The sequence below is a fragment of the Hippopotamus amphibius genome, chromosome 8 (assembly GCF_030028045.1).
Source record: "Hippopotamus amphibius kiboko isolate mHipAmp2 chromosome 8, mHipAmp2.hap2, whole genome shotgun sequence".
NCBI lineage: Eukaryota > Metazoa > Chordata > Mammalia > Artiodactyla > Hippopotamidae > Hippopotamus > Hippopotamus amphibius.
The window spans coordinates 88,803,316-89,377,283 of NC_080193.1; the positions used below are offsets into that span (position 1 = coordinate 88,803,316).

At 48.0% G+C, this 573,968-nt stretch overlaps 2 protein-coding genes, 1 long non-coding RNA gene and 1 pseudogene across 27 annotated transcripts; 2 read left to right on the top strand and 2 right to left on the bottom strand.

The window, feature by feature from the left end:
- Positions 1-451: 451 nt before the first annotated feature.
- On the bottom strand, positions 452-24,512 carry RUFY4 (RUN and FYVE domain containing 4). Of its 16 annotated transcripts, none has more exons than XM_057745135.1 (16): positions 24,401-24,512; positions 22,155-22,200; positions 20,907-21,166; positions 20,638-20,757; positions 19,351-19,502; positions 19,126-19,232; positions 17,799-17,924; positions 17,339-17,445; positions 16,878-17,021; positions 16,355-16,424; positions 14,568-15,215; positions 13,749-13,855; positions 12,555-12,674; positions 6,360-6,506; positions 1,145-1,255; positions 452-587 (listed from the first exon to the last, which is right to left on the bottom strand). In XM_057745135.1, exons 5-16 carry the CDS (start codon positions 19,394-19,396, stop codon positions 485-487), a joined length of 1,836 nt encoding a protein of 611 aa, XP_057601118.1. In that variant the 5' UTR covers positions 19,397-19,502; positions 20,638-20,757; positions 20,907-21,166; positions 22,155-22,200; positions 24,401-24,512; the 3' UTR covers positions 452-484. The 16 variants fall into 16 exon arrangements, with proteins under 16 accessions (XP_057601118.1, XP_057601117.1, XP_057601116.1 ...); XM_057745134.1 differs by lacking the exon at positions 24,401-24,512 and adding an exon at positions 23,459-23,565; XM_057745133.1 differs by lacking the exon at positions 24,401-24,512 and adding an exon at positions 23,459-23,565 and having other exon boundaries at positions 22,048-22,200.
- On the top strand, positions 21,769-247,619 carry TNS1 (tensin 1). 10 transcript variants are annotated; one of them, XM_057745131.1, is made up of 35 exons: positions 21,773-22,006; positions 64,886-65,000; positions 76,620-76,657; positions 133,790-133,831; positions 146,537-146,578; positions 147,354-147,404; positions 153,345-153,394; positions 155,641-155,812; positions 158,066-158,116; positions 159,281-159,403; positions 159,803-159,867; positions 161,803-161,886; positions 164,803-164,915; positions 165,331-165,391; positions 165,626-165,701; positions 166,283-166,412; positions 167,701-167,766; positions 168,925-169,041; positions 199,537-201,108; positions 212,462-212,658; positions 213,565-213,640; positions 217,115-217,207; positions 217,788-217,811; positions 218,293-218,331; positions 226,300-226,498; positions 229,534-230,600; positions 233,391-233,477; positions 234,236-234,367; positions 234,790-234,882; positions 235,608-235,685; positions 237,507-237,578; positions 237,831-237,999; positions 238,725-238,793; positions 239,271-239,303; positions 242,794-247,619. In XM_057745131.1, the coding sequence occupies exons 1-35, from the start codon at positions 21,851-21,853 to the stop codon at positions 242,936-242,938; spliced, it is 5,697 nt and encodes a 1,898-aa protein (XP_057601114.1). In that variant the 5' UTR covers positions 21,773-21,850; the 3' UTR covers positions 242,939-247,619. The 10 variants fall into 10 exon arrangements, 9 of the variants coding, with proteins under 9 accessions (XP_057601114.1, XP_057601105.1, XP_057601106.1 ...); XM_057745122.1 differs by lacking the exons at positions 217,788-217,811; positions 218,293-218,331 and adding an exon at positions 207,325-207,417; XM_057745127.1 differs by lacking the exons at positions 21,773-22,006; positions 217,788-217,811; positions 218,293-218,331 and adding exons at positions 53,194-53,413; positions 207,325-207,417.
- A 79,654-nt stretch (positions 247,620-327,273) lies between these two features.
- Positions 327,274-329,237, bottom strand: LOC130859204 (potassium-transporting ATPase alpha chain 2-like; annotated as a pseudogene).
- A 190,423-nt stretch (positions 329,238-519,660) lies between these two features.
- Positions 519,661-543,284, top strand: LOC130858219 (uncharacterized). The gene is made up of 3 exons (XR_009055018.1): positions 519,661-519,780; positions 537,745-537,862; positions 543,174-543,284. It is a non-coding gene; the product is annotated as an uncharacterized LOC130858219 (long non-coding RNA).
- Positions 543,285-573,968: the final 30,684 nt, after the last annotated feature.

Genomic DNA, 573,968 nt, shown 5'->3' on the forward strand with positions numbered 1-573,968 from the left:
CTCATTGGATTTATGTAAAGTGTGTTACATGTTAATAGTAACTGAAGAAAGTCGTTAAAAACAAAACACAACAAAAATAGACCCCTGAAGCAGACTCTAGACAGGAAGCTCCGGTGTGTTGTGCAGAGTGAGCGGACTGAGGAGGGAGTGCGGAGGAGAAACGTCACGGCCACCCGGACTTGTTCTTGGACAAGGACTTTCTGAGCCTGAAGGGACTTTGGAGAGGATGGTGCCCGCTCCCTCATGTTACGGAAAAAGCCCAACAGCTTTGCTGAAGTCGTTCAGCTCATCGGTGGGAGATGCAGGGCTAGAACTCCCCTGCCAGCCCGGCTCCTTCCGTTCTCTACGCCAGGTCTGCGCACTCAAGTGCTGTCCGCCTTAGATGGCCAACTTCTCGAAGGCGGGACTGGTCAGACCAGAGGGCTGGGAAGGGCCGAGGGGACCGGCTGATCGGGTGGGCTGGCCAGGCCGGGGCGGGTCTCCGTCAGAGGACCTGGGCTTCTCTTCTCTGGGAGCAGGGTGGGCAGTGGCGCTCTCTCTTCTTATAGTCCACAGAGCAGGCATGGCACACCAGGCCTCCGCAGAGCCTGGGGAGCAGAGGTGGGAGAATGTGTGTATGTGGGTGCGGACGGGGAGGCGGTAATAGGGTTCAAGAATCTTCGCGTTCACCTGTGTATTTCTTATCTCCCAGCAGAACAGCCCTGGGTCCGTCTCAGGAGGCCTCCCCTTTCCTAAAAGGTGTCCCCATGCCCCACCCCTCCAGGGCCCTCTAACTCCAAATGGCAAGTTCTCCTGACGGCCCCTCTCTCTTGCTCTTTGTCCTGCCACTGTGTTCCCAGGGCGAGGTGAGGGGAGCAGCTTCCTCTGTACAGGAAATCTCTTCCCAGATGAGATGAGCTGATTGATTAATCAGTCTGTTCTTGGAAGGGTTACCCAGTCCCATCTTCCAGATGCCATTCCGTGTCTGCCCCCTTTCCACTGTTCTTGTTCATGTCTCTGCTAAGTGTTGGGTAAAATCAGTAGCCAGCTTTAAGGAGCCTTTCATAAACACCTATTTCCTATGTCCTTCCCTTCCCTGGAGGTGGCTGTGGGCTGGTGGAAACTGGGTTATCCCAGAGGAAGGATTCTGTACTCCACCCATTACCTGCACGGGTACCGTCGAGACAGCCTGCCAAAGATCTTGCTACAGACAACACAGCATCCAGGGGCCATGGAAGAGAGATGCTGGACCTTCTGCCATAGGTTATCCTTCTCTCTGATGGGCAGGTGGAGGTGGGGACACACATACACACACACACACACACACACAGAAGATAGAGGAAGACAGAAAGATGGAAATGCACAGATGGCGAGATGGAGAGGGACAGAAAGAGACACACAGAGACAAAGAGGAGAGAGAGACAGAGAGTGATAGAGGGAGTCACACAGAGATATACATATAGAGAGACAAAAGGAGACCAGAGACAGCACAGCAGAAAGACAGAGATACAGAAATGGAGAGGCAAACAAAGAGGGACAGAGAGACAGGCACTCAGAGAGAGAGAGAGAAAGGAAGTCAGGGAGTTGGAGAGGGAGACAGAGACACACAAAGAAGCAGACAGGGAGATCAGTGTAGAGGGAGAGAGAAAGACACAAGGGAAAAGACGCAGAGACAGACAGGGACAGAGAGGGAGAGACAAATATGGAGAAAGATGGAGAGACCAAGAAAGAGCCATAGTGACAGAGAAAGACAGAGACAAATGAAGAGACAGTGAGAGACATACACACACATTAGAGATCGGTGAGTCTCCAGTCTTTCTGGGAAGATGGATGGTCACACCCAGGCTCCCTTCGCCCAACATAACATTGACCCCTTATTTAAGAACCTCTTCATATCCCACCTCCTCCAAGAAATGCTCCCTGATCCTGAAAGCCCCCAGGGAGCTCTTGCTCCAGACTCCTATAGCATATAATGCCTATTATCTTTCATTTGGCACTCAGTACAAACTGCTTTGTAGTTACATATGTTTATGCTCCTGCAAAACTATTCTCACTGTTTTTTTAAAGGGCGTTTAGGAATGTGGGTTGTTTAACATTTTTATCAAAATGACGTACACATGCACCATTTAAAAATTGAACAGTATAAAAGGATTTATATAAAAGGTAATAGAGGGACTTCCTTGGTGGCGCAGTGGTTAAAAATCCGCCTGCCAATGCAGAGGACAAGGGTTTGATCCCTGGTCTGGGAAGATCCCACATGCTGCAGAGCAACAAAGCCTGCGTGCCACAACTACTGAAGCCCATGCACCTAGAGCCTTGCTCTGCAACAAGAGAAGCCACCGCAATGAGAAGCCCGCGCACCACAATGAAGAGTAGCCCCTGCTTGCAGCAACTAGAGAAAGCCTGTGTGCAGCAATGAAAACCCCATGCAACCAATAAACAAATAAATTAATTAAAAAATTAATTATTGAAAAAAGTAATGGAGATAACTCCTCATTCTCAATGACAAACCACTTATTACATCCTTTAGCTTTTTCTTCTTGCTATTACTCCCATATTTAAGTAATATGCTCATATTCCTTCCCCTTGATTTATCAAGAGAGAACATCTTCCATAGAGTTCCTTGATATCAGAAGATACGGCTTATTTATTATTGTCCTCACTAACTCTTCCTCCTTGCTCCCAATGCAGTTATATCCCTCTTTTTGGTTCCTCTGTTGGTTACTATCGGAATTTTACAGAATATACGCACACATTTATTTCTTACTCATTCTATCAACTATAGATAGCAACATATGACTGCCATTCTGTAATAAGATGGTGCCAGCATCCCTTCTCTTCAGCTCTCCTCCTTCTCCACCTCCTAATTTGTCATTTATTCCTGCAACATTCAGTATGGTAGCCACTAGCCATATGCAGCTATAGGTATATATTTAACCTTTTATCTTATTTATTAATTATTATTGTTATTGAATGAAAGATTCTTTAAATTCTATAGTACTTTACAATTTTCAAACGTTTCACACACATGATTTCATGTAATCCCATAATAATCGTCTTTTAAAAAAAATCTCCTACTCCTATATTGCCCGCCCTTCTTTACCACTTGTAACTACTAGTTTTTTCTCTATATCTGTTAGTCTGCTTCTTTTTATTTTATTCGCTAGTTTGTTGTAAAACCTCAGTTCCTCAGTTGCACCAGCCCTATCTGAGATACTCAATTGCTACATGTGACTAGTAGCTACCATATTGGACAGGGCAAATGCAGAACATTGCCATCTTCACAGAAATTCCTGTTGGATTCTATTCTATACTTAATATGGTTTAGGTGGTAACATTTAGTTTTGTTCTATAATTATGATTGTTTTCTGTGCTTTGCCTTTAGTTTGATTCTGACATTGAAAAAAAGTCAATGAATAGTATTTACATTATTAGACAATATATAAGCATATTGCGTTAGCTGGAGCTGAGATGTGTTCTATAACCTTTCCCTTCTTGGAAACTTTTTGTTTTTCTAGGATTTTCTAATTCCCTTTCTTTGCTCTTTGCATGACTTGCCTTTAACATAGCCTAGTCCCCCTCACCCCTAATTCTTCATCATATCAGATATTCTATTGAGGTTTTTTTCCCCCCGAGACCTCCCTCCTGGGCCCTCAATGCTTCTGCTATAGCTTAAACTGACTGTTTCCTGGGCTTGCTGCCCCCTTATCATCTTGGGAATTCCCTTTTCTTCTCTCATGGGCTAGAACTACTATTCCCTGAATTCTACGTCTTCTGCTTTCTTGGCTTACTTCCTTGTTTTTCTGGAGCACATCCTTAATTAACTTCCTAAGAAAAGCTGTGTGGGAGATGAATTTTATGTGCCCAATCTAAAAAAATATCTTTCCTCTATCATGTCCTCACTTGCTTCATAATTTGGCTAGATATAGAATTCTAGGGCAAAAGCCAGCTTTTCTCAGAACTTGAAAGCATTATACCATGGAGTCATGACATTTGTTTGGTTCTACTTCTTTTACAAGTGGACCTGTCTTTTAGGCTATTCTCCTCATCTTTGCTTTACTGATATTTCACAATGATGCATCTAGATCATTTACCACCTCCCCCCTTTTCCTTTACTGTGCTGGTCACTCAGTGAAATCTTTAAATCTAAAGATCTATGTTTATCAGAGCTGGGAAAGTATCTGATAATCAGCTCCTTTTTAAAAAAATAAATGTATTTATTTATTTGATTATTAGCTGTGTTGGGTCTTCATTGCTGCACACAGGCTTTCTCTAGTTGTGGAGAGCAGGGGCTACTCTTCAGTTGCGGTATGTGGGTTTCTCAGTGCAGTGGCTTCTCTTATTGCAGAGCATGGGTTCTAGGCACGCGGGCTTCAGTAGTTGTGGCACGAGGGCTTCAGTAGTTGTGACTCGTGGGCTCTAGAGCACAGGCTCAGTAGTTGTGGCACATGGGCTTTGTTGCTTGGTGGCATGTGGGTTCTTCCTGGCCCAGGGATCAAACCCGTGTCCCCTGCATTGGCAGGCGGATTCTTAACCACTGTGCCACCAGGGGAAGCCCTCAGCTCCTTTTTATTCTCTCCTTTTTTGGAACTCCTGTATGTTGGAGAAGATTCTAGAACCCCTGGATTGATTCTCTATGTCTCTATTTCTCTCATGTTTTCATTTATCTGTGCTTTTATTCTACTTTCTGAGAGACTGCGTCATCTTCATCTTCCAATCCTAGTGAATTAAAAAAAAGTCAGTGATCATATTTTTAATTTCCAAGAACATTTCTTCTCTTTTGATGGTCGCTTTTCACAGCATCATGGAAGATGGATCTTTTTTGTTTGTTTGTTTATCTTTGTCACTCCCCTTTATTTTCTAGGCTCTCCTCAAATGTCTGGGGATCCTTGGTTGTCATTTCATGTTTCAGAAAGGTAATAAAAGCTGCTAGAGCTCCAAGGAGTAGAAGGGGATGACTGACTTGTAGCCTCCCTTTAGGAGAGATTGGGCAGGGAGCTACCTGCCACTCCAGACTCTCAAATAAAAGAGCACACTGCTCTTTTATTTTGGGCATACAAGTTTCTTTAGAGGAAGACCTTTTAGTCATTTGCCTGGGTGACAGGCCTCTTGCTGTTAGATGTTCTGCCGCTGGGGAGACAGGCAGAAAGCACGGGGTGTACGTTGCTCTTTCTAATGACTTTATCAGCTAAGTTTACTGATTTCTGCCCCTCATCTCACTTCTGCCATCTGTGTTCTTGGCGTCTCTGGGCTCTGAAGTTCTAACTTGGGCTAAATCCAGTATCCACCTTTCCACTTATTTTCTGGCTTGACAGAAGGCAACCCTCATGCTCCACCATCTTTTTTTTTTTTTTTGCTTAGGGTCATATCTTCCACAACACTTCTGGAGGGACATTGTATCATATTATGATTAATTTCTTTAGCACTGGGAAAAAACATTTGTCTCTCCTGATGAAATGGTATTGCTCCTTTGAATGAAGAGTGAAACTTTCTGTTTCTCTTTTTCATCCTGCTACCAAGATGTTCAGAGCTGTTTTAACCCTAACACTTCAGGAGTATATATTTTTCATCATTCATTCAATCTTCTACTTCTCTTTAACAATCATATATTTATATATATGTCTTATTGTTAGCTACCTTAAATTGTTTTGTGAGATATACAGCTAATTTTTTATTTGCTTCCTCCTGATTGACAAGTCCTCAGAGGAGATTATTCCTTAAATTCTTTGTTCTTTCCAGGCTCATCTCTCCCCTTTCTCATCTTTAATCACTTGGATTTTGTGCCAGGGGATTTAGTCCTAGAGGATCCCTCAGCAAGCTTCCAGTTCTAATGGAACCAGAGTCCAATGGTCTCCTATTTCCTGAATGAGGTGAAAGTATAATGTCTATCTGTGAATTATCTCCTCACTAGACTGAAGGTTAGAAAGCAGGTTTTAAACATTTCCTCCATCCTGCAGTGAGCTTAGTGGTTTGAGATTAATCCTGATAGGCTCAGCTTCTGGAACCCAGGACAGCTGACCCAGGATGGGCCACAGGCCCAGTGATCTGAGGAAGTCCAGCAGGCAGGCAGGTGTAGAATATGTGACTACCTCTTGGTTAACCTATGGGCTCCTTTCCCTTCTCCTAACCTTGGTTGGTGTGTGTGTATGTGGTGGTTGGAGGGTGGTTTGCCTTACAGGCAGAGAACTCTATGCAATTTATATGCTGTGCGTCCTTGGTGGCTAAGTCAGCCTCTCTGACCCTCAGTTTTCTCATTTGTAACATGGGAATAACAGCAGGAGATGGCTGAAAGAAGAAAATGAGTTAGTATACACAAAAGGTCCAGAGCTGCTTGATACCATGCTGCCTTCTGCATCCCCACCCCAGTGTCCCGCCCTTACTGAATCAGCTCCAGCACCCGCCTCTTCATGGCTCGGACCAGGTCCTGCTGCCCGCCAAGCTCCTCCTCGTACATGGCATCCCTCCTTTCAGCCTCCTGTTGCTTTTGCTCCAGCTCCGCCTGCAGCCGGGCCCTCTCAGCCTGACACCTGGGCACAGAAGAAAGACTAAGTTCTGAGGGGAAAAGCACAGCATTTGTGTCTGAGCTGGGCTGGGCCGGGCCTCTCCACTACAGGGAGCCCCACCGGGGAAGGTGGTGATGCCCACTGCAGCTGAAGTGCGTGTGTGTGCTCACACACACCCCCTCCCACACCGCACACTACACACTATACACACCACACACACACCGCACACTACACATTATACACACCACACACCCTACACACCACACACCCACACACACCACACACCACACATACACACCACACACTACACACTATACACACCACACACACACACCACACACCACACACACTACATACCATACACACCACACACCACACATCACACACACACACCGCACACTACACACTATACACACCACACACCCACACACACCACACACCACACATACACACCACACACTACACACTATACACACCACACACACACACACCACACACCACACACTATACACACCACACACACACACCACACACCACACACACTACATACCATACACACCACACACCACACATCACACACACACACCGCACACTACACACTATACACACGACACACCCACACACACCACACACCACACATACACACCACACACCACACATACACACCACACACACCACACACCACACACACCACACACACTACATACCACACACACCACACACCACACATCACACACACACACCGCACACTACACACTATACACACCACACACCACACCACACACACACATCACACATACTCACCACACACTACACACCACACACACACCACACACACACACACCACACACACACCACACACACACCACACACTACACACACCACACACACACCACACACTACACACACGACACACACACTACACACACCACACACACACCACATACTACACACACCACACACCACACACACACCACACACCACACACACACCACACACCACACACACCACACACCACACACACACTACACACACCACACACACTACACACACACCACACACCACACCCACTGCACACTACACACACCACACACTACACACACCACACACACACACCGCACACTACACATACCACACACACCCCACACACACCCCACACACACACCACACACACCACACACACAATACATACACTGCATACTACACACACCACACACCACACACACCACACACCACACACACTGCACACTACACACACCACACACCACATACCATAATTTACAACACAGCACACACAACACATATTCACAACCCATACAGGCACACACACCAAGGCACACACACCACACTAGACACCACACACACTACACATACTCACAACATAGCACACACACACACTACACATACACATGCACTGCACACATCCCATACACTTACACCACATCCCCACCAGACATACACACTCTGCACACACTCACAATACAACATGCACCACACACACACCACACATCACACATACCACACACCACACACACCACACACTACACACACCACACACACACACTCCCAACACATCACACAGCACAAATACTTATGACACACCACATACGCACACCATCCAACACAGACACACACACACGCGTCGCAGCGAACCGGGCACTGTGTGGACTGACACCTATAGATTGACTCCTCATCAACAATTCAGAGCAATGAAAACAGGGCCTAGCCTTACATCTTCCTTTAGAGGGAAAAAGCCAACATTTTCATTGGTTTTCCTCCTTTTTCTTTTCTTTTTTTTAAAAAAGCATTTCCATTTTAGGGTTTCCTTGGTGGCTCACTGGTTAAGAATCCACCTGCCAATGCAGGGGACATGAGTTCGAGCCCTGGTCTTGGAAGATCCCACATGCCACAGAGCAACTAAGCCTGTGCACCACAACTACTGAGCCTGTGTCCTAGAGCCCACGAGCCACAACTACTGAGCCCACGTGCCACGACTGCTGAAGCCCGAGCGCCTAGAGCCCGTGGTCTGCAACAAGAGAAGCCCCTACACTGAGAAGCCCGTGCACCACAACAAAGAGCAGCCCCCGCTCTCCGCAACTAGAGAAAGCCTGCACGCAGCAACGAAGACCCAACACAGCCACTAAATACATAAATAAGTAAATAAATAAGTTTCCATTTTAAAATGTAATTTTCTGGAAAGGCTTGTTCACAATCCTGGCGGCTCTCTGGGGGAAATAGGTGTCTGGGAACCCAGGCCGGATGGGCTGTGCCAGCTGTAAACAATTGTGGTGTCTGGGGAGAGGGGGTAGGTGGTGTAGGATTTGAAGTGACTTTTTGGCTTTAAAATATGTTGAACATTTTCATTACATTGTCTTTTCAATTTAAAAACGTAATCTTAAACACATGGCTTGCTTAAATTTCTGTTTCAGTTTCGGCTTGGAAATGCCTCAGCTCTATGTTTGCCTCTTTCTTTTGTCTTTAGTGGCTTCCTAGAAGGTTCCAAGAAATCTAATGGACTAGAAATAAAAAGGTCCCAGCCCCAGGTCCCAGCCTCTTACTCCATTGCTCAGATGAGCGGGTGTTGCAATGGTGGTGCCTGTCTGGTGACCTCTGGATGCGTGTGGGCGTGTGTTTCTGTGTGTGTGTGTGTGTATGTGTGTGTGTGTGTGTACCCATGTCCCCAGCTGACTGTGTTTGAGGGGAAGAGGCTTGATAACGAATTGAATTATAATTTTAAAAATTCTGCCATGTACCATGCTGTAGGGAGGCAAACTAGGTGGGCCATGAGATGAAACCGACAAAAGCTAGCCACCAAAATTCCAAGTCCCTGAAGCCTTAGGAAGAAGTGACTTTTAATGAACATTCTAGTCTTCAGCCTCTTCATTTCGGTATTAGGATTTCATTTTCCTGAGCTAGTTTACTTGCCCAGTGATCCCAGGGTTTCTGATATGGCTAGTGTGGGCCCTAGTGTGACCCCGGCGGTTAGTGTGTGTCTTTGTGATAAACCAATAAGATAATTGTGTGACAGTGACAAAGGAGGGGCCAAGATGCAGAGCTGAGGGGGCGCTCAGGAGGTTTTCTTAGACAAGGAGACATTTAAACAGATCTGAAAGACAAGGAAGCAGCTGTATAAAGCCAGCCAAGGGCACATGTGAAGTTCTTCAAGTTGGGAAGAACTTGGCTTGTTTGAGGAAATGAAACAATGGCTAGTGACACTGTAATTCCATGAAGGGCAGGGCTGGGCAGGCGGGAGGTAAAGCGGAAGGTAGGCAGGGCCCTAGGAGGAGTGGGCTTTGATCTCAGTGCAATGGAAGCCATTGAAGCATTTTAAGTATTTAAAGTATTTCATGGGGCCGACAGACGCTCCTAGGGCAGGCGAGGACATGGAAGGAATTATAGTCTATTGAGTACCTACTATGTGCCAGGCATGGAGCTTAGTGCTTTATAGCCTTGTTTTACTGAATTTTCACAAATTTATGGGACAGGTGATATGGCTCTCGTTTTATAGGAAAGAAAATAGAGCTTCAGAGAGTAAGTAACACTTGTCCAGGGTCACACAGCTTGGTAAGTGAGGGGAGCAGAAATCTGACGGCAGGCTTGCCCAGCTCTAATCCCTTCTTGTCTCCCCATACTTGCGTCCATGCAGGGTCCCGATCACCAGTGGTCTGTGGCACCAGGGCTGAGTGGGCAGCAGGTGGGAGAGAGGGATGGATTCTTACGGTCCTGTGGCATGCTCCAAGGAGCTCAGTTTTGCCATCCCAGATGGGGAGAAGATGTGATGTTTGCCTAATTCCCCATCTGAGGACCTTCCACATGTACCTGTCCTAATCCCTTTTGCTTTGAGGTCTAACCCGGAGGGCAGAGGAAGCCCACCTTCTTGGAAAGATGGTCTCACAGATCCTCTGTGCTAGAAGAGATCCAACCATTTCTTTTTGCAAACCAGGGACTTAAGGCTCAAGAGGGAAGGCCAGTGTCCCAGGGTCCCATAGCCAGAAAGCTAGGGAGCATGAATAGGAAGCCCAAGTGTATTTTCATAGCCCTGGGAAGTCTGCTCTGGGGCCAGCTACATCTCCCCTGTGCGTCTAGCCTGGAGCTCTGCACCTCCACCCACCTTGAGTCTATTCTCCACGCCATAGCCAGAGTGATCCTTCAAAACCCCAAGTCAGAGCATTAGAATCCCCTGCTCGTGACTCTGCTCCTACAGCTTGTGGGAATCTCTGCTCCAGCCACACACCTGCTTGTCCCCAAACTCACATCTCCTGGGCTTTTGCATCTGCTGGCCCTCCTGCCTGGAGCACGCCTCTCAAAATACCTGCATGGCCCGGCTTTTCCTGTGTTTGTGATTTCTGCTCAAATGTCACCTCCTCAGAGAGGGCTTCCCTGACTCCAATTCTAGATGATTCTCCTGTCTCTCTCTCTGGTCCCCACAGGGGTCATGACTACCTGATATCGTATTTCTACTTGTTGATCTATTGTCTGTCTCCCTAGGTCTTTGAGAGTAGACATTGCCTGTTCTGTTCCCTGCTTGTGGCCATAGTAGAGGCACAGTAAATATTGTTGACTAACCGCCTGGGCCCCCATGGCCCTTCTGTGCGCTGGTGGTGAGATACCGTCACCAGCATGAAGCCCACACCCCTTTCCCAGGGGCGAGGGGTTTGTCTAAGTTCCTTGGATCCCAGGAGGCGGGGGCACATCCTTGTTCAGGCTTCAGGAGCTTCTGTAACTTACCACCTGCATTCCAGTGACTCCCTGGTGGGTCCCCTGGCCCGCCCTCTCTCCCCAACTCCACACTCAACTGCCCGCCCAAGGCTCTACTTGGTGTCTAACACAGGTCTTGAACTTAGCAGGTTCCAAACCCAACGCCTGAGCCTTCCTCACAAAACTGCTCTGCCTTTGTGACTCTAGCTTTCCAGTTGGTCAGGCTGAAGACTCAGAGTTATTCTTGACTTCCGTCTTTCTCTTACACCCCACACCCATCCTTCGGGAAGTCTGAACTCATGGTGGGTCCAGGATGCTGCAGCTCCTCCGGGCCTCCGTTGCCACCAGAGCATCCCAGCTCCCCTTCCTTGCCGGTCTCTCCACTTCCAGCCCTGCTCCCCTACAACTAGCTCCACGGAGCAGTGGGCTTGAGTCCTTGAAACACAGGTCAGCCCAGAATAGGCACAGCCACACAGACAGAAGGCAGAGGAGCGGTTGCTGAGGGCTGGGAGGTTGGGGGAAGATGGCAGTGACTGCTAATGAGTACAGGGTCTCTCTTTGGGGTGACAAAAATATTCTAAAATTGATTGTGGTGACGGATGCACAACTTTGTGAATACACTAAAAACCACTGAATTGTTTTTTAAAAGCACGGAAACATATTTTTAACATGCAAACAGTCACGTCATGTCCCTCCTCTGCTCAGGACTCTCAGTGGTTCAAAGTCAGGTCAAAGCCAAGGTCCTCTGGATGACCTAGTAGGGTCTGCCATTACCCACCTGACCTTTTCCTCCCTCACTCCACTGGGGCGATAGTGGGGTCCCTGATGCCATGCCCCTTCCCACCGCAGGGCCCTGCTCTGGCTGTTGCCTCTGCCTGGAACACTCTTCTACCACATAAACAAATGGCTCACTCCTCAGCTCCTTCAGGTCTTGGCTCAAATGTCACCTTTCCAGGGAGGCCTCCCCGGTCAGGCCACCTCATTCGAAATATCATCCTGGCACTTCGCATTCCCCTTCCCTGCTTTATTTTGTTTTCTTCTTAGAACTTATCCCAATCTGACATCCTATGTATTTTACTTACTTGTATTTACCAGCTGCCTCCCCTACCAGCATGTAAGCTCCACACGGGCAAGCATTTTGTCTGTTTTGTCCGTGGGAGTGTTTTCAGCACATAGAACAGGCCTGGCTCTGAGTGTTTGTGTAGTGACTGAATGATGGATGGGATGACGGGGCACAGGACAGGGGTCTGTGAGACAGGGGCTCCCCCAGCCTCAGGGCGCAGCCTGGAGTCTCCCTGGAGCCTCCCCGCGTCTCCCTCCAGACTGACTCGATTCCCAGAGATGGACTTGGGTGGGCAAGGCCCCTGCACTCACTTAGGGCTTGAATCGTGGGATTCCTTGCTGACCAAAACACGGGACTCAGCGGAGCATCTGGTGGGAGGAGTCCCAGAGGCCTTTTTGGGTTGGCTCCTGGGTCCCTGGGCTTCTTTCAGCCTGTTAAGCAGTCAATAGATGGATCTGTGATTCAGTCTGAATCACAGCTACACAGGACCCCCTGGGGGGTCAAGGCAGGTGTCAGCTGCGTGGGAGAGACCAGGCGGGTGGGCTGACTGAGGCACAGGGAGACCAAGGGAGCGGCACACAGAGAGGCTGAGTCAGACCAAGGAAGAGCTCTGCATAATTTACAGATAAATTATGACAAAGAAACTGAGACACTGGAGACTGAGGGGGAAAGTAGAGACAAAACGTGCACTTTGGACCCTTGAAGTGAATGTGATGGTGGGAGGATGAAGATGCCGGATGCTGCGAGAGCCTGAGTGGGGAGACAGTGAGGCTGACACACAGGCACTGGGAACAGTGGCTGAGGGGTAGCGTTTAGGCCCACTGGTCCTGCAGTCAGTTGTAGGGCCTGCCTCTTGGCTCCTCTGCTAACTAGATGATGTTGGGTGAGTTGTGTAGCATCTTTGAGCCGTAGCCTCCTCATCTACAAAATGGGGGTTCTTGGAGGACTGATCTCCTGAAGTTGTTAGGAGGACGCACTTGGAACAGTGCCAGGGAGGTAGTAAATGCTCAGTAATGACAGTTAGGATTACGGTAATCAAGAGGGTGAAAGAGAGACTGTACAACAGGGAACAGGAAAATTTTGAGAGGCAAACAGAGGAAAAGAGGGAGACTGAGGGAGTGGGGCAGGGGTGTGGTGGGGCAGTGAGGCTGCCTGGGTGGAAAAGAGAGCAGGGAGCCCAGAAGAGGCAGCAGAAAGGGGCAAAGGTGCACGTGGGAGGGAAGGGAGGGACGGGACGCATAGACCTCTCCTGGGGCTCCTGAGGGAGGCCAGCGAGGGAGGGGGCTGGCAAGGGGGAGGGGAGGCCCCTAAGAGTGGGGGGCAGGAGCTCCCTAAGAGTGAGAACAATGTCCCGTATGCCTGGCATCCCACAGTTGTGCCTGCACAAGGCCTGGTGCATGGGAGGTGCTCAGAAGATGCTTGCTGGTGTGACCGTGAATCCGAGCCTCCTGTTCCCTGGCCTCCTGGCTCCCATGCCCAGCGGTGCTGGTGGTTGCCTAGGTTACCTGATGAGCTGCTCCTGCAGTGCCTTCAGCTCCCCTTCCTGTTCCTTCAGCAGCTGCTCCTGGTGCTGGGCCTGCTCCTTGGTTTTCTGGAGCCCATGTCTGAGGCTCTGAGGGCAGGAGAGGGTAAAAGGAGGGGAAGTGGAAGCTGAGGAGGAGGGCAGAGACCCCAGCCTGGGGCCTGACCTGACAGACACCCCCATGAGATCCCAGGCCATGTGAAACAGTCTTTGGGTGGAGGGCAGGACTGGGGACAGCGCTGCAGGTGCCGGTGCCTGGCTCTGCCCCTGGGTGAGCCTGGAGCCACCGCTTCTGCCTTCACTAAAGGATGCGAGCTACAGACATCAAGGATCTGGAAGACTCTGGCTGTGGAGGATGCTGGAGGGAGGCTTGAAAACAACCTGGGTGACCTTGAAGAGAAGCATCCACAGGAGCAATTAGGTGGGGCCTGCAGCAGCATAGATATTGGGAAGAAACCTGCCAATAATAAGAGCTCTGGAACTTGAGAACAAGCAACTGTCCCAAAGAACTGTTGGGAAGGGATCGCAAACCCAGATGTCTACGGGGGCTGGGCAGGTAGCATGGATGAACAAAGTGGGCCCGGTGTGAGGCAATACGGAGAGGTGGGGATCGTGGTAAACCAAAGAATGCATGTTCTTCATGCGATGCACTGAAGAACTTCCAAATCATAATGATCCTGTGCGGCCCAATGCAAATTGGTCTGTGGGCTGGAATGGCCCTGGTCCATCCTTGGACACACCCACCTGTGGGTCAAGTTAGAGAAAGGGAGCAGAGACAGTTACAGAGCTCAACTGCTCTCACCTTGACCACATCCTGCAAGGCCATCTCTGCTTCTTCCTCCCTCTTGGTCACACTGGTCACTCCTGTTTGTTCCTGGGGCTTCTCTGTGGTGGAGCCTTCCTTTGTTCCCAGGCCCTGAAGGACCCGGAGCTCGCCCGGGATGCTGGGCCCCTGCCCATCCTGCCTGCTTCCTGATGCTACATCCCTTATCGTCCCTTTGGGGCTGGAGGCCAGCAACCTATGGCTGTGACTCCGCTCTGCTTCCCCTTCGTTAGTCCCCTCTGCTGTTCTCTGGCCGTCCACATCCAGCAAAACCCCCCTGCCCTCAGCCTTTGTCCCTATTACATCCTTCAGAGTCCCTTTGGCCCCCTCCCCCTGTCCCTGGATGCTGGGTGTTGAGTTCTCCAGGCAGATCCCTGTCCTTGGAGCTCTTTCTTCCTTGTCTCGCTGAAGCTCCTCCCCCTCTAGTTCCCACATGCTCTGGGGCGGCCCAAAGCTCCTGGGATCTTCCTTCTTCTTTTCCAGAATGGGGGGATGATGTATGCATTGCTGGGACCTGGGGAGTCCAGCCAACCTGTCTTCCCTGGGTGCATCTTGCAGACAGACAGCTTGGCTGGTACATGGTTCTTCCGGGTGGACTCCTGTGGGGTCTCCATATGTGGGTGAGATCTGCAGAGAAGCCCCAAACCCATCATCCCTCTCAGCACCAACTCACCAACTGGTGCGTGGGAGAGGCCACAGTCCTAATCCAGTGGGCTTGCTAAATATACAGGTTCCTGTGTCCTCCCGCCGGAAATACTGATTCAGCAGATCTGGGGTAGCGCCCAGGAATCTGAATGTTGGCCACACCCCAGGTGGACCAGATGCCCAGGCTTTGATCTGATTAGGGAGCAGCAGGGCTTCTCAACGCCTTTTCCTTCCTCACTTCCTTTACCTCTATCTTCTGCACTGATCTGATTTCCCCTAAGTTCTTCCCACCACTCTCCTCTGATCTTCCCCCCTGAACTTGACTTCTCTGTGTTTCCGTTTTCTGGTCTGTAAAATGGGAATAATAATGCTTCCTTATAGGGTTGTGGTGAAAGCTTAAATAGACCGTCAGCCCCTAGGAGTCAAGAAGCCTTCTCTGTGCTCCCATGTTCCTGGGAGCGCCTGGTCACCACACAACTTGCGTTTCAATGTGTTCCTTTAGGGTCTGTCTCCTCGAACAGACCTGGAACTCCTTTAGGTCAGAGACTGAGTTACAGCATCTGCACCGGGACCTGGAAGCTGGTGGGGTGCAAAGTGATGCAAAGGATGATAACTACAAGCTACTCTTTATTGGGCACGTAGCAGGAGCCTTGCCCTGTGCTGCACCTCGTCTGTGCCAATGCATCCTCACAATCACCCCACAAGGCACGACAAGTTATGTGCCCAAGGACTATGGTTAGTAAGGGATGGAGCTGGGATATGAACCAGGCAATCTGGCTCTTCAATTGCTCCCTAAATTGAACTGAGATGTTTGCAAATTGTCCAGCAGAGGTTGTTTCCCTGGGCTGTTTCCTATAAGCTTCCAGTCACCCTCCCCAATATTCCTTCCTCCCTGGGGCCCCAGCGGCACCTGCAGTTGCTGCCAGTGGTTCCCTTCTCTCCCTGACATTGTCACCACCTTAGGAATATGAGCCTTTGCTTCTGTGGCTCCCCAGCCCCTAGGTCCACACGTTGGCCTCTCCCTCTTTGTCCAGCTGGGTCAGGGCTCAGTTACGTCTCAGCCTGGGGGTCCCAACAGAGATAGAGAGGAGGCAACTAGAGTGAAGGTTGGGAAGAGGCACCTCCTTTGGGGAATCTTTGATCTTTCTGGGTCTTCTTCCCTGGGTCCGGCTGGAATTGGAGCAGCAGGATCTGAAAGTGAAAGAAGGAGGGGGACCCTGGACCTCTCTCTAGCAGTGGTCTTGGTCTTCAGATGCAAGATACCCCATCTTTCCAATCTTCCCACCACCCATCCCACCTTCCTGACCTTCCACCTTCATGCATGCATTCTTCTCTCCATCCACCCATGCATCCACCCTCCATCCATCCTTCCATTCCATCCCAATAGCCACTAATTCTTCTAACTATCTACCCCAACCATCCAACCAGTCTTTGAGAGTGTCTGCTATGCATCGTCATGGGACACCCTAAGATGACACTGGGAAAACAGAAGGCTAGGGAGGTGGAGAACCAGGAGTCAGGGAGCAAGAAGGGATGGAGGAAAAGATGGGGCTGGGGGTTGAGGGCTTGGGGTTAATTTGGATGGGTGGTGGTAACGGGAGCAGGCATTGAAAAGAAGCTTCCCTCCACACTGGCCCCACTCACTCTGAGAACATGGGCCAGGCCTCATCCAAGTCAGGCCGCTGCAGGTCCAAGTCGAAGGTCACCCCGTTGAGAGCATAGAGGGAGTCCAGGATGTCTTCCTGGAGTTCAGCGCACACCAGAGGGCTCTGGGGGCCATACCACTCCCTGTGTCAACAGTGATCAAGCACCGCTGGCCTTTGGCCCTGGTGCGATTGCTGCCCCCGGCCTCAGAGAATGCACCGCCACTGCACACCATATTGGGAAGGTGCCCCAGACAGGGTTATGGCACTTGGGGACCAGGAGGCCCAAGCATCATGATACTACCAGGACTGAGATTCTAACCTCCCCTCTGCCCTTTCTTCTTTGACTTTCCCTTTATGATCCTTATTTTAGTTGTCCTTGACCTCAAACCACCCTCCTGGGGGTAAAGAGGGCTCTTCATGAAGGAGGGACATGAGCTCAGATGGTTTCTGTAGCCCCACCTGGTAAGCTCTGGGTTCAGGAGGCAGAGCTGCAGGGACTCGGCCAGCTGTCCGTGGGTGAGGCAGAAGCGGATGAAGGCCCGGCCTTTTCCCAGCGGGGTCTTCAACTGCAGAGCACACAGGGGACAAGTGGGGAGATGGCAGTGTTAGGACAGAGGGAACTCAACTGGCACAGAGGGAGAGAAGATGGAATGAGTGATTGATGAGAAAGGGTGTCATGGGACTTGAGGCTGTGGGAGGAAAGAAGGTGGCTGGAGGGGTGCTGGGGGAAGGACTAGCAACAGGTGAGGACCAGATAAGCGGGGCTATGGTCAGCGGAGCTGGGATGGGTGAGAAAGGGGCCTTGGGCTAGCCTGTGTCCCCCCCACCCCCTCTGGCCTCTGAGCTATCCTCATCGAGAGCCTGGGGGCAGGACCCCATCATGCTGAGGCCGGCCTCCCTTCCACCTGGCCCTGGATACCTTGTCCTGTGAGTGGACAAAGCGGACTGGCTCCGTGTCCCCCCGCTGCCGCCACAGTGCCATGCAGAGGAAGTCCCAGTAATCCTTCCGAGGTCTCAGGAAGCTCTTCTGCTCTTTCTGGTCAAACTGGGGCAAGATAAGGGAAAGGAAAGTGTGGAAATATTTCCTCCCAGAACACTCTGCATTCCAGCGTATGAGTGGTATAGGGGAAAGGGCTTGTGCAGACAGACTCACTTTGGGTCCTGGTCTGCCCTTACTGGCTGTGTGACCAGGAGGAAGCTGCTTGACCTCTCTGAGCCTTCAGTGTTCTCATTCATTCATTCCAGAAATACTTATTAAGTACTTACTATGTTCTGGGCCCTGTTTTAAGCCCTGGGGTTACAGCAATGATCAAAAGGACTAAGCAAAACATTTAGTATGTTAGATTGCACTGACTGGTAAGGAGAAAAAATAAAGCAGGGAAAGGGAATGGAAAGTGTGTGGTGTGTGCATGCATGTGTGAGATGTGTGTGAGATGTGTAAGTATGTGATGTGTATATGTGGTGTGTGTTACAAATGTAGGGTGGCTAGAGAAAGCCTCATTGAGGAGGTTTTATTCAAGTCCAGATCTGAAGGAAACAAGGCACCGTGCTATCCAAATTTCTGGGTGAAGAGCTTTCTTGGCAGAGGGAATAGCAAGTGCAAAGGCCCTGAGGTAGGTGCTTTCCTGCTGTGCTTTAGGAAGATCAAGGAGGCCAGTGTGATTGGAGTGCAGCACACGAGGGGCAGACTGGCTGCACACAGCACACATCATACACACACACACCTCACACACACATGCACACTCACACCACACACATGTACACACACATAGCCAGAGAAGTAGGAAGGGAATGTGTTTGTGGAGGGGATGGGGATAGGCTGGTTGTCAAGCACCTTAGGGGGTCAGAGGGAAAAGTAAACAAGGTGGGCACGTAAAGGGCTTAGCCGGGCACATAATATGTGCTCAATAAAAGCTAGTGATAGTGGTGACTGCGGCTCTAACCAGCAGTGAGGAAGGCCAGTCCGAGGACATCCGTGCCTCTGAAACGTTTGTCTTTAGAGCAGCGTGGCGGACCCAGCCCCACCCAACCCTGCCGCAGCCTTGTCCCACCCCACTTCCCAGGCTAAAGTGACAGCCTCCAACAGTGAGGTTAGATGTCAGAAAGGGTTTGCCGATTGACAGAGATGAGGCCACGCGTGGTGACAGAGAGAGGCAGTGGCTCTTCCCTCACCATCTTGGAAAGCCCGTTCAGGTTTTGGTTATCGGAACCTGGAGAGATGGGAGAGATTGGGGGGAGGGCCCTACCTGCAGCAAAAGCTCCAGGCAGCCGCAGAGTCTGTGCAGCTCAGCACTGGCGTCTGTCACCGGCTGCCGCCCACCCCCGTAGCCCTGGAGGATGGCGTAGACGGCCGCTGTGGGGAGGATGGTGGACGTCAGACCCCAGACAGTGAGGGCTCTGAGGGAAAGGCTCCCGACACCCCTCACCTCTCCCTCAGTTCTGTCCCAGAAACTCTCCCAGGATACACTCACCCTTCAGGTTCCTGGTCATTTTGAGGACAGCGCCTTCTTCTGCCATGAGTATTTGAAAATGACGCGATTCCTTGTGGCTCTAGAATATCCGAAGAAGGAGCCTCTGGCTTTAGCTGCCCAGCTCTCTCCTTATACAAAGGAAGAATCAGAGCCTAGAGAAACAATGTAACATCTCTAGGGTCACACAGTGAGTTCACTGGTAGGAGAAAACCCAGCTCTTTCCTGTAAGGCAGGTGGGAGGACGCTGGTGTGGCCCCCACCTCCGGAGCCATTCCTGGGTGCCAGGCCCTGAGTCCTGTACCTGACACCCTTGTCTTATTCAGTCCCCATAATAACGCTGGGGGCTTATGAACTCCATTTTATACCGAGAGAGAGGCGCTCAGAGAGGGTAAATATTTTATCTAACGTCACAAAGCTCCAAGGGTGAAGGTAGAATTTGAACTCAGGGTTCTGTGCCTGCAGGGCCTGTGCGCTCAACCATGACTGGCTGTGAGCAGCCCTGTGAGTGCTTACGTGCGCCAGACCTGTGGATGCTGGGCTGGGGGGAAGTCACTCCCTTCCCCACAGGGGGACTTGCCAGAGCAGTCATCATCCTTGGGACACACATTCATCCTTTCCTGGGCCCCAGCTGAGTGGAAAATGTGTATTCTTTGAGGAAAAGGAGGGAGAAGTAAGGCGAGGCCCCAGAGCGGGGCCTGGGCCAGAATGCTGGGGGTGTGTGGGGAGCAGGGTTTTCATCCCGCTGCTGGCTCCCTAGTGAATCTCAGCCTGTCAGGTCCTGGGGCTCAGAGAAGAATACTGTGGCCCCTGAGGGCCTGTGGGCTGATTCTGAGAGCCTGAAGAAAAGATGGGGATGCAGTGGGAAACCCAGGTGTCCTGCCTCCCAGGCTGTGGTGGCTGGAATTTGGGAGTGAGTGGGAGTGAAGGAGGGCTGGGATGCAGAGGAGGGGAAGGGAGAAGGAAACGGAGGTAAATGAGGGAGGGTGAGTGGGGGATGGCACACAGGGAGCACGGTGCTGGGAGTCAAGAGACCTGGTTCTCCATCCTGGCCCTGCTGCTAGCTCACTGTGTGACCTGGGGTACATCCTTCGCCTTTCTTGGGCCTGGATTCCCCCATCTGTGGACCAAGGGGTTGGACTGAGGGTCTCTGCAGCTCCTGTTAGCCCAGATGATCTGTGAAATCCACGAACACCTAGATGGACCTCCTTCCCTTCCTCATCTCTGTCCAGGGTTCCTCTACCCTTCCTCCTGGCCATCCCCAGACCCACGGGTCTTCTTGCTACTCACCTGGGAAGCGCACGGAAAGTGGAGCACTGCAGCCTGAGCCTGTCATTTGTGATTGAGCGCTCTGCACAGCGTTCCCCAGAGTTTGCTGTCTGGGAAGTGACTCACGCCCAGCCCGGCACCCTGGAGGAGGAGGAAATATTGCTCAGAGCAGGAGGAGCAGAAGACTGAGGTGGGGGGGTGGGGGAAGAATGGGTGAGATGGGGGGATGGTTCCTCTCAGGCCGACCTGGGGTAGATTCACGTGTTGGCCCGACTGGGGCCTGGACTCACCCGTGAGGTAGTAGCAATTGCTGCTCTGTAAGTTCTTTCACTTTCTCATCACGGTCCCTTGCTCTTGTCTTTCTTCCTTATCGCCACCAGGTGGCACAAAGAGGCTATGATGCTGCCCGGCCTCTACTGTCACTTGGTTGGAGTGTGGTGCAGGTGTGGAGGGGAGGACAAAGGTCCCACCTCGTGTCTCCCCATTTCTTCTGGGGGGTCCGTGTGAGTGCTGATCACCAGTGCCATCCCCTGGGTTCTGGGACTCACCCCTGAAAGGATGAAAGTGAAAGCACTGGTGAGATCCTGTATTCAGGAACCCCGGGGAGTGGGCTGCCCAGGTGGGCGGTGGCCCTCCCACCCTGGCTGCGCTCTGCCTCCTTGAGGCTGGGGTCTTTCCATCATGGGGTCCCCAGGGGCTAGTCCTGGGGGCCGAGAACAAGAGGAGCAGGCACCTGCGAGGACTACGAGTTTCCCAAGCCCCCAGGAACCGCACGTAAACACTGGCACACGCGTGCCCAAGCCTGGCTCTGTCCTCCCGCCGGGACTGTCTGCCCGTCTCTGGGACTTGGTCTCTCGCGTGCAGAGGCTGCGTCCCCCCCTCTGTCCCCCGTGTCCCCGTCTCTCCCTCTGTCCCTCATTATCCCTCCTTATCTGCTTCCTGCCTCTCCCGCCGTCGCGGTCGCTCTCTCGGCGGGTCCGCCGCCCCCGCCCCGAGACCCCGCGCCGCCCCTCCCCGCGCCACCGCGCCCTCGGGTCTCCCTCCTCACTGGCTGCGTCCGGGCGCCCGTGTCACCGCCCCTCGCCGGGCCCCGCTCTCCCCCGCTTCCTGGAGCTGCGGGCCAAGGAGGCTGCGGGCGGGGACGGGCTGGGGGCGTCGCCGTCCCCCTCCCGACGTCGCCGGCGCCCTGGGCCGAGCGCTGGCCAGGGCCAGGGGCGGGCGGGCGCCCGGCCGGATGGGCTGCACCGTGAGCTTGGTGTGCTGCGAGGCGCTGGAGCCCGGGCCTCCCTGCGGCCCCCAGCCCCCGGGGAGCCCCCCGGCCCCCGCGCCGCCCAAGTGCCGGGAGCCCCGGGGCTCGGCCCGAGCCGAGAGCAGGCGGCTGCTGCTTCAGGTAGGGCGCCGCGCGTGGGTGGCGGGCAGAGCCCGGCTCACCTGAGACAGGTAAAAAGCCCCGCCGGCGAACCGCGCGGCACAGGTCGGTCGGGGCGCGCTGGGGTCAGGACCCGGCGAAGGGGCAACGAGTTAGGTCGAGGTCTCACCTGGCTGTCTTGTGCCCTTGGGAGAAGGGTGACGTGAGACTTGACCCTTAAAAGGACAAATAGTTCAGGTGAGGTTTTAGGAGCCACCCAAGAGGGGCAGGGCCGGGCTTGCTGGGAAAGGCACCGAAAGGGTGAATTTCCCCCAGCTGGTCCAGGAGTTGACTGTGTGTCCCGCAGGTAGCTGGGGCTATCGTCTCTGACAGGGCTCTGTAGCCTGGAGGGAGGGGGCCTTCTGAGTCAGGGAGGGCCCCATCACAGCCAGGACGGACCTGGAGATGGTGGGGGAGTTGGACCGTCACTCTTGCGTTATCTTTAAGTCTTGGAGCCTTGCAAGTAGGAAGCTGACCCAAAGGGGTGGGAATAGGCCGGTGCAAGGAGGCAGGTGTTTGTTTCGGGTGAGGCATCTGTCCGTGAACCAGCAGACCTGGTGTAGGTGTGGGCACTGGATTTCTCCAAGGAGGAGGTGGGGGAGATATTTGGGGTCACCAGGGACTAGACAACCTTGCTCTAGGGTCCATGCATAATCCCAACCTACCTCCCTGTTTGGAGACTGTGAAGGCTGCAGCCTCCAAAGATTTGTTTGCTGTGTGGGGTTTGGATTAGGCTGGTGTCTTGCATCCCTCCATCTTGGAGCTCACAGAGTCTGGGCTACTCAACATGTATGGTGTGGCCACATCCCCTTCCCCTTGTTCCCCTTCCCTGTGGCAGCCAGTGAAGCCATGTGTGTGTGCGCGCGTGCACGCACCAAAGTGACCCCTCCATCCCACATGACTGGATGTCCCTCCAGGTCACAAATTTGGCATATTTGTAGTTGGACTCCACAGTGCCAGGCATAGGGCTGGACTTGTAAACTGAATTCTGTCCTTCCTAAGCTCTAGCCACGGTTCTCACCACGATGACCAGCTGCGGTGAGGGACAGGCTTGGTGGGGTATGGCTGTTGCCTGAGTCCTCTCAGGGGCTGGTGACCCAGGGATGATCCTGTTGGAGGCCTGAGCCTAGCTTTGGGCTCTGGGGGTAGGGTGAGGCCTGGGGGTGTCAGCTGGGCATCCCAGACTATTGCCTCTTGGTCCTGGCAAAGGGGCAGAGAGTGGAGGTGACATGGCAGAACTCTTGGACTTTAGGGCCCCTCCCCAGGGGTCGTCAGGGCTTCTCCCCTGCCTCAGAGCCTCATGAACCCTCCTCTGTCTTTGAAAGTTTCCAGGGGGAAGTGAGTTCACAAGCTCCCTCCCTTATCTGTTCCTGTCTCAGACCCTTGCTGACTTTACTGTCTTTTGGTGGGTCTCCGGATACCCCGTCTCCCTACCTTCTCCATGCGATGTGCGGCCAGCAGTAGGGTGGGTGCTGGAGGGGCATCTGACCAAGGGCAGGGACAGGGACAGGCAGTCAAGGCTGAGCTGGAGGAAGGAGCCGGGGGCACAGGAGGTGGGTGATCAGGGAGAGGGGAGAAGGTGGGGGCTGGGCCTGTGCCTGCGTGGGTGTGCGGCAGCCACAGGGACGGGCATGGGGACGCGTGTCTGTCTGCATTCGGATGAGCTGGTTTCTGAGCGGCCTCTTGAGAGAGCCTGGCGCTCACCCATGACTCAGCCTGCCTTTATCTGCAGAGTGAAACTCTGTCCCAGTCCCAGCTTGTGCCCGCCGCTCCTCTGGCTCTGGCTCCGGCGGGGGGCACTGTTGCTGGTGCTGTCTCCCCTTGCCAGGGCCCTCATTCATACCATAACTCTCAGGAGACTTCCGTCACCCTGGAAAGGGCAGCCAGGCCGCCTATCACCTCACCAGAGGAGGTGTTTTACCACGTTCTTGTGGTGGATAAACATCTCTTGGGCTCTCAGCCTCCCTCGGGAGTCAGGGCTTAGAAGCTACTCAAGCATCTCGGCCCCTAGCCAGGGCACTCCTACTGACAGGCCTGCCACTGAAACACAGACCCTTCTTGCCACAGACCCTCCCATTCCACAGGCCAAACTTCTCTCCTTGGGCCACAGGCTGTGCTCACATAACTCCACCTGCAGCCTCGCTCCTCTGTCTCCCCTCTGGCAAGCTCCCTTCCCACCAGGGCATCTTGTCCTCTTGCCCCTGCATGCTGTCCTGACTCATCCTCCTAAGCAGCCTGTCCTCTGCTCCGACCACACTGCCCTCCTCACTCTGGTGGCCTCTTTGTCCCCCCAGACATCATTGCCCACACCTCTCTGCCCCCCTGGCCAGAATTTGTGGCCTGCTTCTCCTCTTGGCTTTGAGGAAGGTTGCCCACCTTGGTACCCATGCCTCTGGGCCTCAGCTCTGGATTAGTGGAGCCTGGTGGTGCAGGCCTTGCATGCTTCAGGTGGCCTCTCCAGGGTCCCATGACCGCCCTACACCCCGAGCCCTGCCTTGATCCCACACAGCAGCCTGACAACATCAGGAGAAGGGAAGGTGGGGCTTGGCATCCCTCCAGAGCATTCCCGCCAAACCTTCTTGGACCTGGGTGCCAAGGGGCCTGCAGGGCATCTCCAGGTGCCAGCCTCGCCTCCTTGCTCTCTGCGATATCCAAGACAAGTAGGTGCTTGTCAGATGGTGGTGGGAGCAGAGGGGAGGAGACTCCAGGCTGCCTCTGCCTCCTCTCTCTGAAAGCCAGCTCCTGGGGCCAGTTCATCTGGCCTCTGCCCAATAGCCCAGAGCCCTGTTGAGTTTAGGAGATCCCTCAGGGTAGAGGCCCTGCAGCCTCCCTTGCATTCCTGTCATGGGGTCCTACATCTATGATGGAAGTTCTGGGGTCTAATCTAACTCCCTCTACTCTGGGTTGAATTACTTCCTCTTTCTCTCACTCTAGTTGTATGTAATCATAGACTCCAGAGCTGAAAGATCTTGGTTAGTGGTTTTGAACCTTGAAAGGTCACAGATTCCTTTGAGAATCTGATGAAAGTTACAGATTCACCTACTAGGGAAATGTGAATGGGTGTGTGCACACACAGACACACACACACAGACACGCATGTACACACAATACACTCCTCCACTGTAGGAACACACTCACACAATATTATAAACACCCTCAAGCCCACCCAGGGTCCTGATCCTTACCAATCCTGTGTTTCACAAATGAGCACACGGAGGCCCAGAGAGAGGAAATGACTTGTCCAGGGCCACACGAGTGGGTAGCAGATCCAGGACCGTAAGTGTCCTGACCCTGCACAAGTGGGAGTTTTGTTCCCAGACTGCCTACAAGATAGGCAGGCCTGGCCATTTATTTATTCAACAAACTTTTTTTTCTTCTAGTTTTAGGGTACTCATTACCTCAATTTGTAATAGAATTTACTTCACTGTAAGTGTATGGATTTCTTAAATTTACTTTTATTGAGATATAATTGATGTCACATTGTGTAAGGTGAAGGTATACAACGTGTTGAGTTGATGCACTTATATGTTGTGATGTGATGACCACTGTAGTGTTAGCTAACACCTCTATCATGTCACATAATCAGCTCTTCTTTTTTGTGATGGGAACAATAAAAGTCTAGTCTCTTAGTCCATGAGCATTTTTGAGCACCTGCTGTGAGCCAGGTGTGGAGCTGGGAGCTGAGGCCGGAGTAGGAATGCAGGCAGCCCCGTTCTTGGCTTCAGAGCGGGTGTCAGTCCAGGGGGAGGATAGAACCAAGTGCAAACAAGCAATTGCACAAATGCATTGTTGGGAACAGTGCGATGGAGAAGTAAAGGATGTAATGGGAGCTACCAGAGGGATTGGAGTTAGATCAGGGAAGATGGAAGAAGTGGCATTTAAACAAGGAGCCGAAGTGCTGGTAGAAGTTAGTGAGGAGAAGCGTTCTAGGTGGTGGGAATGGCACACGCGATGGTCCTGGGATGGAGAAGAGTTGGGGGCTCCTAGGGAATTTTACAACGGCTTTCTCCAGCTGCTCACCATCCATGCAGTGTGTGTATGGATCAGAAGGGGTGAGAGGCAGAGCAAGGACACCAGGGGAGGTGGTCACAGTCACCTGGGGGAGAGATGATGATGGTTTGGGTTAGAGAGGTGACAGGTCATGGGGAGGGCTTGCTGCAGAGTGAGGCCAAGACTGATTCTGGAGGAGAAGGAACAGGAGGAGATGGCTCGGAGGTGGGGTGAGAGGGAGTGGGGGTGGGGCACCAGGTGAAGATGACTCCCCTTGTCGTACAAAGATGGTAGGTGGTAAGGCTTCATTGGGTATGCCTCCATTTTAGTTTAGTGAAGTATTTCCTAAATACAGAAAAGTGCCCAAACTTTCCACAAACCGAACACACCCCTGTGTTCATGTAACTGGCATCAGTCAAGAAATAGAGCATCACTCACACCCAGAAGTCTGCCTTTCTGTCTCCTTCCAGGTCCTAATTTCCCTCTGAGGGTTATTCACTATCCTGACTTCTATCAGCATAGATTTGCCTGTTACAGAACTTATAAATGGAGCACATGTATTCTTTTGTGCCTGACTTCTTCTGATCGACGTTATGGTGGAAAATTCCATCCATATTCTTGCGTCTGGTTGTAGATCGCTCCTTCTCACTGCTGCCTAGTGTTCTGCTGTGTGAAGCTATCAGTTCTGCTATTGACAGGCATTTGGATTATTTCCAGTTTGGGGCTCTTGCGCCTAGCACTGCCGTGAACATTTTCGTGCGTGACTTTTGGTGATCCTGTGTTCTAACAAAGGGAGCACTTCAGCATCTTGATAACGGGGATGAGATATCTGGGGAAGGGGAGAAGATTCTCTAGCTCCCTAACATGTCCCTTTGTGGTGACTCTTCTCATCTTGCCACCCACTCCCCCGCCATGTGGGGCTCAAGTGTCAGAGGTGGAGGAAGAAGAAGCCCTAGAGGTCTGTCTTGGAGTGGCCGCAGGTGGGCGTCAGCTGACCACCTTTCTCTGCTTCACCCACTCTCTGGGGGCAGGCCTGGGTCCCTGGTGGGTCAGCAGTGTGTGACACTGAGGGTGGGGCCACACCCTCTAGTCCTCCTCTCTTTCCCCAGGGCAGGAAGCCAGCCACTGCCACCTTGTTTGATGTACGAACTTGCTGAGGGCCCTGGCACCAGGATGGAGTGCAGTGCCAAGGGCAGGCAAGCCAAGGCAGCCCCGGAGGGGCAGCCGCCTGAGAGTGGGAAGCCGAGGCTGCCATCTGCAGAGAAGCCAAGTGGCAGGGAGCAAAGGAGACCCAGGTGACGCCGAGGGTCCAGGTCTTCTTGCTGACTGTCCCAGCTCTCATCCCTACGTTGACCCCTCCCCATCAAGAGACCCCAGCCCTGGTGCTTCCGGCCAGCTCCTCCCTCTCCCAGCTTGAGTAGTCCTAGGGCCCAGAGCAGGAAGCTTGTCTTCAAACCCACCCCAGGAATAGAGGATGGAGGGCCCTCAGCTTTAGTGTTCCTTTCTGGCCAAGAAGAAGAGAGCATTGGGGTGCTTCTGGTGATGTCTGTTCACAAGCTTGTCTCCCGTGTAAGTCTGTGAGCCAGTGTTTTCAGCCCAGAGTCAAGGTTTAGTGAATTTGGTATCCCAGAACGTGTAGCAGATAGATGCTCAATAAGGGTTTCTCTGTGGATGGATGAGTGGATGGCCAGAGTGGACAGGTAAAGACCTCAGAGAAGGAGAGAGAGCCCAGGGGGAGGCCAGGCACAGGGGACAGTGATGGGCAGGTGTGGCCTGGCAAGCTGTGGTCTCCCCTGGGTCTTAGGGCTCCTCTGGACACTCACTGGGTGGGTGCAGGTGTAAGGATGGGATCTGGGATAAGACCACCTGGGTCAAGCTCAGGCATGATTAGAGGTAAGATAGGAACGTCTGCAATGCTGGAAGAGGTCAAGTGACAGCAGGCGTTTTGGAGATTTGAAGAGTAGGAAGGGAGATAAGACCCTGGTGGTGGGTTGGGGCTGGCCATGGGCGGCTCTCACAAGGAGGCAGGATCGGGGGTGGGGGTTTTCTGGTCTCAGGTCAAGCTGTGGGCCCTGGTGCCTGTGTGTGACATGTTGGTTCTGTACCCAGTGGAAGCTTCCAGGTGCTCATTTGTCTGCTTACCTCTCAGCCTATCTGCCTTTCCACCCACTTGCTCCTCCCTCCCTCCATCATCTTCTTTTTTCCATCCGACCTGCTCTCTATCACCTTTCTTCTCTCCCACTCGCCCACCCCCTGCCAAGTCCTGAGCACACACATTTGGTCTTCCTCTCTGAGTCCTCACCTTCTAGTGGGAGGCCCCGTGGGGTGGAGGCGGGTGAGGGGCAGACATCCAAACACATCATCCTGAGACAAGGTGCAGGCAGGCCTGTGCAAGCTGTCACCTGGTTCTAGGGCAGGGAGTGGCTCTTCTGCCTGGGGCAGTCTGGGAAGCCCTCCCAGAGGAGGTGACATTTTGGCCTGGGTCCTGCAAGGTGAGTAGGAGTTCACTGACACAGAGGGGAGCCAAGGCCATTTTTTTCAGGCCCAGTTGTGTGGAAGTGTGTGGTGCCCCGAGGGAGCTGGGGTAGAGGATGGGAGAGGAGAGGCTGGAAAAGAGTGGGTCAGCATGGGAAAGGCCTTGAATGCAAAGCTAAAGAGTTTGGACTTTAGACTTCTGCAGGCCACAGAGAGCCTCTGGAAGTCTTAGCCAAGGATGGGGGGGTGGGGGGTGTCTGCATTTTAAACTATCCCTGGCACAGGTGGAGGATGGATGAGAGAGGTGCATGGGGTGATTGGAGCTAGCGGTTGGGTCCTTCTCATTCCAGCTGTGGCTGGACCAAATGAGGATGTGTGTGTGTGTGTGTGTGTGTGTGTGTGTGTGTGTGTGTAGGGGTCCCCCAGAAGCTGCTTCCCTTTCCTCATCCCTGACTTCGCCTCCACCCACCCCTTTATCCCCTAACCAAAAGCCCCAAGAACTCGGGTCCGGCAGGCCAGGAGTTAAGCGGCGAGCTCACCTGGGGGAGGTACGTCCCTGGCTCTCTGCCTTGTCCCTTTGGCTCAGTTTTACCTGCTGCCCAGCCCAGACGTCACTCCCACGGAGGCTGGGCAGGGGACAGGCCTGGCTTTGTTGGGACCCTGAGACCTGGGCTGGGCCTGTTGTGTCTGCCCTGGAAGGGCTGGAGGATGAGGAGCGGAGCGGGCCGGAAGCAATGGGGATTCCTGGCACCGGGGGCTGTGGGGAGCCTGTCTGCAGAGCTCCCTGGCTGCTGCCTCTGGCATACCCTGGTCACATGCCCGAGGGCGCCCGGTGGGAGTGCTTGGCCAAGGGTGGCAAGGGGTGGGTGGGGTCGGAAAGTACTCCAGGGCCGCCTTCTCCTTCCTCTTCTGCTTCTTTTGGTCCATAGCTCAGGCCGTCCCTGCCCTGGGGGGGGTGAGGCGTTCTTGCTTGCAGGATCAGATTCTTTGAGGGCCAGAGCTGGCTCTCCTCCTGGTATCCTCTGTCTCATTTCCGCCTTCTTTCTCTCCTTAAATCCTTCTTGTGCTCTAACTCTGTTTCTTTCTATATCTGGCTCGCCCACTCCTTAGGGGTTTCAAGTCCCTTTTCCAGCCTCTTTCTTCCCCTCTGAGGCAGGAGGCACGGAAGGATGGATGGCTTCTCTCTTACAGATGAGGCAGTGTGGGGTAGTGGCTACACAAGTGGCCTTCTGGGTTAAACTAAATTCAGCTTTGGGCCTTGCCACTTCAGGGCTGTGCATCGCTGAGCATATTATGTAACCTCTCTGTGCCTTGGTTCCCTCTGCTGCCCTTAAAAGCACTTAGAACAGCGTGGGGCATATCGATAGCATTTAATAAAGAGTAGCTGTTGTTGCTGTCATTATGGTTATTGAGTGATTGTATTAGTCCAAGTCCTCAGAGAAACAAGATGGGATTAAATGTGTAAAGATTTTATTAGGGGAAATGCTTGTGAAAGGAAGGAGCTGGGGAAGGCTGGGAGAGCCTTCAGACGGTAACATGAGTCTGACCCTGGGTGAAGGGGAGACAGAGGGAGCCGGAGTGGGACGGGAGTGTCCGGGACCTCCGTGCCCTCTCAGGAGAGTTCAGTAAAGCCCATAGGGAATCCAGGAAGCAAAGCTGGCTGACAAGTCTCCTCACCCCCAGGAACGGGTCTGCCTCTGAATCGACGGCGGAGCAGCCGGAGGGAGGCACGGCCTCAACAAGCATGGATTTTGATGCACGGCTGGGCCCCTGCTCCTGCCGCAGGAGATCGGCAAGGTGCATTCTGGTGGCCGCCACAGGGCCTTGCGACAGGGAGGAGGACAGGGCCCTTGGTCCTGGGGTCTGAGGTGGTTTGGGAGGAGTGGAGGGGGGTGACCCAAGGATCTGGAAGGAGGCAGCACCTGGGCCCCAGGCTGTCGTGCTCCCTTCTAAGCCAGGGTCTGCTTGGCCTGGAGGCCAGGGCCCCTCACTAGGGCTGGCTTCAGGCTGGGTCCTGGATGTTGAGTTAACATCCTTTCGCTTAGTCCTGTTAATGGTGCGGAGGTCCTGCTTGGAGCAGACAGCTGACTCCATCTGGCCTCGGACACTGCTCTCTGTCCCCCTCCCTATCTTCCCTTCCTGCTTGGGGTACCTCGGTGCTGAGGAGGAAACTGAGGCACAGGTATACTGGGCCAGTGAGGGTTCTGGGTAGGGGCATTCAGGAATCTTCCCGCCTGGACAGAACCGTCCAGCTCAAAGTTCATCCTAGGGGAGGCCAGGCAGCCCACCCCTGACGCTAACCTTGGGTGTCCTCTGGGACTGGTCGGGCTGGCCGGAGTGTGGGACAGGAGTGCGGAGAGCCCAGCCAAACTGCGACACCATTAGGGGAATGAAGTTGGAGCGGGAGCAAGTGTTTCTGGGCACTGAGCTGAGGCCGCCTGTAGGCGGTCGGACCAGGCGCAGCCCGGCCAGGCTGTCCCCTCTGCTGCCCCCTCAGCTCCCCACCGCTGCAGACTGCATCGAGATGCGCGAGTCACCAAGACAGCCTCTTGAACCCCAGCCACTCAATATGCTAAGCAGGGCTAATTTATTCCCTTGCTTCTTAATGGAACTGCAGCAAAGCCAGCAGGGGCTGAGCGTGTTGGAGGTAGCGGGTGGGGGTGGGGGGAGAGCAGCTCTCTGTGGTTCTCCTGCAAAACCCCTGGGCTCCCTGTGTGACTCAACACTGCCTCCCCCAAGGTGGTCAGCTCAGAAGGAGGCCTTGTCATGAAAGGAGTGGGGACTCGGGGACAGGCAGCTGGATGAGTCCTTGCTTTCTGCTTCCTAGCTGGGTGCCCTGGGCAAACTACTTAGTATTTCTGAGCCTCAGCTTCCTCACCTGTAAAATGGGGACAGTAGAGCCCACCTTGCCAGGCTGTTGGGAAGAGTATATGCCAAGCTGCAGGACACAGGGGCACTGTTCCAGCCCATCCACACTCTGTTCTTGTTGGCACCTCTTTCCCTCTTTTGTCACCCCCTGCAGTCTGCACTCCTGAATCCTGAGGTCAGCTGGGGATGGGTGTGTGTGGGGAGGAGGCTGTTCTGGGAGCTCTGCTCTAGGGTTCAGGGATTGGGGGTGAGGGGTGGGACAGATACCAATAAAATGAGGTAGGGTTGATAGCCGAAAAGTGTGGAACCAGGGGTGGGGCTGATCTGGTTGCAAGTCCGGGCTCTGCCATTGACTAACTTTGTGAGCCTCCGTTTCCTCATCTGGGAAATGGGAATGATAACACCTACTCACAGGGTTGGGGGGGATTAAGCTGGCTGACATAGGTAAAGTTCCCAGCACTTAGTAGGCCCTCAATAAATATCAGCTTCCTTCTCCTCCTAGAAGGGGACTTTGAAGTCATCTGGTTGACCCCTTCACTTGCTGGCTTGGCCAAGGACCTCACCTCTGATTCCCTTTCAGAAAGAGGGGGAGGGATGGGGAGAGCCTTGGGCTTGGGGTCTCTGACTTGGCAGACAGGTCAGAGGTCATTTAGCAATAACGATTATAAATGCTCTTAAAACTAGCCTCACACGATGCTCACAACAACCCTGAAAAGTGATGGGAGCGGGCATTACCACCCCATTTCACAGACGGGCAGGTTGAGGCCCAGGGAATGACTTGTCCGTGGTCTCATCACTGTCAGTGCAGAGTTCGGATGCAAGCCAGGTCTTTGGTTCCTGGCTCTCTGCACTTGACCTGTCTCCTGCCTCTTACCCATTCTCTTTCTGCTGAGCGAGACAGCCCCCCTCAACTACTGGGGAAGGGGTATGCGGTCCTGGTAAAGGGAGGGGTTCTTCTTGTTCTCAGTGTTCTCTTGGGAGTAAGAAGTCGTTGTCTTGTTTGACCAGTCAGTCTTCCTGGGACGCCCTCTCTCCCCCACCTTTCCTGGTCTGGCCTTCAGCCTCCCTGCCAGACCTGAGGCAGTGTTGAGAATGGGTGGGGGTTAGTCTGTGGCAGCTGCGCTCTTTGGGTGAGGAGGGGGTTAGGCCTGTTGCCCTCCTTGTTCAGGCTGGGCAGGAAACGCAGCTACTGCTCCCTCAGTTGCCTCCAGCAGGTTGGCACTTCTGACTGCCTCCTCCAGGAAGCCACTTCTGGCCTCAGCTTTCTCTTTACCCGCTGAACACACGAGCCCCATCCCCCACCCCCGCTTCCCCTTCCCCCTAAGCACTCCAGCAGCCTCTGTGGCTGTGAGAACAGCCCCCATCTTGCTTCCCAGACCCACTGACCGGGAATTTCCAGCTCTGGGGTCTCCCCTCTCCTCCTGCCCTCCTCCCCCCATTGATTTCCCCCTCTGGGAGCCAGAGGCCCTTTGTGAAGCTCTTTGTGTGGAATTGAGCTCCTAAGGCCAGGCAGGGGGACCAAGGGACACCCCTCTCTCCTCTCCATTGTCCCATCTCTTCTCAGGAGGCCGTGAATGTGTGTGTGTGTGTGTGTGTGTGTGTGTGTGTGTGTGTGTGTGCATGCATATACACATGCGTGTGTCCACGTCCCAGTGTGACCTCTTTTATATTTGGGGTGGGGGGCAAGGAAGACTCTTAAAAGGATTCAGGGATGCAGAGCAGTCTTGGGGCCCCTACACCAAGGCTGAGAGGCCCTAGTGGGAGAAAGGAGACTGGGTGCCTCTGAGGAGGAAGTGGTCGGGCCTGGGAGTGACTCTCTGGCCCCAGGAATGAGTGCTGTCACCCGTCCCCACCCCAGCCCTCTCTCTGAGTCTGTTATTCTGTCTCTCTGTTTCTCCTTTCCCTCCCCTGCTCCTTCGCTCTCTGTACAGCTCACCCTCTCCATCCTCTTCCTCATTTTCCCCCTGGCATCTGCCCTCCTTGGCACTGCCCCCCTCACCAAGGAGAAACCAGATAGGTACCCCTCTCTGTCCCTTGATGCCAGTTTCAGGGAGCCCTTGTCACCTGCTGCCCTCCCGGTATTCTAGCCTTTTCTTTTCTTTCTTTTCTATTTTTTTCTTTAAGATTTTTTTTTTTTTTGATGTGGACCACTTTTAAAGTCTTTATTGAACTTGTTACAATATTACTTCTGTTTTATGTTTTGGTTTTTTGGCCGCGAGGCATGTGGGATCCTAGCTCCCTGACCAGGGATGGAACCCGCACCCCCTGCATTGGAAGGTGAAGTCCCATCCATTGGACCACCAGGGAAGTCCCTCTAGCCTTTTCTTGACTTACATCACCCACTCAGCGCTCCTGGCCCTGACTCCCTGCCCTGGGCCCCTGCTCTTCCCATGTGCGCCGCCCCGCCCCCCCCAATCTACAGGGTGCCTCCTCCAGGGGTGCTATTTCCACAACCTCAGCAATGGCTCCCTTTAACCCCAGCCAGCCAGATGACCCCACAGTCTAGTATAACACTGGGTGGTTGGCTGCCTGCTGGGGCCTGGCTAAAAATAGACCCATGCGTGGTGTACTTTCAAGGCAGTCTGGGGCAGAGGCAGGGTCCAGCCCACAGGACCCTCATGGTCTCCTTGGGGGACAGATTCCTCTGGGGCCCTGGGGCCTCCCCACCACCCTGCTGCAGCCAGAAGCTTGGTTGGAGGGCCTCAGGCCCCAGTGACACCAAGGAGGGACTTTCCGGTGCTGGTGGGTGACACGTGGGCAGAAAGAGGTGAGCTGAGTGCCAAGATCAAACCAGGATTCCTAACTGGTAACTGTCGATGATTAGGACTTGAACCCAAGTCCAGGCTCTCAGACTGGAGGCAGAGTATCTCCAGCCATAGCTGGTTTTGTTGCACGCACGTTGAGTTAAGGTGAGTTCTCATTCCCAGCTTTGAATTTCTCTTGCTTTAGACTCAGCTATGACTCGGGCTCTCCAAGCATCAGCTTTCCTACCTATATAAAGGGGCCACCACTAGACACATGGCTGCTGGGTCTGTGGTTGACAGGCTCCTGGGGGCCATCCACAAGCTCACCAAGTGGCCTCTGTCCCTCATCAGCCCCAGCCCTGGACCCTCCATCTCCTCCTGGTCCTTTGGACCCCTCCCTGTGTCTGGGTCTCCGTTTCCTCTCTGGTCTCCAGATGGCTCCCATCACAGACTTGACAGCCCTATGGGGTCTGCAGAGCTCCTTGGCGAAGAGAGCCTGGCCTCTACCAGTGTGTGCGAGTGGGTGAAGGGGCAGGTATAGGCTGGGTGCCCAGCGTGGGCCTCTGTCTGGCCTCCGTGCTTTTAAATTCCCAAGAGCTTTTTAATTGTTGCTCTCTGAATATTCTTTTTATTTTATTACCTGCTGTTCTTGATCTCTCTGAGGACATTACTCACTTTTTCTCAACATTTTCTTCCCACTGAATTTCACTTATTTTCCCCAAGTTGCTGTTGGTCTCTACTACTTCTCTGCTAAGCTTTCCTCAGATGCCTGGGAGCCTGGGTTTTCCACTTATTTTTCAAGTGGGACATTAAAGGGTGGATTCTTTGCACTGAGGGTGGGGATGGACCCACCGAGGTCTTCGCTGGCTCTCAGGTGTCCAGTTGTGTTGCTATATCAGGGAAACTGCTCTCAATATCTTTGGGTCTCTCCTCTTGGGCTTGTCAGATCTCCAGAGAAGTTTTCACTTTTCTGCCTGGGGGCAGGTACAGGCCTGGCTGCCTCATACTCAGTAAACACTCACTTGACTCCCTCTTTCCTATTAGTATTCATGCCCTCAACAGTGCCTGGTGGCCCTGGGGCTAGAGCCCGCTGTCTCACCCTTTCCAGGGAATAAATCTCCTGTCTTCTGCTGGGAGTCCGGGAGAGGATCTCAAAATCTACCCACTTCCTCAGTGTCCTACCAGCCCTGGTTCAGGTTCATATTCACCGCCCCCCGCCCCCCACAAAGGTATTCCGATGCCACCAATCTTGAGCCTTTGGGGGGTTCTGCGCTGAAGAATCTGGCGGCGTCATGGCTTTTCCTGCAGCCAGCTCCGGGTTTAGCTTTCCCAGGCTCACGGTTCCCAGGCATCCATCTGCTCTCCAACTCCCGGAATTTTGACACTGTTGTCAGGGGTGATAATCAAAATATTTAACAAGAGATCCTAGGGACTGCGCTGAGGGGCTGGAGAGGCTCCGGAGGCCCCCTCCTGAGCCAAGAATTAGCCTTTTCAGGTCCAGGGGACGGGCTAGAGCATGGGGAAGGTGGGTGTGCCGTAACGACGCACTGGACCTGTGTAAACAGTTTTAGTTCTTAACAGCCGCAGTGGTTGTGCTGTGCTAAACATTGCTCCTGTGGTCTCCTCTTCCTTTTTTTGGTTCTTTTTTTTGATCCTCCAGGTTTTATGCTTTCATTAAAACAAAAACAAACAACAACAAAAAACCCCCAAACAAACAAAAAAAACCCAAATCTTTCCTGTTGCTTTAGAGGAGTTTCAAGAGCGAGCAAAAGGAAATGTGCATGTTCAATCAGCTAACTTCCCCGGAAGTATCTACTTCTCTCCTCTGGGTTGGGGCCTCCCTCACCTGCCTGGAGTGAGGCTGGCAGGAGGGCTGTGACTGGTGAGGAGGGCTGCAAGGTGCAGCCTTTTCTTGACCCAGCTGCCGGGGCTCCTCCGCTGTCTTCCTCCTAGATCAGCTCTCTTAGTCATGGCCTTGAGGCCGTTGATGGGATGTGAGGTGTGAAGCCACCAGCAGGTGTGAAAAGAGCAGCAGAAGGGCGGGAGGTCAGACAGTAGGAAGCACTTCCCAGTAGCCATGGCTGTGAAGCCAGAGAACTGGGGAGCTCTGGAGTTTCCCTTCTGGAAGAACTTTAAGCCAGGAGGGCCCCTGGTTGACCTGGGCTGGAGAGGATCTGTAGGAAGGCAGGGGGCCGACTGGGATGATCCCCGGGGGCCTTGCTGCCTGATCTGCCCGCATGATTGCTGATCTCTTGATTTCCCTTGTCTGCCTCCCTTCTTTTCATCAGTAGAAAGCGTCTCTCCATGGGAGGCCCCCCTTCTGTGGGGCGAAAGGATAAGCCCCTTGTGGAAGAGGAAGTTTGAGGTGTGAGGGGCAGGGATATAAGGAGGTCTGGGGATCTAGAAAGAGACTTAAGGGTAGGGAGAGGCCTCCCTCACTGGGGCCCAAGGGTGGAGGCAGAGGGGCCTCCTCCAAGGACATGGGGTCTTGAGGAGGAAGACTGGGGTGGTCCTTACCTCCAGGGTGGCCCTACACTGACATCTCCTTATAGTCAAGCAGGACACAGACAAAGAATTCCCTGTGAAGCAACCTCATTTGCATACTCTTCTGCATTCAATTTGCATGTCATTTGGGGTCCAAAATGGCCAGAAGTTTCCCTTGGCACCTACGTTTCTCTTTCCAGGGGTACTTAGCTCTACCCCCTTCCATTTTTTCCTGTCCTGGTCCCCCACTCCTCGTCTACAGAGTCCCAGCCCTGGGCCTTTTGCTCCAGGACCCTCGCCTTGTCCTGTCGGGGCGTGTTTTATGTGTGTCCATGTAGGCTGTATACAATTCCTCTCTTTCTAGGCTCATTTTTGCTTCCTTCCTTTGACCCCTTAGACAAGATGCACCCCATTTCTAACCAAGTCCCAGCCCTTTCTTACCAACTTTCATGAACAATAATGGGCTTCCATCAGCCCTTCCCTAGGAGAGCTCCCCCCTGTCCTCCAAGCTGCTTCACAGCCCCCGCCACCTCTATCCCCATCCTAGCCTCTGCACATTTTCCTCTGCCTCCCAGAGGCAGAAACTTAAGGAAGGGGACAGTCTGGTGCTAGACAGAACCAGGTGAGAGTGGCCTAGGCAAGGCCTGGTTGAGGAAGATGTTTCTGATGAATGAGGAGTAGATGTCTCGATGGGAAGTGGCCCCTACCCCAGGGATCTAAGATGGCCATGGATGGTGGGAATGGGTTTTAGTTTCGGCAAGAGAATCCATACAGAAGGTGCTGGACTGAGTAAGGCTGGAGATCTGGGGACCAGGGGAGCAGGCTTGGCCTGGTTTCCTGCTAAGGTAAGCAGGGATTTCTAATACTGAGGTTTTATGCTAAGTCATAGGAAGTTGAAGACTCAAACTTCATTTGGGATTTAGAAGGGGAGAGCGAGGGAATAGCAGGGTGAGAACAGAGGGCTCTCTGGCAGTGTGGTGGCTCACTGGAAGTTCTGCCTGTTGTCTAACTTGAGTATTTCCTGACCGTTTCCTCCTGATCATCTTCAGTGGGGGTGGGAAGCTCGGGAACTCACTGCTGTGCTTTCCTTTCTGTCCTCCCTGCTTGACAGGCATCCTTCAGTTCCTCCCTCTTCCTGACTTCTAGCCTCTTCTGGGCTCATGTGCCCCCATTCTACCTCTCCTCTGGCCTGCTTCCAGTATCTTCCTAACAACGCTGTTTTGGCTTCATCCTGCTAGGACTCCTGGCTCCTCTTCCTCGGGTGTCCATTCCCCGGATGGCAGTGTGAACTGTGTGTTCCAGACAGGGTGCTCGTGCCCAGGGCTCTGGCGGGGAGCATCTGTCTGGAGGGGGTGGGGCGTGCAGTATGCAGCTAGCAGACCCAGGAAGGGTTTCGGGGTGAACTGGCTTTTACAGTCACCCCAGGGTGCCCCACCTGGCCCCAGTTTCTGAGATATTTATCCAGTAGCTCCCAAGAGTGCCTTGATGAGTCAGGTCCGGTGCCAGGCATTTTCGCATTTAATTTAATCCTCACAACGATCCATGAGGCTAAGATCCTTGTCTCCATTTTACAGAAGAGGAAATAGGCTCAGAATAGAGAAGTAATCTCTTCAAGGTCACATAGCCGGTAAGTGTCAGGGCCAGGATTTGGACCCTGGTCTCTGCTGACTTTGTACCTCAAGCCTTCTCTTTGGGAGGTGAGCGTGGGGACGATGGAGGTGACGCTTCCCATGTGTGTCCCCTGGCGTGCTCGCAGCTGCACTGGGAAGTAAGAAAGGCAAATGCAGCGGTGCCTGTTCCCTAGATGAGGACACTGGGGCTTCCAGAGGGGCTGTGCCCCAAGCGTCGTCTGGGGTGTTCCCTCCTGCCGTTGGGTCCAAGTCCTCAGCCCTCGCGACCCCCTGACTCGGTTCATCCTTCCACAGGGCTGGGATGGGGCTGGGAGACTGCATCTGTAACCTCACTCTCTCCGGGCCTGCCCTGCTCTACCCTGAAACTTCCAGACGGAGTGAAAACAGAACATGCCAGAAGCCAGGTTCAAGTGGATCACAGAGGGGGTCTGGGACCTTTTAGGAGGGGGAAGAGGAAGTTGCATTGTACCATTCAGGTCAGGGGAGCAAATGGAAATCTGCAGACCCAGGAGAGCCTCCAGCCCTGATTTGAAGGGATGTAGGGATTTTACCCACATCTGATGCAAGGTCCAACCAGGGTGCACCGATGTGCTAGCTCTCCTGGCTTCTGTGGCGTGGTGAAGGATTCACACCGGGGGGTGCTTGAGGTCCTCCCAGGAGCTTGTTCTGGGCCTGGGCCCCTGGACCAGCTGTGGCCTTCTCCTAGTCAGGAAGCACGTGCCCTGAGGGCCTTGGCCCAGATCTGGCTCCTGACCACAGGGGCTGCAGCTGGGCCCTTTCATGTCACCTTAGACTCCACTCTGGGTCTGCCCCTTCAGTGGTCTGAGTCTGCGGTGGCGGGAGTCCCCAGGAGTCTGGGGCCCTGCTTGCTTCTGGAACCTAGAGATGAGGCCGAGTCACCTTGTTTCGTGCCTCGGTTCCCCTGGCAGCCTGGCTGGTGGCACGCCGTGCTTCCTCTCCTCTTTCTTTACTCGCATCCTCCCTCCACCGCCCTGATGCGGGCCCTTCCCCTCTGCTCTTTGTGGGATGGTTGGAGCCCTCCACCTTCCTCCTGTCTCCTTGTCCCCCCACTTCCTCCTGCCCTTTCCTTGCTGGTCTTCTCGCGCCTCTCCCCAGCTTTCTCTCACTTCTCTGGTCTTGGACAGTCTCAGCCCCACTGCCTTTCCCAACTTGGATGTCTCTCTTGGAGGCTCTGTGTGCCCCCTCCTGTCTTCGTCTCCATCTTGTGGTCCACCTGGGATCTGTCTCAGTGGCCTGGCTCCTCCCGGGCCTCCTCCCTTCTCACAGCTCCCTGGATGTCTGCAGGGCACAGGCTGAGGGCCCTGGATGAGTGGGGACTGGAGAGTCCTGGGTCCCATTTCCTGGCCTCTCTCCCATTTCCTCACCCTGCAGAAAGTGTGGAGGGGTGGGCCCAGGAGAGGGGCCCAGTGTGATGTCCTGGCTGGAGAGGGGTGAGAGGCACCAGGGAGGGGGTGGAGGAAGGTTGTCGGGTAAGAATAGGGGGGTAGGAGGGATCTGCTTATCTGTCTGTATCCACCTCCATTTGCCTCTTTCTCTGATGTCTCTCGCTGTCTGCCAGTCACTGTCACTATCTTTACCTTTCTGGGTCACCTTGGTTCCTCAGACTAGGGGCTTTAACCCAGCTCCTCTCCTTCTGTGCCTCCCACACCCAGCTGCCCTCTCTGTCCGGTTCAGGGGCAGACAGTCAGTGGGCTGGTTTCCCAGGAAGGGGATGGGGCTGTGTGGGAGAGGGTGGGGGTGGGGTGGACAGTAATTGTATTAGCTGGTTCTGATACAATTGGGCTTCCCAGACTGGACCCTCCCCTGCCCCCCTGCCCCTCCTTCCTTCCTCTCCTCCTGCCCTCTCCATTCATCTCGCTGCCTCTCCCAGTTCCATCAGAATCAATTAGGCAGTCCCTGCTTTAATCTCATTGCAGGAGCCTGGGCTCAGACCCAGCAGCCCAGTTCCTAGGTCTGCAGTCTCCATGCTGGGCCCTGCAACAAACACCCCAGGGACAGAGGGATGACCAGGATGACTGCAGGTCCCTGTTCTCACTTCTCCAGCCCTAGATGCTATGGCCTGCCTGGAAAGGGATCAATACCCACCATCCCTCCAGGCCTGTCTCCACCCCTCCCCCACCCATTTCTCATGTCAGCTGCTGGGTGGTGATGGAAGTTATTTGGAAAGGGGCCCAGAGGACCCAGGATTCTCAGCCTGCAGAATAGAGGGGGTTGGGGGGGTGGGGTGGGGATGGGGGCTTGAATAATGAGCTGCCAGTGTCTGAAGGCATTTATTGTGCAGGGAGAGTGACCAAGTTGTCCTTCCCCAGGCAAGGCAGTCTAAGAGGAAGTGGTCTGGAATTTGAGAGTTGGGATGGAGGTTAGGTATCAGGAAGAACTTCCTGCCTGTCAGAGGTCAGAGACCTGGGTTAGTAGTGGTGAAGGGGAGAAAGAGAACTTATGGGCTGACCTCCTTGGGATATCTATAAGAAAGGAAATATTTCCTCTCTTCTCCCTCCTCTCCTCCACCTCAGTGTTGTGCTATGGAAAAGCAAAGAGCCAGGAATGGGGGACCTTGATCCATTCTGGCTTTGCTACTTTTCAGCTGTGTGACTCCTGACAAGTCACCTTACCTCTCTGGGCCTCAGTGTCCTGATGTGTAAATCATGCGTGTGTTGAGGTGAGGGGGCAGGGGAAGGCGTTGGGTCTCTTTCAAGTTTAACTAGAATCAGTACTGGATGTTGGGGAGCAGAATAGGTGGGTGCAGTGGAGATGCATAAAGAGCCCACTGTCCTGGTGCAGTAGCAGTAAGAACCCAGAAAATGACACTCCCCACTGGCCGTAATCCAGGGCTGGAGCAGGGACTCTGGGTTTAGAATCAGGAATGGCCTGCCTTCCTTCTTTCTTGTATTCATGCAATCAACCAACCAACATACTAAGTAACTCATGTTTATTGACCATGTGCCCTGCACCATGCTGGGTTCTAGGTGCTGAGGAGTGCTGGGTGCTGAGTGCTGAGTTTTGGGTGCTGTGTGCTGAGTGCTGGGAGTGCAACCATGAATGACTGACAAAGTCCTCTGGGAGCTGGCAATCTAGTGGGGAAGGGGATGAGACAGTGAGGAAGTGAGCAAATCTATCAATAAGAGATAGTGCTGAGTGCTCTGAAGACATGAACTTGCTGGTGCCACACAGAGACTGGGAGCTGGAGCGATGGAAGGACTTCAGTGGGGTGATCGGAGGAGGTAACATTGGAGTCCATATGAGTTGGGACCTCAGCTCTGCAGGGACCCCAGTTCTGCTGCTGCATGGGAGTCCTGGACCTTGAATGTGGTTGGGTAGTTTAACCATGAGTGGGGCTGGTGAAATCCGTCCCTCATGGAGGTGCTGAGGCTTTGGGGAGCCCAGTCTTGGAGGGGAGACCCAAGTACAAGCTCCCTGGGGGCCACAGGAGGAATTGCTGTGGCTGGGAGGGTGGTGAAACCAACTCTAGTCGTGAGCGAGCAGCTGGTGAGCCAGGCCTGCCGGAGCTGCCCCATCTGATGGAGGAGAAAGGCTGGGGGCCTCCAGAGAGTGGCTGCTGTGCATCTCTCTCAGTGTGAAAGCAAGACCCAGAGCCTCCGATCAGATGCCCAAGCCATTCTCCCCTCACAGGAGCCGCCTTTGTCTCCCCACAGACAAAACCAGCCGGGGGCACTGTGGCCCTCGGGACCTGGGACAGAGGAGAATCTGTGCTTACCCCGTCCCCAGGGAGCTGGTAGCTGTGACTTGCTCTCTTGTTTTCCTAACACCTTCTCTAGATGCCTCTGGGAAGTTTCCCATTCTTCTCCTGCTTGGGGGCAGGTGTGGGGGGGGGGTTCGTGGCAAGGAGGGGGGAAGAGCAGCCCCCTCTCTGTGAATGTGGCCTCCATGCCACCTGGCTCTAGACCCTGGAATCTCCTCCCTGGCCTGCACTCAGAATCTAGGTCTCTGGGCTGTGTGGACAGTAGGGTGTGGAGAAGAAATTCCTCCTCATTCAAGCCGTGGCCAGAGCCACAGCCACAGCCAGCCCTGCTTGGCAGTCTGGACTGTAGCTGAGAAGAGGAGGCAGAGGGAGGAAGGGCAGGGGTCCCGGGGGTGGCAGGGCTGGGAGAGAGGCCTGGGGGCCTGTGGGAGCCTAGACAGGGCAGGGGAAACAAAGAGTCCCCGGAGGTTTGTTACCCTCCAAGGATGGCGGCCAGATTTTCCAAAGCTCCACAGGGGAGGCTGAAGCTAGGAGCTGGGGGCTGTTGTCAGGTACCCACGTGGGGGCTGCAGAGAGGCTGGGGTCTGATGTGAGGCCTCCGTGACAGACCAGACCCTGCCTAGGCTCATCCCGGTCCATGGTCGCCTATGTCTGAACATCTGCGTCTGATGCAGTCTGTGGAATCCTGCATCTCTGTCCCTGATGCTTGGGGGCCTGGAAGGAGAGGTGGGGGGTGGGGTGGGGTGGGGATGCATGCAAGAACCTATCAGATGCAGTTTCTGGTGCTTTGAGTGCTTTGAGGAGAAAGAGATTGAAATTGAAAGACGAATTCTGGGATTGGACCCCCTCCCCACCTCCACAGAAAGTTGCAAGAGGAAGCATCGGTATCCTCGCTAAAGCTTTGCAGGAGGTTCTGGGGTCCTGCAGCTGCTGTCCTCAGGGTTCTGATCTCTGGTGATGATGAAAACTGAACAGAGGACCTGTGACTTCCCATGAGGCACCAAACTTCTGAAGACACATTTCTGTGTCCTGTTGGGGTCATGCACAAGGGGGCAGGATTTCATTGACCTTTAGGGGCTGAGAGCCTGGCGCTGAAGCTATGTGGGCTGTGGTGGGGCCAGGGGCTGGGAGTGGAGAGCTGGGGAGAAGCTCCAGGCAGTGCCGGCCTGGCTTCCTGTCCCTGTCAGCCACGGGCTCTTCCCTTCCTCCTGGAGGGTCATTGGCTTAACGACACCTCCTGCTGGGCGGTGGCTGAAATGAAGGACTCTCTGCCCTTCTGAGCCCTTTTTCTTCATCAGGATCTCCTTGTCCGGAAAGGAGTGAATCTAGAAATCACTTCCTTCTCTTTCTTCCCATCCTCCCTTCCTTCTGTTTGTTGAGTGCCTTTCATGTTCTTGGTGCTGAGAAGTCTTAAGAATCCTCTTAAGGAAAATCATCTCGTCCTCCTCTCTTAGTCTAGGCAGGGCCACACTTCAGCCTATCTGAAGAACTTCCTTCTGCTGGAAAAATTCAACCGGTGATTCCTTTGGAGTAAACTTTGTTCCACTTGCTGTGGATTGAGCCCAGTTTCCTCACATCTCACAACGTATCCATTTCCTCTCGTGCCAGGGTGGGGAGGCTGTGCAGATTGCAGGTCCCCCTCAAAGAGGAGGAAGGCCCCCTCTGCAGGCCTGGCACAGACTTCAGCAGTGCCAGACACTTCACTGGAGGTCGTGGGCAAGAGCAGAGGCAGGGCCTACTAGGGACAGGCTCACATACTATCTCTCTACCTGCTTCCCGACACCCCTCCAGCTTTCATCCAGAGCCTTTGTGGTGGTGTGTGTGGGGAAGGCAATGAGGGACCCATTGCTTGGGGATTGTTGTGGGCTAGCCATGCACCAGCAGGGCCCCCTCCCTTCTCCCTCACTGTCCTCCTGCCAACCTCTCCCGAAGCGCTGTAACCCACTGCCTTGTCTCACAGTGGGGAGCTGAACTGGGGATGGGGGAGGGCTTGAGAAGTCCTGTGGGGTTGGGAGAGCTTGGAGGCAGGAGTGAGCTCACTGAGAAACTCTGCATGTTGGGAAGGAGACCTTGTCTGGAGCCCCTGCCATACTGTCTCTGTGTCCCCATCCTTTCCTGAGGAAGGGACCAGAGAGAAAGCATTGCCAGGAAAAAAGGCCCTGAGATGGTGCCCAGGGAAGCCCAGGCCTGGGAGCACAGGCAGCAGTGGGGGGCGGGGGGTGGGGCCCTTGGCTGGGCTCCAGTGGCCTGTTGCTGTGGAGGAGGCCCTGGCAGGGTCCTGCTCTCAGCCACAGCTCTCCCGCCCCTTTTCTTTCTGGGCTCGGCTGGCTGGCTCTCCTCCCAGTTTCTCTGCAGCGACAGAACCAGGGGCAAAGCTCACTGTTGCCTCTCCACCTCCCTGAAGTCTGTCTGCAGATTTCCCTCTGCCTTTGTCTCTCTGTGTCTCTGCCTCTCTCCAGAGTCCAGCACCTCCTTCTCACCTCTCTCTTCCTCCCGCTCCCTGGTTCCAGGGTCACACAGTATGGTGACCCCCAAACAATTTTCCCAAGAGGTCCCGAACCCTGTTCATATCCTCTGAGCTCAGCAGAGGCAGAGAAGGGTCCCTGACTTCCAGTGGCAGCCATGGGGCAGGATGTGATGGGATGTGGCACACCCTGAACCCTGAGCGAGAGGTTCAGCCACAGTTGTGGGTGGCCCATCTGGCTCTCATCATCGGAGCTGGTTCAGCCTCTTAGGCAGGGGCCCTTCCAACTTGTGGGGCCTTTGGATGCGCAGAGCTCCCTCCTGTAGCTGGCTGGAGAGAGATCGAGGCAGAGGAGTTCAGGTATGGCCAGGGTCAGAGGTTGGCGAGTTGGGACAGCCCGTCTAGCCTGTGTTCAGTGTCCTCACGTGCATGCCAGGCCCACGGATGCTTCTGCTTCAGTCATGGAAGCCGGAGGCCTCCGTTTAGGTTAATCACATTATGCTCTGGGGAGCAATATGGAAATTAGAGTGAGGTCTGGAGGGAATCCGCGCACAGAGGCGCACACACGCACACTCACACACTCACTCACTGCAGCCTGGAGCACAATGCGGCCGCCACCGCCGCCCAGGCTCCCACCGCCGCTGCGCTTTCCCCGCAGGTGGACGCCTGGAGCCTGGCATCGCCTCTGCTCTGCCGCTCAGTCTCTCCTGCGAACCTCTCCCCGAGCCTCCTCCGAAGTTGCCCGGGTGTCTGTGCCCGCCCCCCAGCCCGCCTGGGAGACCGGCAGGCGGAGGCTGTCACGCCGAGGGGAGGAGAGAGGCAGTAGCTGGAGGAAGTCCCCGAGGGTGGAAGCGCCCTGTAGCGCCCGCGTTTCCCGCAGGGGTTTCCGGGGGAGATGGAGCCACGTCGGGGCCGCGCCTCGGGGGCCCCATCAGGCTCCTCCGGCTAGAGGCTCCGGGACACTCGGGCTGCTCCTGCGGGGCTGAGCATCCAGGAGACCCCAGGGCGGGGCTCTCGCCTTCCTCATCACCCCCGGAGCAGCCAGTCCTCCTCCCCCGACCCTCGCGCCCGCGGCGCCCACCTCCGGTTTCACCATGACTCGGCTGAGCTGGTGTTTCTCCTGCGTGATTCGATGGAGCAAGTCCTTCTTCTCCTGCTTCCTGCCCCTGCGCTTCTGCCTCCGCAGACAGGTAAACTCACCTGACATGTGCCCCACCCCTCCCCGGCAGGCACTCTCCTCCCTCGGTCACCTAGGCGTCAGGTTTATCATCATTCCTCCCTCTGAGACACCCAGTCTTGACCGCTGTCAGCGTGGCTCTCACGAGAGTCTGGGGACTCCCGGGGAGCCCCCACTCATACATGGATCCACAAGGGGGAGTGGCTGCCTCTCTGCCAGGGCACAGCATCTTGGGTTTGGGTCAGAAGTCTGAAGGATAGCACTGGAGTCTGTGTGAGGACGCTGGAGATCTGGGCACAGAGGACCATTTATGGGGGCTTCAAGCATCCCTGTCAAGTTTCTATGGGAAGGGAGGGCAAGTTCCTGGAAATGTCTCTTTTTTCCCCAACTGGGTTCAGAGGATTCCGAGTTAAGGCTGGGCAGTAACAGAGTGAGATGGGAATGAGGCTGGTGAATGCCAGGAGGGATTCCCTATCTGCTCAGGAGGATGGAGGGACCAGGGAACCGAACATGGAAAGGATGAGGGCTGAGGCAGAGCTGGGTGAGTGAGGGAGGAGGGGTCTGGTGGGACCCACAGTGCTGTGGGTGGGCGTGTTGAGCGTCTTCCTCCCAGAGCACATCTTTGACAGTACCTTTGGGGTGCGTTGTGGCGGGGGGAGGTTGAGGAGGGAGAGGAGTTGGGGGCATAGCTGGCCAGTGGAGTAGGGAAGGGGTGAAAGTGCATGTAGCCTGAAATCCCGCTCTGGAGGCACAGAGAGGATTCCAAGAGCATGACCTCGAGCCCCAGAAGACCCCAGTGAGGGGCAGGATTTCAGGGGCTGGGGGTCTGGCTTTCTGATCCATTCTCCATTCCTTAGGGAAACTAGAGGGGCTCCTGTCACATGGCGGAAGGGGGCTCAGTGGCACTCAGGTTAAGCGTGCCCGCTGTAGAGCTGGTTTTCCTGGCTTTGAATTCTGGCTCTACCATTTACTAGCTTTGGACCTTGGGCAAGTTACTTACTCTGCCTGTACCTTAGTTTTCAAACATGTAGAATGGGGATTATAAAAATACCTATATCACGGGTTTGTTGTGAGGATTAAATGAAGTAGGACATTTGAAGTGGTTATCAGGTGCTTACTCTGTAGGTACTCAATAAAAATTAGGAATCTTTTCTTTATTCTTGTTGTGACTTTCTTTCCAGCAGGGCTCTCCTTCCTTGTAGACCTTCAGGCAGGCCAGAGACTGGGTATGTGGGGATGGAGGGATTTCTCCCAGTATCCATTCTTCCCAATCACATGGATAGGAAGGATTTTTCCGCTCGATAAGCTTGAATGTTCAGTGCCTCCTCCCAGGTGCTGCCTCTGGGACTCAGTTTCCCTCATTGCCACTCCGCAGTGGGGAAAAGGTGCCAGCAGGCTCCCGCTCCAGTCACCCAAGGTGTGCTTTGAAATCTTCTAGCAAAACGCATTGTCTCCAGGGATTGGCTGAGAGGCAGGCGCTGCGGCTGTGGACCACGGGGCCAGAGCCCTATCCACGTTCTCGTGGGCTCTGAGTTCAGATGCTACAGGGTCCGGGTTTTCAGATTTGGGAAAAGGCAGCCTGCGGCGGAAATGGCCAGCCAAGACCAGGTCAGTCAGACCCCAGGTCACTTGGCGATTCCCCCTCCTCATTTGCAGAGGTTGAAGATGACATAACTCCTCCTGGGGTTGGATTTGAGCTGGAGCCTGGGGGTGAGGGGCTGGCTGATCAGCTGCCACTGCCTCCCTCCAGCCTTTGAGAGCCTGAGTCAGGCAGGAAATTAGAGCTTGGGAAGAGATAAGATTACCGGAGTCGAGCTCTGGGAAGGATTTTATTAAAAATTGTTGCAGTTGGGCCCAGACAATGTCCCTACCCAGGGTGCTGATGGAGGGGCTGTAGGGGAAGGGGGTGTGAGTGGTGTTCTCTCCTAGGTTAGCTGGGGAAACTGAGGCCCAGACGGGGCCTGGTTGAAATCTCACTTTACGTCTTAGAGAGCATTCTGATTTCTGGAGTGCAAAGGGAGACCTCCATCTTATATTGGAAGGGTGGTGGGCCTAGGCGCAAGGGTCTGGACCTCCCCCCGCCTATAGGGTACCTTGGTGGACATTAGGGTGATTGTGTCTCGGGCCAGGCTTGGTGAGTAGAGCATGGATGGGACTTCAGGCTGCACTCACCCCTTGGCTGCACCCTTGGTCAATGAACATCCTGCCCAGTGGTACATGGAGGCTCTGCTAGGGCTCTGAGCCCCACAGAACTCAAAGGCTGAGTGTGTATGGGGTTGGGGAGCAGGGAGAGGTAGCCTGGCTTATCTGAACAGCAGCCCCGTGGCCAGGCCTTCTCCTCACCCAGATCATAGGCTCCAGGGCTTGCTAGGACTGTGGTTTTTCTCTTCTGGTTGGCTCTTCTAGATCCACTAGGGAGCCAGTCGGTCTCATCCTGACCCAGGTGGCAGCGCTGTCCTCGGCTTCCCTCTTTGTGTCCCTCTGCCCCCTGCCCCAAGCCGGACCTGGGCCTGGGCAGCTGACCTTCTTCTTGGAGCTGCAGCCCTTGAATGAGGAGTGGGGAGGACGGCTAACACATCATCTCAACCTGGGACCATAAGCCCTAGTCTCTGGGTGACAGTATTGCTAGAGGAGCAGCAGGAAAATTCTCCATCCCCATGAGATGTGGAATCAGACGCTCCAGATTCCATTCTCACACACGCTAGCTGTGTGATGCTGAGGAAGTTGCTGAACCTCTTTGCACCTCAGTTGCGGCATCTATAAATTGAGATCTGGTAGGAGGCTTAAATACGATACCACAATTAAGTGTCTGGTTAGTTAATATTGATCTTTCCAGAGGTAGGGGGCAGAGGGACAGAGCCCGAGGGGGCCAGAGGGTACAGATGTAGTTGCTGAGGGCTTTGGTGTCAGATTCCTGTGTCCCGTGCTGTTGGGATCTGCAGTTGGACGTTGATGGGAATCCCAGGACCAGCTCTGCACCTGCTTATTTGGTCGGATGCCCTGGGACTGGCTGGGAGGAAGGCTTGGTGTGTGTGGCCCCTGTGTGAAGGCAGCGGGCTGCAGGGTTGGCAGGAGAAAGGTGAGAGCATGACTCTGGCCCTACAATGACTGGACAGCAGGCTGCTTGGGAAAACTCTGGGGCCTGGGAGCCACAGCTCTGTGACCTCAGGGCGGTCCCACCCCCCACCCCTCACTGCAATGTTGTCATCTCTTAGATGAGGGGACTGGTTAGGTGAGTGGTGCCCCAAAGGCCAAATCCTCTGGCAGACTTGCTTAATCTAAGCCAGCAGAATGATTTTTAAAAAAGGACTTCCTAGGTGGTGCAGTGGTAAAGAATCCGCCTGCCAATGCAGGGGACATGGGTTCGAGCCCTGCCCTGGGAAGATTCCACATGCTATGGAGCAGCTAAGCCTGTGAGCCACAACTATTGAGCCTGTGCTGTAGAGCCCGTGAGCCACAACTACTGAGCCCATGTGCCCCAACTATTGAAGCCCACACACCTAGGGCACGTGCTCCACAACAAGAGAAGCCACTACAATGAGGAGCCTGCGCACCACAATGAAGAGTAGCCCCCGCTCTCAGCAACTAGAGAGAGCCCATGTGCAGCAACGAAGACCCAGCACAGCCAATAAATAAATAATATAAATAAATAGGTAAATTTAAAAAAAATTTAAAAAAAGCCAACATTTAAAAATTTGCATTTTTCATATTTTACATAAAAGATTTAATAAGATAATATAGATTTGGGGCTTCTGTTGACAGATCAAAAGATCTGACAGTTTGGGCTCATGTTGCTGACACCACAGCAACTGTCGCCGAGGAACGGGGTCCCCTTCAGCTGGGCCTGCCCTCTCCAGGTCCCCAGAGACTCCTTGCCCATTGCCTTCATTTAACTTCTGTCGAGCCTGGGCAAGCTCTGATCGTGGCCCCTGGAAAGGCTCCAGGTCTTTCCAGCTCTGATGTTCTGTGACTTTCAGATTCTGTGACCAGTGGTGACAGAGAAAAGATGATGCTACGTTAGGAGAGGGGCTGACAGCAGGAAGAGCTTTTTGATGGACAAGTGTGGAAGGATAGGAAGACTGGATTGGAGGGAGCTGGGGCCTTGGCCTGGGAAATCTGTGGCCTCACAGGAGGTGGAGCTGGAAGGGACCTTCGAGACCATCAGCTTGGTCCTTTTGCAGGTGAGGAAACTGAGGCTGGGAGAGGGGAGTGCCAGGCTCAGTCCTATGAGGCCCGTTAGCTCCGTTCCTGCCCTCACTCACCCTTCCCTCTGCCTCAGCTCGGCCCTTCTCTGGGCCCAGTGCCAGTCCCAGAGGCTGCAGTCCTGGCTGTTTCTTCCACTGGCTGCCGAGCCAGGGGCTGGAGGGCAGTGGGCAGTGAGTGGGAAGGCTGTGTGTGTGGAGGGTTAGTTAGTATCGATCTTTCTGTGCGTGTCTGGTTAGTTAATATCAATCTAACCAGAGTTAGACTGGCTAGATCTGGCTGGCAGAGTAGACCTGGCTGGCAGAGTTAAAGTCAGCTGCTGCAGAAATGGCTGGGGCGGCGGGTGGCGTGCCACAGGGTGGGGGCAGCTGCTGAGGCTTCTGGGATCCCAGCCTGGAAAACCCAGCCAGCCCACCGGGGAATACTCAGTGTCTGCTACGTGTGAGACCCTGGTCCAGGCATGGGGTGGGGAATCCCAGGATGGGTGGTACTGGTCCAGTCTCCAGAGATTCTGTGTCCCGAGAGAGCTCGGAGGCCAGGGGTTGGCAGGAAGAGATGGTGCTAAAGAGAGGTGGTACTACAGGCATGCAAATGTGTACAGGCAAGGTATGTCCAATGTCCTTTCAAGCAGGGTCGGAGTGTCCCAGGAGGAAGTTTGGGGAAGGGGATAGTAGATGGTAAAATTAGGAAAATAGGTTAGGACACATTGATTGGTAGGTTGATTCATTGCTTCTTCAACCATGTCTGGCACCTGCTGTACGCCAGGCTCTGGGGATACAAAACACAGGACATGTCCTTGCCTGAGGAATTCTCTCCGTGGGGGAGGGGACACCAGGCTGTGAAGGATGAATAATGTGTAACAAGCCTGAAACAGGGTTATTACATACAGTTAGAGATGCCTCAGGTGGCGGAATTGAACATTCACCAGGGAAGATGGTGGTTGGGTAGCAGGAAGGACTTCCCGACAGTGAGGGGTTAAGATACAGGAAAGACAGCCCCCCCCATAATCTTAGAAAAGGGGAATTCTGGGGGTTGGGTTCCTCCAAGGGGACCCCCAGCACTAGGGTTCTCCACTCCCGCTTTCAGTCCTGGTTGAAAGAACAGCAGAGGGAATTGGCCCTGGGGCTGCAGGGCCCCCTTGGGCTGCGTGGGAGGCCAGATAAGTTGGTGTTGCTGTGACTTGGTCTTCAGTCTTGCTGTTCAGCGTTTCTGGGAAGCAGCAAGGTGATTTCTCAGAACTCCTGAGATAGCTGCCGGCAGACACATCTTCTAGTGACGCCAGCACCAAAGGGCTGTGGGAGCAGGCTGGGGGGACGGGTGGGAGGAGGCGCTGGGATGGCAGGGCTGAGCTGGCTGAGCCCTTGAAGTTGTTGGGTGGCTGGTAGGGCTGGTGATGGTGGCTGGGGGTGGGTTCAGGGGCTGCTAGAGAGGCCCCCTTAAAACCACTTTTCCTTGTTTGCCCTGCGCTCCAGCCAGTGGATAGGGGGAGGGCTGGCAGGAGCGTGTGTCTGTGGACATCCCCAGCGGTGGCTGCAGGGCCAGCTACATGTGGGACACAGGTCCGTTTCAGTGTTGGCTAAACTGTCAGTTGAGCCCTGGCAGGCTTGGGAGGGGATATCCAGGGGTATTGTGATTCTGGAAAGGGATGCAGAGTAGGGGCAGAATCTTTCATTGCCCCACAGCTCTGCAGAAGGACTTGGAGAGATGTGAGAAGGGCCCCTATTTTTCACCTTATCGCCTTCATCAGAACAAAGACTCTTAACTCAGGTACCCGCTCCAGGAGGGAGCAGAATTAGACATCTTGCTTTAGTGTCCTCCCCTGACTTCTTGGAACCACCGAGTAATAGAGTCCCTTGTGCAGTGTACAACCTGCACATCCGCGTGTGGCAGCCTTTTCCCAGATGAAGTGTGAATGTTTTCCTCTCATTCTGGAGTTTCCTGGGTAGATGTCCTGACTGGACTGTGGGCTGGGAGCCAGTACACCTGGCTGGGCAGGTCCACCTGAGGGGAGAGGCTGTTAGTAGAGACTGTACCCTGGGGTAGCACCGTGTGTGGTGTTGACAGAGGGTGGTGAGGGCAGGCTTTTGGGTGAGTGGGGGAGAGAGGCAGAGGATATAGAACCCTTTTTACATATGACCTGGGACGTGTACCCATGCTGGTGTGTGTGCATAGGAGCTCAAGCAAGAGGACTTTCTTGCCAAGTTACTCAATCCTAGAAAATGGTCTCAGAGTGCCTACTCTGGGTGGGGCCCTGTCCTCAGCACTCTGTGTGTTTATGTGAGTTGGGCTGTGTGTCCTGATGTGTGTGTCTGCAGAAGGGGGTGGGGCCGAGCCCTCTTTCCCTCCCCTGGAAGGCTCCAAAAAATAGAGCGGGGGATTCACCCGCCCCACCCACCCTTACTTGGTCCAGCTGTGGCCAGAGCTCAAAGAGGAAAGTTTCTGGGGGGAAAGTGGAGGGAGGAGTTGAGACAATGAGGGCCTGGGGCAGATTTTGCTGGGTTTCCCGGCAGCGCGCCCTGGGAATACATTTCAATCTGTACCCCTCTTCTTCCTCCCACCCCAGATCCCAGACTCTTGGCCCCGGGCTAAAGTTGGGGGTGGGGGCGGGGGGGGGGAGGGGAGGGAAAGGCTGGTGGGGGCGGGTTGCGGGGGGACAGTCTGGGGGAGAAGTAGGCATGTGGAATGGTGGGAGGTGAAAACTGGGCCCAGGGAGGGGGAGCAGGGGAGGCGGAGGAGGAAGTGGGGAAATGCAAACCAAATGTTGGCCCAGGGCACAGTCAAGAAAAACAGACTCTCGCGGGAGCCTGGAGCGGGGCTCCCTTTAGGAAGGGCAGGAAGGGCTGGGACAGATGTTTGGAGAAAAGAAAGAAAGAAGGGGAAAAAAAAGTAGGAAAAAAGTTGGAACAAAATCCACAGCCCTGGGGGCAGGGCTGTTCTCCACGGTCTCAGGCCTGGTTTCTCTTGAGTAACGTGTGGCGCGGGCTCCGAGCTTGCTGAACGGGCACCAGTGCCCGATCTAGCTAAGTGTGTGCAAGTGAGTGTGCGTTCCAAGGGTAGGAGGGCATGCGTGTGTTCTTGGAGATGGGACAGGGCCGAGGAACCCCTGCTCAAGTGGACGGTGTTGTCCCATGTCTGTCTGTCCCTCCATCCATGGTCTGGGGGTGGGGCCTGCAGCACGTAGAGCAGACTCCAGGCCTGGCAGTGCCGGATCAAGTCAGAAGGCAGGAGCGGCCTCGGTGGCTCACAGGGCTATGTGTCCGGGGCTGGGGGGTGGCGTCTGGGGGGAGGGGCTGTCTCCAGTAGCTGTCCCTTTGCTCCGCCTCCTTCCCACCCCCTGCAAAGCTGGGCTTCTGACCCCCAAAGCCACCAGTGGAGCTGGGAGGAGGGAGGAGACAGGAGGCTGGGACCAGGGGGTGGAGAGCGGGGAGGAGGAGGAGAAGCGGGGAGGGTGAGCTGGAGGCAGGCAGGGCGAGCGGCCCACAGATGCTGCCTGAGCCAGAGCGGCCGCTGCGGATTCCGCCTGCTCTGTGGGGGCTGTGAGCTCAGGGGGACCGTTGGCAGGCCTCGGGGCGTGGGCCCAGGGACGGCACTCGTCGACGATGACGTGGATCTGTCTGTCCTGCATGCTCTGGGTAGGTGTGGTTGTGATCGCTAGGAGGTCGAACCCCCCACCTCCATCTCTTCGACCTTAGCTTTATGCTGAGAACCTGGGGTGGGGTGAGCGTTGGTGGTGAAGGAGGGGGCCTTTCTGCCTCCGAGGGACAGGAGGAAAGGCTGGCTTGAGTAGACCCTCAGCCTGAGTCCTTCCCCATCAACGGGGCCCGGGCCCTGGTTCTGCCGGTCAGTGTATCCCCTCTCCACTGCCCGATCCCCCAGTTGAGTCCAGGAGCTGTAAGTAGAAGGAAGCCATCGCAAAGGTTGTTTCTTTTTGGAGCCTCTCCTGTTTCCATTCCCACCCCCACCCCTACACCGGGGTGAAAATTATTCACCCCTGAAGTTGCTCAGCCTAAGAGTTTGAGGAGCGGGCAGTGGTAGGGGCCTGGGGAATAGGGGGTATTGACCTAAGAAAATGAAATCCGGAAAAGTCAGGCTGGGGGGAAGATCTGCCCGGATTCCATCACTTTTATCCCAATTTCAGCTTCTACCCGCTGCCATCCTTCCCTCCACAGCCCTCCCATCCTTACCAAGACCGCCCCGACCCCCTCCAGTCCCAGAGGGGGAAGCCACAGCCTCCTCTTTCCCCTTTCTTGGCCCCATATTCAGGAAGGTGTGTGTTGGGGCGGGGTGCCTGAGGGGTGGGCAGGCAGGGTCTGGGGGGCACATGGTGAGGGTTAAAAGTCTTGAGGCCAGTCAGGGGCCGCGGCTACTGGGAGAGAGGGGGCTGGGAGGGGGCTGACTGCTGCAGGAGGGTGGGGGCGGGGGCGGGGGACCCCCTTCCTCATAGGGGCTCCGCTGTCTGGGCTGGGTGAAGGCATGCACAGGGGTCAGGAGGGCGAGGAAGTCATCCCTGGCCGGGGTTACTGTTGGTCTCAAAGCGAGTGATGGCTGGTTTGGGGGAGGGGGCTTCAGGCCCAGGATCCAGATGTGGCCTTTCCTGCCCCTTTCCCTGTCCTGGCCAGTCCTGGGGCGGGCCATCCTAAGCCCAGGCAAGCCCAGGCTGAGGACAGTGGTGGGAGGTCAGACTTGGGCAGCCAGCTGTACCCTGGGCAGAGAGGGGACGTGGGGAGGGTGCTGGTGTGAGGGGGTTTGCGTGGTGGGTGGGGCTTGGGTGCAGGTGTGGATCTGAGTAATAGATGCTCTGTCTGGAGCGTCCTACACAGAGGGTGCGTCAGGGGTTCGTTGGGCTGCTGTCGACATCTGTATAATGGGAGCCTTGGCCGCTTTCATCACTCCAGGCCCTTCCAGCTCTGGGGGACAGGCTCTGGGAGGCTTGCAGACGGTGCTGAGGACAGAGGTGGGCAGGGAGGGAGGACTGCAGTGGGAAGGATGGCAGTCCGACTTCCAGGGGTGATGCTGTGGATGGAGACGAGGCCACGTCAGCGCAGAGGCTCTGGGAGAAGTGCTTCATGACTTCCAGCCTCGGTTTCCTCATGGGTGAAATGAGGGTGATGGCGGGGAGGTGCAGAGAGGTGAGCACGAGTGCCTCGTCCCTGTCGCTTCTCTCTGCGAGAGCTGGGAGAGGGGACTGGGGACCAAGGGCTGGTGTGGATGCGGCCACTTCTTTAAGGCCCTCCCTTCACCCACTTTCCGTCCTCTCTGCTGGTGCCTCCCTGCCCTGTCCCTCCCCGGCTCTGTGGGGCAGCCCAGCAGGCAGGTTTCTGTGGGAAGGGAAAGAGGCTGGTGGGAGCAGGCTGGGGAGAAGGGTGCTTTCTGTCCATCCAGCTCCGGCCTGGATGCCCATCACCAGGGTGGACCTGGGTCTGGGGGGTGGGTACTGGCCCAAAGGCACAGCCCTCGCCCTCAAGCTTCTTGTCCCCCTCCTCCACTTATTCCAGGCAGTTGTCCCAGCAACATTTCTCCTTTCCAGTGGGCCTCTATGGGGCTGCGGTGTAAGTTTGTAGCAGGGAGGGGAGGGGTACCTGGTGCCAATTATGGAGAGGGGGCACAGAGGTCCTGGAGACCTTGACAAGGACGCTGCCTCTGCCTTGAAAGGCACCTGCTGGTGGAAAGTGCATGGACTTTGACACCAGGCAGGGCTAAGCTCAAATCCTAGTTCCTGTCATTTACCAGATGGGCAGCCTTGGGTACAGCAGTTCTCTTCTTGAGCCTCAGTTTCCTGATCTGTAAAGTGGGGAGAATAATGCACACCTTGTCTGGCTGGGGTGATGACAGAGACAAAGTGTGTCAAAAGACGAGGTACCCAAGCACACAGTAGGTACCCAGTAAATGCCGGTCCTTCCCCTACTCCACAACCCCCTGCTTGGCTCACGGCATTCCCTGTATTCCAGATCTGATATGGGGGAGGATCTCCCTGGGAATAGCTGCAGATGCTTTATCCAAGAAGTAATATATCTGTAGCGTGTAGTTTTAACAAGCTCTAGGAATAAAAATCACTTTATGAGCTGAGGGGCATAGCTATATATTATGCATAACTTGATTTTCTCATCAAATGCTCCCATTTGCTGTTACATATTCCAGTATGGTTTATTTAGAAAATAATTACATGCCTATTAATTGAGGCTCTTTTGTGTTGCACTGATGGAGTTAGAGCTGCAGGCCCTTTCTTCCAGAGGGGCTCATCCTGTTCTCAGGAACTGGGAAGGGGCTTATTAGGTGGGGCTGAAAGAGCCACAAGGCATGACTGGGGGCCAAGTACAGCCCTGGCCTGGCCCTGAGCAAGCCATGTGGCCTCAGTCTCGTCACTTGACTTTTCTGGACCTCATAGAAGCTTGGATGCTGTCCTTGGAGGCCACTTCCAGCTGCAGACAATGAAATGTTCTCCTTTCTGGAGCTGGTGTCCTTCCCAGCGCGAAGCACACATTTTCGTCACAGGGTCCTTGTGAGCCCCCGGTTTCCTGGCGTGCAGTTCTTGCCCTGTGTACCCTATTCTGACCCCTCCATCCTGAGCTTGCTCTCTTTGGTGTTTTGTTGGTCTGTAAGGGCTGTGCCCAAGGGGAGCCTCCTGGCCACGGGTCTGGGAGCTAGGCTGGGCTACGTAACACTGACAAGGTCTGAAATAAAACACCCCCTTTGCAAAATTTTTCAAAATGACGTTTGAGGCACAAAGTCGGGAAGCAATACTGGACTGTTTTCCTGCGATGCTCAGAGGAAGCGTGGCGGGCTGGCCAAATTTCATCCTGGCCCCGGCACTTGGAAGCTCTGTGACCTTAGGCAACTGGCTGCAAATCTCTGTTTCTCGGTTGATTTCCCCACTTATCTGTAAGGTTGTTAAGTTTTAAAGGAGCCAATACATTTAGAATAGTGTGTCTCCCCAGTAAGAGCTCAAGAAACGTTAGGTCTCTTTATATGACGGCACATTTCAAGGCCACGAGCAAGTTAGAGTCAGAACCTGGACCCGGCTCTCCTGCCTCCCCATCCAGGGCTTTCCATTCTGGGACTACTTCGGGGAAGGGCAGGTGGGGGTGTGAGGATGATGTGAAGGCCCAGGACACGCAGGCCTTCTCCCACAGGCAGTGTGCACAGTGTCAGAGCTCGGATTCTGGGTGCAAATCCTGGCTCTGCCACTTACTGGCTGTGTGGGCTGGGCAGCCATGTAGCCTCTGTGCCTCCCCTGTGCCCATTTCCATGACTCACACAGTTGCATTTGAACCTCACTGTAATTTTGTGAGGTAGGAAGGGCAGGGATCGCTCGTTCCGGTTTCTAGCGGAAAGGGACCCACCGAGAGGAAGTGGCCTGTCTAAGGGGCCACGTGGCTACTGGGTTCAGTGCTCCCGAAAAGAGGAAGGATATGGGCCGGGGTCTTTGCAGCTCTGGGCTGAGGGGTTGGTGGCCAGTAGCCTAGGGATAGGAAATGGTGTTGGGGAAGCACCGTGACAAAGTAACCGTCCAGTCATTCGGCCAGCGACGCACCCACCCACCCATGTTCCCGTCCATCTATCTCACCGGTGAATCTGGAGTGCAGACTTTCTTCAAGAAGCTTGCAGATATTGGGCAAATGATTACAATAAGATGGGTGTGACCAAGAGGGAAACTGTGGGGACATTTAAGGGGAGACCTAGCCTAGACTGGGGGAAAGGGAACATAGCAGGAAAGACCTCTCGAGAGGTGAACTTTAAACTAGATCCAAAGATGAAGCTGAGACCTCAGAAATCCAAGTGCAGGAAGTAAGAATGATTGTAGAAGGACACGATGGGATAAACTGGCCAGCAGATGGCCTTTGGACAGAGAGGCCCTGACGACGTAACTGCCAGGGCTGCTCCGAATCACACAGACGGCAGCTGTTGACACACCCTAGGAAGTGGCGCTGGTGCCGTGGTGAGGGACTGGGGACCCTGGCTCAGACAGACCTGGATTTGAATCTTCGTTCCGTCCTGTCCTTCCTGTGTGTCCCAGAGCACTTTCCTCAGCCTCATCGAGGATGTTGTTGTGAGGATTCAGCGAGGGAATCTGCCAGCCCCTCGCCATGGCGCCGGGGCCATTCAGAGGGGCTCAGAGGATCCACATCTCTGTGCCCTCCCACTCCAGGAGATGATTTCATGTTAGAGCACAAAAAGGGACCTGGGACTCGATGCTCAAAAATGTTAGGGTGTAGTTTATGAAGGAGCCAAGGGGAGAGAGAGATAGAGGCAGGCTGATGGCCAGAGGTGGTCCAGCTCAGGAAGCTGAGTCAGGGGCCGAGGGCCACCAGGTAGAATCCCGGGCTCCCCACGCCTCTGAGTGCTCCTCCGTCACACGGGGAGCTCCGTTAAAGCCACGCTCCGCATCCTTCCTCCAGTGGAGATCCAGGGCGACTCGGCGTCAGAGAGCTCTCTGCTCAGCCAGGTGATGCCAGCACCTGAACTTGTGTTGTCCCCTGAGGGCAGAACAGTGGGAGTGGGTATAATTACACTACACAGAACCGAGGTCAGGCAGCGACTGCGTTTGATTTGCTCCTTCTGACTTGTTTTGGGCTCACACTGTTCTGGACACAGGGGACACGGAGCAGAAGCACGTGCAGATGTGTGCACCTGGCGGACTAGTCCAGCGCACACACAGACGTGACAGCATGAATCAGAGCCCGTGTCTAGTGAGCGCTTACTATGTGTCAGGCGTTGCTCCAGTGGCTTTTCAGGCACTGTCACTACCTAGGGGTGGTTGCTGTGATTAGTCCACTTAACAGATTAGTAAAGCGAGGTGCACAGGGGTTAAGCAACTTGCCTGGGGTCACCTAGCTAACAAGCGAGGCAGCAGGGACCAGTGAGATTGCACAGACCACTGTGGCGGGGCACTGAGTACGTGCAACTGAGGAAAGGTTGGGGCGCTGGGGGGCGTTTAGCCCGGATTGAATCATGCGGAAACGACCAGACAAATCCAGACACCGAGGGACATTCTGCAAAAGAGCCTGGGCTCTTCAAAAAAGTCAGTGTCATAAAAGGGAAATTATGAGCTGGAGTCATGTGTCCACACGAAAGAAGAGAGAAACCCAGCAACTAAATGTAACACAAGATCTTTTTTGGATCCTGAGTCCAAAATAAAAACAAGCACAGAGACCCAGCTCTGATGGGTGTTATTGTGGCAAAAGGGGAAATTTGACTATGTTACTGAATATTAGATAATGCTGTCGTATTGATGCTGCATTTCCCGAGGGTGGTGATTATACTGGGCTGAAGTAGGGGACAGAGACAGAGCGAGGGCAGAAGTGGCAAAATGTTAACCAGCGGTGAATCAGGGCCAAGGGCACGCGCGTGTTCATCTTTCCTGGAGCTTTTAAACTTTTCACAGTGAAAAAAGAAGACGGGTGGGGAGATTGATTTTGAAAGAGGTGAGGGGTAGGTATCTGGGAAGATCTTTTGGGGGTGAGGTTTGAATGAGGCCTTCAAGGATGCCTAGAAGCTTGACGAGCTGAGAGGGAGGAAGGGCATTCTGGGAAGAGGGGATAGTGGGTCAGGAGCTCGGAGGTGGATGCAGGGCAGGGAGTTGGGGAGCGGGGCGTGGGCATTGAGATGGCCGGGTGGGCGGAGTATGGACCAAGGCTGCTTCCCTGCTAACTCGAGGGAGTGAAGGCTTTTTGTGGCTGCTTGGGAAGGCATGGAAGCATATTGGAGTGAGTGGGGGTGACCCCATAGAGCGGTGTTCCTTAGAGGCTGTGTGGGGAGGAAGGGCGGGGGGGCCAGGAGGCTGTTGCAACAGTCCCAGGCAAAAGTGACAGGGCCTCCGACAGGGCAAAGGCAGTGGAATGGAAAAGCACAGGAGGGCCAAGAGAGTATTTAGGAAGCAAAATTTACAGAGTCTGGCAACTGGTTGGATTGGAGGGTGGAGGGCCGGGAGGAGTTGAGAGTGACTCAGAGTTTTCCACCCGGGGCGACCAAGAACCTGGACAGGCCATTGGCTGGCAAGGGGGTTGGGGGGTGGTGATGGTGGTGAGGAACTTTGGTGTGTATATGAAGGTGGGATGGGGTTGGAGGGAGCTTGAATTTGAGGTGCTGGGGAAGCGGGGGCCCCCAGAGGCCAGCCTGCAGCTCCACCGGGAGTCCCAGTCTTCCCCATAGAAATGACTGCTGATGCCATCCAAGGTGATGAGATATGGAGGGGTGGATGGCCAGGAGGCAGGGAGAAGATCGAAGGACCCACCAGGTCTGTCCTAGGTCTGCTTTTCGGTGACTCTCTTTCCCAAGTCTCACTGGCTCACAGACTTCTGCTCTCTGACCTTGTCTTCCGGGGCTCCTCGTGTGGGGTCCAGGGAGCCTAGCGGGGCAGGGCTGGGGAAGTTTCTTGGGGAGGGGGCAGGATCTCATGAGCTGGAGGTCCCTAGGGTCATCAGTCCCCTTTCATCACTACCCCCACCCCATTTTGCTCTGCCCCATGGGGCAGGGAGGAGCCAACGAACAGCCATTCCCACCCCAAGGCCAAGGACTCGCGCCAAGGCTGCTCCAGCCAGATGTGCCACACCCCTCTGGCAGGCCACTTGGCTGAACAGGAGGGTGGGAGGGAGAGATTCCCGCAGAGGGCCAGGAAAGCCCTCCGATGCTGGGTGGGCTTGTTGTAGGGCTAGGGCTCCGGGCTTGGAGGGTGGGGAAGAATGACTTCAGCTGGGACCCCTTCTCTTTTCTGGGTTCTGGCTCTCTGTTGGAAGGACCAGGCAGCTTCTGCCGTGGCTGGGCCTCTTCTGCCCTGAATTTCCCCCAGGTCTGGTAGGAGCAAATCCAGCAAGGGAGGGGGCCGGGTGTGCTTTGTGAGGCTGTCTGCCCCTTGTCAGGGAAAATGAAGATCATTGTCATAACAAGCCATTACCCTTGAGCTTGGTGCTTTCTGGGCTCGTTCTCATCCTCTGCCTGTGCCTGCAGAGTAACCGTGGGCGAGGGCAGGGGCGGTACCAGACCCTCGTGTATCTTCTTCCTCTGGGTTCTGACACATGATTGTTGGGAAGCTCTTTCTCCCCCTGAGTCTAATCATGAGTCCTGGCGGCTCCCACCCGCTGGCTTTTGTTTTGCCTTCAGCAGCTTCACAGCTTGTATCTGGCCCCTTCTTATGATGATGTCTCCTTCAGACGTTTGAAGATAGTCCGCCCCGAACTTTCTCCTCCATCATCATGGAGACCTTCAGAACTCTGTGGGTCACTCTCTTAACAAGATTACCACACATCCCGGCGTATAGCCAGGGAAGCCAATGTTGGCAGACTCCAGGTCACGACTTGGGGTCCGTTTCCTGGGCATGGCTGAGCTGGTCTCCTCACGCTCACGGGGGTTCCCCAGCCTCTCACGGAGGGCTGATGTCTCATTACACATCCCTCTTCCTGGTAGACGTCAGCACGTCCCACCCCCAGATACCACAGCCCCTTCCTCTCAAACTGGCCTATTATTTCCCCTGCACTGTGTGCACTCAGGCCGTCTTGTCCGAACCCCTCATTTTCATCTGGGAACTATGAGGCCCAGATGTTCTCCAGGCCACCAGCCTGCAAAGCAGGTCTCTAGACGGCCATCCCAGTGGCCAGAGAGGGAGGTCAGGGTGGGGGCGAGGGGCAGGAGTGTGCTGTGTCATCACCCAGGGACAGCTTAGAGAGGCCGTGAGCAAGGCCAGGGAGTGTTTTCTAAACCCTGTTCCTGGTCTCTAAGCCCCACGGGAAGAGAGTTTGTAAACTCAGACTTTATGGAGTTGGCCAGGCAGGGCAGGCAAGCCCAAGGCCCAGGGGAGAAGCCTGGGTGTTTGCTTGTCAGCCTGGAAGGCTCTGCCTGCTCCCCATCTGCTTACTGGGCAGCCTGGACCCTCTTTGGGGAGATTCCACTGCGCTGACTATGCTTTAGGGCGGAGGCCTCTTTCCCTGGGCTTTGGGGGAAGGGCTGGATTTTGGGGGTAGGCAGAGAAGGCTGGGGGAAAAGCTGGCCCAGGGAGCTCTGCTGACAGTGGGTTAGGAGGGGCAGGCTTCGGGGGGCAGAGTAGGCCTGAGATGACTCGGCTTTAGGGCTTCCTGCCTCCCCCGAGACAGGCCTTCAATTGAACCCCAAGTCCCCTCCCTGCACCTCCTCCCATCCTAGGCCTTGGCTGCTACAGTTGACACGGGACTGGAACCCCTCCCTGGAACGTCTGTGACAGAGATCATTTGGAAAGCCACCAGCCAAGGGCTGAGATGGGAAAACAGGGGAGGGGACCCACCTGCCCCTCCTTGTGGGATGGGGGACGCTGAGTCAAGTCCAGAGCTGGGCAGTGCCCCGTCCCCACCCTCAGCTCACCCCCCATCTGAAGCTGGACGCATAGCTCCCAGAATGAAGTGTCTGGAGTATCAAAACCTGGGTCCAGCTGCCTGGCCCAGCCGCCGGGGGCCCTGCTGGTCTCCAGCACCCACTCCTGGCTCCACCAGCCTTTGCTTTCTCTCTCTCTGCTCTGGGCTTTATCTCTGCTCCCTCCTGCCTCCCCACCATCTCCACAACTTGTCTGTCTCTTTGAATTTTGAGATAACATAAAACTTCAGGAAAGTGGAAAATACAGTGCAAAGAACTTTTTTTTTTTTTTCCTGAGCTATTTGAGGGTAAGTTACTGACACGTTGCCCTACCAGCCCTGAATACTTCCCTATTTTCCTATAAGGACTTTTCCTACCTAACATGACACAGCCATCCAAGTCAGGAAACTGACACTGATGCGTGACTGCCTTCGCATCCTCAGACCCCACTGAGGTTTGGCCCGTTGTCCTAATGATGTCCTTTAGGGGCGTGGAATGAATCCCATTTGGAATCAGTGGTGGGATTCAGTGGTCATATCTTTTTAGTCTCCTTCAGTCTGGAAATCTCCTCAGCCTTTCCTTGACGTTCATGACCTTGTCACTCTGGGAGATTATAAGCCACTTAATTGGTAGACTGTCCCTCCATTGGGGCTGGTCGGATGCTTCCTTGTGATTAGATTCAGCTTGTGTCTCTTTGGCAGGAGGATTGCAGGAGTGATGTTCTGCTCTCAGTCCATTCCCTCCATGGTGCGCGATCTCCACTCATCCCGTTGCTGGTGACGTTAGCTTTGATCATTTGATGAAAGTGGAGTCTGCCAGGCAAAGTTACCTTTTTCCCCTTTGTAATTTATAAGCGTGATGTGGGGAGGTGCTTTGAGACTCGTAAATACTCTGTTCCTCATCAGACTTTCAATGTACTCGCTTATCTCACATATCAGTGTGGACTCGTTTAAGCCATTACTATCGTGTATTTTGATGCTCAGATCTTCCCAGATCGAGGAGCCCCTTCAAGCTGGCTCCTGTGTCCTTTTGTCTGTCTGTCCCCCTTTGATTCTCTGGCTCCCTTTATGGTCTCTGTGTGTTTCTATCTAATCTCTCCCATTCTCTGTGTGTGCTTATTCGTCTCTGTCTGTCTCTGCCTTTATCTTGGTCCTCTTGTTTTCTTCTCTGACTGTTGCTTTTCTCTGTCTTTCTGTGTCTTCTCCCTCTGTCTCTCTTTGTCTCTGTCTCTGTCTTTCTCTCTCTTGCTTCTGTCTCTGACTCCTTCTGTCCCTCTCTCCCTCTACCTATTTCTCTGTGTCTTTGCCTCTTTTCCTGCTGGCTTTCTGTCTCTCTCTCATCTTGTCCATTTTTCTCTCTGTGTCTCTTGTGGCTCCGTCTCTTTTGCCCAGAACTCACCACCACAGGGTCTTCAGCTGGCAGTCCTGGACATGCTGGGCTTGTAGGACACTGCCACCTGTTCCCTGAACGCACAGAGCTGGGAGGCTAGGACCAGGGTGTATGGAGGGGGACTTGGAGGAGAAGACCCCTCTCCCCAGAGCTGCGGGGTCTGTGATTGTGTCTGTGTGTCCATGCGTGTGCAGAGGACGTAGGAAAGCTCTGTGCCTGGGGGTAGGGGAGAGCGGAAGGTGCGGGCGTGGAAGCGTCACTGTCTGTGCTCTGCTGGCCCCTGCTGCCGGCGCCGGGAAGCGAATCTGGTTAGACACCAGGGTGAGGTGCTTTGGAGAGAGGAATAGTGCCTGCACGCGGGGCATGACTTCTCGGGGAGTCCTCTGAACGGGGAGCTTTCCCAGCCTGTGCCTGGGCTGGAGGCTGCGGGTGGGAGGAGGGTGGTCCTAAACAACGTGGGTGCGGGACTTTGCGGCTTAGAGTGTGTTCAGATATGGGGTCACAAGGGGTGTGGGGCCCAACCGCGTGCTGTCCGAAGGGGAAAACGGAGGCGGTGGGGGGGCGGCTGGCCCTGAGGCTCACAGCAAGCCAGACACAGAGGACTGCCAGCTCGCCTCTCATCCCACGTGTGTCATGGTATAGTTCTAAAAAGTGTATTTAACCTATCGATATTTTCATAATGTAAAGAATAGTAAATAAACATAAAGATGCAAGAAGCCTTCTGGGCTGGAGCAGGCGGGTAGTGAGGGTGACAGAGAGAACTGAGGACATGGCCCTCGGGGACGCGGGTAGAAGGTCAAGGGCCATCAGCAGGAGGGCGGATGAGTGAGTGAGCTGCACGCACACGGTGGAGTACTTTGCAGCAGCGCAAGCGGGGAGCTGCTGCTACGTGGGCACGGGGTGAACCTCACAGATTCTTGCTGAGCCAGAGAAGCAGACACAGGAGTATCCACTGTATAATTCCATTCATATGAAATGTAAAAACCTGGCACAATGGATCTTTGGTGATGGAAGTCACCATAATATTTACCTCGGGGTGATATTAACTGGGTTGGCCACCAGGGAGCCTCCTGGGGTGTGGCTGCATGGGGCATACGTCTGTCAAATTGTATTGAGCAGTACATTTTAAATTAGTGCACTTTGCTAACAAAGTAAATAGGAAAAGTGATTAAGAAACCGTGGAGGGGCCTGTGGTACCCAGATGCTGAGGTTTTCGGTTGTCTGACCCTGCCGCCGTCTCTGAGTCCTTCCCTGGGCACAACTCAGAGAAATGGGCTCAGCCTTTCACAGCGGAAGGGGCTCTCGCCTCTCCTTTGCCCCAGCGCTCACCTGCATCTCCCCCAGTCTCCCAGCTCTTTCTCCAGGGGCCCAGCCTGACTACTGTGCCTCTCTTTCCACAGCCAGAGGACCTGGAGGCCCCCAAGACGCACCACTTCAAGGTGAAGACCTTCAAGAAGGTGAAGCCCTGTGGGATCTGCCGACAAGTTATCACCCGGGAGGGCTGCACCTGCAAAGGTGAGCAGCTGGTCGGGCCACCGGGGGTCGGGGGCATGTCTCCATGGGAATGAGAAGCCTGGGGCCCAGGTCAGGCTGGGTTGTCTTTGGGGTCCCGACTTAGTGCCTGGTTCTCATCTGGGAGGGGATGCTGAGCACACGGATGGCGAGCATGTGGGTGTGTGTGGATGGCACATGGCAGGGGATGGGTGGCATGGAAATGGCAAGTAGCTTGTATGTGGATGGCATGAAGACGGTATGTGGATGGCATGCAGATAGCATGTGAATAGCGTGGAGAGGGCATATAGATAGTATGTGGTGGCAGGTGAGTGGTGTGTGGTTGGTGTATGGCTGGCGTGTGGAGGGTGTGTGAAGGGGTGTGGTTGGACTGTGGATGTCTTGTGGTTGGCACGTGGATGGTGTGTGGAGGACACATGGAGGTTGTGTGGTTGGCATGTGGAGGGCATGTGGAAGGTGTGTGGGGGGTGTGTGCCTGGCACCGGGAGGACTGCAAAGACGCCAAGCCGCAGTCCTCCCCTTGTGGCAGCTTAGGGGTGAGTTTAAGAGGCCCCCAATTAGCCTCAGAGGAGGGCCTGCTGGCTGGCAGGCTTTCGCAATCACTGTTCCCATGTGCTTCTGGAATGGCCTGGGCTTGGCTGTCACTGTTGGTGGAGGAGTTGGTGTCTTGTCCCAGATCACACTGTGAAATCAGCAGGAGGCCCCTGCACCCAATCTCAGTAACTGACACCACCACCCACCCAGTTGCCCCACCAGATGCCACCCTCTGTCTCATTCTCACCTCTCATCAATCGCCAGCACCCCACCCCTCCGTACAGCTTCAATCGCTGAGCTTCTCTGCAGCTAATTCAGGCTGCTGCCATCTCTCACCTGTGTGACTGACAGCAGTCCCTCTGCCTCTCGCGTCCTGACCCACCCTCTCAGCTCACCTCTGCACCAGCTTCCAGAGGGCCTCACTGTCAGGTCCCTGGATATAGCCTTGGAGGCCCCACACCCTCAAGACAAAGCACAGACCCTTTCCTGCGGCTGTGCGGCCTGGCAGACTCACCGCTTGCCAGCTCTCTGACCCATGTCTCCCTGGCTCCCAAGCCTGTAGTGAAACCAGCTGCACCTCACGTGCTTCCCGAATATGCCAATTATGTCAAACATGCCAAAGGGCTGGGCTCTTTCTTGTTTGCAGCCTTTACTCACGCACTTCTCTCCACCCAGACTCTCCCCTCTTCCTTCCCTCCATGCCCAAGTCTTGGTGGGGCTGGAAAGCTGGGCATTAAAGCACTTCCTATTAAAGCACACACTTGCGTGATCTCATGCAGCGCTCACAGCATCCAGGAGGTGCTGGTGTTATCCCTGTTTTACAGATAAGGAAACTGAGGCTCTGAGTAGTTAAGTCTCTTGCCAAGGCACACAGCTGGCTGGGTCGGAGTTGGGTTTCCAGAGTATGTGCTCTCTGGGGAAGGAAGGCTTCCTAGATGAGGGTTTGCAGCTGGTGTTGGAGGTTGGAGTGGGTGGATGGAAGTGTGTGAGTGTGTGCGTGTGCATTTGGGGGGCATTCCAGGCAAAGCCTACTCTGGGCCAAGGGCAGAGTTTTATGGTCCTTAATTGTAGGGCCAGGACACCCAGACTGTGTCTAGGGGGCCAACAGGAACTTGTGCAATACCAAAATTAGCCACATGGTGGCACGCTCCTCCCAAGAGGTCTGGCTGGGATGGGTGGTGTTTTAGGGTCGGAGCTGGGAGAAGTCAGGGAGGCATTGCGTAGGGCGGGGTTTTGCATTTTGCTTGCATCACCACGCCCACCTCATCCTGTTCCTTGAACTTGGTCATGTTAGCCCCTGACCCACCCATCAGTTCCTTCCTTCCTTCCCCAGTGAGCCTTCCCTTCACCCCAGTGACCCCCAACACTGATCTGGTAGGAGGCAGCACAGGCTGGGGGGTAGAAGGAAGTCCTAGCACACTCACGGGGTGATCTTGGGCACATCTCTGGCCTCAAATTCTGTAATGGTCTGTGGTCCTAGGTTTCCCAAATGACCTGCCTTGAGGGCCCGGGTTGAGGAGGGGATTTGACTCCACGTGAATGGAAGGCTCCCAAGGTGAGCAGAGATGACCCCAGTCTCACCTGGTCAGAGCCTGGCCCTGCTGGTGTGAACCAGAGTGGAGGGGGGGGTGGCCAGTGGGCTGCCAGGCTGGTTTGGCAGCTCTGAGTGAGTCAGTGGGAAGAAGAGGAAAGAAAGCCAGGGCCATTCTCCAGAGGCACCACCAGGTGTCAGGACAGGGGCCCCCAGCCCCACAAGGGAAGACAGAAGACTCCCAGCTCCACAGGCCACATATGTACCCCCAGCAAGAGGGTTAAGGTCACCAGGCTTGGGGGCAGGATTGGGGCCACTGGGCTTTCTGGTGGGAGATGCAGGAGTAGACCAACTCTCTGTGCTTTGGAACCAGGAGTCATGGTGGCATGAGATCCCCCTTATCCATCCACCCATCCATCCATCCACCCACCCATCCACCCATCCATATATCCATCCATCAACCCACCCATTCATACCCATCCATATGTCCATCCATCCACCCATCTATATATCCATCCATCCACTCACCCATCCATACCCATCCATATATCCATCCATCTACCCATCCATCCATCCATCCATCCATCCATCCACCCATCCATCCATCCATCCATCCATCCATCCATCCATCCAGGGCCACCAGGTATGGTTGTACTGGTTGTTCCCTAGCTGAGGGGGCAATTCACCAAGGCCAATAATCCAGAGTGTTTGCTGTGCTCTCTGGTTCCTCTTCCAGTCTTCAAGTCTCAGACTTCAGCATGGTGACCCTCTGGATTAGCGGCTGGGGGTTCTGGATTGAACGTCAAGGCCCTGCATTCATAGTCTCCATGGGGCTTGCAGTGTTGAGGGACTTTTGCTGCAGGCAGGACCAGTGAAGACACCTTCCCAGATCTAGAGAGACTGGGGCATCCTGTCTCCCACTGGCTGCCCTGCACCATAGCTGCCCACCCTCCCACATTTCATTGTTTAATGGACTATGGCTGAAGGGCGTGGGGTGGGAGACAGGGTCGGGAAGAGAGTCAAGGAACCTGGGGTCTACTTCTGGTTCTGGGAGACTCAAAGGTCAATGAGGCAGACAAAGAATGAAGGTGTGTGGACATGTGGGTGTAAGCATGACAGATATACAGGCAAAGAGGTGGCCATGGGACCACGGCTGGTCTTTGCTGCGCTGAGCCTGTTTCCTCCTGCATATCACGGGGTTAATAATAAACCTGGTTCTTGTCTCTCAGGGGGTGATGGTGAGGAGCACTGAGCTTCTGTGGCTGTGAAGTGAGCACTAGTGTCAGGACTAAGGCTCCCTGTGGGGAGACGGACGGATGAGACGATGGGAGGAGAAGAGGCCTGGCGCCTTTGTCAGTGGGCCCTGCCACTCAGACAGGCCAGGTGACCTCAGATAAATCACTTCACTCCTTGGGCCTCAGTTTCCTCATCTACAGGTAAAGGGTTGGACCAAGAATATCCACTGAGGCCCAGACCATGGGAGGCCCTGGAGAATTCCCTTGTTGGAGTCTGTAGAGGCTGGATAATTCTCCCAGTGTTGGCTGCCACTCCACCCCCTGCATGCACGTGTGCACCTGTCTGACGATCATGAACCGGGCCCCTCTGGGCTGGATACCGTGCCAGGTACTGGTGCCAAGACCCAGCCCCTGACCTGGGAAGATAGACATGCTCTCAGACAATCACAGAGCCCAGTGGCAAAGCTCACACAGAGGAGTGTGAAAGGCTGTCTCTGACTCAGCAGAGATTTTCTTTGGGAGGGAATCCAAATGTAGGCTGGGTCTTGAGGAATGTGTATGAGTGCCTCAGTTCAAACAGAGGGTTTCCCACAGGTCTCTGGGGGAAGTGCTCTAGAGAGTCTAGGGCCTTGCCCAAGGGCGCTAGCCTCCCGCCAGGCTGAAACCCAAGGGAAGAGACCAGAATGCCAGCTCGAAAGCCCAAAGACTGCCCTCTGGACCTGGATTGAGGCCCAGACTTAGAGCACTCCCCTTCTTAATGCCTCTGGTCAGCTTGGAAGGTAGGGGCAACTGCGGTTTCCCCAGAGTGGAAACTTGCCTTAATGGGACAAGTCTACCTAGAAGCCCTCACTAGCCAGATTTGGGAAAACCTTGTTTCAGGGAGCTTTCTCTTCACTGGGGATCCCAGCTTCTATCCTGTGTCTGAGTCACTCCTTTCTTGGAGTGGAAGCAGCCTGGTAGGGTGGGAAGATGCTGGGTTCTAGTCCTGGCTTCCCCCTGCCTGGCTGTGTAACCTTGGATAAGACACTTAAGCTCTCTGGGCCTGGTTTTCCTGGTTCTTTAAATGAGGGGTTGGACTAGATCAGAGGTTCTTAACTGTGTTCAAAGGGAGCTGCAAAGTTCTTTATTGGCCTGAGAAGGTAGGAAAAGGGGGGAAATCCAAGGGCAGGCTTAAGGACCTGGGGCCCTGGAACCCCTGCCCACTTTAATCAGAGCAGCTCTGGTTTTAGGAGTTACATATATCAGGAAGCAGGATGGTGTGGTGGTCTTGAGCTTGGCTCAGACATCCTAGATTCAAATCCCAGCTCTTACTAGTGAGAACTTAGGCAGATTGCATCACCTTTCCGTGCCTCAGTTACCTCACCTTTAAAATGGGACACACAGCAAACCTCCCTCCTTGGGTTAGTGTGGGGATTACCTGAGATAATATATGTAAAGTGCTCAGAAAAGATCCTAGCATATAACAAGCATTCAATAAATGCCAACCAATATGAGTGAAATTCCATGTAAAGATTCAGCTGCATTGAGTTTGGCTGCAAAAAGAAAAGCTTGAAAACCACTGGATGGGATGACCTAGAAGGTTTCTTCTTGCGTCAACTTTAGAGCCACACCATACCCATTCCCCCGTGACCACCCCCAGAGTCACCGTGCATTAGGTTTCTCCAGAGAAACAGAACCAACAGGATGGATAAGTAGGTAGGTGAATAGACAGATATTTATTGTAAGGAATTGGCTCACATGATTGATTGTAGAGACTTGACAAGTCCCAAATCTGCAGGGCAGACAGTCAGGTTGGAGACCCAGGGAAGAGTTGCAGTTCAAGTCCAAAAAGCTGGCAGAATTCCTTCTTGCTTGGGGAGATCACTCTTTGTTGTTCAGGCCTTCAACTGATTGGACAAGGCCCACCCACATATGGCAGGGAATGTGCTTTATTCAAAATCTACTGATTTAAATGTTAATCTCATCCAAAAAAACCCCATTCACGGAAACACCTAGAATAATATTAAACAAATATATGGGTACCATGGACTAGCCAAGTTGACACCTAATATAAACCATCACATATGTCCAGGCCAGGTCACGGAAACAAGCAAGGCAGGGAAGGGCTGTGAGGCCCTGTCGGCAGGTGGGCGGCTGGGCAGGTCTCTGCCCGCGGGGAAAGCACGGAGGCTAGCCGGGCACACAGGCAGTTATCGCCTAGGTCAGGTGCACACTGAGGCTATGTGCTCATTTTCCGACCCAAGGCCAGGAGGAAAAGGCCATTTAGATCCCAACAATGTTGGCTTCCTGTGTTCCCGAGAGGCAGGAAGCCACCTCAGGACAGAGTCCAGGCAGCCCAGCGAGGCAGGAGTCGGCTAAGAGCTGGGGTTGGCGTGCAATGCTCCATCCTTGCAGGTAACCTAGAGACCCCTCCCAGCTATGGGGCTTTCAGCTCTCTCTCAGGCCACTGGCTTGGCCCTGCTGTGGAGTGGGGGGGGGCAGTGTTGATACCCATGGGCCGAGGCGGGGCTCCTGGGTTCCATGGAGCTTTGGTTTGACAGGGTCCTCCCCAGGGGGCTTCATCTTGCAGAGTCACTGGCCTTCTGTGAGAGCTGGGGAAGGCCACAGTCTTCTCAGGTGGGGTTGATCCTGAGAAGTGTGTCCAGGGACGACTCAGGCATCTGAGGGATGCCAGGAGGGGGAGGCTGCAGCTTTCCTGCCCTCGTTCCTCTGCAGTGAGAAATGTTACCCTGTGGAGTGGGCATCCCTCTCCCCCGGGTGTTTCCTTAACAGCATTTAGGATGTTCTCAGGGTTGGAACCTGGGTTCCCCCCTTTGTGGGTTAGGAGGAGGAAGTGGTAGGTGGTGACTATGATGGAGAGACAGTCTGGGGTTACACACACACTGTCACAGCTGGAAGAGGGCTTGGAGACCATCTGTTCCAGGAGTCGGAAATGCAAGGGCCTTCAGAGGTGAAGCAGGCAAGTAAGTGTGGACAGCAGGCTATGGTGGGGGCCCCAGGGTTCCGGAGAGAGCGGCTCTGCTGGAAGGCACTCCAGCTGAGAGAATAAGCCTTTGTGTTTTAAACGTTGAACCAGTTAATGAAGACAAGGGCCCAGGCCCAATCTACCCTGGAGGCTGCCAGTTGGCTGCCTTATTTTCTGAGCAGGAGTCTGAGACTTAGAGAGGGGAGTGACTTGCTTCAGGTCACACAGCTACGATAGCAGTCAGGACTGGACTCCAGGTCTCCTGAGTCGGGGCTCTTCTGTATAATGACAATCACGAAGGTGATGGAGATGCTGCTGGTATAGCTAACTCTGATACAGAACATACTCTGGGCTGGCCTGGTATATTAACTCATTTAATTCTCCCAACAACGCTGTGAGGTAGATGCTATTATCACCCCCATTTTAGAGAGGAAGCGATGACGGCTCAGAGTGGTTAGGTGACTTGCCCCAGATCACAGAGCTGGTGCATGACCTGCATCTAGCCAAGAGTCAGTCCAACCGCAGCTAGGTAGGTAAGTGGGTAGATGGACCTGTGGACGAGTGGAGGAGGGATCACTTACCTTCTTCATGCTCCCACCCTTTCACCAGGCTTGATCACAGGTGGTGTTTATCCTGAAGCACTTGGGAAGACTGATGATGGTCCCTGCCTGCCCTCTCCCAGCAGGGGGTGGAGCTGAAGAGTGAGGCTCCCTGACCTTCAGTTGTGTCTTTTCTGTTGCCCCAGAATGTCAGCCCTGGCCCCAGGGGTTTAGGCTGGGGAGAATCCTTCTAGTTTGAAATTTACTCCACATTTATTGAGCCCCATCTATGCCAGATCCAGTGCTAGGGGAAGGGGCAGCCCGCGAAGCTGCAAAGTTGAGCAAGACCTCCCTTTCTGTCTTAAAGCAGTTGAATGTGGGGGATAACAAATAATAAAGGAATACTTAGTCCTGAAAGGTGACCAGAGCTTTCCAAGGGCTGTGGGCTGAGGATTCTTGGAGCACAGAGTTGGGAGGGACCGTCTTTGAATGCTTTATTATCCAGGGAAGAACATTTTGAACTGGGCCTTGAAGGATGTATATGAGTTCACCATTCCAGACCTGAACCTTGTCGACTCAAACTCTGTTTGGGGAGTTTGTGTGACAGGAACAGATCTCTTTAGGGGCAGTGGGTGGAGGTGGAGGCAAGACCAGGCTATGTAGGGCCTTATAAGTGTGTTGAGCTGGACAGAGGGTTCCAAGCAGGGGCGTGATGTGATCAGTTTGTACTTAAGAATGGCCTGTGATTCCATGGATTGAAGGGAGACAAGGCTGGTGGGGAGATGGGGCCCAGGGAAGGATAACTGGTCTGAACTGGTGCAGTGGTGGGAGAGGAAGGTTGGGACTCAGCAGCCTCTTTGGATGACTAATTTCTTGGTAAGGTAAGGAAAGGGAAATGGGAATTACAGAGAGGAATATGCAGGTACCCAGGGAGCAAGGAAGAACCCAGGGGATGACCTCTGGTTGTAGTTCTCAGCATCAGCCTTTGGCCTCTTGCTTTTTAAGGGATCCTGTGCTCTGGTTTCCATATTAGTTAGCTGTAGCTGCATAACAAATTACCCCAACACCTAGCAGTTTAAAACAAATATGAAATTATTCTCTTACACAGTTTCTGTGGGTCAGAGATTCACAAGTGGGGAGTCACCTACGTTGCTGGGTTGTTTGGACTCTGGGTGTCTCAAGATAGCTGGGCTGTAGTCACCTGAGGGTCTGACAGAGGTGGAAAATCCATTTCCAAGGTGGTTCAGTCGTGTACCAGCCAACCTGGTGCTGGCTGGTGGCAAGAAGCCTCAGTTGTTCACCACACGACCCTCTCGGTTGGGCCGCCTGAGTGTCCTCGTGACATCGTAACTGGCTTCCCCTAGAGTGAGTGATCCAGGAGATGAAGGCTGAAGCCACCGGTGCCTTTGATGACTTAGCCTCAGAAGTCATATGCCATCTTTTCTGTAATATCTGATTGGTATATAAGCCAGTTCATCATGGGAGGAGACTGCAGAAGGGTGTGCATACCAGGAGGGAAGACACACCGGGGCCACCTTGGAGGATGGCTGCCGCAGTTTCTCCTTTGTGACACATTCGGATGTGCCATTGATCTGGGAAGTGAGAAGCCAGCTGAACGGCATATTTCAAATTACAGCAGGAGGGATGCAAGTTAGAGAGTAGGAAATACTGCCCTATGGGAGAATACCTGAGACAGATGACTGAGATTGTAAAGGAGCCTTCCCTGGAGGGGAGTTGAGGCAAGAGGGTTTCCTTGGGGTTGGGAACAAGTGCTTCTGAAGGTGTAAAAATTCATCTGTGGAGGCTTGACCACACCTGCGCTCCTTGGAACCTGCCACTTGAACTCAGTTTGCTGAGCTTTTTTCTCTAGAGCTGGGGGCTGGGGGCCGGGGGAGGTCTTCCTTTGCTCCCCACTGTAGAGTTTTCAAGGACAAGCTCTCTGCATTCCAGCATGTAGGGAGCACTCAGCACATTGTACTGCAGTTGCCCAATGATTTCCCCATCTGCCCTCCATTCAAGGGCATTTATTGAGTGTCTGCCCACTGTGTGACAGGCAGGGCTGCCCTGTATAGTCATGCAGGGCATTCACTGCCAAGGGCGCCTGCCCGAGCGAACACTGGAATCAGTCCACGCCTTGCTCACCAAGCCATGCATCCGGGAACAGGGCTGGGTCCACCTGGAGAAAGAGCATCTTCTTGCCATTCCCACAAAGACACTATCATCAGTGTCCAGGGGGCTGGTCTGCCCAGAGGGTGGGACTTTTTCTAATTTGCACAAAGATTCTGTTTGCTGCTTTGCTCTCGGAGCAGACACTGTTCTAGCTGCTGGGGATACAGTACGAGTGAGACAGGCATGTTCCCTGCCCTCATCAATCTAGTGTGGGGAAATATACTATATGTAAGTGAGCAGGAATTACTCAAGATGACTGCAGATTGTGAGCTGTGCTAAGAGGATTTTTATCAGGGAGCTGCTGAGAAAGAATAGTAGGGAGCCTACTGTAATTTGGGTGGTCAGGGAAAGTCTCTTTGAAGAGATGGCTTTCAGTGGATTCTAGGAGTAGAAGAAGGATGTGGCTTGGTGAACAATGGAGAGGTGGAGTGAGGGAGAGCATTCCAGGCAGCCAGAACAGCAAGTGCAAAGGCCCTGAGATCGGAAAGAGCTTGATGCACTCTGTGAATGTCAGGAGTATGAGGTCTGATGCTGGAGAATGATGGAGTCCTGGCTCTCATTGTGCTCCCAGTGTCTAGACTGGGGTTGAGAGGCCTGGAGTGGACACTTAGGGATGCCTTTTTGATTGACTATGAGCTGTTGGGCGGAGGATTATGACTCAGGAAAAGACTGAGAGGGGGGTAGGGATGATTAAATGCGGGTGCACATAAACTCCAGGGGAGATCTTCAGTCAGGTCAACTCAGCAAACATTTATTAAGCCTCTACTAATATGCCAGGCACGGTATCGTGTATGTGTGTGTTTGTGTGAGAGAGAGAGAGACAGACAGACAGACAGAGACAGAGACAGAGAGACAGAGACAGAGTGCCAGGAGGTCCCTTCCTTGAATGAGTCCACAAGTGTGGTAACCAAGATGGTGCAGGAAAGGTGCACTCTGTAGTGATGCCTTCGAGGAGAAGGGCACAGTGAAAGAGGCCTCCAGAAAAGGGGCCCAGGACTTATTCTTGAACACCTGGCATTTTATTAGCAGAGGAAGAGGAAAGGCCCCTCAGTTTGGAGGCAGTGGCCCAGTGGGGCGCCTGCCTGACTGGAAGGGCCTTCAAAGCTCAGGCCCCATGGCCTGAGGCTTTCTCAATTCCACATTCCAAGGCCAGTAAAGAAGGCATGGGGGTTGGGGCTTGGAAGGCAGTGGGGCGTTGCCACCTGGGGTGGTGAGGGTGGGGCAGAGAGAGAAGCAGAAAGGCTAGACAGTGGGCATGACTTGACTTGGGTGGTCGGGGATGGAGAAGTCCCCGGGTCGGGCTACGTGGCTGATGGGGTCAGGAAAGCCTTGCTCAGCACTGGCTGAGTCACAGGCCTGAGCTGGGGCCAGAACTAGGTTCTAGGAGAACAAGGTCCGGCCAAGGTCACATCCCAGGCTCCACCCAGTGTGCCTCCCAGTATCCCTCCCCACCCTCCCACCCCACCCCCCCGCCCGCCCCCTCCCACAGACAAACTAGAAGCCTTGGTGTGGGAAGCCCTGGAGTCTCTTTTGGCAGCTCCGGGCCTTCATTTGTGTCTCAGTCTCCCCTCCGCGTTCCGCTGGGGATCTGGTTGGCTCCTGGTTGGAAAAGGGTTGGGTAACTGTACATCCAGGAGGCAGCACTGCTGACTGTGGCCCAGGGCTGGGAGGATCTGGGGTCAGGGGGCTGTTCTCTAACCAGTGCGGCTGACCCACCCGCCTCTGCAGGCCCAAGTCAGTGCAGAAGCTCAGCTCCGGAGACCCCTCACCCCATCTTCGGGACCTGGTGGGAGGGGACCACCAAACCTTGGGTGGAGGGCCCTGGGGGTAGGGTGGCCAGGGCTGGGACATTCCAGGCTGAGGGAACCCCACAGGAAATTTGATTCCAGCTTCTGGTAGGGGGAGGGCAGAGAGAGTCGAGTGTGTGTGTGTGTGTGTGTGTTTCAACTCACGTGTTTCAACACATAAAGTTGGTGAGTTTGTGTCCACATGTCTGTGTCAGGCTGTACTCTGAGGGTCTCCCATGAAATTGTGTGTTGGTGCTTCCCGAGTCAGAGGTTTCTCCTCCGGCTTGCGAGTGGGTGTGTGAGGCTGGCTTTGTGTGCTGCGTGTGCATGGATGGCTGAGTGTATGGGTGTAAGTGGTTATTGGTGAGTGTGTGTATGAGTGTAAATGTGTACATTGGTGAGCACGCGGCCTCTGCTGGAGCACGAATTGGGTCTGTGCGTCTCTCTGGGGGGGCCTGAGTGTGATCGTGGTTCCCAGAGGGTGCGAGCTGCCTGCCTAGTGTGTAAGGGCAGAAGGTCCCCTTACTCCTGGCTCGGCTGGCAAGGGCCACCTCTGCCCTCGGCAAGGACTCAGCGGCGGAGTCGGTCCCCTCCGCTCCCCTTGCTCCTGCCAACTTCCCGCGCCCGCCAGAGGGGCTCTGGCAACGGGGGCTCGGCGCCTCCCCGGCCCGCGGGTCCGCAGTCCCGGGCGTTCCCGCCCCGTAGGCCCCGGGGAGCTGCGGCAGCCCCCCGCCCCCTCCTCTCTCCGTCCCTCCTTCCCTCCCGAGCGCGGATTGCGGGCGGTGGTGGGAGGAGATTTCGCTGGAGTTTCCATTTCATACCTCGCGGCTAAACTTTCTTTCTGTGTCTCGCCCTCTTGCAGTCTGCAGCTTCTCCTGTCATCGGAAATGCCAGGCCAAGGTAAGGGGGCTGCGGGCCGGCTGGCCCCGCGGGGGGCTTGAGGACGGGCCCGGCTCGGGGTCCCGGGACTGGAGCGGGGGCGCCGGCGGGCCGGGGGCGGTGCCCTGATCGTCCCCTCCTTCTCTCTTTGTTTATGCAAAGCTCTGGGCCCCGGAGCCGGCTCAGGTCAAGGTGAAGGCGAGGGCCGGGGGCGGGGGCGGCGTGGGGGATGGGGGCGCGGTGCGCGGGCTCGGCGGCTACTGGGGGTGGCTGGCGGGGACCGAGCTCCGGGACAAGGGCCTTTGAAGGTATTTCCCCCTAGTCCTTAAGGGGGATGGGGGTGTGGCGGGGAGAGGGATGAATTTCAATTACCCTGTGGGCCGCGCAGAGCCCTAGTCGGCTAGATTTGGCAAGGCTAGGAAAACGCGGCATGGGGCCACAGCCAGCGGACCCCCGAGGGCGGGAGAAGGGGATAGGTAGGGGGAGTGGGGGTGAGGTGGAAAAGGGTCAGAGGTCAGGGTCGCGCTGGGCCTGGAACCTCCTGAGCAACCATTCCACTGTCTTTATTGGGGGGAATCCCACTTTGGTCCTCAGTTTCCCCATCAGGGTTTCCTGGCTGGTCTTAGTGGGAGAGGAAAACCTGAGGCAAGAAGACCAGAGGAGCTGCTGGGCCCTGGTTGGCCGGTCCCCTGCTGCATCCTCTCAGACCTTGGCAGAAGAGTGATGGATCACCTGGTGGCAGCCTTTTGGAGTAATGGGGGTGGGAGTGGGGATGACACCAGGGTGGATTATGATCGATTACTTGGGAAGGAAATTGTTCTGTCAGATGCGCTCAGCTTTCTGGAGGTGGAAATGCCCTGCCTTAACCTTTCACATGCAGCCAGTCCCCGATTATTGTTAACATCCTCCCTGCCCTCTAACCCCTCTACCTTTGCTGGTCATGCTTAATCTTTCAGGAAGGAGTACAGTGAATGGAAGGAAGGGGCAGAATGCTTCAAAAAGGAGCTTTGAGCAGTTGAGGCCCAGCATCTGGTACATCTCATGCTCTACTTCTTATTAGCTGGGTGACCTTGGGCAAGTCATGTAACCTCTCTGAGCCTCTGTTTCATTCTCAAGGATATGGGGATAAGAAAAAGTTATTATGAGGATGAGATGGGATAATGCGTGTGACCTGTCCAGCACCAAGCCCGACATACAATCGGTGCTCAGAAACATAGCAGGTAATTGATTATTATCAATTGATAGCTCCGAGGGCCGAGAGTTACCTTGGAGAAAGGTGCTGATGGAGCGGGCCGCTCTGAGAGGGGATCCACTTCCTCCTGAGTGACCTTGCTCAAACAAAGCACACAACCTTGCTGGGGGGGGCGGGGTCCTCCCCATCTGGAAACTCCAGGTTGGAGGGCTCTCCCAGCAGAGGTGTAAAAGGCCTGGCTTGTTTCTGCCATCTGGACAGTTTCTGCCCCTTCCATTGTCTTCTGCTTTTCCGACCCCCTCAGCTTTTTCTTCTCCAGGTGGGAAGTGAGTTTTTGCTTCTCTCTGCATCTCCCTCCTCGTTCTCTTCATCCAGAGCAGGGTTTTTCCACCTTTAACCCCAGAACCTTCTGGTGTTCTTGCTCCTCTCCAATCTACCCCCCGCCCCCTTCCTGCACCTGTTTCTCTTAATAACAATGGACATTTGTACAGTGCTGTGGGCCTTAGAAAGCACTTCAATGCATTATCTGATTTTATTCTCTTAATTCTATCAGAGCATAAAACAGGCCGAAAGATCCCGTTGTTTTACAGATAAGGAAACTGGGGCACCCAAAGGTTGAATGACTTTCCCAAGGTCTCACAATATAATTCCTCACCCGTGTCTGTCCCTGGGCCTTTGTGCTTCCTTCTAAAATGTCCCTTCTTGCCTATAGTCAGACATTCCTTGATCCTTACCTGCCCCTCCCACTTTGCCTTCCATCTCTTGCAGTAGTGGGTACAGTTAGAGAGGAAAAAGGAATGAATGTACAGTGAAGGGTCTGAGTAGGGCGAGTAGGGGGTCCAGAGGGGCTGAGAGGTGTGACAGAAAATGGCTCCTTGATGTACAGTTGCCTTCTGTGTGGAAGCAGAGGGATGACAAAGATGACTCCTGGCAGGCGTAGCCTGCCTGGCAGTTCTCACATATGCTGGGGGCAGAATACACCAGGATGCAGCAACCCTGCTCTGTCCAGCCAATGAGGCCAACCCGGCGGGGAGAGGTGGACTGGCAGGGCAGTGGCCAGATGGACAGATGGGGCTTTTTATAGGATTTTCCTCTATAGGAAATGGGACCCACTGGTGGTGTGAGCTCCACCCAGCTGGCAAGTCTCTACCCTAAAACCACAGTTCTTACTACCGCCTTGCCTTTTCCTCCTGCTGGGAAAGGATGACGTGAACCCCAGAACACACAGCAGAGCTCTGTACTCTGAATTTTATAACCAGATCAACTTGGAGGTCACTTCATCCATTCCCCTGCCTCTAGATAGGATTCATTAAACCAATGTTTTTTGAGCTCTTTCCATAGGCCAGACACTGTTGTAAGTGAACAAGACAGAGGAGGCCTTTGACCTTCGTGGGAATGACATTCTAATAGTGGAGCAAACAGTAAAGTTGGCAAACAAGTTATGAAGGAAACGAGCTAGAGCAGAGGATGATTAGGCTGAGTGGCCCAGGAAAACTCCTCCAAGGAAGTATTGTGTGAGATGAGACCCTGATGATATTACACGATGATCTGAGAGATGGAAAGAGCCAGTGCAAAGGCCCTGAGGTGAGGTGAGCTTGTCACACTTGGAAGGAGGCTGTGTGGCTGGAGAGTAGTGAGCACTGGAGGGTTTTGAGCATGAGAGACATAATCTGATCTCCACTTCGAAATGGCCACTCTGACCTTGGGCAGGCAAAAGAATAGGAGCAGGGAGATGGGTCAAGAGGTGGCTGATGTTGCCCAGGTGAGAGAGGCTGGCAGCTTAGTCCGTGGTGCTCGCAGGAAAGATGGTGAGAAGGGACCAGGCCTGGGATGCATTCTGGGGTAGAGCTCAGAGCCTGGCTGGTGGATGTTGGGTGTGAGAGAGAGAATGGGCTCAAGGATGACTCCCAGGATTTTGGCCAGAGTGACCGAGTACACGTGGTTCCATTTACTGAGATAGATGAAGTGTGTGAGGAATTTCTAGGGAAGAAGGTGCCAGGATTTCTGCTTTGCTTTGTCTCTTATTTTCTCTTTTCCCACGCACTGGGGATTTCTTGCTGATGTTGATCCTCTCCTGTCCTCTCAAATTCAGCTCACTCTGGCTACCCCTCTAGTAAGTGACTCGTTTTGGGTGCCTAAACATGCCTCCTTCCAGGTTGTTCCTGCAGCAGGAACTCGTGGCTCTGAGCGGGGCTCTATTATTTATATGTCATAATATGATATAACACATTACCCTCAAATTTTATAGCTTAAAGCAGCAACACACGGTTTCTGTGGGTCAGGTATTTGGGAATGGCTTAGCTGGCTGGTTCTGGCCTGGGGTCTCTCATGGGGTGGCAGTCAAGATGTCAGCTGGGGCTGTAGCCATCTGAAGGCCTGACGGGCTGGAGGATCTGCTTCCAAGATTGTTCATTCATGTGGCTTTTGGCAGGAGATCTCAGATTCTTTCTTTCTTTTGTAAAATTTATAGCCTATTTATTTATTTATTTATTTATTTGATTTTTGGCTGCGTTGGGTCTTTATTGATGCGTGTGGGCTTTCTCTGGTTGCAGTGAGTGGGGGCTACTCTTCATTGTGGTGTGCGGGCTTCTCATTGCAGTGGCTTCTCTTGTGGAGCTGGGCTCTAGTCATGTGGGCTTCAGTAGTTGTGGTACAAGGGCTTAGTAGTTGTGGCGCCAAGGTTTAGTTGCTCTATGGCATATGGGATCTTCCCGGACCAAAGAGCGAACCTGTGTCCCCTGCACTGCCAGGTGGATTCTTAACCACTGTGCCACCAGGGAAGTCCAGGTCTCAGTTTCTTGCCACACAGATGTCTCTGTAGGACTGCTTGAGTGTCCTCACAACATGGCGGCTGGCTTCCTCAGAGTGGGTGATTCAAGAAAGAAAAGTAAAAGCCCCATGTCTTTTATATCCTAGCCTTGGCAGACAAACACCATTTCTACAGTATGCTATTAGTTACACCAGTTGGACCCATTGAGTGTGGGAGGGGCCTATAAAGACATGAGTACTGGGTGCAAGAATCATTGGGACCATTTGGGGGCTGACTCCCACAGACTTCCGGGGGAGAGCAAAGCTGATCTGGATCTTGGGAGGTCACGAATGTGGTGGGAAGGGTGAGGACCTTGGAATCAGACATGCCTGGGTCTGAACTCTACTCCTGCTGCCTTCCAGCTGCGTGAGCTGGGTTATAGAGAATTAAATGCACATTGGCACATAGTAGGCATCTTCTCCTTTCTTGGAACCATAGGCGAAACTATCAATAGAAAGGAGCCCAGATATTCTGTGCCCTGTTCTTGGCCACTTGGACCTGCCTGAGAGAAAATGCTTAGTGCTGCTAGAGGAAGGGCCTTAGTGCTCAACTCAGAAAAGATGTTAAATGCATGTTTATTGCATTTGGGACTGTTGAGAGATATGTTGTGCCCTTAACTTCTAGAATAGTGCCTGGCCGGTGATAGAGGTTCCGATGAAGAAGTAAAGGAGTGGAATAAAGGAATGTTGAGAAACAAGAAGTTCCTACATAGGGAGAGGCTGAGGGGGTGGAGGAGAGCAGGAAAGGAGCAGAAAACCATTTAAAAATTCCCTTTCAAAAAGCTCATCTACCTCCTGACAACAAAGATCCTCCAAATAATTAATCTAGTCACGTACATCTTATAGTTGGGGTATAACTCACGTGCCTTCAAGTACACGAATTGATAAATTTGTACATACTTACGAGCCAGATCAAGAACTAGAACATTTCCAGCACCCCAGAAGCAGCCCTTATGCTCCTCTCCAATCAATATCCCCCAAAGGTAATTGCTAGTCTTACTTATACCCTCAGAGATTAGTTTTGCCTGTTTATGGACTTCATATAAATTGAATCATGCAGTATGTTTACTTTCGTGTCTGGCTTATTTCACTCAACATCAGGGCTGGGAGGCTCATCTGTGTTCTAAGTGGGTTACAGGGGATTCATTCTTTTTTATTGCTGTGTTGTATTCCAGTATGTAAATAAACCACAGTGTATCCATTCTACTGTTGGTTGCCATTGGGTTACTTCCAGTTTGGGGCTATTATGGACAGACCTGCTATGGACATTTAATCACCTTTATCTACCCTGAACTTTGTAATACACAAAACATTTTCCCTCAGCTTCTCAGTCCCATGAGGTGGGCAGGGCTCATGGGAACCCCGTTTTATAGATCCAATGTTGAGGCCCAGGGAGGGTAACCAACTTGGCTCAGGGCACCTTAGTGCCAGTAGCTTTCTGGGATAAATGGGTGGGGAGCAGGTGAGAAGGGAAGTGAGTCCACGAGCAAGCCAGAGAAAAAGAGACGAGTAGAGGGAAGGGACTGGTTCAGGCACAGGCATCTCATTACTCTCCAGCTGCCCCCCTAAATCTCTTGAGGGGAGCAAATCCTAAGCCTCTGTTAGTCCCTACCCTTAAGTCTCATAGGGGTCCTTATCTGTCCCCAGTTGTTTCACTCCTGTTGAGGATTTAAAATGAATGGACCCAGGATTTGTCTTCCACTTTTATCTGAGCACGTGCATTGTGTATATACACAGTAGATTTTCTTCTGTTTTGCTTTTCTCGTCACTCGCCTGCTGTAGGGTTCCACAACCTCCAGATGCATTTTTATTCATTTATGTATTTATTTACTATTTTAAAGGAGACTTTACATTTCAGGCTGGTTTTAGATCTACAGAAAAGTTGCAAAGATAACACATAGAGTTCCTGCACAGCCCACATCCAGCTTCCTCTAATCCTGATACGTGTCTGAGAAACCCAATTTTTTTCACTCTTGATTTGCCCCCTTGTTTTGAAATAGCAGTCCCAGCTGACAAGGGTGGCTCCTTCCAGCAAAATGCTAGTTGTCCCTTCCAGGTGAGATAAGAGTTAGATGAAAGGAACAGGTAGATGCAGGACAGGCGAACTTGCCCAGGCCCACACCTCAGCCCCCGTGCAGCGCCTTGTCACCTTGCTTCCTTTAGTTCTCCTACCCTCTTCCCAGCCCTGGCACTTCCCTACCCTCAGCCCCAGGGGAGGTGAAGGGAGGAGGCTGCAGCAATGACTTGGTCTCCTCCCCTGTACCAGAGGGGTTTAAATCCCATCCTTTAAGCTTGAAAGGAAAGGAAATCCCATAATTAACCCCCATCTTTCAGTCACCTTACACATCACCTTTCCCGCTCTCTCATAAACACACCTGCAGCCTCCCTTCGCGGTTGTGTTGGAGGCTTGTTGTGCCCTCCTGCTACTGGGACAGCAGGGCAGTGGGAGGAGGTTCATGGCTCCAAGACCCATCTATTGCTGTGAGCCCAGTGGAGTGTTTAAGTTCTTTGGCCTTGGAGACAGACTGTTGAGTTTAAATGCTGACTACATTAATAACTGGCTGTGTGACTCTGGGCAAGGCACTTAATCTCTCTGAGCCCCAGTTTCCTCATCTGTAACTTAGGGATTATAGTAGGACCTATCCTGTAGGGCTCTGTGATAACCCAACTAAAATGCCAAGCTCAAAATTAAGTGGTCAAAATATTGCTAATATTTATAATTTTATATTCCTCCTGCCTTTTTTTTTAAAATTTACTTTTACTTATTGGCTGCTTTGGGTCTTCGTTGCTGCGCGTGGGCTTTCTCTGGTTGCGGCGAGCGGTGGCTTCTATTGTTGCAGAGCGCGGGCTCTAGGCACATGGGCTTCAGTAGTTGTGGCACATTGGCTCATTAGTTGTGGCTCGCAGGCTCTAGAGCACAGGCTCAGTGGTTGTGGCGCATGGGCTTAGTTGCTCTGCAGCATGTGGGATCTTCCTGGACCAGGGATCGAACCTGTGTCCCCTGCATTAGCAGGCGGATTCTTAACCACTGTGCCACCAGGGGAGCCCCCCTCCTACCTTCTTCTAACTCAGAAAAAGTGGGGAGATGGGAATTGCCTGGCAGTCCAGTGGTTAGAACCCCACAGTTCCACTGTAGGGGTCACAGTTTCAGTCCCTGGCTGGGGAACTAATATCCCGCGTGCATGCCGTGCTGCACCTTGTGGCGCAGTCAAAAACCAAACCAAACAAAAGAAAGTGGGGAGAATCTGAACTGAGAGACCAACCAAGCTTGCTGAGGGCACTGGTGTCAAGCAAGATGATGCTTGTGTATGTTTTGCTTCTCTTCTCCCTCTCTACTGTCAAGGAAGAATGAGGAAACAGATGCAGGCAAATATATTGTGCCTTTTGCTTGTTTGCTTGCCTCAGGGAACCTGAGATCTGTAGCAGTGGTTCCAGACCTCGTCTGTACATTAGAATCACTGGGATGCTTTAATGATACTGATGCCTGTGTCCTCCTCCCCAGGGTGTCTGATTTAATTGGTTTAGGGCATGACCTAGGCATTGGGATTTTTGAAAGTGGCAACCGAGGTGGGAGTGTAAAATGGTACAATCATTCTGAAAAGCAGTTTGACCGTTCCTTATAAAGGTAAACATACCCTTGCCCTATGACCCAGCAATTCCACTCCAAGGTATGTATCCAAGAGAAATGGAAACATGTCTACTGAAAGACTTGTACATAAATTCATAGCAGCATTATTCACAATAGCCTCCAAACCAGAAAAACCTAAATAATCAACAACAGGTGAATGGACAAATTGTGACATAAAGGTCCAGTGGAATACTATTTGGTAATAAAAACGAATGAACTATTGGCACACACAGCATCGTGGATGAATTGCGAAAACACTGTGCTTAGTGAAAGAAGCCAGACACAAAAGGGTACGTACTGGATGGTTCCATTCTTGACAAGGTAAAACTCTCATAACAAAAAGCAGGTTAGTACTTTCCTGGACCTGGGGGGTGGTGGGAAGATTGACTGCAAAGGGTGTGAGGGAACTTTTTTTGGGTGATACAGAGGTTCTTTGTCGATTGTGGTGGTGATTACCCAGAGTATATATTTGTCAAACTCACTGAACCATATTCTTAAAAGGGATGCATTTATTGTATATAAATTATATCTCATAAAGCTGATTTAAATAAAAGCTTCCCAGGTGAGCGCCCTTTGCAGCCAAATTTGAGAATTGCTGGTCCGCCGCTTCTGAAGACCCGTCTCCGTCTTTGCTGCCTTGGTCAACACCCAGCATGTTGCCAGGTGTGTAATAGTGCTTTCTTCGGTCAAGGGCCTCTCTTACTCTTTTTTAAAAATGACAACTTTATTGAGATGTAATTCACATACCATACATTTCACCCATTTAAAGTATACAATTCAATGGTTTTTTGTATATTCAGTGTTGTGCAATCATCACCACAGTCAATATTAGAGCATTTTATCACCTTGAAAAGAAACTCCGTACATTAAAAAAAATTATTTTATTGAAGTATAGCTGATTTGCAATGCTGTGTTAATTTCTGCTTACAGCAAAGTGATTCAGTTATACATTTATGTACATTCTTTTTCATTTTCTTTTCCATTATGTTTTATCACAGGAAATTAACTATAGGCCCCTATGCTGTACAGTAGGACCTTGTTGTTTATCCATTCTATATATAACAGTTTGTATCTGGTAACCCCAAACTCCCAATCCATCCCTCCCCAAACCCGCTTCCCTTTTGGCAACCACAGGTGTCTGTGAGTCTGTTTCTGTTTCATAGATAAGTTCATTTGTGTCATATTTTAGATTCCACATATAAATGATATCATACGATATTTGTCTTTCTCTGTCTGACTTACCTCACTTAGTATGATAATCTCTAGGTCCATCCATGTTGCTGCAAATAGCATGGTTTCATTTTTTTATGGCCGAGTAGTATTCCATTATATTATATATATATCTTTACCCATTCATCTGTGGATGGACATTTAGGTTGTTTCCATGTCTTGGCTATTGTGAATAGTGCTGCTATGATCATAGGGATGCATGTATCTTTTTGAATTACAGTTTGTCAGAATATATGCTGAGAAGTGGGGTTGCTGGATCATATGGCAACTCTATTTTTAGTTTTTTGAGGAACCTCCATACTGTTCTCCATAGTGGCTGCACCAACTCACATTCCCACCAACAGTGTAGGAGGGTTCCCTTTTCTCCACACCCTCTCCAGCATTTGAGAAACCCCATACATTTTAACTGTCCCTCCTCAATCCCTCTCCTTCCTACACCCCAGTCCCAGCCCTAAGCTACTACCACTAATCTGCTTTCTGCCTCTACCTACTTCTCTATTCTGGAGATTTCATATAAATGAAATAATAGAATGTATGTTCTTCAGGGCTTGCTTTTTTCACTTAGCATAATGTTTTCAAGGTACATCATTTTTATGGCCAAATGATGTTCTGTTGTATGAGTATACCACATCTTGTTTATCCATTTATCAGTTGATGGATATTTGGGTTGTTTCCATCTTTCTGTTATTATGAATAATATTGCCATGAATATTCATGAATCAGTTTTTATGTTGACTTATGTTTTCACTTCTCTTTCGCTTCTCTTCATATGCATACCTATGAGTGGAATTACGGGGTCCTATTGTAACTCTACATTTAACTTTTTGAGGAACTGTCAGACTGTTTTCCAAAGTAGCTTACATTAGTTTTCTAAGTCTACTGTAACAAAGTATCACAAGCTGACTTAAAGCAACAGAAATTTATTGTCCCACAGTTCTGGAGGCTAAAAGTCCAAAATCAAGGTGTTGACAGGACCACGTTCCTCTGAAAACTGTAGGGGGAATCCTTCCTTGCCTCTTTTTAGCTTTGAGTGATTTGGTGGGAATCTCTAGTGTTTCTTGGATTATAGATACTTCACTTTGATCTTTTATCTTCACAGGGTATTTTCTGTGTGTGTCTTCTTATCATCTTTCCTCTATGCCTGTCTCTGTGTCCAAATTTTTATAAGGACACCAATCATTAAGGCCCACCATAATGTTTGCAATTTTAACTTGACTACCTCCGTAAAGACCCTACTTCCAAATAAGGTCACATTCTGAGGTACTGGGACTTCGACATATCTTTTTCTAGGGGAGATGCAATTCAACTTCCAACATAGCTGCACCATTTTATATTCTTACTAGCAGTTTATGAAGATTCTGATTCCTGTACATCCTCATCAATACTTTTTTGACTTTTTGAGTATTGCCATCCTAGTAGATATGAAATGACATCTCATTGCGGTTTTGATTTGATTTCCCTGATGACTAATGATGTTGAGTATCTTTTCATGTGTCATGTGTATATCTTTTTTTGAGAAATGTCTATTCAGATTCTTTGCTCATTTAAAAAATTAGGTTATTTGCCTTTTTATTGTTGAGTTATAAGAGTTCTTTATTTGTTCAGGATACAAGTTCCTTATCAGATGTGTGATTTGAGATATTTTTTCCCTATCCTATGGGTTGGCTTTTTACTTTGTAGCACACGAGTTTTAAACTTTGATTCAGTCCTGTTTATTTTTTTCTGTTATGGCTTGTGCTTTTGGTGTCATAGCTAAAGTCAAATCCAAAGTCATATTTACCCCTATGTTTTCTTCTGAGTTTTATGGTTTTGGCTGTTACCATTAGATATTTCATCCATTTTGAGTTAGTATTTATATACGGTGTTAGGTAAGGGTCCAGTTGCATTCTTTTGCATGTGCCTATCTGGTTGTCCCAGAAACATTTGTTGAAAAGACTACTCTTTCCTCACTGAATGATCTTGGCAACCTTGTCAAAAATCAATTGACCATAGATGTGAGGGTTTATTTCTGGACTCTTAATTGTATCCCGTTGAGAGTGGAATAAGGGTGTGTCTGTCCTTATACCAGTATCACACTATTTTGATTCCTACTGTTTTGTAGTAATTTTTGAAATTGGAAAGTGTGCGTCTTCCAGTTTTGTTCTTCTTTTTCAAGATTGCCTTGGCTATTTTGGGTCCCTTCAGTTTCCATTTGAATTTTAGGATCAACCTGTCACTTTCTACAAAACAGCCAGCTGGGATTCTAATAGGGACTAAATTGAATCTGTAGATCAATTTGGGGAGTATTGCCATCTTAACAATGTTGAGTCTTCTGATCCATGAGCATGGGATAACTTTCCACTTATTTAGATCTTCTTTAAATTCTTTCCATACTGTTTGGTAGTTTTCAGAGTATAAGTTTTACACTTTTTAGGGGGCTAAATTTATTCCTAAATATTTTATTCTTTTTGATGCTATTTTAAATGGAATTATTTTCTTAATTTCATTTTCAGATTGTTCATTGCCAGTGTATAGAAATACAATTGATTTTTGTATATTGAAGATTTATCCTGTAACCTTCATAAACTCATTTATTAATTCCAATAGTTTTAAAAATGAATTCTTTAGGATTTTCTGTATACCAGATCACGTCATCTGTGAATGGAGAGAGTTTTGTTTCTTCCTTTCCAAACTGAGTGCCTTTTATTTCATTTTTTGGCCTAATTGTCCTGGCTAGACCTTCCTAGAACTAAAAGTGGCAAAAACAGAAATCCTTCTCTTATTCTTGATCTTAGGGGAAAGATTGAAGTCTTTCACCGTTACGCGTGATGTTAGCTGTGAGTTTTTCATAGATGCCCTTTATCACATTGAGGGCATTTCTAGTTTGTTAAGTGTTATTTATATTAGGATTTTGTCAAATCTTTTTCTGTATCTGTTGAGATGATTGTGTGGTTTTTGTTTTTTTGTTTTAGTGATATGATGTATTATGGTAATTGATTTTCAGATGTTAAAACAACATCGCGTTCCTGGGATATATCCCATTTGGTCATGATGTATACTTCTTACTATTACATGTTGCTGAATTTGGTTTCTAGTATTTTGTTGAGAGTTTTTGCATCTCTATTCATAAGAAATATTGGTCTTTCATCTTCTTTTTCTTGTAATGTCTCTGTCTGATTTTGATATCAAGGTAATACTGGCCTCATAGAATGAGGTGGGAGGTGTTTGCCCCTCTTCCACTTTTTGGAAGAGTTCGTGGAGAGTTGATATTGATTATTCTTTAAATGTTTGGTAGAATTCACATGGGAAGTCATCTGGACCTGGGCTTTTCTGTGTGTAGTGTTTTGATTGCTAAATCAGTTTCTTTATTTTTTATACATTTATTCAGATTTTCTATTTCTTCTTGAGTCAGTTTTGATTGTATGTGTCATTCTAGGAATCTCTCCTTTTCGCCTTAGCTATCTAATTTATTGCCATATAATTATTTATAGTATTCCTTCATAATACTTTTTATTTCTGTAAGGTTGGTAGTAATATCCCCTCTCTCATTTCTGATGCAAGTAATTTAAGTCGTCTGTCTTTTTTTCCTGGTCAGTCTACTAAAGGCATATCAACTTTGTTGACCTTTTCTAAGAACGTATTTTCTCTCTAACTCTTGCAGGGCTTTTCGTTGCAGTCACTTTGTTTATAGCTACTGTTCATTGAGTATCCTCTGCGTGGTGGCTACTTGACACTCATCTCACTGAATCCTTGAAAAACCACACATAAAGTGGGTATAATTGGCCACACTCTCAAATGAGAAAACTGCAGTGTTTTGCACCAGTCACGCAGCTAGCAGGCAGCTCAGGTCTGAGTATCTGGAGCCAAAGCCTGATGGCTTTCCACTGCTTCTTTGTCGGCTTTCAGTCTCTACTCTGCTGCTGAGGCTCGTTCTCTGATTTCTAAGGAGAAGAGCCATGGGTCAAATTCCCTCCCATCACCGGTCATTGGGCTTCAGCCTCACGCGACAAGCCCGTTAAGCATATTCCTGCCACCCTCAGCTCTGGTTCAGTGGGTCTTGGCTTGGGCCGGGGGATCTGCATTATTATCTAACAGCCCCAATGATTCTGATGCTGGGGTCCCTTGATGGCACCTGACTAATGTGTGTCTGTCCCTGGAAACTCTGCTTCAACTCCACTGGGCACAGGCCCCCAGGAAGTCACTGGTTCCTTTGGCTTCTGTTCTGGTTTCTGCTTCCCCTGAAGTGGGGGTCAAGGATGAGGTAGGTCTTGGGTAGCAAGCCATTTCATCTCCACTTTATAAAAATGTTTGAGAAGTTGTAACACTCCCTCCCTCCCCCAATCTTCCTAGCGTTCTCTCTGAGAGGGTAGGGCCTTCAGGGGTTAATAACAGGTTTGGAGTGTGTCATAAGCAGTTAGCGCGCGTGCACACACACACACACACACACCCCCACCCCACGGCTGGGGGAGAAAGTGACACTGAGCTGTGACTGGCTTCTCATTTTCCTGGAATGTGGTTCCCAAAAGGTCTCATATTTTTCAGCGTTTCTGACTCTGGGGCTGTGTAAACATCACTTGGGGGGTTGCTGCATCTCAGAGCCTGCAGGCGTTAGGAAGGGGGAGGTGGAACCCAGAGCAGGGAGAGGAGGACACATGGGAGCTGGAGAATTGGAACCAGAGAGGGAGACTTGAGAGGGAAATCCTGGGTCCTATTGAAATAGGACACGTGGTGAAGTATGCAGGAGGGAACAAAGGCCAGAGGTTTCCCGCTGAGAATGAGCTTGAGGGATCTGATGAGGCTGGGGTCTGTGGTGCAGGGAGAGGGCAGAGGGGCCAGGGCAGGTTAGAAGTTCTGCCAGTGGCATGGGAGGGGAGGTGACTCCTGAACCCCTGGTCCATGCCAGCCTACCGGGCTGTTTCTGGCTTTTAGTTTGGGGGTCTGCAGTGCCTGTTGGAGCTGACTGAATAGGGAGAGTGAGGGAGAGGTGGGCTTCTCCTCCTGAGGTGTTCACCTCTGCCCGAGAGAAGCTGTTGGTCCTAAGGGTCCCTGAGATGCCTCCCGAGGACCCGGCATTCTCTCATGCTTGGCTCTCCCTGGGGGCCAAGACTCAGCCCTAACCTTCAGAGCCTTCCAAGCCACTGACCCAAAACCAGTCCCAGAGCCTGGGTGTCCTGGTGGAGTTGGAGTCCCTCTGGCTTTGGGCTCGGGTGGATCTTGACTTTCCCATGTACGTGAGTTGTGTGATAGCAGACAAATCATTCGGCCTCTGAAACTGGTCTCCTCATCCGTATAAGAATGGTGACACTGATGTGTAGCAGTCACCTTGCAAGGTTGGTTTTGAGGATTAGAGAAAATGTAGGTGAGATCCTGGCATGTGATAGGCTGTTTCTCAATCGATGATAGCTCTTATTCTGTTATTCTGAGACCCAAGGATAACAAACAGCTAAGTGCCCCAGAAACCCGCCAGCCAGCAGGCCCGGCCAGCTCCACAAGAACGACCATGGCCCACGTTCCTTTAGCCTCCCCCCACGTGGATCCCTGCACCTGTGGTCACCTGCTGGCCCCATGTCCTTTCTGCCCTGCCCCGCCCAGGACCTATGAGGCCCCTGCCCCCTCCCTCTGAGGGTTTTGGCCCCTGGCTGAGGAATGACTGGGCCAGTGGTTCCCTGCAGCCAGCAGGCAGCAGGCAGGCCGGGTGGGATGTTAGCAGGGGGCCATTAGGAGGAGAGGGGGTATGTGTGTCCTGGGGCACAGCAAAGCGCAGAGCGAGTCACAGATTAACCCCCGGCCTGTTTCCATCTGCTGAGCCTGGGCACCCAAGCGAAGGTGTCCAGAGGTGTCTGGGTTCAAACCGGGTTCTGTTCAAGGAAGCGGGGAAGGAAGGTCACTTGTGGGTCATGTGTGATTGGAGGAACAGCAGAAAAGCTCCCAGGGCTCTCTCCTGCACGCCAAAAATCATGCTGGCTTGAATTCCACCATTAGTCTCTGGCTTACAAAGATCCTCTATGCCTGCACAGACAGGATCATTTAATCTAATCCTCACAACAGCACTAAAAGATAGGCATTAATATAATCCCTTAGGGCACAGAGGAGGAAACAGGCTGAGATGGTTGAGCAATGTGCTCACACAGACAGGAAGGTGGTAGAACTGGGATCCAGGAGTGGAACCAGCACTCAGGGAGAGCCTCCAGGAGAGAGTCTGTCCTGGAGGTGGCGTGGTGAGAATCCCAACCCCGCGACTGACTCTCCCTCTTCAATACTCACTAACTCTGTAATTGGGCAAGTTCGTTAGTTTGTTTATGACTTGGGTTCCTGATGTATAAAAGTCATAAAAATAGTCCCTGCCTGCTAATATTACTGTGAGAACTAAATGAGTGAATGTATCGAAAGCGCTTAGAGCCATAGATAAATACCAGCAATTATTATCATGGCTCCCTTGTGAATGGGGTCCTAGGATAGAGGCTGCAGTCAGGTTGGGTGGAGGAAGCTCTGTTTTACTAAGCTTGCCTGGACTTCCAGGGATAACAGTTTGAATGGTCCCCACTGGACTGGGCTGTCTTGTGAGATGGTGAGCTCTCAGCAGCCATCTTGCGTTGTTGGGAGGAGGCTGGACTAAGGGCAGTGAAGGTCTCTTTTGTGCCAAGACTTGGGAGCTTGCGAGTCAGAGCTGGATTGGTTTCCTGCTTTTCTTACTTACGAATGAATGACCTTGGGCCATTTTCTGAAGTGCCTTGATTCTCAGTTTGTCATCTATAAACTGGGGTGGTAAAGACGTCCCTGCAGGGTTGTGGTGAGAATTAAATTAGTTGGATACAGAGAGTGTTTTTCAGCTGCTGGTACACAGTAGCCAGTGGTTTGTGACAGCTGTGGTTGTGGTGGTGGCATCATGGTTATTATCATTAGGTGCTGAGTCTGGCTTTCTCCAGGAGATGATCCCAGAGCTGGAATACCTCTGTGTTCCACCTGTGTCACCTTATCCCTTGGCCAGGTTTGTTTGCTTTGCTCCCTGTGCAGTCTGCCCTCTTCCTCCTCTTCCCTCTTAGTCTGAGTGTCCCTTGTCTGATTCTGAGGCATTTGGGGACCTTCTCAGGTTGAATCCATCTTTCCTTCCAAGGACTTAATTCTTTAATGGTCCTCTGCTCTCCTTCTGACCCTTAATCTGTGTCTTCTTCAGGATCCACTTAAGTTTTTAAAAAAATTTTGAAATGATTTTAAACTTCCGGAAGGTTTGTAAAAAATGGTACAAAGAATACCAATATACCCTTTTCTCAATTTTTCCGAATGTCGGCATCTTATGAAACTGTTGCAGTTATCGAAACCAGGAAATTAACATTGATCTGATGCTATAACTAATCTGCAGATCTTAGTAGAATTTGGCCAGTGTTTCCATTACTGCCTCTTTTCAGGTCCAGGATCCAGTTTCAGATCCCACTTTGCATTTATTTGTCACATCTCCTTAGTCCCCTCCTACCTGGGACAATTCCAGTCTTGCTTTATCTCCTTTGAGTTTGGCACTTCAGAAGAGTATTGCTCTATTATTTTGCAGGATGTCCCTTGATTTTGGTTTATTTGATTTTCTATTTCCATCATTCCTTCTACGTTTATTAATTGAAATTCTACTGTAAAGAACTGTCCCTTATCCTGCATTTGTTTATTCAGTTATTTATTTATGTCTGTATGGACCCTGGGTACCCATTTTATTTTATTTTTCTTGGATCAAATCGGCCCAGCTCTGGCCATTGGGAGTTCCTTTAAGCTGGTAGGACCCACGGATTTTGACCTCTCTTATTTACTCCCTATAGCAGTTAGCGTTTTCCAGAGAAATAGAACCAATGGGATATTTACATGAAGATAATTATTTTAAGGAATTGGCTCACACGATTGTGAGGATTGGCAAGTGTGAAATCTGTAGGGCAGGCTAGCAGGCTGGCAACTCAGATAGGAGTTGGTGTTGCAGCCTTGAGGCAGAATTTCTTCTCCAAGAAACGAGTTTTTGCTCTTCAACTGATTGAATGAGACCTGCCCATATTCTCGAGAGTAATCTTTATTTTAGGCCAATTGACTGTAGATATTAACCCATCGACAAAACACCTTCACACACACCTAGATTGGTGTTTGATTAAATCACCAGGTACTCTTATCTAGCCAAGTTGACGCAGAAAACTAACTATCACACCCACTCATTCTATAGGAAGTGTGAAAGTCATTTGGCTTTACATATATCAACATGGGTGGGTGGATGGAGAATACAGACCCCCCCCACCCCCCCTGCCGCCTCAGGCTGGTTTAGGATGGAAGTTTGCAGTCCTGGTCCAGGCCTCTAGTTCCCAGATTTGACCTTTGATTCCTGCTTTCTGTGAGAGCTTGGGCAAATCCCTCCTTTCTTCTGTAAAACGTGAGAATCATTGTTCTAGGGTGGGTGGATTCAGAAGAAGGATTTTAAATGCTTGTCTCAGAAGCCTGAGTGGGAACATCCCAACCCTCCCCCTCTTCTCCCCTGCAAGGCTTGGCTTCTGGTACCTTCTAGGACTTGCCATCAACCTCCTGGGGACACACCTGGGATACAGCTGCCCCCGTCCCATCCTGGGAGAGGCGGAGGTGCTAGTGTCTAGCAGCAGCTGTTCCTCTCTCTGATCCGATCGCTTTGGAGAGGGTCATCAGAGAGTGCAAAGTGGGTTAACCACAGAGCCCAGGCCGGAATTGCGGCTATGGGTGCGCGCGCGCGCGTGTGTGTGTGTGTGTGTGTGTGTGTGTGTGTGTGTGCGCGCGCGCATGCGCGTTTAATTTCCTGAAGTCGGATGGGGAGTGCTTGGAGATACGGGGACACCTTCTGGGACTTGAACCTGCAGGGGCCCCACAGGTGCTGAATAAGGCTCTCTAACTGGACAGAGTTCCCTGAAGTTCTTAGACTGCTGGGGAGGCGGGGGGTGAGAGGCCTGGCTTTTCCAGAACTGGGGAAGAAGATGTGGAAACGAGCGGGAAAGGGGCCTTCACGCAGGAGGAAAGCCGTAACTATGTCCCAAAGACCTGCTCTGCTGAGAGGGCCTTGGAGTTCCTCCCACCTCCCTGGGTGTCAGTTGCTCTGTTTCTTTTCATAAGTGGAAGCCAAGGTCCAGGGCAGTTCCAGGTTCAGTAGAGGAGTCGGCACCAGGCACAGTCACTGAGGGTAACCAGATTATTTTCTTGATCTTCGTGGAGGACGTCCTAGGAGGAAGCAGGTTGATACCGCAGCTGGAAGGGGTTAGTTCAAGGAGGTGCTGGTGGGATCCCAGGAAGGGGCCTCAGGGGACTGAAGGGGCAGCTGGGAACCCTTGACTGGAATCTCAAGAGTAGAAGTGGTTGTGTTTGGCTGCGGGGGGCTGGGCCTTCCAGCACTGGGATGTATGTGTCTGCTGGGCACAGAGTGATGAGCCCTGGAGCGTCCTGGAGTCCCAGCCTGCCTTGCACTGACCTGGGGTATATAGCACAGACCAGCTGTGCCCCTTAAGACTGTTCTCATGCCACCCTGCACCCACCGCTGTGAGCCCAGCCTCTGGGGCAGTGACAAAAGCCTAGAGATGGGACTGGTGTTAGCGTGCATCCTTGGTCCTTGAGCTGGACCAGCCTGAGCCTCAGTTTCCTCCTCTGTAAGATGGGGACCATGAAAATAATGTCTAGCTCACCGGGTTGCTGTGGAGAGCTTTGGGGATGGTGCATCTTGTCAGGTGAATGTCTTGTTCCTGGTTGGGGTGATGAGTGGGGGTTGCCTTTATGTGAAGCTGACCGTCCTCCTGCCCCCCACTCACTGGGCCAGTCAGGAGAGGCTAGGAGGGGGTCTCCCAGGACCGCGGTACAGGAGTGGTCCCTTCCCTACAGGGAGTCCTACTGCTCTCTGCAGCTGCCTCTCCTCCTTTTCTCCCTTCCGTGCTCCCCCTCCTCCCCCACCTCCTCTCACCCGGGAGGGTGATAAACACGCTGCCAGCTCCAAATAGGGCCTGACCTCAGCGGCGAGGCATCTCCCCTCGCCCCCCACCCTCCCAGCCGCTGGCCCTGCATTCCTGGAGAGGATGAGGTTGAGCTGCGGTGCTCACCCCTCCTTTGTCCTGCTGGGTGCTGCCCACCAGCCGCTTCCTTCCACCCAGTCTCAGCAGAGCCTTGAATGCCCAACTATGGGCCTTGGATAGGATAGTTAATAATAATAATAATAATAAATAATAATAGTGGTTACCATTTATTAAGCAGTTAGGCACCAGGTTGCACACTAACCACATTGTGTGGATCATGTCACTGAATTCTGAAGACAGCCCCATGAGGAGGTTGCTATTATTCTTCTTCCAGTTATAGCACCGACAGGGAGGGGAAGGTGGGGAGGAGGGGGACCTGAGGCTCAGAGAAGTCAAGCTGCTTGTCCCACCTCACACAGCTAGTGAATAGGTGGAGCCAGAACCCCGCCCTGTGCTGCAGATGTCCCAGTGGCCCCCTGCCTCCGCATCATCCCCCCCTCCCCTGTCACAGCATTAGGCTCCATTAACCCCTCTGCACCCTGGACACAGGACGTGGCCCTGAGAGGAGATGCAAGCACGGGAGGCAGGACTTGCTTGGGGGACCGGAACTCCCTAGGGCAATCTCAGCTGCTAGGAAAGATGGATGGGGATCTGGGTGCTGAGAGCTTTGCAGGGGAAAGTTAGTGTCCCTCCTCATTCCTTCCCCAGTTCTTAGGGGCGTAAAGCTAGAGACCTGGGCAAGCAGGCAGCCCCTCCAGGGCACTACCTTAATGCCTTTGTTTTCAGATCTATTTCAGGCTCTGATGGACAATGAAAGGATTCTTTTATTAATATTTCCCCCATGAACCTTACAGTTTGAGAAATTATACTCATTTCCCCAGTTCTGTTAATCAAACACGTTTCGGCTACCAACTAGAAGTTCCAGGAGGCGTGGGATAACCTACCTCCCCGTACTGAGTTGGAATAATTCCAAAGCTCAGAAGTTTGATGTTTTGAAATGTTAACCAAGGCTCATAGGCTTCCATTTCTACCATCCAGTTCCCCTAGTGGTCTAACCTCCATTCAACTTGCTGCAGTCTTTCCCTTTCTGCCACTTCTATGTAATAACCGTCCAGGCACCCCAAACCTATCTATGTAATAACCGTCCAGGCAGCCCAGGCCCTCCCCAGCTTCTTCTCCTTCCTTTCCTTCCCACGATCATACCATTTTTGTCTTCCTTTTCAGCTCTTTCATTGCTTTAGCTCTTGGCTGGACCTCTTTGGCTCTTGGCTGAGTTGGTTACCTGCCTGCCTTCAAGGTTCAACTAGCAGCCTTAGATGTCAGGGAGATGTGAGTTTGAATCCAGGCCTTGAGAAGGTCACCTATTCTCTCTGAGTCACAGTGTCCCCATCTGTAAATGGGCATGATATTGTCAACATCCAAGGACAGTCTGGGGATTGGAGATTCTGAGCGTATAGAGCCAGGTCTGAGCTACCCTTGATAAGCAGCGGCCGTCCCCTGTCTGTCACTAGCTACGTCAGCACTGTCCACCACCAGCAGCCCGCTCTATCCTCTTTGTATCTTTGTTCTGTCTCTTTCCTGTCTCTGGTGTAGCTGCGTCCCTGCAGACAAGGGTGCTGATGAGCCCTTGGGCAGAGGGCGAATGACTCCCACTGTGGGACAGTTATTGGCTTCCCACGCAGGGGGGAGTGTGGGTGAGTTCGGTGGTTTCCCAACTGCCATCAGGCTTGTTCTCCTTTCCCATTTTATCGTGCCAGTCATCACCATCCTGCACTATTACTTCATTTTTTAAAAAATGACTTGCTTTTTTAACCTTTTATTCATTCTAAGTGATAGAATTTATGGGCTTAATCTATAATTACATGTTTTTAATTCCTTGCTAAATACAAAAAAACTTAAAACAAAATTGTTGAGCCATGTTTCCAAGGAAAATCATCTTGAAGACCACATTTCAGGAAACACGGACCACATGAACCTCTCCCCCCCATATATATGTAATATAATATATATATATTCCCCCCTTTGGTCAGTTCTTTATTATGGGAGATTTGAAATGTACAGAAGTAGTAAGAATAGTATAATGTACTCTTTTGTACCCATACTTCTGCTTCCAAAATTGTCAATTTCTTGCTGTTTTTGATTCATCTGTCCCCCTTCACTTTCTTTTGTTTCTTTCTTTTTTTTTTTTTTTTTTGCTGGAGTGCTTTTTTTTTTTAAAGCAAGTCCCAGACATTATATCATTTCACTGTAAATAGCACGTATCATTAGTAGATAAGGACTTTTAATTTTAACATTACTGTAATGCCATTATCACAGTCAACATAATTAATAACATTTTCTTAAGAGCAGCTAATACCTAGTCTGTGTTCAATTTTCCCTGATTATCTCAAAAATGTCTTGTTTCGGTTGGTTGGTTTCAATCAGGCAGATGGACTTGGAAACTGTGCTCTAGTCTCTCTATTTCAATAATAATCATATGTCTACATGTATCATTGCCTCTGTCTCTTCACTAATCAACTGATGATACATGATCGCTTTTTCTGATGGGCCCTTATTCCATAGTTTCTATCTGCCTCCTCTCCGATCCATACTTTTCTTCTCCAGCACAGGTTTCCCTTCAGGCTCCCAAGTGGGGTCTCTGTCCAGCTGGCTGTGAAATCAGGAGCCCAATATCTCTCTTGTTCTCAGCTTCCCCTCCCTGGCCTTGGCCTGGCCGGCTCAGTGCCCTGTCCCCAGGAAGGAGGGGGCCCTGAAAGGAGAGGCGGCGGGTGCCTCTCGGGGGAAGTTGGGCGGGGAGGAAGAAGCCCACGCGCCCGTCTCCCTCGATGCCTCATCTGATAAATACTGTGTCCCTGCGATGTCCATGTAAGGCTCTCTGGCTTGCTTGGAGTGGGGACTAGCGCGTAACGCTGAAGGGGGTGGCTGTGGGGTCACGCGGCTCTGGAAAGCCTTACCGGGCGGCTGGCCTGAGGCTGGCCAAAGCCTCATGGGAACACACTCCTGCTTTCAGCTGTGCTCCCCATTGTGGCCCCACCCCCAGGGCCCCTGCCCTCTTGCTTTCATTGCCAGCCAAAGTCCTGCCCTCTCTGAGCCTGGTCTCAACCTTGGGACGCTGCACTGCTGCTCTGATCCCATCTCCCTGGGACTGGGAAAGTCATGCCCTAGAGTCCCCGGGGCCTGCATCCGTCCTATTCTGCCTTTGTTTCTGAGGTCTCACGCCTCAGTCCTTTGCCTCCTGGGAAGTTGAGGGGATGGGGGTACTTGGGTCCTCTTCCCAGATTTCTCCTTGGGATCCTGGGCACCTCCGGGGACACTGCCGCCCTTTCCTGGGTCTCAGTGCTGTCATTTGAGAAATGCCCAGAATACCGTTTGACATCATTGACCAAGCAGCCGAGAGGGACATTTGAGGTTTAGGTGTGTGTGTGTGTGTGTGCACGTGTGTGCACCCAGGCTTTAGAACTGCAGCCCTTGAACGTGGATTGGGCTACAGGAGAGAAGGAGACTGAAGTGAGGGCTGCCCGGCGTTACCAAGGCCCAGCAGAGCTTTCCAGCTCCTCACGCCTGTGTGTGGGCACCTCTTGTGTTCTCCCTGTGCTGCCTCCTTTCTTATATCTCAGGTCCCACCTGCACGTCTTTGTATCTTTGTCCTGTCTCTTTCCTGTCTGACTTTTCTCTGTGTGTCCGCATCACTCTGTCCCTTCTGCTGTGCTCTTCAGGCCTCTGTATGTACATGTCATCTTCAGGGTCCTGCCTTGTTCCCCAAGTCCCAGCCCTTTGTTCTGATCCCCCAACGCTTTGTCCTGACCCCCAGCCCTAAAAACCAAAGACCCCTTCCTCTTGACTCCATGCATGGGGGTCCATTTATCTCCCAAGTTTCTTCTTTTTTAAAAATAAATAAATTTATTTATTTATTTATTTATTTATTTATTTATTTATTGGCTGTGTTGGGTCTTCATTGCTGGGTGCAGGCTTTCTCTAGTTGCAGCAAGCAGGGGCTACTCTTTGTTGTGGTGCTCAGGCTTCTCTTTGCAGTGGCTTCTTCTGTTGTGGGGCACAGGCCCTAGGCACGCGGGCTTCAGTAGTTGCGGCACGTAGGCTCAATAGTTGTGACTTGCGGGCTCTAGAATGCAAGCTCAGTAGTTGTGGCTCATGGGCTTAGTTGCTCTGCAGCATGTGGGATCTTCTTGACCAGGGCTCGAGCCTGTGTCCCCTCCATTGGCAGGCAGATTCTTAACCACTGCGCCACCAGGGAAGCCACCAAGTTTCTTCTAAAGTGCTCTGTGACTTGGGGGTTTGGAGGGCTCGTGTCCTCCTGTCCTCTGTCCCAGGGACACCCCTCCTGCCCCAAGGCAGCTACAGATGCCCCAGAACAGCCCCCAACACCTGACACCTTTGTGGAGGTGTTGTCCTCATGTGCGTTTTTCTGAGAGTCCCCTCTTCCTGAGCCTAGAATGAACATGAGGTTTTTCCCTGAGAAGAACGATCCCTGAGATGCCCCTGATCTATCCAGTGGCTCTGAAAATATGTGACTTCAGAGTCAGCCAGGAAGGAGGGTTGTTTGAGGTCCTGGAAAGAGCTCTGGCTTAGGAGTTGGAAGACCTGGGTTCGAATTCTGACTCTCTTCCTTCCTAGCTGTGGCGTCTCAATCAACCTTGGTCCCCTTATCTGCAAAACAGCAGCAATATCAAGGATGTCATCGAGTTGTGGAGAGGATGGTGTGAGATGAGGTGTCTAAACACCCCTTGGCAGTGGAGGGGCCTGGGTAGGGTGCACTTAGTACCAGAGGTGGCGTGGAGTGTGGTTGTCCAACTTGGAGGGACTGGAACGCAGGGAGGACGACCTATAGTTTAATCCACTTCTCAGGATGAACACAGCCCTCCTCTCTTGCTTGTGTGGGTGGGTGTCTCTGCGGGGTCCTGGAGAGGGGAGAGTGCCAGGCCCCAGGCCAAAGCGTCTGTGCTGGTGGCGCCGGCTTCTGGGACTCCTCCAGGACGGCGCTGCGGGTGGGTGAAATCCACAGGGGTGAGACACCGAGGCTGGAACGTGCCAAGGATGCTTGGGGCTGCTTATCTCTGGCCAGGAATGTGCTGCGGTATTATTAGCCGGCAGCCTTTCTCGCCTTTGGAGTAATCACCCCAGTGGCGTGGCAAACACCTGTCCGGCTCTGCCTGCCCAGACGACCCTCGGGTGTCTGCACTGAACCTCCCGTGGCTGGAGCTCATGTGTGTTGCCTGTGTGTGTGTGTGTATCCATGTGTATGTGTGGGGACATGTGCCTGTGTGGGTGCAAGTGTGCGTGTCAGTGTGGATCTTTGGGGGCCTTTAAGCTTGGTAGGGTGTGTGCAAAGAGTGTGCATGTGGTTCTGTACTCATGTTTTCATGCCTGTGCATGCAGGTGTGTGTGTACACGTGGGTTTAAGTGCACATGCTTGTGTGTGGTGTGTAGATACCTGTGCAGGCATGTGTGCACGAGTGTGTGTGTGTGTATGAGTAGGTGTGAGTGTGTATGATTGTGTGTCTGTGTCTGTGTGTGCCCCTACCTGGGGGAAGCAGGAAGCCCCGAGGAGGCCTAGGGAGCAGGAGGGAAGTACAGGACAGAAGGGAGGCTGATGACCCCACCAGGGCGTGGTGAGAGGCTGGTAGCTGGGTGGGGGAGGAGGGGAGGACAGCAGGCAGATGTACAGGGCAGGGGAGGGGCTGCTGGGGCTCTCGGCACTTGGGATCTGGGTCACCCCCTTTGACTGGACTCTCCAAGGCAGCGTGGTAAAGAGCCCGAGGCCAGCCAGCCTGGGTCCAAGTCCTGCCTCCATCACTCACTAGCCTTGTGACCTTGGGCAAGTGACTTTTAACCTCTTCAAGCCTCAGTTTCCTCATCTGCATGATGATGATGGTAACTGCAACCTGCCTAGTAGAGTTACTGGGAGAACAAAAAACTGCCTTGTACACACTCAGAGCTTGATAAATGATAACACATCACCATCATCATCATGACTGTGGACCCCCCTGTCTATCCTGCATCTAGCTTGACAGTTCCTCTCTGGCCGGTACCTCCAGGAAGAATAGGGGATCCCCAGCTCATCCCGCTCATGGCATGGCCTAGAGGGGGTGCGAGACTGGTCCAGGGTCACCAGGAAGATGGGCAGAGCCATCAAGATGCAGCCCCCTTGGCTCCTGGCAGCTCTTTATACTAAGAACGGCTACCAAGGCACTTTCTGCCTTGCTCGTATTTCTGGGTTGGCAGCGCCTTGCCAGGATGGAGAGGTCAGGGGAGTCTGGCAGGCTTTCTCACCCAGGCCAGCTGCTGCAGGCAGCCCAGGATGCATCTGTTCGCCACGCAGTTTCTTACAAGACTGAGGTTTCCACTCTCTGTCTTAACTGCCCTCCAATGAGTCTTTGCTTTTGAGATCTCTAGATCCTCCTGCAAATCCTGAGTCTCAGACGGAAAGGAATGGGCCCCAGCGAGGGCAGGCTCCCGGATCCTCACTTCCTGGCCCCGTCCTGCCCAGGAGAGCTTGCCATCTGGGCCTGGACTGTGGTGCTCGCACCTGGTTGGGCTACCTGACCCCAGCTGCTGCCCCCAGCTCTGGCCAGATGGGAGTGGAATTCCTAGGAAGCGCTGGGCCCCCACCTGCCCTCCCTCTGCCCCTGCTGGCGTATCCCACATCCTCTCCCTGGGCCCTCCTAGGCCTCCCTGGAGCTCCCAGGTCCCAGGACCGCTGTCCCCCGGGGGTAGCGCACCAGGGTGTTGCCAGGAGTGTGGAGGTGGGAGTGGGCACTGTGGCGCCTCGGCATGGTGGGGCGGGGGTGGGCAGAGGCAGGGGGGATCTGCCTGGATCTCCGAGCCTGGGCAGGCTGTGATTGCCCTGGACGCCAGCCAGAGAAGACTTGTTTTTCACAACCACCACTAGCTACCCGGAAGAAGAAAAAAAACTGACAACAACAAAAACAACCACCAAACTTTCTTTTTTGGAATCTGCCGTTAATGGCCGATTGGCTGTACATTATTAAACAGGCAGCTGGAGATCTGCCAGGGTAGGGTGCTTGAGCCAAGACTCGCAGCCTGAACACAATGTTCTTAGGAAAACCGTCACCCGTGGGGTCCCCGGGGAGGAGCGCCCAGAGGGAGGGCCTCAGCTGTTGCCCTTAGCCCTGCTTAGCCTTCACTCCCCAGCCTCTGCTCTGGTCGTCTTGTGGGGAGCAGGGCCCTACTGCACCTGGAGCCCAAGCATCCCTTATCTGGGCCCGGTGGCTCCTTCACCACCGCAGGGGCCCGAGCTGTTATTTCCCTCCTCATCGTTAAGTGGATAGGCTCTGCGTGCATCCCCATGTGGCTGAGGCCAGAGCCGGCTCTCCTGGGGGCTGGGGTGGGAGCCGGACACCTGGTTCCCTGTTTGTTTCCATTGAGTTCCTCCCAGTGGTGACACTGGGACTCCCTACGTGTCCCCCCTGGGCTTCAGTTCCCACATCACTGCAAGGGGACGGCTGGACTGGTCGGCATCGAAGGCTCACCAATGTTTTGTCAGCCCCGATTGGGTGGCCTTGGGGAGAGGCTGCGGTGATTGTTTCCCAGGCTTTGGAACCCTTCTCTCCCCCTCCCTGATTCCATCGGTGAGACCAGGAGCCAGGTCTCACCCAAGAGGGGCTGGCCACTGGACCCGTTCCCATCTTTTCGGACAGTCCCTTCAGCCACCTCGAAGCCAACTAGGGTAAAGGTCAAAGGTGTGAAGGTGACATCAAGTGGGAGAAAAGCAGAGGGTCTGGAGTTAGAGTGACTGCCATCTTGGTGAAGCCAGCGCTGCACTAGGATACCCACAGATGGGAGCCTAGTGTGGAGTCCAGGTCACGCCAGGGAGGGCCCACTGCCTTCTGCACGGTCAGGCGGCTGCTGGTGCGTGGCTGGGGGTCATTTGTTTGGGAACTGATCTTAAGGAACCTTCTCTGAGCCTCTAGAGGTAAGATGGCGTAGCGGTTAGGAGTACAAACTGGACTTCACTCCCATCACCATTGCTTCTTTGCCATCTTACTGTTGCTGACTTTGGGCAAGTGACTTCACCTCTCGTGTCTGAACTTCCTCCACTGTACAAAACGGGATAGAATAACACCTGGTCCCAGGGCTGTGGTGTGGGGTGAACGTGCTCACGCCTGGACAGGGCCTGACACAGGTGAGGAGCACACCTCCCGCGGTGGCATTCTCCTCTTTCCTTCTTGTCACTGTGCGCCTGTGTGTCCGTGCTTTTGTTTGTTTGGTACCTCTCCTCCTCCAGACCTTGAGGGCAGGCTCTCTACCTGGCTTTGCTCCTGTGCCCCTGCAGTGGACCTGACCCACTGCAGCACTCACAAACCATTTGTTGACTGAATGGGTGAAGGAATGAACAAATGAATGAAGGCCAACTGGAAACGGATCAGAACCAGAGAAACACCTGAGCACCTAGGAAGTGGAAAGATCCAGAAACTGAAAGAGCTGGGAATGTCCAGCCTGGGAAACAACTATTCTGGGAGATTGTGAGTGATTGTGTGTGTGTGTGTGTGTGTGTGTGTGTGATTTTTGAATAAAGCTTTGACAAGGTTTGCTCTCTGAAGCGGAACCAGGAGCCCCGGGAAGCAGGCTGACTCTCAGTGGTGGGAGCTGCATAGGGTGTGGGAAGAACTCAGGGCCTGGGGTGTGCAGGCTGAGGCTGTGGGCCTGCCAGGCACAGGGGGAGCCCTGCATCGTACAGGGTGTCGACTCTCAAGGCCCTGAGGTCCCTGTCGACTGGATGCTGCTGTTTCAGCTAGAAGAGTAGTCACAGTCATAGCCGATGTCTGTGAACTTCAGTTTCCTCGTCTATAAAATGGGATTAATAATGGTCAATACCCATAGAGTTGTTAAGAGGATTAAAGTGAGTTAATACCCACAAAGCTCTAAGAACATGGAAAGCACTCAATAAATTTGAGCATTTATTAAACAGGACCAAGAGATGAATCTTGATTGCGGGTGGGGGTGGTGATGGCTTCTTTGAAGGAGTAGGATCGGGAGGGGGGTGCGGGGTGCATAACCGTAAGGGAGGCTGATCAGGTGATCAGGACAGGCTCTGCACTCAGCACCCAAAGTGGTTACGTGACTTGCCTGAGGTCACACAGCCAGTGAGTGGGTGGCCAGCCTTCAGCTGTGGTCCATGCAACTCCAAAGCCTAGACTCTCTCCCCTCCACTCCTGAGTCTTGGCAGGAGGGGGTCAGGTTTCTTTGATTCTCATACCCTGGGAGGGACAGCACCTCACTGCAAGGTGGTGCAAAATGATTATTATCTGTAGGGATTATTATTATCTGTTATTATCTGTAGGAACCTAGGTCCTCAGGAAGGAAGTCTCTGGCTCTGTCCAACCCTGAAAGTATTATGTAATTAAAAAAATATGGGGAGAGTGTGAGAGTAGGACAAGGGTTGAAATTTTCAGCAGCTCATTGCCATGGGGCCCCGGGCAAGGAGAGAGAGTCATAAGAGGGACACTGGGGGGATGAGGTTAGATGTTACGAAGAAGAAATGGTGAGATGAGGGGCAACTTGAGGGGGTGCAGGGAAGGGAAGTAGAAGCACAGAAGGCTGAGGAGGTGGACCCAGGCCATGCTGGTGATACGAGAGAGGAGGGAGAGGAGCCCAATGTTTGGTGGGCCCTCGGCCACTGGGCAGCTCCAGACTTTGGGCAGCGGTGGCCGGCTAGGGCCAGTCCCCATGGGACTGCTGGGCAGCGGCAAGGAGGCATTGTAGGGGGTAGGAGGCCAGTTGACTAGTGGGTCAGCCTGGGACAACACGTGCAAACCAAAAGTTTAGTCACCAGCCCAGCTCCTTGCTTCTTCCAGCCTGGCAGCCGGCTTGGCTAGAGGGCAGCTCTCATGCAGGGACCAGCCTGCTCTCTGCTGATCGTTGCCCACAGGCCTGGCCTTGTCAGGATGCTGTCCTGTCCTTAGCAGTTGCCCAGCCCCTGGCTGTTTCTGTCTCTTGGACATTCAGAGATGAATGGGAAATGGTCCCAGGCTCCAGGAATTCACAGATGCAGGAGTAGAAATACAAGGCAGGTGTACATGGGCAGTGGGATTTGCCCTGGCTCACCTTCCCAAGACAGTTTTTCGAGTATTTGATGATGAATGTTGTATCCTTTCTTTATCATCTGAAATAAAAATTGGGCCCAATTTCTTTAACCTTTCTCCTGCCTTTATTCAACAAATATTTATTGAGTGTGTACTGTTGTTCTCCTCTGGATGCTCTTTGGTTTATAGTGTATAGACAAGAACTTGTCATTTCTGATGGTACCTGAACAGTGAGGAGTAGAATGGAAGTTTCACCTCCTTTGATCTGGGTTCTATACCTCTATTCACTCAACCAAAAGTGCATGTACCTTTTGGGGTCAGCCATATCCTGTTGCTAGCTGAACTGAATTTGTTTTCACTAAATATTGGACCTTTCCCTACATGATTAATTAATTCAATTTTTTAAAAAATAACTTTTGAATCTTAGTTCAGGACTTTACACCAAGAGAAATGTTTCCTTGTTAATTTTGGCCTTTTTATAAAGTCAGTTTTGTGCTTCAGTTCAGTTCGATACCTTAGCTCTTTTTTCTGCTTTTTGTTTTCTTCGTGTGCTTGGTAAACCTCCTTCTGAGTCTTCACCTAAGTTACTGATAAGTATGTTGGACAAGCCAGGGCAGAGGACAGAGCCCTTTGGCAAGTCAGGAAGTTGACATTGATCTATTAATCAACACCCCTTGGCTTGCTGGCTCGGAATCCACTCGACTTTCTATCTTTGCTCTAAGCATTTCATCATGGACCCTGCCAACACCTTCCTGAAATCCAGATAATCTAGGTTTGGGGATTCCCCGACCGTCCAGTCCGGGAACCTTATAATAATGGGGTTAGGGTGGTGGATGTGGCTAGGGAGGGATACGTGAGGGAGGGATGTGTGGGCTCTCTGAAATGATCCAGGCTGAGCCAGTGATCATCGCTGGGGGAGGCCTAAGAGGAATCCTGTCCTGGAGGCAACTAAATCTCAGGGTCCTTCCTGCTTTAAAATTGCACTTCTCAGGGGAGATAGGGATTTGTGTGCAGTCAGTGTGCACCAGCATTAACTTTCTGCTAAGGATCAACATCTGCCTGGAAGTGTGTTCCAGGAATCTTCCCAAAGACCTGAGAGGTTATCAGATGAGGAGATGAAAGCCAGGAGGGGCTGAGAGTGACCTTTAGTCCCCATGGCAAAGCAGGGCTGAGCAAGGCTGCAACCTGAGGCCGGACTCCCAGTCCAGTCGGAGGCTCTTAGTGCTGGGTCCCAGTGCCTGGCATGGCTGGAAACTGCGGCGTCTCCGGGAGGGAGGGGCTGCCAGCAGGAGTCTTGGGGACATGCTGTTGGCAGACCGTTTTCCCCATGCTTCCCCTGCCTCCTGATCCTCTGCCCTCAGACTGTGGTGTAAATTTGAGAGTAGGAAGCCGGAATGTGGAAGGCCTAGTGCTTCTCTCTCCATGGGGGAGTGTGTGGCAAAGGGCCTGAGGCATGGCTGCACTTTGAGGGGTGCTGGGAATGCATGCAAATGAGATGCAAATAGGGGACTGCGGTGAGGAGGGGGTGCCCCTGCTCCTGCCTCAGTCTGGCCTGAGTGTTGAGGGTGATAAAAAGGAAAGGAAACCAGTGGCCTGGGCTGTGAAGCCCAGCCTCAAGAAGGAAGGGAGGGAGAGGGGCTCTGTGGGGAAGCAGGGCAGGGTGTGGCTTCTGGAGTCAGCTCTAAGAGGGTGCCCTAGCCAGGGGGTCCCAGGGGGGTCCCAGAGATGAAAGCATCCTGGAGGACAGCCCAAACTCATCGCCAGCTGCAGGGGGATGGTTGTGGTCAGCAGAGGGAGGGTGCAACCCAAATGCACAGACATTGACCAATTGCCTAGGACGACCCCCAGGGCCTGGCTCCCAGCCAGCTGTAAGTTGGGCCCAGCAGGATTCTGAGGCCCAAGGCCTCTCTCATTGGGGGCTGGGCATGTGGCCCTGTCCTCTCTGTGGTGGAGAGGGAAGAAGAGAGTGGGGGTCAAGGGCGCTGGTGGGGGCGCCTCCAGCCCCTCCCCCAGGAGGTCACCTCCCTGCCCCCACCCTAGGAAGGTTTAAGAAGCCAATCCCTCCCTGCTGGGTATTTGTGGTCAACTCTTAGCCCAGCTCAGAGGAGCTTCCCCTTAGTGCTGTAAGAGCCTGGGAATCTGGTCCCGAGAATGTGGGGTCAAGTGACACGGTGCCCTCCAGGGGCAGTGCTGGGACCCAGAATGCCGGTTGAGCCATATGGTGACAGAGCCTTGAGTTGGAAGACCTGGAGCCAAATTTCTCCTCCGTCATCTGCTGCTCTGTGACATTGGGTGACTTGCTTAATGCTCTGAGCCCATCTCTAAGACTGGGATAAGAATCATAGTCACTTCCCAGATTTTAATGGGGAATTGCATGGAAAAGCACACGGAAGAGGTTTGGTGCAGGGTAGGCGTTTCAAGAGGGATGAAAATGAAATGAAGAAGCAAATGATATAGGCTCTGGGTTGACCCTCCCTTCCCCTCAACCCACCGTGGGGCTGAGAGACTCGGGAAACCGGGATTCGATGCTCTTGGCTCTTGACCTTTCTTTCTCTTGGCCCTTTCTTCTCTGTCTCTCTGTGTCCCTCTGTCCCCTCCACTCCCCATGGCAGTGCCTAACTCAGCACCTGGCCCCGACGCGAGCAGTTCGTTTTCCTCTCTTCTCAATGGCCTCTCTGTGGCTCCGTGGGCAGCCCCACCACCCCCAGCTCCCTCTCCTTCCTCCCTCTGGGTCCCTCCTCCTGACCTGCTCTTTGTCCCACTCTCTTCTCCTGGCTTTTCTGCCCTCCGTGTCTCTAGCGTCGATCCGCCATTAACAAGCATCCACTGAAGGCTTATTCTATACCAGGCACTGCCCTGCTCCTTTCTGGGTTCTGCGTCTCCTTGCCTCCCTGCTGCCGCTTCTCTCCCTCCCGCCCTCTTCGGCCTCCTGCCCTCCCTTCCCCCAGCTGCGCTGGGCTCCAACACTGGTATTATTCAGTTTTATGAGAACCCCCCAGGCCTGCCCCTGAATGGACCAACCACAACTGGAACCAGATGTGCAGTGCTGTGCTTGGGAATGGGAGGAAGGGAGGGAGGGAGGGAGGAGTGAAAGGGGCATGGACTGGCTCAGGGAGAGGGGGAGGGAGGTTGGGGGATGGGAGAAGGGAAACCCTGGGAATCCTGAGTCTTCATCAGCCTGGAGGAGGAGGAGTTGGGAGGGCAGAGAAGGGCTCAGCGGGCTTCTGTGGAAAGCAGTTCTGGCTCTGTGTGCGTGTATTGTGGGACAGCTCTTGGAAGTAAAGGGGAAGGCTGCTCTTCTTTGAAAGCCTCTAGTTCCTTGACTTCCTCTCGGTGTGGTTTTTAGAGGCTTGCTGAATTCATGGTTCTGTACCCAGGTGCTGGACCAGGAAGGCCAGACAGAGGGAACGATGGTGGGGTGGGGGATGAGAGCAGCTGGAGGAGGGCGTTTCTCAGAGCTCCCTGCATCTGCTGCAGACCTGGGGTGGGTGGGATGCTCCTGGGACATCTGTGTATCAGTCTAATGGTCCCCATGTTTTAGCATAGTCAGGTTTTCTGTCTGCGATCATATAACTTTGAAGATAAAAGTCTGCATACGGTTATCTTGGTACAGCCTTGTGCAGCATTTAATAGAGCGCTTTTGTTCAATATTTAACCCATCATCTATCCATCTCTCCATTATTCCCTTACTCATTCCACATTTATTGAGAATCTACTAGGTGTCAACATTGTGCTGGGCACTGGACAAAGTTGGAAAGGAGGAAGGAAAGGACGAATAAATCTTTGCTCAACTAAGGGGAGATGTAGTAGTGCACCCAGCAAACGTCCCAGCATTAGTATATGAACGAGAGCCTCAGGTGTTCAGAGGAGGGGTTGGTACCTACCAAATGGTTGGAGAAGGCCCCGTGGAGAATGTGGCTTTTGAACTGAGCCCTGAACAGTGTGATGGCAAGGATCATAGGGCAGGGCCACATCACAGACGGCTCAAATGTCCTGCTGCAGAGCCGGGACTGGACATGGCAGGTGGTTGGGAGCCAGGGACCATCTGATGTCAAGCAGGATGAGGGTGGGTGTGGGTTGGAAGGAGGTGATGGGGAGGATGGCATTTCTGCTATTCTGTGACCTGAGGGAGGCTTCCACTTCTATTTTTTTGTTTTTATTTTTTTATTTTAAGTTTTTAATTAGAATATTTTTTTTGGCTCCTCTGCATGTGGGATCTTAGTTCCTGGACCAGAGATCGAACCCGTGCCTCCTGCATGGGAGGCGTGGCGTCTTAACCACTGGCCCGCCAGGGAAGTCCCGAGGGTTCTGCAGACTCCCCCACCCACCTCTAGAAGAACCTAGATGGCTCACTTCCCTCCCCTCACCAGGGCTGGCCCAAGCCCCTGAGCTGTCCCTGGTCTACAGGGGGTGTGAAGGTTAGGCAGAATAAGGCAATTTGGAGATAACTTTGCCCCAGAGGTGGGGTAGTGAGGGCTGGGCAGGGGCCCGGGGAGGCCTGGGCCAGCTTTCCCTACACAGTCTCAAAGACATGTTCTGTGGGGCCAGGTCTTTCCCATCTCTGGTCAGTACCCGTATGCTTACAGATTGAGGCTGCTGTCAAGGCTGGTACATTCGGAGATGCTGGAATTTGGGACTCTGGGAGGCCAGACTCTTCCCATCTGGGAAGGGATGAGGTCATCTTGCTCTGGAGGCAGGGGGTGGATGCAGTGATGCTTCTGTCTCTGCCCTCCCCACATAAGGTCCTGAGAAGGTATCTCTCTCCCCCTCCTCTGTCCTCCTGGGCTTCACTGTCACAGATGGTGGGGGGCAGGGGGGCAGGGGAGGCAGCCCTCTAACATGCTGATCATCTCTTCGATGCTGGCCCCAGGTGCCGCCAAATCTTTCCTGAGGCTGTTTGATTCTCCCGGACCTCCCCTATCACTTTACTCTTTGGAAAATTGAAGCCTGGGGAAGGGTTTGGCTGGATTCATAAAATTAGTGAGCATTAGAACTGGCAAAGATCTTCAAAACCTTCGAATCCAAACTCATCAGACAGCAAGGGAAACTGAGGAGGCTCAGAGATGCAGGTCACCTGCCCAGGACCTCACAGGAGGGTGATCCAGATGGCCAAGAGAAGGACCTTTGAACCTCTGGAGGGCTGAGTGGTGGGGAGGTTGGCTCTGGAACCAGCCTGAAGGATCAGAGTTCCTGCTCTACACCATCCTGTGTGGTCTTGAACAAGTCAGCTAACCGCTCAGAGGTCACTTTCTTCAGCTAAAATAACAAGGGAGATTCGAAGATTAAGTGAGAGAGAGAGTATTCTTTAAGTGCAGGGCATACAAATAGGTGTGCAGCAAATGAATTTTCCCTTCCCCTCAAGATAATCCGATCTGCTTCTTTTATCATTTGTATGGTACTCCAAACTTCAAATCACATGTCCCTCAATATTTTTAATTGTAAAAAAATTGTTTTCATATAGAAAAGTTGAAAGAATAATATGGTAAACTCCCTGATTCTGTAATGAACACTTTGTTATATTTGCTTTATCACATTTCTATCTCTCCCTCCATCAATCCATTTTACTTTTTTTTTTTGATGTGTTTCAGAGAGTTGAAGCATGCATTTCATTAACTAGAGTTCAATTCAAATCGCTTTTTGAGTATACAGTCACAAACATCCTAACTCAGCTCAGAGAGAGAAGCCAGGATTGTTATCCCACATTTGACAGATACAGAAAAAAAAAACAGGTTCAGAAGTGAGATTTTAGGTCTCCCATCACAAAATGAGTTGGAAACAGCATAAAGCTGCACGCTTTACAAACGTTGGGAGTTGCAATTGTTATTAGTATTATTATTATTGTCTTACCAACCAGCCTTCTCCAAGCAGTTGCCCTTGGGCCATTTCTCTGTAGCTGTGTCTCTTCCACGGGGAGATCCTGGACCTCTTGGCATCCTGCCTCCATTCCCAACCTCTGCCTGGAAAGCTCTCTGTCCCTCTCTGCGGGTCCCCAGGGAGGCTGCTGAGTTGGTGGCTGAAGGAGGGGGGAGCCCACCCTTCTTGGCAGGCCTTGCCCCAGGCATACGTGCCTTGCCACCCAGCTGGCCGAGCTGGGAGCTGGGCGTGCGTGCCCTGGCCGAGTGCTTCAGGGGTTAAAGGAGGCGGCGGGTGGACTGCTGGCCGGCTCCGGGAAGGGGGAAGGAGGAGGCGGTGCGCGATAGCCCGCCCGCCTCCTCCGCCGGGGGAGGGAGCCGGGCGAGCAGCGCCCTCGCTCAGTTGCTCCCAGCAGTGGCCCTGGGACCAGCTCTGCTCCCTGCGCCTGCTCCCTGCCCGCCCGGACACAAGGCTCACTCACGCCCTCCTCTCAGCAACCAGCTTCTTGCCAGCCACAGCTGCTGCCCCATCACTGCCCACCGCCCCTGTCCTGTGAGCCCAGACACTCATCCCACCAGCAGCTCCTCTGCCGGAAAGGTGAGTGTGGGGTGTGCGTGTGCCTGTGTGTGTGTGTGTGTCTGTGTGTGTAGGACTGATGTTGTCAGGACCACTGATGGGGTGTAAATTAGAGGACCGGGGAGGTCAGTCCACCTGGTCACATGCCTCTGGGCTAGGTAGCCCCTCCAGGCCAACATGTCAGTCCCCTGCCGCCGTCAGTGTCTGGTTCTGGCAGGGAGGTCTGGGGCGCGGTTGTCCCTGCTCGGAAAGAGACCAGTCAGAAGGAGTTTTGTTTGCTGAAGAAGTTGCTGGTGTCAATGGCTGCTTGAGACCGAGGCCAGCAGGGACGAGTGGGGAGGGACGCACTGACCAAGGCGGTGGGGGGGGAGGGGTTGGGGGGTTGGGGCATTTACCCTCCAGGGTCCCCTCCCCTGCCTGCCTGCCCACCATCGCAGGGCTGCCGGGGGGAGAGGACCATGACACAGGTGTGGGCAGTTTTTCCTCCGTGTTTCTTTCACTGCCACTGGCTGGAGATGTTACTGGGCACCTTCTTCCTCGTTGGGGCTCTTCTTGCTCCTACCCCGCATCTCCCAGGGGGCGGCCGGGCTGCAGATGAGGGTCTGGCAGGCTCGGAAAGGTGTCCCCGCTTCACTCCCCTCAGCGTGGGTCCGTGCTCCTTTGCCCGTGGGCACTGCCTGGCATGAGTGCCCCCTGCTGCCCTCCCCCATCCAGCAGCTCCTATGCCTTTCTCACCCCTCTGGGCAGAAATAGCTAATCCAGGTGGTTAATGAACAGACACATGCAGCTGCCTTTCACCCCCCTCTCCTTCCTCTCTCCCCGCCGCTCTCTCCTGCCCTGACCCGCTTATGCCCTGCCGGCCACCCCTTCCCAAGCCCAAGCATCCATACAGAGCGAACCTCCGTGTCCGCCCCCCACCCCCAGTTCAGGACCAGGGCCAGGACTGCCTGCCCAGATGTTTTTAGGTTGGCCACTGTCTTAGAGGAGGAGATTGGGAGGGTGGTGACCGAGGGGTGACCAAGAGGAGCCTGCTGTGCTCCCATGCCGGGCTCCCTGCAGGGGGGTGGGATGGGGTTAGGGGACAGGATGGGTGCTGCCTAGGGGAGATGCTGGTACGGGGAGGGCAGGACAGGTGGTTGTGGAGTGAGGCTAGGAGGGGCAGCTGGAGATGAGGGTGCTAGAGCCTTTGGGGACAGGGGCTTTTCTTCTGGGAGCCCCAGCGTCTCTTCCATGTGGCAGAGCCAAGCCAGGGGTTCGGGAGGGTGTGGGGGGAGCACCCTTTTTCCTCGAGTCTCTGCTGGGCCCCTTCATGCATCTGTCTGGGTGGGGTGGGGACCATTGTGGCTCAAACTTGGCCTTCAGTGGCTCCTACCCCTGCCAGCTGGCTGCTACTCCACTCTCCCCCACCCTCGCTCTCCCCCAGGACCTCGAAGCTTACTGAGGCTAAGGCACCCTCTGCCCTGACCCCCCTGGCCTAAGGGTGTAGGAGGGAGGACCTGGACCTAGCTCTGGATGGGGAGCTGGCTGGGAGAGCTCTCCATGGGATCGGTGCTGGGATCGCAGTGTGGGGTTGGCCTTGACTCTGCTGCCCGCAGAGGGCAGGGAGTGGAGATAGTGGGCCGGGGCCTAGGAGGGTCTCGGTCAGTCTAACAGGACTGGGAGCCAGGACTTTGATCTGGAGCTGAGAATTCTTAAGTGGCGGAGGAGGCAACCTGGGAACCTCGGCTTCTAAATCCCTGGCCTTGAACCCTTCTGGCTCTCCTTCCTGATCCCTCATCCCATGCTTCATACTTCACTTCCCTCGAAGCCCCAGTTCACCATCTCCCGTGGGGGCTGCTGTGTCCAGAACTGTAAACAAGGGAGCTGGTGGCCAGGTTAGAGGGGGGCTGGGGTGGGGTGCAGAGGGGTCCAGAGAAGAGGTTACTGTTCGGTGACCATCTTCCCATTGCTGATGGACCGTGGCTGGAGCTTTGGAGTTTGGGAACCCCAGTGCCCTGTTTCTACTGAAGTAAGAGTAGGAAGCAAAGGGGCAGAATGGATTTTCGTTTGGTGAAGGAAGCTCAGCTCGGTGTAACGAAGGCTGGTGGATCCGTGGGAGAAAGGGCTGCCTTGTAAGGTAGTGAGCTTCCCGTCCAGGGGGCGCGTTCAGACAGAGCCTGGACAACGGCTTGGAAGGATTCCTGAGCTGGGATGTGGTTAGAAGGGATGACCTTGAAAGTCTCTTGGGATGCTGAGGTCCTGGGATTCTTGGAGTCAGGGAATTCTCTGACAGCCAGATCAGGGAGCAGGAAGGCAGTGGCCTCTGGCCTGGGGTGTGGGCACAGGCAGGACGGCTCAGGGTCCTCCTCCTCCCTGCCAGTGTGTGGGGACCAGAGAGCCTACCGCTCTGCCCTCACACCCATTGCTCACCGGCCCGCCAGGTCTGGCCCAGCTGCTTCCTGCGAGGATTCTGAGTTTCTTCCCATTCCTCTTGGCCCACTGCTTGCCTGGCCCTGCGGGTTAACCCCACAAGGGCTGGAGCGGACCTGTGGGCACCGTGTGGAATGGGGGGACCCCTGCGCCCGTGCAGTTAGAGCCCATGCCCGTGCTGCGCCCTGAGGTGCTAACTGGGGGCAGTGGGCGAGGAGGGGGTGTGCTACAAGGGTGGGCAGCTCGAACCTCTGTCCAGTTTGCCCCCCAAAGGGGCCTCCCCAGCACGCCTGGAGAGGGTGGGCAGCAGAGCTGAGATCCGAGATGCAGCAAAACACAGGGGCCGCACTTCTCTGAGCCTCAGTTTCTGCACTTGTAAAATAATACAGGGTTGTCAGGGCAGCTAGAAGTGGTTTGTGTAACTAACTGCTGGGGGTGCCAGCCAAGGGCGTTGTGCTAGGGCCTCTCTGGAGTGTGGGAGGAGCCAGCCACCGGCTCCCCACCACAGGCTGCTCCAGACCTGTTTTCCAAGGTTGGGGGTGGAGGTGCTTGAGAGCCGCGAGGAGAGGCACAGTGGGGCGGGGTTCAAGATTTCGGAGCCTTGGGCTTCCCATGATGGCGTGTCAGGGTGGGCTTCTGGGGTGGCTCTGGATGCACCCTGGGTGTCCCAGCCTGCCGCTCCCTATCGGGCTCTCCGGGTGCCCTGCGAGCCCTTTTCTCCTTAATGGAGAGGGTGAAGGAGTAGGGTCCTGGCTTCAACTGAGGAGGAAGCCTTTTCTGATGTCTAACTTCAGTACCTTGGGGCCAGATGAGCTTGCTTAATTAGGACGCTTCGTCCTCTAGTCTGACAGGGACCCAGTGGGAGGGGCAGGAAGGTGAGATGCAGAGTGTGCCCTTGAGCCTGGAGAAGTCAGGCTTGGGGCTGGGGTGGCCAGCAAAGGGTTTCAGGTGCAGCTGCTTTGGCTTCTTGGCTTCTCTCTGGGGCCACCCCAGAAAGGGAAACTGAGGTACGGTCAAGGGGTATGTGGGGAAGGGGGGCAGAGGACCTCCTTCCCAGTTACTAGACTCTGAAATAAGCAAGTCAGAAATGGGTGTGGCGCTGCGGGAGGAAGGAAGTGGTTTGGGGAGACTGGGGGGACTTTTGTCCCCAGCACCATGCCCCCATGGCCCTGGTCTTAGCTTTCAAAGCTGTTAGGTGTGCAGAGGTGTGGGCCCAGCGAGCTGGAACGAGCGGCATGGGAGTGCAGGGCTGCCAGGCTGGTGGGCCACGCTGCCTCCCCGGGTGCCTCTGTCATTATGCACGCAGCCCTCCCTCCTTTCCTTCTCTGCAATTGCCTGAAACACTTTCCCATGGTGGGGGGGGGGGGGCAGGGTACGGAAGGTGCAGCTGGGTCCCCGGCCTGCCTCTACCCAGGCTGGTGACCTTGGCCATCTTCCTACTTGTCCACACTTTGGTTTCCCTCGGGGAGGGTGGTGGTCTCGGCAGAGTTGGAGCTTGGGTGGGGTGGGGGTGGTAGGTGGGCCCAGCCCAGTCCCTGGCGCTGCTTCCTCCAGGGTTAGTCTGGGCTCTCGAATCCCTGCCTTTTTAGGGCTGGAAGCTTGTAGCTCAGGCCTGGGTGTTCCGGGAAGCAGAGAGGGACTGGCCCAGAAGGGTGGAGCCCCGGGGAGCTGATGGGGCTTGAGGGGCTACTGCAGGGCCCAAGTGGGATCCTATCCTTCTGCCACGATGGGGCGGGGGCCCGAGTCCTAGGTCAGGTCCCCCAAGAAGCTTCCTAGGCCTTCCCCAGCATAGACTATGGGACCCCTCAGTTTTCCTAGTGCTTGCCAGCTTCCCGTGTGCTCCCCTGTCTTCTAGATGGATTATGAGCTCCTTGAGGGCATGCCTGTGCCGTGTGCCTGCCTGGTGGTCCTTGCTGTGCCCGACAAAGGGCTGCTTAGCGTGAATCGACGGACTAATGAGGGGCAGAGGGGTGAGAGTTTTGGACAGTTTAAAAATTTTTTTAAAAATTTTATTCTTTAATGCAGTTTTAAAGGTTACACTCCACTTACAGTTATTACAAGTATTGGCTATATTTCCTGTGTTGTACAGTACATCCTTGTAGCCTGCCTTACACCCAATAGCTTGTACCTCCCACTCCCCCTCTTTTGTATTCACCCCTCCCCCCCACTGGTAACCACGAGTTTGTTCTCTGTATTTGTGAGTCTGTTTCTTTTTTTGTGATATTCACTAGTTTGTTGTATTTTTTTAGATTCTCATATAAGTGATATCATACAGTATTTGTCTTTCCCTGTCTGACTTATTTCGCTTAGCATAATGCCCTTGACAGTTTTAATAATAGTTTCTGCTTCATGGTGTGGTTGTGAGGATCAGATGAGTTGGTTTATTGAAAACACTTTGAACAGTGCCTGGCACACAGTAAGTGCTCAATAAAGGTTAGTGATTATTATCATTGGTGATGGTGGTGGTGGTGGTGTCCTTCAAGGATCCCACGTCCGGGTTGGCCCTTTTCTCTCTCGTTGTGCTTGTTCCACCCCTAAGATGGGGAGGGTTATGGGACCAGAGAGTAGAGGAGATGGTGCATCATTTTCCTCCAAGGGGTCCTAGCGAAGAGACTTCCTTCCCCTCCCACCCTGACTCTGTCTCTCTCTGTGTCTGGGGGGAGGTGGGGAGATAAGGGGACCTCTCGAGGCCTTCTCTGCCCAGGGAGCTGTGTTTATGGAGGACTCTGAGAAAGTTGCCATCACTGTAAACAAGATGGATTATTATAAACCAGCCCAGGCTCCCCTTCTTGGATCCCATCCCATTCCTTGATGAGAGTCACCGAATCAGAGACTCCCAGGCCCAGCAAGGACATGTCCTGGCCTCCAGGCAGGCCTCTCTTTGACCTCCAGACAAGCTACTCTTGACCATGGGCTACATCCATAAAGGCAGCATCTATATTTTAAAGTGGGATTCCCCAAATAGTGTTGCAAGTTGCTGTGTCTTATACCTTCTAGGTCTCTTTGAAGTCTAACCTGCATCCCTTTTGCTGTAACTTTAGTTCAGTCCCTTGTTGGTAGGAGGTGGGGGTGGGGTGGGGCTGGGGGACCACGCCCAGCCTTTCCTGCATGCCTTAGAGCTGGGAGCTTTGACCCCAGGGTGATAGGGGCAGGCTCCTGGCCACACTCCCTCTCCATTTCAGGCCTCTCTGGGGTCCCCTGCTTTCCGGTGCCCCTGATGTTCCTCGTTAGTAGGGGTCAGCCCTCAAGGCCTGCCAAGCTACACCCGCCACCTAGCCCTCGTTCCCACCCAGAGAGGCTGAGGTTGCTCCGGGTCGGGGGCGTGAGCTCCATTTCCGGACCCCTGGCTCTCCCAGTTGCAGCTGTGAAAGGCATTAAACTTTTTTTTTTGGAGAAAGAATGGGCTTGGACTAATGATGATGACAGCTGGGGAGGGTTCCTGAGCTTGGCCCGGCCCTATCTCGCTTCCCCTCCTCAGCCCCTGCTCACCTCTGCCCCATTGCTAGGCCATTGCTCATCCAGAGGAGGGGCTCACCTTTGACCCTTGACCTTGACCAGGCCTGAGCAGTCAACTGTTCTCCAACAACCCTTTATGGGGAACAGCCTGTGGGTTCAGCATGGGGCTTGGTCCTAGGGTGGGGGTTCCCAGGGGCAGACAGAGGGCTTCAGGGGATGCCTAAGGAAGGGTTTCTGCCCTGGGGTCCCTGTGGCTGAGGGCAGTGGGAGAGCAAGGCTCCTGCTCTGTCCCTGGACTCTGGACCTGTCCCTTCCCTTGCTGGGCCTGGTGTCCTCACCTGTAGGATGGAGGGCTAGAGAGGTGCTGGGCTGCAAGAGTCTGTGAGTTCATTTCTCTGCTGGAGCCGCCCCTGGTCCCAGGCTGCGAACTTCACCTTGGATTGACCTTGCTTCCCTCCCCGCCCTGCCCCCACCTCTGGCAGTCGCTGGCAGGAAGTCCTGCTGATTAGGGCCCTAATCACTGGCTGAGACTCCCAGAAACAGCCAAGCTGGTAGAGCAGAGAGGGGACACCAGGCAAGGAAAGGGGAGGCACGGGGAGCAGCCCCCCAGCCAGGGGGACGAGGGCTGGGTGTTGGCTCTGCCTAGGGGACCCTGCTTGGGATTTGGGGGTCGGCTCCTCTGGCCAGGGCGGTGCCGGGGCATCCACTGCAAAGGCCGTGTGGCAGCGGCTGAGTGTAGCTGGGCACACTTAAAAGCCTTTTGGGGCATCAACCCTCTGCCAGGAAAGGTACAGGGGTGTGTATGGGGCTAGAAAGGCCAGGGAGATGTGTGTGGTCTAGTAGCAAACAAAGGGAAGTAGACAGAGGGTTTCTGCTACATGCAGAAAGGACATCAAGCCGCAAGGAGCTGGAGAGTGGAGAAAACTTTGGAGAAGAGGTGCCATTTGAGATGGGTTTTGAAGGTTGAGAAGGAGTTTGGCAGGAAGGAAAACGGACAGAGGCTTCTTCAGGCACAGGGGAAGGCACGCACAAAGGCACAGTGGCACGCGTGTAATGATGGATAAAATAATGGCTCCAGCCCTGTGTCAGAGTCGGACAGGCTTGGGTGTCCCCCCCCAGCTCTGCTGCTTACTACCTGTATGAACTTGGGCTGAGCCTCAGCGTCTGCATCTGTAAAATGGGGTTAATACGCAATCTCATAGAGTTATGGTTGGCATGAAATGAAATCATATTTGTGAAGTGCCTGCTTGTGAAGCTCAGTGCCTGGCACAGGCCACGCCCACAGAAAGTGGTTTGTGTGGGAAAGGCTGGCTTTGGGGGAGCCTGGAGGTGCTGCTTGGGGTCCAGCAGTGGGGTATTTTCTGGGAGAGGAAAGCAGCAGAAGGCTTTGACATCAGAGAAACACAAAGAGGGTGTTATTTAGGAAAGTGATTTGGGCAGCTATGAAGGCTGTACTGGGCCAGGGAGACCAGGGACAGGCCACAACTCCAATCTTCTGGAGTCCCCGAGCTGGGAAACCCTCTCCTGAGTCATTTCACACCACTGGGCTTCCTTCCCACGTGCTGTCCTCCTCTCCTGGATCAGGAGACCGGGGAGGCACTGAGATCTCCTTCCTGGGAGATCTTTCAGGCCAGAAGAGAGCTCTCCTTGGCAAGACTTCACCCATGAAGGGATGGACGGGCTGCAGCAGGCGGGAGTGAGGGTAGACTGCAGGCAGCTCCCATTGGTAAGGAATCAAGGGGCTTCTTTGGGGGGCTGTCCTTCCCCACCTGCCCAGCACCCAGTAGGCACTCACTGTTTGTTGAATAGTAAATGAATGAAGGCGTGGATCAGGGTGTCCCCTGGTCAGCATGGAGGCTGTGGGTGCTCAGCCTGACTGTGAGTGGCCTGGTGAGTGTCCGGACGGGGGCTGCCCATCCGGGGCTAAGAGGAAGGTTGAATGTTGCAGAGGCCAGGTGCTCAGTGACTGCATGGATGAGGGAATGGAGATTTCAGGAGCTTTAACATCTCGGAGTGAGGTCCTAACACAAGGGCAGTGTGGATTGGACGTCAAGATCACAAACTCTGCAGCCATACTGGGTTTGAATCCTGACCCCACCTCTCGCAGGCTGTGAGACTGCCAGCAACTTAGCTAACCAGCCAGCGCTTCAGTTTACGCATCTGTAAAATGTGGGAACCAGAAAGAACTGTGTCCTCTGGACGTACTGGTGACCTTTGGTTATTATTACTGTTATTACCATTGCTGGTGCAGAGGGAGAGAGTGGGACAGGGGCTTCTTGGCAGGGGTGAGAGCAGCTGCCCAGAGGGAGATGGGGGAGCGCTGGAGATAGATGGAGGCTTTGAAGACTCCTCGGTGCCATATGAGCTGCCTTGGACGCCGCACATGGCGCTGCCTCTGCTGTGGCCAGCTGAGCCGAGCTGAGCGTGGGAGCGGACGCAGCAGCCAGGCCTGGATTCCAGGCTGGAGCCCTGGGAGAGCAGGAGCGAAGGGGGGGGGAGGAGAGGTGAGCAGAGCAGAGGCCAGGACTCTCCCTAGTCCCCAGCTGGGACCCCAGGAATTCCTTCCATCATCTCTTGCCAGAGGGCCTGGCCTTTTAGCTCCAGGGCCTTTGGAAGGTCTGTGGTCCATCTCCATGCTTCCTGGACAGACTGTTTCTGATGCCCTTTCGCTGTTAAAAAGTGATTGCTCTACACTAATCACCGTCTGGCTGCAACGCATTTCTTGCCTCTTCAGTGCGCCTTCAGCTCTCCCACCGCAAGTGTTGTGGGCTGAGTGGTTGCTTTGCAACAGGGGAGAGTGAGGGTAGACTTCAAGGCCCTGCCCTGACTCGGGTCAGGGGGAAGGGTTAGCTGGAAGGACTGGTGGCGGTGGGGGGGGGGGGGGGGGGGTTCAGGTGGCCTATTTCTAGTCCCCCTTTGGTGCTGTGTGACCTTGGGAAAATCATTTCCCCTCTCTGGGCTTCAGTTTCCTCATTTGTGAGAAGAGAGAGTGGAGTTAGGAGAGTTCTCACTTTCTAATCTGTGCTGAGATTCTGCAAGTCCTTGGATCTTTCTGAACAGAGAGGCTCTTGCTCTTGGGGCTCTTGGCGGAGCTCTCGGAGGTGGGGGCCCTGGGGGTTTTTAGGCATCTACTGAGAAGCCTACTGAGATGCTGGGGAGGTCTCTTCTAGCCCTGGGATGGGAAGATTCTTTGCCCAGTGACCACTCTTTCAGCTCCATTGCTTGGAACAGAGCGGAGGGCAACAGCTGTCAGAGAGGAGTGGGCCAGAGTTTCTGGGTGTCTGACCCAGTGATTCAGGTGGGGACGCCCTGGCACGATTGAGCTGGTAAAGTGAGGGAAGGAACTGGGCAGCTCTGCCAGCTCCCCCTTGGCCACGCTCAGGGGACAGAGTGGGCGTAAGTGATGTGCTGAGCGGTGGGCGTGCAGAGAGGAGTGAGTAACAGTTGTGAGTAATGGCTTGGTGTCTCTGCTGGGCAGGTGGCTCTTAGACTGCGCAGAGCTGTCTGGGGCTCCGGAAATGCTCCCTGGAGGCCCAGCCACTGAGTCACGGCGGCCTGAGCTCTGCTGCCCCTGCCTTCCTTAGGAGCCGGGGGTCCGGCCGCAGCCCTCCCGCCATCTATACCTCCACACCCCCTTGGCCCCATAGGTGCCCTGTTTTGTCTTCTCAGCACCCTCATGACTCGGATTGCCTGAAGGAGTATAGATTTTGTGTTCTGGGTATCCTGGATTTGACTCCCAGCTCAACTACTCATAACTGAGTGGTCTTGGGAAGCTTACCTTTCTTGTTAAGCTTCAGTGGCCTCATCTGGAAAAAGAGGGTGTTGCCTGTTGTGCGTATTGCTGAAAGGGTTAAATGTGATACAATGTCTAAAGTACACAGTACCTGGTAGGTATCCAAATAAAATGGTTGTCGCATAAGCCCTAAACTCTGTTTTGCTTCTCCTCTCCCACCTCCACCTGTAAAATTTCCTGCTTCCGTGCCTTCATCCCATAATTTTCAGGATGCGTATCCTCCAGTGAGATCTGCCCCATTGTTCGTGCACATGCTCTCCTGTTTCTGCCACCGCCTACCCAGCTTCCATCGGTGTGCCTTACCCCTCACCTGCTCTATCAGAAGGATGGGCAAGGCTCAGGTGGGATGGGTGAGTCCAAGGGGAGTTTGTCACTTTGTCTGCTCGCAGTGGGTGAGCAGGCTTCTGTGGGCACCTCGCACCCCCCACCTCTGCTGGTTCGTGCTCTCTCCTCCCCACCATCTGCCCACATGGGTCATTTCCCCCTCTGGCTTCCTGAAATCAGCTGAGCTCAGGGCCATGCAGACTGCCCCTGCCAGTGGGTGTGTTGGCCAGGCTGCTGTGTTCCTGTCTGTGCGGCTCTGCTTGGGGTGGGGCGGGGAGGGAGCACCAGGGAGTGACTTTGCATCTGGACCTGGCAATGGTCCTGTGGCGTGTGTGCGCCCTGTGTGTGCCTTGGGGCATCTGAGCTGTGCGTGTGCAGTGTCTCTGGGTCACCGGGCCTCTATCTGATGTGAGCTCTCTCTCCTGTCCGTTTAAAATCTGCCTGTGTTTTCCTAGCCAGATAGAGCCAGGTCTTCCGCTGCCCCTCTGCCTACCCCCTCTTCCCTCCAGACCTGGTTTCGGGATGCGTGCATCTTGGAGGGCCTCCCGGGGAACAAGGAAACATTGCAGGGGGGTGGATATGCGTCAGATGGAGCCGAACAATGCTGGTGACAGCCAGGCCTCCGCTGGCCTTCAGTGCTGGCCTGGCTTCAAGTCTCTGCTGCCGGCTAATTGGGATTGAGAGGGGGCTTCCTGCGACTCGGCCGCAGATGGATATAAAGGAGCTACATGGAGCTGGGCTGCCCTGCCCTGGGGCCCTCCTGCTCCTGGGGTTCCTGGTGCAGTCCGTCTGAGCAGACGGGGTTCCAGAACACCAGCCCTTGACATGCGCTAATTGTGCGGAACGATCACACTGACTCCTCCTGTTGCTGCCATCTGTGGCCCAGGAGTTTTCTACATGAATGAATTTGCAGGTAATTGAAGCTTAGGCCATGTACCAGTTGAAAGCTCCAAAGAAAAAATGGTGAATTACTCGACGGGGCTCTTTTGCATTGTATTATACTGCGCTGAGCTCTGACTTAAGGTAGACAGGACCTTCCTCTCATTCTGTTATTGTTCCTCAGTTTTTTCTTCTGTAAAGTGGGCATATGAACAGAACCTACCTCACAGGGTTCAAGTGAGGATTACATGAATTGAGACACATCAGATGCACATCGTATGCCCTGTACAATTTGCTACCCTATAAATGAAGGTGCTGAGGCACAGAGAAGTGCAGGAACTGCATCTGGCTCAAATAGAAGGGAGCTAACATTTTCCAAGCATGTGCTATGTTCCAGGCATTTTTACCTGTGTCATCTCCGTCAACTTTATTTTGTCCTCCCAACCACTCTGCAAAGTAGGTCTCCTAATCCCCAGGGTACAGATGAGGAAACTGAGTCTTGGGGAGGTTCAGTAAGGTCTCAATAGCTGGTCTGTGGCAATTGGATATTTGAGCCCAGCTCTAACCGAGACCAGGGCTTTTCTAATCCCACCTCTTGTCTTTTGGTTGGAAACTTAGGATCCCTCGATGTATTCAGGAATTTGGCAGTGAGGGGCCACGAGCAGAAGGTGTTATGATCTTTCAGAATTGAACCCACTTCCAGTTACCACATTTGGGTTAGGTTCAGAGCGCTCTGGAGTCAGGTGATGAGAGAAAATGACCTTTAGGGGTCCAGGGAACTCAAGGCCACAGATGGGCTTTGAGAATACAGAATTTTCTCCTGTTTGCTTTTCTTTTGGAAGCCTTAAATCTTTAAAAAAGGAGGTAGGTAGACAGCAGGAAGGCCTTCCTGACCAGCAGCAGTGTAGGCAGTGATGCGGGCAGTGTAGGGAGCCTGAAGAACCAAAAACATTTTAGGGCATTTCTTCAAATCCAAGATGTCTTTTTTTTTTTCCTCTCCACATTTTAATGTTTCTGAACTTGGAATGCATCTTACAATTGAAGGGTACAATACATTTCAGTTAGCATTTCCTCCTCAAAAGCTCTTGTCCAGTTGATGGTGCCCCAGACAATCAATGGTATCTTTGAGATTAGGAAACAGAGCTGCGCACACCTGTGGTTTGCAAGGCCTCTTGCAGATGTAGAAGGGAGGGAGGCCTGCAGGCCATTGTCCTGGCCTGAGAGCTGACTGTGGCCGAGATTAGGAAGGCAAGGGGAACCTCTGACGTCTGTGTGGGTTTGAGGGCGGCCCCCAGCCCTGGAATTCTCAGTTTGGGGCCTGGCTCAGCCCGTCCTCTCCTCCACCCCCCTGCTCCAGCCTCCTCTGCCGGGGGCCCCTGGCGTGCTCCTTGGCAATTCCTGAACCTTCTGGCTTCTTGGGTTTCCCCCTTGCTCTTATGTTTTTTTCCCATGCATCCTTCCTGCCTTACTGTTTTAGCACAGCTTAGGGTCATAGACTTTTGTCCCTTAAAGTTTTCATCTAGGGACAGAAACCCTCATGGGGAGTGAGAGGACAGGGTGGGCGGTCTCCCTCTGGGTGCAATTTCTGGAAAAACAGATGGACTTGAATCCCAGTGAAATAATAGCCCTCTTCGTACCTCCATTATAGCAGTTACTCGGCTCTTTTATAATTCTCTGTTTACATGCCTGTCTCCTCCACTGGGCCACAAGTTCCCCTCCCGGGCTGGGCCATTCTTATTCCTCTCTGTCTCCATAGCTGGGAATGTGGCACTGAGGGGCCCTCAGTCACTATTGTTGAAAGAATGCACGGTCCTGCTTCTGTGCCCGTCACTTCCCCCCGTCCCCAGTTCCCCTAGAACCTTGACCACAGACCACAGCCCTTTCCTTCACCAGATTCTTCTAGGAACTTCCTAGAAGCAATGTTTTCTGTGCTGGAGGCCATGTCATCCAACACCCCTGCTTCAAAACAAGTGGCCCTTCTCCAGGAGGGGAAGAAGGGCTGGGGTTTTCCCTGCTCTTTAGATCTTAGGAGAAGGTAACCTTGAAGTCTGCATTTCAAATTCCCTGTCCAATGCCTCCACTCATATAACAGAGGCCCTGCTTCCTCTGAGTCCTCCAGGCTGGGTCCCTCAGTGGTGGCCGACTTCTCCCCAGTTTTCTTGTATCCCCTTGTACTGCTCTCTGTAACCTTGCTCCTCTGCAGCCTTGCTCCTCTGCTTCTGACTCCAGCTCAGAGCCTCTTTTCACTTTGGTCTGCTCTTCCGTCCCCTCCCCCTGCCCTGGCCCAGACATCTCTCCGGCCTACCCATCTCAGAGGCTATGCCCCCCATGAAACTCTACCTGTGACTCCTGACTGGGCAAGGTGCTGTGGTCCTGGGCAGAGCTGAAGCTTAGGGTGCCACCAGGTTGGAACTCTGGTTCCATTACTTACTGGTTGTATGACCTCAGGCTAAGCACATGATCTCTCAATGCCTTGTTTCCCCATCTGTAAAATGGGCTGATAACCCCTACCTCACAGTGTACCATATGGAAAAACAACAACAAGAAAGTGGTGTTCTCTGGCTGGAGCAAGGACTTTGAGGTGGAGAGGTGAGAAATGGGACTGGAAAGTGAGCCACAGTCAGGTCTCGAAGGGCCGTGAAGACCATATTAAGGCATCTGGACTTTATCCCCTGGAGCTGGGAGCCATGGAAGGAGTTCAGGCAGAGGAGTGGCATGACTGGCTGTGCCTCGTAGAAATAGTTTTCTGGCTGCCGAGTGGAGAATGGCTTAGAGGGCTGGACTGAGGGCAGGGAGGCCTGTGTCAGGCAGTGGGTGGCTTGGAGAGATATTCACATGGAGGAATTGACCAGGCTTGGTTGAGGGGCAGTATAGGAGGAGTCCAACTGTCTCTCAGGTTTCTGGCTTAACAGCCTTGGGTGGCCGGGGAGTGGGGTGGTTGTCAGTAGCCATGAGGGAGCCCAGGAGGAGGCGCAGTGGGGGCAGGGCCGTGAGCCCAGGATGCTGATCAGTGTCAGGCCCTGGGCCCAGCTGTGCCTTCTCGCCTCTGCTGGTACTTCCCCGTGGCCCCGCATGCCCCGGCCTTGTCATTGCTGGCCCCTCCTGGACCCCTGGCTCCCCTCCTGTGCTTCCAGGGCCGGACACATAGGAGGCGCTTGCTGCTTGTTTGCTGGACCCAACTTCTCTGATTTTCTTGCTCATGAGAAGTCTGGCCTGGCGTGCAGCCTCGGTCCTCCCAGGGTCACTGAGTTTGGATGTGGGCCAGTTTGGCCCCTGAGCAGGGCCCTTGCCGTTCCAGCTTGGGTTCCAGGGGAGGCAGATCTTCAGAAAAGATGTTCTGGCACCGGCTAGGCACCCAGTGATCTGGTGCTATCTCATGCCATCCCCTGGACAGGCTCTGAAGGGGACCGGTGCAGAGGCGGGGCCCGCTGCTCTCAGTGTGTTCTGCGAGGCCTACCCACCTGCTTTGCTGCTGCCAGGATCTGCTGGGGAAATATCTGCTCTGAAATATCACATTCCAGTGGGCTCAAGAGGGTCGGGCACAGCCGGTCCTCCCCTTGTATGGGGTTGGGCTGTGCAGGTGAGGGCTGCTGTGTGTGGGTGTGGCTAGAAACTTCCCTGTCTGGAACGCCTCGTCTTGAGTGTGTTTCAGGACCTGGAGGCGTGCAGGGGCTGGGGGAGCCAGTGAGTGGGGCCTGAGAAAAGGCTCCCAAGATAAGAGGGAGGGTTGTGGTACAGGGGAGCTGCTGGAGCTTGGGGGGTGGGTTGATTGGGTCAGTGGTCCAAGAGGAGCCTGGCCCAGGAGGATTTTGGGGAGGCAGTGGGACTGGGGCTCTGGAGGCAGGGACCAGTGTCAGCCTTCTGGGTCACCCGTGTGTCTTGTCTGCTTGGATTCTGAGCCACAGACTGCTGGGCTTGGGGAAAGGGTCAGGCCCCCTCCCTGCCCCTGGCTGGCTCCTGGGCCCTGAAGGGGACTCTGGGCTGAAGCATGGCCCCCCGCTCCTCAGCGCGAGGTGTCCCTGGGAACAGGCCCCTTCTTGCCTCCAGGAACTTGACGCAGTTCCTGTCCCGGTCCCAAGCAGAACTCTATATAAGGGAAGGAAACAGCCGAGCAGGTCAGGAGCAAGCTCTGGTGAGGATAGGCGGCCTGGAGGGGAGGGCACAGGCCTGGGGAGGAAATGGAGGCAGGGCAGTGGCCCCCCTCCTCCCCAGGACCCCCTGCCCAGGGCTGGAGGCTCAGTCTGGGAGGCCGGTGTCTTCGAGCCACGCTAGCGCTCTGCCCCTTTTGCCCTGGGCTTTGTACTGGCCCAGTCCCCACCCCCACCCCCACGGCCAGGGCATTTTGCAGCTGCCTGACTGTGAGCGTCCCCGGGTCCCGAAGTGGGGGGCACAATCACCCCCACCCGGCTTCCAAGCCAAGCCCTGGTCCACTTGGCTGGGCCTCCCAGCCTGCCCTTGCCTGACTGGCAGGGGCCAGCTGGGCCCTCTTGATAGAGCCCCCACAGACTCCTAATGTGAACCCAGAGGTGCTGGCCTGTCCACAGACGGCGGCGGGTGGGGGGAGGGCATCTGGCTATGCTCTCAGTCGTGGGGCGTGTGGGCTGGATCCCTCTGGGATCAGTGTCTGCATTTTTCTTGACTCCTCTGGTGTCGCCTCAGTGACCAGGGCTCAGAGGATGGCTGCGTCCTGGCCACAGGTTCCTCAAGTGGGGCCCAGAGGGTGAGCAGCAGGCAGAGCTGAGGGCAGGATCCCCGGCTCTGTGAAAGGCTGCAAGGGGAGGGGTACCCTCCCGAGCTCTGGGCTGGGGAGGGAACGAGAGGCCTGAGGGAGCATCTGTCCAAATGAGGTGGGGATGACAGCCTGTAGGTTTCAGGGTCCCTGATGGCCCCTTGTCTCTAGGCTTTGGGACTCCTTCCCCCATTATTATTAGTGTTACTGCACACCTCCTGCTTGCCTTCAGCTCCCCACCCTTCACCTCTACTGGTCCCTTTCCTACTCAGGCACCTTCAATGGCTCCCCAGTGCTGGCAGCTAAAAGTCTTAATTCCTCTGCTGGGCGTTCAGAGTAGCCCATCGTCCAGCCTGGAACAATGAGACTTTTTGGCCCGTCTGCCTCCCTCATCTGCCTCTGCACGTCCTTTGATGCTGTCTCTTCCTTGCCTTCCCCGATCCTGTGTCCCAACCAAAGGGGATTCTTTTGACGTGAGAAGCGTTCCCACCTCCATGCCTTGTGGTCATTACCACCTGAAATGCCCTTTCCCCGTCTCCCCCTTCAGAACCTTACCCACAGGCCTGGTGAGCCTCCGGCTCTGAGCAGAGCCCCAGAGCTTCGCGGTGAAAATGACCCGTATGCTTCCTGCCCTCATGGGGCTTACAGGGGGGTGGGGGGGGGGAAGCGGGTGAGACGCAGTAGACAAGCAAAAGTAATATGTCCTTGAGGACCTACTCAGGTACCTCTCCTCCGTGGAGCCTGCCTGGGTCCCTTGAACTCGCTCTGTGGTGTCGCAGCCCTGGTGCCTCTGCCACAGCGTGGGCCTCGTCCAGCCTGGGGACGTGCGGCATGCTGGCAAAGGCAGGTATTGGAGTCACGCTGATTTGGGTATCGGTCCTGGCACTGTCACTTGGTAGATGTGCCATCTTGGATCTCACAGGATTGTTTTGGGGCTCCCTGAGATCCTGTAAGATGAGGATGCTGATAGCCTACCTTGGGGGGTCCCGAAGAGGGAAGGGATAATATACACAAGGGCTTAGACCGTGCTAGGCGCACAGTGAGTGTGCAGAAAATTTTAGCAGCTACCATTTATGCTTCTGCCAACACTACTACTTCTAGCTGTTTGACTTTGGACACGTTGCTTAAATGCTCTGAGCCTATTTACCTCAAAAACTTGTCAAGAAGATTAAATAAAATAACATATAAAGCAGTCATAACTGGGGGGGGTGGGGGGATTGGGATGGGATGAATTGGGAGATTGGGACTGACATATATATACACTAGTATGTGTAAAATAGACGACTATGAAGAAAAAAATATCAAATTGTATACTTTAAGTATATGCGGTTTATTGTATGTCAACTATATCCTAGTAAAACTCTTTTTAAAAGGAAAAAAATAAAGTAGTCGCATTCTGAGGTACTAGGGGTTAGCTCTTCAGCATAAGAATTTTGGGGGATATGATTCAGCTCATAACATTTAGCAAAATAAGTCAGAGACAAAAAAGCAAGTATTGTATGGTTCCTCTTATGTGAGGTACCTAGAATAGGCAAATTCGTAGAGACAGAGAGTAGATTAGAGGTTCCTAGGGGAGGATGGAGAATTATTTTTATTGGGTGTTGGGTTTCTGTTTGGGGTAATGAAAATGTTCTGGAACTGGGTCGTGGAGATGATTATACAGCATTGTTGATGTACTCAGTGCCATTGAGTTACGCTTAGAAATGGTTAAAATGATAAATTTTATGTTATGTGCATTTTACCATAATAAAAAAAAAGGGACTAGCAAGATATAAGGACAAAAACCCCTTTCTGCTCAGAACTATATGAAATGCTCGATTCGGAGACTCAAGTGGTTCTAGTTTGGTCTGAAGGCAAGGCTGTCCTCCTGTCTTCGGGGCCAGGTGGATGTGTGCGTGGGAAGCCTCTCTGGAGGGCTGGGATTTCATGTAACAAATCCTGAGACTTGAGGATGGGGGTGTCACCCAGTTGGGGACCAGGTCCTGCCACTGTCAGGTAGTGAGGTGATGGGGGCAGTGGAAGGTGGGTGCCTGGCTTCTCATCTACGGCTCTCCGCTTCTTAGCCGATTGACCCTGGATACGTGTTATGTGGCGACCTCTTCCAGCCTCCATTTCTTCATCTGTAAAATGGGAGCAATATTACTGACTCTGCAAGATTGGAGGGTCTCCGAGACACAGGCATATGATAGGATTAACTCCTCTGCTCATAGTAGGTGCTTAACAAATGGCAGTGATTTTACCACTGTTGGTGACAGGTGTCACCTTTCCTCAGGCCTTGAGTCTCTTTCATCTTTCCGCAAAGTTTTTGTGTGCACTTACTGTGTGCTGGGACTAGCATGATGAACTAGATATGCTCCCTGCCCTCAGGGCATTTGATTTCTAGAGGGGGAAACAGATTATAGACAAGAAAATAAACACATCTATCATTACAAATTGTAATTAGGTCTGTGAAGGAAGGAAGAGATAGGAGTTCAGGAGAGAGAAAAATCTGTGTGTGTATGACTTAAGGGAGTCAGGGAGGGCCTCTCTCTGGAGTGGTGGCATTTAAGCCCAAACCAGAAGGATAGGAAGGACCTAGCTATGCAGACAGCTGGGCTAAGCACATGCGGGCAGAGGGAACAGCATAAGCAGAGGCCCTGAGGAAGGACAGAGCTAGGTGTGTCCCAAGGACTGAGAGGAGCCCACCCCTTGTGTGTGGCTTTGGGTCCTGGACAAGGGGGATGGGCACAGAATGACAGTGTGGGGGATGGCAAGGGTCAGGTTGTGCAGGGAGCTCCCTGCCTGGGCTGCCTGCTGTCTGGTGCTTTAAACCCTGCTGTCCTGCGGGAGTCTCCAAGGCCATACCCTGTTGTTGACACTGTGCCTGGGGACCTTTGAAGTTCACGAAATACTAGTGGGCGGGGGGCTGATGAATGCTCAGCACTGGCCCTGATCGGGCCTGGTAACACTCACATCTCTGCCTCTCTTCCTCCGGAGCCACGCTGTTCTGCTGCAGTGGTCTTGGACAAGTTGTTACCCTTTCTGTGCCTTAGTTTCTTCATCTGTGAAATGGGGATAATAACAATATAACCCATTCTTTTTTTTTTTTTTTTTATTAAGATCAAATGAGTCCAGGGAAAGGGCTTAGGACTGTTTCAGACACATAGGCACATCCCATAAGCTTCCTGTTACCACTCTCGTGTACGGCTGTGTGGAAATTCGTGTTTACAGGAGAGTTGGCACAGCAGAGAGGGCAGGAGCATGTCTCTGTCTAGAGCTAGACTGATGGGTTTGCATCCTGCCTTCTCTGTTGGACAGTTGATTAACCTCTGTGCCTCCGTCTTCTCGTCCATGAAACAGGATGCTCAGGGTTGTTGTGAGAATGGAGTGAGTTAATTTACATCAAGTACAAAGCGCAGTGCCTGGCATATAGCAAGTACGATGGAAGTATTTGCTGCTGCTGCTACTTTTATTGTTGTTGTAGTTTTAAGAATGGAAAGGCTGAGCCTCAGGCCCACCAACACCCCCGTGTGCAGATGGGTAGTGAAGGGAGACCCAAGAAGGAGGCTTACCTGAGGCCAGTTTCTTGGACCTGAGCTCTGGAAACCTATACTGCCAGCCCTGAGGAAGCAAATGGTTGGCATCCCAGCATCTGGCCCCTCTGCAGAGGGAGGGTTCCTAGCTGGGGTCCCCAGGGGCCAGTGGGAGTGGTCACTGCGGACACCAGGAGTGTGGGGCACAGGGCGTGGGCCAGAGTGGCAGGGGGCCCTGGCTCTCCTTGGCACATTCCAGGCTCCTGAGAGGGTGGCCAGGGGCCAGGGTGCCGGAGGGAAGGAGAGAGCCTTTTAAGGAAACATTTCTCTGCTTAAAAAAAAAAAAAAATAGAGAGAGACAAGAAACACTGAAACACACAACAAAGTCAGTGGGCTGGCTGGCCAGCTGGGCTGGAATGCACAGCTGTGGGCGGCGGGCGGAGGAGACCGCTGGGGGGCAGCAGGCCGCGAGGGGGCACCCAGGCACCAGGCCCTCGGAGTGGGGGTCCGCAACTGCCCCTCAGGTCTCAGTCCTCAGCGGCGACAGGGAAGGGACCTGCGGTCAGGTCCCATTTTTTCCCACTTCCTTAGGGTGGTGCTGGGGGAGAGGCTCTCCCTCTCGTCTCAGAGGACACCTGTCCATCCTGCCCTTGCTTCGAAATCTGTCCATCACCCCCCTCTTGCTTCCCCAACCCCTGGTCCTGGATGGAGGCTAGATACTCACGCTCGTGTATTGCAGGGGGAGACCGTGGCGGTGGATGTGGCTTGCCGGTGGCTGGGAGGCTGTGGCACCAGCCAGCAGCATCCCCTCCTCCTATAGCCGATCCCACCTTTAGGTTCCCAGCCCCATCCCAGCTCTGGCTGCAAGGGAAGGAGCAGAGCAGGGCGCGCCGTTCTGTGGAATGACCCGCTCCCACCCTGGCCTGAGGGCCCGTGGGTGATAGGAGAAGTGGGGACAGGAGACGCCTGGCCCCATCAGGGTGAGACCTACAAGCCCCAGGGTGGGATTTGGGACCGGGGGTGGGAGGAGACAGGGAGGAGGCCATCGCTAGATGCAGGACTCCTGCCTTGAAGGTGCCTAGGGGACAGCAGTGTCCCTGTGGCTGAAACCGTGTCTGGTGGGCTGAAGGCTGCAGCTACTTCCAGACCTTGCTGTCCTTCTGGCCTGTTCTCCTGGCATCCTCCACCCCACCCCTGGCCACTGATCAGCTGTGTGACCTTGGGCAAGTTGTTTAACTTCTCTGTGCCCCTGTACCTCAACCGGAGGTATAATAGTACCTATCTTATTGGGCTGTTGAAAGGATTACATGAGTTCACATGGGTAGGGCACTGATAATAATGCCTGTTATACAGTATACATTCAATATGCGCTATGTGTGGTAGATATTATTGCTTCCTTTTTTTTGGCTTCGTATATGATTCTCCCAAGTCCTAGAGTAACGTTGGGTACAGGGTGATAGGTACTGAGACTCGGCTCAGGCTTCTTTGTTGGAGAATGAGTTGGGCAGGGAGCCTGCAGCATGGCTGGATCAAGAACCCAGGGATGCTACCTCCCAGCCTCTCCACCCCTTCCAGAGCCCAGGGCACACCATCCCACAGGTTTGGTCCCCGCCCAGCTGGTATGTCAAACTAGGTGGTCGCTGGGGCTGGTCAGATGACAGAACAGGGTCAGGTGAAGAGAGGGCCCATCTGAGGGTGAGGCTTCTGTGAATAGCCAGCTCCAGCTGGGCCTGTAGGCTGTCCCTGTCTGCTCTTCTGGGGTGGGGGGCTGGGTTGCCCACTGTTTGAGGAGGCAGCCACCCTGCTCTCTGGCGATCCACGGTTTCTGTCTGACACCCTCACATCCCAGGGGGAGAGCTTCCCCCTCCATCCCCTCTGTGGGCCCCCGCCTGGTGTTCGGGTCAGGAATTGGAGCCAAGGCTGAGGTATGAGCTCCAAGAAAAACGTGTCCCAGCTAGAAGAAAGGAACACACTGAGTCTCTGATAAAGGCCCCTGCTAATTGTCAGGGCAGTGGTTTGGCTGCCTGGCCCTCGGGGAGGGAGTGTCATCTCAGGGTGGGGAGCAATTTTGCCCCCTCCCTGCCCTCTCCCTCTGTCTTGAGGCCACATGGCCCCCCCACTCCCCCCCATCGGAGAAGAAGACGAGGAGATGACAAAATAATGGCTCACCCGTGGAGGGTGCTTGCATCCTTCAATGCCTTCCACATCTCTTAGCGAAGTGGCCGACTTCCCTTGGAAGAGCCGGCAGGCCCTTCACCTTGGCCAGCTGTGTGCCGCTCTGACCTTTGGGTGAGATACCTTGGCATTTGGGAGAATGGAGGAGGTGACGTCTCCTTTTCTAGAGGTCTTAAACGTGGTTTTAAAAAAATTAAAACAAATCTTATATTGTAGAAAATTCAGACCATAGAGCAAAGAAATCTTTATTCTTATTACCTTAACCCTGGTGCTTTGACCTCCAGTCTTTCTGTATATGTTTTTCCAGAATTAAACAAATGTGATGTCCGTTTCATTTCTGCCTTCTGCTGTCCACCCCCGCCCCCCTGAGTGTTCTTGCCCAGGGATTTTTTTCGTGTTGCCACACAGTCTTCCGACAGATGCTCCTACTCGAGAGTGTCGGTGTTTGCGAGTTGACGGGAGGGGTGTGTAGCATGGGGCTGGGGGCAGCAGAATGATCTCAGGAGGCCCTGGTTTCCTGTGGGGATGATAGACGCTCACCTTGCCTTTCTCTCTTCCTCCCACAGGTGGCTGCCCCCTGCATTCCTCCGTCCAGCCATGACCTGGTGGTGAGTGACAGTCGCTTCCCGGCCCTGCCAGCCCCGCCTCCCCTCTTCCCTCAGCTCCTGCTGCAGCTTGCTGCAGCCCCCAGGGGGCTGGGCCATTAGGTAACGAGGAGGAAGGGGCCGTGTCCTGAGGCCGAAGCTGGACTGGGAGGAAATGAGTCATGACGTCCCTTCATGACGTCATGACTTTGTGAGATGCGGGGTCTCCTATTTCAGTCTTGAGACTTACGTCCTTAGAAAACCCCATAAAAGGGCATCTCGCCCGTCTCTAGGCCTGGCCAGGTGCCTGTTGTCCTGGGGCTTACAGAACCGAGGAATGGCATCTCCTTGCACCTGCCTCGTCCCTGGTCCGGTACCCTTCAGCTGGAGGCGTGACCCACAGAGTCCAGGTACCTGGGCAGTTATGTTCAGGTGGCCTGTTCCACCTCCAGGCTCCTTGGCTGACTTTGCTTTTCTGCCCTCTCTCCACATCCCCCACTCCTCCCTCTCTCCCCCAGTCAGGCTTCCAGAAAAGTGTGGATGGGGCAGAACTCCTATGAGTTATGGGCTGTGGAGAGGGGCCTGCTCCAGACTGATCCCAGCTGGGCTGACTTGGAATGTTTCCCTCCCTGTCCTCTCTCTGCCTCTTACCCTTTAGAGGTCCTCCTGCTCCCCAGCCCAGTGCAGGAGGCAGGCAGGGGGGCCCTGGAGCTTGCAGGGGGAGGGGCCTGTCTGAGTGCAGGTGTGTGTGTGCGCGCGCGCGTGCATGTACGTGTGGAGTGTGTCATGGAGAGTCCCTTTGGGCACCATCAGAGTGGCTGCTGTGGAGGTGCCTGTGGTGACACTGATGTTGGTGGGCGTCTGGGGGAGGTGGCAAGGGTGCCTTGGGGCCCAGGCAGTTGGAGGCATCTGCACACCTGTGCAGTGACTTGCTCAGCCTGGAATCTCACTCAGGTCGCTTGGTCTTTTCTCCTGTAACACCGTGTGCCATATGACAATGGCCCAGTCCTGCCCTCCTCTGGACCTCAGTTTCCCTCTCTGTCAGAGAGAGGGGTTGCACCAGATGCTCCAAAGGCCTTCTCAGTGCTAATACATAGCCCCCCCCCCCACCCCGCCATTCAGGGTTGTTGATGGGAGGAAATAAAGTATGTAAAAAAAAATGATGCAGAAATGCTTGCAACTCTCAGGTGTGTCTTGGACCTAGAGCCGCGTCACTGCTCTCTGCCCTCCCGGCCCGGGCCCTGCTTCGCTATTTCCCCTCCTTGCATCTGCCCCTCCCTTTTAACCTCACTGGGCTCAAACCCTGTGGGCCCCAGCTCTGCCTGGCGGTGCTGCTCCAGATGTGGAGTATTACTTGCGCAGAGCTCGGTGGAAGGTCATCTGACAACAGCAGGGGCTGGGGGCGGGGTGCTGTGGGGATGAGGCCAGAGTGCAGGCCTGATTTGGAGCTGCCAGGGACACATCTCTCTGGGATTGCGGAGGGACACCATGGAGGGCGGCCGGGGAGGGCTGGGATGGATGAGCCCACGTCTCATCGTTTCAACCCAGCTGCCACTTTGCCACTGAGAACTGAATGTGCTTGGTGGCTCTGGGATGGCTGGGGGCTCTGGGGTTTAGGGCAGAAGCCAGATGCCTTACCTCTGGGAGTCTCATGAGGTCTGTGTACGTGAGGAGGGGTCAGGGGTTGGAACAGAAGAGAATAGGTTGGCATTCTAGCTGGAGGGATTGCAGTTAGATACCGGAAGGGACTCCTGCCTGAGCCTGGCTGTGGCATCCTCCCATGTCTGTGATGTGCCCTCTCTGGGCAGGGGGGCTCTCACCTTCGTGGAGGTTGGATCAGCCATCTGGTGGTGGAGTGGCTGTGACACCAGAGGTTTCCCCACCTGAGTCAGGACCTGCCTCCCTCCCTCGCCAGTGGTGGTCAAAGGGCAAGGGAGTTCCACTACCTCCCTCTGGATTCCGGCTCCCCAGGCCCTGGGTCTGCGGCTGTGGACACATCGCTTAACCTTCTGGACCTCAGTTTCCACTCTGCAGATTGGGAGTTAGTGATAGTACCTACCTCATAAGGCTGTGAGGAGAATAAAAGGAGCAAATGAACTCATTGAATTAATCTGTATTCAGAATCTTCCAGTGACTGCCCACCACTTGGAGGAAAGGCCCAGGTACTTCCGTTGGTCTACACAACTCTGCATGATAGACAGATTTCCTCTCTGACCTCATCTTCTAGAAGCTCTCTCGTTCACTCACTCTGCTGCAACCACCTGGCCTTCTTACTGGTTCTCGAACATACCAGGTAGATACTGCCTCAGGGCCTTTGCACTTGCAAAGCTTTTCTGGGCAGATACTGCCAGGCTCTTTCCCTCTTTGAGGCCTTTACTCAAGTGTCTGATTTCCCATCCCCCAGCATCCTCTCTCCCTTCCTTGCTTTCTTTGCCCCTCAGCATGTGTCACCATCGTACTTGCTGATCTGCATTAAAAGGCTCCCCCCACACCAGCAGGTAAACTCTAGGATGACAAGGGGGTTCTGTCCTTTGTGTTCACAGCTGTATCCCCCACTGTCTGGCACACAGTAGGTGCTTGAGACATTCAGCCAGATGCCCGGCACAGATTAAGTGCTCAAAAAACAGGACTGCTGTCCTCTTATTCCTTGCCGGTTGGCCGTGAGGGTCTACTGGGGGGATGGCTTCCAGCGGGAAACTCTGCTGCTGTCCCTGGGGAGGGAAAGTGGCCCAGGGGAAGCCGGGAGAAAGTTTGGCTTCCCCTAGAGAGCACTCAGCACCTGCTTCCTCACGGCAGGCAGGCAGGCAGGCAAGGCAAGTGCTTTGAGCAGGTTCCCAAGCGGGAGGAAAGGGCGGGTTGTATTTTTCCTTCCTTTTCCCTTTGCTGCCTGCCCTTCAGCCTCTGCAGGGCTGGTCTCCGGCCTCCCTGCCCCCTCCCTCTTGCCTCACATTGTGTGTCTGTCTGTTTGTTGAGTTTTCTCCATGTCCCCAGCTCTTCCTCTGGCCTTCTCACCCATCTTACTTCAGTCCTACCCCCCTGGGATCGGGACCGCTCATCCCCGGGCCCAGGATTTCTGCCAGTTTCTGGGCCTTGCCAGCAAACACATTTTGCAACCCGTGCCAGGCCATCCAGGGCAGAGTGGCTTAATCGTCAACCCGTGTTTTCGTCTTACTTAACAGATGTTGCCCAAGGCCTTGGGTAGAAGGGTCTTAGGGTCACCTCCCTCCTGTGGGGTCCACTGTGGGGGCAGGATGGACAGGGGTGAGGGTGTGTTTGCCATGGGTGCTCCTGATCCTTGGAAAGCGCTGAAGCAGCTTTTCTCAACTTCTGAAAAATGAGTCAAAAGGAATTTCCCGAGGGTGATGGCCAAGTGGAGTGACCACCGAGGTGGGCCAGATATGAGCCCTTCTGCACGCACAGCCCGGCACCCCAGAGACCTGGGCAGGGGGAGGGCCATGTGGGCGCTGCTTCTCCTCTGCAGGCCGGCCCCGAAGCCAGTGTTTGAAATGTTCTGTGGAACGAATCCCATCGAATTGCAGGTCGCAGGTTGCAGGTGGGGTGGAGAGTCTGCGGTGGGGAGGTGGATCGGGGATGGGAATTCCAGGTTGTTTTCATCTACAGTAGTAATCAGAGCAATAGCAAAAAGTTAACCCTTGTATGGAACTTTCTCTTTGCAGACCTTTGTTGTGAAAGATTTACAAAGATATACTCATTTATCCTTCACAGTAATGTAGTGAGGGAGGTGGAGGGATTATCCCAACGTCTCAGAGGAGGAACACAGATGAGGCCTAAGGCCACAGGGCTGTTCCAGGGGGGGGCCTGGGATTTCGACTCAGTAGCCTGGCACCAGAGTCCACACGTGTAACCACGATAATGACAAATGTGACTGGCTTGCCCAGCAGCTGCGGTTTTCAGAGCCCTTACCCTGACAATGGGCCACCCCAAGCCCTCAGTGACTTGTGTGGTGGTCTGGATGTGTGAGCCCATCCTGGGGAGGGGAGCAAACTGGGTTTCAGAAAGGCCAGGTGATGGGTTCACAGTCATGCAGTGATGGTGGGGGCTAGGTCAGGAGTAGGGTTTTGGATTCCTGGGTCTGCTTTCTCCCCGGTACCCTGGTGCTTGCTGACCATGTAAATACCTGATATTGCTAAGTGGGCTTCTCCTGGATTTCTTCTAAACAGTGCCAGCCACGTGCTAACCTCTCTGTTTGCCAGCGGGCCTGGGATTTAAGGGCAGGTCTATCCATCTATCTATCTGCCATCCATCCTACCAGCAAACATCTCCTGAACGCCTACCTTGTGCCAGGCACTGTTCTCACGCTGGGGCTGCAAGGTTCTTTTCTACCGAGTGCCAGGGCTTCTGGAAGTCAGGTGAGGATGCAGTAGGCACGGAGCCACAAGAGTGAGAGGACTGGAGGCCATCTAGTCAAATCCTACTCTTTCCCAGGGGAGAAAACTGAGGCCCTGGGATTTTTATTTTTACTCTAATTCATTTTTAAAATTATGGTAAAACACACATAACATACAAATCACTTTCTTAATCATTGTTGAGTGCATAGTCAGTGGATTAAATACATCCATTTCATTGTACAACCATTCCCACCATCTACCTCCAGAATGCTTTTCACCTTGTAAAACAAAAAACTCTGCACCTATTAAATAATCACTCCCCAGTTCTTGCCAACCACCATTCTACTTTCTGTCTCTGTGAATCTGACTACTCAAGTACCTCCTGTAAGTGGATTCATACAATATTTGTCCTTTTGTGACTGGCTTGTTACACCTAGCATAATAGCCTCAAGGTTCATCCATGTTGTAGCATGTGTCAGAATGTCCTTCCTTTTTTAAGGCTGCATAATATTCCACTGTGTGTATATACCACAGTTTACAGATTCATTCCTCTGTTGATGGACACTTGAGTTATTTCCACATTTTAGTTACTATGAATGATGCTACTATGAACATGGGTGTATAAATATCTCTTCTCATCCCTGCTTTCAGTTATTTTGGGTATATTCTCAGGAGTGGAATTGCTGGATTATATAGTAATTCTGTTTTTGAATTTTTTGGAGGAACCACCATACTGTTCCCACAGCAGCTGTACCATTTTATCTTTTTTTTCTTCTTTTCTATTCTTTTCTTTTCTTTTCGCTCTCTCTCTTTCTTTCCCTCCCTTTCTTTCTTTCTTTCTTTCTTTCTTTCTTTCTTTCTTTCTTTCTTTCTTTCTTTCTTTCTTTCCTTTCTTCCTCTTCCTCTTCCTCTTCTCCTTCTCCTTCTTCTTCTTCTTCTTCTTTTTTGATAGTAGACATCCTAATGGTTGTGAGGTGGTGGTCCTGAGATTTTCAAATGACTTTCTCAAGGTATGCCTGTGTCAGATCTGGGGTGAGGAGGCACCGTGCTGCCTCATGGTATAAGAGAAGGGGAAGCATGTGGAGCCCGCCAGCCTGGCACTGCCATCTTGCTCTCCATCAGGGAGAGTGGCAGGCAGTGCTTTAGTTCATTTGAACTCCCAGCCCTGATGCATTTCATCCAAGGGCACTGAGTGGGCCATAGGTGGCCATCTTGGGAGATTTTGAAAAATGGAACAATGCCAGGAGAGATGAGCCTGAGAGGGTCTTGATTTTCAGAGGAGGCGGCAAACTCTGAACATTGCATTCCAAAGAGGATTCCCAGAATGATGAGGGAGGTTCAAAATCCAGTTCGTGCACCACCTAGACTGCTTAGTCTGGAGACGGAAAATACGGGTGGGTGCAGAGTGGGAGTGAGACCATCCTGAAGGACCAGCTGGCTTCCTTTCCCTTGCTCTCCACAGAGCAGAACCTCGTAAGTTGAGGGTCTCATAAAGAGGAGGAGACTTGGGTGTAAAGAAGAGCTTTCTAACACCTAAAATGGCCCATCGGGGCTGTCTGGGGCAGTCGCTGTCACTGGAACACACACTCACTGATGCCTGTGAGGGTACAGATGGGAGTTTCCCTCCCTGGGGGGGTCCTTGGGTAGAAGTCCTCAGGGCCCACTGAGGTCTCGCCCTTAGGCTGGGCTGTGAAGGGACACGGTCCCCAGGAGGTCAAGGCATCCATGAGTGTGCTGACCACCTCTTCTTTGACCCCCACTGGGAGAAGTCCTAGTTGGATGATGCGGCTTGCTCTCCGGGGACCCTGTTCAGTGGGGGGGAGAGAGAACTCCACTGTGGAAATGAATTAGTGCTCTTCTCAGGTGTTCTGACCGCAGGTGGCCTTGGAGTCCAGGGAGGGCAGCACAGGGCAGCAGTCCATCTGTGCTGCTCTGGTTGAGGAGGTCTGCCTCCTGTTCCAAGTCCAGTTTAAGATTTGAGCAAATGAAAGAGAGGAGGGAGGCAGAGAGGGCCTTCCGGAAGGTGGTAGGGCCCAAACAGAGAAGGGGTAGGGCCTTGGCACAGACGACCAAGCCTGATGGGGGCCGGAGCGAATCCAGTGCGCTTGCTGAGGGGGGTGAGGGGCCAGGCAACCTTGTCGCACGTTGGTGGCCCTGGCTGGGATGCCGCTGGGAAGAGCCCGAGTGTGGGAATAGAGGCAGGAATAGCGTGGCATGGTGGTGGGCACTGATGAGATGGGAGCAGAGGTGCAGATAGGGGAAGTGGAGGCTACCCGAGGAAAAGGGGGCCACATGAGGGAGGAATCCAGAAGCCAGGTTGGGGAGCTTGAACTTGTGGAGCCAAGCACTAAGGGCCATTGTGGGTTCTTGAGTGGGGAAGTGACCCAAAGCAGGCTTTGAGAGCGGGAATCTACTGCCAGCTGCGGGGTGTGGCTCGGTGGCGAGGGGGCTGCCAGGAGGGCTGGGTAGACCAGACGGGGCGGGTGCAGGTGCTCAGCGTGGCGGGGAGGATTTGTGCGAGGGCAGTCAGAGGGGCGTGGAGGAAGGGCCTGGGGTGGCATAGACTCCCAGTGCCCCGGCTGAGAGGGAGGAGAACAACATCCACGGGGAGGGGAGCGTGGCTGGAGGGGGCGAGAAATATGCCAGCCTGGCTCAGAGCCAGCCCTGGGGAGCGCGTGCGAGCAGGACAGGGTTGGAGGGTCCGCAGTTGCCTGGCCTTAGCACCCTGGAGTTGGGTGCTGGGTCCCTCAGGGTGAATTGGGGGGGTGGCTAGGACAGGAGTGGGCTTGCCGGGTCCCCTCCCTGGGAGAGCAGGGAAGATCAGCCATCACATTCCAGTCAATCACATCCAGCCTGTTCTGCTGCTCTGGTGGCCGCAGCCTGCCTGGGAGAGGATGTGGCCCCTGGAGCCGCTTCACCCGAACCCTCTCGGGGCCGGGCTGCCGGTACCCTCCCTCCAGCCCCTTGCCGTCCGTGTTGAAGCGCCCCCTTCCTGGGTTGCCGGGAAATAACGTGGGGCAAGGGGCTGACCTCAGCTAGTGTGGAGCTGGCCACCCTCCCCGGAAACTCAGTGTCCGCATTTGCCCGAGAGAGACTCAGAGTGCCCCTCTGCTGCCAGCCCAGCTGGCGGTGGGCTCTGCAGGGTGCTCTCCTGGCCACGCCCGTCTAAGTGCCTGGGTAATGGTGCTTCCCTGCCCTTCCCTTTGGCGTTCAGTCCCCTCTTCATCTGCTTAGGGTTCTATTTTGAGAGGGAGTGAGCCTAGAATAACGTGCTCTGGGTCCTGGGGCTGAGGACATCCCCCCAGTGCCCCCTGCCCTTCGCTCGCTCCCTTCCCCTCCTGACAGGCAGGCAGAGCTGCCCCTGACCTCACAGTCTGTCTGTGGTCCGTGGCAATAAATGTGATGTCATGGGGTCTTTTTGGCCTGAAAAACTGCCCGGATTCCAGGCCTCCCAGGGGGCAAGAGTGGAGAGAGCTGGAGGGGTGGAAGGGGGGAGGGTGCGAGGAATTTCTGGACGGAATGTTCCTCCGGAGGCTGAGTCCGCATTCTGCGCCGGCTCCCCTCCCCCCCAGTCCAGGGCTTGAGCACCTCCCCCCCTCCGCTATGGCCCTCTGCCTTTTCCTTCCTCCAAAACAGCAGCCCACAGATACATTTTTTCCCAGCTCACCCTCCCTGCAGGCCACCAACGTGTCCTACTGAGTGAACCTCCAGGCAGTCATCCCAGCCACCCCAGCCTCTGCAGACCAGCCCCTCCTTGGGCCCACACCGTTGGGGGTGGGTAAACGCATGGAAAGGGCTTATGTGTCTTTTTTTGGGGGGAAAAAAAAAAAAAAACCTTGAGGAAAGGATGTGCAGCTTCCCTTATCCACCCTGTGGTTCACAACCCCTCACATTCAGGAAGTTCTCTCTGATGTCTGATCCCAGTCTCTCCTACTGCAGCCCATTTCCTCCTCTTCCTCTGGAAGTGTATTGAAGAAGCCTCTTCCTCCTGAGGATCTGAGACAATTGGTCTTTAAGCCGCAGAAAGCTTGTTCCCAACAGGAGGGCAGTTGATTAAGAGCAAGAGGAAATGAATGAAGATTATGGCCAGGGAGAGGAGACAGAGCATGAGGGAGATGTAAGGGGAGGCCTTCCGACACCAGCTGTCCTTATCTACAGGCTGTGTGACCTTGACCAGGTTATTTAATCTCTCAGCCCCTCAGTTTCCTCACCTGTAGGATGAGGTAGTGCTTGCTTTGTGAGCGTTGGTTATGAGCACTGATGATTACGAAAGCAAAGAGCCCAATATTTAGCCCAGGGCATCATTAGTACCTGCTGAGTAGTTGTTGTTAATTCGATAACATTATGAAAAGGCACCTGCGGGCCAAGTCCAGGAAGAGGTAAGGCAAGTGAGGCACCTGGGGTACAAAATTTGGGGAGGTATTGCTCTCAGGGTTGTGCATCCTGATACTAAATGCCTCCTTACATTTTCTGCCCTGAGAGCCTCACTCTAGTCCCTCCCTTGCTCCAGACTCCTGGGTTTGAGGCCCTAGGGCAGAGTGATCCACAGAGAGCAGGACTTGGTGGTCAAGTGGCACCAGGTCCAAACAAACCCTGCCACCTGCTCCTGAGCTGGATTTGAGTTGTCCTGCCTGGGGGCAGGAGGCATTCTGGAAGACCCCTGGTGGGGCAGTGAGTCAGCTGCCCTCAGCTTTGGAAAGCCTGGGTTTGTCCTGGGATTGGGCAGGGGGAGGGGCCAGGCGGGGGGCGCCGTCCTTGTCTGCGTTCAGCCTGCTTTATCCTTCTACAGCTGAACCTGAGGAAGAAGGAAGAGCAGAGCCCACCAGCAGGCACCTGCTAACCCTGCCTGCAGTTTGGCTTGGCACTGGGGTAAGGGTGGGTGAGCTCAGTAGTGGGCTTTATAAAACCTGGATGCCTACTGGAGTCCTGCCATGCACCTCACTGTGAGAGGCTGGGTGAGTCATACCTGTACCTCTCTGTACCTCAGTTTCTGCCTCTGTGAAATGGGGAGGGAGGACATGGTGTCTGAGGAGTGCTTGCAAAGGCAGTGTGTGTGTTCGTATGCGCACTAAAGGTACGGTGACAGCCAGGGCTTGGTGGGTCTCTGCCAGCCGCTGGAGCTCTGGGGCTGTGGCCTCAGGAGACCACAGCCCTGATGGCCTGGGAGCTTCTGCTAGCGTACCCAAGCCTCCCTGCAGGGCCTGGGGCAGGGGTGACCTCAGGGGAGAACCCCCCCCACCTCCGCCGCCCCCATCCTGTTACCAGTTCCCTTGCCTTTTTCATTCCCAGTAGCCCCAGAGCAGGCAGCGCCTGGGAAACAGAGGAGCAGGACTCAATCCCAGGAGGACTGGGGGAGGGGAGGGGTGGGGCGCGCTGCCTGCATGTTGGGCTGTGTTTGCAAACACTGCAGGAAAACACTGGGTGTTGAGGTCAGAGGGGGTGTTTGGAAATTTTTAGCTCCACAGAAAGCCTCTCCACCAGTATGTTGAAGCAGGCATCTGATGGCTGGCCCTGTGGCCAGTCTCCAGCTGGCGTGGGGAAGGGGTCGGGGCAGAGGGGCTGGTGCTCAGATGGTTGCTGGCAGGGAGAGAAGTTTCTCTTGTCCTGCTGAGGCCTGTGGTTTCTAATATTGACTCCCTGGTCTGCACTGTGCCAGACCTGGGAGGGGCGGGGCAGGAGGGTCAAGGTGGGAAAGGGCGGGGCAGGCTGGGCTGGGAGAGGGCCTGGCCTTGGGCCTGAGCTGATAAATAACAGTTCACATTTACTGAGCACTTCCTAAGTGCCAGGCCCTGTTCTAAGTGCTGTCTGTGCTTCATCTCATTTGCTTCTCACAAAATAGGACCGTGCAGTCCTGCTGAAGAGCAGCAAGGACAAAGTGACCCGCTTGAGGTCACAGAGAGAGCAGAGAGAGTCAGGACGTGGCCCGGCCATCTGCTGCCAATGCTGTCAGCTTGGACCAGTGGTTTTCAAAGTGTCATCCTCAGACCTGGAAACCTGTTAGAAATGCGCATTCTTGGGTCCCTGTCTAGTCTACTGGATCCGACCCTCTGGGGAGGGCCCGGCCACCTGTGTGTCTGTCGACAGCCCTCCAGGTGATTGGGAGGCACACTGATGTCTGAGCCCCCAGCTCTCACTCGGCTCTGCCCAGTTGATGTTTCTTAGGAGGCTTTCCCCAGAGCAGGATGAGGGGCTCCTCCGGGCCAGCTTCTCCATCCCACCCTATTTCTGCCCTTTCTGACCCCCCCTGTCAGGGAGGCTGATTGTGTGCACTATGAAGAGTGAGGGCTTTGGAGCTGGGAGATCTGGGTTCAGACTCAGTTCTGCTGTGTAGACTCTTCAGGCAGAAGGTCCCTGTGATCTGCCCTCCAGGCCTTCTCCTCCCCACAGGAGGCCGGGGCAGCTCAGAGCGGAGGCAATTGGGCCATCCTGCTCAGTCCATGGTCTCCACGTGAGCATTATAGAGCCCTGGACCAGAAGAGATGGGCGGGGCGGTCAGAGGGCTGGGGCAGGCGGAGGACTCCCCTGGGTGGGGCCAGGTGGTGGTTGGAGGCTAAGGGGAGAGCCTGGTCCTGATGGTCAGGCAGCTCCTAGAGCTCCGTCTTGGGCAGGGATCCCTGGGGATTTCCTGTGGGCTCATTTGGCTCCTGACCGCTGGCCAATGGCTCAGGAGTGGGGGCTCTGGGGGTGGCTGGGTGAGGATTAGGGCTGGGCTGGGTGGGGACAGAATGTGGTATCTTGACTCCCCCTGCAGAGCCATCCTCAGACTCCAGGTGGGCCAGCCTAGGGGGCTGGGAGGGGCTGACTGATGTGCTTCCCCAGCTCCTGCTCTGTTCCTCCACCCTGTCTTCCTTCAACCGTCCCAGGCTGCCTTGACCTTGAACTACACAGGAGGTTTCATCCACCTGGAAAGAAGTGTTGGCTTCAGCCTCCCGTCTCCCAGGCAGTAGGGGGAAAGTCTGGGCGTTTTTAGAAAGAGTACTACTGCCTTCAGCTCAGCCCGCTTCCTTCCTCCATGCCCAGTTCTCCTCCCAGATGCCAGAACCTTTCAGAGGTCATTCTGTCCATTCCCCTGTCTTCAGACATGAACAGCTCACCCTGAGGTCCCAGGGATGGGGTTTGAGCACGGGTTTCCTATTCTGAGGCCTACTTTCTAAACCTGGCCCACAGTCATCTCAGCAAAGGCTTGTTTCCATGACCTTGACGTTCATGTCCACGTCCATCTGTGCAATTCAAGGGCCCCTCTAACCACATCACTGAGTTGGAAATGGAGCCCTGGAGACTGTGGTCAGGGGGTGGCCCTGGAATGGGAGGTTTCTCTCTTGTTGTGGGGGAGTCCGAGGAGCCCACGTTTCAGGATGCCTTTAGTAGGAAGCACTTCTGACGTTCTGAGCAAGGGAAGGATGGCACCAGGATGAGGGACGGGATCAATCCAAAGGTGTTTATTGATGGCTCGCTGCGCATAAACCCCAGTCTCTGGCACGAGGGGTATAGCAACTGAGTTGGTAAAAATGCTGCTTTGAATCTGTTTCGGAGGTAGGTGGGATAAGAATCACAAATAAAACAGTAGTTGAGGAATTAGACATATTCTGACAATGAGATTATTCATGCAGATGAGGACCAGATAAGTAGCTCAGACAGTAAGGTTTATTGGAATTCTGAGATGGGAATGAGAGACCCCTTTGCTGGGGTGTTCAGGGAGGGCTTCATGGAGGAGGAGAGCTTGTAGGAAAAAAGGAGAAGCTGTTCCACAAACAGAAGCCTGGATGTGGGAATAGCAAGAGGTCGGGATGGAACAGCTTTCGGGAATGGAAATTGAGGCCTGTGAGGGGGCAGGGCCAATGGTGCGGGCGGCCCTTGAAGGCCCACTGAAGCGTGAGGACTCTGGCTGGCCTGGTGTCCGGGGCTGCTGTGGTTTCGCACAGCATGAGGCATAGAGACCTGAGATGGGGTTCCAACCTCTTGTCCCCCTTAGTAGTTGATGGCTTTGGTCCACTCATCTAATTTCTCCTTATTTGTAAAGTGGGGCTCAAAGGTAGTAATGGTACCGACCTCACTGGGTTTTCGTGGATAAATGAAGCGGCCAGTGTAGGTACAGCTGCCTGGCAGGTAGGAACAAGAGTCACTCACGCGCTCCTGTTCCTTTGTGAGGGGTCAGCGACTGTCAGAGTTAGGGGCCCTAATGAGGTCTGTCAAGCTGGATGGTTCTAATACCAATAGGATTGTCTTTCATTTTCCAGACTCTGCCCTGCAAGCTTGGGGTCAGCACATCGGCGCTGTCTCAGGAGGCCTTCTGCCCAGCACGGCCACCAGCCCCGGGGAGAGGGCCACCCTGGGGATGTTTGCCCTGAGGCCTCATGCTGTTTTCTCTCTCTGCCCACAGCCCATCAACACTGAGACTGCTCCAAAGAATGTAGTGGACACAGTGAGTGACAGCAGACGGGGCCGGGCGGTGGGGAACAGCTTGGGGAGGCCGAGAACGCAGAAGGAAGGCTGGGGGGAACGTGAACACATGTGCTTGAGGACATCCTTCTGGAGCAGATTTGGGGAACTTGAGGGAAGGGTGGGGACATCGGACTGTCCCCTTGTGTGTTTGGAAATGGATTGCTGGGGAACTAGGCAGGCAGGGAGGGAGAAGCCAGTGTGGGCGTCTTTAAATGTGGGCTTTTTTATTGAATACGTAGAATGTGAGAGAGCCAGGCAGATCTTTCCACACACGTCCTTCTGACTTAGCAGAGAGATGGATGACTTCCTAAAAGCTGCATGGAGGAGGAAGGGAAGGAAGTGGGTGGGTCACGCGATGGGGAAACCGAGTCTGGCAGCCGGGAGGCATCTCCTGGCAATAGCCAGGGCGGAGTGATGGGCTCGGACATGGAGGACTTGGGTTCACATCCCAACTCCTCCAAGGTTCTATTTGTGAGACTGTAGGCAGGTCCTTAGCCTGTCTGTGCCTCAGTTTTCTCATCTGCAAAAATGGGAATAATAATATCTCCACCAGGAGAGACACAGATGAGAAGGTGTGGTTGGCTCTGAGGGGCCTTTCGTGGACAAAGAAATGCTACACGAACAGCCAAGTCCTCTCCCAGGCCCTTTTGTCAAGCTCTCACCTCCACCACTGCCACATCCAGCAGATGAAAGACCTGGTACATTTGATGACTTTCCTCGACTCCCCTTTCTGACTGTCTTTTCTTTGTCTCCAGGGAGAAGGAGCCTCCCGGGGTGGAAACACACGGAAAAGCCTTGAGGAAGACGTGAGTATGGGGAAGGGGAGGAGGAAGATGTGGTGGGTCCCTGTGCGTGGGGACGGGGGGCGGCGGACAGTGTCTCACGCTTGTCTCGTGTGGTGGGGCGTCCCTCGCCGCATCCTCTGTAGAATTGCTCAGCTCAGTCCTGGAGCAGGGAGAGGGGCTGGGAGGCCTCGTGAGCAGGCCCCATAACTTAGGCGTTGGACCTTAGTCTTGGCTTCAGCCCAGCTGGATCCAGAGTTAGTTTGCCCATCGCTGAGGCAGATCTTAGTGCTGCAGGGTGGGGAGGGAGGACAGCCGGGGCCTGCCGTGCACGGCCTGGCTGGGTGGTGAGCCGTCGCTCAGGTAGAGGCCAGGGGAACGGGCAGCACTGCAGCAGGAGGGACTGAGGGCAGAGATGAAGAGGGACTCCTGGGCTCTTGGAGGGTCAGCGGCTCTTGGGGAATCACAGGCTCTGCTTCTTCGGAGAGAGGAGGCTTTGAAAATGGCCTAAATGCCATTGATTCAGGAGGAAGCTGAAAGATAGGTCTCAGGGGCGCCTCCTGCCCTGTGGTTTTGGTGGAGGGCGATGGGCAAATTGGTGGAAGGACCCCAGGGAAGGAAGGAGGGGCTCTCCCAGGACCCTGCTTTGAGCAGAACTTGTGCCTGGGCTTGTCCTCACACCCCAGGGGCAGATGCCCAGTGAAGTCAGGCCTTTCTTTTTCTTCCCTACCCTTCTCTGACAACTTGCCCCTTTGCTGGCCTCTCCATCCTTGCCCGCCCTGATCTGCAGAGGAACAGGGAGTGGTTTTGGCGGTTGGCACAGGGGGAGCTGTTGATGGCATGAGGCCCTATCATCTGACAGCTGCCTGACCCACGGCGGGGAGGGCCTCGGAGGGAGGTGCTGGGCTCCTGCAGGCAGCGCACTTCTGTGATGAGCCCACCGCCACTGCCACATTGCCCTGGGCCAGCCCTGCAAGGCGGAGGTGTCCCAGGGCTGCACGGGGCCCTGCCAGGAGGAGCAGGAACATGCCTCCCAAATTAGCGGGGAAGGCTCTGTTCAAGGTATGCAGGGTCCTATGAGCGTGGAGTGCACAAGCTGGGAGGGACCCTTGTCCGAGTGTGTGATGTTTCTGGGGCTGGGGTGTAGGGGAGAAAGTAATTTTTTGTGTACTTACTCCTGAAGATTAGCTGGTGCAATGCTCACGAAGTGTATACTGTGTGCTCAATAAATGTTAGCCATTTTTATTACTGTTATTTTGGCTAAGGGCCAGGAACTGGGCTGGGTATTTTTTTTTTTTTTCTTTTTCTTTTTTTGGCTGCGATGCGCGGCATGCAGTACCTTAGTTCCCTGACCTTAGTTCCCCACGTGACCCCTGCAGTGGAAGCATGGAGTCTTAACCACTGCACTGCCAGGGAGGTCCCTGTGGGCTGGGTATTCTTTGGTCCCCGTGACATCCCGCTATGGCAGATGCTGTGGCCCCATTTTGTAGATGGGGAAACAGAGGCTTGGAGGGGCTCACTGGCTCCATTCCATCCTGGGACCTCTGCCTGGATCTGGTGTTTCCAGGACTCCCGACCCTTGGTCAGGGGACAGGGTAATGGCATGTGAACCAAGCTTTTTAGCCAATGGCCTGGACACTCTTTTAAGCTAAATCCTAGAGCAGCTGCCTGGGCCAGACAGATCCTACAAGGTAAAGCTGCAGCAAGAGAGAGTGAAGTTAGACATCAGGAAGAACTTTTTGATGCACAGATGTATATGACCTTGGTCCTGGTGAAGAAGGAGATTGCTGCTTAGTTGGGATTAGAGGTTTCTTAGGAGAAAGTTCTGTTGATCTGGGATGAAAGTGTGTGTGTCTGTGCGTGCCAGGAGTGGGTAAGGGTGATGTCTTGCCTGGATATGGAAGGAGGGACAAGATGAGTTTTGGTCTAATTAGTTTAGTTAAAGGAGTTCATGAAACGCTAAGCAAGTGAGCAGATTCCAGAATGGCCTTCGTACTGCAAAGAAAGAGAGAAAACCTAATTTTTGAGGTTCCCAGACACCTGTCCCAGGTTGAGTGACCCCCAGGCTCCGCTGCCCAGCCACTGGGTTCTCCCGCCGTCTGCCCTGGGTGAGGAGCCCCTTTTCCGAAGCGGCAGGGTTGCTGCTCTGGGCCTGTTGCTGTGATAATGTGCCTGTTTGTTGAGCTGTTTTCCTGTCTCTGGCCCATGGCCCAGCACTCACAGGGCAGGAATGGCTGTTTTCCTCGAACGGGATTGGTGTGTTGCAGAGTTTGTGGATGGTGTGCTGTGTCGCACTTTGTTTTGGAAAAATCCAGGCGGGTGGGCAGGAAGGAGAGAGGAAGGGGTGTGGCTGGAGGGGCTGGTGTGGAGGGGCGGGGGTGGCCACAGCCCCCAGAGGAGACGTAGGGGTGGGGAAGGGCCCCTGATGTAGATTGGTCACCAGTCTCTGGCTGCCTGACATGGCCTCTGGTGTTGCTTCCAGACCCTCCTCCCAACTGTGCCCCCTGGGGACTTGGGCTCAGGAAACAGTTTTTCTTTTGGTCCAGAGCTGTTGTGTTTGGTCTGTGGACCTCAAAGGAAGGCAGCGCTCTTCCCACACAGTCATTGCTCCACACCAACCCCACCCAGATCCTGGGGTTCCCGCTCTTGCTGCATGGCGGGGAAGAAGGAGGCGAAAAATGGAGCCGAGGGTCATAGATCTTGAGCTGCGCTGGAGCACCTGAGCAGTGGTCAGCAGCTCCTGCTTGCAGTGAGGACCAAGGCCAACAGAGTTGGCCAGACCTGCAGCAGGAAGGGTGAGGGTTAGATACCAGGAGGACCTGCCTGATAGTGAAAGAAGTAAGACACTTGGGGGAAGGCTGTGAAATTTCCTTTCCCAGTGTCCTTTAAGCGAAGGAGAGACTGTGTTTGGGTGATGACCACAGGGGAGAGATCTTGGTGGCTAGGGAGTTGGACTGAAAGTCCTTTTATCCATCTGTGTCTTGGGAGGGGCAGGGAAGAAGTTCAGAGCCTGTGGGTACAGGGCTTTGAGAGCCCCAGAGAGGAAAGGAATGGAATTACAGGCAGGCAGAGAGCTTATTTTTCTTTATAAAACAAAATCTTTAGAGTACTCTTTGTAAAGCCCTTGGTAGTTTTTCCCAGAGGCTCTAAGTGGAACAGGTAAATCACACAAGGCTGTGCTGTACCCCTTTTACAGATTGGTCTTTGAGACCACGCGACAGCTTCTCACGCTGTCTCTGTGGAGGAGTATCTTCCTTCATAGACTATAAGCTCTCTGAGGTCAGGGACCTCATGCACAGCCGGTGGCCCTCAGTGAAGCTTCGCTGAATGAGGGAATGCACTCGTTGATGGGGAGCAGAGAGGACCACATCCCTGTTGAAAAAGGCCTGCGTGATCAGGCAGCTGCAGAAGGCACTGCCGACTCTAGCCCTGTGTGTGAGGTCACTGTGTTTCTTGGACCGTTAAGCTGTGTTGCTCACACGCCCCGCTTCCTCCCCTGGCCCATTTGTGGTTCTCCAGTTCTCCCTGTGACTCTGTCCACCAGCCCTCGGACGTGTTACCTGTGCACGTCTGCTTTCTGCCAGCGAGTGTCACATGCCCCCAAACTTTGCAGAAAACAGGAAGCCCCATCGGTTAGAGGGCGGTCCAGTGATTCATCAGAGGATGACCGTCCAGCTGTTCGTCCCCGTCCTCTGCGCTGGGGTCACCGTCCAGGGCAGCTTCCTCCCCTGCCTCCCCTTCCTCCGCTGGCCCGGCAGAGCAGAGCCGGCTTGGACTTTGTCTTATCACCTCTGGAGGCGGCATGGCCAGACCCTGCTGGGGCCAAGTTTTTATTTATCTTTCCTGGCTTTTTGGGGTGGGGAGGCTGCGGAATGTGGAGTGTTGTAACGGGAGGGGGGTGGTGGAGAAGCGGGAGCTGGCTTTCCTGCCCTTCATCCTTCTCACCCCTGTGCCCGTGGAGGCTCCCCTAGTCTCCCCTGGGTTCCCCAGTCCCCCTGCCAAGCCCGGCTCAATGTCCCCTTGTCTCCCTGCAGCAACCTGGGCCTGGCCCCGTGGTCCTGGCCGCACCTCCAGCCTTGGCTAGGATTGTGGCTTCCAGTTGTTAGAAGCAGCGGTGGTGGCCTCCTCCAAACATGGCAGTGGATCAGCAGTAGAGGGACCCCGAGGGGCTATTTATAGCAGGGTGGCCCTGGGGCCTGGAGCTGGGCCTAGGGCCTGGGGAGATCCAGCAGCTCCTCATCAGGGACCCGCGGAGCGGAGACGGATGAAGTGTTGGGTTTCTGCGTTCCTCTGAGTGGGTAGTTTTGGAACAGCCTGGTTTGGGTCTTGAAAACCAAACACAAGTCAACCCCTCCTTACTGCCCCCGCCCTCAGCCCCCAACTCCCCAGGCCTGACTCATGCAAACCCAAGTCCTCAGGGCCAGGAGAGCTGTGGAGACAGAGAAACTTTCCGCCCCGACAGCCCCACTTGGCTGTTTCCTCCTCCTGCTGCCTCTAAGGCTGAGCTGTTCAGAGCTGGGCGGGCAGCCCAGGCAGAGGGGACTCTGGCCGCAGCCCTCTTACGGGAGGCTTGATGGAGAGCCCTCCTCTTAGCGGGGCTGCCCTGACTTTGGGCTCAGCCGGGAGCCAGGCTGCAGAGCCCACCCACCCCCGCCTCGTAGGCGCTGCGGGGCCTGGAGAGGGCTGAAAGGGGCTCCTCTCCTTGGGGCCTCAGAGGTCCAGCCCGAAGCCTGGGGGTGAATCCTGCCGGTCCTCAGGACTTGGGGGTGAGTCGCTGTAGCCTCGGTTTCTCCTCTCTGTCTCTTCCAAGAGGTGGATGCAACTTGGTGGTCAGGAAAGGCCGATTTAGGGGAGGCTCAGGGATGTTTGGAAGGTGCCAGTGGGCTCAGAGGGCTCTGGCTGGGCCTGGGAATGTACAGATTGGGCGACTGATTCTGCATTGAGCGAGGTGGCTGAGAGGATGGGTGGCAGCTGGTGATGCAGGGCTTTGCTTTTCTCTAGGGGTGAATGTTTGGTTGTATCTCTAACTCCCCTTTTAATTGTACTTGATGTAATAATGGTAAGAACATCTAAGTGCCTTATATGCATAGTTCCCTTTAATCTTCTAACAACCCCATAAGGATTGTCCCATCTTACTCATGACATTACAGAGGCTCAGAGCATTAAGTAATGCAAGGCTGGCCAGCACGATGCTGTGGGACTCTGATCCTGTGCTTTCATCACTGTGCTATCGGGTTGCACTGGGATGTTTTAAACACCAGCTTGGTCCATTTGCCTAATTTTGTACGAGTCGACAACCCTAGGGACGGGAGCGGGTGAGGGGGGTAACAGACAATGGGCAGTGGGTCCTTAGGAGCGTGATTTGCTGCCTAGCCCTGGTTGGTACCCGCCATGCCAAGCTGTTTCTTGTCTCAAAACTTTTGATTGAGTGACCCAGTGTTGCTGTTTTAAAGGAGGGGCATGTGGGCAGCTGGTGGTCAGAGGATAAATGTTCAGAGCTGGACAGAGGGGTGCCAGAGCTCCCCTTTCCTTCTTTCATGTTTGCAGTCTCTATTCTCCACTTGGGGTTACTATTCCAGTGTCCAGCAAAGCAAGGGGAAATGTATTTCCATCAGCTTAGTAACTGTTTTATTGTGCGTGTACTCAGCGCAGATGGCACCAGCCCAGTTGTGGTGCATTTCTCAGCATTTGGGATTTCTTCCTTGCCCAGGGAAGGAAAGCCCTTCCCCTTGGGGGCTCACAGGCACACTGGCTCGCTCACGTGGGCTTGGCACTGATTGCTTTTAGCTTTGAGTTGCTGCATTGCTGGGGCTTTAGGGTGCCTGGGCTGGAATGTTGGCAGAGGCAGGAGAAGGGAATCTGTGTTTGCCTGTGGCCCTGCTGCTCGCGTGGACAGCTCTCAGCTGCTCTCCTGCGGTCCAGCTGGCCCCCTCCCTAACGCTGCTTCTCTCCTCTCTTTCCCAGAGCTCCACCAGACTCACACCAAGTGTCCAACCCCATCCCCAGCCCATCAGGTATGCCTGGGCTATGAGGGGCGGGAGGGTGGTGGTGGTGCAGGCAGTGAGGTCACTGTGGGTGTTCTCAGCAAGTCATGCCTTTAGGTCTCTGAGACCAAAGTCACAAAGCCTCTGGTAGGGAGCACGGGCAAACATGGAAGCCACAGTGAGGGGATGCAGGTAGATACCACTGGGAAATGGTGATGTTTTCACTTCTAGCTTGAAGCTCGTGCTTGAGCTGGATTCTTTATTAATCTGCATGATCTCATCTAGTGCTTGCAACATCCCTGCAAGGTAAGTATTTTATTCCCATTTGGCAGATGAAGAGGCTGAGTCTCAGGGAGATGAGGCGACTTGTTAAAGGTCCCACCAGGAGGCAGCACTTGGGTTTGTGTTCAGGACCGGCTGGCATCGAGGCCTGTGCTAGATCCCGTTCCTCTCCACGGGCAGAGCTTTCTGATGTTGGAGGGTCCTTTGTAAAAGGAAGGTTCTCTATCTGGCTGGGCTGGTGGGGGCTGGGGGAAGGGAATCCACAGGGGACTCAGTGCTTTGCTCATGCAGTCTCTTTTTCCTGGGCCCAGGTTCTCTGGTTTACTGGCTTAGGCCCTTCTGTCTCTGCCACCCCTTCACCCCGAGGCTCCTGAGATGAGTGAGAATCTGGTCCCAGGGATACGGAGCCCCAGCCTGAGAGGGCCTGGTGTGTAGCTGAAGCTCCCAGTGGGTTGTAGCCCAGCTGCCAGCTGTCCACAGAGACTGGAGGGGCCCTTTAGAGGATCCCCTCCTCTCCTACAGCTGAGAATCACTGTGGGGTGGGTGGGTGGGTGCAGAGTGCGATGCTGAGGTCGTCCAGGTGGTGGTGCTGTTCTGCCTTAATTAGGAGCCTCACCCCCAAAGGCTGCAGGACAAGGAATGACTGAGATTCAGAGGCCAAATTCAGAGTGGGCTCCCAGGGCACTGGCCCCTCTGCCACTTGGCCCCTGTCATTGCCACCACGGAGAAGCTGTATGTCACCCTTGGCTCCCCTATCTCAAAGCCCCGTCTATACACTTGGGCTCGGAGCTAACCCTGGTGGAGATCTGGATTCTGCCCCGCTTCTTGGTGTCCTGGGGCTGTACCCCCAGTGCCGCTCCATCACTTTGAAACACCCCGTGGTATTCCTCCTGCTGCCCCTCCAGTCCCAACTGTACCCCACAGTAGTGAGAGGTTATCAGCATGAACTGTGAGTGTTGCCGACCTTGGGTAGAGAGGGGAAGCGGGACACTAGGAGGCTGGTGATGGGATAGGAAGGGCAGGCTGTGAGGTGCCTCCAGAAGCTACAGGTGAGCTTCAGAGTGGAGCGCCAGCATCCCCAGACCCATTTCCCCTTCCCATCAGCTCCCCAGTGGGCATCCTAGACCCTTCTCTGGAAGAGCAGCTGGGTGAGGTGTAAAGGTGTGAGCCTCACCTCCCCCCACCCAGCGCCGAGCCTGGGGGCTCCCCGCCTCTCTGAGAAGCTCGGATGGCGCTGGGATGTCTGGGGACCACCAGCCACTGCAGCAGCCCCCTCTGCTCCCTGGGCCCTTAGAAATCAGGGAGGTCACTGGCAGGAAGCAGCCCTGGGAGGCGGTGGGAGCTGCCAGAGGTGGGGAGAGAGCCAGGGAACAAAGGGCAGGAGTCAGCCTGCCTCCCGGGAGGGCTGGAATGTGTGCTGTGGTCTGGCTTTACCTGGAGCCCAGGTGAGCATGTCACCTGAGCTGCCCCTGCCCCTGAGGGGCCTCCCCGCCCACTCCACAGCTCCGAGCATGGGGAGGGCAGCAGGAGGCTCAGCTCCGGGATGCAAGAGCACCTAGTTCAGGCTCTCCTTCCTCTTTTGGAGCCATCCTGTCCAGGGATCCTTCGAGAAACTTCTGCCAGACCAGGCGGCCGCGGTTTGTTAGGAGGCTGAGCTGGACTCTTGGGCCCTGGCTGGTCCCGGCCCTGGCTGTGACCTGTGGGATCCCAGATTGAAGGCAATGCCGACAGGTTGATGAGCACCTAGGACTGGTGTCATCACTCTTTGGTTCTGAAATGGCCTGAGATCCTTGCCAGCTTGCCCAGCTCTGTTCTCCCCGGCGCTCCCAGACTGGCCTTGCGGGCTGCACTGGCCTTGCCAGGGGAAGCCTCTGGCATTGGCTCTGGGTCAGGGAGCAGCCAAGCCCCCTGGGTGTAGGGGGTGCAGAGCCCTGGACCACGTCCTGGGGGCCTGGATTGTGATCTGGACCCCGCTCTGCCTGCTCTCTCCCCAGAAACATGAGTGTGAGCCGGACCACGGAGGACAGCTGCGAGCTGGACCTGGTGTACGTCACAGAGAGGATCATTGCCGTCTCCTTCCCCAGCACAGCCAATGAGGAGAACTTCCGGAGCAACCTCCGCGAGGTGGCCCAGATGCTCAAGTCCAAACATGGAGGCAACTACCTGGTGAGGACGGGGCTCCTTGCCCGCTGGTCCAGTGCCCCCGTCCTTTCTGCTCGCCACCTCCTCCTGCTGGTGTCTTGCCCGCCTGCCCCTGAGCCGGCTCTTCCTCTTCTCTCCCTTCACCTGTCCTTGGCCCTGGGCGTCTCTCGTGGCCTGAGTCTTCACTCACTGTCCAGCCCAACTGTACTCTAAGAGTGTCTTTGCAGCTGGGATGCAGAATCTGGAGCCAAATCCTGTGTGTGGATGTGCGCGCGTGTGTGTGCGTTTGTGTGTGTGTGTGTGTACATATGTATGTTGACCAAGAGGAGAGAATAACAATAAAGGCTCGTATTATTGAGCGCTTATGTCGAACCAGGCCCTGTTCTAACTCCTCTCCACACATTTAACGTCACAACAGCCCTAGGAAGCAGATTTTGCGAGAGCACAGAGAGGTGGGGTGTTTGTCTAAGGTCAGGGCTGTCACCCTGTCGGTGCCTCTGAGCAGTCTTAGGACAGAGCTGCGGCAGAGTGTGTCTTGCGGGACCTGGTGTTGCTGACACCGGGAGCGTACCTGGCTCAGGAGGCTCTCCTAGCTGACGTGGAGGCGGTTCCCCCGGCCGCACAGCGGTCTCTAACGTCAGAAAGGCTGGCCTGGGGGATTGGACCTGTCCCGGCCCCAGAGGAGGGCTCAGGCCCGCTTTACAGGGAGGTATGTGTGGGCTGGACCCATGGACCAGACGTGCCACTGTAAGGGCTGCCAGGGATGCCTGAGCACAGGCGGGGTGTAGGGACTGTTTTTGGTCTCTAGGGCAAATTACCACCAATTAGGTGGCTTAAAACAACAAAATTAATGTTTTTCACGGTTCTGAAAGCTAGAAGTCCAAATCTAGATGTCAGTGAGGTGGTGCTCCCCCTGAATCCCGAAGGGGAGGACCCTGCCTTGCCTCTTCCTAGCTTCTGGTGGCTCCTTGGCTTGTAGTGGCCTTAGTCCAATCTCTGCCTCTGTCATCATATGACCTTCCTTCTTTCCTGTGTCTGTGTGTCCTCTCCTCTTCTTATAAGGACACCAGTTATTGGATTTGGGGCCCACCCTGAATCCAGGATGATCTCATCGCCAGATCCTTGACTACTTACATCAGCAAAGGACCTATTTCCAAATAAGGTCACATTCTGAAGTTCCAGGTGGACATGAATTTTTGTGGGATACTATTCAGCCCTCTACACAGACCCATCCATCAGCTGTGTTGGGAGTTGTTAAGAGTCTGGCTTTAAACATCAGGAAGTTCTGTGCTGGCTCTGCTCTTACCAACTATCTGATCTTGGCACTTAGCCTCACTAAGCTTTAGGATCCCCATCTGTAAAATGGGTCTAATAACACTACCTACTTCTATGGTTGTGGAGAGAATAAAGGCAGCTGTTAGTTGTAAAGTCCTTAGTGCAGCCTGGCCGTCTGCGGACACCCAAGCGGCAGCCGTTGTTAACGGCATAAAGCGTGTTACTTTATGGGGTTCAAGTGGACCAGAAGCCATCTAAGATCCTGCCTGATTTCAGGAGTTCAGGATTCTGTGGGTCACTGCTCCACCTCCCTGCTCTATCCTGTCTGTTTTAGACCCTGTGGTCCTCTTCTTTCCCATAAGGCATCACAGGGGTCTTTGAGTTTCCCAGGCCATGAGGTGGATGAGGGGCGTTCTGCCTGCCTCCTACAGAGATGGAGACAGGAATTCAGAGATTGGGGGATTCCCGTGGGATGTGATCAGGTGTCAGGGGGTGTCTCCTGGAAGAGGAGTGTCAAGGTTCGAAGAAGACCCACCCAGCACGGTTTGTACCCTCCGATGGAGGGTGTCCATCCACAGAGCAGTTGCATCTTCATGGGGGTGAGCTTCTAAAGTCGACATGTGAGATGGAAATCGGAGATGGCCAGATGCTTATAGCTTGACACTAATGGATTTCCATTCAGTGTGGAGAGATGCCCACCTTGGGGGTGGCACGTGGGACCCAAGACAGGCTCCGTCCCCTTCTCATCTTCAGTTCAGGACGTCCGCTCATCCAGGAGAGTGGCTGGGTGTCTACATACTTGTCTCTCTCTCCCCTTCTTTATCCTGAGAACCTGTAGTTGAGTTCCTGTAGGTCTGTGTGTGTCTGGTGTGAGACTCTACGTATGCTCATGCTTGGGTAGAATTTCCAGCAGGGAAAAAAGAGAGAGAAAGAGAGAAGGAGAGAGAAGGAGCAAAAGGGCCAGGCTTCTTACAGTGTCTTCCTTTTCCTCTTTCTTCCCAGCTTTTCAACCTCTCTGAGCGGAGATCTGACATCACAAAGCTCCACGCCAAGGTGAGCCCATGGCTGTTTGGGGGTGGCAGGAATTCTCCCTGCCTGAAAAGAGGGAACAGGTAGGCTCCCTTCCTCCGAGGCTCCCACATTATAATCTTGGGGAAAAGTGCTGACAGTTTGCGAAGTCTATTCAAAGTTATAATGCCGTCTACTATTTTGAAAATAGAAAATAATATATTTAGTTTTTCTGTAACACGAATTACAGAAAGCAAAGCTCAATACGGTGATTTCCACCCAGGTCTGCCCCTTGTGGTCACACAGGGTCTGTGGGTTGGGGCTGGAGCTGTGAGATATTTAGTCTTATTGAAAAGTATTCTGACCCCCCCAAAAATAATAAATAAATAAAATTAAAAAAAAAAAAGTATTCTGCATTTAAGCTGGCTGGGAATCACCAACACAGGCCTTCCTATAGTCAGCTGTCTTTCACTTGCTGTTCAGTGCGCTGTGTGGGGAGCTTTGCGTGCTTGTCTGCTCTGGCCCTTGGATTCTGGTTACCTATCGCTTGGGTGGGTGGCAGACTTCTCCAGGCCTCAGTTTCCACCTCTGAAAGTGGACAGGCTGGATTAGGTGTGCTCTCTGGGCCCTTCCGAGCACACCTTTTTTTTTTTTTTACTTTAAAGTTCTGTGAGTTAAGAAACGTGTGAAGGAGGCTGGTGACTGCTATTCAGATCCGCTCTCTGCCCCTCAGGCCTCTTTCTGCTGGCCTGCAAACTTCATGGTGTGTGTGTTCGGGGCCTGGGAAAGAGCTGTGAGCAGCCTTCATCTTTCCTTCTTTCTCCCTTTGCCAGGCCTCGGGATCATCTGTGGGAGGAGAGCTTGGGGGCAATGCCGGGGGCTCCCAGCACGTTTTAAGGTCAAAGTCACGTGGAAGGGACCTCGACTCTAAGCCCCTGCTTCACGCACATATGAGAGACTGGGGCTGGGGAAAGGGTTGTGACGGGCCTGAGGCCCCACAGGGAGCCAGCGTCAGAACCAAGGATCTCTAGTCCCGGATCAGTGTCCTTTGCCTCCACACCCCTGCCTCCCAGCGGGGTTGATGGGCAGGGCAGGAACTGAGGCCCTGCTGCTGGTGGCCCTGCCCCGGTACTGGCACATGGCGTGTTCCCCCGCCCTCCAGTGACTCTCCCGGCTTCTGTCACTTCTCACTCATGGCTTGGGCCGCAGGTCCTGGAATTTGGCTGGCCCGACCTCCACACCCCAGCCCTGGAGAAGATCTGCAGTGTCTGCAAGGCCATGGACACTTGGCTCAATGCAGACCCCCACAATGTCGTCGTTCTGCACAACAAGGTCAGAGCCGGGGCTGCAGGATGTGTGTGTGTGTGTGTGTTCGTGCCCAAGCATGAGTGTATCCTTGGATGAGTGTATGTACCTGCCCGTATCACTGGATTGCGTGAGCGTGCAAGTTCGTGTGTACTCTTCTTCTTGGGGTTGGTAGACTCTGTCCAGGGGGCACCCCCAGGAAGCGAGGGTACCAGCCTGTGGGTCACTCAGGTGTGGGGGAGGACCAGCTGTGCTTCTTCTTTTTGAGACTCAGCCCCCACCTGCTTCCTCCCTCCTCCTTTTCTCCCTGAGAATCCCACCCCCTCTCCAGCCCCTGACCCCCTTTTCTTCAAGGCTTCTGGATGGGCTGTGGGGCATGAAGGCCAGCCTTGGAAGTAAAGGCTTTTGTGTTCGGCACTCTTTCAGGGAAACCGAGGCAGGATAGGCGTTGTGATTGCGGCTTACATGCACTACAGCAACATTTCTGCCAGGTAAGCGGGCTCCGAGCCTCCTATTCTCTGAATATTGACAGCAAGACTCCCATCCCACCCCCACCCCAGGGCCTCTCCCTTGCTTGGGGTTGGAAGATAAGGACAGAGGAGCTGAGTGGTGCTGAAGACAGGGTGAGGAGCCCCTGGAAAGGAGGAGGTCCCTGCCCTCAGCTCTCAGGCAGGGGCCCTTGGGCAGAGAGCAGGAGAGAGGAGAGAATCGTCTCTCTATCCGGGGCCCCGGAGGCGGGCAGCCATGAGAGGCAGGCCCATGCATGGACACCCTGTCTTCCTGGGGCCACTTTCCCTTGTCAAACTGCCTTCTGTTTACCTGAATGAGCAGGGAGGGAGCCACGAAGAAATGTGGGAGCACGTCTGCGTCCAGCAGAACCATCTAGATGTTTTCTCATCCATTCCCCTGACTCTGGCCAGCAGGGGCATCTCCCCACTTAGGTGTTCTGCAGCAAGACTAGGAGATAACAGTGGATGAGTCTCCTCCTGATTTGGATTTGCAGAGAGGCAGGGGAATTCCTCCATTCATTTAGTCATTTTCCAGTGGCTGTGGAACAGCTACTGTGCAGGCTGCTCCAGGTGCTGGGAATAGAGCAGTGGGCAAAGCCAGGCTACTGCCCTCATGAATGTTAAATAGGTAAACAAACACATCAGTAAGAGCAGGTACTTAGTCCTTTGAAGAACGGAGACTGGAGCAAGACGGTGGGGAGGGGAGGCCTCTTGAGGACGTGATATTTGAGCAGAGACTGGAATTAAGTGGCGAGAAGTGGGGCAAGGACTGTGTCCTATACAGTCTGGGGGGTGGTGGCGGCAGGGGACATTCCAGGCAGAAAAGAGGGAAGGACAAAGGCCAGCAGTGGGAATTCGCCCGGCTGGCATGTTTGGAGCCGAGTGAGTGAGGGGACAAAGAGCAGGAAGTGAAGCTGGGAGGCGTCAGAGCCTGGGGACCTTGTAGCCTTTGATAAGGACTTTGGGGTTTATTCTGAGAGGGGTGGGACATTGTTGGAGAGTCAAGAACAGAGGAACCTATGTAATCTGTCCCTTTAAAAAATGATCGCTTTGGGACTTCCCTGGTGGTCCAGTGGTAAAGAACCCGTCCTGCAATGCAGGGGACATGGGTTCGATCCCTGGTTGGGAAGCTAAGATCCCACGTGCCGTGGGGCAACTAAGCCCTCGCACCACAATTACTGAGCTTGCGCGCCTCAACAAGAGAGCCTGTATGCCACAAACTTCAGAGCCCATGCGCTCTGGAACCCACGCACCACAACTAGAGAGAAGCCTGCATGCCACAACTAGAGAGAGAAAACCCACATGCCACAACTTGAGAGGAACTTGAATGCCACAACAAGATCCCGCATGCCTCAAAGAAGATCCCATGTACCACAACTAAGACCTGAGGCAACCAAAAAAAAAAAAAAGATAACAAAGTGACCTCTTTGAGGGTGGGTAGAATGTTTTATGAAGGGCTTGCAATAGGAGAGTAATTTTATGACTTTAAGAAACCCGACCCAGCTTAGTCTTTGCTTAATGGTCAACATTTCCTGTGCATCTACTGTGTGCCTACATGTGCCAAGCTGTTCATAGATGTTATCTCACTTAATTGCCACATCAACCTTCGAGAAAGGCACAGTTATCACCTCATTTGACAGGAAAGGAAGATCAGGTTCAGGAAGATTAAGTAACCTGCCCCAAGATGCAAGACTAGTTAGTCAGTGGTGGACTTGAGATGGGCTCCCAGGCTACCTAGCTCCAAGGCCCCTGTGCTAAGTAGTGAAGCACACAGGATGGAGAGATGCTGAGGCAGTCCTTTCCTGAAGGCATCTCAGGACAGAGTGACCGGAGGACTCTGCAGGTCTGGGGAGCAAGGGTGGGGGAACAAGGGTCTCGTGAAAGTTGGCTCTGCAGACCACCTGTCGCTCGCCACAGTGCCGACCAGGCCCTGGACCGGTTTGCAATGAAGAGGTTCTATGAGGATAAGATTGTACCCATTGGCCAGCCATCCCAGAGAAGGTAGGTCTCCAGGGCTCTCGGCCCAGTGCATGTGTGTGTGTGTGCGCGTGCCTGCTTGCTATACGTGGGAACTAGCCTCGTGTACCCTTGAGGGATGGAGCAGCGTGCCTGGGTGGGGGTGTACCAAGCAAGGATGTTCAGATGCCAGCCTGGAGGGGGGTGAGCTCAGGGACATGGGTGAACCCGTGGGCAGCTGTGTGTGCCCACAGGAGGGCACAGCAATTGGCTGCTGAGGTTGGTGCCAGAGAGCAGCGGGGCCATCGGTGGGCGGGAGGTGCAAGAAGGCAGCTCATATAAGAAGGCAGTGCCGTACTTGGTCCTGGCAGCAAGGTTGCTTCCGAGTTTGGGTGGGTCTACAGGAGACTGATGTCACTGCCTCCTGCCCCGAGGAGGTCACGGATGCTCATCATAAGGTTCACCTTCTTCTCTGAGGGCTCTCAACCATGTGGTCCACAACAGCCCAGGCAGGAAGCAGGACAGGGATGGAATCCTTCATTCATTTGGCAAATTTTAGGTACTCTAGTATGTTCCAAGGGCTGGAGGTATCTAGCTGAACAGGACAAAGTCTTTTGCCCTTAGTGAGCTGATATTCTATTGAGAAGGATGGACATTATACAAGTAATTAACCATCAAGGTCATTTCAGACAGTGAGACATGCTTTGATGGGGAAAAGAAACAAAATAGAACATGACGGGCTAGAGGATGACGGGGTGGACATGAGGGGCTGATTCCAACGGACTGACCTTTCTGAGAAGATGGCATGTTAGGTGAGGTCTGAGAAGGGAGAAGGAAGCATCTGAGTGAAGGTCTGGGGTAAAGGGTCCAGGCAGAGGGAACAGCAAGTGTAAAGGCCACAATGCCTCATTGACTTTTCTACCTCCTTGGAACACTGACCCGGCAAGCAGGACCCCTTGGTTCAGGTCCTGGAGCCTTCCAGCCTCTCCATGCTGGGGGTCCCCAACTCACACCCCATCACCCCCACCTTGCCTGGCTAAACGTGTGCTGGCACCGCTGGGGACTGTTTCCACCACTGTAGCAGGAAGCCCAAGCAGAAGTGAGTGAGTCCTCAGGCAACCTCAGAGCCTTACAACTGGCACAGGACAGCTGGTAGCCAGCCTCTGGGTCAGAGATCAGAAATGGAATGTCTTTATGTGCAGAAAGTTCTGACTAGGCTGCCAGACGCAGCTGCTGTGGATCAGTGAGAGTCTTCCCAGGGAAGAAGTCTCAGGGAGGAAAGAACGATTGTTCAAGATCATGGCTTACTACGTATGGCTGGCGGCCTTGGTCATGAGTCTGGCCCTTGACCTTGAAAAGTAAGAGATTGAGATAGAGGAGCATGATGTTACAGTGGCACAGCGTGGCTTGGAGAGAGTGGGCAGAGCAGTCGCGTCTCTGGAGCTGAAAGTCTGCAGAACGGGGCTTAGTGTTACTTCTCAGGAATGGGATGGTGCAGGGATCCCACTGTGCTCAGTGTGTGCTTACATAGCATGCCATCGGGTGGTGTGTGTGTGTTTACATTATCTGTATCTGCCTTGCAACTCATATCTGCAATTGCATCTCATCGGTGGGTAATTCTGTCTGTGCCCAAACGTGGAAGTGCAGCCACTGGGAAAGTGGGATTCATTGCCACTTTCCCGCCTTCCTGTCAGTGTCGCCTGCAGGGATTGGAGTAGCTGGAGGAGAGGCAGTCAGGGAGAGAGGGAGGGAGGGGCTTTGCCTGCAGCTCCCCCATTCATTGTCACCCCACCCCTTGGGCTCATTGTCCTCAGCACACAGAGATATCCTGTTGGCATGATCAGAAGATCTGATAGGAACCTGCCATTCCAGGTTTCCGGTGTGAGCAACGGGGCTGGGGGCTGGGCAGAGGCCGGAATAGGAGCTGGTGCTGCCCATCAGGTTATCTTGCTGGGATAGTCCAAGGTGGCCCCACCCCAGCCCAGGGACAGAGGCCCACAGACCTGGAGGCGGGCCAAAGAGCCAAGAGACAGGATGGGACCATTGTCATGGTCCTGAGGATTCTGGCCTCACTCGCCTCAAATCAGAATGCATTCTGATTGGTCCAGCTGACCCAGCTTGGCATCCTCTGGCCAATCAGAAAAGGAGGACCCACCAACCAAAAAGGATTGGCCTCTCCTGCTAGTAGACGCATTGGAGTCACATTACTTCCTTTCTCCTCCCATCTGCTCCCCTCCCACTTTGTGTGCTTTTGCTGTGTGTCTTTGGGAGGCTAATGACCCTTTCTGGACCTAATTTTCCCTCTCTTCTAGAGTGGGGATGGCTTACTTACTGCATTCTTCCAATGAGATCTTTGTTAAGGGAATTGGGGGATGTTGACCCTATGTCCTCCAATATCAAATGAAATGATATAGACGAACTTTGTACACTTCAGCATGATATAAAAAAGTGAAGGACTAGAATTACTGAGCTCTTAGTATCTGCTGGATTGTCATGTGACTGGTGGGTCTGTGGGGGCAGAACTGGGGCCTGTGGGTACAAATGTAAGCTTGGTTTGGGCTCTCTGTAAAGGTGCCAGAGCTGTTTGATGGTTGACCACCCTGCCTTGTGCGGAAGTGGACAGCTAAATGATGCTTGTCACGGATGTGTGGGCGGAAATTTGGTCCAGCAGGAGAATCCTGGGCTGGGAGTGAAGCAGGAAAGAGATGGTCACATTGACCACCAGGGGGCGCCAGAGAACCCCAAGTGGGAGGTTTGGCCGGACTCCACTCCAGGTGTGGTAGTACCCTCCCTACCTGGGGCTACGCAGCAAGGGTGGAGACCCCAGCTGCCAGGAGGCCTGGGGGTTGCGGGGGGAGTTGGCGGGGTGACCTAGGGCAGTGTTCTGGGGGAAAAGAGAACGGGATGGCTCTGCTCCAGCACAGGCTTCCCTGGCTGAAGCTGCTCCTCTCCCTCCTCCAGGTACGTGCATTATTTCAGTGGCCTGCTCTCTGGCTCCATCAAAATGAACAACAAGCCCTTGTTTCTGCATCACGTGATCATGCACGGCATCCCCAACTTCGAGTCTAAAGGAGGTAGCTGCCTGAACACTCTGGCTTCCATTCCCCTCCTGTCTTCCATCTCTTTCTCTTAGGAGGCAGCCTTGGGAGGTGAAAATGCGGGCTAGCTGCAGAGTCAGGCTTGGAGTCTCAACTGTACCGCTTCCTATTTCTTTTCTCCCCAGTTGATTCATCTGTAAAATGGGTTTGATACTTGCACTGCCTGCAGGCAGGTCATATTGGATGGTGCAGTGTGTTTGTAAACTCAAAATGCTTTTTAAATGAACAGTTAGCATTTCTTCCTCTTTCTTTTTCCATTTCTCCTTCTTCTTCTCCTTCCCCCTCTTACCTTTTCTTCTCCTGGTTGGTCCTCCCTTCCTTCATCTCTCCTCTCCCTCTTCCTCCTCCCACTCTTTCTGCTGTCTTTCCTAACACCACCCCTCCCTTACAGGGTGTCGGCCATTTCTCCGGATCTACCAGGCCATGCAACCTGTTTACACATCTGGCATCTAGTAGGTATTCCACAGGAATGAGAGGCCAGAGATGCTGGAGGTCCGAGGCTGAGGACCAGGGGCAGGGGTTGGGGGGCTGCCTAGAACCTTTTCTAGGAAGACTTCTAGGAGAGGGCCGAGGGATGGGTCAGTGAGCTTTCCCAGTAGTCCCCTGGCAGAGGGGCAGCTGGGAGAAAGCGCACTGCCCCGCCCCCTCAGCAGCCCTCTCTCCCTCTGCCCGCCTCGCTCCCATAGCAACGTCCAAGGAGACAGCCAGACGAGCATCTGCATCACCATCGAGCCTGGGCTGCTCTTGAAGGGAGACATCTTGGTGAGTTGCCCTTCTGTCTCAAGCACCCCACCACCGTTTATTTTTTCTTCCTTTTCTCTTCCTCCTTCCCTTCTGCCTTTCTGGACAAGAGTGTCACTCCTGGTGGGCCACCATCCTTGGGGTCGTTGGCTCTCAGGAGCCCTGCAAGGCCTTCCAACCTTGTCCATCCCCTGCCTCGGAGTTGGATGTGCCTTCCCCCAGGCTTGCCTCTTGTTCTAGAGCATCTCCAGGGACACATGTCTTTGCGTGAGCTGTTACCTCCGGGCTTCCTGCTGGTGACAAGGACTCCTTCAATTCCAACTTCACTACTTCCTCCTGCAGTTTAAATCCACTCCTACTTTCTCCATTCTGACTGGTGTACAGGCACTTCTTGGGAGGATAGTTTTGTCCCCACAGGGCAAGATTGACTTTCAACTCTCTTCTGTTCTAGAAGTTTCCCCAGTGAGCTCTGAGATCCTGTTTGGGGTTGGTGACCTCGTCCTCACTGGGTTTGGGGCCTAGTCGTGGAGCTGATAAGGAGGCCCCCTGGGACTGACTTCCCACCTTCGGGCCCCTGATTCGCTCTGCTCTTCCCCACCCAGCTGAAATGCTACCACAAGAAGTTCCGGAGCCCAGCCCGTGACGTCATCTTCCGTGTGCAGTTCCACACCTGCGCCATCCATGACCTGGGGGTTGTCTTTGGGAAGGAGGACCTTGACGATGCCTTCAAAGGTGGGCTTGTTGAGTAGAGAGGCAGACCTAGCAAGGAATAATTATACCGCAGGATAGGGGAGCAATAGTGGAGGGTCTGTGGCAGCCATGAAAGGTGACCATTTTCCTAGAGAAAGGGGAGGTGGTCCAGGAGCTGTCTCCCTTTGCTCCTTCCTCTATCTGTTTAAGGTTTTATCTTTATTACATTCAGGCCTGGGACATATCCACATCCATCCACCCATCCATCCATCTGTCCATCTGTAAGTCCACCAGCATCACTGTGTGTCTGTATGTGCCAGGCATGTGCTAGACCCCGGTGATACAAAGAGAAAGAAGTCAGGCCCTACCCTCAGGGAGTTCACAGTCTTATGGGAGAAAGAGACACACAAACATGATACTATGAAGTGATGCTTGTGGTGATGGAGACAGGCACAGGCATGACGGGTGCTCCAGGTAGTGGACACCACCCCTGCTGTGGTTGTCCCTTCCTACAAGCAGTGGATAGTGATCTGTGTCCACATTGGCTCAAGCAGAGATCAGAGCGTGGGGTTGGGGCTCTGAGGAGGAGGGGCCTGGTCCCCCAGTGTGGTCTGGCTCATGAAGGAGAAGGATGTTTCCATGATGAGCTTTCCCTGCACCAGAACCAGGAGAGCAGAAGCAGAAGATGCTGCTGTAATTGCAGAAGAGAATGTAAACATTATCAGTCTTAACAAGGAAAATAAAGGAATAGCTGACAAAATAAATGTAGGGTTGTGGAGCGGTGGGAGAAGGGAGGGGCACGAATCTCCACCTCCGACATGGAGGGAGTCAGGACACCATCGAAAAGGGACAGATCAAGACATAGCCAAAGCTTAGTCGTAGTATTTAAAGTTTCAGAGGTAATCAGAAGGGTGAATTAACAATAACAATAACAGGAGTAATAGTAATAATAATAATAAACAACCGGATTCAAGAAAGGAGGTGGGAATACGACAAGTGATCCAAATTATTCATCTTCATAGTGGTGAATCAATGAAGATGATTTAAAACCGGTATGTCTAGAAATAGTGGCATAAAAACTGTGCCTATTATTTACAGTCTTAGACGTAACTGCTCATAGAACAAGAAATAGAAATGGTAAGAAACGGTTACCTCAGGCAGGTGAGACAGGGCTAGGGTGGGCTGGAGACTTAATGTCATTATATATACCACTTATATTATTAGCCATGTATACATATATTACTTTAAAGTTTTTTTAGAAGAAAACTTTTTGTGGAGTCCTTTTTTGGGAATCATTTGCCCATTTTTGTTTTTCTTTCTCCTTTTTCAGATGATCGATTTCCAGAATATGGCAAAGTTGAATTTGTATTTTCTTATGGACCAGAGAAAATTCAAGGTAAAAGCCAAGTTAGAATCCATTGATTCACTCCCTTCCCTCCATCCTGCCCTGCCCCATCTCAACTCACCTCCACCATTTTCCCACTGATCTGCTCTGCAAATATCAAGTTACCTGTGGTTGAGAGGCAGGCCTGCAGTAAAGGATCTGGGTATCATAGTGGACCCCCAGCTAAACATGAACCGGTGACTTGATCTCTGGATAATAAAAAAGTAAAAAAGTAGACAGAGAGGCGCTGGGTTGGTTAAACTATTCTGGCCCTGTTAGGTCATTATCCTATTATATTCAGAGACTGAGGGCTGTGGTGGATGGAGGGAGTGGCCAAGGGGACACTCAAAGATGCTGGATGGACGATAAGTATTTATGAGAACTGAGGTGATTCAACCTGAAGATGAGAAGGCCAATTTAATAATAGCCTTTAAGCCTTTAGACTGGTTATATGTGGAGACCAGTTGTTCTCCATCTTATTTGGGAACAGAATGGGAAGAGATGAAGTCAGGTTACAGACAGAGGGACTGTGGGTAGATTAAAGAAAGGACTGCTGGGTCAGGAAGGTAACTCACCCCAGAAGGCCTGACTTGTAGCTTGTGCTGTCTGCATCCTGAGCTTTCTCTGGATGTGTAGGAGAGATGTGTCGCACTCCTCAGATTTCTGCCTGGAGTTGAGAGCATCTTAAGTGGAAGGGCAGGGGGATGGCTGGGATGACCTCTGTCCTCTCCATGTCAAGGCTGTGATTTGCCTGCTGTCCCTGACCCTGTGCAGCCCATCACAGGCCTCTCCTGCACTCCCCGCTGACTCCAGGGCCAGACTCTTTGGACTCTTGGCACTGCCCCAGGGGCCCCTGGGACACAGAAGAGAAAGAGGCAGTCACCCAACCAGAGGGTCCCCCAGCTTTCTTCTAAAGGGTCTTCGTTGCTCAGTGCTGCTGTCCTGATTTACCTTCATGACCTGGTGTGAACCTTTTCAAGAATGCAGGAAACCAGACTCCTGGGTTCTCCATCCAACTTAAGCCACTGGTCCCGCCCTGCCATGGTCAAGAAAATGAGAAGTCCCTTAGGGAGCATCCTTGGGGAGCTTGTTGGCTTCCTCTGTTTTTCCAGCTGCTGATGTGTTTTTTCTTTCTCTTCACTGTTGTCTCTGCCTTTCCCACTTTTTAAGGCATGGAACACCTGGAGAACGGGCCAAGCGTGTCTGTGGACTATAACACCTCTGACCCCCTCATCCGCTGGGATTCCTATGACAACTTCAATGGTCATCGAGATGATGGCATGGAGGGTAGGTGGGACCAGTGGCTTCTAGCCCCTCTGTGACTGCCCAGCCCCCACTCACATGGCCTCACCTATCTTGGTTTGCTACGACACCATACAGGGTTCAGAGGGAGGGGGTGCAGGAGAGAAGTCCAGGGCACCTCTGAGAGCTCGCAGTTCAGTTGGGGAAGAGAAAACAAAACCTGAATGAGCTAAAGAATGCAGCAAAGCAGCCATACAATGGTGTATCCTTGGTGCTGAAGGAGTCCCATAGGCAGCGAATGCTCTGAGACTGGCAGGGGAGGGATTCTTGAGGGCAGGAGTGGGCTGGGAGGGCTCCTTGGAGGAGGTGGCCTTGCATGGAGCTTGAGATACCCCCCTGTGCTGCGAACACAGCATTTGTTAGATTTCTTTTAACCCTGTTGTTGGATTTCTCCAGGCTTGCTGCCTCAGTTCTCTGGGGTCAGAGAACTAGGAATGTAGACACAGCATTTAGGGCCCACAAGCTTTCATGAACAGCCAACGAAAATGTTTGTGAGCTGAAAACAAACTGGTAGGCTCCAAAATTCGAAAAGAAAGCAGCAGAATTGAAATTAATACGTGTTTAATTTAGCAACAAAACCTAACATTATATCAAATGGTCATCCACAACTCAGTTCAACTCTTGAGAATTATATGTGCGTTCTCTTGATTTACGTGGTTCCTTTGAATATGTGTGATGGGAGGCAGGGCGGGGCCTCTGAAAGTGAGCATGTCTGGAGCTCGGGAACTTTTGAGACGCCCCGTCTGGAGTCTGGCCACAGGCTTGTTCCCCTGATTTGGTCCCGGGACCGTACTATGTGGGAACTGGGAGGGCCTGGGGACTGTTGCCCCCCCCCCCTTCAGTTTTCAGCCGGGGTAGCTGAGACCCACCCCCCAGAAGGAAGCGTCTCTTGATTTACCCCCACGACCAGGATGCGTCCTTTCATCCTCCGTGCTTCTGTTCCTCTGTGCCTCTGTGAAGAGAAGCCTCTGTGCTTCTCTTCCCAGCTGAAGCTGATTCTGGGGTGGGGACCCTGGGCCACGTGGCAGAGCTGGGTTAGGTAGACCAAGGGCCCACACCCTGCCTCCTTCCTCCATCCCCAAGGTTTCGGATTTGTGGACTCTACCCTGAAAGTCTTTTAGCCCTTTTCCTGCATAAAGATTCTCCCTCTGACCTTGGAAACACCAGAATGAGCGATGGAGTTCACAGGGAGTGTGGTGAGGGCGATGCTTGAGCTAGAGTTTAGAGTTGGATGGAAGAAGTACCTGTGTAGTGTGTTAATAGTGAGGTTGTCCTCGTACCTACCTGGTTTTCGCACTTCTCCCCGCACCCCTCCAGAGGCCCAGATGCTCCGCCAGGGCCCTCCCTACTGCACTGAGGCTGCCCCTGAAAGCACTCTTCCCCTCGCCCCGACCATATCCCCTTGTGCCCCGTAGCTGGGAAAGAGGCAGAGGATGAAATGAATCAGTCCTGAGGTACCGGTGGCTGCCAGCCTAATTGTTCATCGTGCTGGGGATGTTTGCATTTTTAACAAGAACACTTGGCAGTTGGAAGGAGTTTTCAGTGTCTCTCCATCTCTCCCTGGTGTGGATTCAATGAGATGATAAATGTAAAAACATTTAGTAAACTATAAAATGCCAGGCAAACAAAAGGTAAAATAATTAAGGGGAAAGGAGGGGCTCTGGGAAGGATGGGGCTTGGGACACAGTCAGCTATGAGGGAAGGAAGCGGGTGGACTGAGCAGGAAGGTGGTACCCTGGGCTCCTCTCCCACCCCTTTGCCTGCCCTCCTTTCTCCTCCCATCTGCTCGCCCAGGCAGGGGGATGGAACCAGTGGGAACTTTTGGCTAGTTCAAGGTCAGCTCATCCTGTAGGGACAGAGGGGCTCCTGTCTGGAGGCTGAGACGCTGGTCCTGCGCCAGAGGGTGGGAAGGGAAGGCAGGGGGAGCAGCTCACAGCCCAGCCATCCTCTTCCCTGGCCTGGCTGGCCTGAGCCCGGAGCTGGTGGACTGGGGTGGTCACCGGGGCAGACCCCACCTATCCCACTGTGTACTCCCCACCGTCACAGGGCTGCATCCTCCACAGGGACAGGAGAGCCAGCCCGGGTGGCCCTGGGGCGGGAGCAGGGATTTTCCCCATTTGCTTCTCCTGGCTGGAGCACTTCCGGAAAGCTCTAGATTCTGGGGCCCAGAGGTAAATACATTTTCTTCTGGCTAATTCTCTGGTCAAGAGAAGGAAGCAGGAGGCCTGTGTCTGTCTCCCTAGTTGTGGACAAGTCACGGTGCCCCAGGTTCCCCACATGCTAGCTAGGATAAGGGCTTCTAACCCCCAAGACTCTGGGGTGCTCGGGAGATGGCTCACGCGGGAGCCTGGGAGCGGGCTTGGCCGTTCACTGGAGCTGTCCTTGGGCTGGGGGATGACCTTTGGGGTGTGATGTGGTGCCTGAGGCAGCCCTGCCTACACTCCGGGGAGGTCCTGGACCAGGAGAGGCAGGCTGACCTCGTGGTGCTGGAGTGCAGGGCGTGAGCACGTGTGTTTTAGAGCCCAGCTGCCCGGTCCATGCTGCAGGTCTCGGCCCCGCAGCTGTGTGACCTTGGTCAAATGATTTCACCTTTCTGTGCTCTTCGTATCCTCATCTACAAACTTGGGAGGGTGACAGTACCCACGTCACTGGGCTACTGTAGCAATTTTCATGAGAGGCAGTTTGTACAGTGGTTAAGACTGTGGCCTCTGGAGCCAAACTACCTGGGTTAAAATCCTCTGCCAAGATGCCATCCTCTTGGGGCCTCAGTTTATTCTGCTGTTGACGGATCATTTTGAGCACCTTTTGGGGAGCAGGAGCTGCAGAGGGGCCGCCTGCTGTGTTTCCTGGTGAGTCTCCGCCACGTCAGGAGTGACCGTGATCTCGGGGGTCTGCCGACAGGGCTAAGGGAGGAGGCCCCTTCGTCCTGGGAGCCAGCTTGGGCTTTGCCACACGCTGGTCACGATGCAAGCACTTGATAGCAAGCACTTAACGCGTGTAGCCGCGCTGTGAGGTGGGCACTGTTGTTATGCCTGCATGGGGGACTGGGGCGCAGAGGGGTTAGGTGACCTGCCCAAGGTTGCCTTGCTAGTAAAGAGCAGAGCTGGAACCCCGGTGCTAACCACTATGGCGTCCTCGGCTGGCCGTCGTCCCCGGGGGCCTGTCCCGGGCGTCTGGGCCTGTGGTGGCACCTGGGTCCCACTGGGCTTGGGTGAGTGTCTGCTTGCTCGCCCCCACTTCTCACCACTGGACAGTCCAGCTCATGCCGGCCCTGTCTCTCCGGATGGGGGGTGTTGCCCATGGTGATGCAGGAGTGTAGAGCCCGGTGGCAGGTACCTAGCGGGCTTCGGTGGAGGGGACAGCTGAGGCACATCCCTGATGCCCCCCTGCCCCCTCCCCCCACAGGAGGGGCTGCTGACTTCAGGACTGCCTCCGGTGAGGGGCTGGCCTCTCAAAATACGGAGCGGGTGGTGTATTCGAGGTGAGGCCATTTCTGGGAAAGGCCAGCCTCTCCTATTTCAGGCCCACCAGGGGAGGGCATAGGAGGGGCCGGCTAGTCCCTCTGGAGTCTGTTGGGTGACTCAGAGTGGTGGGTGGGGCCCCGAGCCCAGTTCCTGGGGACAGAGGTCATCTCTGGTCTGGGCCCCACCTCAGCCCTCACTGAAGGGAGAGGCGGTCAGTGCTGGGGTCAGAGCTCCTTCTCCTCTGGGAGGCTCTCCGGGTGATCTTGACTTAACCCTCTGTCAGGAACTGCTCTGTGTTTAAGTCTTCCTCACCGCCTGCATCCGCACCCCTGAACCCCTGCGCAGGTTTCCAGGTCAGGACGTGCGGCCCCGTGGCACTCCGCATGCTCTTCCCTTCCCCCAGGGTGTCCCCCATCAATCTCAGCAGCCAAATGAAGGAAGAAAATGTGTGGGGACTTCTGGTCTCTGTGGGCTAGTCCCCCAGGTCACAGAGCCCATCTCACACCCTCCTCGCTACAGAGAGGAAACTGAGGCTTGAGAGGGGAAGGAATCAGCCAGAGGTTGGGGGGGGTATCGCCACGAGTGGAACCCTGTTTCATGATCTCAGCCTGCTGCAACCCTATTGCGTGAAGACCACACCGCGTGTGGGGAGGTCAGGGATCTTGCCAGGGGTCCGGAGATCAGAGGTGGGGTTGGCCCCAAATCCCTCCTGCCCCCTGGAGCTCAGCTCCTCCTCCTCCTCACACCCCTGGCTCCTCACCTTAGATGGCAGGGTGCTCACTGCCCCACAGGGCAGCCCATTTCCCTGCAGGACGGGGCCAGGAAGTAGGGCCAGAAACAGAGGGAGAGTGTGCCGCTGCACCGTGGACCAAGGCTGTGGCGACCACGGCTGCTTGGGGCCATTTTGGCTCCCCTGCACTTAAATCAGAAGGAGAGGGAGGTGACAGAAGGTGAAGAATCCAATGAAGACCCTTCTAGGCAGAAAAGGTTCCAGGCCTTGGGACAGGTGGCCGGGGAGCATAGGATGAGCTTGGGGACGGTCATCTCAGGGACTGACTCTTTACTTTGGGAGCAGAACCCTCTGGTCAACGTGATGATGAACTAGACTGATATCCTAGTCTGCTTGGGCGGCCACACAAAGTACCACAGACTGTTTGCCTTAAACAATAGACATTTATTTTCTCACACCTCTGGAGGCCAGAAGCCTGAGATCAAGGTGTGGGCAGGGTTGGTTTCTGCTGAGGCCTCTCTCCTTGGCTTGTCGATGGCCGTCTCCTCTCTGTGTCTTCCCTTGGTCTTCCCGCTGTGTGCATCTGTGTCCTCACCTCCTCTTCTCTTACAGACATCAGTCAGATTGGATTAGGGCCCACCTTTATGACCTCATGGTAACTTTATCACCTCTTTAAAGGCCCTGTCTCCAAGTACAATCACATTCTCAGGTACTGGGGGTTAGGACCTCAAGATATGAATTTGGGGGCGGGGCGGGGGTCCAGCCCATAACACCTAGGAAGGAGTTTTCTGGGTTGCATGTAGTTGGATGCCTGGAGTCTTGGTCCTGAGTGAGAGGTGAGAGAAGGTCCAGGGCAGGTGGAGGGAGAGCAGCCTGGTCCCCCACCAGCCTCCTCCTCCCTGTCTATCTCTTGTTCAGTCTGGAGCCTGCCAGCTCAGCGCTCTGGCTGACACCGCGTTTCACAGCCTCCAGAAGCCCCATTAGCTCTTTGGCCTGAGTACTGAAGCCCCGTGCCCAGATCCCAGCTCCCTGTGGGTGGGAGCGGGGCTGTGTTTTTGCGTATGCTGCACCGAGCGGTCTCCAAATTCCTCCAGAGTGTTCCAGGGCAAGCCTTCCCGGAAGCAAGTGCCAGACCGAGGAGGGCGGTGAGGGGTGGGGGGTGGGGGGCAGTGGCTGCCTTCCACCTCCTAGAAGCCCACAGGTTGACCAGGCCCACCAACTCCCTCCCACCCTTCCCCGGCCTCCTTGGACACTGAGTTGATTAGAGTTTCTCAAGGCTTAAAAGAGGACGGGGGAGTAGGGGCTGGGGCTGGTCAGGGCCGAAAGGAGTAATGAAGGGAGAAATGACAAGTCCGCTGGCCTGGCTGACGCTGGGGACTGATAACCACCCCCCCTTCTGGGTTTCACCCCCTGCTAGATGCCCGGCAGCCCTTCTTTTGTTTCTGTAGGCAGCCCCACCAGAGCCAGGGGCCTGCGACAAGCGACAAGCGGGCTTGGTTTTGTGCTCAAGCCTCTCTCCCTCAGGCTCTGTGAGGAGAGGAATCTCCTTCCTTGGGGGAGAGCTTCCAGCTTTGTAGGCCACCCATCTCTTCTTCACGTTCTTTTGTCTGAGCTAGAGAAGAGCCTCCCTGATGGCAGCCAGGAGTCCCTGGTCTGTGGTGACTTCTCATGAGCTGGGCTTGACTAAAGATTCTCTGATTTTTTATTTTATTTTTTCCAAAGGCGGAGAGTGAGGAGAGAGAAACAGGTGAGAGACATGGAGAGACAGACAGATCTGGACAGACATTATTGGCCTAGGAGGCAGGAGATTTGGGCTTGGGTATCCCTGGTAACTCCTTTTCTTTAGATCTTTTTTGTTTCCTGTAAAATGAGGGAGTCAGAGTAGCAATTCTTTTCACTTCTTTGAGTTCATTGTTTCTTTCTGTGACTTGTGAGGAGCTAAGATGGAGCTGCTGAGCTTCCCTCTCCTGAGCTTGGAGTGGCAAGCAGCATTGCTCAGTGCCTATATCAGTCAAGAGAGGCTGGGTTATGCTGCATTACAAACAGCCCCAAATTCTCAGTAGCTTAATCAACAAAAGCGTATTGCTTGCTCATGCTGCCTGGATGTCCAGTGTGGATTGGCAGTGGTCTCTGTTCATCTTACTTCCTCCAGTGTGGTGGTGGCTTCATGTCATTGGTGCATCTGCCACTGCTGCTGAAGGAGGTGGAGGACACTGTGACTTGCTCACTGCATCTGTCTGGACATGACACACTTTTCTTCTGCTCACATTTCGTTGGCCAAAACATGTCACACATCCATGCCTAACTTCAAAGGGGGCAGGGAATTTGTGTGTGGAAGAAAGCAGAAGTACTGTTGAAAGGACTAATGTCTACTCTAGGGATTAAGATTGTGGGATGGAGAATCAGAAGATCTGGTTCTAAGCTCTGTTGTTTTTAATTGTGTTCCTTGGTCAAATCATTTTCCCTCTCTGATGCCTTATCTGTAAAATTGGTACGATAACTACTTTCCTTCTAGGATTGTTTTTAAGACTCAGTGAGGTAATGTATGTGAAATGTGAAAAGTAAGTGCCTGACTATGCTGGCAATAATTTGTGTCTGTTATTATTATTATTATTAATTATTGAAGTGCTGGAGGAAAAAAGTTAGAGGTGTGATTTTGAATGTATACAAGCCCTCTCTTCCTAAGGTAAAACCAACATCCCCTGGTCCCCCTACCCTCTGGGAACTGTCTGTAGCTGGTTCTGTTCTGGGAGCCCCACTCTTGGAAGTCACGAGACTTGCCTCTGACACTAACTTGCGGTGTGGCTTTGGAAAAGTTACTTTCCCTCTCTGGTTCTCACTTTTCTTTATCAGTGAATTGAGGGGGATGGATTCGCAAGGAGACTTCCAACTCTAAAACCCTAACGATGACCATGATGATGACAAAGATATTGACTAGAGGATAGCTAGCCTTGTGTTCTTACCCCATCTATGTTCTCTTGGTTACTCCTCCCCAAATGCCTGTAGGTGGCTACTATTTTGTAACCATTAGGCTGAACAAGAACTTGTAGGATGTGGTTTTGAAGCTTCTCCTGCCCCCGAATGGCATGAGGGCCAGTCCCGTGACTTTTCTGGTCACACTTAGGTAGTATTATACAAGAGCCTCTGGGCAGTAGTAAATATGCTCAGTGCCAGTGAACTTGGTGCTTCACCCAGAGTTAGTTCTTCCCCCTTGTCTACTCCTGCCTGGAGCCAGCTGTGGATATGAGGGGGTGGGGGTTGTTTCAGTAGGTTTTCTCTCTGTTTTCCTAACTTACGGGGAAGAGAGGAAAGAGAGAAGGGATGAGAACATTCTTGCCTGCCTGCGCCACTGTGAGGTTTTTCTGTGTGGAGACAGAGGCACAGATGATATGACATCTGAGCTCTTTGCCAGTGGAAGATTCTGGAGGCATCGAATACTGACTGTTTCCTCCTGCAGCACCTTCGTGGGTGTTTTGGAAGCCCCCCCTTGAACTCCCCAAGAGTCTCTCCTCATAGTTTCCTTCAGGTGGGTGACTGCAGCTCTGTCAGAGGCTCACGACCCTTCCTCGGCCAGAACATCGTTTGCTCCCTCCGCCTCCCCCTGCAGAGGCGCTTCAGCCCTCCAGGTGGCCCTCTCCCACAGGATCGCAGGCAGCCCTGGGCTGGCTTTCTCCCCTTGGTTTGCAGGAGCGCTTAAGGGCTCTTGGGCTCAGCAAAGCCTGGGATTGAGGTGGCCAGTGCAGCCCCCTCTCTGTTCCCTGGCTGACCTCCTACTGTGCGGACTTCCAGGCCTGAGCCAGGCCCGTCTCTCACATCTTGCTTCTCCTGCAGACTCGCATTGAGCTGAGCAGACTCACAAGATGAGAGGAAAGCCGCTGGCAGGTGGCACTTGCAGCAGACCAACACTCTTTTCTTTTAGAATCTCCCACTTCCTGATCCTTTCGCTCCCTTGACCTGGATGTGTGTGTATGTTGGGGGTGGGGGTCGTTTAGAGCCGCAAACAGTTTTCAGGCATCTCTGTCTTTAAAAAATTTTTTAACAGTTAATGTTATATATTCCCAATATAATACAATAAAATATAATGAAATGATATTGCATTGATATACTTTAATACCATAACTTCCCCTATTTAAAGAGTACTATTCAGTGGGTTTTAAGATATTAAGGGTTGTACAACAATCACGATAATCTAATTTTAGAACATTATCAGCCCCCTCGAAGAAACTTCATACCCGTTAGCAGTCACTCCCCACATCTTTCCCCACCGCCAGCCTCAGTCTACTTTCTATCTCTACAGATTTGTCTGTTCTGCATATTTCATGTAAATGGAATTACACAGTACGTGGCCTTTTGTGGCCCTCTTTCACTCAGCGTGCTGTTTTCAGGCTTCATCCATTTCGTAGCGTGTGTTAGTTTATTTTGATTTGTGTTGTGATACTCCACTATGGCCATACCACATTTTGTTTATACACACATCAGTGGATGAATATTTGCAGTTTCCACTTTTTGGCTATTATGAAGAATGCTGCTGTGGGCATTCATGTAGAAGTTTTTGCATGGGCTTACGTTTTCATTTCTCTTCGGTAGATACCTGTGAGTGGAATTGCTGGGTCTCATAGTAACTCAATGTTTAATCGTTTGAGGAACTGTCAGACTGTTTTCCAAAGTGGCTGAACCATCTTACGTTCCTACCAGCCAATCTATGAGGATTACAGTTTCTCCATATCCTCACCGACACTTGTACTTTTCTATCTTTGGGATTCTAGTCATCCTGGTAGGTGTAAAGTGATATTTTATTGTGGTTTTGATTTGTATTTCCCTAGTAATTAGTGATGTTAAACATCTTTGTTAATTGGCTATCTTCTTTAATATTTATGTATGTATGTATGTATTTAATTTGGTTGTGCCAGGTCTTAGTTGCAGCTCGCGGGCCCCTTAGGTGTGGCTTGTGGGCTCCTTAGTCGCGACTCAAGGGCTCCTTAGTTGTGGCTCACTGGCTCCTTAGTTGTGGCATGTGAACTTTTAGTTGCGGCATGCGTGTGGGATCTAGTTTCCTGACCAGGGATCGAGCCCGGGCCCCCTATATTGGCAGTGCAGAGTCTTATCCACTGCACCACCAGGGAGGTCCCAACTGGCTATCTTCTTTAAAGGAGTGTCTATTTACATCCTTCACACATTTTAAAAGTTGAATTCTTTGTCTTTTTGTTATTGTTATAAGAGTTTTAAATATTCTGAGAATATGTCCCTTATTAGATATATGATTTGCAAATATTTTCTCCTATTCTGTGGGTTGGCTTTTCACTTTCTTGATGTCAGCCATCCCTTTCTGCCAGCCATCCCTTTCTGCCAGCCCTGCCTTACTTTTGGAACGTGGCATTCATTTTCCTGGGGCCTCTGTCACAGCTGAGACCCAAATGCTTCCACATATACACCTGGTTATGAGTGTTCCCATTTTATAGGAAAGGAAACTGAGGCAATCACAGAGAGGTTAGTTAGAGACCTTGTTCAGATAATACCCTCAGTAAATGGTGAAGGCAAGATTCTGAGGGGTTGGGTGGGGGTCTGGAGCTAGTCAGGGATGCTGCTTCCTATCATTCTGTGATCTTGATCTGAATGGTTATATATCTATAGCCTGAAATGCTTTAGGCGGCTTCATCTGATCTCTTTCCAGCCCTGGAACTGGTGCTTCGACTTGTCTCGAACAGCTGCCCCATTACACAGAGAGGGAGGCCGGGTTTCAGGTCCCTGGATGTCAGGGCAGCACCAAAGCCCACGAGTTTTGCCTCTGGGCTGCCTCAGACACCTACACCACCCTATGTCCCTTCATCTCCCAGGGTGAGGCAGGGTGGGGAAGGGTAGCAGAAGGTGGCCCCTTTGGGGCAATTAGTAGGAACAACAGCCCCTGTGCCCACCCTGGAAGAACACCTGAGCACCATGGTGGATGTTTGCTCTTGACATACTTTCATAGGGTGTGACACCCTTGCCTTCTGAACTTTTGGGTAAGATGTGGAGAAACAGTAAAAGAGGGGAGGGCAAGATTGCAGGTGGTCCCAAATAATTCAGGAAAAGTGTCCAATGGTCCTGAGTGATACATCTGCCCCTTGAGCAGAGGGTTTTAGGGGGTGATTTTCTAAGCACAGGTGCTAGCAGCCTAATTTTTTTTTTTTATTGTTTTTGGCCATGCTACACGCCTTCTGGGATCTCAGTTCCCTGACCAGGGATTGAACCCAGGCCACAGCAGTGAAAGCACTGAATCATAACCACTAGACCACCGGAGAACTCCCCCGAGAGCCTGATTTTTGTTGGGAAGTCCTAAGCTGGCTGTTGGAGGGGGCAGCCCTTCTGGTCTGGTCAGGGTCAGGGGTTGGGGGAAGGGCAGGGAGGGAGAAATTCAAAGCTATTACGGAAAACTTCAACTTCTGTGCCTGTTCTATCATCCTGTAGTTCAAAGAGCTTAGACTGCAGCAGGAGGCATTTGAGTTAGCCACCTGGAAGAACGTCCCGACTGTGAGAGGGTAGATCAACTGTGGCAGGAAGGTTGGCCCTTGTCCTCTTGATCCCCTTGGGCAGAGATGTCAAGAAACAAGGGACATGGGCCTCCGTGTGGGATGGTCTATGTACGGATAGTGACAGAGGCAGGAGTGGGATGCCTTCTTGAGGAGGAGCTGGGTTTCTCCTCTCCAAAGAGGGAGGCCTCTCCTGACCTGCTGGAACAATCAGAGTGCTGAGAATTTAAATGTAGGGTTGGCCCTTGTGGGTAAAGAAGATGACTCCACTGACCCAGCATCTGCCGGCCACCTGCTTAGTGCTGCTCCTGGTTAGGTGGGGTGGGGCTTGTGCTGATGCCCTCAGACCCTTAGCTGGCACTGCTCTGTGAGGCAGCTGGCAGGCTTGAAGAGTGGTGCCTGCCCATGGAACATTCCGTAAACCAATACCCTCCCGGCTGAATGTGCCTTTGGTCCTCTGTAATCTCTGCCATCGGGTAGAGGCTGGAACGCCGGAGCCACACTTGGAGAGAACGCAGAGCTCTTGGCCAGCAGCCTGAGCGGCAAGTCTGCCCTCTTGCTGTGCTCAAATATCAAGCTCCAGACCGGGGAAGAGGAGAACGTGCAGTGTTTCCCCCTCAACCACCCTCCCTGCTTCCTCTCCTGCCAGACCTGCAGACAAGTGCAAGGTAGCTGGACCCGGCAAGGCCCCGAGAGACGGACCCTAACCATGTCCAAGAGAAGAAATTCAAGCTTCCATCGATCAGATATTTTTTGGGGCCCAACTAAAGCTGCTTTTCATCCATCATTCCCTTGCTCCCTCCCCTCCTTCTTCCTTCCCTCCTTTCCTTTCCTCTCTCTCCTTTCTTTCCCAAATACTTAAAGATCACCTACTAGATAGCGGGCCCTGGGCTAGCCCTGATGCTGTAGAAACTCCTGCAGACCAGGGTGGGGAGGGGGTACGTCCAGATCAGACAAGTGCATCATCCACCGCGACCCACAGCCAAATGGTGAAGGACCTCGGCCAAGAGCCAGGCTTCTCAGGAGAGAAGAAGCTTCTGGGGATGGTGGTGATCAGAGGTGGATGACTTTGCAGAGGGGCTGCATTTGTCCTAGGCTGGGGCAGGGGGGTTAGATGGCATTGAAAACAGAATTGTTTTTCAAGTCTAGAGGTGGCGTAACAACATTGCTCAAAGTCTAGAAAGTAGAGGGAAAGAAAGCAGTCAGATTGCTCTGGGCTCCTTGTCACCACTGCCTCCGTCCGTCCCGTGGTGGCTGGGTAGGATGGCAGTGGAATGCAGGAGCTGGTGAAGGTTGGAATGTTGGAGGAAGTGGAGGGAGGGTGAGGGGAGCCCCAAGGGAACCATATTCACGGGGTCCGGGAGGGGAGGACAAACCTGGAGATGAAGAGAAAAGGCAGCGCACAAAATCCTGCAGTGGATGGGTTCCTGGAGCCTGGATCTGTTGCCCAGGGGACGTGGCTGAGTGATGGGCAATAAGAGAGAACAGAGCTGGTGAGAACTGTCTTTCTGGATTTTTCTGGACTCTTCCTTATTGGACCTTTGCAGGCCCTGGGTGCTCCTAGCTGCCTTTGTAGGCTGTGCCTGGCCCGCTTTCTTCTCGTCCAGGACAGTTGGCCTGGAGCTGGCTCATAGGTGCTAGCTGAGGCTAGTTTGCTTCTTGGCAAAGTTTAACCCCTTCACTAATGGTGCTGACCCTCTGGCCCATCTCTCCAGCAGCCTTTGAGAGGCAGCACCCTCCCTGGAGCCTCTCTGCATCTTGCCCACTCCTCCTGCCTACTAGCTGGCGTCTCTTCAGGCCACAGAGCCCATCCCTCTCCCAGGCCCTGGTTTCTGTCCAGTGGATTTAGTCCTGAGACCATTTATGGGAAAAGGTTTCAGTGGGTCTGGAATCTGGGGGATGATCTGTCCTTCCTTCTTTTATGGTTCCCCTCCCTCTACTTCCCCAGCTGCTCATGGGTGATTCATCCCCTGTACATCTCTTTCTTCTCTCTGCCCCTCTCCCTGCCAAGAGACCTTCTGAAATCCTGACAAAGTCGCTGAGCTCACATACCTTCAGTAATAGGCAGGCTCCATTGAGATTAAGGAGGACAGTGTCTTAGAGTGGCCTGAGAAGGGACGAAATCTACATCTGCAGGAGGCAGTAGAGGCACCATAGTGGTTGAGAGCATGGGCTTGGGACTCAGGCTGCCTGGGATCAAGCCCCAGCTCTGCCTCTTGCCCTCTGTTGACCTTGGGCAAATCATTTAGCCTTTCTGAGCCTTAGTGTTCTCCCCTGTAAGATGGGGACAAGGATATACCTCTCCTACAGACTGAGAATTAAGTGAGATAACAGGTGGGTGGCTCAGCTCTGTGCCTGTTCCATGTAAGTTATCAGTTAATGTTAGCTGTTACCGATACCACCACCTGACCTTGGGTGCTACTTCATGCAATGCTTTCCTGAGTGCACGTCAGTTCACCTTTCGACCATCCCAGTTGTTGAACTAGCCTTTGAACCCTGGCCTCTGGCTGCAGGTCTGTATTCTTCCTACTGAACCTTTTCCCTGGCCTCATCCAAATGCCAGGTTCCATTCCTATGTGAGCTGCTCCCTCTGCTCAGGGGTTGGGAGATTCACAGAGGTCCCTCAGATAGTTGGGGACAGAGGAGGCCTAGCTGCCGGGTCTTTCCAGGGTCCTAACCCCCATGACACTGGTCCTCAGTGATGGCCAGGCTGTGGGCCATGGTGACTGCTGGGGCAGCCATAAAGCTGCTTCTTTCTCCTCCATTTGAGAAAAAATGTCAGGATGCAGGAGAATGAGAGTGACGTGATTATAGGTGTAACCTTGAGTCCACTGTATTGAAGAAGAAGAAAAAAAGAAAAAACAAATCATTTATGTTCTTTGGTATGTGGACTGTCCTCAGTAACATTCATGTATTCAGTCAATAAATATTTATTGAGTGCCTATGGCATGCCACTATTCTAGATGCTGAGAATACAGTAGTGAACAAAACAAAAATCCTTGCCCTTGTCATGATTGTATTCTAGCGGGAGAAGACAGACAATAAAAATAATTTTAAAAAAGACATTATAAGTACATTTGACCCTTGAATAACACAGATCTGAAATGCAGGTCCACTTATACATGGATTTTTTTTCCAATAAATATATACCTGTATTTTTATTTTGTGGATCTTTAAATGTGGGGAAAAGTTTGTGTTCCCTTAGAGTCCTGATTCCATCCAACCTATTTCAGCTCCCTGCCCTTGGGTGAGTCGTTTATCAATTCCTTTGTTTTGGGGGCAGAGAAAGCAGTATGTGGATTTTTGACTGCGAGGATGTGGATGGTGGATGGGTTGGTTCCTCTAACCCTGGCATTGTTCAAGCGTCAACTGTAAATGAGAGAGCGTGAATGGTGAAGGTGATAAATACTCTGGGAAAAAATAGAGCAGAGTAAGAGTGATTGGGAGTTGTTGGTTGTGGGGGCATCGAGTGGTGAGTTGAAATTTTTAAAAGAGCTGGTTGGCCTAGGCCTCACTGAGGCGGGGACATATGAACAAAGAATTGAAGGAGGTGAGGGAGCTGGCCACGCAAATATCTGAGGAAGAGCATTCCAGGCAAGGGAGCAGCAAGTGCAAAGATCCTGAAGCAGGAGCTCACCTGAGATGTTTGAGAAGAGGTGAAGGGGCCAATGTGACTGCAGTGAAGGTTGTCATAGGAGATGAGGTCAGAGGTAATGGGGACCAGGTCATTTAGGGTCTGGTAACTGCTGTAAGGATTTGGTTTGTACCTGAGCTGTTTCATGTAATAACATATGGAGATTTTTTTCATAATAACAAATAATAACAAAGAGCCTTCTCACTTTTTTCAAATAATAATTTTCAAATAATTTTTCAAATAATTTTTTTTCAAATAATGATTTTCAAACAGATAATAACAGAGAGCCTTCTCATTTTTTGCAGCTTTATAATATTCCACCGTACATAGGTTCTGTGTTTTAGTGTTTTATTTAACTAGTCTTTCATTTCACTGTATTTAAGTGACATGGGGCATAGGTTGTTTCCAATCTTTTGCTGTTTTCAGAAATGCTGCAATGAGTAACATTTTTATTTGTGTGTAACACCATTTCATCTGTGCAAGTCTGTCTGCAGGACAGATTTTTAGAAGTTGAATTGCTGGATGGAAGAATATATGCATATGTAATTTTGGTAGCATCAAATTGGCCTCCATAAGGGTTGTGTTACTTGACACTCCCAGCCAGCAATTTGATTAGGGACTAGGAGGAAAATCTATCTCTCCCTTCCGTATACACACTCCACATGTGAGCTTCTATTAGGTGCCCATTACTTCCTTTACTTCATGACCCGCCTGTGAGCTGAGTACTCTTATTCCTAGTTTACAGATGAGGAAACAGGCACAGAGAGGTTAAGTAACCTCCCAGTGTTTACACAGCCAGGAAGATGTAGAGCTGGGATGCTGAGGCCCACCATTCCTCACCATGGCTTCACAAGGGTGGGAGTCTGAGGCACCCTGCCTCCTGTGCCTCTGCTCCTCCTGCCCCGTGCAAGTGGGCATGTGGACCTAGCACTGCTGCGCCTGCATCCCAGAGACCCTTGCAGGCCAGCGGCAGGGTGGGAGGAGGCCAGCCCGAGGGACCTGGAATCACACTGGCTGAGCTGGCCAACCCTGGCCTCCCCTTCTGTCCCTCCCATCGTGAGCCCCAGTGGTGAGACCTGGGAGGCTGCGATCTAGCTAGTTCTGCTCCGGGTGGGGAGCTCCCCGCCGCCGTCTGCTGGGTCAGCTTGCTCCAGGGATTGGGTTTCGGCATTTCACTGATGAAAATAAATCAGCCTCTTTATTGCCTTGCATGGCCCTCGGAACCTCTGCAGCCTGGCGTGTGTTTCCAGACTTCCTGTAAGTCACTGTTTCTGTCCTAGCCCCCAGGGGCTCTGTGTCTGCTGCAGAAATAGCCTTGGACGAGTTTGGAGCCTGGAGCCACCCGGGCAGCACCAAGCAGGAGAGGAGCATCAGGTCCACAGAGACAATGCCAGGTTGAGCATCTTCTCTGTGTTGGATCCTTGAGTGCCTAGAGTTGTCCAAGAGTTCAGGGACCATCTATCTAGTTGTACTCTCCCATTGCACAGAGGATAAACTGAGGCCCATCCACAATCACTCCTTAGTACTCTGTCCTTGTGACTCTCTAGTCTACGGCTGTTGCTGCCAGACAACACTTTCTCTGTGTCTATGTATTGTGCAGTGGTCAGTTAGGTGTTGAAGGGCAGAGTTGGAGAGAGTAAGTTTTAACTGCAGCAGGCAGGGTGGAGATCCAGCTTCCAGGAGAGCTGTCTTGCTTTTGAGGGACATGAGAAGGGGGAACTGGTGGCAGGACTGGATTTTCTTGTGGTTGAGGAGAATCCATCCTCCACACCACGCACCTGTCCAAGTAGGGTGAGTGACCGTGGTGCATGAACATGAGAGAACAAGCAGCTTCTAGAGAGTTCTGACAAAGCCCCAGCAGGTTCTGTGTGCAAAGGGGACACAAGAGTCTTGCCAAGCCCCCCTTTCTCCTGCCCCTCTTTTCTCTTCTGCTCGAGCATTCTTTGCACCTGCAAGACTCTCCTGTAGGTATATGGGGGATCCTGCTCCAGACGGCAGGCCTGCTGGGCCGCCCTTCCACCCTCCAGGGCCAGGGCCTGGTCCAGCCCTAGCTGGGTTATCCAGGCTGCCAGCGGGGCCCCCTGGATCTGGGAAGCAGCGCAGAGCTGTCGGTGGGTGGGGGCAAGGAATTGCTGGCAGCCTTTTTCATCCCGGACCATGTCTTTACATCCTCGTAACTAGTCAACGCCCTGGTGCTCATCAGAGACTTTCGCCTGGTATTGCTTTGATTACTTAAAAAACTGTTAGCAGCAAAGTGTTCTTTGATGTTTGTTCTTCTCCTTCTCCAGGGGCAGTGAGGTCAGATTTTGATATGAAAGCTCAAAGCTTCTCAGATCTTTCCTTCTTCCTTTCTGCCTCTCTGTCCCCCTCTGTCTGTACACTGCATGACCGCCTTTGAGAACCAGGCAGGGGCTCTTCACAAAGATAGAAAGAGGCCTGGATCTCAATAAAAATTCTAAAAAAAAATAGAAAAGCGGCCTGCGGTGGTGCCCTGGCTTCTGTTCCCCCTGCGGGGCTGTGCCCCGTGCTGCTGTAGCTTCTGTGGGTCAGGAGGGTCACTCCCAGGTTGTCGCCCTGCAGCAGGGCCTTCCTGCTTCTGGCCCACACGTGCTCGTGTGTGTGTGAGCTTGCACACCAGCGCCGGGAGGCCCCCACGGAGATGCCCACCTGAGCCTCCTTATACTCACGCACACAGAGGGGTCCGTTTGAGAAAGGAGGTGGAGACCACCCAGATTCCCCACCCACCCCCATCCCCACACCCACTCAGAAGTGGAACCACAGAGAGCCCTCTGCAAACACCCCCACTGCACACCCCCACAGAGTGAGGAGAGCTGTCATTATAAAACCAGACTGGTTACCAGTCTGGTAACCAGTACTTATGTGAGGTGCTTAATGGGCCTGTTAAATACCGCTGATCTGGGGTTGACCTTTAAGTGCAGAGGTAGGTTCATGTGTGAGTTGTGAAGCAGCTCTGAGGCAGTTCCCTATGAGTTTCCAGAAATGCTTTGAACCCTGGCAGCATTGTAGGGATACAGGCATAAAGATTCCCAAGGACCAGTTTGATGGGGACAGCACCCACTTGGATGGCGGGATCTGGGCCGGTTGTTCTAAACCAGCATTGTGATTTCCTCATCACTCTCCATTCCCTTCATCCTGTTGGATCCTCCAAGTTCTCATCCTTTGCGCATCCCTCTCCTTCCTTCCTCCTTCCTCTCTGGGAAGCAGAAAGAACTTGAGCGTCGGAGTGAGACTGGCCATGTGATCTTGAGCAAGCCACAGCCTCTAAGCCTCAGTCTCTCTGTCAGGGATCTACCTCTAAGGGCAGTTGTGGAAGCAAAAGAGAGAACATCCATTAACGAGCAGACGCGTAGTTAAAATGCACATGCCCCGCTCCATTGTGCTGGCTCATTCTTCTTGGCTCCCCAAGCCCCACGGCCGCTCTCCCCACTCTCCCTCCATCCTTCCCAAGTGAGGACTCTACTGAGATGGCGTCGAGGCCCCGGTGGACAATCCGAGTGGGGAGAGGTGGGAGGGAGGTGAGTGGATCTGCCCTAACTCTTGTCCAGCTCAGCCATCCGCCTGGCGATTCCCTTCCTGCGTGATCCTCTGGTGCTGAGGCTCCTGCCCGACTCTTGGGGAGCACGTTCCCGAGCCTGGCCCTGTCCGCCACCTTCCTGGGGCACCGGGTGGAGACCCTGGAAGGCTGGGACCACACGAGCAGTGCCCTGCACTCTGGGTCAGCCTGCCTTCCCTCTGCGCTGGGCTGGGAGGTGCGGAGGAGGTCCTGCGGGGGTCTGTGACTTGTTTCTATGTCACACCCCACGCTGTACCTGGCCCAGGCAGCGGCTCTCCTCTGGGCCCTCCCTTTTCCCCCAGACCTTCACACCTTGACCCTTGGGATGCCCAGGCCTTTCCCCTCCACCTTGTGTTCTGCTTAGAACCAGAAGTTTGAGAGTTCAAAGCTCATCTTGCTCTTCTGTTTCGTTTGACTACTTTGGAAACTGAGCTCCAGGAAATGGGTTGGCCAAGGTCTCATGGTGAGTCAGTGTTCCAGCTGGGATTGGGACCTGGGACTCCTGACTCAGTCCTGAGCTCTGTCTCTCACACCCCAAACTCCCTCTGCCCTCTGTCTGTCTCGGGGTATCTTGGCCGTAGTGCCATTGACTTTGGACATGGGACTGTTGTAGGGACTGTCCTGCCTGTGCATTGGAGGATGTTTAGCAGCATCTCTACCCATTGGATGCCAATAGCATTTCTTCTTGAAGTGACAACACCAGATATTTCCAGCCATTGCCACATGTCCCTGGGGAGCATATCTCCCTGCAGGAGGACCATTAGTCTAGCTGTCTTCTCAGCCCCTTGTCTCTGGGACCTTACCTCTCCCACCTGAAGCAGCCTGTCCTTGAAGACACTCTATTCTGCTTCCTGCTTCTGTTCTAGGATTGGGCTGCTTGGAAACCAAAACACTCAGCCATTTAGTTCTTAAGAGAAAGAGCAAAAAGCCAGGTCTGGAAAGATGCCATCCCTCCCTGCTCACAGTCTTTGGTGTTGAAGCCACCTCTGGAGGTGGGAGAGGGCGTGGCACTTTGGGGCATACTGGTGGCAGTAACTGATGCCGGGACAGTCGCAGTGTTTGTTGATTGAACAACATCACATCCTCAGAGTCTGGGCTGTTTTGTGAGACTCTTCTCTGTTGGACACTTGATGCCATGATCTTTGAGTAGAGAAAGGACGGGCCAAAGGATAAGTCCTGAAGCTTAAGCATTGGGTGTATTTCATCTGGGCCCAGTGAGCTGGGGTCATTGAGGTGCTGCTCAGGGTGGGGCCAGGCAGGAGAGGAGGATGGGGAAGCAGATGTTGCAGTGGTGGTGGTTGTCTAAACACGGCTGCCTCATTTAGAGCACCTCTGTGTGCTTTTTGCTATGCTGCATACTTTGCACACATTGTATTGGTCTTTGCCATACTCTCTGAGAAAACCATTTTATACATAAAGAAACTGAAGCTCAGAAAAATTAAGTAATCAATCCAAGGTTGCACTAAGCTAGTAAGTAGTAGTGTCTGCATTTAAGCCAGTGTCTTCTTGACCTGTAAGCCTGTGTTCTTAGCCACTGGTTCCTGGCAGATGCTGAAGTGAAACGAGTTGGAAGGGCTGGGTATAACTTTAGGTTGCATTATTAAAGGCATGGTTTCCAGAAACTGGGAGGTGATAGGCCTGTGGTACTCCTCATAGGTCAGAGAGCCCTCATAGGTTGTCCCTTGCTTCAGAGTGAGAAAAAACACTGCTAACAAGTGCTCAGGTGGTGAAGAGAAGCAAAGGGAGGTACGGCGGGCTCAGGGACTTTGGGGATGGGGGTGGGGAAGGTTTGCCTGTCAAAGGAGAGACTCGGGAGGACGTGCACATCACATTCAGTGTCTGAAGCTCTCATGTGGCAGAAATTTGGCTTGTCTGAGCCACCCCGTGAGGCACCACAAGGCTAGTGGAAAAGTCAGGGAGCTAAAGTCTACCTGTTAGAGCCATCTAATAATGAAATGGGCTTTTGGGGTAGATAGTAAGATGCCTATAATTGAAAACAGTTAAGTACAGCTAGGACCATTTTTTGCCAAACCTGGCCGCCTAGCATTCTCAACTGGAGAATGTTTTACAATTCAGATTCCCAGGCCCCACCCCTGACAATTCGGCCTCTGGAAGTCTGGGGTGGGGCCGGGGGGTGTGGTGTGTGTCAGGGTTTTCATAAAACTCCCCAGAGGCTTCTGGTGCAGCCAGTCCCTGGATGGTAGCAGAGAACCATGGGATCGGGTTGCTAATTACAGAGACTGTTATGTGGTGGTGTTTCCAAAGTATGGTACGTGGACCACGCTGGTAATTCTATATGAAATGGTTTTAGGTGAGCTTATGTGCGTGCATATTAGAAGAGAATGTGTATTAGCTTTCACAGCACATCTGCGATATGGGTATTGATGCTTCAAACTACTTGAAGTTACCTTTATTTTACAAGTTTTACAAAATCTTATAAAAATAATACTATTGATGGAATTCATATGTGCAGATAAACATGAAGGCTGTATGCACGTAAAATCCAGGTTAACATTGCTGTAGGGGGTACGGACAAGTAGGTGGACCAGTTGACCTTAACCCTTTCAAAAGCCTGGGGTTTGTCAATTAGTTCTAGAAGGCTCCATGAAGGTAGGAGATAATTACAGTCATTTGTCCAAATTGTGGTCTTACAACCATCCTGCGCTGGGAAAGTTGAAAGTCCTCCTGCCCCTAGTTTGGAGCTTGAGGCATGGAACCTCTCTTCTCCCTGCCCCATTCTTGATGGTTTCTGTGACGTCTTTGACCCTGGGCTGGGGGCCTCCCCCATCTCATCAGTGAAGATGCTGTTAAGATAGGGCAGGGGCCAGAGTACAGGGCACCATTTTTGTTCTTCCCCTTATTTTCCTTCTTAACGCTCAGAAAGAAGCAGCCAGTGATGCTGGCAGCGGGGAGGGAGCTAGGGGTGAGGTATCTGCTCCGAAGAGGGAGAAGCAGGTGGCCTGCACCCGGCATGCCTCTCCCTGCTAGGCCTGCAGTGCCCGACCTGGTTGTGGAAAGTCTAAGCATCCGCGTGCGGCGGCTGCAGAAGCACTTCCGGGGGGCAGGCTCACCGGCGCTCTGGCGAGGAGACGCCAGGCCCTGAAGTCCCTCCTGGCCGGGCTGCAACTCCCAGGCCATCTCTACCGCCTATGGGACTTGGGTTGGGACATTCAGTGGATGTGCAAATAAGAGATGGGAGTGGGTGTCCTGCTGTCAGTTAGGGACTGCTGGTACTTTCGAGGGCACACCGCGATGTTGATGGCGTCTTTGGGGCGGCTCGTGTGGCTTCTGGCTGAGGGGGCTCTTTTGGATCTGGGTGCTTGGGTGTGAGGGTGGGTGTCACCGACACTCCAAAAAGTTATCCTGCCTGCCTCCCTGATCGTCACAGGTGGGAACACACTGAGAACCAATAGCCAGTCACCTGGAGGCGTCTCAGGCGGCCTGGCAGATCAATGTCCTAGGCCAGAGAGCCACTGGCCTTCCCAAAGTCAGGCCTCAAAAACGGTCACGTTTCCTGGGCCAGGATCCAAAGCTTTGCCCCGAGGATCGCACGTTGAGGCTCCCATCCCCCTCCCAGCAGCCTGCCTGCATGATACCCCAGTCCCTCCATTTAGGCCCTGTGGTCACCTCTGGGAAATACAGGAGCTTGTGGAGTTTTTTCCCCTTTTATAAGCCAAGGAAGTGTCCTGGCTCCTAGACGCTGCCCTGTGGGGGGGAAGGAGGGGGAGAGAGAGGAAAAAAAGATTTCCACCTTATTGTTCAGCAGCTGGAAAATTGTTGTCATCTGCTCTGCCTTTCATTTGCTGAGAATGGGAAAAAAATGTGGAAAAATTTGGGGAAATAAATCTCAGTACCTCATAGGAGCTCTCACCCTTCCCTCTCCTTCACATCCCAGCTGCTTTGCTACCACTTTTCCTCTGGGTCCTGGGGCCGCAGTGGGTTTGGGACTGGGGCCAGGCCAGGGCAGTTCTGAGGCTGTGCTGGGCTGCACTGGGCCTGTACTGGGCTGGGGCTGTTGCTGGGCTAGGATGGAGCTGGGGCCGGAGCTGGGCTGGCCCGGCCACTTCTCACTCCGTGTGGAGGGCTTGGGAAGCCACTGTGATGTCATTCAAGAGCTGCATAGCTACAGGATGATAAGTGAAGCCCTGGGGACCCAGCTGGCTGAAATTACAGACAGAGTTTTATCCCACTGGCTTCCTACAAGCCAGAGCGAGGCAGAGAGCGCAGAGCCGAGAGGGGGAGAGAGAGAGCGAGCGAGAGCCGGAGCGAGGGAGTGGTGTGTGTGTGTGTATGTGTGTGTGTGTGTGTGTGTGTGTGTGCATGGGCAGGCAGGCGGCACTTGCTCCTCCCACCCCTGACAGTCCGAGGGAGCCTGAGTAGGACACAGACAGCGCTGGGAGCTGCAGCCATGGAGGAATTATTTGAAACTTGAGGTACAAGGAGCGGAGATCAGTTCAGAGTGCTTCTTTTCCCTCCTCTTGCTCCCTCTTCGTCCAGAGGGTAAGTGTCTGCTGGGCAGCTGTGTCTGCTGCCTGTGGCCTGTGTGGCTCCCTGCTGGACCTGGGGAGAGGGTGATGGGGAGCTTCTGTGCCCGGGGCCGGGGTCTGCATGCGCCTGGACCGGGGATGTGCCTGCGTGGGGCTGTGGACCCTGGTGCTGCCTTTGGAGGTGGATGGGGCCCGACCTGGCCGCCTCCCTCCTGGACTCGCTGCCCTGGGACATGTAAGAGCTGCCACCTTAGGTCTGAGGGGTGGCTGTGGAGGAGGGGGCAGTGTGTCTGAGCCGGCCTCACTCTTTGGGGTAATGGCTCATGATGGAAGAGAATGGGCTGGGCAGAGTGCGTGTGATGGACGCGTGGACTAGCCCCTGAAACATTCCCGTGTATCCAGGACAGCACCCTCACCCCCAGTTCTGTGGCCTGAACTTCGTGGCACCCCCAGGCTGACCATTCCTCCTGTGGGCTCCCATTCGTGGCTTTCTCCCAACTTTGGCAGGGCTCTTGGCGGCTCGACTGTCCCCCTGGCCAGGGATCTCTGAGTGTCCAGGCGGGCGCCCCGGCCTGGCAGAGAAGGATTTCGGTTGTTGTGGGCTCGGGAGCTATTTTTACTGTCCGGAGTGTGCCTGTGATATCTGCTGCCCGGATAGGCCGAGGGCGGGGAGTGGGAGTGCCAGGCTCTGGTTATAGTGCCTGGCGTGGGAGCTGAAGGCCAGGCTGGAGTCAGGAGGCTGGTCCTACAAGTTCACGTTCGCCCCGCAGGCGTGGGCTGGCCTGTGACTGGGCAGGTTACTCACCCTCCAGGCCCTGGTCCCTCGCGTCTGAAAGAAAGGTCACCCTGAGGTTTTCTGTCCCTACTCCCTCTCTCTGGAGGAATTCAAGTAAGATGGTATCTGTGTAAAGTGTGTGGGTCCTTCCTGAGGAGGATCTGGGGACGCGTCTGTCATCGTCACTGCACCAAGCCCTGTATCTGATATTGTGGGGTTCTTGGTCTGCAGCCACAGCTGGAGAGTCTCCCCCGCCCCCCGGGCTCCTCTGGCCATCTTCACCTTGAAGCGCCATTGGGGGAAGAGCACTGAACCTGGAGGCAGGAAGGCGGTCTGTGCGCCCGCCGTGCTGGGTGGCCTTGGGGGTTTCCCAGAGTGTGCCGAGCCTCACTGTCCTGTAAAATGAGGGGTGGGCAGCGGACTACCCGAGCCCTCAGGCCCTTCAGCTCCCCCAACCCCATGGCTTTGAAAAGGCTCCCTTGGTTCAGCGGACCTGCGTCGTGCTGCCTCTGAGGGCCAGGGGCCACGGGGCAAGAGCCGCTGGTGGGAGACAGCTCTGGCTTCCGTTTCTGTTCGGATGCTGACTCTCTCCATCTTCTGAAATTCAGATGGGGAAGCTCCGTTTGGACCCTGGGCTCAGTGCATCCCTCTTTCTTTCCTCATTTCTCCGCCTCCAGCAGATTGGCAGAGGTGGCCAGGTGTGGACCCTCCCTGGCTCCACAGAGGCAGGCTCTTGAGTGACCCTGTGAGGTCCCTTGTCCAGGGAACGAGCCACCTGTGAAAAGGTTGACAGCAGCCCTGGGAAGAGTCTTGTTCTCTCCCCTCTGTGAAAAGGCAGTGGGTTCCCGGTGAGTGCTGCTAAACAAGAAAGACGGGTGTCTGTTTGCCCCACCCGGACTCATCTGTCCCTGCGCACAGGGCCCCGTGCCTGTCGGCGTGGCACCAGTGGGTACTTCCCGGTGTGAACCTGAGTCCCTTGGGTGGCACATGTTGCCCGCCCTCTTCGCCTCTCAGAGGCTGTGTCTCCTCTCTGTGCTTCCTCTTCAGAGACTCGGGACTTCTCTTCAACCTCTAATCCTAAAGCTCTTCGGCATCTCTGGGGAAGCCCATTCCTATTTAGAGAAGTTGCAGAACTCTCTGCAAGCTGTGTTTCGAACAAAGGGCTGCCTCAGGGCCTGGCTGGCTGTGAGGGTGTGGTGGGGAGGTCAGCATGGGTGGAGTCCGGGACTGTCACACATGGGCCACAGGAGGTCCCTGCTGCCGTTGCCTGGGCGTCTCAGGAAGAGCCCAGGCCACTCTCGACCATGGGGCTTAGGTTCGCCACAGCCCTCTCCACCCTTAACCCCTCCTCACACACCTCCCCTGGGTGTCCATCGCCCCTCTGAAATTATGTACAAAATTTGTACTTGTGCATTTTGGGGGGAATTCATCAGATACCCCAAGATGTCCTTGGCTAGGAAAGTGAATGTCCCCTGGACTGGGCTGGAGAGTGGCTGAGGAGTCCTGTGGGGGATGCTGTGGGGTGGGCTCTGGCTCAGCCAATGTACAGGGACCTCCGTGGGGCCCAGCCTGTGCCACCAACTCTGTAAAGCATCCCTGTCTCTTGATATTTTGGCCGCAATGTGTCTCTTGCCTTTGGGAGAAGCTTGGGGTCCCCCTTGAATCCCTGATTTTCCACTTCTCTGGGTGCAAGTGGAAGAAGAGTATCTCAGGGGCTGAAAGGACTTTATTTAGTGTCATGCAGGAAGCATTGTTGGAACATCTAACAGCTGCTAGGCCCTGCGCTCTGTAGGGCCATCCTGTATAGCGCTGTGTGTGGCGCACTGAACTCCAAGAGGCACTGTTCACATAGAGCACATTGTGAATGGTACTGTTTGGGAACCAGGCACTGGAGGAGAGAGGTAAAGAAGTAAAGGCCTTCCTCAAGGAGCTTAGTGGGGAAGACAAACATGGACACCCTCCAGTGGGTGATCAGTGTTACGGTCATGGGAATAGGGCAACGGGAACATGAAAAAGTTTATCCGAGTCTGGAGGACTGTAGAAGAGGGGTAAGGCCAAGGGAGGCTTCCTAGAGAGGTTCAAACTGAGCCTGAAGGAGGGGGGAGATTGGGAGTTGCAGGAGCAGGGTGGGGAGGGGCCTTTTAGGAGAGGGAGCGGGATGTGGGAGGTACAGGGTGGGCAGGAGCATATAAATAGTAAGAGTAGAGTGGGGCGTGTTTGGAGTATCGAGGACAGTAAAGGTGAGGTTTCAAAAGGCAGGCAGGGGCCAGATAATAAAAGGTCTGCATGTCCAGCAAGGCGGGGCAGGGTTGGGCTTTACTCCGGGTGATGAGAGCTGTGAAATGGAGAGGGGGGAGGTTAGCGTGCCTGGATGTGCCAGGCCTAGCTCAGGGTACTCAGCTCCTGGATCCTGTCACTCAGCAAACCTGCAAGTAAGCATCTGAGTCTTCACCTGATGGGCTCCGTGTGATTAAGTGGTCGACACAAGCTGAGTTAGCCATTAAGATGGGGGCCGTCCTTCTGAGTGATGGGTGCATTTGGCGCAGTGGTGGGGAGGGAGGGGATGCTTCCCCTCTGCCTTCTCTCCAGAACCCCATTCCTCTGGCCTCCCTGGTACCCTTCCTGTGGCTTTCATATGTTTCTTCTCAACAGCCCCAGCCCCAGCCCACCTCCTGCCATGGCTGGGGAAGAGGTTGTGCGTAAAGGGTCAATACGCCCAGAACTTGCTCTCTTGGCTGCCACCTGGCCAAGCCTCAGTGTTTGTCAAAGCTCACCTGCCTCCCCGACACACGTGGATTTTGATGCCTCATTCCCATGTTTAAGGAGCTGAGGGTCCCTCCTGGCTCGCTGGGGCCCCCATCTGCCTCGAAACCCCCTGTGTCCAGGGTGGGCACCGTGCCTCCTCCTATCGGCACTGCACTGACTTTTCTCCATGCTGGTTGGTCATCACTGCTTCGGGTAATGTATTTTAATGAATTGTTATTCTGCTGGACGTGGACCCAAAGGACTTTTTATCATGAAGGGCCCTATCCTGAAGACCTAAATAAATCATTCACTGTGCACAACAGATCTGCTCTTGGTCAGGGAGGGGTCTCTCTTCACTGAGTCACTCTCTTGCAGTCCACCAGGCTGGCACCCTTTACTTTTCCTGGTTGGCCTGTCTGTTCTGACACCTAAATAAATAACATCTCCCCACTTGACATTAGTGAGAGCAGCGGAGGTCTTTAACCTCAGGGCTCAAAACGCTGACCACCTGGGTCAAGGTTTCTCAAGATGTTACCCAGAAGCCTCTGAGAGAGTTAAAATGCTGATTCTTGGCCCTACCCTAGACCTACGCATGAAAATCTTTGAATATAGGACTCTGGAACCTATATTTTTTAACAATCCCCGGAGGAGATTTTTATGAACATCACAATTAGACAACAACTGCGCAAACCCTTTATCACCTTAGCATCCCATGTTTATTTCTTTTGTTCCTTTGGAAGTGTGTGGGACGGACACATCTTTCCTTTCCTGCATACTGGCCTGTGCTGTGCTTCCAGCTACACGCAAACTTCTGCAGTTTACTGGAGGGAACCTAGTGGGTAGGGGGTAGGGAGTAGGTCCACGTCCAAGTCAGCTAGGGATTTTCCTCAGAGCTTTCCAGAAGCATGACACGCAGATCTGGATTACGGCCGCCGTGGAATAAGGGCCCCTTGGTGCAATCGAGCTCTGCATTGAGGGTGGAGTCCAGGGCTTGGAGCAGCTGCTAGGAAGAGCTAGGCATAGTTAGACAAAGCAAGCAGGGCCTTGAAGAGACTGTGGACTTCTCCAGTTCCCCAGAGAAATGGGCAGGATGGCCAGGCTGGCCTGGTTGGGGGCCTGGGAGCTCAGCTCCCCCCTGGGCTGCCTGTACCTTGTGTTTCCATTGTCACCCATCTCAGCACCCACAGCCGCATCCAGGCAGGTCCCGCCCTCTATCCCCTGACCCCTCCCACTGGGTGTCCAACTCCTGCTCGTCTGAGATGGGTTTACCTGTACTGGCCGGGCCCCTAGAGGCTGCTGGGACTTCAAGGTGGCTCTGGTGGCCCCTTAGCTTAAGAGCCTTGAAGCCATCTCCCCCCACCCCTCAAAGTCCCCTCTCCTCCTCCCCCACTCTATTACACGCCTCCTTTTTGCTCTGCCCGTCTCTCTCTTTTGCCCTTCCTGCCTTAATAGATTGAAACCGACATGGTGTTCCGGCTTCTTGTGGTCCTGGTAAATAGCTCTTAATGTGGCCGTGGTCGATGGGGAGAAGGGGATGATGTTGTACAGTGTGGGGGACACGGGCATTTTCCTTCATCTCTCATGGGAGCAGCAGGGGTTGATGCCCCTCAGGTCGTGCCAGTGAGCTGGGATTTCAGCAGAGCCCTCTTGGGGGCTGACAGACCTGGGACAGGCCTGGGTGTCCTCAGTTTCTTCTCTTGATTTGAAAAGGAAGATGACCCAAGGAAGGTGTAGAACAGCCTGAAGTGTGCTGGCAGCTCTGGGCATCAGGAGCAGCCGGCCCCTTCTTTGAGATCAGAAATAGGCATTTCCATTTGTACTTGGCAAATAAGATTTAATTAAACAGTTTACACTTCTTCGATTTTCTTACTAAGCCTTAGTGGCCTGGCAGTTATCACCCTGATGTTGTTCCTGCAAACAGTAGCCAGTGTCGGGGTAAATGATGCGGCAGAATAAGTTTAATATTGGCATTTTCAAAGTCGATGAAGCATGAGGCCTGGCCCAGGAGGGCCAAGATATCAGGTAGTGGTAATCAGTGTGAATTCTCCCTCCCTGTCTTGGACGATGCTTTCTTATCTTTCTTGCCAAAAGCTTTTCTTTTATGAACCCTAGTGAGATGCTGGGGTGGGCCTGCTTTCTCCTGGAAGGAAGGATTACTCTCAGGTCTGCGCTGGTTTGCACCCAGTGGTTCTCATTGCCTTCTGAGTGTAAATGGGGGGCCATTGGACACTCCACCCTTTGCTTTGCTCCTATACCGCCCTGGCCGCCCCCACCCCCCACCCACCATTGCTTCCTGGACTATGTGCACCTGGACCTGGAAGATGAGGGGGTTCAGGGGATGGAGGAGATCCCAGGCCCGGGAGGAATACTCTGTCGTCTCACAGTGTGGGCTGCAGACTGGGGCCAGGGCCCAGGAATTGGCCAGCTGCTTTCCAGGCACAGTGAGAAGGAAAGACAGCTCTTTAGACTCTCATTAAATGGAGTCAGGGGCCCACCCTCACAGGAACCACCCCCTAAAAGCTGAGTGGATGAGAGCCTTCTGTCTGCAATACTTTTCTCTTCTGGAAACAGCCAGCCAGGGTCTCTTTTTCGTACGTGTATAACATGGAGCCCGGTTCTTTGGAAGAAGGGGCAGCCTCTCATCTGTATTTCGGCCCCTTTAGAAATGATACCAGGTGAGTTGGGAGAGGCAGCATGTGTCCAACTGCATCTTAGTGGCCTTTTGGGGTCCCAGCACAAGGGGCAGCCTTTCGGAGAATCAGACCTTTCTCAGCCAAAACCCCTTTCCAGTTCAGACCAGAGCCACCCCTGTGAGCCCTGGGCTGCAGCAACACTCTGGTCCAGTGTCACTTGGGATCTGCTGCTGGCTGAGGTCCCAAAGCCCCAGGGAAAACGGGGGGCAGAGAGGTGGTTCTGGAGAGTTGAGTGAGTGGGCAGAGCCTCTAGCCCCCAGGGGGTGTGTGTGGATGCTGTGCCTTGTCGGGCATCTCGGTGCTAGTGCTCTGGTGACGTCATTTGGTTGGCCTGTGGTTTGTGTGTGTGTATGTTGATCAGGACGTTCCTGTTTTGCGGTTGTCTGATCCCTTGTTTTTGGCCGCGGGCTTCTATGTGAGTGTTTATTTTTAGACGCTGCCACTTCTGGCCTGAGGGCTGATCCTTGGGCATGGTAGGAGCTTGTATTCTCTGAAATGTTTGTGGCTTTAAATTTAAGTATTTATTTTGGGGGCATTGCTGCTTTTTATGTGTTTATGCTATGGGTGTGTGTGTGTGTGTGTGTGTGTGTGTGTGTGTGTGTGTGATAGGACTTTGTAGAATAATAAAAAATTGTGTGGTCTTTGAAGTTCTACTTTAGTTTTGATTTGAATTTAGTTTTATTTTAAATTTTAAATTAGTTCTGATGGAAAGTCCCAGCCTCACCAGGTACTATGTATCTGCAAATAAATGGTTTCACATCTCAGTTTCTCCATCATTAAAACAAGGCGTAACAACCCTGACTCACAGGATTGGAAATAATGTATGTGTACATGTAGCAAAGTGTTCCCTGCGTGTTAGCTGTTAATCTTAGTATTTGCATGTTTGTATCCACACACGCTCTTTCTGACTGGGGAGGTGTCCGGTGTACTCCACGAGTGCACGTGTCTGAGTGTTTGATTTGGGTGATTTCTGGTGGGATTGTGTGTCTCTGGGTGTCTTTGTGTCTGGTTTTCTGTGTGTGTGTGTGTGTGTGTGTGTGTGTGTGTGACTGTTGGTGTCTGGGCTGGAGTGTGTGCAGTGTTTGGGAGGGGGCTTTCTTTTCTTGCCAGTGGGTGGCCTGCCTTGGAGTGGGGGTTGGGGAGGTGCCTGTGTGTGTGTGTGTGTGTGTGTGTGTGTGTGTGTGTGTGTGAGAGAGAGAGAGAATGCTGGAAGCTGGGCTGCTGACTGTACAGGGTGTGAAATCACTGAGTTCCTCTGGGCGGGGAAGTTCTTCGTTCCTGAGTCAGCGCTTTGGCCTCTAGCCATCCAGCGCTCACTTTTTCCTTTCAGAGAAAGTATTGCTCATGGGGTCCCCAGAGTGTCTGCAGACAAAATGACACAGGGAACACCTCTCCCTGATGAAAATATCTACTTATGTGTTCTCGATCCCTAAGATGTTCCCTCTACCCTGGCCCCTGAAGCTCCTTTCCGGAATCCCCACAGGGCCTGGCATTCGGAGGCAAACGGTATCCTCTTTGACACCGGGCCTGCTGGCTTTATTGGACTCCATCCTGGCCCAGCACCCCTAGGTCCTTGGGAAGCGAGTGCCATGCCAGAGCCAGGCTTTGGACTGGGGCATCTTGCCCCTAGGACCCCTGCCCAATTTTGGGCTCCACTGCCTGGCCTTGACCCCGGGTATTGGGGAGGACTCTGCTTAAAAGCCTGGGGAAAGGGTCCTTTTGCCACCTCGGCTCTATCTTGGGGTGCTGAGAGGATTCCCTTTGGGGATCCTGGGGAGGGAAGCTTTCAGCTGCTTTCCTTGGGAGAACAGAAGATGTCCCGCCTCCCACTGACACCTGCTGTCTGTCTCCCTTCCGGTCCCTCTCTTGTAGAGGTTGTGGGCCACACGCAGGGACCCCTGGACGGGAGCCTGTATGCCAAGGTGAAGAAGAAGGACTCCCTGCACGGCAGCACCGGGGCAGTCAATGCCACGCGGCCCGTTCTGTCGGCCACCCCCAACCACGTGGAGCACACCCTCTCCGTGAGCAGCGACTCGGGCAACTCCACAGCCTCCACCAAGACAGACAAGACCGATGAGCCTGTCCCCGGCCCCTCCAGTGCCCCTGCTGCCCTGAGTCCCGAGGAGAAGCGCGAGCTGGACCGCCTGCTCAGTGGCTTCGGCTTGGAGCGAGAGAAGCAAGGCACCATGTACCACGCCCAGCATCTCCGGTCCCGCCCGGCGGGAGGCCCTGCTGCGCCCTCCTCCGGCCGCCACGTGGTTCCGGCCCAGGTTCACGTCAACGGCGGGGCCTTGGCATCTGAGCGGGAGACAGACATCCTGGATGATGAGCTGCCCAACCAGGATGGGCACAGCGTGGGCAGCATGGGCACGCTGTCCTCCCTGGATGGGGTCACCAACACCAGTGAAGGGGGCTACCCGGAGGCCCTGTCCCCACTGACCAACGGTCTGGACAAGCCCTACCCCATGGAACCTATGGTCAATGGCGGGGGCTACCCCTATGAGTCTGCCAGCCGGGCGGCGCCTGCCCAGGCTGGCCACCCTGCCCCCATGCGACCCTCCTACTCTGCACAGGAGGGATTAGCTGGATACCAGCGAGAGGGGCCTCACCCAGCCTGGCCGCAGTCAGTGACGACCTCCCACTATGGCCATGATCCCAGCGGTATGTTCCGCTCTCAGTCCTTTCCGGAACCTGAGCCCCAGCTGCCCCCAGCTCCAGCCCGTGGGGGGAGCAGCCGGGAGGCTGTGCAGAGGGGCCTGAATTCCTGGCAGCAGCAGCAGCAGCAGCAGCAGCAGCCTCGCCCACCTCCTCGCCAGCAGGAAAGAGTCCACTTGGAGAGCCTCGGGCTCAGCAGGCCCAGCCCCCAGCCATTGGCAGAGCCCCCCATGCCTGGCCTCCCTGAGTTCCCGCGGGCGGCCTCCCAGCAGGAGATCGAGCAGTCCATCGAAACCCTCAACATGCTGATGCTGGATCTGGAGCCAGCCACGGCCGCCGCTCCCCTGCACAAGTCCCAGAGTGTCCCCGGGGCCTGGCCGGGGGCTTCCCCGCTCTCCTCCCAGCCCCTCTATGGCTCCTCCTGCCAGTCCCATCCACTGACCCAGTCCAGATCTGGCTACATCCCCGGCGGGCATTCCTTGGGAGCCCCTGAGCCAGCCCCACGGGCTTCCCTGGAATCTGTCCCTCCTGGCAGGCCTTACTCACCTTATGATTATCAGCCATGTCTAACTGGGCCCAACCAGAGTTACCGTCCAAAGAGCCCAGCTGCCTCTGCCTCCTCGTCTGCCTTCCTTCCAAACACCCAAAGCTCTCAGCAGCCCCCAGCGTCTCTCCCTGGCCTCACCACTCAGCCTCAGCTCCCACCAAAGGAGGTGACTTCAGACCCATCCCGAACTCCAGAGGAGGAGCCATTGAACCTAGAGGGGCTGGTGGCCCACCGGGTAGCAGGTAAGAGCCTCAAGGGCCATGAGTGCTGGGTATCCCCTCCTTATTCCCTCCACACCTTCCCTCTTGGGTCTTGGTTGGTTTTGCTGGGGCGAGGTGCAGGCATGACCATCACACCTCAGCAGGTGTTGCTTTGGCCTGGGGAAGGATATCAGGAGCCCACATGCCAGCCATCCCTTCCTGCATTCATTGCCTGTTAGGCTCCCAGCCAGGCATTGAGGTTCAAAGATCAGTGTCTTTCAGGAATTTTTGGTCCAGTGAGGGAGCATGTACACAGACAGATAATTCTAACAGAGTGCAATGTGTGCTACAACAGAGGTGGGGACCAAAGCCCCAGAACTTTGGAAAGCAAGGTTTACCACCTAGGGCAATCAGGGAAAGCTTCCTGGAGGTGGTGACTCCAGGGTTGGAGTACAAATTTTCTAGGCAGAGAGGAGATACTCTCTGCAGCTGCCTCCATTGGAGAAGGCCTGGAAAAGGTTGGAGGGAGGCCTCTGTGGACTCCAGTTCCCTTTTGGACCCTCTCAGAGGCACAGCAATGCCTAAGAGTGTGTCCTGAAGCCCTTGGGTTCTATCTCAGTGTTCAATCTTAGTGGGTCCTTGCAAGATATTTCTCTGTTTCTGGGGAGGCCAAGGTCCATCTTCTTGTTCAGCTGTCCTGCTAGTCCTTGCTTTAGGACCATCTCTGTATGGGAAGCAGACACTGAGAAGCAGAACCTCATTTCCTATCAGAGAATGGGCTATATTCTTCAGAGAGAGGAGAGAGAGTGGGGCAACCAGACGAACTTATTGGGGAGATAAAGGCAAGAAACGGCAGAGTGTCCAGGGCCATGTTGAAAGGGGCAGGAAAGGCTCCCTTCCTTCCCTCTGGCCTAAGCCTGTGACCATTCCTTGCAGGCAGCCAAACTGGGAGGGAAATCCTGTGAGTTGGTTTTGTCGTGGAGATGAAGCCCAGGCCAGGGTGGACCAGAGCCTGGAGTGATGGGGACCTTGTGTCAAGCCCCTCAGCTGACAGGGTGGTCAGGGAGCAGAAGGGGAGCCTGGGCAGCTGACTCTGCCTTCCGTCCTTTTTCCTAAATTTAGGGGAAGCTGAGTCACCATGCCAGCTGCAGGGAGGAAGGGATACACCCTCCCTGGGGATGGATGGTGGATTTAGGGAAGTAGCTGGGGCCAGACCAGTTGCCTATTGGGTTTGAGTCCAGGACCTGGTGTGGAGGCATGGAGGCCCTGCTTCTGTACTTCAGAGCAGAACACAGCCTCCAGTTCAACTATTGGTAACTTGAAATTGGCCGTAATGGCAGTATTTCTACTATGGAGATTGGCAATCAAGGGCTTCACCTGCCATCATTGCCTTTACCCAGAGAGTCAAAGCATAAGATGAGTAGCTTTATAATCCAAGGGGTGGAATGCTCCATGGGGTGGTCCCCATGGGCTGCTGTCTTCTACTTTTGTCCACATCTGCGCCCCTGAGATAAGGAATATGTGGCTTGTCAGCAGAAACTGTTTTCCTCCTGGTTTTGTTGAAGGGAGAGGAATGGGTCCTCCCAATAGTTTACAGAGTTGGGGTGGTAGCCTGAGGAATAGTGACATTCTAGTCTAATAATGGGCAGGATCCAAGGGGCTTTTCTCTGGGTGAGCAGGATGAATTTCCTTCCCCTTGCAGAACCTTCTGTATAGCTTTTCCAGAGCTTGCTCAAAAGGAAGCCATACTTTAATGGCTCCAGAAGGATGTCCATCTTGTAGTGGCTCTCCCACAGCCTTTTCTCTCCTACCAGTTTCTGAGGTCTTGCCTCTCAACCTCCATATCCTGTAGCTGCTCAGGTTTTGGCTGCCAAGAAGTCATAGGGAGGCCAGGATATTGTTGGCACAGTATCTTTGTTCCCCAACCCTGCTATCATCTCCTCCACCAACTGTGAGTGACTCAGTTAGGGGAAGGGATAAGATGTGTAGAGGGGACAGTTATATTTGGTCTCCAGGGCTACAAAGGGCCTATTGGGTCCATGCCCTGCCATGAACAGTATTTCTTATGTCAGCAGGTCCTGCTTGCACAACTTCCTTAATAGCCCTTCAGGCTATCTGCAGTGCTTGTGTAGATAAAGATGCACTGGCAGGATTAATTTGTAGAACAGTCTAGGAGCCAAGGGATAGACTTTCAGCACTACCTATTTCTTCTCATTCTACATTCTTCTGTGAGAAACTGGAAAGTAGGCTTCAACATGAGAAATTCAGAAAGTTCAGATCTGAGGGAGAACCTCTATATGGTCATGAATATGATCTGGTTTCTCCTGGCCTTTCTCCCCCAGGTCTGCTTTTTCCTCCTTGGCGCTATTCTTCAGTTCTCTGTCCTTGGTTCATCCCTCTTTGATCCAACTATTCCTTATGTCTTATTTCAGCTTAGCTCACAGAATATGTAGAGGTAGTTTTCTTAACTTGATAAAGGGTAGGTACCAGAAACCTGTAGCACACATCACACTTTCTTCTGAAACATTAGAAGTATTCCTGTTACACCAAGGATAAAATAAAGATGCCTGTTATCACCACTATCATTTAACATTGTATTGGATATCCTAGCCAGTGCAATAAGACAAGAAAAAGAAATAAGAGTCAGAGTTGTTGAGTCCAATCAAGTTATCTTATGATCCTGATTCTGTGACTGGGCTGATCTCAGGTGTCTTTAGAGGTAGAGATTTCAGTGCATGTTGGAAATCAGATGTTGATCTTATCCTTAAGGAGTCTAGAGTTTAGTAAGGGGGAAAAAACTGGAACTGTAAAATGAAGTTATTTGTAATAAGAGAGGTATGAAGAAAGTTCTATGGGAATGAAGAAAAAGGGAAGATCACTATCATCTGGAGAGATTGGGGAGGCTATTTGTTGAGTGTGGGTTTTAAATAGAGCCTTGGAAGATGGGTAGGATTTTGAAAATGGGTGAGGTCATTGGAGAGAGAGGGCTCATAATGAAGATAGGAAAATGTAAGACATGTTTGAAGAATGGAGTGGATTGAGAGCATATAGGCTGTGTGAGAGAGAGCTAAGAAAGGTGGGGCCTGTGTCTGTTTGGTTTTATATACCAGTCTAAGGAGCGTGACTCTTACCTAGTGGCAGTGTAGGAAGCCATTACTGTGTTTTAGGAGAGGATGCCATGATCAGGGCTGTAGTTTAGGAAGATATATCTGGTGGGTCTGGGCAGGAAGGATCCAAAAGGGGAGAGACTTTGAGCTGGGAGCTAGGATGCTAGGCGCTTATTAGCTAACCTGGGTGATGGGGACTGAATTAGGGTGCTGACCATGGAAATGAAAAAGAAGAGATGGGTGCCAAGGAAGCTGTGGTGGGATGAGAACTGGTGCATTTACAAGTTGATTGGATGTAGTAGGTGCAAAAGAGGGAGACATCAAAGATAATTCTAAGGCTCCATGAACAGAAACAGAATGATGGTTCCATTAATAAGCCAGAGTTAGGAGGAGGAGCAGGTTTGGTGTAAGATGAAGACCTCAGTATTAGATATGTTGAATTTGAGTGATAGTAGAGCCTCCAGGTAGAGATGTATGGAAGGCAATAGGAATTGGAGCTTGAAAGAGTGGAAAGAGCTATAGATTTGGGAGTCATCCTCACAAAAGTGAAGGTTAAAACTTTGGGCATGGATGAGATCTCTATATGCCAGAAGGCATGGAGAGGAAAGAACTTAGAATGAAATGGACATGAGGGAATGGAGGCCATAAGGGGACTGAGAACAAATGTTCAGGACAGAGAGAGGACACTGGGACAGTGGGTCATCACAGAAGTCAGAATAGTAAAGAGTTTCCAGGAGGAGGGGTGGGAGGTTAGCAATGTGCCTGTGCAGAGAGCATGAGGAGGAGGATTCAGGAAGATTCACTGGGCTTGCCAGTTATGTGGCTCCAGTGATTTTCAAAGGCATATTTTCAGTAGAGTGGTGGTGACAGAAACCAGACTGAAGGTTTGAGGAGTGAGAGATGAGAGGGTGCAGACAGCATACCAACTACTCTTTTGAATGGTTTTGTGATAAAAGGGAAGAGGGTGGTAGCTAAAGAGGGTAGCAAGATACCGAGCACGTCTTTCTATGAATATAGGAGCCATGAGAATGTGTTTAGAGGAGGAGGAGAGAGAGGTTGAATATGGAGGGAAGACGGAGAAGAAAAAGATATGAGAGAGAGAAAGAAATTGATAGAATAGGTTTCTAAGGAGGTAAGTGGGGATAGGCTTAGGAACCCAGGTGGATAATTTAGGCTCAACCAGGAGGTGAGGTACCTCTTCATGAAATAAGAATAGAGGATGGATACAGAAATAGGGAGGTATTGGTGTCAAGCTTTGGGAGCTTGAATTGAGAGCCCAATTTTTATATTTCATCATGGAAATAGGAGATGAGATCAAGGCCCATTCCATCATTCACTCAATATGTGCTGTTAATCCATGCTGCACGCTAGCCTAGGCTCTGGAAAAATGGTGGTAAACAAAAGAGATAAAGATCCTTTTTTTAAGAGGTGGAAAAGGACAATAAACAAATAAGCAAACACACATATAATATGTCAGATGGGTGATAAGTGCCATAGAGATAAATAAAGCAGTGAAATGCCAGTGAGGGGTAAAGGGTTGGGGGATGGTTGGATGATCAGGGAAAAGGCTTCACTGGGCGGGCAGGGAATGTGCCAGATGGAATAGCATGTGCAATGATCCTGAGGCAGGAGTGTGCCCAACACATGGGATGTAGGGGGCCGGAAATTAGAGAGGGGATGAGAATGGGGACCAGCTTTCGTGGGCCTTGTAGGTGATCGTAAGAACTTTGGCTTATACTCTGCATGGTGTGAGAGGCCTTAGGAAGGATTTGGGCAGAAGAGTGACATCATCTGACTTGTTCTAAAAACATCATTGTGGCCAGGATGGAAGGCGAGAGACCAGTTGCGAGGCTGGTGCTATTGATCAGGATGGTATCTGGAGATGGTGAGACATACTCAGATTGTAGACATATTTTGGAGGTGTAACTATCAATATTTACAGAGAGACTAGGCTTGGGATGCGAGAGAAGGAAAAGTCAAGATTTCTGGCCTGAGCAACTAAAGGATGTAGTTGCTCTTTACTGAGACAGAGAAGAGTGTGGGAAGAGCAGGCTTAGAGGCACTATCAGAAGTGTGATTTTGGCCACATTGGATTTGAGATGCCCATGAAATGTCCAAGATAGTTGGATGTGTGAGTCAGGAGTTTATGGGGGAGAGATTGGAGCTTGCAGATGTGGGAGTTGTCGGTATATGATGTCATGTGAAGTGAGGCACTGCACGATATCACCCAGGGGGTTAGCACAGATAGAGAAGCGTTGAGTTCTGGAGCTTTGACCATTTAGTGATTGGAGACATGAGGAGGAACCAGCAAAGAAACTGCCGTGGAGCAGCTTTTGAAGTGGAGGAAACTCAAAGGGTGTGGTTCCCTGGAAGGCAGGAAGGGGTAATATTGGCCACTGTGCAGCTCTTGTGGTGTGAGATGGGTTGGAGTCAGCTGGGGGGATAAAAGGACATCAGAGGTCCTTACAGTGCATCCAGGCAGGCTCATCTTAAGGATTTTTCAGTGGTGCCCAGCAGTTTGGGGCAGGAGTAGACAATCCTAAGTGGCTCCCATGGAAGAGGATTACTAAGGGGTGTGTGACAGAATAATGAAGGGCCCAGGGATGCCCCGAGGCTCGTGAAGATGACCCTTGGGCTCAGACTTGTAAGGTCACTGCCGAGTCCAGGAAGAGGCAGGTGGCCATGAGAGGAGAGAGGTCCTGGGATGGGGTTATGCTGACTCTGAGGGTGGGTGAGGTGTGGGGCCACAGGATTGAAATCTCCTCGTCCCTGGCCAGCACCTTCCTGCTCCACGCTGGGGTTAGAAAAGAGAGACGTGGGTAGCATCCTGCCGGACAGCAGAAAGTCCACCTTCCCTTTGGAGAAGTGAGACCCTGGATCCACCCTCTCTTCTTGTCTGACACCCTGCCCGCCTCCCTCCAGCGTGTGGCCAGATCCCAGACTCAGAACCCTGACTAATCTTGATTTTCTCTTTGTTTTTGTTTTGTTTTGTCTTGTTAAATGCCTTGTCCCTGGCGTTCTCCGTGTGTCCCGTGTCCATCTGTCCCATGCCATGGGCGTGGCGCCTTCCTTGCCGGGTGTCCTCCCCCTCCCCCCGCCTCCCCTCCCTGCTTGCCTACCCGCTGCCGGCTCCCTGGGGTGGGGTGGGCAGCGTACAACGCCAGGCTGCAGGGCGCTGGGCAGAGTGTCGTTTCCGGCTCCGGGCACCCTCCTCTCCACGGGCTCCGGTCTTCCTCTCTCTCTGGTTCGTTCTTCTCCCCCCTCCCCCGTTTGTAACTCACCTGAGCTCTCTGTTTCTCTCTCCTCCCTTCCTCCTTCATCTGCTGTTCCTCCAAATTTTTTGCCCACTTTCTTCTACCTCCTCATTTCCCATTTTGTCCTCACTTTTCTTCCTCTCCCTCTTCTGTCCTCTCCTTTCCATCTCTTTCTTCTCTTTACCCCCTACTTCTTTTCTCACTGCTCCCTTCTTTGTCCTTGACTCCTTCTCCCTCCTCCCTCCCTCCTCCCTGCCTTCTCCCTGCATGAGCAAGTGCTCCCACTTCTGCATGGACATGGCCTGATGCTTCCAGCCTTGGCCTTCCCTGCTGGGAACAGGGTCCGGGTGACTAGAGGAACTTTCAGGCTCCCTGTGGGCACGCAGGCCTTTGCCACAAGGGTGCTCGGTGAAGGTGTGGGACAGCCCAGCTCTCCAGCCACCTTGGCCAGATCACCCGGGCTGCCTGGCCAGAGCCTCAGCCGGAGCCAGGCGGTGTTCTGCGTGGGCCAGCGGGCACAAAGCGCAGAGGGATGCTCCGGCACCTGCCACGCTGCCCCTTCTGGAGCCCAGCACTCCCTGGGGACAGGACGCCCCCTCTGACCTCAGCCTGACTCTCTGATCCTAGGACCCACGGCCAAGACTCAGAAGTCCTGGGTGTGGTCCTGGCTCTGCTGTGACCACCTCTGTGACACCCCCGGGCAGGTCTCTGAATTGCTGAGCTCAGTCTCCCCGTGTGACAGGTGGAGGAGAGTGGTCTTGCCATGTGCCTTTTGGCTGGTGGCTTCATGTGCCCAATATGGTGGACCCTCTATCAAGTGTCACGTTGCTGTGTTTGAGGGTGATGTCGTCCACTGGCGTCTCACCCCAGCTCTTGGACATACAAACCCGTAGGCTTTTAGCCCCAGGGAGGGAATCACCTCATCCTTTCCCTGCTCCTCAGAGCCCAGAGGCCCAGGTCAGGGAGAAGACGCTCGGGCTTACCCCACGCCGTGGCCTTGAGCAGTTCCGGGAAAAGGCTTAGGGGGTGCTGGGAAGTGGTGACTCCCAGTGGCAACATCTGGTGCTTTCACGGCCCCTCCTTCTCCCAGTCCATGGATGATGGGGAGATGGCTCTAGCAGAATGCCCCCTGTCCGCCTTCTCTCTTGTCCCTCCACCTTCTTCTCGGTCCAGTGGTGGGGAGTGCAGTGTTCAGCTGGGCCTGGGGGTTTGGGCAATTCTGGGGGGTCCTGAGGGGAGCTGGCATGGCTTGCCCTGGGGCTGCTAGTGTGGTTGCCGTGTGGCTTTCTGGTGCCCTGGCCCAGCAGGTGGCCGCCCGGATCCCCTCCCTTCCGGAGCCCCAGGCCAGCAGTCGGACACCCAGCCCCGCCACCTGGAGCTGAGGAATCCAGTCTTTTGGAAATTGGAAGGCTGGAAAGAAGAGCTGGGTCTGTGGGGGTGGAAGCGGCCAGCCTGGGGGTGTAGGGGAGGCATGTGATGAAGCCTGACATCAGGGCATTTGTCCATGGAACCCGGGGGCGATGGGCAGCCATGCTCTGTCTGTTAACCAGGTGTGCTGATGTGTTAGGGCTATGCCCCTAGAAATGTGCGTGCGTGTGCGTGCGTGAGTGCGTGTGTGTGTGTGTGTGTGTGTGTGTATGTGATGAAGGGGATTCATGGCCTCAGGTCCAGCCTACTTTAGGGGAGCCTTGGAGCCAGCTGTTCCCCCAAGCACAGCCCCATCCTGCAGAGCAGAGCGAGGACCCTGGGAGATGGGGCTGCTCCAGCGCCCTGCTCTTCAGTTCTGGTGGTCAGTGTGGAGGCCCCGGGCTGAGGTGACCACTGTCCTCCAGGAGGTAGGGAAGGCCCGATGCCCACTGTGTGTGAGCAGCCCTAGGAGGACGACGAAGGGCTTCTGGATGTAGCGTGTTATTATCCTAAAGGCTGCTTTCTGGCCGCTCCTCGTGCTGCAGGGCTGGGAGGCTGGACTCACCAGCTTTCCTGAAAGGACCTTCCAGAGACCCTCACCTGCCTCTCTTTCCCCCTTTCTTCATGAGCTTCCTCTGGCCCTCGGTCTCCTGCTGGGAGAGGGCTGACCATAGAGGTTCGGAGGGTGACTGTGACCTACCGCTCTTCCTGCTGGGCTAAAGCTGCGTGCGCCCACGCGTGTCTGTGCGTGCGTGTGTGCGTGTGCGTGTGTGCCTGTGTGGGGGCCACGTAGACAGAGGCCCTGAGAGAGGGGATGGGACTAGGACACCCAGAACGTCCTGGGGTTGGGGTGGTGGAGGGGAGGAGGCCGGTGGTGGGAACGGGTCTATTTTTATTATCCGTCAGTCTCTGGGGCATGAGGGAGGGCTGTTCTCCCTCTGACACTGGCTGTCAGCTTGTGTCCAGACATCCCAGCTTGGCTGAAGAACAGTGGGGCTCTCTTCTCTCCGCTCTATCATGGCCTGTCTCCCCTCCCGTAGAGAGAGACAAGAGAGAGGGAACATGGCTCTGCAGGCACTCCGGGGTAGATCTGGGCCTGCCAAGGCGGACAACAGTGGGACACTGTGTTCAAAGAATGTGAGAAGCCCAGGCCGGCCACTGGGGCCGTGGGGCGCTCTGCGGGAGAGGGGCCGTCCCCGTGGGGGTGGAATGCCGGGTCCTCCCCCTTCTGCAGAGGGAGGCTCTGCCCTGCAGGACCCTAGCTCTTTGGACGGCAGCCTGTCCATCCCCCTGCCTTTGGACAGAGACGGTCCTACTCCAGTGGTGGTGGAGAGGGGGTTGAAGAGGTGTGATTGCCCTCAAGCGTCTGACCGCCTGGGGCCAGGTCTCACATCCTCCACAGCCTGGAAGCCCCTCCAAGAGCCCAGCCTCCTCCCCGGGCCGCTGAATGTGGAGGATGTCCTGGGTGCATCGAGAAGAAGGTTCTCTGTCCCTCTGGGAGAGTCAGGGCCTTGAATAGAAACAGACCCATTTTTCAAGGGCAGACATCAGATCCCCAAAAAGGGAAACTGGCCACCCCTCGCAAAGGCACAGGGATCTGGCAGAAAGAGGCTGCGAGGCTGGGCGAGCCGGAACTGAGAACAGCCCTAATGTGTTTCTTTTAACCTTGGGGCTGACCTTAGTTCCAAACCCCAGGAGCCTTTCCCAAATGGGCCTCCTTTGTCACAATTATTATTAGAAAATCAATGGCTACGTCTGTTCCTCTCTAATGTTTTTGCCAGGAGTGGCACCAGCAGCAGCTTTGGACCAAGCTGCCCAGGAGGCCTGAGGGGGCTGGGGCGTCGGTAGGGGTGGGGGAAGCATGGCTGAGGGCAGGGGTGCCCTGCCCGTGTGATGGGGGGTGCAGGCCGCTGGGAGCCTGGGATTGCTGTAGGGTCCCCGGGTGCGGCTCAGTCCTTTAGAGCCGTGCCCCATCTTTCATCCGGGTTAATGCTCATAGCAGCCCCTGGTTAGGACTATGCGACCCCCATTTTTCTATTCTGAAAATAAGGGTCCTTTGAGGCAGGGGGTTTATTTGCTTTAGGTAAAGCAGTTTGTGAGTCTGGTTTACTGTCTTCAGCTGGGGCTCATTTTTTCTTGGTTGAGATGGTGAGAGCCTGAAGTGGGGCCTCAGAATACCACCCCCCCAAAAAAACAAAACAAAACAAAACACCACCCCACCCGGGTACCTTCTGCATTTGCAAGTGCTCTCCAGATGGGGCTCCTAATTATGGGATGGTGTGAGTGCATGCCTTGGAGTGACTGTGTGTGTGTGTGAGCATCTGTGTCTGTCCCTAGACTCGGCAGACGGCAGCCTGCTGTTCAGACAAGTAGGAAGGCTTCCCAGCCTGTGCTTTCCGTGGCAGCCTCAGTGGCCGTGCCAGACGGGAGCTGGGGGCCCCCTGGGGCCGTGCAGACCCCACCGTGGAGGGTAGATGATGACTCAATCTCAATGAGGGTGCTTTCTGCTTGGCTGTGCTGGCTTGCTCCTGGGGCCAGCTGTGCGTGCGTGTGTGTTGTGTGAACGTGTGCCATGGGGCGGTCGGTCTGCCCCCGAGTGCTGGCCTGAGGCTGCTGTGGCCAGGGTCTCACGAGACCTTCAAGTCCCAGCACCTCTTGTCACCTCACCTGCCCTCTCGGGTGGTGGTGGAGGCAGGGCTGGGAGTTTCCTCCCACAGCGTGGTGAGGACGAGGGGCCCGCCCTCAGGCTGGGTCTTGGCCTCTGGGCCCTGGGGAATACGTTTTCTAGGATTCTGGAGCCAGCTCAACAAGGCAGTGGGTTTCGTGCCGCAGCCCAGCTGTGGGAAGAGGGAGTGGGAAGGGAGAGGGGGAGAGTAACAACATCCCCAGGCCTGCGGCGTGGAAGGGAAGTACACAAAAGCAGATGGGGCACATGACTTCAGGCTCTTTGCCTGCTGCCCTGCTGGGAGGGGCAGGCTGGAACCCGGGCCATCTTTGGGGTAAGAAAAGGGTAGGCAGATAAGGGGCTAGTATAAGGGAAGTGGGTCGGAGGTTTCAGAGGTGCACCGGATGAGGGCTGGGGAACCCCAGAGAAGGCCAGCAGTATTCCAGGGGCCAGCTGGGGCTGGGGGCCTCGTGACAAGACTTAGTCATTTCTTGATTTCTTCTCGGGAGCACCATTTGCAAGATGATGCATCATCTGTCCTTTCCAAAGTTCTTCCCCACGGGCCTGGTGTTGCTTGTTGGTTGATGCAGTCGCCTTGGAGACTGTCTCTCCTCCCTCCACCTTCGCTCGTTTGCCTGGAAGCTCTGGCCCTCTGCCTCCGGGGCTTGGAAGAAGTTGACATCTGTTTCTTGTATCAGTCCTTTGTGCTCTGGGCCCCAACCCTGTGCAGAGTAGCGATTCCTGGTGAAGGCCAGCCCAACCTAAGTGGATCCCCCACCCTGCAGAGAAACTGGGGTGTGGGCAGAGGGAGGCTGGGGGGAGGAGGTGCCGAGGGAGACAAGCCCAGCTCCAGCCTGACCCCCTGGGCTAAGAGGCACTGCCTTCTCTGGGGGAATTTGGCCCGATCGATCCTTTCCCCCAGGTTAAGCTCATTGCCCTCTATGTCCTGCCGTTCCTCCCAGGGGTGCAGGCTCGGGAGAAGCAGCCTGCAGAGCCCCCGGCACCTCTCCGGAGGCGGGCGGCCAGCGATGGGCAGTACGAGAACCAGTCGCCGGAACCTGCATCCCCCCGTAGCCCTGGGGTTCGCTCCCCTGTGCAGTGCGTCTCCCCGGAGCTGGCTCTCACCATCGCTCTCAATCCTGGAGGGCGGCCCAAAGAGGTGAGTCCTGGGGCCACAGAGGGTAGCAGAGCCCACCTGAACGATTGAGGAACTTGATGGTCAACTGGGTGGCAGTGACCTGTCAGTAAACTCAGTAACTTTTCCCTGCTGCATCCTCAGCCTGGGTCTGCTCTCTGTCTTGTGGAATCTGGAGCCCAGTTCCTTCTCTAGATAGCTTTTATGCTCCATGAACACTGAGACTGAGGTTCCCTTCCTGACTCCTAAAGAGTGCCCCTTAGTAGGGTGGTAAGGATTCTGGGTATGATGTAGGTGACCACAGTCTCTAAACTCCAAGCCAGATCCTATAGACTGACTATTTTTGAGCCCTTTCTAGATGTAGGGTTTTCTTGGGAGATCAAATTTCAATGTCGAAGTGTTTGTGTTTCTGAGACGTTTCAGTAGTTTGAGGAAGTAGGTCTTAAACATTAGTGAGCACCAGGGAGTTTATTAAAAATGTATATTCCCAAGTCCCCTCCAGAGATGCTAGCCTATTAGACCTGGGATAGGGCCCAGGAATCTGCATCTTAAATGTGTGCCCTGGAAAATTCTGATGTGAGTGGTCCATGTTTGATAAAATCCAGGTTAACGAGTCATTCTGTATAGAAATGGCTTCTGGACATGTTTCTCTCCTGCCTTCTGGCAGGACCCCAGTCCCCCGCCCCCAGACCCTTCTCTTTGGCCCTGTTGTGAAATATTTCCAAGGCAGGTGCTGCTGGACAATGGCCTTGCTATTTAGCCACTCTCTATTCTCTCGGCTGCAAGGAGTTGTTGGGGCCATAGATGGCAAGGATCTCCCTTTGACCTCTGTGTTTACCAGGGGAGGGCAGGTGGTCAGGCTGGTTAACTGGGAACCCCTCCTCCTCGGGGTCACAGCCACTGTTTTCCTCCCTTGTTCGTCTTCTGCAGCCCCATCTGCACAGCTACAAGGAGGCCTTCGAGGAGATGGAGGGAACCTCCCCAACCAGTCCACCGCCCAGTGGGGGTAAGAACGCTACCCTCGGCCGGTCTTCCCTGGGTCCCCTCTGGCCTGTGTAAGCAGCCAGGTTTGGGGGGTGCTGGCAAAGTTGGGCGGGGCCAGAACCTGCCGCTTCTCATCCCTGTGTCTCATATTACTTTAGCTTCCCTCCCCCACTCCTCTTCTTTTCCGCCTTCCCCGCTCACGCGTCTAAGGATGCAGCAGCTGCAGTCCTGGGATCCAGACTGACCTACTGTGGGGCCCCTGGAGTTTGCTAGTTGCTGAGAGTCTTTGCGTCCTGTGTGCAAAACATCCCCCATCCTAAAGTGACTCCTTGTGACTTGCTGGTGTGTCTCTGAGACACCCCTTGGCCTTCCTGCTTCTGGCCCCCGTTTCCGCCTGCATCCGAGCACCTGTTCCACTTCAGGCAACCTATTTAGTTTCCACCAAGGGAAGAAAGGCTCAGAAACCTCAGGCTGACCGTATCCCCATCTCATCCATCCCTTGGCCTCCAGACAGGAACCTTTGGTCTATATCCCTCTGATGCTCTCTCACTGGAGGGGCAAATCCCTGAAGGGCAGAGACATTTCCACCCAAAGAGAAGACCTGGATGAACCCAGGAGAGGGGCAGTGTTCTTGTTATGGCCGAAGAGACATGAAGAGGAGCTGAAGGAGGCCTGGGAAAGCAGTGATGGAGCAGTACCAGGCTGTGAAGAACTCAGGGTCCCTGGGAGAGGCCTGAGTCGGCAGGGGTGGAGATTGGGTGGGCCTGGCCCAAGCTCTGCATTTGTGCCGGTGGGAGGAGAGGAGGGTAAGGACAGGAGAGGCAGAGCTGGCCACGCGTTCTCCTGGTGGTTGGCTGTCCTGCCGAGGGGAGGAATGTGGCACCAGTACCTGGCCTCTGTGCCAACAGATCTCATGTTGGCTGCCATCTTGGACACGCAGGAGGCTGAAGCTGTGAGTGGATGCCATGGCTGTCCCTAGAGCAGTGCTGTCCAGTGGAAAAATAACATGAGCCATATTTGCACTGGAGACTTTACTAACACCTCTGTTAAAGGAAACCGGAGAAACTCATTGTGATGATTTTTTAATTTAACTCAAAACATCCAAAGTATTATCATTTCAGTAGGTAAGTTGAAATAAAAATATTAATGAGGTATCTTACAGTCTTTCAAAAAAAATCTAAAAAGGAGGTGGTGGAATTAACTTTAATAATGGGTTTTACTTAACCCCAAAGATCAAAAATATTATTTCAACATGTAATCAATATAAAGAGGTATTTTGGATTCTTGTTTCATACAAGTCTGAAATCTGCTGTGTGTTTTCCACTCACAGCACACCTCGGTTCAGACTGGCCACACCACAGGTGCTCCGTGGCCCCGTGTGGCTCGTGGCTACCATCTGGGACAGTGCAAGCCCAGGACAAGCTGCTCGAGACTGCTCTGTGCCTTTTATGACTTGCGGACGCTTTCTCCCTGGTCTTAACCCCCACCTTCACACCTGCTCCAGTTTCCCGTGGGTCCAAACAGCCAGGCTCCTGGCCATCACCCTGTTTGGGATGAAGCCATCTGGGCTGAGCTAGAGTTGTGTTCTGCCACATGTTTCTGTTCCCATTCTTCTCCCCCTCCCCTCGGCCAGCCCCGGGCGCCCCGGCAGGGAGAATAAGTTAGAAGTTTCCTCCATGCACAGGGTCGGGAGAGAGACAGAGGCGGAGAAATGCGAGGAATTCTTCTCTCAGGAAGCCAAGCCTTGCCTGGCTTCAGGGCCACCCACTCCTCTGCCTCAGCAGAAGGGCCAGATGCCTGGGGACTGAGGACAGGAGTGATTAGGGAGCTGGAGGTGCTGAGGGGAGCCTAGAGAAACCTCCCACCGCCTCTGTCCCCCTGCCCGCTTCATCTGCTTTCGCTGGTCCACCTGCGCCTCTGCTGCACCTGCTGGGCAAACACATGCAAACATGTGGGCTGAAGAGGCTTCGAGGTCATTCCATGGACAGTGGTCTCTGAGGCTGGGCTCATTCTTCCATAATTATTCACACTCAAAGTTATTTGTGTGACAAACATTATTAAGTGATTGATAAGCATCTACTGCAAGATACCTCTGTGTGTGTGTGTGTGTAATGAGAGGAGGGACAGACAGGAACATGCAGGCCTAGGCCTACGCCATGCCTGGGTGTGTGTGTTAGTACATATTTCTCCCTTCTGCTGTATTTTGTCTGTTGGACATCTCAGGATGGAGTGAGGGTGGAGTGTAGGGGTGGGCCGCCCACCTGGACTCCTGTATGTTGCCTCTCTAGTCCCACGGACACCTCTGTACACAAATAAGTTATTTAAATTGCTTGCACTGGATGATTTTATTTTGGGGGCGTTAGTTTCCTGTAGGTCTCACTGTCTTTTGGGAAAGGGAGGAGGTGCCAGGTAGGGCCCCGGAGTTGCTGTGTGGGTCCTGAGGGCCCAAGGGCCACAGCTAGTGTGTTGAGGCCATCAGCGTGGGGCAGGCAGCCTTGGGCTCTGGCGGATCTGTGCGGCTGCGTGTCCTCAGTGGCTGTGGCCTCTGCAGGGTCCCAAGAGCTGCGACAGGAGACACAGAGCTAATTTCTTTACTTCTTCTCGGAGGTGCGTTAGGAGACATGGCAGCTGCCGCTGAGAAACCTCGTGACTGGGCATAGCAACTGCCCTGAAGCTCAGCTCAGAGTCCGGCCGCATCCTTGGCTGATGGGAGAAAGCCTGACTGCCCTTTCTGACCTTGTGTGTTATATGATACTTCCAACCCTAATGGGTGGCTTGGGAGGCAGTCTGGGTTTGTGCGGGAAGTTGGTGCTCTGGGCCAAATATTATAGAGATGGGGCTTTTTCCTCTTCCAGATCACTGAGGTTTTGGGGGTAAGAGAGCCCCTGATGAGTTCTGTCTTTGTGGGGCTTGCAAGGGACCTGCTTGGCTGGGGGCCAAAGACTTGTGGCCAAGGGCTGGCCTGGGGACTCAGGGTTGGTTCTGCTGGTGGTCCCTTCTCCTCCTCTGTCCTTTACAGATTGTGCCATCTTGATACTCCATTTTCTTTAAGTCCATCTATGTGCATGGTTTAGAAAGACTCTGTGTGTGTGTGTGTGTGTGTGTGTGTGTTTGGGGCTGGGGTGGAGAGGGGAGGGGGTTAGAGAATAACACAGAACACGTCCGAGGGCACCCAATCAACCAGTGTGTGTGTTGTAAACCATGGCGATGTGGAGGGCCCATAGCGAAGCAGCTCAGGGCCGAGGGCTAGAACTAACCTTCTGGAGGTGGAGGGGCAGGGCCATTGCCGGACTCCCTTAAGCCTTCACACTGTGGAGGAGCACAGAGGCAGGAGCGGGGGTGGAGCCGCCGCGGCACCCCCAGGGCTGGGGCAGGTTCCTCTGCTCTGCCTCCGGCTGCCCGCCCTCCCGCCACGTGCCCCCACTCTAGAGGGGGCCTCTCCCCTCAACTCCACCTGCGCTCACTCCCGGGGTCTCCCCTCTTCTTCCCCATGCAGTGCGCTCCCCTCCAGGTCTGGCCAAGACACCCCTGTCTGCCCTGGGCCTGAAGCCCCACAACCCAGCCGACATCCTGCTGCACCCCACGGGCGGTGAGTGACTCTGGCGGGAAGGGCGGTGGTCGGGGAGGCTGGAGGGAGGAGTGGGGAGTTGGAGGACCCCTGTGGTCCTGGGCAGGGCCCAGAGGTGGTGGGTTCTTGGGGCCCCTCTGGAAACAAGGTGGCAGCCTGGCTCTGTGTCCATGCTGAGGTCAGGCCTGGGTGGGGCTCTCTGTGCAGGGGTTGAAGGGGACAGATCCCTCTGTAGCCTTCCTGCCATTTCCTTGTGGGGTCAACCCCACTCCCAGTGTTCTCTGATGCGGGGGTTTGGAGGCCTGCCTTATTTCCTTGGAGTTGGTTAGCTGTCTGCCGGAAGTCTGGCTCCCATCCCCTAGTGTCCCAGTGCCTGTGTACACGCACACATGCACACACGTGCAGACATGCGCGCACACAGCCCAGGTTTACACCTCATCACATTTCCTGGCTTCTCTCCTCCCTGTGGGGAAGGGGAATGTGGGGACCCGGGGCCCTCCCTGGCCATTTCCAGCAGGCTGAGCCCAAACACTTGCTCCCTAGACTCTGGTTTTCGGGCTGGGCTGGGGCTCTGGGGACCAACTTTGCTTCTTTTTCTTAGTCACCAGAAGGCCGACCCAGCCAGGTAGGCGGGCCGTGCCACGCAGGTGTGACCCACGCGGACACACGCCCGGGCACAGCCTCCCACCCAGGATGTGTCCGCGTGGCCAGAGACAGCCAGTCACAGGGTGGAGGGCTGACTCTCACCTGGCCAGCGCCCTCCTGCTTGAGATGCGGGGGCTGTGACGGGGACACTGGGCCTGCTGCGCCTGAGAGTGCGGCCCTCTCTTACCTGTGCGCCCGAGTGCCTCGCCACCCTGGAGCCTGCGGGCCTGTCCAGGTGGACTGCACCCCTCACCCTGTGGCTCTTCTGGAGAGTCCGCCTCTGCCCCAGCCTCACGCTGCTTTCCCACGTCCCTTTTCTAAGCAAAGTCTCTCTCTGTCTCAAGAAATAATCCCTGTTAATCCATCTCTCTCTCTCCTTTCTGCTCTTCCTCTCCTCTTCATCACCTGCCTCTCTTTCCTGCCTCTGCTTCCTCCTCACCTCTCTTCCTATCTTCCCTCAGAAGAGGATGAGGGGAAGGTGGTGACAGAGCTTTCCAAAGGTACGTGTGGCATCGCCGTGTGCTGCTTCTGCTCTCCGGGTCCGGGAATGGCTCTTCACTCCGTTTGTTCTGCCCGGCTTGAGAGGCAGCTCTCGTCTCTGCTCGGGTCTCATGTGACCAGGCACAGAGACCCCGGTCCCCACCCTGGTGATGAGTTGTCACTCTGGATGTGGAATGAGGTGCTCACAGCCACAGCCAGTGTCCAGGCACAAGCGTGGTGCCACCTTGCTGACAAAACGCCCCTTCCACCCGCCTTCCTGGAGGGCAGCAAGCCCCTTCAGAGGGCGGGGGCTCCTATCCCATTTCCCCGGTGTGCCCCACATTTAGAGCTCAGAGCACAGTTTCTCAGCCTCGGCACTACCAACATTCGGGGCCGGACAGTGCTCAGTTGTGGGGGCCGCCCTATGTGTTGTGGGAAGTCTAGCAGCCTCCCTGGCCTCGCCCTGCTACACGCCAGGAGCACTCATCCAACCACAACAATCAAAACGTCTCCAACGTGGCAAATTTCCCCGGGAGGGTAATCACTGCCTGTTCAGAGCCACTGTCTTAGAGCCACAAGTTGCCCTGGCCTGGTGTCATATCCACACAGACGGTAGGACGTCTGTCTTTCTGGGATGTTGGATGCCTTTGCAGATTTTGGAAAAGCTATGGACCCCCTGCTACACAGATGCCTCGGGACATCCATGCACATAATTGTGACAGTTTCAAGGAGTTAGCATGTCTGTGTCCTGACTTAACCCCTGATTTAGGTGATGGCACATGGAGAATCAGGGAATATAAGCTGCTTGAAGGCCTTTAATTTATTAGGAACAGAATTCAAATGATGACTCAGAGCAGGAGGCAAAACAAGGGGGATGCCGGCCTGTGCAGCCTGGGTGGCCTGGGCATCTGTGTCCCAATCTCTACTCGGGGAGGGGGACAGGGTTGGACGGGGTGGGCCTGAGCACCTTCCAGCTTGAATGTGTTAAATGTTCTGACTTCCTGCCTGGGCCCTGAGCCCTGGGCCCATGTAGCCTGGTTTCTTTAAAGGCTCTGTCTGGTTTCTTAAGCCCACTTCCCACTCGTTACCTTGATTTTCTATCCCTAACATGGGCATGAGCTGTGGCCCTCTGAATCTGCCATCACCCAGGTAAGGTGGCTGGAGTTTCCCGTAAAGCTTGGCCCACTCCTAGCCAGCCAGAGTTCTGGCAGCAATGCCAGGCTGTCTGTGGGGGTGCAGAACAAGGCAGCACCCCAGCAGCAGATCCCAGCCTCAGAGCCAGGGAGAGGACCTCCCCCAGGCTGGAGGCAGGCTGCTGGTTCCCGACAGGAGTCTAGAGTCAGCTGGGGGCTGGAGCCAGTGTTCGTGTGCCGTGTTCCAGGGGCCCACCCACATGGGGGGCTCTCAGCGCTGCTGTGGTTGCTGATCTCCACAGACTGCTGGGACCCACACGCTCTCTGCTGGGAAGGTCTGAGGGTGACAGGCCCTGGCGGTGTGTTCCCTACTTTGAGGGTGACACTTCAACAGATCAGGACTGATACCTGCCCCTTGCACCTTATGATCGGATCTCAGCCTACGGGGCCCTCTGACCCTCCTCCGTCTGTCCTGGAGCCACGGTTCGCTCCAGGGGGAAGGTTCCTAGAGATCTGCTCTAGCACACCCGTTATTGTCACAGATGTGGAGCTGAGGTCTGTGTTGTGGGGTGAGGGTGGGGCATCTTTCCAGAGTCACAATTAAGAGGCAGCAGGGCCGACCCTGGACTTACTGGTCTCCTGGCTCCTAATCAAGCGGCGGCTTCACAGCCCCCCTCCCTCCCCCAGGCGCCGTGCCCTGGGATTCCAGCGTGGGGATCGGAATTGCTGTCATGAGCTGGCGAGGGGGGCGGGTGGGGTCAGGAGGCAAGGCCGTGGGCAGCCGGTTCCGTTTTCCCTGACTCACACGTCACCTCCAGGGTCAGACTAAAGCACATTCTTTGCTGACCCTCTGGAGCACTGCTTGATTTCCCTGCTGATACTTTGATGGGAAATTCAGGAAAAGATGCCTGTGAGGAAAAATAATCAGAGACAGACCTATTTAGCTAGGGGCAAAAAAGACTTTAGGGGAGTCTGCTTCCTTCAAGGTGCCATACTAAACGCTTTACATTCATTCTTTTTGTCATTTGTTGATTCATTGATTAAGTATTTTGTGTGCCTGCTATGTGCCAAGCATACTCTGGGGGTATAATGATAAGCTGTACCATGGTTCCTAATCTTGTGGAGCAAATGCATGGACTGGTGTCAGAATTAAATTATCACCAAGAATTACATATTGAGACAAGTGCTCCGAAACAAAGGGATACAGTTTTATGAGACCCTGGCTGAAGAAGTAAGACATGAGGGTGAGTGACATTAACTCGGCGATGCTGGGATGGGAAAAGCGTGTTCCACGTAGAGGTAAAGGGCATGTGCAAAGGCCCTGGGGTAGGAGGGATGGCATTTTTTTCCCCATGAACTGCAAAGTCAGTGGAGTGAGAGCTAGGGAAAGCTGGAGGCTGGAGCAAGGGGAAGTGTGGTACAGAGAGAGGGTCCTCAGGCAGGGGTGGAACCATGTGGGTCATTGGGACCATGTGGGTCATTGTCACATCATCTTGTTCAGTAATCACAGAAGCACTGAGAGGAAGGTGGTAGGAACCTCAGTTTGCTGATGAGGAGATGATGTATAAGGATGTTAAATGACTTGTCCAGGCCCAGAGAGTTGATCAGGGGCAGAGCCTATGCTGGATCAGAATGTGGAGGCTGCCCCTTTCCATGTGGTTGCAAGGGGTGCAACCTCTAAACGTAAACAGTGTCTTTACTGGGTACCCTTCTCCATGAAGGAAGGCGAGGAAGAAAGTCTGTAACAGTAAAGGCATGAGGTCAGCGTCAAGGATATCTTCCCAGTGGGGAAACAGGGAAAGAAATTGCTGAACCTTCTTTCCTGGAGGAATGGGAATGGGGAACATTCAGCTTAGGTTCTGTCTGTTCAGATGATGAGATGGGATGGCTTTGGCACAAAGAAAGACAATGGACTAGAAATGGCCCCTCTGGGGATCCTTCCTTTTCTGAGATCCTCAGTGATGGGTGTACTGTGGTATCTGGGTATTTTAGGGCAGTGCTGTGCAATGAAGATTTATTGAGCACCTATTCTGCCAGGTCCTACTAGGCACTGAGGGCATAAAGATGAGTGAGCTAGGCTGGTAAGGAAAGATATTTCAGCATAAGGTAGATGTGCTGAGCTGGGGGAGGAATAGGGTGTGATGGGAGCTCAGAGGAGGGCTGTGTGGCCCAGTCTCAAAGTTTGGAATTTTAACTTTTGAGGTCCTGGATTGGACCTCAGGGATTTACTTCCTCCCTCTCCCCCATCTGCATGTCTTCATTTCACTTGGAGGGGACAGGTCCTTTCTCTCCAGGCAAAGAAACTTTTCTGGGAGGCAGAAAATGCACTTCAGGGTGTGGGTGAAGAACTGACAGTGCCCCCAGGCTGGTGGGGCCGAGTCACCCTCTCAGCCTCGAGTCCAGTTGTTCTCAGCCTCCCACAGCCACTTGGAATGGGTTTGGGCTCCTGGAATGTTCTGCATGAAGCACCCTCCCTGGCCCCACCTCTCCTGCCCTTCCCAGCTCCCATGGCCTCTGGGTGCAGCTGCTTGGGATTGGCGGAGAGGAGGAAAACAGCAGGAGAGAGGGTAGAGGGAGGCAGGCACAGGCATGGCTTGGGCATAGGCGGTCAACAGTGGGGCTGCTTATAAACTGGTGTTGGAACTAGCGAGAAAGAATTAGAAGGGACTTTCCCATCTCTCGTCCCTTGATCCTGGCTGGGCAGGTGGGTATTCTCATTCCCATTCTACAGATGAGGAAACTGAGCCCCAGAAAGATTCAGCAGCCTGTCTCAGGTCACCCCTCCAGTAAGTGAAAGATGGGGGAGCCCACACGTTACATGTTGTACCGAGGTGGGGAGAGAGAGAAGGAGGATGGGGATAGACAGAAAAAGAGGGGTATTTTAATACTTAAAAAGAGGGGTAATTTTAAAACCTGGGAAAACTGATTTTCTGGCCCAAAAGGTTGGTTTTGAATAGTTCTGGAGATGGACTCAGAAAATCGAGTATCTTCCCAAAGGTCCCTTCTGCTCTGGCTTCATGAGGAGCAGAGATTGAGTGCATCTCTACCCCTGATTTGGGCCTGGAAGGTCAGGAATGGGTGGCAGAGTAGCCAACCAAGGAAGAGGATGGGGGTGGAGAACACGGTGAGGGCAGGGCCAGGCGGGCTGGGTCTGAAATCCACAGACTGCGAGCCCTAGAACCAAGCCCCCGGGCTAGGTGGCTGCCGAAACTCACAGGCTGTTTCCTGCCTTCGTGGTGGGAACAGCTGCCGGTGCTTCTCCCTGGGTAAGCAGTGCTGTCCTCCAAGTTCAGACGCTGAGTTCTCTGAGAGCGCCTCTGAGGGAGTGGGGCAGGGCTGATGAGGCTGGTGCCTGATGAACGTGGCCTCCTCGGGTTTCCTAATATCTCCACCTTTCTAACATACTGTCCCGTCGATGTTTTGTGCAAACTGCACTCAGGCTCCTGTCCCTGTGTCTGGGCCGGAAGGAGTTAGTGGGGATGCAGCCTTGACTAATGGCAAATAGAGCAGATGGGCGTCAGCATCTCTGGTCCCAGGCTTGGCTCCATCCCGACGCTGGGACTGGGTGGTGTGGGCGGCCTTACCTCCGTTTTACTGCTGGTAGAAGCAGTACATGTACTTTTTTCACAGGATGGGGTGCTTACCCACTAATGTGAGTGGCTTACCCACTATATGGGTCCGGTCTCGGCAGGAAACAGATGGCTCATTCCAGTGAGACAACCGAGGAGAGTTTAATGGACTATTTAGAAGGTCTGGGCAAACCAACGAGGCATGGTGAAGCACCCCCACCCCGGGGTGCTCCCGAGCAGGAGGAGGGAGCTCCCCACACACCAGGCCTGGAGGAACCAGGAGGGAGCTGGAGGAAGGAGGCCCTGACTGGAGCTGAAGTCTTGGGTGGAGGATGCAGCCCTGGCACGTTGACCTTCTCACCCCCGCACCCCCATCCCTTGCTCGTCCCTCTTACCTTTGGCCGAAGGCCAAAGCCACCCAGAGCCCTGGGCCCCGGGGGTCTGGGGGATGAGGTCAGTAGAAGCTGGCCTGCAGGGACACAGATCCGGCGGGGCAGTGATCAGGAGGACATGGCAGGTGGAGAAGAGCACAGACTTCAGGGCTCACCCACATGCGTTTTACCTTGACCTTTTGGGGTCAGCAAGAATCCAAGGGAAGGAGGAAAACGAATGTGTGCCCCTTAGGTCTTAGTGATTGTGCACCTCTGTGTGTGTGTGGGGGGGGGGGCGGAGGGTAAAGGTCATGCATCCACTAGTTTGTGGGACAGACACTCACTGAGGACCTCCTGTGTGCCAGGCGCTGCAAGCACAGATCAGGGAGCCCGGGGCGGCCAGGGAGCAGGTGGGTCCCCTTGCCGTCTCTGGGTGGGAGCGAAGGGCGCTAAGTGTTGCGGGCCTGGGGTGAAGTCGAGAGCCTGGGGGGTCCAGGAGGAGTTTTCAGGGAGTGACGCCAGGAAGTGAGGGATGGGCAGGGAAGGTGGGCTCTGGCCTTGGGTCTCAGGTGCCATCTCTGTGGGTGTGAGATCCTGTCTGAGTGTCCCTTCTGTCAATCTCAGTGACCCCAAGGCGTGGAGCTGGCCCCCCCGAGGCTCAAGGCACATTGAAATTCTTGGCGCCTCAATTTTCGGCCGGCGGTCTGTGCAAGGCCCAAGAGCAGGCTCTGGGCCAGGCTGCCTGGGTTCCTAGGCCAATTCTGCCACATGCTACTGTTTGGCCCAGGCAAGATACTTACATTCTCCAAATTCTACTTTCCTCATATAGTTGTTTGCTATTTTTACTATTATTAATAGCCCTGTGGAGCTGGCTCTTCTCTGGCTGATGGGCTAGAGTTCTGGGTAGCAGCCAACTCTGAGTGTCCCATGCGTCTGTGGCCCCTCCAGGCCACCCAGAGCCGGCACTGAAAGGCAGGAGACGGTAGTCATGGTTACTAATGGGCTGTGTGTTCTGGGGCAAATTACTCTACCTCTGTGGGCTGAGGAGACAGGTTTACATCAGGAGCCAGCAACATATGGCCAAATCCGGCCCGTTGGCTATTTTTGTAAAGAAAGTTTTATTGTAACACAGCCATGCTCATTGCTTTTTGTATTGTCTGTGGCTGCTCTCGCGATGACAGCAGAATTGAGTAGCTATAAGAGAGACTGCTTGGCCCTCTAAGCCTAAAATATTTACTGTTGGGTCCTTTTCAAAAAAGCATGCTGCACATCTCCTAGCTCCTCAGGCTTGGACGGCATGGAATCATTGCCTTGGGAGTGGGTGTGGCCTGGGGCCTCCGTGAGGTGGATGGGTGGCCTGGGCTGGTCGAGGGGGGCTTTTGAGGAGGCCTTGCCGGCCTCTGCCCACGTGGGCTCCATCACTGGGCGCCGTGGTGGCTGATTCTGTGTCACCCTGTGCCAGGTCGCTGGAACAGGCTGCCTCACGCCCGTCCCTTTGCAGACGTCTTGCCCCACGCCCATCCGCTGTCGCCGCTGTTGGTTGGGGGGAGCTCTGTGTGGAAACGGAAAGCTACACTGGCAGCCTCTGGCTGGCGTTGTATACCCCCGCTGCAGGCCTCCTCTGTAAAGGGCCTGTTCTGAAGGGCCATCCTTGCCCTGCGTCCCGAGGCCTCTGGGCCTGGAAGCAGGATGTCAGGTCTGGAAGTTACCTCAGAGGCCAGGGTCTGCAGTGGCCCCATAACATCTGGTGATTAGGTTCCTTCCAACGTAGGGTTTTCTTTGGGCTGGGGGGGGGGCTATTCTCTGACTCAGTGGCCAGCACAGTCCTGGCAGCAGAGGCCCTCCCCACCCCCCCCGCCCCCAACCCAGGGCTGCACAGACTCTGTAGTTCTTCCGCTCCTCAGGCTGGTTTCGGTGGATGCCCTCATTGTGGGCAGTGTGGCTGTGTGCTCAGATCATGTCCCTCCTGGGACGTCCTCAGGGACGGTGCCAGGTTTGGAAGTGATAGGAACGTCATCTATCCCTGATCCTGTCCCCGGAGAAGCCAAGAGTGCCCTGCTGCTTCTTCCTGTCTGATAGCAAGTTCGTTTGGGGGCTGGCTTCAGAGGCCGGGGCTGGGGGTGGGGGGTGGGGTGGGCGGGGGTTGCGCAGGAAACCTGGGTCCCTGTTGTGCCTCCACCCACTTCACTCTCCAGACCTCCGCGTCCTCATCTGCAAAGTGACCTTTCTGGCGCTTGCTCCTTCCCCCTCCCCCGCCTAGCCTCCTCTCAGGCCGTTCTGAACACCAAGTGGGATAATGATGTCAGTCTCGGGAGGAATGCTAAGTGTGTCAGGCAAGGTGGGTGGGTGTGTCTTGGCATGCAGGGGCTGGGCGTGACTCACCCCCGCACAGGCCTGTTGCTAGGCCAGCGAGCCTGTTTCTGGACTCTGGGTGTGGGGTGGAGCTCGTGTGAGCCCTGGCGCTGTCCCGAGATGCAAGGCTGGGCTGGAGCTTGGGGTCCATGAAGAGCCCAGATTCCAGGGGTGCTGGGGAGCCTAGAAGGGCCTGGGGGCCTGGGTAGCAGGGTCATGGAAGAAAAGAAGCAGCTAGAGGGGACATGAGTGAAGGATGGGCGTCCTGGCTCTAGGAGGGAGGATTCTGTGATGGCTATGTTCTGGGGTCCATTTCTGGGAAGATTTTCAGAACGAGGCCCTGGTTAAAAGTTCTGTGGGGGCTCTCACAGCTTTTCCGAGATGATGGGAAGAGGGTGGTCCTGGACAGGCAGGAGCCCTGGAGAAGTGCCCTTTGCCCCCTTGGCTGTCCTTCTGGAGTTGTCCCACAGGCTCTGGGAAGGCGGGTTCCCTGGAGGTTGGGTGGGGTCCACGCTGTACCCCCGTGAATCCAGGCTCAGTCCTTGTCCTCTTACCCCTTCCAGAGCCCCGGAGCTATGTGGAGTCGGTGGTGCGGACGGCGGTGGCCGGGCCCCGGACTCAGGACCCTGAGCCCAAGAGCTTTAGCGCCCCGGTTGCCCAGGCCTATGGCCACGAGACACCCCTGAGGAATGGGACCCTCGGAGGCTCCTTTGTGTCCCCCAGCCCCCTCTCCACCAGCAGCCCCATCCTCAGCGCTGACAGGTAAGTGGGGAGGAGGATCCAGGCCTGGGACAGCACAGATGAGGCCTCTTGGATCTGTCTAGGGTGTGGATGGACAGAAATCACAGCCAGGTTGCTGCCCCTGGGAAACCAGCTCATCCGGGTGCATGGCGAGAGCATCCCCCGAGTGCCAACTCCCCGGGGAGAGTACGATGCGAAACAGGCATAGGCCTTCCCCCAAGTTGCTTGTGTTTTGTTTTAATTTTTAAAAATTTTGTATTTATTTTTATTTTTTGGCCAAACTGCATGGCATGCAGGATCTTAGTTCCCCAACCAGGGATCGAACCTGTGCCCCCTGCGGTGGAAGTGGAGAGTTCTAACCACTGGACTGCCAGGAAAGTCCCCTTCCCCCAAGGTTAAAATCGAACAAGAGTAGTGACTGTGTTGTGAGTGCTTCCTATGTGCCAGGCGTTTTGCTAAGTGCTTTCTATTTAAACCTCACAGCAATCCTATGAAGTAAGTACTATTATTATTCCTACTTCTCAGAAGAGGAAACTGAGGCAGAGAGGGATAAAGTAGCTTATTCAAGGTCCTGCAGCTAAATAGTAGCAGAAGTAGGATTCAGACTGAAGGTGTCTGGCTCCGGAGCCCGCATGTCTATCCTCTAGCCCCAGATCTGCTTTACGGTGGCCGCCAGTCATGGAGTGACAGTCAGATGTGCCAAAAGCAGATGTGTAAGAGAAGAGCTCCCAGCAAGAAGCTGCTATTTCTGGCTTGGGATGCAGAGAGGGTCTCTGGGGGCTGGAAGTATTTGTGCTGAGGCCAGAAGGATGAGCAGGGGTTGAAAGGTGAAGGGGGAGGGAAAGGACCTTCCAGAAGGACAGCACAGCAAGGACAGACCCAGAGGTGTGGAGGTGTTGGGTGTGGGGGCTGCGGGCACGCAGCTGCAGGTGAGGGGGTCGCTGTATGGTTAGAGGAGGGACGTCTTGGTGGGTGGGCAGCTGGCATTCTGATGGGGTCAGACAGAGAGGAAAGCCTGAAATTTCCCTCTGGTGTTTGGGGCTCGGCGAGAAGCTGCTTGACTGGTGGGGTGGGGCATAGGCTTTATGATGGGGAGATGGGAAGACGACATAGGAGAGGGACCCTGAGAGGAGCGCAGGCAGGGCAGAGGGTGCCAGGCGGGGAGGAGGCCCGGGCGAGCCTGCCCTGGCAGTGGGAACTCGCCCCCAGGAGGGGAGCCTGCTCCGACCATCCCTTCCCGTGTCCGCTCCCCTTCCCAGCCCAGGACCTCATGGAGCCCAGAAACTGTCCAGCCACCTCTTCACGCTTCCCCAGGCGGGAGCGGGCCGAGCTTGCTGTGTAACTGCCCTGGTCCGGGGCGATGCGCCCCTCCCAAGGTGGGGCGGGGGGCGTGGGTGAGCAGAGGCAGTTTTCTTCCCGAGTCTAAGGATTTGAAACCTCGAGACACGCCTGCACTCCCAGTCCACCTTGCGCCCTCCCTGGCCTCTTGACGGCTCCATTTTTGGAGGGGCTTCCTCTGCGCAGGAGCTACATTCTTCTTTTAAAGGAAAGGAGATTTTCCTCACCTCTCCAGCCACCCTTGCTGATGTTCAGGGAGTCCTGACAATAGGAAGTTTTCACTGTTTCTCACTCAGATTCCTGCTGCAGTAGGACTCCCCAGGAAGCCAGCTTCTTCTCCAGGATTAATCATCTAGAGCTCCATTTCTGTGTCCCCAGCACCCCCTGCGCAGCCTGGCACGTCCTCCCACTCCTCAGAATCCAGGTTATTCTGTACCAAAGTGGTATTCCACTCTGGCCCCTTCTGGGATGCAAGGTAGTGTTCGTCCTGGCCTGGCCCCTGACCTTCTCTCTGCCCTTGGCTCTCGCCTGGCCCTCCCATCTCACATCACCCAGGGGACCTGTGCTTATCCGACCCAGCCCAGGGTGGGGCCAGCCAGCCTTCAGACTCCTTCCAGTCTGTGGCTCCAGGCTTTGAAGCATCGTCTTATGGAAGGACCGGCCCCATCCTCCTACCCCAGGGGCTCCTGGTGCAGAGCCTGCCTGCTGCCTCCCTGCAGCGGCTGCTTGTGTGTGTGCCCTGTCAACCTTTGTCTCTCCTGCTATATCATCAACGAATAGAAGTTTGGGTCTGGAAGGAATCAGAGTCATCTCACCCATCTCCCTCATTTTACATGTGGGAAGGCTTTAACAAGCAGAATCCAGATTTCCCAGGCCACGGACTTGTGTCAATACTTAACTTCAGAGGAGAACCTTTGACTGTGGCCATTCCCAGAGGTACAGTGCCCTCTGAACTGAATTTTATCAGTCTGAGAACTGAGAGTGACCTCTGAGCTCATCTAATCTAACCTCCCAATGGAGGAAATTTCCTCCACAGCATTCAGGTCAAGAGGTTGGTCAGCCTCTGCTTAAATGCTCCTAATGATGGGAGTCTCATTACCATGTAAGGCAGCCTGCTCCATTAGTGGTCAGATTCAATGGCTAGAAAGCAGATCCTATAATGAGCTGAAATCTCCTGTGAGACTTCTTCATCTTTGCTTTTTTGGAGCTACCCAGGAGTGGAAGCCTAGTTACACTCTCAGTGTTTAAAGATGCTGATAGCACATCTGGGGAAACTGATTCAAGGTGAGGATACTTCCAGCAGGAACAGAATCTAAGTGGTTTAACCCCCTCTCCAGTGTTCAGTTTCTTTGATGCTGGAGGGGGCAACAGGATAGCTACCTTCACTTTCAATGGGAGAGATCTTGCTCTGACTTGTGATTGAGCAGTCAGGGTGGTGCCTGAGGATACATGGGCTTTGGAATCAGACACAGCTGAGTTGAAATCCTGGTCTTTTATGAGCTGTGTGGTTGTGAGCCTATTGCTTAATCTCTCTGAGCCTCAGTTTTGTCTTCTGATGTCCGTAGCGTGGCATATAAAAGCCCTGACTTTCCTGTGCATATGAGGGGAGATTTTATTGTCTTTATTAGCGGTTGGAGGCAGGGCTGAGGGTTCATTGAAACCCTGTCCTTCACGAAATGCCATCTGCTGACATCTCAACCTGCTCCGTCTCTCTTTAGCACTTCGGTGGGGAGTTTCCCATCCGGCGAGAGCAGCGACCAGGGCCCACGGACACCCACCCAGCCTCTGCTGGATTCTGGCTTCCGCTCCGGCAGCCTGGGCCAGCCCAGCCCTTCGGCTCAGAGAAGCTACCAGAGCTCTTCTCCTCTCCCGACTGCGGGCAGCAGCTACAGCAGCCCCGACTACTCCCTTCAGCAGTTCGGCTCCCCGGAAAGCCAGGCCCGGTCTCAGTTCAGCGTGGCGGGTGTCCACACGGTGCCTGGGAGCCCCCAGGCGCGGCACAGGACAGTGGGCACCAACACTCCCCCTAGTCCTGGCTTTGGCCGCCGGGCCGTGAACCCTGGCATGGCTGCCCCCAGCAGCCCCAGTCTGAGCCACCGCCAGGTGATGGCTCCGCCAGGAACTGGTTTCCATGGTAACACGGTCTCCAGTCCCCAGAGTAGTGCCGCGACCACTCCGGGGAGCCCCAGCCTGGGTCGGCACCCTGCGGCCCACCAGGTTTCAAGCCTCCAGGGCAATGTGGCCACCACTCCAGGGAGCCCCAGCCTGGGCCGGCATCCGGGGGTCCACCAAGGCAACCTGGCTCCCAGTCTCCATGGCAACGCAGTAGCGAGCCCCGGAAGCCCCAGCCTGGGCCGTCCCTTGGGAGGGTCTGGATCTGTGGTTCCTGGCAGCCCCAGTTTGGACCGGCACGTAGCCTATGGTGGCTACTCCACCCCTGAGGACCGGAGACCCACACTGTCCCGACAGAGCAGCGCCTCAGGCTACCAGGCTCCTTCCACGCCCTCCTTCCCTGTGTCCCCCGCCTACTACCCTGGCCTGAGCAGCCCCGCCACCTCCCCCTCTCCGGATTCAGCAGCCTTCCGACAAGGGAGCCCGACACCAGCCTTGCCAGAGAAGAGGAGGATGTCCATGGGAGATCGAGCGGGCAGCCTCCCCAACTACGCCACCGTCAACGGGAAGGTGTCCTCCTCGCCTGTCGCCAGCGGCATGTCCAGTCCCAGTGGGGGCAGCACCGTCTCCTTCTCCCACACTCTGCCCGACTTCTCCAAGTACTCCATGCCAGGTGCACCCTCCTTCCACATCCATCTCTCCTGCTGACAGATGAAGCCCACCAGTTAGGATATCTGTCCCAGACTCTGTTCTGACCTCTCCTTGGCGGACAAGCATGGGTGGATCACTGACTTCTGGGGTCAGGTTCCTTATCTGTATAATGGGCGTGGGAGCTGTCCTCAGGTAGATGTGCCGTGGTCGTGGCAGCTGTGGGGGCGGGGGGAGGATGTGGATGCCAGGATGCCGGTGATGCCGGCATTGCTGTTATGATCATCGCCACCATCATTGAGCACATGCTCTGTGCCGGGCTCTGAGCCAAGGACGGTCTCATCAGTCCTCGTGGCCACCTGGCAAAGTGGGCATCCTTTTGCCCATTTTACACATGAGCAAACCAAGGCTCAGGGAGGTTCAGTCGTTTGTCCAGAGAGTCCCACAGTTAATAAATGATTTCCCATCCAGACCCTCATCACCCTAAAACTTGTGCTCTTAAAGTTGTCTTATCATGTTTTCCTATCTTGAGGGTTGCTGTGATTTAGGGGAACCTTGAAAATATGCTCCCCAAGCCTGGGCCCCCATACCTTTTGCCAGCCCACAACACTGATCCCACCTTTTGATCCCCACTTTGCGTACATCATTCATAATAGATCTGGCAGCCAGATGCGATATGGGACAAGGCCGAGGGTTAAACATTTTTACTAGAGTCTAGTTTCTCCCAATCTGGCTTCACTGAAGCCCATGCAGATCTGCACACTGAATTCTTCACTTATCACCAGAACTGGGCATCTTTGCCTCCACTTAGAGGGCTCATTTTTCTAAACAGAAAGGTCAAGGCTTCAGCTGATCTGCAGCTTCTCAGCCAGGTCTTGAACCTGACTATGGGCAGAGGGGCCCTGGAGCCCTGGGGCAATCGAGGAAGATTTAGAATGTTACAGGCGGCCTGGGTTGGGCCCCAGATTCCCAGATTCTCAGTGTGTCACTCCCCGGTCCTGCCCTGAGCCTGCGAAGTGACACTGCACGCCCCTGCTTCCTGCTGCCCACCAGACACATCTGGTTCCCAGCCCCAGTTCTTGGAGGATGCAAAACTTGTAGTAGTTGGGACATTTCCTGTTTCCCACCATCTTCCTTGCTTAAAATAGCCATGGGAGTCAGCACAGGAAGGCACATGGGGCTGCAGCCGCCTCTGACAGCTCATTAGACAGGCCCCGGCAGCCTCGGGGCCTGGGGCTTCAGAGCAGAGAGAGAGGCAGCTTGCACAGTTGTACGGCCCAGCTGCCTAGCCCAGAGGCCCTGCTCAGTGCACAGCTGCCAGGAAAAGGAGCTGACTTGCCCCCTCTCTGTCCTCCAGAGACAGATCCCAGAAGCCTAGCAGGGTGTAAGTGACACGTTGACGTTGACTAAGCAATGGACACACAGCCCAAGCCGCATCTCTGGTCTGTGCCCTGAACTTTACAGCACCGTGAATACAGGCTTCTCTGCTCCAGCCTCTCCCTGAAGGAAGGAAAGGAAACATGCAGATATGCAATATTTCTTTTCCCCCTTCTCCCCCATCCTCTCCTTTTTTTTTCCCTTTGGTGCCAAAAGATGAAGGAAGAGGTTGGAGAGTGGGGCCCACATGTCCTAATACCCAGCCAGGGAGATATAGTGTCGCTGGCACTGAACTGGCTGCTGTGTCTTCTAACCTGGGAAGGTCTTACAAAAGCCTCTCTGTGGACCATCTGTGTGACTCGGGCAAGTTGCTCCCTCTCTATAAACCTCATCTTCCTCACTTGTAAAGTTAAGTAGTTGAAGAAGATGCTCTCTGAGCTCCTCCAGAACCTACCATTCTATGAAAGCATCCCTAGTCTGCAAAGGGTCTGGGATGGGGAAGTCTGCCAGAGAATTGGGGTATGTGATAGTCACTAGATGGCCTTTTAATTCTAGGTCAACCCTTTCCCTATTTGTCCCAGGCAGGGCAAGAGCAATCTTTTTGCTCTGCAAGAGGCAGAACCTGGGCTTTCCATATGATGAGTGAGGATGGGCTTGGAGAAAGTGGGCAGCGATGTGTTTTTCTGCTCTCATCCTCAAGGTTGTTGTGCTAAAGCTGGGAAACTGAACCCATGGAGAAAAGGACTAGAAGGTGGGAGAGAAGCTTCGGGAAGGGTTTAGTCTGACTATTCTAGAGGAAAGGGGAGATGGGGTGGAGTAGGGCTCTTGCTGGCTTGGTGAGAATGCTGTTCAGGCTCTTCGACAGGAGGGCAGCTCAGGGACCCATGATGGTTGCTGGGTGATGGGGGAGAATGAGAAACGGCTCGAGGCCCCCTTACAGCAATGTTTGAGCAGACTAGCTTTCCGTGTTACTTTCCTAGGTCTATATAACAAAGGACCACAAACTTGGTGGCTTAAGGCAACAGAAATTTATTCTCTCACAGTAGCTGAGGCTGGAAGTCCAAATTCAAGGTGTTGGCAGGATCGGACACAGAGGGAGACTCTGTTCCAGGCTTTTGTCTTAGCTTCTTGTGGTTGCGGGCAGTCATGGGGTCCCTTGGCTTGTAGATGCATCTCCCCAGTCTCTGCCCAATCTCTGTCTCCATCTTCACATGATGCTCTCCCCTTGTGTCTCCCTGTCCCTTTCCCTCTTCTTAATAAGGACACCAGTCCACTCTAATCCAGCACGACTGCATCTTAACTTGGTTACATCTGCAATAGACACCATTTCCAAATAATGTCCCATTCACAGGTACTGGCGGTTAGAATTCCAACATACCTTTTTGGGGGACATAGATGGAGACCCATAACACCTTCTTTTCCTCTCCTTCTCCTTTAGACAACAGTCCTGAGACGCGGGCTAAAGTGAAGTTTGTCCAGGACACTTCCAAGTATTGGTACAAGCCCGAGATCTCCAGAGAGCAGGGTGAGTGGTGGGTGGTGCTGAAGGTCCTGGGGTCCATGCGAGGTCACAGCTGGCTGCTGCCCACCTTGTCTTCTCTGGGCAAGGGACATAAGCAGACTCGTTCCTCTTTGCAGTAGGTGGTGGTCGCAGAGAGGGGCTGGGACTAAGGTTCGACAGTCAGAGACACCTCCACACAGTGAAGTGTGGGGAACAGGAGCAGTGGTTTTAGCCGTTCCCTTAAAAGCAGTAGAGTCTTGGTTTTCCAGGGCAAAATAAAAGGCTGGCTTAGCTCTCCCTCTGCCTAATGTGGGAGGTATTTGCATATTTCACAAAAACAGAACAAAACAAAAAACCATAGTTGGGATTGTGGGGATGGAGATGAGAGGCCTCAGCCCCTAAGGAAAGTCTGTGTGGATGTAGGGCAGGGTGCCTTCTGGCCATGGGTCAGATCCAGATTGCTGCCTGTTTTGGTAAATACAGTTTCCTTGGAACAACCACATCTATCTGTTTACTCACCGTATGGGCTGCTTTTGTGCCGTGATGGCAGTGATGAGTAGTTGTAGACGACACTGCACGGCCTGCAAAGCCTGAAACATTTACTGTCTGGCTCTTTATGGAAACACTGCTGAATCCAGTGTAGGAGGACCTTTAGGAGTGTTTGCATTTCAACTTTAAGGACTCTTATCTCACCTGAGAAAGAATGAGGTTCAAGGCCTGATGAGACTTAAACAAAGCCAGTGCATCAATTTCTTACTTCCTCTCCTCTCCTCCCGACTCAGCCATCGCCCTCCTTAAGGACCAGGAGCCGGGGGCTTTCATCATCCGCGACAGCCACTCCTTCCGGGGAGCCTATGGGCTGGCCATGAAGGTGTCGTCGCCCCCTCCGACCATCATGCAGCAGAATAAAAAAGGTAACACCAGCTCATCCAGTGGGGGTCTCAGGACCAGGTGGTCCCTACAGTCTCTTTAGGTCCTGAGCTGCCAGAAGGACCAGGTGGGTCTAGGGCTGTGGTATATGGGGTGGGCAGGTCTCTTAATTCTCATGGGAGCCGGTCCCTACGAATCAGACTCTTCAGAAGAGCAGGTCTTGGGCTTGGTAATGATTGGGGTCAGAGAGCAGGGAAGCAAGGTAACTGGGACCCTGTGATTGAGTTTCCTTGAGGGGTGGACTAGCAGTTGTGGTCTCTCCATCCTAGGGCTCTGGCCATGTTCTCTCTGTGATCCCTTCTCCATCACAGCCCAGCACACGGGAGAAGTTGGGAAGTGGTATTGGGAGGTGGTGGGAGGACGTCATGAGCAGTGACCCATCCGCGTTTCTCTCTCTTCATCCCAGGAGACATGACCCATGAGCTCGTGAGGCATTTCCTGATAGAGACGGGCCCCAGAGGAGTCAAGCTTAAAGGCTGCCCCAACGAGCCAAACTTTGGTGAGCTGTGCCCGCCTCTGTCCCCACGGTCTCAGGCCTGTCCCGGGGTCCCCACTGCAGCTTCTGCCTGGCGCCCTTGCCACAGGCACCGCAGAGAGGTGCACAGTGACTCCCTTCCTCCGTGCGGCGGTGCCTTCCCTCTGCCACGCTTCTTTCTGCTTTTGTCCCGCTCCACGGAGACTTGTTGTCATTACCGTTGGAATAACAACTGTAACAACAGCTGCCTTTATCCACACCTACTGTGTGAAAGCCACCTTGGGTACCTCATATCACTTCCGGTCTCCCGACCATCCAGTGTGGTAGGTGTCATCGTCCCATTTTACACACGAGGACACTGAGGTCCTCAGGAGTCAGGCTTATCCAGGGACGTGTAGCTGATGAGTTACTGGCTGGGGATTTGATCGCGCCATCCTCTGACGCGTCTGCCGCACTCTCCTGAGAGGCGCCCTGGCAGCTGCAGGGACTTAGGACAGATGCTGGCAGTGACTGTCAATAAAGGAAAGTTGTGGGGTAACCTTCTGATGGTGAGAGGGGGCCCTTAGAATCATCTCCCTTGGGGCTTGCTAACAAAGAGGGAGTGAATTTTCAGCTTTGTGGGCGGGAAGAGAGAGAGGTGATAAAGAAGCCAAAGATTATGGACAGTGGGGTGGGATGAGTGAGCGTCCTCAGTGCCCCGAACCGCTCCCAGTAACGCTGCCTCTGCCGGGCTCTCTCCCTCCCTGCAGGATCTCTGTCTGCCCTGGTCTACCAGCACTCCATCATCCCGCTGGCTCTGCCCTGTAAGCTGGTCATTCCAAACCGAGGTAGGAACCTGAGACTCCTCGCCCTCCACGCGCACCCTTGTGCTGGCCTCCTTCACGTCTCTGCCCGGCCAGCTGCTCCAGAACGTGGGCCAGGGTTGGAGGGAACAGGTCATGTTGCTGATCTGGGGAAACTCAAAACCACTCTGCTCTTTATTTTTTCTAATAAAAAAAGAAGGGAAAGTTCATTACAAAGCTTAATTCCAGAAACATACGTGATTGACTTGCCAGATTGTTCTGGAAAATTCTCTGGAGGCTTTAAGAATTCATACTTGAATCCTCAGAATTAAGCCTCATCCCAGGGGAGGCGCTAGAAGCAGGGGACAGCCATGGGGAGGACTGCGTCCGGAGGATGAGAGGGCACCAGTGGACAGGGCTGAGGGAAGGGGGAGGAGAGGGCAGATGTAGGTCACGGGGCGTCCAGGTGTGGGAGGGCGGTCTGAATGGAGAGGAGAGGGCACACTCGAGGGATCTCTTAGAGGAAGAGGTGGCTGGGCTCCACACGGCGTGGGAAGGAAACAGGAAACCTAAAATGTCCCCGGAGCTTCTAGTCTGCACAGCTGAGAGGGTGTTCCCTCGGGACACCGAGCTGATGGGAGGAGCAAGCCCTCTTTTGATGGTGGGAAGTACGAGTGGACCCCAGAGCCTCGGCACGTGTAGGGAGAGAATTTGAGCGAGACCCTGGGGCTGGCGAAGGAGAGTCTAGTTTCTCTTAGAGAGGTGTCCCAGCCTTGGAGGTTGGCGGATGGACACCCCAAACCCTTCAATAGCACAGGCTTCCATTTTGCAACCCCGATTACACAGGGGTCCCACGAAGGGAGGGGAATACGCCTGGCCCTGAACTTGAGGTCTAGGAACCAGGAACGGGGGTGCCTTCTCCGCATGCTCTCTGTCCAATAATAGCGTATTCACAGTTGTGTCCGGGACTTGCTTTCAGTCTCTCTTGGAGCTCCAGGGGTTATGTCCACACTTAAAATCTCCAATATTATTTGGCAATTTCGATGTATCCAGTTCAATTCGCTGAATTATTAATGGTAATTGACCACTATTATTAACTTAAAAGTTCAAATACTATATAAGTAGCACCATTAACCACATGATTTAGACATTAATTAAATTATACGTCTAAGGAATTTACCAACGTAATTTAACAATTATAAAACCACTCTTTATTTACATTGAATCAATATAAACCAGTGGTTCTCACAGTAAGGTCCCCAGACCAGCAGCATCAGCACCCCTGGGAACTTGTTACAAACGTAGATATTCTCAAGCCCCACCTTATCAGCAGCTCTGGGGTGGGGCCCAGAAATCCGTGTTTTAGCAAGCCTGCACACCAAAGTCTGAGAAATGCTGATATAAACAGTACTCAACTCATGAATATTGACGTTGTCGTTGTGCTGCGTTATGGTTTAATTAATTAGGGTATTTACTGATCTACACAAAGACGTGTCAATGCAAAACAAGCACATCAGTTGCCCCTTGAAGCCTTGTTTTATGTCAGCCACGGGACTACCACTGGACGCAGAGCATCTCAAAACCCCCTGAAGTGGGTGCTCGCATCATCACCTCCGTCTTATGAGTCCTTGGCAAGCACCTGGGCGAGCGTCTGAACCGCGCTCTGTTGGACTCCACAGCTCCCGACCAGAGTCCTTAGCACGGGACACCCCGACTGGACACATGTGCTGACTTGCCAGGGCTTGTTATGAGAAGCAGTATCCGTTGCATGAAGTATTTGCAGAGCTAGCCTGAGGCCCAGCCAACCTGGTGCTTCTTTTCAGCTCTGGAGTTTTAATTACCAGCTGAATTAAATTTTTGTCTCAGACCCCACAGATGAATCGAAAGATAGCTCGGGCCCTGCCAACTCAACCAGCGACCTGCTGAAGCAAGGGGCAGGTGAGCGGCCACCCCAGACGGGATCCCTGCCCAGGCCTTTCTCCCCCCTGGCCTTGTGCCCTCGTGCAGGTGCAGGCTGGATGTCTATCCCAGACCCAGATGTCTCGGGGCAGACCTCATTTCTATGTGCAGATGCCTTGGCCCAAGGCTGGCCTGAAATTGATCTGCTACCTCCTCCCTGAAGAGAAGACCTGGGGATAGTTCTTGCCCGCTTCGGCCCCTGTGACTCCTCCTTGGGTGGGTTTCTTCCAGCCTGCAATGTGCTTTTCATCAACTCTGTGGACATGGAGTCACTCACTGGGCCACAGGCCATCTCCAAAGCCACTTCTGAGACACTGGCTGCCGACCCCACGCCAACTGCCACCATCGTTCACTTCAAAGTTTCTGCCCAGGGAATTACACTGACTGACAACCAGAGAAAGTAAGATTCTTCTACTTGCTTCTGTGTTGGGCTCCCCCCAACCCCGTGACCCATCTGTCCATCCATGTACCCACCCACTCACTAATTGATTCGTCCCTTGTGCCCATCTATCCACTCACCCATCCATCCATCCATCCATCCATCCACCCACCCATCCAGCCATCCACTTGCTCACCCGCTCACCAGTTGATCCATCCATTCCTTCATCCATTCATCCCCGATTTATCTTCCCCTACCCATTTATCCCTTCAGTCATTTATGTCTGCTTCCTCCTTCCCTCCCTCCTTCCCTCCCTCCCTCCCTCCCTCCCTTCCTTCCTTCCTTCCTTCCTTCCTTCCTTCCACAAATATGCCTGCATTGGTAATACAGCTGTAAAAGCAACTGATAAAAGTCCCTGCTTTCTAGAGAGAGAGCCCTTCCTCTCATGCTGTCTCTCCAGCCCCTTTTCTTCCTCCTCCAGGGTCCCCTAATTTCTCACTCCTCAATGCCAGTGTCTTCCTTCTTTTCCTAGCCTCTAGCATTTGGGACATGTTTCTATGACACACGTCTCTGTCCCTATGCATTGCTTTATGTCCCCGAAGGGAGCAGCCCAGGCCTCCATGCTCAGAAGGGAGAGGCTGTGTGGACCTGTGACAGCCACAGGTGGCGGCCTGACCTGCAGGAGGAGGGTGGGGAAGAGCAGTCACTTCAGCGCTCATTCTGTTTATCTGATGTGTGTGTCACAGGCTCTTCTTCAGACGACACTACCCCCTCAGCACCGTCACCTTCTGTGACCTGGATCCACAGGAGAGAAAGTAAGTCTCTCATAGATACCTGCTCTCCCAGCCATCTTCCGAACACTGAAGTCTGTGTGTGTACGTGTGTGTGTGTGTATGCACGCATTTTTGTGCATGTGTATGCACTCCTGTGTGTGTGTGCGCGCGCACCTGCATGCAATTTGAAGATCTGCCCGTGTCTGTGGGACTGTGAGCAGCTGTGTTGGCATCGTTTTGGGTTTTTCCCACCACCAATGTGAAGCCCCTCCCAGGGACTCAAATGCCTGCTTGCACCCCTCTGACCCTGAAGCTGCTTCTCCTCTCTGCGCGCGGGGGAGCGCTCCTCGGGAGGCAGGCTGCGGTGCTCTCTCCACCGTGGAAGGCCGCTGCAGGATCTCTGGAAGCTCCCATCCCCCTGCCGCAGGGGCTCTGCCTTCCCCCAGGGGTCCGGGCGTGCCCGGGCTGGGCTCTGAGGGAGGCATGGTGGTTTACGCTGCGCTGTCACTCTCTCCGCAGGTGGATGAAGACAGAGGGAGGTGCCCCTGCTAAGTAAGTGTGCTTCTCCCCTGCCCCGGCGGCTGGCCTTCGTGCTCCTTGGCTGGGGGGCGGTGGGTGCGGGAGCGGGTTTAGAATCCAGAACCAGGGGGTAGGCCAAGGGCAGCCCTGGAGACAAGCTTGCCCAGGCAGCCAGGTCTTTGCCTTCTCCTGCCTTGAGGCCAAAGGCCCAGCCTCCAGTCCCCTTCCCTCTCCCAGGACCAGACCAGGGGTCTGAGGAGGGGATCTGAAAGCCAAGAGTTTTCTTGTTATTGGAGCTGTGGGGCAGGGGTTGTTTAAATGATCTTTTCTGCCACGATCCTGGCTTCCTTGATTCCCATTCCTGCTCTCTTGGCAGGCTTCCGTGCATGATGTGGCTGGGTTAGACCGCTGCGTCAGACTGCAGGAGTCCTGTAGGTCTGAATTCCTTCCAAAATCCCGCAGATGGCCCTGGGGTCCCTTGGTCAATTTTCCATCCATTTGGCATTTTGTAAGTGCCTCCAGGGAACTCAGCCCTGGGAAAATTCAGACCAACCAGGAGGCTGACCCTGCCCTCGGATGCGTGACGTTGGCACAGTAGATACAAGAAGTGTATAAACAGGCTAAGGTGCTGCCATGGTTTTCAAACTATGTTCCAAGGAACCCTAGGTTCCTCAGGTTGTAACTGAGCCACCATGAGGGGAGGAAAAACCTTGCTATGATTTGCAGTTACTTATCAGGGTGAATCAGAGTTTTCTCAGCAGAACCAAAACGAAGTGTAGGAATAACCTGGGTACTGAAGCTGACATAAGACGGTCACTGCGGTCTATAGTTCCACCTTTTACTTTGTTGGGCTCATCCAGACAGCCCCATCTCTTTTCTCACGGATTGACTTTATCATAGGTAAATGTTATGCTGTTGAACTGGTACCTTTATCGCCATAAGCACTGCTGTCACCTTTACATATCCAGACTTCATGGGATTGGCTTTAGAAAAAGAAAATTTTCACTATTAAAAGCAAATTAAAACCACTGCTGAATGAGACATGTCAGGAGGGTGCAGCTCACACCTGCGGTGCCACACGGGAGAGCACTTCCAGGCAGGGAGCGATTTCGGAAGGTCTGGGGAATGAACCTATGTTTAAAAATAGGTTTTATAAAACAGGTAGACATGGGCGTGGGAGTGGGCGCGAGCTGATTTCATGGGGGTGGGGAGGTGGCACCAGGCTACAGGCTGCCTGAGGGCAAGACTGTGTCTGCCCTCAAAGGCCAGTAAAGAGGCCAGGCTGGTGGAAGGGAAAGTCTGCTCTATTTTGGATGCTGGCTATCGGGGGGAGGGCAGCCTCCTGTCCGAAGACCGGCTCCCCACCACGGACAGTCAGTGGGCAAGAGATATGATAGGCGGAGAGAGGGGGCTACGTGCAGAAACAGCACAGTCAGCCCTGACAGTCATCTTGAAACTGGTCCTCAGGGGTCTGGCTAGCGTTATCTGGATTGTTTTAAGTACAGTTCATCTTTCGTTCCGGTTCAGTTTGTTCCCATTTCCTTGAGACCAGTTCTCGGAATTGTGGCAGCTTATGTCATGGCTACAGTCTGGTCATCAAGTAGTTAACTTCTTCCACCTGGTGGGGATTTCAGTCTCTACAAGACAGCTCACAGGACATGGCTCAGAATGTTATCTGCAGCCCTTGAGGAGGTCCTTGACTATGCTTACTGACTAAACTATTATTATTTAGTCTTGTTGGACTCTTTTCCTTTGTTTCTGCATTTTCTCTGATTAAATTTATTCTTTGGCTAAAGTTTGTCCACAGACAAAAGGCAGGCAGGGGACATGGGGGGCAAGGACCATAGGGTCCTGCTCTGTTTCATCCAGACGGGCCGTGTGGGATGGAGGAAACCCCTTCTGGCCCAAGGTCATGTAAAGAGTTAGCAGCCCAGCTGAAAGGAGGCCCTGGTGTCCAGTCCTCTCAAAGCTTGCCTCTCTCCTGTCTCAGCCTCCCCTGGGGCTCATAGGTCATTAGGGTCTCCGATTCCCTGACGCCAGCCAGGAGGCCAGAACTCTGTCCTTGAAGGGTCTTGTCTTACCTGCCACTGGGCCCTGCAAGGGGGAGCTGGGTCAGAGACAGAAGCAGGCTGGTCCCAGGCCTGGAAATTCCTCATTCAGGAGCAGATTTTGTGCTGAGCTTCCTTATGACGCGCTCTTGCGAAGGCGCAGGAGAGCTCAGGGCTGGGCCAGGGTGAGGCAAGCGAGATGCCCCAGGCCCCCAATTTAAGGAGGTGCTCGCTCTTGGGTGCTTGTAAGTGCTTGTCTCTGCCCTTGGGAGCTGAGGTTTCTTGCCTGCATCCACTCCTCCAAGCAGAGGAAGGGCTCGGGCTGCTGTTGACTTGGCCCTGGGACCCCCGGAGCTGAAATAAACATGAGGGGAGAGCAGGTGGGCAGTGTTCAGGGCACTGCATCCTGGCAGAGCCAGGCAGCCGGGGCTGGCTGCCTGTCACGCGGGCAGCTCAGAGCCACTCCCTCCCTCCGCCCTTGACTCCCTCCACTGCACCAAGGAGGCCCCAGAAGCCTGGAGGTGGGGTCTGGCGGGGAGGTCCACGGGCCCAGGCTTCCCTGCCACTTGGGCAGACTGTTACCCCAGGCCTCTGGCCTGGTTGTTCCCAGTCCCTGAAACACATTTGGGGAGAGCAGAGCTGTGGGGAGCGCCTCCCCTGTGCGTGTACACAGGCAGGTGTGCAAGTGGCAGTAATCCAGACCCAACTTTGCTAATTTTAGCTGCTGCGGTCCGTCCGGTCCTGGGAGAGGGGTCTCCATCGGCATCTCCAGCTGTCCCGATTTCCCCATCCAGCTCTAATTAGCAACGTGCCGGCTGGGAGGGGACCGGAGCTCACATTCTGTTCTTCCGTGCTCGTATTTTTAACTCTGTTTTGCACAGAGAGAATGCTCGGTCACTCCAGTCCTGGTGTGGGGGGGTGGGGGTTGGGGGGGAACAGGTGTGGGGCCCCCCTCCCATTCTCTGGAGAAGTGTGTGTGTGTGTGTGTGCGTGTGTTAGGGAATGGTGGCCCCTCGTCCTCTGGTCTCCCTGACCCTCTGTGGTGTCTGAGGAGGCCGGGCCCTTTGACAGGCAGACGGTGTTTTGTTTATGGGTTGTGTGTAAGAACAGTCGGCTAGGGGTGTGGCAGGGACGGGCTGAGAGAAGCTGGTCTAGGAATGTTCCGTTTTATTTTTGGTCTCACTCCACCTTTTCCTTGTCATTCGCCTTCGGCGCCTCCTCCCACCCCCCACCCATGAAGGGGAATTTCTGCTGACCCTGAACACGTGTCGTGCCATCTCCAGGCGTCGGTTTTCTTGTGGGTGAAGGAGAGAGAGGATTCTCTCGCGTGCTCCACCCTCAGTGCCCAGTGCCCAGGGAGGTGGGGAAAGATGGGGAAGGGAGCAACGATGAGCTTGCTCTCCTGGGCGCCTCTCCAAGGCCTGGGGTTCCTCCTGCTCCCTCCTCACACCTGTCACCGTCTCCTGCCCCTGCAGGCTCTTCGGCTTTGTGGCCCGGAAACAGGGCAGCACCACGGACAACGCCTGCCACCTCTTTGCTGAGCTTGACCCCAACCAGCCGGCCTCCGCCATCGTCAACTTTGTCTCCAAGGTCATGCTGAGTGCCGGCCAGAAGAGATGAAGAGAGGAACCCCCGCCCCTTGCCCGGGGCCAGGGCAGGGGGGATGGGGCACGTGGGGAGGGGACCTGTGCATCCTGACCATCCTTGAATCCGGAAGGAGGACTTTGGGCCAATTTTGGAGAAGGAGAGAAGAAAGTGTAATGTGGGGAGAGGGAAGTGAATTGAGCGGGGAGGGGGAGAGAGAGAGAGGAAGAAAGAGATGGAGGAGAATAACTCGCATTCCCCTGGGGAGATGGATACTGCGAACCCTGCCGAGCCTCCACAGCTCACCAGGTCCACCTGACTCCCCCTCCACCCTCTGATGGGGCTCCTCACAGGAGACAGAATCAACCTCCTTGCAGATCCACATTTTGGGGGGAAATGGGAAAGCTCTTTCTCCCTAACCCAACTGCTTTGCAAGGAGAAATCCTGTCAAGAGAATCTTTTTCTGGCCACCTCTAGGGTAGATCACCAAACCAAAAAGAGCCAGCATGGGACATCCAGTGGCGGAACGTTTGCTTTTGAAAGTATCTCAGATCTGAGGCACCTAAAGTCTCTTTGCTCTGCCTCCCATGTACAGTTTGTGGGTGTGTTTATGGGGTGTATATATGGCCACACCCACATCCTCACACACGGATCTCTGTTTGCCTCTCAGCTAGAATTATAAACAGGTATACTTGTCCGGGTCCCCCGTGTTTGCACACACGTGTGCATTCTGTCCAAAGAAAGTTAGAGTTGGGGGTGACAGGGCAGCAGGGAGGGGGTTTAAGCTCCCTTCCCCAGGAGCACCCAGGAGTATGGGTAACGGACTCTCTCTTGGTCCCTGCACCTGCGCGAACAGCCTTGGGTGCCGCCAGCCCCTTCTTCTCAGCAGAGACCCCCATGGAGTGGGTCTGGCCACGCTGCAACGTTACCCCTCATCTGCCTCCACCAGGAAGCTGGAGCGTTGGTTTGAGGAGATGGGAACTTGTGTGTCCGTAGCTTTGGGGAAGGGATCCCTCAGGAAGGGGGGCTGATGAGCTCCAGGCACGTCCCCCGAGGCGTGTGGCCCAGCTCCCAGCCCTCAGCCCCTCCTTGGGTTTTGCGTCCCGGTCCAGCCTTTCTCAGACTTGCTTAGGTGCATGAAGCCTTTTTGGGCGCTGGGGGTCGAGGCTCCCTGCTCCGCCCTGCTCTGCTCTGTCCTGCAGGCTCCCCACGTGGGGGCTCATCCTGGGAACCTGCTTCTAGAAGCCCTGCTCGGCGAGGTCCAAAAGAGATCCCCGCTGTTCCTGTGCTCCCTCTGCAAGGGGTTGGGGGTCTCACTATTGCTGGGCTGCCCTGGGGAGCTGGCCAGAGCTCTGGGGGCTGCCGCCTGTGCACCACATGGCCTGCCTGCGGCCCCAAAGCCTTGCTCTTCCCCCTTCTGCCTTTGCTTCCCCCCAGAGCCCAGCTGCCGTGGAGCGGAGGGCAGAAGGCACACATTTAGGCCGAAGGGCCAAGAGTCCAGTTGTGCGATTGGGAACCCCCTGACCACCACCCAAGAGCTCGAAGCTGGATGGAAAATCCGCCAGGACACCATCCTTGAGTGGCTTCTTAAGCCTCTGGGTTCCCTAGAGAGAGGCATTGTACTGATATATAAATATATATAATATATATGTGAGACATACTGACAGAATCTGTAAGCTAATAAAATATAAGAAAAGGTTAAAAAAAAGAATAGGTAAATTGACAAGAAGTATTTATTATTTTTCCATATCGCTTTATTGCCTCCCTGGCATAATCCAGTCCCCATCCCTCTCTGTACCTATAAGTGAAGCCTGAAAGTTAGGGGCCTTTATCCCTGGAGCCATCAGGGGTCTCCTTGCCCCGGCCTTGGCCTTCGCTCGACTCTGGCTGGGGCTCAGCGGGGAGGGGGTGCACGCGTTCCATTCCCTTCACACCGCTTATTTTTGGCAAGCCGGGCCCTTCTGTCAGCTCCCGGAGATAAGGGGGGTGCGGCCCGCCTCCCTGCGGGGGACACGGGTGTGCGTGGTAGGCCTGGGTGATGTGTGCATCTTGTATTTTTTTCTCTTCCGAGAAGCTGTATGTGTGTGGACGTGCTGTTTCAAGGAGTTGGAAAGGAGGGCGTCTGACGATGGCGGGGAGCAGGCCCCCGCTTCCCGAAGGTTGAAACCTTGTCCTTGGCCACTGAGGTTCCTCCAAAGGGCCCTTCCTTCTGTGGCCTTCAAGCCAGACACCCTGATTTCCCCCCTCTCATTTCCTACCTACCCCCCCACCCCAACTTTCTTCCCAGACAGAAGGGGATATTCCCACCCACTTCCTTTGTAAATATCTCAATCTCCCACTCGCCAGCCTGGGAATGCTCTCCTCCTGGTCTGGATGGCCGGGCAGAGCATCAGACCCTTCGTGCGCGTCTGGGGTCAGCCTTCACACATACTTTCCCACTGCCCACCAGCAGCCCACCTCCCAGGAATGGCCGGTTCACCCCACTCAGGCCCATGTGTGACTCTGGGAAGGACTCAGGAGTTGCTGGGAAGCTGATCAACTGCCCCCATCCCAACATTCTTCTGGAAAGAGTCAGTTTCCTAGAGTGTGGCCTGTCCAGAAGGATGATGGGGAAGGGTCCCCCAGTCTCCACTATGGCCTCACCTTTGGGTCAGACACTGCTTGGGGAGACACCTACCGTCACCCTCCCGTGTCACACAGGTTAGGCCTGTGCACCCGGCACACGTGAGCACACACACACACTCACACACCCCCACACACAACCACAGTGCTGCAGTATGTTCTTGCCAAAGATTTCCTTTAAAAGAAAGCACTTTTAATAATTATTGTTATTATTGTGTAAATGTTTATCCTTTTTTCCCCCACCCCTCCCCCAACCTTTTTTGTTGTTGTTTATTGTTGAACCTGTTTGTCAGTCGGGAGAGTGCCATCTGGTCTTGAAAGTGGGCTGGGGAGGAGGGGATGGGAAAGGGTTCGGGACCTGAGAGGCCCGGTCAGCTGGTGATGCAGAGACGCAGACCCCAGGTGAGCTCAGGCCCCCTCCCCAGGCCCAGCCTGCGTCTCGTGCAGCCCGGCCTCTGAGGAAGCCCGGGCCTCCCCGTAGCTGCCCTGTACGGTGTCTGGAGGGAAGGTGGGGGCAGGGAGGTGACAGCCCTCTGATCCAGCGGGGAGAGAGGCCCGGCAAGGTCCATGTGGCCCTTCCCAGATGGAGCCAGAGGGGAACGGTTGGCATGGGAACAGTGGAGAGGTGACCCCAGAGGGGAAGTGTGGGGGAAGGGAGCTGTCTGATGGAGCTCCAGGGCTGAGCGAGTGGCCCTGCCCTGCAATCACGGTCTTCTGGCTCCCTCCTTCAGCCAGGTGTTCCAGGGACAGAGACATCATGTCCTAGGTTTGGGAAAGGCCCTTTGACCCAGGGCTTCATTGGAGCCTCTCCTGTAGCAGCTCCAAATGCTTTCGAACTGCCAGGATTCCTTCTCCCCTGGCAGGGTTTTGAGGGATCCCTGGGTATGTCAGAGACAGGCAGGGTGGGGGCGGGGGGACTGGTGGCTGTGCGACCATACGAGGGAGCCCTCGGGACAAGTGTGATTCTCTGTACAGGGGCTCCAGGAGGGAGATGAGTCGGGCATCCTTCTGCCCACTCGGATGGGCCGAGCAGAGGTTGGGTAGGCCCCTTGCGCCGCCCAGGGGTCTGTGGACGAGTCTGTACGCGGAACAGCCCCCCTTCCCTGGGATCTCCGTCCACCACCCCTGCCTCCTGGGTCTCCTCCCCAGCTTTGGTCTTTCCCAGCTTCAGGATCTGGGGGAAGTCAAGGGGGCCAATGCCCTGTCCAAGGGCTGCCTCCTGCCCCTACATCTCCCCACCCTCGGGATCCTTGGAGAGGCTGGGGGCAGAGTTTCGGGGCCACTCGTCACATGGGTCCAGGCCCCAGAATCCTGAGACTACAGTGCCCTGGCCAGTGGTAACACAGAACGTGTGCGCGTGCGTGTGCAAGTGTGGGTGTATGTGTGCGCATTTTTTGCTCGTCTCTTTAGGGAACTTAGGAGTTGGATTGGAGGTGGTGGGCAATGGGATGTCAAGTTCACGCTCACCCAGTGGCGAAAGGAATCAGGAGGCGAGGCTCTTAGGGCCCCCGACTGGGGGAGTCTCCGTGTCGGCGATGGTGGGGTCAACCACACGGGGTGGCACTCCTCTGTCCTCTGATGTTGAAACGTTGGAGGACCTCTGTTTAGTTCCCACACGTGGGCCCTTCCCAGGGGCAAGGTAATTGTAGAGGGGGAGCCCACTTTTATTTTTAATCAGTGTTCAACAGTTTGAGACTCTCCTGTGTGTCCATGTGTGGTGTGTGTGTGAGAGAGAGCGAGCACAGCTGGGCCTGCATGCTGTATTTCCCCACCTCTCTTCTCTCTGACACATCATTCAAAACAAATGTAAGAAATTCCTCACCCCTACTCCTCCCCTTGCCTCCCAGACCCTCTGCAGGAAAAACCAAATAACCCAGCACCCTCCCGATCTCTTGGCTGTGTATTTATATAGATGGAAATATACTTTCTATTTTGTATCATCGTGCCTATAACCTCTGTCACCTTGTATAAACCCTGATGTATGCTACTTATCCTGGATATGAATGTATTGTACACTGATGCTGTCCCACTCCTGTACAGCTGCTTTGTTTCTTTGCGATCCATTGTATGGCTTTATACATGATAAAGTGAAAGAAAAATCTGTGCTGTTCTCTAGGTGCGTCATTTGGAAAGGGGAATCTGTCAGGTCTCCAGTGGGCACAAAGGGGCCTCACCCAGGCTCTGGATATGTGGTGGGCTTCAGGGGTGCCACTGGCAGACGACTCATCCCAAATCCTCTAAGGGCTTCCCCACCATCTAGGTCTTGGATCTGATTACAATGAGTTTTTCATCTGGACCATTTTAGCTAGAAGACAAACAAACCAAAATGGTTTAAGGGGGAAAAAAACTCAGGAATTTAATGGCACACGTAACCAAGAAGTCCAAGCACAGCTGGATCCAGGGACCGAATCAGGACTTTGTCTCCATCACTTGGTTCTGAGTTGGCTTGGTTCTCAGGCAAGCTCTATCCCCATGGTGATACCTCCGGATGCTCCAGAATATGGCCACTCGAGGCTCGAGGCTTTCATCCTACCAGTAAAAAGAGAGCTCTTGTCTCCCAGTGTTTTCAACAAAAACCTGGGACAAATGCTCATTGGCTTTGAGAGACCCTGCTTGGGTTATATGACTAATTCCGAGCCAGCCACTTCATCTGGATCTGGGTCACATGACTGCCCCTGGAGCCTTCTGAACCACGGGGACTGAGAATGGGGCAGTGGCTGGTCCCTGAAAGGGTGAGATTGATCAGAGGAAGGGGGAGTAGAGGCTGCCAGGCAAAACCTGTGGCTGCCCATCAGACGCAAGTGTGTATCTCACTTGGACACCAGGCCTGGGCGTCCTGGGTAAATTCTTCTCAATTCAGAAAGTTTGAGGTGAGGCATGCCTAGCACAGTACTGGGGTCCTTAGGAGATCTCAGATACTCCTATGACACAGCTGTGTTCCCCATCGAGCCGCCTGGGGCTCAGGTGAGCTGATCTGGGTGAGTGTGTTGAGACCCCACACGGCCAGCACAGCGAATACCCCGGCACATGGCAGCCTGCTCAAACGGTTTGGTCTCAGGATTGCGTTACGGTCTTAAAAAGTATGGAGGACCCCAAAGACCTTTTGTTCACATGGGTTATCTCTTTCCATATTTACCATATTATAAATTAAAACTGAGAACACTTAAAAATATTTATTAATTCACTTCCACAGCAATGTTAAGCTTGCTACATGTTAACATAAGTAGCGTTTTTATGAAAAATGATATTTTCTAAAACAAAGAAGATTGGGTGAGAAGGGTAACACTGGTTTGCATTTTTGAAAAGATGGCTTAACGGAAGCCAGCTGGATTCTCCTATCTGCTCCTGCATTCACTTTGTTGTGATATCACACATGCGTACTTCCGGAAAACTCGTGGGAAAGTGAGAGTGAAAAAGAAAACTAACAGCTTAGTATCATTAAGAAATTAGTTTCGATAGTTTTGACTTTGCACAACCTCTGAAAGGCTCTCAGGGATCCTTCAGGTCCCAGACTATACTTTGGGAACTGCTGCTCTAAGGAACAGAGACATGTGGAGCACAGATACCCTGCCTGCAATGGAGGATCCACACGTACCGCACCTTACCGTGTGCTAGGCTTCGTCCTGTCTAATCTTCCCAATGAACCCTTGAAGCAAGTGTTGCTGTACCCAAGTGACAAACAAGGACACTGAAGCTGTGAGAGGTCACATAGCTTCTACCTGGCAGAGATGATGCTTGTCACTACTGGTGACAGCTGGCATTTAGTACATCGGCTAAGTGCCAGGGATGGCGCTGAGCATGTATGTGTATTTTCTCACACCCACACACCCAGTGAGATCAGGACTGTGTCCTTGTCTTCATTTTACAGAGAAAGAAACTGACGTTCAAAGGGGTTCAGAGAATGCTCGAAATCACAAAGTTGCCAAGTAACAGAGCCAGGTTATGAATCTAGGTGAGCTGACTTCCCAGCTCACACCTCTTCTTCTGTTCTCAGGATTTGCGTCAGGAGGGAAAGACAGACTGATGAGTGATGCGCAGGGAGGAGAGCAAGCTGATGGCATTGGTCAGACAGGGATTCTAGGCCTGGGCAGTGGTGCTGGCTTCCGGGGAGTGGCCCAGGCCTCCTGCTGTGTGATGGGGGAGGGCACACCCAGCTGTGGAACCATGTGGTTGCCTGAGGCTGGGCCTGGTGCAGGGGATGAGAGAGCCAGGTCTGCGTGCCGAGCTGATCCAGCCTGGCTTTGAGGGAATTAAACAGTGAGGCAGGGTGGGGGCAGCCGTGCTCCCAGCGCCCTGAGGAGGAGGAGGGAATAGGCTGGGGCTGCATCAGGAGGGGTGGGAGGTGAGCGCTCATGACCCACCTTAGTACACCGAAGACACGAAGGAACTTTTCATCCCATGTGACATTGTGGTCCATGCACTGTCAGCATCAGCAGCGCCCGGGAACTTATAAGCAAGGCAGAACCTCTGGTCCCGCCTCAGACCTGCGGATCAGACTCTGCATGGTAGCAAGGCCCCAGGAAGCCTGCACAGGCACTGAAGCCCGAGCAGCCTGGGTGGCTATCGCACAGCTGGGGCTCGACCCCAGGGCCCGCGATGCTGAGCCCAGGCCTTGCCTCAGCACCTCCTGAGAGGTCAGGGCTGCAGTGCTTTTGTCTGGGTCCCCACTGGGGATGAGCCCTGCTGACGGGGTTCTGGAGTCTCTGCAGAGACTGGGGCCCGGTGGGGGCGAAGCCTGACCCTGGCGAGCAGGACCTCCTGTTGCCGCAGGTGGACAGGCAGGGTGTGGGCGGAGTCCCACCTGGGAAGAGGCAAGAACGTCAGCTGAGGTGAGGGCAGGAGGGGCAGAGGGGTGGGGTTGGGGGCCGAGTTGAGGAGCCTCGCACTCAGTCTCAGACTTGGCTGAACAGTACCGAAGCCTGGGTCCCAGCCAGAGGTTCTGAGTGACATGCTGGGGAGCTGGGTTTTTTCATCTCCGTCCGGGGATTCCACAGGCAGCCAGGGCACAGAAGCCCTCCTTAACGGGACTCTTCCATGGCAGGTGTGTGTGCACCGGAGACGGACAGGGAGGAGGGAAAGTCCCTCCTGGACTGGCTTGGGCCTCCCCACGGCCGGCCCTTTCCCACGTCTCTCCTCGGGGCGGGAGAATGCTGTCCAGCTGTCCCTCTCCTGCACCCAGGTGGGGCTGCACCCAACCATGCTAAGGTCCGGTCTCTCTGGGGGACACGGCCTCTAGGGCCCGTAGACAGACAATGGTGCAAAGGGAACAGCCTGGAAAGCCTAACTCCAGGGGCTCTGGAATGCCGTCTCATGGGTGTTAGTCAAAGTCTGCCTTCCTCTTCTAAAGAACTGGATTTTTCTCATTAGCTGGTGAAAATGACTATTTGTCTTAGCACTTTCTAAGCAGTTCAAAATATGGAAAGAAGACGGCTGCTTCTAAAACACTGACAGTAAGTGTAGGAACACACACACACACACACACACACACACACACACACGAGACTTGGCCCCTTGGGCTGTGCTGAGTCTCCATGCCTTCCTCCTTCCTGGCAACCTTCTGGTGGCCGCTCAGGCCCAGGGGTACCAGGCCAGCAACCGGGCAGGGCTGCCCCTGCAGTGAGCCGGCCGCTGGCTGCGCTGATTAGCAGAGTGGCGTGATCAGAGGGCGGAGAGAGCGCCCCCGTGCCTTCTGCAGGTCAGACCTGCTGGGAGGCCTGGTGCACATGGCACGGGGCTGGTGGCTCCTGAGCAAGCTGCAGTTGGTGGAGAAGGGCAGGCAGGGCTTGGCTGGGAGAAGAGACGGCATGGGGAGGATGGGATGCTGGTTGTCCGGTGTGCGATGGCCTCCCTTGGACGAGAGGGTCAGCCCTCTCTGGGCATCACACTGTCATAGGTGAGGGCCACAGGGAGGTCAGAGGAGAGATGGGGTTGCTGGTAATGAAAGGGATGCTTTGGAAAGTGTGAGCTCCCTGTCCCTGCAGGTTTTGGAGTGAGGACTGCAGAAGGCGCCCCGCCACCCACCCCCCCGCCCCGACCCCGCAATCCTGGGTGGGGCTGCGTGCTCAGCCTAGGAGAGCCCCCTCTTCCAGCTAGACCTGGGAGTGTAGGTGTGGCGGGTCCCTGCCACGGGCAGGTGAGCCTCCTCAAGGTGCCCTGTCTCAGAGCCTGCTGGCCTCAGGGCCAGGCTCGGCTGGATTTGGTCCTGGCTTTGCTGGGATCTCAGGAAAGTTTTTTTCCTTCTCTGGGCCCCAGTTTCCCCATCTGTAAAATGGGCTAACACCTACCCCAGAAGGCTGGTGTGAGGATAGAGACCCGTGACACAGAACATGGCCCTTGGTTGACTACTGGGCTGCTGGCTTTTAAGGAATATGCATTATTTTCCCCCTTTTCTTGTGCCTCTTGCCTCCTCCACATCATTTCCTCAGGCCTTTGGGGAGACTTGGCAGCAGAGAGGACTTGTAGCTGAAAGCCTCCCCAGTGATATTGATCTTGCTGGCTCCTGACTCCAGACCGCAGCGCTTGGGGATGATGGTACAGCCGCCTCCATGGCTCCAGCTTTTATGGGGTTTAAAGATCATCTCTGGCCATCGAGACAGGATGTCCGGGTTCTGGGCCCCTCCTCTCAGCCTCTGCTCCTTTCCCTGACTCCTGGCTTGGTCCTGGGAAACCTCACATTCCAGGCTTAGGTCCTGGGAAAGTAGGGGGTGCCTGTAAGGTCATCAGCCCCCTGCCCACTTCCAGCACCACATCCTGTCTGAGCAGAATCTGACCTGGCAGTGCACGGCCCTCCCTTGGGGACTTGGGCTGGTTGGGACATCAGGAGTGGGGGCATGTGGGGCAGGGTTCCTTGAGGAGGGCAGGAGTTTGCCAGGCGAGATGAAGAAAACCGTACAGATATGGAGACCTCAGGGCAACCTTGGGTAAGTCAATCACTCCATCAATTAATTAATTCACCGAATATTTATTGAGCATCTACTATGTGAGGTGCTGAGCAATCCCAAGGTGTTTTTTCATCTCACAGCATCCTGATCTAAGGACAGTGGGGAAGGGAGAGCAGGGAAAACCTATAAAGAATCAGCAAATTTATCATCACAATGTGATAAATGCCCTGGACGAAAGGTACCTCATGCAGCAAGAGTTTGTAATCGATCTGGATGGTCTGGGGAGAGCAAAGAAGATGTCCCTTAGGAAGTGACACTCCCTGAATGTGAAGGTCCAAAGGATGCACTGGAGTAGATTTGGGCAAAGAGGGGAGCAACATGTTTCAGGCCAAGGGAATAGCACGTGCCAAGGTCCAGGGGCAGGAGGGGCATGTGGGTCTGAACCCTTGTACCTCCCCTGGGTAGCACTTTAGACAGTGTCACTTGACACTCCTTTGAAGGCCAGGTAGTAAAGTGCACAGGCTGTGGTGTCAGATGGCCTGGGTTCAAATTCTAGCTCCATTCCTACTAGCTGTGTGACCTTGGGCATGTTGCTTGACCTTGCTGCGCTTCTGTTCTCACATCTGTAAACGTGAGGTGATAATAGTGGTAACTGACTCAGAGGGTTGTTTTTAGAATTGGGAGTCTACCCTTGTAAAAGCAGCTTGGGACAGCACCCAGCCACCAGCAGATGCTCATATATGTTAGCCAGGTTTATTATTTATGTATTTAATATTTTCCCCCTCCCTCACAAGACTGTAAAGTCCCTAAGAGCAAGGACCCAGGTCTGTATCTGAAGCCTCAGCACAGTGTCTGGTATGTGGGAGGCCCTCTGTCAATGTTTGTGGAAGGAATGAGGTAACGGCAAGGTCAGTGAAGCCCTTGGAGCCGGGGGAGGGAGGGGGAAGGGAGGCGGGTTGGGCTAGGGAGGGTGGCTGAGTTAGGTGGGGCTCACGCGGTCACGTGAAACATTTGATGTCTGTTGTAAAAGTAGCGGAGGTGTTTGAAGGTTCTTCATCAAGGAGGTGGTGGGATCAGGTCGGCTTTTGCAAAGATGCCTGGGCTGTCTGTTTCAACGTCTGTTGAACCCCAACTATATGTTAGATGTTGTATTCGGTATTGTATTAAATGTTATCTCATTTATTTGTTGATAAAATGACCCTGGGAAATAGGTATACAGCTAAGGAAATTAAAGCTTAGAAAGATTACGTAGTTGGCCCAAGATTTCATAGCTAGAAAATTCTACATAAATTGACTCAAGATCTCTTTAGTTCTGTATCATTTAGCACATTGGTTCAGCTTCTATAACAGATTTCAAATGACCAAACGCTTAAATGTGATAGAAGTTTATTTCTCTCTCAAGTAAAGGCCCTGGCTTGTATTAGAGCTCTCTCCATGAAGTTGTTCAGGGATCCCAGGTCCTTCAGTTTTGTTGCTCTGCTATCCTCCGTACATTATGGTAGCTGCAGCTCCTGCCATTGCAACTGCATTCCAGTCAGTGGAAATCAGGAAAAGAGGAAGGAAGGGGCATGCCCTTCTCCTTAAGGACACAATACATTTTTTCCACTGTATGCATTGTTTCTGCTCAGTTGCCAGGGCCAACACTGTCACATGGGCTCAACTAGCTGCTGGGAAATGTCATTTTTATGCTGTGCAGCCATGAGCCCAACCAAGGACTTATTACTAAAGGAAGAAAAAGAGAGTGGGCTTGGGAGCAGCTCTTAGTTTCTGATTCACATTCCGATGTCAGTGGGAAGCAGAACTCCTCTGTGGCTCCAGTGGCAGGAGGCGAGGGCCACACCATGCTTCTGTCTAGGACCACACTTGGAAGAAGCTAAGAGGGGAGAATCGGAAAAGCTCAATCAGTGATCAAATGCAGGGGCGAAGGAAGGAGATGGGTTGAGAATGCCCACTTGCACCTTGATAATACGCTGAACCGAGGATTATTGGTTTGAGCAGAGTGTTTCAAGTTGGCCGTGTTGAGAGCAGCAGCCCCGGGAATTCCAGGGGGAATGTTCACTGGGCAGTAGAAGTAAGGGGTCTGGGCAGGAAGTAAAGATTCGGGAGTTACGACAGATTCCACGTGGGGTGGCTGCACAGCCCAGTGGTCCCCCTCCTTCATGGGAAGGACCTGACCTACGGGGTTGGCCCCCAGCGACTGTGTCTGTGTGCCGGGGCACCCTGACCACGTCCTCCCAGGATGGAGCAGGCTGCTCCGGGGCAAGTGTCCGGCTCAAGTTGACGACAGTCCACGTTCTTCCCTGGACTGGAGAAAGGAGGAAAGAAAGGGTCTGGGGGGCAGGGAGGGGGTGGCTGCATGCACTTCTCAACATTGTCTTCACAGAGGTGACAAGACACGGAGGACTAGGGCCGGGGCAGCAGTGCAGAGGTCCCTGTGCTCCACGTGTGGCCCAAGAACTACTGCAGAGAAAGCAACCTGACTCCCAGGCCACTTGGGCCAGATGATGGACATCTCAGGCTGAGCCCTGGGTCAGGGGACTTGAAATTCAGATGGGCCTGTCTCAGTGCCTGGGTGCTCCCGAAGCCCCAAGTATTGGACACAATTTAAAGTTTCTCATCCCTTCAGTGGGGAAGAGGGTGCCGTGAAGAAGATGGAGTTCTCAGAAGGCAGGAGGTGAGCCTGGATGGACTGTTGTCTTAGTAGGTGAGTAGAGTGAGAACTTCTAGAAGGAGGAAATAGCTGGTCAACAGTCCAGCTTTCCCTTGGGATCAAGTTGAACGAGTCCCATAGAAGGTAATTAATTGGTGATGAAACGGTCTCTTTTTCCCTTGGGAAAAGAGTGACCCTAGGGCGGTGGGGCTGAGGGCTGAGGAAGAGGCTTAGCACGGCGCCTGGCTCAAAAAGACTCACAATATTTGTAGAACGGGTGGCTCGATGAGTGATGTGTTAGGGGAGAAAGACAGCAAGTGCGGATGGCTTTGCAAAAACCTTGACTTCTACCCATTGCAGTTAACTTCTTTTCCTGAGAGTTTCTCTCTGCTTTCAGCGGATCACGTTGACCTAGGTTTCATCTGCATCAAAGATTGGGAGGGGGAAGGTGGAGACTAGGAAAGGAGGTGATTTGTCCTGGAAATCTGAAGCCTGCTGGCGGTGGCCTTTCAGGAGAAGCTGCCTGATGCCTAAGCAGTGGTATCAGCAGCTGTCAGTAGGGGAAGAAGGCTGCTCTCAATGACACGCCTTCAGAGACTAAAGCCTCTGAACTCTATCCCACGTGGAGATAAGAGGTGAGAACCCGGTGAGCTGCGGTGTTAGCTTTTGTGTGGGCTCAGGGTATCATCACAGCCATCTCACCCACTTCCCCTTCTCAACTTCCTGCTCCAGGAGCTTGCCCGCCCAGCCTCTAATAACCCCAAGTCCTGGACGGCTGTTGAAGAGACTGGCTGGGCCGGGTAAGCAGGCAGGGAGGGAGCGGATGCAGACACCAAAGGAGGATGCTGGGTGCTCATCTGGACTGGCCGTGGGCAGCCCCGGGGGGGTTCTTCCTGTCTGACCTTCCCTGTCTAGCTCCTTCATCTTTCCCTTCCTCTCTGCGCTTTCCCTCTTCCTTCACTTTTCTGTCCCCTCCTCTCCCGTCTCCCAGCTGCCCCTCCCAGCCCTACCCAGGCAAGCCACCAGGAAATGGGGCTTTGGCTATAGCTGCTGCCGGAGGTCCCTCTTGGGGGATGGAGACCAGCAGAACCTCCCTTCCCAGGGACCTCGGGGGACAGGAGGGGCCTAGGCTTGGTGTGGGGAGAGTGGAGGGAGGACTTTGGAAAGGCCAGCCAGGGCTGGGATTCTGTGATCTACAGTTTTCTCCTCCAGCCTTAGGTCCACATTGGGGATGGCTTCTCAGCGCAGTCGCAGGCCTAAGGCTCCCTCCAGTGGCCAACAGGGGCACTGCACCACTCGGGGAGCCTTCTGGAAGAGGTCACATTGGGCAGCCGGCTGAGCCAACTTCAAAGGCCTAAGGGACACGGTGGGTTGAAAGCTGGAAGCTGAGAGTACTCTTGCATTTAGAGGCAGGCTGTTTACTGAAAGCTCCAGGGGAGTGGTCGGGACAGAGAGCTGGTGGCCTCTGTTCCCAGCCATCAGTCAGCCTTCTTGGCAGATTGGAGCTGGCCCCGAGCTTCTCCATGACTTACCTGGGGGCAGGGCTGGAGACCATGCATGTGGCCAGCATTGGCAGGAGCCAGTGAGGCCCTGGCCCCAGGGGGCGGCTCAGTGGAAGGGACACTGGACTAGCAGCCAGGAGATTTGGGTAGACTAGGGGCTGACCAAGAGAACTCCCCTCCCAAAGCCTCTGTGTGCTCGTCTTTAACTGGGCCTCCAGGACAGACGATGTCTCTGGGAGCTTCCTCACAGCGCTGCGTGATCCATCCCCATGTTCTTACTTCCTGGGTCTGCAAGGCCCACCTGTCCATGCCCCCTGCAGCCAGTCCAAAGTTCACCTTCTCCATCAAGCTGGCAGGCAGACGAGTGTCTCTCCCAGGCCAGCGATGCAGTGTTCTATTCTCTTTGCCTGTTAGAATGATCTGGCACTCTGGAAATTCTGTTCTTCTCACCCTGTGCCTCCTCCTTCCGCGTGAGCACATTTCTGGAGGGTCCAGCCCTTACAAAGACAGAAACCACTCCTTCCCATCCTCAGGGTTCTGGGTCTGAGAACCAGTAACGAGGCATCTGCATCCTCTGGACCTGGTTAATTTACTTTCCTCTTCTTCACAGTCAGTGACCCCCATGAAGAGAGTGCGAATAAGCACCTACATTTCTCTCTAGCACCCACATTTCTCTCTAGCACCCTCAGGCCTCTGATCTCACCAAAGTGCGCTGGGTCTTTATGAAAGAGAAGCTGAATCTGATGGAAAAGAAAAAATAAATGAATGAGTGCATAAACCTCTTTTCCCCAAATAGGAGGGATGGTGGGCGCCTTGCACAGGCAGGACTGAAGCTCTGATAAATCAACTGGGAAATGAAGATGAGAAAACTTCTCCTTTTACTGGCAGTGAAAGGTGGAGGTAGAACGCATGGTTGGGGAGGAGGAGGCTTCAGGTCCTTGCAGTTGGGACTTGAGTTTCAGCTTGTGATCCCCAGGCCAGTTTGCGCTCTCTGTGCCTCAGTTTCCTTGCCTATAAAATGGGATTGTAATGACTACCTGACACAGTTATGTGAATATTTGTGATTATATATATAGAGTGTCTAGCCCTATGCTCATGTGGAATCTTGGGAATGAAGGAACGTTTCTTGACTGCCTGTGATATACCAGGTCCTATGTGATGTGCACAGGATCTCATTTACAAAAAACTCAACAAGGTGGTCACTATCATCCCCATTTCACAGATAAGCAAACTAAGACTCAGAGAAGGTGACAATTATATTAATAAGAACCCATGTCTATCTGCTTCTAAAGACTGTGGGCGTATCTAGAAAGGTGTAGATGTGGTGGGAGCAGGACCCTGCTGAGGTTAGGGTCCTGAGAAGGCAGAAACACTTGTGAGATCAGAGAAGAGCCAGAGGGAGGGAGGGAGGGAGGGAGAGCAAGGATAGGCCTTAGAGAGGAGACTCAGGGGTCATGTGACCCGGTGACCATCTCATCTCACTGTGCCCTTTGCAAGCAAGACAGCTCAGAGGAGGGGAAGAGACTTTCCACAGGTCACTTGCTCTCTCAGAGCCTGGTTGGTCCAAAGAGCCGGTGATAGAGATCCTAGAACAGTCACCAAGAGGCTGGTGAGGGCGGACATGGTCTCCAGGATGCAGCTGGGAAGAATCCAGGCCTGGCCATGGACAGCACAGGGAAGCAGGCCCGCAGAGGGAGCGGGGACACCCTCAAAGAGGGGATGGGGTGGTGGGAAGCCAGAGGGTCATTATGGGGTCTTCCTGCCCAGCCTGAGCCAGGAGATCCCCAAGACGACACTGAGGGGACGGGTACCCTCCACCGACTCTGGAGGAGCTAGGGATGCTGCTGGTCTCAACAGGAGAGAAGCAACCTCATGGGAATGCAGGGAAGGGGAAGTCACAGAGAGGCAGCTCACACCCAAGGACTTCACAGTTTAGCGTCTGAATCAGCCCAACGTCCAGTTGTGGCCAGTAAGGCCAGTTGCCTTGTCCGGAATCTTCTTCTGTTTTTAGAAGAGCAAAGCGGGCGTTTGGCCTCTCTGACACCTCTGCCCTGGTCCTGGGAAAGAGGTTGATTTTAAGAATGGAGGCTGTAGAGGCATTTGAAAGGGGATGTCGCCCCCTGGTGGCCCCTGGCGGTGGTACTGCGAGCCGAGGCTGGAAGGTCAGAGGAAGTGCCCCCTGCAGCCAGAGCCCTTAATCTAGATGATGAAATACTTTTGCGCTCCTCCCAGTGTCAGGCTCCCTTTGTGAGAGATGTCCAGGAACAGGGCTCATGGGGGAAAAGGGGGTGGCTTCAAGAGTCAGTGTAGTGAGTGTGGTTTTCTCCGGGGATACTTTGGGGTATAAGGGTCCCAGGCACATTACAGTAGTAGTGATGGTGGGGACAGAGGAACAGAAGGACGTGTCCTGAGCTCCTAGCATGAGCCAGGCCCTGTGCTAGCCACCGAGGATGCGGAGATGAACAGGACCTGCTTCATACCCCCATGGTCTACGCAGGACTCAGATGAGAGCCCAGGTGACGAGGATGCAGCCCTCTCCAGGAAGGAGGCACACTGTGGTAGGGGCGTAGTCACTTCTCCTGTGGAGGAGTTTCTGGCCTCTCTCCTCACCCCTCAATCTTTTTCATGTCAGGACGAGTGATTCATCAGGTTGGGAGTTTGGGAGGAGAAATCGAGCAAATGGTCCAGCTCCTTCTGCTCGCCCTCTCTCCCTCCCGAGCCAGCATGTTCTTAGGATGTTTGCACTCCAGTCTCCTCCCTTCCTGGCGAGGGGCCTGTCCTGTGCAGGGGGCCTGTGGCTGTCAGCACTGCTCATGTCTGGGACGGGAGGCTCTCGTTTCGAGTAATATATGAACAGTTCTTGTGGCCATGGATCTAAAGTCTCTTTTTCCAATCAGCTCTATCACTAACGTTTTGAATTTCAACCTCCGGGCTTTTGGCCCATCTCTCAGTTGCTTATGCATTCAGGTGTGGGGAGAGGATGTTATTTGTTGATTCTCTAAAGGAGTGGTTCTCAACCAGAGGTGGTTTTGCCTGCGCAGGTGACATTTGTCATAACTGGTGTGGGGTGGGTGTGTGTGTGTGTGTGCTCCTGGCATGTAGTAGAGGCTGGGGATGCTAAAACACACAAGACAGCCCCTCACAATAAGAATCATCCAACCCAAACTGTCAGTGTTGCTGAGGTTGATTAAACCCTTACCTGAAGCATAGAGAAATTAAAATAGAGTTGCCTAATTCAGCCTTGTGGAGGAAGGTGTGTGACATGGCACTTTAAGAAGGCCTCTGGAAGGAGGTAATATCTGGTTTGGGTTTTGAAATGTAAATTGGAGGTTTCCATACAGATGAAGAGTATAGAGTAGGACCGGTGGAAGAATATCCAGGCAGCAGGAAGAGTGTGCAAAGGCATGAGGGTGAAAGGCCATGGTGGCCAGGGATGAGCATGGCTGGGGCAGGGACTGTGAACAGGGAGTGTAGGCTGTGGAGGTGGGCGGGGCCAAGCATGAAGAGCCTTGCAAACTTTGTTACAGAGTATGTTTTTATAAAGTATAGAAAAGCATAAAATAAATTCGGAAAAGAGCACAAATACAAGTGTACATAACTTTAGAGCTCAATGAATTATTAAGTATATGGTGTTGTTTCCAGTTTTGGGCTACTATGAATAAAGCTCTATGTACATTTTTGTACATGTCTCTTGATGTTCACCCTTATGAATTTCTTTCTGGGTGTGAACCTAGGAACGGAATGGCAAGGTCAAGGGGTATTCATATGTTCAGCTTCAGCTGGTATTGTCAAATGATTTTCCAAAGCTCTCATAGGAATCCACACTCCCATTGCTCTCCATCTCCACCAACACCTAACGCCAGCAGTTTCTTAAATTCTAGCATTTCTGGGATATGTGTAATGGCAGGCATTTTGGTGTGTTTTTAAAAAATAAAGTTTATTGATATATAATTTGTATACTGTAAAATTCACTATTTAAGTCTACAGGTCTATGAATTTTCACGAACATATATGTTTCTTAAAAATGTCTCTATTTATTTACTATTTATTTATTTTTTGCCATGCCATGCAGCTTGTGGGATCTTAGTTCCCTTACTGGGAATCCGGGCCACGGCAATGAAATTGCCAGGTCCTAACCACTAGACCATCAGGGAAATCCCAATCTATATGTTTTTGTAATGAAACAACATACTATTTCCTCACCCCCAAGGTTCCCTTGCTCCTCTTTGTAGTCAACCCTCTCCTGTCATCCCCCGGTCCCTAGATATTACTGATCTATTTTCTGTCTTTATAGTTGTGCCTTTTCTGGAATGCTATGTAATCATAAACTATGTGACCTTTTGAATTTGGCTACTTTCATTTAGCAATATGTTTTTGACATTCATCTGATATATCGTATATATGAGCAGACAGCTAATTTCAAAAGCAAGATGGAAACTATGGGAAAATCAAATGAAAATGTGAGAAATATAAAATATGGTAACAGAAATGAAGAATGCCTTTCATTGCTAATTATCAGAGAAATGCAAATCAAAACTACAGTGAGGTACCACCTCATACCAGTCAGAATGGCCATCATTAAACTGTACACAAACAATAAATGCTGGAGAGGTTGTTGAGAAAAGGGAACCTTCCCACACTGTTGGTGGGAATGTAAATTGGTGCAGCCACTATGGAAAACAGTCTGGAGGTTCCTTAAAAAACTAAAAATAGAGTTATCATACTATCCAGCAATTGCACTCCTGGACATATATGCAGAGAAAACTGTAATTTGAAAAGATTCATGTACCCCAATGTTCATAACAGCACTATTCACAATTGCCAAGACATGGAAGCAATGTAAATGTTCATCGACAGATAAATGGATAAAGAAGATGTAGTGTAGGGACTTCCTAGGTGGCGCAGTGGGTAAGAATCTGCCTGTCAATACAGGGCACACGGGTTTGATCCCTGCCCCAGGAAGATACCACATGCAGCGGAGCAACTAAGCCCATGTGCCACAACTATTGAGCCCATGTACTGCAACTACTGAAGCCCACGTGCCTAGAGCCTGTGCTCTGCAACAAGAGAGGCCACCACAATGAGAAGCCCGTGTACCACAATGAGTAGCCCCCACTCGCTGCAACTAGAGAAAGCCCATGTGCAGCAACAAAGACCCAACACAGCCAATAAAATAAATAAATAAATAAATTTAAAAATAAAAATAAATTAAAAAAAGGAAGATGTGGTGTATATATACAATGGAATACTACTCAGCCATAAATAAGAATGAAATAATGCCATTTTCAGCAACATGGATGGACCTAGAGATTATCATACTAAGTGAAGATATCAGACAAAGACAACTATCATATGATATCACTTATGTGAGTAATCTAAAATATGATACAAGTAATGTTATTTATAAAACAGAAACAGATTCACAGACATAGAAAACAAACATATTTACTAAAGGGGAAAGGGAGAAGATAAATTAGGAGTTTGGGATTAACAGATGCACACTATTCTATATAAAATAAACAACAAGGTCCTACTGTAGAACATAGGGAACTATATTCAACATCTTGTAGTAACCTATTATGGAAAAGAATATGAAAAACAATGTATATATTTCACTTTGATGTACACCTGAAACTAATGCAACATTGTAAATCAACTATACTTCAATTAAAAAATGCAAAAAAAAAAAAAAAAAGAGATGAAGAATGCCTTTGGTGGGTTCATCTCTCATTTCTTTCTTTCCTTCTATGTCATCATTTTCAGCATAAATAGTTGGAGGAGGCACAAACAAGAAAAAATGCGATAGGTTCCTTGGTTGCGTATCTTAGAACACCATTGCCTTTTTCTGAGTTCAAAGCAAGTGCTGGTTCAGATGGAAGACGTGGCCTCTCGTGGCTGTCAGTGTCCTGCTTACCCAGTATACATAGATCTAACATGCTTACCTCACACCCGCCTTTAGTCTTGCTGGATTCCCACACATAGTGCATTCACTGGATTCCGTGCTTGTGAGGCAGTGCCAACAGCTGCATGTGTGTGGGCGGCAAGGAATAGGGGACGAGCTTACTGCTGAGTCTTCTCTGCTTACGGGCATGCTCCATGGGCCCATTGGACTTGGCTTACGAAACGCAAATTCAAAGACTGAGATTGACATATACCTCCTATTATATATAAAATAGATAACTAGTAAGGACCTACTGTATAGCACAGGGAATGCTACTCAATATTCTGTAATGACCTATATGGGAAAAGAATCTAAAAAAGAGTGGACATATGTATATGAATAACCGATTCACTTGTCTGTACAGCAGAAACTAACACGACATTGTAAATCAACTATACCCCAATAAAAATTAATTAAAAGACACAGTCATCAAGAATGGCATGATGTTGAGAGCAGAACATTAAAACACGCATGGGGCCCTCTTGAGAGCAGGGCCCTCTGCAACCGAATGGATCACACTTTCACAAAGCTGACCCTGGAGCCCTGCTCCATCCTTCCTTATCCCAGCCCTTCATCCAGATAGAACTTGAACTTTCCGTTGTTGTTGTTTTTTTTTAAATTGAAGTATAGTTGATTTACAATATTGTGTTAGTTTTAGGTCTACAGTATAGTGACTCAGTTATTTTTCTTCAGATTATATTGCATTATAGGTTTATTACAAGATATTGAATACAATTCCCTGTGCTACCGTAAATCCTTGTGGCTTATCTATTTTATGTAGTTTGTATCTGTTAATCCCATACTCCTAATTTGTCCCTCCCTCCCTCTCCCCCTTGGTAACCATAAATTTGTTTTCTATGTCTTTTAACTTTCTGTTTTTAAGTTTTGTTTGTTTGTGAGTCCCCCTCCCATGCTAGATTCTTGTTTCTTGATGATCCATTTCAGAGATTATCCAGTCTTTTTCTGCTATGAGAGATGACTGCTAACTTGTATAATCCCTCTTCCTACCAAATTGTTACTTTTAGGCCCTCTTTTGTTTATTCTGCAACTTTATATAAATAAAATGCATCTTTATTTCTTGGTACATAAGTATAAGAATGTATCTTGATTCCCCAGTTTTGTAAATTGAGGATATTTGGGCCCATTTCCTTCACCTATTTTCTCCCCATTTATATTCAACTTTTAAAAAAAAATAAATAAAGATATTTCTGTATGTATGTATTTTATTGGCTATATTGGGTCTTCATTGCTGCACATGGGCTTTCTGTAGTTATGGAGAGCAGGGTCTACTCTTCATTGGGATGCATGGGCTTTTCATTGTGGTGGCTTCTCTTGTTGTGGAGCATGGGCTGTAGGTGCAAGAGCTTCAGTAGTTGTGGCACGTGGGCTCAATAGTTGTGGCTCGTGGGGTCTAGAGCACAGGCTCAGTAGTTGTGGCGCACGGGCTTTGTTGCTCCGAGGCATGTGGGATCTTCCTGGAGCAGGGATTGAACCCATGTCCCCTGCATTGGCAGGTGGAATCTTACCCACTGCACCACCAGGGAAGCCCCTACATTCAACTTTTTGCATGTGTGCTTTTACTTACTATATTTGTTAGGGTGATACTAGATGCAAACACGAATGAAACAAATGTCTCCAGGACAATAAAAGTTTATGTAATGGCACTGGAAGATGAACAGGTTGGCAGTTCATTTGTTGATTTAGTCTGATGGAAGCCTTATGAATTCAATGACAAATCAATGTGGTTCATGGTAATAATTGGCTTCTCAGCCAGCTGGAAATAATAAAGAGCTTGGCTAAGAGTACATGGACCAGGCATGGAAGTGGCACATGTCACTTCATTCACATTCCATTGGCAGGAACTCTGTCATATGAGCATACTTTACTGCAAGGGGCTTTGGGAAATGTATTCTGCTTAGGTGCCCAGGAAGAAGAGGAAAACAGAATGATTGATTTTGGTTAATAGCTAGTAGTCTTTGTCACTTATACATTGTCAAGTTCATAGTCTTCATTTTCTCTTCAGTGATTTACTTCTGTGTTGAATCTGAAAGCTGAAAATCAACATCCTGTGTTTACATGGACACAGTTGTGTGGTCAGGATTCTGATGCAGGACAAAATCCTCTCTAGATAGTTTGACTGGGAAGGAGTTTATTAAATGGATTTCAACATAATCAAGAGCGTTGAAAAAAACAGATGCTAGGTTAAGATTTCAGGAACTGCTTCAGAAATAGTCCCCAAGAGATCTGTGACTCTTCTGGAGTCAGGGAGCTGCCATCTCTGGAGCCACATTGACCAGCTCTGTGAACAGGATGCTGCCTTGATGAGGGAGCTATCACTGTGGCTCTAGAATCATGCAGAACTCTTCCAACTTGGCCAGCAGGATGACCTCAACACTCTTGAAGATTGTGGTTGGACACTGAGACTTCTGTTAATGCTGCCACAGAAACACCAGTAACTCCATGGCCGTGTGTACCAGCAGGAAACAGCGTAAGCAGAAAAACCCCACCTCTGCTTTCAAACACCTTGAGTACCTCTGATTGACACAGCATAAATCACATCTAAAGCTCTAGCTGCAAGGGAGCCTGGGAAATGTAGAGCTCCATCATCCAGCCTCTGCCACACAGAAAAGCACATCAGAGTTGGGGGTGGGGGGGTTGGAGGCTGAGCACCAATCCACCCCATCCATCAAACTCCATCCTTTTACTAATCATCATCTTTTACCCATACTTAAATTTACAAACAACCTCTATAGGAACAACACTCTCCCTCTGAATGTAATACAAATATCTCTTATAAACCAAAATATATTCATGATCTCCTCCAAAGCTGATGAGACACCCAGAGTTGCATTAGCTATTTCAGTTATGACTTGGTGATGAGCCTTTTCCCTCTTGTTTAGTTGCAATGCCATCTTGACATTTTGTAGCCCATGAACTGTCATAAAATTAACCACCAAAACATATTCTATGAAAATGGTAGGGAAAAGAAAAAGGGAAGAACAGGAAATTGTTATTATTATTTTTAAGTAACAAAGGAAGTAAGAGAACGTAGGTGGTTCTTATAACCCTCCTATCTGCACCTGGTTAGAGATTGCAGTATCATTTGGATCTTTCCCTGGTGAAGTGATCCCAAATTATTTCTGAGAGCTCTGAGTCTCTGATGGTCTTGTTTCTGTTGGGTTGTTAGAATGTTCCATTTATTGGCCACTGAACATGGCCGTATTTGTGGATGCTCCAGAAAATCCCTTGGATTCTTGACATATTTCCCTGCTACCACATAGGGTGTAGCAACTTTATTCCACCTTTGCCTTATTCTTATGTCTTTGCCTGTTGATTTAATGGCATAAAAAAGACCCAAATGGCTAAGAAACAGGTTCCTATTCCTATGTTTAGTGGATCCATTTTTGGTCTCCTAGGAGAAGATTTTCTCCCTTGGACACTTAGATCTCTATGCCAGCTTAGCTCAAGGAATGGGAAGAAATGTCTATAAGGGACCATTAGGGTTGCTACTGAGGGGCACCTCTCCCATTTCTGTTCCTTGGTTCCTGCGTATGGGTATTTCTGGCTGTAAGCACAACAGCCCCTTATCTTAGCCCCCGGTTCTGAGTACATACTGTGATCTGCAAATGACTCCCACTCTTATAAGGTGTTGACTCCAAGTTACAGTTATAATGAGACCTGCAACACATTAGTCCGCTGTCCTATTATTCCAGCTTCTTTGGGTGATGAGATCTGTGATAAGTCACGTGTATGCTGTGGAAATAAGCCTTTATCCATTGCTCTAAAATGATCTTCCTGGACAGAAACAATGTTAAGAGGGAGAAACAATGTTGTTCCTGGCAGAGGAACCACAGGCAGAGAAGACAAATCCATATTCCAGGAAGTGTCTACTCCAGTAAGGACAAATCACTTCCCCTTGCATGATGCAAGGTGTCTAATAGGGTGGTGAACTATTGCACTGGTTGCTCAGTATGAGTGTCTGCTGTCACATACTCAGAATAATCTCAGGGAAGGGAAATCTGAGCTCTTGCATCAAGTCCACCCCTGCCATCATGGCCACTTTGTTCATGAATGCATTGAATAAGCACTGGGCTGTCTGGGTAGAGAGGCCAGCTGATACCCATTGAATAGGTCATCTTGTCCACCCAATCATCAGAAGCCTCATCTGCAGGGAAAGCATTTGGTAAGTCTAGTAGGCAGGATGACTCCCTGAAGATGTCCATATCCTAATCTTTAGAAGTGGTAAATGTGTTACCTTACATGGCAAAAGGTACTTTGCTGATGTGATTAAGTTAAAGGTCAGAGCTAGATTATCCTGGATAATCTGGGTGGGCCTAATAAGAAGGGGCGGAGGATGAGAGTCAGAGAAGGAGATGTGAGTATGAAGCAGAGGTCAGAGTGATGTGAACGCATGAGCCATGGACTAGGCAAGAGAAGTTGGAAAAGGCAAGAACCTTTTCTCCTAGAACCTCTAGGAGGAACACAGACCCACCAGCACCTTGATTTTAACTCAGTGGGACTCATTTCAGATTTCAGAATTGTAAAATAATAAGTCTGAATTGTTTTAAGCCATGAAGTTTTTGACAATTTGTTATAGCAGCAATAGGAAGCAAATATAGTAATCCTTGCCTTATTGCTGACTTAATCATGAATGTCTTCTGTGGCTCTCTGTTAAAGATATTTTATCACATAAAGGAAAATTCATACATTTCTATTTTATTTAATTTAAATTTTTTGTAACACGAATGGATCCAGAATTTAGTCAAATGTCTTTCAGGATTTATGGAAATAATCACATATGTTAAATCATCTCCTAACATGATCGATCATATTAATGGCTTTTCTAACAATGAGTTATCCAGGTATCCCCAGAATGGTCCCATTTGATCATGTTTTTAATATTTTATGCTGAAATTATGAAAAAAAAAGAACTTTGGGGGATAAGTAACACCCAATAGATTGAATCTCCTTAAAGTGTGTACAATTTTGTCAGTTGTAGATAGCCATGAAACTGTGACCATAATTAAGATACAGTGCTTTCCATTAACCCCCAAGGAGTCCTCATTCTTCTTTACAGTGTGTCCCTCCTTCTACTCCTAGCCCCTAGCAACCACTAATTCTATCCCTATATGTTAGTTTGAATTTTCTAGAATTTTCTACAAAGGGAGCAATGCCATATATACTCTTTTAGTTTTATCATCTTTCACTCTGTCTATTGATTTTGATATTCAGGCTTTTTTTGGTGTTTATCAGTAGTTTGTTCCTTTTTATTGCTGAATAGTATTCCTTTGTATACTATATGACTTTTGTTTATCCATTCACTTAAATGATGGATGTTTAAGTTGCTTCTGGTTTTTTTGGCCATTGAGAATAAAGTTGCTGTGAACAATTTTGTACAAGTCTTATTGTGGACATATGCTTTTATTTCTCTTGGGTAAATACCAAGGAGTGGGCTGGCTGTGTCACATGGCCACTATATTAGTAACTTTTTAAGAAACTGCCAAACAGTTTTTGGAAGTGACTGTATCATTTTGCATTTCCTCCAGTAATGTGTGGGGGTTCCAGTTGCTCCACATCCTCACCAACATTTGGTGCTGTCTGTCTTTTTAATTTTAAACTTCCTAATGTGTGTGTTAAGGATCTTGTCATGAGCTTTTTTTTTTTTTTTTCTGGCTATCTTACTATTTTTGATTTCAAAATTTAATTTAGTTGTGTTAGAGAAATATTCTGTATGATTTTAATTGTTTTAAATTTATTGAGGCTTGTTTTATGCTCAATCTTGTGGACATACAATGTGCACTTGCAGTAAATGTATATTCTGTAGTTGGGTATAGTGTCTCTGACTATCAGTTAGGATAACATGGTTCAGATTATCATTCAGATCCTTGAATAATATTTTTACATTTACAGCTCTTCACTGATGATTTTGTTCAGTCACTGCATCAATTGCTAAGAGAGAGGTGTTAAGATCTCCCATGATGACTGGGCAATTGTTTCTTTCTCCTTTTACTTCTGTAAGCTTTGCTTCATGTATTTTGAGGCCCTGTTTATAGCTGTAAACTCATGTATGGTTATTGGTCTTCCCAGTGAATTGATCCTTCTGTCTTTAGAAAATATCCCTCTTTATTTTTGGTGCTATGCTATCTTGAAGTCTATTTTATCAGATATTCATGTAACTACACCAGCCCTCACATGGTTCTGTATGATGTATCTTTTTTCCACTCCTTTAATTCAATGTATCCCTGTCTTTATATTTAAAGTGTGTTAGGTCATGCTTTAAAAAAAATCATTCTTCTAACCTCTACCTTTCCATTTGAATGTTTAAGCTGTGTCTTAGTCCATTTGGCCTGCTATAACAAAGTGCTACAGACTGAGTAGTTGATAAACAACGGGAACTTATTTCTCAAAGTTCTGGAGGCCGGGAAGTTCAAGATCAAGATGCCAGCATGGTCGTGATCCAGTGAGGGCCCTCCTCCTGGTTCACAGGCAGCACCTTCTCACTGTGTCCTCACATGGCCAGAGAAGGGAGGGAGCTCTGTGGGGTCTCTTGCAGGAACATTAATTTCATTCATGAGGGCTCCACCCTCACGACCTAATCACCTCGCCTCATCCTCATTACACTCACCCCTCGGTATCCACGGGGCATTGGTTCCAGGACTCCTGCAGATACCACCATCTCAGGTCTCCATGAGGGCGTAGTATTACATATAACCGCCTGTCTACTTTAAATGATCTCTAAATTACTTATAATACCTAATAGAATGTAAATGTGATGTAAAATATTGCTTGTGTGCGTCAAATTCAAGTTTTGCTTTTTGGAACTATCTGGAATTTTTTTCCTCAAATATTTCTGATACCCAGTTGGTTGAATTTGCAGATGCTGAACTGCCGATATGGAGTGCCAACTGTGTAGTCCCTATTCTCTGACCAATATTTTTGCTCCTACCCTCCAAGCCCAGCCCCTTTTCCCCAGACACCCTCTGCACCCTGCATGGAACATCCTCATAAATGAAATAATTATTCGCTGTTTATCTGAAATTCCAATTTAACCGGGGATCTTGTAATTTCCTTTACTAAATCAGGTAGCCCTCCTGAAGGGCCATCCCAACTTTAGTGCTCCTGCGGGGTCAGCTGAGCCTTCCAAAGCCCTGCCCCGTTTACATCCCCCCCACCCCCAAGAAAGTGTTTACCCCTGCAAAGCTCCCCAATAAACTTCCTGTTTGCTCTTCTCCTCAGAGTCGGCCTCCTGCAGAACTTGAGCTGCAACACCAAATCTCTGCTGTCTTCTTCCCCTTCCTCCCCTTAGGAGCCCCTGACCCACCGTGGTGGAAGTCCACTTCCCAGAGCAGCCTCCATCCTGGCCCCCAGGCCTGGGGTTAATGGCAGGAGGACCTAATCTCAGCTCAGGGCCTGATGCCCACCAGGGGGCGGTCGTTACCCACGAGTGAGCCCTACAGCGGCCCAGGGAGGGTGGGGAGTGTGGGCTCAAGGAGAGGTTGCTGCGGCCGTGTGTATGGCGTGTACGTGCTGGAGGACACTTGCTGGCTGTGCAGGCCCCAGCCCTAGCATGCATGACCTGCGTGTGTGCACACGTGTGTGTGCCTGACCCTGGGCAAGTCGCTCCTCTCATCAGGACCTGTTTTCTCATCTGTCCAAGGAAGGGGTCCTTCACTCTGCCCGTCTGTGTTCCCTTGTCGCTCAGCACCCTTGGGTCATCTCTTTAGAAATTTCTGCTCATTTAAAAGAGTTAAGGATTTCAGGCTACTGATCTGAGGCAGGGGCCAGGGAAGGGAGGAAAGAAAGAGGGATGGAGAAGTTTTCTCTTCTGCTCCCCAAAGCAATGCTTTAATTGATTAAACAAAATCTGTATTTTCATTTTCATAAAAGTTTTATTTCAAAATAATGTTGTCCTATGCAAAGGCACTTGGATAGAGCTCTAGTCATTTTCAGGAATCGGGTCCAACCAATAATTCTCAGAACTGTTGGGACTTTCCAAACAAGCGCCCCTACATTTTTCAGAGGAGAAAAATAGAGTGGTGAAGACATTGGGCCTCAAGGTCAGCCTTCCTGATCCTCGCTGGGCATTTAACGGCTGTACCTCAGAGTCTCATCTGTAAAATGGGAGGAGTCATAGCAACCTAAGTCATGGCATGGTTACTATTGCTGGTGAATATCGGTGGAGTGTTCTATCTCATCTCCTTCACACTCTGGTCTGTGACCTTTGACCCTTCTCCCTGTGGGACCGCTGTTTCTTCCTCACCAAGGGGGAGTAACGGTGCTCATTTTTTACAATTGCAGTGAACAGGGAGGATGTTTGTGCAGCCACCCAGCACATAGTAGGTCCTAAGCAAATTCCAAGTTCTTTCCTGGACCAGCACTGCTTCCTGATCAAAACTTACTCTATCCTGGGCCTTCCCTGACGCTCCAGTGGTTAAGACTCCATGCTTCCACTGCAGGGCACGTGGGTTCGATCCCTGGTCAGGGGAGTTCCGCATACTGCAAGGTACGGCCAAAAATAAAAAAAACAAATAAAAAAACCAAAAAAACCCCAAACTCTTACTCTGTCCTGTTCCACTGACCTCCGCGAGGTCATGGTGATAAGTCAGCTGATCCCACGTGGCAGAGACCTTTCCAGGGCATCTGTACATAGTGGATGGCAAGAGGGCAGGCATTCAGGAAGGCTCAGGGGAGGACAGACTGGCTTCCTGGTGGGCTTTTTTTATCCCTGAAAAATCACCGGTGGCTTACTGCTCCTGTGTCTGTGGGTAAGGGGAGTGGGGGCAGATGTCCTGTCATGTTCCCTGGAAGTCACCTCTTTGGAGGTGGGGCCAGGTTATACGCTTCTGTGAGAGGGAGGGATCCACGACCTGGTCTCCCCATGATTTTCCCGACACCGCCCCTGACTCCCATGTCAACAGCCTACTGGTTTGGAACTCCTGCTTTTGGAGGCTGGCGCTGCAGGGTGGAATTTCTTAGAATCTAGTCCTTTCCGGCATCTCTTCCCCTGGAAGCCTGAGTTCCTTGAGAGGTAAGTGCCTTTGAGGGAAGAGTCCTGAGGCCCAGCGCCCTCTCCCCAGGCAGAGCCTGTGGTGGGCAGGACCCCTGGGTGGACTGTGTGATGTGTCTGGGACTAGGTTTCTCTGGCACTAACTGGCCCGGAAGCAGCAGAGTCTCTGGTCTCCTGAGGACCATGTGCCCTTGGCCCGGGTGTCTCAGTAGTAACCACTGGGGACAAGTGGCCAGTGACCACACGTGCTCCCCTTCTCATGAACACTGGTGAGAGAGAGGTTGGGTGGGTGTCTCATTAATGATGGAGACTGAATTTCCTGCCTCCAGATGGGACGTGGGCTCAGGGACAGATTTAACTTGATTCAAAGACATTTTTAAAAATGACATTTGTTGCACACCTGAAATTGCGGAGACAATGTATAGTTGCTCTTTCTGAGTTTCTGTTAGCTCCTCACAGAGCCTCGCCCACCGCACACGCTCACAGAGCCCTTCTCCTCACAGACCTGGTAACCTAGCAAAGCCTCCCCACTGTTCAAGGCCTGAAGCCATGGGATTGCCTGGGAAAGTCCAGGGCTGGGTCCCTAGATGGCAGTCCCCTTGAGATTGGCACCTCCAGCAGTCAGCATCAGACACGTTGGTCCTCTTGGGGAACGAATGACAACAGTAATAGCCACCATTTATTGGGTGGTTCCACAGACATCCTCCCTGTTCACTGCAACCACACGCTTCTAAGCCCTTTGCATATATTATCTCATGAGTCCTCACAGAAGCCTATGAGGTCGGTAGTCTGTTGTCTCCATTTTACAGATGAGACAACTGAGGCTTGGAGAGTGAAGTCCGTCACCCACATGAAGAAGCTGGCAGGTGGCAGAGCAGGATATTCACCTAGGTGGTCGACTCCAGAGCCCCTCACTTCAAGTATCTGGAGCAAGTAAGTAGCTGATTGACTGGCTGAGGAAATAACCAAGCACAGAAATCATAAATTAGATTGGAGAATGGCAAGCAGATGAGTTTACTTCTGCCTTCGAAACTTCCCTTCAGTGACCTTTTCTCTCCCTGCTCCCCTCAGAGCCCACCCAACCTGTGGAGCAAGTGAGGTCACTTGTCCATCTTTGCCGGACCCGCTGGGGGCTTCTGGTTCTAAATCTGGGCTGGGAGGTCTGTTCCCTGGTGCCTTTTCTACCAACGATGGACAGAGTCATTCTTTTTCTTTTTCTTTCCCCCATAGCATTTTGTTAAAGCAGAAAATCCTTGAGGAGTGAAGTCACATTTTCCATGCCCCTGAAAACTCCAGAGAGCCGGAGAGCCGATGAGTATTATTGTAACTAGAGGAGGCTGGGGACAAAGGAAGCTTATAATTTTGTAAACAGAGGCTTGGAAGAGGCCTGCCTGCGATAGCTTTCCGAGGGGAGGGAGAGGGGAGAGGCAGAATTTGGAAAAAACGTGAGACCCGGGGGAATTGCAGGACTGGTCAGCACTGAGGCCTGGGGCCTAGGTGGAGACCCCCCTGGGGCACTGGTCGGTGGAGGGGATGTTTCAGAGTCCCTCCTGCCTCCTTCTCCACTCACTGCTCCCTGGTCCCCCCTGGTCATTTCTGCTAAACTCCAAGTTGACTTGCTGAAGGGGCAGGATGACTAGGTTTGGGGTGAAGAGCTTAGCTGGTTAAGAGCCTTGGCTGTTTGGCCTCATTTCTTCATCTGCAAGATGGGATGGTGAAAGATCTGCCCCAGACAGTCTCTGCTGAGCCTGGTGATGGGGCCACACTTCTCTCTCGCCCTCCAGAATCTTCCACCATTCCCTCCTGTCTTTAGGCCAGACCACAAAGGCTAGGGTGTCTGCCGAAGGAACTGTCATTTTCTGGGGTTCTAGAGGTCTCCCCTGGCCTCAAATCAGAAGGATGATAAGAGCTAATATTGAGTGTTATGTGCTAAGTCACTTCCACGTATCTGATTTGATGTGCACAAAAACTTAGAAGGTAGGTGCTATGACTATCATTTTCATTTTACAGGATTAAGAACATAAAGGTGCAGAGGAGGGAGGAGGGAAGCCCAGTGCTGTGCAGCCATCTGTCTGCAGGGCCCACATGTGGACCTGCTATGCGCTCTGCCCTCTCCTCTCCGCCCAGAGCATCCTGCATGGTGGGTTTAAGCCTGGGACGCTGGTCGTGGAGCCCGTCTCAGTGCCCTGGAACAAGGTTGAGCAGCCGAGGGCAGGAGGGCTTCCAGGAATAGTTAGCTGCTTGCCTCATTGTGAGACAGACCCATTAAATTAGAGCGAGGCAGGGAGAGAGAGACTGAGAGAGAGACACATGCACACAACACTGAGAGAGAGACACACACACAGACACTGAGAGACAGGCAGAGGCCCTGAGAGGGAGAGCCAGCACCCCCGTTACCAAGCAGACCCCGTTGGGGTAAGTTTCATCACTAAAGTCATGCTTTGAAGGGGAAGAGGAACAGACCGTAAGCGAGGGCTCTCCAGCCGGGCTAGGGGAGGCCAGAAGCCCCTTGGGATGTGTGTTTTGTTCCACAAGCTGAGGATGGCAGGGAGAGGAATCCTCACAGAGGACACAGAGGTAGCTGGCTGTCTCCCTCTGAATTCTTGGGAGCAGCTTGGCCTGGGTGAGGAGGAAGCCTCGGGCGACGTCTGGGAGGTCTCTGGCCCCTGCCTGGGGACAGGCTTCTGCACTCGGAGGCTCAGGAGAGGTAGAACCAGGCCAGGACTGGGGGAGGGGAGGCAGCCTACGCCCACCGAGGAGACCCAGGCTGACCACGAACCTGCTCAGTTCCCTGCACCCCATCCGCTGCCCTCCCATGGGAACCCTGCCCCTGGCTCCAGTCCAGACGCCTGCTGTAGAGACCTGCAGCCTGTAGCAGACAGACGGTAGCCCAGAAGCTGTATGTTTTCTCTCCGTGTTTGAATTCACATCCCATCCTCCAGGGCATTTGTCTTCAGAGGGGTTTTTTTGGGTCTTCTCTCTGTATCTGTGCAGCCTTAGTGACAGCCGCATGGCAAGCAAAGGAAGCAGCAGTCACCCGCTTGGATCTAATTTGAGAGGTGCTGAATCGGGCCACCTGTCCCCAAACTTCCCTCCCACGCTAGCTGTCACAGAGTCTGACCCCCGCTTAGGATAAGGTCAGGGGATGTTCGAGTCTGGAGAGTTGTAAGAACCCAGCCTTCTCCTTGAAGCCCCAGTCCCTCCAGTTTGGGGAAAGAGAGCTGAGCCCAGGGGGCAGTGCGCAGGCCACGTTCATCCCCCTTCGCAATCTGGGTACCAGTGGGCCTAAGCGCAGAGAGGGGGTGAGGGGGCCTACTCTGGAGCCAGAGTGCCTGGATCTAAATTCTAGCCCTGCCACTTAATATTTGAAAAACCCATGCCTCAGTTTCCTCCTCTGTAAAATGGGGTTAATGATAGTGACTACACCAAAGGGCTTGAGATAAAATGTTTAGAATAGAACGCAGGCGTGGAAGCGGATATAAAACATCACCCAAAGTTAAACTGCTTTTCCACACCTTTCCTCCTCACTGTAGCATCCTCAATGCCTTTAATATGCTAAAGGACCCCGGAAGCTCCAAGAGGGTTGGTATAGTGGCAGCATTTCCCAGGATTATTTGTCCAAAGAAACCTCTCTCTGTGGAGCATCTAATGGGATTGGAGTTCCTCAGATCATCTTCTAGGAAACATTGCTAATCCAAACACCTCATTTTAATAGTCCAAAGAGAAAGGGAGGCCTCCTCCCACAGTCTCTGGGGACTGGCTGGGGTCCTGATTAGGGAGCATCTGTTCCAGCTGGGGGAGCAGGCCACAAAGGCCCCCAAGACTGTGCCAGGAGCATTGTGCTCTGCTCCTAGGGGCCTCAGCAGCCACTGTCTCTCCGTGGCTCTTGAAGGGCCTTCGAGGCATGGCAGTGTGCTCCCTTGTGACAGTGACTGTGCTGCCAGGCCCTGCACCAGTTGACAGCAGCCAGTCAAAGTGAATGTTGGTGGGGGCGGTTGCTGGCTCTGACCCTGGAGGAACTTAGCTGGTCAGCTCTGACTCCCAGGACCCAGGGATGGCTATGGAGGGGGGAACAGAGCTGAGACGGCACATGTCAGAGAAGGGAGGGTGCTTGGGCATCATTAGGTCCAGAGATTCCCATTAGCTATGTGAATTTTTCTTTCAAAGAAGCTAAAAAGAAACCCCACTAGATGAAAAAAGAAGATGAAAGTAAAGTGTTCTGGTTGAAATATGCATGCGGAGGCCTGGAGAATGCTGATCTCATTCACCACGCACCTCCATCCCCCCGCCCAAGGGACAGGGAGGTCATTAAGAGCCACGTGTCCAGATCCTTTCCACTTGCCTATACTCTCGGTGTAATGGAGCCTGTCCAGGGAGGTACCACTGGGGCCTTTCTGCTAGGGGGTTGGGGGCTGCAGAGGAGGTGAAAGCAAAGGTGCTGGCTGGCCCCTCTCTCTTCATTCTTTTCCAGCATGGCAGAACCTTCTTGGCTGAGGGGAGAGCTGGTCCATCCCTGGTCTCAGGTCTGGAATCTGGAAGCTGGAATCTCAGTCTGGATGGTGACCTCTTTGGCACTGATCTCCAGGAAGGATGATGACTGCTCTCTGGTCCCCCTTAAATCCCTTTGCCTCCTTGGGAAGCATCTCCAGTGCTCTTGCTGCCATCATGTTACTTGTGGGCAACTTTGACACAGAGTCTTTCTGGGTTCCCAAGGTCAATGGGATCACTACTATTTCCTTGGCCACTTTCTGCTCTCAGTATTTCTCCTCTCAGTACAACTGGTCTCCTAAAACTACTATTCTCTTCTTAGTTTCCATTTCTGGGTTATCCTGGATTATAGCTCAGGACTGGTTTGCACCAGAACTAACCAATGTTCTTTTGTTCAAAACTCTTCTAACGAGGGAAGGAGACACTTGGTGAGAGAAGATGCAATCCGCCTGCATGTTTTCTTCCTCAGGGGTCGAGGTTGCCACCCCAGTATCAGAGGTCCATTTAGATTTCTGTAGCCCTTTGTTGCAGAAAAAAAAAAAAAACTGATCCCACGAGAAACCAAGCACAACACTCGGAGAGTTGGAGAACTCAGGTTTATTGAGCCAGCGGACCCAGAATTTTGGAGCGTTAGCTCGTCTGGGGCCCCGTTTCGGGGGAGTCTTCTTATATAGGTTAAAACATACAGCTATAATTGGTACAAACTGATTGGCTACAAATTACTATAGGTCACGGGCAGTTACAGAGCGTGGGAGTTGCCAGGGGTTACACACATGGTAGTGGGTCCTAACAGGAACTTGTAGGAGCCGGACATTCCATTCCTATCAGGACTAAGGTCACAATTTGCATTCTCATATTGGTTGCAGGTTGAAGTTAATGGTCACTTAACAAGTCTATGTGCAAAGGGTCTCAAACAAAGGCTTGGGGTGGGTGCCTGAGAGCGAGACAGTCTTCCCTTATCTGATCACTCTTAGTAATTCATTTTACTGTTTAACTGAGAGTGGCGTAATTCATTTTACTGTTTAACTGAGAGTGGCGAGCAGGCCTTTGCAAGATAGAGGAGAGGAAGTTTCAATTTCCTCATCACCTTCTCTGCCTTGACCCAACTTGTTCCTTTGTAGGGTGTTCTTGTGACCAACTGGGAGAGCCACCCTTCTCAGCTCAGCCATTCTCTCCACCCACATGGGGTCTCAGCCCCCTGCAGAGGGTGGTTGGGTGCTAGTGATGGTCCAAAACTAGGTCTGGAGGGCCCCGGATATAGTGCAGAGGCTTAAGAAAGTCCAGATTCCAGCGAGGACCACCTTAGCCACTCACTTGGACGCTAGCATCTGGCTGGTTGCTTGGCCTGAGAGGGTGGATGACTCTCATTTTGAGTGTGTGTGTGTGGTGGGGGGACGTATGCGGTGTCTCATTGTCCATGCGGGGGCATATGACCCTGAGACTCTAGGCCCTGCAGGGCAGTTCCCTGTATGGGAGGGAAGAGCCCATGGCATGTGCATGGCATTGCAGGTCCCAGCCCTTGTCACAACCCCAGCTCCCTCAGGAGTCCTCCAGCTGTCCTGGGCGTCAGGGGTCCCAAAGGCCAGGCTTCGGCCCAGGTCAGGTGTGCACCAAGTTCGCGTGGGAACCAGAGGTAAAGCGCATGTGCAGGTCTTCTCTGGGAAGGGCCAGGCCTCCGTCCTGTGGAGCCTGCAGGCTGCGGGACATACAGAATCCCGTTTGCCATCCCCTATGTCCTATCCAGAGGATGTGCCAGCAGCTTGTGGAGCCTGTGGGCTCTCACTGGAAAGCCAGGGGCTGACTCCAGGAAAGTTGATTTTTGTCTCCTGAGATGCTTGCATGGGCCCCAGGCCAAGCTCCGCTGAGGGCTGGCAGCCGACTGGGAAATGTTCCGCTCCCTCGTCATTGTGGACTCCAGCAGCCTCTGGGGAGGGGAAAATCCTCGTGGAGGGTGGGGAAGGCTCGCTATGCTGAAGAGATGAAACAAAAGGGAGGCGGGGCTCCTGGAGGCCTTCCTCTGGGGTAAAGCCCTGACTAGTAAGTCTGACCCAGGAAGGGGAGGAAGAGGCAGGAGCGGGGAAGGAAAAACAGTGGAGATATAGGAAAAGCACCCGGGGCATAGTTGTTCCTCCCAGGGAGGGAAAGCATGGAGAGCAACAGCTAGACCAGGAGCTGAGCTGGGAAGGATAGTACTGGGCTCCATGCTTTGGGATTCAAGATGGCGGCACTAGAAGGGCTGAGTCCACTTGGTAAGTGGAGAGGCCTCAGGATCAGGCAGAGGTCCCTCCCTGCTTGGACTTGGGCTCCATCTCTGCTGGGCTTTCAGTGGGATGCAAACTCTTGAAGGCAGAGATTCCTGTCTATTTTGCTCATTGCTTCAATGCCAGTGTGTAAAATAGAGACAAGCACAGATAAAGTTCTCAAAAAAATTTTTTTGTTGAATGAATAAGTAATTTGAGCACATAGATATAAAGAAAGGAACATTATATCTTAGGGACAGAGCTAGAAGTCTCTTCCAAATCTACCTTGGGGTCCTTGAAATGCTTGCAAGGGAAATTTTAGGAATATTTTGGGTTGTTCCACTGTAGGCAGCAAATCAAGGGAGGCCTATACATGGGGGAGAAAGCCGAGAGAAAACCGAAGGTCGACTGTGCTGCGGGGACGTCCAGGCTGGAAGACAGGTGATAGAAGGTCATGGTCTGGGTCAATGCGTGGAGGACCAGGGTAGGGAGTCAGGTATCATACTAGATGGTCAGCCCACCTCTTGGGGCTGCAGCAGGTGACCTTTTGGAAGTTCAGGTGGTCTAGTGATGTCTGCCAGCGGATAGCAGAGCTTTGTAGCAAGAGCAGGAGTAAGAGCGAGACAAGGGTTCTGGGCCACTGGGGCTGGTTTCAAAGCAGGATGCCAAGATAGGGCTCAGGATGGGCCAGAGGCAGCAGGGAGGGTAGCAAACAGACCTGGGCCCGTGACTCAGTGCTGATGGCTGCAAGGAAGCTGCGTCTCCAGGGTAGAGGCTGAAACTCCTTCTCCCTCCTGGCTTCCTCTTAGGATTCATTCTAGAACTTGGGACAGGGAGGGCTGCAGGTGGGGTCATGTGACTCCAGTGGTGGGAACAGGAGAGCCTCAGACCTGAGAAAGCAGGCAGGATCCTAACGTGGGGTATACCAGCAATAGGCAGGGTGTGAGGGGGCAAGGAAACCCTAAATAAGTAAGATAGCTGTGTGGACAAGAATGGTCAATGAGGGCAATTGCAGAGGTCATGGGCAAAACGGAGGGTCTTTGTATAATGTGAGAAGTGGGTTCTCTTCTCTCTGTGGACCAGACTTGGATTTTTGTGCTTGGCTTGGAATGAGGGCACAATCTTTCCAGGGAGGAGCAGTACTTTCTGTGTGACAGAGAGTGTCCCCAGTATCAGACGAGAGCCAGGGAAAGGCATGCAAGAATTTCCTTGGGGATAATTGCAGACGTTGAGTATTGAGCACTTGTAGGAGGAGTAAGTGAATATGGGGAGGCAGCAGGCAGGAGTAATAGTATATTTTCAGACTTAAAAAGTGAATTTCCCAAAGCCATAAGCAAGTTGGCAGCAGAAACATGGGTGGCAGTCTCTTTCTGCCATCCGCTGCCTGTCCAAGAGCCTGGGTGGAAGAGCTGGGGAGAGAGAGTCCCCAACCTGGGGCTAAAGTCGAGCAAGGAAGGACGCTCAGTGGAGAGTGAGTGTGTTTCCTGATCCCGACTCCAGGGAGGGACGTTGAGGAGAATGTCCCAGGTTTGGGCTGTGAGGAGCTCTAGCCTCGAGGAAGAAAGGCACATGTAAGACTTTCCCAGACATCCAAGAAAGCCATGGGTGAAATCAATCTGTTACTTTCTCAGAAGTGCGGAGAACCCCAGCCAGCTGGAGAGTGAGGCAGGAAGCCCCCCTTCTAGCACTCCCTGAAGGAGTCCAGTATCTGTTTACGCTTACATAGGCTGTGGGGTGTGAGGGGTGGTCCAGCTAAGGGTGCAGCTTGGTGAGTTGGCACCTTCAGGGTGGGCGAGGAAGGGTGAGGGTGGATCCTCTTCTGTTGGCCACTCCCTGGGTCTTGGAACCGTCGCTGCAAATACCTGAGGGAACATTCCAGTTTTCCACTCCACAAACACTTACTGAAAACCAACCCTGTGCTAGGTACTGGCTTAGGAGTTGTGTAAACAGCGGTGAGCAAAGGCAGGTGTGGTGTGTGCTCCCATGGGGCTTAGTGTCAAGTGGGAGAAAGAGGGATTGATCAAGTAATTGTGGACATTCAGAGGCCAGGAAGGGTTTCCTTGGAAAATGGCACTTGAGACTGGAAAAATGCTAGACTCTGTCTAGGTGAGGGACGGTGTAGTGAAGGAGGATGTGTTTTTCTGCTGGGGAGGCAGCGTGGGCAAAGGCCCTGTGGTGGGCAGGAGAATGGTGCTTTCAAGGAATATCTGAAAAGCAGAGATGGGGGCCTTGCCTGAGAGGAGGCTAGGGCTGTGAGCAAGGGCCCAGGGTGCAGGACCATGCAGGCCAGCGTCGGGCTTTGTCTTCATCCTGAGTGCACTGGGAAACTTTTGAAGGATTTTATGCAGTAGTGGTGGAGGGTGGCTGTTGAATGTGATCAAAGGTGCATTTTGCAAAGCTCCTTTTGGCTGCTCTGAGGAGGCCAGATTTGAGAATGGAGTGTACTTAAGGAGACCAGATAGAAGGCTATGGAAATCATTCAGGTGAGAGGTGATGATGACTTAGATCAGTGCAGATGAGGGAGGTCCGAATTTAAGAAATATACTAGCAAGTATTTATTTGGTGTTTACTATATGCCAGTCACTCTTCTGGGGGCTTTACATGGAGTGTTTAATTCTCACAATATGGTAGGTGCTGTTAGCCCCACTTAGAGATGGGGAAACAGGTACATGGAGGTTTAGTAACTGGTGGAGCCAGGGTTTAGACCAGGAGCTCACAATCTTAACCTCCACTCTCTGCCACTCAGTGGTTCGTGTGTTAGTAGGTGAGCATGAGGGGACTTAGTGTTCCATTAGATATGAGGGGGCGTTAGCGTAAGAGATGCTCATGGCTCACTTCATGGGTACCAATTCCTTTAATAGGCCCCTGTTGAATGGGACCGGGTTTGGGAGAGGACTTCACAAGTGTGGTCTTGGACAGTGTGGTGTTTTTAACATAGGTCCATGAATTATCTGATATTCCTCTCTTCAAGAGAGGGAGCTTGGTTCTCCTCCCCTTAGCTGTGGGCTGGATTTATTGACTTTCTTCTAATAAGTAGAATAGGGTGCCAGCGCCAGCGTGTGTTCCAAGACTAGGTCATGACGAGCATTGTGGCTTCCATCTTGGTACTCTCCCTTGGGTCACTCGCCATGGGGGAATTCCCTGCCGTGTCATGAGAGGCCTGCGTGGCTAGGAACTGAGGCCTCCGGCCAGCGGCCGTGTGCGTGCGCCATTTTGGAAGTGGATCCTCCTGCAGCCCCAGCCCCTTGGCTGCCACTTTGTGAGAGACCTGGAGCCAGAACCAGCCTGCTCTGCTTCTCCTGGGTTCCTGACTCTTAGAAACTGTATGAGATAATGTCTGTTGTTCTTAAGCCACTAAATTTTGAGGTGATTTGTTAGGCAGCAATAAATAACGAATGCCAACAGCCAAGGGTAGGTGTTGGGTAAGCATTTATCGTGATTAACATGTGAAATTAAAATGTGGGTGCTGACAGTAGTTTGGCGGCGGCTGAGCACTTAGGAAGACATTAGAAGAGAAAGAGGCCCCCGTTGGGCTTTGAGGAGTGCTGTCCCTCCGTGGCCTTGTGGAGAACGCGAAGTGGTTTTCCACGTGCGTCCTGGATCGCCTTTGGTCTGTGGAGTGGCCCTGGGGGAGGGAGGGAGGGTTGACGGGCTGCTAGGCCTGCCAGGCCTCTGGTCTGATTCATGAGGAATGGCCCTGCTTTTTCTGTTTGTAGGTTGGGGTTTAGAGTAAGATTCGTTTGGGGAAAAGCGAGGATCTGACTCTAAAAGATCGCGAACTGCGAACCCGTGCCAGCTCTGTTCTTACAGATGAGGAAACTGAGGTTCAGGCAAGTATCCTTTGGCATAAGTCTCTGGACCCTGTCTAATGATTTGCCACCGAAACTCCCTGTTTCCAGCTCCTTCCAGTGGGCCCTGGGGAAGCGGGGGTGGGGGATGGGCAGAGGACGAGACGGGTTTCTGCCTTTGGCGTTCTACCCCGCCCCCCCCCAACCCCCCCCACCAGGGAGACAATGACACCCGCTCAGGCCCACATAATGCCTCCTCTGAGGAGGCGGCAGGAGTTGTGGGAGCCCTTCCTGGCTCCGCTAGGGAGGTGTTGGTCTGAGCCTCAGTTTCCCCATATATAAACTGGTAATGAGGGACCATCCCTTTTTACCAGGCTGCTGTGGGGTAGGAGAGGCCAGAGGACTTGCCCCAGTGAAGTGCTGTGTGGTTGGAGCAGGTGGGCCATTGCTGGCTGGGGAGATGCAGACTCTCAGGCTATCCCTGGGCAGAACGGGGCCTCTGGGGCCCTGGAGACCCAGAACCCTTAGGTGGTGTGACGCCTCCGCCAGGGCAAGTCTCAGAGTGCTGGAACCACCCAAATGTCGATAAGTGGGCCTGTGCTGCTCAGGGGGCGCCCCTGGGTGGGATTTGCGGTGCCCGTGGACTCTTAGCTGCTCCAAGTTCTCTCGGCTCTCAAGGACTCACCCTCCAGCCCCTCAGTTCTGTAAATCTTCCCCCCTAATTACCTCCCTTCGGAACTGTATGGAAGGGATGTTAGAAATCAGAACGTACCCATTGTTTTTCAGGGGAGACTGAGGGAGGCCCAGGAAAGTGAAGTGATCTGTCCACAGTGGCACAGTCCTCTACCACCCGTTTCTACTTTCAGGGTTTCTTTGGAATGATGCTCGTGATCTGTAACCCCCCCTCTCACCCCCATGTAAGTGTCCTTTCGTGGCCCCCAGGCCCTCCCCGCCTGTTCTTCCTTAACCATCCAGTCTATGGCAACATGACTTCTACTTTCACCTTGATCCTGCCCACACCACCGTTGATTGGCTAATTTGCACCATGTATTTGGCCCTTGAACCCAGTGCGAAGCTTATGGCATGTGGTCCTATAATCTCCCTCTCTAGCTGGCAGACCCCCTCCACGTGTGAGATGCGACTTGCCAGTCCTTGGAGGGTGGGTGAGGAGTTCTTGGAGAGGAGCCAGACAGACCCCTGGGTCTGGGCACCTCACCCCCACGCCTGGCTCTCCTGCACCCCCATCCCTCCAGCTCCCTCAAGCCTCCAGGCTGTTTCTGAGGTTTGGAACCAGCAGAGAGTTTCCCCTGACCCTATATTTTCTTCTCCCACTTCTCTTTGCTTGAAACCATTTGTAAGCAAAAAACCATTTGGGGTGTTGTATTTATTTTTTCCTAGTTCCACGGGAAATTACTCAGAATGTATAAGTATGTGTTTTCCTTAGAAAATAGATTCCTTTACATTTTGGCTTTGTGGTTTCCAAGGCCAGTGGGGCCCACAGAAACCTAGGCTGCCAAGAGGGTTTCCCATCCAGGAGTCCTCTAGGCCCCAGAATTACACCCTTCTTCCTCTGGGGACCAACCACCCCCTCTAGCTCCCTCTTGGGCCCCTCAACTTCTCAGGCTCCCCAAGACTTCAGCCCGGGTGGGCCAGAATCTGTCTCCACCAGATTCTCCCTGACTCCTCAGTCCCAATCCCTCTTTCTCTCTGTTTGGGGAAGATGCAGAGGAAGATCAGGGCATGAAAACATTTTCCCTGCCTTCCCCTGGGCCGGGGCAGGTCTGTAAGAGTCTCCAGCATAGACTTGAAGCAGGGTTTCTAAGTTCTGATCCTGGCTCTGCTAGCTGATGAGTTGTGAGTAGGTCACTTGCCCTCTCTGTGCCTTGTTTGCTTTGCCTGTAGACGGGCATGTTAATAGCATTTGCTTAGAAGGCTACTGGGAGGATTAAGGAATTAATACGTATAGCGTGGTTAGAGTGCTATCTGGCCTGGAATAAGCATCGCATCATGTCTCCTTTTGTTGCTATGCATGTGTCTGACAAGTGCTTTTCTTTCTTCTAATTGTCATCCCAGCCCGTTTCTTTTAGCTGGCAATGGGAGTTCGAGACAGGAGTGGGGAAGTGTGGGCTCCTTTCCTTGGCTTGGCCCGCTGACCCAGAGCTCTTTCTCATTCCCCTCAAAACTTGCCTTTCTGCTTGCACACCCATGTTCATAGCAGCACTATTCACAATAGTCAAGCGTGGAAGCAACCCAAGTGTCATCAACGAATGAATGGACACAGAAAATGTGGTATTTTATTTATAATACTTGTAAGCATTATGGAGTGTAATATTTATTTAATATTCCATACAGATGGAATGTGATTCAGCCTTAAAAATAATGAAATTCTGACATGTTACCATACAGATGAACCTTGAAGACATTATGTTAAATGAAATAAACCAGACACAAAAGGACAGATTGGTGTGTGATTTCATGTATATGAGGTACCTAGAGACAGGAAGTAGCATGGTGGTTACCAGGGGCCGGGGGGAGGGAGGAATGAGGGCTTTATTGTTTGGAGTTTCAGTTGGGGATGATGAGAAAGCTCTGGAGAGCAATGGTGGTGATGGTTGCACAACAATGTGAAGGTACGTAATGCCCATGCATGGTACACATACGAATGGTTAAAAGGGTACATTTTATGTTTTGTAAATTTTACCCCAATAAAAAAGGCAGAAATAAAAAAAATATATATCAAGAATAATTAAAAAATTGCCCTTTCAAGACCCTCTGAGAGGGTCAGTCATAAGATGGTGCTCATCTCTGTGGGGACATGAAGGTGAGAGAGTCTTCCTGGAGGGACTTTAGGGCAAGAGATAGATTTATAGATGATAAATCATAGTGCAAGTCATTTAGGACTCATTCTTGTCCCTGAGACCACATTTTTGGGGACCCCAGGGGAAGTTAGGGAGTCTGCCTGGAGCAGGATGGTGACATTGGAGCTGGGCTTTGAAAGATGAGTAGGAGTTTTCCGCTCAGGCTGATGGGACAGTTGAGTAAACGTTGGAAGTGTGAAGTTAAAGGATTGAGGGACAGCAGATCCTCCGTGCGGGAAGCTGGGAGGAGGCGGAGGAAGCGATTCTGGAAAGAGAGATTGGGGTCAGATGGTAAGACCTCGGGGGGCCACGCCAGGGCAATAGACGCCTCTGAAGGTCTGTAGACCAGACTGATGGCTGAAGTGCCAACGCCTCCTTTCTCCTCAGATCCAAGGATACGGCTGTCCTGGGCCTAAAACAATGAAAGTTTGTTTTGGTTTGTTTTGTTTGGTTTTCATTTTTGTTTTACAAAGGACAATTCCAGGTAACAGGACAAGCTTGCGGGTGATGTTTGGGGGACACCCACGTGTTTGTAATCTCTCACCTCAAAGGGGTTCATGGGCGCTCTCATCCCCACGTGTCCGTTATCTCTGAGGGTCCTGCTCCAGGAAGCCTGTTCCTTCCTGGGTTCCTCACAGATGCCGCTTCTACTTTCTCAGAACTCGGCAGGGCCTGCCTCCTCCAGAACGCCCTCCTGGGCTGAGCCAATGGCACTGAATCCATCTAACCCCCATCAAGTTAAGCTCTCACCCTCTTAGGGAGACGAGTGTAGTATGGAGGGGCCCAAACTCTGGGCGGGAGGGGCTGGGTGGAGTTGTACCCAAACTCTGCTACCCAGCAGCTCTGAGAACCTGGGTAAGTGACGGAGCACCGCGCCCGTTTCCTCCTATGCAAATGGGGATCAGACTTTACCTGCCAGTGGTACTGAGGACAACCGTCCCCGCCCGTTGTGGTGTGATGCTTTGTGCTCACACGGCCATTTCCTGGCCACAGAATGGGTTGTGTCCGCAATGGCTCTGGTAAAGGAAAAGTCCCCCGACAGGGAATTTCTAGGCTTCCCCAGGTGGAGGCTGGGGTGGGAGAACTTGATGCAAATCCGTGTGGCTGGAAGAGCAGCTCCTGACCTCAGCTCGGCTTCTGGAACTGGGCCTGACAGTGGTAATTGGTCCATCTTATTGCTTTTAACCGTCTCCCCTGGCCAGCCTCTCTGCGGGAGTTCTCTGGGGTCCACAGAGATTCTAGGAAGCAGCCGCGTGTCACAGAGATGCATCATCTCCTCCTCCTCCCTGGACCGGGGGCCTGGCTGCTGGTGACGACTGTGTGGCCCTCCCGGTCCCCGCAGCACTCCACTTGCTCTTAATGTGTAACTGTGCATCTATCTTGTATTAACTAGGCACCCCCGTGTGCCAGGGAGAGGCCAGGCGCTGGGGACACAGAGCCAGATGGTTGCCCTGCTTCAAGGGGGTTTTGTTCTAATGGTCAATGGTCAGTTTTGGGTGGCAGTCCCTGAGCTCAAAGCTTCCTGAGCATTATTTTGTTTAATGATGCCAGCAGTCTTAGTAGGTGGTGTCGGGCTTTCACCCTTCTTTAGAGAAGCATTTTTGCGATGGGGAAATGCCAAAGTCTACTTGGGGTTGTGACAGGGAGTTTTGGAGGCACTAGCTTCCCCTCCAATCTCCACCCTCCCACTTAGACAGCGGCTTCTTGCCTGAAAGATTTTGGTCATTGGAGTGACTTCTCTGGTGCCAGCTACAGGTCCTGTAGACCCCTTGGTACCCTCTCCTACAGACCCCAGGGGCTTCCATGTTTGGTCAGGCCTGGTTAGCCTCCCAAGAGGAAGCCCAGCTTGGACCCCTCAATCGTATCTCTGATGGAAAGGGTACAGCGAGATAGCGATCTGGCCAGGTACAGAGGACAAAGGCCAGAGCCCTGTGTGGCTCCGGCCCTAGGGGTAGAAGGACAGTGGCAACCTGCCAGGGCACCATATACATACCTGGCAACTCAGCACCTGGATGCCCCACTTGGGGGAAAACCACCGGTGGGACCTGGCGTGGTGCTGGGCCGCATGGGCCGGGTGTGCGGAAGCCCTGATGCCCCTCTCGTTACATCCTAATTTCACCTTCTGTTTTCACTTGCTCTGCTTCCTGCTACATTCCCTTCCCAGGCTAAAAGTTTCCATCTCTGGGCTTGGCCCCAAAGTGAAATTCTTTGGAAACTTTCAGCTGAGTTCACTTAGTTATTGTTGAGTGGGAGAAGGTGGGTGGGGGAGACAATCTGGGTTCTGCTTATTTTTGATACTTCAAATGAAAGCACTATGAGACCCAGAGCTTACCCCTCGGCTGTTCGGGTCTCAGCTGGGTTGATGGAGGAAAATGGTGTAATGGAAAGAGCTTAGGGCAGGGGGTGGGGACCTCTTGGATCCCAGCCAGGGCTAGGATGGGTCCTGCCTCGCCTCCTTGCTGGTTAAGGTACTTTCTCTCTCTGAACCTGTTTGTAAACTTCTAAAGCTGGATCTTTTGAATAAATCATTTCTAAGGTTCTGCCCTGATGCTGGCTGATTGATGCTTTAACCTCATGGTGTGATTTTTCTTTGAAATGAATCCTGTTTCCTTCCATGTGTGCGCAGTTATCAGAAGGTTCTAGCCTCTGCGGATGCCTGAGCAGCCCTGTTAGCCTCCAAATCACAGTCAACCATGTGGCTAGACCACAAAGGTCTCAGGCTTGGCCTGATGCAAACCAGGCAGCTGGCCCGGAAGGAACGAGCCCTGATCTGCTCACCCCTCCTCTCCTGTTTGTTTGGTTTTACTTGTGTCCTGCGTCAGGGATGAGCTGGTTGGGAAAAGGGCATGAAACTTAGAGCCTGGATCCATACATGTGGCTTGGTTTGGGAAATTAAAAACAAAATATTTGGTTGATTTTAGTCCAATAAAGTAATTTTTTAGAAAGACAGGTCGTTGGTCTGGATTTAGCTGATTTCTGTTTTTATCCTGACATAAGAAGGTTAAAAACCATCAGTCATTATATTAAAAAAAAAATAAAGGTTTGTAAAATAGTCTCTGTGAATTAAGTTCCTGCCAAGAGGATCCTTTGTAGGTGGGAGGTGGAAGGTGTAAGTCAGATGAGTGGGGAGGGGGTGGCAGGAAAGGAAGATGGTGGCAGAGGCCAGTGTGGGATTTTCACATCATCAGGAAGTTCTGTGGCTTCGACACCATTTCTGAGACATATTTGTAAACTGTCTAAAATGTGCAGGGAGAGAGGAAGGGGCTGCCAAGTCCCTCTTTCCCTAGAGACCTTAAAAGCAAGACGGTTCCTTGGTGTCCCTGGGGTGTCTTAGCCGTCCTTCCTGGAGGCGGAGGGATGGATGACTTGGCATGATGACTCTGGAAGGCATGTTGATGCAACAGGGAGACTGATCAGCATCGCTGGTGAGTATGCAGGACGGCAGCCCCCAGCTTGCTGAAGTGGAGGCCTTCCCGCATCCCTATCTCTGGGTGGGGGCTCAGCTCTTTTCCTCTCTTCTCTGTCCTCTCCAGTCCTGGACTTGGAATCTGTTCAGATTATCCCAGAGACCCTCACTCAATACTCTTTCTGCCTTTTAGATGTGGAGCTGCTAGACCCCGTGAGGGTCTGTCATTACTGTCCTCACCCCTCTGCCCCCTTAGCTCCCGCTCCCACTTGGCCCCTGAGATTCTTATCTACCGTTCAACCAACAGGAGTTTAAATGGCAGATGTGAAGCTATGAGGGGAGACGTGTTGGGATGGAAGGTGCCTCTCTTTCACTCTGTGGGCACCTGCCTCCTACCTGGTCCTGAAATTGTCAGTGTTCATCCTTACCATGAGCTGTGTAGCTATTACGTGTGGAGCTCTGGACTGCCCTCGGAGGGCATCACCCACATCTGACAGCTTGGGAAACTGAGGTTCTGGTCCAAAGCCACAGCTTCGGTGAGACGCAAAGCAGGGAGGGATTGGAACCTAGATTCCTGTGACCCCGAGGCTATGATCTTCACCCACATGCTGTGCCGTCTCTTCGGGGCCAGTGATCAGAACAGTCACCAGTGATTCCCAGGAGCTCTCGCTGGGCTTGCTGTGTGCCTGGCTGCTGCGAATGCTTTACCTGTATCCCCACATGCAATGTGCTGCTGCTCCGTGCCCAGCTGTGATACAGTGACTGACACTGAGGGGGTCCTTGGGTCCCAGCCATGTTAGCTCCCCCGCCCCCGGCGCTGCAGCCCCCTCAGGGCCTCTTGCTGTCAAGGCCACTGTATGGTTTCTGTGGCCCTGAGGCACCTGGCCCTAGTGCATTCCTTCCTCCAGAGAAAAATGTTAAAAATTAGATTGTATGACTACATTGGTGTCAAGACAAATATACTTCAGGCTGGATTTATGACTATGCATTCATTTTCATGATATTCATTTTTGCTTATAATTTTTAAAGAAACGAAGAGGAAAACAATTTTGAGCAACCTCCAGAATAGCATGGGTCCTAGGCACCGGGCTTCTTGGAGATGCCGGCCCTTAGTGCTCTGCTGTAAATGGCAGGGAGGGCCTGACAGCCTTGTCTGTGGTCCTAGGGGTCCAAGAATTCCTCTGGGCCCCGCTGCCACCTGATGTAAAGGCAAACCCCACTCCTTCAACCATCTGGCTCCAAAGGTCCAGAAAACCAGGAATACCTCTGCCCTCCTCACTCACCCTTTTCCCCATCTCTCCACAGCCTTCCAAGCTTGGTAGGGAATCACACTGCAGAGAAAGCAATGTCTCTAGGCCCTTCCAAAGTCCCCGTAGTCCCCTCCCCTCTCCCCAGCACAGGTTCTTTGATTTTGTCTCATTCCCCTTTGGGAATGGCTGACAACTGCAGTGAACTTAGCAACTCACTGCACACCCTGGGAAAGTCTCTTTTTCCTTCTGTCAGAGGAAGGTGAAAACTCAAATTCAGGGCTGAATCCCGTAGAAGTGTCTGGGTCCTCCAGTACCCCATCTCTTGCAGGCTTTGTACCCCGAAGCAGTGTGTCCCAGGGCCTTGATAAGGAGACACACCTTCCCAGCCAGACCCAGCCCTGCTATGGATGGGGCCCAGGGTGGAAGGTCCATCTAGTGTATGGCTAACATTCCAAAGTTATAAACAGAGCTGCCAACTTGTATGCTCTGTCCTCCTTCCTTGACAAAATCCCTTTATAACAACCTAGAAGATCCGCTTCTAATTGGGAAGTTCAAACTCTTCAGAGTTCTGTGCCAGATTATTTTGAGGCAGGGAGAACTGGTCCTGCCCACCCCACTCAGCCCTTGCTCTTCCTGCCACCAGCCCCAGCCTGACTCAGGAACTTCTGTGTGCATGTGTGGGGTCGCACCAGTTCCTGCAGCCAAGCTTGGCCACCCCTGAAGCCCAGGTGCGTGGGTGCTAGTGGAGTGGTTTGGTCCCGTCTAGGGAGGAGGAATCCTTGGCAGAGGCCCACGCACGGACCCAAAGTGTGCTTCGGAAGGAAGCACTGAGTGTCAGGCTGACATTATATCTTTGCCCCCAAATCCTTGCCCTGTGGGGCGTATCGAGGCCCAATTAAGGCCTTTAAAGAATGCTCTAGGGCAAAGTCCCCGATTACCTGGCTCTGAGGGTGGTGATGTCCTCGGCTTCCCCTGGGATACTTGCTGTCTGGCTATCTATTTAGATTCGCTGACTCAGCTTGTAAGAGTTTGTTCTCATTTTAAAAGGAGTGAGCTGTATTTGGGCACATGGCCGTGGTGGCCCTGCGATCGACTCCCACATGCTGGACGTGAACAGAACTCTTTATTAAAGCCATTTATGAGCAAATTAAAATCTTAAAAAGCAAGTTGAAAAAGAGGCAAACCCCTGAGGACGAGAGAGTAGCTTTCTCCCTAATGTTGATGGCTGTTGGAAGATGCTGATAATTTCATAATTAAAGCTTTAGTAGGACATTTTGTTTTGTTTTTTTAAGGCCATGCTCTGCAGCATGCAGGATTTTAGTTCCCGGACCAGGGATCGAACCCATGCCCCCTGCACAGGGAGCTCAGAGTCTTAACCACTGGGTCACCAGGGAAGTCCCTAGCAGGACATTTTTGTGACATACCCACTGCAGTCAAAGTCTGCAAGGACATGAATGACTCCCAAGTTTCACACCAACTCTTCTTACTCCCTAAATGGAGAGAAAGATCGTGAGCGCTGAGCGGTGAAAGTTGTTGCTTTTTAATCCATAACTGAATTAGCTGAATCAGGGAAATCCCTTGGTTTGTCATTCTAACCTTCCCATCACGAGTCTGAAATTTCAGCTTTCTTGTCTCTTCCCCCCATATGGTTGCAAAATGGAGAGAATACCAAACTTCATGCCTGGCTCTTTTCCTCCAGAGGAATGACTTTCCAGTCTCCTTAGCCAATTAAGTTAACTATAATTACTGAGTACTGACCACGTGCAGGGCATCTGGTTGGCACTTAGAGCGCAAGGGGGACTCACACAAGTGTGGTCCTGACCCTCATGATGGTTACAAAATCTATTTTTTTTTAAAGAGTAAGGAAGCGCTCAAATCATTCTATTGCTTTAAATTTAAATCCAATGAAGCGTCTTTTAGTAGCCAAGCAGTCCCTTCGTAATAACTGGTGTGAAAGTTTCTCACAGCCCTCTGTCCGATAGGAGGAGGTGTACCCCTAGGACCAACTCCTTTAAGTAGTTGAGAGCCCAAAAGTGTCTCAAAATCGATCACAACGGGTTTGGCTACCAACTCAACTGTGTCATGTGGGAAAAAGTCATTTACTTTCTCTGAGACTCAGTTTCCTAACATACTGCAAGAGAACTGACCTAGATGATCCCCAATCTCCCCTCATCCTATGACAGACATTTTCCAAATAGACAACGGTGTTTTAAGCACAGGCCCTAAGTGACTTCCTGTGCTCACCTTGACGCTCACCTTGAACTGTCTGGCAACAGAGGTTGTCTGGTCTCTCCAGACGACCTGTCTGGCTGTCTTAATCTGATCAGCGTTTTCTCTCATCCTTGAACTGCTTTGGAAACTGAGGGCGGGATGGGTCCCAGCTGCCGATGGCCTCTGGGACTTCCCAGACCCCTCTGGCTGAAGAACCAAACCCAAGGCTTTCATGATGTTCTTACATCTGTTTTAGTGCTTGTCATTGTGCAGTGATCAATCTGTCCCCCACCAGATTGATCCATTCATTGCACAAATATTTATTGAGAGCCTGGTAGTGCCAGCCATTGTTTTAGCTATAGTAGGGGTGTAGTAGGGCCCTAACTGCATGGAGCTTACATTGTAATGGGAAGGGTGAAGGGGGAGAAATACACACACACACACAAACACATACACACACAGACACACACACACAAAATATGATGTCACTGAGTGATAAGTGTATGAGAATTAGTAAAACAGATTAAGGGGACAGAGTGTAAAGCAGAAGTGCCATTTTAACTTGAGTGATCAGGAGGACTTTCTGGAAGATGATTTTGAGCAGAGATCTGGAAGATGTGAAGGCATGGGCCGAGGTATGTGGGGAAGAGTGATTCATGGAGAGGTGCAGCAAGAGCAAAGGCCCTGTTGTGTGAGCGTGCTGACTGGGCTCCAGACACAGCAAAATGTCCAGTGGGACTGAAACTGGAGCAAATGAAGGGGAGACAGTGGACAGGCAGCCAGAGGCCTAGAGGTCAGGTCCCAGAGAAGCCCGATGAGTAGGCTTTTGTTCGAAGTGGCATGGGAAATTTTTTTGGGGGGATGTTGAAGAAGGGGACAAAACAAATATAATCTGATTTGGGTTTTAAAAAGACCATTGGGCTGCTGTGTATAGAAGAGACAGAAGTGAAGCAAAGAGAGAAAAGTGGGGGGACCACTGAGGAGGTGACTGCGGGAGACCTGGGGGAGATGACACTGGCTTGGTCAGGGCGGAGGAGGGGAGAAGTACCTGCGTTCAGGATGTCTGCCTATGGCACAGACTGTAGGCACGAAAACAGTATCTGGCACAGAGCGGGTGCTCAGATAGGGAAGGAAGGAGAGCGGAGGGCCGTTGTGGGAGGTTAAGAGCCTGGAGAGACGTACAGGACATTCACAGCTCCAGAAAGCTCACCTCCAAGCCTCTGTCTGCATCTCCCATACATCTTTGGTTTGCCCTGATGAGTATGGAATAGAAATACCCTGTATGGATCCTGCCTGGCAGTTTCTATCCCTAAACCTATTGTTTTATCCGTCTAGGACCCCTTCCTTCTTGGGACAGTGCTTTCTTCTGTTGAAATCTGTGTCCCTGACCCCCCCACCACGATGTCTGCATGTTCTGAGATTTGCTTGCTCATGCAGACCCTCGCCTGTTGCAGCCGCAGCTGCAAGGACTGCCAGCCATGCCCTCCCCTGGGATGTCTGGCATCCAGCATGGCATCCTTTGCTCCTGCCGTGGCAGACCTGATCCACAGAGGCCCTCTTCTGCCCCACTCTGGTCTCTGATGAAGTGCTGCACAGCAGAGTGTGGCATTTGGCTTCACCAGGGGCTACCCCAAAATGCCAAGTGATGCCACAACCCGGTAGTGTGGGGGAGGTAGTGCCTGTGGGGGTGATGTTGACCTACGAGACAGGAGATGGGAGGGGCTCAGCAGACACATTTCTCTCCCTCCTGCCCTTTGGTCACTGTTCTCAGCTGCAGTGATTATGCCTTGCCTGTCTCAAGGCGTCCTGTGTGAATGACAGGCTGGCGTGGCCTTCTGAGAGGCTGTAGACAACTTGGTAATGCATCCCTTGCACCTGCTTCCTTTACCTTCCTTTTCCTGACCTCTCAGTGCCTTGAGATTGTACCTCCCAATTGGCCTGATCACAGAAGGGATACCTCAGGCCTCATTTTCTTAGGTGCCCCCAGTCATGTGGTTCTAGTGGGCTCTGTCAACCAGTTCCTGGTCCCTTGGCCCCAGAGGAGGGCACAAGTCCCCTGCTAGGCCAATAGAAGTCCTTATCTGCTGTCTTTTAAATTCAGACTGAAAGAGCAACAGTTGTTCTGGCCGTGAACCTGAAGACATGAGTCTGACGCTGCTGGGGGCCATTCCCAGGGAACGTGGAGGAAAACGTCTGGGGAAGGAAGGCGGCAATGAGAGGACTCTGGATCCCATGGCTCCTGAGACCCAGCTGCATCCCTGGCTTGCACGCAGTTTCCTTCTGTGAGGCAGTACATGCCTCCTCTTTCCTGGCTGGTTTGAATTAGTTTTCTGTCATCTGCTGTGTTAGTCAGGGGCCAGACGGAAAACAGACACCACTCTGAGTATTTTAGAGAGAGAGTTGAACACAGGGAGTTGGTTACACAGAGACGGGAGCGCTGAGAAATCAAACAGGAGTGAATGGCACCAAGAAGCTTTTAACACCCCTAGGGCTGGAGGGGTCAGGGCTGAGGCATTGCTGGCAACCAGGGTGGGGGCCGCCCACTGGAAGCTGAAACCGTGGGCAGCCCGTGTGGTGGGAGCTGGAGCTGCGGGGTGGCGGCTGCTTGAGATCTACCCAAAAGAGAGACGGAGGGCAGAAATAAGGTGGCCCCCCCTTCCTCTGCCCCTCAACTTTTGTCCTGCCTTCCATGTCAAAGCTATCCCCAAGTCAGAGGACAAGGGAGCCTGGGAACGTGGTTTCCTGCAACATAGAGCAGAGCAGAGAGGGGATGCGGAGGGGAGAGGGAGCAAACAGGCAAATGACAGACACAATGGCGGTCAAAGAGTCAGTTTACTCCACTGTGTGTGCTTTTTATGTTCATTCTTTATTGAAACATTTTTTTATTGAAGTTGGTTTACAATGTTGTGTTAGTTTCAGGTGGACAGCAAAGTGATTCAGTTATATATCTATCTATCTGAATATATATATATATATATATTCTTTTTCAGATTCTTTTCCATTATAGGTTATTACAAGATATTGACTGTAGTTCCCTGTGCTATACAGGAGGTCCTTGTTGTTTACCTATTTTATATACAGCAGTGTGTATCTGTTAATCCCAAACTCCTAATTTATCACTCCCTTTTCCCCCTTTCCCCTTCGGTAACTATAGGTTTGTTTTCTATATCTGTGAGTCTATTTTAGTTTTGTAAATAAGTTCATTTGTATCATTTTTTAGATTCCATATATAAGTGGTATCATATTGGGTTGGTCAAAAAGTGTGTTTGGGTTTTTCAATGAGATGCTATGGAAAAACCCAGACGACCTTTTTGGCCAACCCAATACGATATTTGTCTTTCTCACTTCATTTAGTATGATAATCTCTAGATCCATCCATGTTCCTGCAAATGACATTATTTTATTCTTTTTTATGGCTGAGTAATATATTCCAGGTGTACCCCATATCTTCTTTATCCATTCATCTGTTCATGGACATTTAGGTTGCTTCCATGTCTTGGCTATTGTAAATAGTGCTGCAGTGAACATCGGGGTGCATGTATCTCTTCAAATTAGTATTTTCCACTGTGTGTGCTTTTGATCATGAACCCCAGGGGGCCAAGAAGCACTGTCTGCAGGAAGAGCACTGTGCCATTTTCCAAACGTTCCTTACAGAGAGTACTGGTGGTGGTAATGCGTACTGTGGCTGTCCCTAAGAAGTCCTGCTCCTTTGGAGTAATACATTGATTCTCCCCAGACATGTTTTGATGCCTTTACACCCACATGGGGAATCCACAGGAAGTCGATGTCATTATTGAGGGACTCAGTTGAGTCCCAGAGAGAGTCAGGTATACCTTCAGAATTTCTATAGCCCATAGTCTCCTTCCAGCCCAGCGACGGTAAGAGTCTACTGACTTCCAGCTCAGAGGCTGATCAGAGCTGTCTGAGCTATGCTGGGTGCATCTGGAAGTCCTCTCTAGTGTCCAGTCTAAGTTCCTGTCCTTGTAGTGTCAGATCACCCTTGGGAGACCTGGGAAGTGACGGCCCCCTGTGATCTAGAAGATAATTAAAGATATTGAAAAAAAGGAAAAAAAAGAGTTTTGAATTCGAGCAGAGTATGGACGTAGTGATTTCTGATGATGTGGCAAAGGAGGGCCCAGGATGGGGATCATGTGAGGGATTTTCAAACTCCAGAGTGACCGGAATGACTAGCTGGAGGTTGTCCAGGCAGTGGGGTTTGAGGTCCAGTTGTGCTCAGCAAAGAGGTTCCTGGGAATCTAATGGGGACAATTTGGGGTTTTGCAGATCATCTGAACTGAGGGTGCTGCACGTATGTTGGAGGGCGTGCAGCTCCCTATACCTCTATATTTTAAAGTAAATAAAAGGCTCTCTGAGCAAACCACACAGTATTGGATGGATTCAGATTCCAGTTCGGAAGCCTCTGCTTTCTGGCTTTCCAGGAGCCTGTGGTGACCACTCGGGCTGGGAGTCCGGGTTGTTGGGTCAGCTTCTGGTTCCCACCGATGATTCACTGTAGCTCCAGTGGATGGGCAGCCTGCTGTGCCAGGCCTCAGTTTTGCCCTTCTGTGAAACAGGCGGAGGGGCCAGAGGGTGCTGTGAGAACAGATGGAATTTTAGCTCAGTATTGTGGGTTGAGTTGTGTCCCCCTCAGTTCAGATGTTGAAGTCCTAACCCCTCAGGACCTCAGAATATGGCCTTATTTGGAGGTAGGGTCTTTACAGAGGTCATGAAGTTAAAATGAGGCCATTAGGTCCTAACACAGTGTGACTGGGGTCCTCATATAAAGGGGAAGTTTGGACACAGAGACATAGGTAGAGGGAAGATGATGTGAAGATGGCCATCCACAAGCCCACAAGGGGAGAGGTCTGGGACAGATCCTTCCCTCAAGGCCCTCAGAAGCAATCAACCCTGCCAACACCTTGATTTTAGACTTCTAGCCTCCCGCTCAAGCAAGATGATACTCTGTGTCCTGTCTCTTCTCACCGTGGAGGTGTCAGGGTAATCCCTGCTCCCTTCTCTTTCCCTATCTTCTTTCCCCACACCCACTCCTATATCACCCTAACAAGCTCAGTTCAAAATTCTGTATTATTTGCATCAAAAAAAATGTATTGTCACTCTATGCATTCCACTCTGCAAGCTTCCATCCCCTTTGAGTATAAAAAAACCCCAGCTCTTTGTTGGTGTCAAGGGCCAATTCACCACCGGGATACAAGTGCAGTCAATGGGATGGAGGGAAGTCATTGGGAGGGGCCATCTGTCAGCGAGGGAGGTGAGCCCATAGGGGTAGTTGGGAAGGTGAGATGTCATCACTTCTTCCCCAGAAATCTGGATAAGAAGTGGGCACTGACTCTGAGGCTTGGCTAAAGGGCGGTTCTACTTGAAGACAGAGATGCTGAAATGATTCCCGGGGGCCTTGAAGACTAGTTCTCAAATTTGGGTACACCAAATTACCTGGAGACTTTTAAAATTGTTCCTCCCCCATTTATGCTAATGAAAATGCAAAATACCACAGTGAGCACCTTTGCACCTCAAGGTGTAGCTTAGATGAAACAGTACAGATAGAATTAATTAAAAGCACCTTGTACTTCTCTCACTTTCAGCCTGGCAACTTTAAAAGTCACATAGATTCCCCAGCCCTAACTCAGGCTACTAAACCAGAATCACCAGAGGTGGGGCTCAGGACTCTGCATTTCCCAAATTCTCCAGATGGTTCAGTGCAGTCAGAGGCAGGGAGCACACCTATGGATGGAGCCAATGCTGGGATTATATCTGAGAGCCCCCAGACCCTCCATCCAGGACGCAGCTCCACGCACCTGCATGCTGGTGCCGGCCTGTGGGGATGAGGTGGGCCAGGGGGGCAGTTGACACTGAGGGAGCTCAGAAGTCAGAGGCTGCTGGTGGCCAGGAGCTGGGTGACATTTGTGGGGAAGAGAAAGGCCAGAGTGGGAGAGCGGTCAGGGACACTAACTCTCAGGGCAAAGAGAATGGAGGGCACCCTTGTATCAGGATCTGGGGAGACGAGAGTCAGCCCTCTCCCTCGTCGATGTCTAAGACTAGCTTCTCTTCCTGCAAGATGGCAACTAACGTCTAACCTCCTTTCCCAGACGTTCTATTTGCAGCCCTTTGCTTCCTTTGCCAGTTATATGATCATGAGCAAGTCACCTTGAACCCTAATTTCTACCTCTCGAAAGTGGAACGAATACTATCATTCTTATTCCGTTTGATAGCATGGTTATTAGATTCTAACTAACTGATATCATGCAAGTACTTTCTAACCGTAAAGGGTTTAACCCTGTCCATCCTTCAATGTCAAGCTTGAATATTGTCTCTTCTGTCCTGTCACCCTGGACCCCACCATTCTCTGCAGGACCAGAAAGAATCATGTTGTTTCCTTCTCTCAAGGATCACATCACAGTCTCCTTTAAAGTGTAATTATTTGCTTTCACATTTGTTTTGCTCAACAGACTGTGAACCCTGGAAGGACAGGATATACGTTTCATCCAGGATTGCATCTCCAGCGCCTGCCACTCGATAGGTGATTGGCAAATATGTTTTGCATTAAGAAGTGAAGACTTCAGGCGGAGCGTGCCACTCATCTGTCCCCAGCGGGCTGCAGAGCCTTGCCCGGGCAGGTCCGGGCCTGGGTGGGGACAGCAAACGCAGGCTTCCCCGTTGCAGCTGAACTCGCAGGAGGCCCCGCTTCTAGTTGGGCGTCAGCCAGTGCCATGTGTGCTCGTGCCCCAGCCAGCTCCCCTCCAGCGCCTCCTGCCCTGTGGTCTGCTGGGACTCCAGGGCAGTGGGCTTGACTTGTGTGTCCATTTCAGAAGGCAAACATAATTTCAGGTCATGCCCGGTGCTATTTGGAAGGAAGCTCAGGTTTCCCTAAGTGGAAACAGCGTGCTCTGAAAGTAATTATGGGCCTGGAGGCATATTCTGGAGTGAGACCCAGCATTTTATAAGCAGAGGTTACCTTTTCGGCCTGGTGACAGGACAACCCAGGGAGGACACCATCAGTGCCAGCTAACCCCCGTAGTATCCCAGGAGAGCCTGCATTTACCCCTCCCCCCCCCAGCCTGTCCCCTCTCCCGCCGCCCCACACAGGATTCTGACAGGATTCTGGCCCCTGGTTTCCAGCGGACTTTGGATCACTCTTGTCGATGTTAAGACCTCCAACACAGACTATGACAGGCCCCTCATTAGGAACGGTGGGATCTTGGACAATCACATCCCTTTTGATTTCATGAGGAGGTTGAGTTAGTTGGCCTCTGACCAGTTGTGTGCTGGTGAACGTTTAACACTAGCTCTTTGGGAAGGAAGCCCTGATCTGTAGCGTCTGCTCATCTCTGTGGTGTCAATACTCCCGCCAGATTTCAATGTGACGTCATTGAATGCAGACTTGGGAAGAGATGCCACGTTGACTGTTGAGAGCCAGCCCTGCACATTGCTGCTTCTGATTCTGGCACCTGCAAAGCTCTGCTGACGTTATTCAGCTGCGTGTTATCCAATGTTCATCTGCTATGCACCTGTGCAGGTGTACCCAGGGCTAGCTACATAATTTGTGGGTCCTAGGGCAAAGTGAAAATGTGGGCCCTTTATTCAAACAGCAGGAAAAAAAGTGCCGTGAGTGCTACTAAAACAAAGTTCTCAAGGTGTTTTTTTTCTTTTCCTTTTTTTGTTTTCTCCCTCATTTACCTTTTAAAAAATTTTACCCATAGTTGATTTAAAATATTGTGTTAGTTTCAGGTGTATAGCTTCAGATTCTTTTCCATTTTAGGTTATTACAAGATATTGAATATAATTCCCTATGCTACACAGTAAATCTTTGTTTATTTTCTATATAGCGGTATGCATCTGTTAATCCCACACTCCTAATTTATCCCTCCCCCTCTCCTTTCCCCTTTGGTAACCATAAGTTTGTTTCCTATGTCTGTCAGTCCATTTTTGTTTTATAAATAAGGTGTTTTGTACTATTTTTTAAGATTCCACGTATAAGTGATATCATATAATATTTGTCTTTCTCTGCCTGACATTTCACTTAGTATGAAAATCTCTAGGTCCATCCATATTGCTGCAAATGGCATTATTTCATTCTTTTTTATGGCTGAGTAATATTCCATTGTCTATATGTACCCCATCTTCTTTATCCATTCCTCTGTGGATGGACATTTAGGTTGTTTCCATGTCTTGCATATTGTGAAGTGTGTTGCTAGAAAATTGGGATGCATATATCTTTCCAAATTAGAGTTTTTGTCTTTTCCAGATAGATGCCCAGGAGTAGGATTGCTGGATGACTCTATTTTTAGTTTTTTAAGGAACCTCCAGACTGTTATCCATAGTGGCTGCACCAATTTACATTCCCATCCATCTCAAGGTGTTTTTAATTTTCTGCTTAATGTAGTTCTAAGCAAATGAAAATTTAAAAATTAAATCACCAGCATGAATTTTATAGCTATATTGTACAATGCCAGTTTGGGATGAAAGTATAAGAGTGTTTAACTAGTGGAACCACCACAATTACATGATCGTTTTTCATAACTCACACGTGAACAGTGGAAACTCTCACAAAATAAACTTCATTTTTTTTTAAGCTCTTTATTGGAGTATAATTGCTTTACACTGTTGTGCCAGTTTCTGCTGTACAACAAAGTGAATCAGCTGTATTTATACATATATCCCCAAATCCCTTCCCTTCCGAGACTCCTTCCCACCCTCCCTATCCCACCCCTCTAAGTCATCACCAATCATCGAAACTCCATTGTTTTTATTGCACCTCTTGATGGGCCCACATTCTACCAGCTCTCCTTACCTTCAGCTTACTGATGAGGAAGGAAAGACGGAAAGGAAAGAGGTCTATGAATTGCTCTGCTTTCCCCATTCTTTGATTGTTCATGTTTCCTGGAAGACCTTTCCTTCTTTCTGTGTTCAAAGCAAGTTCTGATTTGAGTGGAAAATGTAGCATTCGAAGCTGTCAGCTCCCATGTCACTTAGCTGTTGGCATAATGCGCTTACTTGTACTCACTCTGAGTCTTGATGAGCTGCTGTGCAGCGAGTCCACTGGAGTTCTGTGCTCATAGGAGTTGCAAATGCTATATGCAAAGGGGGAGGCAAAGAATGGTGGCCAAGCATTATGCCCATGTCTGCTCTGCTCACAGGCACACTCCAGCATCCCACTGGGCTTCACCTGCAAAACACAAACATAGAATTATGAAGAATTTCAAGTTAAGAATTTTTCCAAAGAGGACATACAAATGGCCAACAGGCACATGAAAAGATGCTCAGCATCGCTAATCTTCAAGGAAATGCAAATCAAAACCACAATGAAATGTCACCTCACACCTGTCAGAATGGCCATTATCTAAAATAACACAAATAACAAATGCTGGTGAGGACGTGGAGAAAAGGGAACCCTCGCACACTGTTGGTGGGAATGTAAATTGGTGTAGCCACTATGGAAAACGGTATGAAGGTTTCTCAAAAAACTAAAAATTGAATTATCATATGACCCAGCAATTCCACTCCTGGGTGTATATCTGAAAGAAACAAAAACACTATTTTGAAAAGGGCCCTCGGAAATCCTTATCTTACAATCACTTCATGTTTCTGCGGCAGAGGGTCAATCCACCTCAATCTGAGAGGCACTGCTGCAAAGAAAATAGACTTTGGAAAAAGGAGGAGACCGTAGGCCTGGCAGAAAGCTAGGGCTCAAGAAATCTTTATTAGATGAATGAATGGAGTGAATGAATTAGAAGGTTTGAGAAACCTGGAGTCATTTGGGAGAGGCTTTAGGGGGAGGTCAAGTCTGAGTTTCCCATTCAGTCCAATGCACCCCATCTCTTCCCACCTTATAAGTGATTCCCTGCATTTATCTCAGCGCTGGGGAGTAGAGGAGTGCCGCTCATGCTTGTTGAATGATTGATGGCTAAGAAGGGGCCCCCCGAGCCCAGGCACTTGTGGTGAGCTGAGGGCAGAGGGGGATAAGATCTCAGAGTTCTCTTCTAGTCATGCTGGCTTCACAGTCACCACGGGTCCTGAACAAGACCCTTTCTGCGTGCAAATCCATCCAGGCTCTACAGAGAGCTCTCTGGGGTGCAGGAGCATGACATAGGAAGTCTCAGAGCCTGAGGATGGAGCAGGGTTTGAGGAGGTGGGCCAAACATTTCGGCTCTGGATTCCCTTCAAGGTCTTCAGGGAAATGTGCTTAGCCGCCTCCATCACCTGTTCCCATGTCTCATCCCGGAAAGTCAGGAGCTAAATCCCCATAGATTTGGCTGTCTGGGGCACAGAAATGCCACCTGGGTCAAATGCCTGCTCCCTTCCCTCCAGCTGGAAGGCTCCACTCCCTTTTCTTGGAACTCTCAGAGCCTTTCATCTGTGCCACTGCCTCTAAGACACCTGTTGCAGCCAACCCTGTGACTTGGGTGGCATTTGTTCTCCTGGTGAGTAGGACCTGAGTGATTTATCTCCCTGTACCTTTCTACACTCTCACCCCAAGTGTCTATTTAGCACTGAGCTGCCTGGGTCTGGCTTGCAACACTCAGAGAGGGAATGAAGGCTGGAAGGTTTGTGTCCTGTGCTTCTAGCACAGGGTGGGTGGGCTACTGGGCTTGTGGGGCTCCCCCGACAGCAGGGGGTCATTCATTAGGTCTCACGGTGCAGAGTTAATGCATGTCCACAGGTGCCGCAGTGTGGAGACAGGGGTGATCCTGAGCAGGTCAGCTGTTTTCTGAGCTAGGCTGGAAGAGGCTTGCTACTAGGAACAGGGCCCATGGTGAAACTGGAGCTGCTGGGGGGCTTGCCATGCAAACAGCTGAGTCCAGTTTCATCATCTGTCAAAGGAGAATCATAATTAGACAGCAGAAGAAGGATGTGGAGGATCTGGTGGCCTCCCATGTCCACTTTTAGCATCCACGTGCTCTGTCCTGACTCCCTTTGCCTCGTATCTCCTGGGTCCTCATTCTACCCCCCTCCTCCATGGGGCCCCAACCAGCAAAGCCTGAAGAGGCCAGGCTCTCCCCTTCCTTTACTTCTGTCTCCAGTCAGAACTACAATAAGTACCAGTAATATTTAGTGGGTGCTTACTGTGTACTCTGCATTTTACTAAGCTCTTTCATGCATTAACCCATTGAATCCTCATGGTAACACAGTGAGGTAGGCATTTCCATCCTCCCCATTCTCTAACTGAGGAACGGAGGCTCAGAGAGGTAAAGCAACTTGCCTGAGGTTGCACAGCTAAGAAGCTGAAGAGTTGGGTCTGAAATCATGTTTGTCTGACATCATGGTTGCTGATCTTGGTCACCACACTCCACCAGCTTCCTGAATTACTTCTCAGCTTCTGGAGCTGCACATCCCTGTTGGTGTCTGGCTGGTTGATTTTAAAGCTGTTTGGAGATAAGGGGTCTGGCACTTAATGTGCTGGCCTTTGGCATTTTAACCGACCTCTTGGGCTTGTGGCCTTAGTGTAGGGGAAAGAGCCTGTGATGCTGGAATGCCAGGCTGGGAAAGAGGTGTCCAGGGCTCGTGTGTGAGGTCAGCCCTCCTCCTCCCTCTTTTCTCCTTGGAGGAGCCTCCCGTCTCTGAGACCCCAGACCCAAGCAGCTGGTCTTGTGGCTGCGTTCTTCCCTGACCTTGAGCTCTCAGCACGGTTGCTGTCTGAGATTATTTAAATTGCCTATTGGCTCTGGGACAGAGCCGAGCTGGGCAAAAGGCATCCATTTTGGCTTCCAGACCCATGGAATCTTCTGGCCCTATTGGTAATCAGATTCATATTCTTTTTTAGCTGATGAGTGAGCAAAGACAGGGGGTTAATCTCCGTGGCTCATAGGGATTGAGACACTGGGGATGACCTCACGGAACAGCCCCTCTGACCTGAAAGCTGGTGAGGGTCATGGCCTGTGTGAGGCACTGGCTGGAGACAATGCTTCCTCCCCTCACTTTGCTGGGCAGCTGTGTGACCCATCAGCCTGCAGCTCCATCTGGGGCCTGGCTGTGTCCTACCAGGAAGCTTGCTTTACCTCCATGCCTGGGTTTCCTCATCTGTGAGGAGGGAATGCTGTGTCCCTTCTACTTATACCCGCAGGGGCACCATGAAAATCCTTGTGAGATAAGAAACACATGTCAGCGAGTGGGAAAGGCTTTTAATATAAGTGAACATAAACGAAGTTGCCATTGGCTACAGGGTTGTGAATTAGACCCTGAAGTGTTCATTTGAAGGTTTCTACCTAGAGGAAAAAGCGGTTTTCACAGGACACTCACTATTAGGTTATTGGTAAACGCTGGTGAGATCACAGTGCAGAGTGATTATGAACAATGGCCCACTCGTGTATCATATTTGGCCTATAGTATATTTATGTTTCAATTGTAAAGAATAAGCACTTATGTTTTTAGCCTAAGTGAGGTATTAGGCCTTAATGAAAGGCAAACTTTTATGTGGGTTATACAAAATAAAGAGTTGATGTATCTCTGGTCCCTGGTGGAAATTCATGTACATTCTCATTTCTTCATGGATATTAATTAAATAAACTTAGAGTGAATTACTGTCAGCAGGATCCCTGTGAAGACCTGTGGAGAGGGATAAATGAACCCTGGGACCACCTTGGGCTGACTTATGGGCAGTGGTATCCCCCCTCTCCCCTGCCCCACTTTCGGCAAGAATGTCCAGGTGAAGAAATTTTCACTCTCTGTAATCAATGCTTTTTAATTTTTTAATTATTTTTTAAAAATTTAACAAATATTTAGTGAGTGCCCATCATCTGCCAGACGCTGTTTTTAGAAATAGCTTTATTGAGGTATTATTGAATACAGTACATTGTACGTATTTAAGGTGTACAATTTGGCAACTTTTGACACATGTGTATAGCTGTGAAACCACTACCGTAATCAAGTTATAAACATGTCCATTAACTCCAGAAGTTTCTTTGTGGCCTTTTGCAATCCTTCTCTCCTACTCCTCTCCCCACTGCAATCACTGATCTGCTTTATGTCTCTATAGGTTAGTTTGAATTTCCTAGAATTTTATATAAGTGGAATAATAAGAGTATATATACTCTTGTCTGGCTTCTCTCATTCAGCTTACTTGTTTTAGGATTCATCTATGCTGTAGTGCATAACAATAGTTCATTCCTGGTAATTGTTAGTAGCTTGCCATGGTATGGATATACCATGGTTTGCTTATCCATTCACCTGTTGAAGTGTTGTTTCAAGTTTTTGGCTGTTACAAATAAATCTGCTATGAAAATCCATATACAAGTCTTTGCATGGACATACGCTTTTATTTCTTTTGGGTAAATACCCAAGAGTGAAATGGCTGGATCATCACATAGATATATATTTAATTTTTAAAGAAACTGCCAAACTGCTTTTCAAAGTGCTTGTCCAATTTTAGAATCCCACTAGCAGTTTAAGGGAGTTCTAGTTCCTCCACATCCTCATCAACACTTGATATGGTCAATCTTTTTAATTTTAACCATTCTAATAGTTGTTCACTGTGTTAAAATGTATACTGAGACATATTAAAAATTTTAACAGTTTGAGCAAAAATGAATTCAGATAGCATCAAACAGGAAGTGTTTAGGGGTGCTCCATTGACAAGAGTTAGGGAGAGACTTTCACAGAAACAAAGCAAGGAGATTATTGACTGGCTATCTCTTAAAGGCTAGTTGGCTGTTTGTGATTGACTGTTGTTTAGTGTTTGGATTTTGTAACCGTGAGGCATTTACAGGCTTAGATTTTGATTTACTTACATAGGCCATTAGGCATTAGAGCCACCTGAGTCTAATGGACTCCTTCCCTTCCATACCAGACCATACTTCCCATACAATAATAACAGATGGTATTCCATTGTGCTTTTAATTTGCACTTCCCTAATGACTAACGATATTGAACTTCTTTTCATGTGTTTGTCATCCATGTATCTTCTTGCAGGGAAAGTGTCTGTTCAAACTTTTTGCCCATTTTATTTATTGGTCATTTACTTTCTTATTATTTAGTCTTGAGAGTTCTCAGTATAAATCTGTATTGAAATTGACAGATAAATTGCAAACATTTTCTCTCAGTGCATGGCTTATCTTTTCATCCTGATATTGAAGAACAGATGCTTTTAATTTTGATGAAGCTCAGTTTATCAATTTGTTCTTTTATCACTTGTAACTTTGGTACTGCTTAAGAAATTGTAAAAATTTTCTTCTATATTTTCTCTCTTTCTATGGTTTTATAGTTATGTATTCTACCTGTAGGTCTATAATTCATTTTGAGTTAATCTTTTTTATCTTGTGTGAGGTAATATTCCTGGTGCTCCCCATTCCTTCGGGAGATTCATTTTCCATCTGGTTTTATTTTCCTTCTGCCTGATGGACTTCCTTTAACATTTCTTCTTGTATGAGTCTGCTGGTAATGGATTCTTCCAGGTTTTTATGCTTGAAAACATCTTTATTTCACCGTTTTTTTGAAGAAAGATTTTCACTAAGTATAGAATTCCGATTTTTCCTTTCAATACTTTGAAGATGTTGTTCTGCTGCCTTCTCATGTGACCTGTTTTGAATGCGACATGTGCTCACATCTTGATCTTTGTTCCTTTGTTTATAACGTGTCTTTTTTCTCTGCTTTTAAGATGAACTCTTTATCATTGGTTTTAGTTCTGTGGTGTGATTTTCTTCATATTTCTTTTGCTTCACATTTATTGGGCTTCCTGGATTTGAAGTTTTCACTAAATTTGGAAAAACTTTAGCCAGTATTTTTTCAAACATTTTTTCTGTCCTCTCCACCCTCTCCCCACCAAATTCTGTGACTCCAATTGTACATGTATTAGGTTGCTCGAAAGTGTCCCATAACTCACTAATGCTCTGTCCATTTTTCTAAAACTATCTTTTCTCTTTCTGTGTATTCTTATTGCTAAGTCTTCAAGCTTACTAATCTTCTCCTGCAGTGCCTGATTTCCCATATGTACTAACTAGTGTGTTTCTCATCTCAGACATTTTAGTTTTCACCTTTAGAAGTTTGAGTCTTTTAAAATATCTTGCATGTCTCCACTGAACTTTTCAAACATATAGAATACAGCTATAATAACTACTTCAGTTTCCTTGTCTTCTAATTCAAACATCTGTATCAGTTCCAGATTGGTTTGGTAAGTTGATTGATCTCATTATGGGTAATATTTTCCTGCTCTTTTGAATGTGTGGGTATGGAAGTCACCGCAATCATTTCTTCACCAGAGTCTTTGAAACAATAGGTTAGATATTGGATTCTTGTAGTCAGAATGTTGAATCCAGTCTGTGGATGTGTTTTATTTGTGCACAGTGTTTTAAAAATGATCTCACATGTTTCTTACACTTAAAAATGAAGAGATCTCCTGTGAAACCATGGATTCCTTTAAAATAAAAAAAATCAGGATATCTTGCAGCATGGCTGCGATACCTGCTGGGAACAAATAGCTGAAGAGTGGCCACCCTCTTTAGATGGATGGGATGTTTTGATAGACCCTTCTATTTACATCCCCCAACTGCAGGCATTTTAATTTGAGTAGCTATTGTCTCAGATCAGTTTTTCAGAAGCAGCCCCTGAGGTGAGTACTAGTGCACAAGCGATTTATTAATGAAGGGCTTCCGGTGTGAGCTGAAGCCACGAAGGCAGGAGATCAGGGGCTGGGCACTGGCTGTCACAGGCAGCTAGGACAGGTGAGCAGAGGGAAATATGGGAACAAGAAAGCCATTTGCCAGGCCGCCTCAACCTCCCCACAGCCTTGGAGAAAAGTGTAAATAATAAATCTCCCCTTTGGGACCCAGAGCTCTAAAGGAATGGGCTGGATGGGACCACAGGGAGAGACTGGGGGTGGGGTGGGGCAGGCAGGAGAGAGAGAAGATGCAGCTGGTGGCAGGGATGCAGATGTTCTGGTCATTGTTCAGCTTTAAGTCTGCTGCTGTGAGCTGAAAACTGGAGGAGGAGCAGAGAGAGAGGAGAGGAAGGGAGGAGAGAGAATGGAGGAAAAAGAGTGGGAAAGAGAGAGAGAGAGAAAGGCAGTGGAGGGGGAAAAGAGACACAGAGAGAAAGAGAAAGAGAAAGCCTGTGCTTGGGCTGGGGGAGGAGGCTGCCGAGGGGGCGTCCTGGTTTGGAAATTCTAGGGGTGTTGCAATTCTGGAGTGTGGTGAAATCGCCTCAGGGTCTCAAGAAGCTAACCGTAGGCCCGTGCCAGGCCATAATAACAGCCTCTCGGTGGCTCTAACCCGCTCTGGCCTGTCAACTCCCAGGAACACTAAATTCACATAGGCGCAAAACGTAGCCCCGCTCCAGAGAGCGCAGCCTAATAGCTACCGTCGAGTTTGTGCTGGACCCGCAAGTATCACGGGCAATTAAGAAAGTCGTCCGTTGCGATCCTGGGCTGCCATTAAAGGGCGGGAGCCTGGAGCCCTCCAATGGAACACAAATGAGTGGTGAAGGAGTGTTGCTTCCCAAGAGAGGGATCCCTGCCATCAGCTGGCAGATCCCCAAGGGAGGTGGGCAAAGGCTGCTGTGGGTTCGCAGGAAGGTAGGAGGAGATGGGCGGAGGAGGGGCCCTGCGTGTGCAAAGGACACGTGCAGCACACGTACAGGCACACCTTCTCACAGGCCGATGTGCAGTAGCACATACACACCTGCACCCCCACCTGGAACACAGACCTGCAGACATGTCAGGGTGAAATATGTGTAGAGCATATGCACACACTTGCACGCACGCAGAACAACTTCACGCACGTGCCACCAACATGTGCACACACTCATGGGCTCACATGGGCATTTGTACCAACTTTGCATGTTCTGGGTACACTTATTGACATAAACCCACACTCACACATTGGTAGGCACTCTCAAGAACACCAGTGTATGTCCCTATGCACATAGATAAAAGCGTGGGTGCACTCAGGCTCATATACACAAGCACATGCAGACATACCCTCATCTTTCATCCAAAATCCAAAAGCAAGTTGGCTCTGAAGACCTTTAAAATATGCATACTCTATAAACTCCAAGCTTCTTTCATGGTCATGAAAAGGAATGGACTTGGGGACTGGGGCTGATGCATTTGTTTGCTGGAAGAGAGAAAAGAGTTGGAAGAGAGAGTTGTCCTTTCTTTGTTCTGCTTTGAGCCACGGCCAGTGTCATTTAGGTAGCTGAGAAATAATTGTTGGTGCACAGCATTTTTCCAGGAGCCCGCCACCAGCCACTTGACCCTGTTGGCACTGATGCCATGCTGATTTTTAGGCTCTCTTGGAAGGAAGCTTCAAAATATCCTTGATGCCATGAACGCAAAGCTGACACGCCTCAGTTCCCCAAAGTGTCTCTTCTTCCGTAGCCTGCCCAGAGTAGGGGACCAGATTGGATGAGTAGAGGGCTGTGTACCGTGACTTGGTGAATTTGATTTTCTCATTTTTGAAACAGAGTTTAGAAATGTTTTCATCCTCTTCTGAGGTTTGGGGTTTCTCCATCTCTCCGCCTCCCTCATCGCTATTTCCCGCACTGTTATTAGGGAAAGAAAATTGGAGACTGTGTCCATTCTGAGAGCGTCTCCCAGAATAATTGTGCCATGACACACGTGGAGTGCAAATGGAAAACAGGAAACCCAGCTGCAAGGGTTTGTTTGAAACTGGCAAACTTTGCAGCAAAGTTTTCAGCCAAAAAATCCACAGATGGCAGCCATGGCCCACAACACCACTTCCCTCCGTGTCTGGTTGACAATTGGGCCTGCCATTGACCCGATCCAACTCCTGTGGTGGGGATGGTGACCTTCCCCATCAGACCCCAAGACCAAGTTCAGTGCATTTGCTGTTCGCTCCACGTGGCACATTCTGGAAGCCAGCAGCCTCTGACCACCCTCCCACTACTGTGGTCCATGGAGCCAGAGCTCTGTTGGAAACCTGCCAAGGACATTTGTTTTGGAGGCTTTTTGGCAGTTTAGATTTGGGTCAGAAGTGGCTTCAAGAAGCCTAATTGACTCAAATATTTTCATTGTGCTTTGAGTACCCTCCTCACTTTGATCTTTCAATTTCTCTTAAGTGACAATAAAATGTGCTTAAAAGACCAGAATATTTGAATGCTACGTTGCTCAGAGTCCCTGGTGAGTGGACATGATGCTGCTGAAGGATGCTGATACCAACTGCGAAAGAGCTTCTTCTGCATCTCCTGGGCTGGCTTTGGGTGGGAAAGAAGTGGCAAAGGATGCCTTGGGGTGTGATTTTCCTCTAGGACAGGGACCAGTGTGTGTGACCTCCCCAAAAGCCATTCTGGTGCTTAGAGGCAATGATAATTTGCTATTTCAATATTTAAAGGGCTTTCCCCCGGCCAAGGAATCAAGATTATTCTGTATAGCTCTAGAGAGCTATCATTAGTTTACATTTTCTGCATAGGAAGACCCCCCAAAACTTAGTGACTTAAAACAACCATTTATTTAGCTTATGAATAAACAAATAATCATGAGGGTGTGTATTTTGGGCTGGGCTTAGCTGGTGGTTCTGTTGATCTGGACCAGCTGGGCTGACCTCACTGGTGCATCTGTGGTCAGCCAGCAGGTTGGCTGTGGCCTGGCTGGTCTAGGATGGTTCAAGTTGGGATGACTCAGTTCTCTCCCACGTGTTTGTTCATCTTCTGGCAGGCTACCCTGATCTTGTTCTCACGGTGTTGACAGGATTCTGAGAGAGTAGATGTAGGCAGGACCCCTTGAAGCCTAGGCTCCGTAATGGCATGACATCACTTTCGCTGCATTCTATTGGTCAAAGTCATAAGACCAGTCCTGCAAAATAACATGCGAAGTGCATGGAAACAGGAGTAGAGAGTGATGGCCATTTTTACCATCTACCACAGAGGGTCCAGATTCTGACCTGATATTCAGAAGCACTTTCTAAATGAGCTAGAGTTGCTCAGTGATGAGACAGACAGCCCCGCCCACCATGGGCCTGCTCTGGAGGAAGGACTACCTCTCAGGTGATCAGAGTGGGACCAGGTAACCTCTAAAAGCCCTTCAATTCCAAGTGTTTCTTTACTAGAAACTTAGTTTCAACAACCCAGATTGGAATATTTTCATAACCTGAGAATCAGAAGAAATGGAATAATTTCCCCCTCCAGTCCCATCCACCTGCCTGGGCTCTGTTTGGTCAGGGGTAGGGAGCAGAAGAGAAAGGATAAAGCATGCTCCCGAAGACCAAGTTTGCTGGGCTCCAAATTTACGCCACGGTCTCTAAAGAATGACGTGTATTGGAAAGGAGAAAGGAAACAGCATGCACATATTTTTCAAAGAAAAGCACACGTGCAGGGAGTGGAAAATAAAAGAAACCAACAACCCAACCCGAAGTCAGTTCTAAAGGAGGGCGATGTGAACTTGAGCTCCGGAGCTGGAGCCAAGACAGGAAGTGGGCTTGGCCTGCACGAGGGGCACATGCCACATGGAAAACCACCCTGGGCCCAGGCTCCCTGTCTTCCTAATTCCCTTCAGCCTCCAGCCCCTTCTGACCCTGGGAACAATGCAGCTCTGTGCTGAAGGGTTTCCAGCCAGAGCAGCCGAGACTGTGCCTTTTGTGACGGCCTGGGAGAGGAAGAATGAAGAAGCTGGTTTGGACGTCTGCGCGTGTGAATCACTCACGTCACATGGCTGGGCCGGCTGCAGCGGCTCCCCGGGGCCACACAAGGGCACACAGGGAGCGTGGCCTGAGCCCACGCCTGGAGGCTCATGAGCCAGCTGCAGGGTGCTCTGCTCTGCACCGAACAGCCAGGGAAAGGACGGAGAATGGGCTGGTGGTGGGGAAGGTCTGGCACAGCAAGGCCATCGAGGACATTGCTGCCACGGTGCAGGCTCTGGGCCCCTGGATACTTCCCTCCAAACCCCAGATCAGTTGCAGGGACCGCGTCTGATGGTCTTGAGTCACAGAATGTCTGGTTCATCCCCAAAACCTGCAGGACCTTGGCTGGTTCCTTGATTCAGGCAGGTCAGTACTCCCTCTGCTGAGGGGGCTTTCTCCATCAACTGGAGTGCATCCAGAACATGGAGAAACCACCCTATTCTGCAGCAGAGAGGATTCAGTGAGTCGGGCAGGAGCCGGGGGCTGCTCTGTTTCCCAGAACTGTCTGGATTCTGGCTTCAAAGTGAGAAACGCCCAGGCCTGCCTGCTGGATCCTCAGAGGGCCGACTGGAGAATGGTGAGCATCAGGACAGATGGGAGGCTCAGGCCAGGCAGAACAGATCGCTGAGGGTGAGGGCACTTCCTATCTCTGCTCCAACTTGGAGGGGACTTGCCCTGCGTGGAGGCAGGGGAATGGATCCCATGACCCTGCGCAGTCTGAATTAAATAAGCCTGCCCCAGCCAGGCCTGGGTACCTCTCCCTCGTGCCCTGCAGAGGGCAGTGTGGTACCACGGGCAGGACACTGCTGCCTCATCAACTTTTCTTTCCACTACACTGCCCTCCTAATCTTTTCAAACCAAAGCTGCTTAGACACACACAAGCTGAGCCCGGCTTGAATGGCGCAGGTTTAGCTTGGTGTTCTGGGCTCCCTTTGCGGAGAGAAGCACCCCCGCCCCCATCCTTGGATTTGCTCAGAGAGAATGCCTAGTTCTCCACCAATCCTAAAGGCAGCTGTGTAGATGGGCAGAATTTGGTTGCACACATCTAGAGCTTTATGGTTTTCAAGACACCTTCTCATTGGCTCCTCACAACAGTTCTGAGAGGTGTGGGGGGAGCCCCATTTATAAAAAAGAACTGAGCCCCAAAGAGAGGTGAAGTGAGAGCACTGAGGGGTTCAACTGGTAAGAGGCAGAGCCAAGGCAGAGAGAGCCCACGGGAGGGAGACTCGGGTGAGGGCTGATGGCATTTGCATGGGGTTTCACGCCCGGGATGCACGGCGCTGCTTAGATTTCTGAGAAATGGTTCCACCCAGTCTCGGTGGCTTAAGCAAAGTCTTTTCTGGAGGCCAGGGTCTAGACCTAATGATTTTTAGAGATTATTTTCCACTTAAATTTTTCCTTCTTCTGACTAGTTTTGCTTTTCTGCTTAAAACCTGCCATGGTTAAATGCCTATAATGTATAACGTCAACTATTTACCTTGCCAATAAGGCTACCTTCTTAGTTCATCCCTGCTACTCCCTTCCTCAGGCCTCTATCTTCCTCTTGCTTCTGTTTTCCTAACCCCTTTGAATGCCTGTGTGATCTTGGGCACATCTCTTGTGCTGCAGGCCGCATTGACTAGAGCTGAGTTCCAGTCTCTGCAGGCAGCTGTGTGAACCTGGGCCAATCACTCAGTCTTTCTGAACCTCAATTTATTCCCCTATAAGATGGGAATAATGATATCTAACTTCCTTAGTTGTCGTGAAGATCTAAGGTGGACCTATAAGTTCTTAGCACACAGAGAGTCTCAGAATCTGCTGGAATGAGGCAGTTTGGTGAGTGAGGAAGAGAGAATCTACGGAATGTGGAGAAGACCAGATTTTAGAACTTGATTTTAGTCACAGAGTAATTGAGTTCTTCCAATGTGACATGTGAGTCTGTGGATTAGCAGATGTGGCTTTGGGGCACTTGTGGTCCTTGCCTGTCCCGGAGCGTGAGCTCGAGCGCGTGCTGATGATGGCATTGGGCGTGGGTGTGGGGGATAAAGGAGGTATCTGAGAAGGTTCTCCAGCATCAGGGATTCAATATGATTCGAGCATCTTAGGTAGTGGGAAGCTGGAGGGCTATTTCTCTATGTGGGATGATCTGAGACAGTGCTGGAAGACTGGAGAATGGAGTCATGTGGCATTTGTCTTTGTAGGGTAGAGGTGGTGTTTTATGGCCCTTTAAAAGAAATTCAAGAAGGTGGGGGAGGCCAGGAGATGGAGTGCTTTGAAGCTCCATCTGTAGAAGGTTTAATCTAGGCTGAAAGAGGCTTTGGCAAAGTATGAGGAGGGTGGGGTAAAAGGGGAGGTGGATGGGATGATGGAATTCTACCAGCTTTGGCTTATGAGTGCACACCCACCTTGGAGAACATCTTAAAGTGGCTTATTTGTTTAATTTTTTCATTGCTTTGATGTTTCAGACAGCAGCCCTCAAAGCAGCCTACCAGACTCAGCCTAGCCTCAGCAAACACTTAGCTCCAGATGATCTGTGTCTCTGTGTCACGCCCCCTCTGAGCCCTGCTGCCCAGGCAGATGGGTGATCTGAAGCACTGGAGAAGCTGCTCTTAATGTGAGCACCATGCGGATCATCAGGGAGCCCTGTGGGTGCGACAAGGTCTGGGGTAGGCTTCTGGCAAAGCTCAGACACCAGCTTTCTTACCCTCATCAGCATCTGGTGGCCATGACCTTCTCACAGCTTCCTGGAGGAAAGCTGCTATGGAAAGGAAGAGACCAAATGATTGGTGTCTTGCTTTAGCTTCCTGTGTCCCTGAGTGATCTTCACAATTTCTAAGCAAATCATCCTAAGCCATGTGAGCCTGGGATGGGCTTTTCCAGGGACAAGCAGATTGTGTGTGTTATTCATTTAGATTTAACTTGTCTAAAAGAGATTGACTTTTGAAAAAATTGAATTATAGTTGATTTATAATGTGTTAGTTTCAGGTGTACAGCAAAGTGATTCAGTTATATATATATATGTGTGAAAGAATATATATATATTCTTTTGGGGTTCTTTTCCATTATAGTTTTTTACAGGATATTGAATATAGTTCCCTGTGCTATACAGTAGGATCTTGTTGTTTATTTATTTTATATATAGTAGTTTGTATCTGCTAATCCCTAACACCTAATTTATCCCTCACCCCCCTTTCCTCTTTAGTAACCTTATGTTGTTTTCTACATCTGTTTCTGTTTTGTAAATAAGTTCATTTGTATCATTTTTTTACATTCCACATATAAGTGATATCATATAATATCTGTCTTTCTGTCCGACTTACTTCACTTAGTTTGATAATCTGTAGGTCCATCCATGCTGCTGCAAATGGGCTTATTTCATTCTTTTTTATGGCTGAATAATATTCCATTGTGTGTGTGTGTGTGTGTGTGTGTGTGTGTGTGTGTGTGATTATGTGTACCACATCTTCTTTATCCATTCATTTGTCAATGGGCATTTAGGTTACTTCTATGTCTTGACTATTGTAAATAGTGCTCCTGCGAACATTGGGGTGCATGTATCTTTTCGAGTATATGCCCAGGAGTGGGATTGCTGGATCATATGGTAACTCTATTATAGTTTTTTAAGGAACTTCCATATTGTTTTCCATAGCGGTTGCACCTTTTTATATTCCCACCAACAGTGGAGGAGGCTTCTCTTTTCTCCACAGTCTCTCCAGCATTTATGATTTGGAGAGATTGACTTCTTAACACTTCTCAGAAGTCCTGTAAGCATTGCAGTCTCTTCCCCTATGAAGGGAGATACCCTTTTCTTGTGCCCAGAACTTGAAAGTTTGGGTGTTGTCACCTCCTTTCTATTTTCTTTCTTATCTGGTGCAACAATAAGTTTGGCCAGCTTTGGGCTCTTATTTGAGACTTCACTTCAACTGTACTAGAGGTAAGTAGTGTTACTGCAAACTCTCCCAGGTGCTAATAGCATAGGTTGTAAGATTGGAGTTAGAGCACCTGGATTCAAGTTTTGGCTTTGTCACAGAGGTCTGAGCTTCAGTTTATTTCTCTGCGAGTGGGAAAAATAATGAAATCTACCTCAAAAGATTGTTGTGAGAATTAAAAGAGATGATGCTTGTGAAACATAAAAGAAAGGAAATTATAAGCGTAGGATAAGCACTTCAAGGATGGCATCGTTTCTTTCACTTGGGTTCCAACAAGTCTTTAGTATTTTGGGGCTTGGAATTTTAGTTGTGTCATTAAGAGAGTTCTAATCAATGGAAGGGCTGGGGTCCTGTATTTGGTGAGGACGCAGCCCAGTTCCACCACCCGCTTAAGACTTCCCATCATGTTTCTCGGGTTGTCTTTTTCTGTAGACCAAGCAAATACAACTCTGCTCAAGTGTCCACTGTCTGTAGGTTGAATATATGCATCACTTGAACTGGATGCATCGACTTAAAAATGGAGTCATAAGACTAATCACTGGAACAGGATCTTCTGCCACTTTTTTTCTTGGCACCAGGGATTGAACCTGTATCCCCTGAAGTGGAAGCATGGAGTCTTAACCACTGAACTTCCAGGGACGTCCCGACCTCCTGCCGCTTTGGATGGCACTGAAAGAGTTCTTGGTCCCAGGTGCTAACTGGCAAAGGCTAAGGAAACTGTCTGAACCAAAGTCATCTTCCAACATCTCCTTTTCTCCCCTTGGGGGGATTTTTGGTCCTTCCATGTTACTTCCAATTCTTGCTCATTTACTTGAGTGGACTCTACCTTGTTTCTGTCCCACTCTCTTTTTTTCTACTAACTGACAATGATTAAGGTTGATCTTATGTCACAAATGCAACCAAAAGAAAAGAAATTCTCATAATACTCTTATCAAAGCAAATGAAAACAGTTACCGAGTAAACTTGGGTCTAGTTAAGAAATAAGGAAAAGAATGACAGTACTCATGATATTGAAAGTGTTGGGGGGACAGGCCCTCATGACTTGGTGGAAATGTAGTTTGGTCCAACCCTACTGGAAGGCAATTTGGCAAATGTGTCAAAAATTAATAAAATATTACATGGTGATTTCACATCTAGGAATATACTTGAGAAATAACTGGGCAAATTCACAAAATTGTACATACAAGTTGGGGGGCTTATTAGAGTGTTGTTTATAATACCAAAAATTGAAAACACAGTAAATATTCAATAATAGGGATTTGTTTACTAGATTATGAAATATCCATATGATACTATACTACCTGGCCAATTAAAATGGTGATCTGGATTGGCTGTTATTGATAACATTGAGAAGAAAAATTTCAAAATGTGTAGATTTTTTATAAAATCAAAGTGCTAATGAGTGCATAGACAAAATATGGAAGTTATACACATTTTATGAGGGAGGAAATTGTGGGATTTAATTTAAAGGAAACTTTTCTGTTTAATTGAATTTTGATTTTTTTCCTGCAGTGAACAGATATTGCCTCTTTAATAAAGAAATCACAATAGTTTAAATAGAATCAAGACCATTAACAGACTTAGAAAGTATCCAGGTGACATTTCCATCAGAATCTCAAAGTCTCTATCTTTCTTTCTCTTTAGGCTAGATTTGTTTCTCAGGATTCTAAAAATGTAAAACACAAACAATTAGTTCTTCAGCAATATTATTGACTAATCTTGTGCTGAATTACTAATTTGCCAGTGACATTATTTTCTGCTATTTTTCGTTTATGGCATTTCTACTTCATTTGGGCTGAAGGAAAGCTGAAGAAGGATTCTTAGTCCTGTTTTCATTTTTGCATGACTGTCCTTTCCAGCTGCAGCTTTGGAGAGGAAACAAACATTGAAACCCCATCAGGGAGGCAGCTGTACGCATCCCAATCAGTCTGGCTGGAAGGAACCACTCTTGGAAACTGACCCAAGGGCAGAAGCTCATTTCCTGTCCTCCCAGCCTTGCCACCCTGTCTCCACTTTTCCTGGCTCCCTTGAGCACTGTTCCTGGAGGGCTTTTGGAACTGAGATTCAGGCACCTGTAGCTCAGTTCTCTTTCCCAAAAGGGCTTAATTTGTCCACGAGAAATGAGTCAGCATGCAGAGCCTGGAGCTGTGAGACACTTTTGTTCTGAGATCTGGAATCTTCTGGACAGTCAAGAAAGTCTTGAAGGGTGAAGGCTAAAGGCCCAAAGGATGGAACATTTGGTTTCTGGCTTGGGTAGACTTGTTCTCTAGAGCAGGCAGAGCTATCTTGTTAAAAACAGGAAGATATATTGGGGTGGGGTTTCTGGCTGGTGTGAGACTGGAGCCTGCTCCCCAGCAATCCTGGCCTCACCCCAATGTGTGAGTTCACTATCAGAGCACTTGTTAAATTCTGGGTTTCATTTAGGGCTTGGCTATGGGCAGGAGAAGAAGAGCAGGATGGGGCAGCAAGCTGAGAGGTTGGGATGAGAAATTTGAAGGATTAGAGCAAGTGAACAGGATAGCATAAGATAAAACTGGGCATCGGGTGGCATGAACCTAACTGGGCGGTGGTCCTCTAAATTGCCGAAGAAGATGGGATGGACAACAGTGAAAGACTGGTGCTGGGGGTGGGTTCCGGACGTGTAGTCTCCCTCTGCAGAAGAGAACAAAATAAGACACCAGGAAGAAAATCATGAGACATTGCAGTCAGTATCCAATGGAATTTTCTCTCCTGTAGAATTTATTTTTCAGGAGGAAAGAGGTGGCCCTGGCAGGGCTGGTTTGGTTGTAGCCTTGCAGAGAGGGAGAGGGATTAATGAGAAGACACAAGGGGAGGGAGCACTAGTTACCACCTTGGCGGCTTCTCATCACAGCCCTCTCCTCTGCTAGGAGAATTTACCACTGTGTGAGTCTTAGGTACGAAGCAGGGCTCTGTTTCCCCCACAGGAAGCTCAAAGAATTCGAGCCCTATTCGCCTGTGACCCTGGAGGCTAGGCCATGTCGTATGCTCCCGCTGGAGGACTTCGAGTACTGAGAGGTTTGACGGAAAGAGGCAGAAACAGTGTAGAACTTGTTCTGGTGGTGATGACTCCCAGAATCCAGGGTCTAGTGGTAGTTATAGTGCAATGGTGGTGGTGTCCCAGGACAAGTGGCAGCGGGAATGGTACCCTAAGCAGGTGGTTTCTGGGGCGTGATCTTGGCTGTTCTCCCTTAAGAGTGGGATTATCCATCCTTCCTGTTGATTCTTTGAGCTACCCATTGTTGTTCCATTAACTCCTTTTCTGAGGAGGAAACGAACAAAATGACCTTTAGCTCATTTCTATTATTTGTAACCAAGAACCCTGACGGGTATATTCTTGAAGATCTTAATCTTTTCAAGAACAGAAACTTGCATTCCTAAATGAGACTATATCATAAGCCTTTTCTTCCTTCCTTCCAGGTGTCCCCCTGGGAAGACTTGTCGCTGGGAGCCCTGATTCTCTCCTGTGCCCCAATTGTAAGGTGGGCTTTGGAGAGTCTAGGTGCTTTGAGCTGTGATTTTTAGGATCCCTGGGGTTTTCCTGGTGGTTGAGAGGGTCTATGTAATGAAAATAGGCTAATCTTAACTTGTTGCCCCTACTAACTAAACAAGGATTTATAGAAATCAGCCATGTGTCATTCAGAGTTCCAGATTCCACCCAGACGATAGCAAAAAGCTGATTCAACCAAAGAGATAAATCAGCTCCACCGCCTTGAATAATACCATCTTGCATTTATGTGGGGCTGTTAGCTTTTCAGACCTCTGTTTTGTCTGTTCTCTCATCAGATCTGGGAGGGTGGTAGACATGGAACAGTAGTTACTGTTGATCTCCCTGAGCCTCTGTAGTCTCATCTATACAGTGAGTCTAAGTGTGAGAGGACAGGACTTATACCTATGCTCTGTCCTTTATCTTTTTTTTTTTTCTTTTTCTTTTGGATGCACCCTGTGGCTTGTGGGATCTTAGGGCACTGACCAGGGATTGAACCCGTACCCCCTGCAATGGAAGCGCTGAGTCTTAACCACTGGACCACCAGGGAAGTCCCTCTGTCCATTATCTCGTAGAACTTGAACATGGTCACATGTACTCTATCTGCCAAGCTAGAAATCTGGGGGAAATTACACTGGAAAAAATTAAATAGATGCAATTTTTGGAAAGTAGTACCCTCAACTCTCCTGGCTCTGGGAGAGAACAACCATAACTGATTCCACTCCCACTTTCTTCTTCCTTCTTCCTCTCCTCCTTCCATCGATTCTGTTCACAAACCTGTAGCGTACTCACCTGGGTCTTTGGATATGGTCCTCTCATTGTAGCCCAACACTAGAGCAATTCTTGGCAGTTGGTTATTAAACAAAATTCTTGAACTTAATTTTTTTCCCCCTGCCCCTGATGGTGGAGCTGATGAACTTGGCTTTGGGAAAGCAGGATATGAAAGGCACTATGGAGAACAGAAAAAATAACTGTGCCTTTGGATCAGACAGGCCTAGAGCTGCTCAGTTAACAGCCTAGATTTGCTTCGAACTCACACTGAAACTCTGGAAAATGACCTGGAGTATAGCTGGAGGTTTTGTGGTTGCAAGTGGCAGAATCCCAGCTGCAACCGCCTTCCTCACCAAATGTATTGGATCATGTTCCTGGGAATGCTGCGGTGGAGCACGCCTCAGGCCTGTCTCATCTGAGAGGCTCAGGGCTCTTCTTAGCCTGCTCCTTCCCATCGTGTTTCTTGTTTGTGGTGGTTTGGTGTGAAAGCATGTCTGCTTATGTGACTCCCATACCTGAGTCTTCTTTCAAGTGTCCCCCTGCATTCTGCTACGATCTGTCCCTATTCTTCCATCTTGAGATGGGGTCCTTGTGATCCTGACCCTGCAACGTGGGGGAGAGGGAGATGCATTCCCTGAGTTCCATCTAAACTCTTGCTACCATCTTGCCTTTTTTCCCCCCTATTTGGCACTCAAAGCTTGCTGTTCCACGTGGGCCAGCTCCCAGTGACCTGATGGCAGAGCTGAGCTGGATTTCTAACATGGTGATTGGAAACAGAGATGCAGTGGGGAGTTGGGGAAGAGGGAGGTGGCTGATTCAGGAAAAGCAGCCCTTTCTGCCGCGCTAGCCCGCTGGCTGGGGTGGTATCTGAGGCTGGGATCTGGACACAAGTCTGTCTCCCATCCAGATTCCTGCAGCAGGAACAAAGTGACCTGGACCTTGTCTGTCCAAGCCCCCCACGCAAGTGGTTTCTGTCAAGTTTTGTAATGTGAGAGCTTCTCTGGAGGCCGAGGCCTTTTTGCTTAGCTGCAAGTTGTTGAGACGCCGTTTCCAATCACTCTAGCAAGTGGATTGGCTTCCAGATTGACAGCCTTGGAAACCAGATCCCTCTGTTTGTCCCCTGAACAGGTATTGCCTGTGGACTGCAAACGGAGGCAGAACACAGTGTCCAAGGTCAACTCCTGATTTTCTATGGGTTGGGGTGGGTGTGGGAGGGTGAGGGAACATTTGGAGAGCCCAGAAAAATGATGTCTATAACACAGAATTAATAATGATTATGAAAACTCAGCCACCTGCCTTAACTTCCCCTGAATAGGATGTTTCTAAAGTTAAGCAGCTGAAAAGTGACATTCGAATGATTTCAGTTCTAACTTGTCTGTCACTCAGAGGCTGCCCTCCAAGGACAGAGTTGATGAGGAGCAAAGAACCTGTTCATGCCCCTCTTCAGGCAATAGAGACAAGAGAGCCCAGCCCTTACCCCTCCTTCCAGGTGTGCTTCTGAGAATCTGGTGAAATTGGTGCTAGAATTTCAAATGGATTATTTTGTTTAATGTGTATAGCAAGAAGAAAGACAATAACGACAAGAGTATCTATGGTTTATTAAGCACCTACTATGCCCCAGATGCTTTATACGTATAAGCTCTAATCCCAAAATGATCTTGAGAGGGAGCTGTCATTACCCTCACTTTATAGACGAAGGGTCTGAGCAAGGAGTCTGGAAGAAGTTGTCACTTGCCCAAATTTACATGACTCAGAAGTGTTGAGACTGGGATCCAGGTGGACATATTTTCATTCCAAGTCAAGAGTGCTCTTCCCTACGGTGCTCTGGGCAGACTCATGATCTCCATCCTCCCCCAGATCCAGGCCAGGTCAAGAGCAGGGAGGAGAGACATCCACTGCTCACCCAGCTCTTGGCTCCTTTGCTGCACAGTCTTGGCTGGAGCCCATCATCCTGGTCTACCACATGGCTGGGAGAGGAAATAGATTAATTTGTCTCCCAAACCTTGGAAAGGTGAAGGTGTTTGGGCAAAGGGATGCCAAGGGAGGAGCCAGGGGTGGAAATGCGAGGTGAGAAACTGGCTGTGTTTGTTTGGAGAAATGTTTACAGGCATTTCTCAAGGTGAGGGTCGTGTTCACTCTGTCTTTCTCGTGTTCTCGGAGTTGATGGAGGCCTGGTCTAGGGAATTCTCTCTAAAAACAAATTTCACAGGTATTAAAAGTTTCTGATTTCTCTGGTGAAGACTGACCAGCAGGGCCTGGTCAGATCCACCTACGTCTCGGGGTTGTAAGAGCGTTTTAGAACAGCTCAGCTGTCCTTCTAATCAACATCAGTGGTCCTGGTGTCCCCAGAGAATCTGGGGGAAATCTCCCAAAGGCCCCATATGATTGAGAGGAGTCAAGGAGCCCTGGGAAGAAACGTAGAGCCATTAACCAGAAAGATGTCCGGGGCATGGGGCTCAGAGACAGTGGCAGGAAACAGCTGCAGATCAGGGACCTGGGGCCAGCTTCACTACAAGGACACAGACTGTGCAATGCTTGCTGATGGGTCAGCACGGCAGACCCTCCCCTATCCACCCCTGTCTGTCACTCCCCCCCCCCCCCGTCTTCTGCACTGCACTAGCCTGAGATGACCACAGTCCCCTTAAGCAGTGGTGACAGGGAGAGAAGGTTCAGGGACAGTCAAAACAAAAATAACACTCCTCAGAGGGTGGATGCCATACCAACCACTGTGCAAAGTGCTGGACCTACATTTACTCTAATCCTCTGCAGAGAATGTCCATTTTACCAAGATTCAGAGAGGTTAAGCGACTTGCTCAGGGTCACACAGCTAGGAAGAGAGTCAGCATCCAAATTCAGGTCTGATAGACTCCAGAACCCGCAGCAAAGAGCACTGGGTAGAAGTGGACTTTCTAGTCATAAATACCAACATCACTGCTCAGTTATCACTGTGCTCAGTGTGATCTGAGGGATTGCTAGTGCTGGGGGCTGTTAGCCCCAGATGGAGAAGCTACAGCATAGTGAGGTTGAGGGAAATATCTACAGTCCGAAACAGGTCAACAGAATAAAACAAGATGTGGGTGGTCCATTAATTTATTCCCTCTTTGCAAAAACTGCCGAGAGATCCAATTGATTGCATGAAAAATATCGACTCAAGGAAACACATCAGTCAAACTGATAAAGATGTCAAACATCAAAACACATGTTTGTCTAGTGAGCCAAGTGTAAGAAATGTGGGTGGGTGGTGTCTTCAGATGCTGGCCAGGGTGAAGCTCATATTCATAGTATCACAGATTCCAGAGTAGGGAGAGATATGGAAGGTCAGATGGTCTAGCCCCTTACTGCATCCCTGACAAGCGGTTGCCCAGCCCCTGCCTAATACACATAGTGACAGGGAACTCACATTTCCAGGGCCTGTGAATTCTGCTTCTGGACATTCTGACTTCCATGGTTTGGGGTCAATAGGAGTAGAACTTCAATATTATCAGCCTGAGAGCCTAGAGGTGTAAATGGGGTCACCATAAGAGTCAGACACTTTGGGACCCTTTGGGAATGCCAAATGGTCCAGCCACTTTGGAAAACAGTTTGGCCATTTCTTATAAAGTTAAATATACGCTTACCATAGGGCCCAGTGATCCCTCTCTTAGGTATTTTCTCAACGACAACATTTGTTTACACTAAGAGCTGTGTGTGAATGCATCATTCTTCATCATCAAAAACTGAAAACAACCAAACATCAACAACAGTCCACTGATTGGTGGATGGATAAACAAACTGTGGTGTGGCCATACCTGGGATACTACTAGCGCAACAAGTAAAAAGACATGGGACTGATATGTGCAATGTTGTGGATAAATCCCAAGAGCCTTATCTAAGGAAAAGAAATCAGCCTCAAAGCCTACATATGTTATGATTTAATTTATATGACATCCTGGAAGAGGCAATAAACAGAACATATACATATATTGGGACAAAAGAGATTGGTGGTTGTTAGCGGCTAGGGATGGAAGCGAGGTACTGACCTCAAAGATACATGCGCGGATGTTTTGGGGTGATGGAAATGGTCTGAATCTTGATTGTGGGGGCAGTTTTACGACTCTATGCAGTTATGAACATTTATTATATTGTACACCTTAAAAAGGTAAATTTTAAATCTGACGTTAGTAAAATTTAAAAAGAGATGTAGATGCAAAATTGAATCAGGATGGCCTCCATCTATGTGGCTGCAAAAGTTTAGTCCTCATGGTAATGATGGTAATGAGAGGATCCCTGCTCTGGAAATCTACAAGGGCTTCTACACACGGGAGTCTGAATCCGTCCAGCTGCTGCCGGAACCTGGCTGCTACTCTCTTATGGGCCAATAATTCTGATGTTCCAGCAGCTCTGTCTCGGGCTCTATCTCTGAAGCTGCATTTGGTCTGAAGTTTGTGTCAAAGCCTTTCCACCCCAGGCCACTGATGTGCTTCCTGTGCTCCAAGCTACTTGATAGTAATTTTTTTTTTCCTGCCAAGACGGAAATGGTTTCCTTTTCTTGGTGGTCCACGCCTTTGTGGCTCTATGTGAAGTATTGCTTGTGTCCTTAAATATCGTGGCTTTTTAAATGTTCACACAAGACCTTTTGCTCTCTATAGACATGCCACCAGGATGCCTGGGACTGAGGCAGATTAATGCAGGGCCACCAACTTGCTATTCCCAGAACCTCCACTCTCACCCTTGTCATCCAGACCCTGGGGTGATGTCCAGCATGCCAGTGTTTTTCTGCCCTCATTGCAGATTCTCCTTTGCTTCTCCCTTTCAAATTTAGCTTCTCTTGGCATGTGCTTCTTGAACACCCCAAATTCAGCATGCCCTTTTCTATATCTGAACCCCAAGTTTTGCCATGGTTCAGGTTCTTTCTCCAGGACATTCTAACACTCTATGCAAATCAGTGCTATAAATAAATTTTGGGCTTGGAGGAGTACCTCACTTCGGATGTTTGCTATAGTTCAATTCTAATTTTGGCTAAAGCCCTTTTTTAATATAGTGAAGATGTTTTTACTTATAGTATCTTCTGTGTATTGTCTCCATTTGTCTCCTCTGCAGCTGAGCTGAGCTCACCTAATGCCTCTTCTGGTGATAGGTCTTCAGATACTTGAGGACAATGGTCATGTTTTTCTGGAATTTTCTATCCAGGCTGGTTTAGCAAGAATGCCGTGTCTGTTGGGGAGACTTCATCTGGAGTCCTGAATTGAGATGTAGATGTGGATGAGAGAAGAATATAGAAAATGAAAGAGAGGGAGAGGTGACTCAGCAAGGGACAAGCAGAGATATCAACACCACGTTGCAGCCCTGGAAGAGGGACAGCCCTGGACCTACCTTTCCTTCCTAGACAGAAACAACCTGTCTTTGCTATGTCACTACTGAGCAAAAGAGCTCTTTTGCATCAGAGAATCTAGAGTGAAATGATACTGCCCATGAAAGTTTTCCATGGAGTTATTGGCATGTTTTTGAATAAATTATTTCTACTTTTTAGCCTCAAAGTGAATTTAACACCTCCAGCTTAGGCTGGATTTGGTGTAGAGGTTTAGAGGGAGGAAAATCCTAGTTTTAATGGAAGAAACCCCAGACACATGGGGAAAAGACGCAAAAACAAAAACAGAGAGGTATCATGTACCCAACCCTCCTCAAAGCACATGGGAGTTGGTACTGCCTGCAATTCTGGTGCTCAACCAAGGTTGAAATGTAACCCAAACATTGGTGAGTCCAGGGGCCAACTCCCTACATTTCTGGAATGGTCTCACTGAAAATTAGAAATCCATTTTATGGACCAGAATTCCTTTTAGTCTTTACCACCCAGGCTGCCTCTTCTGTCTTTGTTGGACAAGACCCATCCCGTGGTGAGCACAGTAATGTTGTCTGAGCACAGATGGAGACCCCCTTTCCTTCCTCTTCAAAACTCTTTGCTGGAGAGGGCCCTGTGTTTATTTGGAAGAAGTATTTTGAGTCATCGTGGATGGAGGGTGGCACCCAAGGGTTTGCTTAAGTAACAAAAGATGGCTTTGGAACTCCTGTGTGTAGGATAAGGAGGGGAATTTGTATTGTTCCTGAGAGGGGAAAGAGGAGAGGAAAGAGTAGAAAGAGGTGAGGGAGAAGCCAGGATATATAAGAGGCCTGGAGGGTGATCCTGACTCCTGGAAGGTTTAATGTAAGTTATTAAACTCACATTATGGACTTAGAGGTGAGTAGGCTAGAGAAGGGCTGAATAGTGTGCCTAAACTTGAGGGGTAGAGGCCAGAGACTGTGGCAGGAATGCAGGAACTGTCAGTCTGAACCTCAGTTACATTTGTTTCTTTGTTTATTTCACCCATTGGACTTGAACTCCTTCCTCTCTGGGCTCTACCTTTGCATTTACAATGCCTAGCACACTGCCTGAAAAGTAAAAGGCGCTCAATCAATGTTGTTTAAAGGAAAGAAGGATGGAAAGATAGAAAGTATAATCTTCTAGTTTTGTAGGTGATAAAGGGAAAAGATAACTGAGACTATCTTAGAAACTTCAAAGTCCCAATACTGATTTCTGGTAAAGTCTTCTGATTCATTTAAAGGAAAATGGGATCTGTTAAACTTTTCTTAAAACATTGTCTCTCTTATCTTAACACTGTCTTTTCTTTAAGTTTAGCCCAGATGCACCTGCTCCTTGAAGCTCCCTTCTTGCCCCTGAACATCACGGTACATGACCCAGAATCATGGAAAATTAGGATTGAGAAGGGATGTTAGAAGTCACTTGCGGATAATCTGATTCCTGGACCTTTCTTAGGTCACTTAATACTTTCTATCTTAGTTTGTTTGTTTTCTAAAATGTCTTTTACTTTAAAATGAGGTCTCTCTGGGCCTGTCAACATAGATGTGTGTCCTACACATGAATAAACCCTGGTTGAAAGCATGAAACTTGATTGGCATAACATTGGTGCTGGAAAGTGCTTTGCAAATGTTTTACAAGAAATAGATATTACTATTTCAAACCACGATGACTTCCTGGTGAATGAAAGACCCTTTTGTTCAGTACAGCCCTTTGAGTTAAGATATGCAAAGTGGACTTGGAGTTTGGGTTTGGAGCAGGAATTGTAAGAAACCCAATTGGCGTTCCCGTAGTAGGGGTGAAGGGCCATCTGGGAAGGAGGAGAAGAGGTGAGATGGAGGAGGTGATGCAAAAAAGGACTAGTGAGGTGGCAAGAGTTGGGGGTGAGAAGTGATGTGGCAGAGGAAGCATGCCGTGGCAACGTCTGAGTCAAAGTGGGGCAAGTCTATGTTGTCATGATGTAACCCTGCCCCTGCCTCCATTTCCTGCAGACCCTGAGTTGGGTTTTTGAGCAAAGTGGCCAATGTCCTCAAGAACTCACAGAAATCTTGAGAAAGGCATTGATCTTCAACAGGAGGTAGATTAAAGGTTTGAGAAATTCTACCTAGGGCATAAAAGCAGGGAGACCCCAGCAGATATCTGGGTTATACAAGATTACTTATATATTTAATATCTTGGAGATCTATATATATATAAACAAGTGTTTCTTCCTTACATCATCACCTTGAAATTCACGTATTTTAAAACCAGAGATAGAGATAAAGTCACTCATAAATAGTCAAATCTCAACTGTAAAGTACAAAAGGTCAATTGAATGCCTTTCATATAATTTTTGTCTTTCTCTGGTATAAATTTGGGTGATGTCATTATTGCACAAGAGAACCGAAGATTATCACCAACGTGAAGCTGGGACATTTGGGGAAAAAAGATGGTGTTAGTGATACTTCATCCCAACAGGTTCCACCCTAAAGTCTGATGAAAGTTTTCACACGTCATTATACACCCAAAGAAGTAGATATGCACGTGGCATATGAACAAACCCATCCTGAGCCAACAGCATAGTGAAATCCAGGGCTGTGACACTTCCAAGGCTACGGAAGAGGATTACTGCTGTGATAAGCTGTGAGGCAAACCCTACCCAGATGGCTTTATTTCTGGAAAGACCTTGTTGGAAGATGCAGCTGCTCCAGGTCTTCTTCATGATCAGACATGCTATTTGCTGGTTCATGATGCCAGTGAGAGCAGCTGTGTAGCCTGCACATTCTAGGTATTTCCTCTGATACCTTGTCCATAGCAATCTTCTCAGTCATTCGTGCTGTTATTCCTCTATTGCTCCAGAGGTCAATGAGACCTAAATCTCCTCTGTGCATGCATGGTGACATAAACAACAAAAGCTCCTGGGCTTGCATGAAGCCAATGTATCAGCAGGACTACATGGCAGGTGGCTTGTTCATGAGTCTGTCCATCTTCTTATGGCGGGGCTTCTGGTTCATAATGTCACTTTCGGCTTTAGCATTAGATAGAGCAATGAGGGAATTATGTCTGTGCCCAGATTGATGGACAAGATGGTAATGATGCCAGTGAGCAGGGTGAGCCCCACAATAATGTAAATCAAAAAAGGGCAAAGCTTGGCAATGTTCTGGGTCAGAGTATAAGCAATAACCTTCTTTAGATTGTCAAAGAGTAGGCTGCCTTCCTCCACCCTGTGGCCAGAGGTGAAAAGACATCACTGTCATCCAGTAAGACTGTGTGGCCTGCATTCTTGGATGCATCAGAACCTGCTACACTCATGGCAATCCCAACATCTGCATTCTTTAGAAGTGGAGAAGCGCTAACTCCATCCTCTGTCACAGGAACAAGTACATCCTGTCTCTGACAGCCCACATCAATATCAGCTTCTGTTGGAAAGATGTCTGAGCAAAGGTGGTTTCCGAGTGGTTGGTTAAGAGCTCATCCAGGTGGACTTGATTCCTGTCCTTCAGCTCCATACTGGTCATCACAGTGGCTTTACCCTTTTTGTGTACTTGCTCCATAAATATTAAGGCATCTTTCAATGTCTTCCACCATCTATATCACTATTGGCTGAAATGATACCTACACTCTCAGGCAATGGTGTTGGCTGTGAAGGGATGATCACCTGTGACCATAACAACCCTGTCTCCAGCACTCTGGTATTTGATAAGTGCATTGGGCACAGTGGACCTAAGGGGATCAATCTTTTACAAGAATCCACAAACCAGAAATTGGAGGTGGGAAAGGTCATGACATCTGTCAAATGAGTAGGATTCTGGGAACTTGATTGCTGACAGGAAGAGGTGACAGAAACCCAGAATGTGGCTCCCCCAGACCCCCTAGCTGCATGGACACTGCGTGGAAGGCCTTAGCTGTACCCTTGCCCAAAGGCTGCTCTAGGACATCCATAACCATGGTGCTGCACTTCTCTGAGATCTTTGTACGGGCCCCTTCACCATCGTGAGGCAGCATCTGTCACTGGGGTCGTCCACCTCATGTACGGGTGGCTGAAATTTGTTGGTAGAATCCACAGGGATGCCAGGCACTTTGCAGTCTCATTTCCTAATTTATATCACATCCCCCAAAATGACCTCTGAGAATTTCCAAGGGCAGTTTCTGGCCACAACTTTCTCCATGCTAGTTTCTCCTGTCCTGGTTTGAACTCAACTTGGTCATACAGTGTGTTATCTTGACTAAGGAGGCTCCAGAGCTTCAGGCAAGGAGCTGGTTGTCCTGTCATTCATGTGGCAGCCACATAGATCTGACTGTCACACCACACATGGGTTCTGTTGTGAGTCCGAGGGTCGATCTTGTCAGAGCAAATGATAGAGGAAGAATTGAGGCCTTCACTGCTTCCAGGTTCATCTGCAGGCAGTTCTTGGCCATCTATATTTCTGTCATTAATGGAGTGACAGTGAAAATCACCAGGAAGTCCTCAGGTGCATGGGCCACAGGGACATGAATGAGGAGGGTGGTGGAGTGCAGGATGGACTTCATGGACATTGTGATAAGAAAGAAAAGGATGCTGGTAAAGTGGCCCCTCCTTCCACAATACAAAAAAGTGCTCAATCTCAGTGACAATGGCCACTTTCCTATTCAGCCAAGTTCCTGAAGCCAGTGATGGTGCCATCACCTTGTGTTGGTGACCGTGCCAGTTGCTGCGCCTTTTAAATAGGTTGTAGAGAGAAGCCAGTGTTCTTTGTTTCAAGGGGGTTGCTATGGGTAGAGTCATGGGAGCAGGACTGGGGCACAGACCTCCCAGTGAGAGATAAGTTATCTATCCCACCTTCCTGAGAAGCCAGCCAGCTGACATCTGTAGAAATTTGGTCTCCACCCTTAATCTCCACCATGTCCCCAACAATCAACTGCTCTTCAAGGACTGTGTTTTCCCTTGCATCCCAGATGACAAAAACTTGGAGAGGAATAATTTACTGAATCTGACCATGATGTTGGTGCATTTCAACTAGTGGAAATAAGCAAAGTTCACCTGAACCAGAGCAAGCACAGAACCAAACTACACACTGTTTAGGGATGCAGACTTCTCATTGGAGTATTGAATTCCAAATGCAACCCAGCACAGGACAGTTCCTGTCCACAGAAGGATGGAGAACCCCCATACTACCTATTGAGAAATCTGACAATCCCTGATGTTTCTTTGAGAGGCCTGAGGGCACTGAGGCTGTCTTGAGCCAGGAGCTCGGCAGCTTTCCTACTGCAGAGAATTGTGTATCATTTGGAGCATAGTTCTCCTCCCATTCCTTATTGCTCACTTCCTTTTTCTTTATTCTCTACAAGACACTCACATTTATTTATTTATTTATTTATTTTTTAAAGCTCTTTATTGGAATATAATTGCTTTACACTGTTGTGCCAGTTTTTGCTGTACAACAAAGTGAATCAGCTGTATTTATACACACATCCCCATATCCCCTCCCTCTTGCGACTCCCTCCCACCCTCCCTATCCCAGCCCTCTAAGGCAACACCCATCATAGAGTTGATCTCCCTATGTTATGCAGCAACTTCCCACTAGCTGTTTTACAGTTGGTAGTGTATATATGTCTATGCTACTCTCTCACTTCGTCCCAGCTTCCCCTTTACCCCCCACCCCATGTCCTCAAGTCCATTCTCTACATCTGCATCTTTATTCTTGCCCTGTCACTGGGTTCATCAGTACCATGTTTTTAGATTCCATATATATGAGTTAGCATACAGTATTTGTTTTTCTCTTTCTGGCTTGTTTTGCTCTGTATGACAGACTCTAGGTCCATCCACCTCACTACAAATAACTCAATTTCATTCCTTTTTATGGCTGAGTAATATTCCATTGTGTATATGTGCCACATCTCCTTTATCCATTCATCTGCTGATGGGCATTTTGGTTGCTTCCATGTCCTGGTTATTGTAAATAGTATTGCAATGAACATTGTGGTACATGTTTCTTTTTGGATTGTGGTTTTCTCTGGGTACATGCCCAGTAGTGGGATTTCTGGTTCACATGGTAATTCCATTTTTAGTTTTTTAAGGAACCTCCAAACTGTTTTCCATAGTGGCTGTACCAACTTACATTCTCACCAACAGTGCAGAAGGGTTCTCTTTTCTCCACACCCTCTTCAGCATTTATTGTTTCTAGATTTTTTGATGATGGCCATTCTGACTGGTATGAGGTGATACCTCATTGTGGTTTTGACTTGTATTTTTCTAATGATCAGTGATGTTGAGCATCTTTTCATGTGTTTGTTAGCCATCTGCATGTCTTCTTTGGAGAAATGTCTATTTAGGTCTTCCACCCATTTGTGAACTGGGTTATTTGCTTTTTTGGTGTTAAGCTGCACGAATTGCTCACTTTCTGAACATCCAGGTGAATTCTTTCTTGGTTTCCTCTTTCTAGTCATTCTTTATGAGTTCCCAGCACTTGTGCTTCAGGATCTTGTACTTCTCCTGGCCATCCCCATTGGTGTTTTCTTTATGTCTTTAGTTCCACGGAGCTTCACAGAGCAAGTTTTTGGTGTTATTTATTTATTTATTTATTATTTTTTGGCTACATTGAGTCTTTGTTGCTGCATGAGAGCTTTCTCTAGTTGTGGTGAGTGGGGGCTACTCTTCATTTTGGCCCATGGTTCTCATTGCGGTGGCTTCTCTTGTTGCGGAGCACGGGCTCTAGGTACGTGGGCTTCAGTAGTTGTGGCACACAGTCTCAGTAGTTGTGGTTTGTGGGCTCTAGAGTGCAGGCTAAGTAGTAGTGGTGCATGGGCTTAGTTGCTCCACGGCATGTGGGATCTTCCTGGAACAGGGACTGAACCTGTGTCCCCTGCATTGGCAGGTGGCTTCTTAACTACTGTGCCATCAGGGAAGTCCCATTGGTGCTGTTTTGCCCATGATGCTGATGACATGGGTGCCTGTGGAATGAAGTTGGTTGCAGAAGGGCACAGTTCCAAGTTGTGGGCCATGCTATGGGCCTGGAACTCAGGGGTCAAGCTGCAGGAGTTTGAGGTGGGAGAGCTGAAGGGCCAGTCTCAGCCTGGACCCTGTGCTATCGAAGCCCAGTGGGTTCAGTGCCTGCTCCTAGTTTTGTTTCTTATTTCTGTTTATTTTAAAATCTACTCCATCAGGTTGAAAGCCTCCTAAGAACAGAGCCTGTGTTTGTTTCATCACTGTATTTTCATCACATGGGAATTCAGGATAGATACTTATTGAATGACTAAATGATCTCATAATTTGAGGCCTGTGGGCTTGTGACCATTGCTTGACAAAGTAACATAGCCACTGACTAGAAGAGATAAAGCCTGGACGAATGTGCTTCATAGAGTGAGGCCTGAACCAGGTCAGCAGTTCTCGACAGGAGCCTCTGGAAATCCTTGCAGGGAATAAGGTACACAAGTCAATCTGAGCCTCAGCTTCTGCATCTGTAAAGCCAAGATGAAAATAAGGGAAAGGCAGTATTTACCTCTTGGGCTTGTTAGAATTAAATGAAATAATACATGTAGAGCACTAGACCTATTCCTGGTACTTAGCACTCAAATTTAGTTATTAATATTAATATTACAGTAAATAATCATAATAAAAAGTAATGTCGTATAGAGATTGTAGAGCCTGTAGCTCTATTTCATTTTATTTGTCAACTATTAACTGCCTATGACATATGAGGAATTGTGGAGGAGGAAAAGCATTTGTCTGATTTACTGTAATTTACTAATCCAGAGATGGTTGTCCACCAGCAGCACCATCTTTTTCCCTGCAGATAGAGTGCTTATTATAGCTCATGATGACGTTTTCTGGTAGTTATTGACTTTGGAAGGTTCTTATGGTGGTCTTTCATTCATCTTCTTAAAAGAAATAAATATATGCGCCACCCTTTACGGAACTCTTTGAAGGAATGGAACATGTCCCCTTCATTTCATTATCCTGCACAACTAGAACACACAGGAGATGCTAAATACACTTTTGAATGAATGAATGAATCCTATTCATGGAAAGTGTTGATATTGGACCTTGGTTCAAAATAATCCAGAATCAGTGGTGATTTAGAAGTGATGGAACTAAACCCCAAAGCTTCCTTAGAGACCTTCCCGTATGTGGAAGTTCTCATTATGGTATAGTGTATCCCGTAACCAACAAACTTGTGCCCACTGAAACCCATTCCAGGTTTGGTTCTAGCAGTTGCCTCTACAGGGAAGAGAGAGCTAAACATCAGACTTGTTCTAATTAAAAGTCATTCAATCTGGGCTCTGGAGGGATACAGTCTGATGTAACCCTTATCAACTTCATCAACAATGCCATGATCAATTTTAAGAGTTGGGCTGATGTGGCTTATCAAGGGACCTTAGCTGCTATGACACCACGGCCTGGCTTGATGCCCTCAGCCAAAGCCAAGTGTTGGGTGGGTAGCTTGGCTCTGTCAACAGTTTGCTTGGCCCACTTTGGTGGTATGTGTCAGGGCAGCAAGAATGCATTGCCTAAGCTAAGAATGTGGACTGTCTCTGAGGGCTGGAGGAAGAAGGAGGGAGTTCTGATTCTGGTGGTGGAACAAGAGAACAGGTTGTCCAGAAGGACATGTAAGCAGTCCTTGAATCCAACATCCTTACTGTTATCCACAGTTACTCACAGTTAATGTATCATGGGTATTGCTCTAGGACAGGGAAAGAGTGGAGCCAAACCCAAGCAAATCACAAGGCACACTCCAGATCTAGTGCATAGGTGTAAACTTGACCTTGGAATAAAGTGGGTATGGCTGGGAATACCATGACTTTGCAGGAGGTCCCTACACTTAATCTTTGGAATGAGAGCTACTCATCCCAAGGATACCTTCAGAGCCTAACTTCTCAAAGAGACATATCCTGATTTGATGATTAGAAGGACACTAGAAGTCCTACCATCTTCCTATTCTAACGTTTCCTCATCCAGGCAACAAAGGACCACTAATAATCCATTCCTGCTCCCTTGCTGGTTGGTAATTAGTTTTAGCATATGGAACATTTTTAATAAGAATAAGTTCACCTCACTGCATTGGAATTTGGGCTTGAAAAGCAGGACCTTAGGGTTTTGAAATGTTTTGTAGAACAGGCATTGATGTATGGGGCTCCTCTATTACCAAATGCCTTTCCCACTGGAGGGAACTGAACCACTCCTTTAAAGTGACTCATCCCACAGGTGACAAAGTGGCTGTGGTCTAAGTTTCTGGTGCAATAAGCTTGATAGTATGAAGAATATGTTACTAGCCCTCATTGTTCAGCTATCCTAACATTTTGACAGCTCTAGAATATACCAGGCTTTTTCCTGCCTAGACACTTCACTTGCCCTGGTCTTTGCATGACTGGCTCATTTTTATTCTTCAAAACCCTGCTCAAGGTCAGCTTCTCAGAGAGCCTTTCCTGACCACTCAATGTCTAAAATAGGTGTTCAAGATCTACCTCCCCCAAAATGCTCTAGGACAGCCCTCTAGCTCTTTATTTTCTGGCCCTCTTCACAACTCTATTGTATTTATGCATTATTCACCTGTTTGTTGTCTTCAGAGTGTGAGCTCTATGAAGGCAGGCCTGTCTTGTTCACTGCTGTATTTTCAGGGTACATGACCAACCTAGTATACTTAGAATATTTAAGTCTATCAGGCTTTGGTAATTTCTGTTGATGTGAGTTGAATACAGTCTCTTAAAGCTTAAGGTCTAGTTGGGAAGATAGAAAATTTGTCAGTAGTACTTGTGATAAGTGCTTTGAAAGAGAGGACAGAGAGCTGCTGGAGAAACACCCAAACAGGTCTGCAGAAGTTAGAGGAGGCTTCCTGCTGGAAAACAGAAACACTGAGAGCCAAAGAAAGTAGAAATTAACCAAATAAAGAGCGAAAGAATTCTGGGCAGAAGGGATAGCCTGTGCAAACGTCTCGAGGTGGGAAAGATGATGGCACTTCTGAGGACCTGGAAGCTTAGTAGGTACAAGAGGGTGGGCAGCAAGAGATGAAGATGGAGACACAGCAGTGGCTAGAGCACAACATGGTGAAGTCAGATTAGATTTGTTTTATTCTGTAGGAAATGGAGGAGCTACTGAAGAGTTATAAGTAGAGAGAGGCACGATTTGATGTTCACTTTTGAAGGCTCACTCTGCTTTGTGGGGAGAAAGGGGTTGGAGGGTCAAGACTAAAGAAATGATAAACATATAAGGGGAATATTGGTGGTCCAGGAGAGCAAAGATGGCAGCCTGGACTAAGAAGGTGGCTTTGGGGATGCAGAGCATGGAAATGGTTCCTTAATATTTAGGAGCATGGTCTAAAGATAGATGATTGACCACGGGGGAAGGGAGTGGAGTGTTGGAATACTTAGTGAGGCTTGGGTGAACATAATAAGTATGAGGTGCATTTGACTTGGACACCTGTGTGGGTGGTGATGGCATTCATGAAGATGGGATAGCCAGGGGGAGGAGATGTACCGAGTATGTCATCCTCTTTGGGCCGTCCTTCCTTTCCTCTTTCCCTCAGGACATTTCAACTGCCCTAGAGAGGAGGTGCCATGTACTTCTTGAAGTTCACTCTGAACCCTTCCCTGAACTCCAGCACCAGGAACTGGTCCATACCCTTTGCCACTTGTTGCTCTGAATTATTTCATCCAAGTTAGTCTTGTCTTTCCAACTAGGTAGTATACTTCTTGGTGGGAGAACCATTTGTCCCAGTGACCACCATGGGGCTAAGTACAAGGCAGATGCTCAGTCCTTGGGGACTGTGTTAGTTAGGCTTCTCCAGAGAAACAGAACCAATAAGATGTGTCTATATATAGAAAAGTCTTCTTATAAGGAATTGGCTCAGGCAATTATGGAGGCTTGCAAGTTCAAATTCTGCAGTGTGGGCTGGCAGACTGGGGACCCAGGAAGAACTGATAGTGCAGATAAATTCTGAAGGCAGTCTTTTGAAGAATTCCCTCTTACTTGGTGGGGGGAAGATCTTTTTGTTCTATTAAGGTCTTCAACTGATTGGATGTGGCCCACCTCCATTATGGAGGGCCATCTGCTTACTCAAAGTCTTCTTCTGGGATGCCTATAATTTGAATGTTGGTACGCTTAATGTTATCATTGAGGTCTCTGAGACTGTCTTCTAATCTTTTTATTCTTTTTTCTTTTTCCTGCTCTGTGGCGTTTATTTCCCCCATTCTATCTTCCAACTCACTTATTCGTTCTTCTGCCTCAGTCATTCTGCTGGTTATAGCATCTAGAGTATTTTTAATTTCAGTTATTTTGTTATCCATTGCTGTTTGTTTTTCTGAGTTCTTATGAACTGTTTCTTGTACTTTCTCTATTTTGTTATCGAGATTTTGTATCATTTTTACTATCATTACTCTAAATTCTTTTTCAGGCATTTTTCCTATTTCCTCCTCATTTATTTGGTCTTGTGGGTTTTTTTCCTGCTCCTTTGCCTGCATGGTGTTTCTTTGTTTCCTCATGGTTGTCCAAGCTTTTGGGGTTGCTTGTCCTGGCGACAGAGGTGTTTATAGAAGACTATCCAGGCCTCAGACTAATGTCCAAGTATTGGATTAAACGAATATTAAGTCTAGGAAACACATACATGTATAAGACACACAATTACTGAATCCGTTAGGACATAAGGCTCTAGAAAGACCTGACAGAACCCCAGTGTGCTATCAGATTTTCAAAGAGAAACCCAACAGAAATTGACAACTGAAACAGAACAAATCAGCAAAAGCAAACAAACAAGCAAATAACACCTTACACATACAAACATTAATCCAGGGAGATTTTGTAAGCTAGGATCAAATATAGAAAAGAGCCAGAGTACCACCAGAGAGAATGGAGATTCTCAGAATGTAATTAGACAACTGTACTAAGAACTAAGATAAAGACAAAAGCCTAATATTAAATACCAAGGCAGTGCGTCATCTGGAGAATAGAGCAAGGAGTCTGAGCAGACCGATAGTGCTGCTTATAAGTATGTTAAGATAAAATAAACTTAAAATGGCTGGAAGAAAGGGGAACAGAAGAGCGTAATGTGGTTGGAAATATGCAAATAAAAAGAAAGGAATAGAAATGTATAAAAGATAGGGATGAAAGGAAAGTATGAGAGATATATTGTCCATACTACCAAAAACTTAGCTAGATATAAAAAGGCAAAAAAAAAAAAAAAAAAAAAAAATAAAAAATATCATTAAAAAATTATGTTATAAACTTGTAGATCCCTTAGGGCTAAGATTGTATTTAATAAAGAAAAAAAAAAGAGAGAGAGAGAAAAAGAAAAAGAAAAAAAAAATAAAAAATCCAGAACTGATCGCAGAATGGACCAGTTCAATAGGTATTGATATTACTATTTCTGTTTCCTTAGCGTCTCAGCTCTAAGTGTCCTTCTCCTTGCCTTGGGTTTTTTTGCATTATTCTGTGACCAGCAGAGGTTCCTTTATTGTTCGTCTGTAAGCGTCGGTGTGTGGGGAGGGAGAGGGTACAATAGTGGCTCCTTCTCCTGGGAGTGAGTGAGCAGTGGCGCACTGTTGTTTCAGTCAGGCTTGGAGGTGCCTGTTGCAGAGGGCGCTGGTGGCTCAGGCATAAACAGAAGGTCTTAGAGTTGGGCCTCTCTCAGGGTTTTTTTTGGTTGCTGTTGTTGTTGTTGTTGTTTTTTTCTCTCGACAGCCTCCCTGCTGCTGGCGTTGCAAGGGGTTTTAATCTAGCCCCGCCCAAGCACCTGAGGGTGCTTGTTATCCCTGAGCGCCTTAGGTGGCCCACGGGCGTCTCTCCGCTGCCTGTTGCAGAGGCACCGAAAGAGAGGGAGAGGCTACACGCGCAGCTCCTCACCCCCCCCCCCCCCCCCCCCCCCCCCCCGTGAGCCTGCAGCCTCCAGCCGCCATCATGGCCGGGCAGCTCTCAGGGACGGGCACTCCTCTCTGCGGACCTCCTCCTTCCTGTCCTCTCCGTCCATCACCCTACCTGCAACAATGTTTCTCTCCCTGAACCAGCTCTCCGGTTCCCACGCTCCCGCTCCTGGACCCTCCGTTCAGCCGCGGATCGATGTCTCGGTCTGGGAACGCTAAGCTGCGCTGTGGACCCTCCGTATGTTTCTCACTCCCTCCCGTCTGCCACAGCTCCGCCGCTTCACCCTCTTTGAGCCGTCGTAGATGTCTCCCTACCGGCTATGTCGGGCTCCCAGCAGTCCTTTCTGGTGTCCAAGGCCATCTGCTGGTGTTCAGCTGGTTCTCTGTGGGAATGACTGCGTCCTTCCGTGTATTCCCAATGCATCTGTGGAGAGGGATGCACTCCACGTCTCTCTACTTCACTGCCATCTTTTCTCCCCCCTGCTTACTCAAAGTCTGATTTAAATGTTAATTTCATCTAAAAGCACCCTTAAATTGTTATAGGGAGTTAATGAGTCAAATATTTCTAAGGCACTTAGACTGCTGTCTGGCACATAAGAAATACTGTGTAAAGCTGAATTCAAGGAATAAAACTTGTCCAAAAAAGGAAAAGAAGAACAAAAACAAAACAAAAACAAACCAACAACAACCCAAGACTCTTCAAGCTGACACACAAATTCACTATTACAGGGACTATATGATTGATTTTATGCAAATCATCATCATGCTTTTAGGCTAAATGGGTAGTCAGGTTGGCAAGGCTGTAACTTCTTGGATTTCACAGGCTTATATATTGAAGTTGAAAGAGAATACCCGGGCCCAAAGAGGTGAAGTGATTTTCCCAAGATCACCCAGCAAGGTAGTGCCAAGGCCAGCAGTGGAACCCAGGTTTCTAGACATCCATACTTGTATTTGTCTCACAATGGACAACTTCAGTGTGTGTGTGTGTGTGTGTGTGTGTGTTTCACTGTCAAGAGGCCAAGATACATCACTGAAAATGTGACTTCTAGTTTTTAATTTGGAGATCATAAAACAATAAGAATGGAGATATTTTTCTCCAGCTGTTTATTCTTTGTCACTGAGCTTCTAAAAACAACAGGTTGGGCTGGAATTCAGGAAAAGTGTGACACAACTTAGGCCTTTACCAAAAATAGCCAGTTCCAGGTCACTGAACTGAGGCAGTCTTAGGCCTGAGAGCCCCGGACAGTCTGGATCTGCACGGTCACCTTGAGTCCTGAGGACAAAGTGGAAACCTGTCAAGTTGCAAGTGACAGGCAAGATTTAGGATCCAAACTAGAAGTGTTCACTCCAGCCCAGAGGTGCATGACAGTCACCAGGCCTCATGCAGGCCCAGAATCTAGAGTTCCAGCTTGGGATGAGTTTGGGGTTTCGAGTTAAGCATAAGAAAACTAGGTAGCCCATGGAATTTAGACAGAATATTTGGGACACATTCTGGGTCAGGGAATAGCCTGCTAAACTGTGCTCCAGGTAACTGGGGTGTGACAATTGAGCCCAGGATCTGAGAGCCTTGGGTTTATTTCTGTCTGTTTCTCCATGTCTGTGTCTGTCTGTCTTTCTCGGGGGCTGGAAAATGTGGTTGGCACGTGCTTCTCCTCTGAAGGCCTCAGTGGTCTGCATGTGAGGGTAAGAAACACTGGGATTCAGGTTTCTCAGGGGACCCTCCCTGCTCGCCTAGAAGCTCTCTGGGCAACAACAAGAATCCAAAGCAGTTGGCCTCTTTCACAAAGCCTCTGATGCCACAAAGTTCAACATGATATTATACGGACAGCCCTTGGAGGATGCTATCATAGGATTTGATCTGCATAGTTTCAGTATTTGTCAAGGCAGTAGAATCAGATACCAATTATGTCCCCAGAATGCCAACTATCCAGATAGAAGAGAAAAATCCACTTGCCAGCTTGGCCCACTGACATGGCAGAGAGCAGAAATTCACCAGCTTTCAGAATTTGTGACATGGTAGTGACTGAATTCATTGTGCTTCCTCTTTCCTCTAAAACTGCTGTATAGCCGAATTTTATTTCCTTAGCTAAAAGCATTCATATTTACCTTAGAACAAAAGAACTTGGAACCCCACAGATGTCACAAGGGAGAGCTGGGGAGTCAGTGCAATCTGCAGCCACATTTTCAGAGGCTCCCCCAGTCGCACAGGGAGTCTGAGTGCCTTGAGTGCCGTATTTCAGAGAATTCCTAATGGATAAATACTTTACATGCCAAATCCCTGGCTGGTGGGGAGTATGAAAACCTGGAGGTGTCGTAAATTTTCAAGAGTGTGGTGAATATTTGGAGCTCTAATCACACGTGATCACTGCTATATGCACCAGAGCACCATGGAAAACAGAACCAGGATCACAAAGGGGGAAAGTGCAAAGGGCCCTGAAGGGAGAGAGGCAGGCCTGGCCAGCAGACCGGTCTTGCAGATAAACTAAAGAGAAAACATTGAAACCTCAATGGGTGGGTGGAGGATGGGTTGGTTTTCTTTTCCACACTGTTCTTTTTCCATTAACAGAATTATTCAATAATAGGATGAAAGGAGATCTGTAGATGTTATAGATTTGGAATTTTAGGAAAAATGTGATAAGGCTCCTTGTAAATTTCAATTCACGAAGTGGGCAGATTATTTTGGGAGGCATTGCAGCCAGTTCTCTGCTTGAGAAATGGCCTGAGGCCAGGAGGAGTGGTGGGAGCAGCTGCAATGTTGGTCGCCAGTATCGGTGCATGTGGTGGAGGGATGGCTGGATATTTGCAGACTGAACCGCTGGAGAGCAGAGCTGCACCCCTCTCCAGCCTCCTCTCCAACCTCCTCTCCAAGCCATGTAGGAATTCTGGAACAGGAGGTGTTGGTGGACAGCAGCAAAGATTCCAGGACAGAACTTTCCAAATTTAAAGATCCTTCCTTGGTGGGAAGAGACAGGAACTTAACAAAGTCCAGTCCGGAACCGGACAAACAAATACATCTGTGAGACAGGAATCCCAAATACAAATATCTGAGCATTATGGAGAAAGCTGGAAAAAATTAGCACTAATAGAGACCTGGGGTTGGAGGGGGAACTGTAAATTTGTTTCATACTTGCCCTTGACTTACCATTGGCTGACCCAGGGCTGAGGGATGAGGAATGGTGGGTGGGAGAAGGAGAAGGAGAAGCCAGTACTATTTAGGGCTGCAGACAAATGCAGCTGCAGGTCATGGGGAAGGGCAGAAAGTGATCTTCTTGTAGACGCTGTGAGACCGCAGCTATAAAGAACTTAGAGACAAGAGTTCATGTCCCTGGAGTGATAGATTCTGGAAGAGTTTCAAAGAGGAAAGGGTCTGAAGGCCCAGCATGAGGTCAGTTTAGCATCATGACTGAGCTCTTTCTGCTTTGCTAAAGGATAGCATTTTAGGATTTGCTGGTGGTCTGCACAGCACAGAAAGGGAAAACTGCAGAAAAAAACCAAGGCAGCAAAAGAGAGACTAATGTTGTCAGAGTAGAGGATCAAGAAGAGAGAATTAGAAGGATTCTCACAGCCCATGTGTATTCTCTTTTGATGCCAGAAGGAGGGTGATATGGAGGGTGGGGTAGGAATGAGTTTGGCCTCTAAGGTTCCCTCGGGTTCTATAACATAGAATGAAATAAGGGGAGAGACTTGTGTTCAGTTCAAGGTTGTCCTCACTACTTATGGTGCTAGCTGGAGCAATGTCTCTTTGGGGGATGGAGAAGAGGTAAAAAGCTAATGCTGGGGTAGATGTTGAATAGGAGCAAACCTCAGCAGGGGTAATTTTGGAACCTGTGTGGGTGGGTCACTGGAGCAATCTTGAGTGAACTTTCAGGATTTGATTCCCCCCTCTAGTGTCCACAGGAATCCCACAGGTAGAAGGACAGTTGGAGGAAAGGTAGGTGGGAGAAGGAATTGATGTTGCTGGAAGGAACAGGGTGAGCTGATATCTACCATGAATTTCTTTTGGAGTCTTAACTCAGGAAATGCCTTCTTTGAGATCTTTTCCACTCCCTGGGAATGTGGTGTTTCCCTCACCTAGTTCTCATGAATACTGTGGGGAGTACTGCCTTCAGAGAGATTAGGAGGCTGGAAGATGTTGTTCTATCTAGAAGACCCTCATAAAAACCTCAGCTGTTTTAGCTGGCTTGTGAGTCCTGACTCTACTCCCAGCACCAGAGCTGAGCTGGCTGCTGAAGATTACTGGGGGATGTGAGTAAAAGCAAAGATCCTAAGACCACACCCCCCACCCCCACCAAGACATCCCGATTCAGAAATTTTGGGGGTGGGCCGGAAGTCAGTATCGAAAAAAAGGGCTTTCTTAATGAATCTGATGTGTGGTTGGGGTTAGAAACCTCTGTGTCTAAAGACATTGTTCAGAGTTGGGTCCTTATCTTCCAGAAGTTTTTGATGTAAAACAGGTAGCGTGGTCTTAACATCTGCGGTACTCTCAGACCGTTATAAATAATGGCAGTAAATGTTGAACAAATGTGTAAGATTTATATATACATTGTGCAGAACTCAAAGATAAATATGTTTGTGTTACTGGAATGTCATAATCATTCTAGACGATGACAAACTATGTTGGCATTTCATGGGAACTTGCATTCTCTTTTAGTCTATAGTACAAGGTGACCTTCCTCCTTACCAGCATCTTCTTGGTTTGCTCAATTTTCAAAGAAGTTTCTTTCAAAGCGATTTCTAGGGTGTAGAGGCAGAAGCCCTGTACAGTGTGCAAAGGTTTCTAGGGGAGAAGCAGAACTTCAGAATTCTGTGAAGAATGGGATTTTTCAGGGTGCGTGTGTGTGTGTGTGTGTGTGTGTGGGCACTTGTGATGTTTGATGGGTTTCTAGATGTTTAACTGAGATGCCCTGATAGCCAACATTTGTGTAAGAAATGTAAATCGAACAGATGGGTTTGCCACGAGCATGCAGCGAAACTTTCAGGATCTAGGGATGGAATTCAATTGACAGCATGGCAATGCCAGTGAGGAAGCCAACAGGAGAAATGGGGAAGGGGGACTCATTGGTCGTGTCCTTCCCCTGGAGAGGAGCCGGATTAATCCATTCAAAGAGGCAAAGAGTGAGGAGACTTGAGGAGCTTCGATTACCTCCATGGATTCCTACAAAGAAGGTTGATTTTGTCAGCTTCTCAAACAGGTTAGCAAGTCAACAGAGCTGGAGACTTCTGTCTTTGCTGCACACTAGTTATTTGCTTGATAAACAGAGCCAACCCTGGGGAGTGTTGAAAGACAGGGGTGCGGCCAATGTCTTCGGCTGACAGCACGTTGAGAAGAGCTAAGAAAACAAAGGTACAAACACTAAAAATCTTTTAGCTTTTGTTTACTCAGGCAAAAGGGAGTCCAGACTATAGCAGTTAACTGAATGTGATGAATAGGTTCAGCTGACCTGGCAAAATCAGGCCAGCAACACTTTGTCAGTAGACCACGTGGTCTTTACCTTCCTTCCCCAGCCCGTCCCTCCCCTAAAACACACCACCCCCCCCACATGCCTGCAAAACCTCACTTTTATCGTCTCATTTGATTTATTTATCTTTCAGCTCAGGGAACTATATACATTGAATTTCATTGTTTCCCAATTATTTCATGCAGGAAAATCTTATCTTTCTGGAGAACCATTGTTATATGTTTTTGCTGCTACGTCTTTCCTTGTCCCCCCTTGCTCTTCCTGTCTCTCTCCCTTCCTACTTCCTTCCACAAGGTCTGCCTAGCCAGCACTGGGTCCATGCTGAGCCTCCACTCGTTGCTTTCTTCTTTCACTAAACTGTCTTTATTAGGCACCTACTATGTACCAGTCACTGGGCTAAGCTCTGGTGATACAGAGATAAAAGCCGTGTTCTCATTCTTCAGACTGTTGATAGTCCAGCAGAGAAGATCTCTGATGCTAAGAAATCAAATTGTATGTACGTAATTTGTTGAATATAACTGAATCTCGAATGCTGAAATTTACAACTTAAGAAACTGGTAGGTTGGAAAGATGTTTGAACATGGATTTAAAAACCATCAGAAGGACTAAAATGATGGCGCCAATCACATATGGCCATGGGGGTTTTCATGCCCTGGTGCAGCTGTCTAAAGAAGCCCTGTAAGTCACCCAGCTCTCAGAAGAACTGGTTTTCAAAGAGGCTGGGAGAGGGCTTCTACACTCCAATGGTAGCTCAAATGTGGGAAGCCCAGAGTGAAGGCAAGTGAAGCCAACTGGAGCATTTAGCTCTAGCCACATGTAAATCCAACTCTGGTAAAAATTCTCTAGAACTCTCCTGGGCTTGGCATACCTTCCAAAGTCAGAAGAACTTTCCTCAGAATGGCCAGTTTCTCTGAACTTTGAGAATAAATTTCTCTTTTGTGGTTTAGAAAAGAAGTAGAGTGAAGGAAAAAAAAAGAAAAAGGAGAAAATATCAGTTTAATAATCCCTCAATTGTAAGAATGGGCAAAATATGCAGGGATAATGAATGTGATTCAGAGGAGGGACTGGGCATTTGGAAAATGTGGCTTTCTTTGCCCAGTAAAGCCCTTGCTTGCTACAGGGAAGTTCAGATGAGTTTCAGTGTGCATGAAAGTGGATCTCTTTGGAGCAAATTGTTTAATTTGATCTGGGGATGGAATGTACCTTGTACACCTCCTTTTTCAAGGAACTGACATATTTCCAGCTTGTAATTCAGTTTACTTAAGATGAGGACAAAGCAGAGCATGGCATTTCCAGAAAGTCTAGGATGGCAAAAATTCCCCTCTTTGTCTTCACAATTACACACACACACACACACACACACACACACACACACACACACGATCTCCATTGGGTGGGGCATCTCACACCAAACTCCAACAATTTAGATTCCCATATACCATTTGGTTGTTATTGTATGAAGAAGACTGGGTATGGTATGAAATTAGCTGGTTAAATTCTTGTCTGAAAACATGGGAAATGTTTAAAATACACAATGCTCACACTTGGTGTACAGTGAATCCTATCCTTTCTGGATAAGAATGCTTATTTTGTGGAACTGATTTGTGTGGACCTTCTCATAGTAGAGGAAGAAGAACTTCTGGATTGACTACCAGCAACATTGGATTTGAGGTTTTGAGACCTCGGGAACAGATTGGACATGGTTCTGACTACAAAAAGGCATTTGGGGGACTTATCTCTTAAAACATGGGAAAAGAAGTGATGTTAGAAGTTTGAACCTATAGACATTTTGCAAGTTATAGGCAAAATAGTGTGAGGAATTCTGTATGTCTTTATAGGCTGTAACTTATTTCATGTTAAGGATTTTGGTGGGTTATTCTCTGTTTACTAGGAAACCCCCTCCCTTCCCTCAAAAGGAGAAAATGGACTTTCATGCTAGTCAGAGTAGTCAAATTAAAAACAAGGAAAAATACTCTAACTCTGTTCTTAAGAAAGGGACAAAAGCACTAGATAACTCTGCTAGAACTCTATTCTTGGTTTGGCTGCCTTTGTGTCTATTCCACGCAGGTTAAATTTGTCTATGTCTTAGTGTCTTCTGCAATTATATTGCATTGATGTGTCCGAAAAATTGGCCATCAACTTGAACTTGAAAATCTGGTCCACAAACAGTTGTGTGCCTACATTGTGCCAGGTGCTGAAAGCAGGGATAGATAAGACTGCGGGTCTCCTTAAGTTGAGTCAAATTGCAATAGAGGGCCCCGAGGCTCAAAGTATGGAACTGCTCTGCCTTGTGTCCCACATATGATAGTGGGTTTGATTCAGGAAAATACAGGAAACGTTTTCACAGGTGAAAGGAGGTCCAGAGAGTGATTCCTTGAAAATGCTGGGTTAAATGATTCATCCATAACATCATGATATGGTCACTGTTATTAGGTTTCATCTGATCCTCAACTCCAGCCCTCCAAACTGGTGGCATGCTTTCTATGGGAAGGGACAGTGAAGAGGCATCACTATGGCCAGGGATTTTGACTGAGCAAGTTGGTCTTGCCATTTTTCATTAAGCTGATGGGTTTAGGAAGTCTCCTGGGCAGTCCAGTCAGTAATTGGACTCTTTAAGATGTATGTCACCCCACCATGAAGCCTTTAAGGCAAGGTAGAGAAAACACTCAAAAGAACAAAATCAACTTCTTCCCCAGCCTCTTTTGGGGGGTCTCCTTGGACTTTGTTGCTGTGGTGGGGCATGGTGTCAACAATGTGTGTGTGTGTGAGAGAGAGAGAGAAAGAGAGAGAGAAAGAGAGAGAATATCAGTGCTAAGTTTTGTCTCTTAAAGATAACTCTCATTTTTAATGTGAATCCCAAAAGAATGGAATTGAGAGTTATATCCTAAATACTCTAGTTTCCCTTAACTGTGGATTTGCCATTCCAGTACCTGCCTAAGCGTTTTCAGACTGTCAGAAGAAATACACTTTATGTTACTGTCTTTCTGGACACGCAGGACAGTGCTTTCTTTGGCTTTTCCAGAGCAGAAGTGCCCCTGGTGGATAAGTCTTCATTTCCCCAGCCCAGATGAGGAGGTGAAGCTGGGACCTGGGGGTGGGGCTGGAGGTGGGGAAGTGTGAGCAGAGACTCCATCAGTGTTTGCAAGGTCCTCTACTACTCAGACACAGAAAGGGCTGCTGCTGGGGAGGAGACCTGTGGAGGCCCCACCCTCCCTCCCCAGCTCCCACTGTGGGCTCAGCCACCCATTCTGAGAGGCACAGTGGCATATGCGGAAGTGTGGGTGAAGCTTTGTGGACAAAGCATCTTTTAGTGACCTCAGTGGGCCCCCTGATTTCTCAGCAAGACTTAGGGAGCCAGAAAATGCCATCTAGTACTCAAGGGAACTTCCAGGTCATGACTATAGGACCTAATGACAGATGGCCAGTGATGTAAACGGAGGCTGAGGGAATGGAACTGGCTTGTGCAAGGTCACTCTGGTTGCTAGGGGCTAAAGCAATGCCTGCTGCATCCCAGCCCAGGGCTCCTCTTCCTACACCATGAGGCTGTGTGCTTGTGGAATGCCTTCTCTGGAGATTTTGGGGTGGAGTCATTCTGGCTCCTGGTCTCAGTCTTGACCTAGAGACTTTCACGCCTCTTTGCTTTTCTCAGCCAGACCCTTCTCTACTCACTCTCTTCCAGTGCTCTAGCCATCTGCTCACCCACCCTGAAACTCAGAAAAGAAAAAAGAAATCTGTGTGAACCATAGAAAATTTCATTGCAGACAAAACCAGCCCTAACCCCTCCCTGCTTTGTTCCACTAGCAATCTTGAAGTCAGTTTTCTTTGTTTGGTCATCTGTAGGATTTTCCCAATGTTAGAATTGCCCGGACTCTCAACAGTCCTGCTGGGTTGCCATGCCTCAGTTCGAATTTGAAATTTTCTTTCTTTTTTTTTTTTTTTTCTTTTTTAATTTTTCTAAAATTTATTTATTTATTATTTTTTTGGGGGTACACCAAGTTCAATCATCTGTTTTTATACACATATCCCCGTATTCCCTCCCTCCCTCGACTCCCCTCCACCCTCCCTCGAGTCCCCCCCCGAATTTGAAATTTTCTACTCTTTTTAAAATCATTCTTTTTCTAGGGGCTTGCCCTATCAGCTTGCCTTATCTTGCACTCAATTTGTTTTTAGCTTTGATTTTTTTTTTCATATTAGAATTTGAACTGGCTAACAGACCTGTTGGTTTCCTCCATCACCAGCTTGATGTTAATTGGTTTTGGGTCTTAAGTAAATGTGAAATTATTGAAATGTGTCTCTGGCACCCAACCACCTCCCTTTCCAGCTCCCTCCTATCTCATACCCTTTCCTTCCCTAGCTTTGCCTGGTGCTAGCTATTTCTCTTGAAAGTATTTACTGGTATAACCATGTTATCTGATTAAACCAATTACACTTGTGTGATAACAGCATTTCTAAGACAATTTAGGCATCTTCCAATCCCCACCTCTCGTTAGTTGTGCCAGAGACTAATGACTGTAAGCAAGTGTCTCTGTAAACTTGGTTGATCATACAATACCCAGAGATTTTTTTGTTCCAAATACACATTCTCAGACCTCACCAGGGGACGATAGAAAGGAATCCTGGGTTGGGGCCTGGGGGTTGGTATTTTTAAACAATATTTCCAGGCAATTCTGGTAGTTAACTGCTTATCTCCAGTTGGAAGGTTCTCTTCTGACACTGAGATTCTATGATGCTATGATTCTATCCTCATCAGAGCCCTGGGAAGAATCATAATGATAACAGCTGACATATTAAGCACTTACTAGATAACAAGTTCAGAGCTGAGCATTTATATGAATTACCTCAGGAGTGAGGACATTCTTAATGCCTCTTCAACAACAGAGAAATTTAAGGCATTTATTGATCAAAGTCAACTGTTAGAGAACTGACTAGTGTCTTTAAAGTTCTGTAACTACTAGGGGAGTAAAATTGCCCACTCTGGGTTCCAGGGTTCTTTGCGGAACATGGGATCAGTAAAACTGGTCTCAGGTCATTCGATCTGCAGTCCAGCTGTGAAGTCCTTAAGGACAGGGAACGTGTCTTCTTTTCCGCCCTCTCCCTTCCCCTAACACACCCACACATCCTGCCTGGCAAAGAGAAGGCCCTCAGCAGATGTTTGTTGAATTGGAATTATCTGTAAACCCGTCCTTTGACATCTAGCCCAGGGCATTTCTGCTATCGAAACTTAATGAACTCCAGAACCCCAAGGTACAAATTGAGAACAGGGTTTAATTTGTTATATCATGGACAGATAGTTGGGATTTTAAAGTCTCAAATCATGCAAATTACAGAGATAATTATCTCTAAAAATGGAATTTCAGGCACCTGGGCAGGTAGACCATCTTTGGAAAGGTGTAGACCCACATATATACGGTCACTTGTTTTTCAACAAAGGCACCAATGGTATTCAATGGGGAAAGGAAGGTCTTTTCAGTGAGTGGTACTGGAACAACTGGGTATTAATATGGAGGATAAAAAAAGAAACTCTGGCCCTTACCTTGTAACCTACATACAAGTTAATTTGAAATGAGTCATAGACTTAAATGTAGAAGTGAAAACGTTAAAACTTCTAGTAGATAACATAGAAGAATACCTTTGTAATTGTGGGGTAAGCAAAGATTTTTAGGCCACAAAGTTACAAACTACAAAAAAATTGATAAATCTGATCTCATCAAATTTCTGTTCATCACAAGGTAGTATTAAGAAAGTAAAAAGGCAAGTTATGGTATGCGAGAAAATACTTGGCGTAAGACTAGTATCAGAATACATGAAGAACTCTCACAACTCATTTATAACAAAACAAACTACCCAATTAAAAAATGTGCACAAGATTGAACAGGATTTCCACAAAGATATAAAAGTGGCCAAAAAGTTGCTCAATATTATCAGACACCAGGGAAATGCAAAATAAATTAATAGAGGTATTACTGGATATAGGTTAGAATGGCTAAGATGAAAATGACTGACCATGTGAAGTGTTGACGAGAGTGTGAAACATCTGGAACTCTCATAAGCTGTTGGTGGTAGTAGAGAATGCTGCAACCCATTTGGAAAACTGGCATTTTCTAATAAATATCCACGTACACCTATTCTGTGCCCCAACAATTCTACTCCTAAGCATTTGTCCAAGAGAGATAGAAATATATGTTTAAGAAAGACTTGCCCAGGAATGTTCAATAGCAGGTTTAGTAGTAAAAGCTCTAAACTGGAAACAATCCAAATGTCTCTCAACAGAAGATCAGTTAAACAAGTTATTGTATATTAATAACATGGAATACTATTTAGCAATAAAAAATAGTCACTGATATAGATGACATAGATGATTCTCAGAAGCAGTATATTGAGTGAAAGAAGCCAGTCCTAAAGACTTTATATTGGATGATTCTATTTATATGAAGTTAGAGAGCAGCCAAAATGAATCTATGATAATAAGCGTTAGAAATGTGATTATCTCAGAGAGGGAGAGAAGATGTTATTGACTGGGCAGGGGCACATATTAACTGTACAGTTATCTGTTTTCAAGTAACAAACTATCCCCAAACTAGTGGCTTCAAGCAACAACTGGCTCATTTTATTCCACAATTTTGTGGGTCAGGAATTCAGGCAGGGTTTAACTGATTCTTCTTTTCCATGTGGCAGTGATGCATAGGCTGGCCTTGAGGGTCCGAGATGGCTTCCTTGCATATCCAACGTCTTGGCAGGGCTGGTTGAAAGGCTGGGCTCAGCTCAACTGTTGATTGGAGCATCTGTATGTGGCCTCTCTACCACGATGACTTCAGGTGATCACTCTTCTTACTTGGGCTCAGGGCATTGAGAATGAATGTTCAGAGACTAAGACAGAAGCTGCATGGCCTTTAATGGTGTAGCCTTGGCACTCCCACAGTATCACTCTAGCTGGATTCCATGTCAAGGCAGTCACAAGCCTGCTCAGATTCAGAGAGAGAAACATGGACCCCACCTCTCAATGGCAGGGGTGTCAAAGTATTTGCAACCATGTTTTAAAACTTCCCTAGGAACTTTCGGGGGCTGATGGGAATATTCCATATTTTGATCTGGGTGGTGTGTTGGTTACATGAGTGTGTAGAAAATTATTGTCGTATGCTTGATTTGTCCACTTTATGTAAATTACACTGTAATTTAAAATCTCTGCAGAGTGCTTTACATACATCACTCTCATTATTTTCACAACAACTCCACGAGTCAAAAATTATTGTCTCATTTTACAGATACACTGTTATACCTAGTAGCTTGGCCGATGCCATACAGAATCAGGATTCAAATACAAATTTGTCTTATCCCAAAGTGTCTTGTCTTTCTACTAATATTACATTACAGGGACAAAATGGTTCATTCATTCATTCATTTATTCTTCAATTAACGTCTATTGAGAACCCACTGTATATTGGGTACCAGGCTGCGAATTGGGAATAAAAAGGAGACTAACTTATATCCTTGCCTTCAAGGAGGAGATGATCTGTAGATAAATGTCAATCTAGATAAAGAAGATGTGGCACATATATACAATGGAATATATCTCAGCCATAAAAAGGAATGAAATTGAGTTATTTGTAGTGAGGTGGATGGACCTAGAGTCTGTCATACAGAGCGAAACAAGCCAGAAAGAGAAAAACAATTGGCGTATGCTAACGCATATATATGGAATCTAAAAAAATGGTACTGATGAACCCAGTAACAGGGCAAGAATAAAGATTCAGATGTAGAGAATGGACTTGAGGACATGGGGTGGGGGGTGAAGGGGAAGCTTGGACGAAGTGAGAGAGTAGCATTGACATATATACACTGTCAAATGTAAAATAGATAGTTAGTGGGAAGCTGCTGCATAACACAGGGAGATCAACTCAGTGATGGGTGATGACTTAGAGGACTAGGATAGGGAGGGTGGGAGGGAAGTCATGGGAGGGAGGGGATATGGGGATATATGTATAAATACAGCTGATTCACCTTGTTGTACAGCAAAAACTGGCACAACAGTATAAAGCAATTATATTCCAATAAAGAGCTTAAAAAATAAAGTGTGATTAGTATAGTATTATATTGAATACATTTTCTGAGCTCCCAAATCAGGATCCCATGAAATATTTGGTACCCATGGGCACAAAAGGATAGAATATTTAAAATCAGAACTTGTTCTGGAAAGTTTATGGCCACAGTAGACTAGCACATTTACAGAGTGCTAATGGGGCCAGGAAGGAAGAGGCCTGGAGGGAGAATAACCTCTTTAGAACACCACCCCTTTCCTCCCCCAAAACTAGACTCTGACTGTCTACACATAGTTACATCTGTAATCTTTAGACTTTACATTTCAGGAATGTTCTTTATCCTGTTAAATTCTTGCATGTAAATTAAGTTCGCTTAGATGTTTTTCGCTTAAAAACCTTTTTCTTGGGCGTTAGGGTTTGAATTTGATTTGATTTTACCCCTTACTTTCTTATTCCTTCCACTTTTGGTCATTTTCATTGCATTTGGGATGAATTTGGTCTAGCCTTGAGCTCTCACACCTTCCCCTTCTGGGACCACACAGGGCTATCTGCTCCAAGACCTCAGTCTCTGTGATTGCCATCCTGGGATCCATCTTGCATGCCTTTTCTTTGTGTGGCATTCCAGGCTGCTGGAGTTAACTGGTTTTGACTAACAGGTGTTGATGTGTTGATCTCTTGAAAACAGTTTTTTTCTTGCTTGTCAGCTCCCCGATGTATCTCGCCATTGTCACCAGCCACCCTGAGATATGGGGGCCTCAGCCAGAGATTATGGAGTGTCAGCTCTCTGGAAAGTGTTCGGGGCCCCATCAGTCAGCAGCAGGCTTGGAGGGCCTGCAGCATTGTGCTGGCCTGAGTTTACAGAGAGAGGCTTCCGAGCAGCTGCTGGGGCCGGCACACATTCTGGGTTATTTCTTGCAGGAGTGGGTCGGGGGCTGATTTTCTAGTTTTTCTGGTCACTTGGATGGATTTACCTCATCTGTCTTCTGTTGAGGCTCTCCCTGTACCTAAAAAAAGATAACGGTGACAGAGCCATTGAGGTGTGAGCAGACTGGCTCATCTGTGGACTGGCGCATGATACTGGCAGTCTGATCTGGCCATTTCAGGACATTTATTGAGTGCTTACTGAATGCCAAGTGCTCTGCCAAGTGCTTCAACAGCATTGTTTCATTCAAATCTGATGATGACTCTGAGGAGGAGGCTAAGCCTCGGAGATATTAAATGACTTTTTCACAGTCACATACCAATTAAGTGTGAAAGTCAGAATTTGAACTCAGGATTGCCTGTTTCCAGACAATGTAATCTCCTGACCTCTTTGCTGTCCTCTTCTGACTCTCTGAGGAGCTAACAGTTTAACCATCATCTGATAACACCTATCTATGTGCTAGACTTAGGGTTGGGAGCACAGGGATGAGTGAGATAGAGTCCCTGCCTTTGAGAAATTCTCAGGATAGTGGATGAGACACAGACTTGAACACAAATAATCCTAATCAGGGCATCAATAGGAGTTTGAGGAGCTGATGTGGAACTGAGAAGGGCATGGACCTCTGTGTTTGGGGATGGAGTGAAACCAGGATGCTTCCTGAAAGGGGATGGGGAGGAGGGGGAGTGTCTGGGCAGGGTCGAAGAGTACAGGATCTACTTCTTCACATTGCATGCAGAGACTCTGTCTTTATGGAGACAGAGAAAGCCGATAAGCCATCCTTAACTTCCAGGTTCTCTTCCTGTGCCCCTCCTCAGGGGGTTGATGCCAAGAGTGTGCCTCCCTGGAGCCGGTGAGTCATACCTGCTTCTGTTCCTGGTACCCAAGACTCTGAAATTCCCTGCTCAAATCGTCTTGAGCCTTTCGGTTCTCCCAGAGGGGCACTGCACAGCCACTGCACACATCCCTAGGCCTCAGGGGTAGCCAAGGAGATGCTCTATGTAGGGTCAGGAGGCGTGGCCTGAGCTTGAAAGAGCAGCCCAGTGTCCACATGTGTCTATGTAGATCTCATTGTTGTATGGGAAGGAGCTGGGGAAGGAAAGAGGAGAGTGGTGAGCCATTGACCAGAGTCCAGAGGCTGGGGCCCAGATACTGATGGATGCTTCTAAATTAGAACTTGGCCTTTGACATCATTATGAAGGTTTTTTTTTTTTTTAATTTTGAAAGAATTTTATGAGTTACAAAAATAGTACAGAGAGATCTTGTATATCTTTGACTCAGTTTCCCTGAATATTAATATCTTACACCACCACAATACCATTATGAAAATAAATCAACATTGGACAGTACTATTCACTAAATGGCAGACTGAAAACTGGTAATGCCTAAGCCAGAAAGCCCTTCATCTCTGAGGGGGTGACTGAGCCTTCCAAAGCTAGAACTTGGGCCCCGGAGTTTGGGATTTCCAGGCGCCCTTGTCAGCATATTTGCCAACCTGGGAAACCAGAGGCCTGGGCAGGGGCCTTGGAGATTCACCCAGAGGCTGGGCCTTAGCCCGGTGACAACCTGATAACATTCAGCTCTCTGATTCTACCATTTATGATCTGATGAGGGAGCAAATAGTGTCCTCTTGGTCTGAGGTACATTTCGTAAGAAGCTCCCAGGATCTAAGAAAGCAGGGCTCTATGAATATCAGATCCTGCTAAATTTTAGAATATTAGATTATATTAGATAATATAGGTGTTTGAAGAAGCCAAAAGCCCCATGCAGGGGTGCATACACGCAAGTTCTCATCTTGGTCTTAATTCCCTTCTCTTCATCCTGCTTTCTAGGAGAGCACTCAGCTGGAGTTAGGAGGGCCTGGTTCTCTGCTCTGAGCTCAGTGACTTTGGGCAACTAACTTCATCCCTGCACATCCTACCTGACACCTAAAAGGAAGCTGACCTCTATGATCTTTAAGACTTTGTCCTCCCTTTTCCGTACGTGATTTTTCCTCTGCTCACCTCCCCTCAGTCCACATCCTTCTCATTTTCCTCTGTCCTTCCTTCCCTCTCTCATTTTTCTGCTTTTCTTGTACTTTCCCCTCCCCCTCCTCATTCTTTCTCCACATCCCCTCCTTGCCCCTCTCACCTGTTCCCTCTTCTCCCCACTCTCTCGACATCCGCTTCCTCTTTTCTTGCTTCACCTCTCTCTCTTCCTTATCCCCCCTACATCCTGTTGCTCCATCTAGGTGAGATCCGTGTTACACATGGGCCTCGATGGCCCACCAAGTGCTTGTGGCAATTTTTTCAAGTGAGAGGGGAAATAAAGAAGGAACTAAATCATACTATTGGCAGCTGGCAATCTGCTTCAATCACAGAAGTATGTCCCTGGCTTCCCTGAATATTGAAACATCGATGAAGAACTGATTTTCCCTGGCTGTGTGAACTCCCCACTGTCCGAATTTGGCAGAGGACTGCCTTGCTTGATCTTATTACAGGCATTTCGATGCATTCCCTGTTTAGCAAAGTTGGAATGCACTTCAACCAACCCCTGTATTGATGTAACACTATTTTTATTTGTAATGAGGGTGTATTAAAATATATATACATTTCCACTGGTTTCTGGCTCCGGGGAGGCTGGGATCTAAGGACATCCAGGCAGGAAGTCCTGGGTTTTTCCACCCTCTTTCCGTGGGGAGAGTGCTGGAATTATGGCATTCTCCCTTGTCCCCACCCCCTTGTTAGGTTTCACCAATTTTAACAAACATTTTCCTTTCTAAGGTTTCCTCAGTGACATAGAATCAGATATGTCAGTTGGACAGGGTCTTCCAGAAGTCACCTCTCTATGCCCTGCACGCATAGCCAATGGGTCTGAGCTGGGCAGGGTCTGAGTGACGGGTTAGGGAGGCTACAAAGAAAAGGGGAGTTAAACACATGGAAAAAATGTACAGATACGGGTGCGGTTATTTCATTGTGATCTGTCCTGTGCAGGGGGACACAGAGTGAGTGGATGATGAGAGGAAGGGGCACAGAGGCCAGCCTGTGAGGCTGGTGGAAGGAACAGTGAAGAGGGCAGGGATGGTTTGACAGCAGGGAGCACAGGGAAACTGAGAAGACCAGTGGCAATGGCTACTCACAGGGAGCTTCTCTTTTTTGGAAAAACCTTTAGTGCCTTCTGTCAGGGTAGCTCCATCCTTTTATCAGCAGATAACTGCCCCACTCAAGCACACCTGGATGCAAGCTCTTTGGGTCATAGAATTCCAGAGATGGCTGGGATCTTAGAAAAGATGATCTAGTACTGGAGTCTTAAGCTGGAGCTTCTGAGAGTTCTCAGAATGCCCTTAAATGAAAGAAATGACATCAGTGTGCATTTTTTTCTGGGGTGTGGGGACAAGGTATAGCCTTCATCACTCCTGAAAGAGATTCTGATCCAAATGTTCTCAGACCACGGGTCCAGTTCAGTCCCCACGTTGACCATCTGGGGGAATTGGAGACCAGCAAGGTGATGTGGCTTAACTAAGGCTTGGTAGAGAGTTATTGTAATTCCTTCCATCTACAGATGATGAAACAGGCCTGGGGAATTCTAGTGACTCAGACAGCCGGCAACAGAGCCAGGCTTATAGCTGGTGGCCTGGCTCTCAGCCCAGGCCTCCTTTGTTCACCCGCATCTTTCCTGCTGTGCCACTGTTGCCTCCTTATCCTCCTCATCCACGTTGGACAGCAGCAGTGGCCGTCTGTCCCAGACTTCACTCCCAACTCCCGAGAATTGACAGAAAGACCTAGAAAGGCATTTGAATGGAGGTGGTGTTCACGTGATGTTGTTTAAAGTCAGCATTCTAACGCCCATTATACTGGCCCCAACATCTTTGATTTGGGGGAGGCTGATGAATGGAGACTCTAAGGCTTGACTTAATAGTGTGTGATGCAACCCCACTGATCTACTTACTGTCACTAGAACTCATGCTCCATTTGCTCCAAAGTGAATCCATTTTCAAAATCAGGGGTAGGGGGATGACATAGGGGTCAAGAGGGCTTGGCAACATTCCAATTAAGCCTTTTGAGCTGTGTCATTTTTCACCAGGGGTTCTGAACTGCTCCTCTGAAGAGTTTTCTGTTCTTTGAATACACCATGCTCTTCCACGACTTTGGTGCAAACTGTTCCTTCAGCCTGAAATACCCTTCCTCTGGAAATGCTTTCTGTTTTTGAGATTTTCTTCCAAAGTCACCCCCACTGTGAACCTTTTTTCTGACTCTCCTTGGCAGAGCTGGGTGTCCCTCTTTCCTGTTCATGGGCCTGTTAGAGAGCTTGTCCTGGGTTTTGGTGGATAATGGTGTAGGGAATGATGCCCCAGTGGGACTGTGAGCTCCTGGAGGATGGGAACTGTATAGAACACTAAAGGGCAGTGACTCTCCTCTGGGGATATTTTGTTCCCCACCCCCTGAAGGGAAGAAAAGGAGTGCTAATGGCCTCTAGTAGGCAGATTTCAGAGATGTTGCTAAATATCCTACAATGCCCAGGGCAATAAAGAATTTATTGCCCTAAATATCAATAGAACCACTGTTGAGGGATCTGCCATACATGATCTGTGGTCAAATTCCTCCAACAGCTGACACAAAAATGTGAAGGGTTAATGCAGTCAGAGAAAAGTATTAACTGTTTCCACCTCCGAGTGGACAGACAAGGGGTGTGGCCTTTGACAACAAACTTTTTTTTTTTAAAGTCTATACATTTATTTATTTATTTATTTATTTATTTAGGCTGTGCCACCTGGCATGTGGTTCCCTGACCAGGAATTGAACCCACATACCCTGCATTGGAAGCACAGAATGTTAACCACTGGACCACCAGGGAAGTTCCTTGACAACAAACGTTTTAAAGAAAGCTATAAACATTTGGTTTGTGTTCTAAGAACTTTTTGTGACTCTGTCAGCCCTCAGAGAAGATGGAGTTGAAGTTTCCTTCCAAATCTTGTATTCTAGAATTAAGTGCCCATTAATTATTTCTTGAAAGGCAGGGATTAAGACTGCTGGCTTTTTGGATGGGAGACCTCATTTAGGAAGGCTACATCTTTACGAAATTCTCCTCATGCTCTCAAAGGCACTAAAGTTCTTTAAATGAGGATTTTTAAAATCTCATTTGGGAACTTACTGCAAGGTAAGAGACAGACCACAAGTAGAATTTTAGGCATATTCCACCTAATCAGCCATATTCTTTTTTTTTTTAATTAATTAATTAATTTTTATTTTTGGCTGCATTGGGTCTTCGTTGCTGCGCATGGACTTTCTCTAGCTGCGGAGAGCGTGGGACTCTTTGTTGTGGTGCACGGGCTTCTCATTGCAGTGGCTTCTCTTGTCTCAGAGCCCTGGCTGTAAGCGCCCGGGCTTTAGTAGTTGCAGCACTTGGGCTCAGTAGTTGTGGCTCGCGGGCTCCAGAGCGCAGGCTCAGTATTTGTGGCACACGGGCTTAGCTGCTTCGTGGCATGTGGAATCTTCCCAGACCAGGGATCGAACCCATGTCTTCTGCATTGGCAGGTGAATTCTTAACCACTGCGCCACCAGGGAAGTCCAGCCATATTCTTGAGAGTTTATCTTGGAACAAACACATGGATGAACCATCCTTAAATAGTCAGCATATAAATTAAGAAAATTTCTGCAGTTCCTCTGAAGCATGCTAGTTAGAAGGCTAAAGCATGCTAGTTAGAAGGCTAAAGCAGAGACAGCGCCCACATGAGGGTCCATTAAGGAGGAGCTGGATCTGGGGTGCTGGGTAGGGGAGGGATGTGTAAGTTCTTGACAAGGAAGGGAAGTAGAGGGAAGGAGAGTTAAAAAAAAAGGGTTGTTAGGTGAACTGAAAAAGGCAAGGGGCAGGAGAATGGTGTGTGGGTGCCAGAAGGAGCCAGGCTTAACGGCACAGCCTTGGAAGAGTTGAGTCATTTGGGGAGGAGAGGCCACAGCCACAGGAAAATATTTCTACATCTCTAAGTTTCCAAACCTTGTCACCCATCACAACCATCTGAGCCCCTTTAAAAATATTCAGATTCTAAGACCCGAGACCTGAAGGTTCTGATTCTATAGGTTTGGGGTAAGGTCCAGGAATCTTCAGTTCACAGGAGTTCCCCAGTAATCTTGATACTCATCCAGGTTTGGGTGTCAGTGCCTCAGATTAGAAAAAGCGGAGAAGTGCTGATGGCTGAGGAGTTGCAAGGATACTGATCACTCAGTCAAAGAAATTGACTAGATTCGGGACTTTGCTAAGTGTTGGGAAAGGTTAAGACACAGGGGTCTCTATCCTTAAGGGGCATGGAAAGGGGTTCACAAAAGGCAGTGGGTACAAATTAAAAGAGAATTGACTCCGTAAATAATACATGAGGGTCTTGTAAGTGGCAAATAAGTGATTATGGTGGCTGGGGTGGTCAGAACCTGTCAGGGCAGGGGTGAGGTGCATGCGAGCCCTTCTTTAATGATGGGTATGATTTCAGTGGGGAGGGACTCCACCAAAGGAGGAGGAGGTTACAGGGTGAAGCTGTGATGTATCCAGAGTTTGGACAAAGGCTTTGGTTTTGGAGTCACAGAGGATAGGCACAGCTGGCAGTCTTTTGGGAAATGTAGTAGACGGATGCCAGACGTTGCTGGGGAAGCTCTCATCTTCTCCTTGTCTCAGGGCTGTGCTGTTATCTTTCTCAAAGAAGGACCTTCTGTAGACCAGGATGTGTGGCTGCAACTCCCCAGAGACCTGGTACGTACATCTGCTATTGAGGAAAGTCCTTGGGCAGGAGAGTTTACGAGCCTGGAGGACACAGCTGATGTCCAGACTGCAGCCATTCCCCTCCTAGGGGAGTGATCACATGTGTCCACAGCTTTGTAGCCCTGTCTACAAGTCTGACTCTTCCCCTCAAAAAAAAAAAAAAAAAAAAAAGGCCAAACAGCAAAAGCATGGATTAGATGATTTTGCTGTTTAAGAATGGGCTTATAGATAAAAGCTTGCATTTATTGAGCATTTATTCTATATCAGATAAAAGAGCTTCATTTACATTATCTTATTTGATCTTAATATAACCTTTTGAGATAGATACTGTATTAGCCAGGGTTCTTTCGAGAAAGAGAACCAATAGGGTCTCTCTCATCTATCTATCTATCTACCTACCTACCTACATATCATCTAACAATATAGATTTATTATAAAGAATTGGCTCATGAAATTAGGGAGGCTGGCAAGTCTAAAATTTGTGGAGCCAGTGTCCCAGTTCAAGTTCCAAGGCAAGCAGGCTGCTAGAAAAAGTTGATGTCCCAGTTTGAAGGCCATCAGGCAGGACACTTCTCTCTTCCTTGGAGGAGGTTCAGCCTTTTGTTCTATTCAGGCCTTCAACTGATTGGATGAGGCCCACCTACATAATGAAGGGCCTTCTGCTTTACTCAGTCTACTGATTTAAATGTTAATCTCCTCTAAAAACACCCTCATACAAACACCCAGAATAACGTTTTCCCAAATACATGGGCACCCTGTGGCCCAGCCGAGCTGACACGTAAAGTTAGCCATCACTGGTACTCTGAGGATCAGCACCCTTATTTTGTGGAAGAGGCAAGGAGGCATGGATGGGTGAAGTCCTGTGCACAAGGTCACACAGTGGTAGGTGGCAGAGCTGCAATTTCAGCTTATGTAGCCATTGTCTGACCTTCTTAAGCTCTGACCTTACTATCTCGCTCATGGAAGGGGGACTAGGCAACCATTCCTGATGTGATTCAGCAGACCAAAGTGCACATCGCAGACCTCTCTACCACCACCTTGCTCGTTGCCTGGAGTTCCTCCAGAAAGTGAAATACTTTTTCAGATCACCATTAAACATTTTGCCTTGTCTATGCTTCTTTGTTTCCTGGGGGCAGCAGGGTGTATGTCTTCCATCAGCTTGTCAATCAGCAAGCCTAACTCTGTCTGATTTATCTAGCAACACTGCATCCTCATGGGCCAAGGGATGGAGAGATGGATAAATAAATTCTGCTGGAGCAACCTTGCTCTCCTGCCCCTGAGTGTCCCTGTGGGGGTATCCCGAACAGTCCAAGCGCAGCAAAAAGACAGTGGACTCCTGGAGAAAGTAATATGCTTCTGAACGGAACCATGTTTCCTTAATATTTCCGGTGGTGGGGAACTCACCACTTCACAAAGTAATCCATTATGTTTTTGAGAACATGAAAGAAAATTTCTGCTTGAACTGAAATCTGCTTTCCCTTATTTTGGAGTAATGGAATAAATAGTGTCTTTCTTACACGAACACTTTTCAAACATTTGAAAACAGGGATCATATCCCCATGAGACATTTCTTCTCTAGGCTAAATGTTTCCAGTTCCTTCTAACATTCTTTTTGTGATTCAGTTTATAGACCCTTTTTTGGTTTTGTCTTCCCCTGTCTATGGTTGATGCCCTTCTTAAAAAAATCCCAAATGTTCTAGTTCTGGTCTGAGTAACGCATTTAGTAAAGTGGAAATATCACTTCTATTGTTTTGAACATTAGGTATTTATCAATGTATCTGGGTTGCATTAACTTTCTTAATAGTATTTATTATTTTATATTGAGCCTGAAGTCAACTTAAATTAGGTCTTACCATGTTACATTTCTGCCCTTGTTTTTTTGAATTTGGAATTTAGAATTTTATGTTAATTCTTATCAACATATACCTTTGTTGCTTAACCCATATTTCAACCTAACTTTGCCATCTAACCTCTCGCTGCTGATTTGTGGTGAGGGAAGAAAACAGAGGGGCATCCAAGAGAAAGTCTTCTTAGTTGGCACCTTTGTCCACTGCTCTTCTGAGGGTGGAGGAAGAACTTCAGAGCATTGGAGCTACCTGGGGAGCAGGTGGCCATGGGCTTTTTTAGGGTGGGGTTAGGATCCAGGCGAACATGCTGACAGCAAATCCCTAAAATGGAAAAAGAACACTGTGCTGCATTTTCCTTTTCCATTTTCACTTGTCCCAGGGATCTGAGAGCAGGGAAGCATCCAGAGACTGAGATTTGGTTGGAAAGGCCTTGTGCAAAGGATCCTCTTGCTATTCAAAGCTTTCACATGGACCTGTTATGTTTCCTTGGGGGCTCAGTCTAACCTCTTTCAGAGCCCTGGTGCAGAAGCAATGGAAGATGCAGTCCTTGCCCTCAGGAAGAAGCCTATGATGATTTGGGGAAGAAGACTTGCATGTGTGAAACCACAGCAAACTGGCTAGGAATGAAGACAAATTTGTGCTAAGAGGCCTGGAGCTGACCACAGCCCATATAGGGGTCTACAGACAAGAAGGAGGAAGGAGGAGGATGAACCCACCAGGGAGTATCCCAGAGGAAGTGGGAATAGAGCTGGATCCAGAAGGGTTTGGAAGGGGAAGAAAGAAGGAACGACTTTACAGGGTAGGGAAGGGCGTGAACAAAGTGGGTGGTGGTGACAACTCTGCAGGGACACAGAGAAGGAAAACAGACCGGTTCTTCCCTAGGCAGTGGAGAAACTAGCCAAGGTCCTTGTGACAAAGACCTTTCAGAGACCCTGTCCTTGGATCTGGCCCAGTTTTTCCATTTCTCTTACCGCCAGCCCAAACCAGGCTCTCTTCCTCTTCTTTCCAGATTCTTCACCCTTTCTTTGCTGGTCTTCTTGCCTCTAATGTCCTAAACTCTCACCCAAGATACATATTAATTTTTTCCCAAACATTGGGGGTGAGCAAGATGTAAGGAGGCACGTTAATGTGGTCCCAGTTTCGAACATGCTGCCCCACTATCCCTATTTGCTGATCTCCTGCTGAGAGCCTTTGCATCTCAGTTTTTCACCTAGGATATACAATAGTAATATTATTAATAATGAATAATAGCAGCTGACATCCAGAGAGATATAGATATGCCAGGTTTTATATATGCCAGGAGTTAAAAGTGATGATCATTCCATAAGGTGGGAGCTGTTATCATCCCCATTTTATAGATGCATAAGGGTCAAGTAAATTACCCAAAGACACACAGAGAGTAAGTGGCAGCACTGGGACAAGCACAGGCCATCTGACTCCAGGTTCTGCTCTTTTTCCCATATACCACTTCTTCACCCTAGAAAATACAGGGTTGGGACTTCCCTGGTGGTGCAGTGGTTAAGAATCCGTCTGCCAATGCAAGGAGACATGGGTTCGATCCCTGGTGCAGGAAGATCCCACATGCTGCCAAGCAACTAACTCCGTGTGCCACGACTACTGAGCCCACTGGCTACAACTGCTGAAGCCCCTGCGCCTAGAGCCTGTGCTCCACAACAAGAGAAGCCACCGCAACGAGAAGGCTGCACACTGCAAGGAAGAGAAGCCTCCGCTCGCCACAACTAGAGAAAGCGCTTGTGCAACATGAGGACCCAATGCAGCCAAAAATAAATAAATACATAAATAAATAAATATATAAATCTTAAAAAAAAAAAAAAAGAAAAGAAAATACAGGGTTATAGTGTTCCAGGAGGAGGAATGGAAAGAAAGGGAGTTTTTAATTAACACCTAGTCTGTGCCACTCCTTGTGCTAAGACACTGCACGTGTCGTCTCAATTAATCCTCACCCCACTCTGAAAGACAGATCATTACTCCTATTTTACAAAAGGAGATGGACGTGAAATGAAGTCGCTGGTTGTGGGCACACAGCTGGTACAATGGCTAGTCAGATTTCAACTGAAGTCTGTCTTTCCCCCCAGAGTCCAAATGTTTCCATTGCAAATGTGAATTAGATCCTACATGGCTGATATAAGGAGGGTGAGAAAGAGCCACGTGCAAGCAGAAAGAGCCTAAGAAAACTTTCCTAACCATGAAAAAGCACAGCCTTTCAGGCCATGTGACACAGCTGGGCACAGCTGGGAGATAGCATTTAGGCAGTCTCTGCGGGCCAACGTGCTGTCAATTCATGCATTTGAGAACAAAGAGTCTGGGCTGATCCTCTGTGTTTCTGTGCAAAGAATCTGAGAGAGTAGCAGGCACAGCAAGCACCAGCTACTGGTTGCATCAAAAAACATCTGTCCCCTTTACACAGCAAGGGACCGTCCACTCACAATGACCTCTTTAGCCTAAGCTACCATCCAGGTGGTAAATGCCACCTGCAGGGTCATCTTTAGATGGCCTAGGGGGAGGAACCCAATTTCTGTGATTTTGGAAAATCTGGATGCTCTGTTCCCTTATTTGCTTCCCTTCAGGGTGAGATAGGAACGGGCAGGGAATGAGAGAGAGAGAGAGAGAGAGAGAGAGAGAGAGAGGAGGGAGAGGGAAAGGTGTTTCTCATTGGGACCCACAGCTTCTGAGGTTCTGGACCAGTATTTCTCCAACTTTCCTGTGTGTCAGAATCACCCAGAAGTGACTGCTAAAACTGAGATGCTAAGTGAGATTGTTAAAATTAAATCTTGTTAACGCTGAGGCTATGGGACCCACTTCCAGAATTCCTGAATCACTAGGGCTCAGGCAGAATCACTAGGTCTTAGGCAGGGCCCACACATTTGTATTTCTACCAAGTCCTTGGGTGGTGCTGATGCTGCTGGTTCAGGGACCACACGTGACTGCCTCAGGGTGGACAGCCCCCTCCTCCTTTTTCTAACCTCCACACTTGCATTGAATATACTGGGTGCTTCAGTTGGGGTCCTGGCAAGAACCATCTCAGATGGTTTAAACATGACTCTGAATGTGTGGGCTGCTTCCAGGAGAGAGGCCAGGATGGTAAAAGAGCACAAAAGGGAAGTTGAGGAACCTGGAGACCCAAAGCAGCAGAAGCGGTGACCACTTTAGGGCTGCAGACACAAGGGAAGGGACAGTATTTCCAAAGCTTGGTGAGGGCTGTCTGGGGGAGCTGGGGTGGGGCAGGGATGTGCTGGAAATGCAGCACGAGAAGACACCTCTGTGCCTCCACGCTCCAGCTGCCTCCTGGAATACCCCATTGGCTGAATCCTGCTGGGTGCCAGAAAGCAGTGGGTGAAGTCATTTCCAGGGGTTCCAGGGCACACAACAGAGCAGAGGATGGATCTGGGGTGGGTGGAGGGCGAATGGAGAGTGACCAACACACCGGGCGAGACCCTGCTCCCTTCCTCACGATGCTCTATCTCTGGTCTACCTTTGCTTCTTCCAGGCGCTTACTAGGTGCCCGCTGGCCCAGGAGAGCAGAGGGGCGGCATCACGTCTGGAGTCATCCTCAGGCCGCACTCAGTAAGTTGGGATTCTGGACTCTGCCTCAACTGTGTGTGGAGACATCAGGATTCCCAGGGAGGCTGTGTCTGCCTCTCAGTGCTCACCCTCCCAATAAGCTCTCCCCTCCCAATCTCAGATAGGATGGCAATATTTCCACTGGCCTGCTCCGGCTTGCACATGGTTAGGGTGGATTGGAAAAAGGCTCACTGCTTCTGCAGCAGCCTTCATGGGGCTCTAAGAGGAGAGATCACAGGAGTTGGGGGGACGGCGGGGGATGTTTGGTGGGCAGGAGGGCGGGGGCAGGCAGAGAGTTTCAAGTTGTTTCCAAACCAAACCGTAAGGAACACACAGTGCTTGGCGTCGGCTCAGAACGACCTCCCTTTCCATCTATGGAACAATGAAGATGAACAACTCAATCCTTAGGAAAGAAAACAGAGAGAGGGGAAAACAAGAGGAAGAGGAGAGCTGTTTACAAGCGAGAACTGTCAGGCCAAGGCCGTGTTGCTGCTGGCTCTGGCTGGCCTGAATTTGTGTCTCAATTTACTTTTCTGTGGCTGTCAGGATGTTTTCCTGAGCCACACAGTGAGATCTCTGTGTCAGATGACCCCTCCATGGTAAGATAATCTGGGAGCATGTGTAGGGAAACTGGGCTAGCTGGCAGTTTTAAACCCTGACATGGAAGTCGGTGGGTGGCAGACAATCTTGGAGGGGCAAAGAGGGCCGGGCTTCTCTGGGGGCAGAGAGGGGACTGCAGGAGGGCCTCCTGGGCAAAGAGTGGCCTGGTGAAGTGGTCTAGTCCCTCTCTAGGTGGGTTAAAGGAATCTCTTCTCAGCTAAGTTTCTAGTTCCATTTCTTCTTGAGATAAAAGCCAAACAAAAGAAACTGAAGCCAGAGTCTGTCAAGGGCTCCTGAGCCTTGGCAAAGGGGCTGTTTATGAATTAGGGTCAGAAATCTCTGGCTGGAGACCGAGAAATGGACTCTCGGGAGTTTGATGGACTGCCCTCCGTGGTTCTTCATTTTCTTAGATCCCTGTGGAGAGACCTTGGCCTCTCCCATCCTGCTCTATGAACCCTATCTCTATCCTTGAATCCTCAGCCATTTTGAGCCCTATCTGCCCAACACACGGAGTCTTTGTTCTGTCTCCTTTGACTCAGACGACACAGAAACAGTTGGGGAGCAGACAAGCTTCTTCTGTGTATTTATGAGGCTGGTGTATTTGGAAGGGAACAGAAGTCAGTTTTGGCTGTCCTGTGGAAGAGGAGATGCTGGGGCGGGAGGAGGCGGGCAGCATGAGGGGGTGGCAGGGACAGACTTCTCTCCCTGACAGCGGTGAGTGCTCGGCCTTTCTTGGGGCTTCCTGTAACAGCCACTTCTACTACCCCCATGGCATTCTGGAGATGGAGGGAACCTAAATGGGTCATCTGATCATCTGACCTGGGACACCTGGGGGGCTCCTGGATGGCATTTCAGAGAACCCAGGGTTCAGTCCACTTTCTGCCACAGTCCAACTTAGATAATACTTTTCCTCTCTGAGCTGCTAACTTCCCAGAAGGGGTCTGGCTAGATGAACTTGCAGATCCTCTCTGGACTATATAGTCTGTGATTCTAAAGCCTCCGTATGTTTCCTGTGTTCAGAGATCTCTCTAGGATTCACAGTTGTGCTTTAAAGAGGAAAACAGAGAACTGAGAATGCACCATATTTGGGAAATACATCTTCCTGACATCACTTTGGTAATGTGATGTCAGGCTGAGCCCAGGCCACTGCACACTGTGATTTTTAGAGAAGCTTGACTATTAGTGAGTTGGGGCCCTTTCCTGGCCCTTGAGTCCTGTGTGCTGTGGCTAATGTTTCTATCCAGACACTTCATCTCCTCCTGGCAGCTTCCATGCCCATAGTCTCAGGCACAGGTCTGACCCAGTGCTAGGGCTTATCGCTAGCCTTCCAAGTTGGCTGTAGGATGCTGTTTTTCCTTCTGCCCAGATTTGGTCATGTGCTCAGATCAGTAGCAGGGCTAAAGGATTATGGGAGGTATGGGGGTGGGTCAGGGTTTGTTACAGAGACTCAGAGCTGATAGAGGGAGCATGAAGGCCTGCCTTTGGAGTCTCATAGACCCAGGGCCCAACCTCTGTGACGCAGGGCTACTCATTTCATTTCCCCGGCCTCAGTTTCCTCACCTGAGAAATGTGTATCCCCCTTAGATAATAAAATTACACCCACCTGTGTAGCTAGCAGGAAGAGATGAAAACATTTATGTAAATCATTTCTCTCATGTCCTAGCTCAAATTTGATATTCAATTCATGAGTTTCTTTTCTTTGTAAGTTTCCTTTTAAATCTCTGGGTGGAAAGTGAGAGGAGAGAGAGAGATTCTGGAGAAAAGCGAGCAAGCCAAAGCATGATTTGGAAGTGGCTGTGACATACACAGGAAGGTGACTCACAGGGGTGCACATGGTGCCCTTCAGAAAAGAGAGAAGGTATGTCCATTACAGAAAGAAAATAGCTTTGGGTAACCACAAACACAGAGCCCAGGGGAATGGGAGGCTGGTGGCAAAGATGACTTTTTCTAAGGCGTTGTCTTTCAGCTGGCAGCTTGTCAGTCTTGGATGGGCATCCTGGCATTCCTTCTCACACTTGCTTCTTTTTTGCTTCTCTTCCCCATGTTTAGGTCTTCTCTCTGCCTCTCTCTGCACCCCTCTTGGCCTCTTCAGGCCAGAGAAGCTCTTTGGTCCTGCGTAGAAGCGGGCTCTGCTTGCTCAATTCTCTCAGAGTAGAGCACTGATCACACCCAGACCTTTCCTTTGCTAATACTGCTGCAGAGCATTACCTCGGAGAATTCTTATACCAAAGGAATTTCTTCCCAGAGAGGTCAGGAGGGAGAGTCAATGGAGTGAGGGACCACTGAGCATATTCTGCACATTGAAGGATGCCCCGGTAGCCTTTTATGAGTCTCCGTGGACTCACATCATCAAGTAGCTGGAGGGTTGGAGGCCAGACATCAAGAGTATTATTCTAATAACAAGAGTAAAAACCCTAGATCAGGAGAGCAACACAGCCTCGCACTCCCTCCAACCCAATGCATTTTCCTAAAACTGAAAAAGAGACTCCTTTTTAAGAGAATGGCCTTCCAGGTTCAGGGGGATGAGGGAGAGAAGCTGTCAAGGCATTTTTTCCTCTAGGGCTCCACAGATCAGTTCAGACAGGGCTGGGTGTAGTGGGAGCCCAGTGAGTGGGCTGCTGGACCTTTCAGGTGAGGATTTCGTCCCCTCTGAGTCCTGTCCTCATGCTTCCCCAGCACCTCCTCCCCCCCACCCCTGACCCCGTGTTCCTGGCCCTCTGCACACATGGGCCCAGACCCAGATTCACAGCACGGGTCCCCCCTCACCCGTGTTCTGCAGAAACCCGCCTTTGTTCTGGTGCCCACTCCCAGCATTCTCTGAGAACAAAGAGGAAGTCCAGTTACAAATGTCCTCTTGCAAAGTAATTAAGCTCTTGGCATGGGGGCCAGTGCTCTTCGGGTCTGGTCAGCGGGGGAGGGTTGGAGTCCACAATAGGTTTGCCCAGAGGGACCTGCTGGTTCTCACGTCCTTCCATCCCCTAGTGGAGGTGGTGCTCCCACATGTGGCTGTCCAAGTGGTGACGCTGTGGGCACAGGGGCCTTGGGATGTGTCCTGGGCCCTGCTGGCACTGTGCATAGAGCCACGACCTCCGGGCTGCATTGGTCACTGGGATGCTGCGGGCTTAGCCACACGTGGCCTGGAGGGTGCTACGGGAGGGCTTTGTTCACTCAGAGCCTGTGAATCAGCTCATAAAGAGAAGCCTGGGTTGCCAAGGGCATGTACCAGAGGAGGAGGAAAAGAGAGGGATTGGTTAGGCTTTATGTAGTGGACAGGGGCCAAAAGTTCTCTTTCTTTACTGAAGCAAGCAACAGAGACTGCAATAAAAGGAATTTAGATTAGAAGTGAGCGCTAGGATGTTTCAGCACCAGGAGCAAATAAAGAGGAATAGGCTGGATTTCTTTCCTCTGGGTATTCTTCTGAAAGGAACAGGATATATATTTGAGAATCCTAGCTGGAGTCAGGGAAAGGAACTCCTTGGCTGTGCATGATACTTACCAGAAGTGACAGATCTGAGATGGCCCAGGAAGCAGGACCATGGCAGCTTCTAGAATCTCTGTGATGATCAGAGATGTTTTCTCTAGAGGACACAACTTAATCCCACAGAGAGGTTAGCAGGAGGAAGGCTTTTGCTGATTAGAAGGAAGAACATTTTAACAACCAAAGCTGTCTAACAGTGGAAGTGACTGTTTTAATAAGGCAGTAAACTTCCAATTTCAGGGAGTATTTAAATCAAAGATTCAAATCTGGAATCCTTTGGAGGGATTTCCTGCATTGGAAGGATGGAATTGATGCCCTTTCAGGCTCCCTTAATGCTCCATTTCTTATTCTTCTATTTGTCTCTAAAAGTTAACAGACTTAAAGCTGTAATTCCTTTTGGTGGAAAGGTGGCTCCATCAGGCCAGGGTTTGTTCATTAATTTATTTACTTGTCCTTGGAATACCTGTGTATCAGGCCTGGAGCTATAAAAATGAAAAGGACATGGCTACTCTGTATTTGGGGAGTTTGTTGTACATTGGGAAGGCAGACATGGAAATAGATACATTGCAACCTTGCATGGCAAGGGCTAAACAGAAACACCAAGAAAGATCTGTGGATGCACAGAGGAGGGAATAAAAAGCAGCTCTCCCTGGGGGAATAGGGGAAGAGGCACCTTTTCAGCTGACAGCTCGCTCCTGATCCAATTCCATTCCAATCCAGTCCGGGTAGAATTACTCAATGTCTGCCATGTGTAAGGGAAAGAGAATGGACACAAACAGGCATTCTCTAAATAGCTATTCAGATGCAAGTTCATCTTTGTGCTCTTGGAGTTGTGCGCCTTGGGATGGAGGATACACAGATCAACAAAGCCTGGTCTTTAAGGAGTTCCAACAGCATCCCTTCCAGCAACACTCCTTTTCCAGGGTGTGTGTCCCTGATTCTGGTGTAGAAGCTAGATCAGAGAGAGTGGGTGAATAGGGTGGCCACTTGGAAGAGGTGTCAGAGGGTAGTAGGGAATTCGTTTCTATGGCTCACCTGTCCTTTCTTGGGGTGAAAGTGATATCTGATATGTGGCTGTCCAAGCAATGACATCATGGACACAGGGGACAAAACATGCTCTGCTGGGTCCTCATATCTCCAGTTTGCAGCCCTGGGTGAGGGCCATTGAATGCCAGCAAGTGGCAGGGACATGTTTTATGGTTTGTTTCTTGTCTGGGTGTGGCAAGAGGTAGGGAGGGCAAGGCTGCTGGGCAGAGGGAGACGAAGGTCATCTCTTCGGCTCGTTCTGTGTTGTTGGTACCACTGAAGTGACTGAGGAACTGCAGGCAGCTCCAGAGCCCAGTCATGAGACAACATACTGGTGTGGTTTGTAAAAGAGGTAATTTAACCCAAAGAATCCTTAGGCTCAGTTGGGCTGTTGAGGAGAGCTCAGACCAAGAAAGTTGCCAAACGAAGTCAGGTTGGCCTCTGCATTAATGTTACACCAGAGACTGAAACCAACACAAACTAAAAAATATATTATTGTTTAAATATAATTCTTTCTAGCTCTCATAAGCCCAATAAGGCATTTCTGTCACTTGGTGACTTTCTTCTAGACGATGGTCAGAGACCCAAGTTCCTTCCATCTATGGCTCTGTAACTTCAGCACTTGGCTTCCAAGTTTGCATCCTCATCTGTATCAAGTCAGAAAAAGGAGAAAGACCATGTGCCCATCTTCCATTGTCTAGGACTCCGGTGGACACATCTAACTGCAAGCAAGCATGGGGAATGTAGTCCTGTTGTGTGCCCAGGAAGAAGAGAAAAAGAGGAAATAAAGACCTGATTTCAGCCACATGTTCAGCAAGTCCTAAATAGGTTAGCCTTTCAGCAGTACTTTCCTGTGAACACTGGCTGAACTTAGCTGACTCCACAGGTGTGTGCAAGGAAATCGAGCCAGAGAAGGTGGGAAAGATAGAGGGAAGAAATGCCCTAAGAAATCATAATTTGTTTTTCACTTTAGTCAAACAAAGCCTTGTGTTTCCATGGAGCTTTTGTTTTCAAGAAGGAAAAACAACAACAAAATTCAAAGAGTATGTAGGTTGCAAATGTGTTTCTCCCCTTTTTGCTTGTCTTTTGACTTTGTTGATGGTGTCTTTTGCAACAAGTGTTTTATATTTTAATATTGTAAAGTTTATTAATCTTTTGTTATGTATTTCCCCTTCCCTACTCCAAAGTCATAAACACATTATCCCATATTTTCTTCCAATACTTTCATGGGCAGATTGTTAAAGTTTTTCAATCCATCTGGACTTCATTTTTGTGAATGACATTTCATAGAAGTCTGATTTCATTTATTTATTTTTAACCAGATGACTAGCTAATTGTCTATCCTTTTCCAGTGATTTGAAATGATGCTTTTATCATATCTTAATTCCTTCATATACAAGATGTATTAGTTTCCTATTGCTGCTGTCACAAGTTACACAGATTTGGTGGCTTAACGCAACACAAATTTATTATCTTACAGTTCCAGAGATCAGAGTCTGCAATGGTTTCATGGGGCTAAAATCAAGGTGTTGGCAGGGCTGCATTTTTGGGGAGGCACTAGGGGAGAATCTGTTTCCTTCTCTTTCCAGCTGCCCACATTCCTTGGTTCATGGCCCCCTTTTGTTTAGAGTCAGCAATGGCCAGTAAAGTCTTTCTCATGCTGCATCACTCTGAAGGTGACCCTCATGTTCCCCTCTTTCACTTAGAAGGACCCTTGTGATTACACTGGGCTACCTAGATAATCTAGGATAATCTCCTCACCTCATTCAAAATGAGCTGATTAATTCCATCTGCAGCTTTAATTCCGTGCTGCCATGTGTTATGGGCTAATTCTTATCTCCCCATAATTTATATGTTGGAGCTCCAACCCCCAGTACCTCAGAATGTGACTATATCTGCAGAAAGTGACTTTACAGAGGTAATTAAGGTTAAGTGAAGTCATATGTTGGACTCTAATACAATCTGACTGGTGTCTTTTTCAGAAGAGGAAATTTGGACATACAAAGAGACACCAGGGATGCATGAGTACAGAGGAAAAGACAATGTGAAGAGGCAGAAATAGGTTGGCCACCTGCAAACCAAGGAGAGAGGCCCAAGAGAAAACCAACTCTGCTGGCACCTTGATCTTGATCTTTCCGACGTCAGAACTGTGAGAAGGTAAGTTTCTGTTGTTTAAGCTGCCCAGTCTGGGGTGTTTTATTATAGCAGCCCTAGCAAACTAATACGTTATCTAACATATTCATAGTCTCCAGGGATCAAGGGTGGGGGCTTCTTTGGGAGGCCACACTTCAGTTAATTTGTAGTTGTTCTATTCTGTTGCATTGACCTATTCATTTATTCCTGAACCAATACCACATTTTAAACATTTCTAGGGTATTATAATTATTTTACTTGATGGGGTGAATTTCCTTTTGCGTTCTTTTCTTCATTTTACCTAATGTTGTGTTGATTACTCTTATGTAATTGTTCTTCCATATGGATTTTAGAATCATCTTAAGTTTCCTGAAGATTGTGATTGCACCAAATTTACAGATTAATCTGGGACACTTGACATCTTTACGTGAACATAGTGTTTTTCCATTTAATCAGGTCTTCTCTATGCCTTTCTTCATAATATGCTTTCACATTTCCTGGTAGTAGTTTTTTCAGAGATGCTTTATAATTATCACTGATATTGGAAGTAAATTAAGTCTTCCTCCTTTACAGAAGGAAAACAGGCCCAGGGAGGGAAAGGATTTATCTGGGAACAGGCTCTGGTGGAACCTCTAATTCCTAACCCTCATGCTCTGTCCTTGGCCACATGGAGACTTTAGGCCAGCTTCCATTAGATCCAGGATTCAGTGTTCTGTTTTAGGCTAAGGCTCATGAATCTACTAGAACAGTGCTGGACCAGCCTGGGAATAGGCTTTCTTCGAGTTCAGGGTGGTTGAGGGGTCGTGTAAGTGTCTCTCATGTTTCACAGATGGAAACATCATGGGGTAGTGGGTGGTTGAGAAGTTTGAGGAGGAAGCAAGGGAGCATCTGTAGAATCACTTACTTCTTCACCCTGGCCTATTAAGCAACTATCATCAGGAATGGAGTATGTACTCATAAAAAGCAATAACAAATAGAGCTCTTGTTCACAATTCACAAGAAATAAAAATCCAACTCTTGCTCAGTGGGGAGCAGTAAATAGGCCCCGAAGCTCTTCATTATGATGACTAAAAAAATTAAGAATGATAAAAGAGAGATGTTAGGTTAATTTGAACATGGAAGAAAATGTGTAGTAGGGCCCAGAGATACCAAGGGTCAGAGAATGCAGAGGCGAGTGATGAAAGACTCTATCTTTCTCAGGTTGCTCAGATCGCCTTCCTACATGGCCCCAGCTGCAGGAGCAGCAGAAGCGGGTAGCAGGGGTGAGCTTGATCTTGGCCATCTACCCATACACCCTGGGGCCCCTTTCAGGAGCTTCTCAGTTTGGACTTTCCAGCCTTAGGCAGAGGTCACGATCCATTGGCTACACTCAAGGATACTGCATTTGCAAATACTTTGGGGGATTTTCCAAATATCTTTCCGCAGCTGCATTTTTTAGATGGCTAATGTCTAAGAATTGGAGAATATTGTTTATTCCCAAAAAAAAGAGGGGCTTTTGAGGTCCCAACTCTGCTCTATATGAAGACCTCAATTTTACAAACCAGGAAGCAGAGGCTTGAGAAGGAAATTATCTGAGTCAACATTGTTCATTGTTCTTAGAAGCCTTAAAGCCTAGAGCTCCAGGATAGTTCACCTTTTAGGGGGTGGCTCTTCCCCTGGCTGATAGAGTAGATTATGAGCCATAAAAACTGCAGAGGCCAAGATGTCGATAGTGGTAATGGTGTGTGCATGTGGGACAGGGATGTGCAGGAAAGGGATAAGGTTCTTCATTTTCCCCAGAGGCAGAAGACTGCTGCTCCCTCATGGGTGCAGAGGAAATGTTCTAACAGGAAATTGGGTATTAGATCCATTTATCCATTCATCCATGCATTCATCTGTTTATCTATCCATCTATCCATGCATCTATACATCCATCCAATGTATTCATGCACACACTGCATGAATAGTGTTTGAATGGTATGGAATTGTAAAATGCCTTGTTGAGAAATTTGGAGTTAATCCTAGAGTCAGTGAAGAGCCATTGAAAATTCCCAGATGAGGAGGGGCTAGATGTGGGAAGGGATTCAGGGAGAGTGAGGCAGCATAAAGAGAGATCTAAGGGGCAAAGCCTAGATGTGGTCCTTTCACAGGTCTCACAGGTGAGTTTGCATTCATCTCTTTTCTGATTGGGGCCTAGAGCCAGGTTCTGTTCCTGACTGAAAAGGGGTCAGACAAAAATGAGAAGGATGTAAAAATTGGCTAGAAGCCTGAGAGAATGAGATATCTTATGTGATGTGTTCAGTGGACTTGTCTGGAAAATAATCAGTTCAACAAATATTTGCTGGGTCCTCTCAATTTTCCCTGTCATTTTCTTCCATCCTCGAGGCCAAAGGGCCCTGTGCTTTCCAGCAGAACTACTAGGGAAGAAAGGGCTGGGTCTGGGTCTTGGGGCTATATTTTTTGCATATTTCTAGCCACTCCAGCAAATTCAGCAATCTGGCATATGGAGTAGGTTTGGGAGTTGAGGAGGTTACATTGTATATGAAGAGACAGGGGACAGAGCAAATAGGGATCATGGGTTAACAAGAACCAAGGGTAACATGGGGATGGTGGGGAAAGGGACCCTCCTCCTCCATCTTCAGCTAAACAGTTGCCTACACAAGTCTCTGTGTTGGGGGCCCTGCAGAGCACCCTGCCAGGATGCTTGCCTTCCAAAGGCTTACAGCAAGGGGTAGGGGAGGGAGCAACAGATTCAGAGTCACACAGACCTGCTTACCAGCTATGTGACCTGGGCCCTGCTTGCCTCAAGCTCTCTGAGCCTCAGTTTCTTCAACTGGAAAATGAGGATCATAACATCGCCTGACTCATGGGATTCTTTTAAGGACTAAACACAACAATGTATGTGAGAGGGACTTTATAGAATGTCGATCACAATTTAAAGATTAAGTATGAATAATAAGGAAAAGTTTTCCAGTGTAATTGCCATTGTCTTTAAATGCAAGTACATTAACCCCCTTCCAAAATCTTCTGTGGTGAGAACATCTGGAGGGGCAAATATCCAGGAGGGAAAAGACCACCTGGGACCCTCAGTATTTATAAGTAAAGGCTGTGTTCTCAGCCACAAGGTGACTCGTGAGTGTATGGATGAAGTACCTGCCTTTTTTGGAATGCACGCAGATCTTTTTTTTTTTTTTTAGGCCCTTTATTGGAATACAATTGCTTTATGCTCTTGTTCCAGCTTTTGAGGTACACCAAAGTCAATCAGCTGTATTTATACACATATCCCCATATTCCCTCCCTCCCTCTACTCCCCCCCCCCACCCATCCTGGCCCTCTAAGGCATTACCCATCATCGAGTTGATCTCCCTTTGTTATACAGCAACTTCCCACAAGCTATTTTACAGGTGGTAGTATATACACGTCTATGCTACTCTCTCACTTCGTCCCAGCTTCCCCTTTGCCCCCTGTGCCCCCAACCTCGTGTCCTCCAGTCCATTCTCTGCATCTGCATCTTTATTCTTGTCTTGTCACTGGGTTCATCAGTGCCATTTTTTTTCTTTTTTTAGATTCCGTATATATGAGTTAGCATACAGTATTTGTTTTTCTCTTTTTGGCTTACTTCACTCTGTATGACAGACTCTAGGTCTATCTACCTCATTACATATAGCTCCATTTCATTCCTTTTTATAGTGAGTAATATTCCATTGTATATATGTGCTACATCTCCTTTATCCATTCATTTGTTGATGGGCATTTAGGTTGCTTCCATGTCCTGGCTATTGTAAATAGTGCTGCGATAAACATTATGGTACATGTTTCTTTTGGCATTATGGTTTTCTCTGGGTATATGCCTAGTAGTGGGATTACTGGATCATATGGTAGTTCTATTTTTAGTTTTTTAAGGAACCTCCAAACTGTTTTCCTTAGTGGCTGTACCAACTTACATTCCCACCAACAGTGCAGGAGAGTTCCCTTTTCTCCACAGCCTCTCCAACATTTGCTGTTTCTAGATTTTGTGATGATGGCCATTCTGACCAGTGTGAGGTGATATGTCATTGTGGCTTTGACTTGCATTTCTCTGATGATTAGTGATGTTGAGCATCCTTTCATGTGTGTGTTGGCCATCTGTATGTCTTCTTTGGAGAAATGTCTATTTAGGTCTTCCACTCATTTGTGGATTGGGTTATTTGCTTTTTTGGTATTAAGCTGCATGAGCTGCTTGTATATTTTGGAGATTAATCCTTTGCCCATTGCTTCATTGGCAAGTATTTTCTCCCGTTTTGAGGGTTGCCTTCTTGTCTTGTTTATGGTTTCTCTTGCTGTGTAAAAGCTTTTAAGCTTCATTAGGTCCCATTTGTTTATTCTTGATTTTACTTCCATGATTCTAGGAGGTGGATCAAAAAGGATCTTGCTTTGATGTATGTCATAGAGTGTTCTACCTATATTTTCCTCTAGGAGTTTTATAGTGTCTGGCCTTACATGTAGGTCTTTAATCCATTCTGAGTTTATTTTACACAGATCTTTTTTTTTCACTTTTCATGACCCTTTATTGGTTTTTAAAATATGATTTATTGTGCCATTATATCTAGTTGACCTTCTCATGGTTTTTTTTGTTTTTTGTTTTTGTTTTTATTTTTGGGGTGTGCGTGTGTGTGTGTGTGTGTTTTGCTTTGTTTTGTTTTTGTGAGTCAAATCCAGAAAATAAAATGTTACTTCCAAATAATTGGAGTTAGAGGAAGTGGGGGAGGAAACATGGCTCCAAGTTGAACCTAAGGATATTAGAGATAGAATACCATAGCTTTCTGAAAATGCAGCCACCTTCCACTTATCCTTGTTTGAAAGGAAAGCCTTGCAGCTTGTTGGTTTCTGGTACTGGCCTTCTTTTTCTCTGCCCTGAGGAGAACCTGCCACTTGCTGACATCCATCCAGAGCTACAGCATGGGGCCACCACCACCAAGGCCAGGGCTGGGAGCATGTCACTTTGTCCAGAGACATGGAACACTGAGTGGGCAGAGAGTCAGCAGGGAGAAGCAATTTTCCTGGCACCAGGTCCTGCTCCTGGGGGAATGAGGATGTGAAAATTTTCTGTTTAGTTTTAGTTGTTCCTGTTCAACAACTGATAATCTCCCCTTCTGTTGAAGGCATGGATTCGGTTAACGCTGGGGCTTTGGGTCTGCTAAATTGTGAAAATGCAGAATGACAACCCCTTTGCTGGTTAAGGATATTTATTTCAAGTCCTAAATCAATTTCAGTCCCTCTCTCTCTTTCTCTCGCCACTTCTCTCCTCCTAGTTCACCCCTCCCCTTCGGAACTTGGGAAAATCCAATTTCCTTCCTGCCTTAATCTCTCTCCAGCGTTTGCACTGGCTCTGCTCTGCCCGCACCTGCTCCTTCCAGCTGTGAGATTCCTTTCGGTAAAATACTTTGTGTCCTGCCAAGTTGTCGATGGACAAGACCCCCATGGCCGCTTCCTGGCTCCCTTAATGAACTCAGTTGTTTGGTCCCACCGGGTCCCCAGGAGCTCCCCGCTTCAATCTATTAGCCAGCAGTGGTTTCCACATTTAGAATGAGACCCCTGCCCTGGGCCCCCAAGCGCCTGCTCTTGACTGAGGAAAGAATTTGAAATCTAGCACTCCCCGTGTTGGTACTAAGTGCTTTGAGCTTTACAGCCCTACTCCTGTATCACAGGAATGTCAGGCTAAGCAGAGAGACTCCAGATCTGCTGTCTCCCCAGCCTTGGGGCTAAACTATCGTTATTAATGACAGCAATCACCACCCAGAACTCAGGTCGTAAATAATAGGTGTCTTTCAGCAGTCACAAGAATGGCTGCAAACATTCATCATTGACACACCTCTCGAAATAGCCATGGGAATGAACAGCAGAACTATTATGGCCAATTTCTATATCTATGTTAATGCTAACAGCTTAGTTTTACGTAAAAAGAAAAGTCCAAAGCAGCATGAACTTTATGTGACAGTAATAAAGATTCTACCAAAAAGGATTCTATCACTAAATAAGTTTGAAAAACTCTTTGTTTATTAAAAAAAAAGTTAAGTAGATTTCTTTATAGAAGGATTTCTCTGAGTCTTTAATATGCTAATGTACATTGGGAATTTCCAAGAGAGGTAAGTTGTGTTTCCCCAAAGTTTATTTGACCTTAACTTTTTTCCCCTTTGGCACACATTACACTTCACATCTTACAGGACACTATTCAGTGGTGTGTTGGAAAATTTAACAACTGGCTCTCCAGGAGGAGGTAAAAACCCCCATTAGTAGTGTTTGCTGGTTTCCATGGTGTAAATACTCCCATAATGACTGATTTCAAGCTGCCCCCACGAAGTCACTGAACATGGTGCTGGCTTCTTCACTAAAGATCTAAATCCTTGGGTCTTTTTTTTTTTAAATATATTTCTTTATTTATTGGCTGCATTGGGTCTTTGTTGCTGCATGTGGGCTTTCTCTAGTTGCAGGGAGCTGGGGCTACTCTTCGTTGTGATGCATGGCCTTCTCATTGTGGTGGCTTCTCTTGCTGCAGAGCATGGGCTCCAGGCATGCGGGCTTTGGTAGTTGTGGCACATGAGTTCAATAGTTGTGGCTCACGGGCTTTAGAGCACAGGCTCAGCAGTTGTGGCACACGGGCTTTGTTGCTCTGCAGCATGTGAGACCTTCCCAGCCCAGGGAGTGAACCCATGTCCCCTTCATTGGCAGGCAGATCCTTAACCACTGCGCCACCAGGGAAGCCCTAAATCCTTGGGTCTTTTAGTTCTAGTTTCTCCTTCCCTCCCTTCCTTTCTCCTTCAATCTCCAATCAATCAATGGATGATTGAATCCATTCTCATGGATTTAAATACCACCATTATTCCAATGACTCCCAAATATATATTTTGAAATCAGATCTCTTCTCTGAGCTGCATGCTTTTATAACCAACAGTGGACTTGGTATCTCTATCTGGATGTCTTACAAGTATCTTGACTTTAACTTGTACAGAAAGGAACTTGATGTACCTTCTGCCCTGTTTCTCCCTCAGCCTCCCTTCTCTCATAGCATTTCCTTCCATCTAGTTACCTGAGCCCCAAATCCAGGGATCATTCTTGATTCAACCTTTTTTTTATCTTCCGTATCCAATCTGTCAGTCTTGAATGAATGATTTTTACTCTATTTCCCCCTATTATCTTAAGGGTCATTATCTTGTATTACACTCAAGCTCTGAAACAGTCTACTGGGTCCATATTCTTCTGCTTTGACTTACCGAGGTGAAAAATTGAAAAGAGGGATTTAACTTAATTACTCTTGGATTTTCTTTTGACTCTTCTCCAGACCAGTAGACCACCATGTTCTCCAAATTGCCCTCTTTGCCCAACAGATCCCAAATGGGCTTCTTCTTGTTCAGTGGGTCCAGGTTAGCCTGGAATCTCTTCCCATTCCCCTTATACTCAGTCCTTATCCCATGGCTTTTGCCATTCCATGACAACCCCAACTCCCAAGCATAGATGGGAGGTTCAGTGGGACAAGGTACCTTGGGAAAATTCAAATAAGTGAGGTATAGGCTTCAAGAAATACTGGTTTATTCTTTTTTCCCCCCCTTTTATGACTGTGTTTCTATGGCACTTTTGGTTTCATGCTGATTTCCTGTGAATCCCCAGCCTCAACTATGGGAAGTAGGAAATTCCAAGGAATTTCCCCCCATTTTAAAATAGAGAACTGAGACTCAGATTGTGGCTGGACAAACTCAGGGCAGAGTGAGAGCCATGTGGTTCCTCTGGTCCTGTTTCTAGTATGTAGAGCTATAGACCAAAATTCAAGTTTCCCCCAGAGCACCGCTGTGTTGCATGATGGGCATGAGGAAGGGCATATGTAGGTTCTACGAGGCCTTATGCTCGCATAATTTGGGGGTGCCCTTTAAGGAAAGGAATACAAAATTCTATACAAAAGTGAACATTCAGTTAGAATGAGAAAAGAAAGCACAACAAATTGTGAATTAAGAAATGCATACAAAATACCATGAACATCACAGAGTCCAAAAAAATTTATAATTTTATTAATTAATTAACAGACCACCTCTATACTGCTTTTTTCTATATTATAGCTGCATATTCTTTTCTTGCTTTTTTATATGTCAACAATTTGGTAATATTTTTGACAGCAAGAATAATTACAGAAAGATAGCTTAGTTTTTTTTCTACCTTGATTATAATGCACTTTAAAAATTATTGATTACTTAGTAAAATTTTTGTCAGTTTTATAATTTGTTATTGGCAATGTCATGTAATTTTTTGGGTTTTAAATACTAAATTTGGGAACATCTCAATCACTTTTTTTGTTATATATGAGCTGATAGATTTAAGGCATTTCAAGTTTTCTTTTTTTTTAAGATTTAAAAAATTTAATTATGGTAAAATATGCATAACATAAAATTTACCATCTTAACCCTTTTTTAAGTGTAGTTTAGTGTACTAAACTCTATATCCATCAAACTAAAATTCCCCTTCACCCCTCTCCCTATCCCCTGGTAACCACCATTCTACTTTCAGTTTCTATGAATTTGATTACCCTAGGTACCCCATTTAAGTGAAATCATACAGTATTTGTCTTTTAGTGACTGGCTTATTTGACTTAACATAATGTCCTTAAGGTTCATTTATGATGTAGCATGTGCTATAATTTCTTTCCTTTTAAAAGCTGAGTAAGGGCTTCCTAGGTGGCTCAGTGGTTAAGAATCCGCCTGCCAATGCAGGGGACACAGGTTCGATCCCTGCTCCAGGAAGATCCCACATGCCACGGAGCAACTAAGCCCGTGTGCCAAAAAAAAAAGCTGAGTAATATTCCATTGTGTGTATCAGCCACATTTTGCTTACCCATTCTTCCACTGATGGACAGTTGGGTTGCCTCCACACTTTGGCTATTGTGAATAATGCTGTGGTGAACATAGGTGTACAAATATCTCTTTGAAACCATACTTTCAAATCTTTTGAGTATATACCCAGAAGTGCAATTGCTAGACAATATGTTAATTCTACTTTACATGTTTTTTTTTTTAATTAATTAATTAATTTATTTTACTGGCTGTGTTGGGTCTTTTTTTTTTTTTTTTTTTTTTTTTTTTTGCTGTGTGCGGGCTTTCTTTTAGTTGTGGTGAGTGGGGGCTACTTGTCATTGTGGTGTGAAGGTTCCTCATTGCTGTGGCTTCTTTTGTTGTGGAGCATGGGCTCTAGGCATGTGGGCTTCAGTAGTTGCAGCACATGGGCTCAATAGTTGTGGCTCATGGGCTCTAAAGCGCAGGCTCAATAGTTGTGGCGCGTGGGCTTAGTTGCTCCGTGGCATGTGGGATCTTCCTGGAGAAGGGATCGAACCCGTGTCCCCTGCATTGGCAGGCGGATTCTCAACCATTGTGCTACCTAGGAAGCCCTACATGTTTTTTTTTTAGGAACCATCATACTGTTTTTCAAAGTGGCTATACCATTTTGCATTTTTTCCAACAGTACAGTTATTTTCTGTTTTTTTTTCTCTTTTTTTTTTTTATCATAGCCATCATATAGTGTGGGAGGTGGTAGTTCATTGTGATTTTGATCTGTTTCCCTAATGATGAGTGATGTTGAGCATCTTTTCATGTGCTTATTGGCCATCTGTAATATTCTGTATTATCTTTTTCGGAGAAATGTCTATCCAAGTCCTTTCCCCATTTTTTAATCGAATTTTGTTAATGTTTGCTCTTGATCAATCTTTCTTGAGCAGTGACTAATTTTAAATGCCCCTTGAATTGATGGCACTCATTAACCAATTTGCCTTTCATGGTGTTGTTGTAGCATATTGTGAGTTTTGTTATTTTTTAGTGGCACCACAATCAGCAAGAAATTAAACTTTCTTTCCAGTGTGTTTCCATAATTTTCTTCTCTTTTAAAATTGAACTACCTAACCATCCAAGAGTCTATTCATTTCTCCTATTTAAAATCATCTCTGTTAATGAATTATTGCTTTTGGAATAATCAAAAACTTTTGTTATAGTCATATGTTGATGTCAGTCATCTCCTGATTTCATGTAGAAATCTATGAAAACTAATTTAAATGTGTAATGTGTTTGTGCTTGCATACATAGACTTATCAAGTACACTCCTGGTAAGAGAACATTTCCATTTTGCCTAAGGACCAATGAGAACTGAACCTTCCATGTACAATTCTATGCTTCCGATGATGCTGTAATTTTCTACAGCCTAGCTTCTGGCTCCTTATATTTCAAACTTTAATTCTTCTACATTATGCAGATACTTCCAATTCTAGTGCCATAGGATACATCTGCATGATAGCACCGATGGCCTGGCACCTTTATGCCATGACACTGGGTGAGGGGTGAGTGGGTGAGTCAGTAGAATAGGTACTAGGAGTATTTCTGGAAGCCATTCCTGTACTGGGGCAGCTGGAACTATAAACAGGAGGAACTGGGAGCCACATAAAATCATCCCACTGAACCAAAACTAAACCTACCTTAAATTCAATTCTCTTTTAGCTAAATCCTCCAAATACCAACACCACCTGACATTAGAGGGTATGTGACTGAGGGAAAGTCAGAATGGAAAGAGACAGTGGTCTTAACTGATTATGGTTAAAATATCTTTCTTTTGCAAATTTTGCAAAAAAAAAAAAAAAAGTCCACCATGTGAAACATCTCTAGGACTCTTTCCAGGGCCTTGAAACTGGCTTGTGCAAGTGGGGAGCCCTGAAGCTTAAACTTCATTAGCTTTGGGGTAAATCTGGTCTGGGCATAGGGTGGATGAGTAGAGCTCTTCTGTTTTTCAGGGTGGGTGAGATGAGGAATGTGAGGAAGCGCAATGATATGGTCAATTTGCATTTTGAGAACCCAGGCTCCCAATTCAGGGTCCAGCACATTTCCTAGTCTCTCCTCTGCAATCACATACCACATGCTCCGTATTCCTGGAATGGCCCATCTTGGCTAGGGACTGTGAATTTCCTGGTAAGATGTCAGCAAGCTGTGATATTTTTATTTTACTATCCCACCATTCTTCACCTACAACAAATGTCCCCTTAATTGCTTCAGCATGAACCCCAGCTGACATTCCCCATTCTTAAAGGTCTCTCAGTCCCAACCTCACAGTAAACTCAAGACATCCAAACGAGGTTGCCAGACGTGGCAGCTGGAATCCAGACATTACGGCCGATTTGAGCAATTAGCTGAGCTCCCATCCTGGGCTGGCCTCATTAGGGGTGTCCAGATGTCCACTGCTGGAGCTGCCTTCCATCCCTGGGGGTGCGCTGTCTCCCCAGGTGAAGCCAAACTTGTGTTTGTGGGAGGCATGTCAGAACTCAGAGAGCCCATCTTCATTTTCAGGGCTGTTAATTGAAGCTGAGTGGGAATCACAGAGGCTCAGGCTATGGCTGTCCAGTCCCCGAGGCTCTCTGGTTTCCCATGTATAATTGCCGTCTGCACAGAGCTCTCCCCATCTGGGGGCAAGCCCAGCTGCCACAGCTCAATCACTTGTGAAGGGTGTCCAGGCACAATCATGCTATTCGTCCGCTGGGCTCCCAGCATGACTAAATGAGAACATCTGGGAAAGGGCAGGGCAGGGTTGGGGCAACAGGGAGAAGAGTGGGGGAGGATTAAACCTGCTCCCTCTTTATGGGAAGATTTTCTCTGGTAACGTGTGCCTCTTCTTTCCCATGTGATGGGAGGTGGGGAAAAGAGAATTTCATCCCAGAGCAACCTAACAGACAGCTGGGTCAAAGATACCAGCTGGTATAAGGGCCTCTAGTGCACTCCGCTAGGGAGATGGTTCACATCATAGTCTATGTGAATGGCGCCCCCTGGAGTTTTGGGGTGCACAACACGCGTGGCCATAAAGCACTAGCCCTGCCAGCTAGACACAAAGCCGACCATGGGCTTGTCTTAGCTTAGCTACTCCTAGAAGCAGATGCTAAGATAAGGATTTGGGCACAAGTTCTTTATTTGAGAAGCGATACCAGAAAATGCCAGTGGGGAGTGGGGAAATGAGATGGGAACGGGAGGAAAGAAAGCTGTGGTAGTGAGTAGGCTGATTTAGGATGGCCAACCATCTGGTTTGCTGGGGACTGAGTCCCACTCGGATGTGGGACTTCCAGTGCTAAACTGGGAAAGTCCCAGGGAAACTGGAATAAGTGGGTCACCCTAATTGTATTAGTAATTAGGTCACTGCTGCGGGCAACTGGGCTCAATTGATTCCACATGGATCATCTGAGGGGCAAAGCCACTGGAGTGTTTACCCATCAACTCCTATCCATCGTTGGTTGAAGGCTGCTGCTCCCTAAGGTGTTAATTCTGTGATGTCTCTAGTCTGCCTGCCCAGAGACAAGCACTCTCCTATGGCCAGAGGAAGACAAGGAAAGGAATCCAGAAATGGATACAATACACACCCTGCCTTCAAACAGCCTGGTGTAAGGAAATAGAGGTGAAGAGGTCCTCCTGGAATGTGCCTTCTCCCAGGCACCCTGGTGGATTGGGCTCTGTGGTAGGGAGAAAAATGTCCCCCCAATTTTGTGTTACATGTCAACGGGGAATTAAGGCTGCAGATAGAATGAAAGTTGTTAATCAGATGACCATGAAATAGGGCGATCAATATGGATTATCCAAGTGGACCCAGTGTCATCACAAGCGTCCTTCATAGTGGAAGTGGGTCAGAGAGGAAGATGTGCCTATGGAAGAAAAGTTAAAGAGATGCAATGTTGTTGGCCTTGAAGATGGAGAAAGGGAGCCACACAGATAGTTTCTAGAAGCTGGAAAAAGCAAGGAAAAGAATTCTCTCCTAGAGTCTCCAGAAAGCATCACCACTCCATTGACACTTGATTTCGGCCCAGGAGGCCTGTGTTGCACTTCTAACCTCCGGAGCTGTAAGATAATAAATTTCTGTTGTTTTCTCTTCGACATAAATAACAGCAAGATCTTTTCTGATCCACCCCCTAGAGTAATGGAAATAAAAAAAAAAATAAATAAGTGGGACCTAATGAAACTTCAAAGCTTCTGCACAGCAAAGGAAACTATAAGCAAGACGAAAAGACAACCCTCAGAATGGGAGAAAATATTTGCAAACGAATCAACAGACAAAGGATTAATCTCCAAAATATATAAACAGTTCATCCAGCTCAATATCAAAAAAACAAACAACCCAATCAGAAAATGGGCAGAAGACCTAAATCAGTATTTCTCCAAAGAAGACATATGGGTGGCCAAGAGGCACATGAAAAGCTGCTCGGCATCACAAATTATCAGAGAAATGCAAATCAAAACTACAATGAGGTATCACCTCACACCGTTTAGGATGGGCATCATCAGAAAATCTACAAACAGTAAATGCTGGAGAGGGTGTGGAGAAAAGGGAACCCTCTTGCATGTTGGTGGGAATGTAAATTGATACAGCCACTGTGGAGAACAGTATGGAGGTTCCTTGAAAAACTAAAAATAGAGTTACTATATGACCCAGCAATCCCACTGCTGGGCATATACCCAGAGAACACCATAATTCAAAAAGACACAGGCACTCCAATGTTCATTACAGCACTATTTACAACAGCCAGGACATGGAAGCAACCTAAATGCCCATCAACAGATGAATGGATAAAAAAGATGTGGTACATACATATAATGCAATATTACTCAACTGTAAAAAGCAGTGAAACTGGGACATTTGTAGAGACATAGATGGACCTAGAGACTGTCATACAGAGTGAAGTGAGTCAGAAAGAGAAAAACAAATATCGTATATTAACACTTACATGTGGAATATAGAAAAATGGTACAGATCAACTGGTTTGCAAGGCAGAAATAGACACAGATGTAGAGAACAAACATATGGACACCAAGAGAGGAAAGCAGGGAGGGTTGGGGCGGGGGATGAATTGGGAGATTGGGATACCAAATAGTACACTCTAAATATATGCAGTTTATTGTATGTTAATTGTATCTCAATAAAAGTTCTTAAAAAAATAAATTTGTGTTGTTTTAAGCTACTAAGTTTGTGGTGATTTGTTGCAGCCACAATTTAGAACACTGGTACAGTCTCTGGCCTCGTGAAACATGCATTGTTTTGCTCTATTTTACTCATTTGTAAAACTCCTTACTCCAAGTAAGGAGTTCTAGGGCTGAAAATATGAAATCCAGTGAACAAAGCCAGTTGAGTCCCTGCCTTCTTGGAGCTGAGAGTCTTGTAGGAGAAACTGAGAATGCAGAAAGGCACTTGCTGTGGGCTACAGGGGAATTTCTTTAGGAACAGAATTCCTAACCTGTCTGGGAATAACTATGGATTTCTAGAATTGGAGCCCCATCTTCAAGGTCTGAGCTTGGGTTCATGCAGGAGAATGACTTCATAGGGTCACTCAATAGGGCCCTGGAAATATTTGTTGAATTGAGTTCAGTTGAACTTGCGGAAGTAGGCTCTTAATTTACATTAGAATTCTTCCCTACACCTTGAGTGAGCCCCAGTCTGATTTCATCTGGGAAGACTTTGTTCATGAAGATGCCGTGAGCACCCCAAGACCTCTCTGGGGGGAGCAGAGTCAGCATTGCTGTTGAGTTTATCTCTGACTAGCTTAGCTCCTTCTACACACATCAGTCACGTAATTCCCAGGACCCTTTCCTGTGGTCGCTGACACTTCTTCAGTGGCACTTGTGGTCTGAATTAATTTATTTGTCGAGCACGTCCCAGTGCCCCCTTTGCACCAGCACAGTATTTGCATGACCACTAGAGCAATTGCCATGCTAATTGTCATGGTTTGTGTTATTTTATTGGACTGCCCTGTTGGACTGTGAGCAGCCCAAAGGTCTAACTGTGTCTTTTTTTTTTTAAGAACTTTTATTGAGATACAGTTAACATACAATAAACTGCATATATTTAGAGTGTACTATTTGGTATCCCAATCTCCCAATTCATCCCCCGCCCCAACCCTCCCTGCTTTCCTCTCTTGGTGTCCATATGTTTGTTCTCTACATCTGTGTCTATTTCTGCCTTGCAAACCAGTTGATCTGTACCATTTTTCTATATTCCACATGTAAGTGTTAATATATGATATTTGTTTTTCTCTTTCTGACTCACTTCACTCTGTATGACAGTCTCTAGGTCCATCCATGTCTCTACAAATGTCCCAGTTTCACTGCTTTTTACAGTTGAGTAATATTGCATTATATGTATGTACCACATCTTTTTTATCCATTCATCTGTTGATGGGCATTTAGGTTGCTTCCATGTCCTGGCTGTTGTAAATAGTGCTGTAATGAACATTGGAGTGCCTGTGTCTTTTTGAATTATGGTGTTCTCTGGGTATATGCCCAGCAGTGGGATTGCTGGGTCATATAGTAACTCTATTTTTAGTTTTTCAAGGAACCTCCATACTGTTCTCCACAGTGGCTGTATCAATTTACATTCCCACCAACATGCAAGAGGGTTCCCTTTTCTCCACACCCTCTCCAGCATTTACTGTTTGTAGATTTTCTGATGATGCCCATCCTAAACGGTGTGAGGTGATACCTCATTGTAGTTTTGATTTGCATTTCTCTGATAATTTGTGATGCCGAGCTGCTTTTCATGTGCCTCTTGGCCACCCATATGTCTTCTTTGGAGAAATACCGATTTAGGTCTTCTGCCCATTTTCTGATTGGGTTGTTTGTTTTTTTGATATTGAGCTGGATGAACTGTTTATATATTTTGGAGATTAATCCTTTGTCTGTTGATTCGTTTGCAAATATTTTCTCCCATTCTGAGGGTTGTCTTTTCGTCTTGCTTATAGTTTCCTTTGCTGTGCAGAAGCTTTGAAGTTTCATTAGGTCCCACTTATTTATTTTTGTTTTTATTTCCATTACTCTAGGGGGTGGATCAGAAAAGATCTTGCTGTGATTTACATTGAAGAGTGTTCTTCCTATGTTTTCCTCTGGGAGTTTTATAGTGTCTGGCCTTACATTTAGGCCTTTAATCCATTTTAAGTTGACTTTTGTGTATGGTGTTAAAGAGTGTTCTAATTTCATTCTTTTACATGTAGCTGACCAATTTTCCCAGCACCACTTATTGAAGAGGCTGCCTTTTCTCCATTGTATATCCTTGCCTCCTTTGTCTTAGATTAGTTGACCATAGTTTATCTCTGGGCTTTCTATCCTGTTCCATTGATCTATATTTCTGTGTTTTTGCCAGTACCATACTGTCTTGATCACTGTAGCCTTGTAGTATAGCCTGAAGTCAGGAAGCCTGATTCCACCAACTCCATCTTTCCTTCTCAAGATTGCTTTGGGGTCTTTTGCATTTCCACACAAATTGTAAACTTTCTTGTTCTAGTTCTGTGAAAAATGCCTTTGGTAATTTGATCGGGATTGCATTGAACCTGTAAATTGCTTTGGGTAGTATAGTCATTTTCATAATCTTGATTCTTCCAATCCAAGAACATGGTATGTCCCTCCCCTCATCTTTGATTTCTTTCATTAATGTCTTATAGTTTTCTGAGTACAGGTCTTTTACCTCCTTGGTTAGGTTTATTCCTAACTATTTTATTCTTTTTATTGTGATGGTGAATGGGATTGTTTCCTTAATTTCTCTTTCTGATCTTTCATTGTTAGTGTATAGAAATGCAAGAGATTTCTGTGTGTTAATTTTGTATCTTACAAGTTTACCAAATTCATTGATTAGCTCAAGTAGTTTTCTGGTGGCATCTTTAGGATTTTCTATGTATAGCATCATGTCATCTGTGAACAGTGACAGTTTTACTTCTTTTCCAATTTGTATTCCTTTGATTTCTTTTTGTTCTCTGATTGCTGTGGCAAGGCCTTCCAAAACTATGTTGAATAGTAGTGGAGAGAGTGGACATCCTTGTCTTGTTCCTGATCTTAGAGGGAATGATTCCAGTTTTTCACCATTGAGAAGGATGTTTGCTGTGGGTTTGTCATATATGGCCTTTATTATGTTGAGGTAGCTTCCCTCTATGTCCACCTTCTGGAGAGTTTTCATCGTAAATGGGTGTTGAATTTTGTCAGAAGCTTTTTCTGCTTCTATTGAGATGATCATGTGGTTTGTATCCTTCAATTTGTTAATATGGTGTATCACATTGATTGATTTGCGTTTACTGAAGAATCCTTGCATTCCAGGGATGAACCCCACTTGACCAAGGTGTATGATCCTTTTCATGTGTTGTTGGTTTCTGTTGGCTGGTATTTTGTTGAGGATTTTTGCACCTAAATTCATCAGTGATATTGGTCTGTAATTTTCTTTTTTTGTAGTATCTTTGTCTAGTTTTGGTATCAGGGTGATGGTGACCTCCTAAAATGAGTTTGGGAGTGTTCCTTCCTCTGCAATTTTTTGGAAGAGCTTGAGACAGATGGGTGTTAGCTCTTCTCTAAATGTTTGATAAAATTCACCTGTGAATCCATCTGGTCCTGGACTTTTGTTTGTTGGGAGATTTTTAATCACAGTTTCAATTTCATTACTTGTGATTGGTCTGTTCATATTTTCTATTTCTTCCTGATTCAGTCTTGGAAGGTTATACCTTTCTAAGAATCTGTCCACTTCATCCAGGTGTCCATTTTATTGGCATATAGTTGCTTGTAGAAGTCTCTTGTGATGCTCTTTATTTCTGTGGTGTCCATTGTAACTTCTCCTGTTTCATTTCTAATTTTATTGATTTGAGTCCTCTCCCTCTTTTTCTTAATGAGTCTTGCTAGAGGTTTATCGATTTTATTTATCTTCTCAAAGAACCAGCTTTTAGTTTTATTGATTTTTGCTATTGTTTTCTTTGTTTCTATTTCATTTATTTCTGCTCTGCTCTTTATGATTTCTCTCCATCTACTAACTTTGGGTTTTGTTTGCTCTTCTTTCTCTAGCTTCTTTAGGTGTAAGGTTAGATTGTTTACTTGGGATGTTTCTTGTTTCTTGAGGTAGGATTGTATTGCTATAAACTTCCCTCTTAGAACTGCCCTTGCTGTATCCCATAGGTTTTGGATCATTGTGTTTTCATTGTCATTTGTCTCTAGATATTTTTTGACTTCCTCTTTGGTTTCTTCAGTGATGTCTTGGTTATTTACTAGCATATTGTTTAGCCTCCATGTGTTTGTGTTTTTTACAGTTTTTTTCCTGTAATTGATTTCTAATCTCATAGCATTGTGGTTGGGAAAGATGCTTGATAGGATTTCAATTTTCTTGAATTCACCAAGGGTTGATTTGTGACCCAAAATGTGATCTATCCTGGAGAATGTTCCATGTGCACTTGAGAAGAACGTGTAATCTGATGGTTTTGGATGTAATGTCCTATAGATATCTATTAAATCCAGCTGATTTATTGTGTCATTTAAAGCTTGTGTTTCCTTATGAATTTTCTGTCTGGATGATCTGTCCATTGGTGTAAGTGGGGTGTTAAAGTCCCCCACTATTATTGTGTTACTGTTGATTTCCTCTTTCATAGTTGTTAGCATTTGCCTTGTGTATTGAGGTGCTCCTATATTGGGTGCATATATATTTATAATTGTTACCTCTTCTTCTTGGATTGATCCCTCGATCTTTATGTAGTGTCCTTTCTTGTCTCTTGTAACATTTTTTATTTTAAAGTTCATTTCATCTGATATGAGTATCGCTACTCCATCTTTCTTTTGATTTTCATTTGCATGGAATATCTTTTTCCATTCCCTCACTTTCAGTCTGTATGTGTCCCTAGGTCTGAAGTGAGTCTCTTGTAGACAGCATACATATGGTCTTGTTTTTGTATCCATTCAGCCAGTCTGTGTCTTTTGGTTGGTGCATTTAGTCCATTTACATTCAAGGGAATTATCAATATGTATGTTCCTAGTACCATTTTCTTAATTGTTTTGTTTATGTTTTTGTAGGTCCTTTTCTTCTCTTATGTTTCCTGCTTAGAGAAGTTCCTTTAGCATTTGTTGTAAGGCTGGTTTGGTGGTGCTGATTTCTCTTAGCTGTTGCTTGTCTGTAAACCTTTTGATTTCTCCATTGAATCTGAATGAGATCCTTGCTGGGTAGAGTATTCTTGGTTGTAGGTTCTTCCCTTTCATCACTTGAAATATATTGTGCCACTCCCTTCTGGCTTGCAGAATTTCTGCTGAGAAGTCAGCTGTTAACCTGATGGGAGTTCCCTTGTATGTTATGTGTCGTTTTTCCCTTGTTGCTTTTAATAACTTCTGTCTGTCTTTGATTTTTGTCAGTTTGACTACTATGTGTCTTGGCATGTTTCTCCTTGGGTTTATCTGGCCTGGAACTCTCTGTGCTTCCTGGACTTGGGCACCTATTTCCTTTCCCATGTTAGGGAAGTTTTCAACTATAATCTCTTCCAATATTTTCTCGGGTCCTTTCTCTCTCTCTTCTCCTTCTGGGACTCCTATAATGTGAATGCTGGTGCGTTTAACATTGTCCCAGAAGTCTCTTAGGCTGTCTTCAGTTCTTTTCATTCTTTTTTCTTTATTCTTTTCTGCCTCAGTGATTATCACCATTCTGTCTTCCAGCTCACTTATTCACCCTCCTGCCTTAGTTAATCTGCTATCGGTTCCTTCCAGTGTATTTTTCATTTCAGTTATTGTGTTGCATATCTCTGTTTGTTTGTTCTTTAATTCTTCTAGGTCTTTGGTAAACTTTTCTTGCAACTTTTCAATCTTTGCATGCAGTCTGTTTTCAAAGTCCTGGATCATCTTCACCATCATTATTCTGAATTATTTTTCTAGAAGGGTGCCTATCTCCTCTGCATTTAGTTGTTTTTCTGGTATTTTATCTTGTCCCTTCATCTGGTACAAAGTCTTTTGCCTTTTCATTTTCTCTATCTTTCTGTGGCTGTGGTTTTCAGTTCCACAAGATGAAATACTGTTGATACTGCTTGATTCTGCTGTCTGCCCTCTTGTGGAGGAAGCTCTCTAGGAGGCTTGTGGGTGCCTCCTGATGGGAGGGACTGATGGTGGGTAGGGCTGGGTGGGCAGAGTTCCGTGACACTTTAATCTGCTTGTCTGCCAATGGGTGGGGCTATGTTCCTACCTTTGATGTTTGGCCTGAGGATACCCAGCACTGGAGCTTACAGGCTCTTTGGTGGGGCTAATGGCAGGCTCTGGGTGGGCTCATGTCATTGAGCACTACCCAGAACCCCTGCCACCAGTGCCTCTGTCTTCTTGGTGAGCCACAGCTGCCCCTCACCTCTGCAGGCAATCCTCCAACACCAGCAGGTAGGTCTGGTTCAGTCTCCTATGGGGTCGCTGCTCCTTCCCCCTGGGTCCTGGTAAGCCCACTTTTTTGTGTGCCCTCCAAGAGTGGAGTCACCATTTTCCCCAGTCCTGTAGAGGTCCTGCTATCAAATCCCACTGGCTTTCAGATTCTGATTCTCTGGGGATTCCTCCTCCTGTTGCTGGACCACCAGATTAGGAAGCCTGACGTGGGGTTCAGAACCCTCACTTTAGTGGGTGGACTTCTGCAGTATAATTGTTCTCCAGTTTGTGAGTCACCCATCCAGCATTTATGGGATTTGATTTTAATGTGATTGTGCCCCTCCTACCGTCTCATTGCGGCTTCTCCTTTGTCTCTGAATGTGGGGTGGTTTTTTTTTTTTTTTTTTTTTTGGTGAGTTCCAGTGTCTTTCTGTTGATGATTGTTCAGCAGTTAGTTGTAATTCTGGTGCTTTTGCAAGAGGGAGTGAGCACACATCCTCCTACTCTGCCTTCTTGATTCCTCTCCTAACTGTGTCTTATTCAATCTTGCAGTTTGACAGTTCTTAGGAAAGTGCTGGGGGCCTGGCATACTCTAACAGCTCAGTAGATGTTTATTAATGAATGAATTTAACAAACCTTTGTCCTGTCTTGCTCTCTAAGTTGGTGTTTACTTTCATGGAAATACATAGGTAAGAGTTGTTAATACTCAGAGGGGAATCCTTTATGGAGCGCTTGACAGTTGAGTTGGTTCCTTAGAAAGGAGTAGAGCAGATGGCTAGTGGTGGTGGTGGTGGTGTTGGTTGTATAGCAGGCAAGGGGAAGGACAGCATGGATCCAAGTTCAGAGTGTGCTTGGGGACTCATGACCAGACTGGCATGGTTGGGGCACAGAATGCATGGAGATGTTTAATGGGAATTCAGTTTAGGTTTGTAGATTGGGTACCAATCACAGCAGGCTTTCAATGAAGTGCCAGGTTTGGAATTAATTCTTTGGGCAATAGGGAGCCAAGGAAGTCTTTGGAGGATATGAGAAAATGGGTTTTGTTGGCAGTAGAAGTTTCAGGGTTTTAGTGTAAATATTATGCAGTGTTTTCCCCAAACTCTAGTGAGCCTGAATTACCAATCTTTTAGGCATTTCAAAAAAACCATAAGTCACCTTCCTGGGGATCTTTTAGGTATGGCCCTGGTTGGGGGCCCTAGGAAATCGTCTATGTGGTTTCTGAGTTGTTTCCAGCCCTAAGAAACTCTAGTCTGTGACTTGTCCTCCTAGGAGTCAGCCTGTTCCTGGGAGAGGCTCTGGGAGAGGCTCTGGGGCCAGGTATCTCTTTTGGAATCTGCTGGAAGTCTCCAGGCCTTCCGAGGATATTAATGATCAGTCCCATGCAGCCTCTTGTGTGCAAGGAGTGATGAAGTGCACCTGAAGTGTGTGCAGTACATGACAACTTGGCTCAAGCCTGTGACCTCTGTGCCTTTGTGACATTACCCAAAGGAATTCACAGCATGTTCTAGAAAGCTTCCAGGAAGTCTGCTGGGAAACCGTTGTGAAGTTTTGAATTTTCTCAAATTTCTCTCCCTGGATCACCACTGTGTGCTTGGTGTAGGTGGAGAGGGATGCTTCCTGAAGAAGAGGCATCTTGATCCCGAGAGCTTGGATCATAGCCCCACACCCACGTCCTCCTTTTCTTAGTGTCCTGGCCTGGAGCGGGCTGGGGACCTGGACTTCATGTCACACAGATGAGAAAAGGGCCTCATCCTTCCTCCAGTTCTGGCTGGCTTCCCTTCCCCCAGAACAAATAGGGCCCGGGGGTTGCTGGACAAGGCTTGGTTGAGAGAGGATGGTCTGCTGGCTTAGGGACAGAGTGGAGCCCATGAGAGCTCAGATGGGCCAAGGGGAAGTTGGGGGGCATTAGAGAGGAAGGATGAAGGTGGGGGTCACCGGTTCCCGCTCACCAGAAAAAGTTGAGGCAGCAGAGCTTGTGCCCCATCCAGATGGCCTTCTAGCACCCCCCCAATTTGTCCCTCCTGCCTAATCCTCCTCTTTCTTGCACAATCTTGACAAACAAGGATTTTCCAGAGGGTTGGAGTGGTTAAGGGGAGACATTCTTTTGGACTTTTCCTGGACCCAGGACATGGAGTGGAGCAAAAGTGCCCCATGATGGTTGACAGTCCTTCATTGTAGGAATGTGTTCATTAGCTTTGCAGCATCACACTTGCCAGGTTAAAAGAAAAAAAAGATGCATGCAGAGGTACCATTTGATGTGTTTGAGTGTACCTAGGTTTGGTTGTTGAAATACTCTGGGAGATGTTGGTCAGTCTTGTCTTTTTTGCCATCAAACCATAGATCATGGTGTCCCCGAGTCATAGAACCAAAAGGCACATTAGATAGAAATGACCTTGGCTTCCCTTTGTCAAACATGTGCAGTGTGTGAGGCCCGCAACCCTTGGGCTTCCTCAGGGTGGCATTGTGTGAGGCTCAGTTTCCACATGAGGTTGGGGACTGTGCTGACAGCATGCTGAATTGGCAGGAAGCGTTTTTTGTTGTTGTTGTTTCCCTTTGGCTATATTTTTCCCAGAGCCGGAGATGAGAGGATCATCTGAATGCCAGTCCTGCAGGAGGACAGGAAATAAGAAGTGAGTTTGAGAATGACCCTCCGGAGCGCCCCTTAGCTGTGAGCTATCGCTTACCCTGGCTCTGGAGCTCTCTCCACGCTCCACTTGCTCACAGAACACTGCGTGCTGTGCCGAGTCTGTGTAACAGGGCTTGGGAAGCTGTCAGAAGACAGGGCAGGGTTTCCAGATGGCTGGAATGGGGGTGGGAGGGCACTGCTTGGGCCCCCGCAGAACTGTCCCACTAGCTGGGATCTGGGTTATCCTCATGGTGCAGCCTGTCTTCCCCGTGTCTGGCATGACTAAGCAAGAATTTATATTAAAATATAAAAGCCACAAAATAGATACCCTTCCCTCTCTTTGGGTTAGGTTCTTAGGTGCCCAGGAGTGGGATCTGGCCTGATTTCCAAGGGAATCTACAGGTCCCTGAGTGTTGCAATGAGGAGTATTCTCCTTAGTTAGACCAGAGAGGAATTTAGCTCAAAGTTCCTCTTATTTCTCCTCTGCTCCTCTTTGTTCTGTATTCCAACAGCTTTTCACAGTAATTAAACTGTTAAATCAGGTTTGGTTATCTGGCTGTGATGCGAGAATCTAGAATGCAGATTGTCTTTCAAATTTCCTCCTAAGAACATTAGCATCATTTTTCCATCTTAGTACTGCATACCCCTTGCCTCTAGAGAAAGAGGACCCAAAAGGAGATTAAAAACATCCCCACTCTCCAATTTTTCACTCCATAGCTGATGTCACTGGCTCCCCGAACTTGGGTGGCACACTTTAATGTCTAAGAGACCCAAAGAGAGGCTTTTGTTCAAAATAGCCTGGCTGAGCTGCCTTGGATTTTGCTCTGTGAAGATTAGCCAGGGATTCTTCTCCTAGCTCAACCACCAGGGCATGATGTGGCCTTGGGTGAACAAGGGTGCTTCTTTGGATCTCTGTCTCTTCTGTGCAAATGAAGGAGCTGGTTTAGGTGGTCTCTATAGATCCTTTCCTTTGTGAATTTCCAGCTCCTTTCTCTGTCCTGGCCCCGCCTCCCAGCCTTCTCCCAGCAGGCAGGCCTGCTAACACGTGGATTTATGTGGGGCACTGGCTTTCCCCAGCAGCTCATTTCCTCTGCTTATTACCAGAGGGACAGGAGTCATTAGCCTTGCTTTGCTTACTGAGCCTCCACTCCCGAGATTTTATGTAGTGATGGCAGCTTTAACCCCCAGGACTAACAGCAGCAAAATTTCTGGTTGCACTTTATTAATCCTAGAACTGAAAAGTGACTTAAGGGAGCACTGGCGGGTGGGGAGGAGAACAGAATGCCTTGAACCTTTAATAACTGCTGATCTCAGTTGGGTTGGGTAAGGATGGGGGCATGTGTGGGAAATATGCAGGCTGGGAAGGTGAGTTGTACCTCAATTTCTTCTTCCTGTGGGGATTTGCATAGTCAGGTTGACAGTGGTTATTACTGGGGCAGTTAGCGGGGGGAGTAGCTGTAACACTATGTGGAAAGGAGGAGGATCATGAGTAAAAATCATTCTGTGGATTGGAGAGAACAGGAATAAGGAAGAAGCCTTTGCTTAGAATTAGTTCTTGATAGTTAACCTCAGCATTTCTTAGTTCTATTGGTCTGTACTTATAGACTTCTAATATTTTCCCTAGGGCAGTAGAGTAAGATTGATTATATATAGCCATAGTAGTTTCAGCAGGGACCCAAAGATTCTGTAATTTAAAGTCTAAAGAGTAGAGAGAATTCTTCCCCAAAGCTGGTGTGTCTAGAATTTCTACCACATCAGTAAGCACAGGAACTGAGTATTTTGTGTAGCATCAATCCTATGAGATGCTCAGGGAAAAAAATGATGTGTCCGAGTAGATTCTGAAGAAAGGTTCAAATTCCTCTCTTGGAGGCTAATATTATATAATACTATAGTAAAATCTCAGAATCCTACAGGGTAAGGGGAACTACTTAACTGTGTTTAACTTTTAAGCACCCAAGTGTACTTGAGAATAGAACCATTTAATTTTTAATATCCCACACAACTAGTGTTCTGTGGATCAGACTTTGGGAAATACTACCCCAGGGTGAACTCTGCCATTGGAAACTATTGGTCTGGGTCTTCTTTGCTGCACAGATGCAGACCTTCTCAGGGTCTATGGGAATGAGATTTTACTTCTTTCTAGATTCTGGGAAAGGCAAGTATATGGATTTATATCTTACTTTTGATAAATCCACCAAGGGCATCCTAAAACTCCAAGTTCAAGGTATAAAACCAAAAATAAATGAAGTGAAAAAAAGTAATATAATTCACTGGTGTAACAGCTGGAGGGGTATACTACACCACTTCCATTTGGGAGGCACACAATTTGAAGAAGGAGGAAATAGAACAGCTAAGTGTGGGAAGGTAGTCTCCCTAAATTAATTCTTCCAGCTGGTGAGAGAGAAATTATAATGAAGACTGTTTCAGACTAGATTCTTTAGAACACAGAGCCTGAGGCAAACATGCTAACATTTTTTGGGAGGGTGCACTCTGAGGGCAGCGAGAGTAAGGGATAAAGATGAGGCAGGGAAGGAGGGAAAGAAAATGCAAAGTGGTGCCGAAAGAGTTGGCCACCACCTTACAAGAAGACAAGTGGTGAGTTGTCTGGGCACAAGGGGAGTCTTTGGAGAGAATGTAAGAAATAGCCTTTGGAGACTACGCTGGAGAGTAGGGAGGAAGGAAGAATTTATCAGCTAGATCCTTTCCATCATTTGCCTCTCACTTTTCAGAGTTTATCCCTTTAGGCAGCTATGGGGAAAGGCAGCACCTCCATGAATCCAGCTGGGTCAGACCTGGGCGCTGGAGTTGCCAAGCCTCCGTAACCACCAGAACACTCATCCCAGAACAGACATGCAGGCGGCCATGCCAAAACCCAGCTTCTTCCCTTTGGGGAAGCTGAGTCGACTGGCAGTTTTAGAAGATGAGGAGATGTAGCTATAGTAGCCAAGGAGATGTAGCTGTAGTAGCTCCACTGGGCAAGCCACCCAGGTCTGGGGGCAGGTGAGGCCAAGCAGATCTCGAGAGAAAGTAAACAGAGTCTGATACAAGGACTATATTGAGAAATAGAAATGGGTATAATCCCTCTGGAAGGATAATGCAGTAAATTACTTTTTTCCAGCATCAGACCTTGGGACCCAGGCATGATGATATAGGATGGACAAGACAGTCTAGTAGTCAGAAAGCCAACCTGTCAACCATTCACGTCTGGCATTTTGGCAGAGGCCACATCTGTACAATGGAGGGTAGACATGAGCTATTTTAGACTCTCTTCCCAAGCACTGGTCCCTAGTCTGGCCCAGGAGATGGGCGGTCTTATGTATTAGGAGTCAGTTTTGCCTGTCCCAGCTTTCAGATTATGACAAGTTTATTTTGGTTCAACCTTGGATCATCTACTCCCAGAGACCCATGCCTCCTTTGTGCGGAAACCCTCCTTCTCTTTGTGGTCTCCAGCCTGACACTTGGCAGGCCTGGCCCAGCTGGGAGGCCATCTAGAGTTACATCTTCACAGGAGCACACAAAGATTGTTTTCCCCATGCTTCTCAAATGTTTTGCAAAAAAAAGACAAAATGAGAGAAAAAGAAAGGAAAACAACCCCTCCCCCTCTACCACATAATTTGGGCAAGTTCTCAGTGGCTCTGAATCCTTGGCCTGCAGGGACAAAGCATCCTCTCATTCTAGAAAGTTCGGTACTTAGTGAAGTGCTTTAGGACCTGGGGCAAAGCAAGGTTGACTGGGGATCAGAGCCCTGCGCGTGGGTATAAAGTCTCAGGGTTGCACCGAGTTGCACCCCGAGCGGCTCTCCAACTGCCATTTTCACATTGTAAGCTGCTGGCTGGCTCAGGGTGGTTATGTAACTGGCCTAAAGGCACACAGCAGCAGGCAAAGCATTGGATTCAAACTTAGCGATGCCCAAATCCAAAGTCTTTTTGAATCCCTTCTTTATCCTATCTATTCTGTATCCTAACTCCTCTCTTCAAGGCTCTTAAGCTCAAAGAGAGGAGGATCTTTGAGGTCTTAAATTCACTGCAGATTGATAGCAAGTACTGTTTCTAGAGGTGAACATTACTAAGTTAAGATATATTTAGAATCTGGGAAATGTCAAGGTTTTCCCTATTGGTATCTTCTCCTTGTCCACCACAGAGACTGGCCTTCTTAGCAGCCTAGAAAAAGTTCTTGGAGGTAGTTTGGCCTTTAGATTAGCGCTGGGAGCTTCTGGTCTGTGCGTGGGCATGGCATCCATTTACTAGTGACTGTGCACTGCAGAGGTCACAGTGGCCATGCCCCAGCTTCTGAGCATGATGGTTCTTGAAGGAAGACCACAGCAGAAGGAAATGATCTTGCTTGTTTTTGTTCTGGTTAGTAATTGTGAGATTCATCAAAGTGCCATTCATTAATGCATTTGGAAATAAGTAGAACACATGAAAAAATTGCTTTAATTTTGCTTTTGCTTTGAAGGATCTTCCAGACAACCTATATCATTGCTTTAGAGACAGTTCAGGCCATTTTTAGCATGATTGTTACTACATCTAAAAGAAATGAGATCCTAGAACCAAAGTTCTCTAGAGAAGGCCCTTACCACCTTAAATATACAACGATTAAGCTAGAAATATCATGTGTGTCCCCTGACTTTTCTTAGATGCTGTTTTATTTCGGAGGCAGAAGGGCTTTATTTCCTCTTTTACAAAGGCAAATATAATTTTTCCCTTTGGAAAATTAGAAAAATATTCAATATTAAAATGTTGGCTTTTTTCCAGCATCAGACCTTGGGACCCAGGCATGATGATATAGGATAGACAAGACAGTCTAGTAGTCAGAAAGCCAACTGTCAACCATCCCACATCTAGCATTTTGGCAGAGGCCACATTTGTATAATGGAGGGTAGACATGAGCCATTTTAGACTGTCTCACCAAGTACTGATCTCTAGTCTGGAGATCTTGTTCAGTGATTTTTAGCTATGTTTTGTGAAGACCTGGTGCCTCATGAAGGAGTTTCAGGGATACTACAAGCATTTATTTTATTCACATTTCATTTCATAAAAAAAAACTATTTTAAAAGCTGTAATAAAAACAATAGATATTACATACCCCATTTTAATACATTTGAAAACTCCAGAAATCTAACTAACATGGGTTCCCAGGTTGTGAGAGTAATGCTAGTTGCTGTAAAAAAAATTGCACCACGGATCAAATACATTAGAAGAATAAAGCCTAAACTTGGTATTTCTGAATACTGGGCAGCTGTCCTTGAAGCAGAGATGTGGGAACTCAGGCTTCTTATGGCTCCACCATCTCTCACCCAGGACTTCCGAGGTTTCTGTGTTCCTCTGTGTTGAGACAGTCAGAGGGCACAGAACATGAAAGATTGTGTGTCACAGATTTTTTGGGGTCTGTGCACATCCTCCACTCACATGGTATTGGCTGGAAATCTGTCACGTGGCCACATCTAACTGTGAGGAACTCTGGGAAACATAGTCTACAAGCTTGCCAGTCTTTGCCTTACCAGGTTACGCTTTTAGGAAGCATATTGGAAATCAGAACTGTTTATCTGAAGAGTAATCATTTTTAAACTTGTGTGAATCTGAATTTTGAGACTGTGTAATTTAATTTAACATAGGTGTCAATTTTTATTCATACATCTGGATGTGATGTTTTTGTATTCATCAAAATAGCCTCATTAATCTCATGGTTTGTATAAATATCAAATAAATATCATGCATTTAATTTAGGAAGTATTGTATGTTAATGAAATGCTACTTTGATTTGCTCTATAAAATAGGAAGTTCTACTCCTAAAGAAAACCTTAAGAAATTCTAATCAGGTGCAACTTTCCTCACTTTATTGGAAATAAGAGACCCAGGGAGAATAGGATACTTGCCCAAGGTCATGCATTGAACAAGAAATAGCTGGTATTTGAACTCAGACTTCCTGGTTCTTAGTCTAGTGCCTTTTCTTCTATTTCAACTTGCTCTAGGGCCTCATGACCCTCATAACTTGGATGTTTTTCAGCCCGCTTTCATTTTCTTCGTCTGCAAGTGAGAGAACAGCTAAAAATTGAGGGCTGTTAATTCTTTCGTCAAGATTTAATGTCTTGCATTTTTGGTCCAGCTGCTTCATGAATCAACATTCAAGAAGTGTTTATTGAACATCTATTATATGCCATTATGGTGGGAGCTGAGGATGCAGTGGTTCAACAGATAGCTTTCTATAATAGCCTTGCTGTCTAGCAGAGGAGCCAGATAATACATCATGGAACAAAAGTGTAAATGTATGTATTTCCAAATTGGTGCTACGAGGTGGGGAAACAACAGACTGACATAGAAACTGGGAGAGTGAACTTTTTCAGATGAGGTGATCAGGGACCAATGGACTCCTTGGCCTGATCCTGGACCCATTCTGAGGTTGGCCATGTCAGTGAGCCAGGATCCTGGAAGGAATGGCTTCCTTCCCTTCTGAACATTACCAGTGAGATTCTTGGCCTGGGAATGTAGGTTCTTGGTCAAAGGCTGCAGAATGTGCACAGATGTTAAAATGAGTACAAATAATTAAAAGATGAAAGCGAGTCAAGATTCCTCCAAGAACTAAATAAGAAAAGGGATTTCCCTGATGGCTGATGAAGTAGCTGAGTAAAGTAGAAAAGGACAAATAGCTTGTCCATTTTTAAAGGGGTAGGTTGGGAAAAATCTTTATTAACTATTCAATGGTGCACTTGTTGCCTCTTCCTTCTCTCTGATTTTTCAGGTCTGCAACCTATTCCAGAACCTTCCTACGAAGGTGAAAATGAAGAAAGAGGAGGCAAGACCATGTAGGTGGTGGGGGCTGAAGTGGATACAGACAATGGAATAGTGAACGTGGAAGTATGTATTGTGTGTGTTTCAGGTACGTGTCAGGTGTGTGTGGTAAGTGCGTGTGGGTGTGTTCGTATGAGGGTGTGTGTATGTGCGGTGTGTTGTGTGTGTGTGTGGTATGTGTGTAGGGGATGTGTATTGGGGTGAGCACATGGTGATCAGCTGATCAAAAGACCTGAAGCCAATGGTTTGGTGTTACCCAAGCTTCTCCGGAAGGGAGTGATTCGCAGGAAGGAAGTATGTGCTATCTTAGAATGCCAGGATACTAGATATGAACGGGACTTAAAGAGCACCTGGCCCACCCCACCCCCAATTCCTATGTGAGAAGACTGAGGCCAGAGAAGGGAAGTGATGTGCTTAGAACTGCAGGATGAGTCAGTGATTGGAGCCGATTGGAACCCTAGTTTGTGTAGCCATTCCCACACCAGTCCGTGCCAGGATGCCACCAGTCCAGCATGAGGGACACGGCCATCGAGGAGCCTTGGAATAGGGGTTTGTTTAAAATAAAAAAGAATCCTATTACAAAAGACAAAGTTATGGCTTCCACTGTTCTGGGGGCCAGAAAGATATGGCTAATATAGAAAAAGGGTAGAGACTAAGATGTAGTCCAATGTGACCACCATAGCCTTGTGGCTGCAGATTGCGTGATATCAGGTGAAGACTGGATGAAAGACTGCAATTCTTTTTAAACATTTCAAGCTGAAATTGTGACCCTGGTGAGAACCGTGTATGTATCCATATTTTATGGGTACAATGATATTTTTATTCATTTTAATGAGATTTCCTCTTTTTTTTTTAAACCTTCTCTCAAAACATTTGAGTAAGTTTGTACAAAGCAGCTGAATTCGTTCATTTTAGGTGAAGACAAGGAATTTAACATGATATCTAGAGTCTCTGAAGGATCTACATCATCTCTGTTTTCCCTCTACCCATCCTCCTGGCCTCAAGCACCATTTTCACACGGATGATTCTTAAATCCACATTCCTCTTGTTTGTACCCCCAGTTGGGTATTCATTTTCACCTGCTTATCCCATAGTAATCTCAAGGTCAACATCGTTCACCTGTCTTAGATTGGGTTCTGCAGAAAGCAGAGCCTGAGACAGAGACTTACATGTTGCATTAGGGTTCTTCAGAGGAACAGAACAAATACGATGTGTATTTAGAAAGAGATTTGTTTTAAGGAATTAGCTTATGCCATTATGGAGACTTGAAAGTGCAAAAGTGGCAGGGTGGGCGTCAGCCTGGAGACCCGAGAAGGGCTGACGATGCTGTTCAAATCTGAAGGCCGTCTGCTGGTACTACTCCTTCCTGCTTGGGAGACGGCAGTCTTTTATTTTATTCTATTTTGCCCTTCAACGGATTGCATGAGGCCCGCCCAAATTATGGAGGTAATATGGTTTATGCATAGTTCACTGATTTAGTGTTAATCTCATCCAAAAACATTCTTACAGAAACATCTGGAAAAATGTTTGACCATATATCTGGGCATTGTAGCCCAAACAAGTTGACACGTGACATTAACCATCCCACGTGTGAATAGTTTATGTGGGAAAATTATCTCAAAGATGAATGAGGGAAAAGGAGAATGATACAGGAAGGAGGGAGATCCGATACAAAGATGGATCACCCAGCTGGCCACAGGATGATCCAGTCTCTGGGACATTTGAGAAGAGGAAGAGGAAGCATTTTTCCATCAGCTTCCGTCCTCTATTGGATGCCCACTGGGTGTTAATTCTCCTGCACTTAATGTGAGCACCCATTGGTTCCCTTAGGCATGGAAGCCACTGCAGGCTAGAGAAGCCCAGTGCAGGGAACCCCAGGGAAGGGGCACAAGCTGGAGGTGGGGTGCCTCCAGGTTGCATCTGCTCATAACTGGTGGAAGCTGCTCAGAACTGGCAGCTGAAGCCTTGTCTGCCATCAGAGGTGATGCTGAGATGGTGCTCAAGAGGTGGCAGTTGCTTTTTCCCCAACAGCCTTCTTACCCTGACCGCCCTGTTTTGGGAACTGACATTACATCATCCAGCTGCCAAGCCTTGGAGTCATTCTAGATTCCTCCATTTCCCTCACCACTCATCTGATTAAGACCGGTTCTTCCATTTTTGTTCCTCTTTTTAATATGCCTCACATATGCATTCCTCCTCTCCAACCACTGTGTTGTCACCACCACCCATTAAATCCTTACCAGCTCTTCTCTGGGTTCTTGAAATAATTTTCCAGTTGGTATCCTTGCCTCCAGTCTTGGACACCTCCCAAAGGGATCACTCTAAAATGCATTCCTGACTGTGGAATGTCCCTTGCTTAAAACTCCTCTGAAGTTTGAAGACTACATTTCTTCCAGCTCCTCAGATTGGCACACAAAGCCCTTTATAATCTGACCTCCATCAACCTCTCATTTCATCTCTTGCAACATTGCTGCTTGGATGCTCTGCTCCTCTAGGGACGAACCCTTGGAGGCTACCCAGGGCAACCTGCTCTGTCACGCTCTGATGCCTTTAGTTATGCTGAACCCTCTGACTGGTATGTTCTCCCTACTCCTTAGGTCTCCATCCCCATACCAAGTTTACCCAGTGTACATGTCCTCTTTCAAGACTTGGCTCATGTGTCACCTTTACTATGACGTTTTCCTGCACCTTCCAGATGGTAGACTTGACCATCTTTGATACCCTTCCCACATCTTTACAGACATCCTTCATCAGGTCCATATGATACTTAATTGTACTTGGTATTAACATACCTGTCTTTTCCAAACAAATAGTAAGTGCCTTGACAGCAGGGATCCTATTCTGGCCATCTCTTTGCATCCACACCTTGTAATGCTCAGCCTGGCACAAAATAAATGCTCAATTAGATAGCTGCAGATGAGATGATGGAACTCAGAAGGGACTATACTTAGACTGCTGGTGGAGGGGCTTCCTACCTGATACATGGAGGCAGGAGGCTGGGGAATTATCACATTATGTCTTCTGGCAAGTTTAAGAACAGGTGAGGGCCTTGTGCACTGAATTGTGTTAGGGACAGACCTGTCTCAATGAAGTGGGGGGGATATATTTGCTCCTGGGGAGCCCCCTTCTCTTACAGTCTGAATCTGAAGAAGCCAAATGTAGCTTAAGCAGAACTGAGTTCTTAAGATCTTGCCAGAGTAGGTTGTGTTGGCCCGTCTCCCGAAGAGCCAGTGCTTCTAGGTTCTGAGAATTTGTTCCCTAATCTCTGCTTACAGAACTACAAGCAGCTGGATCTGCATGAAAGGGGCCTTTGTCTGATATGGGAATGGCTTTGGGGGCTAATCTCTCCTTGGATGCATTTTAATTCACTTTAATGACTCTGCCTCCTGTCAGGCTTTTCTTCAGTGAGGGGGGTTTGTTAAAGAGATTTGAAGGAGAGAATATGAGCCCCCAAATCTAGCCTTCCTCAGAGGATGCTGTTCTGGGGAAAACAGTATTCTGCAAAATGTATTAGGATGCTCTGGGAGTGAGTGGGAGGGAGGGGTGTAGAGACTAGGAAAATTATATCTCTAATAAAAACACGCACGTATAAACACTCCGCACGTACTTACATCAAGCAGAGCCACCAGCCCGCTGCAACTCTCACCGGCCCCCCTCTCTTGCCGACAGTGGTGGGAGTTGAAGCAGACAAGACAGAATGATGTCATCCCTAGGACACTGTCCTTTCTCTCCCTCTCTCCCTCTCCTCTAGTTTTGTATAAACACAGCTGTTTGTGAGGAATGCTGGCTTGGGAAAACATAAACCATCGGCATTAACGACCTTTCCTCCCCGCCACACACCCCTTCCTACTGAATATGGGAGCTTGGGACGCTTTCAGCCCGGCAGCCCCATTGTCTTCATGTCCACAATGTCAGGCCTTTCAGCTTTCTGCTTGGGGCCTGGGGTGCCGGGGCTCAGGGACCGTGCAAAGCCCTGCAAGCCAGACAGGAGCTCTGGTTGCAGATGACACCTGAGACCACCTGTGGAGGATTCTTGGGGGAGCACAGAGAGCAGGAGGGCTGCTCTGTTAAGCTGGGGGATGCAGGGTGGAGGTTGGCAGGGAGGAAGGCGTCCATGGTAGATGCAGGTTCTCACTGATCTGCGTGCTTTGCCCACTTGCTGCCAGCCTCTGGGGAACCAAGGGGAACAAAACAGCACTGGTGGGCTTTGGCCCCCCGGCTATAGGGCGAAGCTATCATGGAGCGGTGTTGGGGTAACTCTATGCAGGTGACAGAAACCCATCCCCATTCCAGGGCATTCACGGTATGATCTGGAACCAAAAGCCTTTCTCCCTTTAAGGAGTAAAGAAGGGGACAACTAAAGGGAGAAATGAAGCCTGAACTCATGTAGTCCATCTTCTTCTTCTTCTTTTTTTTTTTTTGCCATGTTCTATGGCATGTGGGATATTAGTTCCCTGACCAGGGATTGAACCCTTGTCCCCTGCAGTGGAAGTGCAGAGTCTTAACCATAGGACTGCCAAAGCAAGTCCCTAGTCCAGCTTGCTTTGAAACCTAGTGGTACTGTGGCCCACAGAAACTTATTGGTGGTGGTTTTCCATTTCCGGATGGTGACCTCTGGGCCTTGGGGGTTAAGATGGGTTTTATTCTGGCTACTGAACTTGGCATTTTGGCTGAGAACACACTGGCTTCCCACCTCTCCTCCCCGCTGGCCCCATCTCCATCCCAGCCTACTCTCTCCATGTTCCATTCTCCTGTGTGGTTTTGTGGCCACAGCTGCAAATGAGGAGAAATAAAGAGGGCTCCCTGAACCTCACTTTCCAAGGGCCAGGTGCCCTAGAACATGACCCAGAGCAGCTGTCATTGTGGAAAGGTGGGATTCAGTGCTAGAAAAATGGGCGGGGGGGTGGGGGGGATGGGGTTGGTTGTTGGTGGTGGTGAGCCAGTGGTCCTAACTGAGGCCTCTCTTGGGTTTCCTTGGGGAGAGGAGTTAAGCCTTTGCCTACTTTTCTGTGTTAAGTAGCAATCTCTGAGGCCATGTTCTTAGAGGCACTGCAGTAACATTTGGCTCCTGGTTGCCTCTCTTGCCTGCAATTTGCCAAGGCAAATGTTGATCCACATCCTTACTGGGTGCCTGCTATGTGTCAGGCGGGGTGCTAGATGCTTTGCATCTGTTCCAGTTTTATCCTTGCAAAACCATGGTGTTAATAAACAGTGTTATTTTATAATGAGCGATAAAGAAGCTGAGATAAAAGTAGTTTAAGAAACACTATCCGATGATAGTGATGGAGCTAGGATTCACACTGGTTCAGATTTCAATGTCCATGCATTCCAGGAATTCAGAGGAGATAGAAGGGGTAGGGATGATCAGAACAAACCTGAGAGATAGAGATGGCAATTGCCTATGTGAGATGATTTGAGGGATAAAATTAACATCCCTCACCTCCCCAAATATCCCCCTTACAGCCTGAAACCCTCATTACAGAGACATTCCTTTGAGCTAAGCAAAACTCTGTTTTTGAATGGGAATATTTTTGGGAGGGGAAGTCATTTAGCCATTAAGTTGTTCTATTAAAAAAAACCTCTCATTTTCTTTTAGAATGCTTTACTTTAAATTAATTGTGTTCCTTGTAAAGTAATCCTTAGCAGAAAGCAGTTTGTATCAGAATAAATGTCTGGGAGGAGACCTCTTAAGGGAGTTGAAAAGCATTAATCTTTGACATTTATTATTATAAGCACATTTTAAGTAATTCCTAGAAACTGATAAAATCTGTTTGGAGAAAAGGATTTCTCTCTCTCTCTTTTTTTTAAGCAGTAGAATGTGTCACCCTTCTGATCTGAAAAAAAGATAGACATGGGTGTTAGCTTTCTGAGATATACCTGCAAAACTGAAATCTCTTGGGAGTCTGCTTCAAAGAAGAAAAAAAAAAAAAAAGGAATGTGAAAGATAGTTTGAAAGCTTCTAATATTATAAGGTGAGAATGTATTTGTTAAAGCACTTGGAAAAACCCTAGAGTTAAGTGAATAGAAGCTATTATTATTCCTCCTAGAAATTACATTGACAACAAAGGAGTAAGAGGAATAATGACCCAAGGCAGTATTTCCCAAGACTTTTCGGCAGATGACTATGCCTGGTGTTGTCAATTAAGTGCTATATGAATGCAGAGGTTTCTGGTTAAATGCATTTGGAAAACACTGGGTTAGACAAAATTAAACATGTTTATTTTGTTTTTGTTTTTTTTATAAATTTATTTATTTATTTATTGGCTGTGTTGGGTCTTCATTGCTGCACACGGGCTTTCTTTAGTTGTGGTGAGTGGGGGCTACTCTTCATTGTGGTGCGCGGGCTCTTCACTGCGGTGGCTTCTCTTGTTGCAGAGCACGGGCTCTAAAGCGCAGGCTCAATAGTTGCGGTACACAGGCTTAGTTGCTCCGCAGCATGTGGGATCTTCCTTGAGCAGGTATCGAACCTGTGCCCCCTGCATTGGCAGGCAGATTCTTAACCACGCACCACCTATGAAGCCCCAAACATGTTTCTTCGTGTTAGGAGTTATCAGAGCTTTTAATGCATAATTGTGCATGGTAATTTTCCAAGAGGCTGTACAGTACAGCACAGAGGATTTCTTAAACTCATTTGACCAATACATAGTTTTTGCGAGGCAGGTGGTGAGGGGCCTAACACTTCTTAAGACCAGCATTTCAAGGAACACAGTCTGAGAAATACAGCCCCAAACAGTAGTCAATATGCAATATGATATGGCAGGTCAGATGATCTAAATTTAAATCCTAGCTTCACCACTTGAAAGAGATTCAAGCTTGGGCAAGTTACTTAACTTCCCTAAGCCTCAGTTTCTTCCATCTGTAAAATGGGAGGAGTAACATGGCCTATTAGTGAGTCAGGTGGATTAAATCAAGAGTACCTGCCATAGAGTGAGAGCTCAATAAATATTAGCTGTTGGTATTATTTTTGACATCTTGTCTAGATCTCTATGCTTACAGTGAGCTCCGGAAGAAAGGGAAAAACTCAGCATGTATTTCTCTATTTTTGTTCATGTCTTTTTCCATTTAGGATGGCTTGCCTGCCCCCACCTATGCCTGCACAAACAACAGCAAGATATATCTCAATGCCACTTGTCCTGAGAGAACTTTCTAGTTTCTCCCAACTTTCCCTTCTCTAAATTCCCAATTTTCCTCTGTAGGTTTCTTAGACTTATAACATTTGGCTTTGTATTTTTGTGTAATTTACTTTAACCTCAGAAAGATATCATACTTACCTTTGATTTCCTGGTACCTGGTAGGGTACCTTCATTGTCTGGATTTCCACTAAAGACTGGCTGAATTGTTAAATTTCAGAGCCATCTATTTAGATGTAAACACTCTTTAGTGAGATTATCCCTTAAGTCCTTACCCATACATGCATCACTAAAATTTTTATAATTTGTCAAGGGCTGGTGAAAATGGGCCTTTGGCTGGACTAGGTGTAGGAGCAGGAAGAAAGAAGGAAGAAGAGGATTAAGTGTGTACTATGATTGTGTATCTTAGTATTTTTGTTCCTCAGCAACATTCCAATGAAAAATATCCTTTCTCATTCTCCCTATCCGTGTGCTCCATGCATCTGGATTTTTGTTTGACTGTTGTATGGTTAGAAGAAAATCAGAGACAACTCCTGCCTACTACCTCAATTTACTAACATGACTGTAAGTTTCCACAGCCTCTGAGATGTTTCGTAGCTGCTGTCACCTCTCAGAGCTCTCACAGCCCTTTGCACCTACTGTGTACCACTGTTAGCAGTTTTATCACCATCAGTAGGTCTGTCCCCTCACTCTGGGCTTTGTGGGACCCTCCTGGTATCCCCTGGTCCTTGACTCAGCGACTGGCACACAGCAGGTACTCAGCATGTGATTACTGGGAAAGTGAGAAAATGTCCTATAGGATGCCTATAAACAGAGGTCAGAAATAGCCTCCCAGCTCCTTCCATGTCTGAAATCTGAACCCCATTAGCAACCCCCTTTCCCTGACCCTGACTTGAACCTTAGTCTGCTAAGCTGGAAAGAGAGAAAAGTGTAGAATGGGAAGAGGCGCAGACGTTTTCTTAGCCTCCTGGGCCATTGCTGCCCTCTGGCCCGTGCATTCCAAAGCAGATCAGGAGCCAGGTGGAGCTGGCTGACTTGCACCCTGATCCCTGACAGGGGCAGAAAGGCCTGCCAGAGACCTATACAGCCCATAGGGTGTGTGCAGGGCCTACTGTGACCCGCAGCTGAACTACCAAGTTCCCATCTTAACACCCGCACAGCTGCTCCGGGGCGGGAGGCCTGGGGGGAGGCAAGCTCCGTGTGAAAGACCAGCCCCAGAGGGCTGGCAGCGGCTGCTCTTTGCAGGAGGGAGAGTTTCTGGAGAGCTGGGTTGTGCTTCCCAACTGGGGAAACTTGTGGAAAGAGGTCCCAACGTCCCTGAGAATGCTGAGACTGGAGAGAAAACATGGAGGGAAGACCAGGGTGGAAAGTCAGTCCATTTCTGTGCTCCTTGGAGGCAGAGAGAGAGAGAGAGAGAAACAGCAGGAAATATTTCCATAGTATTCAAATATGGAAATGATGAGTCAGAATGATTATACTTCATTTCTCATATTCACTCATCCCCTCTGATTTTGGTAGACCCTGGCAGACAGGTAGAGCTCCACGGAACAGCAGAGGACACTGAGGCCAGAGAGAAGCTACTTGGCTCACATTTTAAATTCCAGGAGTCTCATGAATTCCTTTCTAGGAAATGTTATAACCAAGAATATGTGGTCTGAAGTGACTTTGGTGGTTCTCTATTCCAACCTCCTTGTTTTTCAGATGAAGCATCTCAGTGCTGTCATATCTTGTCCCAAGGGAATGGAAAAATATTTTGGGGATGGAGTCCTTGCCTGGCAGGGGGCAGGGGGCTGGTTAAAGAAAAGCGATTGCCTCATGCATCCTTGGTGAAGAGGAGGCTTGTATAAGCCTCTCAGTCTCCATCATGCGATTTTGTTGGCTCTCTTATTCCCTAGAAGGTTGCCTTGTGTATCACTGCGACCCAGCAGCCCCTGGCTGAGAGGTTTAGAGATGGAGGAGGGAAGCAGGAGTTGCATACAGTGCAATTCGATGTGCTCCTTCCACTTAGGGGGATCCTATTCTCAGAATCTGGCCTAGTCTGTACGTGGCAGAAGTTCTCAGGGAAGGAACAGACATGACTTGCTGCATTCCAGTACCATCTTGGGCCCTGGGATGGAATACAAGGAGTTCCAAAGGCCAAAAGGACTGGCAGAGGACACACAGTAAGAACTGGAGCCCTAGGCCATTCTGCAAGGTGTCATCAGGCAGTGGGCTGAGGCAGAAGGGTGATGCACTTACGCCTTAATAAATTTTCTTGTGTCTCAGAGACTCTGGCTATCCATAGAGCAAAACCCTACCTGTTCAGGTGGTGGCTCTCACACCACTACTTTTCATCCCAACATTTTCTTCCACATATGACTGTGCTCTTGGTTGAGACAGTCAGGGGAACAGAGAGAGGATGAGTAGAAGAGAAATGGATGAAGTTTTGGAAATGGCCAATGACTTATCAGGTGGACTCTGAAGGTCAGTTGGATGAGCATCTTCAACCCTATTTTACAGATAGAAACTGAGGGCTAGAGACTATGTCGACCAGGCTCCTCAAAGGTTATAATAAGTGATACAGTAGGTCAAATTTCAGTTCCTGGGGTTTGTTTCGGAGATATAAAGGAATGTAGAGTAGCAAGGAATGTGGTCTCTGCAGCAGCGTGGTACATGGGACCCGGTGCTTTCAGGACTATAAGGAACAGCACTGGAGCAATCTCTCAACCTCATTTAGGATATACCATGATTTCCAAGGACATGCTTTCTTCTATATGCATTTTTAAAAATTTATTTATTTATTTATTTATTGGCTGCGTTGGGTCTTTGTTGCTGCACACGGGCTTTCTCTAATTGTGGCGAGAAGGGGGCTACTCTTCATTGTGGTGCATGGGATCCTCATTGCGGTGGCTTCTCTGGTTGCAGAGCACAGCCTCTAGACACTCAGACTTCAGTAGCTGCAGCACATGGGCTCAATAGCTGTGGCTCATGGGCTCTAGAGCGCCGGCTTGGTAGTTGTGGCAATGGGCTTGGTTGCTCTGCAGCATGTGGGATCTTCCTGGAGCAGGGATTGAACCTGTGTCCCTTGCATTGGCAGGCAGATTCTTTTTTATTTATTTATTTATTTATTTAATTTATTTATTGGCTGCATTGGGTCTCCGTTGCTGCACACGGGCTTTCTCTAGTTGCTGCGAGTGGGGTCTACTCTTCATTGTGGTGCGCAGGCTCCTCATTGTAGTGGTTTCTCTTGTTGTGGAGGACAGGCTCTAGGCACATGGGCTTCAATAGTTGCGGCACATGGGCTCAGTAGTTGTGGCTCATGGGCTCTAGAGCACAGGCTCAATAGTTGTGGTGCACGGGCTTAGTTGCTCCATGGCATGTGTAATCTTCCCAGGACAGGGCTCAAACCCGTGTCCCCAGCTTTGGCAGGCGGATTCTTTACCACTGCACTACCTAGGAAGTCCCGGCAGGCAGATTCTTAATCACTGCACCACCTAGGAAGTCCCTCTTCTATATGCATTTTAAATGACCTCATCCATTAGTTAGGATGTTTCCAACTGCAAGAAACAGAAAGTCTCACACCTGTTTAAGAGGTAAAGACATTTACAATTTCACATAACATCTAGAGGTAGGAGGGACTATAGACAAGATATGCTCCTCTCCATCCATTTCTATGTGATTTGCTCAGCTTGTTTCCCAAGGGTTGGTCCTGGTTCAGGCCATATTGCCTCACAGTTTCAAGATGTCTGCCAGCAGCTGGAATGATACACTTTCTTATTTCACCTACAGGCAGATAGGGAAAGCATAAAACAAAAATCCTTGAGCATGGAATACAAGTTCTTCCCTCCTACCTGACTGGCCAACTTAGGTCATGTGCCCATTTCTGAACAAATAATAGTTGTTAGGGGGATGCTATGTGCTGACTGGCTTAAACCCGAATTCTCAAAACCAGCACTGAGACTGCCATGATTGGGTTGGTGTACTTAGAATGCATAACTGAAGGCGTACAGGACAAGAGAGGGAGGATGGGTGCTTGAACAAAACTGGAGTCTCCTAGGAAGGAGAAAGGAGTGGGAGATGCTGGATAGATGCCCAAACAAGTTCACTATGCCTACCATTTAAGCACCCCAGGGAATTCCCTGGATGTCCAATGGTTAGGACTCTGAGCTTCCAGCAGGGGGTATGGGTTTGATCCCCAGCCGGGGAACTAAGTTCCTGCATGCTGCTTGGCCAAAAAAAAAAAAAAAAAAAAAGCACCTCAAAGAAAGCTTCCAATACCTATGTGCTTACTGGGTAAATTTCACACTGTACCGTCTCTGAGGTCATGGGTCTTTCCTACACTGATGATATGTGGTTGCCTCTGACTACTCTCCCCTCCCTGGACAGAAAAGTTGTGACAATGTGGCAGGGTTGATTTTGCTCAATACTTGAGCATAAACTATGGCAATTTTTGCAGGAAATGACTGCATGAAACCATTTTCCTCCAAAGGAAGCCATATAATTGGTAGGCTCCTAAAAGCTTTCCAGTGGACCTTGTTCAGAAAGGTTAAATCCTTTGGCCAAGGTCATATGCTGCTGAGTGTCAGAGCCTGCATTAGAAACAAGTTTTGTGGATCATATTCCAGTGCTCTTCCCATAATACTGGGGAGATGTCATTGTGGTAGAAATGACATCAACCCTTCGGTAGCAAGGGTATGTGTGAAGAACGCAAATTTTGAACTTGGGTGAGTTCCTTAACTTCTCTAGGCCTCGGTTTATTCATTACTATAATAAAGAGATCTTATTAGATGATATTGAAAGTACCCTCCAATTCTAAGAATCTATGAATAGCTTTAGGTCATGGTTCTCTTCCAAAAACCTGACAACACTTGTTCTATTAGATCACTTAACTGCAGATTATTTGTTTAAATAGTTTCCCAGGAGTGACCCAGAACATCCTACATAATAAACCAGTTGTTAACTCATAAACAATATGGACAGGATTCATCATCATTATGCTTCCCAACTGAACATCCCTGGGGCCTTCTGGTTACTTGGAGACTCTGGCTAATGGAGTGTTGTCAGGGATTCCCTATGTGGGTGACCATTTTCCAAGAATTATAAAACAGACTTTAACAAACACTAGAGCTCTACTGGAAAAAATGTGCTTTCTTTTTTTTTTCTTTTTTTTTTAAAATGAAATAGGACTGTGAAAAATCAAAGAACTTTGTGTTCTTTCAACTCCTTTCTTATTTTGGTGTTCTTGTTACCCACCCCACATCCTGTTATCATCAAATTCTCAGCATGGACCACTAATGCCCACTTAACTAGATGAGGTTTAGAGTGTGTTTCCTGGAGTATTTGTAGGAAATCTTAAAGCCTCCAGACCCAAAGGAATATGTAGCTAATGGTAGCATTTGTGGTCCTATGATGGTTCAGCATAAGAGCTATTGTAAGGACAAGAAAGTCTCCTTAGAGCATCTCCAAGCATAGAACCTATTTTGTTTCCCAAGAGGGATAACAAACCCCCAAAGTTTCAGGCTTTCTTCAGAACAGTAGTTGGTGCTATAAGGAGGGCATGCAGGAGAGGAAGAAAAAGGATTACTTGAGTTCCAGAGAATTTAGGTTCAGTGCTCTCTGTTAACTACTCCTGCAATGGCTCTATATTATCCTGATGAGGAGAAGATAAATGACTTGCATACACATACTGTTAAGAAGAAAAAAAAAGAAGAGCAATAGCTAGAGTATGATTTTATTTATATTAGAATAGTCTAGGCTATTCTTCAGTAACACATAAACATCAAGTCTCTGAGACGTCACACTACCAAGGTTTATTTCTTGCTTATGTCACAGTCCAGTGTGGGTCAGTTGACTCTCTGGTGTGGCTTTCTTCCAAGCAGGGACCTGTCACCCATGTTGCCTCCATAATTATTTCCATAATCTCAGAAACATTTACTTCTAGCCATGGCGATGAAAAACAGGCAATGGGAAGAAATTATTCCCAATCATAAATGCCTTGGACCAGAAGTAATATGTGACTTATGCTCACGCTCCCGTTGGTGTAAATCAGTCACATGTTCCCAACCTATTTGCAAGGGAAGCTGGGAACTATTTTCTCACCATATGCCCAGGATTAAGTAATGATGTGGTGAATACACAGTATGGTATGATTTCTGCTACATCATTCATATAAGGAAGAAAATAAAACTACCTATGTATGTGCGTGTATATGTTTTTATATATACAAATACAAAGAAAAAAATCTGGAAGATGTGTACTAAAGTTACCTTTAGGGGAGGAAGTGGGGTTGAGATAGTAAGATAAGGTAGGACTAAAGGGGTTTTTAGGATTTATTCTTTTTTGGGGGGTATTAAGTTAAAAAATTTTCTAATAGTGTATTTATGAATTACCTGTATTATTAAACAAAAACTCTCCTCCCCCATACACATAACTTGTCAATGGTTTCACAGTAAGAGAAATTTGCCAGACTCCAAAATTCATGCTGTTTCATACTTTAAATCCATTCACTGTGTCCTCCCACAGTCTCTGTTTTTCAGGAGGATTTTTCTCTACTCTGCTGGGGGCTGGTGTTAGTGATTATTTAGTGATTGCTTGTCGGGAAAGAAGAGTGGAGGGCTCATTTTTCTCACACAGAGGAGCTTGGAAGGGTGGTGGGAATGGTATCAGCCCTTTTCCCTTCCAGCCCGGAGATTCAAAGCTCAGAGGAAACACCACTTAAGCTCTGGTTGGATCCATACACTCAGTCGATGGCATTGAGAATCTGTCTCTATCACTTTGCTCTATTCTGCATTGGCTTCCTCCTTAGGGAGGCTCCTCTTTCCGGTGACAGAGTGGATGAAGTTCTCAGCTGAGGTAACGGCAGCAGAGCATCCCCAGTGGCAAGTGTCTGTTTGCAACAGTTTCACCCAGAAGCTCTTGTCTTGAGTCTCTTTGACCTCTTTTGGGTCATGTCCATCACCAAGGCTTTGATTAGCTAGGCTGGAGTCATGGTGGTAGGGAGACAGTGGAGTCAGGCAAAGGACCCAAACGCAGTACAGAGCATGTGGGGAGGGGTGGCATTTACAAACTGAGAGAGGACTATTTATCTCACTGTAACAGCCAGTGAGGAGGACAATTCCTACCAGGATGGTCTTTCAGGACTTGTGGCATAATCATAGGAAGGTAGCTATGTGCTCACGCGAGACCAGCCTGCTGCTCCCCCTACTAAGAAGGGGGCCCAGGAAAGGTGAAGGAAGGTTGCTCAGTGTACATGGTTAGGTAGGTTAGGAGTGGCTGGAAGGCCAGGGGAGTTCAGCTGCGATAGTGATATCTGTGTTGAATTTAGTTTAGGCTGCTTAGATGAAAACACTGTCTCGGTCTGAGTCATTTTTGCACTTACAGCTCAGGAAGGTGGAGGAGGGCCCAGCAGGAGCCGGGATCTGCAAATAAAGCCGCCATCCGGTGAACACGCCCTCGCGGCATCTTGATGCGAGAGCGTGGTGCTGTGGTCATGCTGGCCTCCGGGTCACTACAGGGCTCCGGATTTGCCAGTCCCTGCTGTCCACTTTACCATAGCATATGTTGACCCACGCAGGCTGATAATGCGCCCCAGCGGGTCTCCAAGAATCCTATAGAGGCTGTCCTCCTTCCGAGCCCTCCTAGTAGCTTGCCGCCTGTCCCTGCACTGTGAAACGAGTGCAGGGACCCTGGGATGTCACCCAAGACCCAGCTTTGCTCTGAGGACACGTGGAGACCTTCTCTGAGAGATCTGAGACCACCCCGGCCCCCAGGCTTCATCTAGATGGGATGGTGAAATGGGACAGCCCTTAATTTCTGGGGAGGAACTCAGTGACTCTTACCTCCTCCCAGTGCGAAGGGAAGAGGATCTATCAGACACCGTGCTCCTGAGTCACGGCCCATGGATGATCACCGGGCATGAGTCATAGTGCCGTGGGTGGGGGGCAGGGGGTGTTCACGTTATGAAGGTCACAGAGTTATTGAGTTCACTTGTTATTTTTGGCAACCTGAGGTGACCAGAACCCAGAACTTGGTTCTGTCTTGGTCATTGTTTTCCTCTATTCCTCCATCTCCTCGATGACTTTCCCTGCGTGAAGTGACAGAGCAAAAACCAGACAAGGACAGGAGGGCAAGAAGAGCATGGAGCTGGAGACCGTGCCCATTTTGGGGGCTAAATACATGTGTCTCTTTGTGCTTCTTGGTCCACATAGCGTTAGGATGCAGAGCTCCAGGCGCCTCAGGGTTCCCCTGGTTGTCACTGCGCTTCATACTTTCTCTCGCAGAGCTGCTGCGTGCAGTCACACAGAAGCGGTATCCCAGGTCACAAGCTGTGCTCCAGCCACAGAGCTGAAGGAGGACAGAGGTCGTGGTCCTGCAGACATGTTATTCTAGAAAACTCCAGAGGGCACTGCTCAGGCTCCTTGGAGGCAGTTTTTCTGGGAGCCCAGTCCGTGGAGGGATGTTTACCATCCAGAGCCGTCCCACCGTGAAATGAGCGGTCTCGTGGGGTCACGAGTCATGACTCTGCTTGTCCACCTGCCAACGGAGGTGGACAAGCAGAGTCAAAGGACCTGCTGACAGGGAGACCGTGGAGGAGGAGGCTCCTGGGTGGCAGCGAGCTTTAGAGACCCATGGAATTCCATGAGTCTATGACTCAGCAGAATGAGATTCCCCCAGGCCCATCATGGGCTCCATTGCTGTCCTCTCTCTGGTTCTGCTCTGGCTCGGATATCCGGGCTGACGTCCAGGAAGTGCAGGCACCAGGCCAGGCCAGGCTGTGCCTTGCAGAGTGCGTAAACCTGCAGGGACTTCCTCCCCGGTCCTCAGCAACAACGGCCTGGACGCACCTCCGGGGAGATGAGCACACCAGGGCCCTTTTGTGCCACTTCCCCACTGTCCACCTCCCCAGATCCACAGAGCTATTTATTTTATTTTTACCCTCAGAGAAGATACTGATGAGGAGAAGGAGGCTTTGACATTCTCGTGAGGTCCCTGAAGGGAGCATGGTTGTAGTGGTAAAGCTGGAGAAAGGAATTTTTCATTTATTTTTTGTCGTCTGCCCCACTGGAGTGAACACTGGGCAGGGGGAAGAGGAGACTGAGTGGGGAGGGGGCAGGCAGCCTCTTGGCTTGTCTTGTGCCTGGATATCTCATCCCCAGTCTAGAGTGGAGCCAAGAATGGACAAAGATATGGGGCCACTAGATAAGAGAGGCTGAGTGCAATTGAGCTCCTTGGCGCTGTACCTGGGCTGTGCTGGCCCTGCACTCTGGGAGGGGCTGGTGCCGTTGCATGCTGGAACGATGGGGCCAGCGGTGAACTTGGAGAGTCCTGAGCCTCATAATCTGGTTGCTTAGTGAAAAGCAGTGAGGCCTGGAGAGACCCACAGATGCTGGGGGTGGTGCCTGGGCAGGCCTCTGCGTTTCCTGCAATCTTGTGCTCTTTCTGCCATGACAAACTGGCAAGATGCCCTTGCTCTTACCTGGGTGGTGTGAACAGGATCCAACATGTCTGAGCTGCAAGAGACACCCCGAATCATCTGTCCCTCCCCCTATTGTCCAGGTGAGGAAATGGAGACTTTCAGAAATCAAATGCTTATAAGATGCTCAGAAAGAGGAAGTGACTCACTCCATATAATACAGCATGAAAGGCAGGTTAGGGTCACCTGGCCCACCGCTGGGTTGTCCCCCCTCTACAAGCTTGAAGGAGCAGATTCATATAATGCTAAAAACAACTAACCCTGCAAGGTTCCTTTCTGGTTTTCAAAATGTTTTCACAACCTTGATCTCATTCCATCCTCCCCTCAGCCCTCCGAGTGAGCAAAGGCTCACAACAGCAGGGAGGGAGGGGTTCTGTCCGCAAAGGACCCCTCCCCCCTGACAGTAGGTGGTGAGGCCCGCTGGGTGGCAGGCACAGGGTGTGTCTGCACACTTGGTGAGCAGGACGAGCACCTCCACGGTAGCCTGGGTATCAACACCATCCTGGTGCCCCTTTCTTTGCCTCCTTTGGGAGAGAATGCGATCACTTGTTCATCCTCTGTGTCACTCAGCAAGTCACCGGCAGAGTTTTCTGTCTGTCTCCTTGACTACTGGCTTCCCAGCCTTGGAGGGGGTGGGAGACCCCAAGTGACATAGACCAATGGAGAATTCCTTGGGCTCTTGATGAGGCCCAGAAAGAACATTTTCTGCCGAGTCAAGAGGCTTCTGCTGCCAGGTGGCTGTAGGCCCCTTAGAATGTGTGCTGTGACCTTTACCAGGTGTTGGGTCGGGCAGGATGGAGTGCACAAGGTGACACTCTTGCCATACTTTGCATTTTATCATTGTATGTGATTGTAAAAGGACAGTTGGGACACCAGGTCTCCACATTCTCCTGCTGTGGAGAGCTAGAGTCTCAGGGCTGGGAAGGGTTCTGGGCAGGGGCAGTGCCAACTCCTCTCTTGCCCATGGCCCTGGCACAGTGGCTCTCACAGTGCCATGTGTTGATGCCTGACCTCCTCCTGCAGGTGACTCAGGGCCCGCTGTCCCTCTTTCCTGGGCACCATTCATGGAATGCAGCCCTCATGAGCCTAGTGCATCCCCTTCCCAGGTGTGCACTCAAGACCTTGCATAAATCACCCCGGACACATGGAAATTGATCCCACACTCCAGGAAGGCGACTCCCCGCCTCTCTCCGGGCACCTGTTCCATCACCTCTCACACACTCACTGTCCGGAAATTCTTTGCTGCTGCCCAGATCCCACAGGCTGAAGGTATTTCCTCTTTCTAACCACTCAGTTGGGCAGCAGCATCCGGGGGCAAAGGAGAGCGGGAGAGACCTCAGATCTGGCGGTGCTTCTCATGTGACCCAGGTCTGCTCGTCCTTCCTGCAGGATGCTCACATTTGTTTCAACTTAACAAAGTGCTTCCCCACCCACTGTTTCATTTGGTCTTTATCGCCGTGAAGAACACTGAGCCAAAATTCCGAAAGTGGGGATGACAATTCAGTGAAGGAACTGATGCTCACAGAGGTTAAGAGACCGAGACGAGAGTCAAGGTCACAAAGCAAGTGAGTAGTAGGGTCGGGTCCTGGTCCTTCAACTCCCCTTTGGTGACATTTGCTCTTGAGCCTCTTGTTTTTTACTTTGCTTGTGCAGCCTTTCAACCTTCCCTTGGGTCTTTTTCAGTCCTGCACCTTCATGGTTACCTGTAGTTTCCATCCGTGTTCCAACTCCTTCCCTTTCCTGAGTTCCACATCCTTGAGTAATGCTGACACACCAGTCCACCTCAGCCACAGTGTGGACACACATGCACACACACACACCACGCACTACACACCCACCACATACCCACACCCAACCCCGCACCCACCACAGACTGAGCACTGGACTGCTAATCAATACCACGAGGTAGAGCAGAACAAAGAGAAAGACCCCTAAGTAGAGAAACAGAGAAACAGAACGAAAGAGAGATGGGTGAGAGGAGGCGAGGAGAAGACCGGGAATAATGAGGGAGGAGCAAAGAAAGATCAGAGCTTTGGAGTCAGAAGGCTGGAATTCTAAATCTAGCCTCACCACTTCCTTTTTCCCGAGTGGAAAGTCACTTAAACTCTCTGAGCCTCATTTTCTTATCTGTAAAATGGGCATTGTTTATTTAATTAATATTCATTGTGTCACCTTCTAGGTGCCTGAGATACATCAATGAACAAAATACTTAAAAAAAACCCCACCTGCTTGTGGGTGGAGATGGAAAATAAAATGAATATAATAAGCAAAGGATTTAGCATATTAGTAGATAAGTGTTTATAGAGTGTTAGCCTGGGACTTCTGAGAAGCAAACACTGAAGTCAGGATTGAACATGTGAGGAGTTCCTTAGAGGAAGTGCCCGTGTGAGGGAAGGTAGGGAGGCTGCTGGAGAAGGCCTGGCAGAGCCATCCCACCACCGTGCCAGTCTGACCCTGAGTGAGGAGAGAGCGAAGGTTGGGGGGAAGCATGCTGGTTTGGCAACGTCATCAGGGAGTCCTCAAGCCAAAGCTGGACATCTTTTTTTTTTCCTTCTAGCACTGAAAACTCTTTTTTTAAAAAAAGTTTTTTTATATTGGAGTGTAGTTGATTTACAATGTTGTGTTAGTTTCAGGTGTACAGCAAAGTGATTCAGTTATACATATACATATATCTATTCTTTTTCAGAGTCTTTTCCCATATAGGTTATTAAAGAGTATTGAGCAGAGTTCCCTGTGCTATACAGTAGGTTCTTATTGGTTATCTACGTTAAATATAGCAGGGTGTATGTATTTGTTAATCCCAAACTCCTAATTAATCCTTCCCCCCACCTTTCCCCTTTGGTAACCATTAATTTGTTTTCTATGTCTGTGAGTCTGTTTCTGTTTTTTAAGTAAGTTCATTTGTATCATTTTTTTAAGATTCCACATATGTGATATCATATGATATTTGTCTTTCTCTGACTTACTTCACTTAGTATGATAATTTCTAGGTCCATCCATGTTGCTGCAAATGGCATTATTTCATTTTTTTTGGGTGAGTAATATTCCATTGTATGTAGGTACCACATACACGTTATTCATTTATCTGTCGATGGGCATTTAGGCTGCTTACATGTCTTGGCTATTGTAAATAGTGCTGCAGTGCACATTGGGGTGCATGTATCTTTTTGAATTATGGTTTTCTCTGGATATACGCCAAAGAGTAGGATTGCTGGATAATATGGTAGCTCTATTTTTAGTTTTTTAGAGAATCTCCATACGTTCTCCATAGTGGTTGTACTACTTTACATTCCCACCAACAGTGTAGGAGGGTTTCCTTTTCTCCATACCCTCTCCAGCATTGATTGTTTGTAAACTTTTTGATGACAGCCATTCTGACTATTGTGAGGTGATATCTTGTTGTAGCCATTGTCTCCTTGATGTACTCGGTCATTGGCTGGGAACCGCCCTTGGAAGGCATGGTCTGAGTGCTAATATGGTGAAGGATTTCAAGTCAGAGCAGCTGAGGCCCTTGGCCAGCTATGTTGCCTGGAGTCAGAGGTCTGCAGGGTGCATTCTTATGGCTGCTGCATAGGAGAAAATATTATGTGAAAACTGGAGCAGGCTAGGGAAGATGAGGAGCACTGGGATGTGGACAGATTACAGTTTCACAAGGTGGCCGGGGCAAGCCTCATTGAGAAGGTGATATTTCAGCAAACCTTTGGGGGAGGTGAAGGAGAGTCATTCAGATGCCATCAATGGCCTCGTGTTGATATAATCACGCTGCCGGTCATGCATGGGAAAGCACTTTGTAAACAGTATAGACTCAGCTGACAGAAAGCAAACAAACAACAAGGCCATTTGTCCTGGCATCTAGGACTGACATGACCTCTAGAGAGGAGATGCTGGCCTTGGTCCCAGACTGTGCTGGACCCTCTGTTGGGGATGAGCAGGCTGGAGGACCACACTCCCTTTGGGAAAGCAGGGTATTCTGTTTGCAGGACATGCCACTCCCAGGAGTCCAGAGCTCTCTGAAGGGTCAAAACAAATAGGCCCCAAGATTCCCAGAGGATGGAGTTTTATTTTCAGCCTAACAATGGGAAATAAAACAAAATCCTCTTTTCTCAGACAACTAGACGAATATGTTATTATCCCTGACAGCTGCAGTTAACAATAACTTCTGATAAGGTATCATTTTTGTCTCTGTGGCATCCTGGCAGACAGAGTATCATTACTAAGTCCCAGGGCAAGAAGGAAGGGATTGAGGTCACTAAGGATCTATTCTGTGCCAGGCTCTTTTCCAGGTACAGTCATTTACTTGATTTTCTTGAGTTCTCGAGTATTCAGTCCACTTTATAAAAATAGGAAACTGAGGCCCACAAGAATCCACAGTTAGTAAGTGGTGGACTGGGGATTAAAACCTAGGTGTGTGTGTCTTCAAGGGCCATGCTCTTTCCTCCAGCCCCTTACTGCACTGTTTTACCTAATGGCCCATTTAGTCATTTCTCCTTAGATCTCTGTTTTCCCCACTCCCTCACCTCTTGTCCAGTATGGCCCCTGAGAGGACAGGTGAGCCATGTTGGTTTCTGCTTGGCCCACAGCATGCATAAGGGGCCATCCATTGATGGCCAAGCCCCACTCAACCAGCTGTTTCTACCTTCCCCTTGAGAGAGGGTTGGCCATATACTTTGTTACTCTTTGGAGCTAGCATTCTTAAATGGGAGCCTTTATCAGAATTATCTAACGGAAGTTGTTAAAATACAGATTCCCAGGTCTTGCCGTTGGAAATTCTGATTTGGTAGGTTCAAAGTAGGCCTAAGAATCTGCATTTTAAGAAGCACCATTACTCTGTAAGAACATACAGCAAAAGTAGGCAACCATTAGGTTGGGTAATTGTCCATTTGGTGGTATTCCTAGGGGAAATGGGTACTGTTTGTCCTCTTGTCCTCTGGAAACATGCCAAGGAGCAGGTGGCTCTATCGATCCCTAGAAAATGCCCAGGGATCCCTCCCTAGCTCTGGTCATAGGGCAAGGACCTGGATCAAAGCAGAAGGGAATTTGGAGATCTGGGATGGGGGCTCTTGCACTTCCTTTATGTGGTCAAGTTTCTGCATCCTGCTCAGAAATGCCCGTGTAATAGAGGAACTTACTGAGAATTTGGCCCTGTCCCAGACGTGTGCTGTGTTAGATGGTAGAAACCACAGAGATTTTCCACTCTCCTTGTTGGCATATGGACAACTGGTGCTTGAAGGTGGAAGTGATAGCTTGTGGTCACATGACTAATTGTTTCAGGGTCAGCTGTGGAACCTGGTCTTTTGATTTCTTTCTACTTCTCCAGAGGCTATAGATGTGTGTTGCCCTCACGGCCAGTGTCCAGCAGTCCAAGTCTCTCTGAAGACGTGCAGGGGGGCATAGTGGGCCTGAGTAGTGAAGACCTGTGTGAGTTTACATCCCCAGTTCCCAAATCCTCAATGTGCAGCTGGGGTAATGCCCACTGGTACATCTTAAGAAAAAGCTAGTCCCACCCCCCTCTCCCCACACTTGCTACTGTTTCCTCCTTCTGTTAATGGCTTAGAACTCACCCTCAAGTTTATGGTTTTTGGAAGTTTGATGGTGTATGAGGTGATCTTGGATGGCAGCAAATATTTTAATAGTTAATGTATATTGCTTACTACATGACAGGCTCTGAGGACTCTGGATGCATTAACTTATTAAATTCTCACAACTATCTCATGAGGTAAGTAATCCCATTGTCGTTATTTATAATGAGAAAACCAAGGCCCAGGGAGGTTAAAACTTTCCCAAGGCTGTGGAGCAGGTGCGTGGTGGAGGCAGGTTTCCAATCCAGGCTCTCTGAGTCCAGATCCTGCACATTTATCTGCTATTCACATGCTCCAGTTCTATTTTTATTTCATTATGGATTAGAAAACGATAGATACAATTTGAATGCTAGGTGGGAGATATGGACTCCGATCCCAACTTGCTGTTGGATTTTAGATAAGACAAGAAAATTTTTTAGAAGAAGAAGAGCTTGAAACAAATCTAAAAAGCAGGTCCTGTACTTTCCAGATGAGGAAACAGGGGCCACAAGAGCCAAAATCACTGCCCCATGTGCTGTTGCTGTGAGATAGTGGCTGAACTGAAGCTCTGACCCATTTCTCTGATGGGAGGTCCATGTCCACCGCTTTTCCTCTGTATATGCTTATTTACATGTATCTGATGGGAGTCAAGTTTTTCATAATTTAAGTCGTTTAAACTTTGCACAAATAGTCTGTTTGGAGCCAGACACACACCATGGCTTGTTTTCATGAGAAAATTTAAAATCAACTTTCCAAAGCCGTTTGGCTAATAACATAGGCATCTGATGGGATTCCACTTAAACCACCATGAAGATGTCTCAGTCCCATCACAGCTGATTTCTAAAGCATTGTGTTGTGTTACCAGCCTTTTCTTCTCCTGCCCATCACGTCTCCTTCCTAAGGTTCTTCTTCCCAGAGAGGCTGCTTCCATTTGCCGCGTCCTCTCCCCCCTCCCTGGCCCAACGACACTCATACTCTGAAGCACTGGCTGCCAGCCTGCCACTTACAGCTTCTTTTATTCTGAAGTCATCTCCTTTTCCTCAAGATCTTTCATCTCAAATTCACATCAGGACCTCCCATACTCTTACAGCCTCAAGAATGGCAGAGCTGGGATTAATAATACCTAAATTTTTTGGTGCTTTATACTCTGGAATTGTTTTCTGAACCATGATCTCCCTTCCTTTTGTTGTGTCTCAGTTTCTGCATCTATAAAATGACAATTGTGTTTGATGGTCACTAATAGCCTATTACTGACTCCATAGGGTTAACACGCAAAGATCATTTTCCCCTTGCCCCTCTTTTGGTTTCCTCTCCTCCCCTGACTCAGCTGTCACAAGCATGCAATGCAATTTCTCATTCCCCAGGAAGTCCTCAAATGAAGCTTATTTTTCAATGAGGGTGGGAGGAGCTGTACATTATTCTTTTTTTTTTTTTTTTTTCAAAATAATGACAGGAGAAGAAAAAGAACCCCCCAAACAAAAATAAAAACAAACAAAAACAGAAGCAAATCAAAACAGGAAAATCCACCCTTGCTGGAGGAGGTGGGAAGGAAGGTCAACACCCACCACATTCCAAGGAATCTTCAGCCCCCTGCTCTGTAGTTTCATATATTATGAGATTTTACAATAAAAACATAAAGAAGAGAAGTTGGATGGTGCTGACAGGCAGGGCTCTGGTGGGAAGTTACTCCTGCCCAACAAAGGCTCTGTCTAAAAATACCCGGCCAGGACCTTGTCGTTTCCATAAACAGATGGACACCATGGGCCTGGCGGAGGGGCAGAGGCAGTGGGAGGAAATTGTATCTGACAATGATAACAATGTGGCATCTCCCAGAGCTTCACATCCTGGACAAGTCCAGCTGGCTGTCCAGATCCCCCGCTTGTGCAAATGAGGTGGCTGTAAATAGAATTCTCCTGGCTCCCACCACAGCCACCCCTTATAGGGGGCCCACAAAACATCTCTCCTACCTGCCCCCCAATGCCATATGCAGAAAGGAGGCTGATGAGGTGTCGAAGCTGCTGGTGGGGTGGAGGAGAGAAGGTGGGGCCTCGGGGGACTCCACGGCTGCCCTTCGACCAAGCTGTGGGCCTGAGCGGATGACCTGGGTTGCGTGCCTGTACATGGGACTTTCAGGAAGTCTTGCTTAAGTTATTTGGCCCTAACCTTCCAGATCTGTAAAACGGGAGGTACATGATTCCAGAAGCAGTGTGTTCAGTTCTGAGAGATACAATTTAAGAGGGATAATAACCCTCTTAATAGTGGAGTCAACTGGAGAGGGGACCAGAGATATGAATGCCCTGTGGGGACCCATCTGAAGAGAAGATGGGATATGCTTTACATAGTTCCAGAGGGCAGACAGAGAGTCAGGAGGTAAAAGTAAGATGTATGCCATTAAGGTCGTAAGAGAGACTGCCTTCATTGTCAGAGTCGCCCAGATTGAGTGGGGATTCCTTCACCACAGGCATAGCAGCAGAGGTTGGGAGACCATCTCCAGGTGTGTGAGTATTAGGTGCGAGAATGGACTAAGTGACCTCGGCCTCTAGAGTTCCCTTCTCAACTCTGATTATGGGAACTTACTTTCCTCCTTCATGAAATTTACCTCTAGGATGGTTGAAGAAATATGAAGAAACTTAGCATGATTAAGAGAGAAAACATATTGGTGAAGGGTCATGGAATACTGGTTTTCGTAAATGGGAAACGAACTCACATGACTTATAAAAGTGGTTATTTGGGTACAGATAAGATAATGAGGGTAGCGGTTCACTGTTGGGGATTCAAAGATGTCACTGCCTCTTTCTTGGATCTCTTCAAGCAAAGGACAATAGACATGGGGTAGTGGTTAAAGATATATGCTTTGGAGTAAGACTTCCTGGACTCCAATCCTGCCCCACTCATGTATTAGCTGTGCATTCCTAGGCAAGTTACCCAACTTCTCTGAGCCCTTGTTTCTTCACCTAAAATAGGAATACTGAAAGTTTCTAGTTCATAAAATTATTGTGAAGATTAAATGAGATAATTCATATAAAGCTGGCCTGAATAATATCTCCTTGTCCCTCCAGATTCATGATCTACCCTTCTCCGCTCTATGCCTGAAGGTGTATCAATGAGTTCTCACTTCCTGTGCTTTCCCATTGGACTGGCTAATGGGTAGTCCCAGCAGAAGATCAGAGAGTGGAAGGAAAGCGAACTGGGGTATTTATTCCCCCAACTTTCTCTTGGAGGGTCCACGAGGGGTTAACTCTAACTCTAGACTGGATGTCACGACTCCTGTCAGATGGTCCTCTCCACACATTCCCTATGGAGTCTGATGACTGCTAACTTGCCTTGACTCTTCAAGTCTGGGGGTAATAATGGTGCTCCACTATTACTAGCCTTAGGATATTGCTCCACTACTTGTTATGTTCTTACACTCTGCCCACATCTTCGTCAATAGTCTTTTTATTAAACCCACCTCCAATGATCCCAATTTGATTGTGCATTTTGTTTCCCATTGGGAACGGGACAGATACACTGTGACTCCCACATAGCAAACATTCTATTTATTCATTCAACAAATATTAATCAGGTGCCCAATGTGTTCCAGGGACTGTTTTATTAACTGGAGTTTTGATGGAAAACAAAACAAAGATTCCTGTCCTCCTTGAGTATTCATGCTAGGGCTGACTTGATTGGCATTTATTGAGCACTTACTATGTGGCAGGTACTGTTCAAAGTGCTTTATGTGAGTTAACACACATGGTCTTTACAATTATTCTGTGATGCAGAGAGCATGAGCATATGCCCATATGAAGGAGAATGGCCATGGAGGAGATGCGGCAGCTGCTGGAGATGCTTCTCTAGGAAACGGAGAGAGAAGGAGCAAGACCTGGAGTCTCCCTTCTACCTTCTGTCTAGTCTTGCGGTGCTTCATATTGAGATAAGCTGGCTGGAAGCCAGTGAACATAGGACCCTGGAAACAGCCTGCAAAGGTCCACCTGTGTGACCCAGTCAAACAGGGAATGGTGTGGAATGGATCTGACTACCGGGGGGGCCAAGACTGGCCCAGGGATCATGTGTGGAGTGAGCCTGCAAGAAGGACTGGAGACCTGTGCCCTATTTCAAGGCAGAAACTAAGAGTAGAGGTCCTCTGCTGAGCAGAACGATACCCCAGGTTCTGAGTACTGAAGCTGAGTCTTGTGAGCCTCAGGGAAAGACCCCTGCATCCCTGTTAGGCACAGATGGATGCAACTTCCTGCCTTTGAATGAAGCATCTGGGCTTGGATTGTGAGCATCTTAGTTGAGACCACATCCTTAGCCTGTTCCCTCAGCACCATCTAGGCAGCTCCTCCAAACATGACAGAGACTGAGTAAAATGTGGAATGTAGCAATAGTTTGCACTCAACTTGTGGAATAAAATTGATCCCTGCTAGAAGAGTTATAAAGGTTTCCTACAACCTGTCTTCACAGCCCAGTCTTCCGGTCTGATTGAACCCATGATTCTCCGTGGGGGAAGCAGGGCTCTCTAGCTGAAAGACTGATGACCTTGGGGACTTTAGACATTTTGCTCCACCTAGGAAGTCTATAAATTTTGTTCTGCTATTTGATATATTGCAAAGAAGACAATAGGGGAATAAAAGTGAGCTTCTCCAGACTTCATCCCAATGACTAAGGAGGCCAACACTTCTGCCTCCCTACAATGAGGGGCATTGGTAGCCAGTTTCCCTGAGGCTTGTCCTCAGGGGTTGTTTCTGTGTTGGAAGTTCATTTCTACCCCTTCCTGTAGAGATGGACAACTCATATGATCAGAGGATTTAAATTCAATGTAATTAAAATCATTATTTGTTGAATATACATTGTGTGCCAGGTAGCATGGGAGACTCCCTGGTGGGTACAAGCTGAACAATGGAGTTTCACTGGATGGTCACCCATGGAATTAGAAATCAGAGGACACCTAAAGAAAGGCTCAGCTCTTCCTTGGCAAAAGAATAGTTATCTTCCTGAAGGCACTGTATGGACCCAGAATTGTTGCTTCATTTTTTCTTTGCAGTGGACTTAGAGATGCCTCTCCCACCCACAAAGTTTCACAGACTCCCTCAGCCTTCATCTTTCTGAATTCTGTGGGGAAAAGCTAGGTTAGATATATGGACTGACTCACCATCAGAGGCTCAGAAAGGCATTTGCTTGAGGCTGTAGTGTCTCTAGTGAAAAGGAAAACTGTGTACCAGCAGTGACTTAGATGCAGCAGGGAGGTAGGGGGATGTACAAGATGACCTCCAGAGCCTCTCAGCCTTCAGAACCTTTGGTCCTTTGAGATCATGTGTTCACCATTCCCTTCCTGATCTGGTTTGTCAGTTTCCAGGCTGCTGCTTCTCATGTTAATTTATTTGGTGGCTGAATGGAGGAGAGAGGGAGGAGGCGTTCCCTTCCTGTTCTCACACAGCTGTGCTCCATGGAGACACATTTGTACTTACTGTAGGGCAAAGCCTGCCAGAGTCCCTGTCCCCAGCAGCATTTCCAGCAGCTTCCATATGGGAGGCCAGCCTGTGGTACCAGAAAGCTGACAAAGCGGCAATGGCAGCAAAAGAAGAGAGAGGCAGAGGGAGTTAAGAGGATCTGATTGAAGTGGGACACTCTTTTCATTCTTCTGCCCATCCTTCCCCCATCACATTTGTTCTATCCCCTACAAGGATATTTCCAGAGACCTGGAAATGTAGCATCTACCTGTCAAGAAAGAGGGTGATGCCTACGGTAGTCGAATGAGTCTCTAGGTACAGAGTTGTGCCAAGGACTTTGTGGGAAGGACCATCGTTGAGCGAGGTAGCATGATGGCAGTAAGTCAGAATAAAAAAGTTTGCCAAGGACTATTGGGATTTTACATCTCTTTCTATAAGCTTCTCGGACAACATTGTCTCTCAGAGCTCATCTGGCTTTGCCTTCAACCCTTCTTTTGACTGCTCATTTAAACTATGATAGAGCAAATATGTAAGGCATCTCTTAATGCACTTAATTGCTAATGCTGGCTTCTTGTCCCACTGCTGCCAACTACTTACTAGTTGAGTGACTTTGGGCAACTTAAACTCTTGGAGATTCAGTTTTATTGCTTGTAATGTAAAGTTACCGAAAGTACCTTTCAAACATGATTTTCATGAAGATTAGTAAGAAAAACATACACAGAGTGCCCAGCACAGTCCTATCATGTATAGTTAACTAATAAAATTTGATCTTGTATCCATCACACTCCCAGAAAGAAAAATATGCTGTCTTAGGTTGGGCCCTTCCAGAAGCTGACCCAGAGACCAGGTTTTGTGTGTAATTTTTTGGGGTAGTGATCCCAGGTTGGGGGAGGTAGGGAAAGTGAGACAAGGAAGGGAAGGATGCCAATATAGAGTGTGTTGATGAGCAGCTTATCACTATGGGCAAGTGGAGCTCAACCCTACTGAGGACCTCTGGGGCACGGTGTAGAACACATTTCAGAGTTGTCTTGAAGGTCTAAGAAGCTGGGCTATGTACTTATTAACCAACTGCCATTTATCATTTGTTGAGGACTGCTCTTGGGGGTGTGAAGAGTTGTGTGGGCCAAGCATAGACTTATGGCAGAGAGGGCAAGAAGACACCAGTGGGAGTGGTGTGTGCCAGGGGTGTGTGAGCAGAGCACCAGCAGCATTTGGTACAGATGACATATTCAAAAAGGGCAGCCCAAGTGAGTTTAATGAAGAGTCTGTTTACATTTCTGTGGATAGGTTAAGGGAGACCAGTAAGGGATGCTGAAGCACTGGGGCTCCAGTGTATGAAGTGGCTAGTCCAGAAGGTAAGGCATAACTTGGAGATGTTGTGGGTTCAGTTCCAGACCACCACAATACAGCTAATACCACAACAGAGTCACAGGAATTTTTGACTTACTAGTGCATAAAGTTATGTTCACATTATACTGTAGTCTATTAAGTGTGCAGTAAAAAAAAAAATGTACATACCTAAATTAAAAAATACTTTATTGCTAAAAAATGCTAACCATCATTTGAGCCTTCAGTGAATTGTAATCTTTTTTTTTTTTATAAATTTTATTTATTTCTTTGTTTATTGGCTGCATTGGGTCTTTGTTGATGTGCACGGGCTTTCTCTAGTTGTGGCCAGCAGGGGCTACTCTTCATTGCAGTGCACGGGCTTCTTGTTGCTGTGGCTTTTTTTGTTGCAGTGCACGGATTTTGGCGCGCAAGCTGCAGTAGTTGTGGCACGTGGGCTCAATAGATGCAGCTCGTGGGCTCTAGAGCACAGGCTCAGTAGTTGTGGTGCACGGGCTTAGTTGCTCCAAGGCAGTGGGATCTTTCTGGAGCAGGGATCAAACCTGTGTCCCCTGCTGTGGCAGGCGGGTTCTTAGCCACTGCGCCACCAGAGAAGCCCAGTGAGTTGTAATCTTTGTGCTGGTGTGGGGGTTCTTGCTTTGATGTTGATGGCTGCTAACTGGTCAGGGTGGTGGCCGCTAGAAGTTGGGGTGGCTGTGACAATCTCTTAAAATAAGACGATTGTGAAGTTTGCTTCATCCATTGACTTTTCCTTTTGTGAACGATTTCTCCGTAGCAGGCAATGCTGTTTTGATAGCATTTTATCCACAGTAGAACTTCTTTCAAAGTTGGAGTTAATCCTCACAAACCCTACCATTGCTTTATCAACTAAATTTATGTAATATTCTAAATAGCTTGTTGTCATTTCAACAATCTTCACAGCATCGTCACCAAAAGTAGATTCTATCTCAAGAAACGACTTTCTTTGCTCGTGCATAAGAAGCAAATCCTCATCTGTGAAAGTTTTATCATGAGATTGCAGCAATTCAGCCACACTCCAGGCTCCACTTCTAATTCTAGTATTCTTACTGTTTTTACCATGTTTGCAGTTACTTCCTCCACTGCAGTCTCGAACCCCTCAAGGTCATCAATGAAGGTTGAAATCAGCTTCTTCCAAACTCCTGTTTATATTGATATTTTGACCCCTTCCCATGAATTATGAATATTCTTAATGGCATTTAGAGTTTCCTTTCAATTTAGTTTGCCCAGCTCCATCAGAGGAATCGTTATCTATGGCAGCTATAGCCTTACATATTTCCTTTCCTTTTTTTTTTTTTTGGGCTGTGTGGGATCTTAGTTCTGTGACCAGGGATCAAACCTGGGCCCCAGCTGTGAAAGCACTGAGTCCTAACCACTGGACTGCCAAGGAACTTCCCAAAATGTATTTCTTAAAGAATAAGACTTGAAAGTCAAGATTACTCCTCGATCCATGGGCTGCATAGGGGATACAGTGTTAACAGGTATGAGAACGAGATTAATCTCATTGTACATCTCCATCAAAGCTCTGGGGTGACCAGGTGCATTGTTAGTGAACAGTAATATTTTGAAAAGAATTTTTTTTTTTTTAGCAGTAGCTTTCAACATTGGGCTTAAAATATTCAATAAACTATGTGATAAACAGATGTGCTGTCATCCAGGCTTTGTTGTTCCATTGATAGAGCACAGGCAGGATAGATTTAGCATAATTCTTAAGGGCCCTAGGATTTTGGCAATGGTAAGTAAGCACTGGATTCAGCTTAAAGTCACCAGCTGCATTAGCCTCTAACGAGAGAGGCATTCTGTCCTTTGAAGCTGTGAAACCAAGCACTGACTTTTCCTCTCTAGCTATGAAAGTCCTGGGTGGCATCTTCTTCCAGCAATATAAGACCATTTCATCTACACTGAAATCTGTTGTTGAGTGTAGCCATCTTCATGAATCATCTCAGCTAGATCTTCTGGATAACTGGCTGCAGCTTCTACATCAGCACTTGCTACTTCACCTTGCACTTTTATGTTATGGAGATGGCTTCTTTCCTTAAACCTCATGAACCAACCCCTGTTAGCATCCAACTTTTCTTCTGCAGCTTCCTCACCTCTCTCAGCCTTCATAGAATGGAAGAGAGTTAGAACCTTACTCCAGATTAGGCTCTGGCTTAAGAGAATGTTGTGAGTGGTTTGCTCTTCTATCCAAATCAGTAAAATTTTCTCCATATCATCGATAAGGCTATTTCACTTTCTTATTATTCTTGTGTTCACTGGAGTAGCACTTTTAATTTCCTTCAGGAACTTCTCCTTTGCATTCGCAACTTGGCTAACTCTTTGGTGCAAGAGGCCTAGCTTTTGGTCTGTCTTGGCTTTGACATGCCTTCCTCACTAAGCTTAAACATTTCTAGTTTTTGCTTTAAAGTGAGAGATGTGCGCCTCTTCCTTTCACTTGAACACTCAGGCCATGGCAGGGTTATTAACTGGTCACATTTCAATATTGTTTGGTCTCAGGGAATAGGAAGGGGGAGAGATGGGAGAATGCTGGTTGGTGTAGCAATCAGGACACATAGCGTTTATTAGTTAAGTTTGCCATCTTAGATGGATGCAGTCATGTAATCACAGTTACAAAACAATTATGATAGTTACATACATCAAAAATCACTGATCACTATAACAAATATAACAACCAGAAAAGAGTATGAAATATTGTGAGAATTATCAAAATGTGACAGAGATACGAGGTAAGCAAATGTTGTTGGAAAAATGGCCCTACTAGACTTGCTAAAAACAAGGTTGCCATAAACCTTCAATTTGGAAAAACTGCAATTATTTGCAAAGAGCAAGAAAGTGAAGCATAATACAATGAGGTCTGCTTGTACTGGAGGAAAGTATAATTGCTGGGACTTGGTGAGATGGTGGCTGTAGGAGAAGGCCTCCAAAGGGTAGTCTGTCTTCAGGTAGCAAAATGCAGCCACTGCCAACCCTCTGGACAAGCAGGAATGGGGGACAAATATCTACACTTGGACTTCCTGCCCTCCAGTCTCCTACTGTCAGTTCCCAATAACTGAACTCAAGGAAGCCAGAGGGAATAGGGTTCCTACGATCCCAAGACATCATCCTCTACGGCACAGAGCAGGATGCCGGCAGAGATTGGATCTGGGGGAGCAAGAAGAGAAGGCCCAGGATAGATCCCCTTTCTCCTCTCTTGCCTGGTTTCAGTAACTATGTCTTTATGCTCATCTCCACAAAGACATTGTACGTTTGAGGAGGATACAGCTTTGCCTCATTCTGCGATCTTCCTGTTTCTAGCCTAATACCTTGCACATATTAGACATCTAAATGTTACCTGACTGAATGAGAGTAAGGAGAGCCGAGGGCTGTTGGAGAGAAGCGAGTGACTTCTGGTGGGCAGTGGTCTCTGATGCCTGAGTGAAAGAGTGTGGTTTGAAGTAGTCCTGGGAGAACCAGTCCTGTCTGGGCCCAGTGAGGTCACCCAAGGAGTTATGAATATCACATTAGGGTGGTGCTGCGTGGCATTTGCTGTTTTGGCATCACCATCAAGAGGGCTGCTTGCTCTTGGTCCCACGGCTGTGGGGCGATGGGGCCCCTGTGAGGCTCTCCTAAATGAGAGCCAGGACTGCCCTCCCCACGTCATCCTACTACTGCACATTCCAGCTGTTAGCTCTGCCCTTCGTGTGTTTAATTTCATTCCACTTATCTCAGCTATCATTATCATGGAGATTATTTATGGAGTGCTGACAGACGGCTTGGCAACACGGCAGATAAAGAGACCCTGCGATACGTGCCTTCCAGCTGTTGGGACTGCCACTACCTCCTCTTTTCCTTCTGGAAGATTCTGAAAGACTTCTCCTTCCCCTGTTTTGGTCTTGGGTAGGAGTTAACAGGGCAGTATTTCCCAAGGGGAAGAGGATGTGCCACTTATAATACGACCAGTTTGAGAGCTGCAAAAATGGATGCTGGGACTCTACCCCAGACCCACTGAGTCAACATCTGAGTGAGCCTTGGGGCTCTGTCATTTAACACGTTCCCCAGGAGGGTCTTAGGTCCAAGGAGAAGTCTTACTCTGGGAAACCCACGGAGTGGAAAGGAAAAGTGAGGAAACAGGGAGGGTGAAAACATGGTATCTGCCTCCTGGACCTGACAGGCAAGTCACAGAGATCAGCTAGCAAGAAAAGTCTTGTGAAAAAATGCTGTCTACCTTTATTTTAAAACACTGATAAATGGACTATCATATAAATTAGAAAGCTGTGCTTCGTATTCCTCAATTTTAGATTCCAAGAAAGGGGTGTAAGTGAGAGAGGTCTTAGTAATGAAATCTTGTAAGTAATCTCTATAAAGTAATAAAGGAACCATAGTTACTGATAATAATAGCCGTAGTTTATTGAGTACTATTTGCTGGACATTATTTGAAGTGCCTTCCATGCATAAAACTCATTTAATGCTCTGTACAACCCCTAGAAGTCTGTACTAATAGTATCACACTTTGCAGATGAGGAAACTGAGGCATAGAGAGTTGAAGTAGTATAGATTGCACAAGATATAAAAGCAGGCAAGTAGAGCCAGGATTCAATGTCAGGCATTCTGCTCTCCTGAACGTACTCTAAGATGACTTCTAATGTGGTAAAATGAGATTGCGTTTGATAAAAAATATTTTATACTGTTACACTCACTATTCATTGAAGAAAGTTGGAGTTGCCTCTGTGTGCTAGGCACTTTTATAGTTACTAGGCATGTACAGGAACTCGTAGTATGGAGTCAGAAGACACCCAACTTGACTGAATTTATTTCTTTATGTTTAAAGGCAGCTTTTGGGATGCTAGACGAGATGCTAAAGTTGCTTAGGCAAATTGGGGAGGTGTCTTCACAGAGGTGACATTGCAAATGATTTCTTTTTTTGTGTGGCTGTAGTGGGTCTTCGTTGTGGCACGCAGGTTCTTAGTTGCAGCGAGAAGCCTTCTTTCTAGTTGTGGCGTGTGGGCTTAGTTGCCCTGTGGCATGTGGGATCTTAGTTCCCCAACCAGGGATCAAACCCACATCCCCTCCATTGGAAGGTGGGTTCTTAACCACTGGGCCACCAGGAAGTCCCTGCAATTGATTCTCAAAAGTCAGGTAGGAGTGCTTTGGTCAGAGAAAAGGGAGAAGTGAGTTCTGGGGGAGGAAACTACACACCCAAAAATACAGAACAGGGAAAAGAATGGGGTATTTTACATGAACTGTGGCCTTCTGGTGGGTTGTAACAGAAGGACTGTGGTGTTCAGGGGAAAGAAAGTGAAATTGGTAAGTTGGGCTTGGGACCACATTGTGACAACCTTGAGAGCCACAAGCTTCTACTGTAGGTTTTTGGGAACCACAGGAAGGATGGCATAATCATAAGATGACTGGTAGGTAGGGAAAGAGTTGAGATTAGAGGGAGAAGAGAAGGGAGTTCAGGAGATTAGCTTTAGGTGGTGGGAAAACACCTAGGTAATAGTAATGGGGACCTGAACTCATTACAGTAGAAGTGCAGATGGAGAAGAAATGAAATTGAAAGATATTTGGGAAGAAGGGTCAGTATTTCTTAAAGATTGACTTGATATTAGGGGCTCATAGAGAGAGAAAAATACAGGCTGACTCTTGGGTTTCAGGCTTGAGAGACTGAAAAGATGGTAATGCTGACATTAAGGTGGAGAATATAGGAGTGGGGGTAGTTTTGAGAGAAGAATAAAGAATTCGGATTCTGCCATGTTGTCTTCAAAGGGCTAAGAACTTTGAACAGGGAACAGGAGGGAGATCAGGGGTGGTGATATAGAAATAAGATTTACTTTTGCTATGGAAAACATGTTGGTATCTGACAGTTCTATTTGAAATTTTTGTGGACCTGCTCCCTACCCCCAACTGTAGAATTTCTTTAAAAAACAAACAAACAAACTAAAACACATTTCTGCTTTACTAGCTGATAGATAACATATGTACAGACAAAAATATCACTCAATTCAGATTTTTGGAAAGGAAACTATTTTCTTCGAAATTGAACTCAGTCACCATTTGTTGAAACTTTTAACCCTGCTCCTCAAAGTAAATTAATTACTTCTGGTTTAATATTTGGTCTATTTCAGGTTAATCTTTTTAGGCAGGACTTGTTTTTCGCTTTTTTAAAAAAAAAATCTTTTCTTGTCCTTTTCTTTGCTAGTGGCATTTAAGCACAGGTAAACATATAGTATCATGGAGGTACTGGGTGAGTATCTAGTGATGCCTAGGAAACTTATCTACTTACCACCTAGCGCAGAAAAATAACTTTAAAATGTTAATTTGTGTGTGTTTTAATCAGTGTTTCTCCCTTTTCTAGTTCAAAGAGGTAATTTTTGAGTAGAGTTTATATCATAGATTACGGACTATAGAGACAGACTGGCTTCAAACCCTGGTTCTGCCACTGCCCAGCTGTGTGTCCTTGGGGATAGTTACTTAGCCTCTTTGTGCCTCACTTTCCTTGTCTGTAAATTGGGATGACAATAGGACCTACCTCATAACATTTTTGTGAGAATTAAACTAGGTAACATACATAAGGTACTTAGAACAGGGCTTAGCACATAGAAAGTCTATGTAAGTTTTACATTTTATTAATTCCTTTCCTTACAGAATGGAATGTAGAAGCCACATTGAAATCAAAGGCTCTCTCTGTCTTTTGTAAATGACTAAAACCACCAGGAGATTTTCTCGGTGCAAGTGGGAAGGAAAAAAAGAGGGGGGCAAATGTCTTAGATAGTGGCAGGCAGAGTACAGACATCCCCAGGGTGAGCTGGGAGGGGTGGTCCTGGAAAGGAGGCTGGTCTTGGAGGGAATGATGGTGTGGGGACCTAGGGAGGCTGGACTCACGGCACAGCAGACTTTGGGCCTGCAGGGATTGTCCAGGCTGGCACAAGGGCCATCCTAGCAGGTACCAGATGAATCCATTATGCACGATCAGACAGGCCTCTTCAGTGTTGGCACAATTCTGGGGAGAAAACTCTTATGAGAGTGGAAGCTGATTTTTTTCCCCCTTCTGGTAGGTTAGAGACTTGGAATGTGATACAAATGGATTAAGAAAAAAAAAAGAGGGAGGAAACTTAGGCTACTTCTTGCCTATGTGAGAGTTGGTGGGCTCTTTGAACCCCATAGCCTCCAGGTCAGGGTATGAAATGGAGGAGCAAACAAATATTGCATGTATGCCTCTTTTGGTTTTTAATGAAAAAAAAAAAAAAAATGCTCTTTCACCTTCCTCTTTTCACCTCCCCTAGGAGAACTGGAAGCGGAGAGTCCTCGGTCTCTGAGTTTAACCAGGCCCTCCCCAGAGCAACATCAGGCAGGAAGATTTAGCCCCATTCTCCTCCACTTCCCTCCGACCCCTTCCTGAGATTGACTGCCCTTCTGTGTTTCACTTCCTGTCCTGGTCTTAAATACTCCCCTGTGCAGCTATTCCACAGCTGGTGGCCCTCCAGTCACCTCCTGCCCCCCATCACTTCCCTGTTGAAGGGGGCTTGGGGAGAGTCAGAAGGTGCTACATCAATGTAAGACATTTCCTCCCCTGTCCCCTCAGCTGTGCAGCTCAGCTGTGTGTCCTCTGGCACCTACAAAATCAAACACCTGCCTTCCAGATGTTTGCACCTACAGGCCGGCAAAACTGACTGCAGCAAGTCCCTTAGCATGGAGACAGATATTTAGTAGAGGGCAACGTTTAATGGAATTCTTGGCCTGAAAAAGACTTGGAGGGGTCATCTTTTCTGTTTTTCTGCCTTCAGGAAGGATGGAGCTTAAATGAGTTCTTTATGCTTTAAAGACATTTAACGGAAACGTCTACAACTTCCCCCGGGCTCATTGTCAGCGGTTTTTCTTTATGACCAAATATATTTCTAATTCTAAGTGAGATAGGCTAATACCAGGCAAAGCTTAGACATACTAATGAGTCTTTCTTTTTCCCAAAGTCATTACTGAGAGGAGGGGAAGTGTGGCATGGAGTGAGCACTCTCTTTGGAGTCACATAAGCTGGTGTTAAAATCCAGGCTTAGCCAAGTACCAACTGTGACCTGAATTAACCCATAAGTTTCAATTTTGTCCTTTTTAAAATTTGGACAGTGGCATCTGTCCAGACAAGGTTTGAGGATTAAATGGATAATGTGTACTCATACCTAGCATTGTTAGTGGCTCAGAATAAGCCCCAAGCTAGTCATAGCTATTGTTGTTATTATTATTATGGATATTCTGTTTCCTAATTTAGGCAAAAGCATTTTTGTGTCAGGAATTAATTAGCATCAGCCCACTTTGCTGAGTGCTTGCTGATCTAAGGGTTGTGCAAAACAAGGCCGTCTGCTAATACTTTTCCTTTAGTCCAAGATTTCTTAAGGTGTGGTATGGTCCACCTGTATCAGAATTACTTGTGAGCACTGGTTAAAACTGCAGAATCCTGTGCCCTAGCATACCTTTTGATTCAGATTCTGTTAACAAGGCCAGGGAATCAGCATTTTGCCAAGCACCTCTGTAATCCTTATCACCTTAAGTTTGAGAACTACTTCTTAGGGTATGTACATAAGGTCTGATGGCTCTTAGGTCAAAAAGAGCACATCACTTGGTGTTCCCTGCTTCACAGAGCAGGAGCTTTGCCACATGTCTCTTTGTTCTTCCTAAGAGCCGGCCATCAGCTGGTGTTACTTTCCTGGAATCACAGGGGCACAGAATGTTAGCTTTTGAAACAGCCTCAAAGGTCACATCATCCAATATCTCATCAGATACAAGAGTCCCTTTTATAGAAATTTAGAGAGTAGACTGCATGTTCTCCTGAGGTGTGGGGAAGGTGGGATAAAAGAGCAGGTGCCCAGGAACAGGGAAACAGGAAGCAAGGATTGGCCAAGTGCTGGACCAGCTGGCAATATTTATGAGATGCTGGTTGTACGCAGATCCCAGCACTGGCTGTGGTGGGAAGGCACAGAGGAAGGAATAGATAGGGCTTGCAGTCTCTCCACCAAGCTCAGCATCTGGATGGAAACTGAGAAATGTAGCCAATCATTCCAATGTTTCTAAATGACCAGATGTTTGATGTCAGATTTTTGAGAAGCTTAGGGTCCCTTTGGAGGACACAGTGGGGAACAAGGAAAACAACAGAGAGAAAAGGAGAAAAGAACCCAATAAGATAGAGACTAGTGTTGGTTATTAATGTAATGAATCCATTTATGGAGTCCTACTGGGCGGAGAACCTTGGCTATACAAAGAGTAATCAAACATAAATATTTCCCTCAGGGGGCAGCATAATGTGTGAGAAGAATAAAGGCACTGGAACAAGATTCAGATTGGGTCTCACCACTTAGTAACTCTGGGAACCTGGGAAGTGCCTTAATCTTGCTCATATTCCTCAACTGTAAATGGTACAAATATTACCTATCTTCTGGTTGTGGTGAGGACTAGATTAAATAATGTATGACCAGTACCTGGTACAGTGCCTGCTCATAGAATTACTCAACCATTGTTACAATTCCCTTCTGGAAGAGGGAACATGACTCTTGTCTAACCACTCAGGTGCAGTGACATTGTTAATATCCAGTTAAGGTTGGTTTTGCTGTTCCAAGGGCAGGGTGTTCTTGATTCTTGAAGATTGGAACCCAGGTGAATGATCACCACACTTTATTCAACCGATAAAACTCACACAGCCCAGAAGTGACTGCATATTTTGTTAGTTCTATGAAGTTCTCCTTAGAATTTATTTAGAGTCCTTATCAAGTAATCATGAGTCATGCCACATGGAGATAGCCAGAAAAATTGCCCATCCTTTTGAAGGACAAATGCAGTTTAGGCAACCGTTTTGCCTACTTTGTCTTATTTTTAATTAGAAAAATATGGTAAAAATTAAAAATATAACTTTTTCCCACTTAAAAACATCACAGAAAAATGTTCTGGTTTGGGATAAGATGGAGTAAGCACACTCTAGTCTGTGTCTCCCATTGAATGCAAAGCCTGGACAAAATGCATGAGGCAGCTATTTGAGGACTCTGAAAAGTAGATGGTCTCAGGAGGATTTGAGGAAAGGTTAGAATTTGTGTTACCACTGAACTGGAGGTGAGTTTATCATTTCCACCCTTTCTGATAGTTCCCTGAATTAAATCAGCTCCAAACCAGGAAGTGGGCAGTGGGATATGGACAGAGAGGGGTCCAGGAGAACTCCTCTAGGCTTGAGTGGAAAAAAATGCCTAATATTCAGAAAGTGTGCAGAGATCTCTCATTTTTCTTTTCTCAATTTTTAGTCTTTTCTTCATTTTCTTTTGTCCCAGCCCAAGTAATTCTGTGGCAGCAGCAGCAATGGGAGGCTTCAGGAACCAAAACTTCAGGGGAACACTTTAAAGGAGTTTATGTACTCCTGGGCTACCGCCCTGAGCTGTGTGTGGTTCAGCCTTGACCCAAATAAACATAAATAGCTTTTGAGAACTGAACTATGGAATATATACCCACATCCCAGACAGGCCATTAGGGGGTATACGTGTGAGGTAGAGCCAAACAGCACTATGCAGGCTTTGAAAAATGGACTGATATTGGAACCACAACCCTTATAAACTTATTAAAACTTGTGGCCTAAAACCAACTGAATCACTTGTTTGCTAATGTGAAAAAAAATTCATTCTTTGTAGGATTTAAATGCAACCAGAAATCTCAGAAAATAATACTCCATATGTCCAGGATACAATTCAAAATTACTTAGCATACAAAGAACCAGAAAAACCTCAACTTGTATGGAAGAGGACAATCAACAGAAGTCAATGTCTAGCTAACACTGACAAAGTTTTGTTATGAAAATGCTCCAACAAGTAAGGGAGATCTCAATAAAAGTTCTTAAAAAGCAAAAGTAAGGGAGAACACTCTTGAAATGGGAATGAAAATATTGAAATTCTCAGCAAAGAAATAGAAAATGTAAAAAAAAGGAACTTTTGGGAAAAAAAATTTAACCTCAAACAAACAAACACTTCACCAGATGGGCTCCATAGCAGAATGGAGATGACAGAGGAGAGTCAGAACTTGAAGATAGGTCAATAGAAATTATCTAATCAGAACAACAGAGAGAAAAAGATTAAAAAAAGAGAATAGGCCTCAGGGATCTGTAGGACAATAACAAAAGTTCACATCATCAGGGCACCAGAAGGAAAGGGGAGTTTGAGGCTGAGATAAAATTGTCTGAAAACTTTCCAAATTTGGCGAAAGTCAGAAACCTACAGATTCAGCAAATTCAGTGAACTTCAAACCAGATAAATTCAAAGCAAGCCACACCTAAATATATCATAATTAAACTGTTGAAAACTAAAGACAGAAAAATCTTGAAAGAAACCAGAGAGAAATGATGCATTACTTGTAGGAGAATAATGAATCTAATAACTGGATTCCTCCCATTTCTCGTCAGAAACCATGGAGCCAGAAGAAATTTGAATGGCATTTTTCAAGTGCTGAAAGAAAAGAACAGTCCATCTAGAACTCTATATCCAGTGAGAATGTTCTTCAGGAATGAAGGCAAAATAAAAAATTCTCAGATGAAGAAAAAAGAAAAAAGTTTGTTACTAGCAGAACCGCTCTAAAAGAATTGCTAAAGAAAGTCTTCAGACAGAAAGGAAATTTTACCAGAAGGAAAACTGGAACATCAAGACTGAAGGGAGGGTAACAGAGATAATAAATATCTTGGTAAATTTAATAGACTACTCTTTTCTTATTGAGTCCTTTAAAATATGTTTGCTGGTTAAAAACAAACAAAAAATTAGCATTGTCTGATAGACTTTTCAATGAATGTAGATAAAACATAGAACAACTACAACATTAAGTGGGGAGGGTAAGGAGGCCTATATGGGGGTCAAGTGTCTACATTCCACTTGAAGGGATAAAATATTGAATCAAATTAGACTGGAAAAGTTAATTATGTATATTGCAATTCCAAGAGCAACTACTAAAAAACATATACAAAGAAGTATAGTAAAAAGTACAATAGGTAGATTAAAATGGAATACTGAAAAATGTTCAAATAACCCTAAAGAAAGCAGGAAAGGAGAAAGAGAGGAACAAAAAAAAAAAAAAAAAAAAAAAAAAAAAAAAAAAAAAAAAAAAAACAGAGGGAACAAATAGAAAAGAAAGAATAAAATGATAAGCCTAAATCTAAGCATATTACTAATTACACTACAAAAAACTCCTTTCAAATGTCTAGGTTTTAAAGTAAAAGGATGGAAGATGATTTCTCAAATGTCAGCCAATGGAAAGCTGGAGGGGTTAAATTAACATGAGACAAAGTAGATCCCACAGAAATTTGAATTGCCAGGGATAAAGAGGTACATTACACATTACATAATGAGAAAAGAATCAATTTATAAAGAAGACATACCAATCCTAAGCATTTTGCCTCTAACAACAGAGCTCCAGAATGTATGAAGGAGCAAACTGACAGAACTGAAAAGAGAAATAGACAACTCTGCAGTTATAGTTGGAGACTTCACAAGTCCTTTCTCGGTAATTGATGGAGCTAGTAGACAGAAAATCAGCAAGGATGTAGAAGAACGGAACAACACCATCAACCAACTGGACATAATTGCCGTTTAAACACACTCCACCTAGTAACAGCAGAATACACATTCTTTTCAAGGACACATGGACCATTCATCAAGATAGACCATATCCTGGGTCATAAAACAAATCTTAACAGATTTAAAAGAACTGAAATCATACAAAGTATGTTCCTCTGACCAAAATGGAATTAACTAGATAACAGAAAAATTTCCAAAACATAGGAGGTTAAAAGGGAAAATCTTTGTGACTTTCAGTTAAGTGAACATTTCTTAGATACAATAGCAAAGCATTGTCCATAAAAGAACAAATTGATAATTGTGTTTCAACAAAATTTAAAACCTTGGCTCTTTGAAAGACACTATTTAGAGAATAAAAAGTTAAGCTACAGACTGGGAGGAAATATTTGCCAATCACTTCTCTGATAAAGGACTTGTATATGGAATACATAAAGAACTCCCCAAACTCAGTAATGATAAAATTAAAAATTGGCAAATAATTTGAGCACTTCACCAAAAAAATATACAGATGGGAATAAAGCACATGAAAATATGCTCAACACTGTTAGTTGCTAGGGAAATGCAAAACCATAATGAGATATCTCTACACTCCTATTAGAATCGCTAAAATTAGTAAGGACCAGGAACAGTCAGGGGTCCAGCATGGCTCTGGGTGGGAAGGGGCAGGGAATGTGTAGGAGGATATGGTGTGGGTGTGGTCAGATCATGGTGAGCCCAAGATTCCAGGTCTTACAATCTCTAAGTTATTTCTCAGTGTTTGCTAGAGGTGGGCCAGAATGAGTGAATGAAATGAAATCTTACATTTCCCTCAGGACCAACAGAGCTTCATTTTGAGATGCTCTCTTTCTTCTCTTAGATGTTCCCTAGACTCTTTCAAAGGAGGTGCAATCTCTCAAGTCTCTTTATTAAGAAGATGAAGGGCTTGCTGTAAGATGTTGCCTAAGCAATATGAGGGAGGTTGGAAGTTCTCATAAAGAGGATGCTCAGTATGAAAAGAAGTGGGGTTTTGAGTTTTCTTTTCAATTCTCCAAGGACAAAATTTTGGCCACATCACGTGGCTCCTTCCCCTAAGCACTTACCTTTTCATCCTTCTTTTTCCTTTCCTTTCCTTTCCTTTCCTTTCCTTTCCTTTCCTTTCCTTTCCTTTCCTTTCCTTTCCATTCCAGCTCAGTCCCACCCATCCCTGATCTGCCTCTCTGCCTCTTAAAGGCATCTGTTCCTAGTTTGGCTGTATAGACCACTCCTGTATCTTACTCCCAGTTTTGGAGAGTTATCTCTAGATTCCAAATCCTGGTGGCTATTGGATTTGGGAATTATTCTTTTTACACCTTGATTCCTCTTTATGCTGCATCCAGTGCATCTGGGTGCAAGTCCAAGCACTTTTGAAATACTCAATAATTATTCCCTAAGATGGTGTAGGGAGTCCTGGGAAAAAGCTGCATGCAGAGTTCACAACCTGAAGTTATGAAGGAAAGAGTCAAGGAGTGCCTACACAATGCATTTATTCATTCAAGAAATGTTTATAGAATACCTATCATGTTCCTGGTACTGTTTAAATTTAGCAATGAACTATAAAGAGGTTCCATTCTGGCTGTAGAAGAGAGAGACAAAAAAATCTGTAAATGTATGGTATGTCAAATGATAAAAAGCATTATGAAGACAATCAGGGCTGGGGAAGAGAGGTGGAGAGTGACAAGTGCAAGGGGATGAGGAGAGGCTGCCATTTTACAGAGGGTGGTCAAGGAGTGTATCTCTGATTAGGTGACATCTGTGTGTGTGTGTGTGTGTGTGTTTTTTAACTTTTAAAAAACTTTTACATTGGAGTCTAGTAGGTTAACAATATTGTGTTAGTTTCAAGTGTACAGCAAAGTGATTCAGTTATATGTATACATGTATCTTTCCTTTTTAAAAAAATTTTTATTTATTTATTTATTGGCTGTGTTGGGTGCTGTTGCTGTGTGCAGGCTTTCTCTAGTTGTGGAGAGCAGGGGCTACTCTTTGTTGTGGTGCACGGGCTCCTCATTGCAGTGGCTTCCCTTGTTGCTGAGCACTGGCTCTAGGCACACGGGCTTCAGTAGTTGTAGCACAAGGGCTCAGTAGTTGTGATGCATGGGCTTAGTTGCTCCATGGCATGTGGGATCTTCCTGGACCAGGGCTTGAACCCGTGTCCCCTGCAATGGCAGGCAGATTCTTAACCACTGTGCTACTAGGGAAGCCCAGTTTATTCTTGAACAAGAAATTTATCTTTCACTTTATCCAGTACAAGCTTTGCAGTTTTCAGTGGAAATGGTTAAATTTCAGATTGCTTATCTGTAAAATGGGGTCAATATTATCACCACACTGGGTGGCTGTTAGGAATAAATGAGAAAAATGGCAACTGAGGGTCCTCAATCAAAGTTTATAAAAGAAGAGTGTGTAGTAACAAGGTTCTGTGTCAGGACCTCTCTAAGGAGGAAGACATGAGAAAATATAAGGAAGGAAATAAGCAGGATTCTTGGAATAAACATGCACTAAATTCTATTTTTTTTCTTTTTCAAAACAGTAAATTAGAGGTCAAGGCTAAAGTGAAAGGGAATAAAAATGACCGGAAAGGCTGATAAAAGAAGATCTTCTAGAAAAAAATCAGGCACCAAATCCCCTGCTCTTGGGGGGAAGAGTGACAAGCAGGTTAGCTGTGGCTTTTACAGCTCCCAAAACACTGTGGCCGAGGAAGAATCTTTATTTCAAATTTGTATTTGCTTTATGCCTTTGTCTTTATGACTATGCTTTTCATGACCATTTGTAGAGAAGCTGCTTGGATTTGCCAAATGTGATATAGGGTGTATACCTATATGCATAATTAATTCCATGTTTGGAAGCTGCTAGTAACAAGGGGGGCAGCTGATAAGAGTTCTGAAGTGGGGTTCTCCGCATTTGTCTTAGATTAAAATTTTATTATTTTAAAATTCTTTATTCTAGATTTTAAAAATATATACCAAAGTGGAAAGAATTGTACAAAGAGCCTTCATATACATAGCTCCACCAATTACCAATTCATGTCCGTTCTGATTTCTTCTGTGTCACTTTGCCTCCCTCCCCATATTATTTGAAGCAATCTCATATATATCACTTCAGCTCTAAATACTTTATTTGTATCTAAAAAAAATAAGGACCCTTAAAAGACTCTCAGTACCATTATTACATAAAAAAATAAAAATTAACACTTTAATATCATCAAATATACAGCCAATATTCAAAATTTAATTGTTTTATAAGCCCATCTTCCTTGTTTAATCAATATCTAGTTAGACCTACACACTACAATTGGTTGTGGACAGAATTTTTTCCTAACTTTTAAATTTTGAAATAATTATACACAACAGTTGCAAAAATAGTAGAGAGAAGTACCCATCACTCAGCTTTCCCAAAGTTGACATCAAGAAGTTAACTAGAGTACATTATCAAAATCAAGAAATTGATGTCAATGCAATTACACATCAGATTTCACTTAGATTTTAGCAGTTTTTGCATGTACTCACTTTGCTTATGTCTTTGTGTGTAATTATATGACATCTTATCCTATATATGGTTCATATAACCACCACCAAGTCAAGAGACAGAACTACTGTCACCACAAAGGAATTCTCTCATGTTAGTCACATCCCTTGAAAGTCACACCCTCCCTAACCGCTGGGAACCACGGATCTGTCCTCCATGTCCACTGCTTTGTTTTGTTTTGTTTTGAAAAAGTCATATAGATAGACTCATGTAGTATGTAACTTTTTTATTTCTCTGTGTTTTTCTTTGATTTTTAAGAAATTTTTCATGTGAGCAGAGAATATGGAAATAACCATCTAAGAAAATAAAATGCCTACCTGCCAACTTTAAACAAATAGATGTCTATTCATTCAACACATATTTATTGAGGATCAATGATGTGCTTGTAACTAAATGGTAGATCAAATAAACTGTTTCCTTACAATAGTGTGTCATGTGTGTTGTTTGGTATGGCTGTCAAAGTAGTGCCTGCAGATCATACAAGCATTCATTCTTTTGGGAAGAAAGGTTTTGCCTGGAGTTCAGGCTGTGCTCCCTTCTCTTACGGTATCTGGGACCCCCTAACTCCACCCAAAAGATCATTCCTATCCCAGGCTTTAAAGCAATTATTACCTGAAACAGAAATGATGTCAAGAGATCTGGCTCAGAATCCTGGGATTTGAAAGACTGTCCCTCATTTTGCTCACTTCACTTAGATGCTGTGCCCTGGTTCTGATAACCAAGTCTCTGTATTGGGTCCAAGACTGTATTCACTTTGTATGCCATTCTTGATAAATAGATTTCTAGCACCTGCTCATAGTTTTAGTCATTTGCTTTGTATGCAAGTGTCTCTAGGGCTATGCTTGTGTTTTTCTGTGCCAGCCTAGAGTTCTGATTCTAATCCCAGACTTGAGATATGCTGAGACCACACTGGTCCCTGCTAGGCTGCCAGCTGCTCTCTAGGTCTTAGTCTCCCCTGCTCCTGAATTCCTGGTCCCCACTACCCAGCATGCTGATTGGCCCTCAACCCTCATCCCTCATGCCTCCCTGAACTACCACCCCTCTCAGAGCTGTTTCCTCTGCAAACCAAATTCTTCCTGCCATGTTGAATATAACTTACACACTTCTGGCTGGCTCGCTCCCTATCTATGGAAGGGTCTAGTTTCCAGGTCTTGGCCCTCTGGCTGGCCCTGTACCACATGACTGGGTAATAATCTGCTATGTCCGGAGACATGACATGATTCTTTTTTCTTTATAAATGTCTGTCTGTGAGCTGAAATGACAACAGAAGGGAACCAGGCTAGATTAATTCCTGGCCGGCAATGATGTTACACAGAAAAAGAGACAAGAATTATGGCTCGGTGGAATGAAAAGTATATTGAGGTTCGAAAGACCCAGTTATAGTCTTAACCTGTCACCAACTAGCTGGTGACTTTGGAATGACCTCCCCTTTCTGGAGCTTAGAAGTATTTATCTGCAGAATAAGGGAATGATCTTTAGATCCCTAGATACAACTTTGGTCGTTATGTCTCCTCAGACTCCTCTTGGCTGTGACAGTTTCTTAGACTTTTCTTGTTTTGGGGGAACTTGATAAAGTTGAGGCATACTGGTAATAAATTTTGTAGAATGTCCCTCAATTTTAGTTTGGCTTCTATACTTGTTGTGGTTGGACTGGGTTTATGGGTTTTAAAGTGGAAGACTGTGGAGGTGAAGCACCATTCTCAACACATCATATCAAGAGGACATGCTATCAGCTTGAGTTATCACTGATGATGTTGACCTTGACCATCTGGCTTCGGTAGTGTTAACCAGGTTTTTCCACTGTAAAGTTACTTTTCAATTTCCCCCTTTCCATACTGTAACCTTTGTAAACAAGTCACTAAGCATACCCCACATTTAATGGGCAGGGAGTTTACTCCACTTCTTGAAAGAGTAGTATTTACATCAATTACTTAGCATTCTTTTGCATGGGAAATTTACTTTCTCCCATTTGTTACTTACTCAATTATTTATTTGTGTCAGTATGGGTTCACGAATACTTATTTTATACTTTAGATTATATCATCTAATACTATGTTATTTATTTTGTTGCTCAAACTATTCTAGCTTTGGCCATATTGTTTTGTTGTTTGAGCCCTTCCTTACTTTCCGGAACTACAAGATGCTCCAGGCTCATCTTGTATTTTCCTTATCCTGGTCCCAGAATCAACCATTTCTCTAAGGAGCCCTGCCTCCTCTTGCTGTGTAATGGTATTAGAAACCAAGATGTGGGTGAGGGGTTGCTTGCTGTTACTGTAGTGTCATTGTTTCTAGGCCCTCTTAGTGGTCAGAGCAAGAAAACATATAAGTATATACTAGCCCATGCATATCTATTTCCCAAGAATTTTTTATATATATCTGTCAGTATCTATATTAAGTGAAACACGAGTTCATACTGATACATCTGACTATTCCAGTGCCATTTGGTCCATTCTAGCTTTATCTCCTTCCTTACCTCTCACTCTAACAATGAGAAACTTGGTTCCTACAATCTGATATCCATTTACTTATTTGTTCAACCCAGTACATGTGTATGTGGTTTCAGAACTGTTAATTCATTCCATCATGAGAAACAATTTTACTGACTACAGTAGAAAACAGTACTTATGTATAGTTCTCATATATATTTTAATGACAGATTATTTTTCCCAAGAATTTTTCCAACCAATGGTAGACATCTGATGGCTCCTTCTTAAAAATATTGTGAATGTACTTAATGCCACTGGACCATACACTTAAAAATGGGTAAAAAGCCAACTTTATGCTGTGTATATTTTACCCAATAAAAAATATTGCTTCACTTTCCTTTAGATAGCCCTATGAATTCATTTCCAAACCTGGCTGATTATCAAAATCAAGATCTTTATAGTATAAATCAAGAATCTGTATTTTTTACAACTTTCCCAGGTAATTGGCAGCCATTATATTAATGGATTTTTTCCTTTAAGAAAAGAAAAGATGCAAGTGGGTGATCCTGAGATCAGCATCATGATGGATCCAGAGATCCTCTGGGACCTGCCAGCAGTGCCGTTTGTCCCCTCTGAATGATGGGGAGAGGTGTGGCCTTCTCCACAGGCTGCCCTAATGACCTCACGCAGGACTTGCTCCTCATCACCAGCCCAGCTCTCCTGTAGGCCTGGCTTGGCCACTCCAGCTTTGAGCTGCCTGGGCATCTCCCACAAAGGTTACGCTGAGTTGCAAAAAATTCAGAGCTCTGCCTCCCCCATCTTTGGCATGATCTAAGCATGTCAGAGTTGCCACATGAAAGAGAATGGCTTGTTTCTCAGAGCAGTTTGCCAATTGAATAACCAAGTGTCACCTCCAAGCCCATAATAAAACCTGCACTGAAACCTTTATTACATTTCCCAGTCCATAGAGCAGGCTTGTCTTGGACCAGGGAGTGCTGAAGGAGGTTCCAAAGTGGGTCCCCAGCCCCTTCCTTGTGGCTGTCGTTTCTGACCTCTTGGAGGGCAGTAACCTGGCAGTAAGCTGGGCTTTGATTCCAGAGCCTGACCTGGCCTGTGTGATTAGATGCCCTGGCTAGACCCTATCTCATGTCTGAGTCAGCCAGGGGAGGGTGCAGTCCCAGGTGCTGGGAAGCCTTGCGGTTAGAGCTTATGTCCACACGGAAAAGCATATAGAGACACAAAACCATCTGGGTAATTTTAGGTCCTCTCCAAATCACTTTTATCTGCACAATCTAAATCTGAAGTAAGAGAGCTTCATTTTTGCCTGTATGATTTGATGAAATATCCTTCCTTCATATGCTACTTTCTGTGCATGAGTGTAGGGCAGGTAAAGAAAAAACTGTAATCTAAACAGCTGACACTTCACAGATGTGACAGTGTGAGGGCAGTTGGGGAAAAATCTGAGTGTTCTGACTTGTCAAAGATCAAGATAGCCACTGTATGACTCTTGGGAGAGAACTTGGGGTCAGAAGACAGGCTGGCCATTCATTTGGCACAAAAATATTGGGAAAGTCATGCATCCTCTTTGATTTTCTCTTTCTTTGGAAAAATGGAGTTCAAAAGATTGGTGCAAAAAATTAAATAAGAAAATAAATATGAAAGTATTTTGTAAACTGTGACCCTCGAGGTGAGTGTGGTAGATAGACTGGATTAGGTACTACATAGCATCAATCCACTTTCTCTAATGTGCTCCGTGCTTGTCCCTGAGCTTTCTCTCTCCTGTTCAGTTACACTGAGTAGTCTTCCTTATTCACTGCTTGTGGCACAAAAGCCTCTCAGGCTCCTCCCCTTCCACAATCTTTAGAATGATCTCTCTCTAAAGCTACACCCCCAACTTAATCTCCTTCTTAATTTCACCCTATTAGCTACTTCTCCCCAAAATTCATTTATATGCCCCTCTGAAGAAGTCTTCTTACTAACTTCATTCAGATTTTCCTGCACCACCGCTCACCCCACAGCATGCCCTGCCCCCTTGGCTTTCCCCCAGAACAACTTGTTTCAGAGTCCATGTCCCACTTTGACCATACTTTGACCACTTCAGCCCTCAATACGTCTCTCCCCTCTTAAGGGTAGCCCTCACGCCACGCTGTTGTTTTCTGTTGTTCACATGCCTTAGCACTGTCTCACCAGCAAAACTCTATGGTCCACCTGCCCAGCACAGTGTGAGGTCTATAGCACTTGCTTAATAAAAAAGGTGTTGATTTGGTTGCAATGCTATTGCTATAAGGCCCTTCTTCAAGGCTTTCAGGTACAATTTCTTTATCCAGTTTCACCTCTCTTTCCAGTTCTGGTTGGTAATTTCACATCATGCTGTAGACAAGGGAAATTCTTCAGGAAGGTACTCTCACTACCCCTTTGCCTCTTCCAGCACCTCAGCTCACCTCAGGCATGCTTGAGGGGAGTTGTCTCCCCCTTCTTCTTTCTGCTTACTGGCCTCCTATATGCTGTGGGTTTGGGTGTCTGGGAGCTGACACTCTACACAGTTCCTAGTAGTCAGTGTGGTAGACAGAAGTCAGGACATAGTAGCTTGGCCATCCTAGGCAATTCTCAGTGGTGTCCCAGCAGGAGGGCCTGGGAGATATTGCTTCGTGAGCCATTCATGTGGATTATCACTCTAATTCTACTTAGATGCAATGTGTGACACCCTAGGAATGAGGGAAAGCAATGTTCGAAATCCTGGAAATGAAGGGGGCAGACTGCTGGAAGGTTCTGAACCAAGACCAATGCTTTCCCTCTTCTCTGAGATGTGACATCTGGAAGCTTCCTCTGCTCTAAGCAGGACAGTGAGTGGCCCCCAGAGTCTGACTGATTATTTTCCAGTCCTATCTCTGCCACTTAACAGCTGTGGGATTTGGGGTATTTTCTTGACCTATTTAAGCCTCAGTTTCTTCTGATGGATGACAGTTGCATTTATCTCAAGGGATTAACTAAGCTTAACTCTGTTAGGGCACATAGGAAATGCTCAAAAAGTGTAAGCTATTGTCACTATTACTGATTAACTGGGGCCATTTCTTATTTTACACACAAGCCCATGCTCTTAAGAGTATTTCCTTATTCCTTCTTATGACTCAGACCATCTTACGACTCAGGCCACCCCTCAATTTTTCTCCTTCCCTCCATGGCCAAAATTTTGGCAGAGTGTTCCTCAGTGTGTCTATTTTCTTCTCCCCCAAATCCTTATCTTTATAACTTGGCTTCCATTTTATCATTCACAGAAGCTTCATATTTTAACATATTTGATAATGTTCCAGTTTCAGATTCAAAAGATGATTTTGAGGTCTCTTTCTCTTTATAGAATACGGTGTGGTTGAGGGTCCCCTCTTTCTTGATGTTCTCCCCTTGACCTACATAATATCTAAATATCCCCTAGTTCTCCTTCTTTGAATCTTCTTTCCTCCTCCTCCCTTGACCAAATTCCTTCAGTCAGCTCCTGGCACTTTGCAGGGTGCTGTCCTCAGCCCTAGGCATTTCTTGACCCCTGCCTCTCCATGAGAATTTCATACCAAGGGCTTAAAGACCATTCACTGCACAAGTAGGTCCATGGTGTCCAGCTCTGTATCGAATCCGTTGCATGTTGAACAGGAGACACAATATAGCTCATAAAAGTGGTTCTGGCCATTATTCCACTCAGTGCACAGGTAATGGGAAATGGGCTTCTAGTGTGTCTCTTATAACAGACCCCAAAACACACACACCTGCTACTTCTTTTGGCACCCAGATGGTCCTTCCACCTCTGTGAACTGCACTGGCCTACTGGACTCATGGCACAATTGTATCTCAGTTTCAAATATGCCATCCCCCTAAGAAACTTTCAGGGGGGTGTTTTGCCTCTGCTCAACATTGACCTTAAGTGCTGCCCTTGGAACCTGACCTCCATATAAGCGGTATTGTACTGCTCTCTAACTCAGATTCCTGACTTGCCTCTTGGTGGGCTCTAGACCCTTATATCTAACTATGCAGATTCCAGTTGTCTAAAAATAATTTTATCCCTATTTCACTCTCCCAGTTTTATGCCTTCTGTGCTCTCTATTGGCATATTCTAGAAAACCTTGAAGCAATCTTTGATCTTTATAATCTCAGTCCTTCTTTGCTCTTTCAGATGCTGGTGATTTCTTTTCTGGACTCTGATAATAGCTTTCTAAGAAATCTCCTCCACCCTTCCATCTTTGCTTTTATCCTGGCCAAAAACCTGTGTTTAAAGAGCAGGACCAGTTCTATTGCATGCTTGTTCAAAAACATTTTTTGACTCTACATTGAATAGAGACTGAAGTCCCAAACCATCAGCTTATTCCTTGAACAAAATGCCACTTTCCTGTTGCCAAGGACTTGCTCATGATGTTCACTCATTAACACTGAGCGTTCCTTCCCTGAATATTAAAATCCTAATTAGTGTCAGGGCACTAATTCAGATGGCACTTCATCTGCAAAGCCTTCTTGGATCCCTTCAATGCAGAATTAATGACTGTCACTTGGGTTCCTGTTGCATTTTGTTTGTATTTTTGTGAGGACATTTAGCACAGTCTGGCCAGCAGTCACCTTGTAAGAGTCTGTCTTCCCCACTAGGTGGAGGGCAGGGCCTGATGTGTCAGTGTCTTCGTCATCTTTGAGTTCTGTCTTCTTTCTATCTCTTCCAAACCAGCTCAATGCTTTGCACATGGAGAGTCTCCACAAATATTTGCTGTTGAAGTGAATTTCCTTTGGGTGTTGTTGGACTAAAATATTTTCAAATGGCAGGTTTTGTTCCTTTGAGAAAGAACTTTGAGATCCTTGTCCTGTTTTAAGGTAGATCAGGCTTTGGGGAGAGGAGACCGTGACTCTGTTTGTTTGTGGTGTGTGCCACTCCCACTTCAGGCTCACATTTCCCTTTGGAGTCATTTGCCCAGGAGTAACTGGATCCACAGCTCACATCCTCTGAACCCAAGCTTCTAAGGGATGTGGGTAAATACTGGCTGATACCTGGCATAGAGAAGTTGTGTGAGATGTCCAGTGTCACACAGCAAATGAGGAGGGTGGTATGGAATAGCTCTACGATTCTCTCCAAGCTTATAACAAGTGTTATGTATATTTCCAGATCACATATATTCTCTAATGGTCATTTTCTCTGCTCTGTTTGACCTCCCACTGTGCTTTTGGGGATACATAAGAGGTAAGAAGAATGAAACCTAAATTCTTAAGAAAGCTGCTTGACACAAATGATGATTTTCTCAGATCACCTCTGTTCAGCTTTTTGTGGCTCTACTACTTCTCAGTATTTCCTTTTTGGCTCTTCCTTCTGGTTCCATGTCCTCTGCCCACCACGGAAACATTGGTGTTCCCAGGACTCACACGTCCTGCTCCTTGTCTGCTCCCATGGCTGGAGTTTGCACCTCCGGGCTAAGGATTCCCACACCTCTGACCCTGGTCCAGACATAATTCCTGGCTTCCCAGATCCACAAAATCCCCTCTGTTCTATCATATCCTGAATCTTATCTCCACTAAGGTGAGCTGGGCCAAAGAATTCGTATTTCCATTTTATAGGAAAAAATTCTGAGACTCAGCTAGCAGGGCAGGCTAGAAGCTCCACAGTGTGGCGGCCACCTGGCGAGACCAGGACTCGACCCCTTGCTCTGTGTGCAGGGCTGTGGGGTTGTAGGCATGACATGGGACTTGTACTCTCTCAGGGCCAGGCATGGAGCTCCTCTTTGGACCCAGTACACTGCATCTTGGAATGGCGGTCCCCTCTAATAAGATGGAAGGCTCTCCACACCTATTTCCTTCTTTTCTGTCCTCATAAAAGTTGCTTTCTCCTTGAACTTCTCTTGCCATGTGGAATCTATTTACTCATGAGAAACTCAGCTTGAATGCCTCATCTGTTTTTCCCTTTCCACTGTAAGATTCCCCAGCTGAGTGTGCAGGCAGGAGGGAGGAGAAGGATCTGTAGAGTTGTTGTGGTGGTGGTTGTTGTTGTTGCTGTTTTTGGTGGTGGTGGTGGTGGTGGTGTGTGTGTGTGTGTGTGTGAGAGAGAGAGAGAGAGATGGAGGGATGGAGGGATGGAGGGAGAGAGAATCAATGAAAAGGATACAGGTTGCTTACTATTGTTACCTGGACCATGATCACTCTTAGGCTTTTCTGACTTGGAAGCCAGACAGGTGGGTGGTGGCCTCAGCTTCCAGGCATCTCAGGATTTGCTCTAAAAGTCCCCTTGTTCCCTCACTTCATCCTACATTCATTCCCTCTTCTGCCAGGATGAGGCCTGGGTGGCTTGCTCTCTGGATCAGCTTCTCCAAGGGGGAAGCCCTTCATCCTCCCATCTGTTTCCAGCTCCTACTGGGCCAGGTTTTGGAGCCAGACACAGATGGGGGGATCTCTGTCTTCCCCAGGCCTCTCCCTCATTGCTCAGACCCATCAGGGAGCAGGGATCCTGTCCCAGGCCTGCTTCAGCTCTCTGGAATGCTTTTCATCCTTAGCCTGGGTGAACTGACAGTATCTTCCTGTCTGAAGCTCAGTTGAAGGCCTGCTGTTTCCTTCAGCTTTTCCTTTCCCATCCTCCAGGGCCCATGAATACTGATGCTGTGTGAGTACTGGTTGCACATGGGTGAGATACTCAGAAGATGACAGAAGAGGTAGATGATGTGTAGGTAGCTCAAGTCTGGTTTCCTCAGTTTACAGGTGAGAAAATGGAGGCTCTGGCTGGTGAGAGGCCTGCTCAGGGCCACACACACAGTAAACTGGCAGAGCAGAACTTGGACATTCTGATCCTGGCATGGAGCATTTTTTTTTTTTTCAGGGGCACAAGGAGACAAGGATGAAATGACAGCAAGTCAACGTGAGAGAACCATACATGGGATGGAGCTTCTGGCACTTTTAGTCCTTTCCCAGGAAACTGAAACCAGTGTTTCCCATTCAGAGGTTCCAAGACCTCTCATGGATTTGCTGGTACCTGTGTGGTCAGTAGCTACATACAGAAGCTTCTGGAAGGAAGAGAGTCTGGGAGAAAATGTGCTCTTCCCTTTGGTTTGGGTCACATATCCAGGGTCATTGCCTGTGTGGGTCAGCCAGCATCACCTACCAAAGCTCCTGCAGTGGGCAGATCAAGCAAAAGGTACATCCTCTACTCTGGAAGAACTCATGATTTTATTGAGGAGAAGGGAACCATAGAAATAAAGTGGCCAAAGCATCCAAGCCAGCATTACCAATCAGCTGAGGAATCAGTTGTCTTCATCCCTAAGGTGGTGAGGAAGCCTTTAGGGGGCAAGCTCCCTTGAAGATAACCTATCTGCCCTGATGTTACTCAGCACTGATGCTGACCACAGCCTTATGATGAAGCACCTCTCTGTCCAGTGGTGTGATCTGTCAGGAAGTAAAATGTTTGGGGGAGGAGACGGTTCAAGGTCGTGGAGTAGGAGGATGTGCGCACACTCTCTCTTGCAAGAGCACTGGAATTACAACTAACTGCTGAACAATCATCAACAGAAAGACACTGGAACTCACAAAAAAAAAAAAAAAAAAAAAAAAGGAGATGCCACAATGAGACGGTAGGAGGGGTGCAATCACGTTAAAATCAAATCCCATAAATGCTGGGTGGGTGACTCACAAACTGGAGAACAGTTATACAGCAGAAGTCCGTGCACTAAAGTGAGGGTTCTGAGCCCTACATCAGGCTTCCTAATCTGGGGGTCCAGCAATGGGAGGAGGAATCCCCAGAGAATCAGACTTTGAAAGCCAGCTGGATTTGATTGCAGGACCTCCACAGGACTGGGGGAAATGGAGACTCCACTCTTGGAGGGCACACAAAAAATAGTGTGCTTACCAGGACCCAGGGGGAAGGAGCAGCGACCCCATAGGAGACTAAACCAGACCTACCTGCTGGTGTTGGAGGGTTGCCTGCAGAGGTGAGGGGCAGCTGTGGCTCACCAAGAAGACAGGGGCACTGGCGGCAGGGGTTCTGGGAAGTGCTCATTGGCGTGAGCCTGCCCAGAGTCCACCATTAGCCCCACCAAAGAGCCTGTAAGCTCCAGTGCTGGGTAGCTTCAGGTCAAACAACCAACAAGGTGGAAACACAGCCCCACCCATTGGCAGACAAGCAGATTAAAGTTTTACTGAGCTCTGCCCACCCATCCCAACCCAGCATCAGTCCCTCCCATCAGGAAGTACACATGAGCCTCCTAAAGAATTTCCTCTACAAGAGGGCAGACAGCAGTATCAAGCAGTATCAGCAGTATTTCATTCTGTGGAACTGAAAACCATAGCCACAGAAAGACAGAGGAAATGAAAAGGCAGAGGACTTTGTACCAGATGAAGGGACAAGATAAAGCACCAGAAAAACAACTAAATGCAGAGGAAATAGGCACCCTTCTAGAAAAATAATTCAGAATAATGATGGTGAAGATGATCCAGGACTTTGAAAAAAGACTGCATGCAAAGATTGAAAAGTTGCAAGAAAAGTTTACCAAAGACCTAGAAGAATTAAAGAACAAAAAAAACAGAGATATGCAGCACAATAACTGAAATGAAAAATACACTAGAAGGAACCAATAGCAGATTAACTGAGGCAGAAGAGCGAATAAGTGAGCTGGAAGACAGAATGGTGATAATCACTGAGGCGGAAAAGAATAAAGAAAAAAGAATGAAAAGAACTGAAGACAGCCTAAGAGGCCTCTCAGACACCATTAAATGCAGAACCTACACATTATAGGGGTCCCAGAAGGAGAAGAGAGAGAGAAAGCACCTGAAAAAATATTGGAAGAGATTATAGTTGAAAAGTTCCCTAACATGGGAAAGGAAATAGCTACTCAAGTCCAGGAAGTGGAGAGAGTCCCAGACAGGATAAACCCAAGGAGAAACATGCCAAGACACACAGTAGTCAAACTGACAAAAATAAGAGACAGAGAAAAGTTATTAAAAGCAACAAGGGAAAAATGACAAATAACATACAAGGGAACTCCCATCAGGTTAACAGCTGACTTCTCAGCAGAAATTCTGCAGCCCAGAAGGGAGTGACATGATATATTTCAAGTGATGAAAGGGAAGAACCTACAACCAAGAATACTCTACCCAGCAAGGATCTCATTCAGATTCAATGGAGAAATCAAAAGCTTTACAGACAAGCAACAGCTAAGAGAATTCAGCACCACCAAACCAGCCCTACAACAAATGCTAAAGGAACTTCTCTAAGTGGGAAACATAAGAGAAGAAAGGGCCTACAAAAACAAAAACAAAACAAGTAAGAAAATGGTACTAGGAACATACATATTGATAATTCCCTTGAATGTAAATGGACTAAATGCACCAACCAAAAGACACAGAATGGCTGAATGGATGAAAAAACAAGATCTATATATATGTTGACTACAAGAGACCCACTTCAGACCTAGGGACACATACAGACTGAAAGTGAGGGAATGGAAAAATATATTCCATGCAAATGGAAACCAAAAGAAAGCTGGAGTAGCAATACTCATATCAGATAAAATGAACTTTAAAATAAAAAATGTTACAAGAGATAAGAAAGGATATTACATAAAGATTGAAGAATCAATCCAAGAAGAGGTGATAATTATAAATATATATGAACCCAATATAGGAACATCTCAATACAGAAGGTAAATACCAACAACTATGAAAGAGGAAATCGACAGTAACACAATAATAGTGGGGGACTTTAACTCCCCACTTACACCAATGGACAGATCATCCACACAGAAAATTCATAAGGAAACATAAGCTTTAAATGACACAATAAATCAGCTGGATTTAATAGATATCTATAGGACATTACATCCAAAACCATCAGATTACACGTTCTTCTCAAGTGCACATGGAACATTCTCCAGGATAGATCACATTTTGGGTCATACATCAAGCCTTGGTAAATTCAAGAAAATTGAAATCCTATCAAGCATCTTTCCCAACCACAGCGCTATGAGATTAGAAATGAATTACTAGAAAAAAACTGTGAAAAATACAAACACATGGAGGCTAAACAATATGCTAGTAAATAACCAAGAGATCACTGAAGAAATCAAAGAGGAAATAAAAAAATACCGAGAGACAAATGACAATGAAAACATAATGATCCAAAACCTATGGGATGCAGCAAAAGCAGTTCTAAGAGGGAATCCAAATTGGAAAAGAAGTGAAACTGTCACTGTTCACAGATGACATGATACTCTACATAGAAAATCCTAAAGATGCCACCAGAAAACTACTTGAGCTAATCAATGAGTTTGGTAAAATTTTAGGATACAAAATTAACACACAGAAATCTCTTGCATTTCTATACACTAACAAGGAAAGATCAGAAAGTGAAATCAAGGAAACAATCTCATTCACCATTGCAACAAAAAAAATAAAATACCTAGGAAAAAACCTAACCAAGGAGGTAAAAGACCTGTACTCAGAAAACTATAAGACATTAATGAAAGAAATCAAAGATGATACAAACAGATGGAGGGATATACCATGTTCTTGGATTGGAAGAATCAACATTGCAAAAATGACTATACTACCCAAAGCAATTTACAGAGTCAATGCAATCCCTATCAAATTACCAATGGCATTTTTTCACACAACTAGAACAAGAAAGTTTACAATTTGTATGGAAACACAAAAGACCCCGAATAGCCAAAGCAATCTTGAGAAGGAAAGACAGAGTTGGTGGAATCAGGCTTCCCAACTTCAAACTATACTACAAGCCTACAGTGATCAAGACAATATAGTACTGGCGCAAAAACAGAAATATAGATCAATGGAACAGGACAGAAAGCCCAGAGATAAACTATGGTCAACTAACCTATGATAAAGGACGCAAGGATATACAATGGAGAAAAGGCAGCGTCTTCAATAAGTGGTGCTGGGAAAATTGGTCAGCTACATGTAAAAGAATGAAATTAGAACACTCCCTAACAAAATACACAAAAATCAACTCAAATGGATTAAAGACCTAAATGTAAGGCCAGACACTGTAAAACTCCCAGAGAAAAACATAGGAAGAACACTCTTCAACATAAATCACAGCAAGATCTTTTTTGATCCACCCCCTAAAGTAATGGAAATAAAAACAAAAATAAATAAGTGGGACCTAATGAAACTTCAAAGCTTCTGCACAGCAAAAGGAAACTATAAGCAAGACGAAAAGACAACCCTCAGAATGGGAGAAAACATTGGCAAATGAATCAACAGACAAAGGATTAATCTCCAAAATATATAAACAGTTCATCCAGCTCAATATCAAAAAAACAAACAACCCAATCAGAAAATGGGCAGAAGACCTAAATCGGTATTTCTCCAAAGAAGACATACGGATGGCCAAGAGGCACATGAAAAGCTGCTTGGCATCACAAATTATTAGAGAAATGCAAATAAAAACTACAATGAGGTATCACCTCACACCGTTTAGGATGGGCATCATCAGAAAGTCTAGAAACAGTAAATGCCAGGGAGGGTGTGGAGAAAAGGGAACCCTCTTGCCCTGTTGGTGGGAATGTAAATTGATACAATCACTATGGAGAACAGTATGGAGGTTCCTTGCAAAACTAAAAATAGAGTTACCATATGACCCAGCTAACCCACTGCTAGACATATACCCAGAGAACACCATAATTCAAAAAGACACATGCACTCCAATGTTCATTGCAGCACTATTTACGATAGCCAGGACATGGAAGCAACCTAAATGCCCATCAACAGATGAATGGATAAAAAAGTAGTGGTACGTATATACAATGGAATATTACTCAGCTGTAAAAAGCAATGAAACTGGGACATTTGTAGAGACATGGATGGACGTAGAGACTGTCATACAGAGTGAAGTGAGTTAGAAAGAGAAAAGCAAATATTGTATATTAACACCTATACGTGGAAGATAGAAAAATGGTACAAATCCACTGCTTTGCAAGGCAGAAACAGAGACACAGATGTAGAGAACAAACATATGGACACCAAGTGGGGAAAGGAGGGAGGATTGGGGGGAATGAATTGAGAGATTGGGATTGCCATGTATATACATTACTACTAAGAAAAAAATACCAAATTGTACACTCTAAATATATGCAGTTTATTGTCTGTTAAAAAAAAATAGGGGGAGAATGTAAGACCTGGAAAAGAAGGGATGGATGCCTGGTGGGAGGAGGGCTCAGCCCAAAGGAAAAGGGACTGAACTTGCAGTGGAGGGGCTGCCAGAAACAGCTGGTGCTGGTGTAATGGGTGTAAAAGGGCTCTACACGACTTGGAGGATGGAATAGTGTCTGAGACCATTCAGGCTGCTATAACAAAATACCAAAGGCCGAGTACCTTCTCAACAATAGAAATTTCTTTTTCCCGTTTCTGAAGGCTGTAAGTCCAAGATCAGGGTATCACATGGCTGGATGAGGATCCTCTTCCAGGTTCCAGGCTTCTCACTTATCCTCACCTGGTGGAAGAGGTGAGAGAGCACTCTCATTCAAGACCTAATCACCTCCCAAAAGCCCTATCTCCTAATACCATTACGTTTAGGTTTTCAATATATGAATTTGGGGGTTGACACAAACATTCACACCATAGCAAATGGGAATTGCCTTTATTCTTGTAATAAATTTTCTCCTGCAAAAAAATTCTTCTATGTCCAACAAAATCCATGTCTAAGCCCCAGCTTGCAGTCTGAGTAAAAAATCCATTTTTGTGCCTCCCTTCTTCCCCCTTTTTTAGGTTGTATTTTATTTTATGCCAGTATATAATAAACAGATCTCTGATCAGCAGTCTTTCAGGACTTATTCTGAAGATATCCACTGGACAGGCCTGCATAGTCATTTAAATTCAGTTTTCTGGGTGCCAGTGTAGCCCTAAGACCTTGTCCCAGCTCCCAGAGTGCCAATATTCAATGCTTAGTCACTGGCCAACCATGCAGGAGCCTTATAAGAGGTTCCTTTGGGTTGCAGCCTTTGAGAAAAGGCACAGCTTCAGACTCTCCAGGCACCTGTCCCTCCCTTATCCTTCCATTATGAGAATCTAATAGTTTCCTCTCTGAAACTGGGCCACTGTCTTCTTCCCCTGGACAGCAGCCTCCACCTCCTTCTCTTGGACAAACAGTCTGGAAATGTTTCAGTTGACTTAGACTATAACACTAACTAAACTAAGTTCTTGAACCAATGAATTCCATTTTCCCCACTCAAGGTTCTAGGAAGCATTGGCTCAAAGGGACTTTGGCAGTTCTTTCAAAGCTGTAGAATGTCCTCCATAATACGACTCATCTTTGTGGCCTCTGAGCTTTGGATGACTGGTTGAGCATTTTTACTTTCATCAAATGAACTTCATTATTCTCTCTGATGGACTTGATACTGAGTAAATGTTTAGAAATTTGAACATAACATAGAACTGATCTGTTTTAACTACTGGTATTCTTCATAGAATTCTATTCAAATAAAATCCACACATGTTTGGAAGCCACTGGAGAAGGTGGCCCGATAGCCCCCAGCTGGGGCAGCTTAGGGTTCAAAGCAGCTGTTCACATGTTGACTCTACAGACAACGGAGAGACCTGTCCCTTTCTGACACTGACCAGTCTTCCCTCAGCCTCCTTGCATCATGGTGAGGCAGAAAGAAAGGGACAATGAATCCAGCAGTGGGGCTGCTCCTCTCCCAGGAATTCAGGGTCAGTGAGATAATGTCTGTGGAACAGCCTCTGCAGGGAAGTCTACTCTGCAAAGACAAGGGGCACGCTTGTTACTCCTGGCCCTCCTGGAGCAGCCCAGGTAACTTGGCCCTTTCATCTTAATGGGCAGTTGATGTCGTGTCTAACTCCTTTCTCCCAGAGTTAAGGTTTTCCTTTAAAGAAATAATTAGCAGGTACTTTTAAACCTCTCCAGTGACGCATTCTTCTTTGAAATACTAACCTGAGGTTGTCTCCTTCAGTGAATAGAATAATGATGATAGCGATTTATTTCATAGCTAGAGCCAGGCCAATTAGCACATGCCCTATGCCCAGAACTTTAAAAAGATCACTGGTCTCTTTTAGCTCCATTGTGTCCTGAAAGTCGAGTACCAGGGCTTGTCCTTTGAGTGCCCTTTGCTTGTGATTCTGTAGTAGAGAAGGGGTTGGGTGACAGTGATCAGAGGTGGAGACCCTGCAGGCAGAAGCTTGGAAGTCTAGTATATTTCAAACTTCTGCCCCTCTTGTAGACAGGAGGAAACCTATGTAGGTTTCAAGAGTCCAGGATTCACCCAAAAAGAGGATGGAAGAGGTTTCTTTATCATGGAATTTCACAGAGTGTTTCATCTGACTTTATGAAGTCTCAAGGATGGTAGGAAGGACACATGGCTGACTGAAGTCACAATGTTCTTTGTACTTGTAAATACAAAACCTTATTGATTTTCAAGAGCCCATTCTTCCCCGCCTCCCCTTTACCAACTTTGATTCTTACTGCAGCTTCTGTGATGTATGTACGGCAAGGATCATGATACAAGCCTCAGAATGAGAGTAAGAGAGAACACCCTAGAGATTAGCTGTGTCTAATTCTCCCACTTTACAGATGGGAAAATTGAGGTCCAGAGGGAAGGTACAGTACCTTTGAAAGGTGATTAGATGAATTTTGGTGGAACTGAGATTAAACCCAAATTCCATGACTTCTTTGCCTTTCCCACTTCATAGTTTCAGATATCAAAATTTTACTGTGTTTGTAGGAACATGGGTCAGGTTTAAGAGTTACAGAGCCTCTGATCTTGGAAAAATATTTGAATTTCAGATTAAATCCTACTGCAGTTTGGGTCCCCAGTCTCTCCTTAGTGTGAATGAAGAGTGGTGATCAGCAACATTTCAGTTAGGTTGCAACCCAGGCAATTCTTTCTTGGCACATTTATCACTGTGGTCCCTTTTCCCAAGCTTCCTCTTTCTTTTTAAATGTAGAGCAATACAGGACTCAAGAGTCTTGGGAAAGCTGAATCTTCAGTCTTTGGTAAAGTGTTCCCATGGTCAAAATTCTGAACTATTTGGTGAGTGGGAGATTAGACCAAGTTTGTCAGTTGTTCAGCCAAGAGAACTGAGCACAGATAATATGGGAGTGGAGTTTCACTCCATGTTTGTAACCAAAGGTAACCCCAGGTTACCTTAACATTTATGGAACAATGTTTTCTATCTAGGTTCTGGCCTGCAATGTACTAAGCTTGAACAAATTGCTTAAACTCGCTCATATATAAAGAAGCCTCAACTTTCTTAAATATGAAATGGAAATTAAAATAGTACCTACCTCCTAGGTTGTTAAGAGGAATAAATGAGATATGGCATGCACAGGATAGCAAATAATCTATAACAATAATTTTTATTGCTATTGTTTCTTGGCATTGCTATTGGTTTCTTAATGCTTTTTAAGGATTAACCCATGATCCATCTAGTGGGGTGGATGGGTTGTGAGTTGTGCGTTGTGTGTGGGGGCTGTGATTCTACGCTCTGTGCCTTTCTTTCTAATGTCTGTTAACTAGCTTTCTAGGGCTTGCCCCTGGGCCATCCATCTGTGCTGTCTTGTGTGAAGGATGGCCAGATTTATCTTCTCTCAGCTAGACAAGGACACTGGGCCAATCTTTCTCTCTTCATGGCCAAGTCAGAAGAAATCCAATTGGAGGGGGACAGCTCACCATCTTCCAAGCTTGCAAATGAGAGCTCTCTTCCCTCACCCCAGGCTAAGTTATTCTGAGGCTATAAAAAGATCCCTGTCCACTTCAAAGGACTTTTTTTTATCAGCTCATCCATATAGATCCTGTTCAACTCTTCTCATTTTCAAAGGCAGAATAAAACCCCTTGGCTGAACCCCCAGTTAGGCTCTTACCTTCCTAGAAATATCTTTAACTTCAATTAAACTGATCCCTCTTGGCTCCTTTTAGCAAATAGGTTGTCTTCACAAAGAGTTCTCTGACACTCCATCTCTGCTCCACCTCCACCCCCAACCCAGTCCCCAATTCTGCAGGCAAATTTGTGCAGAGTTGAGCAATGTGGCTCAGTCAGGACCTGATGCCTCTGGACCTTTTAAATCTACTCTTGTTTCAGAGCATAGTCCACCCTAAGCCACTTCTGTGCCTTTTGGAGGGGGCAGTAAATTAAGCATTGACTTGGAAATTAACAGTCTGGGTCTTTAGGTTGCATTCTGTCAGAGACACCCAAGTCTAGGTTTTGTTTTCCAGTAAGTAAAATGGGGGAGGTAAGTGTTACCATCCATGATGATCTAATACTTTGCTGTGATTGCTTTTTTCTAAGTCTGTCTGCCCAGTAGAGTGTGTCCCTTGAGGGCAGGGAAAGTTTTCCATCTCTCTATACAAGTTTCTTGGAAGACATTTGTTGAATGAAGGTACCTGAACTCTCTCTCTTAGTACACCTTCCATCCTATCCAATTCTACCCATCTGTGCCAGACATGGCTTCTGTGCCTCCCCAGCTTCCCATTTAGCTACCTGCCTCTGCCAGGGCAACAGGCTCCAGGTGATCCTGCACAATTTCACTGTAGGAGGCAGATCAACTGAATCTTGAACACCCTGGCTTCCCACCTCATCCAGGTTGGGTGCAGCACTACACTTCAGGTTGAAGGATCTGGCTTCCTCAGTGACTTTTGAAGGGTTCAGATGATGCAACCCAGAAGAGCAGGTGAGATAACTCCCCAGTGGGTGAACTTGTCCAATGGGAGAGAAGAAATAGGAGGGTGTTTGCAGATAAATTGCTGCTTTTTTTTTTCTCTCCAAGTCTCTATTTTTTTCTGAACAATGTATACAGAGATGTCCAGTGTGATTGAATGACCATTTGGGCTTCTCTGAAGCATGTGAAACTGTGGCTAGGTTGACTGTGGCTTGCTATGTTCTAAATGTGTCCCCTCCCCCCAATTCATATGTTGAAATCCTAACCTCCAAAGATGATGTTATTAAGAGGTGAAGACTCAGGGAGGTGCTTAAGTCATGAGGGTGGGGCCCCAGGAATGGGATTAGTGCCTTCTAAATAAGCCACAGAGAAATCCCTAACCCCTTCTACTATGTGAGAACACAGCAAGAGCGCACTGGGTATGAACCAGCAAGAGGGCTCTCTTCAGAGGGTGATCATGGTGGCACCTTGATCTTGGACTTCCAGCTTCCAGAAGTGTGAGAAATAAAGTTCCATTGTTTATAAGCTACCCAGCCTGTGGTGTTTTGTTATAGCAGCTGAAATGGACAATGATATATCACCTTTGGCAATGATATATCACCTTTGCTTCTCATTCTTCCTTGTTTCATGTCTCTTTTCCCCTCATTCTTGATTCCTTGGGGTTATAACTTCCAGTAAACTATTAACATCTAAGTCTCCCCTCAGATCTTATTTTCTGGGAGAACCCAAGTTAAGATGCCATCTGTCCAAATCAATCTACCCAGATCCTATTCATCCTTACAGGTTTATGGAAAATTAGAACTAGAAAGAATAATGGTATCTATTTATTCATTTTAATGGATAATGAAATGAGGTCTAGAGAAAGGAAATGACTTGCTCAAAGTCAGTGGTTGGACTAGTACTAGAATCTTGGGTCCCTAATTCCTCCCCAAAATCTAGGAATAGGAGCATGGAAAAGGAGGAACAAGCACTTTCTTCTTCCTGTCTTGTAGATGATGTTTCAGTAAATGAAAGCTCCCCACAGTGGTGGGAGCAACAGAGTGGAACTTCTTGATCTTAGTCTGTCCCTGGGTTGGATGATTTGTTGATAACGTAAGGCAATGTGGGGAAAACAGGACAAAAGACATTTTGCACAGGAAGGATCCATCTGCTTTTGATCAGGAAAACAGAGAGACACCACCCCAAATGGGAATGAGAGTCTAAAAGTCTGCCACACACAGGAACTTTGGGAGCAATGCAAAATGAAATAATATCCTCACTTTCTCATTGGGGCTTAACTGCTTTCCTGGTTAAAAGCAAGGGTCTGGGCAAGATCTTTGGAAGGGAACTTTAGAGCTAACAAGTGAGTCTTTGTGCATGGCACCATCTGAGCTCCCTCCTCTTTTTCCCAGGGATGAAACTGACAATCATCAGTGTGAGTGTTTATCCACGTGACCGATGTCTGTTTCTAGGATAAGGGAAGCCAAGAGAACAAGGAGCTCATAGAAACATAGAATGGAAGGGAGCTTGGGATTCTATAGTTAACCAGCTTACTTCATGCAAATGAAGGCACCACAGACCTGACCAGGGTCAAGCAGCTGATTTGGGCACATCTGGATTCTGAAATAGCTTAATTTTCTAATTGAGAAAGGTAGTTTAGTAATGGAACTTTTAAGTTTTCCAGAAGACTGTATAGAGTGGACTCTCTCCCTTCCTTCTTCTTCAATCCCAGGACTGAAGAGAAGGTACATTCTGCTGTCTTTCTCTTCTACCTCATTTCATCCTTGTGCTACATTTTAGCTTGTTCTGTGATCTCGAATGCCATGGCTGTTCCTCCTCCTGTTTCTTTCCTGAGCTGTGTTGGGCAAAGAGAATACTTTGAGGGAAGCACTAGGATGTTATAGTGATGTATACAGTGGATCTGAGTCAAAAGACAAGGGCCATTTTACTATCCTGGAGCTTGGGTGAGTCATGGAACTCTTCTGAGTCTCTGCTTTCTTATCTCTAAAGTGGGGATAAGAAGATCTGATTCATGGGATGGTAGAGAAGAAGAGGTGAGATAATGTATGCATGTCTCGAAGTATCAATTAGGGACCTAGGAGAAACCAAATTAGAATAATTTGAGTAAATACACTCAATTTAGGATAATTTGAAGAGGGTTTACCAAAGAAAGAATTCTTCACAAAAATGTGGGCAGAGTTTAGAGAAATCACACATAGAGCCATCCCAACATTAGGACCATGGAGGGGTGAGGGTGAGGAAGGCCTGCTATAGCACCAAGGTAGAAGGGTGGTGGCGGAGAGTAGCTGGCAGAACCTGGAAGGAGAAAATCAATGGTCCATGTGAGGGCCTTGGATAGAGGTCACTGACCTTCAGTTGGAGGAGGCATCCAACCCAAGGTGACCTTGCAGAGAAGGAGCCAAGAAAACAAGCCCCCTTGACTTCACTCTCCTCCCTTCCTTTCATCTTCTGCCAGGGCTCTATTGGCTGAACCCCAGGGAGAGTCAGAGGGCATGGGAGCCTGTTGATGTGACCTACACAGCTCAGCCTCCTGGGGCAGAGAGGCAGGGTAGAGAAAGGGAGAGTGGATCTGGAAGGGCAAATGGAAGATATCTGGCACAGAACATACTTGTTAAACTATGAAGTACTTGACACAGGGTAGTGAATTCTGTCTTGTGCCATCCAGAACCACCTCAACTGAAGCCTGTTTTCCCCTAGATGCTGCCAGTGTCATTGGCTGACTGCTTGCAGCTGAGTTCCTCTCCAAGACTTGCCCTTGTATTTTAAGCCTCTTTGCTCAAGGTTGTACCCCCTCCCCAAGGACAGCCTACATCTATGATTGATCTATAAAGGTCCAGCCAACTTGCTCAAATTCTAGGCAATTCAGAAGGACCATCCCTGCTGCAGAACTCTCTACAGGATGGGCTGAGGGTTTTGGTGCAATTGCATCGAGGTTCAACTTCTCCTTCTACCCAATACTGCTTTCTTCCCTTCTCCATAGTTGTTGACCCTGAGTGTATAACTTTGAATGCAGATCTTCAGCTCTGATTCTGATTCCTGGGGAACCAGTGACCCATGGCAATATACCATTATTATTGATATGTATGCAATAGAATCTGAGCAACTGCTGTAAGCTCAGCCTTGCACATCAGCTGTTTTTTGCAGGTTGTACAAGGTTGTCTAGGAACACCTCATCAAGCAGTCAAGTGAGGGCTGAAATCCACTCTGTACAACACTCTCTATACTGTTTGGCATGTGTTGCCTTTTTCTAATTTACACAGTTTCTCTACAGGCTCTTGCAGCCTTGGCTTTAGGCATTTTATTTTCAATGAAGTGTTCCCAAGAATGAGAGAAAAAGGAAGAACAAAATGTCTTGGATGAAGTTGCAACATCCTCTAGAAAATTAAGGACAGGTTGTCTCTTTTTATAGATTCTTAGAAGATGGCATCAAGGGAGAGACAAAACTCCTCAATCAGCCCTAAAGAATCTAGTTTGTATTTCCTCTTACATCCCAGCTGGTCTCATTCATCAATGTGGCCAGTTAGAGGTGATTTATAGAAGGGATGGGATTCATCTCTCATTCTAAATGGAATTTTCTTGCACAGGAAATTTCATTTTTTTCCCTGAAATTTAAAAGCTGATTCTGCTTTTCAATAGTTACTTGAGGGCACCATGAAGAGTGCTATTAATTCATCTTTGACCTGCTCATTTTATAAGGAAGTGAACTTAGGGAAGGAAGTGACCTTCTCCAGGTTTGGTAGATCTTTAGTTGCAGACTATAGGTTAAGTTTCCTGACACCCAGTCCAGTGCCCCTACAAAGAACTCCATCAGGCTTCAGCCCCACTGAAGTACTTGCATTTTATCCGGATGGTGAAGAGTTGAAAAAAGGAGGCTAGGGAGGGGGTGATGGAGGTTTCCCCAGCAGTCCCAGCTCATCCCCCTTTTGACAAGGAGAGCACCGACAGTGAGTGTGCTTTCTTCTCTCCTTAGCTGCAAGTAACTGCTGAACTCATAGGTCAGGACCCACAGAGGCCACAGGGAACAGACAGAGCTGAGTCTTTGATGTAGCTCCAGAGAGGCCCCTCTCCTTAACCAGTGGCTGGGGTCCTGCTATGTAGACATTTCCTGTCTTTCTTTTTCTTAAAACATTCCTGCCGGAGATAAAGTATTGTACATTTATAGCCTTGGTTTGCCAAGAACATCCCACTAGCTCATCTCATAAATCCCACCAAGCCTCCATCTAGTAGCAAGTCATAGCCAGTCCTGCCAGGCCTGGGGAAGAGCAGGAGACACTCACAGGCTAGTCCAGGGCCATAGGTAGAGCCACTCTGCACCCTTGGGACTGTGTGTCTCCTCATCATTCCTGCCCTCCAAACTTTGAGTCACAACATTCCCAAGGCAGACAACTATTACCTCCAGAAATAATTTATATTCATTCTCTCTCTCCCTCTCCTTCTCCCCACCGCACCCACAATTCCACCCTGCTTTGTCATTCTAAATTTACATTAAATGCAAGCTCTCTCTAGTCACTGGTTCAAAAATCTCAGGCCAGGCCTATGCCTCCTCACTCAAATCATAGTACTTAACATTTACAGATCAAAGCTTGTCTTTTTAGTGAGCTACGAGACTTAGATATTTCATCCATGCTAGCTGGGTGTCTCTGCCTGCCTTGATGAGAGATAGGGGTTTTTGGGACCCAGAGCAGATGGGAAGACAGGAAGGTAGCTCTCTCTTCTCTTTCTACCCTCTCTTCTTTTGTCAGCTTTGGGTTTCCTTACAGGTTGCTAGTTTAACCTCTTATTTAGTCATAAGTACAATTGACAATCTACTTCTCTGATTCCAAAATATTTTCTTCTTTGGATGGTCTTCCTGGTCTCACTTTTCCAGGTGTTCTTCTTCATGTCATCCATCAAATTTGTTTCTCTTGTTACTGTCTACTTATTCTGAAGCTCCACCTGCCCCGCTATGCTCTCTCTCCTTCTGCCTCATTCTCTTCCCTTCCAATTTCTCCAGCTCACAGGACAACAGGTAGAGCAGAATGTTATTAGCAGAGTTACTTTAGAGGTTAAGCCAGGCACTCTCATGTCACAGAAGAGTCTGAGACATGGAGGGGGAAGTGTCTTGCCTATTGTCATTCAGATAGTAGATGCCAAGTTTGCAAAAACTTCCCACAATACCTTACACTGCAACCAGTTCTCTTTCTATGACACCACATGGCTTTTCTTTTCCCCTTGTTTTCAGGAATTTATCCCTAATCATTGCTATTTGCTCAAACTTTTATCTCGGTCCTTTTCAGCCTCTATCTGTATCCCAGTCCTTGTGGACCCTGAAGTGGGAGACATTGGGGGACATCCAGGGCCTCAAGTAGGAAGGCTTTGCTTTGATCACTAAGGTGGGATGTTTGGAGCTTAGTTCCAAAGCCAAGTTACTTTTCTGATGTGATATACCACAAGTGCAGGTCCCAGGATGCTTTAACCATCTGGGAGAATGAACAGTGATAAAATAACCTTGTCTGCCTGATGCATGAAAGGAACAAACGCCAAGAAACATTCTCTGGATAAAGGGTAAAATGGACATTTTGTTCTTTTCTGAGCCATCCAAGCAGCACAACTGGAACCATTTTTCTTAGAAAGGGTGGGGAGCTGGGGTGGGGGCAGCAAATGGGAGACTTCCAAGTAAGCAGAGGGGTCATGATTCATCTCCTTTCTGGGAATGACACATGCCTTGCTCCTCCCTCATCTCAAGAAACAACATCTCCGTTCTGGGTACTGCTGTGCAGAGCGATCTGCGCTCCTTCTAGGGAAGTTGAAAATGGCAGAGCTGAGAGAGAGAGAGAGAGAGAGAGACACCTATTGCCTGAGGACACAGGAGGCCAGCTGTGTGCTGATTTCCCCCAGTAATTCTTATCCCTAGGATCTCAGCTTTCATGTCCCTTTCTCTAGAGTTTCCCCTGGTCCTTCAGAGCCCTCAGGTTCCTGTGTATCAGCTCTCATTGCCAACTGCACCTTTTGCTTTTGCCACAAGTGTAATTAGATCACTTACCATATGATGTTATTTAATGTCCATCTCCCCTCCTTGAACTTCACCTCCATGAAGGGTAGTGCTTGTCTTCATCACCCTGGCAACCCCAGTATACGACAGAGTACTTTGCCCTTGTAGGAACTTAATGGATATTTGTTGTGTGATAAATGAATACAAAAGGTTGAATTTCATTGCAAGAGCCAAGTTATCACATTAGACAACAGCACCGTGCACAAGGCAATGGCTGCTGTATTATCTGACTAGTGGAACAGTGGAATAGGTGAAGAATGCTTAGAGTTCAGAGATGCAGAGGTCACTGTAAATTGGGAAGGCTTCCTGGCTGCAGATCACAAGCGGGTGTGGGCCCCTTCATTCCTCTCACATTCCAATTCATCAGGGTTTAAATCTACTGACAACTCTGCCCAGATTCTTTGGATGTTTCCATGGGCCAGAATACCAACATGAGTAAGCACTGCCACCATCGTGCTAAGTTTATCCAACAGCAGATGCTGTGGTGTATTGGCTAGAATTTGTTGATCTCTTATCATGGCAAGGTCCGAGTACAGGTTGCAGCAGCTGTTTTCCAGTACATTCTTAGGGTCATACTTCAGGGATAGTGTTAATCCTTTTATTCCCTTACAGTGGACAGCTAGCAGTTGGTGTGCCATCTTAGAAGCATCATCCCTCTGGAATAATCCATAAGGCCCAAGGGAGCCTACCTTTTAGTACTTTCCACCTCACTATAGATACTTAACATTAGGGAAGGCACCAGATAGAGCCCTGAGCACTGCTACCTACTCCAGGCAGGACAGGGACCAACAGGGGTCTGGGATATGTAAATGGAAGAACAGATATGAACCCTGTCTGCAAAAAGGACAATCTAATCTAGGAGGCAGATGCTGTGCTCTAGTCTAAAGCAGCAAAACACAGCTGTTGTTCAGCTTGCATATGTACATATATTTAATTTTGTGGTCTTGATATTAGCATCTATTTGTACTTAAACAAATCCAAGTTCAGTAGTGCGTACCTGACGTGTATGAGGTAGTGTGATGTTGAACTGAGTTATTAAATTAATCTATATGAGAAAAACAAACAAAACAGGAGGCAGAATATTTGAGAAATTCTAGATCTCTTTGTTGTCATCATATGCTTAAAGTATGAGTGCTCACCTGGAACTATAAGTAATAATTTTATTCATTGCTAGTTACTCTTCCTTAGCTCTATGAAAACTGGCATGGTGCAGCAATGAATGAATAAAATGCCACTCCCACAAGTCTGTGGCAAAGAATTCTTACCACATGAATATGATATTATTTAACAAATGCAAATAGATGATGTATCTTATTTATTTACCTACTTATACAGCTTTCATCTATTCACCCAGTATTCCTGGTTTTAGTTTGTGGCTTCCACTGTCATAGAGATACCTTAGTTTCACTTATTTGTCTCAAATTCTATTATGTTTAACATTAATGTGAATAAAATGATATTATAACTTAAAAAATTGGTATCGTGATTATTCTGTATACTCTTTTGTTCTTTTTAAAACTGAGGTATAATTCACATACAACAAATTACACGTTTAAAATTACGAATTGAAAAGTTTTGACATACGTATATGCCCATGAAAGCATCACCACAATCAAGATAATATATCCTTCACCCTCAAAAGTTTCCTCCAGTACCTTAGTACCTTTACCCCCTGCCTGTCACTCATTGTATGGATATAACATCATCTGTTTATCTTTTCATCTGTTGATTGATGTTTGGGTTGTTTCCAGTTTTTGGTTATTACAAATAAAACTGCTATGAACATTTGTGTTCATATGATGTTTATATGTATCTTTATAGATATATGCTTAATTGATCTTTGGTGAATATCTAGAATTAGAATGACTGAATCATATATTTAATTTCTTAAGAAACTGCCAAATTTCTTTGCAAAGTGATTGTACCATTTTACAGTTCCACTAGCAGTGTATGAGATTTCTACTTGCTCTACATCCTCATCAACACTTATGATCAGTCTTTAATTTTAGCTGTTCTAATGAGTGTGTAATAGTATCTCATTGTGGTTTTAATTTGCATTTCCTAATGATTAATGATGTTGGACATCTGTTCATGTTCCTATTTGCCCTCTGTATATCTTCTTCAGTGAAGTGTCTTTCAAATCTTTTGCCTATTTAAAGTGTTTCTTATTAATGAATTTGAGAGTTCTCTACATAGCCTGGATACAATTCCTTTGCCAGATATGTGACTTGAAAATGTTTTCTCCCAGTCTATGATTTGTCTTTGCCTTCTCTTAAAAGTGTCTTTCAAAGTACGGAAGTTTTAAATTTTGATAAAGTCTAATATACCAATTTTTTCTTTTATGGATCACACATTTGGTGTTGTATCTAAGAAGTCTTTGTTAAAAAGTATTTTTCCTTACATTTCCTTCTAAAAGCATTATTATTCTACACTTTTACATTTAGGTCTATAATCCATTTTAAGTTCATTTTTGTATATGACATATGGTATGAATTGAAGCTCCCCCTTTTTTGGCATATGGATATTCCATTGTTTCAGCATCGTTTATTGAAAAGATTATATTTTCTCTACCAAACTGATTTTGCACCTTGTCAACAGTCAGTTGTTCATATATGTGTGGTTTACTTCTGTTTCACTGATCCATGTGTCTCTTTTTATACAAATGCTACACCACTGTACCAATTACTTTAGCTTTATATTAAGTCTTGAAGTCAGGAAGTGTTAGATCTCCAAGTTTGTTTTTTCTTTACCTTTTCTTTTTTTTGCATTTCTATATGAATTTTAGAATAAATCTGCTAATTTCTACAAAACAATCTGCTAGAGTTTTGATTTGGAATGCATTAACTCTATTGCCTAGTTTGGGAGAGAACTGATATCTTAACAATATTCAATCTTCTGACTCATGAACAAGGTATATAGCTCCATTTATTTAGATTTTCTTTAATTTCTCTGAGCAATGTTTTGTAGTATAGGTATTTAACATATTTTGTCAGATTTATTCATACTTTATTTTTTATTCATGCTATTGCAAATGGTATTATTTCTCAATTTCACTTTTGATTGTACATTGCTGACATATGAGAATACAATTTTGTATATTGTTCTTGTTTCTCCAATCTTGCTAAACTCACTTATAAGTTCTACTACTATTTTTTTGTAGATTCCAGGGAAGTTTCTACATGAACAATCATGTCATCTGTAAATAAAGATGGCTTCTTACTTCTTCCTTTATAATACAGATACAATGTGGGTGTTTTAAATTTTCTTTTCTTGCCTTATTGTACTGGCTTGACTTTCTAGTAAAATTTTGAATACAAGTGTTGAGAGCAGACATATTGTTTTGCTCTTAATCTTAGGGATGAAACTTTAATCTTTTACCATTAAGTAATGTCTTAGTCTAGTTTTGATATCTGGGTAGCTCTAGCCTAATGAAATGATTTGAAAAAATAGTCCCTCTTCTTCAAGTTTCTGCAAGAAATTGAGTAGAACTGGTAAGATTTTTTTCCTTGAATGTTTGGTAGACTTCACCAGGGGAAAAGATTATGCTCAGAATTTTTTTTGGAGGGGAGGGGGCATTTAACCACAAACACATTTTCTTTTATAGATATAGAGCTATTCAGCTGCCAGTTTCTTGAGTGAGCTTTGATAATTTTTATCTTTTAAGGAATTCATCCATTTCATCAAATTTGTCAAAGTCATTGGAACAAAGTTGTTCATACCATTAATTTATTATCCTCTTAAGATCCATAGAATCTGAAATGATGTCATCATCCTCACTTCTGATATAGGTAATTATGTCTTATGTCTTTCTTTTTTTCTGCTTCAATCTGGCTGCAGGTTCATATGTTTTTTTGAGTTTCTCAAAGAACCAGCTTTTGGTTTCATTGTTTTTCTCTATTATTTTTCTGTTTTATATTTATTGAGTTAGGTTATGTTCTTTGTTATTTCCTTTCTTCTGCTCACTTTGGGTTCTTCTCTAGTTTCTTAAGGTAAAAACTAAAGAGTACTGGTCAGGTATCTTGTTAGAATGTCTTTCAACTTCAACTTGTCTGATGTTTTCTCATGATTAGGAGTTATGGATTTGGGGGAAGACTACCATAAGGGTGAAATGTCTCTTCATCATATCATACTAGTGTCCACATGATATCAACATGATATTACTAGTGGAGTTAACATTGTTCACTTGGGTAAAGTAGTATCTGACAGGTTATAAATTTTCTTTTCCCATATTCTATTTATTGGGAGTCACTAAGTACCATGGAAGACACCCAAGGAGAAGGGAATTAAATTCCACTTCCTGGAGAGAGGAGTATCAAAGAATTGGTGGACCTATGTTAAAACCACCACAATAATTAGTAAATGTTTTGGGGAGATATCCTGAGGCTATGTAAATATTCTGGTCCTCTTTAAAGTTTCCCCACTTATTTTGTCATTCATCCATGTACCTTGCCTGCAGCAATGATTACTGTGGTGTTCTAATGGTGCTTTTCTGTTTCTCTTAGTCCTTCTACATTTATTTGGAATTTTTCTGTTAGAAAGATTTGTTCCTTCTCCCTCAATTACATATTTACTCAATCATTTATTTATATCAGTATGGACTCATGGATATTTATTTTATTCTTTAGGTTTTAATCCAATTCTACAATACCTATTTTATTCCAGCTTTAGCCATTGGAAACTTATTCATGTTGATGCCTGTGCTCTTCTTATATGCCCTCCACTGTTTGACTTTTGAAGGTATTGTACAACACTCTGTACAGAGCCCATACTTTCTTTAGGACATGTCCAATACACAAAGCAATGTGACTAGCCCACTCAACATTTCATGTATTTCTAAAAGAGATTGCTGTGAGATAAAGGACCTTGAAAATAAATAATTCTCAGGAAATTATTTGCTGCCCAAACTTTACTTAAATACATAAGTGAATATAAACCGGATTTTCCCCCTTTTTACTGCTACTTTTACCGTAAATTTTTAAGGCCAGCTTTCATACTCCCATCTCAACAACTTCCTGTTTCTGTTGCATGTTGACACACAGCTCTGAAGTTGACTGGCCTTCATTGTGTTTTTGGGAAGGTTGGGTAGGTAGAGTTTGAAGGCAGGAGATAGAGAAAGAGAGTTTATCGTGACCAGCTCAATGGATCAACTGCTGTCTAATCTACATACATATAATTTAAAATAGTGGACAGAAAGTTTTTGTTTGGATTAGAATTATCAGTGTATTTCCAGAGAAAAAAGTAATATCAGGTAGAGAAAAAAATAACAGAAGGGGTAATTCAGCCTGACATATAAAGCCATTTGATATCTTTCTACCTTGTTTCTTTATATCAAGAATTTTCATGGCTGAACTTTCTCTTGACTGGACTATGGGCAAGTGCTCTGAGCTAACTAGCTACTGAACATCTCTCTCTAGCTAAGGCTTCCAGATCCTGGGAATGCCGTGAGAAAGTGAAAACTGAAGTCCATCATGCGGTGGCGTTACCTACCTGGATTCATACAATTGCTTTGGCTGAGATTCGTTATTGAGTTGGTTGACTTTTTTGCTAGTCTGTCTGAATTGAACAGTGCTTTTGGCATCAACAAGACCCCGCTGGACATCTTTAGCAATTGTACATTTATGAAGCAGGAGAGGACAAGGCAGGGCAATCGGAGCTTCTGAATGATTCCATTCATTCCATGGAAGAATTACCTCCTGCCTCATAGCCTTCCCAAAGCCCTTTCCATTTCCTCTCTGGTTCTCCATGGCTTTGCAACTTCAGCCTTCCATCCGCCTGCCACATGGGTTATTTCCAGTGTAAGTTTATTTAGGCACAATCTCTTTCTTCATACATGTATTTGTTGGGTTTTTCTATTTCCAGTATCCTCTCCTCACCAGCTACCCTTTCTACAAATGACAGGATCTGGACTTGAACAGGAAAGAAATAAGTCCTCTTCCATTCATGGGGCAGCCTCAGCCTCCAGAGACCTCCTGTTCTATTCTGTTGATCTTGGGTAAACTGTGGAACTGGATATGGTAGAACAGAATTTCAGAGTCATTTACCTGAACAGTTTATATCCTTTGGGTCTCTCCCAGCCAGCTTGCTCTATCTCATGTAAGGTTCGAATTCTTTATTTTGACCTCTTGTGGCCCATAAATTTTAACTTATATGTGAGCTTTATGTCCACATTTCTTAGTTTGCTTTGACTCACACCAGAGATGTAGTTAGAGCTCATGAGTGACCCATTAAAGCAACCATTATGAGTGTTTAAAAATATATATATATACACATACATACATACATTTCTATGTACACACACATTTATTTAAACCTTTTTTGGCATTGACAAGGCAGAGAAGAAGCATATATCATGCACAGATAATTCATTTATTTATTTATTCATTCAAAAGCCATTTATTTATTTATTCATTCAAAAGCCATTTCCAGGGCAACTAGCATCTTTAGGTAGCCACTATTGCCACTGTAAGGCTACTACCATGAACTCATTCATGAATTCAACCATACATCAATTACATGCCAGTCCCCACTCAAAGTTCCAGGATGGCAAAAATGAACAAAACAGGAAAAAGTCCCTGCCCTTAAGAACTCATACTAGGGGCTTCCCTGGTGGCTCAGTGGTTAAAAATCCGCCTGCCAATGCAGGGGACATGGGTTCAAGCACTGGTCTGGGAAGTTCCCACATACCGCAGAGGTACTAAGCCCGTGTGCCACAACTACTGAGTCTGAGCTCTACAGCCCATGAGCCACAACTATTAAGCCCATGTGCCACAACTGCTGAAGCCCAAGCACACAGAGCCCGTGCTCCGCAGCAAGAGAAGCCATTGCAATGAGAAGCCCGCGCACCACAACAAAGAGTAGCCCCTGCTCGTCGCAACTAGAGAAAGCCTGTGCACAGCACTGAAGACGCAGTGCAGCCAATAAATAAATAAATAAACTTATAAAAGAAAAGAGCTCACATTCTAGTGTAGTCATCCAAAATGTAAAGGAGAAGGAGGAAGAGAGCTAACACTTGCATGATCATATAATATATTAAACTCATTAAATTGTCACAAACATCCTATGAGACTAGCGCAGTGTCCCTTGTCTAGTTTCTTCTGCCTAAACTCTTTTTTATGCACCATTTCCTCTGTTCTTTTCTGGATTCTTTCCTCTCTGATCAGACAACTCTCAGAATACTGTCTCCCTGGAGCCTGCCCAGGCATAACTTTACCTCTTCACATCATCTCAGGAAATTCCTAGGTCTTTTGTGCGTAGAACTGACCACGTGCTTCTGGGTACGTTATTGATTAGCCCTCAAACTCAGGTGTACAAGAAATGTTGCATGTATTTTCTTTAAGTCATCATAAATACAACTCTTCAGGTTGTTGGGAAATTCAATCTGATATTTTGGGACTCCCCAGACCCCAGGGTCCCAGGGTCTTATGAGCACCAGAACTTTGGGGAGGTCCTATGATCATGGACAAGGACCCACACTGGTTAGGGCTGCCCATCATCCCTTCATGGTGTTACTTCAAGCCCAGTGGGCCTGCTTATACGTGTCACACTGGGAACATGGGGACTTTTGTGGAGGCTGGATGCCTGCTGCATACGGACTAAGTCCTTTTGGTGCACACAAAGCTCTCCTCTCAGATTTGCTGCACAGTATCCCTAAATAATGCTACTAAGAGGCAGGACATGGGCCTCACTCATGATGGGAGCTAAAACAATCTGTTTGAATAGTTTAGGCTTTGTTTGGAGATGAAACTAAAAATCAACTTCTTTTGTCTTTTTCATAAGTTACTAAGAAATATTAAGAAACTGGATAGTTTTACACAGTTAGGAAGAAAGAAAAAATGATTTTTGACTGCTTCCTTTGGAAAATAATACTGATATTGAAAACTTACTATGTATCAAGACATTGACTACGTTATCCTATCCAATCCTTGTAACATATTTAGGGGGAGATAGCAAGCTCCATATTTTGCAATTATAGGGGAAGAAACAGAGACTGAGAGAGGGTAAGGGATTCGTCCAATACAAAAAAATTTAGGCACAGCAAAGTGAAGTGACTTGCCAGGGCTGAGAGTCAACATGGGTCTCTTGAGTCTTAGACCAATATTTGTTTTCCCACATCATGTGGATCTGTCTGCTATTGCTACAAGTTTGACTAAAAAGATTATTCCTCAAAAGCTCCATTTCTTTCTTTGTACATTTAGGTTGCTAAGCTATTTGCCTATTTATAATGACAGCTGTAAAATATATTTAATATTTGGAAAATGAAATTTTAGCAGAAGTCTAAGACTTTTCATTCAAGTGTTTCTGTTGTCATTTGCTTATAGGTATAATTAGTATAAGAAAAATTGGCTTTTGAATGTTATATCCTAAATTGCCATAACCATTGGGTGTCAACCTCTGCCTATCCTTGACTCCTCTTCAAGAAGTAAAATGTATAATTTATTACAAAAAAAGATGAAATTTATCTTCATGTGCAAAGTGATCCTTATGTTTTGAAGGTAACCCCCCCAGTGTCCAAAGTCACTTTGGGGGAGTTTGGTCACACTTTCTAGTATACAAACGGTCTCCCAAGTGACCTATGGCTAAATCAACCCAGACCAATGGATGGCCTCATTCAACTTCAAATCCTCCAGAGGAAGAAATCCTTCAACTTTTCTTCTTCCATTACTTCACAATCCTTTATCTTAAACATGCATTTCTACCTGTGCAACTTATATCTTGCGTGCAGTGATTTCCGTGGTTTTTCCTTGGAAACATCTTCAGAAAAGATGGAGAACAGCTGGCCTCTACTCAGCGTGTAATAACCCCTCTGAGACTTGAATATTGTTATTCATTTCCTTACCTTTAGCAGAAGAAATTTTTGCTGGATATTTTGGAAGGCCTACCGGATGCAGCTTTTAATAAAATATCCATAAGCTGGAATAAAGCCATCAGATAGGAGATGACCTCTCTTGGAACCAGAGCATCATCAGGACCATAAAATTCAAAAAGGCAGAACCCATATGGAGGAGTGTGTGCTGCTGGGACAGCCATTGTTTGTTTGTTTGCTTGTTTTAACAAGGCAGTGTTTTATTCTAATCCATGCAGTTAGGACTATTAGCCAGTGGCAAGAAATTGGCACCATTTATGTTTACTCTCAAAAATTAATTTAAAATTAGAGGGAAAAAAGTTTAGATATGAATAAATCATGACAAGGAAAACAAATGAAAATGTCAAAATGTAGGAGTCATCATCTTCTGTAATTTTGTCCTTGTAACTTCCAATAGTCCATCATCTCATAGTGATTTATTGAGTCCCATGATGTCCCAGGCACTGTCACCACAGCCACAGTGATGACAAGAAAGAAGTCATAATAATTATTATCCCCTTAAGGTAAATATCAAATTCACTCAAACAATTCTTGTTCATCACAATCCCTGCCATTGAGGGATTTTTAAACCAAGATAGAAACACAGATATAAATCCATTCAAAGAAGGTAGAAAAAATAAAAATATAAAGGAATCTTAGGTAGTGTAAACTTTAGGAATCTTGGAATGGAGTAGCAGACTCAAATTTGGAGGGTATCTGAGGCAACTGCATGTGCAAAGGCCCTGAGGTTTTGGTGTATTTGAGGAAAAACAAGGCTAATGTTCCAGGTACACTTGCAGAGACAGAGAGAGAAATGGTAGGAGACAAAGTGAAAGAAAGCCAGAGTCCAGGCTGTTAGGACTTGCAGATCAAGATACAAAATTGGGAAGCTGTTGGAAGTCTGAATGAGAAGAAGGGATATTTAGCAGGCAGGGATTTGGCTGTATCCTCAGCATATAGAACAGTATCTGATGTACAAAGAGATCAATAAGTATTTCTTAAATAGACGAATGGATTTGCTCTCATCACCTTGACCACACCCTATCAGATGCCCACTTCTTTGTCAATAGTCTTCTTAAAACAAGAGGGCGATTGAAAGCACCTATCTTGAGCTGTCAAGCCATTGGACAAGACGAGCACCCCCTTCAAGGCACATTGTACATTTATTCCTACAGCCTTAGGACATTTGTTTTTCAAGGAGCTTCATCTCACTGCTCATGTGAAAATGTGTGGAGTTACATAGTAAAGTCCTTATTCTGAGCCAAAGTTGAAGACTTAGGGGCTGCTTTTCTCCATTTTGAAGCTCCTTCTCCTGAACGGCCTGAGCCAAGATGCTTAAAACCTTTCCATATAATTTTTGATGTGAACTAAAATGTAGAACTTTACATTTATTGCCATGAAATTTCATCCTTTTGGCTTTTGTTCCTTGCCTTCCAGAGAAGGCTGCACACAATTGATCTTTAGAATGTGGGTGAGAGGCCGTGTCATCTTCAAATCAAAGGGTTCAAGGTGTTTTCTTAGGACATGATTAAGGTAAGAAGAGCATTTGGTGGGTGGGCTGGAGCAGCAGGACACATTGGGAAAGGCACAAGCTAAGAAAGCACAGACTTTGAAGTCAGGTCTGTTTGTGTTTAAGTCCAAGACCTGCCACTTAACTGTGAATTGGGCAAGTTAAATAATCTCTCTGAACCATGACATCAGTGAATTGGAAACAGTAAACTTCAGAGTGTTATTTTGATCACAAAAAGGCAAAGATGAGAATTGGTTATTAGTGTAACACACAGCAGGTCCTGAATAAATGCAGTCATTCTCTTTGCTGTTGGGAAGTGTTTAGATAGACTTTTAATACCCACAGCATCTTTGTGCAGAAGACATTATTATTTCCATTTCCTAGTTGTGGAAACTGGATAGTTAAGCAATCACTAGTACGTGGTTGAATCAGGATTCATCCAGGCTTGGATGAATCACACTCCAACTTTCCCTTTTCTCACACTCTCAACCCTTCCCTTTCTTCCTTTTCTCCCTGCTATACTTGATCATTCTGACTGAAGTTTTCAAGGGCTGGTAGATCTCAACCCTAAAAGCAGTTTGGTAGAGGTGCACCACTCAGAATGGAAACAAAAATTGCAAACTTGAATCTCTCACTGGTATTGGACTTAAGAAATGGCCACGTTTCCCCAGGGCCGTTGTTGAGGAGGAAATGTCAGGGTGCAGTTGAGAAGAGATACATTGTAGGATACCTAATGGGAAGACATAGGACAATATGTCCTGGTTGCTTTAAATGTTCAAATGCCCAAAGCCGGAGCCTGGATTGGCTTGCATCTTGCTCCCCAGCATGTTCTTCTGTGGTTCCTGGAAAATGAAGAGCTTATTGGACTAGAAAGAGAGGACAGAAGTGCTACCATTTTACTGGCGAGTCCTTGCCCGAAATCCAGGAATGTTTAGGCTGGCTCTTCTCAGCCTCACAGAAATCACTAGCTGCTTGAGTGTCTATGCTTGAGTGCCTCATCCTCCTACTGGTGAGATATGGGGAGAGGAGGACCACGAGGTTAATGTCAGGCTGGCCACTGGCAAGTTATCAGATATAGAAAGGGGAAGAATAGTATATAATTTTTGTAAAAACAGTTTTGGGTTCAGGCCAGGCTCCCTCTAGGATCCCTTATACCCAGAGGAGAAATCTTGGGGCTAAGAATGGCAGAGTCCCATGGGAGGGGGCTCAGGGAAGATTACATATTGGTAATTTTCTGTTTCCCAGAAACCCATGGGCTTGGCTTCAGCAATTCTATAAAAAGAGAAGCATGGTGTATGCCCCATGTTAAGGCTTTGTGATCTGTCTTGGGATTGGGGATTCTAGGAGAGGTTTTCACAGCAGGATGGTGGCTACATCAGAGAAAAGAGGCCGTAAGCCACGTGGAAGCAAGAGTCACAGGGTCCCTATAAACAGCACAGTTGTTGGGATGCTCAGATGAGACCCTGGAAGCAGAGGCAGCACAGGGCTGGGCATATATAATTGCTTAATAAATGTAAAGAGGAGGAGGATGGTAAATTCTTAGGAAGTCAGGGCATCAATTTGAACTTGCAGTGACCTCAGGCTGTTGTAGTTCTTTCTGTCCTATTCGTATGTCTTAGAAAAGTTTAATTAGCCCAGTTTATCCCTTAGGTTACCTGGAAATGGCTAGAGTCTCTTTGGGAGAGACTGGCTCTGTTCAAGAGGAGTGAAGGGAGAGTAAGAGGAGGTATTAATTATAACAACTATGTGATCTTAAGATGTTATTCTTTAATATGTTATTTGTTGAATACTTAATATATATTAGGCACATTTCATATGATCACATTTAACTCACAAGTTTCCTTCCATTGAACACAGGTTATATGACCTGTCCATGATAGAGGTAGACTTGGAAATCTGACCCTAGCCTATCTGATTCAGAAGCCCAGGTGAGGGTGGTACAGTAAGGGAGAAAGCTTTGTGGCTGGTGCTTTGATCATTGCTATAACCTCTGGTATGCAAAGAGCTTTTGCAAAGCCCAGCTAGAAATCACCCTTAGAAAGGGCCAGCCATTTCTATGGTCTTGTGGGGACCAGGGCTTTGGATAAATCACCTGACTTCCTTTTCCAATCAACATTCTTAAGCCTACTTGGTTGGAATGTTCATACCCTGCATTCAGATTAGGCTGTTTGGACAGGACAGGAGAGCATGAAAAGGCTGAATAGAAAATTAATGATTTAGGTTCTTTTTCAGAGAGAAAATGGGAGATCAACTGTTTGAGATAACACATTCTTTTTTGCTATGCTTGGGGGCTTGAGTTTTATTTTAACCACAGCATGTTTCACAGGACTCTCACAGCTGATGTAGTAGCAGCGAATAACTTAGCAGCCCTTGAACAAAGTTATGCAGTGTGGTGGTGGTTGGGGGTGGGGGAGGCGGGGTGGAGTTTCTCTATATTTCCTTGTTTTCAGTTCCAGAAGAATCAAACCTTCTGTGTTGGTGGCCTGACATAGGCCATGGCCTTGTCGGTGGCTCCTTAATTAACAAAGAGATTTTTATTTATCCAGTGCAAAGCTTGTCTTACCTCCTGTCCCCATCTGCTAAGCCAGCCATGCAAATCTGCACGTACAGAAACCTCAAAGTAATCCAACAGTGGACTCGGAAGAATCCACACAGCCAGCAAAGGAGAGTTTAATAAGCCTGGTGTCTCCTTTTCTTCTTCTTGGATTGAATTTTTACAGGACTCTCAGTGTGTTTGCTGCAGGAAAATGCTGGGGTTCCCAGAGGCAGTCAGGGAATTGGGGTGATAGGTGTCATTGGGAAGGTAAAGAGAAGGGTGGCTTGGGCCACAGTCAGCGATGGGACAGTTCAGAATTTTCACAGCCTCAAGCTCATGGAAGAAACTTGGCAAGCTACAGCTTAAAAAATAGGCCTAGCCTTTTAGCCCCAAGAACCTCCAAGTTCATACCTTTCCTTCCCCTGAGAGCCTCGGGAAGCTAATCTCTCTTTCAGAGAGTCACAGGCTGGCAAGAGGAACTGGACTTTCACCTGTAGGCTATGGCCCCTCTAAGCAGCTATGAAGACCTCTTAAGCTGTCAGCCTCTTGGGAGCAGCCCCCACTCCTGGCAGACAGCACTGAAGCTGGCAGCAGAACTTATGTCGTAACTGGTGGGCTTCATACATTCCAGAGGGGGAGGGCCTACGTTCTCCAGGAGATAGTGAAATGAGAGCGGTGCCAGGTTTTCTGTGATTTTTGCCTGTTGGCTGACTTTGTGGGAGGGAACCAGCCAACAAAGACACCATGAAGTTTGCCTCAATCCTCCCATCTGAAAGCCACTCATTAGAAAGAGAGGAGAAAAGATGAGTGGTCAGCAAAGTAGAAAATCATTCCCAGGGCCAGCATGACTGGGCCCCTGTGTTTGAATATCTTATCTAAATGCCTCCTTTTAGCTCCTCCAGTTAAAGTCTTGAAGTATAGAGAAAGGGGATCCAGAGCTTCCTGGCTGTCAGAGTGGTGAGACACCACAATGCCCATTCAGTGGGTCCCCGGGGGTGGTGGAAACATTTAGTGCCCTCTTATTAGGCTTATATTCCCCTTGCAGTTGGATTGGAGCCATATGAGCAGTTCTGGCCAATGGCTGTGTAATCAGAAATGATCTGTGCTATATCTGGGCTAATTCACTGAAGAGCCACTGTGCCACCTCCATCTTCTGAGAGGGCAACCTTGAAAGGAATGTGCAGAGATGAAAAGACAGCTAGACCTCTAGACCACTGTGTCACTGGTTGGAGGAAACCCCTACGAAGATATTCTGGACTTTCAGTGAGTGAGAATTACACTTCTGTTGTGCTAAGACACTGAGATTAGGAGTTTGCCTGTACCAAACACCAGCAATAATCAACCTGACTAATAGGATGGTGTTGAGCTGGTTGTTTCCAGGGAAAGTCTTCTAGCACACAGGTGCTTCTCCAGAATAGGTTGATGGAGACCTGTCTCTGTCTAATCCTACAAAGATGCCACACTTTTTTGCAAGGTTCTTTTGTGGGAGCCTTGAGTATTAACCAATCCCAAAAGGCCATCTCTGGATTGTTGAGCTCCCCTGGGCTTGATGATTGGAAAAAACTTCCTGGGTGTCCAGAGACTTCTTACTCACGCCAGTCTACTGATGTTCTGGCTGTAACAACCACAATGAATAGATCTGTTTGCACTGATTTATGCAATGCATACTTACTGGGTGCCTACAAAGGTCCAGAGAGTCTTCTGTGAGCTGGGATACAATGGCTTTTGGCCTGCTCCATGGCCCTGCCAGCATCCTCCCATGATGCTTGGTTATATAACATGATGGAGGGCACCATGCCCAGGAGCTGATCATATCAATGATCTCCTCCCAACTTCTCAAAACCCTCATTAGGTAAAAATTCTTCTTCTGCTTTCTCTTACAGATAAAGGAGGCTCACTCTCAGAGAACTTCCAGGTTATAAGGCCAGGGAGCACAGGGCCTTCCCAGCTCCAATTCTGCAGCCTGTGTACTCTTTTCATTACACATGAACATTCCAATATACCTTCCCAGATCAGTCACATAAGATTCTGAGGATGTGCTCTCCATGGTCAGCTTTATTCAGTAAGCAGAGATCTTTCCCACTAGTCACAGGTCTGCTGGTTTGGATCTATAGGAGAGGAGATGTTTTCCATGAATCAGGAAGAATGTACTTGTTTCTAAGAGACATAGATAAGCACCTTGTAGAGTCTCTGACATAGGAGTCAATCTGGCCCAGTCCCTTGACATTTCCGGGGCTGTATCACACCTTCCTGCTCGCTCACTCCCTTCTGTTAGTGTATTTGTTGAGGAGGCTATAGATACTTCTCTTTGGGTGTCTATTTTCTAAGGTCTTCCCTCTTGGGCCGGCAGGGAGGTTTTTGTTTTCCATTCTAAGTGTGTTTCCTTTGATTTAGACTTCAGTGAAGAAGGAGAGTAACCACAATTAATCCATCAAAGGATTGCTATAAAATATGTCTGTGGCCCTGGTGTGAAGTTTTAATAATAATGATTACTGGATCAGGGATGGGGAGAAAGGTGGGAATTAGAAGCAGTTGTCTAAAGTCAAAATGCATAGTCCAGTCCTCAAGTCAGAATGAGAGAGAAAGGAACAGGCTCAAGATGCAGACTAAGGAGTCATCTTGTTCCAGAGCCAAAGAAACTGCCAACTCAGTAAAATATTGCCTTTGATGCTTTTGCTCTAGGGACTTTCTCTTTAATGGACGGTAATTAATTATCATCATCCATTCTTACTTAGTAATAATCCTTTTACAGGCACCTGCACATTCCACATGCATGCCGTTGTCTAATATCTAGGCTGGAGGGAAGTGGTTCTTGGGTGGATGAAAATTGCATCCCTGGAGAGCTTCTCCCTTGGGGCACATTCTCCCCAAGACTCCATGACTCACCAGCTATATGGAGCTTGAAAACTAGACATTCTCTGCAAGACCTGTAGAATGCTGGATCCACACATGTAGGATGGTCTAAGGGAGTGAGAAAGAGTGGACACAAGCCAGTTCTTTCTCAGGAAGCAGAAGAACAGTGTGAGAACCCTGGTTATTATTGGAAAATCACTCTTTTAAAAAAATTTTTTTAATTTTTTGGCCATGCTACATGTCTTGCAGGATCTTAGGTCCCCAATCAGGAATTAAACCCTGGGCCCTCAGCAGTGAATGTGTGGAGTCCTAACCACAGGACCACCAGGGAATTCCCTGGACAATCACTCTTAATATACCAACCTCAGTTCTGTCTCTGTTCTACCTGAATGGCATCAGGCAAAGAATTTAACCTCCTAAGTCGAGCTCTCCAACCTGAGCCAGGCATATGAAACATATTTTTCTCTTGACCTCACTCAGCTGTTCATGAAGATGACTGAGCTCATCTGGTGGTTGAAGGGATAGAGCTCTTCAAGGACAGGTGCAAAATAAATATAAGCTATGAAGGTTTACTTCACAATGATTACATGCCTTGAACAAGTGTTGCAGCAACCTGCCTCTCTGCTCATGGCTTTTTCTCTGGTTACTTTTTGGCTGAGAGGTCGTTCTCTCTTGTGAAGGTGGGTGGTGAGAAGAAAAAAGAGGGAGAGGGAACTAGCATTTAGAGATCATCTGAACTGGTCTAGTACTTTGCTAAAGTACTTCATCTGTGTTTTCTTATTTAATCTTCATCATAACTCTTTGAGATTGTACAACTCATTTTTCAGATGGAGAAAGTGGGGCTCAGAGAAGTTAAGTGACATGCTCAAGGTCACATGGCCAAAACCTGGTGTTAGTGGGGCACAGAGGCTGGGATCTTTCCACTCTGTAAGACCTCCTCTTAGGTAGAAAAATTAGGGCAATTGTGTCAAATCCAGGAAGACAGTGAAGCTAGATTCATCATCCATGCACTTTCCTCCTGTCTTACTCCACTCCTCTTTTGTTCTAACTCTTAAATTATGTCTATTCTGAGGGATCAGAAAAGGCAAAATGGTAGGGCTGACATTCTCCAATCTCACCCTGCATTCCTGATCACAACAACCCCTTTCCCTCACTCCACCCCTCCAGCTGCTTCTAGGAGACATGCTTCACCTCCCTACTCCAGAGGCCAGAGCACATGCCTCCCCTTGCTTTGCTGCTGCCCCACCCAGAGCCTCTCCCTGGGTCTGAGAGTTGCCAAGCTCCTGGCAACAGAGAAATCAGAGGAGGAACGTGGGCTGCCAGGCAGTGTCAGGTACCTGAGACCCATCTGGGAAGATAAATGGAATGCCCTGCACTTTCTGAGATTTCTGAACCACTGAGAAGATGGAATTCCAGAGATAAAGTTCCCTCCCTCTCCCTACCATTGGCTTTTTGCTGCTGATTTTAGTCTTTGCAAGCAGGTGGAGAGAGACCTTCAAGAGGGCAGTCCTGTGGATGCTACAAGCTCATCCTCCACAGAGCAGCCCAGGAGTCATACTCATCATGCTCCATCCTAGAACTCCTCTTACTCTGTCTCTCTCTCTTTTTCTGCCACTCATACCATTTCCCCACCTAAATTGTGATGAGAAACAGTCGTTAAGGAGCCAGTACTGAATAGAAAGTGCTTTGATTCTAAGAAATCTATGATCCCTTTTCCAGCTTCTATAAGGGTCAAACTGAGATGAGAGATGTGGGGGGTGTGTGTGTATGTAAGAGACAGGGAGAGAGTTCACTGACAATTTCCAACTTGAGAAGTGTGACAGATGCTAGGGCCAGTGATGGAAGAAAAATAGCCATTTCTTTTTTTTTTAACCATTAAAAAATTGAAATATAGTTAATTTACAATGTTGTGTTAGTTTCAGGTGTACAGCAAAGTGATCCAGTTATTCATATATGTATATCCATTCTTTTTCAGATTCTTTTTCCATATAAGTTATTACAGAATATCGACTAGAGTTCCCTGTGCTATACAGTAGGCCCTTGTTGTTACCAATTTTATATAGAGTAGTGTGTATATGTTAATGCCAAACTCCTAGTTTATCTCCCCCTGCACCCCGCTATCCACTTTGGTAACCCTAAGTTTGCTTTCTATGTCTGTGAGTCTATTTCTGTTTTGTAAATAAGTTCATTTGTATCATTTTTTTAGATTCCACATATAAGTAATATCATATGATATTTGTCTGTCTCTGTCTGACTTCACTTAATATGATAATCTCTAGGTCCATCCATGTTGCTGCAAATGGCATTATTTCATTCTTTTTTATGGCTGAGTAATATTCCATTATATAATATCTTCTCTAACCATTCATCTGTTGATGGACATTTACATTGCTTCCATGTCTTGGCTATGTAAATAGTGCTGCAATGAACACTGGGGTGCATGTGTATTTTCGAATTACAGTTTTCTCTGGATATATGCCCAGGAGTAGGATTGCTGGATCATATGGTAACTCTATTTTTAGTTTTTTAGGGAACCTCCATACTGTTTTCTGTAGTGGCTGCACCAATGTACATTCCCACCAACAGTGTAGGAGGGTTCCTCTTTCTCCTCACCTCTCCAGAATTTATGATTTATAGACTTTAATGATGTCCATTCCAACTGGTGTGAGGTGATACTTCATTGTAGTTTTGAATTGTGTTTCTCTAATAATTAGCCACATTGAGCATCTTTTCATGTGCCTGTTGGCCTCTTTGGAGAAATGTCTATTTAGGTCCTCTGCCCATTTTTTGATTGAGTTTTTTTTTTGATATTAAGCTGTATGATCTGTTTGTATATTTTGGAAATTAATCCCTTGTCAGTAGCATCGTTTGCAAATATTTTCTCCCAGTCTGTTGGTTGTCTCTTTGTTTTGTTTATGGTTTCCTTTGCTGTGCAAAAGCTTTTAAGTTTCACAAGGTCCCATTTGTTTATTTTTGTTTTTATTTCCATTACTCTAGAAGACAGATCCAAAAAAAATATTGCTGCAATTTGTGCCAAAGAGTGTTCTGCTTATGTTTTCCTCTGGGAGTTTTATAGTATTTGGTCTTACATTTAGGTCTGTAATCCATTTTTAGTTTTTTTTGGATATGGTTTAGAGAATGTTCTAATTTCATTCTTTTACATGTAGCTGTCCAGTTTTCCCAGCACCGCTTGTTGAAGAGACTATCTTTTCTCCATTGTGTATTTTTGCCTCTGTTGTCATAGATTAGTTCACCATAAGTGTATGGGTTTATTTCTGGGCTTTGTATCCTCTTCCATAGGTCTGTTTTTGTGCCAGTACCATACTGTTTTTATTATTGTAGCTTTCTAGTATAGTTTGAAGCCAGGGAGCATGATTCCTCCAGCTCCATTCTTCTTTCTCAAGATTGTTTTGGCTATTCCAGGTCTTTTCTGTTTCCATACAAATTAAAACAAATTTTTGTTGTTCTAATTCTGTGAAAAATGCTATTGGTAATTTGATAGGGATTGCATTGAATCTGTGTATTGCCTCGGGTATTATGGTCATTTTAACAATATTGATTCTTCCTATCCAAGAACATGGTATACCTTTCCATCTATTTGTGTTGTCTTCAATTTCTTTTATCAGCATCTTACAGTTTTTGGAGTAGTGTTCTTTTGCTTTGTTAGGTAGATTTATTCCTAGGAATTTTATTCTTTTGGATGTAATGGTAAATGGGATTGTTTCCTTAATTTCTCTTTCTGATATTTCCTTCTTAGTGTATAGAAATGCAACACATATTGTATCCTGCATAGTTTTGTATCCTGCAACTTTACCAAATTCATTGATGAGCTTTAGTAGTTTTCTGGTAGCATCTTTAGGATTTTCTGTATATAGCATTGTGTCATCTGCAAACAGTGACAGTTTTAATTCTTCTTTTCCAACTTAGATTCCTTTTATTTCTTTTTCTTCTCTGATTGCTGTGACTAGGACTTCAAAAACTATGTTGAGTAAAAATGGTAAGAATGGGCATCCTTGTCTTATTCCTGATCTTAGGGGAAATGCTTTCAGCTTTTCACCATTGAGTATGATGTTAGCTGTGGGTTTGTCATACATAGACTTTATTATGTTGAAAGCGGGTCCTCTGTGTCCACTTTCTGAAGAGTTTTTTTAAAATCATAAATGGATATTGAATTTTATCAAAATTTTGTTCTGCATCCATTGAGATGATCATTTGGTTTTTATTCTTCAGTTTGTTAATGTGGTGTATCACATTCGTTGATTCGTGGACATTGAAAAATACTTGTATTCCTGGAATAAATCCCACTTGATCATAGTATATGATCCTTTTAACGTACTGTTGGAGTCAGTGTGTTAGTATTTTGTTGAAGATTTTTGCATCCATGTTCATCAGTGATAGTGGCCTGTAATTTTCTTCTCTTTGTCTGGTTTTGGTATTAGGGTGATGGTGGCCTCATAGAATGAGTTCATAAGTGTTCCTTCCTCTGCAATTTTTTGGAATAGTTTCCAAAGGATAGGTGTTAATTCTTCTCTAAATGTTTTATAGAATTCACCTGTGAAGCCATCTGGTCCTGGACTTCTGTTTGTTGGGAGTTTTTAAATACTGATTCAATTTTAATACTAGTCATTTGTCTGTTCATATTTTCTATTTCTTTCTGGTTCAGTCTTGGGAGAGTGTACCTTTCTAAGAATTTGTCCATTTCTTCTAGGTTGTCCATTTTATTGGTATATAGTTACTCATTGTAATCTCTTGTGGTCCTTTGTATTTCTATGGTGTCACTTGTAACTTCTCCTTTTCCATTTCTGATTTTATTGATTTGGACCTTCTCCCTTTTTTTCTTGATGAATCTGGCTTAAGGTTTTTCAATTTTGTTTATCTTTTCAAAGAACCAACTTTTAGTCTCATTGATCTTTTCTATTTTTTTGTCTTTATTTCATTTATTTCTGCTCTGATCTTTATGATTTCTTTCCTTCTACTAAATTTCGGATTTTGTTTGTTCTTCTTTTTCTAATTGCTTTAGGCATAAGTTTAGGTTGTTTATTTGAGATTTTTCTTGTTTCCTGAGGTAAGCTTATATTGCTATAAACTTTCCTATTAGAACTGCTTTTGCTGCATTCCATAGGTTTTGGATTGTCATGTTTTCATTTTCATTCATCTCCAGGTAGTTTTTGATTCCCCCTTTGATTTTTTTCAGTGATTCATTGGTTATTTAGTAGCATATTGTTTAGCCTCCACGTGTTTGTGTTTTTTGCAGCTTTTTTTCCCCTTGTAGTTGATTTCTAGCCTCATAGTGTTGTGGTCAGAAAAAATGCTTGATATGATTTCAGTTTCCTTAAATTTACCATGGCTTGCTTTGTGGCCCAGCATGTGATCGACCATGAAGAACATTCCATGTGCAATTGAAAAGAATGTGTATTCTGCTGCTTTCAGATGGAATGCTCTATAAATATCAATTAGGTCCATCTGGTCTAATGTATCATTTAAGGCCTCTGTTTCCTTATTGATTTTCTGTCTGGATGATCTGTCCATTGATGTAAATGGGGTCTTAAAATCCTCCCACTACTATTGTGTTACTGTCAATTTCCCCTTTTATGTGTGTTAACATTCACTTTATTTATTGAGGTGCTCCTATGTTGACATATATATTTACAATTGTATGTCTTCTTGGGTTGATCCTTTGATTATATAGTGTCCTTTGTCTTCTGTAACAATCTTTATTTTAAAGTCCATTTGATGCAAATATTGCTACTCTGGATTCCTTTTGATTTCCATTTGTGTGAATATAAAGGGTCATTTCTAGTAAAGGTCTCAGTTCAGGAGAGAGCTCGGAGGAAGAGGCTGTGCTTAGAAGACAGCTTCTGGACCAGGTAGCCTAATGTGAGATCAAATAAGGCACAAGACCACAGCTAGGACTCAAGACTCCAAAGGCATCATCTGGAGCAGAGTGCATTCTGGACTTGGTGTCCTTTTTTATTACAATGTCATCATTGCCACCTAAATAGGCAAGCCATTTTGACTCCCAGACCATGGAGGCAAATTCATACACCATATGGTTACTTCCTGAGCAGAGTTCCTGGCTCAGATGCTTTTCTAACCTCTTAAATTTACATAATTTCTAATTTTCCAAATCTAGACTGTTTAGTGGTTATCTAATTGGAAAACACTTTTATAAGCACTCTTTGTCCATGGCCATGTACCTAGAACTGCAAATCTGTATACACAGTCACTGTTTCTCACTGTAATGCACTCACTGAGAGGCCTTAATTAACATTATCTCATTAATCACCTCAACCAGAATTGTATTTGGTGGAAGAAGCTAAGGAGGTTAAGCATCCTGCCCATGTCCAGATAATCATTGAGGAGAAGACCTGGAGTGCAAACTTGAGCATCTCAGCTCTAAGACCTGTGCTTTGAACTTGGCTGTTAGAGAAACCTTCCTCTTGAGAACCCACCCATCAGATGACAGGGTTCCCATCTAGCTACATCCCATTCTGTTATTTATTAATGCAGAGATACCCACCCCAAACATGATGATACAGAACAACAATGGTTATATCATGCTTTCAAATTCTGAGGGTCAGTAATTCAGAAAGGGCACTGAGGGGATGACTTTTCTCTTCTCCATGGTCCTCATCCCTCAGCTGGGATGACTTAAGTGGCTGGAGGCTGGCAAAGCTGGGGCTAGAGGATCCACTTCCAATATGGCTTCTTCACTCACACACCTGCTGCCTTAGTTGGGACAGCTGTTATCTGTAGCATTGACTTGTGGGCTCTTATCTTCATAGTTGAAGTACAGAGGGAATTCTTACATGGACTCAGGGCTTCAAAACTGAATACCCCCCATGAAGGCAGAGTTGCCTTCTTTCATAACTAAGCTTGGACATCACCTAGCCTCACTTTTGCTATCCAGTATTGGTCAAGATGTCTTAAACCTGCTCATATTTAAGAGGAGGAGCCATCTCAATAGAGGACTGTCAAAGAATTTGTGGCCATGTTTTAAAACCACTATATGTGTTAAAATTCTGTGTCAATAAGCAAGTGCATTGGGCACTTCAGATCCTGATATATGCCAAGGGAAAAGTACACAACACATTGTTTGGTTTATTTCTTCTTTTTAAATTAAGTAGATAGAAAGGTTGAGATGGAGAAAATTTGGGTCTTTATTTGCTTGAAGGTATTTTCTTCCCCATCACTATGGTGATACAGTGGCAGGGGTATCAGACCAGAAGAGAAGAGCGGGTGAACACCATCTATCTGTGAGATGTCAACTGAAAGGAAACCAAGAATCTCTGCCACCTTGGCTTTAGTACAGAATCAGAATCAGTACACTTAGTCAATGTTTCCATTTTACAGCTGAGAAGGCTGAGGCCCAAAGAAGAGGCGAGATTTATCCAGATCTGTGTGGTCCATTATGGTAACCACTAGCCATGTAGCCATTTAAATTGAAATGGACTGAATTTAAAACTTAGTTTCTTGGTTACATTTCAGATGCTCTGCAGCTACATGTGGCTGGTGGTTACTGTGTTAGACAGTATAGACACAGAGCATTTCTATTGTTGCAGGAAGTCCTCTTGAATTGTATTGTTCTAGAGTCACACAACAAGTCTAGTCTAGTCTAGAGCTGAATCCTAGTTGGCACCCCACTCCACTGTTGACCAAGCCCTGAAATTTTCTACAGGGAAGCCTCAGCAAACTGGGGCATTGTCTCCAGAGGCTCAAAGCACATCTCAAAGGACAGAGCCCGCCTCTTCTTTTTGTCAGTGGATTTTAGTCTGGCTGACTGTCTGATTAACAAAGTGACACCTTCAGGTGTGTGAAAGAGGCTGAAGGGCTTGGGCTGAAGGAAGGAGGAATGAGTGGCCCTGGGGTGCCTGCTGGAGATAGGGAGGACCCAAGAGATAAACTTATTTAGCAGCACTATGAGGGGCTAGCTTCAGAGTGGCAATAAGCCCCCTGCCAGAAGAGGAAGGCTCCTCCTACTCTCACTGCAGTAGAGACAACTGCGTAACTAGCACTCCTTTGGCTACAGTCCTGACCTGTCTGGAGGGCCCCACCCCTGTTCATCAGCCTGGCTGCCCTAAGGTGTCACCTCCCATCTTGGACAGGGTTCCAAAGCCAGCTTCCCTCCCTTCATAGGCCTCTTAGATCTTCCAGACACCAGCATTCTTCTGCCCCCTTCAGGCCAACACTGTTGCCCTCTTAAGCTGCTGCAGCGTGGGGAGAGCTGTCAGTATCATCTCCATTTCATTGCCAAGTACCAGCAAGGCCTCTATAGCTCTGCATCCACTCAAAGGCTGAGTGGCAAAGGCCTGAGTCCTGGCTCCTGCTCCACTCCCAACCCTGTATGAGACCTTGGCCAAGTCAGTTCATCTCTCTGGACTTCAGTGTCTCAACTGCAAAACAAAGGTGGGGTAGTTTAGGTCAGTATTTCTCAAACTTTACACAGATCTCCTGGGGAGTATTGCTAAAATGAAGATTCTGATTCCATAGGTCTGGGGTTGGGCCTGGGATTCTGCATTTCTAATAAGCTCCTAGGTGATGCTTCAGCTGCTGCTCTACAATGGCAAGGATCCAGTGTTGTCCTGTAGAGCTTTTTGCAGTGGTAGAAATGTCCTGTATCTGAGCTCTCCAGTGTGGTAGCCACTAGTCACAGTGGCTATTTTGCACTTGAAATGAGGCTAGTGAGTCCAAGGAATAAATTTTATTAACCTTCATTAATTTAAGCTTCAGTGTGTGACAGGTGGCTACCATCTTGGACAACATGGATGAGTAATCTCTATGATCTGCCACTGACTAGCTGTGTGAATTTGGACAGGTCATTTAATCTCTCAGAACATGAGCTTTCCCACTAGTGAAAAAAAAAGGGGGGCGTAACTCTTCCTTCTTAATAGGGTAATTGGTGGTGGTGGTAAGTTATAGAATAATTTATAGATTGTATAGGTGTGGGATATACAGTAATGAGATGATTATTATTATTACTATTATTATTATATAACATAGACTGGTAGGAAGAAAAAGGGCATTGGAGTCAGACAAAGCCGGGTTCAAGCTCCATTTCCAGTACTTTCTAGCTCTATTTTTGGCCCTCTTTAACCCTAGTTTTCTCATCTCTAAATGGCAAATAACAGTAACTCTTTCATAGGACTGTTAAGAGAATTAAATAGGTTAAGGGTTAAGAAGTGACTAGTACAGTGCTTGGACACAGTAGGTGGCTCAGTTCTTGTTAAAATGTCACAGTGAAGCCACTCTGGGTCAGTGGACCTAGGGTTCAAATCCTGGATCTAGCACTCACTAGTATAAACTTGATCAGTTATTTAACCTCTCCTTACCTCTGTTTTAGCATCTTTCAAATGAAGATCATAATACTTGTCATAAAAGTTTCAAATATTTACTAATTTTGCCAGTCAACAAACATTAATTGAGCTGTCTCTCTTTGCATATCAGACTCTTTGTGAGGTGCTTGAAATATAATGCAAAGTAACAACAGAAACTTTCCATATGATCTACTATGAGCTAAATCAACCATCACAAAAAAGCATAGAGTACTGTGAAGCAGAGGCACCTGATGCTGCAGGTGTCTGCGACTTCCACCTTGGGGAAGGGGCACTGCCTGGATGTGGATGCACATTTGACAACTGGAAGTTGGAGATGTGGGTCTGGAACTGGGAGGAGAGCCTGGACTATGGATAGGAATTCATGAGTTATCCACTCATAATGTTGCTGGAAAGCAAAGGAGACAAGATTTGTAAAGGGTCAAGCACAATATACATCTGAGGGGCTCAGTGTGTGGCTGTCTCCTGTCTCCTTCCCTCCATGGTGCTCTGGAGTACATCACATCCGGTGGAGCAGAGGCAAGCCCAGCCTCTGTATTGGAAACTCCTGTCATTGTTGCAGCTCAGGTCTTCCTGAATCTTGAGCAATTCCCTTCCCTGGTTGAAACAATTCATCAACAAATCTGAATGCACCAAATAAAACACCATCATAAATTTACCAATTGGTGTACATTTTACTAGTTCCCGGATGAACAAATGCCCTTAAATTTAATCTAGAGGGGGAATGAGATTTGAATTGATTCTCTTTTCCCAGGAGATCCAATGGCCTGGCCTAACTGTATACTTAATGGACCCCCTGAGCTTCTGCTGAGTTTGTAGTCTGTAAAAATGAAAGGATAGCTTACATTGGTGAAGGTTAGTAATTTTGATTAATTAAAGCATCTGGTTTGCGTCAAAAGGAAGAGGCTTGTTTTCAGAGATGGAAATATGTCTTGAACCTTTGTATGTCCGCATAGCCATCAGCACTGTGGACCACTTGGGGTATTGACTATCTGCTTGACTCCGTACCCTCACCCCTACCCCAGGGCAGATTACAGCCTCTAAGCAGATGTTGCAAGAAAAACAACAGCTTGCCCCACTCTCCTAAAGCCCTCATACTGAAACTTACTCCCTTTTTCACTTTCAAATACTCTTGGGACTGAATCAGTTCCTTGAAAAGGAATTGTTAGAAAGCAAACTTGCCAAGTAATCAATCCACCTATTAATTAATCTGCCCCAAATTACCAAATTGGATACTGTTTAATATTTGACCAGAGTGTTTAGCCAGCTTAATAGGAATTTAATATATTACACATAATATATTGTTTCTTTTTGCTACTAATGGTGCTACATAGAGAAACATATTTTATCATTAGTAATGCTATATCAGCATGTCACATGGGAATTTTTCAATTTATGCTAATATTTATGTGGAACCATTTTAACTGATAGCTATTTTTGATTTTCTTTGTATACTTTGGAATATAAATTTAAGCTAATCTAGTTTAAACAGATTTAACTTGTATGTTCTCAAATTTAAAATTACACCTTTGATTTACTCCATATTGAAGATATAGTTTTAACTTAAACTTAATTTAAAATTCTTAAATATTTCCAATGTTTTCAAACATAAAAAAAAATTGAATATTGAATTACCAAGAAAACAAAATTAAGTCTGATATTCAGTTTGAGGAATTGGTGATCACTACTGAAAAGTGCTTGATGTTTAGGAAAATGGAAAATGACACTGCAGTACAATAGAAATCAGAAGTGTCTAAAAGAACCCATTATGTATACAGTGTCAATTTGTAGTATCCAATAAAAAGAAATTGAGATTTATTGATCTTGTAGCTATATGAGAAATAATCCATATCTTGTGACAAAAGTGACATTGTCCCTTTATGGTAAATCAGCTAATCAACTAGAAATATATTTTAAAATGTCAGTTTTGGTTTTTGCCAATATTCTTGCATTTTTAGTATTTTTCAGATAGTTAATCTACTTTGGTTTCCAGTCATTAGTAGCCACATTTTAAAATGCAAAAGGGATGCTCCTGCTGCTTTCAGATTGATTCTACCTTGACTATATGCCTGATTCTTGGCACATGACTAGTGTGGGAAATCTCTTCTAGTCATCCTCAAGTCCCTTCCACTCTTCCACTGCTCTGGTTGTACCCTTTCCCTTTGAACATTTCTGCAAACTGCTGCCAAGTGGATGTAAATTTTTAGTTAACTTTTTATTTTATTTTATTTTATTTTTTTATTTTTTTTATTTTTTTGGGGGTACACCAGGTTCAATCAACTGTTTTTATACACATATCCCCATATTCCCTCCCTTTCTTGATTTAGTTAACTTTAAATTGAAATGAATAAATTAACTTTAAACAGTACTCAAAATAAAGCAGAATTTTATAACATTAATTTGTAATTTAAAACTTAATTACAGATTCAAAACCAGCCCAAAGCAATCAGAATTAGTTGGAAGAAAATTCTTGGTGAAAAGCTAAAAGCATTTCCTCAAATATCAAGAACAAGACAAGGATGTCCATTCTTGCCACTTTTATTCAACATAGTATTGGAAGTCCTAGCCACAGCAATCAGAGAAGAAAAAGAAATAAAGGAAATTCAAATTTGAAAGGAAAAAGTAAAACTGTCACTGTTTGCAGATGACAAAATACTATATGTAGAAAATCCTAAAGTCACCTCCAAATAGTTTATTAGAACTCATCAGTGAACTGAGTAAAGTTGCAGGATACAAAATTAATACACAGGAATCTGTTGTATTTCTATACACTAACAACGAACTACCAGAAAGAGAAATTAAGAAAACTAATATCACAGCATATGAATCTGGTAAATGTAGTGAATTGGTAATGTGGCAAATTGATTTAAGAACTAGTTTCCTGGGAATTAGTTTTCAGCAAATCAGCCTTTCAGGCAATTAGATTTTACCAAATGGGTATTCATTGAAATGATTTTCATTTCAATGGAACTGGTGATATCTACCCTTTTCCACATTTTATACCATATGCCCACTGAATGTTGCAGGGGCCTGGGAACTCACCCTCTCACTTTGGTTTTCCTGGGAGGCAGCTTCATTGGTATCATAAAAAGATCATGGGTTTGGGACACACTGCCTTGGGGTCAGATCCTGTCTCTGTTACTCTGTAGGTGTGACTTTGAGCAAACCTCTTAACCCATTTCTGCCTGTTTCCTGATGTGTCCTCAGCCCTGCTTCACAGATTTATTGCATGAACTAAATAACTATGTATATAAAATGTTTGGTGTCCTTGCAGACTATTTTCCATACATGGAGCCCAAATACTTCTTCTTTAATTTTCCCCCTGCTACTGTGAATGTTTGTGTCCACCCAAAATTCATAGGTTGAAATCCTAGTGACCATTATGATGGTGTTAGGTTGGGCCTTTGGGAGGTGATTAGATTATGAGGGCAGAGCCCTCATGAATGACAGTAATGCACTTATAAAAGAGGCCGGGGAGAAAGTGCCATTGTTCCTCCTACCATCCAATGCCACAATGAGAAGTTAGCAGTCCACAGTCTGATAAAAGACCTTCACCAGAACCTGACTATGCCGGCACCCTGACCTTGCACCTCCAGTTTCCCAGAATTGAGAAAAATAAATGTCTGTTGTTTATAAGCCATCCAGTCTGTGTTATTTTGTTATAGTAGCCAGAATGGACTAAGACACCCTCCTCGGCCATTCTCCTGCACCCCAGTGCCATGCAGACTATCCGATCTTTGGACCTTGTGACAGCTCTGAATTCAGCCATTGATAGCTGCCATCCCATGCTTATTCCTTCTCAGCAGAGCAAGCTCCATAAACCTCAGTTCCTTCTCGGATAGTTCAGAGACGACAGCCACATTTCAAGGAGAAGTTAATTGTTAAGTCAATGTGACGCTGGACAGAGAGGAGACTTAGGGCTTGCACTGTGACAGAGAGGGGGAATTCCCAAAAGGCCTTGCCTGGAAGGTTTGATCCTCCCCAGGCTGCAACAGTCACCGTAGAAAGGCTGGTCACTCCCTGAGCCAGTGTGCAGAAGAACTGGCAGAAAAACCACCTAAATAGAAACCAAACCCCACAAGCATGAATTTCTGCAATGATGCCCTGATGCTGGACACCCCATGAGGGCCCAGGCTAGGAGACTGAGGTCATACTGCCCTTGGCATCTCTCTTTCTCCACCAGTTGCGCATTTGGAATCAGCTTTTGACACTTTCCAGGAAGTATAAGTGAGACACAAACCTTCCAGCCTGGAGATCTGAGAAGCCACGTGACCCCTTAGAACAGCTAGCATTTGCTAGGCAGTTTAAAAAAGACCACTAGTGTCAGAGGGTCACCAGATAGCTCTCCTAGGGGACGTATAAACTCATCCTCCTCGGGGAGCCACAGGTTGGGCTCAACTCTTATGTCCCCATATGTAACCTGGACTTAATACAGCTCGATTGCTCTTGCAGGTTGCTGCCTTGTGTGAGGGGAGGGATTCTGAGTCAAAGTACTACCAGGGAATCCATCTTGCTGGTGCCAGAAAGATCCCCTAGCCAGTCAGTGATGGCAGGTCCTGGAGGGGGCAAGGGACTCAGGCGTTTGCTTCAGTTGATTTTGATATATTTGAGAACACTTTCTTAAATGCCAGAGCTGGCTTTTGTTTCTCCTTGGACAGGGGAAGATAAATTGGCTCGAAATGACTCTGACTTGAGATGATGGTCTCCCAAAGCCCCACTAGAAATAGACTGAAATCATGAATAATGTTGGGACTTGCACACGAGGCAGTCCTGCCTGCCATTCCCTGGAGCGAGAGAGCCTGTTAGCCAAGGGGATTAGACCAGATTGTTTAAACATGGGTCTGCTGCGTCTGGCCTAAGGCTCTGTGCAATTTAGTCCTAGACAATCTCTCTATTTATGAGTCTAAATCACGTGGAGCGCTATTGTGAATCACCAGCGGCCATCCCCTGCAAGTTTTGAAGATAAGAGCTCCAAATGGGAGGCTTCCCTGGACCCAGGGAAGAAGAGAACGACTGCATTTCCTAAGTTCATGAAAAAACATTAAACTCCTTTTTGGGCATCTCTGGGAGGCTTCAGAAATGCAAGGAGGAGGAGAGAGGCACTTTTAAGTTCTCTTCTTTGCTGTGATCTGACTTGGTCTCGATGAAGAGAGGGGAAGAAATGAGAAATGAGAGATGGCCACGCCTATTGGAGGTACTGAGTTAGGGGTAGTCTCTCGTCTCCACGGAAGGCCTTTGCTATACTGGACCCTCTTAAAACAAACATGACCTCAATCCTTCCAGAAGCATTAAGTCTGTGGCTGAAAAGGATGTCCATCTGGCTTCTCTAGTTTAGTCCCCTGCCCTAACTGTAGGACTATAACCAAACATTTTCTCAAAAGCCATTTACGTTGGGTTTCAAGGGCCTTTAAATAGGGTCAGCTTTCATCTCACAACGTCGGAGAAAGTCGGAGAGCTAAAGGAATTCAGAAGCTAGTCAGTTTAATGTGGCAGTTCTAAAGTGAAAAAATCTAAGGATTGAAGTAGTGTTGTGACTGGCCTAAATCTGCACATCAATTAGTGTCAGAGTATGGACAGTGATAAAGTCTTTCTCCCTACTCTTGCGCCCCTTCAGCGGGATCCCACCATGCTCTCCAGCTCCACCAAACCTGTATTTGCTAAGGGATGTTTAATTGCTTTTGTGGGTTTCACTTATTTTCTCTTCTAAACAACTATCCTTAGCCTTGATGGGGATAATGGGCCACGCAGAATAGTATCATCTATATGTTCTCCTTTTTCTTTCTTTTTTTATGGTATGTTACTTTCTAATTTTTTTAAAAAATTAAGATTTTATTTTTTAGAGAAGTTTTAGGTTTATAGCAAAATTATATAGAGATTTCTCATGTGCTTCCTGCCCCACACAAGCATAGTTCCATATAAGCATATCCTCCCCCATTACCAACATTACTCACCAAAATGGCGCACTTTTACAAAGGATGAACCTATATTGACATATCGTAATCACTCAAAGTCCATAGTTTATCTAAGGGGTATGGGCTTGAACAAAAGCATAAAGGCATATATCCTTCGTTATAACATTATACAGTGTATTTTCACTGCCCTCAAAATTCTCCGTGTACTGCCTATTCTCCTCTCCCCTGTCACTCCTGGCGACCACTGATATTTTTGTTTCCAAAATATGTCATTTATGTTGGACATACATACACACAGTGTGTAGGCTTTTCAAATTGGCTCCTTTCATGTAGTAATATGCATTTAAGTTTCCATCATGTCTTTTCACGGCTTGATAGCTCATTTCTTTTTAGCGTTGATTAATATTTCATTCAATGTACCATTTATAGTACATTTAGTTCATGTACATTATAGTTCATTTATCCATTCACCTACTTAAGGACATCTTGGTTGCTTCCAAGTTTTGGTAATTATGAACAAAGCTGCTATAAACATCTGTGTGCACCTTTTTGTGTAGATAGAAAATTTTAACTCCTTATGTGAATACTAAGGGGCATGATTACTGGAATGTATGGTAGGAGTATGTTTAGTTCTATAAAACATTGTCAAACTGTCTTCCAAAGTGGCTGTACAATTTTGCATTCCCACCAGCAATGCCTGAGAGTTCCTGTTGTCCCATATTCTCATTAGCATTTGATGTTGTCGGAATTCTGGATTTTGTTCATTCTAAAGGTGTGCGGTCGTATCTCATTGTAGTTTTAATTTGCATTTCCCTGATGACATATGATGTGGAATCTCTTTTCATAGGCGTATTTGACAACTGTATATCTTTTTTGATGGGGTGTCTATTAAAGTTTTTGGTCCATTTAAAAAATCAGGTTTGTTTTCTTATTGTTGAGTTTTAAAAGTTCTTTGTATATTTTGGATGACAATCCTTTATCAGATGTGTCTTTTGCAAATATTTTCTCCAAGTCTGTGGCTTGTCTTCTAATTCTGTTGATATTGCCTTTGGCAGAGCAGAGGTTTTTAATTGTAATGAAGTCTAGCTTATCAATTGTTTCTTTCATGGATTGTGTCCTTGGAGTTGTAGCTAAAGAGGTATCACCAACCCAAGGTTATCTAGGTTCTCTCCCATGTTATCTTCTAGGAACTTTATGGTTTTGTATTTCACATTCAGATTTATGATCCATTTCGAGTTAATTTTTGTGAAGGGTGTAAAGTCTGTGTTGAGATTTATTATTTTTTTGGGGGGGAGGCACAGATGCCCATTTGTTCCAGCACCATTTGTTGAAGAGACGATCTTTGCTCTATTGTATTGTCTTTGCTCCAATGTCAAAAGTCAGTTGACTGTAATGTTTAAGGGTTTCCCTTTTATTCACTAATGTTTATTAAATATTTATTTGCTCAACAACAGTCAATGAACACTTATTGAGTCCCATCTATAAGCCAGGGATAATGCTAAGGGCTCTGTGTATATTACCACATTTAGTCCTCTAAGTAACTCTGAGCAAAAGCCTCTCTTTGTATCTTTATTTTACAGACAAGAACACAGAGACTTAGATGTGTTCACATGGCAAACTGCACATGCTTGCACAGCAAGACTAGAATTTGAATTTTAATTCTGCCATTTTCTCCCTGGTACTTGAGTTGATATTGACCATTATATTATTAGATCTCCTACTCATTTCAAACTAGGTGTAGTTATAGTTCAAAATAGTGCTAAGGTCATGAACGGACTTAAGTGCTTCTAACAGATGGCCATTTATAGACTGGCTTACAATGGTTTACATTGCCTGTATTGTTCCTCTTTGCATAGGGACCTTCCTGCTATTCCAATACCACATGAAAATTAGCATGCGCATCTTCAGCTGAGCCAGTCATTCAAACGTGAATGACTTATTTTCAAACCCTTATTTTCCTCCTTAGAACACTTAATTGGTTTCTCATTTCTAAGCTCAGCTAAGCTAAGACATGTTGGTAAGTAGTAACTTTACCAAGTAGAATGTGCCAAGTGTGATAAGAAGTTAGAAAAGGAACTCGGTGAAAGGGGAAATTTCTTCCAACTAGAGATCCAGGGAAAGTTCCACGGAGAAGGTGATATTTTACCAAGTCCTAAAGGAGACATAGAGATATAAAGACATTTGGGAACAATATTCTAAGAAATAAAGTCTGGAAAACAGTGAGTAATTAAATTGGTCTGTAGCAGAGTGGCATATAAGGAGATAGCAGAAAATATTTGTTGTCCAAGAGGTGGATTGGGGCCATGTCTGGTAGGATCTGGAGTGTCAAACCTCTTTTGACCTTGAGCCAACTTTTTGGGGCTTGGTTCTTCCCTGATGTCTCCAGGTTTGGTAAAAAGTGTAGTCGTCATTTACCACAAGCCTGGTAATGTTTGATGCATTGAGATTCATAGCTTTTAGAACAGAATATGCTTATTTGAATTAGAAGAAGATAAAAATAACAAAAAATATTCCATCTTTGGCAGTAGAATTGTTAATGTGTCTCCTCTAACCTCAGTCAGCTATTCTGATAGCTTTATGTGTCCTCAAGCATATTCCTGCCAATGAAAGATTCTGTGCACTAAAATTAAGATCAGATTCATGTTTGAATGTTGTTCTGTTTTCCTTTGCAAAGAGGCTGGCCAGAGAGTGAGATCAGAAAGAGCCTTGTTGACCTCTGGAATGAAGCTGGATTGGTAGAGACAATAAAAGTCGATGAGATATTTGGGTGCTCGGGGGCTGTGTGAATCTGTTTTTTCTCCCTCTGATTTCCCAATCCTTTCTCCAAGGATATGTTCCATTTTAACATATTTTCCTATTTTCTCTGACATTGTATCAAACTACATGGGCACACATGGGTGGATGTGTGTCTGCGTGTGTTCATGTGTGTGTATGAGTGTGCACACGTGTGTTTGTGCGCACATGTGTGCAGGTGTGTGTTGGTGCTGACCTGATATTATTGTCACCATTGCAGCCAGCGTTCTGGATGCAGATGCAGAGAGATAGAAAACCTACAAGTGACAGTTGGATATAGTTTTGGAATGAATAAGCCTGGATATTGGATGCTGATGAAAGAAGTCTATTTCTGGTTGGCTTCCTGAATGTCAAAGCGGTGGGAACCTGTGAGCAGGTGACTGAGGGGGCAGACTCATCTCCTGACCTTGACAGCTTTAAGAATAGGAGAATCTCTCTACCCACTTAATAATTGCATCTGTTTATAATGGGTGAGGGCCATTTCAATGTGAGGCAAGGGCATTGGCAAGATGACTTCTGGAGGACATTTCTGGGATGAATCATCTGTGATATTGTCTCTTCAGCTACTATGAGTGGGGAGTATGTATCATTATTTTAGCCACATGAAAACAGAGAACACTGTATAAATTCTCATTATTGAGCAAGAGTGGTTAGGTGACCTTGTATGTTTTCACATTTACCCTTGCAATTCCCTTGCTTCTTCCTGATTTTGGTTTATTTAAAATTATGGTCTCCTCTAGGAGTGGAGTTATTTAATAGAGTGGGGGTTGGTTTAAGGTCAGGACCCTGAGCCTAGAGGAGTGTGGAGAAGAGGGAAGGCACTTATGGCAGTGGCTTCTCCCTGGACTTGTTGGGGACTGTGTGTGTTTGAGAGGGAACATCCTGACCTTGTAAAAGAAACCCAACACAGACACGTGGCAGCTCCTAACTGAGCCCTCATCCCTGGGAGGGCTGCAAATTGAATTAACAGAGACCTCAGTTCTCTTTAAATCAGCAGGGGAAGCAAGCTGATATTTACATTTTGCTAAGACTCAGTTAACATTGGGCTAGTTTTCTTTGTGATGCTGAAGCTTGAGTTGTAACATGCAAGTTAATTCTATTTGTGTGCATCACACAGGGAAGGGAGCCAAAGATGGTAAGAGGGATGGAAGATTCTAAAGCTTATTGAAAATCAATGGCAAGGCACTTACAGATGTCCTTCCACTAAGAGAAATCTGGCATCCAGGGAAGTTAAATGACTTGCCCAAGGCCACGTGTGGTATTAGTGCTAAAACCAGCCTGGAAGCCAAGGGACCTGACTCTAATAAGGCTTCATGAGTAATCCTAAAAAGCAATTTTCTTATGGTCAAACAGTTTTGAGAATTCCCTGAATCAATAAAGACTTCCAGAGTCTCTCTCTCTTTGTCTGTCTGTCAATCTAATATGTATATACTTATAATTATACATACATAAATTACATATGTATAATTATATACTTATTTTATATATACATATATTTACACACATACATATAACTAGGAGATAGAATACTCCAAGCTTCAAATTACATTACATTAGAAGAGTAAACTAGGTCCAACAGGGTCTCCAGACCCCATCATGCTGGGAAAAAGAACCAGATTGAAGATACAGGGAAAAGAGGAGATGGGTCTGGGAGCCTTGGTCACTGATAAAATAACCCTTAGAAAGAGGAGGTCACACTTGAGTGAAAAATAATGAGAACAGCTCTGAACCCAGGTGGCTGAAAGTACAGGCTCCCTGGGAATTAAATGGAAGGGCTTGATAGTGCATGGGACAGGGACTGGTGGCGTGGGAAAGGCATCACTTCTGGAGGAAGGGGGCTGCTTCGTAGGGGTACTTTTGGAAGCTTATTAGAGAAGGGACATAAGGAAGTGAGATTGTTCTACCAAAAGAAAGTGAATCGCAAAAATTAGAAGAGATACTCCCTTCTCTCTAAAGTGCCAATTAAAGAAACTACACTTCTCTATACCAACAGAAGAGGGTGCTCTTGAACTAAGAAACACTGTCAGTCACCCAACCGCCATAATTGTGCCTACATATAACTGTTTATATAAACACTTAAAAATAAACAGAAAATGGCAGACAACATATGTACAAGACCACTAAGAAAACAAAATATGAGAATCCAAACATTTCAGCAGAAGCAAATGTTCCTATCTAAATCAAACGTGAAGCCGAACAAAACTTTAACATAATACCCAAATTGAATTAAATATCCTAAAACAAGCATTTGAAAATATGATGCAGAAATCTTAAAGCAGATGTTCTAAAGTTTAGAACAGAAATAGACAAAAAAAAACAAAAAAACAAAAAACCCAAAAAGCCAAAAACCAAAGAACAGGCCAAATGTGAAATAAGAGTTGAATAAACTCAGGAAAGAAATGGAAGGAAAAGATAAAATCATCTAAAAAACAAAGGCTAAATTACAAGGTATTCATGGAACAAGAGATGATGAGACATTGAGGAACATAATAGTTGGGATGAAAATTAAATAAGGAATGAAGGAAAAAAGACCAGAGAGAAAATAATTCATAGAAGATAGGCCCAGAACAGTCTGAAAAAGAAAAATATTACAGTGGAAAATAACGAGTATTTCAAACTACAAAGTAAGACAAAATTTTAAAATTGAAAGAAGACTTGAATCTGCATCTTTAAAGGACCCATTGTGTTCCTGGGAAAACAACTCTGGAATGGTGTAGTCCAAGACGTATACCAGGAAAATATTATACTTTAAAGATAAAGACAATGCTTGCTAAGTCTCCAGGCAAAAAGACCAAATCACTTACATAGAAAAGAAAATCAAGTAAGCATCAGACTTTTCATATAAAAGAAGAGAACAATGGAGTCACACTTTCAGGAAATGAAAGGAAGTGTGGCAGGAATATTCTCTTTCTCTATGAGTTCATCACCTAAGACCAAGACTGTAAGAAGCAGTTTTTTTTTTTTAAGCTCTTTATTGGAATGTAATTGCTTTACACTTTTGTACCAGCTTTTGAGGTACACCAAAGTGAATCAGCTGTATTTATACATATATCCCCATATCCCCTCCCTCCCAAGGCTCCCTCCCACCCTCCCTGTCCTGGCCCTCTAAGGCATCACCCATCATCGAGTTGATCTCCCTTTGTTATACAGCAACTTCCCACTAGCTATCTGTTTTACAGTTGGTAGAGTATATATGTCTATCTATGGGCAAAAACTCAGAATACTCACTGTTCCTCTGTAAGGAATCTGCCAAAGGGTGAACATGATTCAACCAAGATAAGACCAGGACCAGGAAACTCTGATAAATGGATTGAGAGTGAGGGTCAAATATATTTCACTGTACATCTGAACCTAAAGCAAGGATGGGAACAAGTGTGGATGTACAATATGACTGCTGTGTGTTCTGACAAAACTGAAATAATACATTGTTTCATAGATAATAGGTGAGAGTAAAGGATATCATTTAAATCAGACAGACCAAAATGTAGAAGGGCAAGTGAGAAAAAATGGACTAAGGGCATTACAATGGGTATTAGTGAAAAGGCAGCCACTACAATGAACACACTAAACTTCCTAAATACCAAAGGAAATATAAAGTGGGCACAGAAAACCAACCACACAGACAAAAGAACAATATACACAGTCAATTTTACACAAAATATGAGTTGAGACCAAGCAGTCATATTAATGACATACTTATTATATTATTACAATTAATTGAAACATTTATTAATAAATTGCATTACCCCCTCATTAAAAATATGCTGAAATTGACTCACAGCAAGGCTCAATTCCATGAAATATATGGAAAGACACACCTATAATGAAAGATAGTATAACAAAGTGGTTCAGAAAGGCTAAGAATAAAAGGATTAACAAAGACAGTGCAGAAGAATGAAAACAATAAAATAAATAAGGATATAAAGACCTAATCAACATAATCAATAGAGTAGGTATTATGGATTTATATCAAATCTCAAATCTTGAAAATATAGAATATATATCTTCTTTTTAAAACACAAATAGAATGTTTACAGAAATTGACCACATGTTAGGTCATAAAGAAAGTAAGTGCCATAAAGTAGAAATTAATAAGAAAACTTTAAAAGGTCCTTCCATCTGGAAATTAAACAACAACAACTCTCCATTAAACTACTATTGAGTGAAAGGAGATGTAAAACTGAAGTTGTAGAATCAATAATTTGAATGAAAAATATGCCCATCAGAATTTATGAGACAATTAAAGCAATCATCTGACAAAAATCCATGGTCTTAAGTACTTAAATCAATAAAAAACTAATTAAACAAATCTAATTCCTCAGGCAAAACTATAGAAAAATTACAAACTAAGCAAAAAGGAAGCACGAGGAAGGAAATAATAAAGATAAGAAATGAATGTGTAAGAAACCAGTAAAAAGAATAGAACTAATAAATGAATCAAAATGCTGGTTGTTTTGGAAAACAAAAAGTGAACTATGTATACCAATAGCTAATCAAATCAAAGAAAAAAAAAAAAAGGCAAACACAAGCACACAAAATAAGGAAACACTAGAGGGAAATAACTATTATAAAGATAAAATCAGTCATAAGTAGACTGCTTTGCAAAATTCTATGCAAATATATTTGAAAACTGTGAGATTAGTTATTCTCTATGAAAATGTAATTTGCCAAAACAGACCCCATTTTATACAGAAAGTTCAAACAGACCGCTCTCCAGGATGGAAAAAAGATGGAGAAAGTAATCAACAAATTATTCCATATAGAAATACCAGGGACTTCCCTGGTGGCGCAGTGGTTAACAATCTGCCTGCCAATGCAGGGGACACGGTTTGATCCCTGGTCCTAGAAGATCCCACATGCTGTGAAGCAACTAAGCCCGTGCACCACAACTACTGAGCCTGTCCTCTAGAGCCCATGAGCCACAACTACAGAAGCCCGTGTGCCTAGAGCCCGTGTTCCTCAACAAGAGAAGCCACCACAATGAGAAACCTGTGCACTGCAAGGAAGAGTAGCCCCCTCTTGCCGCAACTAGAGAAAGCCTGCAACTGCAACAAAGACCCAATGCAGCCAATAAATAAATAAATAAATAAAAGAAACACCAGACACAGATGGTTGCACAGGGGTATTCTACAAACCTTCAAAGATCAGATAATCTCAATGCTTCATAAATTGTTCCAGAGCATAGAAAGTAAAGGAAAACTCCCAAATTGTTTTTAAGAAATAAGCATAATGTTGATACCTAAACCTAATAAAGATTATTAATAATAATGATAATAATAATATAGTTTATAGGGAACTATAGACCAATTTTCTTTATAATTATAGTTACAAAAACTAAATAAAATTCTAGCAAAAGGAATCCAAAACCATCTTACTCAAATAAAACATCAAGAGCAAATTTCAGGAATGCAAGGAGTTTCAATATGAAAAAAATCCACTAATATAATTCACCTTATTAATAGATTTAAGGAGAAAAATCATATGATTATCTCCATGGATGCTGAAAGAACTTCAATAATATTTAATACCCATTCCTGAAAAATGCACTCAGTAAAATAATTTTCCATCAATTCTGGATAATTATCCATCCAGAATTGATGGATAATTTCTTTACTAATTTACATATATGTGCATGTATATATATATGATTTATGTATATATATATATATATATATATATCTTAACTGTAGCATCTTATTTAATTGAGAAGCATGGGAGACACTCCTGCCAAGACTAAAAATAAGGTGAAGATACCCTCTATCTTCATTTTGTATAATAGTTGTATCGGAGCTGTTAATCATTACCATTTGAAAAGAAGAAAAAACATCTCTATTTGTAGATGAAATTATAATGAAGTTTAAAAACCTAAGAATTAGTGATTAAACTAATGGAAATTAATAAGGAACTCAGACAGTAGGATATAAAATTGACTTATAAAAATCAATAGCCTTCATATACATAAAATAACCAATTATAAGATACAATGTAAAGGGAAAACTTCATTTGTAATTGCAACAAAAAAGATAAAACTTAAAAAGAAACATGCAAAATCTAAATGAGGAAAATTTAGAAATCTTCCCAAAAGACGTGAAAGCAGGCTTGAGAAAGTAAAAAGACATCTGCTCTTGGAGAGAACTACTCAGCATCATTCAGATGTCAATTCTTCTCAAGTTAGTATATAAATTTAACCCAATTGTAAGAAAAATGCCAACAAACTCCCCTGCCCCCTGCAAGATAAATAAGTTGATTATAAAGTCATGTCAAAAAACAAACATACAAAAATAGCTAGGAAACCTTGGGCATGGTGAGGGGGAAGCGATGAGGGAGAATGATCATACCTGATATGAAAATACACTCTAGCTGCTCAGTGGTAAATATAGTGTGGTACTGGCACATGGAGAGAGAGATCAGTGAAACCAAATATAGTCCAGAAATGGATTCAAGTATGCACAAAAATGTATTATTAGTTAAACGTGGCACTTCAAATCACTGGAGAAAAGGTGGGCTTTTTAAATAAATGGAGTTGGGACAGCTGAATAGACATTTGGAAAAAGATAAAACTGACTCCTACGTTATATCATATACCAAAAACTATAAATGGATGATAAACTTAAATGTAAAATTACAAAGTAAACAAATCGTACAAGTACTAAAAGAAAACTTGGATGAATGTTTTTGTAACTTGAGTGTGGGAAAATGTCTTGAGTGTGACTCAAAATCCATGTGTAATGACAGCAAAAGACTGATAAATTCTACTATATAAAATTAACAAAGAAGTGCATGGCAAAGAAAAAAAAGGAAAATCAAAAGAAAAATGGCTCACTGGGGGAAAGTGGGGAGGGCTGGGGGGGATGAATTGGGAGATTGGGGTTGCCATATATACATTACTAATAACAAAAAAAATACCAAATTATACACTCTAAATATATGCAGTTTATTGTCTGTTAAAAAAATATATATATAGGCATTAAAAAAAAAAAGAAAAGAAAAATGGCTCACTAGGGGAAAATACTTGCAACATTATGTGTTGGAGGTAAATGGCTATCTCCCTAATATAAAGTATTTTTAAAAATTGAGGAAAAACCCCAAATCACCAATCTCCACAAAAATATAGGGAAATGATCCTTAAACACATGAAAAATGCTCAAATATATTGGTGCAGCTGCAGAGAAATAAGCTGTATTAGTTTGCTCAGGCTGCTATAACAAAATTCCACAGACTAGGTGGCTTCAACAACAGAAATTTATTTTCTCACAGTTCTGGAGGCTGGAAGTCCAAGATCAAATGGTTGGTAGGTTGTGTTTTTCTTGAGGCCTCTCTCCTTGGCTTGCAGATGGTTGCCTTCTCACCATACCCTCACAGGGTCTTTCCTTTGTGCAGGTATATCCCTGGTATATCATTGTGTGCCCAAATTTCCTCTTTTTATGACACCAGTCAAGTTGGATTAAAGTTTACCTTAATAACCTTATTTTAACTAACCATCTCTTTTAAGGTCCTATCTCCAAATATAATCACATTCTGGGATACTGGGGGTTAGGACTTCAATATATGAATTTGGGGGGATACAATTCAGCCTATAACACAGGCACGTATGTTGCTGGTAGATATTTAAATATGTAATCTATTTGGAGGTAAATAAATCTAAATATCTAAAAATTATCTGTGTAACACGTACCCTTTGACACTGCAATATGACCCCTAGAACTTGACCCTGAAGCTAACCATCAAAAACAGACAAATAAAAAACATATGCACAAGGTTATTCATCACACTATGATTTGTAGGAGTAAAGTAACAGAAATAACCTGAATATAATATATAAAATATTGGTTAAATAACCTATGGTATATCCACACATCAGAGCAACTATTAAACTATAAAAAGGATGGGGAAGATCTCTATCAATTGTTCAGAGTCACTTCTAGAATCTGTTTCAAATAAAAAATACAAAGTGAAAAAGTGTAGAAATAGTAGGCTACTTTTTATGTAAGAAAGGAGAGTAAATAAGAAAGAACACTCTCTCTCTCTCTCTCTCTCTCTCTCTCTCTCTCTCTCTCATTGTTGCAAAAAGAAACTTGGGAAGAATAAACCAGAGGCTACTGAAATGGTTGCCTGCATAACAGATATAGGGCAGGAATGAGAAAACGATAGAGGGGATGAGGAAGCAGTGACACCTTTTAATATAGTTTTGACTTTTAAATCATGACAAAGTTATGTATATTTAAAACTAAAATTAAATAAACAAGGTCACACCCTTAATTTGTACAAAAAGAGAAGCAGATGAATCCAACTGTATAACCAGTTGATAACAGAGCCCCGCAAAAAGAAAGACTTAACCCAACTAACTGAACACAGAACTCTACTGCATATGCTCAGTGGATACAGTCTAATGGCCAAAAAGAATGGCAAAGAAAATTATACTTTACTTGGTAGATTTGTTGTTGGGTGTGGTATTGGTGTACCAATTCCCACACTACTTTGTGCAAATTGTATGACAGAGTAAATGAGGCAACACTGGATTTTTTTTATCATGAGGGAGAGGAGCTAGATATAAGGAATGGGAGGAGATGAAGAGCTCTCTGTATTGGAGGTGAAGGTATCAGAATGAACTCATGACCTAAACACATATTTATTAGCTCTGTTCAACAAGGTATGAGGAAAGAAAATTTGAGGTTAAATCTGGAATATTTTATTGTCTTACAAAGCAAGAAAATGGGAACATATCAAATGAACGCAAAAGATAGCTTAAAGATGTTCCCATGGCCAGATTAGGGAAAAATTAAATATTTAAAGAATAATGATAATAATGTCTTTTATTAAGTTGAATTGAAAATAATGGTATTTAAAAACAAACAAGCAAACAAAACAAAATGAGGTAAGAGAGTAAAGAAGAGTTTTTTACAGAAGGATGCTAGTGGAGTGTAGAAGGAATAATAGAATTAGAAAATAACCACTTTGTCACCATTGATGTAATGGTTGATTCAGACAAGTATCAACAATAGATACTAAAATCATTTGGGGAAAATTTCTTGAGTAACAAGATATCTGTACAGTCTTAAATTTAGCCTCAAAGTTACTTACTAATTGCAAAAGAGAAAAAGCTATTTCTACTTTGGAAAAAATCTGTTGGACATTATCTTAACCAGTAACAGCACATCATTACCCATAATGGAATAATCTGACATTCTGTGCTTCCTGATGTGATGCACGGAGAAAGACCCAGCACCATTTATGCTATATTCTTGCCAAATATGTCTAAGGAGAATTTAAACATGAGTCAACAATCAGAAAAACCCATATTTATGGGGCTGGCTACAGAAAAACTTGCCTGAGTGTTGCAAAAATCTCACTGTCATGAGAGAGGAAAAAAAAAAAAAAAAAAAAAGAAAGCGAGGGACTTAATGAACAATAAAGGGACATGAATAACTGTAATCTATGACCCTAGATTTGATCTTTGGTTGGAAAAATTAATCATTAAAGATATTAGGATAATTGGGACAATTGACTATTTATTGTATTTAGATAATATTATGGCATCAGTGTTAAATTTCGTGAGATTAATCATGGTATTTTGGGTATGTTGGAAAATGTCCTACAAAGAAGAAACTGGTAGCAGAAAGGCTATTTAGAAGTAGGAACACAAGATGATGAAAGCAGGGGAATTGCAAACCTACTCCTCATAAATATTTCTTTTTAGAATTAATTAGTTAATTAATTTTTGGTTGTGTTGGGTCTTTGTTGCTGTGCGTGGGCTGCTGCTAGCGGGGCTACTCTTCGTTGTGGTGCTTGGGCTTCTCATTGCCGTAGCTTCTCTTGTTGTGGAGCACAGGCTCTAGGTGCGCAGGCTTCAGCAGTTGCAGCACATAGGCTCAGTAATTGTGGCCTGCGGGCTCTAGAGTGCAGGCTCAGTAGCTGTGGCACACAGGCTTAGTTACTCAGTGGTATGTGGGATCTTCCTGGACCAGGTTTCGAACCCATGTCCCCTACATTGGCAGGTGGATTTTTAACCACTGCACCACCAGGGAAGTCCCCTCCTAAATATTTCTAAAGTATAAGTGGGATTTGAGGTCCGATTAGACAATGAGAGAAAGGGTAGACTTGAAGATAATGTTGAAGTGTCCAATTTGAATGAGTGGATGGAGAATGGGGCCATTCACTAAAATTGTCAAGTGTGCATATTGAGTTATCTGTAAGACGTTCATGGGGAAGCTTTCATTGTGCCATTGGAAAGGTGTGTTTAAAAGCCAGGAGTCTAGCTAGAGACAGAAATCCCAAACTGAGTAGTTATATGTGCAGAGGTGATAGCTGAAGCCTTTTGGGTGAGCAGATTTCTCAAGGCAGTAGAGGATGGGAGGATAATGGGAAAACAGGATATTGGAAAGCATCAATATCCCTTGAGAATCCTATGGTCCTATCTGTTCTCCATGGGATCCCATTCCAGAGAATTGGAGCTTCAAAGAACATGGTTCACTGTCAGTTGGGGATATCTGTGCATTGGTCAGCTCCTACCAGGAAACAGACGTCACTGAGATGGTTTGTGCCTTTAATGAAGGGACTACCTCCAGTAGTGTCAGAAAGCTTAAGGAAACAAAAAAGCTGAGGCACCCAGCGAATAGCAAGAGTGGGATACCATTACCTCTCCTAGACCAAGGGGCAAGGAGAAGAAAAAGTGTTCCTAGAGCCTGGTGTGGCTTGAAGCTATGAAGAAGGAATTGCTTAGTGGGAAATATAGATGTAGAACATACCTGCTTCCAGAAAGGCCTAACTGAAAAATAAGAGAGGGGAGAAGAAATACCCAACCTCCCCCACCTCCACATTTAAACAAATTTGAGAAATAATTCATATAAAATTTCACATGACATAAAATTCGCCATTTTAAAGCATACAATTCAGTGGTTTCAGTAGAGTCACAGGGTTGTGCAGTATCACCATTATCCAATTCCAGAACATTTTCATCACCCCAAAAAGGAATCCCATATTCATAAGAAGTCACTGCCCATTGTCTTCTTCCTCCAACCCCTGGCAATTTGTCTGTCCTAGACATTTCCTCATAGGAATAGAATCATACATTATATGCCCTTTTGCATCTTTCTTCTTTCACTTCACATAATGTTTTCAAGTTCATCCATATTATAGTATGTATCACTTCTTCATTTCTTTCTAAGGATGGATAATATTCCATTGTATGAATATACCACATTGGTTTATCTATTCATCAATTGGTGGATATTGGGTTGTTGTCACTGATTTCCTGTTTGTACAGAGTCTCAAGTTCAGCCAGGGCCTTCTCATGGCGTAGCCCTGGACTTAGGCTTGGCCCTCCAGGTTTCCAGGAGTAAGCTGAAGACTTTCCAAGCCCCTGTAGACAACTCATCGTCTAGCTTTTCTTTATAATCCTTTTGGTTGTCTGTTGTTTTCCCCACATTGCCCCAGGCAGTATCTATATTAATACACTACCAGATACATGATTTCAAAAAATGCCCCTACCCCCACGTGCTTTCAGCACTATCAAAATTCTGAGACAGGTGAAATAAAGGCTTTTGAGTGAAATGAAGCTTTTTGATTGGATCTACTAGAGAACCATGAGATAGGTCAAATGATTATTACTCTTTGGGAATGAGTCTTTGAAAGCGCTCCAGCTTCATTCTGCTCTGTCAGGTGCCAGGAATGCAGGATGTTATTTTTCAAGGCTACCTCTAAGCTGGGGGAGTGTGGATGGGGCCAGGGTAAAGCTATTGCTTTTACTGAGATTCAGCTGTGTTTCTTGAGTGAAAACAACTGGATTGCTACAAGTCTTTGATTAATTTCTAGAATTCTGAAAAATTGATTCTGACAGTTTTTGCAACTTTTTTGGGGCTGCTTTTAAGGAAAGGAAATTTTTTGGAAATCCTTATTCTACCATTTTTCTGACGTCACTGCTTACCCCTACTTTCAAGTAACCTGTGAGTGTCTTCCATTCACCAAACCCCAAACATCTAAAGCCAGCTGCCAAGGGAAACTGGGTAAAAAAGTCTGTGGGGATCAGATGGCCAGAGAGCAGGACGGCACAGATGGCAGAAAATGGAACGGGGCAGCGATGAATGATCAATAATTAGCCCATTCTAGAAGAGCGATCTGGCTTCAATTCAGTACCTTGTATTGAAGTGGTTAGTGGGAAACTATCTAGGCCTTAGTAGAAGAAATTAAGGTTTCTTTTTTGATACATATACTCAAACAGAAATAAAGAAATAATTTTTGTTAAGAATACTTTCGAGACTTTGGAAGAATAATATGGCCATAGTTTCAGCATGTTCTTATAGCCTTCAAATCCATTATTTAACCCAATATCCTTACTATTCCCTAAGGAAAACCTTTTTCAAACCAGCATCCTTTTCAGGAAGATTGGGTGAAAAGTTTTCTTCTCTTAGTCTTTCATCTCTCATATCCTCAGATCTTATAAGAAACAGGAAAGAAAAACACACAACCAAAGTCTACATGATGGGCACATTATCCCTCTCTTCCAGAGCTTTATGGTGGACATTTAAAACATGTTCACTTCGCAGTCATCTCAGAACACTCTTTTTGTCTTCAGCAGGCCTGAAGAATAGCTTGACATCATCTTATGTAAAGCAATTCCTAACAGAATTGAAGGCTATTATGAAATGTGCGGGTTCCCCTTCAAATACCTTTCTCATGAAACCAGTGTGCCCATGAGTGGAAAACTTCTGGACTAGGAGGAGGGGAAACTTTGATGTGGTCTTCAAATTTGTCAGGTTCCAGAAACTAATCACTAACGTACCACTTATTCAAACCCTTTAATCTCCACGTACCACTAGAATTCCATTGCCTCCTCTCTGTTTCCTGAGGCAGGTATGTGTGATAATGTTCATCATTTAGATAGTAAGGCTCAGCCAGTTATTTTATATTCTGTGACTTGTCTAAGGTTCCTGAGTGGGACTCTATTGCCCTGTATTTGTCAGAGCAAAAGAGCAATACAAAGACCCTGCTTGATGAGGGCTGGGAATGTTGTCTGTTGATCCATGAGTGTATAGAACTCCTACTGGGGTCCCTGGATCATCCAATCACATTTGTTCTACTCCTACTGTATACATTGTTGTAAGGGACCTTATGAAGAAACTAGGCTCCAGGCAGAGTTGCACAAGAAGGCAACTGATGACCCGGATGAGGTGGTATATTAGTGATACAAGCACAGGTGGTGGTAAGATTTGATCCTGGGCTCCTAGGCAAAACTGTGAAATTTCTCCTTATTCAGAGTTTCTCATCCTTTCTTCCATTTCCCTTTGCTCTGGCTCCCCACTCTCATTTGGCATCCTCGCTTCCTGGAATTTTAACAATAAATGTCCACTTGAATTTGCTTTCATAGTGTTAAATTAATTAAACAAGAGGCCATTGGACTGAGGTGGCTTTATTGTCTTAGTGGCATATGTACGCAAAAAAAAAAAAGTCTGTAATGCCTCAAGATTATGAAATTGAAACTTAAGGACAACCAATCACAAACAGCCAACTAAGCTTTCCCAAATGGTGCAAACACTTAAGCTGCAGCCAATCAAATAATTTCTGTGCTCTGCCACTGTGTCTTCTCTATGAAAATCTTTCCCTAGCTCCTGCTGTTGGAGCACTTCTAATCACTTTTGGTTGCCCAAATGAAATCCATTTTTACTCAAACTCTTAAAAATGTAACATGCCTCAGTTTATCTTTTAACACCAGCATAACCATGTTCCAAAATTTTCCCCTTTCCTCCTAGCCATTAAAATCTGCCTATCTCATATCCTTATAGCATCAGAAAGCTTGGCTGACATACTAATATATGTCAAGGTGGCAATCACTGAAGGAGATTGTTATTTCTTCTAGGTAACATATTTGACTTTTAATAACCTTCAATTTTTAACTTGAAATAGCAACTAATGAAAATTCCCAGAAAAACATCAAGGTATATGAGCTGGTTATTTTATAACTACCGTTCTACCACCTTCCACTCTGTGCCAACTCTGCACTAGACACTTGAAATACATGGACCATTCAATCATCATGATAACCCTGAGGAAGTTATTATTATTCCTAGTTTGTAGGTGATAAACCTTGCTGCTCATGAAGTTGAGTGACATAGGTAGTAAAAGGCAGAGGTGTGATTTGGACCCAGGTCAATCTAACATCAAAGCCTTTAGTACCCCTCCTATGCTGGTTCGCCTGGCTGAATTCAGACTGGACAACTCATGTGGGGACAATGTGGTGGGGATTCATGTACTCAGTGTCATAGCATCTCATTTTCATTCTAGTCAAATGGGTAGTCTCTTCCAACTCAGGAACTTCCTTCTTTAATTTTGTTTATCTTTCTGGATTTCAAATTATTATCCTTTTTTTCCATTTTGGGACTGAATTAACAAGAGAAACCTCAGCCCTTTCTCTTTTTGATGGTGTAAGTTACTCAGAGACCAAGGAGGAACAATAAAAACTACTGTTCCGCTAGAAATTGTACTTTCATGAGCCTTGAAATTAGTGAATGTTTAATAGCTTGGTAGCCCAGAGTAGGATTCTGGATGAAATGAAGGGGCATAAATTACACAGTAGTTTCAATGGAAAGGTGGAAAAATACCCTCATGCCCTTCTTTTCTCCTCCATATGTTGCGAGTTGTGGGACTCAAGGGAAAGACACAGTGTGCCTGGAGGGATGTGGGGAAATGTGAGCTCTAGGAATGATGTTTATGAGCACTCTGACCTTAATGAAACACCAGGTTGGGAATGTGGTAGGCACGAGTCAGGAAATTCTAAGGACTGGCTTGCAGTACAGGGAAGACAGCTAACTCCTGACTGCTTGTGAACAGGGTGTCTGTGAACAGGTCAAGACCACCTGGCTTCTCCCACCGTGTATCCACTTGGGCAAGAAAACAGGGACAGGTGAGCTAGAAATACGTTGTTCTCTGTCTCTGTCTCTCACATGTTGGTGAGATTCAGGCCCAGGCAAATAAAGGATTATATGTTTGAATCTACCTGTGATTGTTACAGAGAAATCAAAAGCCAAAGTTGGATAATAATTGCTTGCATATTATTTATTCTTTTTCTTTCATCTACTACCAACTGAGGTAGATAATCAAACTGGCCAAAAGTGATCTTAATTTCTACATTAGATTTGAAGTAGTCCAAAGCTAAAACTCTGGGTGAGCATAAGGATTGTGTGAACTTTGGTCATATTTTGCAAATGTTCCCATAATTTGTTTCATCAGTGCATAGGTTGTTATGCTCTGTTTACCTTTACAGGATTGTATTTCCTGATACTATTCTCTTTTCCATCATTCTCCACTACTCTTTACAAATGAACAGTATCTCCTCTACATTTGGACTGTAGCAGAGGGAAAGAGAGCCACTCAGAGATCCAGAGCAGGGAGAGGCTAGTCACTGGTGAGGACATTGGGACCCAGTGCCAGAGACCCACACAGTGCTCAGCACATAGCTGGAATTGGCTCTCAGTCCATATTTGTAGACCTTTCAAAAATAATGGTCCTTGGATCTCAGGTTATTGGCAAAAACTGAATACAAGACCTGGCAATATGTCTGACCAAAGTTAAAATTTGTTGGCTGTGGCAAAATCTGAGGGCAAAATCAAAATCCCATCTTGCTCCCCCAACTAAAGCCACTGAAAGTAGTTCCTCATTGTGGTTTCTAAGATTCAAAGAAAAGAGGACTCCAAGTGGTTTATTATACAAGTTTCAGAAGGTTCATGGGCATCCAATGGTTCCCACCAAGCTGGATTTTGATGGGTTAAGTGTAAGTGAATCAGGAGCATAAGAATTAAATTTCCTCTCCAATACACATGGGTTTTAAATGAAGGGGAAAAGGTGCTTGGGGCACAATGCATTTATTTGCCAAGCCCCAAACATTCAAAAAATAGTTCAAGATGTCTCAGTAAATTCAACCAGCTGCCCAGCCCCCTCTCCCTCAAGTGATTGTCTGCATATACATGCTGATAGGTACACAGACAGCAATACCTGATCTTCTGGAATGCAAGTTTTAGATCTTCTAGTCTCTGGGACAGATAACTCTAAATTTCCAGATGGTCTAGTGGTAGAGTTTTAGCATTCTTTTCCCCAAAATATGATATAAAACTTTCCCAATCCATCTTCCCACATCCAATGTCTGCTCAAATACATGTAGTCCTGAGGTGAAGAGAGTTTGTATTTACCAAGAGACAACGTCTCAAATATTTAGATCAAAAGCATTTACTTTGTCTCCTGTTTACATGTGGTAGCATGCTAATGATTATTTGTTGGTCTGAAGTGAGACCAACGAATGGTGTAAATGTGGCTCAATTTCCCTGGATCTAAATCTAAATCTAAATCAGTTTAATTATAGAGGTTAAAACAAGAGGGAGATAGATGGATATAAGTTGGAGGCTACTTCAGAAATCTGGTGGTAAAGAAATGGGAGAGAGGATAAGAGCTAGAGGGATGATGAAGTGCAAGAAAACTGCTGACTCCACATGTCCTGTAGCAACCAGACAGGAATAAATGGTTCCACCAATCTAGTTTGTTTTGGCCACTTTACGTGATGGAAAGTAAGGATGGGAATTTATTGTTCCTTTTCACAGGTGGATTGGATTGCCTTAGGCTAAACTTGGTGTGTTGCAACAACACACTGATCACATCTGAATCGACTGTGGTCATGCCTGGGTACCCACTGTGGTGTTGGCGCAGTTTAGATATGAAGTGGATACAGGGTGGGGGGTGAAGTAGTGAGAAGATGTTTCTAAGTTATAAGCCTGCTGTTGGGCAGATTGTGGTGTCATTGCTGGAGATGGAGAAAGGAGATGAGGTGGTGATAGACAAAGATGGTGCCTTGAAGACAGTATCAGTGATGCATATTTGTTCTGGAGTTGTAGGCACTGTGGTACTAGTTTAAAAACTGTTGTAATTTAAATCATATAAATAGATGATGCTGTCCTAAATTCCTATTCCACTTTCTAAGAAAAGTGCAACCTCCTTGTTATGGTCATGGTAGTACAGAGAAAATCCTAGCAAGTTAAAATTTTATGGTCACTTCCATTCCTAACTTCTTACTTCCCCTGGATTCTTATCTCTTTCTGTTCCTTGGGATTTCCTATATCTTTATGCTTTCACTGAAACATGGAACTATGCTTCTTTCTTCAATTTTAATTACAATGACCAAATACTCATATTAGGCCTTCATTGCTCCCCTCCTCCAAATCCATAGATTTCCATAAAATCTTCTACATATACAGAGTGTTTGATGATACTTCTGTGTTGTTGATATTCAGGTATAAGCTTTCCTTTACAGGTCAAAGACTCAGTCACCGCTTTAAAATGACTACTCAAATAAGTCCTGAGGGAGTTTCTTGATGAGATGTCATTTTATTCCTGAGTCTCTCTCCAAATAGAGAAAAAAGAGTGAGGTTACCATTGCTTCAGTTATAGAAATTAAAGCAGAGGGATATGTACTGAAGCCGAGTGATGCTGTGGTTAACGGGAGAAGTTAAGAAGAGAAACTGGGGAAGTTGGAGGAGAAGAGAAAGGAGAAGAGAAATGGGAAAGAGTAATATGGGAGGCTAGGATGGAATAACTTTCAAGGGCGAACCAGGGCAGCAGGCATTCTGACCAACAAATGGCATAAGAAAAAGAGGACTCAGGTCTTAGGTAGGTGTACGCATGGCTGCATGGCTGACAGCACACCTTGCTTTCTGTTGAACAGGGGTCTACCTGGGAGAGGTCAAAGTTGGGGGGTGATAAGTGAGATTCCAGGAAACTTGTTAAACTATCCCTGCATTCTGGATGGTAAACTTGATAGTGAATTTGTTAAGTCAGAGAACGATACCAAACAAAGAGATTGGAAAAATGCAAAGGTAACAGGAAAGAACTGAGTGATATCCTGAGCCAGGGACACTCTGACATTCACGTCTGCAAGGATCTCAGGATTTGTTGCTCATCTGCCAGCTTTGAATCTGTGTTATTTCAGAGGCAACAAACCAGAATGGGAAGGACAAGAGCACAGACTCGTTCCCGGAATAACTAGGCAGTGAGTTGGAAAATTCTGTCTCTGACTTCAACACCATTCCGTGCTGATTTTTTTTTAACTAATTTATTTTATTTTTAAAGTTTTTCTTTTTTAAAAAAGTATAATTGGTTTACAACGTTCCAGGTGTACAGCAAAGTGATTCAGTTATGGGTCTGTGTGTGTGTGTGTGTGTATATACATATAATCTTTTTCAGATTCTTTTATGCTATAGGTTATTATAATTCCTTGTGCTATACAGTAGGTCCTTGTTGTTTCTCTATTTTATATATAGTAGTGTGTATCTGTTAATCTCAAACTCTTTTTTTTTTTTTTACAGTTTTTTTAAAGCTCTTTATTGGAATATAGTTGCTTTACACTGTTGTAAAAAAGCACTTGCGTTGACCGGGAATCAAACCTGGGTCAACTGCTTGGAAGGCAGCTATGCTAACCACTATACCACCAATGCCTTGGCCCATACTCTTCATTTATCCCTCCTCCTCCTTTCCCCTTTGGGAACCATAAGTTTGTTTTCTATGTCTGTCAGTCTATTTCTGTTTTGTAAATAAGTTCATTTGTATCATTTTTTTGGTTCCACATATAAGTGATACCATATGATATTTGTCTTTCTCTATCTGATTTACCACACTTAGTATGATAATCTCTAGGTCCATCCATGTTACTTCAAATGGCTTTATTTCACTCTTTTTTTATGGCTGAGTAATATTCCATTGTGTATATATATACCATATCTTCCTTATCCATTCATCTGTGGATGGACATTTGGGTTGTTTCCATGTCTTGGCTATTGTAAATAGTGCTGCTGTGAACATTGTGGTGCTTGTATCTTTTCAAATTACAGTTTTCATTTTTTTCTGATATATGCCCAGGAGTGGGATTGCTGGATCATATGGTACCTTTATTTTTAGTTTCCTTAAATAACCTCCATACTGCACCAATTTACATTCCTACCAATAGTATAGGGGGGTTGCCTTTTCTCCACACCCTCTTTAGAAATTATTACTTGTAGACTTTTTGATGATGGCCATTCCAACTTGTGTGAGGTGATACCTCATTGTAATATTGATTCGCATTTCTCTATTAATTAAACTTACTGCCTCTTTGATTCTCCAAATGCCCACTGTGAGTCTATACACAGAGTTCCCCATTGTCAGTGACCATTCAGCCAATTCTTTCAAAAGTTTGTCAACATGGGTTTAACATGTTGCCTTCTCCCTGGAGTGCTTACTCTTTAATAATTGACTCTAGTAAGTAGAAGTTAGAGAGTAAAAAAAAAATAAGTCAATGGATTTTTAAAATGCTAGTTTAAAATGCTAGTAGTTTCATTACTGTGTTTAAGAATGGCATAGAGGAGATGGTTGCCGGAGAAGATGCAGTAATTGGAAGGAGACTGCCATGATCACACCCAAGTCTGAATCAGAGAAGGAGGAGGGCGCCCAGGAGCATGCCTGGAGCACCTTCAAATGAGCAGTTGGATGGAATACAGCTTTGGGGCCCATGGACTGTTGCTCATGCCCATCCTGTCTTGTGCATTTCTCTTCTACTTCTGCTTCAGCACCGGGCGGGTCATTTGAACCAAAAGGTTCAGATCTTAATTGTATGACTTTTTATTTGTGTAATCTTTGCAGGTTACTTTACCTCTTTCAGCTTTAGTGTTCTCACGTGTCAGATGGGAATAGTTTTGAGGAGTAAGTCAGATGACTTTTTAAAGCTCCCAGCATAGTGTCTGCCATGTTCAAGGTATGCAGGGGAGTGGTTAAGAGCATGGAATCTGGAATTAGACAGTCTGAGTTAGTCTGGGCTCCCTCATTTACTAGATAAGTGGATGTGAGCAGGTTTCTTAACTTTCCCATGCCTCAGTTTCCTAGTCTGCAAAGTGCTGCTGGTAAAGACATCCACCGCATGAAGCTGTCAAGAGTAAATGAGTTAAAATGTGGTTAAGACAGTGCCTGGTTCCTAGTAAGTAGGTACAAGTGTTTGCACTCATTGCTGTCCTTATGATGCAGTTTGCCTCTGGAATCAAAAAGCTGCTGGTCATTTAGTTCTCACTTGTGTCTAGCCTACACGCAACCTGATATAGGCGAAGCCCATTTCATTTGTTCCATTGGTATGACACAAAGATGAACAATGACCGGATGACTTGAGGTCTCGCGTCTTCACAGTTTGAGGAGTCAGGAGAAAGGCTCTAAGCTCTTTGCTGGCTTGACTCTGTGGGTGACTCACAGTGTGTAAGAGCCTAAGTAGTCCCCATCCCCCAGACCCCCTTGTAAGTGCGCTGCAGAGAGGGAAACTGCAGGGGTTCTGCCACACTCTGGGTTTGCTGTTTGCCCCCCTCAGAGAGCCCATGTGGACTTAAATTACAGCTCTGCAGCCCGTGCACAGCTCCTAGGGCATCCTTCAGATACCCGCTGAGCAGTGGGGGGTCTGAGCTGGGAGGACATAGATAAAATCTGCTGGTCAGCAGCTTTAAGGAACCAGACCACACCCAGAGGGGGGCCCATCTGAGGCCCAGAGACCCCCACCAGGGTGCCAGATAGCCAAGTAGCGGATTGCTTAGAAACATGAGTAGGGGGAGGAAGGCAGAATAAACCACAGTTAAACCTGTAAACATTCCCTGCCAACCTCCCATCATCACAGAGAACGAAGCAGCGCAGCTAGCTCTGGGCAGGGCGAGCATGGCAGGCGTGTGAGCAGTCAGGCACCCGCATGCACACGCACACACACACGCGGGCACAGTCATCTGCGGTGACCTCCACTGAAAACTCCTCCGCCATCCTTCCCATCCACAGTGTTGGAGCAATTAGGTAGGACTTGGGCAGAGTGATTCATGCTTCAATAAATTCAATTTCAACAAAACATAATTATGGTGAGTCACCTAATCGCAGCTGTAATCACAGCCCGCCCCTCCAGAAGTCAAAACAGTTGAGGGCATTCAGCAAGGGCGTCTGTTCCCTCATCACAACTGAAGGCTCCATCTTTTGCCAAGCAGCCATATTTGGGACTCTAGTTCTTTTCTAATTTGTAAAATTACATGCTATTTCAGACTTACAAAAAGGTGCAATGCATACTAGAGTGAATACCAGTATGTGCACCTATCAGCCTAAAAAGAAAACATTACAAACATGCTGGATCCCATCCCCCTGTTTCTCAGTAGAGACAACAGTATTTGGTTTTGATATTCGTCATTCCCATCTCTGCCTTTATATATCCACTCTCTACGTATCCTTAAAGTTATGTAGCATTGTTTTCATATATTGTGTTTAAAAATGGCATCATTTTTGTATCCTTCTGAACTTGCTTTCTTTGTGTAACTTTTTGATATTTATTTGTCTTGAACATATCATATATCTCTAGTACTTTCATATTAACAGGTGTTTAGATTTCCATATATGAATATATCTACATGTGTTTTTTATCCATTCTCCTCTTGATGCACATTTAGCTTATTTCTAACATTGTCAGTTATGAATGAAACTTGCATGAACATCCTTATACACATTTCCTGTGAACACATGTGTTTCCCTAAACATATACCCAGAGTGGAGTTGTGGAGTTATTGGCTACCTGCTTTGTCAGCTTTACCGGATGCTGTCAAACTGCCTCTAAAATGTCTGTACCAATTTGCGTATCCACTAGAAGTTTGTAAGAATTTCTGCTTTTCAGGTATCCTTACCAATATTTGTTATTGTTAGGCTTTTAATTTTTGCCTATTTGATAAATTTGGAATGTTTCCTCATGTAGTTTTAATTTACATTTTCCTAAAGATCAAGCATCTTTTCATAGGATTAGGAACTGTTCAGGTTTTTTCTTTCATGAATTGTCTGTTCATGTGTTTTGTCATTTGTTGATTGTTTTTCTTTCGGGTGTTTTTGTTAGTTCATCAAATCTGTTTCAAATCTGGCAGTTCATCATTTCTGTTTCTTTCTGTACCAATTTTAATAACTTACATTTTTCAAGAAATTATTTCTTTCATCTAAGTTTTAAACTATGATTATACAAAGTTTTTTCAAACTTCAGTTATTATCCTTTCAATGTCTGTAGACTTTGTGGTGATAACCCTTATTTTATTCCCGACATTGGTGACATTGTATTCTTTCCGTCCGTCCCTCTCCCCCTCTCTTTCTCCCTCTTTCTCTGGTGTTTTTTTTTTTTTTTTGGGATGAATTTAACTAGGAATTTGTAATTTTTCCCCCCAAAACCAAATTTTGGCTTTGTTAATTTTGTCTATAAACTATTTTCAATTTCATTGATTTCTATTCTCATCTTTATTTCATTCCTTCTACTCACTGTGGGCTTACTTTGCTCTTCTTTTTTAGAGCTTGTTAAGGTAGATTAGGCCATAGTTTTTGGACTTTTCTTCTTTTGCATTTAAAGTTGAGTTTCCCTTTAGGCACTACTTTAGTCCTATCTTACAAATTTTCATATTGTATTTTCTTTATCATTTAGTTCAAAATATTTTCTAATTTACTTAGTGATTTTGTCTTTGACCCATAAATTTTTTAGAGTATGCCATTTAATTTCTGAATAATTAGATTTTCCTAGATACATTATTGATGAATTCTTTTGTGATCATAGGACACACTACATAATTTCAGCTCTTTCGAACTTATTGATACATTTCATAGCACAGTATATGCTCTATCTTGGTGAGTGCACTATGTGTGGTTAAAAAGAATATGTATTTGGATAGAATTCTATCAGTATGTATTAGTTCGGGAGGGTTGATAGTAATGTTTAGATCTTCTGGTTGTTCTATCGTTGATGACAGAGAGGTGTTAAAACTTACCATGATTGTGAAATTGTCTGTTTTTTTCTTCTATTTCTGTCAAGTATTGATTCATGGGCTTCTCCTATTAGGTGCAAACACATTTATTATTGTTGTCTTCCTGGCAAATTGTCCCTTCTAAAAATTATCCTTGGTTACACTCTTTGTCCTGAAATCTACTTGTAAAATTCCATACTAATATAGTCACTCCTGTCTTCTTATGCTTACTGTTCACAGGGTATAACTTTTCCATCCATTTACTTTCAAACTACATGTATCTTTAAAGTGCATCTCTTAGAGGCAGTGCACTTGAGTCTTGCTTTTTTAAAATCTGTTCTGGCAATCTCTCCCTTTTAATGCTTAGACCACTAACATTTAATATAATTAGTGATCTGGTTGAAGTTAGGTCTACTATTTCATTATATTACAGTTTGTTTTTTGCTGCTCTGTTATCCTTTGCTGCCTTGTTTTTACTTATTTATTTAACATCCCCATGACTTGTTCATTTTATAACTGGAAGTTTGTACTTTTTGACTTCCTTTACCCATTTTTCCTATTCCACATCCCTCACATTTGACAGCCACCAATCTGTTCTCTGTATCTATGAGCTTGATTTTTGTTTTTGCTTTGGTTTTTAAAGCTTTCACATGTAAGTGAGACCATACAGTGTCTGTCTTTGTCTGACTTATTTCACTTAGCAGAATGCCCTCTGGGTCCATCCATGTTGTCACAAATTCCTGCCTTGTTTTAGATTGAATATTTTTACGATTCTATTTTAATTTATATATTGGTGTAAAATTATACATTGTTGTATTATGCTAGTGGTTGTTTAATATATTTGTAAATTATATAAATCCACAGGCTACTAAGAGTTAGTATTGCCACTGATATATGGGTCCCTTTACTCCATATCCACCGTCTTTTATATTACAGTTGTCATATGTTTACGAACATTGAAAATTCCACCAATATAAAAATTTTTAGTTTGAGCAACTTTATGTATTTTAAAGAGTTTTAGAGGAAAGAAAGTAATGTTTCATATTTATCCAGATGTGGTGGCTTTTTGGTGTGTCATCTTGGGTAGGCTGAACTGTAGTTCCAGCTATTCAGTCAAACGCTGATCTAGATGCTGCTTCGAAGAGATTTTGTAGATATAATTAAAGTCCCCAATTATTACCAGTTGACTTTAATTGAAAGGAATATTATCCTGGGTTAGACCTGTAGAACAGGGCTTAGGCTTTCCTTGAGCTCAGAGACGCCAAACTTTTGAGGTTCCAACCTACTTATTATCTTCTCTTCTTGATCACCTGCCCTTGCCAAACCCTCCTCTCTGTCTCTTCTTCTCTCTCTCTCCCTGCCTCTCTCCATCTCTATCTCCATCTCTATCTCCATCTCCATCTCTGTCTCCAATCTCTATCATTATCTCTCTGTCTATATACTTCTCAGGTTGAATCATGAGTTATACACCAGATATTTACATTTACTGTTTTTGATACTCTATCCTTTCCTGAAGATGTAGTTTTACCCTAGTACCAGTTCTTGCAGCCTGAGAAACTCCCTTCAGCTCTTTTTGTTGCACAGGACTTAGCCTGATTCTTTTACATTTCCTTTATTTGAAAATATCTTTATTTTACCTTCATTTCTGAAGAATATTTTGCTGGATATAAAATTCTGGGTTAGTAGCTATTTTTTCGCCTTTTAGCATTTTAAAGGATGTTATTACACTGTGTTCTCACCGCCGTGGTTCTTGATGAGAAATCCATTGTTATTTGAATCATTGTTCTCCTGTATGTAATGTGTCATTTTTCTCTAACTCCTTTCAAGATTTGTTCTTTATTCATATTTTCCAGCAGTTTGATTGCAATTGTATAGGCAGGGCTTTATTTGAATTCACTAAATTTATGATTGGGGTTTGCTGAGATGCTTGGTCTTTCACCAACTTTGGGAAGTTTTTTGGCTATTATTTCTTCAAATATTTCTTTTGCCCTAATCTCTGTCTCCTTTCCTTCTGGGACTCTAATTACATGGATATTAGATGTTCTGATGGTTGTTTTTCTTTTGCCTACTAATTTTTGGAGTCCTTTATATATCCTGGATGCTAATCTTTGGTTAGTTATATGTTTGCAAATATCTTCTGCCAGTCTATTGCTTATTTTCACTTTTTAATGTATCTTTTTAATATATGTTTTGTATTATTATTATTACTTTAAGTTCCTTTTTGGAATATAATTGCTTTACACTCTTGTACCACTTCTTGAGGTACACCAAAGTGAATCAGCTGTATTTATACACATATTCCTACATCCCCTCCCTCCCGCGACTGTCTCCCACCCTCCCTGTCCTGGTCCTCTAAAGCATCACCCATCATCGAGTTGATCTCCCTTTGTTATACAGCAACTTCCCACTAGCTGTCTATTTTACATTTGGTAGTGTATCTATGTCTATGCTACTCTCTTACTTCATCCCAGCTTCCCCTTTGCCCCCCACCCCCCACCCCAGCCCCATGTCCTTAAGTCCATTCTCTGCATCTGCATCTCCACTCTTGCCCTGTCACTGGGTTCATCAGTACCACTTCTTCAGATGCCATATATATGAGTTAGCATATGGTATTTGTTTTTCTCTTTCTGGCTTACTTCGCTCTGTATGACCGTCTCTAGGTCTATCCACCTCATTACATATAGCTCCATTTCATTCCTTTTTATGGCTGAGTAATATTCCATTGTATATATGTGCCACATCTTCTTTATCCTTTCATCTGTTGATGGGTATTTAGGTTGTTTCCATTACCTGGCTATTGTAAATAGTGCTGCAATGAACAGTATGGTACATGTTTCTTTTTGGATGATGGTTTTCTCTGGGTATATGCCCAGTAGTGGGATTACTGGGTCATATGGTAGTTCCATTTTTAGTTTTTTAAGGAACCTCCAAACTGTTTTCCATAGTGGCTGTATCAGCTTACATTCCCACCAACAGTGCAGGAGAGTTCCCTTTTCTCCACAGCCTCTCCAACATTTATTGTTTCTAGATTTTTTGAGGGTGGCTATTCTGACCGGAGTGAGGTGATACCTCATTGTGGCTTTCACTTGCATTTCACTTATGATTAGTGATGTTGAGCATTTTTCATGTGTGTGTTGGCCATCTGCATGTCTGTCTTCTTTGGAGAAATGTCTATTTAGGTCTTCCGCCCATTTGTGGATTGGGTTATTTGCTTTTTTGGTATTAAGCTGCATGAGCTGCTTGTATATTTTGGAGATTAATCCTTTGTCCGTTTCTTCTTTGGCAAGTATTTTCTACCATTCTGAGTGTTGTCTTCTTGTCTTGTTTATGGGTTCTTTTGCTGTACAAAAGCTTTTAAGTTTCACCAGGTCCCATTTGTTTATTCTTGATTTTATTTCCATTATTCTAGGAGGTGGGTCAAAAAGGATCTTACTTTGATGTATGTCGTAGAGTATTGTGCCTATGTTTTCCTCTAGGAGTTTTATAGTGTCTGGCCTTACATTTAGGTCTTTAACCCATTTTGAGTTTATTTTTGTGTATGGTGTTAAAGAGTGTTCTAATTTCATTCTTTTACATGTAGCTGTCCAATTTCCCCAGCACCAATTATTGAAGAAGCTGTCTTTTTTCCATTGTGTAATCTTGCCTCCTTTGTCAAAGATAAAGTGCCCATATGTGTGAGGGTTTATCTCTGGTTTCTCTATTCCGTTCCTTTGATCTTCCTTCCTGTTTTTGTGCCAGTACCATACTGTCTTGATCACTGTGGCCTTGTAGTATAGTTTGAAGTCAGGAAGCCTAATTCCACCAACTCTGTCTTTCCTTCTCAAGATTGCTTTGGCTATTTGGGGTCTTTTGTGCTTCTGTACAAATCGTAAGATTTCTTGTTCTAGTTCTGTAAAAAATGTCATTGGTAATTTCATAGCGATTGCATAGAATCTGTAAATTGATTTGGGCAGGATAGTCATTTTCACAATATTGATTCTTCCAATCCAACAACATGGTATATCTCTCCATCTGTTTGTATCATCTTTGATTTCTTTCATCAGTATCTTATAGTTTTCTGCATACAGGTCTTTTGCCTCTTTAGGCAGGTTTATTCCTAGGTATTTTATTCTTTTTGTTGCAGTGGTAAATGGGAGAGTTTCCTTAATTTCTCTTTCTGCTCTTTCATTGTTAGTGTATAGGAATGCAAGAGATTTCTGTGCAGGAACTATTTTACTAAATTCATCAACTAGTGCTAGCAGTTTCCTGGTAGAGTCTTTAGGGTTTTCTATACATAACATCATATCACCTGCAAAGAGTGACAATTTTACTTCTTTTCCAATTTGGATTCTTTTTATTTCATTTTCTTTTCTGATTGCTGTGGCTAAAACTTCCAAATCTGTGTTGAATAATAATGGTGAGAGTGGACACTCCTGTCTTGTTCCTGTCCTTAGAGAGAATGCTTTCAGTTTTTCACCATTTAGAACGATGTTGCCTGTTGGTTTGTTATATATGGCTTTTATTATGTTGAGGTAATTTCCTTCTATGCCCATTTTCTGGAGAGTTTTTATGATAAATGGATGTTGAATTTTGTCAAAAGCTTTTTCTGCATCTATTGAGATGATCATAGGTTTTTATCCTTCAATTTGTTAATGTGATGTATCACATTGATTGCTTTGCGTATATTGAAGAATCCTTGCATTCCAGGGATAAACCCCATTTGATCATGGCATATGACCTTTTTAATGTGCTGGTGGATTCTATTAGCTAGTATTTTGTTGAGGATTTTTATGTCTATGTTCATCAGTGATATTGGCCTGTAATTTTCTTTTTTGTGTGTGACATATTTGCCTGGTTTTGGTATCAGGGTGATGGTGGCCTCATAGAATGAATTTGGGAGGGTTCCTCCTTCTGCTATATTTTGGAAGCGTTTGAGAAGGATAAGTGTTAGCTCTTCTCTAAATGTTTGATAGAATTTGCCTGTGAAGCCATCTGGCCCTCAGCTTTTGTTTGTTGGGAGATTTTTAATCACTGCCTCAATTTCCATACTTGTGATTGGTCTGTTCATATTTTCTGATTCTTCCTGGTTCAGTCTTGGAGGATTGTACTTTTCTAAGGATTTATCCATTTTTTCCAGGTTATCCAATTTATTGGCATATAGTTGCTTGTAGTAGTCTCTCATGATCTTTTGTATTTCTGTGGTGTCAGTTGTTATTTCTCCTTTTTCATTTCTAATTCTGTTGATTTGCAGTCTCTCCCTTTTTTTCCTGATAAATTTGGCTAATGGTTTATCAGTTTTGTTTATCTTCTCAAAGAATCAGCTTTTAGTTTTATTGATCTTTGCTGTTGTCTCCTTTATTTCTTTTTCATTTATTTCTGATCTGATCTTCATGATTTCTTTCCTTCTGCTCACTTTGGGTTTTCTTTGTTCTTCTTTCTCTAATTGTTTCAGGTGTAAGGTTAGGTTGTTTATCTGATATTTTTCTTGTTTCTTGAGGTAGGACTGAACTGCTATAAACTACCCCCTTAGAACTGCTTTTGCTGCCTCCCATACATTTTGTGTTGTTGTGTTTTCATTGTGATTTGTTTCTAGATATTTTTTGATTTCCTCTTTGATTTCTTTAGTGATGTCTTGGTTGTTTAATAGCGTATTGTTTAGCCTCCATGTGTTTGTATTTTTTACAGTTTTTTTCAGGTAATTGATATCTAGTCTCATGGCGTTGTGGTCAGAGAAAATGCTTGATATGATTTCAATTTTTTTGAATTTACCAAGGCTTGATTTGTGACCCAAGATGTGATCTATCCTAGAGAATGTTCTGTGTGCACTTGAGAAGAAAGTGTATTCTGTCATTTTTGAATGGACTGTCCTATAAATATCAATTAAGTCGAGATGGTCTAATGTGTCATTTAAAGCTTGTGTGTCCTTATCTATTTTCTGTTCCGATGATCTGTCCATTGATGTAAGTGGGGTGTTAAAGTCTCTTACTATTATTGTGTTACTGTTGATGTCCCCTTTTATGGCTGTTAGCATTTGCCTTATGTATTGAAGTGCTCCTATTTTGGGTGCATACATATTTACCATTGTGATATGTTCTTCTTGGATGGATCCCTTGATCATTATGTAGTGTCCTTCCTTGTCTCTTGTAATAGTCTGTACTTTAAAGTCTAATTTGTCTGATATGAGTATGGCTACTCCAGCTTTCTTTTGACTTTCATTTGCATGGAATATCTTTTTCCATCCCTTTACTTTCAGTCTACATGTGTCCCTTGGTCTGAAGTTTCTTGTAGGGTTTCTTGTACGCAACATATAGAAGGGTCTTGTTTTTGTATCCATTCAGCCAGTCTGTGTCTTTTGGTTGGAGCATTTAATCCATTTACATTTAAGGTGATTATTGACGTGTGTGTTCCTTTTACCATTTTCTTAATTGTTTTGGGTTCATTTTTGTAGGTCTTTTCCTTCTCTTGTGTTTCCTACTTAGAAAAGTTCCTTTAGCAATTGTTGCAAGGCTGGTTTGGTGGTGCTGAATTCTCTTCACTTCTACTTGTCTGTAAAGCTTTTGATTTCTCTGTCAAATCTGAATAAGATTCTTGTTGGGTAGAGTATTCTTGGCTGTAAGTTTTTCTCTTTCAGGACTTTCAGTATATCCTGCCATTCCCTTCTGGCCTGTAGAGTTTCTGAAGAAAGATCAGCTGTTATCCTTATGGGTTTTCCCTTATATGTTATTTGTTGCTTTTCTCTTGCTGCTTTTAATGTTTTTTCTTTGTGTTTAATTTTTGTTAGTTTGATTAATATGTGGCTCAGTGTATTTCTCCTTGGGTTTATTCTGAATGGGACTCTCTATGCTTCTTGGACTTAATTAATTATTTCCTTTTCCTTGTTGGGGAAGTTTTCCACTATAACCTCGTCAAATATTTTCTCAGACCCTTTCTTGTTTTCTTCTTCTGGGATGCCTGTGATTCGAATGTTGGTGTGCTTAATGTTGTCACCAAGGTCTCTGAAACTGTCTTCCATTCTTTTTATTCTTTTTTCTTTTTCCTGCTCTGTGGCAGTTATTTCCCCTATTCTATCTTCCAACTCACTTGTTGGTTCTTCTGCCTCAGTTATTCTGCTGCTTATACCATCTAGAGTATTTTTAATTTTGGTTATTTTGTTGTCTATTACTGTTTGTTTGCTCTTTAGTTCTTCTGAGTCCTTATTAACTGTTTCTTGTATTTTCTGTATTTTGTTATCAAGATTTTGGATCATCTTTACTATCATTACTCTGAATTCTTTTTCTGGCAACTTTCCTATTTCTGCTTCATTTATTTGGTCTGTGTATTATTACCTTGTTCTTTCATCTGTGACATAATTTTTTGTCATCTCATTTTCCCCCCACTTTGGATTGGTGGGATTGTGTTCCTGTCCCACTGGGTGTTGTGCTTGAGGTTTCAAGCACTGGAATTTGTAGGCTGTTGAGTATAGCTGGGTCTTGGTGTTGAGGTGAGAACCTCTGGGAGACATCACTGTGATGAATATTCCCTGGGAACTGAGTTTCCCTGTTACTCCAATGTTTTGGACTCATTGCTCCCACCTCAGGAGCTCAGGCCTGACCCTGGGCCTGTGAAGCAAGATCCCACAAGCCATGTGGAGCAGCAAAACGAAAAAAAAAATTTTAAAAAAAGTAGGTGAACAGCAGAACAATAGCAAGATAAAGATAAAAAATATGATGATAGGAAACTAACAGATGTGTTAGAAAAAAATAAAAAAAAAAGATGGAGAAAAATTGGGAGGTAAAACAATAGCCTAAGTGATGAGGTGAGAAGAAAGAAAAAGAAAAAGAAAAAGAAAAGGGGAAAAAAAAAGCCAGAAAATGCCTTGGATGTGGGGGCAGTGCTTAGATGGGGGTGGGGCTTAGTCAGTGGTGGGGGTGGGGTGGTGGGGAGGTTAGGCAATGGGCAGTGCCTATGCTTAGAAAAGGCCCTGGGGGTGGTGGGGAATGGGGCTTAAGCCCAAAGAGGGAGAGGGGCCCAGGAATGCCTCTGGTCCTGGGGGCAAAGAACCAGACTGAGGTACCCAGCAGGCTCCCTGTGCCCGAGTTGGTGGGAGAAATGCTAGGCACCTCCCCTAGTCCTCCAATCTCAGAGGGTCACTACCCCTTGGGTTCTATTCTTCCTCACCCCCTCTCTTCTATTCCTCTAGGGCCCTATTCCCCAAGCTGCAGGGGGCACTGGATGGCAGGAGACCAGACTCTGATGCCCATCAGGCTTTCCAGGGCCAACTGGGCTAGGGTAATGCCTGCGGCACTTCCTCAGATCTCGCAGTCTCGTAGGGTCCCTGTCTGCCTCTCTTCCTCTCCCCCTCTCCCCACTCTCCTAGGTCCTAAGCAGCTGGAGGGGGCCATGGAGTGTGAAAGACCAGGTCTGTGAGCCTAGCAGGCTTCCCAGAGCTAGTGGGCAGGGGAAATACCTTCTCCACCTCCCTTGATCCTCCAATCCCAGAAGGCCCCATCCCCTGTCTGCCTCTCCTCTTCTCCCCTGCTTCCCTTCTACACTCCTAGGACCAGTGAGACCTAGAGGGGCCCCTGGAGAACCAAAGACCAGGCTTGGGGGTGCAACAGGCCTCCTGGTGCCAGGTGGGTAAGGTGATTTCCTGCAGTGTCACCTCTGATCCTCCGGTCCTGCAAGGTTCCCCCCACCGCTGTCTGCCTCTTTTCCTCTTCTTCTCTCCTCCCTCCCTCCCACACCTGTATGACCTACGCAGCTGGAGAGACCAAGAGACAGACTCAGGAGCCCAACAGTCCCACCGGGCCCAAGTGGGCAGGTTAAAGGTCCTCCGTACCGCCCCTGGTCCTCTGCTCCTGGGACATCCCACAACCAGTCTGCCTCTCCTCCTCGTCCCCTGCCACGCTCCAACATCCCCAGGACAAATGTGTCTGAGAGGGGACCCTGGAGGGTTGGAGACCAGGCCCGGGAGCCCAGCAGGCTTCCTGGGCCAATGGGCAGCAGAAATGTCTTCCACTCCTCCCCTGATCCTCTGATCCCAGAGGATCCCTCCCCCCTTCTGCCTCTCTTCTTTTCCCCTCACTGCTTCCCTCCTGTACTTCTAGGACCAACGGCCGGGAGGAGCCTTGGAAGGTGGAGGACCAGCCCAGAAGAAATACCCGGTGGTGCCTCCCCTATTCTTCTGACTTGGAGAGATCCCTTCCCACCCCCACTGTCTGCCTCTCCCTCCTCCCATCCCCCTCCCCACCATGCCCCCAGGATCCTCGTGCAGGAGGGGGGCCCGGAGAGTGAAGGACCAGGCCTGGGAGCCCAGTCGGCCTCCCTGACCAAGAGGGCAGGCGAACCGCCCTCTTGCTTCCCTGTCCACCAAGCTCAAAGCCCCCACCCCACCTGTCCGCCTCTCCACCTCCTTGCCCTCCTCCCTCCTTCCCACACCCCCAGGACCCAGGCAGCCCGGAGGGGGCCTTGGAGGGTGGAGGACCCCCTGGGGAGTCCAGCAGGCCCCCAAGCCTGGGAGCTCAGCAGGCCTCCTGGCCTCCTGGGCGGGAGAAACCCTGTTGCGGTTTCGGATCTCCCCAGCCCCCAATGGTCCCTCCCCTCACCCAGCTACTCCCCAGGGGCGCTGGTCCCGTCCGGCTTCCCCTTCCCTGCCCCCCTGACTTCCCCCAGGTCTTATCCAGTTGATCCAGGGTTCCTCTGGTCTGCTTGGGCCTCAGGTCCCCCGCTGGCTTCCGGCAACCTACCCATTTGTGGGGAGACGCGATCTTCGTGTCTTCCCACACTGCCATCTTGACTCCGCCCCCTATTATTTTTAATATAGGTGAATTTATCAAGCCTCTTTAAAGTAGTTGCTTAAAGTATTTTTATTGTGTATATTATGGATTCAAAAAATTCTTTCCTTTTACAGGTTTTAAATATGCTATACTTCTAAAAGGTTTCAACTTTTCTTTTTCATATCTATGTATTTAATCAACATTAAATATATTTTGTTTAAGGTGAGGTGTATGGATTCAATTAAAAGTTTTTTTGTATATTAATAGCCAAATATCTCAGCACTTTTTATCCACTGATTTTATATTGTGTTTCCTAATATGGCATTCCTCTTGTTTCACTAGAAAAATTTTCACCATTACCAGAGGAAAGAAATTCTCCATTCAAGAAGCATTTCTGGCATCTAACTGATACCAAAAGGGAGGACAAATCAACTGTTCAGGATTTTGTTAAGACCACCAGGTAGAATTGACCTTCTGGAATTCTCTTTTAACTTATTTCCAATTTTCTTAAAGAAGAAGTGAAGGGAAGGAGAGGACCTGGTCAGCTGGTAAATGCGGTCTCTCTAGCTGGTGATTTCTGGGAGGACCTGGTCAGCTGGTAAATGCAGTCTCTCTAGCTGGTGAGCTCTGGGAGGGAATGGATGTTAAACAGTTTGTTTTGTAACCCAAAGACCACTAAGCTTATTAAAAATCAGTTGACCTTGAGAAAACTCTTGGCTAAGTCTCTTCCCAACGAGCAAAAGCTATTCTCCACATGAAGGCCAGTTGTGAATGTCTCAGTGGAAAAGGAGGGATTTAAATGCCCTCAAACCCCAACTAAACTCAAGTATCTCAAGCTCAAGTCATGTCTTTGTTCTTGGGAAGAAGGGCTGCTTCTCCAGCCCTCCTTGGTTATGATTGAAGAGCTGCAAGAGTGAAATCTGAAAGCTTCTTTCGGCCACGTTTCTCTCCCTTGAGCCACATTCACAGCCAGAAATCATTTCAAAGGATTGGTTGATACTTGGTGGCTGTGATGAGCACTTACTCCTTCAGCTGTTTTGACTACACAGTAGCTAACCTATTCAGAGCCTGAACTGATGGCAATGATCAGGTCCTTTGGGGCTCTACATGTTGCCTTAACATTTAACCTCATTTTTTCTTCCATGTTGCAAGAGAGGGTTAACACAAAATTCTTATTCTGCCCAAGGGTCACTCCCTCTTCAGAGGCTCAAAAGACTGTTTTATGTTGTATCTACCTTGTACCAAAAAACTAGTTTGGAAAATCTCTTAAGCAATAAGCTATTCAACTTTTACTCTTGCTGAATTGACCTAAGTTGAACAGCCTCCTGTAAACATACACTTAGATTGGAATCTTTGTTTTTTTATTTACTTGATAGGCACCCCCCACCCCCTGCATCCTCACATTCTCTGTAAGTCCTCTCTTTGTCTTCTCCAGACCATATTTGAATTGTAAATGGGCATACTACCTTGCTTCTTTTTCTTTCTTTCCTTCTTTTTTTCTGGATTAAAAGCACTGAGAACCACCCCTCTCTCTCTCACACACACACACACACACACACACACACACAGACACACAATGCTCCTCAGCATAAAAATGAGCCAGGATTTTCTAAGCCTTTTCACTGGACCCTTCCTTTGCTATTCACTGGGTGTCAGCTAGTTATCTCGCTTAGTGGTCACAGGGCATGTCTCTATCAGCACACCACTGAGCAGAACCAAGGACTATAAAAAATGACAGGAAATATGAAAACTGTAGCTTTTGTCTTTTATTATGCCAACTCCTCATTTTCTATCACGTTTTTCTTCAGCTGCCCCAGATTAGCATGGCTACATCCTGAAAGCAGTGCCCTGCAGGAGAGGAGCATTGGACCAAGAGGCACGAGTGCTGGGTTGTAGTTCTTGTCACACCTATAGCTGATGACCTCAGTTAACCCATGTTTCCGACTCTCAGTTTTACTGACAGCAAAAAGCAGGGATCACAAACTTAGATGCCTATAGGGGCTAGTCATTTAGGGAAAATGAAACAAGCAGGCCTGGTTGGCTTTTTGATGTATCAGTACTAGAGTTTATTTTCTCCCTACTACCCCAGTGTAAATAGGAGTGCCCACTTCTGGTTGTTGCCCTAGGAATGAGGGCCACAGTGTCTCTAGATCTTCTGATCTTTTTCTAGAGATGCAGCCATATGGATTATTGAAAAAGGAAATATCTCGATATCTAAGCATTGGCAACTAATTCAAAAATTCAAAACTTAAACTTTCTGTGACCCTAGTAAAATATGTCTCAATCCCTGGGTCACCAATTGTAACCTCTAGACTAAATGGTATTTAAAGTACCTTCCAGTTCTGAAATTTTATACTTTAATTATCCAAATGGTCTGAATTGAAGAAAGAACGAGTGTTTGACTATGAGGAAGATTTTCCTGGAATCCAGTTCTTATATTTTGAAACAGGTGACCAAGGGGAATTGTGAAATGTCCTTCAAGTGATTTTAAAGAACAAGAGACACCTCCTTCGGTCTGGGATTAGTTAGGAGCAGTTGCTGGGAGGTGGATGGATGAGATGTTCTCTTGCAATTCTTCTCAGTTGAGATGTTGTGAAAATGGTATTTTATGAGTTTTGTTTCAAATGTCCTTAGGTCCTTTTAGGGGAGGAAGGAGGTGGTAGCCTGGTTTCTGATTCCCAGGACTTCTCCCAACTCAATTCCTGGAATCATCCTGGGGAACTCTGTAAACGGAAATTTAAAGTTAAAGTTTGTAGCTTCCCTTCTAAGGTTCAGATTACGTTTCATAACTTGGAACTGAAATCAGGGCAGTAGTTGGAGTGTGGATGAAAATGTCCGTAGCTCCAGTTATCAGCATGCTAATGAAAACCAGAAAGGGAAATAAATAAAGATGGAGATGAGTGATGGCAAAGATAAGAGCCTTTTAACCTCACTTCATTTTCACTATAATTCTCTCCTTAAGAAAATTGATTATGATGACCTTGATCCATTTTCTTATGGATTAAAAACACCTAGGAATCCCACAAACATCTTTTATACACTAAGTGTGCTCAAGCCGAGAGTCAGCAGTTCAACAAGCAGATACTTCAGTGTAGTTACTGATTGTATCAGCATAAATACTGGGTCTCTTATTCCAAAGTAACCGCAGCAAAATAAGCACTCCACCATCCTTAGAAAGAGACAGAAGACAGAGGCAAGAAAACAGGGTAGAACATACACACACTGGGTTATTAATCAAATCTATTTCAATGGCACAATGCATATTACAAGAGAGGAGGTGGATTGAAACCTGAGGAAGCAAGCTAGGCAAAAGATCCACTTTCATATATAAATGAATAACATGGGTCACTGACAGTTCCAACTGCTTTTGATGCCTAGATAGGAAGACAGGGCTGTCTGAGATGGTAATCTCCATCACCAATGTCATCATCAAAATTGAAGTGCTAATCTGTATACTCTGATAAAATGGGTGAGGGGCCTAAAGATCCAATAAGATACTGTACATGGTGGCCATGTTTCGTCCTGCCTCTCCAGTATCAATTCTCCCTTATAACAGCATGGTGAATTTCCTTTGTAGTACCACACCACCAGAATTGCATGCAGTCTTGGTGGCCAGTCAGTTTACTGGCAACATGGTCAATGTTCGGATCTCAATAGGGGCAACCAGATTTGCATTCTGAGGCATTTGAATCTGAAAAGGAGTGACACAGAGGAAGTTCAGAGCATCCTGAAGAGACAGTTATGTTTGTCCCCTAATGCTGTTCTGGGCCCTGTCCTCATCTGAGGCTTGGTAGTTCAATTTTTCCTGTGACTCACAGAACTATTCCATAGCCTTAAGGTAAATAAATTCTACTTTACATTAGTTAGCCAGAATCACTTTTGCTACTTGCAACCCAAAGAAACTTAACAAATATACCAAATGTCTTCTCTGTGATCTCACCAGCTGAGAGCTGATGGTGAGGAGAAGGCAGACTGAGAATCTATGGGGAAATTGTTAGAATTAACAAATGATTTGGTGAAGTCATTGTGTTCAAATTCAATATACAGAAATCAATTGTGTTTTTATATACTAGCAATGAATAATTTAAAAATAAAATAAAAAAACATATACCACTTATAATAGCAACAAAAATATCAAATAGTTGGAGTAAATGGAATGAATCTACAGGTATACAACATATGTGTGTGTATATATATATATATATATATATATATATATATATAAAACATTATTGAAAGAAAGAATTCCTACATAAGCAGACTGTTATGTAGCAGATTACTAATGGGGGCAGCCATAGATTTCTGAAACAGAATCTCAGAGCTAAGGTAGTTGAAGTTCATCTTTTTTCAGATAAAGAAAATAAGACTAGAAGGATCAAACAGCCTATTCAAGTTAGTCTGGAAAGGTCTAGTAGACCTCTTCTACCTCCAGCTTGCTGCTAATCTGGGCATCTCTGTGGTTGGGGCTAGAACCACATTCCTTTTCTCCCAAGGCCAATGCTTCATACTGGCCTTTAGCTGGCTCTGTCACTTTTCTCAGGGCATTCTAGCAATGGGGACTCTGCCTTCTTTCTCTGCATCTTTCTTGAATGTTCTAGTACCCATGAAAAATCAACAAGCTGAACTCATTGTCTATGAGCTTCTCTGCCTGAATTGGGCATATGTAATTCCACATTGATTTCCAGGGTTGGTGAGCTGTAGTTCTTCTGACTCTGAAAGTAGCAGGTCCTTGCTGGGAGACTCACTTGTTACCCATAGCTCAAGAGACCAAGTTCAAGCAAGAGGCGTCTTTTCATCACATTTTTCCAGTGTCTAGTCACAGACATTGTATAAACTCCATTTCTTCTATTCCTCTGGAATAACCAGACTTTAGTAAGCAAACTCAGACTAAGAACTGCAGTTTCCCCCCAACCCCCACCCTCAATTTTCCCACTGCTGTTTTTTCCTCTCTTCCATGGGTTATTTTTTCCAACTTGGGAGACAAGGAGAATGTGTATCCCAGGTAAAGTGAGGAGGGAAGGGGAGGAGCTATGGCACAGACACATCAAAAGAGCCCTTTGTGCTCAGGGCACATTATTCCTGGAATCCAATCAAGTGCCCCAAAACCCAACCAAGCTTTTCAGACAGCACAGAAACCAGTCATGCAGGCATCTTGGGCTCTGCTTTTTTAAAGCTTTATAGGGTACACTGAATTATTTGGTTGGGTCTTTTCAGCCGTGTGACATTTGGGTTTTCAATGGCCCAAATGGAGTTGATCATTAATTATTTGGACGCTTTAATTAAAAAAAAAAACAACTTCCCTGTGGATTTATGAGGGTCTGCTGGGGGACAAGGACAAGGGGGCCTTTAGTGCTTCTCTCATTTGAATGAGAGGGAGGGTTGGGAAGGTCTAGAAGGGGAGGCTATAGAATCATCTTCCAGGAAGGTCTTAAACCCAAGTTAGGGTTTATTTGAGGGAGGAGGGACTTACACTGAAGAAAATGGAAAGGAACGGAAGAGAATAGAATTCTGGAATCTGTCAAATGCATTGGGGGCAGGATGTTTAATAAAAATCAATGCTTTAGCAGGGAGCCATTGGGAGTTTCTGAATCAACACATTTCATGAAAACCAGTAAGTTCTATGGGTTGGAATGGGGTAAGGGCTAGTTTCTGGAACATTTGATTAACCAAACCAGAGAGGGTATCCAGGGAGGGGAGGGAGTGGATTGATGCCTTCTGGTTTCAAAACAGCTAGGTGCTGAAGGTATAACGTCTGCTCTTTTCCTTTCCAGGGCATGTTTTGCAACCTCAGCCTTCTTCTCTAACACAGACGGGTGTCATTCTTAAGTCATACACATTCTCCAGTTCCTGACATCCTGAAAAATCTCCCATACTCCCTGAGAGTTCTGCTCCTGGGTGCCTCTCTACAAAGGTTCATCTCAATGACAAGCGATCTTGGGTAGGGTTGGGAAGCTTGGAAAAGGAAATAAGCTTTTTCCAGAGACACCAGCAGCTCCTATTTATTCAGCCTCTTGCATCCAGGAGCCTCAAGAAAATGAGACAGCGCATTTAAAAACTACTGTTGAAAAGCACTTATCTTTGATATCACAATGCTTAGTGATACCATATGCCAAAAAGAAGCACAGTGATTTATGTGCACATCTTTGCTGATTTTCCCACTTGGATTTTTTAAAGCTCCTGCCTCTAGTTGAAGTAACTTCATCTGAAAAAAAAATCACAAAAAAGTGGATTCCCTGATGTCTTTCCTTATAAAGTGCACAAAATTGTTTTAGGAATTGTTCCTATGGTACCAGTTGACTGGACAGTATGGTTTACCCCATTTTGCAAAGGAGAGAAACTGAGTCTGAAGGAACTCAAGCAACATGCCAAAAGTCATGAAATATTGGTGGACAGGAATTCTGACTTTCTTGGAAAAGACATTTCTCACAAACGACATCACACTCTTATCCACGGGATTATAGAACTAGGCTCTACAGATGGTGCTTCACAAAGAAATCTAGAGCATTTACAAGTGGATTATTTGTTTTTCCTTACAGCCAGTTCCATGCAAATGTTGGCCTGTATGCATCCGTTTCAGAGAAAAGGAAAAGAAAATAGATCCAAATTTTGGTAGCAAGTCTATCTGAGATGCAGGGGTGGTGTTTGCTTTGTCTAAAGTTAAGGGCTGGAGGGGTCATGAAAAACTCTGAATATAAACCTGGTTCCAGTTGATATTTGAAAATAATATGGTGGAATTATTGACTAGGAAGCATGTAGTGGACTTGCTCTACACGGAAGCAAAAGTAAGCTTTAATGTCTCCCCCAGTCTCAGAAGATCAAGTTGGGGGGCAAGTGGCTGGGGGAGGGTCAAAGCCCAGGAGAAAGGCAAGGATGAGAGTGGAGTGGTGAGTGGGCCATTGTCCAAGGAAGTTGTGGGCTCGCAGGAGTGTGCTATTTACCCCAAGCAGTCAGGGAAGACACAAGGACATCACCAGTGGAATTTAGCAGGTAAAAGTACAAAGACATAGCCTGGACAATGTGTTTGTGTATCTCAATTTTTCTCATAGGTAGAGTCAGAGGCTCCACTTTGGTGTGGGGTTTGCAGCGTACAGTGATTGAGAGAGGTTAAGTATTCTGGGTGGTACTGCCCAGGCTCAAGGCACCCACTAGTTTTCATTCCAAAGTATATGGGTGAAAGTCAGTCACACATTTATATTTGCACCTAAATTCAAGACACTACATTATGACAAAGTTTTATCATCTTGCTTATAACTCAGGGCTTTAGGTTTTAACACATTTCAGGGCTGTCTGGTGATGAAAGAGAAGACATGCTATATAAGTGGCATTTGTTTGGGGACACAAACCCTGAGTCAGAGCCACTGCATGTGATGTCCCTCTCCCTGGAACCCTCTTTTCAGTCATCTTTACCTGATAGACCCGTGTTTTCCACTCCTATCTCAGCTCAGTGTCATACTTCCTCAGAGATACCTTCCTGCATCCCTTTGTCTAAACTGGGTCTTCATGGAAGGTCTGTCAAAGCATCTTGTACTCTTCCTTCATGAAAAATAGTTACAAACTGTGATAAACTATTTAACTTCTGTCTTCCACTGGATAGGAATGTTCTTGAAGATAAGGGTCATGTCTGCGATGCTTGAAACAGACTTCCACTGCCAAGTGATATTTGTTGAATGAATGAATGAATGAATGAATGATCTTGTCAGGAAACCTGAGTTTGAGTCTGGGTTCTACAACTATTTGCTTGGGTGGTTGTGGCTTTTCTAAGGCTTGGTTTCCTCATCTCTTAAATCATGCTGTTGGAATGGAAGATTCTGAGGTCCCTTCTACAACACCACTCTAGGACCTGTTGTAACCCACCTGTGGCTGGGTCCTTTCGTGGCCACTCCCTCAGCTCTTCAGTTCACCCTCCCACTCCAAATAATCCCAACTCTCCAACACATTAATGACAAGGAGTGCCTTTACTGTTGATTCTGTGGTTCCCTTGGAGGAAATTACAGGTTCCAACTCTTAACACTTCACTCCCAAAATTCCCATTTGACTCTTCTTCCTAATTCCCTTTCTGACTCTCTGCCACTTCCTCTCCCCTCCAGGGCCTCTCTGCACTCTCTGCAGCCTCCAAAAGTTCTCTGTTTTATTTAGAACAATTTCACATTTGCCCAAATACCCTTCTCTTTTAAGCTGCCTCAGGGCATATGGTTGTTGATCCTTAGACAGCCTTAGAACTGGCTGCACCAGCTCTACCTTACTGTGTATCTCTTTCCAATTCCATGTTCAGTGACATTGTATTGGTAGCTTAAATCCGTCATTATGGCAGTATTTTCACCAGGGAAACTGAAATACTATAAATCAGGGTTTCTCCCTTGGAGAACCTACTGTTACACATTTACTGACACACCACTGTCTAGGTTCCTCCAGCCGGGTTATCATCTAGTTTAGGAGGTTGGTTGAACTCAATGATCCTTCATCATTAAACTTATAACACACATAGTTTTTAATTCCTCATGATTTATGCCAAGTAGTGGGGGCTGAGAAGGCTCATATAAAATGGTAGCTTTATTGGTCAAGTTTCAGTCAGGAAGACAGAACCTATCTATGCCAGATAGGTCAACCGAGGAACCTTAATATGGGAAACCTTAATATGTAAAGAGCTACATATTAAGTTGGATGGAAGTAAAAGGGCAAATGGGTGAGGCAAGCCCTAGATGAGCAGGAAGCCACTTCTGCCTCTAGGGCTGGTGTGACGAAGAGAGAAGGTGTTACCAGAGTTTAGGAATTAGAATTGTAGAGGGAGAGGCTTCCCAGCTGATATGGAGCCCCAGAAGAGACTAAGCTTCTGCTGGAATGCCTCCTACAACGTGGAGTGAGGGGATTACCTCAGCTTTTCCCTTTCTCCAGTGTTCTTCTCAGGTGCTCCCCTTGGCTGAACTTAATCAGAAGCCAGGTGGAACAGGAGTTCGGGAAAATGTAGCTGGTAGGCTTCAGCTCATATGAGGCAGAACAGGACAGAGGAAGCCTGGCAATGAATCTGATTACAGACAGGCAAATCACCATCCTACTAACTAATCATATACCTGATAATAATATTCCTGAAGGGACATCCACTATCTTCAAGGCTATAGCCTGTCATATTGATTTCCTTAGAATCCCACTGTCCAGCTGCATTCTACGAACCCAAATAATTCCCTTCAGTCTGGCTCCCCAATCCACTCTACAGTAAAGAGTGATTAACTTACAAAAACTCATTGTAAGATACTGACAATTCTGACATAGCTTCAAAAAGTTGATTGCAAGAACCAGGGACCATCACATTTTGTAGGAAGATGGAAATTTTACCATCCATAAATCGTAATAACTAGGGACATTCTTTCTTTTTCCTGTCTTTTCTTATTCATTGTTTATTATTTTCTAAGACTTCAGGCACTGTGCTAGATGCTGAGGTTACAAAGATGTTTTAGAACTTGTCCTCAAAGAGCTGACAGTGGATGCGAAGCAGAGAGCAGGGGCAATGCTGGATTCACAGACTAATCCTAAGGAAATATAAAACGCTGCCTCTTGGCCTATTTTCATGTGGGCAGGTTGCAGGGGCAGATCAGGACCACTGGGATTCTCCCGAGCAGCTTCAGTGTCCCCCCAACACTTGGACACTTTTGGGGTTAATTCCTTTCTTACTTATGTAAAGCTTACCTTCTCCTGATGATATCTTCATACTGAGCTTTCAGGAAATACTCTCCTCCCTTGGATCTCTGCTCATCTTCCATTAAGGGAATGATTCCAGCGTCTTGTCTCTCGAATTGCCAGAGACCATAACTCTCATGTCTTTTTTTTTTTTTTTTTAAATTTTGTCTTTTTTTCCTGGTGTTCACAATGTTTTCTTTTAAAAATTTTTATTAGTTGTCGATTTTATACATATTACCGTATATATGTCAACCTCAATCTTCCTATTCATCCCACCCCCCACCTCCCACCCTGTTTTTCCCCCTTGGTGTCCATATGTTTGATCTCTACATCTGTGCCTTTATTTCTACCTTGCAAACTGGTTCATCTGTACCATTTTTCTAGATTCCACTTATATGTGTTAATATATGATATTTGTTTTTCTCTTTCTGAGTTACTTCACTCTGTATAACAGTCTCTAGGTCCATCCACACAAATGACACAATTTCATTCCTTTTGTTTTTTTTACATGGACATAGTTTTAATTTCTCTGTAATAAATGCCAAGGAGTATGATTGCTCGATCATATGGTAAGTATATGTTTAGTTTTCTAAGAAACCACCAAACTATTTTCCCAAGTGACTGTATCATTTTTAAATTCCCACCAGCAATGTTTGAATGATCTAGCTTCTCTGCATCCTGACCTGCTTTTAGTATGGTGACTAATTTTCTTTTAAGCTCTTTATTGGAATATAATTGCTTTACACTTTTGTACCAGCTTTTGAGGTACACCAAAGTGAATCAGCTGTATTTATACATATATCCCCATATCCCCTCTCTCTCGCAACTCCCTCCCACCCTCCCTGTCCTGGCCCTTTCAGGCATCACCCATCATCGAGTTGAACTCCCTTTGTTATACAGCAACTTCCCACTAGCTATCTATTTTTTTATTATTTTATTTTTTATTAATTTTATTTATTTATTTATTTATTTTTGGGGGTACACCAAGTTCAATCATCTGTTTTTATACACATATCCCCATATTCCCTCCCTCCCTTGACTCCCCCCCCACCCTCCCTCGAGTCCCCCCACCCTCCCCGTCCCAGTCCTCTAAGGCATCTTCCATCCTTGAGTTGAACTCCCTTTGTTATACAACAACTTCCCACTGGCTATCTATTTTACAGTTGGTAGTATATATATGTCTGTGCTACTCTCTCGCTTCATCTCAGCTTCCCCTTCAACCCCCACCCCCTCCCAAACCTCAAGTTCTCCAGTCCATTCTCTGCACCTGTGTCCTTGTTCTTGTCACTGAGTTCATCAGTACCATTTTTAGATTCCGTATATGTGAGTTAGCATACAATATTTGTCTTTCTCTTTCTGACTTACTTCACTCTGTATGACAGACTGTAGGTCTATCCACCTCATTACATATAGCTCCATCTCATCCCTTTTATAGCTGAGTAATATTCCATTGTATATATATGCCACATTTTCTTTATCCATTCATTTGTTGATGGGCATTTCGGTTGCTTCCATGTCCTGGCTATTGTAAATAGTGCTGCAATAAACATTATGGTACATGTTTCTTTTGGGATTATGGTTTTCTTTGGGTATATACCCAGTAGTGGGATTACTGGATCATATGCACCTGCATCCTTTTCTTGCCCTGTCACTGGGTTCATCAGTACCATTTTTTTTTTTTTTTAGATTCCGTATTTATGAGTTAGCATACAGTATTTTTTTTTCTCTTTCTGGCTTACTTCACTCTGTATGACAGACTCTAGGTCTATCCACCTCATTACATATAGCTCCATCTCATTCCTTTTTATGGCGGAGTAATATTCCATTGTATATATGTACCACATCTTCTTTATCCATTCATCTGTCGATGGGCATTTAGGTTGTTTCCATGACCTGGCTATTGTAAATAGTGCTGCAATGAACATTGGGGTGGATGTGTCTTTTTGAATTATGGTTTCTCTGGATATATGCTCAGTAGTGGGATTACTGGGTCATATAGTAACTCAATTTTTAGTTTTTTAAGGAAAATCTATATTGTTCTCCATAGTGGTTGTATCAATTTATATTCCCACCAAAAGGGCAAGAGTGTTCCCTTTTCTCCACACCCTCTGCAGCATTTATTGTTTGTAGATTTTCTGATGATGCCCATTCTAACTGGTGTGAGGTGATACCTCACTATAGTTTTGATTTGCATTTCTCTAATGATTAGTGATGCTGAGCATCTTTTCATGTGTTTGTTGGCCATCTGTAAGTCTTCTTTGAAGAAATGCCTATTTAGGTCTTCTGCCCACTCTTTGAGTGGGTTGTTTGATTTTTTGATATTGAGCTGCATGAGCTGTTTATATACTTTGGAGGTTAATCTTTTGTCCCTTGATTCATTTGCAAATATTTTCTCCCATTCTGACAGTTTCTTTTTCTCTTATTTATAATTTCCTTTGCTGTGCAAAAGCTTTTTAAATTTCATTAGGTCCCATTTATTTGTTTTTGTTTTTATTTCCGTTACTCTAAGAGGTTGGTCAAACAAAGATCTTGCTGTGATTTATGTCAAAGAGTGTTCTTCCTATATTTTCCTCTAAGAGTTTTATAGTGTCTGGTCTTACATTTAGGTCTTTAATCCATTTTGAGTTTATTTTTGTGCATGGTGTTAGGGAGTGTTCCAATTTCATTCTTTTACATGTAGCTGACCAATTTTCCCAGCACCGCTTATTGAAGAGGCTGTCTTTTCCCCATTGTATATTCTTGCCTCCTTTGTCATAGATTAGTTGACCATAGTTTATCTCTGGGCTTTCTATCCTGTTCCATTGATCTATATTTCTGTTTTTATGCTAGTACCATATTTCTTGATTACTGTAGCTTTATAGTATAGTCTGAAGTCAGGGAGCGTGATTCCTCTGGCTGCATTTTTATTTTTCTCAAGATTGCTTTGGCTATTCGGGGTCTTTTGTGTCCCCGTTCAAATTTTAAGATTTTTTTGTTCTAGTTCTGTAAAAAATGTCATTGGTAACTTGATAAGGATTGCATTGAATCTGTATATTGCTTTGGATAGTATAGTCACTTTCACAAGATTGATTCTTCCAATCCAAAAACATGGTATATCTCTCCATTTGTTTGTATAGTCTTTGATTTCTTTCATCAGTGTCTTACAATTTTCTGAATACAGGTCTTTTACCTCCTGAGTTAGGTTTATTCCTAGGTATTTTATTCTTTTTTGTTGCAATGGTGAATGGGATTGTTTCCTTAATTTCTCTTTCTGATCTTTCATTGTTAGTGTATAGAAATGCAAAAGATTTCTGTGTGTTAATTTTGTATCCTGCAGCATTACCAAATTCATTGATTAGCTCAAGTAGTTTCCTGGTGGCATCTTTAGGAAACTTAGAGAAAAACCCATGTCATTCAATTTTGTACTTTGGGGTTGCCTTAACTTGTGGAGGTGGGATTCCAAGAGACCTAGCTCTGTTCAGGTTACAGAAGGCCTATATTTCAGTAGGTTTGTTGAATTGCCTGATGTTCAAATTATGATGAGCCACGAACCCCTACAGAAGCAGGATGTACACAGTGATGGACAGTAGCCCAGGTGCAGCATGGGAACAGGTGTGTTGATAGCTTCTTTCCCACATGTGTTTGAGCAAGTCACGCGTTGTCTGCTCACTGCAGTTTTCTCATCTGCACCAGGTGATGGTCCTCATCTTGGACAATGTACCCAGAGGTCCATTGTGAGGGTCACTTGAGGTTGGCCATGTAGAAGCACTTTATAAACTGGAATGTATTACAGCCATGCAAGGAAATATTACTTAAGTGGCATTTCTTGGTAGGGTTCGGCTGCCTTCCACAAAGTGAAGGTCAGCTTACTAATGCCACCCTAGTAGATGAAATGGTCTCAATTCACATTTTTTATTTTTCCTTTTACTAAATTGGGAACAAAACCCTCAGGGCTTATAATAGAAGACTGCTAAAAGGTGTGTCTAACTTGGAAATGCCTACCAAAATTCCATTCAACTTGGTTTAAATTGTGTATAGTGTGAAGGGGGAAGCCATAAAGATTTCTCCAGAAGCAAGTCTGTGACCCAGGCCTTGTGGAAGGGCTGCAGGCTCTAGTGGCTGTGGTGCCCTTCAAAAAACAATAAGACAGCCATACCATTTCTCAGGTTTTCAAGGGCATGCTCCGCAGCCCAGTTGCTGAGCGTTTGTGTGTAAATGTGTCTCCATGTGTGCTAGTGCACTTATTAAAGGATGTAGTGGTGGCTTAGAGCAGGTAGGTTTCCAGGCTTCTCAGAAAAAGAAGAGTTTTCCTTGGCTCCAATGCCAGCTGCTTTATCTGTTTTCACTTTAAAGATGTGTTTCCAAAACACCATTTCCTGAAATCTTTTGGCTGCAGCCAGGTATGAGATTCCCAGCTGCAAGTCCAGGGAGAAGGTGAGCTGCCAGGGAGAAGTTTACAATAGGGCGGGTCACCCAGAGGAGTGCCAGTTGACACCTTGCCAGGAAGTGGAGAGCGAGCCAGCCACAAGGACCCTCCATGGGAAAAGTTCTCCCTCCAGATCCAACTGGAAATTCATATCTAAGATATTAGTTTGCATAACCACACTGAATTCTTGTAATTGAGGAGGGGTTAGTGAGCTTCAATTCTAACAGAGTAAGACAAGTTGAAGTGAGTCCTTTTGCACAAAGGTGTTTTGTTAACCCCCTTTGTAACATCTCTCTGTATTTAGTGTCCACCGTTCCTTATCTTGATCACTTTTTAGTGCACTACTGCTACCTATCTTGCCAGAATTTGAGCCCTGAGCTCATGTGAAACTACCTATAAACTCTCCCATGTCTAACACAGTACATTGAAGGTGCTGAATAAGTGTTGGTTGTATACATGACTGAAAGATGCAAAACTGGAGCTATTAACAAGGTTTTTATTGAAGATTCAACCATTCCATATATATTTATTGAGAACTTGAAACAGGCCAGACATGGTTATAGGCAATGGGAAGAGACTGAGAACAAATCATACATGAAGATAACAGCAGAGACCCTAAAGGTCAATTTTCCCCCCAGCTTTTTTCCAACTCCTTGGCTGTTGAGAATTCCTTGGCTATGCTCAGACCTGGGTCTTGTAAATCCCATGTTCCTGGCCACTTTACCCTGTCCAAGGCCTATCCTAAGTTGGGATAGGGACTTATCTTCTTGATCTCCAATAAAGACTTTAAATAGCCCCCAGGCTAGATAGTAAACTGAGTACATATTTCTCCCAGTAATCCCATCACTCAACACTATCTCCAGGATTTTCATCAAATTTCCTCACTATTCTTCTGGTGAGGAAAAATATTACAGTTGATCTTAGCTAAAAGGCTAAGAAGCAGTCCCAATTCCCTAGCTATCAAAGCTTAAATGCTTGCATTGTAGCCTAGTTCTGGAGGTTAAATCCCCATGTTTCTCTCTGAACCAGATGAAATATAGATAATGGAAAGCTGCCGTAAAGGAGAACAGAAGTTGCTGAGGAACTCTGGGGGGAACGTGTGAAGATAGGTGGGGCAAAGGTAGAACACTGGTGAAGATACACAGAAGAGCATCAGAGAGGCTTACAGTACCAGCAGCAGGATCATCTGCTTCTCCCCCAATGGCTGAAATATTCTTCACATTTCATCGGCAGAGAGCCCTCAAAAATATGGAAGATGCCAGTTCTTACTTTCTTAGATTTGCAAAGGCTGGGAGGGTCCATGAAGCTCAAACTCCTCCAAGTTCAGAGAGAGGATACACCCTACCCAAGATCACATGGCCTAGGGACATAGCAAAAGTTTTATCTTTTAGAATCAAAATGGGGAAATTTGTCCTTTGTCTCTGATTCAAATGATACAAGCAATTCTCCACAGTCATGAGAAGTACCTCCCAGGTTAGATTGGAAACCATGCTGGATGTAGAACAGCTGAAGGACCCAGGCATATCTGGTCTTTGGAAGACAGAATGGAGGGAGACATGAGAGATGACATCAAGCTTTAAAAACTGGCACAAGGAAGAGAGTTACATATTTTTCCTGTTTGGCCCCAGAGGATTGAGCTGGGGTCTGTAGGTACAAGTTACAGAGAGGTAACTTTTTCTCAGCTCAGGAAACCTTTCTAATAGAGCTGCCTGACAGTGAAACAGTCTCAAAACTAATAAGCTCCCTGCTCCTGGAAGTTATCAAGGAGAAGCTAGATGGAAACCTGATGGATTGTAGAGGTGGCTTCTCTTTGGAATGGCAGGAAGAGCACCGCACTGCTCTGACTCCTTAGAATTTGAGATGAACCATGGTTCATGCATTTCTACCTCTGGCAATGGCTCTGGTAAGTAGGCATCAGGGTAGCTCTTGTTATCATCCTCAAGATGTTGGAGGAACACCACAGCTTCTTTCTAACTTCTGAATGCCAGGGTCTAAAATTGCTGAGTGTAACTTAATGGATGGCAAAGAGGCTCAACATCCCCCGCCGACAGATCAATGATGGCAGCTCCTGGACGCTGCACTGAGAAGCAATTTGAGACAGCAGGAAAAGCTCTGATCATTTAGCCAAGTCTTGCAGGGCTGGCAGCCTGCTGGATACACACTTGCCATCCCTGATCATCTCAGTTCTTTTTTTTCCCTGCATATCCTGAACAGTATTCTTTTTGGTCTAATCTTTCATTTTGTTGTAATTCCTAGCAGTCTTTTTTACCTCCTTCTTTCTCTCTTAATGATTCTAGACCATGGCTATCTCCCTCATCTATGAAATAGGTCTTTCTAGGACCATTTGTTCATAAAAATGGCACTTTGGGGCTTAAAGGGTGAGCTAAAGATCTCCAAGAAGCCTAAGCTTCCCTTTTCCCTTTCTTTCTTCAATTGGCTGGATGGATTCTGAAATCCCAAGGGCCTTCTTAAAATGCAAAGACCACCCCACTCCCAACCAGGAGATAGTCACCCAAATAATGGCAGGACTCTGATTTTTTAGTGCAGATTATTTATTCTCATTCTTTTCCTCTGAGAGTTTGGGGGCATGGGTGGGGAAGCCAAGAAGAAGGAGTGAGGACTCCAAGTCTTACCACAGGGTAGAGAAGGGAGCTGTGAGGGCTGGGAGTCTTCAGACCTGAAGACTACCCCAGTTGGAAGGGGTCTTGGAGGTCTAGTTTGACTTCCTCTCTCTGCAGTTGGGGACCCGAGGACCCAGGGTTGGGTGAACAGATTTGATCACAGTCACAGGTGAGAAAAGCACACTCCCACCTTTGCCCAATTTGTCTTTAGGAGTCCTTGAAGCTTTTCTGTAGGGGTGGTAGTGATTTCCTCAAATTGGAAAATTTGGATAGGTAATGGTCACTGCTGTTTTGCAGAAATAAAGAGAACATTATAGAGCTGAACCTCAGTCACTGAAGCTGAGTCAAGCCTAGTCAGGGCCCCTCTCTGGTTTGTATATGTTGGAAAAAAAGGAATAGTAATTTCTTCTTTCATAGGAAGCATACAAAAGGACGCTTTTTGATTTCTATTGCTGGGTAGCAGATCTTATATTACACATCTTCTCTTGCCTTATCTTCAACAATTTTTGCCCATAGAATTCCTAGCACAAGGTAGGCACTCTCTAAATGCTTGCAAAGTGGGGTGAAAATATACCTTTTCCACGTATGGGAAGTGTGGGGTGGGGAGAAGAAATAAAGAGAGTTCCAGAAGATATTGCCTACTATTGTATGAATTCACAATGCATCTCATAATAAGACTTACCAAACAAATTACAAACGTTGGGACCATTTACTCCCCATTCCAAGGGCTCGGTGAAATAGTATCAAGGTGTCCATGCTTGTCTAAGGCTCAGGGTGTCCTGTATAAGTATATCACTACTGAGCATCATAGAGGCTTCAAATGTTCTTATAATCCCTCTCTCCTTTGGGGGAGGTTGTCAATGTATCTTTTTTTCAACACTTTCAAAATCACAATTGTTTATAGTAACAGGAGATGGCAGAACCTGGCTGAAATGGGAAGGCTGAGATTTATCTAACCTCTAATTTAGTTCTCCTCTTAAGTTTGTCCAAGTTCCTGAGACGCCTTTCCCCTGTAAGTTAAACCATTGTTTGTCAAGGGAAATATAAATTAAGAGCTCTGTTTTCTGAGTTAAATGGAAACTTGGGCTAGGGAAGCAGCTTCTTGCTGTGCTCTTCAGATCTCCAAAATAATGTAGAAATTGGAGTCAGTGGGACGTAGATTTGATGAATTCTAGAGGAATCCCAAACTCAAAGAATGCGGGAGTTCTGTGGAGCCAGAAACCCAGCCTAAATTTGACTCATCAGAGCTCTTAATAATCAGGTCGGAAATTCCATGGCATTACTGAAAGGAGCAAATCTTTTTTCTCTTTAGACAAAATGGATTCTGAAACCATCCATATTCTCTATGGACTCCTGGTTGGGTGAGCCAAATGCCCCGCCCAGACCAAGAACAGCGACGCCATGGTCATCCCCATGTTTACTGTAGAAGGGAAGCTAAACTTCTAGCACTACATGAGCTGTCCAGTTATGGATCTCTCGATTGTATGATTTGGAAGACACACAATTAAGAGAATAACTATGGCCAAAATTGAGTTTGTAAAGTTGGTATAGAGCCAATGAGAAGTAACACAAACCTCTTTCAATTTATCTTTGCAGGGCTAGAAATCAAGATTGCAGGCTTTGTGTCTTTACTGTGAAAGACAAAGACAGCTGGGAATTATGTGCTTTAATGGACACTCACAGGCACTAAATTCAATCCCTCAGCACCTCCCCAATCTGACGACCAAGCCATCAAGCCAATTTTTCCTATGGTTACCTCCATAGACCTCAGAACACAGTAAGGATAGATGATAAGCAAAGCTAATACCAAGTTGAACAACAGCAGCTGTTTAGTTAAACTATGAAGAACTGCCACAGTAGGGAGACAGATAAGTCAAGTGAAAGTCACCCTGGGATAGTATCTCTCAGGGGTGGCCAGGGAATGGCCACCATTTAAAAAACACACTGAGAGTTAAAATCAGATTCCAGGACTCTACTTCCAAAACCACCATATTAGAGTTTCTGGGAGTGGGTTCAGGAATTTGCACTTTAAACAAAATTTGTCCTCAACTGAATGGATGGTAAATTTTGCACGTATGTGTACTATGATTTTTAATCCAGTAGATGCTGTTGTGACTAACAACTACAACTCGTATTCAGAGGAGTGCTCAATTTATACAGTTTTGGGTTCTGGAGTACTCTCTTAATCAATAGATATTAATCATAAGATAGTGGTTTATGAAATTCCTTGGCTTCAGAAAATAATATTCACACTTAGGAAAGGCTGGGAGCCATGGTTTAGAAGAAATAAGGCTTGAGGTACAAGTTACTGATAACAGAATCTTCCTGGGATCCTAGATGGATTCAGACAATAAATGCACAGACATTTATTGGAGGTCTCCCGTGTGCCGAGCACCGAACTTCCCAGAATCACTCAGCTATTGACAGGGCCTGGGCTCCAGTGCAGATCTTAAGACTTCAAGTTCAGCTTTTTCTTACTCACAGCTATCTTCTGGAACTGATGGGAGTAGGAATGTTCTGCCCTTATGGGGAGGAGGGATGCCGAGAAATGGAGTAGGGAAAGGACTGTTAGAAGTAGGAGAATAGAGCTGGAGACATTTAGATTTAAGGGGTAAGTACTTTATAAAGGCTTGCTCTGCCTGTAGATATAAATTGCATGGTACCCAGCTGCAGCCCTTACTCCACAGCTTTAGCCTGTTGTCCTGCATATTCTGGTAGAAGTCTTGGATTGTGCTGGGACTAAAGGGGTGGGAGGAGGTCTAGGGCTGGCAGGAGTGGTTGGCCTGAGTGATCCGAGGCCTGGAGGATTATGACTGAGGGATGAGGTGGAAATTGGCACCTTGTGGCTTTGTGAGGCTACTCTGACTCGTGCCTTTCCCTTTCCAGATGCCAAGATGTGAGATTAGCTCTATTGCTTTGGGGCGGGACTTGGTGTTTGGAAAACTGGTGACTCTTTAATGTCACAGCACTGCCACACCCTCCTCCTGCTGCGCTTGACGTTGACCACCCAGCCTGTGCACACCACCACCTACTCCTGGGACAGTGATGTGGCCTGACCTCCAGAGCAGAGGGCTGGGAAGTCCCGTGGGTGGTGCTCCTGAGGTTACTTCAGGACATGTCTTCTCAGTGCCCTCCTGGGGGCTTGCATGAAGAAGCCAAGGGTCCTTCCAACTCTAGTTCTACTCCAGTTTACTGAACCCATGGATGTGTCATAACTCAGCTGGAGCAATCGCAGAGAAATAAAGCATCTATACCACTCAGTTTATCTAATTGTTTTTTGAGCTGAAAATGACAATTTTCTTATGGTCATTCTCTTCATGCTAAGAGTATTGAGAGTTTATCACCTTTTGGGGGTACATTTATAAAGATAGTAGAAAAGTTTCAAAATGTTAAGTGACTTCTTCCCTCTAATACTTTACTCCATCCATCCCCCAGCACCTATGTGTGGGTGCGCACACGTGCTCCCATGCATGCACTCGCATACACACAGACACATACACACCCCTTTTTCTACCTATTGGAATATTCTTGGGGCAAGGTAAGGCCAAGGTGTTTCCAGAGAACAGAAACAAACTATCTGTAACTCTAGTTTTTTTAAAAAATTGAGGTATAATTGACATGTAGCATTATATTAGTTTCAGGTGTGCACATAATGATTTGATATTTGTGTACACTGAGAAGTGATCACCACGATAAGTCTCATTATCCATCACCATACGTAGTTATAAAGCCCACAACCTTAGGGAAATGGAGAGGACTCAAAGTATAGTAAAAAATGCCTGGGAGAACCATTACTAGAAAATACCCACCGCTCCAGGTAGAAGTGGAGAAAAAAATGGGAAAGTGATGAGATTTTTATCTTTAGTGGTACAGGAAAGAGATGCCTTGCTTCTGAGACAGAACCTCAGGTTAGGAATGTCTACACTGTGAGTCTCAGAAGAAGGTGTCATCCTGGTTTTTCTGAGCCTCAACATGGCACATAGACAGCAGAATGGGACCTATGTTGTCAAATCTGCTTGGACTGATGGCCGTTGGTAGGTGACCAAATGCTCAAAGGGTATGTCTGCAGACACCCATGTGTATAAGTGGACTGAGGTCTGGATGGACCTTGGTCTTCTGTGAGCCCCTAAACTTTGTCTCTGCCTTGGGGAAGGTGCAGGATTCTTGAAAGGATGGTTTATAAGCACATCAGATAGAACCTCAAACTGTAAATTTAGTTATTATCCCCTCAAATGGGTCTATTTCCTGTGTACCCTGATGGTGGTCTGCAAGCTGGCACACACAGCATTGGAAAGCCTCCTGAGACTTGCAGGGCTGGTGGCCACTCGATCAGTTCACTTGTCTTTATTAAGCAGCTATGATGCTAAATGGAGCCCCCTTTAGACTTAGAGGGGGCTCCATGATCACTTGGGGCCCTAAGTCCCTTTTTACTGCAGCAGGCTTCAGTGTTAGGCCCAAGGGGAGAAAGTATATTAATGCTCTCTTAGTCAAGATATTTTCTCTTGAATCTACGTGATTTGGGAAAATGTGAGTCAGGATAGATGACAAAGACAGAAAGAAATATAACATCTGAATATTTCTAGGTTCACTCATTCTGCAGTAAAATACTCAGGCCCACAAATGAACATTTACTTTAACCCTTTTGTCTTTCATTCGGTTCCTAGGATATGTTTTTTCTGAAACGCAATTTCAAAGGTGGGGAGGGGTAATCAATTTCTGCTATTACAGGGTGGGCATCCTCCCCAGAAGTCTAGGAAATCTCTTGCAGATTTCAGAGGCTTCTTAACCTTTTCTGACATTTAAAAGCAAACGGGAACTCTGCCAGATAAAAGTGAGCTGAAAACAACGGTCAAGTTGATGTCCAACTGGAAGGAGCCTGGTTCCTTCAAATTCCTTCCCTTTTACACACTCTTCATTATGAAATGGGACCATAGAACACTGATGTTTCTCTCTTAAAGCATATGCACGCGTGTGTGTGTACGCGCACGCATGCGCGCGCGTACACACACACACACACACACACACACACACTCTAAAGTTGCTTGTCATGACTAAAATGAGGCCAGGGCAAACTGTCAACAGAGCATGGTCCAGATAATACTTTATTCTTTTTTCTATCATTACGGTTTTAAGGGTGGGATTGAAAACTGGAAGGATTAGAGCTGAGCTGTTGGGAAATTTACAGCTGAGCATGGACGCTCACATTCACTCTCTCTCTCCTCCCTCCCCTTTTCTTTAACAAGTTAGCAGCATGTGGCCTGTCCTGGTTCCAGCAGCGATTATTAAAATAAAAAACACCTTTGGCCATAAACACAAGTGAAAATTGAAACACGCTCATGAAAGTTTATTATTTTTCGCTTCAATAACTTCACCCTACATGGAGAACTTTATTTGCCTCAAAGGTCTTTGGGTTGGGTAATGAAAAGGCACAGGGGGTTCAGGGACCCCAAGTCATCAGGGTTGGGAGGCAGCTGGGGCTGGTGTGCATCTTGGCCTCAGGCCTGCAGGGCTGCTCAAGCCTGTGAGCTCTCATGTGCGGGAGCCCACTTCCTCTCTCTCTCTCTCCTTGGGGCTGCCCTGCCTTTAGGGTCCTGTCGAGGGAGATGGGCACTGAGCTGGTTTTAAGCCTGTCTGCCCCTCTGCTGGCTTGCTAGTCCCACATTCAAGTCATCTGGCTGATGCTATAGATTTCCCGGAGCTTTGCTTTGACTTAAGGCACTTTTAGCCTCTGACTGGGATCCTCGACACTCCCAAACTCAAAAAGGATATGGGAAGGAGTGGGAAGGCAGATATTGAGGGGACAATGTAGAGACCCCAGGGTGAAAGGATGTCTACAACTGAAGAGGAGTGGTTTATTGCAGATAATTTACTTCTGAGAAAAGAGGGTTGACTATGTTATGTGATAATGATCTTTATTTTTAGAGAAAGAAGAAAAGGATTTAAAATGTAAGAGGTGGATTTTGGTTTATGTGGGAGAGAAATAGACCATTTACATGACAGTTAGTTTAGGTTTTTTGTCTCTTGCAGCCAAAACTTGGTCCTAAATGTATAGTCGCCCATTCCAGGGTATAGGCTGTCTTACTTGGAGAATAAACACAAGGTTTGAAGGTAAGTCTTTTAGGAACAGTGTGATAATTCTACTCCGTAACATTCTTGAGGACCAAGGTTTCACTGAGCGCATCATTCCACTGTCCCTGGGATGCAGCTTTTGTCATCATGGCCAGTATGGTGCCATCTATACTTAGGGCAACACATGGAGAAAGGGGGGATGAAGAAGGGATTAAGGGGGCATGCCTGTCTCCTAAGGGAGGTTCCCAGGGGCTGTTACATGACACCTGAGTTTATATCCCACCAGCAAGAAGTTAGCCCCTTGGCCATACTTTGCAAAAGAGTCAGGCAAATTAATCTTTATTATGAGTAGCAATATGCTCAGCTAAAAACCTTGTTAAGAAAGAAAGAGAGAAGAGATATTGGAAAACAATGAGTAGTCTTTGCCACAGCAGTTAATGAAAACCCAATCCTCACCTGTCTTATCGGTCAGTGTTGGTTTAGTCAGTGTGTTCTTTCCATTGTTCCATGAATCTATGTCTTCACAGGGAATTCAAGCTCATCACTTCCTCATTCATTTTAGCTCTGTGACGTTTTGTCATTATTGCTCCTCTATGCTTTCACTTAAATTCTTGTTCTTTGTCCCATCAAAATCTTCACTGAGTCAACTTTGTATGAAATCTGTGAGCCTCATACTAAAGACTCAGAACTCAGAAAAAATAACATGAGAAAGATGTCAAATCTGTTGATCTCTTTTGTAGCTTTACCATGATTTTTCTAGAATAGGGACACAGGAGTATGTGCCATTTTACATGGCTTGTTTTGCACTCATCAGTGTGGTATAAACCCAACTAGCTTCTCAAAGCCTTCCTGGGGATGAATTGGGACCAGCATCTCCTTTGGATTCTGTCTTGGCTCAAGGATTGCTGTTTTATTTCCCTGGGATGCTGCATGGTTTTAGCCCCTTGTTCTGAGTAGCATGACTCACATCCCATCAAATCTCCCTTTTGCTTGCTCGCTCTCTTCCGGCTGCTTCTCTCTTGCTCCATGTGAGATGTTTCTGGCTGCCTCACTTTCCAGCATAATTAAATCCAGTAGGCCTTCCAGTTGACCTCATGAGTATGAGTTAAGCCCATTTATGAAATATGAAATGATCCCAAATACTCATGATCCAGCTTTCCCAGGGGGCTGCGGGGGCGGATCATAAGCTAAGAGCTTCCTGCTGGAGATGCTGCAGGAAGGCAGATGTGGCATCCCTAGAGATAAGCAGCGCCTTCTATGGACTGAGCTCTGGTCTCAAGCGGTAGTGATGATTCTCAGTGTTCCCTAAGAGAATCCTATCATATCCTTGTCCGACTTCTCTTTCCGTTCAAGGGTACTTGCTCTTATTTTGAGCAAGTGAGGAAAACCAAGATCATGTCATGTCAGACTGGGTTGATGCGTTCTGTGGAACTCTCCATTTTGATCAGAGGCAGTGGAACAGTGTTGAATTAGCTGATCTATATGTGCTCAAAGGCAATGTTTGCATCCCTCTGTCATAGGCCTGGGTTTATTCTATCTACCATTTAAGGTTTCCTGGGTGACAAGAAGGGAACTGAAGAGAGTATGAATAACTCAAGAAAAATCAGCTCCACTAGAGAAACAGAGTTCAAAGACCCTCTGCACTTGTGGGGGTAATTAGTCCATAGACAGTCCTGCAGTAGATCAGAGACAAGGCCTTGGATTAGTAGGTGACATCCATTATTTGACTGTTTATACGTCTATGGAGGAGAAGCGACTTCTGCTACATCCATCTGGAGGGGCTAGAACTCGAGGACCACTGCTGGCTCCTCCCTCCTAATCCTTACCTACTGCCTGCTCCTGCTTCTAACGAGCAGGAGGAAGAATGACTCAACTGATTGGTAAGGTCATGTTCAAGGTCACTGCTTTTGGTGGCTCTTCTCTCATAGTAACTGGCTCAAAATCTGCTCTGCTTTCTCTACTTTTCCCAAGATAGATCCTTGTATCTGGATTATGGGAGTTGGGGATGGGGTGGAAAGGAAGTTTCCTGTGGAACTTTTTGAACCAAAGAAGCTTTGAGTCACGTCCTCCAACATAGTAAACCAGAACCCCGCTGTTTGGAGGCAGGGGAACAAACCTATTGCTTACTTTGACCCTCATCTGAGTCCTGTTTTCAATTCTGTAAGACCTGGGGGAGGGGGAAAGAAGGCATGACAATAATTGGCTGTGTGCCTGGCCTGCAGGCCCACTCCTAAAAGGCTCTCCTGGCAGAAGGTTCCTGTTGAGTGTTTCTCTCTCATTTCAGGATAATACGGCCATCCTCTGTGGTACCTATGAGCAGGCAGGGAGGGCAGTAAGGGGTGGAGTTGAGGTCAAGAAAGGTAGTTTACAATGATATTGTGTGACCAAAAGGTGAAGTGCTAAAGGGCATGTCAAAATGTGTTGAAGAAGTTGGTGCTTCCTATCTTCTGCCAGTCCTGAGCTTGAATCCCAGTCTTGCCACCTCCTACCTTGTGTGACCTTGCAAAATTTCCCTGACCTTTCTGTGCCTCAATTCTCGAAGCTGTACAATGGGCAAATTATAGTGCTGACCTCGTGGGATTGTTTTGAGGATTAAATAGATTATTGTACAGGGTCAAATACACAGTAAATGTTGGGTAAGTATTAGCTCTCATGACTACTGCCATCACACCGTCATCACCATCATTACAGCCATCACAAAGGTGGCATACCTAGAGGCAGGCTTAGGTCTGACTTAGGTGGTGGACACGATTCAGGTTTACTCATGCTTTGAAGGAGCTTGCAGGTACAGTGTCAAGGTTCTGGACTGAGAAGTGACAACTTGAGTTCTAGTCCCAGGTGCATGTGCCCTTTGGCAGTGACCTCCCTTTCTGAGTCTCAGTTTACATAATTAAAATAAGGGATTTAGTGTTCAGTGGCCCCCAGCTGCTTGTCTGGACACTGGGGGCTGGGCTGGCCACGTGAAACTTCTTTGGAAGCTTGTTACAAATGCAGATTTCCTCATGCCACCACTCCCAGAGATTCTGATTAGGTGGGTGTGGGATGGCTTGGGAGCCTGTGTTTTTATTTTGTCAGGTTTATTCTGTGCTCTTCATGCACCTCCCTTGCATCTGGGTTACAACTATCACTTGGGCATCACAGCCCCAGCTCAACTTTGAGGCTTAAGCTCTAAAATGCTCTCCCTGTGTTGCAAGATGTATGAGAAGGGATGGAAGTAGGGGGCGATCTGAAAAACAAGTGACAAAGTGCAAATCAGCCGGCAGAAATTTATTGAAGAATTATCATTTACCATTTTGCTCATTCAAAAGCCAAGGGTTTCAGTCCAAATTCACAACAGACCTCCACTCTGCCGTTTACCAGAGCCAGTCTGACCTATTCCTTTCTCTTTAGAGACACAGAGCCAGGAACCGTTGTCACTGCCAACGCCAGGTCCCCAGAGAAAGAGGAACTGCCCCGATAAGCAGGAGGAATCCTCTTCCCAAAGCCAGTTCCCAACATCTCCATTTCCCTTGGGCCAAATGCTCATTTGATTAACCAGGATCTTTGGCGACCAAGAGCAGAAAAGAGAATCCATCTTGTCACTCTAACATGGGGTGAGGCTGTTCACAAATCATCCCATCTCTGAGACTCTTTCCTTGGCAAACAAGATGGCTTTGCTGTAATCCCACAGTGTTTCTCTCTTTAATCCAAAGAATGAAACAGAAAAACAGAAACAAAAGAAAAAAAATGGTTCCTTCCACCATATAAACTGGAACCTCTTTCATCCATTGAATGACATGGTTTCTTGCTTCTTCCCTTCACCATGGGGACAGGGTGGAGCCCACATTCCCTCAAGGAACCCAAGGTCACGACATTCATGGTGAACAAACTGCATCCTCTAGAATGCATTTCCAATTAACACACACAAAGCGTTTCCTACTGTCTCTTAAATTATGGTTCTATATTTATCTCTGCCAAGCACACCCCTCCCTCCCTTCCCCAACTCCCCCCCCCCCACCCATGATCCCCTCTCTCCTTTTAATCATTTGCAGAAGTGTTTCCATTCTTCTTTTTTCCATTTTCGGAACCAATTTTGTTATAAGAAGAAAGTAATTGTTGCTAACATTTTGATTTCCCTGCTCAGTGAGATTTACATGACACTGAGGTTTTGTGATATAATTCCCCATTTGCTTCCAAGTTTTCTGTCGGGCATTTAATCTGTGCAGAGTTTTGTTATTGTCTGATTTACTGTGGCCTCAACATAAGGAAAGGCTTTTCAAATGTCAACTTTTTTTCTCTCTCCCTTCCTCTTCTCTCTTTGTCATCCTTTTACACACACACACACACTCTCTCTCTCTCTCCTCTCTTACATTTCTCTCTCCCTGTTTTCTCTCCATCTCTCTCTCCCTGTATGTCATCCACCTACACACAAACACACACACACGTGCGCACACACACACACACTCATGCATGCGCGTGCAGGCACACACATGCACTCTTTTCCTCTTTCTGCTCCCTCTCCTCTCTTTCTTTCAGTGTCCTCTTTCTACCTCTTCTCTGTTTTGTCTCTCTCTCTCTTTCTCTCTCTCTGTCGTATTCTCTCCATCTATCCCTGCTCACCCCCATTTCAGGTTTCGGTGTTCACATCTGATGACTGATATGTTGGCTTGGTCTTCATTCCAATTCATTCCTCTAGTTGGAGCCCAATTCCCCTCCCCCTGAAGATGGGCCAGGCATTGTAACTACAGTGACAAATAGAATAATGTGTAAGTTACACTGTGTGACTTTAGGCCTAGGCTATGTAATGTGATTTGCTTTGTGCCTGAGTCTTTCTCAACTTAGGAACCTAGACTCCATGCTCTGAGTAAGCCACAGGAGGGGGATACATGTAGGGTTCTGGCCCCATCTGTCGTCCCAGCTGATGGCCAGCATCAGCAGTGAGTCACGTGAGTGAACAAGTCTTCACATGATCCCAAACTTCCAGCTGCCCCATCTGATGGGCAGTGGAGCAGAGGTGAGCTGTCCTCACTGAGACCTGTCCACATTTCAGATTCAGGGCAAAATAAGTGTCATTGGTATTATACGCCACTAAGTTTTGAAGTGGTATATTATACATCAGTAGGAACATCTATTCCCTTCATATCACCCTTTCCAACAGGTAAAATACCTTCATATTTTCTGAAATCCCTGACTCTGTCCTAAGACCCTCCTTCCTGAGTGTTTCAGTCCTAAACAGGCTACGTGAACTGCTCCTTTGGAACGCATCCTGATGTAGAAGTGAATTTACCTGTTCTCACCAGTAATTAGCTTGGCAATTACAGCAGTAGCCTTGGGAGTCAGTTTCTTTAAACGTAAAATAAGGAGATTGCGCTAAATAATCCCTAAGGCTTCTTCCAGTTTAGTTCGTCTCTCCTTTCCCATGGATCTGCTCTGGCATCAAGGCTGAGCCTGCTTTACAGAAGTTTAACTGCGAGTGACTAATGATGGCTAAGCATCACGTGACCTCCCTTTGTAAGACTCACTGACCATGTAACAGCTGCTTCCAGTGCGTTTTCCAAAGGAATGAGGGAGGTGGTGGCTTAGATGCTGCAGTGGGCTCAGGGGATAATGCAGCTCTGTGCTGGATGTGGGGCTTTAGTCTTGATCTGACTACTTCTAGATATTTGGGAGTTGGCTTAGTCACTGGTTTCCCTCTTCCTTAGATGTAGCCTGAGATAAGTGAATCAAGGTGTTCCCTGTCTAGCCGTGGAAGTTCAATGCTCCTGACTACTTCTGGGCCGGGAATGACCTATGAGGACCTGGAGTATGGATGACGTGTGTCCATTCAGAGGCAGCGTAGATCTCTGAAATGCCCCAGAGTTCTGGACCTCTTCCTGATCCCATTCAAAATGGGAGCCTAAGTAGTGTTTCTCCCTTCCTTTAGAAGCAGGAGAGAACTTGCAATCAAGTGAGGAAACCCCATGAGAAGTATTCATGTCCAGGGAGCAATTGCTCCTTAGTTTCTCCTGAGAAACAATGAACTGGCTCAAAGAGATGAGGAGAAGGCCAAAGTATGTTGTGAAACCAAAAGCAAAAGGAGGATAATGAAAAAGAGGCTGGAAAAATAATAAAAGGGAATTGGAACTCATAAAAGTCCAAACCAACAGTGGTAATTCTGAAGAGTGTAGGATTTGATTACACTGCCTCATAAAGGGTTTAATCCGGAGCAGGAACTGCTCACCACACCCCCTCCCCTGAAACTGGATTGCCCAGGCAGAGGGTCCTTGCTGCCGATGGGGCACTTCTATTCCTGCCTTGAATCTGAGGTCTTTCCTTCACAGTAATGATGCTGAAGGCTAAGATTGGCCTGCATTTATTAACCCTCAACTGCCAGACTTTTAGCCTGAGCCTAGAGACTCCCCTTAGTGAGCAGCTGGATCTCATGCTCTTATCATGGACACCCTTACCAAATCCAGGCACACCTTGCCTCCCTTGTGGGGCCTTTTCGGATGGTTCAAACTGTGGAGGTGTCTGAAGTCCTCAAGTTCTTCTAACAGTCTTTTCGTTCTCTCCATGCCTGTTACCCTTGAGTCATTTTTAAACTATCTCAATGTTAACAGAAATAATAGATAAAGGATAAATAAATAATAGGAAAATGAATTCATATCTATGGTTTAAAAAAGGATACAAAAGGATATTTATGTGTGTGTGTGTGTCTGTTTGTGTGTGTGTGTGTGTGCGCGTGCACACAAATCCTTCCAGGGCTATTCTATGACAATATAAATACGTACACACAGAGAGACAATATGTCTGGAAGTGAGGTTGGGATAAGTGAATGAGTCCTCTTATGCACAAATTGTAGCATACTATATTTACCATTTTGCACTTAGTTTATAGTTTTTTTTAATTTAAGCATTTATTTTTAGATAATTTGTCTCAGCACACTTATAGCTACTTCAGTTTTACAATGGTTGCATTTTTCTTACTACGAGGAAATAGCATTATTTATGATATTAGTTCCCATTGCTGGACTTTCAGGCTCCAGTGGCAGTAAATCATAAAGGCAATCCTTGCTCTAGTCTTAGTCAATGAATTCATTGGATGTCTGGCCTGTGGTTTATTCTTCCTTTATATCTCTCCCAAACCTGCAACAAAGGTCAGTAGGCATTACAAGACCACTAATGTGGGCTCATCACTGAGGATCATTGGTAGTGGTTAAAGAGCTGAACTATATTTGCAGATACATATCGATAAGGAGTTAATATCCAGAGTGTATAAAGAACTCATGCAATTCAATAGAAAAAACAAACAAACCAGTTACAAAATGGACGGAGGCCCTGAATAGACATTTTTTCCGAAGTTGAAAGGCCATGAAAAGGTGCGTATGAACCATCAGCGAAATGCAAATCAAAACCACAATGATATATCACCTCATACCTGTCAGAATGGCTATTCTCAAAAAGACAACAAATAACAAGGGCTGGCAAGGGAGTGGAGGAAAGGGAAGCCTCCTACACTGTTGATGGGAATGTAAATCGTGGAAAACAGTATGGAGGTTGCTTAAGAAATTAAAAATAGAACTACCATATGATTCAGCAATTCCATTTCTGGTTATTTATCTGAAGAAAATGAAATCACTGTTTCAAAAAAATGTCCAACCCCCCATGTTCGTTAGTGCATTATTCACAATAGCCATGGAAACAATCTAAGTGTCCATCAAGGCTTGAATGGATAAAGAAAATGTGGTATATATATATATATATACAATGGAATACTATTCAGTCATAAAAAAAAGGAAATCCTGCTATTTGTGACGATATGGATGGACACTGAGGATGTTATGCTAAGTGAAGTAAGTCAGACAGAGAAAGACAAATATCATATGATCTCACTTATATGTGGAATCTAACCCCCCCAAACAAAACACCCCAACTCTTAAATGCAAGATTTGTGATTGCCAGAGGTAGGGTGTTGAGGTGGGGGGAATGAGTGAAGATGGTCAGAGGGTTAAAAAAAACCCTGCTCTATCCCTGATGCTAGTTAACCAAAAATCACAATTTGCTGCACAAACAAAATTTACAACAAACACTAGGGTTCTCCTACATAATTTGTTGGAATAGAATTTTGGTGGAATTAAAACCTTGCTAAAAGTAAAATTCCTAATCTCCAGGAGGAAAGGAATGGCCACCCAATCTTTTCGTACTCAGTGAACAAGTGAAAACAAGTGCTTTGGACACAGTTGGGAAGAAAAGAGGTTGCAAGCATAATATATGTTTTTACCTCTCTTGGTCTCAGTTCATGGAAGTGGAATCTGGGTAAGTGGCTTGGGGATATAGGTGAGTTTCTTTGTGTGGTTAGGAGACTTGAGGTGGAGGGTAGTAAAAATAGTTGAAGTGTAGTGTTGATGGGCAACGACTTTCCAAAAGCATTTAGAACACTGCAGTGCATGTTCCTCGAGACCAGTCCTCTGTGTCTCAGGACAACCGACCTCAGCCCCCTCAACTCCCACTTCCTGTCTCCTACAAAACACTCTTCAATCTTTATGACCTCTCTATAAGGATGTTCTCAGCGGGGGATAAATCATGCAGAGAAATGTGCAAAATGAAAAGTAAAAAGAATTTTCCCCACACTAACCCTACTCCTCAGAGGTAAACACTTAGTGTTTTCTATTTTTGGAGCTTCTGCTGGTTATTTCCATAAATGTAAATAACATGCTTTTATCCCAATATTTTGAGTTTTTAGCCTTAAATAACATCTTCTGATATTATCATAGGTGAGAAATTTTGCTTATTTCTAGTAACCCCTCCATTAGGTATATTTATTACCTTAAAGAGTTTATGAAAACCTCTATTTTTTCATTGAAAAAATTAGGAAGCATCTTAATTTCCCCCAAATTTACAAGGAATTCAGCATACAATCACTTTCCTTCACTTTTCTCTCACCATTCCCCACCCTACCTTCCAGCATTTGTCAAGTACACCATTCTTTTAAAATTTGCAGGTTTATAGCATTTGCATGCCATTTTGTAACCATAAGACTTAAAAATCTTTTTCAATGGTTATATGAATATTGAAAACCAATAAACCAGATTTGCAAAATATTATTTTCTCCAGACTTGATAGTATATTTGGACCTACAGAGAAAGAGCAGGAGTTGTCTGTCGCCACTTAAAAGAAAATGCTTCAAGTCTCAAGATCCAACAGATACAGTTTTCAGACTACACTCATTATTCAAACTTATGCCACAGATGATGATACAAAGGAAGGAACACAAGTAAAAAATCCTGTAAGATTCTGAGATAGATAACTGGGTTCAAAAGAATATATAGCGTAGAAAATGACCATCTGTGTTTGCTCTTCAAGGGATCATGGAAAAAAGAAATGAAGACAGAGAGAAGAGAAAGGAGATGCTGAGCAAGAGATGGGATGGTAGGTGAGGCAAGGACTTAGGCATCCCAAGTACCTAGATACAATAAAGTTTGAAGTCAGGGAAACATCTCCCCGGTCTTTTGGAGGGGCTCACCCAAAAAGCACCAACCCAGGGGTGTCCACAGCAGAATCAAAGTGATGATGCCCCATAATTTGGGAGAGAGAAGGCCTGGATTTTGTTTTCTCAAAATGCCCTGGGTGTAAGGTGAGCAGGATGTAAACATTTCAGCTTGCAAGTGGGAATGAGAAATTGGCTAAGAGGCTGAAAAGGAGCTTACTGAGGGAATGGGAGTGGATTTATGGAACAGGGCTAAAGAACATTGTAGCTATGGAATGTGTCACCTGAATCATAAACAGCGGAGGTTCCAGCTAGACATCAGCAACATCCAGACAGACAGTAGGAGCCCTGGTAGAGCCAGGCCAACCAGGGAGGGATTATGGGCTGAAAGAGATTAAGCCATGAGCTCTACCAGCTAATGCCCTGAATAGCCAAGGCCAGAAGATCGCCCAGAATAGAACAATCTTCCTAAAAGGTCCTTCTCTATAAGAATGGCCAACAAGGATTCAGGGGACAGCATGTGGATTCAAGAACTTCTTCTTGGGCTTCCCTAGTGGTGCAGTGGTTAAGAATCTGCCTGCCAACGCAGGGGACACAGGTTTGAGACCTGGTCTGGGAAGATCCCACATACCACTGAGCAACTAAGCCTGTGCGCCACCAGCTACTGAGCTTGTGCTCTAGAGCCCACATGCCACAACTACTGAGCCAGCATGCCGCAACTATTGAAGCCCGAGCACCTAGAGCCCGTGCTCCACAGCAAGAGAAGCCACCGTAATGCGAAATCTGCACACCACAACAAAGAGTAGCCCCTGCTTGCCACAACTAGAGAAAGCCCGCGCACAGCAACAAAAACCCAACACAGCCAAAAAATAAATAACTAACTAAATATTACAAAAAAGAAGAACCTCTTCTCTTCTCACTGATTTGAGGCCATAATAAGCCATCCTCATATGCCTACAAACTGCATAGGGGAAGGAAACGGCAGGAGAATAACAAAGTCAAAGTCTGAGATGGACCTAGATATTATCATACTAAGTGAAGTAAATCAGACAGAGACAGACATTATATCACTCATATGTGAAATCTAAAATACAGTACAAATGAACTTATTTCTAAAACAGAAACAGACTCACAGACATAGAAAACAAGTTTATGGTCCCCAAAAAGGGAGGGGATGGAGGGATAAATTGGGAGTATGGGATTAACAGATGCACACCACCCGATACAAAATAAACAACAAAGATTTACTGTATAGCACAGGGAACTATATTCAGTATCTTGAAATAAAATGTAATGGAAAAGAATAGAAAAAAAGAATATAGACATATACGTATACATGTATAACCAAATCACGGTGCTGTGTACCTGAAACTAACACAATATTCTAAATCAACTATACCTCAATTAAAAAAAGTCAAAGTCTGAGAACCTGAGCATTTTACCTAAAAGCATTGTTTAAATTATTGCATTTGACTGAAGTGACCCAACTGGGTTACATTTACTTTTTTCTTTTTTCAGTGCACGTGGGCATCTGGGGAGGATCATGTCAATTATGGAGAAATGAAGAAGTCACACTTTCTCTGCACATCTGGGTGTAGTATGAGTCTCTGACCCCAAGAGGTCTGAGTTGTTATTAGATGTTGTTTTTTGTAACCACCCAGAGTAGAAATATCTGGCAAACATCTTCTGGCCTAAGAAGGCCTGTACTGTCCTATAACAAATTTGGGATTATTCACAGTCATGGGGGACAGGGAGAGGCTACATCACTGAAGCTTCTAACAATAATTCAAAAATTTCATTTTTGCTGAGTGTTAATCCTTGACCAAATTTTCCAGTTTCTCAGAGGCTGCCAAATGGACTGACTTGAACTGTATCTCTTTATTGCTTCTATCAGAGGAGTAAAGAATTTGTGAAATAATTCAATATGATCATAACTCGCTCTGGTCCTTAGAACTGGGTGTGGGGGTGGGAATTGAGAGCGGAGGTTGGGGGCGGGCACTCGGTTGGACCTCTTAGTCACTCTAGAACAACCCAGGGATTTCTCTCAGGGTACACATGACCTTCCTCAGAGCTCTTCAGTGATTTCCCAGTGCACCTAGAATAAAATCTAAGCTCCTCTCCAGGATGCTTGCCTTCTGATCTCACTGTGTCACTGCCTTTTGCCTCACTCACCAAGCACCAGATGCTCTGATTTATGTCAACCTAATTTTTTAATTTTTATTTTTTATATAATTCTTAGAAAACTCTAAACTCTTTTCTGTCCCTTAAAGTCATTTCTCTGTTTTCTTTTCAAAGTCCTCTTCACTTCTTTCTTTCCATTTATTTCTATGTCCATGTCATACTCGATATCTCAGTGTAAATATCTTCTCTACAGAAAAGCCTTATGTGACCTTCTTGGCCCTCCATGACCTCCCTTGACCTTCATGACTCTGACCCCATTATTATTTCACAAACCTCTAGTTATTATCTAATTAAGCACTTAACACAGGTTGTGATGACATTTATTTACAGGTTTACTCATTTCCCTGTCCCCTGCACAGGGATAGAAACTCCCAAAAGACTATGTTTGTCCTGCTTGTCACTGTGTCTCTAGCTAGCACAGTGCCGGGCAGGTGCTTTGCTCCCATAGACAATTGTTGAATGAATGAAGTGGGCAGACATTGTTTCATTCTGTGAGCTCAGTTCAGACACATGGTTGCCAAAGACAGGAGGAGGGACAAATCATCAGAGGTAGCCTGTAAGCAAGATAACACCGTTCAAGGAGACTGCATTGGTTGTCCCCAGGGAGATGGATTAAGTGTGGAGGACAGGACAAGCTTCCCAATGGCAGAGGGAGGGTTAAAGCTGAGAAGAGAGAGAAAAGACAAATGAAGTCTACTCTAAGCAAAACAGATGTTTCTCCTCATGTCCACTTTGTTTCCATGAGGAAAAGGGGGAGTGGGAGTTCTGGGAGGAGATAATGGGTATTTGTCAGGACTTCCCTTCCTCCTGAGTTGCCCAGTCACTGGAGACCTGGGACCCTTGGCTCTCTCCTCCCTTGACCTCTTCCTGCCTCATAAAATGAGTCATGGCCAAGGTGTTTAGGCAAAGCACAAGTGAGTGGCAGAGGAGAGGGGGCTGGAGAAAAACCCAGGAGCTGGCTTCTGGAAGGCTCGGAAGCCATTCTGACCCACAGGGGGCAAGCGTGGCTGTCTTCCAGGCCCCAGAGGAAAGTGTGGTGCTTGAATGCTGAATGCTGGACCCCTGAGAACCTGTGGGGTTCTGGGAGAATCAGGACAAGTTCTATAAACGGTAAGGTTCCTGGGACATTGGGGCCATGAAGAGCAAGAGAGGTCCCCTCACCCTGAATGGACAGAAACTTCACCTAAGGCAGGAAAGGGTCGAGGTAACTGGCCTTTGGCAGGATGATTGATTATTGACAGGGAAGGATATTACAGAGTGTAACACTGGAGTGACACACAAATGTACTCTGACATAGCTGCTTATATTCAACCAACAAGGACCTACAATATAGTACAGGGGACTCTCTGCTCAATATTATGTAAAAAACTAAATGAGAAAAGAATTTGATAAAGAACGGATACATGTATATGTATAACTGAATTACTTTGCTGTACATCTGAAACTAACACAACATTGTTAATCAACTATACCCCTATATATATATTTTATATAATATTATATATAATATTATATATAATATATATATATATAAAACAACTCAAGAAATATTAACTAGGTACCTACTATGTGCCAGGTCTTGATCTTATCATTGAGAATCAACAGTGAGCAAACAGCAAAATCTGGCCCTTACGAACTTTCGTTTCAGTGGGCTAGTGGTTTATGAAAGTTCATGTAATTTATATTCTAGGTCCTCATATTTTAGGGGTACTCTAATGCTGAGAGTAAGCTATCCTATTTGGAGCTCTCTAAAAAATTGTGATATTGGTGGCATTCAATAGTTGGAGTGACAGAGGCAGTGGAGGTTAAGATCTCGAAAGAGAGAAAAGCAGGGGAAATGGCCATTGAAGCCCATCATGATATGGCAGTCATGACAAGTCATTGAAGAGCTTCCCATAGCCAGGAAGAAACTGGTTCTCGGAGCACAGAGAAGCCCTTAGAAGAAAAGGAACAGCTGGGTTTGCTTATTTGGTGGTGTCCCTGCAGACAGTGGGGTAGACTCTCCCTCTCCTCACTCTTGCTTCCAGACCATTTGCAGTTTCCACCCCCTCACCTCCTGAGAGGTCCCGACATTCAATTCTGCCAGACTGCTTTCCTTCTCAGCTTTGCATCTGCTGGCTGGATACCCTACATCCAAGGCAGGCTGCTGCTGATGGCCTTGCTCCTTTGTTCTC

Bases quoted from the DNA above. Each gene is read 5' to 3' on its own strand.
- RUFY4 (XM_057745135.1), bottom strand. From the start codon at position 19,396: ATGGCAGAAGAAGGCGCTGTCCTCAAAATGACCAGGAACCTGAAGG. The intron at 19,233-19,350 runs GTGAGTGTATCC...TCCTCCCCACAG, and splicing joins AATGACCAGGAACCTGAAGG to CGGCCGTCTACGCCATCCTC. The intron at 16,425-16,877 runs GTGAGTGGGGCC...TTTCACTTTCAG, and splicing joins GCCTGGCCCATGTTCTCAGA to ATCCTGCTGCTCCAATTCCA.
- TNS1 (XM_057745122.1), top strand. From the start codon at position 21,851: ATGGGCTGCACCGTGAGCTTGGTGTGCTGCGAGGCGCTGGAGCCCGGG. The intron at 65,001-76,619 runs GTGAGCAGCTGG...GCCCTCTTGCAG, and splicing joins GGAGGGCTGCACCTGCAAAG to TCTGCAGCTTCTCCTGTCAT. The intron at 230,601-233,390 runs GTGCACCCTCCT...CTTCTCCTTTAG, and splicing joins CTCCAAGTACTCCATGCCAG to ACAACAGTCCTGAGACGCGG.